Source organism: Prionailurus bengalensis, chromosome A3 (genome assembly GCF_016509475.1).
Source record: "Prionailurus bengalensis isolate Pbe53 chromosome A3, Fcat_Pben_1.1_paternal_pri, whole genome shotgun sequence".
In the NCBI taxonomy this organism is placed as follows: domain Eukaryota; kingdom Metazoa; phylum Chordata; class Mammalia; order Carnivora; family Felidae; genus Prionailurus; species Prionailurus bengalensis.
In genome coordinates, this window is record NC_057354.1 from 107,507,910 (window position 1) to 108,084,625 (window position 576,716).

The 576,716-nt window shown below is 40.3% G+C and overlaps 2 protein-coding genes and 1 long non-coding RNA gene across 13 annotated transcripts; 1 reads left to right on the plus strand and 2 right to left on the minus strand.

The window, feature by feature from the left end:
• Positions 1–24,489: 24,489 nt before the first annotated feature.
• On the plus strand, positions 24,490–407,765 carry SLC8A1 (solute carrier family 8 member A1). Of its 11 annotated transcripts, XM_043604090.1 has the most exons (12): positions 24,490–24,817; positions 79,642–79,920; positions 99,636–101,467; positions 341,907–342,013; positions 345,140–345,160; positions 345,598–345,615; positions 345,725–345,739; positions 349,627–349,695; positions 354,225–354,355; positions 358,503–358,602; positions 381,746–382,021; positions 404,319–407,765. In XM_043604090.1, the coding sequence occupies exons 3-12, from the start codon at positions 99,669–99,671 to the stop codon at positions 404,693–404,695; spliced, it is 2,913 nt and encodes a 970-aa protein (XP_043460025.1). In that variant the 5' UTR covers positions 24,490–24,817; positions 79,642–79,920; positions 99,636–99,668; the 3' UTR covers positions 404,696–407,765. The 11 variants fall into 11 exon arrangements, with proteins under 11 accessions (XP_043460025.1, XP_043460024.1, XP_043460028.1 ...); XM_043604089.1 differs by lacking the exon at positions 79,642–79,920; XM_043604092.1 differs by lacking the exons at positions 24,490–24,817; positions 79,642–79,920 and adding an exon at positions 80,319–80,564.
• LOC122467103 (translation initiation factor IF-2-like) lies at positions 80,028–81,206 on the minus strand. Its single transcript, XM_043553333.1, has 2 exons — positions 80,740–81,206; positions 80,028–80,571 (listed from the first exon to the last, which is right to left on the minus strand). Exons 1-2 carry the CDS (start codon positions 81,204–81,206, stop codon positions 80,028–80,030), a joined length of 1,011 nt encoding a protein of 336 aa, XP_043409268.1.
• On the minus strand, positions 397,730–418,016 carry LOC122497233. Its single transcript, XR_006301060.1, has 3 exons — positions 417,920–418,016; positions 413,697–413,712; positions 397,730–397,739 (listed from the first exon to the last, which is right to left on the minus strand). It is a non-coding gene; the product is annotated as an uncharacterized LOC122497233 (long non-coding RNA).
• Between the last annotated feature and the right edge of the window lie 158,700 nt (positions 418,017–576,716).

The window sequence follows — 576,716 nt, forward strand, 5'->3', positions numbered from 1 at the left end:
TGAACATGTTGGATCACAGGGAAAAGGTTAAAAGCCTATTGTGAAATTTGTTCTCCAGTATGTACTTTGCTTTTGGACAATGAAGATTGAACAAAGGATTCGAAGATGGTCAGAAACCTCTTTTGAAAAATTTTCTTCCCTGAAACTCCAGATTGATCATCTATTTTGGAAGCTAAATTATTTAATAAAAAATGATTCTCACTGAGATGATGAAAAAGTTGCCATTCATGGGACTCTGGGAAGATGGCAGAATAGGAAGTGCCAGGAATCTGTCTTCCCACCTAGACAACAATTGCACTGGCAGAATCCGTCTGGTGTAGCTCTTTTGGAACTCTGAACTCTATCGAAAGCTTGCAACTTCCAAAGGAAGGCTTGGACAGTAAATTGTGCTTAATTTCAGTCTATTTCAGCTCTTGCACAGTAGCAGCTACCCATCCCCACTCCCAACTGCATGGCAGCCATTGCACACATTCCCGGATCACCTTACAGTGCGTGAGAGCCAGAGTGGGCAAAATGGACCTCGTCCTCCAAATATTTGGGATCTTTGCTCTGACCCCTGATTGCTGCTCCTGATCATACAGATGCAGACCAAAGAGGTGGCAGCCATTATTGTTGTACTTCGTCCCATTGTTGCAAGTCCCTTCCCTTCTGGCTGACGTGACTTCCAGGGGACTTAAAGGGTCACTTCTCCTTCCCCCACCTCTTCATTTTTTTCATTTGCCTCCTTTTGGGAGCCAGACATCAAAGACTAGGACATTCAAAACAACTGCAAATATAGGGGATATTAAAAAGTAACCACAAATGCCCGGCAGAAGACTCAGAAATGACTTGAGATGACCTTATGTTTGCATCTCAGGTTGATCCTCAGCACAGAGATAGTCTATAGCAATCACACAGAAACAACAACAACAACAACAACAGCAACAACAACAGCAACAGCAAATCTTAGGAAAGAAGAAAAGCCTGATTCCCATGGTTTCTACACTGTTAGATTCAAATGTCTAGTCTTCAAAAAACAATCATACAGGATACAAGGAAACAGGAAAGGATGGCCATTCAAAGGAAAAAAATAAGTCAACAGAAACTGTCACTGAAAAAGAACTGATAGCAGATATCCTAGGCAAAGGCTTTTAAACAATCATCTTACCCAAAGAACTAAAGAAGATGTGGAACAACTGAAAAAAAAAAAGTGTGAACAAATGGAAATGTCAAAAAAAGAGAAAATCTAAAAACAGACCAAAATGAAATTCTGGAGCTGAAAAGTACATTAATCAAAATTTAGCAAAATTTCTGCTAGAGGAATTCAAAGGCAAATTTGAGTCAGCAGAAGAAAGAATCAGCATACTTAAAGACAAAACAATGAAAATTATGACCCCTGAGGAAGAGAAAGAAAAAAGACTGAAGAAAAGTGAATAGAGCTTAAGGGACCTATATATAGCACACTATCAAGTAGACCAACATACACGTTATGGGGATTCCAGAAAGAGAAGAGAAAGATAGAGACATAGAGAATATATGAGGAAACAATGTGAAAAACAATGACTAAAATACATGCATATAAACATCCAGGAAGCTCAACAAACTGAGTAAGGCGAAGTCAAAGAGACCCATATTGAGACACGTTATAGTTAAACTTTGAAAGACGAAGACAAGGAGAGAATCTTGAACGCACAAGAGAGAGAGGCAAGGGGTTTTCACTGAGGGACAGATTTCTCACCAGAAACTTTGGAGGCCACACGGCAGTGTACTGATATGTTCAAAGTGCTGAAAGAAAACAACTGTCCATCCAGAATCCTACATCTGGCAAAATTGTCCTTAAAAAGTGAGGGAGACATTGGGGTGCCTGGGTGGCTCAGTGGGTTAAGCGTTTGACTCTTGATTTTGGCTCAGCTCATGATCTCATGGTTCAGTTCATGAAACTGAGGCCCATGTGGGACTCTATACTGACAGTGTGGATGGAGCCTGCTTGGAATTCTCCGTCTCCCTCTCTCTCTGCCCCTCCCCCGCTTATATTCTCTCCCTCTCTCCCTCCCTCTCTCTCTCAAAAATTAATAAACTTAAAAAAAAAGAAAGTGAGGGAGACATTAAAATATTCCCAGATAAACAAAAGCTGAAAGAGTTCATTACCACTAGACCTGCCCTGCAAGAAATGTTCAAAGGAGTCCTGCAGTGCGAAATGACAAGACAACAGATAGTAACTCAAAGCTATACGACAAAATAAAGATCTCAATGAAGAAAAATAAAAGGGCAATTATAAAAGCTTATATTCTTGTAACAACTGTGAAGGTTGTAACTTTACTTTTTGTTTTCTACATGATTTATGAGACTAATCTATTAAAAGAAAACCAATTGTTAGTCTAAAAGCTCATGTCATTATAACTTTGGTTTGTAACTCCAAGTTCTGATTTCTATATAACTTGAGACTAATGCATTCAAAAGAATTATTAGGTTATATTTTTGGATACACAACGTAGGCAGATGTAATTTTGTGACATCAACAACCTAAATGGGTAGGGATGTAGCTATAAAGGAGAAGTTTCTTTATGTTACTGAAGGTAAGCTGGTATAAATTCAAAACAGTATGTTTTAACTTCAGAATGTTAAATATACTCCCCAAAATAACCACAAGGAAAATAACGAGAGAACATACACAAAAGAAAATGAGAAAATAATATAAACAAGAAAATCAACTAAACATAAAAGAAAGCAGTAATACAGAAAATACAGGACAAAAAGAAAGCTGTAAGGCATAGAGAAAAGAAATAGGAAAATAACAGAAGTCCTTCCTTATTCATAATTACTTTAAATAGAAATGAATTAAACTCTCCAATCAGAAGACAGAGATTAGAATAATGGATAAAATCACATGATCCATCACATGTATATTCAGTTTACAGGATACCCACCTTAGAACCAAAGAAACAAATAGAAGGAAAGTGAAAGGAAGGACAAAGATATTTTATGCAAATAGTATCAATCAGAGCAAGGATGGTATATTAACATCAGACAAACAGACTTTAAATCACAAAAGATCGTGAGACAAAGAAGAGTACTATATATTTTTAAGCTTCAATACAGCAAGAATATACAACAATTATAATCATTTGTGCACCTGATGATGGACCATCAAAATATATGAAGCGAAAACTGATAAAATTCAAGAAACAGTTCTACAATAATAGTTATAGACTTAAATACTCCATTTTCAATAATGAAAATAGAACAACCAGACAGAAGATAACTGAAGAGATAGAGAACTTAATACAATAAACCAACTAGACAGGCATATACAGAAACCTCCATACAACAACAATAGCACAACACAATCTTCTCAGTGTACCTAGGACATTTTGCAGGAGAGAGCACATGTTAGGACACAGATTAACTCTCAAGAGATATAGAAGGATAGCTATCATCCTTCTATAAAAGTAACTTTTCCCACCACCTTAGAAGGTAGAACAGAAGTAAAACTGGAAATTTCACAATTTTGTGGAAATTAAACAATGCAAGTGAAATTAAGAAATACTTAGAGATTAATGAAAAACAAAAAAAAAACCTTATCAAAACTGATAAGATCAGTAAAAGCAGTGCTTAAGGGGAAAATTCACAGTCATAAGTGTTTATATTAAAAAAAAGGAAGATCTCAAACCAACGACCTAATTTTACAACTTAAGGAACTAGAAAAAGAAAAGACTAACCCTCAAACTAGCAGAAGGAAGGAAATAATAAAGGTTAGAGCAGAGACCAATGAAATAGAGTAGAAAAATAATAGCAAAAATTAATGAAATCAAAACATGGTTCTTTGCAAAGACTAACAAAGTTAACATTTAACTAGGTGGACTAAGAAGGAAAAAAGAGAAGACTCAAATTACTAAAATGAGAATTTAAAATGTGGACACTACTACTGACTCTATAGAAGTTAAAAAGATATTAAGAGGGTACTTTGGGGGCAGCTGAGTGGCTCAGTCAGTTGAGTGTCCAGCTCTTGATTTCCACTCAGGTCATGATCCCAGGTTCCTGGGATCGAGCCCTGTGTCAGACTCCACACTGAGTGTGGAGCCTGCTTGGGATTCTCTCTCTCTCCTTCTGCCCCTCTCTTCCACTCACAGTCTCTCTTTAAAACAAGTAAACAAACAAACAAACAAACAAACAAACAAAAAAGAGTATTTTGAACAGTTGTACACCAACAAATTGGGTAACCACTAAAATTTAACCAACTGACGTTTGGTAAGTGTTCCTCACACATGACATTAATACAAAAGCTAAGTCTTACTATGGTAATCTAGGAGGGTTGGGAATCAGACAAATATCTAAGCTACTCCAAAATGGTTATGGAACCAAAAATCAAACGGAGCTGATACAGCTAGCTGGGATTACAACAGGGATTGCATTTCAACTCAATCTTCTTATCCTAAAGCAAGTATATTTTATCTGAGAAAAGGGAGTGAAACAAAAGAATAAAAGGAAGATGCTCAAGAAACTGAGAAGCACAAAGGAGTAAGAAGGTAGGCAATGAGAAAAAAGGAGAAAGGAAGGGATCGAGGGAGACAAGGAGAAAGCAAGAAACAGTCACAGCAACTTGTAATCAAACAGTAAGAAGTTTCTAATCGTTTCCTCTTTCCAGCTGCAAGACTTGGGCTCTGGACCATCTTTCCTGTTACTTCTCATACACTTTATTTAACGTCACTAGGGACACTGCAGGCTGATGTGTCTGCCTCAGGTCCTCTTCAGAAAACTGAACAATTATGAATAGGGCCATCATAAGAAGGAAAGGACAGCATACCACGGGCCATTATTAGTGAAATAGACACACGTAAGTCATGTTCTGTAATTGTTACTCAAGACCATTCATGTTACAAACCAATGTTCCTCAACTGTGGCCACGTGTTAAAATGGTCTGGTAAGCTAAAAAACAAAACAAAGCAAAACAAAATAAAAAACCCCTAACTCCACCCCTAGAGATTCAAATTTAATTGGTCTGAAGTAAGGAGGCCTTGATATTTTGTGGTTCTTTTGGTTTGTGGTTTGTTTTTTATTTGGTTGGTTGGTTTTTTCTTTTTCTTTTTTCTCCTCCTCCTTCTCCTCCTCCTCCTCCTCCTTCACCGTCTTCTTCCTCTTCTTCTTCTTCTTCTTCTTCTTCTTCTTCTTCTTCTTAACTTCCTACATGATTATAATATGATCTGGAGCTTAGGACCACTTTTACAGAAAGACAATTTCCGAAGTATGCTACTTGCATATTTATTGCTAAAATAAATAATTTTGATTGTTGTGAACTATTAAGCTTTTATTTCCCTGAAATCAAGGGGAATTTTCTGAATGCTTTGATCTCATTCATCTGACAGCAAAAACAAAAACAAAAACAAAAAAAAACACTATTTAATTGTTTCTAACACATGTTCAAGGCACTGTGTGACAACTTGTGTATCTTATTTTGTTTCATTTTAGCCACGACCTTACAAGGACCTCAAGTCAACCTTTCATTGCATTTCTCAAAAGGCATTTTAGTGTCTTGTCTGCAATTGGTACTATGCTATTTGTATGGAATAAAAATTGGTGGGTATTGAGCCTATAACAACCCCATCATTTTCTCCCACATTCATAGAAGAAAACTTACCTATTCCAGAAACAGAACAAACTGTTTACGGCTGTTGTCTTTCTCTGGTCTGCTACGGATGAAGCTTCTGGCAATATGAATCACTCTGCCTTTGAGAAGATGCAGTGAGCATATACATACCTTCCTAAATCCTTACATCTTATTTTAAAAGACTGTTAACATTCTTAGTTGTCATCATAGCAAAGCTTTAAGATTTCTTCTGTTTTCATAATCAAAATGCCTCATGAAGCACTTGAGTGAATGACGGGATTTCCCAAAGACAAGTTCAGGCACTTCTGATAATAGTCCCAGAATAGAGATGTTGGAACCAATGAGTGGAAAGAATCCTGGAGCTGCATTTGGAAGATACAGACTAAAACTGATCTGGAATGCTTCCAGACTGCATGACCTTATGCAGATCATTTAACCCTTATGATTCCCAACGTCTTTGGAGATGGTAGTTCCTGCCCCAGTTAGCCACCAAAAGACACAGTGAGCACAGAAGAGATACTCTTTGGAGGCACATTTTTTCACTTTTGAAAAGAACAGTGCAAATGGGTATGTTTGCTCCCCTTCCTCCTGTCAATTGTCTCCACCCCTCTCTGCAAGGTGCCCAGAAAGCACCAGCACTGCTGACCCAGCTCTGTGGGAACAGAAGATTCCAAGTGGCTGAGCAGGTCACCCGGTGCAGACAGGTGGAGGACAGAGATTGGCCTGGGATAAAGGAACCAAAGAAGACAATAGGCTGAAAGAATCAGAAAAGGTAATGCATGTCTCCACCATGCTTTGTAGAATTTCTTTTGCAAAACATTGAAAGTATTTATTTCTTGTAAGGATATATATCCTATTACACCTTGAAGTTTCCTTTATGGAGTAATCAAAAGCTTCTCAGAAGAAACAGAGGCAAGGCTAACCAAAAGAGACTACAATAGGAAGCTCATTTAAAAATACTAAACCGTATTGAGAGAGAAAATCAACACTTCATCCCCAGATGCTAAAAACACATGACAAGTTATGACCAACAATACAGTACCAGGAACAGAAGGAAGGAAGACAGTGTTAGGAGGCCCAGTATGCTTATTGACATTTGTATGCCTCACTCTAAAGGAAAGAGGATGAGGTAAAATACAACGAACGTGTTTCCAGCGTGCAATCACAAAGTAGCACGAGCCCAGGGAAACTTCTTACATGTCACTTAATTCTGCATATTAAATTAATCATGAAATAGTGGCTACTTCCTGGCAACGATAACTATTGGTCACGAACTGTCCTGTTGTTACCTCAAATAATTTTCAGTACATTTCACAAGGTGATTACTATTTCATGCCTTCCCACCGTCATCTGCAGATTGGAAAATAGAGACGCCGAGAGGCAAATCACCAAGTGTACTGAGTCTAATGCATTATTTGTTTGCTCTTTATTTATTATCCTTTCTTCCCCTTGGAATCAAAGATTTTCCTGGATTTAATAATTAACCATAGAAGACTGCACTTTTTCTTCTAAAAAAATATTTTTTTCTTTATTTTTGAGACAGAGACAGAGCATGAGTGGGGGAGGGGCAGAGAGAGAGGGAGACACGGAATCCAAAGAAGGCTCCAGGCTCTGAGCTGTCTGCACAGAGCCTGACGTAGGGCTTGAACTCACAGACTGTAAGATCATGACCTGAGCTGAAGTCGGATGCTTAACTGACTAGCCACCCAGGCACCCCTGCACTTTTTCTCTTAATGAACAAATCATAAAGGCAAAAATTGAAAAAAAAATCTATTTCTATCTCCTTGGTTTCAACTAAGTAAAAACTGAGGGACTTCTATGGCCCACACTAAATTCTTCTTATAGCCAGAAAATCATAAAAATAAAATTCTCAGTGGAAAGAAGCAGGTTTCTAAATTAATAATAGAAGTAGTTATAATTATTATTAAGGGAATCTTCTTTTATTAGGAGAAATGAAACAGCAGTATATTTATTCAATTAATATGTGTGTTACAGAATTATTTTAGAATCCACGTTTATTTGGAAAAAGGTATAACGCCTTTAACAAAAATACTTTTATTTTTCAGTAAGTATAAAAATAAAAATGTAAATGAGTAGTTTATGTAATTTCTAATGCTAAAATAGCACTGAACTGTATCACTGGTGGTATTGACAATCTTAATTAAGAAGTCATTTAATGATAATGTTAACAAATCTGGCCAATTTTTTGAGTCAGACTGACACTACTCAAGACACAAGCCTAACTGGTGTTCCCTCAGTAAGATGCAGAGTAGAATCTGTAAAGGAACATCTGATGCCAGTGATAAAATTAAGGTCAAGGACTTGGCAAAATATGTTATACACTGTAACAGATGTTCCCAGATGAAATCACATTTCTATTAAAAACTAGACAGATGCTCAGTTGATAGAACCTAGAATCTCAGAACCGTAGAACCAGAAGGGATTTTTAGAGACTAGCCATTCCCATCATCTTAAAGTTGAGGACGCTGGGGCTTCTGGGTGGCTCAGTCGGTTGAGCGACCAACTCTTGATCTCAGCTCAGGTCGTGACCTCACGGCTGGTGAGTTTGAGCCCCGCGTGGACCTCTGTGCTGACTGTGTAGAGCCTGCTTGGGTCTCTCTCTCTCCCTCTCTCTCTCCCCTCACTCACTCATGTGCACGTGTGCTCTCTCAAAATAAATAAACTTAAAAAAATAAAATAAAACAAAGTTGAGGAAACTGACACACAAAGCATTTAAGTGATGAGCACAAGGTCCCACGGTTGGTTATGTGTCCAGACTAGCACTCAAGCCCTTTCTATGATTCCAGGTTGTCTGTAACTATGACAAATGAAGGGGCGTTTTTAATATTTTAGTTAAAAACATATTTAGGGTGAATTATATTGTGTGGTGAGACTAGAGACAGGAATATCAACCCAGACCATTGTATCTTTTGGATCTTCCCTGATTCTTGCTCTTGGATATTTACTCTTATGTTACACAGTAAATTGTATTTACCCTTAAATTAGGCTTCTATTTCCCCCTAGAGTACAAATCCCAAGGAATGCTACCATGTTCCAGGCCTTAGGAAGACGCCAAACTAATATTAAATCTGCAACACATTTTTTTCAATTTCAGCAGTACTATTAAAGATCAGCAAATACTAGCACCATACTAGTGTGTGGGTGGTGCCTAATGCAGATGATGGGTAAACACTTTCTCAGTTGTTCTTTCACAAAATTTAATATTATCCAGAGTTTGGGTGCTCAGAGTAAACTTCTGTGAATCGCAAAAGATGTGGCAACAAATGGGCAAATACCTAACACTACCAAAATAAGAAGCACTGTAGTGAACGTCACATGCTTTTTCTTTCATAGAGAAATGAAGTGGACAGTGACACAACACACGTAGAGAAAAAGCATGTAATTCTGAGATACATACAACTTCTCACTTGTGAATTGGTAAGACCTTATCATAGATGGGGAATGTGAGTTCTATTATAATCTCTTTCATCACGGCAGGAGGGATTCCGACCCCAGCTCTTCACGGACCAACTGGGATAGATTTTGTAGAGGAGAGACACCAATGAAATGAGGAGAATGAGCCTAACTTTAATCCCAATAACAAAGATGCAAAACTAATGATCTCTTTCCATTCTAGCCAATGGCAGAACTGGCTATTGTGGCCAATAACCTAGAATTTAGCATGGACTCCTTACTTGTACCCATCCCCCGCCTCAAAAGAAAAAAACTCATTCACCTTTATCAAGACTACATCTCACTATCTTAAATTCACTTCAGTGGTTCTCACATGTATGGGTTTCAGAATCCCCTGGGGAAACTGTATTGGTACAAATACAAAGGCCCATGAGCCCTCCTACATCAAGGGGCCTGGGCCTCTGTGGGCTTTACTAACCATCCACACGATTATGGTATGCAACAAATGTGAGAAACACTACTTTAGGGTATTCTCTTAATTTTCCTCTCCCTGATAATTGCACTCGCTTCTTAATTGTTCTGCCCGACTCCAGCTTCTTTCTGTACCAATCCACTCTTCAGCCAGTCAACAAACCTGAAAAACTCCAAACTTAAAAAAAAAAAAAATTAATGGCTGCTAATCACACTTGAGAGTAAGTCCAGATTTGTTATGCACTCAACGCCCTTCAAGATTTGACTCTTGTAGGGGCGCCTGGGTGGCCCAGTCGGTTCAGCATCCGACTTTGGCTCAGGTCATGATCTCGCAGTCTGTGAGTTCAAGCCCTGTGTCGGGCTCTGTGCTGACAGCTCAGAGCCTGGAGCCTGCTTTGGTTTCTGTGTCTCCCTCTCTCTCTGCCCCTCCCCTGCTCATGCTCTGTCTCTCTCTGTCTCAAAAATAAATAAAATCATTAAAAAAAATTAAAAAAAAATTTGACTCTTGTAGTTTTCTCCAGCTTGATTTATCATCACTCCCCCTTAGGTGCACAGTGCCTTCCTGGAGTCCAGGTCATTTACCATCATTCACATACTCATTCAAAAATTATTTATTGAGCTCTTAGCATAAGCACAACACTGGAGCTTATACTGTGGATAAGGTGGTGAAGAAATAGAAATCATACCAGTTCTCAAAAGGTGAAAAATAGGCAAGTGAACATACTTAACTTCATTAGAATTTTAATAGATGCTTGAAAGAGTAGGAGGTTGTTACAAAAGCATATATGATGGGGGCCTCACCTAGTCTGAGGCTTTTCAGAGGTAGCTCCCTCAAGCAAGGTATTTTTCAGCTAATGCTTGAAGTTTTTATAGAAATCAAAAGATAAATGGCAAGAGGTGCATAGGGGCCTTTAAACATAGGGAACAGAATGTGCAAAGGTCCAGTGGTGAGAGGAGAACATTGTCAAGGAACTAAAAGAAGGTCATACAGTGGTACATCCTATTTGTGGGGAGACTTTCCAAGATCTCCAGTGGATGTTTGAAAGTGCAGCTGTACTAACCCTACATATAATATGTTTTTTCCTACAATACATACCTATGAGGAAGTTTAATTTATAAAGTAGGCAGAGTAAGAGATGAACAACTCTTAATAGCCAATAATAAATAGAACAATTATAACAAGGTACTGTAATAAAGGTTATGTGCATGGGGTCTCGGTCAAAATACCTTACTCTGCTCCACTCACCCTTCTTTTTCTTGTGATGACAGGAGATGATAAAGTGCCTATTTTACTAAGATTTGCAATATTGAAAAGTCCATGACCTAGAAGTGTAAAACAAAATGAAATGCAACCTATCCAATATCAAGAGAAAGATCTTTCATATTAACACACATAACGACTATTGATCTCCAGAGAACCTATGTGTCAGGGATTAGAGGCTAACCGATCTCATCACATTATACTATCAAATCTGTACGTGGAGGATGCTGTAATCCACAACCTTCTGGAAAAGAGCCTGTGACGCAAAAAGGAGGTAACAGACCCTACATGACACAGACAGAAAGTGGGAAGCCTGGAGCTCACGCTCAGGTCTCGGGCTCTACGGTTCTCATTCACCCCTTAGTGTGCTGTGAGCCTAATGAAACAATGGAGCTGTATTTGGGGCTGAAGAAGTGGATGATGATCTCCACGTTCAGATACAAGAGTACTAATGGGAATTTACTCTCTTTTCTAATTAATTGAGAAAAACATGTCAGAAGAGATGGAAATTTTGAGTTAATTGGTTCAGGGAAATGAGATAACTTGATTGAGCAAGAGTACGGGATAGCCAGTAGATGTTTATTAGAGAGGGAAATGAGCCTCACCTAGAGTCCTGGGGAGAGTCCTGGTGGGCTGGGCCTGAAAAGCATGGTTTCCGCAGAAGGGAAAGAGTGGAGACAAGATTGCAAAAGGAGATACTCAGCCATGAGAAACTGTTTGTGGCAACGTGTGCTTTGCAAGTCTGCCTTCCTGGCAAACTTGAGTTTACATCATCCATCTATCTCCTTGCTTTATTAACTCATTCACTTTCTTCTTTAATTCCAAAAGCAGATCTGATTGCTACATAACTTGCACGCCTCTAGGTGCTGGCCATATAAAGACATAGTGGCACACCCTTTCCCCTCAAAGAGCTGTTTTATTTTTTTTAAGTACATTCAATTGCGGAACCCAACATGGGGCTTGAACTCACTGAGATCAAGACCTGAGCTGAGATCAAGAGTCAAGCCCTTACCTGACTGAGCCACCCAGGTGGCCCTTTCCTCATAGAGTTTTACATCCAGGGCACAGCACAGAACCATAAACCAGAACGTGTAATCTTATATGACAGGTCCTAAAATAGCTGCTGAGGGTGATTTGGAGACAAGCGGGCGGGGGGGGGGGGGCGGGAATATTAAGAAGTCAGAAGGAGTATTTTTCAAGAACTCAGTCTTGAAGAATGGGAATTAAATGGGTAGAAGACATTAAAAAGGTTTTAAGTAAAGGGGTGCCTAGGTGGCTCAGTCAGTTAAGTGTCCGACTCCTGGTTTCCGCTCAGGTCACGATCTCTCGGGTTGTGAGTTTAAGCCCCACATCAGGCTCTGCACTGACAGTGCAGTACCTGCTTGGGATTCTCTCTCTCCCTCCCTCTCTCTGCCCCTCCCCTGCTCATGCTCGCTCTCTCACTCTCTCTCTCTCAAAATAAATAAATAAAACTTAAAAAAAATTAAAAATGTTTTCAGTGAAGAGAATGATATCTGGGAAATTCTTGAGGACAGAGGCAAAGAGTTTGATAGGACCAGAGCAGAAGATGCTTGTGGGCTTGAAATGGAAGATGAGACAAAAGAAGCAGGCAGGTGCCATGTCACATGAAGGAGCTTGGATAGTGAGCTGGGGATTTTGAGAGAAACCACAAAGCTCTGGGAAGCCACTAAAAGATTTAAATCAGCAGAGTGATAAAATCAGATACAAGCTAGTAAAGATCATATTGGATGCAATGTGAGAAGAAGACAGGAGGAAGTCCAGGCAGGAGGCATGGAGACCAGTTGGAAGGCTGGTCCCAAACCTGAGTGATTGGGCAAATGGTTATGGATGTGGGAACACAGGACAAGCAGTAGACTGGATTAGAGAAAACGAGTTTCTATCCCAATTATTTTTCCACAAATTCCCATCATCCCTTCTTTAACATATTAATAAGGAGAAGGAAAAAATACATATAATTGGTAAAGAATGGATTTGGTTATTCTTGTGCTTATTTTTTGGCCCCTATCTGAATGTAAGCTTCCAGGGGACTGCGTTTGTTGTAAATCCACAGATGCAGGAGACCTGAACTCAGAGGGACCCTGGTGGGCAATGTTCTCACCCCGTTCCCTCCGGTCTCCACTCCTCAAGATTTCAAAATATAGGAAGGCACTTCTTCACAGTGACTTCATGATGATCTTGGATGGGTAAAAACCTAAGCCTCTGTCAGGAATAAAGGAACTCATTAAGAATATGGTTTTTACTTTGGTGCACTTACCTTTTGCCAAGTAGTGTCTGTTATGCCCAGATTCACATTAGCAGGCAGCATGAAGGAGAGAAAAGCAAAGCATCCACCACTTTGGAATGGATTTCTTACCTTCTTCACTGCAGATAAGGGGCGTTATTGATCTGATTCGGCTAGGTCAATTAGCAGAGCAAACAGATTCCTAGACTGGAGAAAAAGCTAAATGACTTTTGTCCTTGACCTAGAGAAATTACCTGGGCAACCAGAACTTCCGTTTCTAGGTCTCCTAAATGAGCCTGGTAAGTGGTATACTATCCAAAAGAGTGAGTCTCGAGCCCAGCAGATTTTGATGTGGTTTGGGAACCACTGCTCCATGTATAAAGATCGTAGGGAGCTTTTGAAAGCGGATATATTTTATCTGGGCTCCCTCCCTCAGAACGGGATAAGCACAGTTGGTGAAAAATAATGTGAGATTCAAGCAAAATGTAAAAATATCTCCATAAATGAATGTTAGTGGTTTCAGGAAACTATAATGCTGCTGTAATAAATAATGCTCGGTAACAAAAATATTTGGTTATTTCATAGTATTATTTGCATGAGGAAACAGCATTAATTATAACACTTTCGTTTTCTTCTTGTATAGCAAGTGGGAGTCTCTGGTAGCAAACATAAGAACCCAACTCTACAATCTAAGGAGAAAATAAAACTTGTGGAAGGTCACGGGGGTGACTCATGGGAATGAAAGGTAAGGTGAGAACAAAGCCTAGAAGACTAGAAACATTGGACTCTAGGGACGTGGGTAGTAGGAACCAACAGAAGTCTCCAAAGGGGGCAGTTGGAAAAAGCAAAATTCTTATCAAAGCCAGTGCTGTTAAAAATGATGTTCAGGGAGTAACGAGCCGGCAGGAAAAGGAGCGATGTTTAAGAAGAAAACGTGCTTTGGAACTTCTGAGAAGCGGTCATTCAAAATGCATAGACTTTAGTTCTTCAGTTAGTGTTGATCCCTTGATGAATTATACTCATTTAAACCTGGAAAGAGCCCAACAAATATTCTATATAAAGAACATACCTTAGAAGAAGACAGCATGAGGAATAATAACAATGTTTTAAACCTGGCGGTGCTACCTTGATTCCAGCAAAGTAATGAAAGAACAAAAAACAAAGAGGAAAAAAAAAAAAGAAACAGGTTGAGTTGTGCGATGATAAACTTACCAAGGGCTCACAAGTCACACTAGGTCGGGGAGGGGAGGGAAGTGAGGAGAAGGAGGTGGAGGACGAGGAGGAGAAGAAACCTACCTTTTAAGTGGTAAAATAAAACTTAATTTTGGCAAAATTTATAATGAACTAAAATTTAGTTCCTTTCAACATGTGTCAAATTTTCTTAAAATAAATGCCCTTACAGGGCCATGAATGATATCCTGCCCCACCCAATGGATAATTTGACTTAACGGCTGTTTAGTTCAACAACATTTTCAGACAATAATTCACATCACACTTTAGTGTTCATTGTCACCGAATTGAACCCAGAAGTCTTGATGATATGATGATAGAGTTTATAGGACCAATTGTATGAAATGAAGCGTGTCATTTTCCTAACACCACAGTAAGAAGAGTCTCTTTCATTGTGAGACCTCGCGCTCAGTCTTACGCTTATTAACCTTGTAGGTTTAGGCAATCATTCTGACCTTTTTACGTTTCAATCTCATCATACAAAAGGAGACTATTACCTTATTACCAACCCTGCTTATCTCATAGGATTGTGAAGTACATGGGGCACAATGATTGACGGTAAAATCACTTTGCAGATTCTACAGCACCTTGTGAATGCAAGGGTTAATTGTAGATACTTTGACGTATTACTTAGTAGTAAGCTTCAGGAAAAGAATTGTAATGTTTTGGATTTCTTGACTAGAGGCCGTAAAAGCAACAGTCAGAGAATTCACGTACATCACAACCTTTTGAAGCAACATTTCACAAGCCAAAACAACTTTCTGTTTGTTTGTTTTGAGACAGAGAGAGTGTGAGCAGGGGAGAGGCAGAGAGGCAGAGGAAGAGAGAGAATCTTAATCTCCGCACTGAGTGTGGAGCCCTGTGCGGGGCTCGACCTCTTGACCATGATATCATGACCTGAGCCTAAATCAATAGTCAGACACTTGACCAACTGAGCCACCCAGGTGCTCCCAAAACAGCTATTTTGAAGAGTTAACTTCAAGGTGCTAAATTTATATCGTAACCCTTAAAAAGAAGTCATTTATGTCTGTGATGTATGTATCTCTATACACCATTTCTTTTTGAAGGCCAATGTGAAACATCACTAAAACAAGCTGCAGATGCAACACCACCTTTGCTATGACGGCGCATGAGCATAATTAATATTGCATACAAATGCCGTCCCTAAGTATTCGATAGCGAGCTCACTGCCGAATTGTTCTGAAAATGATAGGGTACGCTTCTTTTAGGTTAAATCACTGAGAATTTTTTTAATTGCCCTTTAATAGAAATCATACGATATTTTTAGCCTAGAGAAAACAGAGTCTGTGGGAACCACCTTCTCCCACCCATGTCTTGGCAGTGGGAACTAGTGTCTCAGATCAAGACTATTTACTGATCCCCATGGTAACAATGTGCTCTTTCTTGCATAAATCCTAATATCATAAGGACCTAATGGTTCTTTAGTATGGCATCTCAACCCCAAAATAACTATGCTGATGTGAAATATAAATGCTCTAAATAGAACATTTTTTTTAATTAAAAGTTAAAAACTATTGCTATGATGCTAGAAAGTTTGACGTAGCCTTTTCAGTAGAAAACAAACATTTTGGAATGAACCCTCTGCCATTTCTGAGTATGGACACTGGGCCTTCAAAGAAGTGATTGAGTTGGGCCTTTTAATTTGTTACTTGGCAGAGGATCATGCGGGCAGGAGCAATGTTGGGGTTGGGGCTCTGAATAATGTTCCCATACCCATGCAGCAACAGTCCGTGAAGACACCGCCTGGGTGCATGGGCTGCCTGGGTTTAGAGGTCATTACCCTCTTGTTTTCCAGGCTTAACAAGAAATTAAATCCCTAAAAGCTTCACCTACCCTGAGACCTGCTTACTCCAAGGTTGCTAGATATATTAAAGCACACTGGCTAAGATTTCAAACAACAAGAAAGATTAATCGCTTTGGGATCCTCAAAAGAAAAATGCTGTACGAATACCAACAAATGGTATATAAAATATATCTATTTTATCTCCTGGTCAGACCTGACACCTTTAAGCCTCCAGGATTACAGCCTGTTTTAATAAATGTAGTGTTCTATGGAACGGACTTCCTTCCATACGACGACATTATAATTTTGTTCGAGAGAGTGTAGGTGGTGGTGGAGATAATTCTATTTTTCCTTTGACAGCTTCCCCTCCGATGTTTCAAATGCATTACTGTTTTCAAGGGCTTCATGGAACAAATAAAGTCACTTGGCATTGTCACGAAGAGGAGCGTTTCGATACTCTGGACCCAAAGATTGTACTCCAAATAATGTGCTTGTTCCCTTGGCATTATAAAAGCAACCCGATGAAAAAGAGGGTTGCACATCTGAGTGTAGAAAGCAGCGAAGAGCTACAGCAAGGGTAAAGGCTGCCCAGGCTCCAGGTTGACTCCCCGGGTTTTAAAATAAGTGGTTTTTTTGTTTGTTCTTGTTTTTGTGTTTTTAACTGAAAGCATCTAATGAGAATGCTAGCTGGGAAAGATCGGGTGAAGGAACAAGTGAATGTTAATCCCCACCGAGGTCAGGAACTTTATTTTATCCGCGTTTGCATTCCATGGGGTGATTGGCCCATCAAGACCTTACACAGATACAGGCACGAAGGAAAGAAGGGAAAGATTTATGAACCATCAAGTGGTCATTTTTGTAATATAAACAGGAGAAAGATTTTTATTTTAAAAAGTGCTATTATTAAGATATCCTCCACACAGCATACGTTTGAGGAATATTTCTTACGTAGTTACGTGTCTGTCTTTACATGTCTGTGATATATCTGTGTGTGATACATGACGTATGACTATAAATAATGAGGCATAACGAAACACATATCTTGAACAATATATTTGTGTTGAAGTGGAGTTGAATTCAATCAGGTTATGCTGAAGTAGTATTGAAATTCAATATCAAATGTCGCGATTATAGATTGTTCAACAGAAAATATTTATTGAGCTGCTTCTACGGTCTGTATCGATAAAATAACAACACTGTTAGGGACCGGGAAGAATGAAATCACTTCGCCCATAGTCATACAACTCCAGAAAGCAGAGAACAACTTGGCTGGCTCTTGAGGCAATGCCCACCCAAGACCATTTAAAGTTGAGGCATTCTTTTTTTTTAATTTTTTTTTTCAACGTTTATTTATTTTTGGGACAGAGAGAGACAGAGCATGAACGGGGGAGGGGCAGAGAGAGAGGGAGACACAGAATCGGAAACAGGCTCCAGGCTCTGAGCCATCAGCCCAGAGCCTGACGCGGGGCTCGAACTCCCGGACCGCGAGATCGTGACCTGGCTGAAGTCGGACGCTTAACCGACTGCGCCACCCAGGCGCCCCAAGGCATTCTTACCTGTCCGTTGTACAATTTGACTTTGGAATATATTGTTTCTTTTTTTCCGAAGGAGCCTTTTGGTCAATGTAATTTCAAATCATGACAGCTCAGAAGCTGTCCTTAAGAATAAGAATAAACTGAAGAACTTTTTACCTCCTCCACAGATAGTTTCGGCGTCTACGAATGTAGTGTGACTGTGGCAGCAGAAAAAGACGTGACACGAGACAGGTTCTCAATGAGTTCAGACCTGGAGCCACTATTGATTGTGTTTGCACTTATTCTCGGCTGCAATCACTCAGTCTCACAGTTGGACAACACCTCTCGTCCAAAATAAACCTTCCATTCTTGATTGCTCCGTATCAGGCAGCTGCCATTTCCAGCTGTTTCTTGATCAGAACACATTGCTTTAACATTTGCCTCTTTATGTGCTTGAAGCAAATGAACAAGCCCAGGATTATTTGGAGGCATTTTATGACACGTACCAGTGTTATTTGACTCTGCAACAAGTTAAAAACAGATCACAATGACTAATGCCGACACGGAAGAACGGTTGTTTCCACTTACCTGTGTCTGTGGATAAGAAATATGCTGAGTTTTTTGGACCAGAGAGTCTCTCCTTCCATCATGGTTAAAATTGCACATGCAGGATGAAAAGACTGGAGAAAAGCAGAATGATTTACTGAACTTGTTGCCTTCAGAAAGCAATCTCATTAAAGTAGCTTGTAGGTAGTCCGAAAGTATCTCAAATAAAATAAGCTCCATTTTGGAGAAATATATATCTTCGTGTAATGTCTGTGCATTTTTCTAAACACTCATCATGCCTTTTTCCTACGTTAATGCATAGCGTAGATGACATATACAATATTTTATGGGCGTAGACGGCTGTGTGAGCCTCTGGGCACGGTTACTTTGTAAGAAATGCTTAGTAACATGCACTTTTGCAAAGTCTTTCAACTTGTCTTTGAACCAATGGCCAAGTGTGTTTGGAGAAATGCTTCCCTGCCTTCACAGCCTCATAGTTCTCTGTTTTACCCCTCAGTTCTTCCAAATCAGTCTCGTTCCAACTAAGCCTGACGGGATGCCTCCTCGTTCATCAGTGCCTTTAAATCACCTTCTCCTGCAAAAATCACTAGGGTCCAGCTGCGGTGTTGAGAGAGAATGCTATGGCATTCCAACATTTTCTCTCTACTCCGGTGTCCAACAATTGCAGTGAAAATAACTTGTAAGCAATTTCTTCCCTTCAATCTCTTCAAGCTCTCCCTATACCTCAATGAAATATATGCAAAACCAAAACAAAAGAAAAAAACTTCTTCATTATATTTTACATTAGCATTAATGTCTCTGCCTGTTCTCTAGTGATAAGCCCAGGGACATGATCAAGTTTAACTAGGCTGTCTACACAGGAAGATAGAATATACTTTAAATTATACACTATTACAATTAGTAAATCCTTTTAAACACTGATTTTTTTTATATAGTCAGTGTCTGGTGACAAAAAAAATCCTAATAACAGGAAAATCTGAGTAGATTAATGTTCTTAATATTATTTTAAATTTATTTATTTAGAAATATTACTCTAGGAATTTATTTAGTAATAGAACACCATATTAGATACTATAAATAGATTATACAGTATATAATGGGCTCAGTTCCTGAAGTCAGGAATATTCTAATCCACTTACAAAGGAGAATCTACAGTTTCTTTTTTTTTTTTAATTTTTTTTTTAATGTTTGTTTTGAGACAAAGAGAGACAGAGCATGAGCAGGGAAGGGGCAGAGAGAGGGAGACACAGAATGTGAAGCAGGCTCCAGGCTCTAAGCTGTTAGCACAGAGCCCGACACAGGGCTTGAACTCATGAACTGTGAGATCATGACCTGAGCCAAAGTCGGACGCTTAACCGACTGAGCCACCCAGGTGCCCCTGAGAATCTATAGTTTCAATAGAGAGCAAAAATAATTGAATACTGTTGATTTTGTTTTCTTTGCTTTGTTTTTAAAATAGGACTAAACTCATAAGTAACTACGACTATACCATTTCTCTTGCTTTCTTCTACAGGGAGGTACTTACATTCACATAAAGTCAAAAGAGTATCATCGGACACCTATGAAGGGTTTGAGACCTTAAAGCCCAGAAGGAATACGAGACCAGTTTGGGCTTTCTATTCTGTTGTTCAGGTGTTAATCATTGGAAGCACCTCCCCCAAACACCCCCCAAAAATCTGTTTGCAAATAGTTTTTTTAAAATGATCCTTGCAGGAGGGCCTGGGTGGCTCAGTTGGTTAATCATTCGACTTCGGTTCAGGTCATGATCTCACAGTTTGTAGGTTCGAGCCCCGCATCGGGCTCTGTGCTGGCAGCTCAGAGCCTGGAGCCTGCTTCAGATTCTCTCTCTCTCTCTCTCTCTCTCTCTCTCTCTCTCTCTGACATTCTGACATCCCGCTCACATTCTGTCTCTCTCTCAAAAATAAAAATAAATGAACGTTAAAAATATGTTTCTTGCAGATCATGGGACATGAGTTCCAAAGCAGAGGAAGAGGGCTCATCATTTGCAAATGGCATAGAAGAACAAAATCAAACCCTGTGAAGAGCGGAAAAGAGATGAATTTACCCAAGATCATCTCCCTGGGTGCCACCAGCTCGGTTAGAGCTAAATCGTTGTTGATGACTTGAAAGCACCAGATCACGTAATCTGACATATGAGGATATACACCACAAATAATCAAATATTTTAATAATGAAAACATCAAATGAATTAAATATCCTTATTATATTAGAGCTATTAGAATTACTTAAGAGATAGGCACGCCTGGGTGGCTCAGTCGGTTGAGCATCCGACTTTGGCTCAGGTCATGATCTCACGGTTTATAGGTTTGAGCCCTGCGTCGGGCTCTGTCCTGACAGTTCAGAGCCTGGAGCCTGCTTCCGATTCTGTGTCTCCCTCTGTCTCTGTTCCTCCCCCACTTTTGCTCTGTCTCTTTCTCTCTCAAAAATAAATAAATATTTTAAAAACTTTTTAAAAAAAGAATTACTTAAGAGATCTTCTAGAAGCAATCTCTGATGTTAAGCACAATGGTTCTGCATTTTCAAAGTCCTGGGAAGAATTTAAAATACAAGTGGTCGTATAAGCATGCAGACAAGTTTTTAAACTAGCTGAAGCCCCAACACTTCATTCTGAGGTGTGATTATACACTTCTACACCCCTCCTCCTCTTCCTTCTTCCCTTCTAACACATTAAATTTAATAGTGAACCTAGAAAGTAAGATGTCCCTTTAGGAGCAAAGAAGATATTAAGAATTTTCTTGCAGAGTTGGGGCACCTGGGTGGCTTGGTTGGTTAAGCATCTGACTTCAGCTCAGGTCATGATCTCATGGTTTGTGGGTTCGAGGCCCACATGGGGCTCTCTGCTGTCAGCACCAAGCCCGCTTCGGATCCTCTGTCTCCCTCTCTCTCTACGCCTCCCCTGGTTGTGCTCCTCCCCCCTTTCAAAATAAATACATAAGCTTTAAAAAAGAAGAATTTTCTTGCAGAGAGTGCCAAGTAGGAACCCACCCACCCACTTTTCTTTGTAAACGTTTGCTTTCAAGATTCCTGTAGCATTCTATTATCATCAAAACTCATCAAGAAGGAAAATTAAGTCTCATAAAAAAAAATCGCAACTTTGATTGTGTCGTAACTCCTCCACTTAATATACCCCAAACCAACATGCTAAGCCTGTCACTCAAGGTCCTTTGGGTTTCCTCCATCCCAAGCCTCAGCCCAGGTGGACTCCTCACAGTTAGTCAAACAGATTCTGTACCATTTTGCCTCTTGGCTTTGACTCAACTTTGTCCACCTGGAATTCCTGCCTTCTTATCTACCATTTGTTCACTCAGGAACTCGGGACCTTTGTACTTGGTCCTTGGTCTGTGCCTGAATCTGTCCCTGTCTCAGTTCTAACCCTGCTTCAAGAGTGAGGAGTCTAATTCCAAGCCATGCACTTATTCCATGAAATCTTTCTTTATCTCTCTGATCAAGAATAATTTATTGATCTATCCATTCCATCATTTATTTAGTTAAATATTGTATTGAATGCCTATTGTAGGCTAAGTCCTAATAATACAAGTGCAGGTGAAATCTGTTCCCTGACTTTGTGGAACTTGAAGCTGAATTGAAAAAGCAAACGGGTGAAATAGCAGTTACCCTAGAGTTATAGCGTGGGAAGGCAGAGTTGTACAACGTGTGCTCCAGATCCTAAACCGCACTGGAAAGGCCAGCGTCCTCCCGGAGGAAAGAGCAGCTGATCCGAGCCTTGAAGTTCAAGGAGAGTTAGCTAAACACAGAAGACAATGATGAATGTTCTACGCAGAAAGAAAAGGCGCAGGAAAATAGCATAAGAAATGTGAGGAAAGTTACGGCTTTCTACGTAGTCAGGCTGTGCATGCGGTACAGGTCACTGGAGGTGGCTTCAATGAAAGGACCTGGGTGGGTGAGTGACCAGAGACGAGATTAAGATGTGAATTGTAATTGGGAAACCTGGGGGGGCTCAGTCGGTTAAGCCTCCGACTCTTGGTTTCGGCTCAGGTCATGATCTCACGGCTTCAGGGGTTTGATCCCTGCATCAGGCTCTGTGCTGATAGTGTGGAGCCCACTTGAGATTCTCTCTCTCCCTCTCTCTCTCTCTCTTTCTCTCTTTCTGCTCCTCCCACTGTCTCTGTGTCTCTCAAAATAAATAAATAAAAACTTTTTTAAAAAATATGTGAATTGCAAGTAAATTTTAAAACATCCCTGAGAACTAAGTTAAGCAATTTATATTTTATCCTAAACGTTTTGGGGAAGGATTGAAAAGTGTGGAGTGGGGAGTGGAAAAATCAGAATTGGAGTCTGAATGTTACCACCATCCACCCAAACACCCGCATCTGAAAAAAATTAAAAGTCCACTTTCTGTATGAATTATGGTTTTATTTTTCTCAACGAACAGGAAGTCCGAGGTGGGCAACTCGGTGAGGCTGTCAATACCTGAAGTTCTTTCTGCCTGTCTGGCCCAGCTCCCTTACCTCATGGGCCTTTGTCCTCTCCCTTGTCCCCTCCGGGTCACCACACAGCGGCTGCAGTTTTCAGTCTTCAGGTTCATTCTGTGGGAAGGAAATAGGTGGGAGGGGTAGAGGGACAAGAGGGGCAAAGCTGACCCTGTCCCTTTTTACCAGATAAAGACACACTTTCCTGAAGTCTCACCCAGGAGACTCCTATTTATGCCTCTTTGACCAGAACGTGTGTTACACGGTTGTCCCTGGCTGCAAGGGGCGGTGAAAAAATAAAGTTTCCCTTTAGGAATTCTAAAGGAGAAAAAGGCAAGGGAAGAGAGGGCACTGAATGGTCCCTCGGCACAGCCGCCATCTGCTGGGTCCGCCACTGAGCTACATACGGTCAGCTTTTTAAATACCGTGTCTTAAAAAGTAACCAGTTAACTAACTAAATATCATATCTTCATTTCCCTCAGATACATTATTTTTATATAGAATATATATTTGTATACAGATAACACGTTATTATGCATATGTATAATGAGTAGATACTATACAGCATAAAATGCACTAATAAGTGGAATCTATCTATACATTTATGTCAGATTGAAGATATATAGATAATATTAACATAAAACGTATTACGATATAGACTCTACACACACACAAACACACACATATGTCTGATTGAAGGGAGGGAGGGGAAGGTTTGAATGTCATAATATTTTGAACGAAAAAAAAAATTGCCCCTCCCTGCTCTGGCCTTAGTGCTTTGCACAGAGATTACTCAAATCCAGAATTCCTCCAACTTGCCATTAGTACAGCTATTTTGTACCCTTCCCTCTTTTACACGAATCTGAAAATGTACGCAAAGGAGAGAGGATAATATAATGAGTCCCCCAGCGACCAGTCAACCACCCGCAACAATGATCCTTTTGCCAGTCTTGTGTCACCCATCCTTCTCCTTTTCCTCTGGAAGGCTTTAAGCAAACTTGTTCCATTTCAGCACACGAAAATGAATTATCTCTGCATACCTCGAGTTTATTTCTTCTTCTTCAGATAAGAGAGTCTATAGGAATTTTAACAGGACTGGAAACAAAAAGGCTAATGGAAAAATGTTATTCGGGAATTCTGTCACATACGTGCGCGCACGCGCACACACACACACACACACGCACACACACATGCGCGCGCGTCACAACAGACTGAAAAAAAGAGAGAAATTTTGAAACAGAGAAGCCAAGTTTTCAGGAACTGGAAGGTTAAGTGGAGTTTCCACAGCCCCCTGGGGGAGGACCTCTCACCTAGAGCTTTATTAGCCGCAGTCAGATTTCTCCTTCCCTACCCTTCAAATTCCGGTCCAGGTTATGTGTCTTTTAAAGTATCGCTGACACTTAATAAATGTAGCAACTAGTCTTCTATTCGAATTTGCATTCTTTAACATTATAAAAAAGTTTTCTGAATCTCGAACTGTATGCTAGATGGTAGATTAGTAGGAATTGCCACAAAGTCCTAAATGAGAAGCTGTGTCCGGAAGAACCTGGCCTCTCCTTCTGTCTTGAAGACTTTGATCACTCTGACCTTCCGTTGCTACCTTATCCTTTAAGACAAATAATTCAGAGTGTTCACAGCTCGTCTTAACTAAATAAATACATTAAGTATGTATGTATTCATTCATGTACAAATTCACATCCATTTGTCCAGACATTCATTTATACATTCACCATTCACTCAACATTTTGCAGGTCCTGTACATATCTTATCGCTGAAATCTTTAAGGATGAAGACCAGACCGTGGTAAGGAGTTATAATTGTGCCTCTGTTTTCATAAGCTAAGCAAACCCACATCCTAAAAGCTCTACGTGGGAATCAAGAGAAAAGTGATTGTTCCCTAAACGTCCGGGGAGTAGAAATGCCAATCTGAACGCGTATTTCCAAAAAGGCACAGTGGCAGGACGGCGGGGTGGGAAACGGGCCTGGCTGGAAGGATCTCTATATGTGTATTTTTATCGTCCATGTGTTGGATGAAGCGGAGAGCTGCCAGATAGCTTCTTTTCCACAGCTTGGAGTTACTGTTGGGAACAGATCCATGTATGGAAGCGAAAGCCGAAAGGCACAGATAAGCAGAGATCCAGCTATGCAAACCATGTTTAGAGACACTTAAAGGACAAGCATCTCAGGTCCTCTCTTTCTGGTAAATTCGGAGCAGCCATCATACGGGGTCTTTTCTCACATCCAGCCCATGCGGACCGAGCAGCCCAGACTTGACGGAGGTAGGTGCAGGGCTTTTGTGATGAAACTTATCTAAAGGAGCATTCATGAATATTCCTTCCTGAGCTCTCGATGTCCTTTAAGGGAAGCTGCCAAATGATATTTTGGAAAAAAAAAAAAAACAGGAAGAAAGAAAGAAAGAAAGATTTGGGTTGGGGCTGGTGTCTGAGAGGTATTTAACAGCTCTGCCTTCACAAGACAAGGCAGCTTGGTTACAGAGGGAAAGCGACAGCACGGAATTCCTGCCAAATCTAATCCCTTTGTCCGGGTCACTTACCCTTTGGATTTTTGCGGATAGGAGTCTTCCCGGATATTGCCAGCACCTTTGGAATGAGCCACAGCTTGCCGTGCGTTCTGATGCCGTGTATTTTAGGCTGGGGTTGGTAGGATTTGCCCTTTTCTTCGCCTGCTCCTCTGAAGCCAGCAGAAACTCACACGTGGGGCTACTTCTTCCTTAGACATGGAAGGGCTGCTCATAAACGGCATTATTATTTTTGGCAGGGGAAGTCATTTTTGCAGTGTTTCTCAGCAGATCGGAGGTTGATTACATCCTGTTCAAAGATTCTTGGGTTGCTTTCACAAACACGGGTCTTGCGCAAGTGGCAATTGCTGAAGCCAGCTGAAGCGTTGGATGGTTCTCAGTGCCTCTAGCGTTTTTCTTTCTTTTGCATTAATGACTGGAAACAGGAACTTGAGGGGACACTTCCCCAAAGATGCTTGCAGCTGTCAGGGATGTGTTGGGAATAGTAAGTTGTGGCAGAGTCACAAAAGCCGTATGTCTCAGGAGTCCAAAGTAAAAGTATAAACGTGAAGACGAGAACAATAGTAGCATCTCTATGACTCTAGTCCATTTTCTGAAATACTGGCTAACTCTGCCAAATCTTATCGGTCACACTTCGAAATGCGACTTTGGCTAATTACCAAATTGTAACAATTAGACCATTAAAGCAGTTCTTTGAGAGTTGTTGGCAAAATCTGTGAACTCTTGCCAAACACCTAAATGGAATCAAGGGACAAATTTACGGGTCACACATGTAAAATGTGTGGGTTTTTCCAAAATTGAATTAAAGTAATTTTTCCACAAGAAAATGAAACGTAAATCCAGAATTTCTCTGGTTGAGAATAATGTGTCTGTATTTCAAGCAAGATTTGAACTCTCGTTATTTAGGCTTTCAATCTTGTAATACAGCAGGAGAGGAAAAAATTGGATGTGACTTTTCCTTTCCTGTTGACAAAACATGACGTGCAAAATGCTTAATAAACAAGTGTAGGAAAATAATAAAAATGGCTTATAATACTGACCAGGGAGATGTTCTTTGGATAAATTAGATAGTGGGAAAAGCAATTTGCTTAGGGGTTGTAGATAAGATGACTCTCGTGATGGAGTGATTTCTCTCAAATTGTGAATATTCCATAATACCAAAAAAAGTGGCAGAGAAGGAGAAAACACGGTTCTTTTCCCATAATAAAACTTCATCATTGTTAAAATAATTATAATACTAAAGCATGGATGTTTTCATCAAATTATTCCTTTTCATATCTATTCACCCTGATGGCACATGAAATTAACAACACATTCAAGCTTACCCTCTACAGATCTCTAAAATAGGCTATTTTATTCACCTAAAAATACTAATATTCTGATACTGAGAGAGAGAGAGGCAGGCGATAAACTTTGCTTTTTTTTTTAAACTAACACACACAAGGCGTTGTAACTTTCGCTAAAGTGGAACAGGCCTACAAAAGGATGGCTTTAAAATACTGAATTAAACACTACATACCAAGCAGCTTTTCCAAAGGAACAGTACAGCAGGAGTCTGGGCAATTTTCAATAAGCAAAAGGTTATTGTAAGTTATGTCACTGGTATTTGTGACCAGATGCAATGCATCTATGATGTCATTGACTGTTTTCTCATATGCTTACTGCCAAGTACATTTCAAGTATTCATTCCTCATGAGAAATGTCTGTTCCTGTTAGTCTTTAGTACGCAAATTTAAGAAGTGCAATATCAGTAATAAAGAGTGACTTATTGCTATTTTTTAAATAGTATGTAAAGATCCGTGAAAAAAAATGACAAATACTCAAACTACTTGGCCTTTTGACTATGACTTCTTAAGCACTCAGTGATGACTATACATGTAGACAATCTTGGGGAGGTCATGACCTGAAGGAAATTCATGGTGACCAAGACTGATAAAGAAGCTGAAATGTATCCTAAGAACACAGAGTACAGATTTGAGGCTCCTGTGTATATGACGGTGCCAGACGGGATAGCTCCTGGGCCAGGTCACTCGAGCTCCAATGAGCAGGAAGAGCAAGTCTTTTAGGGGCTTTGATGGGGAACAAGTTCCCTGAACATTGAGGGCGGAGTTTGTATGAAAGTGATTGGAGAGGTTTACTTCTCCAGAGGTATGAAAAAGGATTTTGATTCACAGGAAAGGACATTAAGTTTCAAGGAAATGACAGCATTGGGATACTTTTTAAAAATCCCCTGGGGGGGGGGGAAGACAGAGAGGGAAACAAACCCTAAGAGACTCTTTATGACAGACAACAAACTGAGACTTGATGGAGGGAGGGGTGGTCCAAAATGGTGGACTGGCATTAAGGAGGGCACTTGTTACGATGAGCATTGGCTGTTATATGTAAGTGATGAATCACTGAATTCTACTCCTGAAACCAATATTATACTATATGTGAACTAACTAGAAGTTAAATAAAAATTAGAAGAAAAAACTAAGAAAAAAATAAAAATCTCCTTGGGAACTTTAAATGAAATAAAAATCTCTCCGATGATTAAAAATTGTGGGACATCGAGTGGTCTCAGACAGACCACTGACGATTTCAAGAACCTTAAAGATGACAGCAGGCATGAGACTCGGGAACAAATCTGAAGACCAGAGAGGCTATATACTTTCTCCAACGTTAATCAATGGATTAATCTTTCTCCAATGGTTAATCGATGGGTTCCCCAGAACCCAGATAATTTGGTTTTCTGATCAGAGCTAATTTGCCCATGCTGCACTTCTTTCAATTTCTTAAGCTTAAAGTTACATATTTTCAAGTGTCACGGCAAGGTATTAGAAGAATTCCATGACCGAAGAATTTTGCAGGTAGTTTTAAGGTTTATAAAGTAATGAGAAGGGAACAGATTGCTGTGGGACTTAGTGCTGCTGCAGAGAAAATGGCCTTTCCTACCTTGCTGACTTCTTCCCATGCTTCTCACCTCTAACTACACCTGAGAATCACTTAGGAGGAGTAGTGTCCACACTGCACTCCAGATGAACTACATATGCTCATGGGGTCCAGGCAAGGGTAGTTTACTTTTTAAATCTACCCAATGAAGTGTAAAGCCACAACCAGGATCAAGAACCACTTCGTTTTTGAAATAAAAAAGCGGTAACCACTTTAATTGATCTCGACAGGCAAGTTAACAGAACCACAGCTGAAGATCAAAACTGAACTCTTGCCCAAAGAGAGGATTTCTTTGAAAGCTTTACTGATGTAATCTTTGCTGACAAGGAGATCCTCTTTACAGGTTTCAGCATATTTAAAAAGAAGTTTTCTCTATACAAAGGATTGATATGGATCTATGTGATATCTCTCATACTTCTTTAGCCTGAAATTTATGTGTGCTAGCCACAATTATAGAAACGTTAAAAAATATGTATATGTGATGTTATGGTTCTGAATTATAGACGGTAAATGACATTTTATACTATTTTAGCGAGTATCAGACAGCCATCTTGAAAGGGCTTGTTAATTTTGGATAGCAACAGTTTTCTCAGGAATAGGCAAATCATTGCCTTTTTTGCCTTTTGCCTTTCTAAGTGGCAAGAATTCTGGAAAGAGAGTGAGTGATTTTATGCAGGAGATCTATTCGTTTATCACATATCAAAATACATGAATGAGAAACTAATGGTAGCCAAAATATGATGAGGATATGTAGGGCCACAAGAGACTCCTTCCATTTAAGGTGGGAAACAAAGACTGGGTTGCCCAACCCTGCAAGGAAAGAGTCTGGGCCAAATGCAAGTAAATACAACTTAAAGATCTTGGATAAAGAAGATTATTCAAGATAGTGGGTGGAAGCAACGATCAGAGTTCTGACTGCTGATGGTAGGTGGGATCAGACAATCTGAGTTTCATCCTGGCTCTTCAATGTACATCATGGCTGTGTGACCTTGGACAGGTAACATCATCTTTGTAGGCCTCCATTTCCTTCACTATAAGTTTTGGATAATAACAGCATGACCACATGGAAGGGATTAAGTGGCAGAATGTGCACAAGGTATTTAGCATCGTGGCCAGTAAATGGTGGTACCATCTTTGTAAGCAATATTAAAGTCAAATCAGTCTCTTGAGGAAGTCTCTGAAACTAGGAATATTACACAGAAGAGTGATCACATTTCAAGGAGCGTATAGATGAATTCTTAAATGCCTTTCAAGTCAGTTTTTAAAATCAACCCAGCACTAAAACTGAGCCTTTGGGAAGCACTGATAAAATACTCTTTCATTGGTTGAGTATGTGCACATTGAATCCCTTTCCTACTCTAAATTATACCATGAAGGTGAGCCTTGAAACTGTCATTTAAGATATCAAAAATAAAGAAATAAATACAGATATATATTCACTCATGAATAGTAAGAGACATACAAAAAAAAGCAATTTCAAAAATGAACTCGTATCATCATGGATGAGAAGGGCATCAGTTAACATTTCTTGAATCATTTTCTGAGCAAGGTATGTTTTAGGTAGAAATAGAAGACTTCATTGAATAGTTGCTCTATGAAGAGTAATGTATTACATTCTGATCAGTAATAATTTATAATAGTAATTATCAGTCTAGGCCTTCAGTCTGCCCAGCAGCTTACCCCCTGAGAGATAAGATGTGATCATTTATGAAATGACATTATTGATTGCAAGCTATTCTTGAATTTCATTTAAAGAAATATAATTTTAACAAACTATTTCTAAATTTCAACTAATTTTACCACTGTTTTACCCATATGGATACAATACATACAATGACATAAAAAGGTTTGGTTTTGGTTTTGGTTTTGGTTGAATCTCCAAATTCTAGATTCAGACAAATCTATTAACTACCAATTATGCATCTTATCGCCATGCTGGGCAAATTCTCTAGTAACTACCTTGGCATGTGTTGCGCTCTATTATTTTCCAAGCATGCTTCCAAGCAAGTCGCATATTAATTCTGATCATTGCTCTACAAGATAAGCAACCATTTTACAGAAAAAGAGTGAGGCACAGAAAGGTTACATAATATGCCCAAGGTCACACAGCAAGTAAACAGAAGAGGCAGGGTTTGAAGCCTGTGCTTAATCTCTGTGTTCTGTCTCACAATTGTTTCCTGGCCTTTTAAAAATGGAAACAAATAAATTAATGAGTGAAAAAATTAATGTCAAAAAATATTCAGTATAGTGTCTGATAAAAAAAGCAAGCCATGTTATTCTTCTCAGATTACTGTTCATTTAGTTTAATGTTTAATGAGCAAGCTAACCATTGGAAATAGTGCTTCTGAAAAGAAAGTGTAATAAGAAATAAGATTTATTTACTTTTATTCATTAAGGTCAAGTATACATTAAATAATATTTCATATCCCTGAATAAGAAATAACATTGACTGTTCTTTATAAACTAACGTTTCCAAATTGTTGACTGGATATTTTTCAGACCTAGAGGATAAATTATTATTCTGTGACTATATTCCATCTTCTTCCCTCCTCTCTTCATCACATTATGTTTCAATAAGTAGGCGGCAAAATTTTTATATCCTTCCCCCCATCCTTCACTGTTACGTAGCAAAGATGAGCTAGACACAAATTAAAAAATGAGATAAGAATCATTCAAATGAAAGTTAGTATTGTATTCAGGGACCCAGTTCACATGCATGTTAAATGGCATTTAAATTCCAGTTCATAAACCTAAAATGAAGAATGAGAGCTGCACTTGGCATTCAAGTTGCATTTAGATCAGGCTTATGAGCACGGGACCTTCAGCAATTCAGCATGTAACATTGCACAATTATGTATTAGTTTTATGAAAATTATAATGAAACATATTTTAATTATGGCAATGCAAATTATACACAAGTTGGCCACTTATTATTGATTGATTGATTGATTGATTTTGCACAGAGCATGTAATGAAAACTTTTTTCCTCTTTTTATCATGCTTGTGCAGACGAATAGAGGTCAAATCCACGTTCTACCACTCTATTTTTATTCTATCACATAGGCAAGATCATTTCTTATTGTTTCCCTGGAGATGATTTTGCTACTATTAATTTAAATATTCTTTTGCCTTATAAGATAAATTTCTACTGCGATGCAGGTAGGGGAAAGGGAAAGCAAATAAGATTAGAGACAAAAAATGGGGCCTCTGCAGGCCCCATAAATCTATATGCCCTAATAGTTTACATTTTTTAAACTATCAACAGTCAACAACCATATGAACAACAGACAGCCATAATAACCCATTAAATTAAATCACATGACTTCCTGAGCAACTCAGAGTGTTGACAAACAAAAACAAAAACACCGTACACTAAAAACCAGACCCCAAACGTTTCACGATTAAGAAACTACATTTAAGTAATACTATATACTTAGCTTAAGTTCAATCCCTGGGTCCCAAAGCCAAAATTCAGGCCCATGCTGTCTTTGGAACACAGACAAAATAAATAATATAGAGAATATATGTCCCAAAGCTCATTTTTTCCCTTCAATAATCTATATGACTGTATTAGGATAATGTGTAAAGGTCATGAAGGCCATCTTTGCTGCTTCATGGTAAAGAGCTTCGTGTAGGGTAAAGACTAAAACTAAAACTAAAAGAGCTTGGTTTAGGGTAAAGAGTGGGAAGATAGAAAAATTTCCTTTGATACTTTGATGCCCTGGTTGTATCATCAAAACCTGTGCCACTCACTGCATCCATAGGGGGATTAAAGATTCTCTCTCTCTCTCTCTCTCTCCCTCTCACTGTTTTAAACTATTTTATTTTTTTTTTATTTTATTTTTTTTTATTTTAGCTTATTTATTTATTTATTTAGAGAGTGAGAGAGAGAGAACGTGAGCATGATTAGCAAGGGAGGGGCAGAGACAGAAGGAGAGAGAGAATCCCAAGCAGGCTCTGTGCTGTCAGTGCAGATCCCTGTGTGGGGTTTGAACTCACAAACTGTGAGATCGTTACCTGAGCTGAAATCAAGAGTCAGATGTTTAACCCATTGAGCCACTCAGATGCCTCTTAAACCTTTTTATTTTAAAATAGGATATTAGAGGGGCGCCTGGGTGGCGCAGTCGGTTAAGCGTCCGACTTCAGCCAGGTCACAATCTCGCGGTCCGTGAGTTCGAGCCCCGCATCAGACTCTGGGCTGATGGCTCAGAGCCTGGAGCCTGTTTCCGATTCTGTGTCTCCCTCTCTCTCTGCCCCTCCCCCGTTCATGCTCTGTCTCTCTCTGTCCCAAAAATAAATAAACATTGAAAAAAATTTAAAAAAAAATAGGATATTAGACACATCTTTACAATTTGCCTAACCAAAAGGCCCAAGGCTTAAGTGTTTTTCTCAAAATAAATGGGAAGTCACTCACCAAAGATAAAGTCTTAGCAACACGAGGAAACTGAGACCACACCTTGTCCTGGCTGGAACCATAGGTCAGAGGGCCCAGGACCCCTCAGACCAGCAGTCTCTACAGAGGAAAATTTCTCAGCACAGAGTCCCAGTGGGGATGCTACTATGACATGAGGAAAGCCGAAACTACTAGAGCTCCTGTGGATGATATATTCTTATTATTAAGATTCGGTCAGGTCCACCTGTATGCTGTAGGCGATGGGGCCATAAAATTGAAGTTGCTGCTAGGTGGTCAACAGACAGCTCCCAAAGGGCATGATGAAGAACAAACTCGAAGGTGACAAATGTCCATACATCCAGTGAAGGACTTGAAGGAACACGTCTCTTCCTGAGTGTTTTCCCTATCTTATTGGGTGTTTTACTGGGTGATCTCTTGAAAGTTCTTTGCCTCCATGTGTCTCTGGTTCAATTACAGATCAATTTTCAAAAATGAAGAGCATAGATTGATTCCATGTCCTTCCAACGACTGCATGCATGTCAAAAGAGAGTACTTGCTAATCAAAGCACCTAGAACTGGAGGAGATTTATGAAAATTGGCAACATTATTTTAAAATGTCAGTTTTCTAAAGTAAGCAAGTGTGTGGAGTTATTTTTAACTTGCAGACACTGCCTTACAAATAATTCATAAATTTTAAAAAGTTGCTTAAAGAGTACCTCTCTAAATCTCTTTTTCTACTTAGCATTTCCATGGGGGTGGAGGGCAAATGTCCTTTATATTTCTATAGCTACTAATAACAATGGTAGCTAACACATAAAGCAATTTCTATGTGCCAAGCACTTTTCTCAGTGTGTTTACATGCATTAACTCATTAAATCCTGACAATAAGCTCATGAGCTGGATCCTACTGTCATCCTCGTTTTCTGATGAGGAAAATGAGACAGGGAGGGACTAATGAAATCTTCCCAAGGTCACACAGCTAATAATAGTAGACCTGGACAAGTCTGGCTTCAGAGTCGATCTTATTATCCACTCACTATGGGCAAGTACATAGCAGATACTAATAAAGAAAGATAACTACTTGTATCTACTAATGCTACTTCTAGTCCTTATAATCTTACAAAACACAATTCCTATTCTGACTGACATCCCTTGAAGTTTCTGAAGAAGAGCAGTTACATTTTCCTCAAACTTTCTCTATGGCTCCAGTTTCTTCAGTGGGTCCTCTTATGACATGTGTGTGAATTCCACCTCAGTATAATGCCTAAAGCTCTTCTTTGAATGTGCACTAGATTCTTTCTATTTTTTTTTTTTTGAGAGAGAGAGAGAGAGAGAGAGAGAGAGAGAGAGAGAGAGAGAATGCCCCGGGGAGGGGAAGAGGGAGAGGGAGAAAAATCTCAAGCAGGCTCCATACCCAATGCGAAACCTGATTCGGGGCTTGCTCTCACCACTGTGAGATCACGACCTGAGCCAAAATCAGGAGTCTGACACTCAATTGATTGAGCCACCCAGGCTTCCTTCTTCCCATTTTTAATTTATTTAGTTGCTGTGTTTAGGGGATTGAAAGCTATAACTCAGCCAACAAGTGTGTTGCAGGTAATTTTAAGGGCTCCATGCACAGGACCTTGAGACCTATCCCTATCAAATTCCTGCTTATTAGCAATTTTATGGCCCCTCTTCCAATCTCCAGAATTCCTCAGACTACTGATTGGTTCAAGGTTATCTTTTGAAAAATTTTCATACATTGGTATGTAATTTACTTAAACAAAGCATACGAACAAATTTGGAACAACGAGGTGCTATCTTACCATCACTTTTACCTTTGACTCTAGTTTCTCATTACTAATGCCTACTGTCCACCTTCCTATCCATACATCCAACTGTCTATTCAACCCATGTCTGCAGATACCTTGACTCATGCTTTATATTTTCAGAATTAAACTCATCTTTTTTACTATCCACCTGACTGATCTTTCTGGTTTATCTAACTCTTTGATTAACCTTAAACCAAAAAGTCAGCTTAGACTCCTTTCCTTGACTGACTGTCTCCCTACTGCAACAAATAAGCCCTCAAATTCTATAGTTCCTATCTCTTGAATGTCTCTTATATCTATCACCACTGCCTTTTATAGCTATTGCATGAGTTATTTCAGTAACATGCTATGAGATGCCCTTCCTCCAGCCTGGCCACTCCCACTGTGCTCCACTTAGCTGCCAAAATGATCTTGCTAAAACACAATTTCAGTCAGGCATACTTATATGTAAAACCTTTCAATGAATCCCTATAACTTCCAGGATAAAATCCCAATTTATTAGGTTTGTACCAAGGACTCTTGAAATCGTAGACCTGCCTATATCTCTAAGCTTGTTCTTCTCTATCACCCAGTAAACTTTCTTTGTCCCAGGTTTACCAAACTATTCACGATTCACTGAAACAGTCAAAAGTGGCTCTGATCTCCATTTTCTTACATGTTCATTACCTTCTTTCTTCAGTGTTTGTTTCTCTTTTCACTTAACAAACCCTGCCCTTGCTTTAAGACTCAAAACAAGAACACTTCTCTCTGTAATGCCTCACCCCCATTATCCTATTCTGATTTTTTTCTTCCATTGTGCTCCCACTGCACCCTGCATAGATCTCCATGATCACACTTAGTATTGTCAATGTGTTTTTCGGCCTCCTCATTAGACTCTAAGCAATTTGGGGGCATGTACTTATCTTATTCATCTTTGTATGTGAAAGGCTTGGCACAGTGTCTAACATACAGTGGGTGTAGTCCACAAATGCTTAGTGAATAATGAAATGAATAATTCTCATTGGATGGAGAACTAGAAGAAAATGTTCGCTAAGGAATCATGTGTCTTTTGTCTTCCACGTGCCCAAGCAGGAGGCCTGTCCTTCCTCATTTACCTCCAAACTGTTAATTCTAAGAATCCAACTGGCTCTTTACATCCTAAGGTCCACCTGACTAACTGATAAACAGATTCTTGGAACACTACTGATTCACATGTTGAAGGATGTGTGGCCTTTGGTGGTTGATTAACTTCAAACAGTGGTCTATTTATTCTGAGGCTCTCCAGACTCACCAACCTCAGAAGCTATCCCAGCCTCAAAATGAGAGAACTTACACAGAAGAGAGGGTAATTGAAATCTTTCTTTTTTAGATGAATATTCTTTTTCATGATTTTATATTCCAATACCAGATATATTCTGAGAATCACTTTTTAAAAAATCAAGCACAGGTTTATCTGGTTATGAGGGCAAAAATAACACATGGTGATAGTAAGAAGCTTCCATTAGCATTTTTAGCAACATTATCCAGATCTTGATCCAACTGTTTGAAGTACTTGCCATACAGTGGTATTTTCTATCTTTAGATAGTTCTGGAATCCTTTTGGGTAATACTTTTAGAAATGGGTTTTAATCTGACGACACCAGATACCATTTGAGTAGTGCCTCCATTTGGATCTGGAAACTTAACTCAGTTTACCAATGTACACAATTAGATAGGCCAAGGATACCTCGTCAAATAATCTGTTTATTTAGGCCAATGTGGATATCTCATTTAGATAACATCTAAAAACTTAGATAGCATCTAAAACTTGACTTCAGTTTTGTATTGTTCCATTTATTAGAGCCAAAGTATTTCTTGCCAGTGAGGAAAAAATGATAATGAGTAAGGTGTAGGTACCTGAATGTAGCCACTGAATGGGTCTGCTTTATTTTTTTTTTAAAGGAGAAAATGATACCACTCGAGAACCAAATAATTTCTGGCATCTAACAACTGAGTAATTACTGACAGTCCTCTTTGAAAAATACTAACTCTACCACAGGAGGAGGTAAATCATTAAACAGGCATGAATTTCGATGCTTGGAGACTAGGAGCAAAACTACTACACTCAAAATCCTAAATCCTGTCTTCACGATCCCATTCTGTCACAAAGTAAATAGTTAACAAGTCACTAGTCTTTTCCAGACCTGTTTTCTCTGTGGGATGAAGAAGTTTGGGCTTCATAACCACTGGCATGCCTTCTTGCTGTAAAGTTCATGGTCAAAAGTGTGTGCGACAATGGAGAAATGTAGGAAGGCTTTCATATGTACATGTTGGTTTTTTGCTCACTAACTGATACATCCGTGATTTGCTCCTAAACCCAGCCTTCGTTCTTGGTATGGCTTTTCATTTTTACATAAATTGCCCCGGTCCTTGTCATCTGATGACAATTAAGGCATAAATGGAAAAGAAATAAAAAGATGCTTTAAGAGCATGTCCTGACTTGGACGCTTCTCTTTTGTCCTGCACATTTAATATAGGATATGTTGTTCCTCAAAAGGTGGTTTGTCACTTGCAACAACATGGATAGTCCATGAGGATATTATGTTCAGTGAAACAAATCAGACAGTGGAAGACAAATACCATATGATTTCATTTATATGGAATTGAAAGGACAAAACAAACGATCGAAACAAACCACCCCCCACCCCCCCCCCTCCAAAGGGAAGATGGCTTACTTTCAGACATAGGATAATAATAAAAAGGATTATGACTACCATTTGTTGAGCTACTACACTGGAAGTGGGACAAGCTCGAATTTGAATGTACGTCTACCTGACACTAAAATCTATGCTCTTTCTACCATGTCTTATGATCTGGAGAATCATCATTCAAAATGGCAGGTTTTGTTATCGTGAACACAGAAGAAATCATGTCTGTGAACAATCATAAAATTGTGTATCAGATGATACATAACTTTTCAACTTTATTTATCATAGTGTTTCTGTTCAAAGTAAACAAAGTACAAAGTTGATATATCCAGCATCAAAATTCATCTCCCAGTGCTGTGACTTCTCATTTCAATTGTAGCTTCAGGTGTCATTTGTAAATGAATGATAAGAACAATGATTACACTGCATTTGAGGGGGTGTGAGCAAATGAAATAATAGGTGAGAAGTCTTAAAAACATGACACATGACAAAGGGGCTTTCCTCCCCCCTCCCAATATTTTCCTCCGAAAATACAACTAAGATCATCAGACAGAAAGACAGAAGCACTTACTTCTGGATCCCAGTTCCCCTAATGGCTGACACGAATTACACTCAGGAATGAATGACATGAACTCTTCTGAACATCAGCCAAAGGAAAGGTGGAACTAAATAATCTCTAGGTCCCATTTGGTTTTACATGATTATGATTTATTTAGTCTCAAAACCAATTTCTCACACTTGTGCTTCCTCTTTGGAAGCTGGAGCTTATTTTTAGCGTTTGCAGTAAAAATGTGTTTCAGAAAAGCTGTTGGATTGAGGACAAAAAATGTCCAGGTACCTGAAAGAAATTACAAGTTAAATAGATGAGTCACCAAAAGGCAGTGGGACAGCCAGACCTGTCAGGCCCGTTGTTCGAATTTGGGCCAAATGATTCAACTATTTGATTGTAGTGATTGCAGAGGCCTGCAGAGGGGAGAAGGCACACACTTTTGGGTGGATCAGGTCTGACCTGAAGTTTCTCAGAGCTGCAAAAAGGGAATAAGTATCAAGTGTATTAACCAACTTGGGACAGAGAAAATGAAGAAGAGGAAACTGCATCACAAAGACAGAACATAACTACCGATTGATTGTCCGTTGGCATAAATAATATGGGAAAGATTGCTGGATTATGATGGAGGGAGAACCGGGGTCTAGGCCTGGTTTTCCAATGCCCCAGTTCTGTGATCTCAGTAAATTTATTTTCATTTTCTGGATCGAAGCTTCTCTGATCATAAAATAAGAGCCTGACGTGGACGTTTACCAAAGGTCCCTCACAACTGTCAAATTGTATTCACAGGAGAAACACAGATAATGTTATGAAATATCCTTTTTTATCTGGAAAGAATCTCTTGGGTGTTGGTTTGTCTTTTGGCCTTAAAACTTCAAAATAGAAATTCTGTATTTTAACATCAGGCTTGTCATGTTCACATTCTTATATGAAGAAGTATAACTATAGTAGAAGTATAGTGAAGGGCAGGGTTTTCTTTTTTTTCTTTTTCTTTATTTTTGTTTTTCTTTAAAAAATGTTTTTTCAATGTTTATTTATTTTTGAGAGACAGAGCGTGAGTAGGGAAGGGGCAGAGAGAGGGAGACACAGAATTCAAGGCAGGCTCCAGACTCTAAGCTGTCAGCATAGAGCCCGATGCGGGGCTCGAACCCATCAACCGTGAGATCATGATGTGGGCCAAAGTCGGACGCCCAACCGACTGAGCCACCCAGGCTCCCCAAATGGCATGGGTTTCAAATCCAGATTGGAGAAAACATTGCTTACCAATTCTTCAGTGTTACTGACTTGTAGATATCCTTTTCTGTGTCTAGTATAACACATGTTTCTCTATAACATGATTAGCAACTTTGCCCATTTGTTCCAACTAGATGTCAGCCATCAGAAAGCTTTACCATGTGTTATACTTTTTGCTTCTTTTTCACTGATGTTATTGATACCCTGTGTTCAATATCTTTGTCAGATTGACATCGGACATCTTACATTTTGAGTTTTATCCTTGGACATCCCTGGCTATTGGAGTAGGCAATTGTGAATTGACTCCATCTTGCTCCCCACAAATCAATTCAAAATATTACCACATTACCTTCAACTTTGCACCTTCAGTGTGTACTTAAAACTTTCCATAATGAAGATTCATTAAGTACCTAGAAGATACTCATCTTTGCGTCCTCAACACTTACTGAGATGCTAGGTATCTGGGAGGTTCTAATCAGTCTTGAATGATTTAATATATTCATATTTATAAGAAGAAGCCTAACATTATGCATTCCATATGTGAGCGGAAGCTTCAGAAAAAACAGAGGATATGAAAGGAATAAAGATCTGAAAACTTCACAACAAAACTATTCTGTGCTTGTTGCCTTCCGAAATACTGAAGTTTCTGTTTAGAATCCACATCAATCCTCAAAGGTTAAAACACTAACAAAAACCCATCTCTCCATGTTTTCCAATAAGCCACGTGTTTTAAAGGCAGGCACATTGCCTCTGCCCTCATAAATACATGGTTGCCCCTTCCAAGTGATTGGTGATATTTAAATGATGCATATTTTTCCCTGGTGGAAGTAAAATATCCACACACTTTCACCAGTTTCTTGGTGGAAGCAACAACAACAACTTGTACGTACTTAATGCCATCAAAGTTCTCATGAATGTGTCTCGGTAGGTAAGGGAAAAATATTTTTGTGTGTGTTTGTTTTTAACACAGATTTAACAGCACCATGTAAAATGTTAGAAGTGTATCATCACTCCTCCCTTCCTCCACCCCTGGCAACCAGCTTTCTTTCTTTCTTTCTTTCTTCTTTCTTTCTTTCTTTCTTTCTATCCCTTTTTTAAACAACCCCCTTCCTTCTCTCCCCAGTTTCTGGTAACTGCCTTTATACTCTATATTACTATGAATCCAGCTCTTCTCTCCCAGTTTTATTGAGAAACAATTGGCATACATCACTGTGTCAATTTAAGATGTGAACCGTGGGGCTCCTGGGTGGCTCAGTCGGTTAAGCGTCCGACTTCGGCTCAGGTCGTGATCTCACGGTCCGTGGGTTCGAGCCCCGCGTCGGGCTCTGTGCTGACGGCTCAGAGCCTGGAGCCCGTTTCAGATTCTGTGTGTCTCTCTCTCTCTGCCCCTCCCCTGTTGATGCTTTGTCTCTCTCCGTCTCAAAAATAAATAAACGTTAAAAAAAAAATTAAGATGTGAACCATGATGGCTTGAATTACATACATTGTGAAATGATTAGCAAGTAGGTTCAGGTAACATCCATCATCTCATACCGATACAGTGAAAAGAAAGAAAGAACACAGAAGAAAAAAATTCTCCTTGTGATGAGAATTCTCAGGATTTGACTCTCTTAACAATTCTCCTATATACCAGAGAGCAGTGTTAGCTGTAGTCACCACGTCGTATGTTACATCCCCGGGACTTACTCGTCTTTTAGCTGGAAGTTTGTACCCGTTGACCACCTTCCTCCAGTTTCCCCCTACCCCCACCCTCTGCCTCAGAGTCACAGGTCTGATGTCTTTTGCTAAGAGTTCAGGTTTTGGAGTTTTGTTTTGTGTTGTGTTGCGTTTGGTTGTTTTTTACTCCACATGTAAGGGAGATCATATAGCATTTGTCATTCTATGTCTTGCTTGTTTCACTTAGTATAGTGTTCTCCAGCTTCACCTGTGCTGTTGCAAAATAAATTCTGGAGATAGGTGGCAGTGCTGGTTACACAGTAAAATGAATATCTTGAATACCATGGAACTATGCACTTGAAAATGGTTAAGATAGTAAGTTTCGTGTTATGTGTATTTAACTATAACAAATAAATTTTGTGAGAAGTGTATCACCATGTGAAGGCGAGTGAGTTCCCTCATTTCACCTTAGGCTATAAAAATCTGAGGACTGGCTTTTTAATAAGGCGACGCTGTATTGGGTCCTTGGGGACTTAGAAAACTGTTTGATTGGCTAAAGTTTTGAGATTGTTCCTATGGGAGAGTTCTGCCAAGGGACCTGATCCTTTTCCTGCTCCCCCAGAGACCAACCGCACAGAAGAAGGTTGTGAGGACGCCATTTAATGGCTCTTGTCAGAGCGGGAGCCTGAGAGTTAAATGCTGCATCTGTCTCAGGGGAAAGGACAAAGTCTGCCTGCTCTTTGGCTCTCCAGCCTTCTACCCTCTCTCTCCAACTGAAATGTTCTAAACCCAAAGTAAAACTGAGTCTCCAGCCCACTTCCCTTTCCAGCAATATGCCACAGTCCCCTTACCACCAGAGTAAAAAAAAATAAAAAATAAAAGCTTCTCTGGCATCTCCTGGGAGGAATGCTGAACATCAGAAAAACAAGAAGAGACTTTTAGGTTGGTGACACGGCATAGAACCATGACCCTGGGAAGGAAAGTTCTTCCTACTTTCCTCTGCCTTGTACCCCACCTTATGAAGAGTCCATTTTCAGTTCTTCATCAAGTCCATATGTCATGTGATCCTTAACACAAATGCTATGCCATATATATATGTGTGTGTGTGTGTGTGTGTGTATTTCTTTTTGATGTACAAGGCCCAGGCCCTCCCATTTAAGCATGGCAAAGTATGAGGGAAATTATACCTTGGTTTTACAGATGGCGAAGCTGAGCAGGGAGACCTGATTTTGAATTCTGTTTCTGCTATAAGTGACCAGCAATGTGTCACCTTAGCCTCACTGTCCTATCTGTAAAACAGGGGTCCTGATGATGTCCCTGGGTTGATGCAACACCTTCATGAGATGTTTGTCAGGCACTCGGTGTTATGCCTGACACAGAGTCAGCACTCAATCAACAAGAGTTGTTATCACTAGAGCATTATTATTTCCACAATTAAGGCTATCTTGTGGGATTCTGGCACAGGTCTTCCACGTCTAAGCCTACCATTCTTTTTGCTGTCACAGGGCCATAGTCTCACACACCATTGCAATCTACCTCGGGGCAGTTGGAAGGCTCAGTCAGAGAACACTGTGTACCCCCTCTCTGTTCTCCCTGAAATATTACAATGAGTAGCTCCTCTTGAAGGTCTTAATAATGCTAAGACGTGAGCACAGTCCTGTAAAGTCTCAGTTAAGTAAAGAAATAAAATGATGCTTCATAGTAAAATGGCACAAGGAGAGAATTCCTGTGAAGTCGAGTCACCTTTTGGTTAGGAGGAAAACAAACTATGAATAAGGAGATTAATGCGTGAGTAAACCACGCGAAAGGTTTGGATTTCTTTGCCTCCCCCACCCCCTTTGGTCACATTACTTAAAAAGAAAAGCAGTTGGTTTTGTTGAAAAGTACACTGTCATCTGAGACTTCCCTTTTGACAACTAAAAGGGAACATGCTTATTCTTTCCACGTGCTGGGCAGGATCAAAAAAAAAAAAGGCAAAACAAAAAACACACACAGAAGGAACAAAAAACTGGAGAGTAAGCAGTTTAGGAATTGCGTTTTAAGAGAATTTGCCTGCACATCTATGAAATGAGATGGCAACAGTCAACCCTAAGAGCATATTAATGGACCCGAATCTCCTAAAGTCTATCTCATGGAAGTTCCCAGGCATTTATAGTCTTTCACCAGCTTTCTCAGTGAACTTGGGGGAGTGAGAGAGGAGGAATATGGACAAAAAAGCCTTCACTTTCTTTCAGTCTATTTATTTCTGCACACAGAAGGTGTCCCCCTTGTGGTGACAGCAAAGGCTGGTCTGGCATTTCATCTAATCTTGTGATACTTGTGATATTTCACACATGCACAAAGACCTTTAGTTTTCTGCCTATCCACCCTTTAATAGCTCATGCCTCTAAAAGGGTAAACTTACGCAAATACTCATTCCTCTCTGAAGGTTAATGCTAAACCCAAAGCCAGATAGGCAGTCCACTGGCTTTCAACTTTTTAACCTCGTGTACTATTATTTTAAAATTCTCCTTCCCTGGGACTGGGTATATGGTTTTTCCATGAAGTAGTGTCGGAGATTAAGATGGTGTTATCTGTCCATTAACAATTTACTTACCGGGGCATGAAAAAGTGCTTAAGCCCAAGTGTCTGTGTCAAAGCCATGGCCAACCATTAAGCTTTCTCAATTAAGTAGCCTGCTCTGCCTTTTTAGCAGCGGTGGGAAAACCAGTCTGAGTCAGCAGGCACCGCAACCGGTTCCTTTCATTCCTGTTCCTCTCTCCTTGGAGTCAGAGTAAACACCAAAGGAGGGGGAGATGGCAATTTTGCTTATTTTAAAGGCAGTATCTCAGTTGAACTGCTGTTGTCGTTTGGAGTAGTGAGTTGGAAGACGCTTTTTCCCCTCCCTGTACTGTGTCAATATATCCAATTATCTTTGCCAAAACGTCCAGAATAGTAAAGACTTCCATGCTGCTGTATTCAAGCAAAATAAAAGGTCATTAGGAGATCTGAGACATTAGTTTTGGAAGAAAAATCCAAATTAGACTTAACGTCAATTGGAGAACTAAAAAAGAGAGAAAGGTGAAATGTCCTCCCTAATCAGCCATCTTCTATAACTAAAGTAATTTCTAGGATACTTGGGGAAAATGTACATTGTGGATCTAAATTGTTGACAATTACTAAATATTAAGGAGAAAATCTGAGTAGTGGTAAATGCGTGTCTATCAGTATGGCTTTCTACATCTTACATATTTCATTCCTAATGCAACCTCCTCAACGAAGCCCGACAGGATGTGTTTTAAACCTCTGGCAGCTTGATAGGCTGGCATGTTTCCTACATATAATGCATATTGTAGATTGAATAATTGGAAAAAAATGAAGTGTATATTTCAACAACGCTTGGTTTATTTATACCATCTTTTCAAAAAATATTTATGTAACAATATTGTAGACAATAAATTAGGACGATACCAATAGGAAACCTCACTCCTATGGTGTTCTGGGACATATTTTCCCATTTCTACGTATTCCTTCTAACTTTTCCTTCTGGATATGCTATATTCTGTGTTTTGCAAAAGTGTTACAATTTTCAAAAATTCTTTTTTTTTTTTAATTTTTTTTTCAACGTTTATTTTAACTTTTGGGACAGAGAGAGACAGAGCATGAACGGGGGAGGGGCAGAGAGAGAGGGAGACACAGAATCAGAAACAGGCTCCAGGCTCTGAGCCATCAGCCCAGAGCCTGACGCGGGGCTCGAACTCATGGACTGCGAGATCGTGACCTGGCTGAAGTCGGACGCTTAACCGACTGCGCCACCCAGGCGCCCCATTTTTCAAAAATTCTAAAACATCAGAATGGCTCACATAATACCCACTATGGAGTATGAGAATTGTTAGAAAGAGGAATAGATCTTATTGTCTAAGAACAGAATTAAGCATCCAGACTGAGGCATGCTGAAATAAATGCCATTGTATTTGATACTCAGAATGAAGCAGAGGATATCAATACTCTCTTTCGCAGTCTATATTATTTCTCTTACAACATGAATGTATTTTTCTGGCAGACATTGTTTGAATAAATTTGTTGATCATTTCTTTAAAATTCTGTAGCACAAACAATTTCATTCCTTCGTATCATCAGCTTGTCAAAGTAGAGAAGATACGTAGATCAGTCCAAAGCAATGGTTGATGGGTTCATTATCATTGACATTTGTGAGCAGAAATGAATTGATAAAATATAACTGTGCCTCTGCCAGTGATTGGACTATTCATTTTCCTGTGGCATTGGGCACAGTTTACCTTACAAAACAAGTCCTTGTATCATGCCCTGTGATCCTAGGACAAACTGCCAGTCAGTTACTGTTGAATCCTGTGGTCCTTAGGAAGGAATCCTTGCCTAAGGCAAAATCCCCATTGTCCCAAGCGCCAAATTGTTCACCTGGGGAATACTATATACTCATTTTTGAAGAGTTAAAATATAAATATGTGAATGAAATATAAATGAGAAAGGCAAAACATCTGGGAAAAACTTGAGTGGCACACAGGTGGAGGAGACATGGTGTTTACATTTATTTGAGAAGACATAAGAGCTATCTTCCCATATGGAGAGGCCCATCATCCAAAAGTTAAGGGTTTTGTTTAGAGTATAACAACAGCACCCCCTGGAGATTTTATAGCATGGAAGAGCTCCAAACAACATAAAGAAGTTTCCAATGATTTGAGAGGTACAACAAGGGGTTGTGCTTCCTTGCAAAGAAGTGTGTTTCCTGAGGGTGATTAAAAGTGTTCGAAGAGTGCCAGACAATTAATTTTCAGCTATGTTAAGTGAAGGAAATATTTTATTACAAAATATTTTGGACTGTATAGTCTTTAAGGGCACTTTGCAATTGAAATACTTCATTTATTTATTATTGTTTTTGAATGTTTATTTTATTTTATTTTATTATTGAGAGAGTGGGAGACAGAGCAAGTGTGGGGGAGGGGCAGAGAGAGAGGGAGACACAGAATCCCAAGCAGGCTCCAGTCTCCCAGCTGTCAACACAGATACGGGCACAGGGCTCGAACCCATGAACTGTGAGATCATGACCTGAGCCAATGTCGGATGCTTAACCAACTGAGCGAACCAAGAAACCCCACAATTCATTAAAAATTATACAATTAGCAAATTATCAGTAAGTGGAAGATTCCAAAGATAAATTCAGCTTCACACATAGCATGTGAAAACAGATACTAATTGAAGGAACAAAGGAGATTTATTCTTAAGGGGACTGAGTATGAAATCAGCAATCTCAGATGAAGCAAAGTAGTAGGTGGGCCAAGAAAAACGGCCCCAAATCAAACTCCTGCTATTAAATAATTTGCACAGTTGTGGGAAGCACAAAGTAGGTTCTCAATGACTACCCGTTGTGTTCATTCATGCATGCAATCATTTATTGGGCACTTCGTATGGGCCAGGCATTATGCTGGGTGCCCATACTTTGTGCAAGGTACTATGCTGGGAACACTGGAGTGAACATTCTTTGCTCTTATATTGCAGTTGAAGAGCTAGATATTAAACACAAATTACATTTTTAACTCATTACACTAATGGTAAGTGTATTTCTAGAAGTATAGGGGATCTGATCTGGTCTGGGTAACCAGGGAAAGTTTTCTTAAGGAAATACCATATTCCCTAGTGAGCTGAGTGATGAAAAAATAGCAACCAAACTTTAAAGTGCTTATAGAATGGATGTAGCAGTTCTATACAAACAACATGAAAATGCATAGACAACAGAAAAGCATATAGTACTATGGGAAGCCACATTAAATATATGTAACATAGTCATGCTATTTATACATCATTATCATGGATAGCCTACATTTTACTTTTACATTTTTTGACATTTATTTATTTTTGAGAGAGAGAGACAGAGTGCAAGTGGGAGAGGGACAGAGAGAGAGGGAGACACAGAATCCGAAGCAGGCTCCAGGCTCTGAGCTGTCAGCGCAGAGCCCGATGTGGGGCTTGAACTCACGGACCATGAGATCATGACCCGAGCCAAGTTGGACGCTCAAACCGACTGAGCCACCCAGGTGCCCCCCCCTTTTAATGTTTATTTATTTTTGAGAGAGAGAGAGAAAGAGATAAATAGAATGTGAGTGGGGGAGGGACAGAGAGAGAAGGAGACACAGAAGCCGAAGCAGGCTCCAGGCTCTGAGCTGCCAGCACAGAGCCTGAAGCTGGGCTTGAACTCACAGATCATGAGATCATGACCTGAGCTGAAGTCAGACACATCAACGACTGAGCCACCCAGGTGCCCCTAGCCTACTTTTTAAAAAGATTATATCAAGCCTGTTTATGATTAAAAAAAAAAAATGCCCTGCAGGTAAAAAATTGCATTTAGCAAAATTTGGCCTAAATATTAGTGAAACACTCTTCAAGATCTCTTCCACCTCTATAACTATGATATCTATGAGACAAACAAAAAATGCCGTCAATTGGGGAAAATACAGAACATGTTTGACTGTGAATTACTAGCATTAAAATTACAAGTAATAGACATAGCATTGAGGCACATTTAGAGTATATGTCATCTCCCAGTGTTGATCACTTAACAGGATTTCAACAAATCATTATTGAACAATTGATTCTTTCTCTGATCCTTGAATTCATCAATTAATTTGGAAGAAATCGATTTTCTCTTTTCTGAAATATCACGCTTTGTTAGTTTAATTAATTATTAATCCCTCTAAAAGTGATTATTTTACAATATGGCTGATTTCTCATAAGTACTATTGGTTCTCCAAGCATTGCATTGTTGATCCTGCTCCAATGATCAAACATCTGCTCCTACCATCTACACATTTCCTCTTATCCCATGAAAACGATTTGTTTCACTTTCCACCAACTTCCTGTACATCTCAGATGCTTTCATTAGCATCATAGCCACCAATGGTGCTATTTGTAGAACAGTATTTATTTATCAAATTATTCATTCAACAAACACTGAATGCCTGATATGCTCAGATCATATACGGAATCTTCTGCATCATATTTTTTGAGCATCACCAGAAAGATACTATATATAAAATATATTCTCTCTTTTTTTTTTTTTTGCCAGAAATTCTAGCATTGGTAGAATTAATTTTATTAACTACCTTTAATACAATAAATATCCACTACAGGGACCTAATTTGGAAGAAGCTGTGTATGCAAATCATCTGAACACACTACCAAAGAAAAAGATTTAATGCTAATTTGACTAACACGGAATGATTGAAATGATCATATTTTCACCCAGAGTGAGAGTTTGTAAGTGTTTATTTTATTTGGGTGCATAATAGTGATGCATTTGGTTTTTTTAATTTAAAGTGTAGTTATAGAGTGTTAGTTATACCTACTTTATACAATTAAAATCTTCTTAACACAATGACAGTTGGGGTTAGCATTCATGGTACACGTTTTTATAAGTTAGGATTAAATTCAGCTGTAAATGACAGAAACCCCAAATAAACATTTCTTAAATAAATAGTGGTCTCTCTCTCTCTCTGGTGAACGTAATCTGGAAATAAACAGTTCAAGCCTGATAGAGCAGCTTCATGGTCACTATGACTCCTACGTATCCTGACGCTTTGCAAACTTTAGTACACTGCCTCATGGACCACGGTGGCTGCTCAAATTCCAGCCATAAATCCACACTGGAGCCAGCAGAAAGGAGAAAGGGGAAGAGAAAGGAACAAAGGGAGCAGTCAGCTGTCTTTTAAGAAGGTTTTCTGGAAGTTCTCACATAACACTTCTGTTTCGATCTCATCAGGCAGAACTTAGTCATGTGCCCGCTGTTCACGGCAAAGTCATCTTTATTCTAAGCAGCTAAAAGGGAGGGGCGTGTTGCTAACAGAATATTGGACTAAACAATTAGCTGTCTCTTTCGTTGTTTGTTTGTTTTTTAAATTTTGTTTTGTTTTGGTTTAATGTAGCTATTCTTTTGTGGAGGTTAGGATTATGCTTTCTCTCCTCTCTAAATGTGGAAGCCTTCCACATACTTGCTCATGCTGTTTGTAAAGTTCAGGGTTATCTCACCCTTGGGATATACCACCCACTCTATGAACACCCTTGGCTCATTAGATTATAAATTTCCAGGGTGATAGATGTACCTTCTTTTACTTTGAATCCCCCAGAGCCTTCATCAACTACTTATCAGGTATGCCTCAATACATATTCTGAGTGATTGTGTGTTTTAAATTTAGATTTTAAAATATAAAAATACACAAGGAGAGTAACTCCATAGTAATCAACAATGCAAAACTGCTCGGCTAATCATCTTATCTATTTATTTGTTGTCATCAGCCCTTTATTTCGTCTAGTAAGAGTGTAACTGTGGGTCCCATAACAGAAATAAGACGAAGTATCGTCTCTGTATGGTTTTCAGAAAACAGGAACTATCTGGAAGAGAGATTATGTTGTCATGGTAAACAGAACAAAGGCTCTGGAGACAGGCCCTGGATTCAAATCCGAGCTCTGCCACTTACTAGCTCTTTGGCCGTAGCAAGTTACATTCCTCAGTTTCTTCATTGTGTAAAATAGGGACAATAAGAAGGATGGATTGCCATGGTGGGACTCAGAAATGAACGTACTGTGAAGCTTGGAAGCTTATGTCCGGGGACCCTCATATCCATGGGTCCCTTCCCCGGCCCAGGGAGAAGGCCTGGTAACATGTTCACATGATCCTATGCTTTGGTAACATTTACAAAAGTAACTTGTTTGTTTGTTTCTTTTCTTTTTTTTTTCAACTTTTTAAATTTATTTTTGGGACAGAGAGAGACAGAGCATGAACGGGGGAGGGGCAGAGAGAGAGGGAGACACAGAATCGGAAACAGGCTCCAGGCTCCGAGCTATCAGCTCAGAGCCTGACTCGGGGCTCAAACTCACGGACCGCGAGGTCATGACCTGGCTGAAGCTGGACGCTTAACTGACTGCGCCACCCCGGCGCCCCTGTTTGTTTCTTTTCTTAACACAGACTCCAAACTGTGTAAGCTTCGGTTCACACAAAATCCAAAGCCTTCCCTGGCAGCTCAGCTGAATCAGAAGCTCTAAGACGCCTGCACTAGTTAGAACCTTGAATTAGACAGCCCTAAGGCCCGAGATGGTCTACGTGGGTGTGTCGCCAACTGAATCAGAGATACTTGGGATATTTGTTTGCCAGAGGGGAGGTGGGTGGGCTGTGGTTAAATGGGTGATGGGGATTAAGGCGTGCACTTGTGGTGATGAGCACTGGGTGATGTGTGAAAGTGCTGAATCGCACTCAATTGTACTCAATTGTACATGTGAAACTAACATGACACTGTATGTAAACGAACTGGAATTTGCATAACAACTTTAAAATAATCTAAAAAAATGCAGGAACGGGGAGCTTATACCTCCCAAATGAGAATCTTTTGGGATTGGTGCTGCAAATCTCCATTTTGATCAAGCTTCTCAGGTGATTTTCATGTGCCTTACGATTTAAGACACTGTTGTAATAGCTCTTCCAACTCTGAAATCCTAACTTTAAACTGAATAATCCTGATTCAGAAAGCACCAATCAAAAGAAGAATCAGAAGGTTCTGTGGAAGAATCAGAAATTTGTCCTCCTCTTTCAGGATTTGCCCAAGGCAAGGCATACTTGGGATTTTGAGACAGACAGAAAGGGGTGGAGATATGAAAAGCTGAGATCCCACTTTTCAGCACGTAAACACAACTTGTCTAAAAGCGTTAAGACTTGTGAACAATTTGTTCTTCTTTGGTTTATTTTCAAGAATAAATAAAATATTTCATTTTCTTCCCCTACTCATAAGCCGGGTGGTGAAGATTATGATCATTCTCTACAATAGGAGATTCTATTAGTCCAAATCAAGCTATATTCTCTTCTGGGGAGAGAAGAGGGATCTAAGAGCTAATGTTACTCTTTCTCAGACACACTGTTACATGTTCTCCAAATGGGATCTTGTTGAATGTTTAGAGCAATCCTGCAAGAAAGGTGCCATGTTCCTCTTTGAGGAAGAAAACTAAAACCCAAGCAGATGAAATAATCTTGCATAAAATCACATAGCTCACATGTTGCAGGGATTCAACCCCAGGTATGACTGAATCCAAAGCCTGTTTTGTCCTCCCAACACCATGGCACTTACAACTAAATATAGCATTCATTTGTATGTGCGGTGACATTCACAGCCTAAACCTTAAAATGCTACGATACAATGTACCTCAGAACCAATAAATTGCCCTTGTATCTAATGGCAAAGAACACACTCCTCTCTCCCCCTCCCACATTAAAGGATATCTCTATAACGAAAAGGTTGTGGTTGTGATCTTTTATGTTACTAGATATTTGTGCTTAAGCACCAAATCAATGCAGTTATAGACACTGATGAATCTCTTCAAAATGTAAGATTAGACCGTGAGTACTGCTTGCAAATGCTGCACAATATCATGGTCTTCCTCTCTTACCATGTCATTGAGTTCATTCATTCCTCATGAGATATGGACAGAGAGAAGAGATGTATTCTAGAGTGGCCAATGCGTTCAGCACAACTTGGAAATGAGCACCTTGCACCCCAACAAGAACTGTTGGTTGGGATTCAACTAATACACTCAACCTCCTTCATCAAAGCATCATTAGGGCAACTAACCTTTGGCAACCAAAAGCACTGCATTTGGGGAAGAGAGCAACTTTTGGTTTCCTCTTTCAGTGTTTCATGAGGGATTTTTTTGTTTGTTTTAGTTCTAAAGAATAAATGTTGATGGCCTCTCTATTGGCACCACAGAAAACCAGAATGTAATTAAAAAAAAAAAACAGTAATGAAACTATGCAGTTTTATTTATCATATGACCTTTCCTTGTCCCATTTTTCTCCCATTCCTTGGTAAAATTGAGCCACTACGGAAACCTTATCATTGGTCCTCAATTTTCATAGTTGTATCAATAGATGTGGCGTCAGGAAGAAATTGCCCGGGTACATTAATGAGCAGCCCATGGGTGGGGACTAAGGATAAGCAGTCACACAGCTATTAAATGGACCACTATGAAGAGATAAACAATGCAAGTGATGTTAAATAGTCTTGCAATTTTCTCCCATATTCACAACTTTTAAAATGTTTTCCGCAAGTCCAGAAGTCTTAAGATGTCAAAGCACCTTATAATCCAAGCTAAGATGGAAACATTTATCACTCATATTTTAGTGATCTTTCTCAATTAGAAATGAAGCGAGAGGCACCTGGGTGGCTCAGTCAGGTAAGCATCCGACTTAGGCTTGGGTCATGATCTCACAGTTCATGAATTCGAGCCCCACGTTGGGGTCTGTGCTGACAGCTTGGACCCTGGAGCCTGCTTCAGATTCTGTGCTCCCTTTCTCTCTGCCCCTCCCTTGCTAACTCTCTCTCTCTCACACACAAAAATAAATAAACATTACAGAAATTTTAAAAAAATAAATGAAGGTAGTGTTTTAAGAGATAGGAACACGAAAACTCTGTTTATTTCTCCTGGTGTGTTTTCTCTTTCTAACCAAGATGAGAAATTTCTGTTTCCTCATCTATGGAATGTAAGAAGTATTTATCACTATAATCTCTATATCACGAAAACTTGAGGGAAAAAGTGGTATCCAGCCAGGTGACCAAGAGAAAGATTTCTATGAATTTAAAGAACATTTATGATTTTCCTAAGTCTGAGAAAAATCCTGATTAAAAGATAAATAGTATATCAAAAATTTGGGTTTCAGGTTTCAGTGGAACAAGAATTCATTGTGACTATATGCTGTAAACAACAAAAAAAATTGACACAAAAAATCAATTTTAAATTTGTAAGTTAAAATTACATACACAAATATATAAATTCTGATATACTTTAATCATTTATTTTCTTAAAATACTGATTTAGAATTGAATTTCCCCCAAAAGGACCTCAGAAATTTAGTCAGATATTTTAAATGTTTATTCAGTAACAATCAATGTCTAAATGATTGCACATTCTGAATTAGTGCTGAATTGATGGACTTGCAAGTTTTCCTGAAATTTAAAATTAGTTGATCAATAATGAAATGCAATATCCCGTGAAATGGACGTGAAATTCCCCAGAAAAATCCATCAAAGAATAAAATTATATTGAAATCTTGCTATCACTGAGATCCTTTGGAACCCATCAGAAACTGATCTTTTAAAAGGGAGAGAAACACGCACTCTATATGTACAGGAAAAATGTATCATGTATATATGTATAATGCAAATGTATATGTATAATGAAAAAAACTAAGCACATGACTTTTTATTACTCAAATGAAATCATAGGTCTTTAAATGGACAGTACATTTGATGCTCTAACACACGTTGCTTTAAGTAATTTTTTCACTGTTTGAATTTATAAATACAAACATGACGGCCGATTGCAATTTGTTGGGATAGTTTAGCTCTGTAAAGGTCACACTGAGTTGAGTCGGCCTCAGCAATATGTAAACAGGGACTGAAAGACACCTGCCTGTTTCAGCGCAGTACTATGCTGATTATGGCTCAAATAACAACTGTCCTCCCTATGACAAGTAGGACAGCCTTAAACAAGTGACTTGCTTTGTTTTTCAGAAAATCGGTAATTGTGTGTGTGTGTGTGTGTGTGTGTGTGTGTGAAGGAGAGAGAGAATGTATGTGTGGAGAGCAGAAAAGCTGAGAAAGAAAATAACTTCTATCACCCCCAACCAAGATACAGCTAAATATAAAAAGGCAGAAAAAAGAAATTACCTCTCAAACAATATTAATGAATAGGCAAAAGAGAGAGAGTGAAACAACCCTCCAGAAATTGTATCACTGGATTTTTACAATTTGATGCCGAAATGTGTGGCCGAAGGAGGCAGGCTGGAATAATAATAATGCTATGTATTAATAGAGCTTTTTTTTTCTGAAAAGATGTTAACACATTGTGATCATCTCTGACTTTTTTCCAAGCTGCAGTCCGGATAGCTCCTGAAAAGTACTGAGTCACAACTATTCTGGAAATTCGTTGTGCCACATCAAGCTACTCTAATTCAGAAATGAACATTTACTGAGCCTACTCTAGGCCTCTTGAAAGTTTATCAACCAGTGTCTTTGTATTTAGTTCCTACGTCGACCAAGTCTCCTATACACAAACATGCACATGCACAGGCACGTATGCACGGACACTCACACACACACACCCCTACTGAAACTCAGCAGTTCAACACAAGGATAAATTACTCATGCAGCTTAAGTGTACAGAGCAGAAAAAAAAAATGCAGTTAAGTTCATCTTCAGCCAAAGGAAGAAAACTTCCATGCCAACTGACCCCCTTTTCTTCCTTCAGCAAAAGGTCAAAAGTCTTTTTCATTTGGGTAGTGACTGTGAAGTTGAGCAATCATTTCTAAAATATTGTTTAAGTGGCAAGAAATTACCTCTTTTTTTCAGTTTATTTATTTTTGAGAGACAGAGAGAGAGAGCACGTGCATGCACAAGCTGGGGAGGGGCAGAGAGAGAGGGAGACGCAGAATCCGAAGCAGGCTCCAGGCTCTGCGCTGTCGGCACAGAGCCTGATGCGGGGCTCGAACTCACAAGCTGTGAGATCATGACCTGAGCCGAAGTCAGATGCTTAACTGACTGAGCCACCCAGGTCCCCCAAGAAATTACCTCTTTTTAATAACGTGAGACAAAGAAATAGGGAGGGGGTAGGGAGACAGGAGCAGGCTGATTATTTTACAGATAACAGCCTGAAGCACAGAGGACTGAACTGATTTACTCGCAGGCATTCAGAGGGTTCCAGGAATAGGGAGCTACAAAACCTTAGCTCCCCAATCTAGGACTACATGGTAAGGTCCTCTGTCTGTTAAGATAAAAGAAACCTGACGTTTTCTTCAGACTCCATGGTAGTTCAGCCTACTAAAATAAAATTTTTTTTTTTTAATTTTTTTTTTTTCAACGTTTTTTATTTGTTTTTGGGACAGAGAGAGAGACAGAGCATGAACGGGGGAGGGGCAGAGAGAGAGGGAGGCACAGAATTCGGAAGCAGGCTCCAGGCTCCGAGCCATCAGCCCAGAGCCCGACGCGGGGCTCGAACTCACGGACCGCGAGATCGTGACCTGGCTGAAGTCGGACGCTTAACCGACTGCGCCACCCAGGCGCCCCCTACTAAAATAAATTTTAAGGGCACCTGGGTGGCTTAGTCGGTTATGCCTCAGAGTCTCGATTTCGGCTCAGGTCATGATCTCACAGTTCGTGGGTTCGAACCCCGCATCAGGCTCTGTGCTGACAGCTCAGAGTCTGTTTGGCATTCCTTCTCTTCCTCTCTCTCTCTGCCCCTCCCCCACTTGCGCTGTCTCTCTCTTAACATAAATAAGTAAACTTTAAAATCACTACATAAATTTTAAAAGATTATGTTCCCAAGAAATTTACGTATGTATTTCACAAGCTTTCTATTCCTGTTTTCAGAGGATAGTATTATATGTTTTTAAACACCGAATGCTACAAATGACGCATCATACTGTCATTGCAATATTACATTTGCTATAAGTAAGATGTACCTGTACATTAATCATAACCATATTTTCCAGACCAAAATATCAGAGAAAATAGATGGTTAACTTTTTATTCATTGATTTAATGGTTCCCTCACACCTTCAAAAATTTAATGAGTACTTAATACGCAGTAGGCATTAAGTTTGGTGATGTAAACGGAGTGAACAAGACAGACTATGGAGAGGTAATTATGTTAGAAAATCTGAAATGGGTGATCGCTATTCCTAGATGCTCAGAAATCAAGAGAATAGTGCATGTTCTCCATTGCAATTAGCTTTTTTTTTGGAGAGAAAAGAAATGTACATTTCTCACAAGATACTCTAGTCTTCTTGATATAGTCATATCATCAGGACAAAGCTAATACCGGAAGTACCAGGCTCCAGCGTGCTCCCAACTTTTTAAATGGATTTTAGCAACGATGCACATGTCACCAATGCTCCAATTTTTATGTCAGGCCACAACCCTGTGTTTCAGACTCACATTCTCAACCGAGACGTCAACGTCCCTTCTTAGAGCTCTACTAGGCATCTGAAACTTAATACATTCAAAACCAAACTTTTCATTTCTCACCCCTACACTCCCTATGAGAGTAAAGAGCAAACTACATTCACCCAGCAGCTCAACAGAAAAATCCACTTAGCCTTGTTTTCTTACTTTTTCGTATATCCCATTTTTGATCCATCAACGAATTCTGTTGTTTCTACCGTCCAACTAGATCTCAGATTGGGTCCCTCTTTTCCCCGCTGCTAACATCCTAGTGAAAGCCACTAGGAAAGCCACAGGCCTTCCTGCTTCCATCATGCCCCTGAGGCACTTCCCCACAGAGGAGCGATTCTCTTCAAACGTGACAGTCCTCTACTTCCTTCCTTCCATTAGTTTCCAGCACTCTTAGAATAAGTTGTTACAACCTCTCTTGGTCTTCATCTCCTTTCCTATATTTCTATCATTTGTTCTCTTTGCGCCAGCCACACTGGCTCCTGCTCTTTCCACGAATGCAAAGAATCCAAGCTTCTTGGCATGAGGGAATTAGCATTTTCTAGGACCTCTACCACGACTGCCCTTGCCCCAGAAATAGATTTTTCCCTTACTTTATTCAGATGTCTAGGCCAATGTTATCTGCTGAGGGAGGCCTTCTCTGCCTACTTTACCTAAATCCCTTCTTTGTCGCTCTTTATCCCCATGACATGATTAAGTTTTTTCTAGGGCTTATTATTATCTAACATTAGATTATATCTTTGTCTATTTTCAGTCTAAGGCAAACCTCAGAAGGGTAAGATTTGATCTTTCTAGCCCTAAATGAATGCATGAACTCCAGCGGGTATCGAGGCAAAAGAGTCTGGACAATAGCCCGTGGTGGCCCTGGGAAACTAAGACAACACTCTGCTTTAGGCCTTGGACCCAGAGACCGTATAGGGTCCCTTTAGAAGAAAACAAAGGAAAATAGGTTGTTGCAAATTGGATGATGTGAAGAGTATGCCAACAGGAAAAGATCATAGTTCTTAAGAGAATCCGACACTTGCATAGCAAAATCAAAACAGTCCACAATTGTCCTCAAAATGCTTTAACTGACTTGTAAAAATTGCTTTTAATTCCTCATAACTTATTTAGTTCCATGCTTTCAAAGGAAACAAAAGCCCTTTAGAGAGAAAACAAGTCTGGCAATATGTTAAGGTTGTTAACTACATTTTGAATAGAAAATTGCTGAGGGGAGCAAAATTCCTCTGAACTCCTTAAAACTTCAGAAACATCATAGAAAGCTATGTGGTTGGTTTTTTGTTGCTGTTTTTGGTTTTTCTTTTTTTCAATAGAACTGAAAGTAGGAGAATCTAGTTTATGTAAGTATCTATGGGAAGTCCGAAGGTTTACTTTGTGTTTCTCCTAGTCAGTCATTGCAAGACAGCAGTTCTCAAAGTGTGATGCGGGGTGCTGCTGAACGTGTTGGAAATTCTTTCAGGTGAACGCTCTTTTCTTCATAATAATATGAAGGTGTAATTTGCCGTTTTCTTTTTCATCTTTTCACAAGCGTACACTGGAGTTTTCCAGAAGTTACATAGTGCGTGATATTGCGACAAATCCGATTAAATGGAAAATCAGATATGCAAATCCAGCTGCCTTCTCTTAAGCCAAACGTTAGCAATATTTGCAGATCTGGAAAGCAAGACCATTCTCACTGCTGGATATTTTTGTGATAGAAAATGTGGTTATCTTGGTAAAAATTTATCGCTTATGTTAACGTGTAGTGGACATATTATGATTTTTGTTGGATGAGTAACTTCATATCGAATACGTTCTTAGTTTTAATGTCTAATAAATTTAATTTCTAATAAATAGCCAGAGATATAACCACAAAAGCAAAAGCTCTGTTAGGCCCTCACTGATTTTTAAGAGTATAATTGGGCCCACAAAGTTCAAAAACTGCTTATCTAAGACACTAAGCTATCAACAGATAGATCCCTAAGTAATTATTTTATAACTAAGTTTAAGATGATGAAGACATAGTTAAATAGCTTGATTATTTTAGTTACATACATTTCTTAGGACTCCAAGAAAGTCATGATTTTTTTTTTTGCATTCATTATGTCTTCCTCTTTCCACAAAGGATTTTAGTATACTCAGACTATTGTTTCAACTTATTTGCACATACAAATAACTAAAGCTTTGCAAACATGAATCCAAATGTGAATCCATTTAAGCTCTAACACTGTGGTCATGAGCATGATTCTCCTGAACCAAACTGCCTGAATTTACTCCCCGCCTCTGTACCTCAGTTTCTTTAACTTTAAAGCATAGATACTATCAGCGACTATGTCGAAGGGCTGGTAAGAAGATTAAGTAACTTCATACTTATAAAGTGTTCAGAGCAGTGCTAAGTACATTTAATAAATTTTAGCTACTATTATAGTCAATATAGAAATGTCAGCTACCATTATACTCATTACTGAAAACAATATCAAAATATTAGAAGGCACGGTGGAGGAAAAAAGAAGTTGACATCAAAGCTTTAGGAGGTATGATTTCAAAGTAATTAGAAATTGAAAGATACATTTGGGGCACCTGGGTGGCTCCGTTGGTTAAGCATACGACTCTTGCTTTCAGCTCAGGTCACAATCTCACAGTTAGTGAGTTCAAGCCCTGCATCTGGCTCCATGCTGAGTGCACAGAGCCTGCCTAGGATTCTTTTTCTCCTTCTCTCCTTCTGCCCTCCCTCCCTCGCCCCCGCCAAATAAGTAAATAAACTTAAAAAAAAAAAAAAAGAAATTGAAGGGTATATATAATCTTACCATTGAGACAGTATCCTTTTCTGAGAAATCATATATATTTTTGTCCAAAAGTAAATTTCCCTTTCTGGTACTCTATCTAGTAGCCATGAGATAAGGCTTCACTATGCAGATTAAACATATGCCCCAAAGAAGAAAACAAAGACTGCAGATTATGACTAGTAATTATAGAAAAGATAATCCGTTAGGGCTAAATAAATCAGCCCTAAATCAACCAGTCGGTTGAGCATCTGATTTCAGCTCAGGTTATGATTTCGGGGTTTATGAGTTCAAGCCCTGCATCAGGCTCTGTGCTGACAACTCAGAGCCTGGAGCCTGCTTCAGATTCTGTGTCTCCCTCTGGCTCTGCCTCTTCCCTGCTCATGCTCTGTCTCTCCCTCTCTATCAAGAATAAATAAACATTAAAAAAATTTAAAAACATCATCTGATAACATTGCTTCCCAAGCCAGGATGCCATAGTTAAAATCATATAGCTAGAGGGCAATTGTCCTGATCAAGGATAATGGGATCGGTGAAAACCAGCCTTGCAAGAAGACAACCTACTGAGAGACAGCCAGTCTCATCATTTGCACTGCAGAAAGGAGAACAGTGGGACTAATCTTAAATGGAATGCCTTAGATCATGAAAGTTATTTTTTTATTAGTGCTATAACTTGTAGGCATGTTTTCAATCCTAAACCGATTTATGTCTACCTCTATATTGAATATCAATTTATATTGAAATTAATATCACTAAGGACAGTTTACAGAGTGGCAGAATTTGGTTTAATGTAAGAAGAAAAAGGAGAGATCAGAGTTGTCTATCCACCTTGCCTGAGGTAATGAGTTCCTTACCACTGGAAGCATAAAAGGAAAAATATATTTTTCTATCAGAAAAAAAAAATCGTAGGTCTATCTGATTATACTCTTTACCCACTGCATTAATACTCAAAGAAATAATGCCATCACCTTCAATTGGCTAAAATAGAAATAAAATGTTCTATGTGGCATTTCATATTCTGGACAAGTCTCCTTCATCTATTCAACAAATATTTATAGGGCAGACATTTATCTAGGAACTTCAAATATAGCTATAAGCAAAACATATAAAACCTCTGTCTTCACATGACATATTATTTTGAGACAAGGCAGATTAATAATTAGTCAAATATATACATGTAGGAAGGTGTTAAGTGCTATGGAGAAAAGAAAAGCAGGGAAGAGGATAAGGAATATTGGAGTGGAGGTGAGGCAATGTGAGTTGGTTAAAGAGTGAAGGAAGGGTATTTCCAGAAAAACAGAAGAAATGGGAATGGGGATTTTAGGAATATTTATATTTGGCCATTAAACTGAAATTTGATATTAAGAATCACACCAAATAAGCTTATTTTATTTATAATAAGATATTTATTATGTTTAAGTCTTTAATATTCCAAGATAGATATCATCAGGGGTTATTTTCATCATGTACCATGTGTTACAATTTCTAGATCCTCTGTGTCTCAGGTCTCTTCCTTGGATGCACGCAGCCAGGAACACTGTACTCAAAACTGCAGGGTAGCATGGGAAAGTTGTCACTAGCTCTCTTCTCTATTCTGTCTTCTGACATGTGCACTGCTTCCCTCGGGATGCTCTCCTGACTCCTAAATAGGGGTTGTGTGTCTCCGCTGCATTATCTTAGCTGTACGATGCTGTATTATGGTTCACCTTAAACTTGGCCAATGCCAGGCTTCTAAGCCATAAGCTCTACAACAGATGGTGTGTATGTTCCATTCCATCGCTGTGCTTGACCCATGGAGGTGCTCAGGAATATCTGTTGAGTTGGATGCATTAATGGCCCTCACGAATCTAGTAGTCTATAATTTTGGTCTCCACTGATCGGCTATGTAAACTCCAGAAGGGCAGTCAGTTTTATTGTGCTGTCCGGGCAGCACCTCGAACAGGCCTGGTACATAAGTAGGCTCTCAGAAAACATTTGTTGACGGACGATGCATCTCTGAAACAGGCAAGAACACAGTTAGGATCGGGTAATTGGCAAATAATTCTAAAATCTCAGCCTTGCATTAACATGATGCTTTATGCTATGCCTAGTGTTTTCTCATTCAATCTCAGTGACTCCGTGGGTTGGGGGATGAAATGCTTCATTTCCATTTTATAAAAGGAGTAACTCACAGAGATTAAAGATTAATTTGAGTGATAGATGTTGTCAAGCTGGAATCTAGATCTTCCAATTCAAGGTCTTAGGGTTTTTTGTTTTTTTTTTACTTCACAACATGCAAGGGTAAGTTTACTGCAAGCCTGTCATGCAAACGGACATTGCTTTATCACATGCAGGTTAGGTCACTGTTGACAGCACTTGGCTCTCTATACATCTTCGATTCCTGTTTTCACGCCCACCTGATCCCCCTGGCTTAGACATAGGTCAAGTTTGTCCATTGTCCTTCTCACTACATTCCTCCCCTCAGCCGGAAGAGTGCTCTATCCTACATAGTTGATGCCCTGCCCCTTTCATTCCTCAGGTGACGCATCATAGATGGATACAGATCTTTTAAAACTTCTTAATTTTTTTAAGATTTGCCCGTGTGATATAGAAACATGCATATTAAGGTTTCTGCCTTAGAAATTTTGATTGAAACGTGAATCTTGCCCTCTCTTGCCAGTTATCTGATATTTGCACCGGTTGTAATTTTAAACGACCTGTTTCAGCTCATTGCAATTGGAGTAATCATTTCAGATTTCCTGTCAACTTTCTTGCCACGGGGTATATGAGTAGGGTATTTCCAGACAGATGCCTGAGGTTGGTTACTTCTTACTTTAATGAAGGGTGTGCTTCCTCTATCTGACTGATGGAAAAACATTATGTCTAGGCAGCAATAACAATTCAGTGTGCTTGGCTCGCAATTTATGACTGTCTCAGTACGTAGGGTGGTGAAAGAAGTAGTATGTCCCTCTTTCACGGGAGCTAATGTTGTGCTAGTGACGAGGGGTTAGACATTGATGGATAAGGTAATCTATCCCAACAAATGTGGTGGCAGAGAATTCAGTAAGCTCTTCTCTGTGTGGTTAAGACTTGTCAGATGAGACTTTCAAGGTAGGAAAGAGGTGAATGAGACCAATAGGGGATACGGTGGTCAAGAGGGCAAAGAATGGACTTTAGAGTCAAAAATCCTGGATCCGATTCCCAGCTTAGGAGTTTATTACTGTGTGAACATGGCCTTTCCTCTCCTCTGTCAAGTGAGGTTATCGATACTTATACCACAAAGTGAGACTAAAAATTTAAGAGCATAATATGCACAGAGTCTCCATGGACCACGGAACATTAGCAATGGCAAAGGCTTCTTTTTGAGAAACTTAGCCTTCAGTGTAAAGGTTCCAGCAGCCCTGTTTAGTATAAAGTCAGCAATTTCACAGGTAATAAGAAGCATCAAGCGTAGACATAAAATTTTAAAAGTTGGAAGGTGGAAATCATAGCACTAGCAAAACTATTTAACTGTAATCTGTACCATGACATTTAAGGAAGAAGAAAGAGTGGTGTGTGTTAGGCTCAAGTGACAGTGAACAAGGATCTTCTTTATTTACAGATTGAAAATTGACTTATTGGGTTCTTTGCAATTACAGACATGTTTTTATTATTGATTGAAAAGTCTTCTTTAATCATAAAAAATAAATCAAATTTCGGTTTATTTTCATTGTTAATTGTGAAAAAAAAGGCATGTATCTATGAAAGTAAGTAAAGTAGAAAGAGAAAATTACTTCAGTGCCACTGTCCAGAAATCTATATAAGTAACATTTGAAGGGATAGGCTTTCTGAATTTTTCTATGCATATAGCTGCATATCTGTATCTGTTCTCAGGAATTTATTCCTTTTATAATTATAGCATCTAGCTATACATGATATTTTTTGTAACCTGCTTTTAACACAATATATGTTCGTGTCAGTATAGATCTGTATCTTATACTGATCTATAGATCATTCTGTTCATGTCAACATGGATCTATAATTCCATTTTCTTTTTTTTTTTTTATTTTTTTTTTTATTTTTTATTTTATTTTATTTTTGGGACAGAGAGAGACAGAGCATGAACGGGGGAGGGGCAGAGAGAGAGGGAGACACAGAATCGGAAACAGGCTCCAGGCTCCGAGCCATCAGCCCAGAGCCCGACGCGGGGCTCGAACTCACGGACCGCGAGATCGTGACCTGGCTGAAGTCGGACGCTTAACCGACTGCGCCACCCAGGCGCCCCTATAATTCCATTTTCAATGGTTGCTCATGGTTACCACAATGTGTTAGATAGCCTATTGCTAGACATTTAGATTGTTTGCAATAATTTTTAGCTATTATAAACAATGCTGTGCTGAATTTGTGTGCATTTATATCTGTGCATACTTTTCAATTATTTTCTTTGGCTAGGTTACTTGATGCAGAATTACTCTGACTAAAGGCGTGCGCATTAAAAATAAAAAGTTTGCCAGATTGCCCTCTAGAAAAACTGCCTGGATTTAAACATAACAGGAAATGTTTAAGTCTCTATAACGTATGGAGCCTTAACTGAAATAATGCTGTTTTTCAGTTTTTAATTAAATGCTGTTTTAAGGGGGGGATACATTAAAAAGTGGATTAAGCCAAATAGGAGAAAATAGGGAAAGAGTGTGCATAAGTAGGATTACTGAAAGTATTAAAACACTCTTCAAATCGAACTTCAGGGTAACCTAACAGTTGATGAAAGTAGAGGAGGAGAAATAATTTTCCCTGTGCTTCTCTAGGTTCTTGGCGGAGACCCCCTGTAATAAAAGACAGAATGACAGGAGAAAAATAAACAGAAGTTTAGTAGCATGTATACCTCTTGTATAAATGTTGAAAGATATGCAGGAAAACTGAATAACTCCTAAAATGGCGCAAACCATCACCTTAAATGCCATCTGCAGATGAAGAAAAAAAAGAAAAATGTTGGGGTTGAGGGTGTCCAGTTATGAAAGGCTATCAAGAAAAGCACAGAAATCAAGCATATGGTTGTTATTGAGATTTAAATACATGGCTTCTCCATTGATAAGAATTTCTAGAAATTTGGTCATCCTCCTTCTGGTACAGAGAAGGAGATTTCCCTGTAAAAGTAAGTGTTTCTCACAAAATGGTAGCTTCTATTCAGTTTTCTCCTGTGTTGTCTGCTTCTTAAAAATAATAACTCCAAGGGCACCCGAGTGTCTCAGTCTGTGAAGCATCTGACTCTTGGTTTGGGCTCAGGTAATGATCTCACGGTTGGCAAGTTCAAGCCCCATATTGGGCTTGTGCTGATAGCATGGAGCCTGCTTGGGATTGTCTCTCTGTTCTTCCCCCTCTTCTCCTCCCTTGCTCTCCAGAATGCTCTCTCATTCTCTCTCTGTCTTTCAAAAAGAAATAAATGAATAAACCTAAAAAAAGAAACACAAAAACAAAACCAAAGCTGACAGTGCAGAGCCTGCTTGGGATTCTCTCTCTCTCTCTCTCTGTCTCTGCTTCTCTGCCTCTCCTGCTTGTGCGCACACACTCTCAATCTCTCACGTGCAAAAACAAACACACTTAAACAAACAAAACAAAACAAAACAAAAATTTCTACAAAATAATAACTCTAAAATAATCCGTATACCAAAGAGACATATTTGGGGTGGCAAATTCTGCTCCCTTTCAAGAGAAAGTTCTGCTTTTAAGAATTCCAATTAGTAAATTATGAAGTAATGACAGAATATTTCTAGTTTTATTCAACGTTTATTTATTTTTGGGACAGAGAGAGACAGAGCATGAACGGGGGAGGGGCAGAGAGAGAGGGAGACACAGAATCAGAAACAGGCTCCAGGCTCTGAGCCATCAGCCCAGAGCCTGACGCGGGGCTCGAACTCATGGACCGCGAGATCGTGACCTGGCTGAAGTCGGACGCTTAACTGACTGCGCCACCCAGGCGCCCCTAGTTTTAAATCTCCAATGAAATAAAGGATCTGGCAATAATCATCAATGGCTGCTGAAAACACTAGATGGGAACTTTATGATAGATGAATCAAGCCAAGGATACCTGAACACACTAATAAGTTTAACAACACAGAAAGAGGGCAACCAGACATTATTTACTTCTTGATATGACAAAATGTGAGGTATATACACAAGACTCCCTAACACACAGTCATGCCAGATAAGCAATGAAATTTATAGAAAAGATAGAAGACAGAAGTCCATTAAGAGATATCATAGTAATGTGTTCAGCAAATTCCAGAATGTGTGAAACTTGACAGAACAAAGGACTTGATGTCTTAGAACATTCAACTGCAAAAATAAAGAGAGGAGGGATTTATAGGTAAAGAGGTTCTTAAAGACACTTCATACGTATGTAATGTTTTAATGTGATTTGGATCACTATTCTCACAAACTAATGGCAAACATATTGTTTAACGAGAGAATCAGAGACATTTCTTCACGGGATATCTGATGGAATTAAATGATTATTGTCAATTTCTTAAGTGTGGCAATGTTGTTGCAGTTATGAAAAAGAGTCCTCTTTTAGAAATATACATTGAAGTATTTACTGATGAAAATAATGTAATATCTAGGAGTGACTTTGAAATATCAACACAAATCAACAAATATCAACTAGTTGATATCAACAATATCAACTAGAGGAGACATCTAGATGCCACAGACTCGACAATTTGTTGTTAACTGGCGAAGCGGAAAGTAGGTACTTGGGGACTAGCTCTACTTCTCCTTGTTCTTTTACTTATGTTTGAAATTTACTATGATAAAGGGTGAGGGATGTATTTAAAGGCAGCTTATTACGTACAAAAAATTTCTGCACACCGAGTTAGACACAAAGTGCAGAAAAGAAAATCTACTTTTAATTAAGAGAAATTACAATAAAGATAGAAAATTATGATAATCTAAAAATTCTTTTGCTTTCATGAGGAGCTTACTTAAACTTAATAGGCGATGCTGGGAACCACATGGAAAGACATGAAAAGTCTTCCTCATCAAAACAATTGAGTGATTGTTGACTTGAAAAATTATTGTTTAGATGGACAGGAAAGAACATTTTTTTTCTGTAAAAAGCAATAGCAATAAACAGTAAAAAAATACACAAATGCCACTTATTTTTAAGTATTATCAGTATTATCTCAAAGTTATCTTTACAGAAAAAGTGAATGACAGTGTTTTGAACAAGATAAGGGAATTTCCGAATATGGAGGAGGATGCTGATAAATCCACATCACCTCTCTTGTGACATATGATGTAGACTAAATGATGGAACATGAGCTTTAAAACCTAAAGTGAATGCTGAGACTTTATATCATGAAATCTCAATGGTTTAATGGAGGAAAGAGACAGAAATCAGTTCAATACCCATTTGGTATACATTCAACCTGAGATCTAGGATCCTGAACTAGTTTGCTTAACGTTATAGATACAGTTAATAATAATTCATTTTTGCACAGGAATATGATAATATCTGAAAAAATCTTCAATGTTGTTATTGCAAATTACTTTGTGAAGATTACAAGGTGATAGCCATAAAAATGTAATATCATGAATGTGGTAGAAAAAGATGGTGAACACATAGTAAATTCCAAAGGATCAAAGGAAACCACTATTGTTTTTTTGGGGAAAAAGTGGAAATTAATAAGGACTTAATGAAAGAAAATAGCATTCTGGAGGGAATAAAAGGACATAAGTTGTTTATGTGAATGTCAAATGCAAAGAGACATCATATGACCTTTAATGAAGAAGCAAAAAGTAGTAAGTAGCAAGTCAGTGTTCTATAGAAGAAACAAAGGGAGACAAAAATGGTAGCTAGCAGTGTTTTTCAGAGGAAAAAGAGAATTTGCAGAAGTGAATGGAAGAGTTTAGAGTTTTTACTTCTTCTGTAATACTTAAACAATTAATAGCACCATCATCCCTCATCAGAAGCAACTTGAACCATCAGGATGCTGACCCTTGTTAAGGAGGGCAGTGCTGTTGTGTGATCTATGGGCCATGCTCTATAAAGCAGATCCTTTTACGTTGAGCTGTCCTCTTAGTGGCGTTGGGTTTACATCAGTCCCTTCCCCTGTCTCATCTCTGGGCAGTAGGAGACATTTTCAAGATGGGTAACTGGGGCTTAACAGTGAAATCTTTGGACAGAAAAAAATTGAAGCTGAACAACCTTCCCGAGGGTCAGATACAAACCCTAAGGGGCATGATAAACACTGTGTTATATCAGTTTAGACTCCAGCCAGCCTTGGGGCTCCATTCCATTCTTTTCAGAGGATTTAATTAACTATTCCCTCCTGGTGGGATTTCACTCTCAAATTAATCCATCTTTTAAAGCACGTACCCAGCTTCTTTCTTTCTCTGTATATTTTGGTTTTAGAGCACCTGTTCCTATAAGAATATATGATTAACTCATCTCAACATCTAGACACTCCTATATTTAGTGCCCTCTTGGGCCATTTAGAATGAGTTAATGATGTCAAGTAATCAAAAATAGGTTTTTTCAGGTACATCATGTATGTGAATAAAGAAATTGGCATCATCCATTGGAAATGGAAAGACCAAGTGAAACTTCCTAGCATCTGTGCTCCTTGGGTTGGGTTTGGGAGAAGGACAAGCAATCAACATGAGCTATGGGTCTGAGTATCTTGGAATGTAAGAAGGTACAGAATCACAGTTCCTGTCATTGCAAACACTTTATGCTTCTTGCACTTTATGATTCTCAGAATCATATTGAAAGAGACAGAAAATTTATTTGAATTCTCAGTTTGCAAGAGATGCAAAGCTCAGGGCTGTTATGACCTTTAATGAAGAAGCAAAAGTTAGCAAATCATCGTTCTGTAGAAGAGACAAAAAGAGACAAGGTTGGCAGCGACTAGTTAGTAGCAAAACTGTTAACTACACATTCTTTCCACTTTTCCAGTACGTGATCATCCAGTTGGAATATAAAAGCTACAGGGAAGGTCCTTAAGTCATTTTGGAATGATTGTCTCCAGTGGAGTTCTCTGGTGGAACTCCTCTCCAGCAGTGGTTCCCTAAAAGGCATACCAATGCAGAAAATTTTTGGTCAATTTGAGTTATTGAGCGAGCCTCATTATTGTAATTGACTCATTCACATGTATCGTTAAATTTCAAGCTCATAATTGATGCAGATTTCTCCCCCAATTCCTGCCCTTGACACTTCAGACTACATTTGCAAGTATTAGACAGTTACAAACTTGGAGAGGTTATCAATTCCTTCACATCCAACTTCCCTCGCCTACAACAAATATGCTGTCGCAAGCTCTTCATGATTCTGAAATAAAATTAATGGATAACATAACCTATTCCATGTATAATTTTTAACAATTTTGTAAAATGTTCTAATTATACCATAAAAGGGGAATAAATGCCAATATTCTAAAAATGAGCTAATATACTGTTCAATTTATAAAACTCAGGTATCACCATTCCAAAAGATCTGTTGGAGCAGTCAGATGCTTGTCCCATTATGTAGAACTACCCTGAGGGCAACAGCTACAAACGTTGGTTAACAAGCAACATTGCCATCAATGAAGTGATTTTCCAAACTTGTGGACAGCTCTTGTTAATTTTCAAATAAAACAAAGTACAATCTTTCCTCAATACACACAGTTGTTACATTCCTGGAAAAATCAGCGTTAAGTCAAAACATGCAAAAAATATTTACTCCTACAAAAACGAGAGTTAGGTTCTACGCTCTGATAGTAAGTTTCTTCACCTATATGAGTGTCCTATAGAACATATGAAAGTTCAATGAAATGAAGAACAATTATTCACTGTATGGAACTGGCTCACACATTGTAATATGCGTTGCCTCTCTGACCCTGGCCCACTAAATGTCTATAGCAACTTCCATGTTATCGTGACAACAAAACACCCCCAAGAATTTCCAAATTTCCCCTAAGGAGCCCTACCACCCCAACTGAGAACCACTGCTCTAAAGACTTGGGGAGGAAGGGATATTGTCTACCTTCTGCTCACCCTCTTTCTTCTACATTCCTGTACTATTCCAGCAGGGATGGAGGAGGGGGAACACTTCTTGGGGCAAGGTTGCAACTCCTTCATGTTGGATCCTACTGCTGACCCATCACATTGGTTATATGCTTCGTGTGGTCAGGCAAAGCCCTTAACTGTTCCCACTGGGGAGGAACCCTTTCCTCAGCATCTTTTCCAGGCACGGAACAACTTCTGTGTGATTGGATTATTGTTTTGGGTCTACAGCCTTATCTCATCTCCATGCTACAGCCCCACTTCTGAGACCAGCACACCCTGTTTGTCCTTGGTCTTTTCATCACCCCAGGACTTTATAATTCAAAAGCAAATTGGAGACAAGACTGGGAAATCAGGTATCAGTCTCTGCTTCTTACAGTCTTTAAAACAATTCCTTTGGGAGCCTCCTCTCCTTACTCAAAGAGGAGGAACTTTTTGAGTACTGTCCTCCCACAACTCCTGACAGAGTACATAACACAATGTGCATAATTGCTTATTTGTATATATACTACAATGCAGAAATTTTAACTTCAAGTAAACAGGTGGAAATATAGGAATCTTTTAGTTATGAAATGCATTGTCAATTTCAGAATTGAACCAAAATTAATTTGTTCACTTTGGCTATCAATGTTTCTTCTTATCTATAGGTGTAAGAGGGTAATTTGGGAAACCATTTATGGAAGATATAAAAAGAACAGACTCTTCTAAAAATGGTCATCTTCCTGTAGTAGAAAATTGGGCAATTTGGTTAATGTCTCTTTTCTTCCTCAGTATGAAAGCCCAATTTTCTCATGTGTTCTCTATAATTCCTTATGTCTCACATGGTCTTTTTCTTAACAGTTACTTTTAAAAACTCAATAAATGATTGCATGAATAAATGATTTTTATCTGTGTATTGCTAGCAGGTAACTACCAAATTTCAAGCCCATTTCCACAAAATACAAACTCACATCTGTTCTGACCATAAGATACTTTCTCTCACAGAAAAAGGGAAAAAAAAGTTTACTTTATTAATGCGATTTTATTTAAATAAGTTTATTAAAACTTAATTTTAATTTATAATCAAATGTATTAGGGGCGCATGAGTGATCACTCGGTTAAGTGTCTGACTCTTGATTTCAGCCCAGGTCATGATCTTACAGTTCATGAATTTGAGCCCTGTGTAGGGCTCTGTGCTGACAGCTTGGAGACTGCTTAGGGTTCTCTCTCTCTGTCTCTCTCTCTCTCTCTCTCTCTCTCTCTCTTTCTCTCTGCCCCCTCTCCTGCTCTATCTCTCTCTCAAAGTAAATAAACATTAAAAAAATCAAATGTCTTAAATTTTTTGAATAAAATAAGTAAAATTTCACTTTATTTTATTTTATTATTTTTTTCATTTTATTGTTTTAATTTACATCCAAATTAGTTAGCATATAGTGCAACAATGATTTCAGGAGTAGATTCCCTAATGCCCCTTACCCATTTAGCCCTTCCCCGTTCCCACAACCCCTCCAGCGACCCTCTGTTTGTTCTCCATATTTAAGAGTCTCTTATGTTTTGTCCCCCTCCTTGTTTTTATATTATTTTTGTTTCCCTTCCCTTATGTTCATATGTTTTGTCTCTTAAAGTCCTCATATGAGTGAAGTCATATGATACTTGTCTTTCTCTGACTGACTAATTTTGCTTAGCACAATACCCTCCAGTTCCATCCATGTAGTTGCAAATGGCAAGATTTCATTCTTTTTGATTGCCGAGTGATACTCCATTGTGTGTGTGTGTGTGTGTGTGTGTGTGTGTGTGTGTGTATACACCACATCTTCTTTATCCATTCATCCATCGATGGACATTTGGGCTCTTTCCATACTTTGGCTATTGTGGATAGTGCTGCTATAAATATCGGGATGCATAATAACATTTCACTTTAAAACAAAAGGATGAAGATCTAAACATCTAATACATGCTTTCCCTTTTAAAAATATATCTTACAATGCCAAGTATTGTTAGTGATCAATTAACACTAGATTTCTCCTAATGACAAATGTACAGCTTTTTAATTTGTGTCAGAATAAGGCTGTGTCACAAGAGATGTCAGAGACACATATGAAAAATCAAGCTAATTGGTTTTTCCGGAATCTTTTATCCAACAAATAAGACTGCTTTCAGCAAAACAGTGTTCTTCTGAGTGAGTGTGTGTGTGTGTGTGTGTGTGTGATCAAAAGACAAAAAATATTTGATTAAATGTTATGACTACATTCAGAGTTTCTTCATCTACTTTATATATTTCTAAAATAATATTAAAAGCAATTTTAGTTAAGGGGAAGTAAGAGGCTCTTTATAAAGGCCATACTTTGTCAAACTTGGCTCCATTTGGCTTTCCCAACAGTAGATGTAAATGTCTGACAATTTACTAGTGGAGTGGCTGTAAGGGTGGGGTGAGAGGGTTAGGATCTTTTCACCTGCTCTCTACTTACAAGTCAGATATAAGTCATAGAAAGAAGACCAGATACTCTCAGTTTCCCATATCCTATTAAAAAAGGCAGCCATCCTCATCAAGGGGGTCAGGCAGTGGGAACAGTAACATTAAGGTGCAAAAAATAGGGGACTCATTGTTTGTGGAGAATTTAAAAAAATAATAAAACTAACTGAGGGTTGTCTACTCTTTATTATCACCATGCACCATCCCAGGGATGAAATACTCTCCTTGCCTGTTGGGCCAGATGACCCCCCACCCCCACCCCTTTAGTATACACACTTAAAGGAGACTTGTTTCCTAGAATACTAACAGCCTTACAGAAATCATATGTGTTCCAACTGGAACTATCCAGAAGGCTTCCTCTGAAAGTGAAAACTCAGTGATTTAAAAAAATACTGGGCTGGGGAAGGAGCAGTAGTAATGAGACTCTGCTGAAGTTCTGAGCCAAGGAGAAAGATAAACATATTCTTCCTTTGTTTTCCAGTCATCGCTTAGAGTCCCCGTACTGGTTGGGGCCTACTGTGAAATGACTGCGATCATCTCCTTACTGGGCTCTTTATCCTTGACCATGTTCACTTTGACACATTTCATACCCTCCTCAAGATGTACCTTTAGCAAGTGCTTCCCTGGCTCTAGCCCTCATGTGCTCAAAATTTTTCAGAGTCTGATTCTCACTGTGGAGTTAAATTCCTAGAGGTATCTAATTCATGTTTTTAACTCCCACAGGACTTAGTTCATGGCACTGAATGGAGTAGTCACTTACTATTTGCTGCCCGAATGATTTACAAATTCCGCCAGTAAATCTGCAAAGTTTCTTTACATGATTGCCCTATAATAAGGCGTGCTCCATTAATTTGCATCATTTATTCAACACATATGTATTGATCATCTATTTTGAGTTAGGTTGGCATTTTGCTGTGAATAATTTCCATATCAAATCTGGTTTTCTTTGAGCAATTTCTAGATGCAGAGATTTTTTTTTTGACATAAGAAACAGGAAGACAAAAACCAAATGTCTTTTAAGATCTGTAAGATACATAAATCAAGTCTCTTTTTTAGGCCTCAAATCTATCATCATTCATTTTGAAAAAGGGCAGTACATGGGTCGTACTCTGTGTTACCCTATGAGCTGCTAAGTAGATGTGAAACTCAGTATTTAAGATCTGGCCAATTGAAGACAATTAAGGTTAAATAAAGTCAGAAAAAAATTAGAAGTCAGCTATTATTTTCATGTGTTTTTGCAAATTCGCAGATGATGATTTACCAATAATTAGATATTTAGCCACAGTTAAGATTTGTGTTTGTAAACGTGTGCGTTTGTGTAAGAGTGTTGTGTGTGTGAGCTCAATGTGTGTGTGTGTGTGTGTGTGCTATATGTATTTTGTGATCTCAGATAAGAATGTAGAAAGAAGGATACAGGAGGTGTGACAAACTCATGGGGGGAAGCACTAGAACCATCGGTAACTATACATATGTTATTCCCTTCCCTCCTCACCAGTGCTGTTGACTTTGTGATCAGAGGTCTGACAGCTCTCTTATGTAAAGTTTGCCATCCAGTTGTATGATGTCACCATCCTTTAAATAAAAACCAAAGGGACACTCAGAATTCTTGCAGCAGCTCTGCCTTAGAAGAAATACAGGCATTTTATGTGCAACCTCTGGGAGCTGTCTTTCTGGAACAACTCTTGGATTTACTTCAGACGAATATGCACCTGAACGCACAGGTGCAAACCACGTGTCTGTGCCTCTGCAACTTGGCCTGATAATGCCCAGCTACTCTGAGGCGGGAATTTCTAAAAGAGCCTCAGCTCAAGGCAGATCAACTCAAATGATCAAGTGAACAAAACACTGTGCTCTATCAATTCGTCTGTTTGGGACTCTCAAAAAAAAGGATCGCACGGTCAATAGGAAATTCCAACTTCATTGAGGTGTCTGCGAAACTGACCACCTAAACTGGTGCTTGCTTCCTGAAGTCACGATCTTGATTGCCTTGCTTCATTTCCTCCATAGCAGTATCTCCATCTGATACCCTATTATGTGTCCATTTGTTTATGTGGCCTCCCGCCTCTTCTTTTTGTAGTAGTATGTCAGTCCCCCCAGGATGGGAAAGTTAACTGATGTTTTCTCCATTGCATCTCAGATCTGGGATGGTGCCTGGCTCAGAGTAGGCTTTCATCAATAGTTGTTGACTGAACACATAAAGGAATGAATGAAATAATGAATTAACATGACTATTCTTAACTGCATTTTATTTGTCTCTGCCCCTCCTCACTTTTTGCCTTTAGTAAGAGTTGCTTGATGACTGACTCTGAACATATCAGAGAATTCACAGATTCCTTGATTCTTAAAAAATAATATATGAAAAAACAAGCACATATCCATAAATTATATGCCTAAAGAGCCTCTCTTAACAGGAAATAAGAGATTCTCTGACATTCTTACAAAGTGGGCCAAATGAGCTTATAAGTAATTCCTGAGATAATTGACAAAGGGTCAGTTTACAGGCGCACGCCTGAGGCTTGGTCAGATTGCCATCTCTGTGTGGTCTGGCCTCCTGCAATGTCACAGACAATCTGTCTGTCATCACAGAGCAGGTGGCCAGGCAGGACTGTGGGTGTGGATATGGTGACATGTCAGTTGCTAACCAGGGCCTGCACTATAGCTACAAGGAGATGATTGCTATTGAGTTGCAATTTGCACTGGACAGGGGCCAAAGAGTTTACTTTACCCTAGAACCAAAACCCATCTTCTGTCCACACAGGCCAGTCCTTTACAGGGGACAATATGTGCTTTATTAATTCATCTACCATATACCCAAACTGCTCTAGATGCTGGGGATTGAGTGTTCAACAAAACAGAAAGAGGCCACGCAGCCAATGGACTCAGTTTTCTTGATCATCTCTTCTAATCTGCTTGTATATTTTTGTCAGGTCAATTACAAAACTCACTTATGCCCCTTAGAGATGTAAAAGGCCCTCAAACATTTGCAAGCTCTCTTAAGTTTCCAAGAAGAGTCCCTATTTTTATATTCTGTTAAATACCAATGTTTGATGGAATAGCAGACTATAAGCAGCATTGTGGCAGATGTAAAGGGATTTTTTTGTTTCACTTGTCCTTACCACTAATTACCTATTTGATCTTAGGCCAGTGGTTCTCAGCTCTGGCTGAAACTTAGAACCACTCAGGGAACTTAAAACATTTCCAGGGCCTATATTCCACTTCCAACCAATGAGAACAGAAACTCCAAGAATGGGTCTGGGCTTAAGTATACTTAATGGATACTTGCGTGTGGCCGGGGTTGGGTAAATCTGTTTGAACTATCTCAGTCTGTAAAATGAGGGTAATCATAACTCCCTCATTGGTTCCTAAGGATTCCATAAACACAAGTTAGGTTGTATATGGCAAATGATTTCAATAGCTACACAAATGACATTTATTTTGGTATACACTCTCAAAAAACGTTAAGCAAATCCAAAGACGGTTAAGCTTTTTGAGTGACAGGATAAGATTTTAAAAGAAAAGGAAAATAGAATGTTGCTTTGGAACTTTTCTTGCTCATGATTGCTAGACTCTAGGCCACACTAGAAAAGATGCTGAATTTTTAGAGACAAAGGCATATGGTTTCATCATTTCCAGATACTTCTGGTGGTAGCAGAATCGGCATCTTAAAAACCACGGATGAAGACATCCGTAAGTTCAGTCTATGTCCTTCTTAGGTATCTTTGCTGTCACCATTTTCAAGGGCTACTGTCTGGACACTTTGGTAACTGCTAAAACATTGGTGGTTCTCAGAATATTCTGATCAGTGGCCAGTAATCGAAGATGCAGTAAGGGAGCTATATGTCATAGATGATGCTTTAGAAAAGAGATTTACTGAAAAAAGCTGAAGTGTAATCTCGCAGGGACATTGCTTCGGAACTGGATTGATGAGATTGCGAGGAACAGCTTGCTGGTACAGAGTACCCTGGAGGCTTTGATCTTGAATCTCTGTTGGTAGAGAGTCCTTGAATCAACACTGAGGAAAGTTTGTGCAAAGTTAGTGAAGAAGTTTATGTCCTGCAGGTTAAGTTCATCTGTTAATAAAATTGATATGATAAGCAAAATTTTCATTGTAGTGGAATTTGTTTAAAATGACTCTATTGGAGGGGCACATGGGTGGCTCAGTCGGTTGAGCGTCCAACTTCAGCTCAGGTCACGATCTCGCGGTCTGTGAGTTCGAGCCCCGCGTCAGGCTCTGGGCTGATGGCTCAGAGACTGGAGCCTGCTTCCGATTCTGTGTCTCCCTCTCTCTCTGCCCCTCCCCCGTTCATGCTCTGTCTCTCTCTGTCTCGAAAATAAATAAACGTTTAAAAAAATTAAAAAAAATAAAATGACTCTATTGGAAATCATACCCTCAGATTATCACAGAGATGGGATCAAGTTAATACCCAGACCTAAAGGAAAAGAAATATTGTGATCCAGTAAGAATGTTGTTTTGTTTTGGAAAGCAAATTAGTGCCCAGAGACAGAGTTTGTTTTGCCAGAAATTTCTTTGAAGCAGATTCACTGCGGGAATGTCACAAGTCAATAGCATACAGGATGCCTCTTAATAAAGAATAACATGCCTCCAATGAAGAAATAATACACTCCAAATCGATGATTGATTAATCACACTATTGTTCCAGGCAAGAGGAAAGGAAAGGAATAAAGTCCACATTCACTTCAGTTGTACCTTTATAGGAGTTGGCACTTGGGAGAGATGGGTTAGCCCACTGCGAGCTGATGTCCAGCTGTCAGTGCAAAAGTAAAAGTTCCCTGTTGCTAGACCACGTTGCTAGGGAACGGTAGTTCTGGTGTTGATGGGCAAGATGATCTTTGCAAGGGCTGCTGGATGGTTTTCATCACTGCCAGTAAGAATCGCCTTTACCAAGGCGGGAGCTAATGCCCCAAGGTCTTTGGAGAGCTATTTTAGATGAGCAAGGAGTCGCCTTGCCCAGACCGAACACTCTCAGATAGTCCTTACAAACTCTCCGGTATTTATAGTCTAAATGCCCATTTGCCTTATTGTTTTTTGTATGTTTTTAATCCAGAAGCCTCACGGGGGCCCTCAGCAGCTGAGCTGCTGAGTTCTTATTGGTGAGAAGAGATGAGATGATGATATCCTGACACAATTTCCTTCATTCTTATATCAGAACAACTTTACTTCTAAAAGCAACTTTTTTTTTTTTTTGGTCTTTGTCATAAACAAGTGGATTTGAAATCGTGTCAAACCAATATAACAAATGTGGTGCCCCTTTTATCCAACATATAACTATACTCTGTACTTAAGACAAAATTGGAAAGTACACAACAGCTTCTTTCATTACAGTGAATGAAAGTACTCTATACTGTAGAGCACCCGTCTTCCTGGATTTATTTATTGTATAGAATTCTGGATAGTACAAATGATAGCGTGATCATTATTGATAATGAGATGGCCTGATTATGTAGAACCCAATTATATAGACACTTTTTTTCTTACTTTATGAATATCAGTTTTATGGAACTTTACCAACAATAGTATAACATCGGCATCATTTATTAAATAATTACTACGATCAGGAACTATGTCAAGCATATTATATACATTTCATCCTTACTATGGCTCCTTTAAAGATATTTTTACCATCTAGATTTTCCAGGCAAAGATACTGTGACTTGGAGAGGATAAAGAACTTCTGCAAGACTACACAGCCAGTGATGAGATTCAAACCCAGATATTCTGACTCCAAATCCTTAACTCTTAACCAGTTCCTGTTATTTACTGATCCACTAGTTGCTCTAGCTAATGATTCTGCCATGGAGTTACTCATTGGTCACCTTATCATTGGTAAAACTGTGGGACACTGACTAGGTAATATCCTTAATGTAATAAGGTGCAGAAATGGAGAACAAAAGTGTCAGGATTTGGTCCAAGCCCAATCCTTGACTATAAATTGCTCAAATGTGGAAGTGCAGGTCCCTGATCCAAACACCGTGAGCCGTTCAGAGGAAGTAGGCGATCTGCCAGTGAAGGAATTACGGGTTATAAGTTTGAGTCTACTGGGGAGGTTGCTCCCACCCAGCAGCAGGGTCCACTTACTGGATGGAATTCACAGGGTGGTGCTCAACTAGTCAAAACAAAACAGAGAAGTAAAAGTTTACTTGCAGGAACAAGATCCCAGTGAGGAGGAACGATAGCACTTAGAAGTCAACAAAAAGTCCCTGCAGTCATCCCTGAATCAAAGCCCTGTTTCCAAAGGAAACCCAAAGCACATATGTTGCCAGTGGTCCACCTGAAGTTCCTAGATGTGGGAGAGTGGCCAAGGCTAAGCTCTGCTTGCTGATTAGGCTCGGGAGACTATACTATTTGTTTCTTATGTAGAAATCGGTATCAGACTAAGCCCAAGAATGAGCAGGTAGTTGAGTGTGAAGGCCGGCACAGTAGGAAACGAGGCTGGGAATGACTGGCTCCAAATTCACGCCCTGGAGAAGACCCAAGACTAGAAAAACAACAATGGTACCTCTGACCTAAGTGATTCAAAGTAAAAATGAAAGATATTACAATTTGTTTACTTTTTTATACTTGTGTACTTGTATACAACTCATGTACTTGTTTTCCTTATGAGGAAAGATTATTGAGGGTTCTAGTAAAATATTAAACATTAAAAACAAATTTTGGGGGCGCCTGGGTGGCTCCGTCGGTTAAGTATCCGACATCGGCTCAGGTCATGATCTTGCGGTTTGTGAGTTCGAGCCCCGTGTTGGGCTGACAGCTCAGAGCCTGGAACCTGCTTCCGATTCTGTGTCTCCCCGTCTCTCAGCCCCTCCCTTGCTCCTGCTCTGTCTCTCTCTGTCTTTCAATAATAAATACGTGTTAAAAAAAAAATTAGAAAACAAATTTTGGTAGCCCTGATCATATGTCCAATTTCTCTGTAGACTGGATGAAAAAATAGGGCCTATTCACATTTATACCTGGTCTGAGAATAAGTTTGCTAAAAGATCTCCTGAAGGTTGGAAGGGAATTGGTTCATGAAAATCAGAACCATCTTGAGAATATATCAAATCTTAGTGATTTCCCTGTGGAGTCCCCAGACAGTCATACCATACTGCTTTGGATACATAACATTAGCAATCCATAACCAAGCTCAATGAAAAGAATGGAAATCCATATTCAAGATTACAATTAAGAAATACTATTGGCATTGGAATGTAAATCACCACCTTCCCACATACAATAGTTCTTTCCAAAGCCACAGCCTGCAGAAACCACTCAATTTCCTTACCTTAAGCCTTGTGCCAGTGATGTAGCCTTTGATAATTCTTGCAATAAAAATCCAGTCATGTATGACATTTTGGAGGGAGCAAAAGGTTTGATTTGCCTTCGGGCCCTGGAACCCCTGTAAAGATGCCTTTAATGAGAAATAAAAGGCAAAAAAAAAAAAAGAAGAAGAAGAAGAAGAATAAAATATTTAGTATTCAGAAATGGGGCCAAATCAAAAAAGGGTGCCAAATCACTGGGTCCTAGGCTGCCTTTTAATGGCGTTAGGTAAAGAGAGGACCTTAGTGTAGATTTTTTCTCCCCAAAATTCAAATTAACCTACTATCAGACTAGATTGGGAAAAAAAGACTAGATTGGGGGAAAAAAGTGTCCTTCAGTTAGCCTGGTCCTGTTTCCTGGGGGTGGAGTCTTTAGTTACATGCTTTGCTCCGTGTCATTTAGAAAGCAGCCGCTTTTCTCTCCAAGTCCCTTTCATTGAGTGTGAGCCAAACGTCTGCCTCTCACACTCCCTTGAAATCAGTACCCTAAGTAATTTTTGGCTAAGGACATACTCTTACACAGAGGTAGTGACCTTCTGTGTCTCCCCACATGTCATTCTGTTTACACCCACTAGTCAGTGCAGTCTAACAAAAAGTCTGTGGAGAGTCAAGAACATTTTAACTTCTAGCAAGGCAAGGACAATGTTGCTTGGGGAGAATGGTTCCTGGGAACATACGAGACAAGAAGCTTGGTTTCCTCCGCGAAGCTGTACACCCCTGACTGTTAGATCCATGCAGAACACCCTTGTTAATTAAATCACCGTCCTCATTCAGGCGGTACCAACACCACTGGTAAGTTTGCTAGAAATGCAGATCCTAGGCCTGCATAAGAAACCGCAATCCCTAGGTTAGATTCAAATGCACATTCAAGGTTGAGGGCTAGTGGCCCGGAACAGTGGCTCTCAACCTCGGTTACTTGTAGGAATCAACTGGGGAATCTTAAAGAAAGAAAGAAAGAAAGAAAGAAAGAAAGAAAGAAAGAAAGAAAGAAAGAAAGAAAGAAAGAAGGAAAGAAAGAAAGAAAGAAAAGAAAAAGGGAAAAAATACTGCTGCCTGGGTCCTACCCCCAGAGATTCCAAGTTAATCAGTCTGGGGTGTGGCCTAAGCACTGGGAGTTTTAAAAGCTCCCCAGGAGATTCTGAAGTGCAGGCAGGGTTGAGAGCCACTGGCCTCATACTCAAGCTGTGGGGTTCTTGCAGTCAGATTCTCCTTTCCCCCGTGGCCTGGCTGCCACAGAACTGACAGTAAGTAGCAGGGAGAACCCTGCTAAGGACTGAACTTTCTTTTCTCCCTGGTGCTCTTTTCCTCTCGCCTTCTCCATACAGCTGCCCCTCACCCCACCCCATCCCCAACCGCCCAGACTGCACCAGCGGTGGATGTCCACGGGGGCTTTAAACACACAAGCTTGGAGTCTCTCTTGAGAACTTCAACATCAGAGTCTGGAGACGGGACGCTGAGATCTGCATTTTTAACAAGCTTCCCAGGTGTGTCTGATGTGGGGCCAGGTTTGTGAACTCCACAGTGGGTCTAGCCTTTCATCCTGCCAAGTCATTAAGGATTTGTAAGGATGAATGAGCTGTCAAGAGAGCAAGGGCCTGGTGCAATGCTCCTTTATTAATTATGGCGAAGTGATGTATTGGCAATGATAATGCTTCTCTTGGAAAGGCCAATGAATGGTTCGTCGATTGCTGCATTAGATTTTTCTCAACTCAACCTTACCGCTCAGCTCTTACTCCTCTCTGTAGTTGAAAAGCTGCAGGGCTTTCACGTTAAACAGCTTCTTGGTCTTCATTCCCAGGTGAGCTGCAATCTTTGAGAGAAACAGCCACACGGAGAATCCTTCAGAGATCTTGGCTGGGGACCACCTCTCCCCTCACCCCCATGCCCTTAGCTGCTTGTGTCAGCAGCTTCTAGCCACGGTACTGCTGTGCACGTCTACATGTAGGAAAAACACAATGAGGGGGTAAGAGAAAATCATTGATGCAACCCCACATCCCTTTGCTAAACGAGAGCTTCCTTCAGCACAAGGGATAGAAGGCGGAGGAAGAGAGATACATCTGGAGTAACAATTTCAGAGGTGAGAAATGGGCAGGCAAGTCGGGGTTAGGGTTCTGCCGTGCGGGGAGAGGCGAGGAAGGTTGAAAAGAAAAGTTGCAGCGCCCGTCTGCGCGTGTAATCCATGGGCTAGGTGCCCGAGAGAGCGCTAGCGCGCGGCCGGAACGCACTGCGGGGCCGAGGGCCGGGACCAAACCGAGAAACCTTGGCGGCGGCGGAGGCCGGGAGGGCTCCCCGCCCGCCCGGGGCGGCACCAACCCGCCGGCTCTTCCCCCGGGCGGTCCCCGAGGGCGCCGGGGCCCGGCGGGCCGCGGCGGGGCCGAGCGCGCGTGTGAGCGAGTGCGAGGCTGCGGGCGGCGGGCGGGCGAGTGTGCGCGGGAGGGAGGGAGGGAGGGGGAGCGCGCGCGCCGCCCGGGCCCCGGCCCTCCCAGCCTCCCGGCCTCCGCGCCTGCCTCCCGCCCGCGCGCACCGGCTGCCCGCAGCCGCCGCTCCCGCTCGCGCCGGCGCTGCACGGGAGCCTGCCCGCCGCCGCCCGCTTTGTGCTTCCCCCAGAAGATGGGAGCGACCTCTTCCCGGTCGGGAGCTATTTAAAAGGAGGGAGCGCGCCGCGTTGCCTGCTAGCGCCGCGGAACGGGGGAAGGATCGAGCCACACTCTCCCGAACCAGGTAGGCTCTTAGGATGGGCAGCCGAAGGGATGGGGTCAGCTACCGCCAACTCTTTTCCATTTCGTGCTCCTAAGGCTACACTTCGCTCCGCTTGGGCACAGGACCGGCTGCTAAATTGTGTGTGTGTGTGTGTGTGTGTGTGTGTGTGTGCGCGCGCGTGCGTGTGCCCCTCCACGTTTTCTGGGGTGTCCGCGCTTCTCCGGGAGCGAAATTGCTCGGGCTGGTGCGTCTGGGCGTGAGTGTGCCTGCCTGCCAGCGCCGGCTGCCTGAGGAAGAAAGGGCTGCTAGGGAGGGATGCTGCACCCTGCGCGGCGCGGGGCTCGGAGGCTTCAGGGCGCGAAGAGCTAAGTCCGCCCGGAATGCTGCGCTGCTGGGCATCCAGGCGTCCCCACCCACCGGGCTCTGCTCCGAGGTCATCCCTCCTCCTGGTAATCCCTGGGGTCTTCCCCCAAGGCCACACTCGCGAGTCTCTTTTCCGGCAAGCTCTAGGTGTTCCTTCGCCACGGACTGCGGAGAGGAGGGAGTTGTGGCCAGGGCAGACGGAACAGGCAAGGGGGGATTGCAGCGGGGAGTGGGCTGAAGGGTCCCGGTCTCTGGACCCCGTGCAGCGGTGTGCGGTGGGGATTGGGCGCGCACAGGCATCTTTCCCCCTCGAGATTCGAAGGGAACTTTGCAGCTGCATTATCTGCCTCTGGAGCTTTGCTGGCTCTTGGGGAAATGGTCTGTGTGCTGAGATATGAGGATATCCTTCTTGGCTCCTCCTTAATGAAGAAGAGGGAGGTCTTATGGGTGGACGGTCGGCTAAAGAAACCGAATCTGCCCCGGCGATGCTTTTAAAAATACAGTATGTGTGCATCCTTGATTTTAAAAATCCACCGCCCCCCCCTCCGCCCCCCCAGGATTCTGTTGACTATTTGATGAATGACTGGGGCTGGCAATTTGTATTTCCCTCTCCAGACAAAGTGGCAGTGGTTGGGTTGAAAGCAGAGTGATCAAATTTAACAAAGAATTTTTTTTTTTTTTGAAGAGAGCTATAATAGTGCATGGTGTCCGCAGTCACTGGAAAGAAAGTCATGCTTTGCACTGGGTATGTTTAGCCACCCCCCCTCCCCCCCTTAGCCTGGCTCCCTGGCTGGCGCTCTTTATCTCTCCTGCTAGTCAGCCACTAGTGGTTGTGACTATAACAATACAAACTTTGTCCTGCTGGAGGTGTAAAGACTAAAAAGAGAAAAAAGGATATCAGTAGGAGGTGTAGTGGAAGAAGCTTTTTAAAAAATGACAGATGTGGTAAAGACAGTACTGGCATCCAGATCATGGAGGAGCTGCGGAGTAGGTGGAGATTCTGATCAGATCTGGTTAAAGGCATCGCTTGAGTATCTCCAAATATGAGCAATTGAACACCCACAATCCAGCATCTGTGTGAAGATTTCCTAAGGGAAATGGGGAGCAACCAGGAGGGGATTCTGCAAGTATACCTCCCACCCACGCCCCACAAAACACACACACACACACACACACACACACACACACGCACGCGCGCGCACACACACACACACACACACACACATGCCTGTTTTCTCTTTCTCTCTCAGAGCTACTCCTGCAGCAAGTCCAGAAAGGAGGGAGGAAAATGTGTCTAGATGTTTCATTCATTTCAGATCAGAAAACGAAACCAGAATAAGGGTGATTGCCTTTAGGTTCCTCTTTCAAATCCTGTGTTACTTGGATTTCGCTGGTATGGGTTTGCTAAACTTGCTTAATTGGGAGCTGAGGCTGGTGTGAAAGGAGGAAGGAAGGGAGAGCCAGTTCCATCTTCGGGGCCTTGTGAGTGAGAAGGTGGGGGAAGACCCACTTATTTCATCAAGAAGCAAGATGTGTTTTCTTGAGTGGTTTTCATTTTACAAATTCCACCTGCTTGAAGAATTCCATTTGATTCTAAGTGCTATTTTGCTAAGATTTCTCCCGCCTACTAAAAAAAATGAGTCCTGCTTCCCTTCCCCCCCCAAAATAGCTGTTGTCTTGTACGAAATATGGAATGTTAATTACTGGGGGGGGGGGTGGGGATAAAGAACTGGACAGAGGTAGACCATCATTGACTGTTGAGCTGTGCAGGGGTTGCAAAGGATGTAAGTATCCACGACAATCAGACTTCATTTACTCCGTCTTGAAAGCTTAACAGGGCTGGAAGAGGAGAGTAATGAATTAAAAGAATATGAAGGCTGTGCTTTATATCTATCTGTCTGTTGGTCTCTATGTCTATCCGTCTACTTACTTACTTGTCTGTACATCTATCTTTCTATCATTACTATTTAATGGTTTCTGCTAGATCATTTTGGATTAAGAGTAGGGGCTGGATAACCATTTTGTTGACCATAAAGGGGAAGAGAGGTGATATAGCAATAGCAGTGTTTGAACTCCAAATAAAATTACAAAAGGAAGATGAAGTATAGTCAGGACTAGTTGCAGGAATCACATTAATTGTTCTTTCAAGCTTATGATGTTTCAGAAAAAAAAAATTCCAAGAGAGCTTCAGTATTTTGTTAGCAAGCTATATTTAACATGTTTTTTATCAGACAAAAATAGACTTTTATTTATCTTGCAAAGTAAACGCATGGCTTCTTCCCTCTCAGTATTTAATCTGTTTCTTTGAAAAAAATAAATGAGGATAAAAGCTCTGCAGACCCAATGAAGTTGCATTCCTGCTTTAAAGCAAGTTAAAGCATCCATTTAGGTCATGGATGTGTTTCTCCCAAAGTAAGTGCATTTTAGGACTTTGCCATATGATTTTCATGTTGCAATTCAGTGAGAGGAGCCCTTTCTGCATGATGCCTTCAGGTAGAGGGAGCACAGCTTGGAGGTTAAGAAGCAAGCTGTCTGCCCCACCAGCATGGAAACAAACAAGATCCCTGTTGAATTAGAAATTAAATCTGGAAAAAGAAACACATGAGTAAAAGAGGATGGTACAGTACATATCTTGCATGCTTTATATTTTTTGCAGTGTGAATGAATGTTGCTTTTAACCAAAAATTGTTAAGTTGTTGCTTTACATTTGCAGAGAATTTAGGGATCAAAACGTGGCAATCTCTCTTCTTCCTGCTCCTTTCGACCCCCCCACCCCCCGCCCTTTTTTCTTGTAAGGGATAGATGTCTCTTGCCAGAACATCTTCCAGTATTGTCCATACCTTATAGTTAGACCCCTCATCATAACCTCTACCAAATAGTCTCCCATCTGATCAAATTCTCCTGCTCCCTCTTGTGGCAAATATTCTCCCTGACTTTCCCCAGATTTCAGAATCGCAACTACCATCCCTCAAGGCCCCGTTAGCTGCCTATCACTTGGGTTCTAATCTCAGTAATATCTGTGGCTGACCAAGACAGTGGGCTGCTGAACTAGGCATTTCCAGTTTTCTCTCTGAACAAAGGGAAATCTACCCCCTGGAGACATACTTGAGATTTAGTGAAAGTACATGTCAGATGCTTTCTGACCCATTGGGATGGAGTAGATTCCGGAAATGTGAGCTTTCACAGTCAGCTTTTGAGATTTTGATTTGGACTCAGAGCTAGTCCGGTGGGGCCTCATTAAATACAGTGAGATTATTTTCCGTTTTCTTTCCTTCTCTTCCAAAAGATACCTCTTTCCCTGTGTGTCTGTGTCTGTGTCTCTCCATCTCTCTCTTTCCCTGCCTCCCTCCCTTCCCAGGCTCTCATACACACACACACACACACACACACACACACCCCACAAAATATATTTTATAGAACACATATTTTGCATGCTTAAACTAATCAATATTTAGGCTCTCAGTAAGGTTTGTAAATCAAACAATCCATTTTCTGAACTGGAGACTTCTAGGGCGAGCTACTCTCACTGGCACGTTTTCATCGAGATCGGTTCAGGATACGAATGAGGAGACTGGGTGCCTTTTTCCAGTGTGTTGACTCAACGTGGAAGATGGTTGCTTGCAGCCCTTGCTGCCTCAAGTGTTTTGTGTGGGCTCTCCTGGCTGACAACTCTTATTGAACTCTAAGTGTTTTATTTCCACATCTGTGATCGTCCTTTGATCCGCCCCGCCAGGAGAGTGTAGTATGTAACGAGATAGACAAAGGTTCAAGAGAATCACATTTTCTCTTTACCTGAAACTTTGTAGCCCATTTCAGGAGGGGGGGAGGACATATGGAAGGAGAAAAGTCCTGACTGGCAGCTCAAGAGAAGGAAATGTGTTGATGGTCAAGGGCAAGTACATTGTAGGCAGCCGCCTATAAAGTGATTGGAGGGGGCAAAACATCTTTGGGTTTGAAGCGTTTATCCATCTGTAAACATAAGATCAGAAATTCTCGCTATGGGACCTTCATTTGAATTAAGTAATTCTATCTAGTAGATCCCTAATAAAACGCAAGGACATCACCCAGGAAAGAGCTACAGTTAATTCTTATAAACCATTGATGTCTGTGTATTCGTTAACTTGTATTGGTTTATCAGATCAGCTGACAGAAAAGTCCTGAAGGCCTGGATCACAGGAAGGTGAAGCAGAAGTGAAAGTAGTTTGAAATTGGGTTGGTGCCCAGTTTGTGCCCTCAGAGGCTCCTTCTGGTGGGGAAGTGTGAGGGACCTGCGTGCCCTCAGAGGAAGTAGAGAGTAGCCAGACAGAGGCAAAGATATCAAAAATTTGATCCTTTCTTGAAAACTTAGCTTTTTAAATTCTTCTGAGAATGGGCACATTGTATCCCCCCGTGTGAAATGATATCCTTAAAATCTCAAATGGTTTCTACTATGTGTCATTTTAAAATATTCATACCAATAACCTACAAAATGCACATACGATACCAATTCAGACAGATGGTTTCTTGCATATATAATATAGACAGAAAAATAAATTCAAGTATTAGAATTCATCTTAATTTTTAAAAAGACAGAAAAAATAATCACTTTGTAGATGTCATTACATGTGAAGTCAGAATAATGAATAATTTCTTCATTGAATCGAACGTGAGATGAAAAGTCAGACAGACGAGGGTGATTCAGCAATTTACTCCAACCCAACCATGATATTTATTGAGCACTCAGTGTATGCAAGGCATTGCACTGGGCTTTTCGGAGAATGCAGATGATGAAGAGGAGTCATTTGACATTTGCTGAGTGCCCACTGCATGCCCAAGGCCAATCTAAGCACCCTGTGTATGTTTTCTCACGTAATGCTCATAAGTGCCCTGCAAGAAAGCGTCGTTCTCCCAATTTAAAGATAAGACCCTGGCTCAGTTACATAACTTACCCAAGAGCTACTAGGTGACAGTACCAGTTTTTGACGTTGTTCAAGAGCCCTGCTCTTTGTACCATGTTTTCTATTCTTAGGGATGTTGTGGTCGAGGGCACCTAAATGCTGGGCCAAGTGAGAACTATTGCTATGATTGTCTAATGAGCAAATTCTATAGAGTTGGAAGGAAGAAGAGAATATTGGAAAAGGCTTCATGGAAGAAGAGGCATTTTAGTTCATTTTCAAAGAGTGAAAAGGACTTCTGAAATAAATCAAGCCTAGCTATTTTTGAAACCTGTAAACCAGTCCCCGCTAATTTATAGCAAGGACAACCCTGGGGCGATGTTCGGGCCATTTCCAGGCTTTTGAAATCAGCTGTGTGTCTAGTCAGAACCAGGCATGGAACAGGGGATCTGGAACAAATGATAGCATAGGCCACTGTATCCGTGTATTTTACAAGTAAACCCGAAGTTCAGGATGAATTTCCAGCATGACCTTTAAGGAAAGAAGCTGTAACAGTTCGAGAGGTCAGACAAGGGACAGACCACCTGCCAATCTGTTCCTCCCTGAAATTTGATGGTCAGGCTTTCTGGGCCATTACAGGTGGTTTTTCTTTCTTTCTTTGGCACTGAATGGCTCTGGTGCTTTCTCCCTTGAGCTTCTTGAACTTGTCCACCTCCTCACTTCTGCTTCTCCTTAAAACATAAGGCCCAGGGCCCACTGTGGCTCTGCTCTGCTCGATGTATAGCATCCAGTCCTAACAGCAAGTTTAGAGAATCAGACTGCTTACCCTACCCGCAGACCTCAACTTCCTGCGTAGACTGGGGCAGAGTCCTCAGAGGGAGTGGCATCGGGCAGGGGCAAAAGGATAGAGTTTGGAGAGGTGCTAAGTCATATATCGAATGTCTCTCAGAAGTTCCAAGTCGCTCTTCCAAAATAATCTACCTGCCAAATGCTGGAGGATGTGAGCTCCCTAGAGCTGACATGTGTGAGTTGGGACTGGGCAGAGTTGCTGGCTCTTTTTCCCCCAGACTCCTTGCTGCCTCTCTTCTCCTGGCCATGCACCTGTCAGTGGCCCCTTTGAAGAGCTGCTCCTTATCTGTGCTCTTGCTGCTTTGAACCACAGCTAGCTCTGGAAGAAACAGCAGAGATCAAATAAGCAAATGAAACAAATAAGCAAATGAAGGCCATAGGAAAGTACATGACTTTTCAGAGTGAAGTAGGAAACAGTTGAATTCAGTAGGGCTCTGAGGTCATTTCAACAAAGTCCCATCTTCCTTTTCTTCTCTGATAATATAGAAGGCCTCCAGAAATGTATCTGTGTTTTCTGGCCTCAGGAGTATCCGGATGTCTATTAATGATTCCCCAAGGTGGAAAGGGAACTATGACTTTTGCTTCTAGACTGAGGGTATTGACTAATAAAATGAAGGGCCCTAGAGTACTCCGACTAAAGTTCTCTGAAGTCAAGAGATATATCATGATAGTCATAATATTGATGTGTATTCAGCAAAAAGGATAGTTAGCATCACGCCAGTTTGCTTCCCTCTGCCTCATTTTCCTCATCTATTAAGTGGGAATGATAATAGTAAAAGGCCATGTGGGTTTTTCTGTGAGGAATAATACATTAATACTTGTGAAACATTTGGACTGGTTTCTGGCACGTGGGTGCTCAATAAGAATTTGTTCTTATTCCTTGAGATGAATGGTGAGGCTCTGTCCCTGCCTGTATGCTTTTATATGAACAGGGTAATTATGGGAGGTCGCCATGGGAAGGAGGAAGATAAGGACACACAGAATGACATACACCAGCGGTCACAAAACTGTTTTCCAAGGGGCCACATAGTAACCATTTTTGGCTCTGTGGACCATAGGGTTGTCACAATTAGTCAACACTGCTGTTGTAGCAGGAAAGCAGCCGTTGACGATACACAAATGAATGGTCATGCTGTGTGCCACAAAACATTATTTAGTGACACTGAAATTTGAACATCATTTAATTTTCACATCAAAAAAACATTTTTTCATTGTTCCAATTATTTACGAAGGTAAAAAAAGTTAACAAAATGAGCCTTATAAAATTAGGTGACAGGCTACATTCGACCTGATGGCCATAGTTTGGCAACTCCTGACATACAGCTAGATTGTGAGAGACCCAAAGGCAATATTAGTGAGTCAGAAGAATCCTAGCATTTGGGGTTGGGATCGCGCAAAGAGAGGTGGCCTAGAGCCTAGCATCCAAGACCTCGTGGTAGAGCCTAACTCTGGCAAGTCTGAGATGTGTGGCTTTGGAACGGTCTTTTAAGTTACCATGGCCTGAGTTTTCATGTTGGGAAAAGGGAGTAGAGGCAAATTAGTTAGGCTTTCAGGGGATTTCCTAGCAATAAAAGCAGTTTTATGAAGGGAGATTGTACATTTAAGATGGATCATGGAGGGCTGGTGGAAAAGCATGAGAAGGGAAAACTGTGCACGTTTGGGTAATTTTTATTTAGTAGCTCAGTTGATTACCAGGAACAGAAATCCTGGGAAGATAGACATGTGCTGTGTTGTGAATGTTGACCACGGACACCAAAGGGAGGGATTAGGATATTGTAACTTCATATTGTTAGCAAAATTCCCCAGTTTTACAGATCAGGCCAAGAAGGGGAAAATGACTTGTCCAAGGCCACAGGACTGATCCTTGAGATCAGCAGTCATTGGCCCCCAGACTGATGACCCTTCCGTCTACCTCATTGTCCCTAGCAGAGCGATGGAAAGAAATTAATTGTGATTACATGACCGTGACCTCAGAGGGGCAAGTCTCAAAAAAATTGCAGAAGCCACTTTCAGTATTTTCTAAATGTGAAAGCATCCCCCAGCATATCTAAGAAGGTAGGTCTGTCAGTAACCAACCCCATTCCAGAGAAGGTGAACTGCAAAAAGTTTAACCCAAGACCTTGTACTCCAACAATCTTTTGCCTAGGTTCCTGCTGACTATCTTAATTTTCAGCTCACATGTTATTTCTTCAGCAAAGCCTTCCCTAGCAGGTCTGATCCTCTATGACTTACCGTTGCAAGACTGCGTGTTGCCTTTACAACATTTATCAGAGTTAACAATTGTTTCTTTTTGAACTAATTTAAAATAACATCTGTCATCTGTCTTCCCAGCTACATAATATATTCCAGGAGGAGAGAGAGTGTATCTGTTTACCTCATGATTTTAGCCTCAGTGCCTCTCCCATTCCAGACAGGTAATAGACATTCAGAGTTTGTTGAATGAGTGAGTGAATGGTCTCTCGTAAGTCGTTGATACTGATGAAAATAATCCTTGCTTAAAAGGCGTAAGTTACTATCTTCACTTGCTAATTAAATGATTAAATGATTGGCATTTCTTCCTCCACTGACTTTTTTTCTCAACTCTTTTCCACTGGCTCCTCTCCAATCCTGGCCTATCACAAAAAGACCATAACATAATCGTCTTGGCATGGTTACATAACATTAAAACCATAACACTTCAGCCAATATTTAAACACTTCTTCAAATATAGGTATATGGGATTGGTTTAAAGGGCATATTCACTAGATGCTTTATCTAGTGGAGAAATTGTATGTTTCATAAACTGTGCTCAGGGATTTGTGTAAAAATTTCATGTTTTCCCATAAACTACTCAATTTATTCCTCTAAATATTAGAATTTGGCTACTTCCTTTCTACCCTGCTTCCATTTAAAAAATCTATTTGTTGTACATACATGTGCATGTAGTTTTAGAGCCATGACATTAGGTATATTGTCAGAAACTTTAGAAAACGGTAGCATAGAATATTGACGAAGGGTCACCATTACACGAGCATCTATCAACTTGAGTTTTTTAAAAGAATATTTCTTTTCCCTTCCTACTACTGCGTTTCTCAAGAACATCTTATTCTTTCAAGGACTGTGATTTGACACTATGCAGAAAAATTTAAAAGACTTACAAACTTCAAGTTGATAGGGTTCCATCTTCTGTAAAGCAATCTACTTGAAGATGAAGCTTAATGACTCAGGGAAAAAGCTGATGAAATTCACCAGCCTCTGCTCACATAACCAGCATTTTCCTTGTTAAAAAAGATTTTTTAAAAAAAAAAGGCATTCCGGGTGTTCCTATCACATAGCTTGAAATTGGATTCTGTATTAAATATCCCCAGTCCCAAGAGCCAACTAGAATGCACAAAGGGACTACAAAGATTTAGCCTTGAGTTTAAGTGAACAAAGGGGGTGGTGAAAAGCCCCACAAAGACCCTATAATTTAAAGAGCACAGCCTTCCTTAGCATCTAAAGCTTCACGTTTGGGATTTATGTTTCTGCATATTGTCTCCTCTTTTCAGGAATTGTGCATGGAACCTGGATGGAAAGTCTCCAAACTCTTCCATTTATCCTGAGTCTTTGTCATGTGTTGATGTAATGTCCCAGCAGTCCTTAGCTGTTTCTATTTCAACAGGGCAGAACTAACCCTTGGCAAAATTATGAAGTAGGATAAATGATTCCCAATGCTTTAATCTCTTTTGGGAGCCCCCGTGATCTCCTGTTAGCGTCCATTCTCCTCCACTGTCTTCTCTCCTACCTCCCGACCCCCCACCCTCCAACTCACCAAGGGGCTTCATATTTCGATGCCATCTGGAGTGCCAATCTATGGGAAGAAAAGCCCTTCTGATGTATTATTTCACATCAACACCTTGCTGCTATTGCAAGAAACACTAATTGTAGTTTTTCAGTACTAGTCTCTGTCCAGTACTTTGTCTAAGTGCTCTGCTCTGCAGTCTGTGTTTGCTGAAGATACCCCATGCCAGTTCTACTCTCTACCCAGTTCTTCCCTTTAATCCAATGCCGCTGAGGGGTGTTGCCAAGACTGCCCATATCAAATCAGCTGGGGTGCTTATTAAAGTTCGAATTTGGGTTTCCTCTTCAGAGATACTGTACATCGGATGCTTTTGTCATCCTTCCAATCCTGTCCTTTAAAAAAAATTTTTTGGGGGGCGCCTGGGTGGCTCAGTTAAACGTCTGACTTCGGCTCAGGTAATGATCTCACGGTCTGTGAGTTCAAGCCCCGCGTCGGGCTCTGCGCTGACAGCTCAGAGCCTGGAGCCTGTTTCAGATTCTGTGTCTCCCTCTCTCTCTCTGACCCTCCCCTGTTCATGCTCTGTCTCTCTCTGTCTCAAAAAATAAATGTTAAAAAAAAATTAAAAAAAAAATTTTTTTACATTTATTCATTTTTGAGAGACAGAGAGAGACAGAGCAAGAGCAAGGGAGGGGCAGAGAGAGAGAGGGAGGCACAGAATCTGAAGCAGGCTCCAGGCTCTGAGCTGTCAGCGCAGAGCCCGACGTGGGGCTTGAACCCATGACCTGTGAGATCATGACCTGCCTGAGCCGAAGCCGGATGCTTAACCGACTGAGCCATCCAGGTGCCCCTCGATCCTCTCCTTTTATGGAGTCTTCCATATCCTTCTTAGTATTCGTGGTAATTCGAGTAACTAACTATTTGAGTTGCTTGAAGATGGTGAGTTCATCAGGTGCAGGTACAATCATCTTTGTAATCCCTGTAGTGTTTGGTTTCGTGCTTTGCACATAGACACCACTCAATAAGTGCTTGATGAATAAATGACTGGTGCACTGCCTAGAGCCAGAAATATACCGAGGGCTGTATTTCACTCAGAAAACCCAAATTTCTTAAGATGAAATGTCAACAAGCTCGTGTGGAAAATATTTTTAGGTAGGAAATCTTTTTTGGTGACCTAGATATAAACGCATGCATATGACCTCATTTTTGGTTCCCAGTATGTAAGGTCAGACCTCAAAGAAGGGCTTCTCTTTCTCTTCAGGGTGGATGCCGAACAAATTATTACCTGAAATAGCTATTATTGTCCATAACGAGGCCCCTGAAAGAGTCACAGAGCACAGATGAGGTGTTCCGAGGCCCTGCCTCGAGGAGTTCACTATGCTTAAAAACCCTGGGTTGTAGAGATGTAGGCTGGGAAGTCTGAGGTTTCTAGAACCCTGGTTGTATTAACCCAAGAGCTCAAGTGCATTAACTTGGTAATGAGGTGATCCACTTTGAGTGTGTCAAGGTGTATCCATGATCTCACGGTCTGAATGCCTGGAAAGTCTCTCCTTTTCTGTGATTCTCTAGTAACAAAAGAGTTCTGTTCCAGAAGGGGGACCTACACTTTGGCTTTTATAATATCCCACCAGAATATGAGTTTCTTGGGGGATATTATCTTATTTATTTTATTTTATTTTATTTTATTTTATTTTATAGAGAGAGTGGATGAGCTGGAGAGGAGTAGAGAGAGAGAGAGAGAGAGAGATAAGAGAGAGAGAGAATCCTAAGCAGGCTCCACACTCAACATGGAGCCCCATGCAGGGCTTGATCCTATGACCCTGGGATCATGACCTGAGCTGAAATCAAGAGTCTGACGCTCAACTGACTGAGCTACCCAGGCACCCCTCTAATTCATCCTTTTTAATACAGTATCTGGCGTATGTGAGTGGCTAAGAGAAGCTTGGCAGACAAAACCATGAATGAATGTGTTTTCCTGTTTTGTTGGATTACTTACTTGTTTAAAAATTAAAAAAAAAAAAAGTCATGACCCCAAGATAGCAAATTTGTGAGCTGCACTGAAATTCTTGAAAAAATATTGACTTATTGTTCCTAGAGCAAAGTATTAACATGTCATGCTAAAATTTGGTATCATTTTCCCTACCCCACCCATCTTTTATTTTAGTTTTGCATGCTCCCTGCTAGGATTTCTTTCTCTATTTTCTTTTCTCCGGACCAAAGGGAAAATCCTTGAGATTATTGCATGATTTTGGAGTGATTTCAGACCTCAGATTTTAGCTGATGATCCCCCACATGGATCATCTTTCCCTCACTATGTGATGAATAGGAGTGCTTATAAAATGCTTACTCAGGGGGTGAGGAGGCATGAGACAGGAGAGAGGGCCATGAAAGCTCTTGATAAGATAGTATAAACGATAGACATTTATTTAGGGGGAAAGGAGGGTGGCATGGAAAGGTATTTTGCACGAAACACCAAAGCAGGGGGCTCTTTTTTACCAAATAACAGAATCGTTCACACAGGAAGTGGAAACAAAAACATGCTGCCATTTTGGAAAGCATGATGGTGTAATTAATGCAAAGTGCCTGGATTAAACTCCTAGTAGTTGTACTTAGGTTTGTATGACTTCAACCGGCTTACTTTTATGAACCATTTATTTTTCTCATTGGTAAAATTAGAAGGATAGTATCTCCTTGCGATGTTGTCAGAAACCTCGGGGACAGTGAATCCAAAGCAGTCAGTAAAGCCTCTGGAACAAAGCAAGTGCTCAGTCAATGGTTGCAGTCATTATTGTCATAAATACCCTCACGGGGGGCCTTCCTCTGCCCTTGGCCCTGGCAGAATGAATCTGAGGACAGTCCTGGTCCAAGATTAGCCGAGCAGGTTCCCTTTTTTATTGAAAGACTCTTGTCCAGCTTTCTTTCTCTTATTCCTATTTCCACGCCAGTATGTAGAGTTAATATATTTAAATGTATACTCTTGATGTGCTGATGTGCTTTCCCTTTTATGGGACCTCCCTGATGGAGGTCATTTTTGGTTGGTGTTTGACCAGATATCTGTTTATTTTACTGCAAGGAGAAGATAGGCTTTGTTGGGGATATTCAAAATATCAGGATGAACTTGGCATTCCAAAAGAAATCAGCAAGCCAGAGCTCACGCAGGAGGACCCACCTCCAGGACCTGGGGAAACTGTCAAAGCCCCAGCTCCTCTTTTTATGCCGGAGGTCAGTTTTTCCAGGGTGAGGTTCTCTGTCCGTGAACCTGAATCCCCTTTCCTCTCCTCCACCTGATGCTGACATTGGCTTTTCAGTGTGATACCGGCCTCTACTCAGTTTAGGGGCACCTACTTCACACAGGGCACAGTTTTAAAATCAGATGCCTAGTCCCAGCTCTCAGGTTCTGATTCACCTTCAGAGATTTGGTGAAATCAGCACATGACTTTCTGAGAATTATTGTATGCACTCAATAAGCAGGTGCTGTGTATCTTTCATGTGCCAGATTCTGCTCCAGGAACTGGGGCTCCGTTGATGAACAAAAGAGACAAACATCTTCACCTGTAACAAAGTTTACATCTATCAGAGAGAGAAAGGCAACAAAAAGAACCCTTAAATAAATTATATTAGCACATAAAGAGTAATAAGTCCTACATAGGAAAACAAAGTAGGGAGTATATCTCATGACTTTCCAATAACTTCTTCATTATTTTAAATCCTAAATTCATCTGTATTTTTTTGGTTACATTGCCTGACCACTACCCCAGTTGCTTCCTTTGATGAATGAGCTGGGTGTTTTCTGACACGGGACAGGATCCTGACTGCAGTCTAGTACGTTCAGCCAGAGGGCGGGAGCCCTTTTTATGACCTCTCACTGCCTGTACTCTGGAGGACCTGTCCCAAAGTATTAAACAACAAAGAGGAAATTCTCTTTGAGAAAAAAAAAAAAAAGATAATAGCGGAGAGTTGTTGTGGAAACAGAGATCCTTCCTAACATGTGGTCATGGTCTGTTAGCCTGAGGTTGGGTGCCAGAACAGTAATTTGCACCCTAGATGGCCAGTTAGATAAGGAAGATCATCCTCTGGCATCATCCCTTTGTCTAAAAGTGTTTGCAAGTGCTTGTCTCAATAGTGGGTAAAAACGTATGGTTGCTTTAATGTTGCCTTAGAAACAGATTAATTGCTTAGCTTTGATGCATTCACTCAGCACGAATTACATAGAAAGGAATTCTAGGTCCTGATGAGGGAGTCAAGGAGTTCCTTTGAATAACCCAAGCTGCCAGTCAATAGAATGAGATTAGGCTGCCTTGTGCACTGGACTGGTGGGGGTGCCAAAGGTGTTTCTTCTCTCTGAGTCGGGTCCTCTCTGGTAGTCAAACCTGGCTACAGACCCCCACAGGGAACCCCTTACACTGATTATTCCTCAGGCCTCTGCAGTGGGGGGCTCTTCCCCACTCTTTACCAAGGAAATCTGTCTTGGTAAACATCTGTCTTACAGGTGCATGTTCCATTCCTATGACCTCGCCACCTTCAACACTGGTGTCTGGGCCTTTTCACTAACCTTCATCACTGCCATTCACATCTGTAGATGTGGCATTGTTAGTTTTCCTTTAAAATAAATAGTGAGCAGAAGACGATCTGTGTATTCTTGACTTTGTGCCGAAGGCTCATTTAGATGATGTAATGGATATTCCTAAGCAAGAATCAGCCTTTGATGTAAGAGTTGATTTGAAACCACTGTGAAAAATAGCCTCCCCCTTGTTACAGAGTTCAGTAGACCAGGGCAGAATATAAGAAAGCTGGGCAACAGAATGACATATCAACAGCCTCTATTCCCTGGTTAATTTTTATGGAAATAGGTATTTAAGGAGACGGGGGAAGGGTCAGGTAGTTCTGCTTGAATCTGATGACAGAGGAAATACCCTGAAACAAAAGAATGAAGAAGGAAATCTTATTTAGATAACATCTGCCCCACATCCTCCAAAGCATTTGGATTTGGTAATTAATTTAGTAAAGAAAGAAACTGAGGTCCAGAGAGTTCTTTCCAGTCGCTCCATTGCCAAAAATCTGTATCAGGGTTTTGTGTCCACTGATTTCACAGATTACAATACTACCACCTTTTGAAGATAATTGTGATGTTTGGAAGTTAACCTCAGAAACCCCCTTCCTTTTTCTCTGATAGGAATTTTTACTGATGCATCCGCCCTTAGACATCTGTACCCTTTTGGCTAAGAACATGCTGTGAGATGTGGGTTGGGCAGGACTTTTTTTTTTTTTTTTTTTTTGGCTGACCTAAGGGATTGCCCTGAGAGTGTGTGCAGGAAGAGGTGGCCAGGTAATTGGTAAAAAACAAGCAAATTTAGGGCAATTGTGTCTAGGAACATGCCAGCCTGTACATTACACCACAGCTCTCAATGTTTGTCTGTTTGAGTCCCTAATCCACAAGATCAAAGTGAGGCTGTTGGAAACCTTCCATGGGGCTTTGCTACTGAGGCCCTCCTAACCCTTCATGGAAGCCAGGAGGTTTTCCAATGGGCCAGTCCAAGTCCAGATCCAATAGCTCTCTAAGATTACTTCACACACTATCAGGGATGCTGTTATGGAACAGTTAATGATACCAGTCTCAGAGACAGACCAGGGTTTGAATCTTCGTTTGGGAGTTTACTATCTTTATGACTTGCACCAAGTACTTAACCTGTCTGTGCCTCAGTGAAGCCCGTCTCCAAAGTGGGCTAATAATATCTACTGCATAGGGTGATTGTAAGGGCACTGAGCATTACATAACTCCAGGCAGTGCTATTCTCATGGACTGTAATGTAAATGGCAACACTAGGAGTTGTGTAAAATAGCAATGCTCGTTATTGTAAGTATTAGATATAAGAATACATATAAAGAATTTAGCATAGAGTCTGGTGTAGTGTTTGTAAATAGAACCTCCTGTTAATCTCTCAGGCAATTGGCCATGATTTGCTGTTGTGCTGTTTTGACATTTACTTCTAAGAAAGAAAATAGTTGGGGGCACAGAACACACAGTCTTCGAAGAGCTGGAGGTAATAACGCATGGTCATGGTCAGGGGATGGAAAGAATTTCCATATTCTAGAACTCAGAGGCTAGATACTAAAAGGTCTGAACAGCTTGTTGAGGGGATTGGGTTTTGTTTTCAGGGCAATAGGCAACCAAAGAAGAGTTTTAAGGGGAGTGAGAGAATCAGAGCTGTACTTTAGAAAGCTCATTTTGGCTGAAATGTGAAAATGGAATGATGAGATTTGGCAGGGATTTGAAGCAAGTGGTGAATTATATCAGTCCTGGAGACAGTCACAGGTTGGAATCTCCGTTCTGGGTTTCCTCTCTCCATTCCATACTACACTCTGTGAGCAAATACTTAACCTTTCTGATCTTCACAGGTTCCCAAGACGTTTTAAGTTGTAAATTGTCCAAAGGTTTTAAACTAGAAATCTTGATTGTATCCTTTTTTATACCTGCCAGATCATTTATAACTCAGGGTGTTTTTTTCAAGTTTTATCTATCTATCTATCTATCTATCTATCTATCTATCTATGCAGATCCAGATGTGGGGCTGGAACTCATGAACTGTGAGATCATGACCTGAGCCAAAACCAAGGGTCAGGAGCTTAACCAACTGAGCCACTCAAGTGCCCCCAGATTTTTAAATAAAAGGCAAAACCTGGTCTCCTTGTTTCTTGCCTGTCCCTATAACTGTATTCTTCAGGGAACAAGCAGAAAGATCTTTGTAATAGGAAAATCAGCTGATCTCACGCTTCTGATCAGAACCTCCCCATGATTTCCATCTCTTTCACGATCAAAGCCAGTGCTTTAAGGTGGACTCCATTCCTTTCCTGATACATTCCCACTATGTCCCCAGCTTCTGAGCCCTGTTCCCCTTGCTCATGCCCTCTTGTCACACTGGTTCCTCTATGGCTCCTAGATCACGCAAAGAAAAGTCCCAACAGGGTCTTGGCACTTACTTGGAATTCTCCTCCTGTAGATATCCACAGGGCTGGGTCCCTTACTTCCTTCAGGACTTAGCTCCAATGTTATCTCATCAGGGATGCCTTTCTTAACGATCCAATATAAAATCATGTATGCTATGTACACACACTCACATATACACTCACACACGCTCTCACACACATGGATTCCCTGTCCTACTTATATTGCTTTCTGCCCCCACCTCTCCAGCACTTTTTAGCATCTGACATTTATTTATTTGTTTCCTCCCTGATAGAACATAAGGTCTTCAAGGACAGAGACTTTGTATTTTTTTTTTTGCTTTTAATTCATTGATGAATTCTTAGGACCTAGGAGAGAGCCCCGCAGGTCATTCTAAAACATGTAGTAGGTGGCACTCATAAATATTTGTGGAATAAATGGCTGCATAAGGGAATTTAAATTAGATCTCCCACTACTCTTGCAGGTTGCTTCAATGTCTCCCTGTTTTAAGTGGCGATCCCACAACCTACCCAAGCCCTATAATGACCGAACAAGTAGAATCACGGACCATGAATCTTGCATATTTTAAAAATATGCTTTTTTCTCTTTTTTCAGCCTTTTATGTAGAATGTAATTCTGCTACCATGACCCTCTGCTGTGTCTTTAGTTTGGGGAAAATGTCAAAGCTTATCTCCCAATAGCGATGAGCTAAAAGGGGCTTTTCGGCAACGGTGGGCTCTCTGAGGGTCTGCCAGAATGTGCCGGGCCAGGGGGTTTCTCCTGGGCCACGGCGAATTTCCACTATATGCCATCAGTAGCAAACATGGGCCAGAGAATGTAGATGAATGTGTGGGAGGCTCTTAGACTGCCCCAGGCTCTGAAAAGCTCCAGTCTAGCTCCACTTTTAAGTTTTTATCAGGCCACAAGGTGATGTTCTGACTCAGGACCCCTTCTTACCAACACTGTATCTGATGTCATAACTGGCCTTCCAGACCAGAGTTACCCTGACTTGGACCAGACCTTCCTCTATGTCAGCACCTAACCAAGCCTTAGAGGCAGAGGTGATATATGGTCCAAGTGGAGTTTTGCCTGAGCTGGTGGGTGAGGTTAGTGCCATGGTTTTCCAGTCCGCAACTTTGCTTTGTTTACCAAGCTTTATGTGGCTCAGTGACTCTGCTGCTAGATCCCTAATTACTTACAGCCCTTCATCATGTATATATTTTGTGGTCACTGTTGTTCTGCCACATGAGCTAATTTAGATGGAATTATTGCTCCTGGATTTTTTGGTCACTTGAACCCTGTGCAGAACCAATATATGTTTTCGAATGACCATGGAAAAGGATGACATCAACACCGAGAAGGAACAGTTTATGGCTAGGGAAAGCTGATTTCACAGCCTGTCAGACAAGAGCCTTAACACACGACTAGACCCGGGCCTGGTTATCTCCCTTTCCTGCTGTGGACAGCCTGCAGATTCTAAAGCGAGATCTGTACCCAGATTCGAAGAGCTGTGCTTCAAGAACCAGATGCCCAACTGCTAACGTATCCGGGGAACTGGGCTTGCTGAAAATTAGGAGGAAATGTACTGTCCTCAAAATATGTTTTTAAAAACTATACTTAATGTGCAGAAATACTGCATTACAGAAGAATATTTTTCCTCTCAAGTACAAACACCATTGACTTTGTGGGAAACCTTGAAGATACCCCTGTGTTTCCAAGTAAGCTTGGAGCCATAGGACATGATTTCATAAAATGCAGTGTAAGGTGTGCTCCAGAATTTAAGGTCATTGAGAGGCCTGTGTTGGTAAAGTTTTTAGAGTCTGAACATTAAAACAGCAGTCTTAATAAGGTGATTTTGGCAATGAAACCATTTCTGGAAGGTGATTATAGTAACCAAAATTTAAAAGAAAACCTGCATTAGCAACAAGGAGAAAATTATTCAATGCTTCAGAAGTCTTCCCCCGCCCCTGCCCCTTATTGGCTGCTAGTATGCCTAACTATGTATTCAACAAGGCAAACCTATAATTCAACTTTTCACTTCCAGGAAGTGAATTGTATACATTGCTCCGGGAATGGAGGCTTCATGTAGAAAAACAGAGAGATTGAGTTGTGAGTTTTACAAAGGATTGCTTAATCAATGATGGATACTTTGAATAATGATTCACCATGGATGTTATGGTAGCCAAAAATAAACAAATCATTGGTAAAAGTAATAAAAGTAAGTAATTAGTCATGCTTTGGATCTGGCTCTGATGGTGTGATTTTTTTTTCCCCCTACCCTCCCTCCATCTTATTTTTACTGGTAGGTTGGGACAGTTGGAAGTCTACCATTGTACAACATGCTGCGATTAAGACTCTCACCTACATTTTCAGTGGGATTTCATCTGTTAGCCTTCGTGGCTCTCTTATTTTCCCATGTGGACCTTATAAGTGCTGACACAGAAATGGAAGGAGAAGGCAATGAAACTGGCGAGTGTACCGGCTCATATTACTGTAAGAAGGGGGTGATTTTACCCATTTGGGAGCCCCAAGACCCTTCCTTTGGAGACAAAATTGCTAGAGCTACCGTGTATTTCGTGGCCATGGTCTACATGTTTCTTGGAGTCTCTATCATTGCCGACCGGTTCATGTCTTCTATAGAAGTCATCACGTCTCAAGAAAAAGAAATAACCATAAAGAAACCCAATGGAGAGACTACCAAGACCACTGTGAGGATCTGGAATGAGACCGTTTCGAACCTGACCTTGATGGCCCTGGGATCTTCTGCTCCAGAGATTCTCCTTTCGGTAATTGAAGTGTGTGGCCATAACTTCACTGCGGGAGACCTAGGTCCCAGCACCATCGTGGGAAGTGCTGCGTTCAATATGTTCATCATTATCGCGCTTTGTGTTTACGTGGTCCCAGATGGAGAGACGAGGAAGATTAAGCATTTGCGTGTGTTCTTTGTGACAGCAGCCTGGAGCATCTTTGCCTATACTTGGCTTTACATTATTTTGTCTGTCATCTCTCCTGGGGTCGTGGAGGTGTGGGAAGGTTTGCTTACTTTCTTCTTCTTTCCCATCTGTGTTGTGTTCGCTTGGGTAGCAGATAGGAGGCTTCTGTTTTACAAGTATGTCTACAAGAGGTATCGGGCTGGCAAGCAGAGGGGAATGATTATTGAACATGAAGGAGACAGGCCATCTTCCAAGACTGAAATCGAAATGGATGGGAAAGTGGTCAATTCCCACGTTGACAATTTCTTAGATGGTGCCCTGGTTCTGGAGGTTGACGAGAGGGACCAAGATGATGAAGAGGCCAGGCGAGAAATGGCTAGGATTCTGAAGGAGCTCAAGCAGAAACATCCGGAGAAAGAAATAGAGCAATTAATAGAATTAGCTAACTACCAAGTCCTAAGTCAGCAGCAAAAAAGTCGAGCATTTTACCGCATCCAAGCTACTCGCCTGATGACTGGAGCTGGCAACATTTTAAAGAGGCATGCAGCTGACCAGGCAAGGAAGGCAGTCAGCATGCATGAGGTCAACACTGAAGTGGCTGAAAATGACCCTGTTAGTAAGATCTTCTTTGAACAAGGGACATACCAGTGTCTGGAGAACTGTGGTACTGTAGCCCTGACCATTCTCCGCAGAGGTGGTGATTTGACCAACACTGTGTTTGTTGACTTCAGAACAGAAGATGGCACAGCCAATGCTGGGTCTGATTATGAATTTACTGAAGGAACTGTAGTCTTTAAGCCTGGTGAGACCCAGAAGGAAATCAGAGTTGGCATCATTGATGACGATATCTTTGAGGAGGATGAAAATTTCCTTGTGCATCTGAGCAATGTTAAAGTATCTTCCGAAGCCTCAGAAGATGGCATCCTGGAAGCCAATCATGTTTCTACACTCGCTTGCCTTGGCTCTCCCTCCACTGCCACTGTGACTATCTTTGATGATGACCATGCCGGCATCTTTACTTTTGAGGAACCTGTGACTCATGTGAGCGAGAGCATTGGCATTATGGAGGTGAAGGTATTGAGAACATCTGGAGCTCGAGGAAATGTTATCGTTCCCTATAAAACCATCGAAGGGACTGCCAGAGGTGGTGGGGAGGACTTTGAGGACACTTGCGGAGAGCTCGAGTTCCAGAACGACGAAATTGTGTAAGTTCTTTTTTTTATACATCTGTGTGGGGTTGAGTGCATTTGTGAATGGGAGAGCGTATGCATTTTTTTTTTTTTTAATGAAAAGGCATACAGGGAATGGAATATTTACTGTAAAGGCCCCTTAAAAAATACCAGTGCTCCCTCATGTGCCACTTATCAATATGGTATACAGAGATCTTGATTTGGTTTTATTTTTTTTGTACTTTTGCATACTTTAATTATACATACATTATAATTTATTACATATTACATATTATAATTTTGCATATATTATAGAGGTTATGATAGAATGAGTTTTGTGACACAGTTTATCAAACTACTTACGATGGGTTGAAAATGTGCATTCTGTTTTCAATCACATGATATACATACAAAAAAAAGGAGATATTTATTTACTTATTTGTTGAAAGTGAATATTTAAACCCTCACGTTAGGTCCCTGTACTGAGTACAAATTGGGAAAGCCCAAAAAGGAAACACCTTTGAAAAGAATTTCCTGGCTACCAGGGCTTGACTGGAACATTTTTTTGCTGCTTGTATCTGATACTGTGTTTTTGTGACAATATAAGATAATGTTTCTGCTTCCATGCTAATGCTTAATTATGACTTCATGACCAGTTCTGCTTTTTTTAGTTTTATGCCAACGTGGGAAAAGTCATATAGCTTTTATTTAGTTCTAGTCTGATTTTACTTTCCATGATTAAGTGAACCCTTTTACCCTACTGATAATAGTGACAGAGAGAGAATAAGGTTCTGTTCAAGCATCCTCTATGACAAGGAACAGGTTAGGGAAAAGGATTGGGAACAATTTACTCTTCCTATTGACACTTTACAGTGACACTTGCCAATGTTGTCACACTGAGAGCCTGGTTGTGCAATGATTCTTCCATTGACAGCTGCTATTTAGAGCTATTTCTCCTTCCTTACCTAGGAGGGGGCATTGCACTCACCAAATGCAAAGCAGAAAGTTTGAGTCAATGAGCAATGTCCAAACTGGAAGGAAGGAAGGAAGGAAGGAAGGAAGGAAGGAAGGAAGGGAGGAAACTATAATATCTGCAGGACAACAAAGGGTATTAAAATGAATGATTATGTTGGTTGAATTTCCAGGAAAAAATATGGAATACAATTTGTTCTAAAAATGGTTAACTCTTGTGTAAATGTTATGTGATATGTCAAATGCCAAGTATGTTCTCTCCAAAACTACATTCTCCTGCTAAAAGTGTAGAGTGAGGGTGAGGGGGCAGGGGAAGATGGGCAGAGGGAACCAGATATTCCTGAAGATGCCTTCCAATGTCTTTACATCTCTTTGATGTTATATTATAAAGATGGACAGTTACCGAGTGTGGTTATCATGATGGAATCAAGCAAAGCAGAGATTATGATATCCATCTTCAGATGTGTGTGTGTGTGTGGGTAACTTCGGATGAATATTTATTTTATGTTGGTTCTCATATTGCTAATACTCCCCTTATTGGGATGTGTTTTGTTGGGACATGTATTTTACTGAAAGATAGTAATATAGAAGCAAATGAATACCTTGCATACTTAAGGAAGGATTTTCCCAGAGGCCTTGCATTGAATGTGATCCTGCCCACATTAGCTCATAAACTTTATTCCTTTGGTAGGAATTTTTTCTCATTATATTTTTTAATCATTTCAGTTATTGAACCCTCTTGTATTAGATAGCACTTGTGATCTATATAAAAGTATATTACATGTCACTAAAGTAATATTGAATATTATTAAGTGAACTCACAAGGTAGCCCTTAAATATGACCAAATGGGTGTTTTGTTTTGTTTTGTTTTGTTTATTCATTTTACTTAGGATGTTTTCTCCTGGAAATGTCTTGACTTTGTTAATAATGGATCTGTACTTCTTTATTTGAGAGGCGGTCTTTCCTTCTCTATTCTGCCGTTCAGGACTTTTACCAAACCATAAACCTCCTTTTGGGCACAGTGTAGAAGAGGAAGAAGAAGGGAAAACAAACAAACAAATAAACAAAAAACAACTGACATTGATTTGATGGAATAGCTTATTCTGCCAAGCTCCATTTAAAACATTTGCCCTATGCTATTAAATTGATTTAATTCTTGCTAAGGAAGGAATATTGCCAAATTCCAGCTTTAGAAATTTAGATATCTTGTGAAAATTGGTAAGAACGGGTACAATTATTGGCATACTACCTCTGTGTATGTATTCTTTGGAGTATTCTAGATCAATCACTAGTTCCTAGTTTAATAAAACTCTTACTATATTTTAGTCACTAAGTTGAAATACGAAATTTTAGAAATGGCAAACATTTTATTTATCAGTAGAATAAAATTATGGTCCTCAATTTTTTTATTTTTTCTAGAATTTTAATTTTAAAGGGTCTTCATCCTGACATTATGGAGTTATTACTGACAAGCTTTGTAGATGCTTTTAATATATCTCTTGCTTAAATAGATTTGTTTAGGTGACTGGGGCTTAGCCTTCAGCTAGGCACCAAGGATTTCAACAAGCGTTTCTAGAGAAACATAATATTATCAATGATCCCTTCTTTTTTTTTTTAAGTGGATCATTTTTTCCTCTGGAAGTTGTTTCTTTTTTTTTTTTTTAATTTTATTTATTTATTTTGAGAGAGAGAGAGGGAACGAATGAACAATCAGGGAAGGGGCAGAGGGTAAGAGAGAATCCTAAGTGGTCTCCGTGCTCAGCATGAGCCAGATGCAAGGCTCGATCACATGACTACAAGGTCATGACCTGAAACAATATCAGGAGTCAGACACTTAACCGACTGAGCCACACAGGTGTTGTTCCTAATGCCAGATCCACACTATCAGATCCAAGCCACAGAGCTTATCATCAGGCAGTGAAGGTGAACGATATGGACTCAACCCAGTTTCTCTTAAAGAATGTATTGATAACTCATCCAATTATACAGTTAATCTTGAGAGGTGACTTTCTTAGAAACCTGCGATGTATAGGTAGGACTGTTGATTCCACTGAACTTTATTAACCACTTATAAAATCTTTGTCTTTGTTTAATGCTGTGCATGAAGTCAGAATTTATGATTCTTTCCAGAACACCATAAAGAGATTCTTGGAAAAGCCTGGATTATATTCCCTTCCTGTCCTTTAATACTTTTTTGTGATTTCACTCAGCACTGAAAATTCTCCAACCTTTTGTTTCTATAGAATTGAGTTTAATCTCTCTTCTCTTTTGCAGTAGTCTTAAATAAAATCTTCCTTGCCTTAAAAAAAACAAAAACAAAAACAAAAACAAAAAAACAAAAAAAACCCTTACCTATTTTAAGAAGCCATTAACCAAGGTAACCATTTCTGCCTTGGATCCAATGTGATCAAGGATGGAGATCAAAAGGCAGTCAACTTTATTGATTCTTTGGTTTCAAAATCAAGATAGATTCCCAATCTTTGACCTTATTTTTGTAGAAGTCATTTAAATTGATATAAGCATATCTGTACCTATTCATTCACATGTTTATATAAATGAGTTGAATTATTTCAATTTGACCTTGCTTAAGATCAAAATATGTATCTGGCAAAGATACTGATAAGTGATGAGTGGTGCTTGTAGTCTTAAATAAAATGTATTCTCGACAAGACATTTTACAATTACAATGCAAAGACTCGTTAATAGATATAATTAACATTTAGCACGTGCTTTTGTATAAACTTGATCAATGACAAATACTAAACCCATGCCAGCTAATCTTGAGTTTTAACAGGGAATTCTGTCTAATGTTAACAGCCAATAAAGAATGAAGAACATGCTAATTTGATTTGTGGTTTGGTAGGTGATATCCACAAATTTGAAGTGCTGCTAGTGGCTGTTTTTTAATGATGCTAGTTTAATGGTAATACTTATTACAAAATGTTGTTTGGTCTTCCAAAGTCTAACATTAGCTTGACTGTTCTGTAAAATGTTAAGGTTAATTAACTAACGTAGATACAAATCAAGTTCAATGACTTAGTCGTAACCCAATAATATTTTTGGAGAATGACTCAAAGATCATGAGCATTTACTATTATATATTTGAGATGCAGAGTTGAAGGACAAGGTATGTAGGTTGGAGATTTTGTGTAACATATTGCTTAGCAAATCAGTTTACTGGGGGTTCCTAGCCACAGCATAATTTATTAAACAATGGGTCTGTCCAAACTTAATTTTGTTTTAACAACTAGTACATTTTCAAGTGTGATTGTAACTCCATTCGCTTTAGGAAATACAATATGCAAGACATCTCAACAAATATAGCTTTTTTGGCACTAAATATTTTTGTTCCTGTTTTTGGAAAAAGAAATAGAAATGAAATTTTGTTATTATATAGGGTCTGTGGCATTCTTCTTATTATATTCCAGGGAAAGTAAATACTTTGTTTTTGCTACTTATATCACCAGTGTTCTTCTCTTGCTCTATAGAATTCCGGGGAGTAAAGACCTAGTTCTATGAGATGGCAATTCAATTTTGAGAGTAGAACAAATATGTAATACAAGAAAACAGCCAGCTGTAAAAAAAGAGATGAGGCAAAAATGGTAAGAAAGCCTGAAGTGGTCAGAACGGAAGAATAATTATGTATGTTTGGGGGAATCAGAAATGATGAAAAATACTATAGAAAATAATGTTAGGCAAGAAAGGCCATTGGCATATATTTGAATCCAACATACTCAAGATTTACTTTATGGAGGAAGAATTTTATTTGCTACATTTAACCTATGAAAATGATAGAAGCGTGGTATTTTATGTTGACATAAAATTTTCCAAGGTAATATACTAAAAAAAGAAATTTAGATGGAATAATTTAAGGATTTTAATGGATTTCTGCTTTGGTGGATTATCTTTTCAGACTGGAATATTTATCTCTTCTTAGATCCACACCACATATAGTATCATCTGCAAATCTAAATTAAAGCTACAAGAAGTGCTTTTACAAATGCATATTTTCATGTATGCACAACTATTACAAATATAAGACAGGGTAAGCGCCAAAAAAGTTTTTGGCTTCCCATTCGCTATTGCCAGGAGCCTAAATTGATATGTGAAGCAGGGTTGTTTACCAGATTTCCATATTTACTGTTGTCATCTCATTTTCCCGCTACTAATTAGAGTTTAGGGTTATAATATAGTTATGTAAATAAATTTTATCTTACCAAATGAGGAAATTTCATAGTTCAGACACACTGAAGTGTTTAAAGTATGGACTCGTTTCTGAATCATCATTCAAGGCCATTCCACAGGGGGATGATTGCTTCACTTGGTTAAGGCTAGAAAAGAATTTATATATCAGTCAATCTGTACATGCATAATAAGCTACTGATTTGTGCCCAGCACTGGGTGAGTTACTATGAAGGAAACAGAAGAAATACACTCCTGATACTCTAAAATGGGAGATAACGAGATAACTCATGTTTTGATAAGTCAGACATCACTATGAAGGCATGGTGTAAGCTGTAGGAGAAGTCTTAATTTTGGACAAAATATTTGCATTTGCTTTTGAAGGACCAGAAAGCATAACTGGAGAGAAAAATGTGTTTTTTTAAGATGGAGTAGTATCTTGGTAAATCTGAAAGTATGGAAAATTTCACTAAACAGGCAGCATGGTTATCAAACTGAATGAAAAACTCCGTGGGCATTTATTTTCTTTAATGGGATTTAAAATCATTATGAAGTTATTTAAATTAATCTGAGCATATATCCCTTTAAGCCAGTCACAGAAGAACAAATACCTCATGATTCTACTTATTTGAAATATCTAAAATTGTCAGTCCTGGAAATAGCACAGTTGTGGTTGCCAGGGGCAAGGGGTGGGGGGGAGAGGGGAGCTGCTAATCAATAGGTATAAAGTTTCAATAATGCAGCATGAATACCTTCTAGAGAACTACCATAAAACAGTGTGCCTATAGTTAACAATATTGTATCATGCACTTAAAATCTGTTAAGAGAGTAGATCTCAAGATTTTTTCAGTACAATAAAATAAAAAATTAAGTTAAAAAATGTAAATAAAAGAACTGCTCTATTTAAAAAAAAAAAAAAAGCTTATGTGCTTGCCTCCCCGCCCCGTACCGCATTGCCTCTTGTATTTCTAAGGAAAATGAACAAGATTTCTAGCAAAATGTTGTCAGTATTTTATTTTGCACTTTGTGAATTAGTCCTTGATGTCTACGAATGGTTTTGACTTATTTTAATCCTCTACCTCCTTGAGCAGCCCTTAACCCATGTGCTTCCTACTCTGGCCGCATTTTTTCAGAATTAGCAGCGTATAGCCACCATCTTGGTAAAACCTGAGAAGATTTTATACCACATTGTGAAATGGGAAGAGACTTTCTTTCTTTCTTTCTTTCTTTCTTTCTTTCTTTCTTTCTTTCTTTCTTTCTCTTCTCCTTCCTTCCTTCCTTCCTTCCTTCCTTCGGACACTGGTAACCCAGGGAAAGAGACTTGAATAAACTTAATTCTTTTGAATGGAGCAACCTTGAGGGTATAACGCCTATAATGGGGTTATTTGTTGTTACATTGCTCTGTCCTTGTTTGCTGAGGTGTAGACACTTGCCTATGGGTTGCAGTATCTTGAGAACCATAGAGGTGTTCCCATAAAATGTCTCCTTCATGTTCAGTCATGGATACTGATACCTGCTCACTGGACCTGCAGTCTTGGGGATGCAAAAGCTGTTAGGCCCCTATTACGTTGTACAGGCCATGCAAGTCTTAAGCGTTATCCTTGCAAGGATAGAATAGAAGTCGCTTTGGGCCAGGTGGCAGGAGGGGAAGAGAGGACAGCCAAATGTAAGGTGAGTCAGTGGCACTAGCAATGATCTTTGTAGCTGCTCAGGGTGAGCCCGCTGAGGGGAGCCCTGTGGAAGGTGTTGACGGAGCAGGCAAGCAGCTGCGGCAGCTGGTGCTTTAGCTGCTGGCTTCCCACACTGCCTTGTACTTTGTGCTCTGGCAGCAGGGAAGTCCAGCAGGTCCTGGGAGGGAAAACAAGCAGTCAACAATATGGGCAGAATTAAAGGAAATCTCCTCCTTTGCTTCCTCTCCTGGCTCAGCCTCCTGCCCACGTAATACCCATCTATTTGCCAAAGGTTGAGCCAGCCAGGGCTCATTTTTTTTTTTTATTCACAGGCCCATACAGCTGTCTCACTGCAGAGCCAGGCGAAATAAACAATGCCTTTTCATTTCCTGCCTTTCTCCTGAGGATTTGGGCTCTAGATGACATTTTCTTTCCCTCTTGCAATGTCTCCACGGGGTCAGATAGGGAAATAGACATTGTGTTCTTTGGTGACACTTGAAGATACGGAGGCAGGGGGCAAAAGCAGAGCCAAACGCAGAACTTTGGTCCCTGGCCTTTCAGGCTGGTGCTCATGATAACAGAGCAACCAGGGAAATTTCCTACACCTGGTGATTCAGATATTAGGGAAGCAGCCTAGGATATTTTATTTCCGGTAGGCTTAGGCATGAGATATCTGGAGTTCTGGGTACTCTTGAAGCCCTGTGATGACCCTTGACACCAAGAGCACTCCACTTTTCCACCTTAGACTTCCTGAGATAAAGATGGACTTGGGACGAGTCCTCAACTGAGATTCCAGACCCAAGTTTGAGCTTTACCTTGGTCCCCTACGAGCTTTGTGATTCTCAGGAAGTTGCTTACGCTCATCTCGCTGGAAAGTACGGATGATGTAGGTAGAGGTGGGGATGACGGGGATGATAGTGTTATAAGATGTGCTGAGAACCAGATTTTGCGCTGTGTTTCTTACGATGTGCTTTGGATTTAATCTTCACAGCGCCTGCATCAGCTAGATGCTTCTATACTCATTTTACAGGTGGAGAAATTGAGGCTTAGAGAGTACTCACTTTCTCAGGGTCACACAGCTAAGAAGGCTGGATCCAGAATTTACCGGTAGGAATGCCTGAGGGCAAATCTGTGCTGCTGCCTCAGGGACTGTTCTCCTCTTGAATGGCTTTCATAGGCGAGAATGGACACGCAGGGGGCTTGTCGTGCCTTGACCCTGACTACAACGTCCCTTCAATGCAGCTCAGAATGGACAAAACACAGTAGTCATTTATCTTTCTGGAAATCTTGAACATGCATTAACCACACTGCACCCCACCCCCACTCTCCATTAACCTAAAAGATCCGTGATCAGACTGAGTCTGAAAAGCAAGAAAAACGCTGATGTTATAAGCCCTCCAGGTACCTGACCTGTTCAATGACTATCTAGTCTTCTGTCTCTCTTATTTTTCCTTCATTCCTAAATAAAAACGAAACGTCTTTATTAGTAGCTTTCTGTCATTGTCTGCCCTGGCCCTCTACTGTTTAACTTCCTTATATGGCTGAACAATGAATGTAGCTTTTCTCTATACTTAAAATAGTAGTTTCTTGGTCTTTTTTTTTTTTCTCTATATATATTACAAGACAGTATGAATTAATGACAACAGAGAGGCAGGACCAGAGGATGCTTGTTGTCAATATGTTTATAAATGTAATTGATTATAACCTTTAACAGAAGCCTCCAAATGTTCCCTCTCAACAGAGGACTTTTCTCTGGCACACACACGCACGCACACACACACACACGCACGCACACACACACATTATTTACAGAGATAAAGGTGGGAAAGTGAAATTAAGTCCTGTTTATATAGAGATTAAATTTTAGGGCATGATAAAACAAAAACAATTCCCAGAGGACAGCTTTCATTCTCACACACTAAATGTTATAATATTAACTTGACACAGTTTTTTAAATGAGCTATTTAGTTCAATGTGTGTATCTCTGAGTGTGAGTTCTACCTATCAGCTGAAAGAGAGAGAGAGAGAGGAGGCAGAGAGAGAGGAGTCAGAGGGGGCAGATTGGGGACCAAAAATGGGGCCGCAAGGGGGAGGAGTCAGAGGGAGGTGGGGAGGGAGGGCAGTGGGAGACAGAATGGTGGATGATAGAGGCAGAAACAGAGAAAGGGAAGGAAGCAGGGAGATAGAGTGGAAGGAGGGGGAGGAGAAGGAGAGAGAAGGAAAGAGAGAGAGGCAGAGAGGTACCTAGGGTCAGAGGGAAGAGGAGGACGTTGGATAGTGGGAAAGAGAGAGGGAGAGAGAGAGAGGGGAGGCTCCCAGTGTACAAAAGGGAGGGATAGGCAGAGAAAGGGAGGAGGGAAGAAGAGGGGGCAGGCAGAGGGACAGAGACACAGGCAACGAATATGCAGCCCTGATTAGATTTCAGTTATTACTAAAATGAAGTGAAGCCTGAAATTAGTCCAGATTCTTGCTCAAGCAAACAAAAGGCAATAAGAGAGTAAGAAAATAGACAAGGGATTCACTCAAGCTGCTTCTTTATTAAAAATAGACAGCAACTTTGTCCTTGAAATCAAATGTACTTACAACTGCCTGAGTATGTTTGAGGAGCCAGAGGAAGCTTGTGGAATCTTCCTAGGTTTGATAGAATGGATAGGGCTGGTACCTTTCCACTGATTCCTGCTTGCAACAAATGTTTTATGAGCACCTGTTCCGTGTCACGTTTCCTGGCAAGATTGTGAAACGACATCGGTGACTCCAACATGGCCCCTGCCCTAGAGAACCTCGTGTGTTTTGCTCTCCTGGAGGTGGAGGTGCAGATATTCAGTCAAACACCAGTGTGGATGTTTCGTTACCACCGTGCCTTCCTTGGCATCATCCTCTCAAGTGCTCTTAGCACTGATGGGGCTCTGCTGCCGTGTTTAGGCTGAGAGCAAATGATAATGAGCTGCCAGCATCCCTACCGGCCACCTCTGACAGCGGCAACCTACTCTGTGCCTGCTCTTCCCCAGAAGAGTCTTCTCCCTCCCGGTCTCCACCCCGGGGGTCTCCTGTCCCTGTTTGGCTTCCCTCTTTAATGGAGACCAGAACAATAGATATTGGGAACAATTCAAATCTGAACCTTTGTTGATAGCAGTGATGAACTCACAGGGATGTCAAGTAAGGAAATGTACCAGTATTGGTTTCACCTGTCTTCCACTGCTTCCTAATCCTGTGAAGTTATGTTGCTCCATCTGAGTCCTTCCTCTAAAAGATAGGACTTTACTGAGCATGAACAAGCAAGGCTATTAGAGACATCATAGCTTCCTAGCCAGGAATTGACTGGGGCTTAGTGCCTTCGGGGTCTCAGACTCAGGTAGGCTAGCATCTCAGAATATCCTGATAGGGTGTTGAAGGAGGACACATAGATTAGCAAGGAAAGACAGAAAGCTGCAGGGAGTCTTTTAAAGCTGTGTGTTAATATGGAAAAAAGAACTCTAGGTGGATGAAACCTGGGTTGCTTTAAACTCATATATTCCAAGGAAGTGATTCATCTGACCTACACATAGTCCAATCGAATGGTAGATTATTAACAGTATTAATACAATGTATTCATAACACAATACAAACATGTGCATAGATAAAAATATAAGAATAAATATAATAAAATGATAAGGTAAGTAGTATAATATGAAGTCCTCATCTGGATGGAAACCTGGCAATATCTAGGGCTAAAATATCCTGCAAAACTTAGTTGTTTGAATAACTGAAGCATCTTCTATAGGTTTGAATTCTTTCAGGAAAGGAACATCTTTCCCAATTTCCATGACTTCCATAATCCTTGTATATTGTATTCTCTTAAATTGATCTGGTTTTATTTGGGTATTAACCTAATGACTCCTTCCTGCATATGAAGCCTTTGAGATATTTTGAGGTGGATCTGGGTCTCGGGCCCTACAGTAAAGTTTTCCAGTCTTCTGCTCTGCTGAGTTTTGAGTCCTTGCATGTGCTCTCTCTGTATATGTATTACATGTATATTACATATATACATATAGTATATTACATACATATTGAAAATATATTTTTCCTTTTCTCAGTGAGGCTATCAGTGTGCCTAATTCTAATCATGTTCATTTTAAATTTGTTGCCTCTCAAACCTGCCCACAGAATTAGAGTGAATGGTATACATTCATTGTGGACCCAAATGACAACCTTATGAAGTCGTGCTTAGCATTTCGTTTAGCAGGCGGGTTTCATGACATTGTGGCCACCCAGAGGCATCTTCTGCAGCAACATTAATGATTGAGAGCACAGGCTTTGGGGGTAGACTAGCATGGGTTTAAATCCTTCCTCTCACTCATAAACTAATAAATGCATAAATATTTAACCTCATTCCGTTTCAGTTCCATCATCTATGGAATGAAGGTAATAGCGCCTATTATAAAAGGTTACATCCAGTTAGCCAGTACCTGCCCTATAGTAAGGACTCAGTAAGTGTTAGTTGTTATTGTTGTTGCTTTTAGTTACTTTCCAGATGATTGTTTACACAAATCTAATCTAGTCTTGCTGGGAATTAGGCACAGGGTGCTTCTTTTCTTATCTTTCTTTTCTTAAAAAAAAAAAGCACGTTGTTGTATTTTGTGATTCTGTATATGGTGTGCATGAGTGTGTATTTGTGTGCATGCTCACATTTAAAGTAGGGGCACTCTAAGGTGTATAGTTTTCTTTGAATAGCCTAGTAAAAATGACAGCTATAGAAAGTGATCAAAATCATAACAAGATGCTCTCCAGAGTGTGCCTCATCAATGCAATCATCATTTTGGTAGGGAAGGGAGGGAAACAAGATAGAATGTGGAACCCAGGGTGTTAAAGCTGATAGGGAACATGGGAGGGGTCAGAGATAAGGCTTTTTCCTTTTATATAACACTGTGCTATTTACAAGGTTCCTGCACATCTCGTCTCTTTGATCTTCAAAGAGGCATTAGCATTAGCACATCTATTTTAGGGCAGAGGAGTGCCGCAGTGATTAATACCTAATAGGAGCTCAACAAATGGTTTTTTGTTAGACAGCAGAAAGAAAGAAGGAAGCATCAAAGACCTTGATAGATGGGAAATTCAAGTTCAAAGAGTTAAATGAATTGTTCTAAGTGGCAGAGCCCAAACTGGAAACTAAGTGTGTTGACACCTCCTCTGGTGATCTTGACACCCTCCCAAGTGGAAGTTGTTGGGTCTGGGACTTAGCCTGTGGCTCTTACCTTTGCTACCAGCAAGGCGGACTCAGGAGAAGCTTCCTGCCTGGGCACCCACTCAGCCCCTTTCATCACATCTTATTTGCCTTGTGATCCTTTTGAAGAGTATTTTACAGGTTTCCACCTGGATTAAGTTGTTTGTCCAAGGAGGGCAAAACTACGTCCTGCATCTCCTTGACTCAGAGGAATATCTATGATGATGATGTAAATATGCCTGAGAAGTGTTTATAAGACACATCAAATTATTCAGGGTTAGAGTTGGGGGAGAGTTACGATTGAAATAGTAAGAATAATCATATGCTGTATTGAAGTAGTGGGATGTTCACTTCTGTTACAGCTGCTAGGAAATGAAATTCCTCCTGTGACGCTGCCTGGATCACATTCTTACTCCTAACCCACAACAAACAGGTGCGGAATTGAGTGGTTCCTTTTCCCTCAATGTCGATGCTGCCTTGAAAGAAGCCAGTTCCATTAGCAGCTTGCCCATGGATCCTCATCTCACCTAACATGCTACTGTTATCCTTACTGTCTAAACGTATCTTGATTCCTCACCAACCATGATTCTCCATCCATCCATGTATTAATCAATCAGTTAATTCAGCACAAATATATTAACTTCTTTTTTGAATTTGTAAAACTTATTTTGAGAGGGACAGAACACGAGCTGGGGAGGGGCAGAGAGAGACGGAGAGAGAGAATCCCAAGCAGGCTCCACACTGTCTGTGTAGATCCCGATGCTGGACTCGAACTCATGAAACGGTGAGATCATGACCTGAGCTGAAATCAACAGTCAGATGCTTCACCAAGTGAGCCACCCAGGCACCCCACAAATATATTAACTTCTTAATTGTGGCTTGTTTGTGCTTAACCTAGAGATGTGAAGAATATCAAGAGAGTCCCTTTTATTCAAGCTTAAGATTTAGTGGGGAAAAAAAAGAAATACGATTTTACAAAGTGATATAATTCTGAGGATAGAGAGGTATATACAATGTCAGGGGAGTTCAGTAACTCTGGTCTGTAATTGTACTACTTTAATTCCTGTCTTCTTTCCTTTCTTTTTCTTCTTTTTTTTTTAAGTTTTTTTTTTTTAACATTTGTTTATTTTTGAGACAGAGAGAGACAGAGCACGAACGGGGGAGGGGCAGAGAGAGAGGGAGACACAGAATCGGAAGCAGGCTCCAGGCTCTGAGCCATCAGCCCAGAGCCTGACGCGGGGCTCGAACTCACGGAGCGCGAGATAGTGACCTGAGCCAAAGTCGGACGCTTAACCGACTGAGGCACCCAGGCGCCCCTCTTTTTCTTCTTTTTAAAATGATCTGAGGACATGTTTGTTATAAAGAACTAAATTCTCTTGGTAATTGTGAAAGTATATGGAAATATCATTTGAGCTGTCTGGAAATACAATAATTTTTTTTTTTTTACAATTATGACCCTTTTGGTTAGTCACATCATGTTGACTGATTCCTTGATGGAAAATAATTTCTCAATAAATATGTTTCATCTACATTTGTTTAGGTGTAGGACAGATGGGGTCATCAAATATGTATTAAACCTTCATGCAAGAAATTTCAGTGTGTTAAAATCCAATCAGTGCAATTGCTTTTCCTTGGATTTATTGATAATATAAATTCAGTAAATAAATACATTCCCCTGATTCAAATGCACATTCTGATTCAACTCAGTATCTAACACGGTACATAAAGGAAATAAAAGCACTTAAAATGGTTTTTTTACTACAGTAGTTTTGTTTTAACAAGTATATTGCTTTAAACACATTTGTATTTTTAAAATTTTACCTTTAAATTCTTTGGCTAAACTAATCCTAACACTTGCTTTAGAACAAATTAAACTTTTTATTACACTGAATGTTAAGAAATAAATCTTGACTATGTTTTTCTTAAACTCAGAATTCCCAGTGATGTTTCGTGGGCCAGTTTTCCCAAAGTCCCTACTGTTCTTTTGTATTAAAGTCTGTTGCATTGGGCTACCTGGGTGGCTCACTCAGTTAAGGGCCTGACTCTTGATTTCAGTTCCGGTCATGATGTCACTGTTGATGAGATCCAGCTCCGTGTTGGTGGGGGGGTGGGGGGGGGGGTTCTGTGCTGACAGCATAGAGCTTGCTTGGGATTCTCTCTCCCTCTCTTTCTGTCCCTTACCTGCTCATTCTATCTCTCAAAAACAAAATAAAACTTAAAAAACATTGAAGTCTGTTGCATTGAAATCAGGGACAAGACACAGAGCTTGCTTTATTTCGAGAAGCAGTCAGGGGCACCTGGGTAGCTCAGTGGGTTAAGCTACTGACTTTGGCTCAGGTCATGATCTCACAGTTTGTGAGTTCAAGCCCCGTGGCAGGCTCTGTGCTGACAGCTCAGTCTGGAGCCTGCTTCGGACTCTGTGTCTCCCTGTGTCTCTGCCCCTTCCCTGTCTGTGCTCTCTCTCTTTTTCTCTCTCTGTCAAAAATAAAGCAACCTAAAAATTTTAACAAAAGAACAGTCAAATATCAGCAGTCTAAGAGACTTTACAATGCTGATTTACAGACACTACCTTGCTTTGCCCCTGTCGGAAAAGTTGGTAAGTGGAAATTTTTGTGTGGGATTCTTCGCTTTTTCTACCTTTCCCTATTGGAAAATGTAAGGCTTAGGGCAAAGCTAGATATTGAGGACTGTCTCCCTGCCAGGAGCATCATCGGTAATAAAATAAATGAGGAGTCTAATGCAGGAGACAGAATGAAATGCAGACTAAGCAGTGCTTGGACCAGGTCTTCAGACCTAGCTCTGCACTAACCAGACCTGTGACATTGGGCAAGTCATTGCATTTCCCTGAGCTTTGGTTTTCTTGAAAGTAGAATCAAGGAGTTGAAGTAAATGATCTATGTTTTCCTCTATCTCAAAAATGGTTGCTGTTCTCGCGAGAGAAAACACTGAAAAAAATTCACGTAACACTGAATAAGATTTATAGTCAAGCATGAGGAGACTTGATTTGTATTTCTTTTCATTTTTAAGTCACTCCATGACTTAGTTTTCTTTTTTTGAGTTTATTTATTTACTTGTGAGAGACAGGGAGGAGTGGGAGGGGCAGAGAGAGAGGGAGTGAGACAGTCCTTCATGAGGCTCAATCTCATGAACCATGAGATCAAAACCTGAGCTGAAATCAAGAGTCAGACGCTCAACCTACTGAGCCACCTGGGAGCCCCTTTGTCTTAGTTTTCTTAACATAGATTTTTATTGAAAAGAAGCATGTTGAAAGACAACAAATAATATAAAAAACAAGAGAAACTTAAATCCTTTCTTAGGAAACCTTGATCAGTTCCGAACTTGTAAAATTATATATGTCCACTGTATTGATCTGTTAAAGGGATCATATCAAGTTTGTTTCAATGTCTTATGTAAATTGGCATTCCTGTCACAACATATCTATGGGAACCATATAATTTTATTGCCCAAATCAGAGCACTTTTTTGAGTAAAAGGGGGCACTATGAATAATTATGCAGGTGTAATAGTTAGGAAATGTGGTATAGCCCACCTTATTTTAGCCATGCTCTATATGCATGGTGTCTCAGAAAAGTAGAGATTGCTTTTCTATTGAAGACCTTTGTAATAAGAAAGAAACAGCCCACAGAAATGAAAAACTTTGTATTTGATGTTTCTGTCTGTTTGCTTCACTTACCCACCTCCTATCCATTTTTTTTCAATGAAGTTATTCAAAATCATCTTAATGCAACTTGGCTAGTAAACACGTCTGCTGGAATGGAGACGGATATGAGGAATTAATTAGATTAGAGGCAATGGAAGAGGGAATCCATTATGCACAAACCACAACTCCAGTGGTTTGGTAGTCAAACCACGTTGGCAGGTTTTTTTAAAAATTTTTTTCACATGGATTAAATAATTGATTTTTCTTCTCTGACTTAAGGGAGCTTGTAGAGTTGCAGCTGAAATAGATCTGTGAGATTTTAAGGATAGTGTTGACTCTGTGGCACTCAAAAAGTTGCCAGTTATGTCTTTATTAAAGAAAAAAAATCCCCGAAGTCCCTTCCAGCAATTCTTTGGCAGCGTTATACTCTCCTGAGACCCCACGACCTTGTCTCACCTTATCTTTCTCTTAGTCTTGGTTGTTCAAGCATAGAGGAATGCTTGGTTTGCTTCCAATGTACCATGCCTCCTTAGGCTATCCCCACCAGCCTTCTTTGTGCTGATGTCCGTGGACACTCCTCAGGGCTCTGTCCTTAAGTACTCTCCCATTCTCTTCTGCAACAACTATCCCAGTCAGATAGGCCAAGTTCTTTGGTATGCAGATGACACAGATCTGTCTGTGTCTTCCCCGCCCTCCCTCCAGTCATGCCACCTACAAAGAATTTTTTCTCAAATGGATGCCTGTTGTTCTGTTATAAACATACATCAGTATCGTTTTTATTTAACCAATGGCATTTTCAAGATGGCTGTAGGAGTGGAAGGAATAATATATTGATTTCTAGTCATAAGGCAATTCATTCCCATATATACTGACTTATCTTAAAAGTATCTCAAGTGAAGCTTACTTATCAATTTAAAAAAAAGAGGGAAAAGGTATTGCAAAAGTACATGAACAATGAATGAACCTCCAAGAGACGAAAACAAGTCCTCACTTAAACATAAGACTGCGGATGGAACAGAAAAATACTTGAAGAATTAAATATTTTAATTAATGAAGTGATAGGTACTTATAGATCAGTGAAGGGGAGGACAATACAGAATTTAGCACAAGGAAATCAATTAGGCAAGAATCAGAGTCATTAGACCTGGAAATATTCTAAAGTGAAGAATATTTTTTTTTCTTTTTTCTTTTTGGATGTTTGAGTTTGGATTGACTGTTAGTTTGAAGTTACTCAGCAGAATGTACAGGTAACACCATGTGATGCTCCCCGTGTGCTTGGCATATATCAGCTACACTGTGTCATTAAGATATTGCTTAATCTATTGCTACATCTCCCGTGGGACCATATAAATGGAAGCTAATGTGTACAGATATTTGCGTCCCTACGCAATTGTTGTCTCAGTGGCTAGAACCTCAGCAGTTCCCAGAGTTTTTGGTCTCAATATAGGATATTGTTTTCCAATAAAATCAATACCTAAAATAAAAGGAAAAGACTGCAGTTTCAATCATTAGTAGTTCTGTATCCACTTTGATTTGTGTTTCATTTTATAAAATACTTGAAGGATAGGAACAATATTTTTACCTTGTAGAAATCAAGGTAGTAATTTTCTGTTTGTAAATTGTTCATAGAATTAAGGTGCCTTTAGACATTAGGTTATTTCTCTTGTATGATTGCCATTAAGTTTCTTATTTACTTGTATAAAATACAGTACTCAGGAACCAAATTTCATAGGAGCTGTTAGGTGGTAAACCAGTATGTATTATTACATGCAACATGTAGAGATATACCCATCATATACTTGCAGTGGGTCAACTCATAGTTTATGAGAACATAATGGACCTTCTTCTATTTACATCTATTATACTCCTACCTGTTTATTCTGGAATTAGTAGAAATAAACATCTGCTTTACAAGCAAAGAAAATTGGAATAAAACTTACTGACACACATTATACCTATATATGCCTTTGAGTTGTTGCCAAAAAGATGCTGATTTATATTATGCTTTGCAACGATATATGTAATAAAGCTTCAGACAGGCTATAGGACAAGGGTGTTCTCACTTGTACTTGATAGGAGACTCACATGGTATCTGGAGAGAAGGAACAAATTTAAGGTATAAAGTAAATCCGTGCTGGTAACATGCTAGTGACAAGTCTTCCCGACTTTTTGTTTATTAAGAAAAAAAGGGATCCCAGGGCGCCTGGGTGGCTCAGTCAGTTGAGCGGCTGACTTTGGCTCAGGTCATGATCTTGCGGTTCGTGAGTTCGAGCCCCACGTCGGGCTCTGTGCTGACAGCATAGAGCCTGGAGCCTGCTTCGAATTCTATGTTTCCCTCTCTTTCTGCTCTCCCCTGCTCATGCTCTGTCTCTCTCTCTCCTTCAAAAAATAAATTAAAAAACATTAAAAAAATTTAAAAAAAGGAAAAAAGGGATCTGATTATAAATAGGTAATTGTAAAACCCAACAATAACCAGAAAAAAAACCCACTCTATATTAGACTCTAAGTTTTCAGAGGGCATTTAAACAGAATCAGTAACAAAACTGTCTATTGATAGCTTTCATCCATAGTAAAACTATATTTGTGTCTTCCTACCTGATACAATCATTATAATACTCTCTATTTTTATTATTGTGACTGACTCACACCTCTAAAATTTTAGCGGCTGTGGTTTTGCGGACATGTTTGCCAGTGAATTTAACAGGAACTTCCGAAACCAATGAAATTACTGTGCTGTCTTTGATTGTCGCAGGCCCTAATGGCTAAGGAGCAATTTTAGCGAGAAACAATCTGAATCTCCCTGCTCTTAAAGTAGTGCTCTTTTCTCATGGTCAAGAAATAGCTTTAATTAAAAGCAGATACCCCCTCCAAGGTAGTGTTAAATTTGTGGTAGAGAGAGCTCTAACCAGCTAATTATTCTCAACTTTAGTTCAGTGCTTGATATCCTATACATGGATGATCACAAAGTGGATGCAAATGGATGTAATGTCCCTCTCTGTTAAATAACCTTTGTGTTCTCAGGATGAAGAAGTAACACATTCATGAAAATTGGTTATAGAGAGAGTAAAGCACACTGAACACGCCATCAGAATCATAAGCCAGCTCACCAATAGGGTTATAAAACTTCGTAGACAAGGATCACAGTTGTCAGAGATGGCTTGCTCCATGACCTCAATGTACTCAGGCACATCACTAAGCAGCCCGTGTGATAAGGAGAATATACTATGGCAGGAAAGAGTAGGAGGTCTGGAATCAGATGATTTGGTTCGAAACCCAGCTCAGATATTTACTTGGAAGGTGATGTGGGGTTAGTTGCTCAGCATCTCTCTGCCCCAGTTTCCTCACTTCTTAAATAGGATAACTAGCTGTGTATCAATAATTTTTATAAGAATTAAATGAGATAATATATGTAAAAAGGTTAGAACCCTGCCTGACACATGCTAAAAACTCCACCCATGTTTAGTTACTGACTTTAACTTAGGTGTCTTTATAAAAATAATGTACCCAAAATAAAGTATTTTCAAAAGATAAGGAGAAAATTGTAAACAGTCACACAAATCAGAGATGATTACTTTTTACTCTGCGGTATATGGAGTCTTTGTTGTGCTCTTGGTTTTTGAAGGTCTGTGTTTCAAGTGTTCCTTACACAAATAAAATTCTTTAAAATAATATGTTCACAGCTGAATGATATTCTATTATATGCATACAGTTTTACTTAATGAATCCCCTATTAATGGTTTTTGTTTTGCTATTGTTTTTTCTTTTCTTTTTACAAATGTGTACACATAAATAATGAATGTCATAGTGAACATTTAAAAGAAAAAATCTTGGCCGACATCTTAAGTTAATTCTTTAGGTTAAATCCTTAAATTGGAATACATAGACCAAAATATGTAGACATGTTAAGGCTCTTCGTAGCTTTCACAAAGTTATTTTAAGAGCATCTGTACCAATTTGCATTTCTAATATCTATGCATAATTTTCTGATGAAACTGATTATTAGGAAATCCTATCAGTACTTGTATAGGGAGTGTTTCCTTTAAAATTTTTCTGTGAGTATTTATTGAATGCCTACTGTTTGCAAAATATTGTAGCAGCCATTATCATACTTTAAATTTGTTACCCTTAAAGTGCGCCTGGATTCCAATATACCATTATTGTTGAAAAATCTTAAATTCCTCTCTTGAAATTATCTTCAGAACCATAGGTAATTTCTTTTTTAAAAATTTCATATGGCACTGTCTTGCCCGATCATTCATTTTATTCAAAAGTCAGTGCCAAAAACTTGATGGTCCCCAAATCAATCCAATCTAAGAAAATTACTATTTCTCAAAATTATGTATCAAGCTTGCAGCTGCATTTCAGTATTATAGAATGGGCATATTTTGGTGTTGAAAAAAATCTCATTTTGAACCAAATTCGCTGGCTTTAGGGGCATAGTTAATTTAGTTATGTGTTCTTAAGATGCCATCTCTTTTCTGAAAAATCATGAAATTAATTCTTAACCAAAGTGCTGGGATGAATGTCATGAGATAAGGTATGTGAAAATGCTTTTTAAATGAGAAAATGGTATTTGGTAATCTTATTATTAGCAAATATTGGAGGTAATTTGTAGGTGAATTCAAAAAGTGGGAAGATGAGTTAAAATGGCCTGAGAATGATGAGATGATGATGATTATATTTATACAGTAGAAAAATCTCACAACCCTACTTTCCACTGCCATTTCTGCAAATAGGTATCTGCAAAGTTTTATTCTTTCCTGTAATGCTCATAAACACTAAACTGTTGGTAGAATATACAGGCCTCTTTTACTAGCCACAATCTAGAAAGCTTTTAATGAAAACCAAATAAAACTACTTTCAGTGTGATCTCTTGTACGGGATGTGGATTTCATTCTGATTCAGCCAGTGACAAGTGAAAGATTTTGCTGTGCTTTCTGTAAATTGGGATAATTTAGTGTTCGGATGTCCTGATTTTTTTTAATTGCATCATGTTATTGCTCTCAGAGGGGTACTGTAATAATCTAACAAACACCATCTCTAAGATTTACTGCCAAAAGCGTTAGTGAAAAGAGGCATGCGTTCTTTCCCTTGCCCCCATGACTCACTGAGAAGTTAAACTAGAAAGTTTTTATTTCCTCTAGTTGCCTGCTTCCACAGGTTACCTCTTCGTTTTTTCCTCTTTCTTTTTTCTCTTTCGCCCCCTTTTTACTCTTCACACTCTTCGCCCATGGTGGCCCCTGTTGCACAGCTCACAGCACATTTTTGGTTGTGAAGGTATGGGAGATATGGAATAGCACTGCTAGCAAATTTGCGGCCTCATCGGTTCATTGAGAGGCAGTTTTGAGACTGAAGGCAAAACAGGAACAAGGGGCCCGTACATGGATGAGTACATTCTTGTCACCACCTCTACCCTGTCGATTGACGGGGGCAACCGTTGGACAATATGGCACCAGGAGGCGTAATTTCCACTGTACTCTGAGCGAGATGATTTCTGTTGTAATTACTTCTAACACCCTGAGGATCTTACTTTTTGTTATTCCTTTCCATTCTCCAGCTGTATGAGTTGCTCTCACCTCCAACTTGTTTTCTCCTCAGCAAGCTAGATGACAGATGGAGGTTATGCCGTGAGAATTAGAGTATTCCAGATTGTTGACTACATACCCACACTCGAAACACTGAAGCTCTGATGGTGGTATTTTGTGGGCATGTTTCTGGAGGTTTGTGAATTAAAAAAATCTTTGGGGGGTTCAAATTTTATTTCTGGCCAGCTGCTTGCTTTGGACAATTCTGAAGCAAGAGTTCTTGACAGACTGCCTAAGGGTCCATTATCTTTTGGCTAGGAAGCAAGGCAGAAACCTTGCTTTTTCTACCGACTCTGAGTGTATTTCTAAGCCTGAATCTGCAGATTTGTTTTCCCAATAGGAAAAAAAAAGTTCAGAATAGAGCCTTGTAAAAAAATACTACTGGCTACTTAGAGGTGTTATTTTATTCAACTAATAGGCAATTTCAAATGAACCAGTGTGCCTGCTTCAGGGAGATTGGCTCTCTCTGAGGAAAGCATCTTGCATTCTTTTTTTCAGGGTCTCAACACTGAGAAGAATTTTATAGACCTTTTTTGAATGGGTGTTTTGCGATCATATCCAAAGTAATGTTTAAAGGTAAAAATTTACTCTGACTTCAGCATGTTGTATAATTATAACATTTTTCATTCCTGTGCATTTGCAGTTAAGTTACCAAGGAGAATTCATTTTTAAGGCATCTTGAGGCTATAAATTATTCCCTATATTTATGTCTTTTAATTCAATACTGCAGTTAAAATAAAATGTGCTCCAATGCTGTATCTTTCCGCGTAGCAGAATTGGTCAAGCCCAAGAGACAAGTCATTTATATTGCTAAACCTTGATCAAGCTCATGAATTTTAAGTATCTCACTAGAGCCTCTCCAAAATATGGGCCTTTGGTGCTGCTTTACCACTTTTGTGAGCATGAAGGCATGCTTCAGTGTGCAATGGTTTGTTAATTAGCAGTTCTGTCGTTGTAAATTCAGTTTCCCCAGTTAGGCCACCTACTTGTCACTCTCTTATTTCCCAAAGCTGTCCTAATTGCTGTCTCCCTTCGCCCAGATGCAGGCAGTTGAATTATGTTTTATTGTGTAAAGGGGAATGTGTAAAGTACCAAAACCCCACGTGGTTTCCAAAGGGAAATGTGGAAAATAAAACAATATAACATACAGCCTGGTGACTGTAGTTAATGATCCTCTACTGCATATTTGAAAGTTGCCAGGAGTATAATCTTAAAAGTCCTCAGGACAAGAAAAAAAAAAATGTAACTCTGTGTGGGGACGGGTGCTAACCAAACTTACTGTGGTAACCGTTTCACCATCTATCCATATGGTGAATTGTTATTTTGTACTCCTACAACGAATGCAGTGTTGTATGTCAATCATATCTTAATTTAAAAAATTGTTGATAATCCTGCCTCCCAGAAAATAGATCAAAGAAAACGTTGATAAATTAAAGCCAGAGTGCCTGCGCATCTTACAGGGAGCAATATAAAATGCTTTTGAGGGCATGAATTCAGACTGAATGGGATCTGGTTCAACCCCAAACAAACTTTCAGTGAAAATGTATGAAACCTAATATCTGATGCCCCAGACTATGTCAGGGATGAAGAAAATATGGCCCTTCCTATAGCCAAACTCATAGTCTAGTATGATAGGAGATTATCAAATTGTTATAGAGATAACATAATTGTGACTTTCTTACTTATGGGATATATTCCTTGGTACCAATACAGTTATTTGCCTACACTTGTGAGTAAATGTGAGGTGATCAATAATCCCAATCACCAGGGAAGACCCACAGCTTTCAAAAAGTCACCTCAGACAGAAGAGACAGGAGGCAAGACTGGCTCTTTGTGAAGAGAATTGTCCAGAAAAGCAAAGGGTGACTCCTCTTGACCCTTCCCTTTGCTTGAAGGGACCCTCCGGGAGAAGGTTAGCAAGTCAGTTATTCACAAGATACTTACTGAGTGCATACCAAGTTTCCCAAAGTTGGGAACGTGGAGAATGTGTTTGTTGAAGAAACTGACAGTTTACGAAGGCAGAGCAGTGTAAACACAATGTGCCCAGAGCTAGAGGACCTGCCATTACAGACTGGTGGTGTTTTTCCAGGGTGGGGGGTGGGGGGTGGGGTGGGAGAGGCTCCATGGGCGTGAGGGATTACTACTTCCTAAAATAGAAATGAAGAAATGGACACAGGCAACAGCCAGGGAGACGGCATAGTACCAAGAAAGGAGAAACCATTGACGTTTAGAAGTGAAGGGACCAAAGATAGCATTGAGTTTTAAACATCTCCTTTCACAGATAAGGAAACCATTTAAGAGAAGCCTTAGTAAGTGACTTACTAAGATCGCACAGTAGGAACTACCTAGAACCCACTTAGCCTAACCCTCCTGGCCACTTTTTGCATTTGCATGATGAAGGAAGAAAATCGTGGGGAAAAAGGGGGAGAACACAACATAGAGAGAGACTGACTTGTTCCTGTTTTATGTGCATGCAGTCAGCACATGACTTAGATACGGGGAATATGCATCAGATGCTAACTTTCCTGAGTTTAAATCCTAAGGGGGAACTGTGGGACTTTAGGTTCTTCTGTGGATGTCTTTGAGCTTCGGAGAAGTGACTCACAAAAGGGTTTTGCCTGGAACTAACAAGAAGATGAGCTGACAATGGTTAGATGGCAGGCTTGTTGGAAATGTCCGACCACACCAACTCTGTCTTCATGGCCAGGCCCTCAGTACCAAACATGCCACGGTGTTGGGGGGCAGGGGCCCTTGGCGTTCCCACAGCTCCACCACACTGATGTCATCAGTTGGTCTGGGAAGACACTCCACTCCTGTAACTTCCTGCCATACGCTCGACACTCAGCCCTTACCACGGGGCAGGTGTTAACACCCGTTCTACTCTTACCTGTCTGGTAGTAAAAAGCTGTAGACACTGATAGATCCATAATCCATTCAGAAGTTTTAAAATGTCCTGTTTGGCATTTATATACCTAATGTTACATTAACATCGCTTGGGCAACACTCTGGCATCTTGCCAAAGTAACAATGCGTTCACAAAGAATTAGCAGGTCCAGGAATGCCCAAAGCTCCAAGAGCAATGATATCTTCTATTATTTTAAAATTGCATATCACAGGGAGCATGCTCTAAATGTTTCTCGAGACCTACTTAGCATAATCTTTGGCTTATTTGTATGAATTTTTGAGGAAATGCGTTATTTAAAAACTGGAGCTTCTCTGTTTCTATACACGCATATATTATCGAGATGACTGATGACACATGAATCCACTATTAATTGCATTTTCTCATGAGTGGAAAACATTTAGAAGCTCCAACCAATGGAAAAAAGATGCTAGAGATGTAGCATATAATGACGTAAGACATATTGTGTAAATGATTTTGCCAGGATTGTGATATTCTTTGAGAATTCAGCCAACAGATGTTTCAAACTCATGCTAATTATTTTCAAGGAACAAGGCAAATTTATGAAACTTTAAGTTAGATTTCATGCCACAGCTTATTAATATAATCAGAAGAATGTGCAGCTAGAGTGCTGCATGGATTGACTAGAGTAGAAAAAAAAAGCAGAGCGGACAGGGAAAAAATAAAACACCTGATGGCTCAAGCATGAACACTGTATTTTGTTAAAATAGTTAAAGATTAAGACAGTTGAAGAATGATCTCATCCTTCCCATTCCTAAAAAGGAAACATGCCCAGACCAGCCATTAACCATAATCCAGGCACTGCAATGCAAATGCCAATGCGGTGCAAAAAGGTGAAGTACCTTGTCTGTTGGAAATTGGAAGATGAATTGGGGCACGAGGTCTCCCAAGAATTCTAATTTGTAGAATGTGCTGAAAAAGGGGCCAGCTGTTATATCATGACTCGTCCATTTTCTTTTAAAGATAACCTCCTAAAAGCTACCATTGACAAGATATGGGAACATCCATGTGCTTTTCTTCAGCAGTCTATATTTAAGATACCCCTTGGCTTTGATCCACAATATTTCCCATATTTATCTTTTCTTGTAGTAATTGCTTTATCAAATATAGGTACACAGCCCATCGTAATGTAAGCCACTAATTCTGCCCTGACGTCTTCACTTAGCAACAAAAATGGGATTCACTTGTGCTCTGAAACGGATTGGCTATTCTGTCCAATAATTTGGGTGTTTCTTATGGAAATTGGGCAGCATGTTTTCCTAACATTGTTTGCCTTCTACCTATGAGTACTACCTCCTTTACAACACTGACTCTATTTCTCTGCTGAAATGAGCTACGTCCCATGGGGCTGGGAGGGGAGATAGCTTGGTCTTGCTCAGTGGTTCCGTAAATTACAGAATTTTCGTGGGATTATAAATCCACAAACAGAGGTAATTGCTTTTACCCATAAGCCTTCATCAGCTTCTGAAAAAAGGAAAAATCAGTCTTTGTCAATTGCTTGAATTTAGCTTCTCTCCAAAACAAAACTCACCATGGCACCCTACTTTTCAGCATTCATTTGAACAGTAATGGGGTCATTTTTACAGTCTGTTTAGCTGTTCAGCAACTACTTTTCTGGTTAATTATGCATTTCAACCCAGGAAGCAAAGTACTCCGTGTCAGCCTGAAACTGCTAAAATGCTTCAGTTCTCCTTTCCAATCATGAAAATGCAGGAAATGTCACTGTAAGTCAGACCAGGGGGCCTAGTGCCCATATTCTAATTTTTAGTGAGTCTCGGGTATTGATGACCAGTGAAGAAATGATGATTCATTAATTGGGTTAACTATTTCTTGGATTCGTTTCCCCAAAATGCACGAACTCTTTCGGCTATTGAATTTTGCCAATTTGATAGCTGTTGCATAAAATGAGATGTTTTAATACGGCCTTTTCAATTTATGAATTTTTTTCAGAAAATATATTCCTGAAGGCATCAGATAAATCCATGTATTACAGATGGACTGTAGACGTGATCGTGGCGTTTGCTAATGACTAAAACTAGGGCTAGGTTTGGTGATCATAGGCATACACACAGAAGGACAAAAACAAAAAAAAAAAAGAAAAAAGATTTGTTGTCAGATATGCTCAGAGGGAAGCATTTCTCCCACTAATGACTGGCAAGTGAGAAGGCTGTAGAGAAATATATTAAAATTCATGGGTCTACTTTATCTTGGCAGTCTCAGGTTAACGTGCTGTGTCAGATTCCAGTGGATCTGCAAATAAATATTATGTTAAATTTATGAAAAGTTACATTTTAAAATAATCAAGTGAAATAGTGACACAACATTCAAAAGCAAGAAAAGCTTTCTACTTATTTCCTTGAGGGCACATATGGCCCTGTCAGGAGTTTATTTTTACTTCATAGCTATATATTCGTGTTCTTGCTTTCAGAGACAATGCTATTATTATTCATTATTAGTTACACATTTGTTTTGGATGCCAGAGTGCTTTCTATGAATAGGTTCTGTACTTCTTCAATCTCATACAATAAATGTTCTCTTACTAGTTTGAAGCTAATGTTGAATTTCAAGCTAACTGTGTATAAGCACAGGAATAACGAAGAGAGGAAGTTATAACCAAAGGGTTGTCCAGATTACTGAGAGATGGCCTGAAACACCTAGGAGTCAGTGACTTGACTCCTTCAGACCAATTAAAGGTTCTACTGAATTTCCTCCAGGGAAGTTGGGACAGTGAGGACAAAATAGGAAACAGGGAAAGTGAGGGCAAAGACCTGAGTGAGCACTCCCTGCTGTCAGGTACACAATAACGTCTTCCTCAATATGGAAACTGCTGCTATTGGACAAAGGTGTTGGCCCCTGTGGTTTGGGGGGAATGAAGGAATGGAGTCTGACTGGGGCTCTTTAGAAGGCCAGCCACTGAGAAAGCTCCCCGGGCTGTTTACACAGCTAACCATGGAGCAAATGAATTTCCTCCTTGAGTAATTAAGACTCTACTTTCTTCTTAATGCTTGAGTTTAATGGGAGAATTTTTTGCTTTGGAAAAATGTTTGCTTTCGAAAAAGGGAATTGGCATGCAACACTGCATAATGCCAAATTGCTTGGTATTTTTCAAACTTGCCTCATTTTTAATGTTTCCTATTCAGTGAGGATTAACTTTAAATACCAATTTGAATCTAAATTTAAGTTCCAAAATGGTTTCATGTGGTGCTATTGATGTGTATTGTGCACAGAACCTATATGTTATACATTTGAGTGCTGTTTATCAAAGGCACAAATGCCTTATCGGGGGAGAAATTCATGGCTTTAATTTTGTCAACAGTGATGTGGAGCTATAAGTCACAAATAAAAATCAAATGGTGCAGTTGTGTCAGTAGCTAATAGCAAAGGCTTTAATCCGAGAGGGGCACTTACTGAGCAAGGAGGTATAGTCAAGGTGGGTAGCTGAAGGATGATTCCAGAACAACACCTGTAAGCTTTCTTTTCACTTTCCTGTGATGGGAAAGGTAGGAGGGAAGCACTGCAGTATGATGTGGTGAAGATAGTTTTTCTAAAAATTTCTCTTATGTTTGTTTCTTTTTGAGAGAGAGAGAGAGAGAGAGAGAGCGCGCGAGAGAGCAAGAGAGAGCATGCGCCAGGGAGGGGCAGGAAGAGGGAGACACAGAATCCAAAACAGGCTCCAGACTCTGAGCTGTCAGCACAGAGCCTGACACGGGGCGTGAACTCATGAACTGTGAGATCATGACCTGAGACAAAGTCAGACACTTTACCGACCGAGCCACCAAGTTGCCTCAAGACGGTTTTTCTTCAACACTGGAAACATGGTGGCCATAACTAAGGGAAAAATGAATACTAACCTGGGTCATGACAAAAGTCAATGTAAAATTTGAGGTTCTGGTTAGCACATATGTTTTAATCAATAAAAACTTAGAATTGTACACTTAAAAGTTTATTTATTTTGAGAGAGAGAGAGAGAGAGAGAGAGAGAATACCAGGCAGGTTCCGTGCTGTCTGTTCAGAGCCTGATGTGGGGCTTAAACTCATGAACCTTGAGATCATGACCTGAGCTGAAGTCAAGAGTTGGACGCTTAACCAACTGAGCCACCCAGGCAACCCTAGAATTAATTGTACATTTAAAGCTAGAAATCCAGATATGGGACAATTAGCACTTGTATTTTTAGTATCTGACTATGTATGATTTTTCAATGAGCACTGACTTCTGTATTTAGACATGACTCATAAACTAAACTAAGATTAAAAATTTTCACTCATTTTATCTTTTTTAATGTTTATTTATTTTTGGGAGAGAGAGAGAGAGAGAGAGAGAGAAAGAGAGAGAGAGAGAGAGAGAGAGAGAGAGAGAGAGAGAGAGCCACTGGGGGAGGAGCAGAGAAAGAGGGAGACACAAAATCCAAAGCAGGCTCCAGTCTCTGAGGTGTCAGCATAGAGCCCAATGCAGGGCTTGAGTTCATGAACCATGAGATCATGACCTGAGCCGAAGTTGGACACTTAACTGACTGAACCAAACAGGCACCCCCAAGAATTTTCACTCATTTTAATAATTAAATAGCTCTATAACCATACACACAAAATATTATGTCATTATATAGAAATAGATACAGATAGTTCTCCATAAATATGGGATATAGAATTCAGTTAGTAAAACTTTGCACTAGTTGTAAATAGAATTTGCTTTGGCATTAGGGAATATTTTTCATTTAATGTACAAAGAAATATATATTAAAAACTCAAAAAGGTTTTTTTTTTTTTGCTTTTGCTAGCCTTTCATCTGAAGCTAAGTTCTTAGAGTATGCAAAGAATTTTATTAGGCATAATGAATTCAAAGTTAAATTTAGTATGGGAGAAGAAATGTATATACATGTCTTTAATACAAAGAATCATGATAAAAATATCATAGAAGAAAAACAGTTAACATGGAGATTTAGATGTTTAAAGATACGGGTAATATTCTAACAATCCAAACTGGGCAAAGGAGTTTACCAGGCAGAAAATAGCATGAGCAAAGGCATAAAGCTAGGGAAACCTTGCAGCCTGTCAAAAGAATAGTACGAATACAGTTTGCCTAAAGTGTAGTATCCTGAAAATAAATGGTGTTTGGAAGATAACACTGATGAGGTTAGTCGGGCTCAACTTGGCTTTGAATGCCAAGCTGATTTTTTGATATTCAGGGGGCAAATGGCTGAACGATTTTGAGCAGAAGTTTGAAGTTAGGTTCATGTTTGGGGCGCCTGGGTAGCTCAGTCAGTTAAGCAGCAGACTTCAGCTCAAGTCATAATCTTGCAGTTCATGAGTTCAAGCCCTGCGTCAGACTCTGTGCTGACACCTCAGAGCCTGGAGCCTGGAGACTGCTTCAGATTTTGTGTCTCCTTCTCTCTCTGCCCCTCTGCCCCAACTTTCTCTCTCTTAAAAATAAATAAACATTAAAAAAAAGTTAGGTTCACGTTCTATGACAGTTAATCTGATGGCACATTAGTATAGGTTTGTTAATTGAATTGGATAAGCATTGGAAAAAACCTTGAACATCAAAGGAAGGCAAAATGGAAAGAAGGGATGTGCCTTTGTGAGATCCAATGGCATTTCCAGATACTGCGAACCAAGAATCTATAGAGTGTTGCAACTGATTGAAGTCAGTAAAAAAGACAGATAAGGAGTGGCCAGAAAGGAGACTCAGGGTTGAAAGGGGGATTTTAGAGTTTCAGATCTTGGATTTTAAGCAGTTCCTGAAGGATGGTTGTGTATGCAGTAGAATAAAGAGAAAGGCACTGGGATGGAGGGAAGCCACTTCAAAGCCAGAGTACTCGAGGTTCTTGACGCTATGGTTTGAAATTTACATTTAAAAACAGAAAAATACCAAAATTGGGCATCTTATTTTGTGATTATATACAAATTTACAAGAAATTCAACCTGAAGTGCCACGTTAACTGCAGTTACACTGCATTGCATACAGTGAAGAACAGGATTTGTAATTTTTTGTCATTAAATTTCATTAAGAAATGTATATGAGGGATAAATGTAATTATTGGTCATCAGCTGTGTGCCGTTTATAGCTTTTGGAGTGATGAGGAAGCTGTTGTTACCACAGTGTGACTCTTCAGTGGATGGGAGTGTGGACTCACCTCCCAGGCTACTGACCTGTGGGTGGAATTCAGCCCTAGGACTAAGCAACAGGTCCACCAGGTAGGGGAAGAAAGCCAAAGAACAGATAGATAGGTGTGTAGAGCTCTGTGAACACAAACTTATTTTAAAGGCAACATTCAGTTGTTGCTTTTATTCTTGGCTGGGCCTCCAAGGCTGGCACACAGTAGGTTCTCAGTCACCATTTGTGGAATCAATGCGTCAACCATCGTTGATCGATGTATGGAATGTCAGACTTATTTAAAAGATAATAGAAAAAGGCAACCTCCAAAAGATGCTGTCCATCATTTTGACGTTTATAAAGTAGATGAGGGAAAAACAACTTTCGTGTACAGTAGAGAAAGTTGGAAGTTTTACGGTTCTAGATGCTGGGAAAGATGGCTTCCCTGTGTGGTGATTGAGTGACCTTGGTTGAGCTTCAGTCTCTCATCCGCACAACGGGGTTTAGATATGCCTTGCATGTTACCATGAGGGTTAAAGATACTATGTGTAAAGCACATGGCACATAATAAGCACTCAAAGATAGCCACTATTAGCATTTCCTAGCATGTCACTAGGAGGTGGAGACTGAATCAGACTTGAGATTTGGGTCTCTATCCTTCTTTTCCAGCAGCCTATTAGTGACGCCATATTGTTCCCATTCATGGCAAAAGCTGCCTGAACCCAGATGTTCAATCAGGGCCTGATTTGACAGTAAATTCAGTATGCTCTGGAGTACTATCAAGTTAAATGAGGATTCCAAAACCAAGGAAATGTGCCTTTTTTGAAAGAGATATTCGAACACATAACAAAATCAGAACTGTATTTGGATTCACCAGAACCCTCCGATTTGATAGTGTATCCCCATTTGTTTCTTGCTGTTATAGAATTGTCACTGATCTGTAGCATTCGTAAAGAGGGCTGACAATACATAGAAGCTGCAGCTGGGGAGGCTGCAAAGTAAGATGATTTAGAAGGTAGGAGAGGGCAAGATGTATCCCCTTTGTGGGACACTCATTTGGAGGTGAGAGGAAGCTCTCCTGTTGGGAAATGGATGAATTAGACCCTCGATATCATGGTGTTTTGAACTGGGTAAGCATTGGAAAAAAAATCTTGAACATCTAACCTCTAATCTCAGAATTTGTGTCTTCTTTCCTTCTACCCATGGAAATATTGACTGTTCCTACTAGTTGTGAACTGGCCTAATAACATTGCAAATAGTAATAACTAGTAATTTAAGAATACATGACTGTATACAAAGCCCTTCTCACCCGACTCATTCAGTGCAGACCTGCCCCAGTAAACCTGCTCAGATACATGTAGAAAGAACGTTAGAACATTTGACCTATATAAGAAGACTTGCAATCTAGTGTATCACTTATTTCTTAGATTATATCACTTATTTCTTCATCTGGAAAATAGTGATAATTGCGCCCATCTCACAGATCACTGCCAGGTTTCGATGCAAGAATGTCTGTGTTTTGTAAACTGTAAAACACCACGCAAATATAAAATATGGATGTCTCCCTCACCAAGAATACCATGATTCCACGTGGGGCCCTTTCTTTCCCCTCTCCTGTCCTTCAAATCTGGCTTTCCCCCCCGTGTTTGATGCTCCCTGCCCATTTCCTGCCTTTCCTTATTACAAAGAGAACTGGCACTCTGGACCGTGCCCCCTATGCCAGTTGGCAAAGTCCTTACAAGGCAGCTGCTCCGTTTCTGACATCACCACCAAAATCTCTCCCAGTTTTCAGAGAGGAGCCCTCCCCTGCCCCCCTTACTTGCCAGGGAATGGGCTTCTCATACCCCCGTGGCACGCTATGCCTCCCACTTCATTCTGGAGTAGGCAAGTCATTCATTACTGAGTTCGCCAGTGGGAACACCCTCTCATTCCTCCCTCCCTGCCTGTCTGCCGCTCCTTCTCCCCTTTCCTCCCCATCTGACCCATGAAAGTTTAAGAAATGACCTTTACCCAGAGGCCAAGAAAAACAAGAGATTGGGAGAGAAGAATCCAGTGAATGTATGGCTTGATTTTAAATGAATTTGCTGTGTTGCTAGGGACATCGTGACCAACACAGCTTGTAGCTTCCTTGGTGAATTCTCAGATAGCCAGACCGATGCCTTTTCTTTTCCTCTGCTGGATGAGCCTTCCCCTCAACGCTTCATCCTTCCACTCGAGGATCTGCCTTCAGCCTCTAGCTCTGTTCTCCTTCAACTTAACATACCTCTTTGTTCAGTGGAATTTAATGTTGTGACTAGTGATGTAGGTTGTTCGTTGGCTGTGGAAGTTAGAAAAATGGTGGTTTTCATTTTGTCAGGTTTGATAACTTAAAATAGCATCCAGTTCTTCATCAGTGATTTTATTTTTTCAAGTAGTCTGAGTAAAAGAGAGAGGGGGCTATTTATTGAATATTAGTGTTTCCCACAGTATAGCATTTTTGGAAACATAACAATTTAAGGCCCCTAGGGAGCATTTAAATCGTTTTTCATTCTGGTGAGAGTCAGATAAAAAAACTGCAGTCTCTTTATATTTTGGATCCAGACCTCTAGAGACTGGGCCATTCTGGACCTGAGTAAAATTCCTTCAACTGACTTCTTCTGTAAGGGTTCTGCAGAAATCATGCTACAGTGGTCCTGACCTGGAGCAAAGTGCCAGTGACCACAACCAGTCTGGCATGTGGTCCTGCTGACGGTGTTCCCCAAATGGACCTGATCCTCGGGTGGGGTGAGGAAGGGGGGCTGAGGAAGGGCCTCACAAGGTCATGTCAGCCAATCCCACCTTTGCTTTCCCCAGGGCGCCTTGTTAGTCACAGCTTGCCTTCCAGGTTTCCTGTAGAGAAGCTCAAACTGATGGAGAATCTTCCAGCACTTCTGCAGTTCTGGTCTAACCCAGTCAAAAGGCATGAAGTCATACCTCGGCTACCTGACTTATCCTTTCTTCTTTTGTAACCATGGGAAGGTTAGTGAATAGTAGACTTTGTAAATAGTAGCTAATCCCAACTGATGATTCTCTGAGAGATGTTCTCCCATTTGTACCTCCACATTCCTCATTTCATTTTTAAAAGTCAGTTTTTAAACTCTTTTCCCAAATGGGTATATATTTGCATTATGATAGACTTTATTGTTCACCCACTTTGACACCCCAGTAACAAGGGATTTGTAAGCTCTAGGCCTGTACCAAGTGTGGCTACAGCGAACATTCCCCCCCTACCCAGGCCTACTCACAGGATAGGTATGTGTTACAATTAAAAAAAGAAAGAAAGAAAAAAAGGGGCGCCTGGGTGGCTCAGTCAGTTGAGCCTCCGACTTCAGCTCAGATCATGATCTCGCAGTTTGTGAGTTCGAGCCCCACATCGAGCACTGTGCTGACGTCTCAGAGCCTGGAGCCTGCTTTGGATTCTGTATCTCCTGCTCTCTCTGCCCCTCTCATGCTCATGCTTTGTCTCTCTGTGTCTCTCAATAATAAATAAAAATAAAATTTTTTTTTAATTTAGTAACTTCAGTGATTTAGCACTGACAGTGATTTGAAAACTTAAATGTAAATTTTATTTTATTAAAAAAAAATTTAAGTTTAAGAAATGCGCCTGGGTGGTGCAGTCGGTTAAGCGTCCGGCTTCAGCCAGGTCATGATCTCGCGGTTCGGGAGTTCGAGCCCCACGTCAGGCTCTGGGCTGATGGCTCGGAGCCTGGAGCCTGTTTCTGATTCTGTGTCTCCCTCTCTCTCTGCCCCTCCCCCGTTCATCCTCTGTCTCTCTCTGTCCCAAAATAAATAAAAAACGTTGAAAAAAAAATTTTTTTTAACATTTATTCATTTTTGAGAGACAGAGACAGAGTGTGAGCTGGGGAGGGGCAAAGAGAAGGAGACACAGAATCCGAAGCAGGCTGCAGGCTCCTAGCTGTCAGCACAGAGCCTGTTGTGGGACTCAAACCCACCAACTGTGAGATCATTACTTGAGCTGAAATAGGACGCTTAACCGACGAGCCACTCAGATGCCCCAAGGAATTAAACATAAATTTTAAATTTTAAATGATAACAGGGTAGGAACTTAAGACTGGCTCTCATAACCCATTTTCTTTCCCCAACTAATACTGACAAAATAGTGACAAATAGGAGATTTTTATAGACCTAGTATATGTAATTATATAACATATGTAATATACACACACACACACATAAACTCTCCTTTCAGTTGATGGCAGTGCTTCCTTCTTTTGAAGCACTGGATGTGATGATAATACATATTGGCTTGTTTCTTGATAAGCCACGGCGACAGACTTTGTAAACATCAGAATCTGTTCCTTCTTCCTAGGCCACCAGCCAGTCATGATGGCATGGTAGCAGTTGAAGAGTTTACAAGTATCATGGGAGCGTAGGTTTTAACAGCAGAATATTCAAAACAACTAAATATCAATGTTGAGATGGCTATGTCAATTACAAGGAGAGACTCTACTACCAGTAAATATAATATTCTAAATGACTGATTATTGACAAAAAGATATTCATACATTTTATTTCATGAAAAAGGAAAATGATATAATATTGAGAATTTTGTGGTTGCATATTTTTGTAAAAACAAAAAAGAATATGTACATAGGAAACGTGTTTGGAGATTGTGTTAACAGGTGTTGACCTTTGGTGGTAGTAAGTGGATATTTTCTTTCTGTTTATTTATATATTTTATAATGAACTTGTGCTGATATTATCATTTTCTAAGTTATTTGAAATTTAACAACATATGGTAGAAAAATCAATATACCACCAGTAACCAGGTACAGAATAGGACTCAGATATGGGGTATTTGTTAGCAACAGAGCTCAAAATGCCAGTGCTGATAGACTTGTCTGGAAAGCCAACCAGATTGGAGTCCAGTTCAGTCAGAGGAATTGAAAAAGCGTATCAGGACTGCAAGAGGCACCAAGGCATGCTTTTTGCTCCTGTTGAACCTGGAATCTGGTTTGCATTGAAAATAAACTGGAAAAGAAACCATGACTCCGTATTTTAAGAGCTAAAAGGCTATGGGAGTTGTTACATTATTTTCTTTCAGTGACTTCTGGAGGGAAAAAAATGCTCTTTTGCCAAGCTGGCACCCATGTCAGATGAACAGAGGGTCTCCCCACTCTGTTATTTTCTTGGCTATTGAAGCATCCATTGGCTCAGCTGTCTAATGTGTAAGTTCAGTGTCTCATGGGCCATAACAGCAGCTACCCAACCATAATAAATTCAGTATCAGGTCTGGATTCAGAGCACACTGTGTCCCACTTTAAGAAAGTGCTCTGGGTCATGTAGCCAGCCATAGCGATCCGTGCAAATGCTGGTGATTCCCAGAGGAGAAAGAATATTTGCCTTTGACCCATGATCTCTATTTCTATTGATTCTCAGGATGGTCATCTTGGTGAGAATCCTTTCCATTTCAGGAAGCTTTGCTCCACTTTTCTCAGGGTGGAGCCTGAGCACTGACATATTTATGAAGCTACATAAATGATTCTCATGTGTAGCCAGTATTGAGAAGATTCATCTAGAATAGTCAAGCCCAACAAATGTAGGCAGATATAAAATAAAGGCACAGTGAAAATTTTGAGCGCATAGATGGTGCTCATGCCCATGAGGGGTGGGTGATGCTCCTTGCATTGGTTTTCCACCAGTGAAAGCAGAATTGTGGCTGGTCTCTTCCCTCATCTTCTTTGTAAGCAATGGAAAACTTGGTGGAGATGGCCTTTGACTATGGAATAAGAGCCAACTAATCCTTGTTGGAACTGATCCTGAACTTTGTTGTCCATTATACTCATTTTATCAGCTGAGAAAACTGGACTGATGGCCATAAGCTAGACCGTCAAAGGAACATATTGGCTAATGAGATGTTTATACCATAATAATATATGGTATATATAATGAGGTGTTTATATCAAACACCAGAGTATGGCTCAGAAAGAGAGAAAGGGAAAAGGTAGAGTAAGACACATTATTGGATACTTGCTATGTATCTGGAATTGCTTTAGGTGCTATGCATTTATTTTTATTTAATCCATAAAACAACAGTTCATTTTTTCAGTTTCATAAAACTTGCTGATCCATTACCTATGTGGGGTGCTGAAAGATGCTCATCACCCTCTTCAGTTAAGGAAGTAACATCAAGACCTTACTTTTGCAAGGCCATAGGAATTGCAGACTTGAATCCCGTTCTTTCTGCCTAGAACCTGTCAAATTTTATGGAGACTGAGAAAGCACACTTTCCCTGCACCACCCTGAGCGGTAGGTCCCTATAGACTGGAGGACTGACCTAGAAAGTCAAGTCCTCATCACTGGATTACTTGCTGTCGACACAGCAACCTATAGTTTCTCTGGCTTGTTGCTTTCATGGAACTCTTCTGCGTTTTACTTACTTTTTAGAGACAAAGGATTCTGCCTGACAGAGATAAAAGCTCATTTGCACCAATAACTTCTCTTTTTCATGAAATATCAGGTTCCAGAAAAATTTAATGTGTTAATCAGGTGCTTCTTATTACACTTGTCATTATCAGGTTTTTGTTTTTTTTTTTTTTTTCTTCCCAAGCTGTGTAGGCAATTGAAAGGTGTTACATTGCCGGTTATCTTTTCAGGCAGTCTTGTTTTGTTTGTTTCAAATTTCTATCATTTTCTAAAGATCTCAAATTTGTATTAGACTACTGGAATAGAATGGGGGTATTATTATTAAGATTACTGACAATAGAATTGAAGTTGGACTTTTAAATGGTTTGCAGACCATTCATAGATTCATGTAACCTTGGAGATGTGTGAATTAACAGCTGACATCTGGAGGGAAGGTGATAACCTCTTAAGTTGCTGCCTACTAAACAAATACTTTTCTCTGAACTGAGGATCTAAAGCAGAACAGTGCAATTGAATGCATATTTACTTCCAGTTATATATTTCGCACATTTTCCCTTAGAGATGAATTATTTAAAAGCATTTTGTCAAATGTTTTTGTTATTGTAACAGAGATTCGTTCCTTTAAGCATGTTTTCAGCAAAACATCCAAGGTTTCAGGAAGTAATATTTTTCTTCCCTTTAAACCCTTGCCCATTTCCATGAAGTTAAAAGGAAATGCATAGCCAGGTCTTTGTTTGTTGTGGAAAACAATAAGAAACATGCTGAATTTACACGACAATCTGGGTAGTTCTAAGGGTCTACTTAAAAGGTGTTGTGTGTTCATTCTCCATGCGTACTATTAGTAAAAGTGAATGGTCCTCCCCTTCATCTGTTCTCATTTACAGCAGGTCTTTCTTGTGTTGAGGCTCCAACGTACGCCAGGATCCAATTCTGTAAAGCCTTTGAGTAAGTGACAGCTTTAGTTCCCCCTCTTGAATCTTTTCTTTCCCAGTGACTAAATTTTGAGTTCTCATTGCTCTGATAATAAGCAGACGTTTCTGAATATTGAAAATCCTTCAGTTCTTCTCCTCTTAGGACAGTAAATAGGTCTGGAATTTTAAGGAGTCTGAAGTCAACCTTTGTTTCCTTCTTCCTCTGGTTCAAATGCTCTGGCCCCCGTTGGTGGCATTTCCCATCAGGCGTTGGGCACACATGTGGAACACCATAGACAGAACACCCAGTGGATTTGTCTTGAAAAACTGGGAAGAATCTGGCCTTCACAGATTGGAGTGTCAGTTATAAAAATCCAGGATATCACCGACCATTGTCATAGGACAGGCCTGGACACAGTTCCGGATAGGTATGTTTATAGGCATTCCATGGTTGGAAGAGCAAGGCTAAATCAGATTTGAGATATGATTACCTAATACTAGAAGGAATTTAGTCAGTCAGGAGACTCAAGCAGGATTTCTTGTTTTATCAAGAACTGAACAGTTGATTTTTGGTTTCTTCAACAAGGTTTGCCTACGTCGTATATTAGTCACCACAAGGATTTTTTGTTTGTTTGTTTTTATTATTGTTGTTGTTGCCCTACCCTCAAAGGTAAGTAGATTAATTTTTAAGGTTAATTTTTGTCTTAAGAAGCATTATGTAGTTAGTCACTGTTTTCTGGACATCAGTGATCTTTTAAAGCATTATCCAGTAGGAGATTAGCTTGTTTAGCCAGACGTGATATTCTACCAGGGAATTGGAGGGTTTACACCCTGCTGGGAAACTTTGTGGGAAAGAAGAGAGATCTCACCTCCTTAGCTCCAGAATCTTATTTCAGTGTCCCATTTCCTCTCTGGGACTAGGGTAGAGTTCTTGGCACAAAAGATACTAACAATTAACTTTTTGGAATTTTTGTGTAAGTGACAACTTCTATGGCTTTCAACTTCCCAAAGCTAGCATAATGGGTAGATTAATATGTTCCTTCTTGGCAAGAATGGAAACTCATTTTTTTTTTAAAGAAGGAGGAAAAAACATGTTGTTGTGCTAGATCAGTGGTTGCTATGGCAGCAGGTATTCTAGACATATTAGAAAAAGAGGGAAAATGAAACTGCAGTTCTCTAGAAAGGAAGAGAGCAGACATCAGTTTGTGAACTCCCCCACCCCCACAAGTCAGTAAATATGTACTAGATCTCTACTCTGTGCCCTGAATGGTTTTCTCAAAGAGTGTAGCAGAAATTTGATGATAAAATTAAATGTCATTTGCTTTGTTACAATTATCTCTATTTCAGAGAATCACACACACAAACCCACAAAGAGCACACATCGTATTTTAAATATAATAGTTACATTTTGTTGTCCTGATAAATCCATTTCAGAGGCATGAACATCTTGCTGGTTCAGAGGTCAGAAACACCCCATGTGGAACAAATGATTCTCCCTGGAATGGCTATCCTCCCCCACCCCGGCCCCTCTAGAATGTAGAGATTTGTACAACATGTTGCAATGGCATTGGGTGTCCAGATTCTTCTTAATGTTTAGGACAAGGTTTCTCAGCCTGAGCACTCTTGACATTTTATTCCAGATAATCCTTTGTTCTGGGGGCTGTCTTGTGCATTTAAGATGTTTAGCACCATTCCTGGGCCCTTCTCACTCCATGCCAGTCGCATCCCCCAAATTGTGACAACTAAAAATGTCTTTAGACACTGCCACTTGTCACCTAGAGGGCAAATGATCACTGGTTTAGAGTAACCTAGTTGTGTTCCCAGGGCTTGTAATATCTGAAGGAGCCCACTGCCTCGCCAAGGGCAATATGCCGACGTATGAATGCTGAACTTTTCAACTTTTTGGTTGATTGGATGACTCAGTGATTTAACCCACTTGAATTACATTCTTCTTTGTCTAATGACAGAGCCTATTATATAAATAAAATGACTGATTTTTCCAGCTGCGGTATTTAATTGTGTTACAAGGTGATTTTTGACAAATCAAAGAACATGGGGATAATATTCCAAATCTTTACTCCTTTACCTCTCTACATTAAAAAGTTATTTCCTTAACTGTTTTTGCTGGGAGCATCTTCATATGGTTTTATAAGGAATCGGGAAGGATTTACATAAATTGGAGTATGTATCTGGAATTAAGACTTCACAATGGAAATAAGGAAAGTGTGTAGTAATATTTTACTGCAAATGGGAGTGCAGATTGTTCTCATGGGCTGAAAAACCACTGAATTAAAAGAGCACAGATAAGCATTTGGAGAATAGAGGTCCTTCCTCTGATCTTATATGTGCCTTATACATTTTACTTGTGAGATTTTGTTGTATTATATAATGCCAGAGAAAGTGACCACAAGCAAAGATTGCTGGGTTTCTTAACGTACACACTCTGAGAAATGACCCCAAAGTACAATAGAATAGTCTTGGATGGTTGGTGGGATTTTTACCTAATAAAATAATACAGAGCTGTGAGATTGGAAACATGTTCTAATCACCACACTTTTTGAATTTTGAGAAAGAATAGAGGGGATGCTAACTTGTGTGCTTTGGATACTATCACTTTGTTCTTGACCTTTTATAATTCTGTAAGAAGACTCAGCCACACTACAAGATTAGACAGTTTACATATTTTTTTTAATGTTTATTTATTTTTGAGACAGAGAGAGACAGAGTGCAAGTGGGGGAGGGGCAGAGAGAGAGGGAGACACAGAATCTGAAACAGGCTCCAGGCTCTGAGCTGTCAGCACAGAGCCCGATGTGGGGCTCGAACCCACGAGCCGTGAGATCATGACCTGAGCCGAAGTTGGACGCTTAACCGACTGAGCCACCCAGGCGCCCGCAGTTTACATAGTTTTTAAAGACTGGATGCGTTTATATATCTGGGTTAAAAATGAAAGATAAAATTCAGTCAGTATCAACACTGCTCTGGCAATTTCTCTCTCTGCCCCTGTTTTGTCTGCTGACACGTTACCGGAAGTATGTGCGTATACTGGTACACTATGATCATTAGGGTTCTCACAAGACCTAAATAAGTATTTAATTTCACGTAGGGGAAGAATAAGTGAACCCAGAGATGAATAGTATAATCTGCCTCAATGTTTATGAACGTTGATGCCAGAAGCCCTCCTTTGCTCCGTAAATCACAACCATGATGTTTTCCTCGTCTTCTTATTTGTTTTCTCATCCTTCCCTTGAATATTTTGATTGTTAGCATTTCGTTGCCAACAAATGGGTGAATGTGAAGGAGCTAGACAGGATGGACAGAGTAAGCAAAATTTTGAAAAGTCTTGGGAGTTTCAGAGATGTTGTAGCAAAAACACAAAGCAAATTTGGTAGCTCTTCAGGAAGTAGCATTTGCCTACAACAATTAATGTCAGCTCATTATATATCAAGATACAATATATATGTGTGTGTGTGTGTGTGTGTGTGTGTGTGTGTGTATATATATATATATATATATATATATATATATCAAGGTAGTGTTACATAGATACATAGAGTGATTTCGTTTTGCTCGCTTTCATCAGTAAAAAAGCCTACACCCTTATGTGACCTGAATTTATCAAGGCATTTCTTCTCTTTTCTAAAAATCTTTAGTAATAGAGAAGTTTCTAACTGTTTTGTTCTCTGTTCAGTAATGTCCGGGTGCAAGGCATAGATAAGATGGCCTCTTGAGATTTCCTCTGATCTGAAATTCTACGATAAAAGTTAAGATAAAAGATCTCTAGGTAAATGGATTTACCGGCATTTTGCTGTCTCCACTTGAGGATTGAATGAGAAGAAATGATGTTGAACTTGGTCAGGGATAACTTAGTTTAGCTCTGTGTAAAAATATTCCAGCAGTAAGGACATTTAGTCACTAGCATGACGTTGGTAGTGACGGAGGATGGTGACTTTAGACTAAGGGCTCTGCATGAAAACGGGGAGCCCTGGCTTTTTGTCACTCTTTGTCTACCTGACTGCATTTTACCAGCTGACAAATGGTTTCAGTGCCCCCTAAATTTCCTCTTAGGTTCAGTAATTCTAGAGTCTGTGACTCAGAGTTTTACAGTGTGGAGGCTGGATGACTGCTGAGCGGCTCTTCTAGTCCCAGAAGACTTTGAAGTCAAAAATCTGGGAAAGAAAGAGCATGAAAGACATAATGCTGTCATAAATCTTGGGAGATTTACAAGAGAAGCTTTTATGGTTAGTGTCAAATCCCGTATGGCTGTATGACTACCCCACATTGAGTGGGGAGAGAGAAATTAGGCTGTAAGCTCTTGGTTTACCATTAGCCCGAACAACTGATTCTTAAAATAGGAGATAAGAGTTTCCAGGAAGTATTTCTACTTCTATAGTCTGCTTTTTCAAAAGGATGCATATTTCTATTTATACAAATCCCTTAAAAATGTCACACCAGCATCGCCTTCCCATTCTGAATAATCAACTGCTTTTCTTCAAAGCAGCCTTTCCCCTAAAATGGAGTTATTTACATGTAATATGTTTAAAAATATACCCTAATACATAAAGGAGAAAAGAACACTTGGCAGGAGAGAACAGTGGAGGAGCACTCTTTAAGAGGCACATTTTTCAAGTTAGAAAAAAAGTCAAAGGAGATAAAAGCAGCTTCTGTGAAATAATCTATCTTGCCAATAGTCTAGCTAGATACAGCTCCACAGCACTCTAGACCTGCCTTAAGATCAACCTACCTAGAGTCATTTGGTAGTTTCCGTATTTACTGTTGCCCCTTCAGGCGGTTTCCTACGTGGGGTGAGAAATGCTAGGATGAGGTAAAACCTCCGTCAAATTGGTTAGAGATCTTTGAAGAAATGTACTTCTCGTTTTCTTAAGCAGCGCCTTTGGAATGATCACAGGAAAGTGTTCCGATTAAGATCAATGCAGACTAGTGATATTAAAGTATTGTTGGGATGAATGTTATGCATAGGACTGTTAAAAGGATTGGTGGATGTGTTGGTGGCTTACGCTAGTGTGAAAGTGGCTTACCTCAACAGCGTGGTCAATCTGTAAGGTAATGCTGGAGCAAGCGTCAAGATCACCTGGAGGTTTGTTAACACACAGGTTGCTAAATCTGATCACTAGAGTTTATGATTTAGTGGGTCTGGAATGGTGCCAAGAATGCTATTCTAGCAAACTCTCTGGTAACTCTGATATTTCTGGTCCAGAGAGCACAATCTGAGGACCACTGGGATCATAATTATACTCCTGTAACTATTTAGAATAATTAGCAGGAAGTATGTGAGAAGTCGCTGTAGGTTTTGTAGTTGAGGTAAATCAGCCCCACTTAAGATAACACCTTGTTCGGAATCGAAAACTTAGGGGAAAAAAAGTGGTGAATGATTCTCAGCCAAGAGATAGCTGCAAGATAAACAGATCCTTCCATTTAAGAAACACCAATGAAGAGAACAGGAAAAGGCAGCTGAATCTGTTACTCACACAGCATCTGAAAATATTAAACTTTCTATGAATACTCCTATATTACTATAGTGATGAGGTGGTATAACCGAGATCTTCCAGAAAAATGCTTCGGTTACTATTGTCCAACCATAAATTATGTTGTATCCATATAATGGAATATCGTGGAGCCACTGAAAAAGCATAATTTTGAAGAATTCTGAATGACGAGTAGAAAATGTTCATGACATATTGTTGATCAGTAGAATACCAAATTTGTGTCTGTCTGTGTGTGTGTGTGTTTATGAATTGGAATCAAACAACCAGGTTTTTACAGCTGTGGTCCTTTTTGGGAGACTGAATTATTAGAACAGTAATTTTCTTCATTGTGCTTTTCCATCGTTCCCAAGTTTTTACAGTTTAATCATAAAAATGTACATGAAAACAATTTCTCATAATTTAAACTCTTCTTTGCTCCCCTACAGCTGGTTATAAGACCCTCAAACTGACATAGGATTAGAAAAAGGATAACAGTGGGGGAATTGGGGCCACTTCTTCAGTTGGAGATTATGGGGCACTGTGTGCTTTCAGGTGAGACATAAAAGTAGTCTGAGCAGTAGACTTGTGATTTTGGGTAACTGACCTAGAAAATTTTGTAACCACAGTTAGCCACAACCATAGTATAACAATTTTGTTTCCTAAAACTTAGGCTTCATGGTAAATATTTTAAAATGTCCGTTGTATCTATCAGGGTGAGAAAACTCTAGAAGCTTAACTTAGATTATAAACAGGAAGTGTGAATTCATGGTTTAAGATTGCCATTGGGCACACAAAGGTTTAGGAATTAGGTGTTCAGATCACCCTCTTAGTACACAGGGCCTTCACCAGGTGACTGGGGATAAGAGATTCAGATGACGCTCTGGGGCAGCTAAAATATCCAAGGGTTAATGGTGGGATATGTGTGTGTGTGTGTGTGTGTGTGTGTGTGTGTGTATGTATATATTTATTTTATATAAGTCAATATGAATATGAACATATATATTCACATAATTCTCTTTGAGTTATCACTTGATTTGACCAAACTTCTGAGCAAAACAAGATATTTAGAGAAGAAAAACATTTAACAAAAGTTGTCAGAAAGCAGTGGGTTTAACAAAAGCATTTACCAAGGTGGCATGAACTACTCACAATATTACACAGGGTAGTTTAGATGTACAGGGTGGTTTTGTTTTGCCCACTCTCATCAGTAAATGAGCTTGTCTTAAATAGACCCTTCTTGTGGTCTGGAAACTTGAAGTCAGTACTAAAAAGACATGTTTTTCAGCATTTTTTTTATGATCAGTCTCTTTTTCTGCATTCTGTGGGGAGTTATGATCGTCCTGAGATAAATGTATCTCCTATGAAATGTATGGACATGCTTTCTGTTTACTCGGGATATTTTGCATTAACATGATCCATAAACATTTCCAAAGGGCTGCCATATTTTGTAGCAGTTCGAGTTTAATCACTTTCATGCATTTAATTACACCCTCAAATGTAGTGTCCTAATCAATGTCTATAATAGCGATCTCTAAAGCAAGTTATGATGATTTTTCCAAATGGCTCCATTCATCAGTAACACAAACATTTATTTTTCAGGCCTAAGAGGAAACATTTTTCAGTGACTCTCTTTGAAAAAGGATCCTGTAGTTTTCAGTCACAATTTCCAGCGGTCAATCTGAGATGCTTACCAGGATTGTGCTTCTGTCTGCACTATAATTGCATCTATATATCAATTTGGCCAAATTGATTACTTGGTGTGAGAGAGTCCTAATTCTTTAACTCTAAGTTAATATCTTGCCGGCAAAGTCTAGTTCAACATAATCACCATAGCTGGTTGTATTACGAAAATACATGTAAATTTTATATACCAGAAGTTACATGGTGCCCCTTCATGCAGATATGTAGCAGGAGAAGTCAGAAACAACCAAGAAGTAACAGTCAACCCCTCTTAGGTAGATTGGCTACAGAGTTATGTATCTGGTTTCAGTTAGCTTTGCAAAAATGTGGAAAAACATATTTGAAGTTTGAATGCTTTAGCCAGTTCATGAAAAACTTGTTTCTTCCCACTTTTACCCCACTTTTACATTTTTCCTATTAAGAGGATATGTCAAAAAGGACACGTTTTAAAAACCAGAATCAAAATAAGGATTAACAGGCTCATTAACTCATTAATTATTCAACCCTTGGGTACCTCTAATTTGCCAGCCACTGTATCCTATACTCGTAGGTCAACAGGCTTATAATCATTAGACAATAGATTGTGCATTAGATAATATAAAAGCAAGAGAAGTATAGTATTTATCAAATATTCAAATGAATCAATCAAGAAGGACATACAATAATTGCAGTAGAATTCTTCTAATTTTATGCCTGGCAGCTAATCAAATTAGCATGAATTTTATTTTTATTTTAATTTTTTACGCAGCAGGAATTTTAAATAAATTTAAAATAAATAACAGTTTAACTAAAACATATATGTACTTTCATTCGCTAATATTTTCATAGAATAATTAGAATTTTTCTTTAAGTAAGGATCCAGCAATTGTAATTCTTTGTTTTCTTATTTACTTAAACCACACCCATAATGTATGATTTCAGTTTCTGTTTCTTTGAAGAGAGTTGCGACACAGTTTCATTGCAGAGTTCATCCATGTTTTCCCCAACCTTTTACAATGGTCTTCCTTATATTAAATTAGTTTTTTAAAAACTAGTATTAGTTGAGTGTTTATAAAAGCATTCCACTTGATTGTCATAGGAATAACTTTTTTTAAATAGTCCTATCCCATTAGTTCAAATAGCGTTTGATCAAATTATGTAATGACAGCAACAGAAGTGGCGTAACACGCTGGGAACAAACAAACTGACTCATGGTGACCGTGCAGTGATGCCATCCAAGCACACCTGAGAATAATCTACTAGGTGCAGGTGCTTAATGTGCCATGCAGAGCATTAAGCTTATCATCAAGGTCATCATCAATTCATCATTAAGTAGAGCTCCGATGGGGCGCCTGGGTGGCTCAGTTGGTTAAGTGGTCGACTTCGGCTCAGGTCATGATCTCACGGTCCGTGGGTTCGAGCCCCGCGTCGGGCTCTGTGCTGACAGCTCAGAGCCTGGAACCTGTTTCGGATTCTGTGTCTCCCTCTCTCTGACACTCCCCTGTTCATGCTCTATCTCTCTCTGTCTCAAAAATAAATAAACGTTAAAAAAATCATTTTAAGTAGAGCTCCGTTACGAGAGCTTCGACTGGCAAGTCCTACTGAGCACCTACAATGTGCTAGGCTCTGTGGAAGGCCACTGGGTTTAGCCTATCTTGATAAATTCACGGTCTAGTGTAGACAGAGATGTAAAGAAATGATTACAGTTCAGCGCATCAACGATACATAAATCTACAAAAGAAGTAATTATAATATAGTATTAAGTGCTTCAACAGAGGGATGTGTCAGTGTCTGAAATTGTGAGGGAAGGTTAGACTCGCTGTATGGAGACAGGAGGAATGGCGGGGAGGGGGGCGCACAGTAGAGGACATTTGACCCGAATTTTGCAAAATGAATACAATTTTGCCAAACTGAAGAGGGAGAAGACTGCCCTTGAAATAAAGGCTGAGGGTTTACAAATTCACCGAGATACATAAGAAGTAGCAGCCATGACGTTTATCGCGCTGGAGCCCCTATGATTCTAGGCAGCTTGTTATAATCACTTGAAGACAAGTATAAAAAGAAAGTTATGGAAGGACAGGGGAATGGAAAGGTTAGTTCCAGCTGGGGGTGTGGTGCGAGGGGTTGGGGGGAGTAGAGGATGTGATGGCTGGGAAGTCTTCCTGGAGGAAGTGACAGTCATGCCGTAGACGATTTCAGGTAAGGTGAGTGTTATTGCAGAGCATAGCCAACCCCTGATTCTGATGTCTGGAACAACCTCAGACGTGGTCCATGTGGATATACAAACTGGTAAAGTTGGCTAGCCTGCTTGGTGGAAAATTTTCTCCCTGGGATCACATTCTCTTGTAGGAAGCATAGAGGTTCATGGGGCCCAGAGATTCTGGTTTTTTTCATTCTGGGAAAAACTTCAAACTCAAACACCAAAAGGTGTGGAAACTCAGTGAGTCAAAGCGGAGGGAGGAGGAGAATCTGGCATGTCATGGAAAAAGAGACATTTTTACTGCCCTACTTTGGGTCAGATATGCAGGGTGATTTGTTGAAAAGTAGCACATTCCCTAAAGAAGTAGGACACCTGGTAACCCTTATTTTAGTGGAAAGGCCAAATTTGGCTGTAGCCAGATAAGTAATTTCTGCCTTCCTGAAGTTGTGAAAAGCCCACTCGGATCCGTGTGGACCCTCATTACTCAGGAAATTCTGTTAAGTACGATCGTTGAAGTCTTAGTAAGTGTAGCAGTAAAATAATTAAGGTGCTCGTCACTTGCCAAGTGACTTTATTTTGCTTTATTAGGACAAGGAAGCATGCAAGTGCAGCTGGCAGAACCCACTTGTGTGGAATAATTAGTGATGATTTCGGTCAAACTTCGACCAACAAATCAAAGAATTATCTAAACATCTGTCTTAGAGCCCTTGGGTTAAAAAACGTGGGGGGGGGGGATGACACAGATAAGATTTTTTTTTCCTGGTGAAACTTTTTTATGGAGACTGTAGAGTCTCATGAAGAGATCGAGTAAGTCACATGTCGGTCACACATTAATGCCTACATTTGTGGCGTTTCATAGCAGTTCGAATGACCGATTTATTCTTTTTCAAGGGTGTTTTGCTGTGCAAATTGCAAAGCACTAAGTAAGTTAAAGGTATTAATTTGTGATGTTTCATGACACTCATTGTGGACATTATGACACAAGTATAGTGCCACACATTGCTGGGGTGTGGTATCGAGTTACATAAACCAGATGTGAAGTGCTTTATTAATGTTCACACCTCAAACAGTGTGAGATCTCCCAGAGCTCTTTCTTAATAGTTCCATGTTGGCAAAATATTTGAGTGAGCTGTTAAGCTTTTACAACGGGTATGTGTTTTACATTAACTTTAGCTTGAGAACTTTACTAGATTAAAAAAAAAAAAATCCGAGTCCTCTCTGTTCGCCAAAACGTCTTGATAGTCACAGAAGCTAACTGGAGAGAGAAGAGTCCTTGGCAAAGTGTGGCCCGTAGAGGACCAGCATTAGCGTCACCTGGGACCTCAAACCTGAAGCAGGAATTCTGGCAAGAGGGTCCAGCCATCCGTGTTTCAGCAAATCCTCCAAATAGAGGAACCGCTGATACTGGAGTAAATAACAATGGGGAATTTAAGCATTTGTAGTTATTCGTTTACTCACTCAAAGAAGTATTAAAATAGCATCAATCATGAGCCAGACACTCTTCTAGAAACTAGAGGTAGGTGAAAAAGGTGGGCAGAGGGTCTGCCTGCATGGAGTGTACATTCTGGTGTGGGAGACAAAGGGTAAACAAATCAATAAACAAATGATGGAAAGTGGCGGGAAATGTTATGAAGGCAAAGCAAGATCGCGGGAGAGAGCTTGAGAGACTGTTATTTTAGGAGATGTGGTCAGAGAAAACCTGTCTGAGGAGGTGACATTTGAGAGGCAAAGCCATTTTATTGTTATTTTTTAAAAATGTTTATTTAGTTTGAGAGAGAGAGAGAGAGTGAGCGAGCTGGGAAGGGGCAGAGAGAAAGGGAGAAACAGAGCAAGCGCGGGAGAGAATCCCAAGCAGGCTCTGTGCTGTCAGCCCAGAGCTCAGTGAGGGCCTTGATCTCACGAACCGTGAGATCATGACAAAACCTGAGCCGAAGTTGGAAGCTTAACCAACTGAGCTACCCAGGTGTCCCAAGGCAAAGCCATTTTAAAGAAGGCAGAGAGTGGACTGGGCCAGAAGACAAATTTAAGAGTTCCAGGAGCAAGAATGGAACACCAGGCTGAGCTCTCTCCCAGGCTCTGACCTCAGCTTTTCTCCATGGATATGACTCATCCCTCTTTCTCTGCAAATGGGACTTCGCTTCTTATGCCACAGGAGGAGGCCACTTCTACTCTGACTTGATTCTGATTTAAAACTCCTGAGAAAGGATGCTGATTTTCCCAGACACTCCTCTTTTCAAAACCCTCTCCTGGATTCCTGCCTCATTCAGCATGACAGCTCCCCACACTTGGTCTTCTGTTGCCCCTCAGACTGTTCTCACCCCCCATCTCACCCCCATTGCTTACCCTGCTGCAGCCGCCTTGGCCACCTTCACTTTTTCTAGGTCTTATACTTCAAGGTCTCTATATAAACACAGCCTTGCTTTTGTTCTTTCTTCTGCCTGAAGCACTTTTGTTCTAAACATTTTCTTGGCTTGCTTCCTTTTCTCCTTTAGGCCATGATTCAAATGTCACTTTCTCCAAGAGGTCTACCCTGAGACTCTAGGAAATCCTGGCTCCCTTGTCTTTCCCTATTCTCCTTTTCCCTTTAGCACTTAACCCACATCAAATTTACTACATATTTTGATTTTTTTTTTATTCATTATCTGTTTCCCGTTCATCAGAATTTAAGCTCCGTGAGGACAGGGACTTTTGTCTCTTTTATTCCTTATTTAACACCAGCTCCTAGAACAATGCCTGGCACATAGTAGATGTGTAATAAATATTCAATGAGTGGATGAATGGATGCCATGGGGTACAGGATAATTTTCTCCAAAACCTGTGGGTTGAAGGTGAGTTTAAGTAGGCATTATAGCTGGGTGAGAAAGGTTATATAGCTGGGTAGAGTAAAAAAAAATTCAAATAGCTGTGAGACTTTCAAGATGTGAGGCTTCTGTCTTAGTCTTCAACTGAATGGCCTTGAGGAAGTCGCCAAAACTTCCCATGACTCTACTTGGCTGTCTCTAATAGGGAGAGCGTGGTAGAAGCAGAGAGGCAGGGAGAGGACTAATATTGTGGATACTTCCAGCTCTTACTCTGTAGTGTAATACTTAGAGTTCAAAGACCAAATATGTGGGACAGAATATATTATCGTCTATGTAGACAGTTATTGAAATATACATATGAGGAAACGGCATGGCGCATGTGTGTATTGATTCCTTTTGAGCTCTGCTCCAGGGCTGTTACTTAGCATATGAAGCACCCATCCCAGAAGTGGCACTTAAAGAAATCCCTTCAAGTCTCTTTATCATAATCCGTATGTATCTGTTTTCTATCGCCGCATAACAAATTACCAGCAACATGGTGGCTTGAAACAACATGCATTTATTACCTTACCACTTCCATGGGTTAGAAGGGCTTGCACAGTTTATCTGGGCCCTCCGTTCAGGGTCTCACAAGCCTGCAGTCAAGCCTTGGCCAAGGCTGGGGTCTTATTTGATGCTTGGGGTATTCTCCAAAGCTCATGTGGTTGTTGGCAGAATTCTTTTCCTTGCATCCACAGGCTTCGTGGTGGCTCACTTATTCAAGGCCAGCAGGAGAATTTCTTGGAGTATCTTCTTTCAGTGAAGGCCTAGACCTTCCTTAGATCAAACCCAGCCAGGAAGAACTCTCTTTGATGAACTTAAGTCAAATGATTAGTTTGATGAACTTAAGTCAAATGATTAGCCTAATACATTTGCCTACTGTCTTCATCTTGCTATATTATGTAATTTAGTTTTAGGAGTGGCATCCCATCACCTTTGCCATATTCCATTGGTTAGAAGCAAGTACTTCCCACTCTGAAGAGACAGAGAATAGACATGGTCATGAGCCACTGGAGGCCATCTTAGAATTGTGCCTATCACACCATCCTAGACAGTTTGCTAATTATCATGAGATAGAACTCATATCTCATGATATGAAAACTCACAGAGAGATAACTTTCCATTTTGGAAATAAGAATTGTTCAGAATATTTCGTTGGCCAGAGAGATTTTAGGGGTCCCTCTGTGCCAGTATTAAGCATGTGTAGAAGCTACTAGCCCAGCTGCCTAGCACTTTTGAAACAATTCTTTTGGTAAGAGAGCCATTGGTCCCATTTTCTCCCATTTCACGGGGGGATCTGCTGCCCAACTTGACCATATGATTGCGTGGTCCTGCTGTGCCACATGGTTATATCTGCCTCAGCATGAGCATTTCTCACGAGGCACATGTCAGACTCTCAACAGAGTGGGACCTCCCTGGGTTTACAATACCTGTCCATTTTTGTGCCCACTTATGAATAAGTGTTTAAAGTTTAAAAGAATTTAGTTTGAGATTTACTTTCATGGAAAAGCCCACTTGATAGTGAAATTGTAGGAGGAGAGACCATAGCTACCATCTACCTCTAATTTCAGGTGAAGCTTTTCCAAAATATTGAGAAGCAAATTGGCTTAGGTCAGCTTACACGAGAAAGAATTCATTAGGGCGCTTACACTGTGCATTTTCACACACTTGAGGTTGCCAAGAAATACTAGAAGGCTAGGGTAACAGTAAATCACAAATTTGTGTAGCAATTAGTGAAACTTAAAAATAGCATGATAATGATGTTGGAAAAAATGTACTCTGGGGAAACTTTTAAGTTGGAAAGTCTGCGTCTTTATTCAGAGTTCTAAATACCTTGCTAAAGAAGTTGACCTACAGAAGTCAACCTAGAGACCCTAAATCTGGGTCCATAGAGTTGCTGGATTTTTCAGTTAGGTTAGTTTCTTGAGGGATGGCTCACACCCTATTTAAAATCCATAATACGTTTTAAGAGAATAATTGGCTAGAAAACTCTAAATCAATTTCATTGAATTCTGTGCCAATGATCTAGAGTCATACGTTATCCATGGAAGTTTAATAAGGATGAACAGTATTTGACATCATGTTGAAAATAGAACACATAAAAAAATCTTTCAAAACTGTCCAATTAAGATATATCTTTGAAAAACAAGCTGCACTTTGCAAAATGGATATATTGTAAGTTTTTTAGTTGGAAAAACCCCTGCTCCAGACTCCATTGTCTTATAATTCCCTATTTGAGTTGAAAAGAAACAAAACAAACCAACAGGAAGAGAAATATTACCAATATTTTGAGTCACTCCTGGCTTGGATTCATCAAGCCCGTAGGAACAGCTATCTGAGTATTTGCAGTTAGACAACTCCATTTTTGTGTTTGTTTGCTGTGTTTTGCAGTTGCTAATGAACTGATTGAGCATTCCTTCGATCTCTAAATTTCTTTAAAATATCAAGTGTGTCTTGTGACCACCATCAGCTGCAAACACAGTATCAATTAACTTACCAAAACAGAGTCTTTGGTGATTAATCCGTAATGACAGGGCTGTTCTCCCGACTGATTAAATTCATTATCAAGCAGCCAGAGGTAGAGCGCTTTCCATGGAAGATTTATTGCTTTGGAATTACCTTTCTCCCTCATCCTGATGTAGCTAGATCTGGTAAACAAGAAAGATGACATTGCAAGGGGCTTCTTTTTTAAAAGAGAAGGATAGTTTATTTTTAAAATGCCTAGTCTATATTTCAGTGCCTCAGCACCAAAAAACACGGTATCTTCTTAAACATATGTCATCTTTGGTTATTCACAAAGCCGTTGAAAAGGCCTTATAATCACAATATGGAGTGATGGGGTTCTTGTAGATCCTGTGTGGGAGTCAGCCTGGGAAACGGACGAACATTTCTCTTTCTACCACTACCTTTGTATACCTTATCTTCAGCAAGACTGGATTTGGGTAATAGCTTCTAAATGTTTTTTTTTTTCCAGTTCTCCCCCTTTACAAGCCTAGTTCATTCATAGCCAAATTCATCTTCCTTGCTATGATCTAGTCTCCCTTGTGCAAAATTAGTCTAGAATTCAAAATTCTTCACACACACACACACACACACACACACACACACACACACACCAGAATAGCCTTAAGCCTGTTCTGTATCTAAATTCTATTAAATTCTACTCATTCATCCCATTCTTCCTTTAAAGTTTTCCTAATCACTTGAAAAAGCGACTTCCCTCTCATTGTCTGTATGAGTTTTGGCATTTAAAGAGCTCTTTCTGTAACTTAACGTTATTCCTGGATGTTGTTGTGAATCTTTAGTGAACCTGTGGGTGCCCCCAGGGTAAAAAAGTCCAGACTCTCACTTCATTTTTCACACTGTGTCAGCAAGGAGTATATCTGTGCCCAGACCAATATCACTGAGATCTCTTGGGAAGGTGACATGAACTCATTTATTCTGTCAAGTTGCCCCCCCCCCAAACCATCTGATCCATACTCATATTCTGAAGATTTATGAAGAATACCTAAACCTAGTACTTTAGGGGCAGTGTTAAGAGATGTAGAGCACAAATAGGAAAGAATGGGAGAAAGGAGGGTGGAGATATATTTATGATGAAGTCCATTACCTCCAGACCACTTGCCACTGATCTTTACCCTGTTTTGTATATCTACTGGTTTGTTTGTTTGTTTGTTGGCAAGAGACATGAGAGTTCTGGGCTGCAGATCTTACTTGTTACCCAGGTTCCTTGAGCATTCGCTTCCTGATCTATAAATTAAATATATTAATACCTATTCCAGTGAGTTTTGAGGCAAGTTAAATAGGATAGTACATGTAAAACACCTTGTAAAATGCGTATCTTAAAATAGATACTCAAGAGATCTCAGTTTTCCCTCAAACCCTAAATGAGTCTTTGGGTCATTTTAGCTGGAAGGAAAGAGGGTGACTATGACTTTATTACTGGCGAATTAGGATATTATTCATATTGACATTGAATTATAAGCTGTAAATTTTGAGCAAGGAGGATTTGATGATGACTGTGATTATCTATTTGTGAAGATCCCTGTTTTACTGAGATTGACCCCAGCGGAGACCTGTGGGGAGAAAAGTGAGTGTAAGACAGTTTTGTATATTTCGTAAAATGACAGTCATATATGCTGAGAGAAATTTACTTTTGCAACTGATTCACCTTTTTATAAATTCACTCTTTTTTAAAATTCCCTGTGCTGTACATTACATCCCCAGGACTTATTTATCTTATAACTAGAAGTTTGTACCCCTTAATCCCCTTTACCTATTTCACCCCCATCTGTCCCCACCCCCCTGGTAACTGCCAGTTTGTTCTTTGTATCTGTAAGTCTGTTTCTCTATTTTGTTTGTTCATTTTGTTTTGTAGACTCCACATATAAGCAAAATCATATGGTATTATTTGTCTTTCTATGTCTGTGTCACTTAGCATAATGCCTTCTAGGTCCATCCATGTTGCAAATGGTAAGATTTCATTATCTTTTTTTATGGCTGAGTAATATTACATTGTATGCGTATACCACTATATACTCAATATATACCACTATATATTCAAATGTCTATTCATCTGTTGATGAACACTTATGTTGCTTCTGTATCTTAGCTATGGTGAGTAATACTACAATGAACATAGGGGGTGCATATTATCTCTTTGAATTGGTGTTTTCATTTTCTTTGGGTAAATAGTAGTAGAATTGTTGAATTGCATGGTAGTTCTATTTTTAATTCTTTGAGGAACTTCCATACTGTTTTTCATAGTGACTATAATAATGTGCATTCCCACCATAGTGCATGAGATTTCACTGTTCTCCACATCCTCACCAACACTTGTTATTTTTTGTCTTTTGATGATAGCCAACTGACAGTTATGAGGTGATGTCTCATAGTGGCTTTAATTTGCGTTTCCCTGATGATTAGTGATGTTGAGCATCTTTTCATGTTCCTGTTGGCCATCTGTATGTCTTCTTTGGAAAAAAATGTCTGTTCATGTCCTCTGCCCATTTTCTACTTGGGTTGTTTGTTTTTTTTATATTAAGATGTGTAAGTCCTTTATATATTTTGGATATTAACCCCTTATCAGATGTATAATTTTCAAATATCTTCTCCCATTCAGTAGGCTGCCTTTTCATTTTGTTGATAGTTTCCTTCACTGTGCAGAAACTTCTTAGTTTGATGTAGTACCATTTATTTATTTAGCTTTTGTTGCCCTTGCCAGAGGGGACTGGTCCAGAAAAATATTGCTAAGACCAATGTTAAGGAGATTACTGCTTATGTTTTCTTCTGGGCGTTTTACATTCAACTCTTTAATCCATTTGGAATTTAATTTTTGTGTGTGGTGTAAGATGGTGATCCAATTTCTTTTTTTTTTTTTTTGCATGCAGCTGTCCCATTTTCCCAATGCCATTTATTAAAGACCTGTCTTGCTTCCTTTGTCACAGATTTTTTGACCATTGATGCATTTTTTTTTCTCCTTGAGCTCTCCATTTTATTTTATTGATCTATATGTCTTTGTGCCAGTGTCATACTGTTTTGATTACTATAGCTTTGTAGTATAATTTGAAATCAGGAAGCATGGCATTTCCAGCTTTATAAACTCACTCTTAATATTGTGACAACACAAAATCTGCTAATAATAGGTTTTAAAAGAGACATCTTTTAGAGCAAAAAAGTAATAAAAATGTTGATAGTATAACCATTTTGAGATTTCTGGACTCTGTTCTTCAGTTTACAGTTGATGACGTAGTCTAATTTTTTTTTTCCAAGTTGGTTGGTTAAGTTTAAATGCGGTCTAATAAGGCTGATGTTGATATTTTGTAAGAATTTATTTTTTCCCTTTAGCATTCTTCCTCCTTTGTATTCCCTCAACATCTCTGCCCATAAACACCTGGGATTTCCCTTCCATTCACTAGTAGGTGAGGCAATTTGCTATCCCTTCCTATGTTAAGACCAAAGCCAGAGATAATGACTTTCCATTGTTACACTGGGGAAATGAATGAAACAACAAAATGTCATCCTATAAACAATGGATTGTTAACTGCAGGGGAGGAAGCGTCTTCAGCAAGATTCCCTAGAAGCCAAATTTATCCTGGAAGTGTCTTCAGCCTAGAAAGAATACAGGAAAATGTGGCCATTTCCAAGAATATTTGAACACTTTCAAGATATATTCTTTCTAACCTATAGGCCAAAAGAGGTAAAGAGAAAGGAGGGGGAGAAAAAAGAGTTGAGAGAACGTTCATGAAGTCGGCCGCAAGAAAAATTAATTTCATTTGCCCCTCTGGGGCTGTCGAGCCCCCAGAATATGTAATCCAGCTGTGTTTGATGTTTGTCATAACAGTTTTATCTGTGAAGAAAATACTTCAGCATGGTAAACAGTGAGATTTCCCAAAGGGAGAGGAGTTTGTGGCTCCTTAAAGTGGAGAGTGCTACGTGTGCTTGAGTAAAGCTGATTAATGAATCTTACTTGTAAATTTTGCCAGAGTTAACAGGTCCCCATGGTGGAGCATATACACAAATTATGAGACATGGCATCTGAGGTTTTTTCCTCCTTCTTTTCCTTTTGCTTCCCCTTAGGAGTTCTGTGACCATATATAGCCATCCATGGCATCAGCTCACAGTCTGTAGGATTAAAGTTTTCTGTTTAGATATATAGATGAAAGTCTGGAGTTGAATGTGATTATTGTAAATATTTCTTGATTTCTAGTAGCAAGCTGTCTAACCCTTCCTGCATTAAGAGGGGCTTATCATAATTTGCTTCTTTTTAAATTAGTTGGCTTTTGCAACCGTGCCTTGGAAAGGCATTGAATTTGCTCTGTAGGGAATAAGCAATGCTTATAAATTAAAAGATGGTTAGGACATTACATCTCAATTTCATGTACGAAAATATCCCTGCTTTTGGGTCTCCCTGCCTGCCCCCGAGACTGACTCCGGACCTTGTTCTGTTGTAAAAGTGTGTTGTCTGGCTGCTGGGCTGCTGCTAAGGCAACAGAGGAACCAGCCAGTGATGTCACATGCCCAGAATCTGCCTGCCAGAGACAGTGTTTCCACAGAACAGGGTCAACCCTACACGGAGACAATTTTGCATACCCCATTCCAAAGAATTATAGCTCAGCCTTTCAGTTTTTCACCTATCTCTTTAAATATGTGCGTCTCTGTTCTATCTCCAGAATCTGATGGTATCTCATACTAACAAAAAGAGCTAGGGTTGATTGGGCATTTACTATGTGCAAGTCAATACGCATTGTGCTTTACATTCATTAACTCATTGAATTCTCACCAAATCCCTGAGGTGGAAGATATTACTTTCTTCTATCCTTTAGGAATTGGGAAACTGAGCCTTGGGAAAATTGGGAGTCAAGCTTTGTCTGACACAAAAACCCATGTTCAGAAGCACCAGAAACTATTCTTGATTTTCCCAGTCAGATCCGTGATAGTGGACAGGGGCTGCCCTGGTCCTCTGGCCCCTTTTCCCCTTATCCCGCCCACAAAAGCTTCCTTATTTCTGGAGCTGTGATGTTGACATGAAAGATAACAATGCAGAAATTTCTTTAAAATTTTGTTTGTTTGTTTGTTTGTTTGTTTGTTTGTTATCTGTAAGTAAACTCTATACCCAATGTGGGGCTTGAACTATGACTCCACGATCAAGAGTCCCACGCTCTATCGACTGAACCAGCCAGGCACCCCACACCAATGCAGAATATTTAATCTGAGAAATTTTCTCAGATTAATTCAAAGCAGACCCCTACACTTGAAATTCAGATTCTTGTGTAAAGACCCCAAAATTAAGTAAACTAGAATCATACCAGGTTTGGGGTTGGGACCACTAACCAGTATCATACTTAAAAATCCTTGAGCCCTGGGCACAGTTTTGGAAAAAGAGACCCCTCTGGTTTTAAAACAAACCTTTCTGAAACTTGGAGGGAGCAGAGAGCCTTAAGCCTCCTAAGACTGAAAATGAGATGTAGGTGGTCCTTATAGCTATGGAGGGGGTGTGTTTCCAGAGAACTACTAGGAAGCTGCGTAAAAAACCAAAAAATGCACTGAATTTAGAATCATGAACTTTGGGGTTAAATTCCTCAATATCTCAAGTTACTTAATTCCTCTGACCTTTGATATCTTTATTTGTAAAATGGAGATGACCATAGTAATGTGGTATTCAAAATACTGTTAATACCGGGCACCTGGGTGGCTCAGTCCGTTAAGTGTCTGACTTTGGCTCAGGTCCTGATCTTGGAGTTTGTGGGTTCGAGACCCACTTCAGGCTCTGTGCTGATAGTTCAGAGCCTGGAGCCTGCTTCAGATTCTGTGGTTGCCTCTCTCTCTGCCCCTACGCTGCTCATACTCTGTCTCTCTCTCAAAAATAAATATTAAAAGTTTTAAAAATACTTAGTATTGGGGCTCCTGGATGGCTCAGTCGGTTGGGTGTCCGACTTCGGCTCAGGTCATGATCTCGCGGTCCGTGAGTTCGAGCCCCGCGTCAGGCTCTGTGCTGACGGCTTGGAGCCTGGAGCCTGTTTCCGATTCTGTGTCTCCCTCTCTCTCTGACCTTCCCCCATTCATGCTCTGTCTCTCTCTGTCTCAAAAATGAATAAACGTTAAAAAAAGTTTTTTTTAAATACTTAGTTTTTACATAGTTAATACTATGGTTGTCATAATTAAATAAAAATGCAAATGTGAAAGGGCTTTGTAAATTGTAAAGCTCTAGAGTTGGTATTAATTTCTTGAGATACTGATTCAAAAATATAATAGAGGCTTACCTTGCTCTCACTGTAATATATATATTACCTTAATGTACTTTGTAAATTTAATTTATTTTGTAATTCATTATTAGAGGTAAACACACTTTTTAGCAAGAAGCTCCAGTCTGATAAAAATAAGACACGTAAAAAATAAAATTTCTCCCAGGAGATTGTGTTAGACCCAAGAATAGGATAGGCTGTCAATTACACAGGAAAAAACAAAGTTGCTTTAAAAAACAGCACTAGGCCAGTAAGGCCAACACACAAGTTTGAGGTGAAATGAAGAGGAAATGTGAAAAGAAGACATTTGAGACAAGAAGTTGGGGGGAGTGTACATGGGAGGGAATTTGGAAGTGTAAATTGATTTCCTAGAGGTCTGGTGTCCTGTCCTCTGTTTAACTTCTAGAAAAATTCCTGAGCCCTAAGAACTCGCCAACCTATGGTATGGTTCTGGGAGAGGTTCTGAAAGGGTTATCACCTCTGTCCGTACAGTGACTCAGTGACAAACAGAGAAAAGAGATCCTTTTCCTTCATTTTAATTTGCGTTATATCTCTGTTGAATCTGTTTGCCCAGAATTCGTAGCCAGAAATTATGGACGTGCAGCTGTTCGAATGCTGCATGTCTCCATGCCATGTTTTCAAAGACCGACATAAGCATCACATAAAGTTTTATGGTTAGCTCCACTTTACATCTTTGTGCTCTTTATTTCATACATCTTTATCCTTCAGGAAATATCGAGAAGATGTCAACCCAAAGGGGAAGTGTTGCATTTTCTCCAGTGTTTCTGACCAGTGTTTTACCTCATTTCTGTCCCCTCCCAGTAGCAGTGGAGTAATACCCTTCCTTCTCATGATGCTCAGTTCTCGAAATTGGCTGCCGGGCTTAACCTCTAGATGGTCCCTCAAATCGGCTCCAGCTAACAGCTCAACAATTTAACTGGAAAAACATATATAAGAGCTGCTAAAGAGAATCAAAACGGACTTGCCAGAATTTTGTTGCCTGTGTGCTCCATGATACTGAAATGGCTGACGGCCACAGATGGAAAGAAAGGGGCCTTGGGGCTGGCTAGTCCATGACCCACTAAGCATGACAGAGACAACTGAGATTTGGCTGGAGTCCAGTGAAACATCCCAGGCTGAAAAACCAGACAAAGTCCTAAAATTAGCATTGCTAACACTATCCAGTTTTCCTCAGAGTGGAGCTGTTCAAGCCCGTGCACATTAACAATTAAGAGATTATGTGCTGATGGCTTCTGTTCCCAACTTAATGCTCTATGTCCTTAGCTAATGGCTGTCATCTAGTTCTCTCCCTGAGCATCATGGAGGTTTGCAGACAGAAGAAACAACCCATCTTAAATGTTAACAATACGAGAGTGGCAAAAACAGGAATAATACAAAATATTCCCCAATTTTCATGAAAGTGGAGGGGAATTATCCTGGAACCGGCAAATCCTACTTCTTCCCAATAAAATTTGAAGTCAGAATATTAATGCTAGATTATAGTGAAAGAATGACTCTTATGTGAATGATTAAGTTAATGTTATATTGATTATATGAATAATATTCTAATAAGTAAATACAATCTCATTAATATTAAATAGACTGTAGAAATAATTTGGGATAACATAAAGAACTGAATTTTGATTTAACAAAACACCAAGTGAATAGTGAGGATGTGGGAGACCCTTGGCACGAGTTCCTGTGGACGAGATATGAAGGTTTTTGTTGCCTTCAAGCTTCATGTGAGTTACTGGTATAAAGTGTCTGTTAACAAAGCTAATGTAACCCTAGATGGCATTTTAACAGAAACAGTGTATCCAGAACCCTTCGGTGTCATTGTCTCCCTACCTACACTTTGTATTGGGTAGACCACAGCTCCCTTATTCAATTCCATTTTAGACCTGCAGCTTCAGATGTCATTGATGGTCTAGAGCTATCTTGATGAGATGGTTAACATCTACAGCAGAGTGGCACAGGACTGATAATACATGCACATTTGTCTCACTTGACAGTGGTTTTCAACAGGATAAGGAAAAGATGTATCACAGTTTAGTAAATTGTGTTCCAATTAGAAGAAACTGTTTACCAGAAATCAGAAATCGAGAGAGTAGAGGTAGAAACGGGGCTGGGCTAGTATCTCAAGAAGCCACAACTTGGTGGGAGATCAGTAAGGGAAAAGGGGACACGTAGGTACCATGAATGCGGAGGGCAAAGAAAAGATCAGAGTTGGATATTAGAAGTTGTCGTGCGGTGGCAGAGAAGGTGAGCTGGGGCCAATGTCAGGAAATTCCAACTGGCTGAAAGACGTGGGCAGAAGCAGATTCTGAGCTATAGGGTCACCATTTGATCTCGGGAGGTAAATGGAAGCAGAGACTAGGAGGAGGAATGAGGAGGCCAGAAGTGGCGCCTCAGAGTCCAGCACAGATATGGAGAGAGCTGGGACTACAGATCCTACCTGGTGCCATCCACTTGATGAATCAAGAGTTGGTGTGAGCTTTCGCCATGTGAAAACTTGCCTTTGGGGACAAGCACACTGTCAGGGGACTGGGCTCTCTAAGGGGGCCTTAAATTCTATCAGTTTGATTTTGTGAAAAATCCCTAGAAATCACCCAGAACCACAGCAATTCAGCTGTCTTTTTGGATGACCCCACCTTCAAACCCTTCAAAATCAGATGCCCAAGGTTAACGTCAGGGGAAATTTTGAGATGGTTAGTTTTAATATATGTAATCTAAAACTGATAGATGAAGTCCTTTTAAGAGGGCTTTAGAGTGATTAAATTTGTTAATTGCTGTCATTGGATTGTTGCCATCCACTTTTTTTTTTAATTCTTTGACAATAACACAGTATCCCTAAAATAAAACCTATATTTGTATCAACATTCTTGAAGTCCATTTATATATAAAAAAACAAGCATAGAAATACATAGAAATAATACTGGAATTGGAGGCACCAAAAAAAGACCTATTTTTGGTCTGAGTATTCCTCCAAGCATCGAGATGACCTTGAGCAATTACATAATCCTCTTTAAGCCTGTTGCCTCATCTATAAAATGAAGATAATCACGTCTGCAGAAGAGTGTATTTGTGAGAATGAAAATAGAGAATCAACATGATAATTAACATGCATTGCACACTTGATAATTTATAAAGCATTTCTGACATATATTATTCCATTTGCTCTTCAGAACAGCCTTGTGAAGCTGTTTTCATTATTGTTGGTGTTCTATTCTGATTTTCCTGGTGAAGTAACTTCCCCACAGATCACACATTGTCAGAACTGGCACACGCATATCATGGGCACCCCATAAACATTTATTTTGTGACTACTGTGTGCTACAGCTCACTTAAGAAGCATTGACAAATGTAGTATGAATAAAACTAAAAGCTGTCGTTAACTGAGTGCTTACTGTTAAGTTGCTCTAAGTACGTACGTATGTTATTAGCACATTCGATAGCGATCTTATGGAGTCAGGTGCTCGTTATCCTTGTTTTAGAAGCAGGGAATATAGAGATAAAAGAGATATATTCATTACCTGTTTTTAGGGAGTTTTAATGTCCCGGGGAAGAATGAAGCCTTGGTTCTCCGGCTCCAAAATCTGTGTGTTAAAAGTATAGCAGAGCAGTTTTTAGACTCTCAAGTACGATGCAAATGAGTGACATATTGGTGTGTGTAAATGTAGGTGTGGTCAGGACATTAGCTGAACAGGAAACCTGACCTTTGTCATCTCCATAAGAAGGACTGTTCCTGAAGAGATCTTCCAAAGGGGACTCAGAATCTCCGTACTGTAGGAATTCTTAAACGGTGTGATTAAGTCCAAAAGTAGACAAATACTATTTGGCCACATATATCTAGGTGAAAAGTGAAGTGAGCAGTTAATCATTTCTCAGTTATATATGAATGCCAAATATTTGGGTAATTATAAACACATGAATCATTGATTTTGTTTTCTGCAGGTTATTGAGATGTTTTTGAATTTGTAATGATGTGTCTCTGAAGCAAATCCACATTAAACTAAGTATCCCAGGGGCGCCTGGGTGGCGCAGTTGGTTAGGCGTCCGACTTCAGCCAGGTCACGATCTCGCGGTCCGGGAGTTCGAGCCCCGCGTCAGGCTCTGGGCTGATGGCTCGGAGCCTGGAGCCTGTTTCCGATTCTGTGTCTCCCTCTCTCTCTGCCCCTCCCCCGTTCATGCTCTGTCTCTCTCTGTCCCAAAAATAAATAAACGTTGAAAAAAAAATTTTTTTTTAATTAAAAAAAATAATAATAAATAAACTAAGTATCCCAACATGATATACTAATATATTGCTGATAAAATGCCCACCAACGTGGGCGCTAGAAAGTCTTGCCCCATTTTCATCATTTGATTCAGTCATATGTAAAATATGAGTATAATTTGTTCCCTGCTTACCCTATGGTTTTCTGAGGTTCAAATAAGGAAAGCATTTAAATACACTCTAAAAATGGTCAAGTGCCGTAAATAACTCATTGAGAACATGGCCAGTATGGATCAGTCCCAGAGTAATGTCAGGCTTGGAAGAATGCGCGCCACGAAATCTAATATTATCGTAAAATAACTCATGTCCCTTCTTGATTAAAGAGACATGTGCTCCAGCAATAAACTTAAAATCCCCTTTTCTTCTCCCATCTGGTATTTGACATACCCGCAAGCTGCTCCCTTTCTTCTCTCAATAAAAACAGTTAAAAAGGATAAAAAATTGCACCCATTGCCTGTCCTTTTTCTCATCTCCTCATTCTTTCCTCCCAGTTTTCCCCATAAAAATGCCAAGAAACAGACTGGCAAGCGGGGACCTTCTTGGAGAGCAAGATCTTCTTAAATAGAGGAAAAGAGGCTGGCTATGGATTTTTTTTTTAATTGAAAAACAATTTCTCCCCATGGTACATGTATAAATGAATGGGGTGGGTAGTAGTAAGAACAGCTGGTACAATTTGTCATCTCCCAGACAAAGGCAATCTAAGTACCTGACGATGGAAAATTACATTGAAAATATTTGGCGGACAGGCACATGAATGGGACAAAATAATTGTTTAGAGAAGGAACCAAAAATAAAGTTACTCAATTGCTTTAGATTGTGAACTTTTTAGATGGAGAGGCTCTAACTTTTTTAGCTTCACTTACCGTACCTTCTAGCTTATTTTATTTACATTTTAAATGAATCATTAAAGCCTATTACCCTAAAACACACATACACACGCACACGCACACACACCTCTTAGTAACTGGATGATTTCAGTGGGTTTGAAATCTGATAATGTTAAGACCTCGTGGTTTTAGAACTATTTTAGCTTAATTATTTTGTTTCTTTATGTTCCCATCACTTAATTCATCTATTGATCATTGAGAAAAATAGTATCAACTGATATGTTTTAATTGCTTTTATTAACTGTTATTTTTTCTTAAAAGTCTGAAGCATACGTGATTGTAAGAGCAAAGTACTGTCAGGCCGGTGTACTTTTTTACCATCTGACTGAGAGAGAAATATAAGCTGCTCTTATAAAACCTCGGCTGTGGGTGCAGAGGTAACAAGGTGAAAAAAATGCAGGGTAATTCTCATTAGTCATTTTTAAAACTCCTCATATTATACTCACATTTTTTTTCTCCCCAGACTCACAGGTACGCGTGTAAACGCTACCCCAAAAATTCTCCCTTGGAAAATTTCTTGCCCCACTGAACAGGCAAATAATGTGACTGTCCAGAATCGATCAACCTTGAAGAAATGAATGTTACAACTCAGGGCCCAAACACAAAGCTACCATTTGCTGCAATAGGCACGGTCCTAATGACAACCAGTTATACATAATCTAAGCCAAGCCCACGTGTTATTGTCTGCCCAAGAGGCGCAGATCTAAAGGAAGTCTCTGGCTTTGATGGGCTTGTTTCCATGCATATTTTAAGAATTGTATTGTCCATGGTATAAATAAATAATTACTGGACAACTGGCATGATGGTAAGACATGCTATGTTGGGTTATTGCTTCGGGGTGCTTTGGGATTTAATGGCAATAGCTTTTGGTTTTTAACCCTTTACCATGTGGCAGATGGTATGCCAGGTTATTTCTCGTGGATCACCTCTAAGTCTTCACAAGGACCTCACTAACAAGCTCAGGGCTGTTGTGTAGCTTAAGTGCTATTTAAAGCACTTAGTTTAGCGGTGGCACCAAGTAAGTGTTTAAGTAAATAAATGTTAGCTATCCTCACGTAAATCGTCATTATCATCTCAGGGGGCCTAGAAGTTGGGCAGGAAAAGAGAAGAAGGCAATTTTTACTATCAGTTGTTTTTTATCCTTTGGGCAATAAGATTTAAGTTTAAAAAAGAAAGTATGTTGAATGTATGGCTTATCTCATTGACTGAAAGTAGGGTTTTGTGGGTCTGAGTTTTATTTACATGGAGAGGAATGATTATAGCACTCATCTAATACCAACCTTCATCAGTGAAAACGATCTCCTTCCTCCAGATCCGGTGTACAAATCGATACAGAAGAGTCCTAAGCCAGTAGTCCTGAATGAAAGTGGTACCTCCTGGGCTTACAGGTTGAGGGGGGGGGGGTGATTTGGTATGTTTATGGGGGCCTGTTATTGTTATTCTAGTGACTAGGTGGGAGTAGAGTGAGAATTATACTGAGTGGGGGCCCAGGAGCACATAAACTACCTTGCATGGCATGGTCTCAAGTAACAAAAAATCTCCTTGAGTTCTAGGTCACTCTGAGTGTCTCCCAGAAATCCCCAGAAGTAAAACTTCAGTTACTTATGTATACTATAAGTATATAGGTGTCTGATCCATGGAACCTAACTACAAAACACAAAGTAGTCTTAGCAGTGTTTTAGTATGTACTGAATGTTTGAGTAATGCAATTATCATGTAAATCAAGGGAAGACTGTACTTGACTGGGTTTAGTATTTTGCCCAGAATTAGTCACGAGTTTGGAAAATCACATCGCCCAGGCAGCAGCAGTTGGGGTATTTGAGTCACCAATACAATACATCATACCAACCTGCAGTTACAACTGTCGCGTGAAAATATGTGTTTTTACTAACATAATATATTATTACTAAACACGAAGTTACAAAGCATGTAGAAATATTTTATTTCTTGCCACCGTATGTACTAAAAAACCTTGTGGACACAACGATAAATCCTTTCTTCCTTTCTTCAATTTGAGTTGGTAATTTGTCCTGGATGTATTCATTCTTACTTAAATTAAGATTATTTACATTTTCCTACTTTCGTATAGACAGAAATCTGTCTTTCATTACTTAACCTAACACTGGCTTTTGGTTTTGTTTTTCCTTTTCTTTTTCTGGAACCCATCTATATGGTATCTGTTTTTAATTTTTCAGTATCCTTTAGACAGGAATGGCTTCTCATCTTTTCCTTTACATTCTTGCTATTCATGATTGGAAGGTATAACCATCTGGCTATCTAATGTAATTATTGAACAATTACATATTTTATTAGAAAATTTTAGGGGCGCCTGGGTGGTGCAGTCGGTTAAGCGTCCGACTTCAGCCAGGTCACAATCTCGCAGTCCGTGAGTTCGAGCCCCATGTCAGGCTCTGGGCTGATGGCTCAGAGGCTGGAGCCTGCTTCTGATTCTGTGTCTCCCTCTCTCTCTGCCCCTCCCCCGTTCATCTTCTGTCTCTCTCTGTCCCAAAAATAAATAAACGTTGAAAAAAAAATTTTTTTTAAGAAAATTTTATAAAATATTTTATTATAAATTTATTTTATTTTTCACTTATATTACAATCTAGGCATTATACCTATATGTCTTTGATTATGGATGGGTGGGCTTAATTACCTACAAATTTCATTTCAGGGTAATGAAGAAGAGTGTTATAAAATATTTGTTATGAAGGGGAACTGGATCTGATGAGGTTGATAGGCACCATGCTAAGCTAAACTCTGGAAATCCTGCTAATTTAGAACCAATCCCCTAGACATTCATTCATCATTATTTTTTTTCCTAGGGAATGATTTTCATGAAGTAATAATATGTAACTGGTGTTGAATGTGATAAAAAGATTATCACATTGGATTATAGTTCATGTGAGGACAAAAATAATTTCCTTTCAGGATCTCCCAAGAACTGGCTGTGAGGAATTTTAAGGGGTTACTATTCTTTCACATTGCATAGAAATGGAGCCACGGACCTACTCTTGGTTCCTGCTGGTGTGGGCCTGTTTTGTTTATTTATTTATTTTGAGAGAGAGAGAAAGCACGAGCAGGGGAGGGGCAGAGAGGGAGGGGGTGAGAGAGAGAATCCTAAGCAGGCTCCGTGCTGATGGCACAGAGCCTGACACAGGACTTGAACTCACAAACCAATGATTTGTGACGCTTGAACTCACAAGAGTGTGAACTCACAAACCAATGAGTCGGACGCTTAACCAAGTGAGCCACCCAGGTGCCCCTGGATCTGTTTTAACTTATAGGTTCACGTAGTTTGGGAGACATACCTGGTCAAGGTAAACTGCCAGATGGAGAAGAGATAAGCCTGGAAAGGCAGGTGAGACCAGGCTGGAAAGAACTTGGATGACGCTGTTCTGTGGAGTTGTGACTTCACCCTAAGCAACACAGAGCTACACAGCTTTTTAAGCAGGGAAGTGACATGAGGAGGCTTTTATTCTACAACGATAATTACGACATAATGGGGAAAGCATCTGGGAGATGGGGGCCAACTGGGAAAAAAGAAGCCAGTTTCTCAAGTTATTTAGATTTGGAACCACCAGAGTGGTAATGGAGGGGAAATGTGGACAGGGATTTAAAAGGTATTTGAAAAAGAAAATTGAGAAACCTTGGTGTCTGACAGGAAATGGGCAGATGAAAGAAGGAAGCAGGAGAATGACCTGGAAGTAAACATGATCCCAAAGTTTGCACCTTGAGTGAATGTCCATTCATCAAGGTAGAAAACTCTGGGCAGTAAGGAGGTCTATGGGGACCTACTAGCTTAGTGTGGGGGTGTGAGCCATTTAACTTCAGATATCTGTGGGACATCCAGGTAGAGGTGTGGGCTACTTCTATATTAGTTGAGAAGTGGAAGAGAGATAGAGGAGATGTCTTAGCAAGCTTAAAAGTAACCTGAAGCACATGACCCATCTTGTGAAGTTAATCCAGGTTTCCAAATTATTTGATCCTCTAAGAGAAAACAACCTGAAGAAGCACAAACACCAAATTTTGATTTAACTTTCTTTAAACTTTCCCACTTGAGCAAAGTTGGCCACAGTCATTGGTTTTGTCTACAACTATCATTTTACCTGGGAATGATGTGAAGAGCCAGGGTCCCATCAGTCTTCATCTTCTCCTCCCTCCATCATTCAGAACAAGGTCCAGAATGTTCCACATCAGTTACACTTGAGGAACTAATGGAAATCACTACTGCATTAAATTTGACTGAAATCAAATTAAAAACAGCTGGTATGGTATTTAAAAGAAAGAATCAATATTCTTTTTTTTAAATGTTTATTTGTTTTGATAGAGATAGAGACAGCACAAGCAGGGTAGGGGTAAAGAGAGAGGGAGAGAGAGAATCCTAAGCAGGCTCTGTGCCATCAGCACAGCCTGATGCAGGTCTTGATCTCAGGAACTTTGAGATCATGACCTGAGGCAAAACCCAGACTCGGACACTTAAATGACTGAGTCACCCAGGCATCTGAGAAGCAATATTCCAAGAAGAAGGTACATGTATTTCAAAGAACCTTTTCCTAGATGAATTTTAAGGTAAAAACAATGTGCTGTTCCTCTTCGTTTTGTGTTACAAAATACAAAACCCAAAGCCTCCCACCCTGGCCCCCCTTGTATTAATTCCCGATCTTTTCTCTCCATATATCTGACTAAATATTGTTGACTTCCTTTTTTATTTCATTCATTACCTTCTCAGATACTTTCAGTTACCCCTTTTTCTACGAACTCCTCTCTCCTCACCCCAATCCCAAGCCTTCATTTTCTGGTCTTAGAATTTTATCTGAATGTTAGCACATTTGTAAAGGCCATCAGAGAACATTGTGGAGAATACATTTCTAGAACACTGTTTTCGTAATGTCTTCTAAAACTGATAATTTACCAACAACATAATGCGACATGCAAAAGTAGTTGTATTCATTAATTGTGTGTTGAGTGCCTACTATATGCTAGATGTTGCACGAGATACTCGGAGTGTAGTAATGAGAAAGAGAGATACAGGATTTGCCCTCCTGGGGTTATTAGTTTAGAAGAAGAGAAAATTAGACAAGCTATTCTAATACGGTATAAGATGTTCTCTGACAGAGTGAGTGTTGGGAATCTTGGCAGAATTACTTCTCATGGTTGCCAGGGGGCAGGGACAGTCCTCCCCATCTGCTGTGTATGTCCACTTAGCACGTAGGGCATTGGTCTGCTTCCATGATTCGCGGTGGCTACAGTTGACCTCAAGAGTAGGGAAACATCAAGCTGATGTCAGTCTATAGGCAGTGAGGCACTTAGATTAGACCACTTTATTTTTATTTTTTTACGTTTATTTGAGACAGAGAGAGACAGAGCATGAACGGGGGAGGGTCAGAGAGAGAGGGAGACACAGAATCTGAAACAGGTTCCAGGTTCCAAGCTGTCAGCACAGGGCCCGACGTGGGGCTCGAACTCATGGACTGTGAGATCATGACCTGAGCCGAAGTGGACACTTGTCCGACTGAGCCACTCAGGCGCCCCTAGATTAGACCACTTTATAATGAGATCTTGATTGCCCTTCAGATCATCTTGATGGGGCACCAGTGGGATCCCTTTATATCAAACTGCCAGGTACTGAATATTATTCTAAAATTTGTACAGTATTGGCAACTATTTTGTTTTAGAAAGACAAACACAAAACAAAATATGATTCCTTTAGGAGCTCTACTAATGTGCATGGCAATGTTACAGTCTTGAAAGAAGTGAAATGTTCGCATTAGGTCCATATTTGGCCAACAGATTTTCCAAATCAGAGCACTAAGCCCTCTTACCCATCACAGAATCAATCTGTAATTTGACACTTGAAGTAAATGGCACATAGAAAATGCCTGGATGGCTGGTCATAAGCATCCAGTTCATTACCTGAACTGCTAGCAAGCACTTAACACCCAGTGTGCTTAGAGAGTATCTTAACTATTAAGCTCCATTAGTGAACAAGGGTCTCTTGAATTCACTTGTTAACACCCTACTGAGATGGTCTGGGCTGTTGGGAAATTTTCAGCTTACTAACGCTCTTGCTTTGCATCTTTTCCCTGTTCTATCTGATGCCATCGGAGACAATTGATAGCTTTCTGCCAGTGGACACTTCAAGACCCAGGATAAATGTGCTCTTTGCACTGAATGAGATGCACACAGATACATGGGCTCCTTTTGTGCTCGCTTTTCTCCGACTCTCCAAATGTCTGACTCACTATTTATCCTTGAATGATTTCCTAGATTCACAAAAGGTGTGCCCTAATAAAGCATCATACTGTGTGGCCCCAGGAAAGGGTGTGGGACCAATGCCGTGAAGGCAGACTTTCCCCTAATCCCGGGGAGGTCTTCGTAAGAACTAGAGTCCCATGGAGTAGAGGGTTCAGTCTCACAGTAGCTAAGAGTGTGGGATAGGCTCTCGAGTTAGTTTCCTTGGGTTTAATGTCTTGGCGGTCATGTGACTTGAAGCTAATGACCGAACCTCTTGTACCTTAGTTTCCCCCAATTTGTAACATGGGGAAAATAATGGTTCCTACCCCACAGAGTTGTTAAGAATGAAGCATAAATAATATAAATCAAATGAAATGATTTGAACAGTGTCTGGCACACAGTGAGTTTTCAGGAAATGTTGACAAGTTTTATTATTCAATGAAGTGTGGGATAACCATCTGTCATAGATAAAGCGCTCTTACATAAATACCTGCTAACCACATACAAATGTATAAGCTGTCTCTGTTTCTATTTTTTTGTTTTAATTTCAAGTTTGTTACACTGTGCCTGAGTCAAATACAACAGAGTTGGAACTTGGCTCTACCTCTTGTGAGCTGTATAACCTTTAGTCACTCATGCTGCCTTTATTTACTGGGTATTTACTATAAGCGAGGCAGGATGCTGGGCATTAGAGATACGGTGGGGAGCAAAATCAAAATGCCCTCTGTCTGTATGGAGCTTCAGTCAGCTTTTTGACCTCATTGAGTCTCATTTTACCCATCTCTAAAATGGGATAATGAGATGACTTCCTGAAGTTCTTAGGAGAGCGGAATGAGTTAAAACATAAAAGCCCCTGGCACATGCGAGTGGACACTAAATAAATGTTAATTCCTTTACCTTTTCTCCTCAAGCCCTTCCGTGGTCCTTTGCACATAGTCAACACTCATTATGCATCTGTTGATTTCAGATCAACTCTGGTTAAAAGAGATTTAATGTTCCAACCAGAATGTAGCTTCTCGACGTGATGTTAGAAGCTGATTTTCAGTAAAGCCCACCTTAAAACAAAAGCAGCCACAGCCGTGCTGTGTGCTGTGTAGAGCACTTCTTCCCACGTTGTGCTCCCAACTGCCCTGGATTCAGATCTCTAGGATAGGACTCACAGTGTTACATTTTACATTTCCATATGTATCTTTGTATTCCCAGCTGGCCTTCTGCCCTGTGAAGGTTCTCGATACCATATCCCATTTGCTGCTGGGGCCTGTTGAAGTTTCCCCCCTAAACATCTTTCCTTTCCCACCATGTGTCGTCACCTCTGTCCTCCTTGACCTTAAACCACACTGTTCTGAGGCTTCTGGCCTGTCGAGTGCCACCCAGGGCTCCGTTTCCATATACCCTCTCGCTGTGTTTTGATCTGTTCTCTATCCAGAACCTGGAACAATCCCATCATCCCTCTGTCTAAAGCTTTCCAACGCTTCCTTCCAGTTGTGCTCAGGATAAAAACTCTTGTCCAGAGTTCAAAGGCTCTGCACGCATGGCTAGCACTGTCCAATAGAAATAGAATGTAAGCCATGTATGTAACTTTAACTTTTCTAGTAATTACCTTCAGAAAATTAAAAAAAAAAAACAGATGAAACTAATTTTAATGATATGCTTTGTTCAACCCATTATATTTGAAATATCCTTTCAACATGTAACCAATATACACAGTTATTGATATATTTTACATTTTTTCATGCTATGTCTTCCAAACTCAGTGTGAATTTTATATTCACATCCCCTTTCATTTCCAACAGCTACATATGTGCTGAACACCCCACCCCCCACCTTGCTCTTCACCTTCCCTTCTTTCCTGCCCATTCCCAACCTTATGGCCACACTGACTTTCTCGCAGCACCCCCTTACCACGGTTCTCGGTCTTGTTCAGACATGCTGTTCTCCCCACGCCGACCTCCACCCTTTCACCCGGTACTCTTTCCTCTATCTCTCTGCTATAAAGTGTCTCCCTTAGTGAAGTCTGCCATAGTGTCCCTGGCTTTGTTGGTTCCTTTATCAAGCTCGGAGAAGTGCGCACACTCCATAGGAGCACACACTCTAATATGTCGTTATAAATTCATCAGCGTGGTTATTTTATCAGCATCTGGCTGCCTCATAGATGAAGAACCCCATGAGAGCAAAGTCCTTGTCCCTTTTTTCCTCACCCTTGTATTCCTACTGCACCTAGAACAGTACCCTGGTCATTGCAGAGGTTGTTAAATGAATGAATGAATGAATCAATCAATCAATCAGTCAATCAAATGGTTATTGCATGGATTAATTTATTTGATCCTCAATCCAGCTCCCCAAAGTAATAGAATAAGTAGGAGGAGACACAGCTAGGTCTCAAACAGGATTTTCTTGCTCCAAACCTCTGTTCTCTCCTTGATGCAACAATAAGGAAGAAAATCCAAACTTGGGAACTTTCTGACGCAGGCGTTGTATTTGATGTTCCCAAGTACCCAGTTCTTTAGCTATCAGGGTATCTATGAAAATATGCTTTATGTGGACTATGGGTATTTCTGCAACCACACTTTTTAGGACATATTTAAACATAGGCACCATGTGGTAGGCTTTTTTTTTTTTTTTAAATCCTCTGCCTGGATTTTAAAAAAGTGTATGCATTTGAGGAATGATATAAAACCTGCAGCTAGCTACTGAATTTAGCTTGAATAATGAATGGATGGGGAATGGGGAGGGGAGTGGATGGATGAATGCATTCCTCAGTCTTCTTCCTGTTTGCCCGTCATAACAGGGATGAGGGCTAGGTCACTACCAGCATCCCCCTCTTTATTTTATTTTTTTTTTTTTTGCTTCGGTTGCACATAATTTTTGGCATTCACTGAGCAAAGATAATTTTGTGATGGATTCCCTTTTATTCCTTTCTATACAAACACATCAGGATAAAATATCTGGAAGCAGAGAGAAACCAGGCAACTCAAAAAACAAAGATTTGTCTTCCCAAAAGCTTAAGTCTCCCTAAAGTCAGGGGTTAGAAGAGAGAGGGAAAGGGGGAGCAAGAAGCCATCAGGTGGACTTTCCTTAAGAAGAATCATGTGCACCAAAGGAATGCCACATAAGCCAAGAGGTTTGAATCTATCTGATCATTATTCAGTGGCATTATTCAGCTGGCATTTTATATATTGGTAGTAATGGGAGGCAGTAACTTCTATACTGAACACAGAAATATTGCTGTTTACAGTCTTTCTTTGAATACGTTTAAATATTGGGCGCCTGAGTGGCTCAGACAGTTGAGTGTCTGACTCTTGATTTTTGCTCAGGTCATGATCCCAGGGTCATGGGATCGAGCCCCACGTCAGGTTCCATGCTGAGTGTGGAGCCTTGCTTAGGTTCCTCTCTCTCTCTCTCTCTCTCTCTCTCTCTCTCTCTCTCCCTCTGCCTCTTTACCCTGCTCACATTCTCCCTCTCTCTAAATAAATAACTACATTTAAATATCTTTTAGAATGTCATTTCAAGGGTATGGGATTATCATAAAAAATACACTCTTCCAGGTGATTTGCTCAGATGAAGCAGGCCCTCTCTCCTATCTGCCTCCTACCCCAACATACATTTATGCAAGTTCTCATTGCAGTGTTTTGCAGATGTAACTGGCAGACTGACTGCTGTATTGTAATTATGCTCTGAATACTCGTGGAGCGTCTTTGTTTATAATAGGACAAGATGCTTGGTGATGAGAAGCAGAGAAGACATGACATGTACTTTTGTCGTTTTTTTTTTTTTTTTATAATTGAGGCTTACAGAGATGTAAGGCTTGTGTTTCTGTAATTAAACTAGAAACGTTACTGCTAACGTCTCACACTGGTTTCTCCTCACATTAACAGGCGTGCAAAAGCAGAAGTAGGAAGAGAGGACGGTCCCCCAAAGCAGGCAGGTTTAAGCAGAGGGAAGTGTGATAGGCCTCTCGCAGCTGTGTTCTAGTCTGGCTTCCACTTCAGGTCCTTCTCTGTGTGCAGGACCGTGACTGAGCTTGAGACCAGCATCAAATAATTTTAACACCATGCAGATTTACCTTTGAAAGGGAAATAGGAACATTTCGTAATCCAAACATATTTGTGAATGTAAGACATTTTCATACAATTTGCATTTAAGACATTGCACATGTGAACTGTGAGTTCAAATGTGAACTTGGAAAAGCTGAACTAGATTTTTTTTTTTAATTTTTTTTTCAACGTTTATTTATTTTTGGGACAGAGAGAGACAGAGCATGAACGGGGGAGGGGCAGAGAGAGAGAGGGAGACACAGACTCGGAAACAGGCTCCAGGCTCTGAGCCATCAGCCCAGAGCCCGACGCGGGGCTCGAACTCACGGACCGCGAGATCGTGACCTGGCTGAAGTCCGACGCCCAACCGACTGCGCCACCCAGGCGCCCCTGAACTAGATTTTTTTATGTCATCTGTGAGGACAAAGAATTGTTTTCTCTTACTCTGATTGAGTTGATCAGCCATAAGTCTGGATTCTTCCTATGTGGCTGTCACTGCTGTAGATACTGAGGTGATAAGAGATTAAGAGGGAGGCAGGCATGCAGTAGTGTAAGTGTAAATGTTGTATATCTGTAGAAGGAGCTCTCTGGGAGCGTGTGTGCCCCAGGAGTGGGTAGCACATAATCCAGACTGACGTGACGTGATGCTTCAGTAAGGCTTCCTGGAGGAGGAGGCGTCTGACTGCATCTGTAGGGAGTGTGTCAGAGCATTCAGAAAAACAAACAAACAAACAAACAAACACTGTGTGCACAACCATGAATGCCTTTGCACCGGTAGCTCTCAGCAGAGTGCCTGGCACCTGTAGGCTCAATACATCTCATGACAGAAGGAGGGAAGGAGCCAAGCAAAGCGTTGGGCTTTTCCAACAAATCCCGCTTCAGGGGTTCACAGAAACCGATTACATCTTAATAGGTTAGTAACATTGACAGGTTAGAATCTCTGTTGTAATAAACTGACAGAAAATACCAGGAAGAGCAAATGCCAAAGAAACAGTGATTTTGGGTTTATAAACCTGTGGGTTTATTTTGGTATTGAAATACCGAATAGGAGCGGAGGACAGGTGTATGTTACGTGCAGTCACCACAAGTTAAGTAAAGCTGTTTCCTGACTGACTTGGTGACCTGATCTCAGGGTATACCGCCACCTACATTGGTAAGTCCGTGAAAATCAATGAGAAGAAGGCAGGCTCTACATGTAAGAAGAATGACAATGAGTCTCATGTTCTCCATGATATCGTGCGAGAGAAAATCCTCAATGTTTCTTAGGCTGTTTCTCATGCCATTATAGAATTGTCAATCTCACTCCCTTCACACAGTACCCTTGAGATGGGCCAAGGGAGTCACTTGTGGTCACCGAAAGTGACCTTGTAGAAGCATCCACTTTAGAGCTGGGTGACCTGAGCCCTGAGAGGCTGGGACACACAACCCGTCCTCAGGTTTCAGACTCATCGGGATCACCTCGCTAGAGGCTTCTCTCCCTCTTCCGCCATTTCCCAGCATTATCCCCAATGCTAGGTCCTCTTTCGTTTGCTTGTTATTTTGTTGCTATTGTTTTCTGGCACGAGGACTCTGCAGCCAGATTCTGCTGGGAGACACTGATTACTTTAAGGCATCTTCATATTAAGGCTTTGAGAGATCTTGCAAGAGAAGAGCTTGCTTATCCTTATTCGATCCCACACTTCCCATATGTATTTGCCAACAGAACATTTTTTTAAGGAGTACTTACTAATAGTTAATACAAAATTTATTATGAACTGACACTCTAGAAGAGGTGCTTCTCTGTGCTGTGCTACCTTACTCCTGAAGTCCAGGGATATTTCTGAAGGCCATCTGGTGGGGAGAGGGTACCATCAGGGCCCTCCATATTCCCCATGAATATGATATGATATGAGCTATAATATGGGAAACTAATATAATGTTATATGTCAAGTATATCTCAATTAAAAAAAAACCAGAAGTAAAAAAAGAAATAAATAATAAATAAGTAAACAAAACTTACTTAATGAGGTATGTCTGGAAATGGAATGCTATAAACCACGTTGATGGTCAGATGTGAGAAGTTTTTCTTGGTATTTCCTCCTTTCCTCCCTCTCTTATTTTTCTTCCTTCCATCCTTCCTTCCTTCCTTCCTCCCTCTCCCTTCCCTCCTTCCTTTCTTTCCTGCTTTCTCTTCTCTCTCTGTCTCTCTAATCTGCACAAGTTACAGAAATACAGTTACTACCTTTTAGAAAAAGGAGGAAACAAATCATCCAGGCAAGATTCCCCAAATAACACAGAATGTGAATGCACAGAACAGGTGATCCCTCCTTGCTGTGGTCTGCAGTCACCTTTTCATACCTCATTCAGCTTTTGCCAAACCAGTAACTGATGGCTGATCTTGAGGAGCATGAAGGCTTTGAAGTCCTCTTGCTCCTTTGACACGCGCGTCCCATCCATCTTCACTGAATTGGCAGAACACGTATAAGCAGCATTGGCCTTACATCTAGCACATGGGTAGGCTGGCTGTGGGATGTGACTTGAAGTTAAGGAAACAGTGCTTTGGATTGAAAAATGCCTTCTGTCAAATATAGAAATCTAAGGGAGAATACAAATGGCCCGTAAACATATGATCATCTCACTCACAATAATGTACGTTCAAACCACAGCAAGAAACTATTTCTCATTCATAAGACTAACAGAAATTCAGCAGTTTGACGCCACGTTCTGTTTCAAAGCTGGGAGAAAACAAGCACTTTTGTACATCTCTAGAATGCAAAGTGGTATAACCCTTCTGGAGGAAGATCTGGAAATAATTAACAGAATTGGAGATGCATTTGTCCTTTGACCTAGCAACCCCGTTTCTGGGACTCTGTCCTATAAAAACATCTGCACAAGAATGAAATGACTTATGTATAATGTTTTTCAATTTGATGTTGTTTTTAATTGTTTGACCACTTACTGTGATCGTGTCAGTTAAAATGATACGCTTATTCAATGGCTAATTCCCCTTCCCTTCTCTGAGTCAGAGGATCTGGGGCCATGAGGAACTGACTCCTATTCTGATCCCTTCCTCCCTTCAAAGGCTTTTACCTGTACTGAAGGGTGTACAGGTAGCTGAGTGGTAACTGTAATTATGGTAGTGTCATTTACCACCATTGGGGACCAACTCAGGAAATGAAAATGGGACAGAAGATTCCAAAGGGATAAATAGGAGTGGGATCTGGGGGAGGAAGTAGAAAAGCATGTGGGCAATATTAAGGGAGAAAGGTGGATTCTGCCATGCGCTAAGTTTACTACAGTTGAGGATTCTTCTCACAGTTCACAGCTCCAGAGAATATGTTGTACTCATAGTATTAGAGTGTTGGGCTCCATGTGTTAGTGATGTTGTAATGGGGCCATGAGAGGAGGGGGTTTGGGTGGAAATTGTTTAATAATGGTTTAGGGCCATTTTCCTTAATGAAAAACCAACAGTCCTTTGAGAGCCTGGGAAGAATGGGTGGTGGTGGGGTGGGGGGGTATCACAGATAAAGACAAGTTTTCATAGTTGAATGACCAGGAGAAGGACAGTGCCAGAAGGAAGGGCTCTAGGAGGACTTCCTCTTTATTTTTAGCTGTCAAGAGGTGGCCTCCAAGGAGACTTCAAGCTCTAGCCATATGATGGCCAACACGTATTTGAGGAAGGGTGGATTTGAGCAGGCAGGTTTCCTAAAAAAATTCTCATGAAAAAAAATATATTTTTTTAATCTGGTTCTGAAAAATATTTACCCCCCCTCCTCCCATGTAACTTTGTAAGTGATGACAGGAGGTTGTAGATGAATGAGGAGTCAGAAGTTGAACACAAAAGCATGGCTATGAAGTCTCCACCCCTTTTGAGAATCAAAGATAAGGACATTAAAAATAAGGTGGGGTGTGGACTTTCCGTAAATGAGTTTTACACCCTTCCAGCTTTTAACACCCTCCCTGATTTTTCATAGATACACCAGATAAGCTACAAAGACTTGGAAGACTCTTACTTGTATAGACGTGACTGGAGAGTAGGGACTAGCCCACCTGGGTCCAACGGACAAACATCAGTGCCTATTTTTAGTAACTTGGCACCCTGGTATTAATTTAAAGCAGTACTCTACTTTTTAAGTTAATCAAGTTATATGAAAAAATTGTTTTCTGACTAAAATGTGACCGTTATCAGGAAGGTCGCTTAAGTCATTCTTTGCCCATAGCCAACACTGCATCCAGATTTGTAGAGACCAAAGTTGTGTGTTATAATCTGTGTAGGAAATTAGATGCCATGCCTATTTGTGATGATGAATTCTGATGACTCACAGGCTTCTTTGAATTCCCAGAGATTGTAGAAAGAGAACTTACCAGCTTTTGGATACCAAATAGAAATGTCCATTCCACAATGGAAGGAACAGCACGGGAACACATATGGTAGCCATTTGAGATATTCATTGAAATCTAATGCTCCACGATAAACATCACGGATTATTCTTAGCTTTGGAAAATATTATTTCAGAGATAATAATCTTAATTTTCTGGCCTAAGTTTAGCTCCTGCTACTTTAATTCCCTAATTGAGTATGTTCTTAAATTGAATTGTTCACAGGATACATTGGCTCCAAACTTTAATACAACTGCAAGTTTCTTTTCTAAATTCCTCTGATTAAATTTAAAAACAACAACAATAACGACAAAAACAACGACAACAACAAAAAGCAAACCAAGCACATAAAACCACTTATCTAATTCATTCCTGAAGGATTACCTTGTCACAGTTGCTAGGTTAATTATTCGTTAGATTGACATAAGCAATGGCCTTTTAAAAAACCTCTCCATTTTCCTTATATTGGCTTTTTGCTTCTTTTGGATAAGAGTTGAATTTTTTATAAATATACGTACGTATTTTGCACAGTATGAGAGAGTCTTCTGAAAACCCGTTAATTTGTATTTGTTGTACATTGCCTTTGGATCACCGGGGAGTCCCTTGGATTTGTTGGTTTGAATCTTTCTTTTGGATAATCTGCACAATCTCAAATACTCAGGCAAGCTAATCCATTAACTGTAATACATAGAGTTCCTCACTGTCTCCATCAAACACCATCTCCCCCCACGCCAACCCCCAGCCTTGTCTTTCTCAAATTTAATGACAAAGGGGCAGATTTTAGCATATGCAGAGAGTTGTTTGTGAGTGTTTAGTCTGTCTTGGGTGGAAACTGGACTAAAATACAGGTTTTCTGGCTCTTTGTTGAATGCAATACTCAGTAGGCTGGTCTCAGATCTAATGTATTGCTAGGAACAGACTCTCGAATGGAGATTAGGGCACTGAAGCATCTCAGAAGATATGTCCTGGGCAGCCAGGAAGCCACCTTGGAGGGGGAAGTGCTGTGTTAGAGCCTCTGTGACTGGTATAGCCTTCCCTCCTTTAGGACTTCCCACTGCAAACACTGTCTTCATATAGCTTGGATGAAACACGTATCCTCAGAGTTTGGATGCCCGCATGTACAGAAATATAATTCAGACTCAGTCTCTGCCTTCTAAAGTGTGTACGACATGACCCCTGACATAATTAACTAACATACAAATATTATAAAATGCAATACAAAGTCCAGTGGGGAGTTTCATTCTCAGCAAAATCCAGTAATAATGCTTTACTTGGGTGCTGTGACAGGTCACATATCTCTAGAAGTCCCAATTTCATCAACTATAAAATGGCAGCAGTAATAATTATCTTCTTTACAGGAGTATTTTGAGGATGAGAGGTTATTATATTTATATAAAGTATCTACCAGAGAGTCTGGCTCATTACGGGTATTCAAAAGAATGGTACTTTATACTTATCATCCGAAGATTAGTTCTTGTGCCCTTATAATTTATAACATCTTCCAGTTTTGTACAAGAGATATATTAAGCTTAAGATAATAATTCACGTAAAATGTATGCCAAATTACTGACCTTCTTTCAGTAGATATGCAAGCATTGGAACAGATATAGCTTATTTTTTACAACCTTAGATTACATTTTAAAAATTCTAATTCAGATTACTTATAAATTTGAATGTGCTTTTTTAGAACACACAGAACACATGGACAGTAAGCCATTGTTTGATTTCATTTTTTTATCTTTATTATTCAGGACGTGGTTGATGTAAAGGTGAAAATACATGGCCTTTAGACATAGAGAAATCTTGGTTTAAACTCAGGAAATCTTGGACATAGAGAAATCTTGGTTTAAACACTTATATCTGTGTTGATTTTCTCATTTGCTGATTCTTAGCCTGTTTGCAAATATGTACAATGGGGATAAAAATAATAAATTGTTGTGTCATTAAGAATAAAGAAGGTGATTGGGGCGCCTGGGTGGCGCAGTCGGTTAAGCGTCCGACTTCAGCCAGGTCACGATCTCGCGGTCCGTGAGTTCGAGCCCCGCGTCGGGCTCTGGGCTGATGGCTCAGAGCCTGGAGCCTGTTTCCGATTCTGTGTCTCCCTCTCTCTCTGCCCCTCCCCCGTTCATGCTCTGTGTCTCTCTGTCCCCAAAATAAATAAAACGTTAAAAAAAAAAAAGAATAAAGAAGGTGATCTATGAAAGCCCCTAGTAGCCTGCTTTATAGAAGAAACTTAATAACTTTTATTTCACTAAGCATATATGATACGGGAGGGAGGTGCTAAAACCTCCTTACTAACAAATCTCTACATGGGATAGAATGCCATATAAAAAGACAAACTTCCTTAATTGTGTATTATTTCCTTTCAGTATCCTGTACTACTAACTCTTGAAGCATCCTCTTTTGTATCTAACATAAAGTGTGTATTCTTATCTCAGATTTCACTGCTGTTTCTCCCTTTTAAAACAAGGTTGCTGTGCTTGACTGCACATCAAAAGACACCATAGGCAATGAATGGATGCATTTATTTAGTGATGTCTTCTAAAATAAAGAAAGGAACAGCCAAAGAGATAAGTAAGTGGGGACTAAATAAATATCTCTCTTCTGGCCAATAAAGTTTGACCTCTTTTTCAGGAGTCATAAGTGAATGCAATGTAGAAGATTTTGAAAGTATTTGGTTTCCTTTATTTAAAAATTGTTAGTACAGAGTTTAATTACCTGGTAATTAAACTAGTAGATGATCTACACAGCTAAAAGAAAATGTTGGTATCACTCAGGGAACATGGCATGTTTTCTCACTGAATGTTTCCAAGAGGTCTGTGCTGTGGGTGTTCTACCTGTTTACAGAGAAGGAAACTAAGGGTCAGGAGGTTAAATAAGTAACTTCTTTGATGTCACATATATACCAAAAGGTGAAGTGAGACACTGAGCCCAAGTTGTCTGGCTCAGAACCATGGCTGGTCCCCATTGTTCCATGCTGACTTCTTTGATAGTATGTTTAAAAGGGTGTCTGGGGTAGGAGAAAGCTTGGAGAGGAGATTCTCAAAAAGATTCTGTCTTTCATGTGCTTAAATTTACAGGTTAGAAGCATGAGGTGTGGCTCTCTGTATTCTAAGAAGTGTTGAAATAACACTGGTTTACCATTTACTGCAAACTCACCACCCAGTTACATGATTCTTTTTGTTATTATTTTTTGAATGTTTATTTACTTTTGAGAGCGAGACAGACAGACAGAGATGAGTGGAGGAGGGGCAGAGAGAGAGGCAGACACAGAATCCGAAGCAGGCTTCAAGCTCTGAGCTCTCAGCATAGAGCCTGATGCGGGGCCTGAACCCATGAACCGTGAGATCGTGACCTGAGCCAAAGTCGGACACTCAACCACTGAGCCACCCAGGTGCCAACCCCGCAGTCACATGATTCTTAAATGATCTTCTTCCAGCCTGAGAACATAACACCCCAGTTTCCCTTGAATGACTGAGATACTATGTGTCTCCTTACTATTGATTTGCTGCATGTTTCTTACATGCCTTACCCCACGCTAAGGGTTTCACGTGGATGTGTGTTATATCCATTTCACGCTCTGCACACTCCAGGACATGTCTACTATACAGCTAAAGATTAGGAAATAGGTATCTCAAATTTAACCCATCCAAAGCAACTCTTGGTTTACATTCTTCTCCTTGCTCACACCTGCTCCTCTGTCTGGCTGCCTGATTTCACCAAACACGATGACCATTTACCTAGTTCTTCAGCGCAGAAACCTGGCAGCTGTCCCCGGTTCGTTTTATCAGTGGATTGGTTAGCTCCCCCTACAGAAAAACGTCCTACCTATTCATCTCTCATCATGTCTACAGCTTGTCCAAGACAGCACCGTCTCTCTCCAGTCTCCCTGATTCTTTTCTTGCGTGTGATCCACTCCTGTTAGTGGCACAGAGAATTCTTACACAGCAGCTGGAATGATCCTTTAGAAATGATTTTTTTGAGGGGGGGGAGGGGCTAAGGGAGGGAGAGATGGAATCCCAAGCAGGCTCCACAGCCCGATGCTGGGCTTGAACTCACACCTGTGAGATCGTGACCTGAGCTGAAATCAAGAGTCAGACGCTTCACCAACTGAGCCACCCAGGCACCCCTGGAATGATCCATTGAAGTCTAAGCCAGACCCTAGCATTCTCTTGCTTAAATACCTCCAATGTGTTTCTAGCACACTTAAAAAAAATAGTAAGCCAGACCTCGGACAGATGCTACATGATACCACATATATGAGGACTCCAAAGTGGTCAGACTCATAGAAGCAGAGAGTAAATGCTGGTTGCCAGAGAATGGAGGGAAGGGAAATAGGAGAGGGATTAGTAAAAGGGTACAGAGTTTCAATTTTGCAAGATGAATAAATCCTGCATATCTACAGTGTAGTATGATGCCTTTAGTTAACAATAGTGGATCGTGTACTTAAAGATTTGCTAAGAGGGTGGATCTTAAGTTTTATGTGTCCTTATCACACATGCATGAGAGTCCACACCATTAGCTACAGGCCGCATGTGATCTAGCTCTACTCTCCTCCTCCCTTATGCCTCGTGGCCACCATACCTTCTTGATTTCCCAATAACTCCAAACTCATTTCTGCCTCAGGACCTTTGCACTTACTATTCTCTTCAAAAAGTTCTTTCTCCAGGGGCTCCTGGGTGGCTCAGTCGGTTAAGCATCTGACTTCAGTTCAGGTCATGATCTCATAGTTTGTGAGTTCGAGCCCAGCATCAGGCTCTGCGCGTACAGCTTAGAGACTGGAGCCTGCTTTGAATTCTGTGTCTCCCTCTCTCTCTGCTCCTCCCCCGATCATGCTCTGTCTCTCTCTCTCCTTCAAAAATAAAAACATTAAAAAAAATTAAAAAAAAGTTTTCTCCATACAGTGTCCTGTCTCTCATTTTATTCAGCTCTCTGCTCGAATATCAAAGAGGCTTTTACTACCCATTATGTTTATTTTTTTTAAGTTTATTTATTTATTAGTGCAAGAGAGAGGGCAGAGGAAAGGCAGAGAGAGAGAGGTGAGGAGGGGCAGAGAGAGACAAGGAGAGAGAATCCCAAGCAGGCTCCACATTGCCAGCGCAAAGCCCAACGTGGGGCTTGAACTCACTAACCGTGAGACCGTGACCTGAGCTGAAACCAAGAAGCTGATGCTTAACCGACTGAGCTACCCAGCACCCCTTACTACCTCTTATGTTTAAAATGGCACCTTCACTAACACTCATTTTCTATCTCCACTATGCTGTTTTATTTTTATTTGTAGCATTGGTATTATTTAATGTATGTTATTATTTGATTTTTTTTTATGTCTTCTTCTGGAATGTTTGTTTTATGAGATTAGAGCATTGTTCTTATTCTCTGTGTATGCATTCTGTATGTATGTAACAACTTTGGGTACATAATAGCCACTCAAAGCATCATTGTTGAGTGAATAAACCAATAAATGAATGAGTCCTACAGAGAGTAGGTTAGTTGCCACATTTCAAATAGCCAGTAAACCGCAGAGACAGAATTTGAACCCAGGCACAGAAAACTACCCAAAGTCTATCTAAAATTCTATTACCTTGATGTTGTGGAAGGTGTTCTTGACAAGTGCTATATGTCGATGTGTATACAGAAGGAGATGTGGGAAATGGAAAATGAAATAAGCGTTTTTTCTACCTTTTCACCTGCCTGTGTGTGGGCTGATTACTCAGGGGAGGAAAAGCCAGCCTGAAATTCAGTGGAACACACATAATGGCTGAAGGTCTGTTCAGATTACTGCTCAATTTAAAATGACTCCAAAAAAAGGGGTGCCTGGGTGGCTCAGTCAGTTGAGCGTCCGACTTCAGCTCAGGTCACGATCTTGCGGTTTGTGAGTTCGAGCCCCACGTCGGGCTCTGTGCTGACAGCTCGGAGCCTGGAGCCTGCTTCAGATTCTGTCTCCCTCTCTCTCTGCCCATCCCCCGCTTGTGCTGTGTCTCTCTCTGTGCCTCAAAAATAAATAAATAAGTGTAAAAATACATAAATAAATAAAATGACTCCAAACTGGAAAGATCATTGAGCTCCAATTTTTTTTCCCCCTTCCCTTAGTTTATTCTCTGTAAATCTTGGTGCCTTTAGACAGGATGCAGACAAAACAACTTAGCCATACAGGTCATTCTTCTCTGTTTGGCTCTCAGACTCGTTCCCCTGTCTGCCTTCCTGTGTGCCGCATTCCATTTTGGGGACTGCACTTGAAAGGCCAGACTTCGAAATTCCATCACAGCAAGAGTTCCGGGGGAAGAGAATAAAACACTGACTCAAACTTGCCCCCTTTCCCAGAAAGGGTCACACTAACTCATGGCAGGCTGTGGCCATTTGACCGCAAAGCAGACTTGTTGCAACACTGAGTGCTGGTCCCCACTTTCAGAGATTCTGGTTCATGGAAGGTAGAGCCCTTGATTTGTATTTCTAACAAGTCCCCTGCGATGTCGATCCACTCGAGCCTGGGGTGCAGTGAGTTTCATGATGGGGCAAGAAACTGCCCATCCCAAATCCAATGAAAGAACAGCACGAGAAAGGGAAGGCTTAGCTGTCTCGTCACTCCATCTATCACTCACTGTTTGAGCGGAACTACGGCAACCCCACAAATAGAGATATATAGCCAAGTTTCCCAAGAAATGAACAGATTCGGAGTCTCATGCCAGCTTTTGTTAGTATTGAAGATTACAGTTGAGAAACCACAAGAAAATTTGTCATTCTCAAAATGCAGATTTGCTGGTCATTGTAAAGCATGTTGGTTCAGAGTTGGGGATACTCAGACACAAATTTGCCTTGTTTCTTTCTTCTATTCATAGACCAATGAGTCTGGGAATAAATCAGTGGCCCTGCCCCTGCCAGAGTTGAAGGGAACCATCTTTCTTGTTCTTAAGTGTATTTTTTCCTCGGACATTCTCTTTGGGCTCACAGTAATCTTTTGACTACTTTCCTACATAATTAAGGTACAAACATGTTTTCTTCCCCATCACTCCAATTTCCTTTGCAGGTAAATGGAAATATAATTTATGAAGCACCCCCAACGTTTTTTAAACATCTTTATTTGGGGGGGGGGGTTGCGCTTGGGTGGCTCAGTCAGTTGAGTGTTCGACTCTTGATTTTGGCTCAGGTCATGATCCTAAGGTTGTGGGATTGAGCCCCACGTCGGGCTCTGGGCTGAGCGTGTGGACTGCTTAAGATTCTGCCCCTCTCCCCTGCTCACACTCTCTTTCTTTCTATAATAAATAAATAAATAAGTAAAGAAAGAAATCAAATGTTTAAAAAAACTTGTTTATTGTTTTTAATTCTTTTATGTTTATTTATTTATTTAGAAAGAGAAAGAGCAGGGGAGGGGCAGAGAGAGAGAGAGTGAGAGAGAATCCCAAGCAGCCTCCTTGTTGTCAGGCAGAGTGTGATGCGGGGCTCAATTCCACAGACTTCGAGATCATGACCTGATCTGACATCAGGAGTTGGAAGCTTAACTAACTGAGTCACCCAGGTGCCCCACAAGTGTGTTTATTTTTAAAAACCTATGTGGTTATTGACGAGGCAGGGGTGTTGATTCCTTTTCAAGCATGTGACAGGAAATAGGGATCTGGGAAGGGTAGCGGGACCCAGAGTGCATGCTTTTTCCTGTGCGTGTGTCTGCTTGCATTGCAAGGAGAGGAAATATTAAATGTCTAATGTTCAGTCTCATCACCACGACACATGAGCACCCACTGCAAAATGAAGACAGAACCTTGACTCTGGAGGAGCAAATATTAGAAAAGCTTTGCCTTCCAAGCTTGGACTACTCCAGTTGAACCAATTGTAAGAGGTGAAAATCCACGGCTTGCCCGTTTTGAAACCAGACGGACAAAACCCTGAAGGTGACTCCCAGAGCTCTGGACCGTGTGCTCCTCCTGGCCTGTGATGATTGGTTCTTAACGTGGGTGTCAGGGCAAGAGAGAGACGGGGGGGAAGCCTATATATGTTCCCTGGGATCTCACACACTCATTATTGTCTTCAATACTTACTTTTGAGCGTCAGGCTCAAGATTTCTTGGCATCGGTCTGGGAATCTAGGTCCCACTAGGTACACGACCTTCGCCCGGTTCTGAGCAAGAGTTTCCTGGCAGGTCCCCGTCACAAGATTTCAGATTTGTGTACATTGGGCTAGATGGGCCAAGACTAAGGCTACTAGGAGCCCTGAGATTTTGGGGTTTCTTTCTGCTCATCGAATTTAAATACTGCTTCACTAGACGGCTTACTCTCAACAAATGCTTTTTTTGAGGCCATTCCTCCCAGACGTTTTCCTAATAGTTTACATTAAAACAAATAGCGAATCTGGGCGTCTTCTTCAAAGATGAACTTTCTCAGAGCCAGAACCACTATGAAATGTTTGTAGGACACACCTGGAGTGATCTGGTTTCTTGTCCCTTTACTTTTTTGTCACAGCAAGGGAGGGTTGGATAGAAACTGTTACAAATTTGCACTGAATCCTTCCCTTCAATGCATTTTACCTCGCCTATGTTGGCATAGACTCAGTCCTTGACACCATAAAAGATTATAGCAAGGGGCGCCTGGGTGGCTCAGTCGGTTAAGCGTCCGACTTCGGCTCAGGTCATGATTTTGCGGTTCGTGGGTTCGAGCCCCGCATCGGGCTCTGTGCTGACAGCTCAAAGCCTGGAGCCTGCTTCGGATTCTGTGTCTCCCTCTCTCTCTGCCCCTCTCCCACTCCTGTTCTTTCTCTCTCTGTCTCTCAAAAATAAGTAAATGTTAAAAAAATGTTTTTAAAGAATATAGCAAAAAATTCTAAACATCTTGTGCATTTTTACCTGATCGGAGTGAGTTGATATCTGAAGTGAATAGATACCTGCCTGGCAGGTACTAAGTGCTATATGCATGTTGGATAAATACTTGTGCTCAAGTGACCTGAGAGGTGATTAATACAGAATTTCCTAAAGTACTGCATGAAATTTGTGTTTTCAGTTAATAGGTGACATTCATAGGCACATTCACAGGTGATGGACAAGAAAAGGTGAGGCAGAGGAGGGTCAGCCCATGGCCAAACAGTTTGAGGAAGTGCATGGTTAAACAGGTTTGAAAAGGTTTATTTGCAGCTGAACTCTTTTGAGGGTCAATTATATGTCGCTCTGACTTGCTTTTTAAGGAGGTGTTTCCCAAGTTTTACAATCCGTCAGATATCTTTTGCCTTCCCTGTTTTTTTTTTTTTGTATAGAACATTTCACAGAGGAGTGAGAAATTTGCATTAGCCCAATATCCTCATGTTACTCAAAATTGAAATGAGGTCCTAAAAACTTAAGTCTTAAAAGCTCAAGCGTAGGCAGAAATTTCAGGATATGCCTGGAAACGTGCACACCATCCCTTGGTGTATGCAATGAGGACCTCTGTGCGGATGCATTTCACCCACGGATAAATCTTAGAAGTGGTTAGTACCCTTAGCACAGGGTCAAGGACACTGAGTACTGTTTGTATTTTCAGGGACTCGTCTTTTTGGTAACCCCAAAACTCTCTGGGTCTCCACTACCTCAGACATAAAGTGTAAATGGATGATAATGTTCATTGAAGTTTATTCTGTGAGGATTTAGAATCACCGAGTACAATTGTAATCGTATATATTCCTGTTATTAGAAAGCACTGCTATTTAAGCAAGATCCCCACCTTTTGACCATAAACCACATAACAGCATGTTGACTCCCTCAAGAGAAATACAGAGAGGAAGCAAATTTTAACATTTTCACTTACGTTTTCCAGAAACTTCACTCCTAACTTGCCATCCATCCATCTTTCTTCCCATTCACATTCTAATGCTCTTTTTCCCAATATCAGAATATATTCTACCGTCCACCAAACCCACTATAACTACCTCCACAACAGCAAAATATCTTTATCACAGTGAAAGTACAATTTTCAAAAGTTAAAAACATGACCTACATACATAAAATGACTATGTGTCAAAAAATTCATTCAACTCATTTATTACTTAGGATCTAGTAAGATGATAAGATCATTTGAAAGACCTGAGCCTGCACAGTCCATTTAATAAATATTACAATAAGATTGCTGCCTTAGATACAGAAGTGGTTAAAATGTATCTTACAGGGCAATAAATTGCAAGTTTGGGGGTTATCTTCACTAGACAAAAATTATTGGTATCTCTACCAAACACAGGTTAATATGACACTTCACTGAGTCTTGGACTTTCATCAATAATAAAGAGAGTCAGCAAAATGCACTTTCCCTAAATAATTAAATACCCCTTGATTATGTCTCTGCCTTCATATGGCACTGAAAGGACGTGCAACTCACATTTGCCTTTTTCTAAGGTTGTAAATATTTTTCCTTACTATCACAAACAGTGGCCATGCTCTAGGCAGATAGGGTACATAATTTTAGAAGAATTCATTTACAGGTAAATCTACTTCAAGGATAAGAATTGTGCTCTTTCTTGGTGGTCCACGCAGTGGGATTTGACCTATGATCACTATTGCCCTGTGGATGTCAGAAATGGAAGTCATGCATAAAACCAACATTAATAATGTTCTAAAAATAACCTTGTAGTTTAGAAGAGTACATTCACACACACTTATGTAATCTTAAAAACAATTTTAAGAGGTAGGCGATATTAATTGTGTTTTATACATAAAAAAGACAGACTCAGAGAAGTTAAGAAACTTTCCCCAGAATGTAATGTTAATATGTGGCAAAGCCTAGGACCAGAAGTTTAGATCCAGAAGTGTGATATTTTAACTGTGTTTTGATATTTTCTGAAATCTCCTAAGACGTCAAGGACACAATAGTCTGATTTGTTTTCTATTTTGCAAACATTGAAACACTTTTGTCACTTTTAACAAAGAGAACATCCTTAATTCATAGAGGGTAAATTAAGGAAGGACCTTGCAAAACCATCAAAGTCCTAGAAGGGACTCTCCTTCATTTTATAAAGTAACCTGCATAAATGCCCAGCGTTCCCATCTCAGTTACTTGATTTGGACTCCAGAGTAATCTAAATGAGTCATGGTGTTGTGGTTCTAATTAGCAGGGTAGTCGAGGCCAGGTAAGAAGGCAACTGCTACCCCTGCCATTTGCTTTTCTTACATATCCATCCAAATTGGGGACGTGCATTTGAAAATCAAGCTAACCCCAGGGAGGGGTACTTGCTGGTACCGTTAGAGCTGGTGCTGTTAGAGCTCCTCCCTGAAGATAAATTAACCTGTTTCAGGGAGCCAATGAATTGCTGCTCTCGCTTTTCTATATGCGAAAAAAATAGGCACAAAGGACCAGGGAGCACGTGAAGCAAAGCTGGTACCACAGCAAAGAAGGGAACAGGCCAGGTCGCTTCCTCGCCTGCACTCCACTGCACCGCTTTCTACTCCAGAGCGTCAGCCCCCTTCAAGCTCTCTCTCCCATATGGATCGCATAAAACAATTCATAGTTTTATTCATAGTAGGTTTTAAAATGGCTGGTGATAGCTCAAAGGGTGAGCTTTCTCAAGGTAATTTGTGTCTGTGCAGGGATCGAAGCCTTAAGCAAAAAGAACAGAAACTCACACATAACGATCCAGTGTGTTTCAGGCGGAGAGAGGACAAGCCGCCTCTGAAGTAACTGCGTTAGACTTCTTCCCACCCTCAAGACCCATAAGGCTGATTAGCCTGATGAATTTGAGTTTTCCCTACTCCCACACTGAGCTGGCAATTTAGCAAGAAATGGATGAGCCCAGGCCAGACTTAGGAATTAAACTCAAAAACCTTGAGCCCTGTGGGGCCCTTCTGCTAGGCAGAGGATTACAGAGCAAAAATCCTAAACCTGGGGTTCACAAGGAAGGGATGGGGAGCTGTGTTTGACACACCCAGCCTCCCAACTCCCTTTTTGACCCATTTGCCCCAGTGAGCCACAGAAATAGGACAGGGCATTTGAAATGGACATGTTCCTCATGGCTCTTAGAGGTATACGTTGATCAATATCCTAGACCTCCATTTTTAATATCCAGAGAGTACCTAATATATCTTAACTAAAAGAAAATTGGCCAAAAGTTCCCAGGGGTACAGGCTACAATGAGCAATGAGAGGTTCTATTCCCAATAGACATCCAGAGTGCAGGTTAAAAACTCTGAAAAGCCATGAAGTGATGAAATATATTTCTCTTTATCGACCTAACATTTTCAACTGAATTTGTGAAGGCATACACAATAGGTATACAATAGGATGCATTGTATATTGATTACTTTCTACATCATGATATTTGTTCAAGATTTTCTAATTACATAGTAACATCTATCTACACATCTGTCTATCTAGATATGTCTTAGAAATTGAAAGTATCCCAAAATACCCAACTCACACTTCTTTACCCCGGTTCATTGCTAATAATCAGGTACTTTCAAAATTTCCCTGTGCATACTCATTGGTTACCTATAAAATGGCAAAACAGGATCCTAGATTGCATTCTGTTCTATAACCCCCATTATTCACTTCACAGGGACATGTGCTGGACATGTCCATGTACTGGACAGTTTTTCATACATGTACATAACTTGTTTCGATGATTCTCTTTTCACAACCCGGTATTGTGAAAGGATAGCATACATGTTTCTAAAACAAATTCCAAAACCGAGTGTGTATAAAAATAGTGAAGTGAATTTTGGATCTGCCTAACTTGAGAAAACTCTCAACTTCCCTGTAACTGGATTGCTGCAGCTCCTGAGAGAGGCTCAAAGCGTTTCTGCTTCTACCAAAATAAAGTGTAACCAGAGAATGCACGGCACCTTTATCTAATCTCTGGCCATCTTTAAACAAGATACTGTGGTCTGACATGAAACATGACAGCCTGAAAGACAGCGGTTCCTGCCGATAATGGCATCTTGGGAATGAGTGATCTGTTATTTCCATGCTCACTAAGAACTAAACAAACATGGAAGAAGGTGCTGGAATGAAATAGCATTTGTTTACTAATATAAATCGTCTTGGTTCTTGAAATTTGGACAGATTCTTTGCTTATGTGATCCGTGTTGTAGGGTAACTAATTTTCTTTGCCTTAGGAATATGAGAACAGCACATTATCCAAGGGCAATGTTTTGCTTTCCAGGAAAGTTCATTGTCTCTGGCTTAGCGATAGTTCCATCAGAGGATCATGTGTTAACTTATCATTCAAATTTTAATCCCTGTTTTTCATTTCAGTTATTTTAATATTCATGCTTACTTATATTTATGACATATAGCATCTTGTTTTCAAATCTTTTGAAACACAGCTATGACTTCAAGTTCAGCTAGTATTTTATTGTATTCCTGTAGGGTATAGTGTATGCCTTTTGGCACCGATTAGGAAATTTGAAAAAGCAGAAAATCCAGTTAGTGAACACATTCACCATCTAATTTCAGAGGAAGAATCATCACTAGTTTTTGTGATGGAAACTTGTTTTATTGTGACTTATTGATAGAAACATGCCTATGTCATTAATTTTGCTTTTAAAACTTAAAAAAAATTTTTTTAATGTTTATTTTTGACAGAGAGAGAGACAGAGCATGAGTGGGGGAGGGGCAGAGAGAGAGAGGGAGACACAGAATCTGAAGCAGGCTCCAGGCTCTGAGCTGTCAGCACAGAGCCTGACACGGGGCTCGAACTCAGAGACCGTAAGATCATGACCTGAGCTGAAGTTGGATACTCAACCTACTGAGCCACCCAGGCGCCCTGGGAATTTTTTTTTTTTTTTTGCAGGGATAACTGAGGTTAGTAGTGTCAGATGATAAAAGGCACCCAAGGTGAATCCTAATTCTTTACTCTTCTGAAATTGGTTACAGCTCACAACATCATCACCACGTGGATGCCAGACATTTTTTTTAATGCTTGTTTATTTTTGAGAGAGAGGGAGAGACAGAGCATGAGCAGGGGAAGAACAGAGACAGAGGGAGACACAGAATCTTAAGCAGGCTCCAGGCTACAAGCTGCCAGCACAGAGCCCGACGCAGGGCCTGAACTCAGACCGCAAGATCATGACCTGAGCCGAAGTCGGACACTCAACCGACTGAGCCACCCAGGCGCCCCTAATTTGCTTTTAAATAATTATTCACATACATTTATTGAGTGCTTTCAGTAGAATCTGATGCCATGTGAGGAAGCTTACAGAGCAGCAATGGAATCAAAGCCATGATTTGTGGGCCAGAAGCTTTAACTTGGGTTACGTTACATTCTAGACTAATCTTCAGTCAGCAGGCTCAGTGTTCTCAGAATAGCTGGTATTCATTCATATTATCCAGTTTATAGAAAACTGCCTTTCTCTGTCTCTCTCTGTCTCTGTCTCTGTCTCTCTCACATACACACACACACTATTGTTTGTTTGTTTTATAGATTAGTAGGTACCAAAGTTATTTTTATGTGTGTTAAGATTTGTCTTACAGCATGGCAGGATGACCATGCTTCTATTGTAAATCTGTAAATGTTTCTGCCTTCTGAAAAAGTTACCAGATGCTGACCCACAAGGATTATCCATTGGCTGAATTATAACCTCACTGAAGAGTATGTGTGTGTGTGTGTGTGTGTGTGTGTGTGAGAGAGAGAGAGAGAGAGAGAGAGAGAGAGAGAGAGAGAAGGGATTGGGAAGAAGGTTAAGACAGAGCACAGCTTATGAACTTCCATATTTTCTACATTTATATGAGCTGGGTGATACTGTTTATGTTATTTTACTTCTCTGTGCCTCAGACCTTTCCTATACAGTTACATCGCATAATGAAATGTGATTTTGTGAGCTAAATACCAGTAAAACAGATCTAATTTTGATGATTTAGGATTATTAAATAAGAGATAGGACTGATACGTGAAAAGAATCAAGGAATTTCATGTTGATGTAGTACAATAATTGAAACAGACAGATTTCCTGGAGTCATCAGGATACTATATTTCTCCACAAATAGGAAGAATGATTTCATATATTTCTAGAGTCATAAATAGGAATACAGGAATATAACTAATAAAGAATAAATTGAATTGAAACCAAAGGGAAGAAGTCTAAGAGATGATGGGAAAAGTATATAGAGGAAGAGAAAAGTAAGAGATTAATCCATATTGAATATAATCCCTGTATGCCTGCTATTTGGATCTACTAACTACTATTGCATTACTGAGGTTGGGGTGGATGGAAATGAGTAGTTTGTGTTTTTCTTGCTTTTTTACCTCACCCCCTTGATAAGCTTTCTATTGAGTCAGGTCCTTTTTTTTTTAACATTTATTTATTTTTGAGAGACACAGAGAGGCAGAGCATGAGCAGGGGAGGGGGAGAGAAAGAGAGGGAGACACAGAATCCCAAGCAGGCTCCAGGCTCTGAGCTGTCAGCAGCCCCCGTGGGGGCTCGAACCCATGAACTGCAAGATCATGACCTGAGCCGAAGTCAGACACTTAACTGACTGAGCCACCCAGGCGACCCTAGTTAGGTAGTTTCTTAAAGCTTAGAGAATTCAGGGTCATAAGGCAAGAAAGAAAAATTATTCTGCATGAATCAACTGCTCAGAGCAGCATTCCAGTATTTACAAAACAGTATCATTCTTTATGACAATGCATCCTTTCTTGGAAAGTCATTCCTAACAAAATGTTGCAATTCAAGTATAAATCTCAAAACATCGTTCTGAGACAGTGGATTTATTTCCTTCCCCCCCATTCTTAAAATGAAAAGAAAATGTATTTTACATTTTTAAAGATAAACAGCAGCTGAAAAATATGCCCCATATATTAATTAAATAGTTAACACAATCCGTGTTTATATTCAAACAGACCTTTGCCTTGTTTCATCATCTTGAGAAAAATCGATTGGCTTTTGCACATTACAAAAGTGTTCCTATTTTCTTAGGCATAAGGCCACTATTTATTTAATACCTATTTGGAATCAAAACCACACTCAGATATCACCTCACGCCAGTCAGAGTGGCCAAAATGAACAAATCAGGAGACTATAGATGCTGGAGAGGATGTAGAGAAACAGGAACCCTCAAGCACTGTTGGTGGGAATGCAAACTGGTACAGCCACTCTGGAAAACAGTGTGGAGGTTCCTCAGAAAATTAAAAATAGACCTACCCTATGACCCAGCAATAGCACTGCTAGGAATTTATCCAAGGGATACAGGAGTACTGATGCATAGGGCCACTTGTACCCCAATGTTTATAGCAGCACTCTCAACAATAGCCAAATTATGGAAAGAGCCTAAATGTCCATCAACTGATGAATGGATAAAGAAATTGTGGTTTATATACACAACGGAGTACTACAGGGCAATGAGAAAGAACGAAATATGGCCCTTTGTAGCAACGTGGATGGAACTGGAGAGTGTGATGCTAAGTGAAATAAGCCATACAGAGAAAGACAGATACCATATGGTTTCACTCTTATGTGGATCCTGAGAAACTAACAGAAACTCATGGGGGAGGGGAAGGAAAAAAAAAAGAGGTTAGAGTGGAAGAGAGCCAAAGCATAAGAGACTCTTAAAAACTGAGAACAAACTGAGGGCTGATGGGAGGTGGGAGGGAGGGCAGGGTGGGTGATGGGTATTGAGGAGGGCACCTTTTGGGATGAGCACTGGGTGTTGTATGGAAACCAATTGGACAATAAATTTCATATATTGAAAAAAAAAGAATACCTATTTGGTACACTGTGTTGGTATATCATATTTAATGCTCACTACCCCCTGTGAAGTAAGTACTATTATCCCCATTTTCCAGTTAAGGAAACTGAGGCTCAGGGAGTTAACTTACCCAGGGTCAAACAGAAAGTGGCAGAGTCAAAATCCAAACTCTGATCTCTGACACCAAAGTCCATGAACTTTCCATGAACTTAATATTATATTTTTTTCATTTTTTATTTTAAAAGGAACCAGGAATAAAAATATTAAGGTGTCCTAAAATGGAACATGTTGGCAGGACACAGAAGTTTATGCCTGTTTTGGTGGTGAACCAAAGTGAACCTAGCAACCCATATCTATGATAGCATCTCCAGAAATGGAGCCTAGACCAGGAGTTGGAGGAGTCCCAGTAGAAAGGGCCAGTTTAAATAACCTCCCTAAGGGATGTGAAGTTATTTTTCAGAGAAGAGTTTTGTTAAGCAAGATTTATCTGGAAGTCTGGGGAGCCCTCTGAACTAATTTAGACCTACCAGGGGTGCTCAGAACTGTCTATAGTATGAAGCATTCTGAGCTTTTTTAGTGAACATCATTGTAAACTGTGGGCAGAGTAGCCCCTGCAAGGCCTTTGCTGTCTTGGTTAAATCTTCATTCGTGCGTTGATGTGTTTAGTCATTTGCGGGTGTAGAATATGTCAGGCATTGTTGCAGCTGATATAAATACATCCTCTGCCTTTAAGTGGAGGAAACATGCAAACAGATCATTGTAATTCAATGTAATCGCTGCTGTACTAAAGATGCTCACATCTTCAGGGTTTCACCCAAACTGGTCCAAGGGAAGCCACAGTTGTCCTTGAGATTGAAGGACAGTGAAGAATCTTAGAGACCAGCCATTTGCCCTTCAACATAGGCAGAGATTTTAGTTTGTCACCATGGCATGACATCATAGGGAAATATACAGTGCTATCTTTTCTGACTTTAAATCCCAATTTTTTCAAGATGTAGCTCCAACATTACTTCCTCTGAAGAATCTTTCCTTCATCCCACTCATTCCCAAGCACTTGGTTCATATACCAACTAGCAGCGCCTTCCAAACTCATTCATCTATCTCTTTCTTGACTTATGGAATAAGGCCATTCCACTTATACAATAAGGTCAGATTCCAAACAGCCTATATTCACACACAGCCAGCTGATCATGAAAACGACAGAGCCTCAAAACACATTCATCTTCTGTTGAGAAAAAAAAAAATCAGCTTATTTCAATTGAGCCAGGCAGTTTTCAGTAAAGGACTATGCCTGGGCTGGCCCTGGGGTCCATGGAAAAGAATCACTTCTACTCTTTGTTTAGGGCTGTCATAGTTTTAAGTTTGAAGAGAAGGTACTTTTGTATTATTCACATGATTTAAAAAAAAATACAAGTAAGGGAAAGGAAGCTGTGCTCATCATATTTACTAAAAGAAGTTAGTTTACTATCATTTCTATCTTATTTTTCTGTTTATGAACAGCATTCTTCATATATTTAATTTGACAAAACAATGTAAATGTAATCACAGTTACAGAGCAACCATTTTTGTTTAGTTAGAAGGAGTGTGTTTTCCAGATGAAGCCATATCTGAATCTGAAAGAAAGCAAATAAATGGTAGATGTCACTTCTTTGAATGGTTATTTATGCTTTGATATTTTAGGAAATTAGAAAAATATATGAACATGTTGCTAACTTTCTGGGTATATATCTGTGTATTTTGTTTAAACAACTTAAATTTCTAAGATAATAGGAATGAAAGCCACCTGTGGGAGGATGAACATATATACATAATGAATATAAAATCAGGGCACCTGGTTGGTTCAGTTGGTAGAGCATGTGACTCTTGATCTCAAGATCATGAGTTTGAGCCCCATGTTGGGGGTAGAGGTTACTTTAAAAAGAACTTAAAAAAAATATATATATATATATTATGATATATTATGATATATATATATATTTTGATAGAATATATTTTATTTATTTTATTGGTTAATGGTTTATTTTATATATCTTATATAGATATATAAAACATATATATTAGATAGATACATAAAATATTTTATATAGCTATCATATATATATATATATAAACATATATATATATCAGATAGATATATAAAACATATATATATATCTTAGCTAGAAACTCATTTGATGTTCAGAATATGGCTGTTTACACAACCAGAACCCTGGTGTCCACCTGGAGGTTGAGACCCATGAAGTGTATGAATGAGGCTTTGGGGGTTTTGGCTATCAGAGGGATGAGCAGTTTTTACTGGAGGCCTTTGTAGAGGTCAGGGGGAGAAAAAGATAATGGCGGGATGGCATTAAATGCCTCCCCACCCCCTACTCCACCCCAGCAGTCTGAGGGATGAGTTTTCGGTTCAAGATGAGGGAGAATGACTACAGGAAGGGACACTTCAGTAGTTCTTTGTCATTGGATTTAATTTAAACGTCTCAGACACAAATTAGATATCTTTTCTCTTTGCTGTTATGGAGCTATCTGTCTGAAAATAGGGCATGCCATTTCATCAATGGTTTGAGAATGTTGTCATTATAACCCTCAACTTCAGCTATTCATATTTATGGCTGAATAAAAATGTTTTGGGGGACATTTTAAGGGCATTCTTCTTAGAATGATTTTGCCTTTGAGTGCATTACTGAAGTTACCCTTCTTTCTCCATGGTAGACTGACAGGTAATGCTTTTGTTGCTGGTACCATGCAGCTTTTACGAATGCTGATGTATATATATTATTTCTTATAAACTAAGTTATATTCATAAATTTCATTTTTAATATTATTTCAAAACTGTGCACACTGACTAAAAATGTGGTCATTGTCCAGGTATGTGACCTTAAGCTACGCTAAGACATCTATATATAAAACTGAAATGATAGTCTATATGATAGTGAATTGTTGAGGATATTTGAATGGGCTAAGAGGCAGGAAAGCCTCATACAATATTCAGCACCTGGGCATTTTACTTTCTTCCATCCACAACATCACACTGGACTGGAACTCAGGGTGGGGGTTGGGAAATCAGATACAAGCTTTTCTGGGGGAAAATGACTAACCTCCCTGAACTCCATTTTATTTACTTCCGAAATAAGGTGGCTGGATAATCTCTAAAGCTCCTTTTAACTAACTCTAACATTCTGTGTCTCTATGTATATATATATTTTTTTAATTTTTTTTCCCCAGGGTTTTTATTTATTTTGGGGACAGAGAGAGACAGAGCATGAACGGGGGAGGGGCAGAGAGAGAAGGAGACACAGAATTGGAAACAGGCTCCAGGCTCCGAGCCGTCAGCCCAGAGCCTGACGCGGGGCTCGAACTCCCGGACCACGAGATCGTGACCTGGCTGAAGTCGGACGCTTAACCGACTGCGCCACCCAGGCGCCCCAATCTCTATGTATATATTGCTGATGGTACAACAAGATGGGACATCCAAGTAGTATACATATAGATATATTTACAATGTGATGATTATTGGCTCCACGCTAATAGAGGACAATTGATTATATGCTGAAATAATACTAAGTTATAGAAGCCCTAGAAATCAATTCTTTTGTTCTTCCTTACACTATTGAGAAAATAAGGGTGACAGAAAATTGTATGGTTTCCATTACAGAGCAGAATAAGCTCCTGGGTCTTAAATAAAATAGACTTGAGAATCCCCATAACATTGGGTACCTCACCATTCTGACGAATGAAATTCTGGAATGAAAGTGACTTTTTATGGAGCGCAACAAGCATTTTTGTTAAGAGTTTTTTTCCCCCCAGAATTTATCATCCTACTCAGCCAACCTTCAACTGGAAGCCCTCAAATTCTAACATAATTTAGAAGCGTTAAAAATAAAAAGTGAGGAAAGAAGACGGTATGTTTGTTTCAGCTTGTACAGTATTGTGTTGAAAGCTACATTCATGTGGCTAATTTGCTTTTTCTGTCTGAAAAAACTTGGGCAGTCTTAGAGGGCATCTGTTAAACTTCTTGTGCTCCACATTGCCAGTTTGCTCAAAAGTATTTATGTAAAATATATTGCTGTGTTTATCTGATAACGGATAACCCTGGAAAGGTTAATCAATGTAACATAACTCACAGAAATATCAGAATGATTCAACTGGATGGTTAATTTTGGTAGTCTGGGATTATAAACTCACTTCAGAAGATTTTTAAACAGGTTTGAAATTCCTTTCCCATAAGAAAGTCTGTATATACTTGACCTTTGGATTTTAGCCAACTTTCTTCTTTTCTGCAGCATGGTAGAGAATTATGTTCCTAACCCATTTTTGACTCACTGGTCCTTTTGCCCCCTAGCTTCACCACAGTGCTGAAGCATAACGTTAAAAGAAGGGTCGGAATAAGGAAGTTTAGAGAAGAGTGGAGTCCTTTTATTAAAATGCACTAGCTTGATAAAGATACATCAGAAGGCACAGGAGGAACCCCTTCCTCTCCCCCGACATGTACTAGAGAGAGAGGATAATCATTTTACTGTTTGAATTGAATTACGTGGTAAAGTGAAGGGTAAATCCAGAGTCGGGACTTGCAGTGCCAAAGTTCAAAGCCACTTAATGAAAAACAGAGCTCTTCACCATCTCAAAAAGCATTTCCTAAGCAGCCAATTAGATGTGGTGCTGCAAAGAGAATTACATAGCCCCAGCCCATGACCTTTACAAAGACATAAAAAGATTTAGAAATAAAATGTTTATAGTTTGTCAAGTCACTACACAAATCCTTTAGTAAATCTCCATTTAGAAAAGCCATCATAAAGGAAAATAATTGACAAGGTTCTATACAAAGCCCATTCTATTTAATGGAGTTCATTCACACAAAACCCCACTAATATATAGGATATTTTCTGATTCTCCTGGGAGTTCTTTGCTATAGGGTTGTGTAGGCATCAGAATGGGCCATGGAAGTGAATCAGAGAAATACCAAACACAGTTGAGCACCGGGAGAAATATTTTCTCATTGTGTGTGTGTGTGTGTGTGTGTGTGTGTGTGTTTGAACTAGATTATTCTATGAATTTCCTGTAGTATATGATGTTAAAAGCACTGTCTAGACTGTTCAATTTTTCAGCTTCACTAATAATAATTTTTATAAAAAGCCCACATTTATTGAGAATGTATTACGTGTCGGGCACTAAGCTTAGCATGATTTATGGCATTCTCTCAATTTTTATAACAATCTCATAACATAGATATTATCATCCTCATTTTCCAAGAGAGAAAGCTGAGGTACAAAGTGATTAGGTCAACTTCTTGAAATCATGAGCCGGTGAGGGCTTGGCCGAGCCGGGATTTGAACCCTTGCCTGTGGACCTATAAGGCCAGGGCTCCCAGCCTATACATGTACTGCTCCAAACTGCATAATAATACTTTAGTATACTTGAGGAAAAGAAATGATTTATGATTATTTTGAGATGATTTGATCTACTCCATGTTGTGGCTCTTATTTACAGGTAACTGGATAGCATTAGAGCAGATATTTATCTACAGATATAGGCCTGGATTTAGCAGGTGCGTTCATCAGATTCTAAATTAGCGAATTCTGTCATTTGTCCAGAAGGCCTTAATTTACTGAATCATAAACAGTTAGTTCCCAAGCTGTCAGTGCAAAAAGAAAAAGGGACTATGTTTTCATTTTTTTCCTTTTCCTGAGCTAGCAAATGGTGGATTCTGTACTCAACTTTGCAAATACAACCAACAGACTCAAAATAGGAGGCACTCTGGGTATAGTCTTCTGTCTTTGGGATTGTGGTCTGTTGGTATACATGCACCGGGTTGGAATAACTGGCTGATATGGTGATTTAGGAAAAGCATCAGGTGCTGCTTTTGTGTCTCCTAGCATTCTCTTTCCCTTTAGTTTATTAAATGTAGTCAGCCTTAGAGACCGCCTTTATTATTCACTGGTTATTTTATTCTCGTCCCTTTAATCCAACAACATGTGTTGTGTTTGAACAAATAAAACTGAATAACGGGGAATTTTAACCTGAAGAATTGCAGGAAGAACTGGGCTTAATGAGACATGACCATTTGTCCTCATTTTTAATGTGTTTCTTTTACCAATCTCACTTCAGGCAAAAGCAGATACTATCATTATTCTGGCTCTACGACGCAAATGGAAAAAACACAACTGCCACCTAATGTCATGAACCCCAGAAGTCAGAAATGGGTCTTGGGAATAACCCCGAATCCTAATAAACAAACTGTAGAGTCCATTCAAAAATATCTTTTAAAACTCAGCTTTCTTAACATATGGCATCTACTTTAAAAAAAAAAAAAGACTCATGCTCCACACCCTTTTTTTATTTAGAAACATTAGTTTATGTTTCTGATGGTTTACCTCCTGCTCTTTAAATAACTTGGCTCTTTTTATTAGCTCAGGACTTTCCCAGGGTAAGTGATGAATAAAGTTGGAGTGTTAGTTGCAAGTTCCCTTCCTTTCTCTCCCCTCTATCCTACCTCAGATTTATTTGGAGACCTGGGCATCCCACAGTGTGCTGGGACACCAGTCAGCATCACATGAAGCAATTGGGAAGCACTTGGAGCCTGAGAGTCTTCTGAACTTAAAGCTCTCACTTTTAAAACTCAGCAAGGGTCTTAAATGGGGACAAAAGAGCCTAATACAAGAACTTGAATTTACAATGCTACATTATTGCTAAAGAACCCACCATGACAAGTGATTAGAGGTCTTGGCTTTCATTTTGAAGATACGACCTAGGGCCGATTAGAGAGGAAAATCATGGGTAACTTCTCACAGCTCTTTCTCCCTTCTGCCCCTCCTCCTCTCCACACCTTTTAGATGAAGATTCTATTGAACATCTTCTTGAAGGCTTTTGGGTGTAGCCGGTGATCTTCTACTGGCCATTTATCAAGTAGCAGGAGGAAGCTCAGCCTTTGACCAGAGAGAATAAAAATGAAAACACACCCGCATTTATTGAATTTCTTAACTTGGCCTTCAGAAAGAGAACACTGTAGTTGTACAGACAGAAATGTAAATTACTTTGTGCTAGTTAGTTAGAGTACAGGAGTTCAAATTGAGGAGATGGAAGTCGAGGAAGGTGTTTCGAAATGATAATAATAGTTGGTTGGACCAAAAGATTATATAAGATTTCAGTAGACAAGAGTGTGTGAGAGTGTTCAATTCTAAAGAAGTTGCAGGAGATTCAGCTTGTTGAAAAGCCATGTCTGTTTTCATTGAATTTTAAATAGTCTAAGGTGTGTGTGTGTGTGTGTGTGTAGACAGTTGTAGGATGGGGAGATGAAATTAGAGAAATAGAGTGGATCCAAAGAATAAAGGATCAGGGGAGACACATTAATGTGTTTGGATTCAACTCTGCCCACTGATTAGATCTGTTGGAAGTCCTTGAGTAGACAGGTGACATAATGCTTTCAGAAGGCACCTGGTAATGGTGTGGAGTGCAGACTGAAGGGGATGAGGCTAGAGGCAAACAGATCAGATAGGAATCCTTGCAATAGTCTAGGTGAGGGACTTTGATGGCCTACAATAGGAAGAAATTGGAATTCGCTGTGTAGCTTGGAACAAATTTGGAAACCTGACTGAATGTGAACCATGAGGATGAAAGAACCATAGAAGATAACGTTCTTCTGAACTGCAGTGCTTTCAAATGATCTGGAGAACACAGGAAGGGGCCACTTTTGGACATGCTGGATTTCAAATGCTGTCAGTGGCAGGTGGAAAGGTATGTATCAGACCAAAAAAAAGACAATTGAGAGCTGGAGAGATTGGGGAGTTGGAAGCAAGAAGTTATAGTTAGAGCCAACAGATCAAGTGATATGACCTACAGAAAGAATATAAAGGCACAAAAGGACTGGAAGAAAACTTTGAGAAATGCTTTATTTGCAGAGGCTATTAGAGGAAGAACTTGAGAGAAAGAAGGACTGGTTAGAGGCAGAGGAGATGAACCTCAGAGGTACCATATCAAATATAACAAGGGGAGATAAAGTTTCAAGGACAAGGGTGAATAACCATTACTAGTAGTGAAACTATCCTTGGAGAGTTTGCAATCTATGTGTATCAGGCTAATGAGTTAAATTATTCATATGGTGCTTTGAGTCACAGGGAATTCCTTAGACTGCTTAATTTTCTTTCTTATCATATTATTTACCAGCCTTAATATTCTTCCATCTCAAATCATTCAAACCTACAAATGTCCTAAGACTCAAAAGCCTAACTCTGCAGCTACTCCTGCTGAAAACGATCTTGTTCTTTCTTCTCTGAATCTCTGTAGTTGATACAGTTAGTTCTCGTTTCACATGTGTATGCCTTACTTCCCCAACTGGACTGTCTGATTTTCAGGACAAAGACTTATTTTAAATCCATTCATTTATGCCTCAAAGTCCACCAAAATGCTTTGCATGAAGAAAGTACACAAAAAAAATTTTTTTTGGAAAACTATGATTTGAAATTTGGTAATATGTATTATGTGTTGTAAAATGGTTGACACGTTTGATATATTAATACCTCATCTGGGGCTATATTTTATAAGAATAATCTGCAATGTGAAAACATCATACACACAAACGTACTTGCCGGGGTTCTATTCCAAACAGTTCAAAGGTCCAGTATTGTAATAATGGAATGTTTATGTGAATTATAGAAGTGTTTCATTCAATGGAATTATACAACTGTTGAAAAGTATGAAGACTACTTACCAACTTAGAAGCGTGGTTAATGTTTTTTTTAAAAAGCAGGGCACGAAATAATTTGTGCCCTGTGGTTTCAAATGTATAAAATGTGCATATGGAAAATATTGGAAAAGAATAGATGAAAGTAAGTTTTCAGAGAGGTAACATTGCAAGTGGTTTCTTTCCTGTTTAGAATTTGCTGTAATATATTATCGTAATAAGTCATCATACATCAAAGTGATGTTTTGTTTTCCTATGGAGAACCTAGTATGTGCAGTGAACTTAGAAGGTTACTTGGGCCATTAGAGGTTTCTATTAATGAGCCAAGATCATGGGATAAATACGTCTGCACTCTGGTTAGGACCCTTCTCTTATTTTCGCACAATCATCTTTAAGCTTACATTGTTGATCCAGATAGATCAGATAGGTTTGACTAAGTCAACATACTTAAGGTATAGGCCCTTCTGGAAGGGCTAAACGTGTCTCATTCATTCATTCGTTCATTCATTGCTTCTGTTATTCATTTTTATTCAAGTTTAATTAACATGCAGTGTTAAATTAGTGTCAGGTGTACAATATAATGATTCAACAATTCTATACATTTCTCAGTGCTCATCGTGGTAAGCATACTCTTAATCTGCTTTATCTGTTTCTCCCATCCCCTCATCCAAAAAGTGCCCTCTTTAAATATGCAAGTTCTTACCAGGCTGGCAGGATCCATTACTAGCCCATGGTAGTGATCATTACCATTGATCAGCACCACCAATTTGTTTCAGCTTACAATCTTGGACAAGTGGACCATCTTGTCTTTTAATGGTTGGCAATTGTAAGGGTAAAAGAGAAAGAAACCGTGAGAGGAGAGTCAAGAGGGTGGAGGTCCAAGAGAAGGGGAGCGAGGAACTGAGTGGGCTGTAAAAGAAATAGGAAGAGACAAGAAAAGACCAAGGGCAGAGAAGAAAGATTTTTCACTCAAAGATAAGTGTGTCTGCCTCCTTCTGATGCTTTTTTCTTCGCTTTAAAAAAAATCTCTTCCCTGCTGCTCAATGGAACCTTTCAAACAGAAGCACTGTATTTTCAAAAGCCAGGACTATTTTTGATCTTTCCTCTAATCAATATTCTGAGGTGGTCTTGGCAAGAAAGAGACCTACTCTCTTGAATCACAGAGAGTACTATACCAGAAGTGGGAGCCTCAGCCTTGCAGCCAAGACACGGACAAAATCATGGGGTAAATAGAATACCTTAGTAGGAAGGGAAAGTAAGAATGTGGGCTCATAGGGAAACTGTAGGATACCCTCCCCGGGCACCATTTAGCCTTTACCACGTTAAGGTTCCTAGCTCTGAATTTGAAAAGTCTGGTGCTGATTGAGCTGTTGCTGCCTGGGCTTGCCTGAAAAATCCGGAACAAATGATCCCTGATTCTAACACCACACAAACTGCACAACAGCTTACACGGGTGCCTAACACGGGCTTGTGAATCGAATAGGCTCTGGACGGTTCAGAGCTGCAGGCTTTGTCTGTTGGGCTATTGAAGAAGACAACCGATGCTTGCCCACATAACACAGGCCCAGTAGGGTGCCCCAGCAAAGACATTAGTGTCCATTTAACTTTCTCCTCATTCCGGGTAATCTATAAAGGCAAGTGAAACTTAAAGAAGATGTCAAAGCAAAGAGGTGTTTATTTTTCATGACGGTAAATCAGACACCACTTGATTCAGGTTTCAGGACAGGATCTGAAGGGAACTGAACCAAGGTTTGTTTTTTTTTTGAAATAACATTCTTATCATATATAAAAACATATAGTATATAAAATGTATAATATATAAAAAATGTATAATATAATATATAAATATATAAATAATAAATATGTAAATATATAATATATCATAATAAATAAATATTTTATATAAATATAATATAAAATGTATAATATATAAAAATGTATATTATAATGCATAATAATAAAATATTAAATAGACATGACCTTCTTTCATGCTCACATTGTTCATAATTGGTTAATGACTTTCTAGAGAAAGGAGCCAATCCGCCTAGCCTTTCTCAGGCACACCATTAGCCAAATTATCAACTGGCACTCTTGGTTTGAAAGGGGAGAATGGCACCCCTGCGCTAGACTAAGACTCCTCCTCCCTGGTTCCAGGGGCCTGAAGGTCTTCGCCAAAAACATTCTCCTTCTGACTTACCTCAAGAGGTCAAGTTTTTTCATTGCATTTCCTAGAAGGGGCAGAGTTGTGTTCTCCCTTAAATCACCACACATCAACCCAGAGCCTCACAAGTCAACTGTCTTTCTGGTCATGAAACAGAATCTATGTTTTCTCCGTACAAGAATTAATTGCAGATCTTCTCTACAGAGTTTGTAGGGAGAAAGCAGACCTTTAAATAAATAAATTGGGTCATTATTTAAGGAAAGAGTGGGAAGGGATGTGCTGGGAATTTCCAGGGAATAAAGAAAGGGGGCTGGAGTGCAGCAGGAGGAGTATGCTGAGCACGCCGTCAGGCTCTGGAAGGAATTACAGGGAGGAAGTAAGCAGGGGCTAAAACTTGTGGCACACACCGTGGGCCACATGTTTCCCACATACTCTGGCAGCCATTCTGTCCTCCCATAGCAGGAGGTGAGATACGGCAACACTCACCTGAAAGAAGATGGGGTGGGTAGAAGTGCTTTTATAACAAGTCCCAGGGCCGTGATGTTTCCGGTTAAACCAAGGGGGTCGGCAAGATACAGCCTTTGCGAGTAATCAGAAGTAGTAAGCTTCTGATGAACTTCAGGTTTCAGACGGGTATGCTTCGAATCAAAAGAAGGAGAGAAAGGGAGGGAGGGTGGCAGGCAGGGGGACCGAGAGAGGAAGAGAGGGAGAGAGAGAAAAAGAGAAAACACAAAGTGGCCATATTGTGGAGACGAAAGCCTTACATTCTTAATAAATGCATGAGCCACTTCACTTTGATTCATATTTAGAACAGGAATTTTTGACATTTCCTCTTATAGTGACAAGAAAGGGAAAGGACACTGCTACAGAGTTGGGAGAAAAGAAAATGGAATGTTTCGTCCTATTTAGGCGTACGACAGGAAGTTTAAATGATCCTGCCTTGTAGATTTAGGAAGTGCCTCTGAGATAGCCTCATTTTAACCTTGAACACCATTTTACAGTTGTCTCTCCAAAACCAGATGCAACGCCCCTTCCTATTCCTTGATTTTTCTGGACGTTTTCTCTGCTTAAAAATGTAGGTCTTTCTTACCTTTGCATTTACAGTATCGATTAAAGCCACATCTTTACTTCTAATCCTGTGTCTGTTTAAATGTTAAAAGCTCTTTATTAATTTTTAAGCTCATCATATTTCAGTCTTGTGGATTTCGGTTTAGATATCTCTGTCTCTTTATTATATAAGTGTACTTATGAATAAGGTGACTGCATGTCCCGGTTTTCACGAGACAATCTTAGTTTCCACATGTTATCATTTTTATTTTTATTTTTTAAAATAGTTTATTAATTTACTATTTCTGAGAGACAGAGAGACAGAGGGAGAGAGAGACAGAGAGAGCACGCAAGCTGGGGAGGGGGAGAGAGAGAAGGAGACAGAATCCCAAGCAGGCCCCAGGCTCTGAGCTGTCAGCATGGAGCTTGACGCGGGGCTGGAACCCACAAACTACAAGATCATGACCTGTGCCGAAGCTGGACGCTTAACCGACTGAGCCACCCAGGTGCCCCTACACATTGTCATTTTTAATAGTGCTCCTTTTACTCACCCCATGTCCTAGTTTAGAATAGAAGTCATATGGTAATTCTGTTTATAAGTTAAGCATGCATGGAAATGAGAAAAAGATTTTTACAGCCTACTTCTTATTCTAATAATTCTTCTAAAAAAATTACATTCACAAAACTGGAAGCACCTCTCTCATAATTTTGTTATTCAAAGATGGAATAAACACCTTGCTAAGAGAGCTATCTGACATCATTTCAAATCATTTAAATAATTTGGAATATTTCTAAATCCCTACAATGCATTTAGAGTCTGGTTAAACACTCCCAGAAGCTGCTTGGGTAAGAGAGTTTGTTTTTGTTGTATTTCCCCTTCCAGAAACTGGGCAGTGGGACAAATAATCATCAAGTTGCAGCTGTTTTGGTCATATGCTCCTTGATAATGCCGCTCTGTTAATTTTGCATTATGCTATTTCCTGGTACTTGAATTTTGCCATACAAATATTTGTGGAATGGGTGTTAATAGATTCTTAAATTGGGGATTTTATTTTATTTATTTTTTCTAATTTTTTTTTTACGTTTATTCATTTTTGAGAGACAGAGACAGAGAGTGTGGGGGGGAGGGGCAGAGAGAGGGAGACACAGAATCTGAGGCAGGCTCCAGGCTCTGAGCTGTCAGCACAGAGCCTGATGCGGGGCTCGAACTCACGAATGGCGAGATCGTGACCTGAGCTGAAGGTGGGCCACCCAGGTGTCCCTTAAATCAGGGATTTTAAAAAGAAGATTACCCTAAGCAAGGGAGCCAGAAATCCAGACTTGTTTCATGTCAAATAGATTATTCAGTCAGGGTTATTGACCTTTAAAAAAAAAAAGGTGAGATAATTTGAGACACAAAATGACAATTCTATTTGCAAGACCTTTGAACGTTTCGTGGACAGCGGTTTCTTATGGGAGTAATAAGTTCCTTCTATTTGTATTTCAAATCCTGAAAAGGAAATATCGATAAAAATCAGGATGACTATTTATCAAGTACCTACTATGCTATGAATGTCAATCTTTATAGCTTTTCAAGAAAAATGATTATCAACTTTGTAATTTGTCTATGATAGAGACAGTAGAGGCTCTTGGGAAGGAAAGCATTATCGTGTCTGTGCAGTATAGCTTTACAAAGAATTAAGAATACTTCTGTAGATATTTCCCCCTCTGTCAGTAACCTTAGAATCTACCTATCATTAGTTAATTTCAACTGTTATTTAATCAAATAAGATTTAAATTATAAAAGCCTTGGGACTAAAATTTTAGTAGGAATGCAATGGAATGTGACTCTTCCTTCTTGAATAATGCTAAATTCATCTCTGTTTATCTGTAATATGGATTATAAACCTACCATAAAGGATTGTTCTAAGGATTAAATGGGAATATGAATATATTTATATTTATAGAGTATTATATAATTATTTACAAGATTATATGGTAGATATATGTGTGTATATAGTAATATGTGTATATGGATATATATGTGCACACTCATACACATTACCCCATATGTGATACATGACGGGCATAATACAAGTGGCATTTGTATGGTCAACTTTGTTATTTCATACTAACTTGATTAAATTGATATTGTTCAAACTTGACTTAATAACAACTTGGGAAGGTATTAAAGTGAGAAAATGATGGCTTACTTTTCCTTCAACAACCATTTATGGACTAATCATACTTACTGTTGGATAGTTCCTGGGAATTAAAAAAATGAATAAAATCATTTTCTGATTCGAGAACCTTAACTGATGAACCAAGGGATACCTGGAAACCTTTGTTCTTATATTATGCAAAGCCACGGAGCAGCCTTCCTGAAATCATTACTGATGCAATCTTTTTTTGCCTCATTCAGTGAAGTGTAACAAGAGTAAGGAAAATCAAAGAAATTGATTTACTACTTAAGAATGTGTGAATTTTATGAACAAATGTTATATTTGCTCTAGTGGCAGACATCATGGTCTTTGCCATTTTCTTAGAGATTTGGCAGCAAATTTTAAGGTGACTAATGAGTAACAGGATTCCTTAGTTGAAACAGACAGCAGAAGCTTACCAAATGCTTGTGAATTGTTGTAATGAGTAGGAAATACTTTACGTACCTGTATCGCAGGTGACTCCTAACATGGAAGTTAACACACAGACCCCATGCCTTAGTGCGCGTCTTCTAGTCTGTTTCCAGATTCACTGCCTGCCGAAGCATATCAATCTTTTTTTTTAATGTTTTTATTTATTTTTGAGAGAGAGAGAGACAGAGTATGAATGGGGGAGGGCCAGAGAAAGAGGGAGACACAGAATCCTAAGCAGGCTCCAGGCTTCGAGCTCTCAACACAGAGCCCGACGCGGGGTTCGAACTTGTGAGCTGCGAGATCATGACCTGAGCCAAACTCGGACGCCCAACCAACTGAGCCACCCAGGCGCCCCTAAGCATATCAATCTTGAGGCTCAGTTTCTTTTCTGATGGACAGCATCCCAGTTACAACTGATACAAATGGTCATGGTTGCCACGAATGCCTTAGATAATTGATGTGTGCAAAGCATGCACCAGCATATCAGAAAAATCAAATACATTTCTTAACAGCTATTTTCTATGCAATGTTAAAATAATTATTTCAAAAGGAAAAATCCAGCTGTTGGATTTATGTGACAAAAAGAGAGATACCCTGGGACTTAGGAAAGGTGAAGTTTCATATACTGCTTAATTTGTCGATGAGGAAATTGAGACAGTGGAACCATAAGTAGATGTATGACCTTGAAAAACATACGGAGCCAAATCTAACACAGGATTACCAACTCTCAAACTGAGGATTTTACGGTATTTTGCCTTTGATTTACATGGCGTTGTCTCATTCACAGTCTCTCCACCTCCATTCAAATGGGATGATTCAAATGGGAAGGCCAGGGGGACAGGCTATTAGAATCAGGGAGTAAAAGCTATTGAGGACTAATGGCCAAATTGGCTAATTTTGTTCTGATAGAATGTTCTGAGGGCACAGGGAGGAAAGAAGTCAGCCACGTTTGATTTTAATGCATTTTCATTAGTTCGCCAAATTCTTTTTGGAGGAGAGTCTTAAAAGATCAAGTTTAAAAAATATTGAAAATGGAGGAAAATGTCCCTTTTAAGTATGATACATCTTATGTGATCCATTTAAGATCAAGCCATTCTTCCCTCTTCTTAACAATGAGATACACATCAAAGTGATTCAAAAAGGAAGTGCTGAAGAGTTTAAAGAGACCTAACACTGCTCATCTGAAAGCGATTTCCTTATTACACTACCCACCACCACCACCACCCCCCCCCCCCGCCCTTATCCTTGGTTTCAATCTCTGTGGTTCCAGTTACCCTCGGCCAGCTGGGTTCTGGAAGCAGAGAAGCCTCCTTCTGACTTATTGTCAGAAGGTCTGTAGTAGCCTAGCGTTACATCATTCACCTCACTTCATGTTATCACCTACGTTATCTTATCATCTCACATCATCACAAGAAGAGAAGGGTGAGTAAAATACAGTAAGATATTTTGAGAGACGGAGAGATGTTATTCACATAGTGTTTATTACAGTATGTATATTATAATCAATTTTATTATGAGTTATTGTTGTTAATCTCTTACAGTGCCTAATTTACAAATTAAACTTCAACATACATATGTATACACAGGAGGAAAAAAAAACCGTAATATATGTAAGTTGGTCTGGGTACTAGCCATGGTTTCAGGCATCTACTGGGGGTCTTGGAATGTATCCCTCTGGATAAGGGAGGACTACTCTATTTAATACATTTCTGAGCTTGGGAAGATCCCATCCTTTTTCATTGTTAACATCAAGTTGTAGTTTGCTGTGGGTTTGTTTAGGGTTATCTATAGCTTGAAACAAACACAAAAGCAGACTCTATGTTCAAAAAGGCATCAGCTAATCTCGGGCAAAGTGGACCAGCCAACAAAGCATAGGTGCGCTATGGGATATAGTGGTTTGGGGAATTATGGAATAATGGAGGATAAGGTTCCCCCCCACCCCTTCAGCCCGGCCAATATTTTAATCAGTATTTTGATGAAGACCGTTGGATGGCTATTAAGTTTGCACTGAATAACAATAATCACTCATCTTTTTTTTCTGGAACAAACTGAATATATATGTGTACATGTATACAAATGTATTATATGGCACTGAAGTTAAAAACAACAACAACAACAACAACAACAAGCACCTGCAACTATATAGGCTGTGACTTAGATGTTGGTGATGGCGATGCTGATGCTGATGATGACAACAGTGACAACAAATACTAATATTAATCGAATCCCAACTCAATGCATCATCGTTCTGCACTTGGCAGTTTATCTACATCCCATATCCCCGCCACAACTTTACAAGGGAGGTACCATAAACCCCACAAAAAGATAGAGCAACCATCGTGTATTCAGGAAAACGTGGATTGAATACTTCCTCTTTGTTCGAATGACACAGAGATCAATGTATCAGAGGTGAATATGTTAAGTGCACCTCCTAGTACATTCCACGTGGTGGGTGTTCAAAAACTAGTATTTACTTTCCATGTTTTTACAGTGCAGCCTTTAGGAAAAATGATGACATTTTCGTTCATCGTAAGCCACCGTTCACCTAAAATAACTCATAAACTCTATGTTCATCTGTGTTGATAAAACATACTAATTTTGGAAGTAGCAAGGGTGTTGAGGAGAAGAAATGTAAAGATTCAAAGGAAACTACAGCGTTCAGCTCCCATCAGGAATACTGTGCTCAGTTCTTTGCGCCACTTTTTCATGGGGACAAGGGCAAACTCTTTCCAGAGGAAGGCGGTCAAAATTGTGAACCATCTGGAAGTCATATTATAAAGAAACAGTTGACAAGAATGTGGAAGAAGAATTAGGACGTAGGAGTTCATTGTAACTTCTTTCAGATATTAAAGGAGCTGCTTGCAGGGGGGATTGTTTGTAGGCCCAGAGAGGCGGCGCCGTGGCTAATAGAGGGCTGAATGAAGGAGAGTACTGTGTGACATGAGCAGCTTTATGACAGGCAGAACTGCTCATGCATGGGATTATGGCATGGGCTGCTTAGTGAGGCATGCGTTCTTTCATTAATTTAATTGTTTGTTCAGGAAACCATGTATCGAACATCTCCTATAAAGAACATATGGCCTAGGGAGGGATCGATACTGACAAAGCTGGAGCAGCCAGGTAACAAAGGAAGCTCTAAGAAGTAATTGAATAGCAACTGTAAAAGTCCATGCTGCAGGAAACCAAAGAGAGGAATAAAAGCCCGGTGACGTCAGGTGAGGCACAGTTGGTCCCTCAGTCCAGTTGCCCCTGAGCCGGGTAAGAAAGGCAAAATTAAATAGAGTCAATGTTGAGCAATCTGTATCTTATTCCAAACGGTATTACCTGCTAGAGGCTTCATGAACACCTGCTGATTGTTCCACTTAGGAAACTGGAAATCCTCATTGCAATGGCGTGCATCTTGTAAAATGATTTGTCGCTTTGATTTCTCTCTGATGTGAAGTGAAGCCATTGCCCCAACCCCCTATAAACAGGACTGTGCGGGGAAATTAAGGCCTCTCACTGCGTCTACCTAGATTACCTACGCGGCTGCCTGTTCACGTCTTCCTTTCCAAGTCCAGTTTCCTGGATGCTGAAAGCCTTCCAGTGGGCATTTTTATAGTACTGACAAATCCATGCAGCCGTTGTTCAAATCCTAGTCACTCTAATATCCGCAGGAATTTTTTTATTCCAGGCACCGATCTCACATCCAAACATCTCATTAAAAGGGTGAGAAGGAAAAAAAAATTCCCAAGAATAACCTTCCCAAGCGTTGCACACAGAAGGCACTTAATACAACAGTTAGGCTCCTGCCAGATCGATCCTAATATAACTTCAAGAGTCCTGACGACTGAATTTCAATGTATGTATTTTTCTTTACTGGTTACACTCAGTAGATAAAAATAGTAGCATTATTTTTGGACCAGTTCCCATAAATAGCTCTATGTTTTACTTAGACAGCAATGGTCTCCATGTATATGGGACATTATACTCCATATGGATGGAGGCAGCTTTGTACAGTGGTTAAGTGTGTGAGTTTGGGAACAGATGATTCTATTCTTTCCACTTACTTAGTCATGTGACCCGGGGAAAGTTACCACGTCTTGGTTTCCTTCTCTGCAAGATGGGGATAATAATAATACTTGCCTCATAAGAGTTGTAGCGGAGGGTACACACGGAAATGATTTAGTAGTTTGTGGTTCATAGCAAGTGTGAAGTCTAAGCCAGCACCTGTGCAAATGTGCCGAGGCTCAGAATCACCTGAAATGGGTTTTTAAACACACAGATGTCCAGCCTCCTTCATGAGAGTCTCTGATCAGGCAGTTCTGAGATGAAGCTCAGATGCTCATAGTCTGAGTGCATTTGTCCGGGAAAGTCTGAGGCACACCAGAGTTCGAAAATCACCTGATGATTTTGACTTTTTGCCCTTTGAAACTTAGCACTTGTTACCATGGATCCATATTTAGCCACTCTTTTCCAACCAGATCATGTTTGGCCTCTTGTTGCTCTCATGCTTTTCTCAGCCCCGATCCCACACCCACCCCCGCCCCCTGCCTCCTGCAGCAATCTGTGCTGTCCTTGCACGCTGAATATCCACAGCAGTGACATCAAAGAACTCAGACCCCACTTCCAGGCGGGAAGCAAATGCCAGCATCAGTTTTCTAGTGTGAGGAGAATAAAATGCAATTTCTAAAAACTGAGGAAATAGCACAGCTTATTGTCTTTACATGCTGCCATGATTTTCAGATTAAAAATAGTTCTCTTGAACAAGGACCACTTAAAGTGACAGACTTAAAGGAATTGCAGAATTTTGGATCCAAATTGCAAGTTGAACTTGTTTCATTTTTCAGCAGTTCTTATCTTTAAAAAGAAGCACCATGCCGAATAACCTTTTAAATAAACATCCCCATCTTTCTAATTGCATATTCTATTTTTAAATTATTGGCACATTGCCCGCGTGTGTTTTTGTTGTAAAGGATATGGAGCCAACCTGTAATTAGCCAATAGTTGTGTAGCGTTGTTATAGCTTCGCCCTAATAAAAGCTGCTTTCAGTTTTTAATTTCTATCGGTGCCCGGTTTGTCAGTGATTTGTTGACATGAGTCAGAATTCTACTCCAGCCTAAACCAAAACAGCCATTATTCCTAACTCAGAAAAATATGAATCATAAAACCAATATGAATACATGATGTGGGTAGCTTATTTTATTACTACTGCCTTGCATCAGTCTGAGACGAGATGGATACTGTCTGTCTCCAGCCTGGAATAAAAATCAGAGAGAAGTTGAACAAGAGAAGTTTGAAAATGGTATCTGTACTTGAGTCAGGGAGAATTAACCTTGTCCCTGCCAAAGGTATCTTCAGAGAAGCTGAACTTTTAAATAGCTGACCAACTTATTTTGGGGAGAACTTATTTTCAGTGTTACTAAGACTACTAAGATGAATGTTATCAGTTTAACAAAGATTTTTAACACCTACTACCAGCCAGTGAACACAATTCTGTGTCCCTATGGAGCTTATATTTGAGTGGAAGGAGGCAGAAATAAATAAATGGGTCAGGCGGTGGTAATGTAAGGCAGCATAAGGGGGCTATAGAGAGTTTTAGGGATGACAAAGGCCCTTAAACCTGGTTGTTTTCTCTTGTCCTGATAAGACTGAAATTAGATTTTGACCACTCTAAGAGGCGGGACTATCACCAGGGAGGTGTTGGGATGGCAGCCATCCAGGGCTCTGCATGTAAAGATAGACTTCTATTTGGAAATATGCTCAGAGTGGATCTGAGAAGCAAAGTGGGGAGGATTGCATAAGAATACTATCAAGCAAAACCTGCAGGAGGGGAATCGCCATTGGCCTCATGTATTATTATATTCATTTTGTGGTGGCTTTCTTTTCCTTCTGAACTGTCTTCCTGTTGGGGGAACTTCTTAGAAAGGCAAATTCCAGACCCCAGCCCAGACCTACTGAATCAGGAGCTCTGTGGTCTGCGTCTGATAGGACCATCAGGTCATCCTGGAGACTTATTTCTGAAGAAGCGCCTCGCCTGGGAAGGAATTTTATTCTGTCTTCCATTCCTTCTCCGGGAACAATTTCGATAAATAGGGCTGTTGACCAGCCCCAAGGACCCCCCTCGTTAAGGCAAGGAAGCTCTTTGAAGTTGTCTGTCGGATCTCCGAGGCTCTGATGGTGGGGAAAAGTCTCTCTGAAGAGCAGGGGACTTGGGTACACCATTTCTTGTTTTCCACCCCACAGCATAACAAAACCTGATGTTTAGTATTAATAAAATTACATGATTCCATTAAGAGAGGCCTAGAATTAGAAGAAACAAGGATTTTAAAATGGCTCACAAATGGGGCAATATGGAAATCGCCTATGGGGGGCAAAGGTAGGTTGAAGTTCACAGGGTTTGCTAAGCTGTTAGGCACATTATATCAGAGCAGCTGTGTCCACAATGCTGCGGCAGCCAGATATGCTGCGAACATCCTTGAATGTGGCTGTCCTATCCACAGGCTCCAACTTCAAACTCCCTACGCTCAAACCTTTATTCCACAGCCAGCACTTGACAGTTAAAATTTTTTACCAAACATATTTTACAGGTTAGGAATGGGGGCACCAGGGCTCTGTTTCATCATCTTTAAGATGAGGATAATGTTAATCCTGATGATAATAGATGACATTCGTTGAGTGCTTACTAGGTATCAGGTACCGTCCTAAGCATGTTAAATGTATATGCCAGGTAATCCTCCCAATAGCACTGTAAGTTAGGTACAATATATTATTATCCCCGTTTTGAAGATTAGGAAACTGAGCCCAGGAAAAGTAAATAACATGCCGATACTGTACTATTAGCTTCGTGGAAGAACTGGTATACACAACCCAGCAGTCTGGCTTAGATACTATTACACACTAATGGAACTTTGCTCCAGTTCTAATCACAAATTCACCATTATTCAAAGGTAGTTTGGAAACACGCCTCAAAGTCAAACATCAGTGACTTCTGCATTATCTGCCGGCCCACACCTTTTCATTTTTCCAGGTACAACTTCAATGCCATCCTCTCTGTGAAGCGTTCTCTCCTCACTCTCCTCTGAAAGTTCCTCCTTCACATGCTCACGCTGATTATGTCTCCCTCATACCAGTAAAATGAAGCATAGGGGTTGTTTGGTTTACTTGTCTATTTCTAGCACTGGCATGCATTCCTTCCTTTTCTGTTGCCACATCCTTGCACTGGTGAGCATGACTGAGGGCTATGTTTTAAGGTGCAAGCAATACATCATGATGTGAATTGACACGCAAGCCTGTGTGTGCAGCAGGTAGGACCATTTATCGGAGGCTTTCGATGGTGCTTGGTGAAACTTTCCAAAATGGTGGTAGCTGGTATTCTGAGAATCCAGAATGTCACTGAGCTGACAGCATCGCCTATCATGCTCCAGTTATCTCAGCTTTCAGCACACTGGTTATCTTTGTGTTAAGTTTTTCACTGAGATACCTTTAAGCAGTTATACAGGTTTTTCACTGAATGGGGATGTGAAAGCTTGAAAAACAAACCCATATAGTATACTGCTTCCCAAGCGTACATACATTCAAAACCCAGATAACGCCTGGTGAAGGGGGTAGAGGGGGAATCAGAAGTGAGTAGTATCAACCTTGGTAAACTTTTAAACCTCATCTGTTAAACGGAAGGCCCCAGGCGCTCAAGAATCCATAGCCTTGGAATTACAAATGAACTTGCTCAATCCATTGTGTTTCCATTCACAAATAATAGCTGAGAGACACTGCAAGCAGGGTCTGAGGAAAATATACTTCAGTACCTAGAAGACCATACTGGCCAAATTGACTGGGGTTATCCTCTATCATATTCCTCGTAAGGTAGTCTAGTCTTTTGTTTTCTAGATTCATTTTATTTTTGAATTCACTTCATTTATCCAGAAGTATTTATGGAACATCCACCTTCTTCCTTGACTGAGTTTTTTTTCAGATTGACTAAACTCATTGAAGTTCACAAGTCATGTAGGAACGCTATATGGAGGTATTCAGGGTCTACAGATTCTTTGGTAAATTTAAAGAGAAAGCATACTTTCTTCCCAAGAACTGAGTGGCATAACTTGACAATTATATATCTTCTTGCTGTTAATCTGTAGTTGTATATTGATTTCAGAACCATTTTTTTTTTTTGTCCCTTAGAATCATTTCATTATGAACAGTCTTGATTGCAGCATTTCTCCTTAACATCATGTCACCTCCCAGGCAGCCTTGGCCTATGCATCACCAATAACTAATTGGTTTATAGGAATATCAGTAATTTTATCAAAGAATTTTTTTTTCTGAATTAACAATCACTTGGGTAAAATGTTCACCTCTTTAATTCTGTAAAAGTACACTTTGAGATCAACACGTGTTTCCTTTTTATTAAACAGTTAAATATCAATGAACATTGGTATGGATGTATGTAGTTCTGGAACTTGGTTTATGTTTAGTATGGTGGGCATTCCTAGTATTGTTATTACTTGTAATTCCCATATGACCTATTGTAACAATTCAGACTTTTTATCATAAATTGATTTAGAAACGCTGGCTAGTTGTTAAAAATGGTAGGGAGATTTTCTTTACAAGTTGATGTCCTTGAATTCGTGCTTATAGCTATTTTAAAAGAGAAAAGAACTTTGAGAATGGAAAATTGTTTTGTGGAAATTTGTGATCTTAGCTAAATTGTTATCATGCTTAAACGAAGAAAATATGCTCTTAATTTTAATATTTATAATGAGCTAAGCAGACTTTTTACACAAAATGTATTTATTAGTACTTAGCCAAATTCCATGTTCATATACAAAGCCCAAATTAATGCCCGCCCCCCCCCCAAATCCCTTCTTCTAATCCCTTAAGCCCTTTGACTGTCTCTAGGTCTTTTGCAGCGAAGTGAACACATTTTTTTGCAGAGGTATCTAAACTTATTCAAGTGGTGTTCCTTTTAATAATTACTTTTTTTCTAGTAAGTCTCCTTGTCAGTCTCCTTATGCCCTTGAACTACAAAAGAAAGTCTAGTTTAGTCCAGAATCATACCAGTGTGAATGGATCTCAGCTTATAGACCAAATATGTTTTCATTGTCCGTGATCAGACCAAACCAGTGTTTCCCCTTGGACCACACATACTATGTCAAGGAGTTCTACACATCCGCAGAGATTGTCTTGCCAACAGAAACTCAGGTCTTGATTGGAGAACAAAAGACTTTCATATCATGTTTTTTCCACATAATGTTTGAATACAAAGCCTATGAGCTGTTTTTTCTACATAGAAGGTCTATAGTACACAATTTAAATTGGCCTGGGACCAGTACAATTACTTATCTTGGTTGTGTGCCCAGGTTCATTTCTCGATACAGCACTGTGATAAATGTTCTCATTGCAAGGAGCTTTTGAATATCCCCCCCCCCTTTTGTTGCTTAATGTATTATAACCATGTGCCAAAGTTTACATAGAATCATGTAAAATTTAGATAAATTTATCTCTTTAGGACCCCATTACTGGAAATCATTTTCTAAGATGATTCTACTCAGGCTTCATGAAAAGACTCTAGGTAAATATTCCAGAAGGTTTATTTTGGATAAGAGAGTGCCATTCAAGATATGTGACCCATTTTTGTTTGAAATTATCTATTTTGACCAATTCTTCAGGCAGAAATCATGATTTGGGGACACATTAAAATTTTTTTTAATGTTTATTTACTTTTGAAGGAGAGAGAGAGAGAAAGTGAGAGAGAGAGAGAGAGAGAGAGAGAGAGAGAGAGAAAGCGTGAGCAGGGGAGGCGCAAAGAGAGAGGGAGACACAGAATCCAAAGCAGGCTCTAGGCTCCAAGCTGTCAGCACAGAGCCCAATGCGGGGCTTGAACCCACAAACTGTGAGATCATGACCTGAGCTGAAATCAGACTCATAACCGACTGAGCCACCAGGCACCCGTTTAAAAAAAAATCTTTTAATGTTTATTTATTTTTGAAAGAGAGAGGAGAGAGACAAAGCATGAGCAGGGGAGGAGCAAAGTGAGAGGGAGACACAGAATCCAATTTGGGGACACATTTTAAGTTACATATCAACTTTAAAATTCACTGCACATTTTCTCTTTGCTAATACTAGTTCAGAACTAATTCATTTGGATCTACCAAATACAGACAGAAAGGAAGTTATAACAGATTTAAACAATTGAAATTCAAAACTGTTCCTAGAATAGAAAGTATTTATTTACTTCGCCCAGGCCAATCTAATGTTATGGAGGCAGCAACCTTGACTAGCCTTCTGCTTATTCAGAAATTGCTTTGTTTGAGAATTTAACAGCAGAAAAAAAATAAATTAAACATATTATTATGCTGAATGAGTGCCGTTAACAAACTGAAAATGGAAAAACATAATATCATCTCAGTAGAAGCATAAAAAGAATAAATTCAATATCCATTCCTAGTAAAAACTCTCAGAAAAACTAGGAATAGAAGGGAAGCTCTTTGTTCTAATAAAGGATATCCATCAGAAACTTAAAACTAGTGTCACATGTAATAGTAAAAGAGTGAATGCTTTTTCCCTAAGATCAGGAAGAAGACAGGGCTATCTCATCTCACCAGTTTTATTCAACATTAGACTAGAGATTTTAGCCAGTACAAAAAAAGCATCCAGATGGGAAAGGCAGAAATAAAACCTGGTATTCGTAGAAAACATGATTGCCTGTATTGAAAGTTTAGTGGAATCTACAAAACATGATTGTATTGAAAATTTAGTGGAATCTACAAAACATGATTGCCTGTATTGAAAAGTTAGTGGAATCTTTTGTAAAAGTGAAACTACTAATACTAGTAAGGGAATTTAACAAGTTTGCAGGATTCAAGATCAATAGATAGAAATTAATTGTATTTCTAAATACTAGTAATATATGCAAATAGACCTGAGAAAAAGGTCAAGATTTTGTACAATTTGTTACAAAATCATGAAATACCTAAAGATAAATCTGACAAAAGATGGGCAAGACCTGTACGCTGAGAAGTTCAAAACCTAGCTGAGAGAAATTAGAGACAACATAAGTAAATGGAGAGACGTATCTTTCATGAATATTCAGTATTTTTAAGTAATCAGTTCTTTCCGAATTGACCAGAGATTCAACATAATTACAGCGATAATTGCATCAACCTTTTTTTTTTTTGGTAGAAATTGTCAAGTAAGTTCTTTAAAAATTCATATGGAAAGGCAGAGGATCTATTCTAGATCTAGAATAGCTAAGCAGCTTGAAAACGAAGAACAGAATTTGAGGGTAACACTACCTGATTCCAAGACTTCTTTTATAGCTGCAATAATCAAGATAATGTGGTAGTAGCATAATAAAAGATCAATCAAACAAAATGGAAAGTATAGAAGTAGATACACACTGGGGAGCCTGGCTGGCTCAGCTGGTAGAGCATGAGACTCTTGATCTTAGGATCATGAGTTCGAGCCCCATGTTGAATGTAGAGATTACCTAAATATAACTTTAAAAAAAAGAGAAAGAAATAGACCCGCATATATAAACAACTTTTTTAAAATGAACAACTTTTTTTAAACAAAAACCCAAAGGCGATTCAGGGAAGGGCAAATATTGCTGAAAACACTGGCTACCTATATGCTGAAAAAGATACCTCATACTATAGGCTTCTTAGGGGCCTCGCCAAAAACATGATGAAAATTGATAAAATTTAAACCTTCTATTCTTTGAAGATACCCTTCCATGAATAAAAAAAAATAAGCAAGACTGAAAGAAAATATCAGCACATAGTTTATCTAACACAAGACTTCTACCCAACTATATAAAGAATGCTCAGAACTCAACAGTTAAGAAAATATAAAACTTGCCAAAAGATTTGAGGAGACTTTTCACTAAAGAAAACATACAGGTAACAAACACATGAAAAGATGCTTGGCAGCATTTATCACTAAAGAAATGCAAATTATAACCACAATGAAAAAACTCAGTGCACACCAAATAGAATGGCTGCAGGTTAAAAGGCCATATCAGATATTTGTGAGCATCAGGAGACAGTTTCTTAAAAAGTTAAATATATCTCAAGGTGCTGGGGTGGCTCAGTCGGTTGAGCATCTAACTTCAGCTCAGCTTATGATCTCATGGTTTGTGGGTTCAAACCCCACATCAGGCTCCATGCTACAGCTCAGAGCCTGGAGCCTGCTTCGGATTCTTTGTCTCCCTCTCTCTCTGCCCCTAACCCACTTGCACTCTGTCTCTCTCTCAAAAATAAAATAAAACATTAAAAAAAAAAGTTAAACATATCTTTACTGTATGATCCAGCCGTTCTATTTCTTGGTGTTTACCCAAGAGAAAAAAAAAAGCATTTATCAATACAAAGACTTGTACTTTTAAAAACAACCCCAGATATCTATTAACAAGTGAATGAGTAAACAAATTGTGGTATTCCTAAACCACAATACTGTTTAGGAATAAAAAAGATATACATTCAACGATGTGGATGACTCTCAAAATAGTGATGCCCAATGCAAAAGCCAGACTCATCCTCCTCCAGAAAATATATAATGATGGGTCATTCTACTTTTGGAGATTCACAGTAATCTATAGTGACAGAAAGGTCAGTGTTGCCCGAGAAAGGGACAAATAGGTGTCCAAGGAAAATTTGGGAGTGACTGGATATGTTCATTATCTTGATTGAAGCAATACTTTCATAGATACATATTTCAAAACTTTGCAGATTTGTGAAATTGAATACTTTAAATATATCCAGCTCATTGTATGTTAGTGGCATCTCAATAAAACTGTTTCTTTAAAAAATGGAGCTATAGATATTGAGAACATGAGAATAATTATAAAAAATTATGAGACATAGAACTATCCCACATTTGCTACTATTAATAAGACCTAACACCAAGTTTGACAAACCATGATTCTAAATCTAGAGGTAGGAACTTTTGCTTCTATTTATATGATCAACTTGCTATCCAATCGTATCTTGTATTTTTCAGTGAATGTGATCCATTGGTTTTAGAATTAGAAGTCTATTCTTAAAAATATCCTTGAAATTTATAGGACACATGAGGAGAATGTGTCTCTCTATATAGTCAAATAATGAATAAAAATGGAATTATATGAAATTAAATTAGATTACAGAATGCGGTTTCCTGGACCACTGTTAGAAAATGTGCACTACACAACTCTAGAGAAAACCATCACTGTAACAGATGGTGAAAATGGTGCCTCTCACAATTGTTCCTCATGATGGCCTTGGTAGTTTGATCTCTTGGAACATAAACATGATCTATGGCTTTTAACTCCATGAATTAGGGAATGGGGTGATTCAAAGTGCTTTATTATTTTTTCAGACATTTATTTATTTTTGAGAGAGAGGCGGGGGTGGGGAGCAGACTGAGGATCCAAAGTGGGCTTACGCACTGATAGCAGTGAGCCCAATGCGGGGCTCAAACTCACGAGCCTTGAGATCATGACCTGAGCCAAAGTGGGACACTGAAACGACTAAGCCACCCAGCGCCCCAAAGTGCCTTATTATTGATCGGACTTTTCTCTGAGGTAAACATCGGTGAAAACAACCTCAATAAACAAGCTCATTGATGAAAATAAGCCTGTGGAAGTGACGGACCCTGAACACTTGGCAACAGGGCAGAGGTGACTAGGCAGCCTAAAGCGTGAGAATAAATTCTAAACCATGAGTTTTATGTGTAGTCTAGAGAGAAGACACTGATTTAACACATCAGAATAAATGAAAAGAAACTGTACCTCTTTGAGCTACAAGGGCGTGGGTGCCAAGGGGGAAGGGAGGGAAGTAAACCAAGACCCCACGTGTTTGTTTCCTTTCACAAGCTTCCTTTTGTATTGATTCATATTTGATGTAGAAGGATTGTTTTGTTCTGGGTTTCCAAAGATGATAACTAAGGTTTATTTTGTTGTGGATTCTAAAAGATATTTTTGTAGGAACGAATAATAATGAAGCAGTCTTAACAATCACGATATTCAAAGTGAATTTTCTTTTTAACATTTTAAATGATACAAGTGATCTGTTTTCATTGTAGAAAAATTAGAATTTGAGAGCAAAGAAGAAAAAAAGCAAAACAAAACCAAAGTTAATTCCTCTTATAATTCCACGTGGGGACACAATTCTGTAATAATTTATGGATGTCCTTCCAGATGTTTTCCTTGTATTTATGCCTAAATACAAAATATATATGTAAATAGACATCAAACTTTAAATATTCCTCTGTAGCCTGTATTTAACAGATTATCAAAGTCTCCATGCCCAGAAATATACCTCTATACTACCATTTTAATGCCTTCAGTTGTTTCATAATATGAATATACCAAAACATTTTAAACCATTTCAAGGTGTTAAGGTCTGTTTATTTTTAATTTTTCATTTTTCTGAAGGAACAAAGATTTCCTGTATAACATAATTCTAGCAAAAATAGATTAAAAAGCTACAGCTCTGAATTTTAAATGGCCAAGTGCTTTGGAGTCCTGCCTGTTGAACTGTTAATTTTACAATGCTGTTGAACACTAAGGACTTTTTAGTGGTCATTACATGATATTTATGTGCATATTCTGGGCATCACTGTTCTAACAATGGTACAGAATTAGGTTTTTTCCTTTGGCTGACCTCTCAGGGAACCTCATTTGTTTTCCTCCGTTTCTAACTCTATAGATTGATACTAATTTATGAAATTTATTTAACATATTAGGGAACCTTGTATGCTTAGACAGTTAGCCAAAAAGCATTAAGTCAAAGGATCCCAAGTTTTTCTTTTAAGCTAATGTGAAAATATGTTAAGACATGTAGCGAGTTCTTGCATACCGTGAGGGTATAGGAGCACAGGCCTGCTAAGCTGCATTTTGACACTAACATGTGACCAAATTGTATTGTTGGCCTGTGGCAATGAGCTATTATGGAAAATGTGAGGGGCAGAGAGAGAGAGAGGAGAGAGAGAGAGAGAGACAGAATCTGAAGCAGGCTTCAGGCTCTGAACTGTCAGCATAGGGCCGGCTGTGACGCCCAAACCCATGCACCCTAAGATCATGACCTGAGCCAAAGTCGGACACTTAACCTACTGAGCCACCCAGGCACCCCTGTGGAAAATGTATTCTACTGAGATGATGGAGACTAAGAGGGTAAGGTTTGTGAATTCGGGGAGGTGTCCTAGCCTCTCTGGGGCTCAGATTGTTCATCTTTAAAATGATGGAGTTGGAGAAGGTAGGTCTAAGTTCCTCCAGTGCAGATATTCTGTGGTTCTGCATCTGAGAACTCTGGAGCTCGTGCTTTTAGTCAGGACTATGGCTACAGACCCATATACTTCATCCCTGGTTAATTGGCTTATATCTCTGGCCACTGAGTTCATCTCACCCACTGTTTGTTCTTTCTTAGTTGGTTTCTCATCTGGTACCTAGAGCGTAACCGTACCCCTCGGATACCTCCTTTTTATCTTATGCTTTCTTTCCTCACTCTCCAGTTATGCTCTGTCTCTTGCTTGTGTACTGAGAAATCCTGCTGTGTCTCGTTGGGTGACCCCACTTGTTTTTGGCCCTGGTAACCATTGGCCTGCACCACAAACATGTGGTCTATGACCCGTGGCATCCAAGGTTGGTGAGGGTGAGTTGGGTTTGCTTCAATTCCATACATCTGGAAGGAAAACTTCAATACCTAGCTGTCTTGTACATAGTAATTGCTTACAAGATATTAGTACTGACACATACTACAACATGAACTTGAGAACATTGTGCTAAGTGAAAGAAGCCAATCACAAAAGACCAGATATTGTATGATTCCATTCATATGAAATATTCAGAATAGGCGAATACATAGAGACAGAAAATAGGTTATTAATTTCTAGGGGCTGGATGAGGGGGAAACAGGAGTGACTGGTAATTGGTACAAGGTATTTTTCTTTTTTGGGTGATTAAAACGTCCTTGAATTAGAGAGCGATGATGGTTTAGTGAACTACACTAAAAACTACTGAATTATACACTTTAGTAAGGTAGATTTTATGGTATATGAATTATGTCTCAAAAATATTTGATTAATACATTCAGGTAATCATTATTTATATGACATGAATTGCTTAAGCATTTGGAAATATTTCAGTAACCATTTTAGTGAGGCGGTCAAGACCATGTAGATACAGCCAAAACACAGGTGCTTTTTACCTGGGTGCCTTCCAAGGCCTAACACCCTCCTTCCCCAGGGAGGTGATTCTCTTGGTTACTGTTGAGAGAGCACAGCAAAGGTCTGTAAACTTTGTTTCTGGGTTGTTAATGTAGTTCCTGTCCAAAACATTAAAAATTCGTCTTGACTAAGAAGGTAAATAGGGAAGAAATGAGATTTTGCCTGAAGCACTGTCTCCTTGGGATCTGTCCCTTCAAAAGCTAAATTCAGCAAATTAGATAAATAGATGATAGATGATAGATAGATAGATAGATAGATACATAGATACACAGATACATAGATAAGTAGATACGTAGATACATAGATAGATATGGAAACATCAACAATAAGAAAAACAAGTTGGATTTCACTGGCAGAGTTTTTTTTTTGTCTTCAAAAAAATTGATTCAGCTGGGTATTTCACTGGGTCTGGAAGCTTTCTGTTGAATAAACATCATGTCAGTATTTTCAGTTAGCTTTGGAGTCTGCCTATAGGACCCAATGCCCCAAATATTATGGAAGGCCGTCTTCCCTATTCACTTCCCCCAGGTAGCTTTATACCTCGTCATCTTACCCGCTGAGAGTGTGTCCTATTTTTAAAGGCCTCCAGAGAAGATGCTTCTTCAAAGAGATGGGATGACAGAGTCTTGCCCTATGCAGCATTCCCTGTGGAGCTAATTGGCCAGGTGTCTGATCTCCATGGCTTCTACCTGGCTCCTTCCTCCCCCACGGGACCGAACCACTATCGGAAATAACTGTGAGCCCAACACACCGTTAAGGGTTTGTTGTTATTTTTGTTTTGAGTATTTTTCCAACAGAGACATTCCTTCTGCTTCCAGAGTAAAGTACAGCACTAAGATATTGGTGATGATCCCCAGAAACCCCGGTGGCTCGGAGCGTTACAGCATCATTTCCCAAGCTGCTGCCTCTCATTCCCCGCCCCACACAAATGACCCAGGTTCACCCAAATTGAGCAGTCGCTGGTTACTTTCCATCACATGTTGCCTCAGTGTATCCTCTGACTCCTTCCACTTTACCCCCCGTCTTTTCCTGGCAGATTAGCGAGGTATCGAGCTCAGTCTTGTCCGTTTGCAGAAGAAGAAACTAAGATGAGGTACAGACTTGCCCGAGACAACCCAGTAAGGTGGTGACTGAGAGTCCAGACCTTGAGGCACTAGCTGAGTGGTTCCCTATTCCCAGCATGCCACGCTGCCATTCTGTTAGGTCCCCATCATTCCAGTTAGATTCATGCTCCTTTCACAACAGTAAGAATTATTAAGATAGTATCGCAGCAGCAAATCATAGGCATTGTCTGCTCTGAAACTAGCAAAAGGCAGCTGCCACCAAAAAAGAGCCACTCTGTGCTTTGGTAGGGACCAGAAATCCTCTGGTGTATTGAGCCAGAATGGGTTTCTTAGGCTTGAGAAACAGAACACTCTTGAATAGTGTTTGTTTTGATTTGTGACATTTCATTTCATTTCATTATTACTTTTTTCATTTTATTATTTCTTAGTGTTTTTTTTTTCTTGCTTGCTCCTAATGACGCAGAACTGGCAATTGTCTTCAGAGTTGGTCGCTCTGGATGTTACATAATTGTGACTCTGTGCTGTCAATGGCCGCCAACCCAGACTTGGTACTGACTGTCCACCTTCCCTTCTAGATGGTTCCAGAGGCTTTGCTGTTACCCCATGCCACTGAAAGACACAAACTAGACAGAACATGGGATAATAGTCCTAAATTGACATTTGTGAATGTGTTTCCTTTCTATGAATGGTGTTACTAACCAGATGCTTCTGGTAAACAGGGGCCTTAACTGCCCTTGCTGAGAAATCTAGCCAGAGATTGTATCCTTCCATTTAATGTCTGAAAAACCAAAGGGTATTATTCAAGAGTTTTTGGTTTTCTTAGGTTGAATTATTTATTTTATTGCTTTTTTTTTTCAAATTTATGGATTGAAACAGAAGCCGTTATCATACTAAGTGCAGGAATGCCCTTCATGAAATAACAACAAAAAATAAATCAGAGATTTGTCCTCTGACTTATCACAATATTCCTTTAGCATAGATTGGTGGAAAGTATTAGCTTCCCCATTTTCCAGATAGGAAAATTGGAGCAAAAAGGTTGGTTCACATAGCCAACCAGCCATGGAGCCCTGGCCTCAGCATCAGACCTGCTGATTTCCACTTCTGTGCAGGGACTGAAGTTGGGGTTTAAATTAAGAAACTGTATTCTAAAAGGAAAGGTTTGCCATTATCTGGGCCAAGGCTTACTGACTTTGGCAATGGGACCAAGTGTCACACTTTCCTTTGGCAACTATGGGTATTCCAGTCCAATCGGTATATATTTCCAAGAACTTTCCTCGTGGGCCTATTTTTGGCTTCCATTTACAAAATGTTAAGGGATAATAACATCTACCAAGGACGTGTCTGAAAGTTCGCACTGAAATGTTCCATGCTATGCACCCCCCTTGTCCCTTCCTCTTATTTGTCCTCAAATGCCCTTGCACCTCCGTATTCTCCAGTCACAGACTCATTGTTCTGCTTCCAAATCAGACTCTTCTCTATTCCTGCTTCCTTATTGAGATAAATCACCTTATTAAGATAAATCACCTAAACATCTTGACTGTGCGGCCCTGTTAATGAATCCACATGCTGACATAATCTTTGCTCTGCCACTTGATGCTAACTGAGGTCTCCATTCCCGAAATGTGGACTCTTCCTGGCTTCCCTCTGACTCGGGTTCCCTAAGCTTATCTGCTTGCTGACTCGCCCTCCTATTTATGCGTGGTCAGATGTCAGATGCATCTGTGTACGAATATGAGCATCTCAGAATAGTCTTGGAAATGCATTCATCCTCACAAAACCTGGAGGGGAAAAAGACGCAGCTGCATAAGAGAATGCATTAAGGTGAGCCAAGCTACAAAATCCACCATTCTGCTTGAATTCATTTACAGAGTTACATGTACCCACACTCCTTTTTGTCATTTTCTAGTATGAGTGTGCTTATAATGTCAAAGAAAACAGTACCAACTTCCGTTAAAAAAATGTGATTTATTATTGTAAGAGTCTCATGTTTTTCCGAATAGCCACGCTCCATTTGAATTATTCTGAAAGATAAGCTTGCTTTCTTCCCTTGTGATGCACCTGGTAAATGTATCCATGGAAATTCATGATGTCGGGGAAGTAATTAGATGTTTATCTTTGGAATGTGCAAATGTCCTTTCCACTAACTGAGGCCAGAAAGGTAAATTGTTACAGTTACCAGGGGATGTGAGGACATCGGCAGTTCACTTGGTTACCTGACAAACTTTTCTTGAGCACTTACTATGTGCCTAACGCTCATCACACACTCTGAAATGTTAGCAATCCCTTTTCCTAAACTGTGCTCTGTAACTTGATCCTTCATTTCAATTGTCCTTTACAAGTCTGTCTCCCACCTAGACCAGGGATTCTCAGCCAGGGCAATTTTGCCCCGTGGGGGACATTTGGCAATACCTAAAGACATTTTTTAATTGTCACAATTAGGTAGGTGCTTCAATATCTGGTGGGTAGAGGTGCTGCTGATACATTGTGGCTCGAGGCCGGTGATGCTGCTAAGCATCTTACCATTCATAGGACAACCCCCACAACAAAGAATGATCAGCCCAAAATGTGAATAATACTGAGGTTGAGAACCTCGCCCCCGACTGTGTGGTCTTGGGGGCAGGGACTGTGTCATGATCGATTTTTAAAATTTTAATTCTGGTATAGTTAACATACAGTGCTCTGTTCATTTGAGGTGTACCATATAGTGATTCAGCAGTTCTGTACATCACTCAGGGCTCATCACGATAAATGTACTCTTCATCCCTTCATCTATTTCCCCCATCCCCCCCACCCATCTCTCCTCTGGTAACCATCCATTTGTTCTCTACAGTTAAGGGTCTGTTTTTTGGTTTCTTTTTATTTTTCTTTGTTTCATTTCTTTTTTTTTTTTTATTTTTTTTAATGTTTATTTATTTTTGATAGAGACAGAGACAGAATGTGACTGGGTTAGGGGCAGAGAGAGAGGGAGACACAGAAGCAGAAGCAGGCTCCAGGCTCTGAGCTGTCAGCACAGAGCCCGACGCGGGGCTCGAACTCACAAACCGTGAGATCATGACCTGAGCCGAAGTCGGACGCTCGACCGACTGAGCCACCCAGGCGCCCCTTCTTTTTTTTTTTTAACGTTATTCATTTTTGAGAGACAGAGAGACAGAGTACGAGTCGGGGGAGCAGAGAGAGAGGGAGACACAGAATCCGAAGCAGGCTCCAGGCTCTGAGCTGTCAGCACAGAGCCCGATGTGGGGCTCAAACTCATGGACCACGAGATCATGACCTGAACCGAAGTCAGACGCTCAACCGACTGAGCCACCCACGCACCCCTTGTTTCATTTCTTAAATTCCACATATATGAGTGAAATTATATGAAGTTTGTCTTTCTCTGACTTATTTAACTTAGCATTATGCTCTCTAGATCCATCCATGTTGTTGCAAAGAATTTCATTCTTTTTTATGGCTGAGTAGTATTTCATTGTATTACACACCCCATCTTCTTTATCCATTCATCTATCAATGTGTGTCATAATCATTTTGTATCTCTGCTACCACATATGTAGAAGGACTTTTTCCAGTGGTGGCTATGAGACTAAGGTTGAAATTCCGGGAATGCAGAGAGGAGTAGAACAAAGCCCCTTTTCTAGAGACTTGCTACTCAAGTCTGATCCTGGACCAGTCAAGTTGCTGTCACCTGGGAAGTTTTTAGAAATGCAGAATCTCAAACCCTACTCCAGACCTACTAAAGTCTAATCTGCATGTTAACAAAACCATCTGGTGATTCACCTGCACATCAAAGTGGAGAAACCCTGACCAAAAGAGTATTGCAGTTACATGGGTGAGGTGGATAGGCTGAAGATGCTTCAGAAGCAATGGTCCAAGTTCACCTGGCAGCAGTGAGCCCACGGATTGATCTGTGGATTTATCTGTGTAGCCCAGGGTTTAGGTGAGCACGGGTACAGCCCAGAATACAGCTGGAACTGGGGACAGCGCGATAACTGGTAACCCAGGAGAAACGGTGCAATACCAGCAGACTAGAAGGCAGTGGTGGTGATGAATGAGAAGACACTGCAACACGAGTGGCAGTGGCTGGGTCAAGGAAAGGGGTGGGACAAGACTCTGGGCAGTCCGTGTAGAAGAGAAAGACCGCCAGGCAGCACCAAGGAGGCTGACAGTGGGAAAGGACCGGCCATGTGCCAAACCCGGGAGAGGCCAAGGCTCTGAGACTGCGGGGGTGAGAGGCAGCGGCCCAGACTGGCTACAGGCTGTTCATTCCATTGTCTGGGTGGCTTGAGTTCATTAGGGGAATCGAGTTACTCAGAATCCTTATACAATAGCTCACAGTCCTTCCAGGACCTGATAATGTGGTAATTAACATGGGGATTCCAGGAATGCCTTGGATTTGAGTTCTGTCTGTAGCAGGCTGATATGTCTGGAATCTGGATATTGGAAATTGCTATTCCAACATCCTCCTTATTTCCTTCACGAAGAATCAAGTGGACGAAAAATCTGAGCGAAAGGGCAAATATGAACTAGACGAAGGAAATCTCATTCTGGTAGCATTTGTCAGGTTTCCCAGCAGCCTTTTTGTATTTGCCTGTGATCAAAATACAACCATTGTTTTGGAACATTGTGACATTATTAAAGCGTATGACAGATGTTAAAAGACTTTGATATTGTCTGTTCACAAACCACTGGAGCCCCTTTTTAAGGAGATGTTGACTTAACCAAGCTCTCTTGGTAAATGACATCTTGCTGTTCAGAGCTTCTGTCACAGCCTAACCATCGCCTGGACATTTTACTTGCTCTGGAAGATGAAAGAAAGTTGCCAGCTGCCCAGGCTGTGGCCTGAAGACCCATGTCCCTTAGTAGAGTAAGGGACTGCTTTAGGACTTTAGCAGACTAAGGGTCTTCCTTTTCCTGCCCCAAATTAGCTATGGCAATTGTCTATGTGTCAGACTTATCTCAGACTTGAACACGAAGTCTGGGAAACCCAGAATCCCTTCTTGTTGCCAAGAGGACAAGTTGCTTAATCTTCTGGAAATTCACCAGTGATCCCTCTGAGTATGTTTTAGTAGCAAATTATACTTCTGAGTTGTGTCCATAACTTCATTTCAGATTGTAACTATTGCCGTATATGCTTTTCTCTTCTGCTAATACCTTTGGGAGCACACAGGAACTTAGGAGGTGACCAGACACCTAGGGATCCCCTAAACTTGGCGATGGTTCAAGAAAAGCAAAGTCAAGTTAGTGTGACTTTGGCATGGGTCATACTTGACAGAAGTCAGTGCTCTCTGCCCACAAAAGTGCTCAGTGTCCAAACAATACCTCCTCCTTCCACTCACCCCACCCAGTGTTGGTCCCATGAGAACTCTGGCCACTGATTAGACTCTGAAAGTGTGGAGCATGTTTTCAGCTAAGCAGGTAATGGTCACCGAAGTAGAATGTCCTCCTCTTTGGGAGGATTGTTTCCTGCAAATGGGTGTGGAGGTTGGAGGCATAAAACCTGGAATGGTGCAGTTTTTAAACTGAATGAACATGGCATCATATCATTAGCTGAGAATTGTACCTCTGGAGACAGCTGCTTGTCCAAAACGATTCAGATTCTGGTAGAGTATAGACACGGTGCACAGACTCACTTCTTTTTGCTAGGGCTTACAGTCTGCAAGGAGGGAAGAATTTGAAAATGCCTTATTGGCTTTGCCTCTTTCAGATGTTTAGAACTCCGTGGACTCCCAGAGCTAGGCTGGCAAGCTTTCAGATCCTTTGGCCCAAGTTTACAATTTTGTGGAAAAGGAAATGGAGGCTTTGAAGGACGGAGTAGCCTAGAGGCCATGACTTTGAATGTTGGATTCATTATGTTCTACTACTAGCTTCGCCGCGAACTAGCTTTGTGACCTTGGGCCAGTTATATCAACTCCTCCTGACTTAGTTTCTTAATCCCTCAGAGAGGACTTACAACACCTAGTTTATAGGGTTGTTCTAAATCCTAAATGAAACAATACATATAAAGCACTCAGCAAAATTTCAACATGTAGAATTCAGGGAACAAAGGTTATCACTATTTGTATTGTTGTTATTGTGCATGGTCATGGAGCTAGGTGGTGCAAGAGACAGGACACAGACCCGGCCCACTGACTCCCAGGGGTGCGAACTTACTTGACCACCCGCCCGCCTTCCTCCCTCTGTGCCTACAAAACCGCACTGCTTAATCACATTTTCCTATTTCTCTTTGCCTTGCAAAACTGTTCCCCAAAAAGGATGATTAAATATTGATTTTTCCTGAATGTGAGTTGAGTTGCCTTAACCCACCAGCGTGAGGCATATGTTGGTAACCCCTTTTCAGTTCTTTGGCCTACAGATTTGGTTAAATACTTCTCCATATGGCTTTTTAAGAACATCAAAGCACAAAGATTCTTAGTCTATAAGACAAAAAAAGAAAAAGAAAAGAAAAGAATGAGCCCTGCTGGAGCTGGTGTAAGTTCTTAGAAGGCTGCTGTCCTCAGCCTTTCCCTGAGTAGGCTGCTCAGCCCACTTTGCTTCTGGATAGCCGTCACGTGTGGTAATACCCCAGTCCCTCTCCGAGATCAGGATGGGTGGGTTTCTAGTCCCAAGTTGGAGCTCAGTTTCTAGGCTGTGGCAAAATTCAAAGCTCAGGGGGCTGCACCTCACAGCTTATGTCTTAGGTTTGAACTGCAGAAAATGCCTTCGTCCCTGGGGTACAATAGGACCGAGAAGAATTCTAGTCTCCTGTGCTCCCGTGCATCTCTTGCCACAGCTTTATTCCGAGGCGCTGAAACAATACTTTATCATGAGCCAGTCTAGGAAACAAATAGGAAATGTACACTGTCTTGTCTATAGAATAGAACATCCTAGATTTCAAGCAGCCAACTCTCTAATGCGGCGAAACATAAAGGCTTTGGAATCATCCAGGGCTGGATGGAGATCTTGGCTCTACGATGTACTAAGTGCATGATTTTCTTTTAGTTATGTGACCTCGCAAAACCTGTTTTCTCATGTGTAAAATGGATATAATAATAATAATGGCTTCGTAAGATTGCTGTGAGGACAAAATGAGGTCGTATTGGGCACACGTCTGGCATTTGCTAGAGGAACTTAAGTGTCCTAGATTTTACTCAGAGAGCCATTGGTGCACGGGGAATGTAAAACTATGCTTGTGTTTGATGTTTGTCACCAAGGCCAGTAGTTGGTGTTATGTCTTTTCCCTTTAGAAGTACTAGTGCTATGTGCTCATTTCTTTCCCAAGGGTCAGGATTGTGATGGGAGTAATGTATGCGTGCCTGGGGCTCAGGAGTTCAGGAGTCTCAGGGATGCTCACAGGGAGACTGTTCTGGAGATTTTGCCACTGCCTCGTTCCCACTGCCCCAAACTGACCAGTGTGAAGAAAGATCTGCTCCTTGGAAAGTCATTCGAGTTATTTTTCTCATGAGCATAGACTATGGCTTAGGGCTTACTGTGCTAAAACCCCCTTCCATCCAAATGCATTTTCACCTCAGAGGATGTTTCGGCAGAGACAGATGGGCAACTCTTGTAGGCGAATATATAGAGCAAGGGAATGGAAGGTGAGGGAGGATGTAGGTGAGAAGCCAGTCCTCCAGTTCCCTGGATCATCACTCTCACAAGTCCAAACGTTTCCTAACCACCTCTCAGCACCCCTTCCTGGGAAGTGAGGCAGCACCTCCTAACTTTCTTACGTGTCCCTCCCCTTCTTCGTGTCACATCCGGTTTCAGGACAGGATTCACAGATGTCCCAGGGCTTTTGACCCCGAGATGAACAATCCGGGCAGGGAATGAGTTGATCTACAATTTCTATTAGAGAATGAGGGTGAGAAAGAGGAAGAAAGAGGGAGAGCCTGGCTGCTGACGGTGCAATCTTATGGCTAAAAGTGCCTTTAATAGTTTTTCCCCACTCTGTGGAAAGCAGGCAAATCACTTAGGCAATCAACTCCTTTCATGGATAATGAGTATGGACATCTTTCCCGGGATCCTGATGGCACAAGATGTAGAAACAAATTGTTTGTGACACAGAGCCATGGAAACGTTAGCTGCTAGGTGCTGTACAGCCTCCTCACGTGGTTCTGCTGTCCGGAGAGCTGGGCTGGGTAATGCCCACCAGCTCCAAATCCAGGTCACTGGAGGCGAGGTGTCCGAGTAGCTGCCTTGCTGGAGAACTGAGTCTGGAACTTTGTTTTTCGTTACTCTTTGAATAGCCTATACCCCCCCCCAGTGGATCCAGGTTCATGGCCACTCTTCTTACTCCCTGTATGTGGCCAGGGAAGAGTGGGGGAGGCAGGAAGGATGAGCCCAGGGCAGGGTATGGACCAACTGAATAGTTGCTGTAAATATCTAAACCATTTAGTCTGAGTGGTCTACATAAACATTTTTAAATTCTAGGTAAATGATCATCTATGATAACTCACCATCAATAACAGTACTCTGCAATTATAATTAATATTCATAGAACCTTCTATAGTTTTCAGTCAGCTTCCCTGTGCCATCTCCGCATGATCCTTACCATAGTGCCCCAGATTGTGTAAGTTATTACCATTTTACAAGTTAAATGTTGACCACAATGTTGAAACCATAGCTTTTTAACTTCTTTCAACATAGAGTAAATGTCAGGACTTCTCTGGAACTATTCTAAAAATATTAAACTAGTTTATCAGCTTGAGGGACAGCAAAATGTTGGTAAATATTATCTGTGTATAGTTTTTTTCCCTGAAAGTAACACCTCCATCCATTTCCCATATGCCTCACCCCCATCCCTTAGAAAACTCTCTTTTTAATAAAAACAGTAGATTTCATTCATAAACCCACTTTAACTAAAGCTGCTGAAAATAAAGTATATCGAGTTTTCCAAACCTATAACCCAATCATGTACAGGAAGAAAATAGCCAAGAAGTCAGTGTGGCTCCCAGTAGGAGGCAGGTGGAAGCAATTTACTGGACAGAGTAGCCAATTTATATTTGGCGTGTGCTCTCCATTTCTCTCACCCACCCACTCATTAGACATAGTAAACAGACACTAGGGATTTTTAGAATATGGATTTTACAATTCACCCATTCTGTATGAAGTTCATACTTAAATCATACATCTTTCTCTTAGTTGTGCCCAGAATTCTTCATTTTAACAAATTAAATAGTAGCCCCCTCCTCTTTAGAAGATTGATTGAAGGTGAGTCATTAAGGGTTCACTAATTCCCTGAAATGATCAATCTATACCAATTTAATGCTAAGATTATCACACTTCCAGTAAAGTGTTTTAGGGTTTCTAAGTTCATATTTACATATGTTAAATAGCTGGAAGAAAAATCGGACTGCATTATTTTTGCAAGCTTACAAATGATTGGCACCATGTTGAGTCTTTAGACATGTGATTAAATATTTGCTTTAGACATGTGGAGATTAAACATAGTTGCTGTTATCTTGGTATGTATTGACAAGCTAAAAATATATTTTTTAAATTTCTTTCAGAAGAATGCATAGAGTTAGGGAAATAGGGTATAAGTTATAAGCTAAAGAATGTTCGATCTAGGTAAGATTCTCATATCTGAAAGAGATCTTAGAATTTCTTAGCAGAGTTAGACCAGATCCATAGAGACTAAGAGTTGTGAAGATGGCATAGTTAGGACCACAAAGACACTTCTTTAAAAATCTGAGATTCTCCCAATAAAAAATTATTTAACCTATATACTTAATGTCATGTAGTCACTGGGTCTGAAACTGGGAATTCAGAGACGGATAGGACATAATGTCTGCCATTTGCAACATCAAGGAAGCTGCTTGCTATTTCTATGTCTTTGACCTAGTTCCTAGTGATAAGACCAGGAGAATACCGTGTGTATTATGTGCTTTTAGTTCAGCGAAACATTTAAGAAAAGCTTTCATTATAGTCATGTGACCAACACAAAGAACTCTGAGATCAAAGAGGGCTGGGTTATGGAACTGTTAAGGAACAACCATACCAAAGTGTGATGGTTGGTCTCAACCTGGCCTAAAGGGAGTCTCACGTGGAGACGCATAGAAGAGTCCTCAGAGAGGTCCATCCACAGCTTTGTCAATTACTTGAGTAATCACTGGGTGATTAATGAACTTGATGATGACATAAAAGAAAGAGAGCAAAAACTCTACGTGACAGTGTCAGCATTAACAATCCCCACAGGATGGAAAATGAGTTAACAATAAAATAAGGAAAATAACAGGAATAAATACAAAATACTGCATGGAACCATCTAGCTTGATGATAAATACATTTAATTAAAATGACTTAGCTACTTTATTTCCAGTGAATATTTTTAGCAGAGTTCTGTCTTTATTTTATTTGGTAAAAAGAAAAATAAAAAAGAATCAGGAAGATTTAGGAAACTCTACTATAAGTATATATCAAGGGGTGGGTTTCTTAGTGCCTTAAAGCAACAATTAGAAATTTGTGCCTTAGATAGTGAATCTTTTATACTCAGTATTTTGTCTCAACACATTTGTAGAAGAAATGGTGGGCATTTTAAGTACATAGTAGCTATACTCCTAGAGTTTCATTTATTAGCATGCATTCATGTATAGAAATTATTCAGGTTACCATTCAGGTCCAATTTCAAATGTCCGCTTACAAAAGGTCATTTCGTAGGTGGAGAGTTTGAAGAAGCCACCAACTAGTTTTCCCCACCCATGTGGTAAATAGGAGAAAATAGATTAGTGTTTCTTACAGCTACAGAAGGTAGAAAAATCTCATTTTAACTGGAAGTTTAATAGATCTCCTAAATGAGGCATACCTATTCATAAAAAAGAAATCAGTTTACTGCTTTTGCTTGGCTCGTGTTATCGTTACTCTCTCTCTTTAAATAACTGGAGGTGTCTCTTAGGAGTTAGGCTGCAGCAACTGCATATTTCAGGTTGCTCTCAACAAGGAGATGTCATTCCTAGAAATTTGGGGACCTACTCATTCTGCCCTTGGGCTCTCTCAGGTAAGGGGAAAATACCTGAAGCACTTTCTTGCATATTTTTTTTCTGGAATCACTTTTAATATTCTTCATTTGCCGTGTGAGTACTAATGTACAATGCAAATCGGATCTGACTAAATGGATTAAGGAGAGTGGATTGAGGCCTGTTCCTCATTTCTTTGTAAAACTGAGTATAATATTAGATTTTTCTACAAAACCATAAGAGACTCTTAAAAACTGAGAATAAACTGAGGGTTGATGGGGGGTGGGAGGGAGGGGAAAGTGGGTGATGGGCATTGAGGAGGGCACCTGTTGGGAGGAGCACTGGGTGTTGTACGGAAACCAATTTGACAATAAATTTCATATGGAAAAAAAAAAGATTAGATTTTTCTAGCCAAAATCCAAGAGCAGTGACTAGTTCTACAGGTAGTAAGGGCACTTCACGAATTCTCAATATGGCGCTTGGACACTTCCGTTTTCTCTTCACCACCAGCAGGCATACCCTCTGTCTTTCCTCCATCTCCTTCTCACAAGAGTGAGGATCTGCCATTAAGTCCTGGTGTAGCTGTGTCTCTAGACGTAATATATTCTAAATGTGTATTGTTTGTGGGTGGACTGATAGTAAATTGCTTGGGTTCACAGGAGCTTATTGAGTTTAATTTACAGGGCTAATAATCTTTTGATCACATTATTGCTATGTAAGACTAATCAAAATTCCATGCCAATGTGTCATGATTCACAGGTCTTCCTTCCTTCCTTCCTTCCTTCCTTCCTTTCTTCCTTTTTTCTTTCTTTCTTTCTTTCTTTCTTTCTTTCTTTCTTTCTTTCTTTCTTTCTTTCTTTCTTCTCTTTTCTTTCTTTCTTTCTTTCTTTCTTTCTTTCTTCTCTCTTCTTTCTTTTTTATTCACAAGTTAGTTAACATACATTGTAATCTTGGCTTCAGGAGTAGAATCCAATGATTTAGCACTTACATATAACACCCAGTGCTTATCCCAACAAGTGCCCTCCTTAATGCCCATCACCCATTTTCCCCTCCCCCTTCAACCCTCAGTTTGTTCTGGGTGTTACATGTACCACATTTCCTTGTTGTGATTAAAATCTTGTAATGGGTTGTAATCTTGCCTTCCAGCATTCATCTTATAGATGGATTTCAAAGTCTAACACTAAATAAATATAACAAATATCAGGATAAATAATTTTCCCATTTCTTTAGTCATGTTTATAGTCAGACTTTTTTAATAAATTAAAACACTAAATATTTGAAAATTTGAACATGAATCTTCTAAGCATGAGTATAGTATATACCAAAATCATATATATATCATATATGATATATATAGTATATACCAAATCATACAACTCCCATTATGATTTCACATTCAATATATTTCTTTGTTTCTTTTAAATCTATCATTAAGTAATACTGTTATCTTTATGGATTCATTGTTGTCATTGTTTTTCTCATATATGTGCTGTGTATCTAAAGAAATTTGGGAATAGTTCTGAACTTAACATTAATAATCTAATTTTCCTTGTGTATTTTTTTTTTTCTTCCATGAAAGTCCTCTATTCCGGACTATACATTTGCTACATACAGAATACATGTACTTGTGACTATAGACTGTATAAAGTTGGATTCTTTAATAACATCTTTTCATTATTACAAACAAAAATACAACCAGTAAATATTATACTTTATTTGTTTGTTTGTTTATTTTTAGTGTTCTTCCTTTTTTTTTTTTTTTTTTTTTAAAATTTTTTTTTTCAACGTTTATTTTATTTTTGGGACAGAGAGAGACAGAGCATGAACGGGGGAGGGTCAGAGAGAGAGGGAGACACAGAATCGGAAACAGGCTCCAGGCTCTGAGCCATCAGCCCAGAGCCTGACGCGGGGCTCGAACTCCCGGACCGCAAGATCGTGACCTGGCTGAAGTCGGACGCTTAACCGACTGTGCCACCCAGGCGCCCTGAGTGTTCTTCCTTTTTAATCACTGCCTTTAGGGCAAGGATGGGAATGTGGGTGGCATTTAACTTTATTTTAATAACCCAATAAACACATCATTTCTTTGCCATTTAAATATATAAAATTAAAACTATTCAGAAGTGTAAAAAATGTAAAAGGTGAAAGCCCACCTTAGAATTCTGTTTAGAAATAAGAGTTAACAGGTCATTGGTTTGGATAGATACTTCTAGACCTTTTCTAGGCACTTATATGCATATGTAGATGTATATAGAGAGAGTGTGCTCTTTATTTAGAACTATATTTAATATGCAACTTGCTTCTTTCTTGTAACCTAAAAATATGTCTTTGTTATTGGTTCACTAAATTTAGGTCTACCTTATTTTTTACAATAGTTGCTTATGTTCAAACCCTAGGTCAGCCACTTAATATCCCTGTGGCCTCCCACAAGCTACTTTATCTCATTTGTAAAGTGGAGACAGAAGATCATTGTTCTGAGGATTAACTGAGTGTGTGAAAAATACTTGGAACAATTTCTGGGAGACAGCAAACAGTGTATGTTGGAGAGAAAAAAAAATCCTAAATCGATCAACATTTAAGAGTTTCTAGGGTATTTTTTTAGGTTTATTTATTTACCTTTGGAGAAAGAGAGAGAGTGGGGGAGCAGAGAGAGGGAGAGAGAGAGTCCCAAGCAGGCTCCACACTTTGAGCATAGACCCAACATGAGGCTTGAAATCACAACCCTGGGATCATGACCTTAGTCGAAATCGAATCAGACACTTCACCGACTGAGCCACCCAGGTGCTTCCTAGGGTTTTTATTTTATAAACAGTAATGGTACATTACAATTTTTATATACCTGTGAAACAATCTGTCAAATAAACTCTTTGAACTGGAATTGCTGGATAAAGGGCATGCATAAGTAATCTCTTTGCTAATTTTGACCATAAAGATATCTCATTGCAGTTTTAGGTGAACGGTAGCAGATTCTGGTTGGTTTCCGTCACACCACTCAGTGCTTTGTTTAAAACATTAAACAGGTTGTCATGGATTCTATTAATCCCCATACTTTCTATACACAAGATTTACTAAACTTGTCACATATAATATGTATATGTGACATATATATAATATATATATGTGACATTTATATAATATATATATTCATATAATAATTGAAAATGCCTTGAACTCTGTACCGATCAGTACTGTTTCTAATGTAACATCTGGATACCTTGTTTTACAATGGATCCAGTAATCTCAAGAGTTTGACCTTTTTTTCTTCTTGATGACAGAAAATTATGTAAGTGAATATAACAGATAAGTCTATAAAAGCCATTCTATCTATATGCTTCTGACTGGACAGCAGTGGAATAGCCACCCTTGAATTGTACCCAGTTGAGGACTTTTCAATTGCCTTAAAGAAACCAGAGAGAAAGAAACTAGGTCAACAGCTTAATAGAATTGCTTTCTCTACCCTTCACTTAGCATCAATACAGTGATTTTTCTTGTACTTCTAAAGCCCTGTAAAGCTAGATATTAAAAAATCTTTGATATTGAGGGAAGAGAGAAGTGTATAAATTTCACCTAGAGGACATTTTTGTATTCAGAAAAATGGAAATTTTAAATATGTGTTATTGAAAGTTCCACTGATTTGTGTACAAGCTCTACATTCCTAGTTTAAAGTTTACTTAATTGAACACAATGACACAACTACAGCTTCACTTAAAATCCACAATTATTGGGGCACCTGGGTGGCTCAGTCGGTTGAGCATCCGACTTTAGCTCAGGTCATGATCTCACAGCTCATGAGTCAGGCTCTCATGTCAGGCTCTGTCAGGCTCTGTGCTGACAGCTCAGAGCCTGGAGCTTGCTTTGGATTCTGTGTCTCCCTCTCTTTCTGCCCCTAACCCACTTGCATTCTATCTCTGTCTCTCTCAAAAATAAATGAACATTAAAAAAAATTTTTTTAAGTCCACAATTATTGCTGCCAATTTTTTTCAGAAACTCTATTCATTCAATTATTTAAAAAATTCTTATATATGGCAGATATTTACTTAGCTCCTGTTATATGATAGCAAACATGTTCTCTGCTTTTTTGAGGCTTTCATATCCGTGGAAAATCCACTAGATGAAGGAAGAGAAGCTTGTATTACTAAGTTTGGTAAGACAATAAACAAGATAATAGAACATTCTTTGTATCCCTTGGTGACACTGTTCAAGGTTTAAAATACCCTGGCCTGGCCTTTTGCTCAGAACGACTTAACCAAAGACAAATCAAAAACTACAGTGGGGTGTTGAGAAGGGAGCCATTTTTTTAAGTCAATTTACAGAAGGCTTCCAAGGTTTTATTGACTTAAAAGATCACAATCACCCCTCTGGGTACACTTCTATCTATTAGGTCTTCAATCCATACCATATTATATTCTGAAATGAGCTTTCGTTGGATGCGTTTATCCCCATAACGGATAATCACGTAAACCATGGCAAGTGACCAGGTATGTCTCTAGAGGGGTGTCTCCGGAAACAGCTGTTCCACAGGAGCATGACTCCAAATCCAACTCAGACACTGAAGACAAAGCCCAAAACCCCATATGAGAGTCCCTGGTTCTTTGGTGGTTTTGTTGCCTCACTCTCCAAAAGCCATCACGTTACGATGCAGGGGAAATAAAAATGAGAGAGACGATGGGTCGATAGTCTGACTTGTCAGTAGGTGGCATTTGAAGTCTCCTCCGGTGTGTGTTAGTGTCGTGGTAGAAAAGTCCTGAAAAAATGTATTTTCTTTTGTCATTGCCTTGATGGGAGCACACATGTCATAGAAAGAGAAAACTCTGTATGTTGGTTTCATGCTTAGTTTTTCCTCCCTCTCTTCTTGATTGTTTGCCACTGTTTCACATGTAAAACTCTTTATGTAGTTCGTATTTAACTCATAAGTACATGTGATGACTCAAAATAAAATAATGAAACCGCTAACCGTGTGTTGCCGGGGGTTAGTGTGATATCAGAGCGTTGACGTGTATTGGTTGTACAGGTGTTTTTAATGATTTGCAACGTGTAAGATTTTAAAAGCGAGGTGGGGGGCGCCTGGGTGGCGCAGTCGGTTAAGCGTCCGACTTCAGCCAGGTCACGATCTCGCGGTCCGTGAGTTCGAGCCGCGTGTCGGGCTCTGGGCTGATGGCTCAGAGCCTGGAGCTTGTTTCCGATTCTGTGTCTCCCTCTCTCTCTGCCCTTCCCCCGTTCATGCTCTGTCTCTCTCTGTCCCAAAAATAAATAAACGTTGAAAAATAAATAAATAAATAAATAAAAGCGAGTTGGTAGGTGGTGATAGAGATAAAGGGACCTTTCCCAATAGTCGGGGCATTCTTGTGACTCAGTAAGACCTCAATCTCACAGTAAAAATTAAGAGCGTATCCATTTTAGCTTATTTTATGAAGACAAGAAGTTTACATTAACTGAAAGATCCAGTGGATCAATACCTTAATGTAAACTAACAAAGGGCTTTTTGAGGGAGATGGAAAGTTGCTCTTTAAATATGTGAGGTCATATGGTTCTTTCAAAGGTGCCTGAAGTAAGTAACACTGCTCTGGAGTGACAGGGGGGCAGAATCACCTGGAGGCCATTCCAAAATGCAAATCCCCATTGTGCCATTTTTAGAAGGGTGCCCCCACTTTCCTGCCTCTTTGAAGAAATACCCCAGTGACTCATCTGCAAACAGAGGTGGGTCATATTGTGACAGCAGAACCCTGGGTTTCATCAAGGGCCTCTTAGTTTGGGATCCTGGTAACTTCCAGAACTTCAGCCGGGAAACTAACCTCCCTATTGCTAATGGACAGACTTTGTTTTCATTTTCAAAATTTTGTTAAGCACAGTAAGGCACTCGGATATAAAGCCGTGGAATCATAAGCTCCCGAAGCCATTCATTTTAACACTCTGGACTTTCCTTCTCTTTGTTTCATCTATGGCTTTACATTGTAGTCTGGCAAGTTTGTTTGAGAAAGCACTTCTTATAATAAAAAAACACAGACGTTGAGTTGGCATAAACTTTGCCTGCCCGTATATTACATTGAATTTTTATGTCTAGAAAATATGCCCAGTGGTTATACATTTTGGTCATGGGCGCAAACCAGGGGGACAATATCAAAGTTGTCAGGGGAGTCAATTAGAGTTTAACCAGGTTGCTTGAGACATTTGTATTTTTATTTTTGTTATTTAACTGCTGGGTATCAAAGTTGAAGAGAGGGAGGTACTGATACGAACCACTTTAAAATGTCTGCGGAAATGGAGGGAAAGTCATTGCTTATCATAAAACATAGCAATGGGATCTTTGGGGTCCTTCAAATCCTGATGACTAAAACATAAAATTACCCACAGCAACCAAAATCTGCTTTGTTTCCTGGTTTTTAAAAAATGCGTTGTTGTTTTTTTAGGGATGCAGTGTCCCTTTGCTGTAATTCTCTTCTTTCTGAGCACCTAACAAAACCTCATAGGGCAGTAAACCTGGATAATGAGAAAGTAGCCGACTATCCCAGGAAATACATTATTGCAAATGTAGCCCTGATTCTGCCATGGTCTTTCTCTTTGACAGTTCATTAGCTTGGCTTCCTCATCTATTGGAAGGAAAGAGGTAATCAGTGTGGGAAGAACGGAAGTTTAAGAGCCGATGTTCTCGCCACACCTGGTGAGAATCGATGCCACGTATGGGTCAAAGAGAAGACGTAGGATCTGCCTAAAACTGTGTTACCTCACCTATATTCTAAACTAAGATAAAAACACAAAAATTTTGAAAACCGGTGATTTTTTTAACTCCCATACCACATTTCTCATTCAATATCAAATATCAATGGATATTTGAACTTTAATATGATCCAGGTGCCATCAGAGAGTCCTTGATTTATTGGAGCCGGCTGTCTAGCCTATACACTGAGACTGAATCGTGGGCAGAAACTCTCCCTCCCTCAGGTCCTCCAAGTGCCCTTATGTTGTCCCAAATTCACTATTCTGGGTCTCTTAGTCCTCCAAGAGAATGCTTACTCAAGACTCCTCATAGGTCCAGCTAGCTACCTACCAAAATATGGTTGTCTTTCACCCCACTCCTCAAACCCTATGTCTGTCCACTAATCTGATACAAAAAATATACAATTTTTGATAATCTTCTGTTGCCATGTTACCTATCCGGGGTACCAATGTGTATTTTAATGAGATTGTCTTGACAGAGTAGCTCAGTGCTGCAGATAGACTGTAAGAAAGACACTTGGGGCTTTAAAGCACACAGGCAAAATATTCATTAGGAACCCTTTGGATTCCCTCATCTACCCCGCATGTGAAATTACATTTGTAACTCAAAGAAGAAAAATTTTGCCCTTCATGCTGTAACACAAGCCATACTCATAAATTGTATAACCAGAAACAGTATTCCAAATAATGTAACATTTTTATCAGACTCTGTCAAATTATTCTTTGAAAACATACAGTTTGGTCAGTCTCCTTGCTTCTTTATTCTTTTATAGCTTACATCCCCATACTTTATCCAGAGAGGAAAAATGATATCGCTTAGGATTTTGTAACACATTTGAGTAAAAAAATAATAATCACTATACACGAGCATTAAATGTAGCTCGTAAACCATGGCTTTATAGAACATGTGGTAATATTCTAAGTCAAAATATAGGGTCATCTGGCAGAGATATTTTAGAAGTGAAGTACTTTTTGAGGTTCTCTGGGGGAAGAAATGTATTTGTTTGCTTTTACCCACTGGTGTGCTGGTAGACTGTCCCCTCCAAAGAAAAGTTCCGATTTGTGGAATTGGTCTATTCCCATGATGTAAACACTTCCACGATGGATGATTTCAAACTACCAATGTGAATTTTCTGACCATAGAGTTGGAAGGGGTGTATGCACAATTGAGTCTCTCCTGCCCAGCACAGGAGTTATACTCACTGTGAAGGCCTCCTCAGCGTCGGCGTTTGAGCTGAGGTTAGGAGTAGAGGTCAGGGGCTGGGAGGTGGGGGAGAACTTGGCCCAAGTTAGGGAGAACTTCCTCCTTCTCAGGAGCCACGCTGAAGCCAACACTTCCCCGGTGCACTCCTGCCATTTCTCTTCTTCTTCATCTGAAGGGACATTCCCCGGGAGGGCTATTCCTAAAACCCTTTCTCTGCATCAGATTTTTTAACGACGAATGACTTAGCTTTCCTACAATGTGATTCTGTTAAATGAAAACAAAGCAGATGAGAAGTTCATTTCGTGTGCAAGGCCCTAGGAATCGTTCTCCGGGAGTGTCTTTATTTGCTCTTGAAATGAAAATTCGTGGAAACGCTGTCATGAATCCCGTCTCCGAGGCAGTTTTATTAACAGAACAGACCACCTTGCCTTAAGCACCACCTATGGTTTGCGGAGTCTACAGGGGGCAGTGCGGCTGGGGACAGCGGAGGGGAAAGCAGAAGTGGTTTCTAAACCAGAGGATCAGGCAGTGTTTTCAGACTACAATCCACTTCTTCTTCTCTTCCTCGTTGCTTCAGGCCGCGACTTACTAAGGTTTGATAACCTGGTGTGTGTTTCTTCCCTTTCCAGCATCCCTGCAGGAGCCATAATCGGGTGCGGGGCTTGGCGAGGCGGGGTTGGGCTCCGTGATGAGCAGGGAAGCAAAGGGAAAGTGCCTTCTGTTTCCGTCTTTCCTCTCTGCCCTCTGGCACCGGCCAGGAGTTAAGGAAGTCAACAGCAGGGTACTAGTTAACCGCTGCACTGTTCTGTCTTTACGCAGAGGGAGAAAGTGCCTGGCTCGGAGTCATACAGTGAGCGAATGTAGAGCAGGTGGGAGGAGAGGAGACAAACTTGTATCCTCCCACTTGCCAGGATGGCTCTTCATCATCGCACCCTGCAGAGCCCCCATTTTAGTTTCCCATCCTGTAGCCTCCATCCCTGCTCCCCCTCCCTGACCTTCACTCCAGCCCCATGCCCCTGTCCTCCCGGTGTCGTGAGCCGGAGCTGCGAGGCCCCTTGTCCTTGTCCGTATGCACACGTGCTCACCGACACCCGACCTTTCCCCTGCCTGGCCGGCTGAGAGAATCAGGAATAGAATTATCCTCTACAGGGGCGCCTGGGTGGCTCAGTCGGTTAAGCGTCTGATTTGGGCTCAGGTCATGATCTCATGGTTCTTGAGTTGGAGCCCCGTGTGGGGCTCTGGGCTGATGGCTCGGAGCCTGGCGCCTGCTTCTGATTCTGTGTCTCCCTCGCTCTCTGCCCTTCCCCCCAAGAAAAGAAGTATCCTCTTATCCTCTACAGCGAGCTCCTGGACCAGGTATATTCCAGGTATTTTTCCTCTTGGAACAATAACACGTCATGAGTTCGTATTCTTAAGTCTCTGGTTCAGGGGTGTTATATATAATGTAAGCTTTTGTAAGATCCTGACTCCCATTAGTTTTCTGAGGACATATAGAGACTGCTGCCAACTCACAAGCATGTTTTGAAACATAACCGTTTTATAAGCTCTTGACCCACTGACATCTCCAACAACCACCAATCCTACACCTAGGCTGCCTATATTATTCTATGATTTTTGCATTTATGTTGGTCTTTTCTATTCAACTAGACACGACAGGACTGCACGTTATACTTTGCTCTTGTCTCGAGGTGGTATTGTTCAATAAATATTTACTGACAGACGGGGAACAAGGTGAATGTTACATCCTTTTAAATATTCTCTGCCAGACAAACAAGACTTGGAAGTTGAGTATAATAATCATTCATTCAGTTCTAAATTGTTTGAAATATCTTTTAGAAAGTGAGGGTGGAAGGGAACTTGATGGCTAATTACTCCTCTGGAAGAGGGCTAGACATTACTTAAGGAACCTAGGGGGGGTCACTTTTTAAAGTCTGATTCCCAATCGCACTCATACTGGTCTGAGGGCATGACTCCATCCTGCCCATTGTCAAGGGATGTCTAAGTGGAAAGTCCACGGAAGAACACATGTGCAGAGCTGGTGCAGTCATAACTTTGGTCCAACCAATTAAACCCATGTGACTTAGAAGCGTGATCCATGCAGCCCTAGAATGATCCGCCGCTCTAAGTTGCACATGGTAGGTCCACGGCTATTCGTTTTCAACTGAAAGTTACTCTAAGGTTGGTTCTCAATGGACTGTGCGTGAACATAGTTGGCCATTGTAGCTCAGAACTAGACAGAAGGTCATCAGTGGACAGAGACACCAGTATAAGTTGTGTGATACAAAGTTTATTAGACTGCTACTTCAGCCCAGCTGCCTTAGAAGTCAGACTTCCCATCTTACAAACCCATCATTAATATGTGGTCAAGTCTTTCAATTGGAAAAAAAAAATATACACACACATACACATACACACACACACATATATTTATATTTTTATAATAAAGAACTATTTAATTGAAAGCTTGAAAGCTTCAGAAGAAATGGAAATAAGAATCGTGTGCAGGGCTTTATACAGATAAAAAATGTGTTTTGAAGATTAACCTCCTGAGCATCTGAGCTATACATGTTTGCAGAAGTCGTCTATAATATGGACGAGACCACTGCTTCTCTTTTTTTTTTTAAAATTTTTTTCAACGTTTTTTATTTATTTTTGGGACAGAGAGAGACAGAGCATGAACAGGGGAGGGGCAGAGAGAGAGGGAGACACAGAATCGGAAACAGGCTCCAGGCTCCAAGCCATCAGCCCAGAGCCCGACGCGGGGCTCGAACTCACGGACCGCGAGATCGTGACCTGGCTGATGTCGGACGCTTAACCGACGGCGCCACCCAGGCGCCCCACTTCTCTTAAACCACTAGAATTACATGAACAATTACAAGCCTACTTTTCCTGGACTTGGCCAGAATCCCTGGGGTAAATGGTCATACAGCTTTGCTTTTCAGGAAAATAAAAAAATGTGGGGGAGGGGATGGGTGAATGCCAAACCACTGACTCTTCCAGTTATTTTCCTTCTGCCTGATTGTAGCTCTCTATTTGCAAAGCCCTCCTTGTCAGTGAAAGTCTAACTCTATCCCATCTTGTGTCTGTTGCTGGGAAGGCTATTTAAGGATAGAGTGTGGCGTTCAGATTCTTCCAGAGATGGAGTTGTTTTGCCTGTGGCAAAAAGGAGAGGGGCGCCTGGGGGGCTCAGTCGGTTAAGCATCCAACTTCGCTCAGATCGTAATCTCACGGGTCATGGGATCTAGCCCCGTGTAGGGCTCTGCGCTGACAGCTCAGAGCCTGGAGCCTGCTTTGGGTTCTGTGTCTCCTTCTCTCTCTGCCCCTCCCCTGCTCACGCTCTGTCTCTGTCTCTCTCAAAAGTAAATAAACGTTAAAAAATTAAAATTAAAAAATAAAAGGAGAGCTGAAGTGTAGCCCTGATAAAGAGCTCTGCTTTGATACTTTCAAGGGCTGGGTGCAAGAGAAAATGAAGCAGCACCCACTGTGGTTCTTTGTTCTGTGTCTTTGTTTTCTTTCGTGATTTTGGAAAGGGCAGTCGTAAAGACTCTTGGGATGATGTATAAATCTTCCTCCGTGTAATCGGCAGCTGATGGCTCTTGTGTAGGTGTCTTCGAGAGGTAGACTCTGAACAAACACCTTTAAAGGGGTCCCCGATGAACCATATAACACTCTCCAGATAACGTACCACTCTCCAAATAGCTGTTCGCGATTCTCTTCTATGTCATTGCCCGTCAGAGATCCACATGTTTTACCATTTGTCTTGCCTGCTCCTCAGGTTTATCAAAAAACCCAAAGGTAATATGAGCACCCAGCTCTTCCTATGACACCAGTACAACTGGATGAGACATCCTTCTCTTTCTTCTGGGGAAGAAAAGGAAAAGTGTTTAAAGGTTTTGGAGTTTCTTTTGTTTTCATTGAATGGACCAGTTTTGTCTGCCATCATGTTCCCACCTCAATAGCTCCTAAATTGTCTTGATCTGGTAGACTATTTAAGTTAAAGCAAAACTAGTGACTTGATAAAAAATCCAGGCTGTCTTGAGAATGAGTGAATGAGAGAGAACGCTGATGAAAAGAAGATTCTTCCAAGAAGAAGCTTTCACGAGGCAGGACTCCTCAGGAATATGCTCAGGCCACGCCTGCAGCGACAAAAAATAAAGCTAACTCCAGGGTTTTCAATATTCTGGCAGGGGAGGGGCACGGTCAGGGATGTGGGAAGGATGTTTGCATCTGTTGGGTTTATACTGGCTCCCTTTGCAGCCAGTGTTTGGATAGTTTTAACAGCGATTCTTTATTATTGGGCAGGACTGAACACGGGGTTTAAAAGGGATGATCCCTTTTAAAATTGCTGGTGAGGGCGCCTGGGTGGCTCAGTCCGTTAAGCATCCTCCTCTCAGTTTCAGCCCAGGTATGATCTTGCAGTTTGTGAGTTCAAGCCCCGCATCCAGCTCTCTTCTGGCAGTTTGGAGCCTGCTTGGAATTCTCTCTCCCTCTCTTCTGCCTCTTCCCTGCTTGTGCTCTCTCTCTTCTCTCAAAACAAATAAATTAAAAAAATTTTTTTAATAAATAAATAAATACAATTTCTGGTAACTGATTCCAGCAAGAACTGGACCTCACCCTTCCCCCCAAAGCTATAACATGTCTTTCTTTTGGTACGAGGCCCAATCAAACAAAGCAGGGTGTGAAAATGAAACAGATACCTCTCACCTAGCACTGCAGTTGGTGGAAGGAAGGTCTCTTAAGAGCAGAGCCATTCAGTTTCCATTTATGCTTCTTAATCTTGGGTAGTAATAAGTTTAGCAGCCTGCATGTGCCTGAGTGCACGAATAAACGTACACACACAAACTTCAAAAGTAGACAGCCTTTGCATTGCAGGAAGCAGCATGCTTGCTGACGACATGACACGCGATGTTCTGGCTAGCATAGAGATACAGAGGAAATAGTATTTGCCCTCTGTTGAGTGTGAAAAGGACTTCACTGGGCAACTGTAACAGCTCTTCCTTCCTTTTCCAAATGTCCTTTTCCAAACTGTGTTTTGTACCTGGGGTAAGAAAGCCGATTAGTGGAGTTTATCCCGGATTAGAAATGACTCCCTGTTACTACTCCGATCTTAAGGATTTACAGAACATCCCCTTTCAGATGTAGTTAGACTTCCCAGCATGCTTCTGAATTAGGTAAGAAAGATAAATACCCTAGAAGACGAAGAAGGGAAAAAGAAAAAACAGAAACAGTGGCATTTTGTTGCATTTTATTATTTTGTTGTTAAAAGGGAAAAAGCAGGGGCGCCTGGGTGGCTCAGTCGGTTAAGCGTCCGACTTCGGCTCAGGTCACGATCTCGCGGTCTGTGAGTTCGAGCCCCGCGTCGGGCTCTGTGCTGACTGCTCAGAGCCTGGAGCCTGTTTCAGATTCTGTGTCTCCCTCTGTCTCTGACCCTCCCTCGTTCATGCTCTGTCTCTCTCTGTCTCAAAAATAAATAAACGTTTAAAAAAATTAAAAAAAATAGTAAATAAAAGGGAAAAAGCAGATGTACCAGTTCTAGTCTTAAAGCTGTACTCTTCTATTGCTGGGGCTGAAGAGTCGAAGCCAAGAGTGAATCTCCCGTTACCACAATATTTAGAAGAAGAAACAGACTCCTGCGAATCACCCACTTTGAGTATTAGATTAGGATGAATCCAGGAGGGCTTTCTTCTACCCAGGATTCAAGTGCAGACAAAGCCTCAAAAGCACCAGGATGAAAAATCACTTCCTGAGGATCAGGGAACATTTACCTTTAATAACCATCATTAGCTGATTCTGGCTACAGAAATTCCCCTGAGAACTGGCATGGAAATAATTGCTGTTCTCTGCTTTACTTGCTTTAAAAAAAGAACTCAGGCTTAGATGATAGGCCTCCCTCTTTCCAGAAATTCCCAGCTCCACATACTTAAAGCTTTATTTTGTAAGTTGCCTGAAGGGAGCGGAGCCCTGTTTCTGCTCTGAGATGAACGTCTTTCTCTGTGGGACCTGGGCACGATGCTCGTTGTGCCCGGGAAGGTGGCTGTCTCTTCAGAGCAACTTTCCCAGATGCTGGTTGGGACTCCAAAGTCGTGAGACAGAGCTCACCGGCCCCGGCTGATTTGAGTTGCCACCCTGTAGCTATTCTTGGCATGGGGCCGGGGTGGAGATGGTCTATCAGACTCGCCCCTGTTTATAGCACCTTTCAACTCCGGCACCGAGAATGCTGACCCACACTGATGCTTTTTTTTGTTCTTATTGCCTTTTCCAGAAACTGTGTAGAAGGCAAAACTGTTCCCATTCCTCATTCCAGCCATGCCATCTGAGAGCACATTTCCCAGACCCTTTTTCCACATGACCACAAAAATGCCTTGGGGATGAGATTCTTTGAAAAGACTAGAGACTTTCCCTTGCCCCTGCCCTGGGAAGGGGGCCATGTTTGCAAAACCCCAAGAGTTGCCCTTGTTAATGAGTGGTTCTGTGGACGTTTTGGTGAAGTGTATGTTTCACAAATGATCTTATTAAACCTCACAGTAATTCATTTTTTCATTGCATCGAACCTATGCTGACGAGTTGTAAGTGCAAGACAAAATAGGAAGCACGGGGATGGATCGGCCCATTTCTAAGAGTGTACTGCTTGCCAAGGGCGACATAAAAGTCCATAAAAATAGGCATAAGATTCATGCTAACAGAAATATAGGCAACACGCTCAGGTGCTGTGTATGAGATTGATTGGTGCATTTTTACCCATCAATGATTTTGCATAAATCATTCCTCCTTGTCTAGAGAATCTCTGCCTGGCTGTCCTCATAGCGCTTTCAAAGACACCATTCAGATGTCACCTCTTCTTAGGAGCTTTTCCGGATACTGCTGATCTGGATTCCTTGTCCCTTCTCAAGTCACTCCTGTGTGTATCTCTATCTCAGGGCTAATGACATCATCTTTTAATTGGGGTTGGGGTTTGACTTTCCCGGCTAAAGTGTGAACTCCTAAGAGCAGGGATTAATTGTTTTATTTCAGCCTTCCCAGTGCCTGGATGTCATTCACTTCTCGAAAGGAAAGAATGAATAAATGAATGAGTTCATTAAGCATGACGGTTTTGCAACTCTGGTGCTTATTAGGCTTTCGTGATTGAAGGCAAATGTGATATTTGTGTTTTTTAACCACCAAATTTTTTGCATCAAGAAAGAGTAGTTATCTAAAAATGGAATACATATTTCCATCTACTCATGTGAAAAATTCTCTGTGGGGCTTTTCAGAAAGGGATTTTTGTTATTTTTCCATTAGAACAGATGTTTTATCCTGTGACCATGCATGGTGAAATTAAAATTTCAGGACTTTTAAGGAAGAGAAAATAACCTGCTATTTTCTAATTGTTTATTTCCTCAGGTTTTATTATCAGTAGATTCTTTTATAATAGCAGACATTCATATTTAGAGTCGTATTTTAGTCGAGTTTACACTGTCCATGTTCACGTCTGCTTTTGCAATTTACATGGGCCAGAGATAATCCTAAAAAGCTGCAACCAATATCCAAAAGTCTAGTATTTCCAATTCTTTATTTTCCTCATCCAACTTCTCAATATGGCATTCGGTGCTCTCCAGAGTTTGCAATTCAGAAACGTTTCATTCTTTAAAAAAAAAAATGGATTCCATGATTTCAAGTATCATATGGTCTGCACAGTCTACCATACCATACTCAGATATAATTGTGTATTAATCAGATTACTTTTTATCACAATAGAAAAGAAGCAGGGAACAATTCTTATAATCAAACATTTACATAGTGCTTTCTCTATGCCTGACATAATTCTAACATTTTACAAATATAAGTGAATTTCACGCTTGTAACAATCCCATGGTATTATTATTACTGACGTTTTATAGATAAGGAAACTTAAGGGATAAAATGTTAATGTAGGGGGCTTGAGGCATAAGTGATCAAGGACCAAAAGCAAACGTGAGCCATAGGAGGGTCAAGATCTAGAGCTTTTTAGTGAAGTCTGCCCACTGGAGGCATATTTAAGCCCCAAACCAGAATGTGTCCATTTTTCACCCTGGTAACAGATTTTACCTTGTGAACTTTAGGTTTATCCCATTCTCAAGGCTGATATAATGACTTTTTCCCTTAGAAGAAGGACTGGAATAGGATTTCCAGAACACGCTTGGGAAATGAGGTGCCGGGCCCTATCAAACATGGCCTCTGATAGAGCACTTGCAAAATCATGTCCAAGTGCAATAAAAAATCAGTAAGTTTGCCTTGAAGAGCCTTCCTTTGAGTTCCTCAGTCCACTGAGTTCCTCAGTGACAACATTAGGAATCGTTGCATTGGGTCTCAGATATCATGATGCCCCAAACTGGTATTGTATTAATCACATCTCCTTATGCTAAAGAAGTGACCTACCCCTCACACTAATTTCTGTAATTTTTTTCTCAGTTGCTGGCACTTGATTTTTTTTTTTAATCCAAGAGTCATTTTTTGTTTCACTGGCATTTGAATAAGTCACTTGTTTTAAAAGCCTGTATTATAGATCATCGCTAAATTGTCCAAGTGCCCTGTGAATGCCTGAATGGCATGAGACTACAGTAAGCATAAGAGAGCCAAAAACTGATAGTTGAAGGAAAAGCTGTCTCAAATGAGAGCTAAATTGATAGCAGTCCCAGAGGATCAACTCTGGACTCTCCGTGATCTCGGGCACAAAGAGACAACAGCTGTAAACCACTCATAAATAGCTGTGGACCACACATTTCAAAATGTCTACATCAGTGGGAAAACAGTTTTGATTCTTAAAATTACAGACTTGATTCAGGGTTTTGGCCTTGTAAAATAATCAAGCTGTCACGTCTTAAAAGCCTGAGATCAAATTTAAAATTCCATGGCTCTGGAGTAACCATTAAGACCCAGAGCAACCAATATTTAAGCATCTGGGCTTAGAAGACAAGTTGAAAAACATGTAGGGGGAAATTGTTATAAAATAAGAAGGGGGAAAAGCTGTAAAAAAGGAATATTGATGAAATTGGACAAGATTTTTAAGAGCTCTGATGGCGAGCAGTGGCAGGGGGTTCTGTTTTCTTATACAGGCATTGGTTACAGAATAGGAGCTCAATATACAGAAAGAAAAGAGGGGATAAAGGGCCATCTTGTCATAAATCCGGGCATCCTATCAGTTTATGCCTTGTAAGAAAAATTAGAAGAGAGATCAAAAAACCCTTAAGCTCCAGATCTCATTCTCCAAGCCCAAAAGTATATTCCTTTGCCCACATTTGGCATGAGATACCTTTTGTTCCCCACGTGTGAATGAATAATACACAGAGTAACTCCAATTTCCCCATATCATCATTTTGTGATGCCTTTATTTTGAGAGATACAAATAAATAAATGAGAGCTGATGGCTGCTATAAAATAACCATTGAATCTATTTTTTAAAGTTTTTTAATGCTTATTTATTTTTGAGAGGCAGAGTGAAAGTAGGGGAGGGGCAGAGAGAGGGGGAGACACAGAATCCAAGCAGGCTCCAGGCTCTGAGCTGTCAGCACACAGCCCGACGCGGGGCTCGAACTCACAAACCGTGAGATCGTGACCTGAGCCAAAGTCAGACGCTTAATGGACTGAGCCACCCAGGTGCCCCAACCATTGCACATTTTAAAAGACAGAAACTCGTGATGTAGTAAACAAGATTATAAAAACAAAAATGTGCTAATTAACTTCGGGAAACATTGAGATACCTGCGGGCTGGCCGGCCAAATCCTAGCTCCATCATGGAGACTTGGGTAAGTCACTTTGCCTTTCGTTCCTTGGTTTCCCTGTCTGTACAATGAGGATAATAACACAGCTACCTCATGAAGTTGGTGTTAGAATTAAGTACATTAATAGATATAATGCTTGTATGTATTTAGGACAGTGCCCAGAATATAGTAAACAAACTGTGTACATGCTTATTGTTGTCCTAGTTCTTCTTAGTTTTTAATCTATCCATGTAGTCAAATGAATAAGCATTACTGATCTCATTACAGCTGGTGTTTGTTGAGTATTGACAATATTTCAGACACTCTGCTAAATACTTTGTAGTGATTATTTCACTTAATTTTCATGACAACTTCATGAGGTAGCTACTATCACTATCCGTCTTTTAAAGATAAAAAGAAGAAAAAAAGCTACAAATGAGGCACAGAGAGGGAGAGCAACTTGTCGGAGTAACAAAGCTAGTGAGTGGTAATAGCAGAATCAGAATACGCCCATATGTGTCATTGTTATTAACAGCATAAGCCGTTTCTACGTTTGTTATATTAGCTTCCTCTTCCTCTATCCTTGCACCCTGTGCAATGAAGTTCATGCAGCAGGATTCCATCGTTGATTTTTAGTTTGTGCATCACATTATTTTTAGGTGAATCACTTTGGGCCACTGGGTAGAATCTCACTGTCTAGACTTTATCACCTAGACCAGTGCACTCAAAATAACCATCCTAAGCTGAACCACCACAAAAGGTTAAGTTTCCCCCATAAAATTCTCAAGGCAAGTTGTGCATTGACAGTGTCCAGAATAAATCCTCTAATGTGCATCACTTCAACCATGGGAAATGCCTACTATAGATAATAACAAAGCAGAGAAACAAAAAATGGGTGCACTTTGGAATAAAGATATCCAATGAAAACAATGGCTTCTTTAAAATGCATTTTGAAATGTTAACGAAGTGGGGCGCCTGGGTGGCTCCGTGGGTGAAGCGTCTGACTTCGGCTCAGGTCATGATCTCACGGTTTGTGAGTTCGAGCCCCGCGTCGGACTCTGTGCTGACAGCTCAGAGCCTGGAGCCCCCTTCGGATTCTGTGTCTCCCCCTCTCTCTGCCCCTCCCCTGCTCATGCTCTTTCTCTCTCTGTGTCTCAATAATAAATAAATGTTAAAAAAGTAAAAACAGAAAGTTTAATGAAGTAGAATTATCAACATACTAAGACAAAGAAAGAAAGCCCTGTTCTTCACCACACCCGTCCCTGAATATTTTATATCATCCACTCTGCTGACCTTGATATGAGTTGACTTCACTAGACCGTTTTGGGAGCTGCAGGTTTCTGCCCTTTAAAGCCACAGTGTCCACGAAGTAAGGATGAGCTGGCATGTTTTTGCTGTTGGCTAGAGGATAACGTGTAAGGAACAGACATTGTCTGAAATGAGGAAAATGCATCAAATCTGTTTAAGGCCCTTTTGTTTTCACCCATCATCTCGTGAAGCCTTGGAGATTTGAAGGGGAACATAGTCTCAGTGTTGTATCCTGGGTCTTCCCCACGTGCTGAAGCAGCTTAACCGACTTCTGTTACAAAGACCTCCACTTAAGGAACAGACTGTCACAAAGCGAGGCCCCGAAGATCATCAGGCTGCAAATCCCACTGTTCTCTGCTCTCTCTTCTCCTCGCTCTGGCTTTAGCACAGGTGCAAGAATGTGTAAGCGAAGGGAAAGCAGCTTGTAATTAGCTCCCAAAGGTCACCTTCCCAAATATTTGCCAAATTTGCCAATATGAAGCCATCGAGTTGGCACAATTTAGGCCAGATTTTCACCTGTTTTACAACCAACTGTATAGACCCGTTCAGAAGTTAGAATTGAGACATCCTCGGTGCTCAGTCAGTTCTCGTGATAACCGAAGGTGCCGTGTACAGGTCTAGCCCGAGGGGGATTCAGCCTCCACGGCTCGAAGGAGGTAACTATCAGGCAGAGAAGTTACCCTCACCCCACGTCTATCCAGGCTGATCTCCCTGCAGAACATCCTCACTCAAATGTGGAAGGCCCAGTGCCCTGCCTTAGGAGAGTATTTCTCACTTTACAAATCACCTTTCGTGTAATTATCCCCTGTGATCCTGACAACAGGCTTTCGAGGTAGACCGTGCTAGGTTTTGTTTTGTTTTTTTTTTAAGTTTATTTATTTATTTTGAGAGAGAGAGAGAGCAGGGGAGGGGCAGAGAGAGAAGGAGAGAGAGAAAATCCCAAACAGGCTTTGCACTGTCAGCGCAGAGCCTAGATCTCGCAAACTGTGAGGTCATAACCTGAGCCAAAATCAAGAATCAGACGCTTACCTGACTGAGCCACCCAGGTGCCCCAACGCTAGGTCATTTTTTTAATCCAGGGAAAACCAGGTTACTGAGGACCGTGGTTTACCCGAGCTTACATAAAGGCCAACTGACAAGAAAGGCCTCAAACCCAGGCCTTTGACTTAAGGTCCTTTTCTCCTTCCAGACTTCGAGACAATCTGCTACTGTGGATAAAAGCAGGGTCTCCCCCAACCAGCATAGAGTTTGTTGCTTTTGGAAATTAACTTTAAGGGTTTTTCTCCACAGTTAGTAGACTGGCTTATTTGCAACCTTAAATGCAACTGCATTTCAGGTTGGAGTGACATTTGTCGTCGACGGCCAACTCTGTGGACCCTTAACATAAAACAGTTCTCTCCTTTGTTCAGATAACAATTTGAGTTGCTTGGCATACAGGTACCTCGTGGTCAGAATTAGTGACCTAACTCCAGTGGTGTGGAAGGATTCTTCAGTCTATTCATTTGTTCCAAGGTAATAAAAACTGTAATACAGTAGTTTCGGCCTGATCATAATAAGCTCTGATTACCAAACCGAAGTATGTATTTCCTCGTCCATTCATTTAAAATAAGGTAATTGGGGGGGATTTAGCCATTTGCCACATACTTTGATACCGATTTGATTAACTTTGGTATGTTAAATAAAAATGCCTCGGCTTTGGTGCCCTTTTGCAGCAAAGAGAGGAATGAATTCTTGTTTTTAGAGTCTACCGACTGCTTATGGAAAACAGGCACTTTGTGCCATTATAATTTCATATCTATATATAGCCTCAATTTAATATAAAGGAAAAACCAAATGGTGGACGCACAACACAAATTCAACTCTGGTCCATTTCTAGAGAGACCTTTTGATAAGTCAGTCCCCACTCAGAACAGTCAGATTACATGTAGGAGTATTTTCCGTTTTTATAAGTGTTTGCTATTCTTTTTTTCTATGGAGATATGCAACTTAGAGTCATTTACATTTATTGAGGTGGCCATGTAGCATTTTGATTTACTGTCAGTAGTGAAATTAGTTTTCTGACAAAAAGAACAAGAATCCCTATATCCGGATTCCCTACAGCACGAAGAGAAGCCTTCTGATATGCCTGCGTCATTACCAAGTCTTTTGCAAAACTGTTAATGAGCATTTATAAAGTCAAATGGTCAGGACAGTTTCCCATCTCTTGATCACATCCTCCCCCACACAGAGTTCCTAAGCCTCTCTGATATTCTCATCTTCCAGACAGTTCCACTCTGTGGCTTTTCATGTGGCTGTGGTTGGAAAGTGTTGGGGCACAGTTTCCATAGCCCTTTAGCACGGAAGCTAGACAGCCTAGCTTTGGTGTTACTAGTTTATTTTTAATCCTAGAAATTATGTTTGTGTACATAACGGGCAAATTTGGATAAATTAGTCCATGTAGATGGGGCTATACACATAAGCGGCTGTGCCCTGGGTTTCTTTGGTGGAAGACGGTGTGTGAATATCATCACAGGAGGCAAACAGCTGGGAAGGCAGGGGCCCCTAGTCTCTTCCATCCAGAAGGACTGGCCTGCATCCTCCAAGGTCTTCTCATCTGAGACTACTCAGTGAAGGAAATGCACAAAAGTAACTAAATCTAGAAGCAGCAGTGTGGTGCTTTCTTTATAAGAGTCTGAAGGGCAGGATTGTAAGAGAGGTACGCAGACCCTGGCCTGAGTAGCGACACCCAGCTGCCCTGGGAGACACAGAGCCTGGCAGAGAAGCAGGACCACCTCTCTGCGCTCTGGCCAAGACAGAAGACTGTCTGTCAGCCGAGCTGAAAGGAAGAGAGGAACATGACACATTATTTCTTCCGCCTCCTCTTTGCTGTGTGAGCATACCTGGCTGAATGGCTTAGGAACTTCACCCCATCCTGAAGCATTAAATCAGAGAGAAGAAAAGTTCAGACTGAGCTTGAAATGCTAAGGTGTTATTTAACAAACTTATTTAATTAATTTCTGATTACTGAGCCTCGCTTTCAAAGTAAAAGCTTATACTTAGCCCTTATCAGTCCTTATTAGACATAGTAAATAGCATCAAACTTTGGACACCCTGTAAAGTACTTTGTGGCCTTCCACGTTGCTTGTTCAGTAAAACCTTAGATGGCAAGCAACTTGTGCTGCGAGTGTTCCACAAGACGAGCAAATATTTCTGACCAAGATTAACTTGATAAACGAGCGATGTCTTGCAATGCAAGTAGTACGTGAGGCCGAATGTCACATGATCACAACTGAGCCAATGGTTCTTGATAGCTGCTTTGATATATGAGTGCTTTGGATTACAAGCATGTTTCCGGAAAGAACTATGCTTGCAGAGTATTTCAAAATACAGTTTCTGACATCCAGCTCTTTGTTCTCCTCCACAAACTAGTGAGCAGGACTAGGATTTGTGTACCTTGTGTAGCTTCTTCTTGGCTCATCTGTACATAGGAAGCATCTCCTTATGTGTCTTGATTATTAAGAGTATTTGAAACATGTGCATCTTCCCACACAGAGCCCAAACTAACTCTGCATAACGCATCTTGTAGGACACATAGGGCATGCGTCAATATCCCCTATCTGATTGCCATAGGCAGCAGAGTAAGCTCGAGGTTGAAATTAGCTCAGGCTAGTTTAGAACCACTCACTTAGCATGTGTTCTGTAAGTAAAACACAGAAATTACAAGCCTAATGGTGAATAAGGAGTGGAAAATGTTAAAAGGGCAATTCCTGGTGCACTGCCACCGAGGCTGGGATGGGGATTAGGATTACACACCTATTCTAACTTGGCCAGTTAGACCTTCTAGGGTGACCTTCTAGACCCATGCAGCAGGATCCTCAGAGACTCAGTCACCTGACTCCATCCACATGGCACAATCTTCACATTGTCGGTGCTGGGATCATGTCTCCTGACTCCTACATCCTTGGAATCCTTTGATTATCTAAGGAGTCTCTATTACCACTTTAAGATGCTTTCATCTTTGTCTGCAAATGAATTCATATGAGAAACGGGAAGGATTAGAGGAGTGTGCATAGAACCTTTCTATCCCTTATTTGCTTCCCATCATGGCCACCAGCAAAAGTAACCTCCCTAACTGATAATCTTATTTCAGGGACGGGGACCTATTATGGATCTAGCTTAGGTGTTCAAAATAAATACGTGTTGATTAGATGAATGAATAAAAGAATGAATGAGGACAGGGAGAGCCATGAGATGGACATGAGAATTAAAAATAACCGTAGGTCATCAGTAACAGTTGACTCTGGACAGAAAAACTGGTCAATCAGGGGGACACTCGGGGAAAAGGGTAGACCATGTCCGTCATTTTCATCGTGATATTACAGTGTCCTTCCCTAAAATTGCTCCTCAACAGATATGTGTTGAATTCATTCTTTCAGCAAGTATTTGGGTGCCTCTGACGTGTGAGGCACTATTCTTAGCTCATGGCATTTCCTTGTCCTCAGGTACCTTCTGCGTTCTGGTAGCAGAGACAGATAATCCACAAGGAGAACAGGCTCACACAAAAATGTAATGTCAGGTAGTGTAAGGAACACAAAACCTAAATAAATATGTTCAGTTAGGGGGATAGAGAGCGAAGGAAGGGGTTGGGCAGAGGGAGTGAGAGTGGTCCGAGTTCTCTGAGGAGGTGACATTTCAACTAGGTCTGGAAACAAGGGAGGGAAGAAACCACACAAAGATATGGAGTCAACCCTTCCAGGCAAAGGGTGCCGTAGGGGCCAAGGCGAGAGCTGGCTTGGGGAGCTGGAGGGACAACAAAGAAGCCGTGCTTGTGGAGCCCGGTGACCCCGGGGGGGAAGTAGGGTGAGGGCAGATGGGAGAGGAGTCCTAGGTCATGCCGGGTAGGGCTCTGTTGGCCATGGTGAGGGGCCTGGGGGTCTTGGTGTAAGTAGGAGAGAAAGGTATTAAAAAGTTTTAAACATGGGAGTGACATAACAAGACAGAGTTTTGAAGGGTAACTCTGGCTGCTGTGTGGAAAGTAAGCCTGGGGCAGGGCAAATTTGCATGTAGGGCCATAGGGGACCAGTGAGGAAGGATTAGCGTATAATCCAGGTGAGAAGGGAAGGACCAGAATGATAACGGTAGCCCTGAAGGTAATTTTTTAAAAAGCGGGGACTTTGGAAAAGCAGCCTGAACTGTTTAAAGGGTCCTGGAAAAATAGCACCAATCTGAAGCCCCACAAAGGGAGCCTCCTCCAGAGAGCTTCTTATCTAGGATCCTTTGAATCTCTGTGAATCTCTCTCCTTCACTTTTTACCCCTGTGATGGGCAGAATAATGCCCCCCCAAAACACACACATACAAAGATGTCCATGTCCCAATTCCTGGCACCTATGAATGTGTTAGCAGACTTGGCAAAGGGGACTTGGCAGATGTGATTACGTTAAGGAACTTGAGATGGGAAAATGATCCTGGATTTCTCAGTGGGTCCAGTCTAATTGCATGTGTCCTTAGAAGCGGAGAACCGTTTTTGTCTGGAGTCAGTGGCGACTATGGAAGAAAGGTCAGAGAGACACAGTGTTTCTGGCTTTAAGGAAGGGACCACGAGCCAAGGAACATGTGTGGCTTCTAGAAGGTAGAAGGGGCAATGGAACTGATTCTCCCCTACACCCTCCAGAAAGGAGCACAGCCTTGCTGACACTCTGATTTCAAGCTGGTGATATCTGTTAGGACTTCTGACCTACACAACCATAAGGTAATAGATTTGTGTTGTTTTAAGCCCCTAAGTTTCGGGAATTTGTTACATCAGGAATAGAAAATGAAGACACCCTCCTATGCCATCCCCTTTGTCAGAGCTCCTGTCACCACCTTGGATCTGAAGCTGGAGTTGGAAGGTTCCTAATCCTAGGATGGAGAAAGTGAAAAGATTCTTGCATAACTTGGGCTCTTGAATTTCCCCATAGACACAGTAGTGGTAATTATGGGGCTCTGCTCTCTTCCCAATACCTCAAGGATGGCATGGCTTCCATGAGTGCTGGCTTGAAAGCCTACTGATCATTTATCATGTGGGTTTTTGTTCAATTGCTCACTGTAGCCTAGGGGCTTTAGTCTTGGGACTCTTAGGGAGCTTCAGGCTCTCAGACACACCAAAAGGCAAATGGTGTAAGATTTGCCATTCATCCCCCATGCTACAGGCCTTGGGAGACTTCAGTGTTCCACCTTCTCCTGCCTCTGCTTATTTGGTGCTTTCCAAAGAGTGACAGTCAAAATGACCCATAAGAAGTACCTGAAAGGCATGGAGCACCTGGGTGGCTCAGTCGGTTAAGCGTCTGATTCTTGATTTTGGCTCAGGTCATGATTTCATGGTTAGTGAGTTCAAGCCCCGCATCGGGCTCTGTGCTGACAGTGTGGAGCCTGCTTAGGATTTTCTCTCTCTCTCCCTCTCTCTCTTCCCCTCCCCCACTCTCTCTCCCTTTCTCTCTCAAAATAAATAAACTTAAAGAAGTAACCTAAGGGCAACGTGGTGACGGGGAGTAACGACCTGTAAATTCTGCTGAACCCAGTACTCAGCAGTCCTCACACTCCATTGTAATCAGTAGCTTCCTTCTCCAAGACCTGACTGAGGTTCATATCCAGACTGAGCTTGGTAAGTCCTCTTCTTGTCTTCAGATTCCTCACCCAGTTCTATAACTTCTCTCTTTTAATAGAAATATCCAATAATAGAGTTGAGTCCTTAAAGCCTTGTGAATGCTTACTACTCTTTTCCACCAGGTTCTCTGACTCTCTCAGGGTTTATAGTTTTCATAGGCACTTGAGTGACTGTAAACCTGATGGCCACCATAGTTCATATCTGGAGTTCTTATGCTGTCCCAATTATGTTTCTTAATTTCATGCTGTTCTCTAAGCTGCAAGTGAGGTTCTTTGGAGTAGAAACGTGTTATTTGGGGGAGGTTGATAGCTTTTAACAAGTTTATTCCACACTTTATCTTTTGGGGATGATTTGCTTTATGCATTGTCTTGCTATTCAAACTTCATCTCTTTAACTTTTGGAATTTCTCTGACCCCTCTTAGCTGTGGGGCTGTCACTCACTGAGGGAGCCAGGAGAACAGGGACCCTTTCAGGACTTTGGAGTTTGCTGATACAATGCAATTGTTTCCAGAAAGTAGCTTACCAACTGTGACCTATTTTCTGCCCTTATACATGTGCATAGGAATCCAGATGGTTTGATTAAATATAGCCTCTCCTGGTTCTAAAGGGAACACTTTTCAGCGTGGAATATAGAGAATGAGCCACATGATTCCCATTAACATTAATGGGGAGTACTAAGGCATTCTTCATATTCTGAGCTGCAAATGCAGCCCTGATGCTTGCTAAAGGGACATTTCTTCTGTTTATAGAACATCTGGCTCCTGGTGGTGTGCAAGTGCATGAAAAATTTCTTGCCCCAAGAATATGCATTTCGAGGCAGCTGGACATAGGCCAGCACTTCTCAAACTTTAGTTGCCATTAGAACCATTTAGTGAGTTGCTAGAAAAGGAGGTTCTGGGGCCCCGTTTTGAGGAATTCCACTTTAGTGAATCAGGCAGGGCCCAGAATCCTTCATCTTCAGCACCCATAGATTGTGCACTATGGGTTAGAGTCTGGGAAAAGTCACTTCATCTCTCCTCACTTTTGATCGCTCATTTGATTACAAGACCGCTAATGTCAGCATGGTAAGTTTGTTTTCAGGATTGAAAGTGATCAAATGTGTAAAACACCCAGCACAATTCAATGACTGTGTTTTCCTTCTCCCTCCCATTCCACTGACCAAGAGACACGTGCTCAACAGTAAAGGCAAGCTGTCATTAACCATCTTCTTCATGCCATCCTGCTGACTGGACACAATATACTCAGGAAAATATGTGGGAAGGGCCCCGATTGTCACAGAGGAGGGCATCACTGTCCAAATGGCTCCCTATATACCGGACACACACCTGAAAGTCACTGAAGCTGTTCTTCTATAATACAAGACAAAAAAACATCTAGTTTGTAGAGTTGTTATGAGAATTCAAAACATGGTTAGTGATATGCCTAGCATTCCCCACCACGTAATAGGTGCTTAGTAAATGGCAGCTTTTATCATTTTTTTTCCATCCATTCATTCATTTCACAAATAGTTGCTGAAAACCTTCTGCACATCAGGTACTCCCATGGCTGCTGGGATAGACAGTCAATGTAAATTTCACAGAGATTACAACTGAATGGGGGAAGTAGGCAAGTACTGGGGGTTGAGTACTTAGTGTCTTTCTCTGGACTGGTAATTGTGGAAGCAAGTCCAGGACGTGAGGAGAAGAAAAACATAGCATGCAGAACAGTGACATGACAGGAAAATGTTAATGAAAAAATTGGTCATTGTATGTGTTATGAGCTCGCTTACTAAGCAAATATTCTTAACTTCCTAGGATATCAGTCCATGTATTCTCCCAGTCTACATCCCTTTACTTCTGTTACTTTCAAATAAGGGTTACAGCTGAAGTTATCTGGAGACATAAGATATATCTAGGGGACCCCTAGGTCCTACAGGGGAAGGATCTAGGGTCTTGTTAATATGTCAGCAAAGCCTTTGCTCTTTTGTTTTCCTGTTTTATATTCCAGTTAATGAAAGTGCTTCAACATTAGTGGTGGTAGAGTGGTGATAGAAGAGCCCTCTTTTCCTTTCTTTTTTTTTTTTTAACTCTATTTTCAACAACTTTGCCCACCTTTTGCCCAACAACAGGTTTGCCCACCTGCAAACCTGATGAACTGGGATTCCCAAAGTTTGCTGATGCACAAAACAAACTACAAGCCAGAAAAACCCTCAGCCTTGGCCCTTTGGTTTCACAGCTTTTATTTCTAGAAGGCTTAACAAATAACCTAAATTGACGAGATATTTCATCCTTCATCATACCAGTTCAAGCCATTTCCCGATGAGCTAGCCATGTCTTTTAAACAATCCAACTTAGAGTAGATGCAGAGTACTAATTTGATCCATAATCTACTTGTGGGATACAGCATGCATCATGATTCAGGAAATAGTGATCCACAGGCATCAGCTTGCAGTGTAACCAGTATCATTAGCCTGATGAGGTGAAAGTGTGCGATGATCCAAGGAGAAGGATGTGGTATGAAATGTACAGGAATCTGTGAATAGTCTCTGGTATGGAACTGGTAACTGGCCAAGCTGACTTCTCCTAACTGTTCCCTTGGGAAATTTTGTCCTAGAAGATGGGAGAAGGAAAAATGGCAGGCACCATTCTCCAGGCCTTCTAATTTTCTTGTGTCTGGGAGCGATGGGCAGACTTCTTTCTAATGGTTTCAGGGTAGTTTCTATTTTTCCCTCCTTGCTGTATAAGGTCCTTACCCCAAACCTAAAAATCTCATGTGGAAAGGAAATACAAAATAACTCCTCATTATCAACTTATTGTGGACCCTTGGTTAGGAGTTTCAAGTTAGGATATGGCTGATGAGAAAAATCTGAACCTTACTTTGAGGGGGTTGGTTCTCAGCTAGTGATAGACATATTGGGTTCAGACTGGCAAGCTAAAGAGTAGGAAGCCTGGGAATATAGTTCTTCTGCAGTTTTGAAAAAAAAAAAAAAAAGACATACCTACATATGGTGGCCCAGAAGAGACATCCTTATAGCATTTTGTAAATGCCACATTTATTTCAAATTAGGTTGAAATATGCTATGTACTCTAAATTCTAGAAACTTTTTGAACTCAGTCTTCTAGGGAAATAAGAACCATAGGAATTCGAGGGTCTTTATCCTCTCCTTGTTGAAGTTAGTGTTAAGTTTGAATTGATGTAACAATGGCTCCCCTTGGGAAATTAATTTGGCCTGTTTACCTTAAATGGACTGAACTGAACAGATTGGAAGAATTGGCCTTGGAAAGTTTTTACAGTGGTTGTTTTAGCGTATGTTGAGATCTTTGGCTTTTAGTAGATTTTTTTTTCTTTTTGCCTAGGAATTCCCCCAGTAAATAATTCCATGCTATAGAAATGTCATGCTCTTGAATCTTGGTGCCAGTAATGTAGGAGGGGAGGCACGCTGTAAATAAAAATTAATCATTTTGCAACAACTAAGCAGCAGCCTGAGTGCCACATGGGAATGAATTACTGCCTTTGGTCCTGAAGAACATCACATAAATCATTTAAAAATTGATTTAGTTGCTACAGAGTTGCAGGCTTTTGATAAGGACCTCCCTTCATCCTGTGTAATCTTCAGGTCATGAACCTGCGGGCAACAGAGAGTTCTGCAAAACGAATGAATCTTTTCAACCAGCTTTATTACCTTTCCACCTCTCTCCAACTTTTTCGTTACCTTCCATTGACCTTGGATCTGAGAATTTTCTCCCTGCATCTGTAGCAAAAAAATTAATTTTGTTCCAAGTCAAGGATAAGAGGAACAGGAAAGTCAAATTTCTCTTGACGAAGTCACATCCACTGGGCTTTTTGTTACTAATAAGTGATAAGGATGTCTGTAAGGTGGTACAAGAAGCATTGTCCTTAGTTTCATAAGACCCGAGTTTGAATCCTGGATCCAAATAATTTTAATCTTGGGCAAAGTAGGATAAGCCAGGTTTTGCTGCAATAACAGACAACTCCGAAAATCTCAGTGGCAAAAACAACGGGCATTTATTTCTTGCTCACGCTGCATTCCATCAGTATTAGCTGGGGGCTCTGCTCTGCACTGTCCTCACTTCAGGACACAAGATGCTGGACAGTCCACTTCCTGAAACATCACTCTACGTGGTGGTGCAGGGAAGGGAAGATGGCTTTTAGGGGCTTCCACCCAAAACCAACACCTGCCTCTCTCTTCATGTTTCATTAGCCTAAGCAAGTCACATGGCCATATCTAATTTCAATGGGAAAGTGAAGTGCAAGCCTCCCCTGTGCCCAGAGCAGTGAAAGTATTGATGTTCTATCCCTTTAAGCATCAGTTGTCTTATCTGCCAGTCATATATCCTGCACTCCTCTCCTCTGAGTGTTGCAATTAATGAAATGTAGTGATTAATGAATATTGTGATTCGTTGAAATACTTAATCTCTGTTGAATAATAACGCATTCAGCTGCTCTTATGTGTCACTTACCATGCTAACAATGCACTATATCATTTTATATTGTATTCACGACAACCCTGTATATAATGCTATCTCCTCTCTACATATGAAACTGATGCTTAGAAATGTAAAGTAAATTTCTCATGAATCAATCGGCAAATGGTCTGGAGCCACGACTTCAATTATCTGTGCCAACTGACTCCCCACCCTGTTCCGTAAGTTGTTCAAACTTTAGATCACTCACTGAAGGCAGGTTTACATTATAGAACCATTTTAGAGCTGGCATGGCCATGTCATGAGATCAATTCAATATTTCAATATCTTACCTTCTTGAAAATTACCAGGGGACCATTTGCTAAGAACAGTGTTACCGCACTGACCCCTGGGTACCTCTCTTCCCACTTCATTCTGTGCTTCCCAAGTAGACCTCTTCCTACCCAACTTAGCTGGTGAGAGAGGTGTCAGGAGAGCTAAATATAATCAAAATTGTAGCAAGTCCCTGATGATATCCACATCATTTGTTTAGAGCAGTTTGTCTTAGAATAGCTGTTTTGAACTCCATACCCACCAGTTCCAATCATATAGGCATTATTTGACTGAAAGCTCCATGAACAACCATGTGCCATGTTCATCAGGAATCAAGAACAGTTCCTGGCACAATATAGGGGCTCAGAAAATATTTCTTGACTTGTATAAATGACCGCTATTATATCTTATCATTAAAAAAGACAGCATTGGTGTTTCTGTTTTATGGCTTAAAAATGGGTTACAGACCAGTACACCAAAATGTACCAGGAAATATTAGAATTCCCTGTGAATCAGAGACCACGCTTTCCAGCTGATTTTCATTCCACTACTGGCTTTGGTCATCATCAAACTTCAAGAAAATCCATACCAACATCACACTTGGAGAAGGAGAACCAATGGTTTAAAAGAGACTAAGTGTTTATTTATCCTTTGTTGCACTGTGCCAAGAACTGTGATCGGTATTGGCAATGTAGTAATGAACAGAGCAGGAACACGTTCCCTGTCTCCATGGAGCTTACAACCCAATTGTGGGGCAAGCACCAAATAAACACTACCCAAAGGAAGACAAATTGTAAACTTTGGTAAGATTAGGAAAGGAATGACCTTCTCTTCTCTACCCCCAAAGCTTCCCTTATATCTGCCCCGTCATCATCTGTTTGTCTTAGGAAGACATGAGAAAAAAATCTTTGTACTTCCTTTTGGACTTCTTGAAAAACCCAATGCAAAGACTGAATTGCACCACTACGCAGTGCCCACGGCCACATTTTCCTCTTCAAGGAATTCATTCACCCTTCACACCTGCACCCAAACGAGGGCATAGTATCTTGACATCGTGAGTACATGGATTTTTCCACCACTGAAAGGCTGATGTAAAAGCTGCCTCATTTTCAAGGCCTGCCAGATCTCCCTTCTGAAACAAGCATTGCCTAAATCTCGAAGAGCAGGAAATCAAGTCACCCTAGTGACACCTTGGGACTGAAGTCACCCAAAACACCCTAAAATTTTCATCACGTTTTGTTTGAGCATTTCAACCCCATGGGAAATCCAGCAAGATACCAATAGAGCAGTTTCTAATGCATTCTCCTAGATTGGTGCCTCTGCTTAGTATGAAGGAGAAACCTTTTCAGCCAAGGGGAAAATAAACAATAAATAGAATCTGAAAGCAGCTGAGAAATGATTGCCTCTGCAAGAAATGATTGCACACAAGCTGTTGGTATGTGTGCACAGAATACCAATGGCTCGGGCTTCCCCTGTTCTTACCGAAGAGAGGCTCCGCGGGGACTTGTGGGTAATTGATCTCAACACATCCAGTGAGCACACCCCAGACTGGCCTTCCAGGTAGCGTGATAGAACCACCCTTTCTACTGCAGAAGATCTTCACAGCCCAGATTTCCCAAAGCACTGCAAGGGCCATTTTGATCTGGATCTGTTGCAGTCTTCATGTGTGCAGCATATTTAGACTGTAAAGAAAAATATATGGGAGTCCTTCCATTTCTATTGCTTCCTGTTTCTTCACCAAACTATATTTCCATCTGTGACTCTGTTGGGTAATTCCACCCCTTTCAGTTTCTAGATGGAAACAAGATGAAAAGTTCATGAAAAAACTTTGAACTCTGAAATGTTTGCCCTATATCCTAGGTCTGATTATGAGGGAGAAAAAATGTATACCTCGCTTTGTTGCCTGAAAGGGTCCAGATATATAAAATGAGCCACTTTGTTTCAAAGACTGTGGTTACCTGTAGAAGATCTAAAACAAACAAAGAAATAAAACTTCATACACACATTCAACTTCTCATGTCAGAAAGGAAAGATAATATATTTCAGCCATGTCACATGTTAGACTACGTCACAATTGGGTTTAAAGGAACTCAAAGTTATTATTTCAGCCTCTTCTTTACTGGAAGGGTGAATTCATATTACCTTTCCTCCAGTGACTGTGGGTATAACTCATATAAATTTAAATGTTCTTGAACGAGAGGGAAGACTTCTAAAAGCTCGTTTATTTTGGTCTTTACTGCTAATGCTTTTGTGTCTCATCAGCCTAGATCAATCAGGGTAGGTTGGAAGTCCACAGGACCAAAGGGTGTTAAAATCAATTTGGTAAAGTTGGTCAAAACTGTTCTTTATCTTCAAAGTGGATACCACAGACTTGCCTTCCACAGACTGTAGACCTTTGAGTTGTTCCTTCTGTAGCTGAAGTGACTTTTCAGTGAGTTCTGCACATCCCTTACCTAGCCCTTCCTTATGGGTTTTCCCTTGAGAAACAGCTTCCAGAATTAGATGAACAGGTTGTGGGGGATAACTTACATTTGTCTATGAAGAGGAATGGGAAAGAGGAAAGAGAAAAAGGAGAGAGAGGAAGAAAAAAAAAAAGAATAAAACCTTAGTTTTACTTTGCTGGGCTAAGGAAGTGAGTCACCGTTGATGTGTAAACGTTAGGTTGCAACACATCAAAGTGTTCTGATAGAAGCTGTCAACACCCTAGTTTACATTTTTCCACAGAATTCACTATCACCTTTCTCGGATATGAGACATAGGGCATGTGGATTTTGGTAGGAAAGATGGTTGGAAAAGGTCCTAAGTGCCATCCACCAGAGCTTACTCTAGAGAGAGAGTCCCTGGGTAGCCAGCAGTCAGCATGGAGTTATTGAACGCATTGTGAAAAGATTAAGAGAAGAAGATACATGCTCGGGGGGAAATTAGAGCTCATTGAGTCTGTGTGCTAACCTACATGATTTGCCATATTTCAAGTAAAATGACTCTTGGCTCTTTCTAAAAATCAAAACCCAAATAAAATGAAGATTTACTCTACTGATGAGACTCAATGACTAACCAAACTGTCACAAAAGAGCGTCATCAGAAGATAAAGTTCTCTTGTGTGTGTAAAGATTGAGAAAAGGATGAAGGAAGGAGTGAGAAGGAGCCCTTTCACCAGGATAGAAAGAAATGGCTATTCAAACGAGGCGATATATAAGGAGTAGGGGTTCTTACCCTTGAGTGGATCTTGATGTCGGGACAGGGTAGGAGGGGCTGTTGCAGACAGCAAAGACCCAAACTTTAGGCTTTTCAGGTGTTTGTAATGCAGAAGGCTGCCTCACCCCCATCCTTGGAAGCGTTCCAGTTCAGAACCTCAGCCAGAAGTATCATAGACAGGAATTCTCTCATTAGTTGAAAAGGTATTTTACGTGACCTCCAGGGTCCACTTCAACACTTAGCAACCCAGACATCTAAGTTAGAGACTGCCGGTGGACTCTCTACAAAATCGTAATATTAGCACCTTACGTCTGTCTCATTGGCCCGGCATCCCTGGAAGGAGGTCTCCCTGCAGTACTTCTCAGTGTATCCGAATTTATCTGTAGAACTGTGCCAACCTGTAAAGAAATTGAATTAGAAAAGTATTGTTTCCATTTTTTTTTTCTTTCTGGTCCAGTTACAGCCATCGGGGACATTACCTGGAAATTCGATTTTATATTGAAAAATCAAAGCCCTTAAAGTATACTTCATCCAAGTCCAGAATCCCAAATGGGGTCTTGGGTAGAAAGGGAGGAAGAGATGATGGTAGGAGATTTGGTGCAAAAGACCGTATTTCAAATTTTGGGACCAGCATAACCCAAAGAATCGAAGAACGAAATGTAGATGGCAGTTGTTGTATTTCATTTTGACATCTGAAAGGCGAGTGGCTTCCCGTGCATTGAGAGGTGCTTTGCTCCTGCTCTTGGCCCACCAGCTCTCCCCGACAGTGGCAGGAACCCACCCCAGCGACCCGCTCAACAAATGAGGGAACAAATTGCTGAGCGTCGCATCTGACATTGGAGATGTCAGTCTGCAGGCAGTCCGGAAAGCCGGGGGTTGTAATTTGAACAAAATGTCACTGTTTAGAGATTTTTTTTTTTAACGTACTTTTTCTGTGATGATAAATCACAGGCCTGTGCAGGGGATAATAACATAAAATGTTTGACAGCTTTTCTTACAATTGTTTGGCATTTTGTTTGCCTAATTATTGTCAGCATCACCCACACTGGTAAATTGTTGTTGAAGAGGACTCAGTGGTGACTGTCGGAGTGTTCATCTGTCATTCTGCTCCTGTCACTGGGGTTACAGTTTGGACGTCACCGATCTTTGCTATCTGAAAGGCTTAATTAACCTTGGAGTCCTGTGTCTGTGGAGATGTGGTTCCACCATCCAACCGGATAGGAAAACAAAGCAGAGAAAGTTGATGGAGAATTTCTGAAAGGTCATATTTTTTTAAAAAAGGATAATTTACTTCAGTTACGTTCTTTGATATACTGAGAGAAGGGCAGAGAAATCACTTGCCTTATGGGTATGGATTGGGAAATTATCTATTTATGTAATCACCCTGCTTTGCAAGGGAAGGGAATTAATTGCTTTAATTAACTCCAGTGAAAACTAGATTGTCGCAGGGGGAGTGTTGACATGATGTGCTTTGCCATGATCTGATATGCTCTTGCAAATAGTGGCTATCTCCGTAATCATTTTTCTTTCTCTGGAACCTCATTGGATGATGCTCCTGCTGTAAACTAAGGCTGCCTATGAGAAGGGTCAAAAAAAAAAAAAAAAAGAAGGAAGGAAAGGTCATAGAAAGGGTGGTAAAGAGCTCATTTCCATAAGTGTCATTGATTTTTCTTTTTACAGGCGTTTCATTATCATTTCTCAGGTTTCCTCTGACTCTGGCCCATCTACTTCTCCCCCAGTAGCTGATGACGAGTGAGTGGGACATAGTGAGTCAAATGCCATCATCTGTTTAGGAACTGCATGAAGGGAGCTTGTTTAAAAGATATTCCCCTGTACTGTATCTAAAAAGGTTTTCTGAAATATATGGAAAATTGTCGATGTGTTAGAAAGCCTCCATACCACACCGGGGTTCATTTCAAATGAGCTAAGATCTGCAAGCAATTTTCACCATGCCTTTAGCTAAAATGCAATTACAAAGATTGTAACTGACTATAAGATCTAGGCTGAGAACTATGAATATATGTATATATATGTTTACACATATACACACATATATATGAAATATATGTACACATATATACATATACACATACATATAGATAATATATTTTTTTCCTGATGGACATTGTCCAATATTGGGGCAGATAGAGCTGCAGAGGTTGTGGGGCTGGGCTAGCGATGGGCTTACCTACGGTTCTTTTTAAAAATTTTTTTTAATGTTTATTTATTTTTGAGAGAGAGAGAGAGAGAGAGAGAGAGAGCAAACGGGGAATGGGCAGAGAGAGGAAGACACAGAATCTGAAGCAGGCTCCAGGCTCCAAGCTGTCAGCACAGAGCCCAATGCAGGGCTCAAACTCACAACCCATGAGATCGTGACCTGAGCCGAACTTGGACGCTTAACCAACTGAGCCACCCAGGCACCCCAGGGCTCACCTGCTGTTTTAAATTGCAGCAGTATTTTCCCTCCACCCCATGTTGTTACCCCCAACTACAGAGGGAGAAACACCAGAGGTGGTGTGATAGGCCGTCCTCTCCCAGGTGGCTTGTTGGAAAAACAGATCCAGCATCCCAAGCCTGTGGATGCAGCAAGTGCCTTTGGCCTCACCCATACAGTAGGCCCGGATATGTTCTGGGGAAAGCCCAGCTCAGGACCGAGGAAAAGCTTTCTGGCTTCTCTACAGATTATTTGCTCTCCCCTGACTGCTTGGCTTAAGCACCAGGAAGCGTTGAGTGATGTCAAAAACAAAAACAAACAAACAAAAGAAACTTACCAAGCTCATGTATAGAACAAAAATGTGCCCAAAAGGGAATGTATAACTTAATTAGAGGAAACATGAATACTAAATATATGCAGTAAAAGACTATATAAATGGCAAAAACAGAATTATTTCCATTAAAGAGCATTTGAAAAGAGAACTTTTACATTCACTTTGGCAATTTTGTCATATATAAATATATGCACACGTGTAGGGCTGTACCATAACCATTATATATTCTCAAATTCACAAAAGTATACCTGGCCAATGAGCCTTGGTTTTAAAACATATTAGAGTTAAACCTTTAGAATCTCAAGGAGCCACCCCCACAAAAGTAAATTTATATTCCATATCTCTCCTGTCTTCTTCCACAGAATTTGCAAAGTGTCCTTAAGACAGTGTTGACATGACATTCAGTTAGGAGTGGGAGGGACCAGTTTCACTGGATGTTCATTTCAGGAATCATATTAAAATACTGTGTATCTCATGGTTTTATAAATTACTTACAAGGTCACAAGGTAGCTTTTCACAGAAATATGGTCATGTCACTGCCTCCTGGTGGTTATCCTTCTTGCGGCTTATGTTGGATTTCTGTGTTCCAGCACAGCCCCAGGAACAGCTCCTCAGGTCTCTCAGCCCCATTTTCCCAGTTTGCAAACAGGGATGACCTTACCATGGCCCTAACTTCAGTTCTGACACACACATGGACACAGGTGGGTGCCAGTGAGGGCACTAAATGGAATCATTGCCTCCATTTTTTTAGCAGAAGTCTCTTGGGCTCAGAGTAATCACATTTCCTCGCCTAATTGGTGGGAAGAGTATGGCACTCTATTTACTTTTCCACCACAATTCTTGCCTCAGAGATATATTTTGGGAGCGCAGCAATATTCTACTCTTAATGTAACTTGTCAACCAAGGTAAAGAAGGCATCCCTAAACTATTTTCATTCTTCTCTTAATTCTGCACATATTTTCCATAACAAAATTATAGAATGGTAAAGCCAGAAGCTCTCACTTTTTAAGTGAGAAAACCAAACTCCAGAGAGGTAAAGTGACAGACCTAAGATCCCACAATTGCAAATGGATGACCCTCAAGGACTCGGTTCCCTGACACTAACTCCAGAACACCGTCCCCTACTCTACCTTAGTGGAGATCTTCTCTACACAAAATTGGTTGGAAGAGTGTTTTACGTTGTCCCTTTGAATGTACGTGACAAGAGATAATCCAATAGCTGGGAGGCATCCTGAGCTTCTAGGACCTCCCAGAAGCTGAGGCTCTGGATCCCTGCCATGGGCTGTGTCTCCAGCTGGTTTTCTGCCCACTCACAGCCTGCGAATGTGCAGATGGTGAGGATATCATCATTTCCACCATGGAGGTGGGGGAGAGAAGAGACACTGTTTAGTTTTAGTTTATTTCTAATTCCTTGTTGTTTGTCATGTTAAAATTCTCTCACATTTGCAGATGTTAACCAACAACTAGGGGGAAAGAATTCTTGTTTCAAGTGCAGCCATAGAAATGGCATAAGAAAAAAAAAAAGGATCTGTCATTTATTAAGGAGAGAGAAAGCAGAGGAGGAAGGAAATCTAGGAAGAAATAGAAGAATTTGGAAAGAGACAAGGTGGAAGGAATGGAAGAATCCATGACAGAGCTCAATCCCATACTGTTCTTATAATTAAATGGTGCCTTGCACCTCAGCCCAAATGTTCACTCTGATAGAATTGTCTTCTCATTAGCATATGCAAAATTACAATTGCACAGTATGAGCTCTCAGGTAGAGATGTCCGTATTACCATAATGAGCCTGTCAATCTTGGAAAATGAACAGAAACCAATATGCCCACAAAAGTTTACAATCTCCCAAGAGTTTGGTAGATCTGACAAGTTGACCAACTCTTCAGACCAGCTAGACCTCACTAGGATGGCATTACCTTGGAGTGGGTGTCTTGTAGGTTAAGACGCCACTTTCTGCAGTGAAATTTGAAATAAAAAAACAAGTAGATGGGGCGCCTGGGTGGCGCAGTCGGTTAAGCGTCCGACTTCAGCCAGGTCACGATCTCGCGGTCCCTGAGTTCGAGCCCCGCGTCAGGCTCTGGGCTGATAGCTCAGAGCCTGGAGCCTGTTTCCGATTCTGTGTCTCCCTCTCTCTCTGCCCCTCCCCCGTTCATGCTCTGTCTCTCTCTGTCCCAAAAATAAAATAAACGTTGAAAAAAAAAATTAAAAAAAAAAAACAAGTAGATTTTTAACCCAGTTCTATAAAGAGAATGACATTTTTAAGAGTTGCAAACAGTAATTCTTTGCTGCATTGAACTTCATGTTTTCTGATGACCTTTCGGAAGAGGAAGAGGCTGTATCTGTGTGACGCAGCATTGTAACAGCCTGCAAAGAATGCATGTTTAACATCACTCGTTAAGAGCAACTTGATAGGCAGTGTTATGAATTCAACATGCCAAGTCTGGGCACAGAGCATTGGCTGACTTCTTACAAAGTGGTGTTCTTTTGACCCTTACAATGTAGGGAAATGACTTAAGACCCCAATCTCGTTTCTATTTTTAACCTATTGATGACTTAGCAATTGGAAAGAACTCTTTTTCTTGTAATGTGTAACTTACCAGTGCTAACATTTGCCTTCTGCTTAGGTGGAAGCTTCCCAATGAAGTTAGAGCTGGTTTGCAATCTTATTTTATTCCCTTTCAAAACAAGGAACTTCTATGGTGATGGGTTTGAAGACACACATTAAAAGAAAGGCATTTTCTTTTTTTAAAAAACTTGCAAACAAACTTGCAGATGTAGAAAGAACTGTTTCATTACATCTTGGTTTTGGCAAACTTCATTGTGCTCGCCTCAAACTGCATGAAAGAATAAACCACAAAGTTCAACATCTGAAACCAGATTCACAATAAATTATAAATTCTTATATGGACATATTCTAGAAAATTTGGAGACAGACATTAATAGAAGGAAGAAAACAGTAACCTCTAGTTTTTGTATCCATCATTAATGATCACTGTTGACTTATTTATTGTTTGCTGAAGAGCTTTACAGATGTATAATCATACTGCATATATGGTGGTGTAAAAACACAACATTTTTCTCACCAAAGCCTATAATGAGAGCATTTTTCTATACCATGTACTGTAAATATCTTGAGGAATGGGATCACTTGAAACGCCATTGCATTTATCTGTAATGCCTCGTATGTGTTGAAGCTAATGCGGGGGAAATAATGGCATCTGGATATGTGGTTGGATTGGATAAACTTCTAAGAGGAAAGAGATGTAAGTCAGATGAGACTTAACTCTGTATTTACTTGTTAAATGGTGACCTTCATCAGTCAGACAGACTCCGTTACTCACCCTCTCCCCCAACTTCCAGGCATTGCCCTGCCTGGAAAACACAGAGTAAACACAGGCTGAAAGCTTGAATTAAAAGATCTCCTATGAGACCACTTCCTCACACAGCTGATCAAAGAACAGAGGGTAAAGTAGTGAGGGAATCGTGAGACAATCCATAGGCCTTTCAAGCTTTGTTTCCAAGTGATTTACTAAGATGTCGTCCCTGGGCGGCTAAGTTCATCTCTCAGGGACGCAGATGCCCCTCTTTGGAAGAAAGATGCTTCTATTCTTGTTTTTCCTCTCTCCCTGTCTGCTCTTCTGAAAAGAAGCATGCCATGCAACAATGAAGAGGTTTTCCACATTAGCCTTCTTGCCAAGACAGCCACTTCTCTTTGTTTAAGTCTGTTTACCCGGTCTCTTTGGCAACATGAAGTAGAAGTTGACATTTTTTTGTACCGCTGACTAGCAGGTTTGGTTTTTCCTTTGTCTGAAGCTTATCCACCTCACACACTGAGCTTTTGTAGTGAGTTTTTTTAAATGCAGTCTAAAAAAAAGAAGAATGATTTTCGCACCCTAATATTTTAGTAGTATGCCATTCAGACATCCCGTATTTTAGCGGGGTCTCTGAAGCAAAACCTTCAGTATGATTATTGAACATGTCTTCTTTATTACAACTTGCTAACATTGAACTCTGCTCTGTAATTTCAGGGGGTTCTGTAGATCCATACACACGCTGCTGCTTGATACCTTCATGGCAGTGGCCTGTGGGGGCCAGAGGCTGAGAAGCCAAGAAAACTAAAAGGCCCGAGTGGGAATCAAACTCCTACCTCCGTTCTATGATCCCATTAGCGGAACTACTGAATATTCATAGGCACTTTTTTGCATGTTAACATACTTACGGTTTTTTTTCAGCTATATAGCACTGAAGTACTCTGGGAAAACATCCCACCTGTCCTCCAAATCCCAAATTAAATATGGGCCATAGAGACTTGGTGAGGAGAAAGGAGGTTTCTTCAGTAGCAAATCATTGCAATGGTGACCCAAAAAATATTCCAGGGGTGCCTGGTGGCTTAGTTGATTAAGTGTCGGACTCTTGTTTTCGGCCCAGATCATGATCTTACGGTTCATGAGTTCAAGCCCCACATCAGTCTCTGCTTGAGCCTGAGAATGCTTGGCATTCTCTCTCTCTCCCTCTCTCTCTCCTCCGCTCCCCTTATCATGCTCTCTCTCTCTCTACAAATAAATAAACATTAAAAAAATATAAAATATATATTCTGTCTGTACCTCTATTAAAAAGATTAATTGGACCAGTCATTCTTATTTATTTTTGTCCAGAGTATTTTAATTTTAAAGTGCCAGTTAATAATCACCAACTTTAATGAGAGTGATGTTAAGCACTGATTATTTGCCAAGCATGTCCTAGATTGTTTTATCCAGTTAGTACTTACAATCTCTTCATAATGCATATGCTATTTTCATTTTCTAGATCAAGAAAGGGAACTGCAAGATGTTAAGTGATTTGTCTAATGCCACCTATGGATAAGACAAGAACTTTAACTCAACCTAATTCCAAAATTCTATTCTCCTTACACCATACTAAATTTCTTCCCAATAATAAAGCAATACCTAAGACACGATTCTCTGTATTTCCAGACAATTTTTATTCTGCTAACATTAGGGAATTGTTTCATGGGTTGTTAATTCAGGGTATGAAACAATGGCTTGGTTTAAATTACTTTAAAAATGTCACACACACACACATGCACACATACATACACGTTTTGAGACTAGATATCTAGATTAATAGATTTGAATGTGTACTTCTTAATAGAGCCTCAATACTTTTCTTTGAAACAGCTATCTCTACTTATCAAAATACTTTTTTTTCCACAAATAAAATCCACAAATTGAACATCCATGAGTCATTTCCAGTGAAGTCTCCACCCTTCCTTGTCTTAAATAAGGTCTTGGTAGCTAATCAGATCAGGAAGCATTTTGAGCCACATAATACATTATAGTTTGTCAGTACTCTCACTATTTAAATGATTCTTTGGCAATTTTTACTACCATACAACCTGAGAAACAAAACAATGGTAATATTCCCAACTTTAAATTAAAAATTTCTTAAAAAAAATAAGTTCTTCAAAGCATGGATATTTCCATGGATATTGGAAAGCATGGATATTTCTTGAGGATTCATGGAGAATAATGCTTCTCAGGGTGGGAAATGGAAAAGTCAGCACCTCCTTCCCCTCCTACCACCTTTTTTTTTTAAGTTTATTTATTTATTTTTGAGAGAGAGAGTGAGCAGGGGAGAGACAGAGAGAGAGAGAGAGAGAGAGAGAGAGAGAGAGAATCCCAAGCAGTCTCCACACTGTCAGCACAGATCCCAACGCAGGGCTTGAACTCACAAACTGTGAGATCATGACCTGAGCTGAAATCAAGAGTCAGATGCTCAACCGACTGAGCCACCCAGGCACCCCATCCCTCTTACCACCTTGATGGAGACTGGCAGGGAAAGGCCCAGGCTTCCCCACTTACCTGAGAAGCACGAAAGCTTTTGAAAATGTGAAACATGGTAAATTATGCGAATGAATCATACAGACACTGAATTTTGAAAACCACTGATGTCATGGGACACATTGTTTTGTTTTTCAGCACTCATCCCAAGTAAAGGTACTTACAATTTTGTAACTGGTATTCTATTTATTTCAAAAGGTTTTGAGAGAACTACTTTCAAGACTGTAGGGGCATTTGTAGATCAACAAGCCTGTTTTCCATTTGGTCAGCATTGTAATGGAGACATTCCTGATGGGCTAATGGCAGCCCTGAGAGGGGCCACACCAAATGAATCCATCTGTTTAGTTGTCACAGTGACATGCAGCTCTTAGCTTGGTCTCCTTCAGGGAGTCATTGTTTTATTAAATAAACTTCTTATTCACCTGCCTGTAAGATCATGAAGAAAATTGGAAGGAGCCATAATACCATCTCCAGAGCGATATAGTTTTGTGGAATTAGGTTTTCATCAGTTTGTTTCCTAGAAGGTATTGCAGCAGGACACAAAGGGCTCAAGGACACAGTCCTGTGACATTTGGCAGGCTTACCCCATCTTCGGCTCATCCTGTTCTCACCGAATGTCCCTAGAAATAAAAATCCATTTTGCCCCTGGTGGATGGGGAATCATCCACAGAAGACATCATTGGGTGTAGACCTTATTTGTTTGTTTTGAAATTGTTTATGGGCAAAACGTTACTTTACAGTGAACAAATAATACAACAATTTCAAAGCCAAAAATGACCTAAGATTCTCAAGATTCCAGCTACATCTTCTCTATCAATAAGCAGTAGGTCATATTCTGGCTTCTTCCTGTCTACCATCACCTTAATTTGGTTACAAATGTAATCCATTTATTCCCAGCTATATGTCACTCACAGAAGACTTATTAAACCTAGGGAGAAAACAAAACAAAACCTGACATATCTTATTATCTCTCCTAGTAGGATCTCAATAGGAAAACCTTAAAATAAATTTCAAATGACTATGGAAAAATGCACCCTATGGTTGGTACTTGATGTTTAATATACAATCTGGAGTATTTAGTTTGCTTAATATGCCTTAATGTCCTCAAACACTGAATTTTTAAATTCACTTATCCCCTCAAAAGTGATTTTTTTAAATTCTATAAATAGTTTCAGTGTGATAGAGAACTAAGGTTTAAAAAAATTCAAGCCATCTGTTTTAATGAACTCAGAATCACTACCTTCCATCAAGCTTCAAGGCAGGAAATAGACACAAAATATCGTTGCAACATTTTGTTGGGAATTGAGCATAGCAGACACAAGTTTATGTTTTTGCCTCTGAATCTATTACAGGTGATAGAGGAGGCAGCACTAAACCTGGAGTCAGAGAGTCTATATTTCAATCACAGTTCTGCCCTTAATTGCCTGTAAGACCTTTAGCAAGGCACTGAACTTCTCTGCAGTCTGGTGAAAGTCTTGACCTCACCTTTAACACGAGGACTGGAGGAGATAATCCCTAAGGTCCTTTTCTCTTGTAAAATCTAATTATTTATGCATATTTATTAGAATCCGATGTGTAAATTTGCATTTTTCTATTAACATATTAACACAAAATCTAAAGCAGAACTATAACCTGGAGTGATTAAAATGTTTATCATTTGAATGCTGTCCAATATAGTTAATGTGACATATATGCCCTGAGCCTTTTTTCTTCATTTTTGTGGCAACATCTGCTGCTCTCGCATTTGGGAGAGTCTATTTAAATAATCACATTAATAAAATCCATGCCTCAGACCCATCTCTATACACACACACACACCCACCACACACACACCAAACACACACATACACAAGTCCACACATCTTTGCTGTGTTCTAAAGTTGCTTTGGTCAGGCTTCTTCTATATTCTGACATTAAGCATTTTCAATCACCTGTCAAGTGATGTGAAGCAAAGCCCTTCTGGATGTGGCCTAGTTGGCTGGTCAGTACAATGGTGGGCCTCAGCTAAGCAGTGCCCCTGGCATGCTCTCAGGGGGCAGTAGACTTCTTCAGTCCAGCCTCCAGAAAGCCAATACCCCATGCTTGGAAAATTCACCAAGACCCAAAGCCTTCACATAGTTAAGAGCTGATTCCAAGGTACCACCTCCCCCCTTCTGCCAAGGATTCTCCTTGGCAAATTCTCCTCTGGCGTTATAGTCTACAGGAAGTACACAATGGCCTTTCCACTCTAGCAAGTTTTCACACTAAAATGACTGTTTCCCAAACCATTAGAAATTACATTTCAGAAAATGTGGGGAAAGAAGGAAGAATATGAGGCAATAATGGAAAAAGCTCTGTTTGTTTTTGTTTGTTTGTTTGTTAATAGAAGTCTGTTAGACTGCAAGCTTTGTTAGGCACTGACAGCAAGATCATGTTTCCATGTCCTGGTCGCATCTGACCATTTTCCTTGAAAGGGACAGAATTAAAACCGAATTAAACAAAGTTCTCTCAAATGTCATTATGGAAGCCCAGGAACAAGGAGTCGGAATTTTTTTTAACAAATTTTATGTTGAAGAGAATGCAAACCTCCCGTGAACAAACGGACTTAGTGTGAAAGCAGATCAAAGCAATACGGGTTCACCATCTACTTTCTGAAATGAATTAAACAGCAGCCACTTTTCCTTATAAAAGGTCTCTTTGGAATGCAGTGTTGGAAACACAACACACTCAACTGGCAGGTCTTACAGGTGGATGCACAGAAGGATCGACTCCTGAGTTGGACCGACCAGCCCAATGTCTGGGCCACGCTGCTCTGATCTGAGGTTCTGCTTAATGAAAGTCAAGGAAGAGTACTGCAGTGAACAAAGTCTGCAGTGGGGACTAGTCAGAAGCATTTCGAAATGAACCGGATTGTGTAGAAGCCAAGGAGAAGAACACCGTCGCCCTATTTGACTCTGGCCAAAAGTTGCAGGATTACAGGGTAAACCCAATAAAAGGAGGCATTCTTAAGGGGAGTCAAGACCGCGGTCTGCATATTTCAAGTTTCCCCTGTTCAAAATGGGTTTCTAAAGGAGGGATGTGTATCATGAGCTTGTAGTGTGGGTGCAACCACGGATCCGCAAGAAATGCAACTATAGTCTCTATCTGGAGCCTGTGTTTGGTTTTTTTGTGTTTTTTTTTTTCTTCATCTGAACTTGTCTGTGTATGTGTGCAGCTTAAAAATTAAGTTACTGACTAGCTAGGAAAGAAATATTTAAAATCTGCTAAAACTCTTAAAAGAAGAGAGGCTAACTAAAGAGCTGTTTTATCAACTAGTCCAAGATAGATCATATAGTATAACAACTAAAATCATAGGCCACTGAGACAAACCTGTCAAGTCCCAGTTCAGCTACTTCCTAACTGTGCCAACTTGGACACGTTGCTTGACCTCTTTAAACATCATTTAATGTTTCCTCATTTATAAAAGAGGTTTTAGAGAATAAAATAATGTAATATACATAAAACAATCAACATCTCTCTGACACATAATACATAATTATATATAGTTCTATTAAAGATTATAATAAAATGTAAGCTATCATTGCAGCTTAGAAACTGGACATGATGTCTGTTTGGGGACATTTGCCATTATCGTAAAACATTTGTTTGCATTTATCACAATAGGCATCTCAAGAGAGCGGCAAATAGTGCAGGGAAGGAGCGATTTATCTACTTTTTAAAATTGGAATGTAGTTGGCACACAAATGTGACATTAGTTTCAGGTGTGAAACATAGTGATTCAATAAGTTTATACATTAGGCTGTGCTCACAAGTGTGGCCACCATCTGTCACCATACAACACCATTACGATATCATTGGCTGTATTCCCTATGCTGTGTCTTTTATCCCTGTGATTTATTCATAATGGAACTGGAAGCCTGTATCTCCTACTTTCCTTCACCCATTTTGCCCGTCCCCTCACCTCCCTCCCTTCTGGCAACTATCAGTTTATTCTCTGCCTGTATAGGTCAGATTCTGCTTTTTGTTTCCTTGCTTTTTAGCTTCCACATATAAATGAAATCACACGGCATTTATCTCTCTCTGTGTGACTTAGTTCACTTAACATAATACCCTCTGGGTCCATCCATTTTGTCACAAATGACAAGAGCTTATCTGTTTTTAGGGCTGAGTAATATTCCAGATAGATACATATCTCGCATCTTTATCCATTCGTCTGTGGATGGACACTTGGGTTGCTTCCGCATTTTGGCTATTATAAACAATACTGTAATAAACATAGGGGTGTATATAAGATTAAGTGATTTTTTTTTTAAAGAGTCAACTTTACAAATAAGATGAAATCAAATGAAAATATTAATGCAATGACATGCCTTCTCTGGTTTGGTTTCTTCTGCTGAACTAGATGGTTCCAGTGAGCCTTGTGTATTAATGGTTCTTTTCTAGGCAGAAACAAACAGATGAGTACAGCATAAAGTCAGAATGTGCAGAAGTTTTACCTTGTCAAATTCCATGCTTTGCTAAATTGTCCTCCCAAGCACTCTGTCTTGAGAAATTCTCACCAATCTACTTGAGGTTTACACATTATTCTCTCCAGGTGGGCATTTCCTGTTTCCTGTTTACTTTTACTGCTAATTTTGTCACAAGATAAAAATGGCTTGAACATATCTCTTCGTTTACAGGCACTTCGTGTGACCACGTAGTGTAGCGTGTGTTGGGCAGAAAGGGGTATCAGGAATAGACCCTCAAAACTAAAGAGGAGGGTGTCATGTTGGGGAGAAAGATCTCTTATCTAGAATAGCACAAGGGTTAGAATTCCAAGCTGTGTGCCACTTCCATGAAACTGTGTCAATTCAAGTGGGAATGATTCTCAATTTATACTGAGTTACTTTTATTTTGATTTTCCATGGCCGTAACATATGGTTTGTATCATAGCCCATTTCAGCTTGCTCAATTATATTGGTTGCCTGTTTTTAAATAGCCATTTATATAATTCTTTCAAGAGCTAGGAAGCTACCTTTGAACACTGTAAATCATCAAATGGCCTCTGATTTACTAGATTTACTAGATTCCTTATCACTTGGCAAATATATACAGCAGACATTTTCCAAAGAGTGAGTGCACAGAGTCTTATCCTCTAGACATTCCTTCCCTTTGTTAAACACCCGCGGGATCATTTGGGACTCCAGAAACTCTTTCCTTAGTAGGAAGACGCCTCAGGATCTCAGGAGTGCCCCCGTGTGGCTGCTCCAGAGTGTAACTGATCCTCTTTCACTGATTCTCCTGAGGCTGGCTGGGGTTGCACTCCACAAAGAGCAAAAGCCCGGCTGAAAATTGAGGCAAACCTGTTTGTTTCAAAATATCCAGCAGTAGGAAAAGGCCTTGATCATTTGGAGAGGGGCTGAAATTGACTAGTGCTTTGTGTCGGATTTTTTTCCTCTGGTTTTTTTTTTTTCGGTTTTTCATATCATGCACAACACTTGCCTACCCAACTCCAAAAACAACATTCTCTCACAGCAATTGCCAGGGAAAAACATGAGGTGGAAAAATCAGAGTAACGTCTTCCCCTAGGGCGAGATTATACAGGAAAAGTCACTGGACAACTCCCAGCCTGGGTTTCATAGGTTGGCAGGAAAGGCTGTCATTACCTTAGCGTTGTTGGGAAATTTAAGAGATAACAGATGTGAAATGTTCAGGACGGACTCTCACGTAGTAGTAGGTGCTCAATAAACAAAATGGCGGTGGTTATCCTGTGGCCCTCTTCACTTGCATGGAGTCTTTCCTGATTCACCTCCCATTGCTAAATCCAAGAATCCAGAGCTTCTGCTTACTTCCTAATATCCTAGGGAGAAGGTCTGGAAGACTTCAAATTTTCTAAATAGGAAAGCTTAGAGGAAGCAATCTAGCTGGAATGTAATGCTTGCAGCTGCGTTTTCGCGGCTTTCCATTAAATTGCTCAAATGTTCATTTTTCGTATCAGAGAAGGCGGGCGGCTGATGGAGAGTTGGCCCTCCAACTCCAGAACCTTCTGCACTCAGTAATTACTCAGAAATGTCACAAGCTGTCTACAAGCTGTCCCCATTCTACCTCCTTTCCTTTTACATTGTTCCTGATTCAGGTGGTCCTCTCGAGGTCTTAGACATGTTTCTTTATCCTCCTCTGTAGACTTATCAGGGGGAGGTCCTAGAGCATAGAAATTCTTATACCGTCTGAATATTTTGTATCTGTCATGGGGGAAAAAAAAACATATTCAACTCTGAATGCACAGCAGAGTTGGTGCCCTTGCCACAGTGAATATATTTGGAGTGCACAGGCCAATCCATCACAGAGGAGGAGTGCGATACCCTTCAGAAGATATACGGTGCTGATGTCACTTTGCATTCCTTTTCTCGTTTTCCTGGAGTGAGGTCATGGGCCACAGACTCCATTTGAATGGGTTTCTTAGTCTAAAACAGGTAAAACCAACTCTCAAGCCATGATGTCACTAATGTTTTGAGCGAGAAACTTAGACTTGAGAAATTTTTCCAGTTGCTTTTCATGAGTGGGAACTCACTCCAGTAAGTATTGACTTAGTTTAGTCTAAACATTTAGGGGTTTCCTTAGTATCCAAAGCATCATAGCTACTTTACACAGAAACTAAAGGTTCTGAAATGGCCCGGGCTAACTTTGCTCAGAGATGCAAATTTAGCTTCCTTTTTTTTTTTTTTCTAAGCGAGCCTAGAAAGTCTTGAAACGCGTTATGGTTGCATCCCTCTTGGTCTTCTGCTATTATTGAGTAATTATAGGCAGGGTATCTTAAAATCTCTGGTCTTTGGTCTGCTCCTGACAGGATGAATGAAGCGATAGCGAGGGTAAACGTTCAAAGAGGTGCCTGGCGCGAAGAACTAGTGGCAGCTGTCTTCCTAACATTTTTGGGCCTTGGACATTCAAAACAGTAGCTACGCCATTGTGTTTCCTATGGAGAGCTTCGAGAAGGGAGAGTCCAGTGGCTGGGCGCAGCCATTGTTCTTGTGAGTGGATGGAGATCTATAATTATATCCTTTTCTGCTCCGAGCACGTGCCATGGGGAGAAGCTACGTAAACACAGGCAGCCTGACGGGGGAATAGCCAGGATGACAATGAGATTGCAAATTACACAAAGCAATTTTACTATTGATGGAATGGGCTTTATTTGCAAATATGGAATGAAATGGAGACTTTTTACCCTTAGGTTTTAGCTTGTTTTTCTACAATGATATTTACAAAGAACTAGACAGGCCTACTTAAATATCGCGGATGTTTTCAGTTCTAGCGGACTCATTTCGCCTCAATATTCACATATACATTTTCTCCCCACCTTCCTCTCTCTCTTTTTCTCTCTGTTTCTCACACACTACACGTCTTTTCCTCTGCTTCAGGAAGCCATAAGTCATTGCTGCTGTATATAGCAATTACGTAGTCAAAACAGAAACAACATGGTGCCATTGTGTTCGTTTCTTGGGAGTCTGCCCCAAAGCAAGTAGCAAGCTACAGGAAATACACCAAACTGTCTGGGGTAACATTGCTTGAATTGTAGGATTATGCATAATTATTTTTTTCTACCCCAAATATTTAGCAACATAAATGTATTAATTTTATTGTTAGGAAACACACCTATGTCTATGTGTCTGGTCTCACTGCATTTAGACAAATTAGCAGATATTCATGATGAAAAAACTCCCATCCCTTCCAGACCCGAAAGGTAACAAGCTAGAGTCTGTGGGCGCCCTTTATAGAAGCAGAAGGTTTAGCCTGGGTGTCACAGGCTCTGAATTGGGCCAACAACAGATCACCTTCGCACCCTTCCGTCTCTCCCTTGTTGAGGGTCGTTTGCAGAATTTGGAAGGGCAGGAAGGTTATTGATATCCCAAAGCTGGGGGATGACGAAGAAAAGGTGTAAGGGGAATTAATAGTTATGGCAGCCTTCCCCACCCCGTGTGCTTTACTCATGCTATGTCTTTCAATGCCTGTGAGGAAGGAATTCACTGTCTCTGTCTTAAAAGTGACACACGTGCGTGTCTACATGTGTGTGTGTATACATGTGTCCATACTGGAACAGTATGCCTGGTACTTCGTGTGTTCTCAATACGTATTTATGGAGTGGATTACTCTAGTACTCTAGACTTACATAACTTTGAGTGTCTTGTATACCTGTGTATCTATACCCCAAAAAAGTGTTTATAATCCCATTCATCTGCAGAGACATGAACGGTAGGAAGATGGCTACTCTGAGACTTGTGGAATGTGGCAGGAACGTTTTTCCTTCCCTAATGCTACAGTGGAGTTCAATTCAAAAACTCCTCTTAACCAATCCAAATAATGGCATTTTCCAGCTGCGGTCTTACATTGGGGCCAGTTCAAGTGCCAAAAGCCTACCCCAGAGGAAGCCAAAACAATCACAACTTGAACAGTGAGAGTATTTTCCACCCATCATCGCTGCATGACACATTGTCTCGGGGGCCTCCTAGAGCTTGGGGAGTCCTCGGCTCTGCCAGAGACTCAGCCCAGAGTCGGCCACCCGTCAACCCTTAACGAGAGTTACATAATAAGCATTCTCTGTCCCTGGGAGAACCCATTGCCGGTCATGATTTATGACCAGGAGGGCTTTCTTTCCCCACATATAATGCCATAACTATGTGCTCAAAATAATACACTGAAACCCCAACCATCATCAGATAGCTTTAAATTAAGCCCCACCGATGGGTTTCCCAGGCACTTGACTTGGAGGTGAACACGGATTTCACAGTTGGCTTTATTATGAGCCTGGGTCATTTGATTCGCGTGACATCAAAGTACAGAAGAGGTTGAAAACACTTTCCTTCTCTTATTATATTAAGGCATTAGTTCAGTTTCTAAGGTGCAAAGTAGTAATCCCCACATAATCAATAGATTTTTGTGAGGAGATACACACTTTCAGGGAGAAGTTAAAATTTTATTTCACTTAGCAAATTGGACTAGCTCCTTTGAATATATACGTGGGCAGTGAAGGTCCCGATATTCAATTCCAGAGCTTGACTCCTCTCTCCAGGAAAGAATGCACTAGCTTTAACTGGCAGGGATGTGGACAGCATTCCCAAGGCAGCACACTGATTGTGTGTGGGGAGGAGAGTCAGGGACCTGAGTTTTAGTTCAGCCACATGAACTTCTTTCTGTTCCTTGGACAAAGCATTTATCTTTTTGGACCTCGGTTCCCTCATCTGCAAAGTAAGGGGCTGGAACAGACATCTTTTAGGTCTCTCAGCTCTAAAAGCTTTGTAGATCTAAGTCTGTTTACCATAACAACAGAAAGTCCAAAGATGCCAGAAACTGGAAAAATCATCAGATGACTCCTTGACCTCAGCATGCGCCACCCAGACAGCTAATGCTATGCCTCAGCCAACGATAGGAATAGTGATCGAAAATGAACAATGATGAAGATGAACATTAGAGAGGTAGCATTCGGGCACTTCACTTATCTTAAAATAAACCTCCTTTATGTTTCTTTATGTATGCTTGACATTTACTGACTGTTGCTTCCTATTCAGATGAAGGTTACTGATGTGATTTGAGTAAGATGTGGTCACAAACTTCACTACATAATTTAAAATTATTCTCCATAAAATTCTTTTTTTTTTCCTGTTACACTTCCATTAAGATTTATTTGGGAAACTATACGGCCTCAATAATAGAATCATATCTTATGTTTTGGAACCGTTTCCATGGCAACAGTGACAGGTACAAGTTCTGGTATATGCATATGTTCGTTTGAAAGGTTACTGCAATTATCTCTGTAAAGGTAAGTTCCATTGCAAACAACATCCAAGTACCTACGTTGTTGCTCTTAGGAGAGAATGGCTTCCATAGATAATAATATACATTAATCTCCTCCAGAAGAAAAAAAGTCCACAAAAGAAATTCTTTGAACAATATTTGAGTTATTTTATATAACAGAAACTCATACTTAACTTCCTAGAATATGCAAATGTTGTAAGGAATTTGGAAGATTTACGTCATAGCTCTTAGGGGGTATTGCTAGTGTGAAACAGAAGAGGAAGCTGGACAGTAACAAAAAGTGATCAGGACTCCTACAAAGGCCATTGAGTTCGAAGATATGCATTAAGTCCCCCCCTTTGCTATACAATCCTACTCTTCTAATCTCCAGTCTCTCTGTGTAGATGCCGTCTAAACAGCACATCATTCTGAATATATATACCTTGTCATTCCATGGAAAACAGTTGGAGACCAAAAAAATAGTGATCTGTGCCACATTCACATGTTCCATTTCTCTTAAAATAACACACTGTAATTGGAGCATCTATGTGCCAGCCTAACGTGGACATCCCTACCTACATGCCCCTGATTTTCTTTGCCTTTAATGACCATCCAGTGACTTAGGTGCCCAGACAGAATTAAAGGTCCAAAAGAGCATAGTCTTTTGGATCATATCCAAGGTCTCCTCCGGGTTTCTGCTTCCACAAACTCCCAAGTAGATTCTCACCCTTTGTCTACTTGACTTTTAATGACCTACCACCTCTCTCAAGCCTTGCTTTCCTCTTTGAACCAGACCCATTGCCTGCTAACACCTTCCTGGCCTGCTCTGTCTTAGGACACGGCCTCATTCTATTAGATTGTAGGCTTCTTCACCTCAGAAATTTCATCTCCCTCTTGTTGACCACACCCCTCTAGTTCCTAGTCCAGTGCCTCCCCACATCATAGGTGTCCCAGGCCAGAGTCCAGGGATGGCCAGCCTGACTCCAGTGTCCCTGTCCTGGGCTGGATTCACATTCAAACAAGAATGCTGAAAAAAGAAAATAGGTTCCCAAAGTAAGATGCTTTCACAGGTAGCGGTGAAGGTGGCCGCTGTTGATGTAGGTGTTGTTGGCTCTCCATGAGAAATGCACACACCCGACAGCAGTTTAACCTGAGGGGTTTGTCTTCTAAGTGAGATTTATGTGAAAGACACGAGAGAATGTAATTGCCCAAAGCTCAGGGGAGGAGATCCGTGTAAGGAGCTCTGCAGAAGAATTAATTTTCAGAGAAAAGTAAGAGTTCTGGATTCACCACCATAGATGGGAAAACCCATTTGAAGAAAAGAATGGGTATTTTGACCTCAAATCAAGAAGAAAAAAGAAGGGGATGAAAATATAGCACCGATACAACCATTTTGAGAGAAATAGTCACTCCTCCAAAGTGTCACTTATGAAAATAAGTGGGAAGGTTTGGAGTCCTGAGCTATCAAAAAGATCTGTAGATGTGGGCACCTGGGTGGCTCAGTCAGTTAAGAGTCCACTCAGGTCAGGTCATGATCTCACCGCTCGTGAGTTCGAGCCCTGCGTTGGGCTCTGTTCTGACAGCTCAGAGCCTGGAGTCTGCTTCTGATTCTGTGTCTCCCTCTCTCTCTATCCCTCTCCCACTCATGCTCTGTCTCTTTCTCTCAAAAATAAATAAGCATTAAAAAAATTAAAAAAAAATATTTGTAGATGTATATCAGGTACACCCACCAAAATTTGATGTTAATGCCAAAAGGGTGATGGATATTTTCTATTTCTTATACGGATATGGATATGAAACTCTTCAAAATCTAACTTGAATTTTGCCTTATTTTTGCATACTACCTTTTTCAGTTCAGAATAAAAGAAAAAACTGCCAAGAAGTAGTACCTCTCTTGCATATGTGGCATTTACTATTCTTGTGGAAATACTGACTATTCCTTATGGTGTGTCCTAAGACAAAGCAGACCAGGAAGATTTTAGCAAGCAGTGATGGAGCCCGTTCAGAGAATCGAGCAAGGCTTGAGAAAGGTGGTAGATTGTTCAAGGTCAGGCTTGATTTCTCCCTTCCCTCTTAGTTTGGTGATACAGTCTGAGCATTTAACTGCTGGTACATCGAGACAGGTTTGTTTTAAACTGCTGTCAGCCATATCCATCATTTCTGCCTTCCACATATATGGCAGCAGGTATTGGCAAAGGGAAAACTTCCTCCCACATGAAGGAAGCTTTCAAACAAAGACGAAAGGACTCTTCTAAATGGAGAGCAAAAAAAAAATCATCCTTTTAATTTGCTGACAAACGTACTATTAGCTCTTGTTCGTGTAGGCTGTAAAGTAAATATGGTAAAGAGCAGACTTTGATTTACATACAAAATTCGCATTACATTTTATATGAAATATCTGCCTAGGCTCATTAATTCTAAACAACATTCAATTAATTATAATTTTAACGGAAAATTGAACAATACATAAACACTTCCCATTTACCGAACCATGCGTACTGTGTTCCTGCATCCTTTTAGCAATCAAGTAAAAGCTGAGATGGAAAACTGTAACCATCTCCTTTGTTGAACTAAGATTGTAAAACAGGTAAGGGCAAGTGTTTATCTTGTTTTACAGTGTAGAGCTAAGTAGTGCTTCTCATCTGACCTGAGATGTAATGCCTGAGTTGTTAGGATGAAAGCCATCCTCTGGAATGTGCGTTAAGGGAACTTGAATGAAGTAATGAGGGTCAGAGCATTCCAAGAAGCGGGAAAGGCACAAAGTAAGAACAGCAAGAAGGCGCAAGTGCCCAGGGTTTGTCTGGAGCGGAGGATTTGTATACAGAACTGAGGAACCAAGGCAAACCTACAAAAGCTTAATCTTGAGGGGAACCCATAATGTCTCTGGGCTGGCTGGGGCTCACGTAAGCCATAAGTTCACAAAGCCTTCTCATAATACAGTGGCTTCTCCTCGAGCCTGGAGTCTGCACAAAGGCCCCAAACTGGGGATATAGAGATATATGGTAGCTGAAGTTCTAGCGCCAGATTTGGAACTTGTATTTTAAAAAACCAGTTCATCTTCCTAGACCTTAGTTCCGAGTTTTGGTTGGGCTTTTCACAGATCAACACCACCACCGCAAAAATATCTGAATCCATCTAGTGAGACAGGAACTAACCCAGCTTTTTGTACCAACGTCATGGTCATTAGTAACTTGACTCTTGTAGATGTACGTCATTCGTAGCTTCAACCTACATACTGTTTCCTTCCTAACAGTCTTTCTTTTACACACGAATAACTGCTCCTTAAGGAACCAAGCACAAAATACAATGGGGTAAAGAGATAATGTGTATGACACACAACATAAATGCTGCCGGGCTGTTTCCAAAGCATTTTTAGAAAAGCATAGTCATCGGCTGATGCTCAGGAGATCATAGTCCCTTCCAGGAAAGGACATGGAGATGGAGCACATCAACCACAGTGGTGCAGTGCTGTGGAAATAGAACGATCTAGAAGTATTTGGGAGAGTTATCAGCAGAGCATCTTGCAGATAATGTCAACTCTTGATTGACTAAACAAATGAAGTGTTGTAGCCGCATAGAGAGTACAAGAGAGAGAGAAATACGAGGACAGGTTCAACTTTGAAAAGAAATAAGGGGTTTCTCTGGCGATCGTTTGAAGTGTTTTCTCTGTTTAATTAGTTCCCAAGTTGTGTTCTTAAATACAAATTATCTTTATTTATGGGAAAATATATTTTTCTGAACTGCATTGTTATTTTTCTATTTTTTTATAATTTGGAAAATGGTATTCATGCATCTCAGTGGGGTCAGAGGTCATTAGTTGTCTCTAATTGGCACCTTTTCTACTCAAGTTTTATCCATGTTAATTGCACATGGAAGAAATTCAGTTTATATGTGAATAGCAGCCAGGTAACCAGCTTTTTAGTACATAGTCAAAATGAAAGGTTGAAATCAGTCAGCATCATGATTATGGTTATTAGATTACGTATAAAAATAAATACAATTTGGGGTGCCTGAGTGGCTAAGTCAGTTAAGTGTCCGACTCTTGATTTTGGCTCAGGTCGTGATCTCAGGGTTCATGAGATTGAGCCCCACATCAGGTTCTGCGCTGATAGCAGGGAGCTTGCTTGGGATTCTCTCTCTCCCTCTCTCTCTCTCTCTCTCTGCCCCTCCTCTGCTCACAAGCATGCTCTCTCTCTCTCTCTCTCTCAAAATAAATAAAGATTAAAAAATAAATACAATTTATTAACATGTGAGCATTTTAGCATATAACCATTATGAAATGAATCGTGACTGACCCATAGTAGCCTTTCAACAAATAACGGCTTGAATACATGAGAGAACACTTGCTTTCCCTTTCTCAAAGGTTCATAAAAGGCAAGCCATTTAGCGAAACCCATGATTTCAGTGGTGCCAATCCACGACTGCCTTCGCCAGGCCCCACAGCAGGGCTCTTGACACCCGGGGATTTGGGCTGCAGCCGCTTGCTTCTGCTGTCAAATTCTCCAGCTTTGTTTCTCACGTGGCTGCAGCTGCTTCCATTTGGCTGTCATTCCAGTGCCATGCCGGTGTAGACGGCAGGCTTTTCCACATCATCCCGTGGCCCCCAAAGCTAAAACTAGCTCCATCTTGCTGCTTCTATGTACGTGAATTCCCACGGAGGCGTATCTGTGTATGTCGTCTGCGCATAGGCAGAGTGAACGCTAATATCTACTGCAGGAAGAAAGAAAAGCTCTCACGTGTGTGATACTAGAGTGTGGGTATCCTTTACACTGAGACGCGATGAGGTGGAGAATAACTGACTTTCAAGAGTTCTGTATTTCATAGCAGAGAGCTGTGTCAGGGCCTTGACGATAATTTTATTTACGAAGGGCGGTAATCAAGGGAAATTGTTTTGTTTTGTTTTGTTTTTAATGAAATAAATGATTTCATTTGGAAAGAAAAAAGCAATTTTCAGCACACACTACACATATGCTAAGTGCATTTCCTCTTGCGGGAATTCATTTCCCAGGATGAGCTGAATTCTACATAAGTATGTCTAGACTGTGAGCCCTTGGAAGGCAGGGAGCAGCCCCTTGTTTTCTGAGTTTCCTAAGACAAAGGCACAAACTGAGTCCAAACGACACAATTATCTCTTTGGCCACAATAATCAGCACTGCCCTGGCATTGTTGCAGAGCCTGGTGCCGGGGATAGGGAATCAGAGATAAAAGACAGAATGCCTAATTCCAAAGAACCTCGTAAAGGAGAGAGAAATTAATGGTTCTTTTTTTGCACATTGGTATGATTAGGATATAAAGAAACAAAATACTCTAAGAGGTCACAGAGTATGGGACTCACTCAGCCCCGGGTGAGATAAAAACATCCTTGGGGCACCTGGGTGGCTCATCGATTAAACGTCAGACTTCAGCTCAGGTCATGTCCTCACAGTTCATGAGTTCAAGCCCTGCATCGGGCTCTGTGCTGACAGCTCAGAACCTGGAGCCTGCTTCAGATTCTGTGTCTCCTCTCTCTCTGCCCCTCCCCCACTCACACTCTGTCTCTCGCTCTCAAAAATAAATAAAACATTAAAAAAATTAAAAACAAAAAGCCGTCCTATTATGGATAGAGAGTCCCTGTTTTCTATTGCTAATAATTTACAACACCCATAAGACAAAGAACCATAAAGAAACTTAAATATCAAATTAAAAGGCTCCTTGTTATGTAATAAGAGTTCAGAGAAATAATCAGAGCTTTGACACCCAGTAAGAGTAATCAAGAAAGGTCCCACAGAGAATGAAGGTCTCAAAGTATAGCTGTCCGCTACTCTATTTAAAACTCGATGGTGAGCCCTGCCAGCAATGACCCTGTTGTTAAAATGCCTCCTAGTTGTAATCATTATCTGGCTTTACATTTTTCAAGGGAGCTACTTTGATATAGAACAGTATTAGGTTTGCTCTGTCCACACGTTTTATTACACCTCCTGGCCATTACATTAGCAGTGTTAACATCAGTTGCCTCTATTAATAGATGTTCATTAGTGGCACTTCCATTAACTAATTTCAGGATTATACTAAAAGCTACCAAGTAATCTTTTAGATCATTCATTAACAGCTGGACGCCAGCATTTGCTACTTTTATGGACATTCAAGTGTGGACACATTAATCAAGGGTGCTTCCACTTCATCTCTAAGAAGGAAACAAAATGTAAATCAGTCTAATACCTATACTGTTGGTTCTCCTCTGCCCTCAGAGTAGAAGGGGTAGGGTAGGAGCATCCAGGTATTTTCCAGAATCCTAAGTGTCTGTAACTGCCTCATCCGTGGCGGAAGGATCCAGGTCTGTATACAGAAACCAGATTATGCTCAAGTGCCTTGGCATTCCAGGCCTTTCCTGTGCCTGAGCAGGTGTGTGGCTCCCCCATGCAATCTCTGATTTCCCAAGCCTCTGTTTCAATTTTGTATGGATCAGAAAGCTGACCCTTGAAACCAGAGAAGTTTGCAGTCCCGAGAAAATACACATGGTATGCAATGCTTCCAAACCCTCATCTTCTTGAGTCTTGGAACATTATGTAATCACAGAAGTGCTGAATAGACCCAGCAAGGCTAAGTTTGAGCAATTACGTTGCGAGAGTTGAACCAGCCCACTTCACCATCCCCTTGCCCTGCCTGTCACCCAGCCAGCTCCCATGTGTTTGCAAATTAACTGTCATATCAAGGCCCGACTTTGAGAGGGGAAAACAATAAAACCCACTGTCATCTCAAGTGATTTAAAATAGGTAAGTTGGCCAGAATAATGGGAAGTGAAGCTGGCTTGGGAATTCATCACACGCCCATACGGAAAAGAGAGTACTGTTTATCACCTTATTTACTTGTTTGCTAAGGTAGTGGAGCTTGCCACTTATGTAAAAGCATCAGGATTGCCTGCAGAGCAAAGTATAAATAGAGCAACTCTAACACTGAAGCTCACTGTTCAAGTGATGAAAGTACTTGTCTATGTCTAGCAGCTCCTAGGATTACACCAGACAGATGTGCTTATCCAAGTGAGGCCAAGGTAGTGTGATGCTTAGGTAGTGGTGTCATCTCTGGGAGGGACCTTCCCCTCCCCCCACCCGTCTCCATCTGAGAAAAAATAAGAGGGTTTGATAGGCATAAATGCAGCTTCCCGACACATCCCCTGCTCCAACCTCATTTTCCCATCAAGCCCCGTGTATAGAAATTATGCATCTTACACTAGGTGTGAGAGAGATTCTGCGTGATTCATTATAATCTTTGACTCTATCCCACCTCTAGTGCCATCTCCCCCGTCACTGCTTTCTTTTGTTTACAGAAAAGGGGAAAGGATTGCAAAATGGGATAAATGCCATGGTCTGGCAAAGAGAAAGCTATTAGTAGCCATAAACATAAATATATTCCTTGGTTTCTCATGGAACACTCAGAGGATAAAGTGGAATACACTTGGAAGAACCGCGCTTATCTACTCCAAACCCAAGACTTCAGCCCTCCGGGCAAGTTGTGTTAAACAGAAAAAAAAAAAAAAACTAAGGAACCAGAAAGTATAGACCTGGGTTCTAGTCCCCTGAAGACATGAACTTCACTTTCATCTTTTGGAGAAGATGGAGTAATATTCCTGAGTCAAAAATTGTGAGAATTACACAAATAGTCTTCAACCCTGCGGAGACTCAGAATCATTTGTGCAGCTAAAAAAAAAAAAAAAAAAAAAAAAAAGAAGAAGAAGAAGAAGAAAGAAAGGAAAAAAAAAAAAAAAAAACAACAGAAAACTCAACACTACACTCACCTAGCTCTACCCCAAAGCGTAAGAAATCTGAGCGTCCAGTGGATGGTGGATTGGAACACATATGCAACTATGTATTTTCTCGTTTCCATGGGTGATTAAGATGCGCAGCCATGGCTGGTAATCATTGGATTAGATGAGGTATGCGCACCTCAAACCACTTAGCGGAGTGCCAAGCACATACTAAAATATTCCTATTCTCCAGCTGTGACTTCTTTAACACCTCCATGAGTTTCTGCTTCCTTTCTCATAAAAGGATGGAGTTGTAGCTTTTAGTACCTTCCAGTTCTAAATAGTGAAGTTAACGAGGGGCTTTTAGGAAGGCCTGATTCTCACCATATCTGTAAAAGAGGCAAGGTGCCTCTTTGGCTTCTCTGCCTCTGCCTCTTGAAACTTCTCATTAGCAGAATCCCAATCTTTTCTGACCTCCCCAGGACTCCAACCAGACTCTAGGAGACAGCTTTATCTCATGCTATGCCCATACCTTTTCTGTTCGGTTGAAATAGCATGATGCTAAGGGATGGTTATATCACTAGACACTTCGCTGTCATTTCCCTGCCAAATTTCACATGAGTCCCGATGAAATGAAAATTTCAGGCCCTTTAATATCTTTGTGGTGGGCATATTTATAGCTGAGCTACATTGGACCCACTCAGGTGGCCCCCTGTGTAGTTTCTAGGCAAGACCTGCTCTGGTTCTTGAAGGCTCATTCCTGCTTTGTCTCTGATGGTTACAAAGACAAGGCAAATCTCTCGCTCATCCTCCCCCCCGCCCCCCTTTCCTATAGTAAATCAGAATATGCTCACTTTTTTTATAATTTTTTGTTTTTATTTATTTTTGAGACAGAGAGAGACAGAGCATGAACAGGGGAGGGGCAGAGAGAGAGGGAGACACAGAATCTGAAGCAGGCTCCAGGCTCTGAGCTATCAGCACATAGCCTGATGTGGGGCTCAAACTCACAGACCTGAGCTGTGAGACCATGACCTGAGCTGAAGTTGGACGTTTAACCGACTGAGCCACCCAGGCGCCTCCAGGATATGCTCACTTCTAATATACTGACAATCCAACAGATGAGAGAAAAAAGTTGTTCTTGCGATAAAAATATTTACTTAATGGAAGTGAATCCAACAGATATTTAATCATTTGTATACTTAACCCATTAATTGCTGCTTGCTTTCCTGAGGCCAACATTTCGTACATTAGATATTGTAAAGTAGTGATCAATACAGCACCAGAGACTAGTTACAAATGGGTCTTCCCCCACCCCACCCCCCCCCCGATCCCCCCAGTCATTTCTACAAGCTAGGAAGAGAGAGAAGATGGAAGGCGGGCACAGGAGAATTTTAATTTTCCCCCTAGGAAGATAAAATGTTCAAACAGCAGTGACTAATACTTCAGAGCATTCAGATATTCTCTTAAGAAAAGGTTATATGTATGTTTTAAACTATTAAGAAGATCGCCTGATCGCCTTCCCTCCTTCATCCACTCTGAGCCTGTTACAATTCTGCACCGTTCTTGTAACCATCAGGCAGCCTGTCAGGAGAAGGATGAACAAAGAAGACAGAGCTGGGAAGAATGAGGTGAATGCAGAGAGCTGTAAGCCAAGCAGAGTTTAACCGCCCCCACATCCCTACCCTAAAATAGACACAGAATGGCACATGCTTATATTTCATTGGCCAGGCTAAGCGTTAGCAGAAATTAATAGCTGAGTGCCTTTTTCTTAATGAAGTACTGCACTGTCAGGAAAATAAAACTGAAGAGCTGTGGGATGAAACCAGTCTCTGGATCCTCTGGTTAGCTGGCCAGCAAGCGGCAAAGCAAAAGGGCAAAGACCTGTGCCCAAGCAGGGCCCTCGCAACAAGCACCCAAACCCTGATGGCTAAAGCATCAGGCCTGAGCCTGATTCACTAATGAACCCCTTTCAAAACAGCGCTCTTCTCTCTCTAGGCAGGTGAAGGAGCCAAATAAGAGATGCCTCAGCTGTCAGAGTTCCACTCCCCGGGGAGCCCTGATGCGTCAATTGTTTTTTCTCCTCCTTTCTAACCTACATCTCTGACCTTCCCTTCCTTTCCATTTCCTCTTCTCTCCACTGTTTTCCCCCCTCTTCCTCTTTCCCTGCCTCTCTCTCTCTCCTCTTCTTTGTTCCTATTCCCTCTTTTTCGTCAAAGAAAAACCTATAGAGTCATAGCCATGATGATTCTTTTTCAGGTTCATTGCTAGCCAGCTGTAAGGCCGCAGGTTCAAAGGTACAACAAGAGCCAAGAGACTTTGGCTTCATTTGCCTGAGATGAAAAAAGAAAGAAAGAAAGAGAGAGAGAGAGAGAGAGAGAGAAAGAAGAAAGAAAGAAAGAGAGAGAGAGAGAGAAGAAAGAAAGAAAGAAAGAAAGAAAGAAAGAAAGAAAGAAAGAAAAAGAAAGAAAGAGGGAGGGAGGGAGGAAGGAAAGAAAAGAAAAGAAAAGAAAAGAAAAGAAAAGAAAAGAAAAGAAAAGAAAAGAAAAGAAAAGAAAAGAAAAAAGAAAAGAAAAGAAAAGAAAAAAAGAAACGTAAGAAATAGTGATCCACCTCTCTCAGGCAAGACAAAAATCATCTTATTTACTTGCAATTTCAGTCAAATTCTGCCTTACCGGGCTTGATATACCGCTTTTAAAAAAATCACTCTTGGGGCGCCTGGGTGGCTCAGTCGGTTGAGCGTCCGACTTCAGCTCAGGTCACGATCTCACCGACCATGAGTTCGAGCCCCTCGTCGGGTTCTGGGCTGATGGCTCAGAGCCTGGAGCCTGTTTCCGATTCTGTGTCTCCCTGTCTCTCTGCCCCTCCCCCGTTAATGCTGTGTCTCTCTCTGTCTCAAAAATCAATAAATGTTAAAAAAAAAAATTAAAAAAAAATCACTCTCTCCGGCGGTGGGGGGGGGGGGGTGAGGGGGGCGAGGGGCCGGGGAGGGGGTGAGGGGGGCGGGGGGCCAGGGGTGGGGGGGGTAGGGGTGGCTGTACTGGGCTACATTGTTTTCCAAGCCATCTCATGGATGGGAAACCGAATTGTAATACATCTCTCCTATGGACTCAGTAAAACTAGTGAAGATACTGATTTGACTCCTTCATGGCTACTTTTAAACCTTAAAAAAAAATAAAAAGAAAAACATCATGGCTATAGGCTGAAGTGATCTCAGAAGACTTGTGAGCTAGGCTAATAGTTTACTAAATGAAAGATTGAAGGGGAAAAATTACCTTGTGATTTTGGTGCTTGGGGCCTTTGTAAAAATGCCCTTCGGTCGCGTTGTATATCAGAGAACATCAATGCAAGCGTACATTGTCACTGCATTTCTACTCCTGCTGCTTTGGGATACTTTCTGAGCATTGACTTGGACAGAAGAGTTCGGATGCCTCCAAATCATCTCTGTGGGTTGGTGAGAAATTTAAGAAAATGTTACCAATATTTTGAAATGTTCGGAAAGAACTGCCTGCTGCCCTACCCACAGCAAACTTTGCCATGTGCTGACAGTAGGGGGTGAGGCAATTGCAGTAATTACTCCTTGCGAGCCTCGCCAGTTTCTGAAATTTAATTCCATGCAGGAAGCCTAACAAGGTCAAGTGAGAGCTGCTCTTCTGCACTTGCCCTTTGTGTCACATGCTCTGCCTTTCCTCCTCGGTGCATATATACACTCCTTAGGACTCATCCCCACGACCCAACCCCTCTCCTGCATCCCCATTGAAAGGGGCACATAGATTGGGTTCCCCCAAACTAGAAGAGTCCTACCCGCACTCTTCCCTCTTTAACTTCACCAACAGAGATGGGTGTGAATATGGCGATTAAATCAGACCAAAGAGGCTGATTCCAGGGCTGCAGGTAGAAATAGAATTTGATGTCGATGGTTATAGAGGGAAAGCCCTATTTCCTCTGATGCGCTGGCAGATCTTGCTTTCTAAGTCCAAACTTTAGTGTAAGTTAAAAAAAGCACTGGGGGTAACTCCCTGCCACAAAAGCTGGGCACACAGCCAGGACACTGTGCTCATTAGCCTCGGGGTGAGCCAAGATTCCCAGAACACACCGGTCAGCATTTTTCATCCAAAGATGGGGGTGTCCTACTGAAATCTAAGATAGAAGAAACAAGGTTACCCATCTCTGCAAGCAAGGAAGTTAATTGGTTTTTTCCTCCCACAAGAATGTTTTCATCTTTTATAAAGTATTATAGGCCCTAGATAAATGTGATCATCCGTAAAATCAGAAAAGTACACAGGCTAATACCTCCAGTATGCTTCCTCTTTTTCTCCCTTTGCTCTATAGACATAAACTTCAATACATAAAGATGTATAATGGTACTTTTCACCTACTTGGTCATGCCAAATTTCTTGTCATTCAGAAACAGTTTTTCAAGCTGCTTGTATTTTGTTCAAAAATGCTATGCCTAAATTTATTGCCATTCCCTTGTTCACAATGCAACAATTACACACACTTTGCAATGAGTTTATCAAAACAAAACACCACTAGCCACAGAAACTAGAACATTTTTAATGTAAGTCAAGTAGTCCAGAAATCCTAATAGGTAGAAGAGAGGAGAAATACATATAAAGTGAAATTTAGATACAAAATGGTCATTGATTGAAACTGTCATTAATAATAGGGCCAGAGCTTAGTCAGTTTTCAAATTAACTGTAAGTCGTTGAAATATAATCTCCCACGACATTCTGAAGGCTGTGTCCCTTTGCTACCCCACTGAGACAAATTAGTTGTTCTTTTGCTCTTAATATTGGTTCTGGATGTGAAGACCTGCCTTCACGCAATCCCTTCACCCCAGGTTTGTTTATTTCAGATTTCAGAAATGCTTTCTGTTGCGTAAATATAAATTAAGCATATGGTTAGGTAATATGTTTCACTTTTTAACCTCAGGTCTCTTACCATGCAGGTAAAGCTTAGATGGGCTTATCAGTTAAGTTACATAACTGTATGAAATTAGCATTGTGTGTGTCAATGTTGTGATTAAAATCTTCAAACTAGTCGTTTGCCAGGAGACTGACAGACGGGATAATTTTAGCAAAGCCTGACCTTGTGGTTAGTTTGGCTCCTGTACATGGTCTAGGGTGGAGATTGGGATCACAGTTCACTAAAAAGTGAGAATTCTCTGAACTCAGAAGATGACCTTGACCTGCCTCAACAGGGTCTGGAAGAGAGGCATCTGAGAGACGATACAGGACAGAGTAGAAGTCCGAAAGCAGCTGAAGCTCGAAGAAGAGGTCAGGTCATGAAATAACATGCACTAGGAAGGCATATATGTCAACCCACCACCAGCCATAAACACCTAAACACAAGTTGCTGGTATCAGACCAGGGCAGAGAAGTTTGTTAGGATCCTGACAAAAGGGAACATCCATTGGTTTGGGGGCTGCAAACCATGAAATAGGATTAGCTTCAGCAATTATAGGATAAAAATAATAAGAGCTAACATCTATTGGCCTCTTTCTAGATGCATATTTTTTTATAAATGTTTCAGCAGGGCAAAGAAGGGAAACTGTTGAGGTACCTTTACAGATTAGTGCGAAAAAAGAAATTAGAAGATATTTCTAGCATATTACAGAATTCACGAGATCCTGCCTGACCTCACAGCATTTCTGACTTTGAAAATAGAGACTGGCCCAAGGTGTTCCTCTGCACCATAGGAAATGATCCTGTAAAACCATTAACATATCCATAGAAACAAAAATCAGGAGACAAAAATTAAGGTAGCAGCCTACCCTGCAGGAACTGGAGAGGGGAGAGAAACTGACCGTTGAGTCAAAGGTTGTGTAAACCTCACACTAATGGGGTTGCTTCACTTTCTCTGAAGTTAGAGGCACCGCGTGGTCCTGGTCTGGATTCTGTAATGAACACATGAGATGTTAATGTAATCAGATGGCATGATCCTGGACCACAAAAGTAGTAGGACCATCTGAAAGTAGGCTTCCCACTTAGGATGAGATTCTCACCCCCAAATATCCATCCTTTTTACCCCCCAGTCACCCACTCAAAATGCCCACCATCTGCGTTCCTTTGAATGGTGGCCTGGAACCCCCCTGTAAAATACTGATTCATTAACACAATACACAGTTTCTGAACACCTGGCTCAGGAAACATAAAAGACCGCAGACCTATTTAGGAAGCCATGAGGGGTTGAGGACAACTGCCCAGTGTGGCTCACTGATCTAGAGGGAGGAGTTGTTTGCTTCCTGCTCCAAGGGGCCTTGGATGATCAAGGAGGCACCAGGAGATTAAGAAAGGAGCAGAGAAAAGGAGATCCCAGAGACTGTGAGGAAAACTTCACCTGATGCATAACAGAAGAGGCTATAATTCTTCCATGAGCATCCAATACTTGTGTTTTGGTCTTGCACACATGAGGGTTCATGTGTGCCTGTGTGTTCATACAGGAAAATGTACAGAAAGAGACAAATGTGGAAGCAGATGCACATGCCAATTCCTAATATCCGTGAAGCCAGGCTTCTCCGGGTGCACAGTCATTATTCCCACCACTAGTGGCCACACTCAGGCTTTCTGAGGATTTCTGAATATCCATGATCATGGGTGGCTCTTCGTTTTCCATGGCCCATTTAATTGAAAGGTGGTGCGGTTACTGTTTTTCTCTTAGGAAAGTGGAGTTTATTGCCCTGCTGTCTCTGGAAATTAGCCACGGCTTGCAAATTTGGAACATCCAAAGCAAGCGTGATAAATTATCCCCAGTGTAATATCCCCAGTGCTTCTGCCAAAAGAAAGGCTTGGCAGCCTTTGAGAGTTGACGCAGCTCTCTTCTGTGTTGTACCAGCTGCAAAGTGGACTTCCCCCCATCCCGCCCTTTCATCAAACCACAGAGTAAAAGGATCCCTTTTGAAAAACATTTAAGATGAAGGGGGGAAAAATTGCACTTGGGATCGTACCCCAGGTGCTGGGCTCATTTTAGGCAAAATTGTGAAGAAATGAAGGGATTGTGAGTACTCCAAGTTTCCTCTGTGTCCTCCTGCTTACCTTCATTTATTCATCTATCTATCTATTAATATATATTCATATATCCGCATATTTATTCATATATTCATTTATTCATTATTCATATATGTATATGTGAATAAGTGTCTCCTCTCTTACAAAACATTTCAGGTAAGAGCCATCCATGTCATTGATCATGTTCACCACCTGCTATTATACATTAAGTTCCAGAATCAGTTGTTGGTGGTGGCTTTGTCTCTTTTTGAGACACTAGTCCATTAACTAGCAGGTACAGGATTCTGGGAAGCATTTACTCCATCTACTGGTAAAACACATTCGTCTTGAAAAGGCTATTTTATTTCCCTGGACTATAGACCATGTGCACAGGAGGATGGGGTGGGGGAGAAAGCAAGGAATGCAGTTCTGAATAGACATCTTTAACCTAAAGCAGCAGGTTTTATTCCCGAGTCACTCTGTGATTGCCCCAGCAAATCATCTGTGCAGGCTAGTATCAACCAGGAACTGGATGAGGCTGAAAATTAGAAATGAAAATGTGCCATCAGTTCTGAAGTCCAAGAGGGGGGCTACAGAAAAGAGTCAACTTGGTCATCTATTTTAGAGATTTAAAGCTGGCACAACACAGTTGAGTTCTTCAATTTTGGCCAGTATTGATCTGAAGCTAATGATGATGTCACTTCCACAAATCAGACATGAGTGTTCCGTTGAGTTGCCTGTAGGCAGCCGCTGGCCCTGATTCAGTCTTACCTCTCTTGCCCACCCCCAACCCGGCCCCTACACATTCACTTTGTTGTCCTGAATTTATAGATCCATCCATAGGACATGTGGCTGCTGGAAGGAGACAGCACGGCTGCATAAAGAGGAACTCTGAAACTAAGCCACTTGGCCTAGAATTTGAAAACATTTTAATGTTTCCTGGAGGGAAAAGGGGGGCTCGAAAGCCTTCACTCTTTAGTGCTCTATCCTTCCTTCTTTGAGGTGCTCATGATGCCTTCAAGATACTGCATCTCATCTGACTAGCACTTGATGATAAGTATCAGATAGTCACCAGAAAAAGGAACTATCACTTACACCTCCTCCCTTAGGATGCCTAAGAATTATGTCCCCTCCTCAGCCCCCTTTTCTGAGCCATATTGAGATTCTTTATTTTTCTCCTCCTCCTCTTCTTCACTGTTTATTTAAATTACATAAAATATTTATATATTTTAAAAACGAAGAGAAATGCAGTGTGCTGGAGAATATACTATGAATTTATTCAAAATTCCTTTTATTTTTTTTCAAGTTTTTTTTTTAATTTTAACTTCAGTATAGTTCACATACAGTGGTATATTAGTTTCAGGTGTATAATATAGTGATTCAACACTTCCATACATTACTCAGTGCTCATCATGATAAGTGTGCTCTTGAATCCCCATCACCTCTTTCACCCATCCCTTACCCACCTCCCCTCTGGTAACCATCAGTTTGTTCTCTGTAGTTAAGAGTCTGCTTCTTGGTTTGTCTCTTTTTTTTTTTCCTTTGGTCATTTGTGTTGTTTCTTCAGTTCCACATATGAGTGAAATCATATGGTATTTGTCTTTCTCTGATTGGGTTATTTTGCTTAGCATTATACCCTCTTTTTATGGCTAAATCATTTTTCATTGTGTATTTCATTCTTCTTTTATTTCTGCTTTACATTTTGCTTATTGAGTGTTCATTAAGTATAGAATTATGGTATCATATACAGTCCCCTATTCAATTCATGTACCACTTCTTAGGCTTTTATTGTGATACCCATGAATCACTCTACCCTTCACTCTAAAAGTAACATTCTTCCATTTGTCCCCAAGTTTCTATCCACTCCCATGAAATAAGAGTATTATTAGTCCCTTGGAACCTGTCTTTTTCACCCGCCATGTTGCTGAGTTAACCCTTTTAAGGATGGTTGATTTTCTTCCTAAGTTCCGTGATTTTTTTTTCTAAGTTCCATATCTACAAGAGTTCTATAGTGCTGACCTCTATAGCCCTGACCACTTGAAGCACCTTAAAGAGTTATTCCTTCGACTTCCTTAACTCTTTCAGAAGTCTGCTACTTAGCTTTTTCCATTGCCCCTACTGGATCCTTTTATGGCTTGTCTTTCTCTTCCCACTACCAAAATATGAAAATCTCCCAAGATGCTGCTGTCAGCCATTTCTTATGCCTCTGAGGATCTCTTTCTTTTGCTAGACCTGTGCCTATCACTCGCATCTCAGCATCGATGATCTTCTCATCTGTATCTTTGTTGTAAACTTCTGGTCCACATTAGTGGCTGCCTATTGGAAAAAACCCAACTGGAGGTTCCACTGGCTCCTTAAAATGACAAACAAAATGTCACAAACTGAATTTAAAAGCCCTAACATCATTAAAAAATTTTATAGGACACACTGCTTTACTTTAGAGATGCCAATCTGTAGGACTTTCAGATCTAATGAGTATCCACAGGAAAAAAAAATGAAAAGGGACAAGGCTGGCACGGTTGTTGTGAGATGACTAGGAGAGTCTCGCTAGCTCCACACCCCAGAGTAGGTCCTCAGTCAACAGCAGCCATTCATTTTATTATTGAACTTGACATAGCAATTATTTCTGGACTGGAAAAACAAAGAAAAGATCCGCTTAAGAATGGCTTGATTTTTCTAAAAGGGATAGCCCTCTTGAAAATGAGAGTCTTGATAAAATCCCACAAGGACTCTGTCATGTGTGAGCTAGCCCTGGGCACCTGTTCATAATTGCATGTGGCTTTGTGGTGTTGATGGTGCTTTATAAACTTTTCCATTCTAAGATGCTGAACATGAGAAAAGGGATGGACTTACGAGCAGACGAAGATCAGGTGAGAGAGAGGAAATGATTGCAAAGGTCAACAAGGCTTCCAAGAAGTAAACTGAGTGGGAAGGAGAGGAGAGAGAGAACTTTGAGAAGCAGTTAGGAAGAGTGGAGAGTTCTGAAGGCCACAAACCAATTCCCAGTGTGTGTGAAGAAATGTCAATAAATGCTTTGATAATTCAGCATTCGTTATGTAATACTAAGTTACTGGTAAAGCAAGAAAATCATTGGCGTTGCAGATTTATCCCTCCTCTAACTTTTATTTTATAGCAAGAACCCTTTTAAGATGACTTAAATGGACCTTTTTCCCCCTTCTAAATTGCAGAAGCAAGCATACATAACTACATTCAGTAGTGACTAGCACATTCTTAATTATCTCCTCAATTTCTTGAAATCAAATGTGATTCTGTTGGGTCTTGTTGAAAAGTCATGCCAGTCTATTCAAAAGACAAACTCTGGCTGATCTCCCTGGAACCGTTTGAAAACTAAAGCCAGGATGTGCAGAAGATATAACTTTGAGCCAGAATGTAAAGATCTAAGAGTTAATTAGAAATCCATTGAGCAGGTGTCTTATTCCCACTGCATTAACATGATTCATGTTTCAGACACTCAGCTGCAGCCCTTGGTACCCTTATCCTATAGCATGAATTCCCAGGAGCCGTAGTTATCAGGCCCTCGTGGTGCATGATATTTAGATAGGCATTCTAATTGTTTTCCTTACTAGAGCACTTGCTAATTGGTAATTCAAATGATCCTCAAAGATGGCAGTTTAAAAGACACTCTCTGGACTTCAATTTACCATAGGAATAGGTCAGATTAGATCAGAACTGGGTAATACACATTCTCTCATCTGCCAACTCAGATCGATCAATAGGGCTGCTGGGAGGTTCTGGGCGGAGGAAGATTTTGATACCTGTGGGAACGGAGGCAATACCAAGCAGTAAGCACTGTTGATGCCACTAGTCATGCTGTCTTTCCCTAGTTTTCATTTCCTCTTCACTATCCAGCTATTTCAGCCCGGCCTCTTATTTACTCTTAGGGCCAGCACTTCCTCTCCTCTGTCCCCACTCTCAGCTGATGATGTGGCTTCCTAGCTCCCTGAGGAAAGAGAAGCAATCAGAATAGACTTTCCACAGACTCCTGCCACCACACCAACCCATCTCCCAGTGTCTCTAGCTACAAATTTGCCTTCCTAAGTGTTGCTATTCCCATCAGAGGCATCATTATCTACATTAGCTGCAGTAGCCTCCTGGTTACATTCTTATTTCAAGGATCTATTCTCAACAAATTGCCAGAGTGATCCATTAAAGTTCAAGTCAAATTAAATCCCTTGACTGCTCAAAACAATGTTCCTGATTTCACTCAGAACCAAAGTCCTTTCAAGAGTCTATGTGGCTGGGGCACCTGGGTGGCTCAGTTGGTTAAGCATCCGACTTCGGCTCAGGTCTTGATCTCATGGTTTGTGAGTTCCAACCCCATGTCAGGCTCCATGCTCATAGCTCAGAGCCTGGATCCTGCTTCAGATTCTGTGTTGCCTTCTCTCTCTGTCTCTCCCCTGCTCGTGGTCGCTCTCTCTCTCAAAAATAAATAAACATTAAAAAAAAATTAAAAAAAAAAAAGACTCTATGTGGCCCACTTGATTTGGCCTCACCGACCACCCTCCTCCCCTATCCTGCTCTTACCTCTGTATCACTTTTTCTGCAGCCACAGTAACCTCCTTAAACCATAAAAAGACAGGCGTTTCCCTAGGACATATGATCTTCCTTACCACTGCCTCCCCCTAACCCCCACTGAAAAAACAATCTGTATAGGTAACTCTCTCCTTTCCTTGAAGTCTCAAGTGCAAAATTTTCAATAGGGCCCACCTTGACGTTCTATTTAAAATTACAACCGCCACCCCCCACCCAACACTCCTCTCCCTAACTCTCCTTTTATGTTTTCCGTAGCACTTCTAACATACTCTATACATTATTTATTATATATATATATATATATATATATATATATATATATATATATATATATAGTATACATATGTCTCACCTCAAGGAGAGGGCAAGGACCTTTTCCTGTTTTGTTTCACTAATCTATATCTAGCTCCAAGAACAGTCTCTATGGCACATAATTGGTGTGTGTAAATAATTGCCGAATGAATGATAAATGAATGATATCTGGCATGAGTGGGGGAAGGAAAAATGGAATCATTGGTCTCTGGACAGAACAATCTAAATTTGATATTCTCTGGGGGTGCCTGGGTGGCTCAGTTGGTTGAGTGCCTGACTTCGGCTCAGGTCATGATCTCAGGGTTTGTGGGTTCTAGCCCCACGTCGGGCTCTGTGCTGACAGCTCGGAGCCTGGAGCCTGCTTCAGATTCTGTGTCCCCCTCTCTCTCCGCCCCACCCCCGCTTGTGCTCTGTCTCTCTCTGTCTTTCAAAATGAATAAACATTTAGAAAAAATCTAAATTTGACATTCTCTGATTCTTTTCCCCTCAAAAGTAAGCCTTCATGTAGTGCACAGAGTTCTGAATTCTTTAAAGAACATTTAAGCCTAAATGGGCATATGAGAAGAGAAGGGGAAAAAGACCATCATTGCCCCCTGGCTCAGTTTTTGTTTGCTTTCCATCAGGTAAGAGGAGGTGATTGCTAAGGCCCAGAGGATTCCTCTGGTGCCCAAATTTGTTCACTCTTTTCTGTTTAAGGGACCTCCTAAGCAGAGCAATGGATTAATGTGCCAAAGAGAAAACTGTTACCCTCTGTTTAATTTTACTTCCAACTATAGTAACCCGAACCCCAGGATTAAAAAACAAATTAATTAATTAATTTAATTAAAAATAAAAGGGTTCCAGTTGCATTCCCAGACAAACTGCCATGCTCTCTGAAACAAAGTGTTAAGATCTCTTTCCCGTGCCTTCCTTCCTGCCCAGTGGTACCTGAACAACTAACATTCACAGTATTCACTTTACTTCAATTTCACTCCCTATTGAGTGCCTACTGATTCCCAGGAGAGATTTAACTAGTTACCTGTCATGTGTGTGTAAATGATATTTAGATCTATTCTTGCAAGAAGGAGGAGGTGAGCCTTTGGAACCTTGCAGGGAGAGAGGTCTATACCTAGAAAGCGAGAGGCCCCAGAGATCAATTTAGGAAAGTGCTTCAATACTCACTGGATAAAGGCATACATTGGGTTCTTTCTATAAGCTAGACACTACGACTGTCCTTTCTTGTTCCTGCCCCTCCTTTCACCCTCTATGTGCTCTTCTTCTTCCTTGGCTGTAGGTACTTGTGGTGCATAAAACATTTACAGTAGTTCTTTTGGATAGCTTGAATTATAGAAAGAGAAGTCCTTCCAGTGATATGGCAATCAAGGAGGTCTGCTTCGTAAACCTTAAGGTTACTTCAATCTGGCCACTTTCAAAGAATCGCAGCATACTTTGAATTTGAAGAGAGATATATTTTAGGATCATATCTTTGGATATGCAACTAGTGGGAGTTCCAAAGAGGAGCACCCCACTGATGCTAAAAAAGGGGGAGAGAAGTTACATTTCACCAACTTAAGACATTTTCTAGGGCCAACCACATAGATGATTAAACCTAACTTTCCAGAAGTCATGACTCCATATTCTAATTTAGAAACTTGTAACCAGCATCTATGATATGGGGACCTCCTACTTCATATTTTCTTGAGCAATCATTTCATATTATTTTTATCTTTTTAGTTAAGTGGATTTGTTCAATGTATAAATATAATCCATTTTGTAAAGTGTTCAAAGTCATTTCGAGTAATTAAATTCGCAAATCAAGATAAAAAGTTCTTTTGTCTTACCTTGGATCACATGTTCAGGTTTAAGAAACTGTAATCCTGATTTCTGTAGAGGTTATTCAAGAAGTAGAATCCCACTGTTTGTGTAGGAATCCATCATTATACTGGTTCTAATCTGGTGCTTTTGATGATTGCCTTTTAGGATAATCAAAGGAAGTATTTCAGTCATTTGATGAACCTCATTTTTAATTTTTATTAAAATTAATAAATTTTATTAGGCCTTCTCTGAATTTCTTAAGCCTAGATGCATCATTATGATGAACTATAATATTAGCACATTCTCGTTTTGAGACCAATGTTCATAATACCAGGTAGAAAACAATGCCTAAAATCAAAAAGATGTAAGAACCCTTAAGGTTATCCTTCATATTGGCTGCCTGAAACTTGCATTTAATAGGCACTGAAATCAAGGAATGAGTAAGGAGTGAATAATGCAATCACTCTTTGAGTTAATAGGATTTTGTGACAATAGCTTGATGGAATAATTACATTCAGGACAGATTAAAATAAATGTCCCAAGGTGATGAAATGACACCCTTTAATTCTAGAAGTAGATATTGAGGGAAGTGGCAGATACCCTGACTTTAGGAATAAAATTCAGCAATTTTTCAAAATTCTGGTTATTTGTAATAACACTGGCTTATTCACACTGGCGTCCCAGAAATTAGGTAAGGATGCAATCTAATGGATTCTCTGTTGGTTCTTCATAGCCCTAATCTTCTCGTTGGTCCCATTATCGTTGCCAACTAGAACCTTAGTTATTTATTCTTCCTAAGTTTGGTGAACTCTCTGAAGACAACCTAATTTTCTATAACTCTGTTTTTTCCAGTCCAGTCTTTCCATTAAACATATTTTAGTCTCATGACCGGATGAGGATTTTTGTGTCAACAAATCACACAGGCACAATTCATTCCTTTGTCAGATCGTGTTTCCCTATTTCCAGATAGGAAAATGTGATCACTATACCCCCTAGGCTAGTTGTACACAACACAACTGAAGCAGAAAGTTTACAAAATTTTGGAAGAGGCTTATTCACACCCACACTTTCACATCATGCCTTAAGGGGCTTGAAGCATTATGTGATCACTTATTTCAAAGTGGATCAAAACGGATCAAAATGGCCGTATTCTGCCCTTAGTACTTTTTAGACCTTAACAAATTATGTGTTTTTCATTAGAGATCCAGTTTTCCTTAATAGGGAGCAAGCTAGCTGTTATTCTTTTATCTTTAGGTTAATTTACCATTATGAATGGCTCTGTGTCCAGCTTGTGTTTAGGAATAAACGTGAAGCATTAAACTCTTAAAAGGACTATGGGTATGAACAATGGAAAGACATGGGAGTGACACATGTCACCATTCAATCCTACGCTGTCCAATATACTAGCCACCAATCCATGTGGCTGTTAAGGACTCAATACTTGAAATGTGGCCAATCCACATTGAGAAATGCTGCAACTGTGAAATATATTCCAGATTTCAAAGATCGAGAATGAAAAAAAGAATATAAACTATCTCCTCCACAAGTTTTATATTGATTATATGCTAGAATGATAATATTTTGGGTATATCGGGCATTTAAGGTCTGGGACTGCAATTAACTTTGCCTTTTCTTGTTCCTCAAAACAATGATATATTTGGTGCACTTTGGTGCTATTGCACTGATCTGTCTAACCTGTTCAAAATGAGGCAGACTTCTCTAGGCTGCGCTGAAACAAGACACCATTAGCTCTGCCAAAGGAATGGAATCATTAACATGTGGCTAATCCATGGTCTCTCACTGCTTGGGCTTTGTCAATTCAATTAGCTAATGGAGCCCTGGCTAAGAACAAGGTCCATATGGTTGTTTTCCCTTCAGTTAAGGGCAAAAATGTGTGGTCGGTTCTGCTAAACACTGAAGTACGTAGTTGTTATTGTGGTTACCCTTAATCGGGATGGGAAAATAATCTGAAAATCTGTAGTTGATTTTGTTAAAGGATCATGGGAAATATGACAAATTTAAAATGCCTTTATATGGGAATTTTCAGACCTTAGAATTTTCTATATACCTATTACACCTGGAATAATTCCCCAATTATTGTAAAGTAGCGATCTAAACCAACCTTTAAGGATAGAACGCTGTATCCCAAATTTAAGCTGTTTTCTGAGCATTCAAACATACCACCTGAATGGTAACAGCAACAAATGGCTTTTAAAAGCATGTAAGTGTGTTTCAAATGTCATCTAAAGAACACACAGATCTTTCTGCAGCTTTTTCCTTCCTCTCTTAAACTAGGTTTATAAAATTGCTTTTAACCCTCACCATGTTAGAATGAAAGAACTCATTAAGCTCATAAAGAACTCATAAAGCTCCCCCCGCCCCATTAGCAGCACTGAATTTGTTAATCTTTTTCCATTTATAATTCTTTTGGTTTTCTCCATATGTTGTCATTACGTATTTTTGGCTAAGACTTACTCTGAGCTATTCTTGCCACTCTCTTGGGCAACTAATGGAAGCTTTAGCAGTAGGCATACTACAGAATGGCATTTTTTCAGTCCAGTGATTTGGGACTAGTTCATGGCTGTGGAACACGTCGTGTTTAGGTTTTGCTGGCAACCACACTGGGTAAAGGGAAAGAGCCAGTAGGAGTGCAATGTTATGAGGCAATAGAGTGCGTGATTTCTACATACATTACACTGATGCTCTTTAGCTGTAAACTGCCCCAGTCTTTTATGCCCTTTAATTTGCTTATCTCTGGATACACACTGAGCCTCTTTCCATTTGCTGTTGAAAGCTGCGTGTCCAGGTTTGTTACCTCCAGGATCAGGAAGGCGGAATTTTTAATAAGTGACATTTGGAAGGAATTGCAAATAAACATGCTTAAGCGGGGGCCCGAGCAAAGCACGCTAATAACGTCAATTACTGAGAAGAAGGGAAGGCTGCCTAAAGCTTTCCCTTTGTTTTATTGAATGTGAAGAGTTAGCATAAAACAGCCATCCCAACTTATTGTCTGAGTGGGCACGGAGCGTAGCATGGGGGTAGAGTCACTGAGTTCTTTCATATAGCAAGTCAGTTCTCATGGCTCATCACGGGGGCACTTTTTAAAGCATGCCTAATGTTGCTTACATAGATGCCATTCTGGTTGGCATTCACTTCCTCTAGAAAAGCCAGCAAGATCCTTTCTCTGGGCCTAGAGACAATTTCTTAGTCATGAACATATGCTTTCAAACCAAATGGTAATTGCAATTCACGAACAGTGACTTTTTAATGAAGTGACATATTGGTTGCCCAGAGCCATGACTCCAATGACTCTGTCAGGTGAGCTTCTCCCTGCTTGTGTGGGTGTCCACAGTTTCCTCCGGTGGTACTCCTGACCTTGCTACCGTTAAGTTGTGAGCCTCAGTGCTTTTTGTAAATGTTTTGGTTTTTGTTTTACAATGGCATGGTGAGGGTTGGCGGGGGTGGGGAATGGTATTAGCGTAGAAGAAAAAATACATACGTATGGCTATAGTCATATATTCTGATTCAATAAATACTTCTTGACTGTTTTCCCTTCTCAGAAATACAAAGTTGAAGTAGAGAGAGATTTTGTTCTCAAAGTGTTTCTAGCCCAGTATTCGTGATCAGGCAGGAACATACTCACCTCGCAAATCAGAAAGTGACACATTCCATGTGAATTTACAAAATAACTGTGACAGTAAATTCAGAAAAGAGGGAATTCTAAATGATGAAGCACGGATGGCTTTGTGGAGGAGGTGGCCTTATAGGTTTATCTTAAAAGACTGAATAGGCTTTGGACATTACAAAGGCATGGATGAAGGTGGGGGCAATAGAATCAAAAAGTAAATACAGTCAGATCCTGATGAGAACTCTGACACTTTTACCTGTTCACCCGACTACACTGAGTTAACAACATTGGATTTATCTTTATCCCTTGCTCTTTGCATGCTGCTGATCTAATTTCTGGAAACCCATCCTGTAAAGCGAATATAGCAGAAAAAAGTCTGGGGCATGCGTGTGCACACGCACACAGGCACACATGTACACACACACTTAATCATAAAATGTTCAGCATTTCTTATGACCAAACATGTTCCAGATCGTATAGCCCTTTGGTCTACATGATCCATATCAGCATAAGTTTCTCCAAACCAGAATATGCAGGACCCTCTATGTTTGAATATTCAGAGCCAGACCTCAGTCAAATATCATGTAGTCATTCAGGGAAAGTGGAGATGTGCCTTCAGGCAATGGCAGTGCTTCTCAGCAAGGGATGACTTTACTGAGGTTGATCACCTAGATCAAGCTTCATGGTCATTTCTCCTCAAAATAAAATACTTGCCTTAAAAGCTCTGGTTTGGGGAATAGATAATCTAAAATATACAGCAAAGAAAAAAAAGTCAGTAAATTTAATTTTGTTCTGATTATAGAGTTAAAGGGCATTGAATAAGTAGGAAATACTGATTACATCCCAAGCTGTCATACCTTAACTAAGTCAAAAGGAACTGAGAAACAGAAAACCACAAAATTTCACTAAGACCCATGAGAAACAATGGTGGCATTTATCTTATATCTGCTAGCAATCTTCAAGGAGAAGTATGTTATTTATGAATAATTTTTCACCTTTTTTTTGAGGGATTAGGGTCCCCATTCAAGGATAGAATATTTCTGGGTATTTTCATCTGGTAATTTACACTCTACCTTTGAGTTTTTCTATTTTCTTAAAAGGCAAAAAAAAAACTGGGGGTAGAAAATAAAACAAGAGAAGGGAGTGTGGCGAGGAACTAAAGACATGTTAGCATTCCCTTGAATATTCAACATATTAGCCTGTTTTACCAATCCTGCTCATAATCATTGGCAGATGATCTATCTGCATAATCATATGCAGGTATCTAAGTGGATTGTATTTTTTTTCCAGTATGACCTTTCATATAAAAATGTCTATTGTGAATAGTTAGATGCATGAGGTCAATTAAGGGCAAAATCTCCAAAACTAAAAGGAAAACGTTCTTTCTTTAGGTTCATCGCAATTGTTTGAAGCGTTTCAGGGACTCGGTCAGCACAAGATGTCCTCATTTGGCATTTTACCATGAGAGTCCCCTGAGGATGATTTTTTGTTAGTGCCTGCAGCCCTTGTTCCCCGAACATATCATCAGTGCCACAGAGGTGATAAGGCAAGTGGGGCTATAACAGAGATAAGGGAGAGAGGAGGAACTAAGCTTCCAAAATCATGGCTTCCATGGGCTGAGTCCATATGGATTCTGACCTTGGGTTCGAAATTGTTATCTTCCAAGTTCCAACTGTCCAATGGGAAAAGTAGTGCACATGATACTGTTACACAGTGGACTGTAAATTAATTCAAAGTCACTAGGGCTCCAGAAGAAAGGGCAAGGAAAACAGGCAAGAAAAGAGCTCCAGCCAATGACATCTTTGGCCTTCTACCTCCCACAAGAACAAGTACCTGTCATTTCCTCCAGGAATCAAAGAAATCAGTAGAAAGGACATTCTATATTGCAATGACTCGAAGTATGCTGCAGAGAGATATGGAGATATGCAGGCTGTGAGCCAGCTGGTGAGTGCCCTGAGAAAATCTTAACTTCTCCTATAGTTTGTGCTTGGCAAGTCCTCTGGAAAGATCTAGCTCACTCTCTCCGTGTCAGTATACAGAAGAACCTTAGTGTGATCTATTTAAGAGTGATGTAAGCTGACTTTGTTATGAAAACAATGTAATTTTAACATTGAAATGACATCTGGTCTGTGTCACGGCTCTATCAGGATGAATGATAACAGTAGGGGGGAGAGACCTGCCTTTGCCAAATACGGCCACTGATGAGTAATGCTTTATGCGTCTCCTTGTTCCCCTGTTAAGACTGGAACTGAGAACAAGAGCCTAATGTAAGTCCTGTCAATTTCCAAGTGATCAATTACCAGGTAGAATCATCAACATGTATCAAAATGCACAAACTTTGAAGCTGAATTTTTGTAGTTGTGTTTTTCTAAATAAGGAGAGGAATTTTGAGGACATAGTTTCCTGGCAAGTAGTATAGGAGAATTTGCTCTGCTTGCTTCCAGAATCCTAATTCATATGGTCTGGGCAATACAAAGAAGGATTTGCACCTTGAACAATTTTGCGTAATCATTAAAGCCTTCCTTTGTCGTCTAATCATTATTCTGGAGTAGACTCTATCCATTGGAAAATAAATCCTACTGGCTGCCAGTGTTTAGATCACTTGTGGTATAGTACTGACAGGCTCTACTTATAATCCTTGTGGAGGCCTATTCTTTGTAGTCTGACTGTGATGCATTAAGAGGATCATGTGTTGGTCTAGAGGAGTCCTACTTCAGGAGATATGGCCCTGTACCCTAAGCCCCATCCTAAGCAAACCAGTGAGCCAACATTAATGCAGACAGGGGTCTCAGAGTGAGTGGCTTCCTTTTCCACCACAGCAAGCAGAGCTGTATAAGGCATATTATATTATTTAATTCCTCTGTTTTCCAGGATTCCAAGCAGGCTTCATCACATACCTTCAATCTGATGACTGAAAAATATGGAAATATTTTTAACTCCACTTTGAAATGGGATCATGTTAATTTTGGGAGTCTTAAAACTGAACCATTTTCCATTATATTAGCAGCCAATTTCTGTATTTATTAAGTGAATTACTACAGAACTTAAAAAATAATGCCTTCCATCAGGAAACTTAATGAGCAATCATGTTATGAGACCTAAAACAGATCCTAGTTGAACCCCTTTTACATTTTTTCTTCAATTGGCTTTCCAGAGAGCTGTGCAGTGCCTCTACAAGCTCAAAGAACTGAGTGCCGAGAGATCCCTTCAACTCTGTATCCATAATGAAAAGGACTGACAATTGAGTTAATATGAATTTGTCACTATAATAAGGGCCCGAGCGCTCCACTTGAAAATCAGTCTAAACTTCAGGGTCATTAGTGGCTAAAAGAAGGAACCACCCAGTATTCTGCCAGTGTTATTTACATGCTTCCAAAGATTGCTTCTGGGAAAACTGGAGAGTATATCAGATATCAAGGTTTCTGATTTCAGATTCTCCTCACTTTCCATACCGCTGAGGAATTCATTTTTCATTGTGAGTTACATTCTGCATTTACAGTTTGAGTCAGTTTTACTAAATGCAGTCTGGTAAAAAAAAAAATCAATAAATAATTTTCTCATAGCAAATGAAATTAATAACACTTGAAATATTTTATAGAACTTGTAGAAGTTAGATATGTCACCAAGTGTTTGGGGATTTAAGAGATTATCCCTACATAAATATATAATACTGATATTTATTTATCATCTTTCTAGGCTAGGGAAATTCAAGTACCAGCTCAGATTGGTAGCATTCCCTGAAAGAATGTTCAGTCAGTAAGCTGGTGTGCATGTGACTGATGCTACATTTCAAACACAATTGTTTCCCAAGAAAAGGGTTGGGTTTTTTTGTTTTGTTTTGCTTTGGTTTTTGCTATCATTATCTTCTCTATCATTAACTCCTCCTGTATTTCTAATCTGTATGTTTTACCCATGTTTTCTTTGTACCTATATCTTTCATTTAAGCTATCACAAATTCATTTGAGAAGTTAACACACACAATGTTGTCAGTTGTTTAAGGTAGAAATAAATTTTAATTGCATAATTTCACCTTACGCTTTCACAGAGAAATAGACTCAAAGACCCTCAATATTTCCTTCTTCTCAAAGGCCTAACTAGAGCTGGCACGTCCTTCTAGAAGTTTGGACCTAACCTAAATTTTATGGTTCTGATGGGCACTCATGAGGGTCCTTCTGAACCTGACTTCTATTTGGCACTAGAGGCAAGTGAGAGAACTGAAGATACAGGAGAGAGGCATGCTTTTCCCCTGCTAAAGCCATCCCCAAGGAACATTCTTGGGCAGGCATTCTCTCCTGGAACTTTAGCAATGGATGCAGTTTTGAACCTCACAGATAACACCACTCTCTTGGTCCCACAGAGGTGGGGAAAAAAAAGATGTAGCCAGATGAGAAAATTTCCAAACAGGAAAGAGTCTTGGAGACAATCAGTTTCACTCTCAATACTCAGTTCTCTTTTATTCAAAGAGCACTCAGTTTTGCTTGACCATCCTTGTTTACAAAAGAGTTTGAGAAATAGAAGTGAACCCAAAAGTATATCTACCAGAGGGCAAGGGTGCAAGCCAGAAGATGGTGTGGAAGAGAAGCCTCTTGCTAAGGAGGGAAAGCACCTCACCTTATCGAAACTGTCTGCTGAATTAAATGCATTTCCTGGGCTGTTTTATTCATAAAAGTCAATGTGTAGGTTAGGGAATAATTGATTGCCCAGAAATTGGCGAGTGCTTCCTAAGGAACATTTTTCTTTATGATGTCTTTGGCATTTGTGGTTTACTAGTTCCATTTCCAGCCTTAGCCACCACACCATAAAATTGTAGCTCCGTCCTGAGGCACCAGCTGTTACTTCTGCCAATAATCTCTGGGCTCAGAGACAATAGTGCAGTTACCGCGTGCATGGAAAGTGGATCCCTCAGTAAATGCTAAATTTATCAGGGAGGATATGACTGTTGAAGCACACTGAATATTATTTCATCTGGCCCCTAAATAGGAACTGGGGCAAATGACTGCGTGGAGTCGTGCCAGACCAAGTTGGTGCAATTCCACGATGATAAATGCCAGACTTCATTTTATTTGCAGCCACTGATGTATGTGATGTGTCCAGGGTCATTTCCATGAGCTCTTCTAAGGGGACAATTATACAGGTTGCAGAACAAATTGGTCTACCATAAAGAATACCCCCTCTGCAGAATGCTTTATAGACTTAGTAACTCAATGAGATAACAAATGGATTTTACTACTAATCTATGTACTGAGATTAGACTTGATAGAAAAATGGCCTGCTACATTACAGTGGGTAGAATCCACAAAGGCTGTGAAGAACCACCTTCCGCTTTCACCCTGAACAATAGCTAATGTCATATTTGATGAATCTAAGAAATTATGGAAAAGGATAAATTTCAGGAACTACTTAAATATGAGAACTGAGACAATATGAAAGATGGTTTTTTTTAATTTATTTAATGTGTATTTATTTTTGAGAGAGACAGAGACAGAATGCAAGTGGGTTGGAGCAGAGAGAGAGGGAGGCACAGAATCTGAAGCAGGCTCCAGGCTCCAAGCTGTCAGCACAGAGCCTGATGCGGGGCTTGAACTCACAAGCTGTGAGATCATGACCTGAGCCGAAGTCGGACGCTCAACCGACAGAGCCACCCAGGCACCCCTGAAAGATGGGTTTATATAAAGGCTCTTCTCTTAATTATATTTGCTATTGAGCCTCTTAAGCTGGGGAGAGGTGCAGGGCGAGTAAAATATTTTCCTCATGACAATGAATGGATCATTGCTTTAGAATTCTTAGAGGAGATTTTTAACTCGAGAGAGCCCCCACTCACCTTTCCCCTACACATCCAAAGATTCTGAGTCTATGGTAAGGACAAGAAATCTGTGTGTTTGTTTTTAAAAGCTCTGCAGGAAAGTTTAATGGTCAGCTGGATCTGAGGACCTGTTGGTCTAATGTTATGTTCCTTCCATAAGCCTCAGGACCACACAAGTCTGCAGTCTGATTTCTCAACGTGGCACAAATCTTATTTTTACTAGGAATCCATGCTCTGGTCACTTCCTATGTGGAGAGTCGCCATTCACTATGACTACCCATACTATAGGCCATCTTGTTTACTTTCTCTTTTGTGTTAAAACCAATAAAAATAGGGCACAGGGGTGGCTCAGTTGGTTAAGCGTCTTACTCTTGATTTTGGCTCAGGTTATGATCTCACGGTTTGTGAGTTCAAGCCCCGCATTGGGCTCTGTGCTGGCAGCAGGGCCTGCTTGGGATTCTCTCTCCCCCTCTCCCTCTGCCCCTCTCCTGCTTGTGCTTTCTCTCTCTCTCAAATAAATAAATAAACTTAAATTTTTTTAAAAAAAAGGAAAAGAAAAACCAACAACAACATTACTAACTCAAAAATCTTTCCTATCTTCTTTTGAATCACTACACAAACCAGCTCTTTGGCTTTATTTCCAAAAGTCTCTCCTTGGCCCAAATCACGACCCCTCTTTTTTCTCTACAATTGTGGAGCTTCTGATGTTGACATGTGAGAGCCTCCCTGTTCAAATTAAAAGACATCCTACCCTGAGCTTCAATTTCTCACCTTCCCATGACTGGTGCCTTGGCGTGTGTGTGTGTGTGTGAGTGTGTGTGTGAGTGTGTGCGTGCGTGCACGTGTCCTCTTTTTCACACTGTTACCAGAGATATTATAGTATCAGGTTCTATCTTCCTTGGCTTTTTTTTCCAAGGTCACTCCTTTGGAAAGAGTCTATCAACTCACATGAATGGCTTCAATTTCCATTTCAACATTCATGGCAAATATATAGAGAGTCTTCATCTAGACACTTCATCTTCACTGAAGTCCCATATTCCACACATAGCGTAATACATTTCCCATCATAGCTTAAATTAAATATGTCAAGATCAGAGTTTCTTATCTCCTCCGCACAAAATTCCTTAGCCTTCCATATTATTATGTCAGCTATCTCCTTGGAAAATAATATATATTTATATATATTATAGTTGTATTTATTTAAATACATTAAGTATATTAAATATTTAAATATATTATAATTGTACACAATCACAAGGAAAGATAGGACCATACAGAAGAGATTTTGGAGGAAGCAGGTAGAAAGAGCCCAAGGAAAGACATTGTGGTGGCTGCAATTTTTTTCTCCAAACTTTTTTTCGGCTTTATCCCTTTCCTGTAGTTCTCCACCACCCTGGACTGATCCCACCCAGCTTTCTTAGCCCCACCCCACCCTGACCTGAAGTAGGAGGGATTTTAGAAACCCTCCTAGCCTTCTGGACCTCAGCATCACAATAAGCTTGTTGATCATCAGATTCTGACCTGTTCTCCAGTTCCAATAGTCCAGTCTGTAATTTACCAAACACTGTGAAATTGCTACAAATTGTTCCAGAAACTCAAGAAAAACACACACAAACACAAACACACACACACACACACACACACACACACACACACACACCAAAAAAACCCAATAAACTGCTAGGTTTCTGAAATCTATCTGAAAGTCAGGTTTGGTTTCCTATCTAGTTTCTGTCTTCCTGTCTTGACTTTAAGACTTTACCTCATCCTGATGAAGGCCCATCATTACTGCAATCATTTCCCTCGGAGGATTGGTACCTCTCAGGAGAACAGGGTTCTGCCACGTGATGCTGTATGCAGTGCTTTGCCTGACCTCTCGGTTTTGTTTTATCCTTAAGTCTACATCACTCAGCTCCATGCTTTCTTGCCCATCCCACACAGTGGTTTACCTAGCTTCCATCTACCATTTCCATTCTTTCTCGGTGCCATGTTCTTCTGCGTTGGAATGGGCCTCCTCCCTTTGGGTGGATTTGTACAGCTTCTGTCATTTCCAGCTCCCTGCTCTGGTCCAGTGGGCTAGATCTTGTTCCAGCCTCGTCGTCGTTCAGTCTGGTTCATCCCATTGTGATGAATCACGGCTGGCCCTTGGACATAACAGCAGTTGCTGCTGTTGAACTCTTGTTATCTCTTTTGCCTTTAACCGCTCACTGCTCTTGTCTGCCTAAACAAAGAAGAGCAAGGAGCAGATGTCATTCTATTCATGCCTTCAATCTTCTTACATCTCACTTACCTCCTATAGCAAATTGCTATTTCTCACCAGAGACCTCAAGACACTATTCTATTTTTTCTTTCTCTGTTTCTCTTTCTCTGCCATGTATGCGTGTGTGTGCGCACACGCATGCACGCGCACACACACGGCTTGCTAAGTCACCTAAGAATCAATCACTTTTCTGCTCACTCTATGAGAAGAATGATATTCTTTTTAACCTTTCCTACACCCCAACTTGTAAATTTCCATTTTATTACATCATTTTGGTTGCAGTTCTCTCACCAGTCCTCCTGCCAATACTGTATAAGATAATGTAATGTGATAGCAATTTTCCATGTAATTCATTAGCCTGAGACTTCAGTTTTTGATAGTTTCATTTAAAAACTCAGTGTGTACATCTAGATATTTTGTCAAAATGCTTGCCAAAACCACTCACACTTGATAAAACTAAAATGAAATATGTGCTCAGACCTGAATTGATGGCAGATAATTAGATTTTCTGTTCATGAAAATCAGGTCGGCTTTACAATCTGATGTTTTCTCCAGAAGAATTTGTATTTTACTACCTTCACCTGGCTTTAAGAAACTGATTGTTGCAAGAGAAAGGAGCTCAAAGAGACCATTTCATGGAATTTCAATTTGTTTTCTCTAACCCACAGACAAGTTTTCAGGAAGAAGCGGTTGCAGAAAAGAAATTAAAACATTAAAGCAATTTCTATTTCTTAAGCTTTGACAGATCGAGATTGGAGGCTGGGGGCCAAACAGTTTCTCAAAACATGCTGCTGGCGGGGTACCTGGCCAGCTATTCTGGCAGGGACATTAGGCTCTGCCCATCCGGGAGACGGCATTTTCTCCGTGGCTGCTTCCCTGCCCTCTCCTTCACTGTCTTTCTATTCTTCTACAACACAAGCTCTACTCAGTAACATCAATTGTCCTAAAGGTCAAAATTGATCATGACAACCCATAATCAAAGTGGCCCATTGGCTTTCTGTTACAAGATTGTGCCCACATGACTTAGCATTTCTTTTAACCCTAAACATTTCTCCTAAGCCCTCTTTCCTGGCTCACCTTCCATCAACCCTCTTGCACATACCTGAGCACAAAAACAGGAGCCCAACAGCACCTCACACTTTTCACATCTTTTCGTTTCTCTGTTATTTGCACCAAGTTGGTTTGTTTGCTTTCCTGTTTTTGTCTTTGAGCTTTAAATGTATTTCTGCCTGACAAACCTCTGCTCTTCCTTCAAGACCCAGCCCAGTTATTCCTGCCATTTTAAACTTCCCCACCCTTTGAGCTTTCTCTGCACAGAGCCCTTGTTTAATGAGTATCACGTAAGGGGGTAGGTGGTCTTCAGTTTGCATGTCTGTCACCCCTCTAAGCTGCGGATTCATATTCTTCTTTCTATCCCTGACACCTAACGCGGGCCTGATGCATAGGTGGATACTAGGTGAAGGTCTGTGGAATGACTGGACAGAATAACATGCTGTAGGAATCCAGAGTGTGCCTGATTACTTCATTTGGCCTTTTGTTGTGAGGTCCAAGTCGTGAGCTTGAATCACCTACACACTGTTCATTTTGCTCACTCTCATGGCCAAACCTACACTAAGAAACCTATCTTGTCATCTAAACAATATGTGGGCTGCTTTTTACCGAAAAATCTCCAAGACCTTGGTAAAGCAACACAAACTCAAGTACAAAAGTGTGACAGTGAGAATAGCTGTATCATCACAAATGTCTATGAAGCAAATACCTTGTGCCATCATTATGTCCACTGTCATAAGAAATGCACATGGCATACCTAGTGGTATCCTGGCTCTTGGCAGCTGGGTTATGATTGAGTATGGATGGCTTAGACAGAAGATTTTACATTATTGGGGCTCTGAAGACCCAGAACTGTATTTTTATGGCTTCACTAACCTTTGCGTATCTGTATCAGGAAGCCTGACCTTGTGAAAGAAATTTAGCTAGAATTATGGAGAGGATTTTGATCATTCTAGAAACTAAAAGATGATTTAATAGAAAAAGTTTTTAGGCCCTATGAATGTGACACCAAGACATCAAGTTAATATAGATAAGAAAATCCATAAATAAACTTTTAAGCCTTTTCTGGTCTCATTTTTTTAGTACAAAATTCTAAAAAATTATTATTTCTACTGAATTAGTAGCATTTATTCAGGATACATAAACCAGTCCATGAGATGAACTCTTATGTCTCCCTTGTTTCTTCATTTTATGAAATGAACCAGTTATTATAATTAATATGAGTCAAATCCAATTCTATAAGATTAAAGTTAATAGAAGAGTTAAAATCCAATAGGATAGTATCATAATACATAGTTAATAAAGTATTAGTTCATGTTCTAGAAGTCAATTATATCCGCTACTATAATTTCTAAGTTTTAGTGATATAAACATAAAATATAACTCTGAAAGGAGATCCATGGATACGTGTCAGATATTACTGACTTTCTGTTTACAGAGTAAACTCTTATTTTACAAAATGAATATTGGAATATTAGGATTAACACACCATATATATTTTAGAGAGGAGCTGAGGAAGCTTTAATGGAAAGATGGTTGGAATCAAGAGACCAAAGCTTGGGGCGCCTGAGTGGCTCAGTCCGTTAAGCATCTGACGTCGGTTCAAGTCATGATCTCATGGTTCCAGAGTTTGAGCCCCACATCAGGGTCTGTGCTGACAGCCCAGACCCTGGAGTCTGCTTAGGATTCTGTGTCTCCCTCTCTCTTCGCCTTTCCCCACTCATGCTCTGCTCTCTCTCTCAAAAGCAAATTAACATGAAAAAAAATTTAAGAGACCAAAGTTTGCTCAATTGTAAAATGAGAAGATTGAGTTAGATAGTAATAATAAAGCAGCAGCATTTGAAAATACTCTAAGTATGAAAGGTTCTCTCATATATGTTATTTCATTAGTTTTTCATGTCAGGTCTATGGGGTTCTTACTTTACATTTGATGAAATTGAAATTTGGAGAGGGAAAGTGGCTTGACCAAGGTTATGCTACTATAAGAGCTGTTACATTTATATATTTACAGCTATAAGCTACAAATCGGTCAATGCCAATGCCAATCTAGATATCGTATGTCCCCTTCGACCTACCAGATTCCCTGAACAAAAGTGTAGACTTTTTAGAGAATTTGTCAAATAGCACAAGTCATAACAATAATAACCTTTCCCTGTAAGAAGATTATGTCTGGGTCAAAAGCAAAAAATAATAGTGAGGATTTGCTTTTTGTGTACTGTGTACATCATACAATCCATAACAAAATAAAAAATTTAAAAACATTTAAAAGCTGACTTACATATTTCCTCCTAAAATCAATGCACACTTTAAATGCATCTCATCAGAAGTCCTGTAATTAATCCAAGAATGGCTCACCAAGTACTTTCTCACTGTGTTTGGTCTAGTGGCTCAATTTTTTGTTAAACAATGGCTTTATTTGCATTATATAAACCTGTTCTGGTTCTGTAAAGTCTAACTGGGGACAACTCCCATTAAAAACATAAAACATAAAAGGGAAAAAGGCAAAACACATTTTCGGTACAAAGCCAATGAACTCTATTCTGGTTTTGGTTAATTTTGATTTTAAGCTTTAAACTGCTGGCATCCACAGGAGGCTAAATTGTCTTCTTGCTGATTTTCTCTTGCGATGATTACCTATAAAGTGCCTTGGGTCCCTTCTGTTAAGAATATGAGCTCCAAAAGAATAACTGTTTGGTGAAGTTTTAAACCAAGTAGAATACCTGAAAAAGATTTAAACATCCAAACAAGTGCTGTGCTGTAAAGTTCAGCGAGAGTCCACAGCCAGTGAATCACTGTGTTTTGCAGAGTGGAAAGCAGCAGCAGAAAGCGGGGGGCATACTGAGACCCTTGATATTTTGCTGGTAATAATTTTTGATTCATAGTTTATATCACTTTTAATGTTTACCTGGTCGTGATGAGACACTCAGGAAGTATTTCACCGTATAGAGGCACACTACCCGGAGCATTTATGGCTCCCTACATTGCTGCAAAGCTAATTCCTTCCAAAATTACTCTCTTTGAATTAGGAAATGGAGTCCCCATAAAATTCAGTCATAATCAGGGTGCCTGGGTGGCTCAGTCAGTTAAGCATCCAAATCTTGATTTCAGGCTCAGGTCATGATCTCACAGTCCTAGGCTCGAGCCCCACGTTAGACTCCGCACTGAGCGTGGATTCTCCCTGTCCCTCTGCCCCACCCCTGCTTTTGCTTTCTCTCTAAAAATAAATTTTAAAAAATTGAATTATATTCCTTAAGTGGAAAAAAATTACACATAATTATGGACCATTCTCATCTCAGTCCAAGTAGATCTTCAGGTTCCTTATCTAGTGGCTAATAGGGATATTCCATGACTCTGGGGGAAGAAGGAAGGAAGCAGAGAAAAATGCAAAGATAGACAACTGCTAAACATGATGCCCAGGAGACTTGGGATACAAATAAGACTATGGGTTCGTTTTGATTTATTCTTTAGTGTTTCTGTGGATGTTTCAGACTGTTTTCATGTCAGACTCACTAGGTCACACTCTACACAGTCATCCTTACTACAGGAAGTCCATGTCTCCATTGGATGGGCCCTTTAATTTATAAAGCATTTATCAGGATGACAATGATTTAAAAAGGCAGAAAGTTAACAAAACCAGTCATTTCCTTTTGTTATCGGCATCAGTTTTTAGTTCATTAAAAAGAGAGGAGGGAAGGAAAGGTTTTCTACAAAGAGTGGTGAATTGGATTCCAGCAGCACGAGAGAAGAAAAACACTAGGATGATAGCAGAATAGATAAATACCAGATGTGGACTCAAACTCTGGAGATGAGTTTTAATCCTGACTCTGGCATCCTCTACTTTTGCGGTGTTGGCCAATGTCAGTGAGTCTCAGTTTGCTCACCTGTATAATGAGAGGTGAAGAGGGAGATTTCTGTGGTGGAGCATTGGGAGATTATGCTTCTAGACTGGAGGGTAGGGTGTTGGTGAAGGCAAGGACTGAATTTGAGTAGAAAATGACTAATACTATTCTGATGACAACGGGAGTGGGTGATAAGGAGAAGGGCATAACCATGAGTATTTGCAAGTGATTTAGCATGAGGAATTATTTGTTAAGAAATGAACAGGAACTTAGTGAGGTAGCCAGAATGGCCTTCTAGGGAAACAACATTGACAGATGATTCCTGAAAAAATTTTCCAACAAAACTAGCCAGAAGATTAGTAATGACTGAGAAGAGAATTTCCCCTTTTAAAAATTGATGTATGAATTTTCTACATGGCAGAATCCAGACAAGAATTTCAAAAAGGGCCAATAGAAAATGGAGCTGAGGAAGGTTACCACCTGTGGTAGGAGTCCAGAGTGGGACCCAAGCATGTAAAGAAGATTACAAGAAATAAACATTCATCCTTAACAGAACTGATCCCAAGTAATGCATCCATAGGAAAACATAAAAAGTTCATAATATTTTTGGCTTGTTTTATTTATTTCCCCCTATAAAATATAGATCAGTCTAGACAGATAGGGACAGTAGAGAGAAAAACAATGGCCCACAATCCATTCATAAAGAGTTAATTACATTATTGTAAAGACATTTCATGGAATATCTTATGCCATTCAAAAGAAAAGTTTTAAAAAATTTTATGCCATGGGAAATGTTCAAAATGTTGAACATTAAGTGAAAAATCATGATACCAATTTTTATTTACACACACACACACTATATACATATGTGTGTGTATATATGTATATACATATATATACATATACACATATATATAGTCCGAATTGTGTAGCTGTATATTTTAAAAGCTAAAAGTAAACATTTTTAAATGTTAAATAGTTATCTCTAGTGGTGAGCTTATGGGTGATTTTCATTTTTCTTAATTTCTGCATTTGTCAAATTCTCAACAACGAGTATTACCTTGATGGGCAGGAAAAACAATTTAAGAGAAAGAACACAGAATAACTGAAAGTAATTCATATTATTTTAATTGTATTTAGTGGAAAAGAACCCATGAAATACAGACTAGCTGATATTTCACATGAAGATGGACAGAATTCTGTTCCGAATCAAGTTTTTTTTCTAGATTACCAGAGAAAGCAGAAGCCAAAGATAGACACTGAAAATCTGATTTAAAAGAAAAAGGGTTGTATTATCGATTTCTACTAACCTATCAGTTTTCTACTACTAACCTATCGATTTCTACTAAGCTTGATGTCAGTAAATAAGCCTTACTGAAATACTTTAGTTCCTAGTCTGTCTTCTCCTTGGTTTCCATAATAATAATTTCGACAACCACCATTTGTTGATTGCTTACTATTCTGTTTTTGTATATAATCCTCTCAACAACCTTATGACATAGATATAATTATTCCATTTTTATAGACAAGAAGACAAACATATAGATTAAGTCACTTGCAGGAGTTATAGACAGTTCATTCCCAAAAGTCCCAGTTCTTAACTTGACATAATATTGATCATGGTCATAATAGGAATAGCTAATATTCCTATTCCTATAATGCCTGTGTTAAGGCTCTGTGTTAAGCATTTTGTATGTATTATCACAATGACTGTTTGCAGCAATCAGATGAGATAAATACCATCATTATAACCACTTTCCAGAGCAGGCACTTGAGCCTTAGAAAGAATAAGTAACTCACACGGGTGCAGCTAATAAATGACAGAAGGAGAAGTTTGCAACCTGATTCCCTTTCCTAAGAAAGCATTTTAGAAGGTCATTTTTTTGCACCCCTATTGTGGAGTCACTCAGAGCCATGGTCACGGTCACAGTGTCCTGATTAGCCTTAATAATTATGTTATTTATGAAAATAAATGAACATTGAAATAGTTTAACAGACTTCCTGGAGAGCTTCTTACATGACACCTCCAGTAGAAACAAACCAGAGCCCCACCTGCATTTCTCACATTATACCCCATGGGGTGAGTAGTCAATAAATATTATTATTTATTGTTTTATTTTTTGTAAATCAATAAGCCCCCATTGTGAGATGCAAAACAAAAGTCCAAACATCTTTGTAGAATATGTAGTATGAACACATAAGGATTGATTGCTTAATCTAATGTAAAATAGCAATAAAATATTAGACATGCAATAGAAATGCAAAGTACAAAACTCAGCAACAATTCACTCATTATTGATTATTGGCTCTGTTCAAGAAAACATCTGGCATCTTGTCTTTTAGAATATTTTGTATGAACGCATGCAGAGAGACTGATTTGCCATTGATTATTTTGTGGCCATGGAGAAAGGATGGGAAGGAAGAAAAAGAGAGAAAGCATGTAAATAAAAAAATGTGAGAAAGCCCAGCTTTATTTCATGATGTTCTATTTTTAAAGCTGGACTCTTTTGGATAGAGATGCTTTCAGCATACACTAGCTGCTGTTCTGTAACATTCTAGGAGTGAAATCCTTCCACTGTTTTCCAGGGAAACTCTACATTGAACAAAGAATCTTGACAGAGGAAGAAAGTCCAAAGGCAGAAATAATCTCTGGAGAGAGATTCAGTAATAACCCAGCAATGTTTGAAATGTCCAATATGAAGAGAGCTTTTGAAAAGGATGGGAACTCAAAAGTTTTGTTGCAATTCACCAGCATCAATTTCACTTAATTCCAAATTCTTATTAAGGGCAGTGGCCTTTTATAAAAAAAAAAAATTATAAATTGAGGACTTGACAGAAGTTTCAAAAATGGAACCAAAGATATTTATGTGTTATGTGTTATCCTTGATGCCACAAAGTATTGAACATTATCCTCAACTTTGAGGGATTTGTCAAAACAACATTTTCTACAGAATTTGGCCTTTCCCATTCCCTGTATGGAGTACAAAGATCTCAGACTGTGGACACTTAAGCTGTCCTGACAAGTTAAGGGAGCAGTTTCAAGATGCTGAGAACCCTCCATCATTTGGTTAAAAGTCTCTCTCTCATGGAACTTGCGCAACGCCAATAATTTTAAACGGTCTTTAAACATCTAGACAAAGATCTGTTTTCATGTATTTCAACATGATGTCCAATGCTTGATCCACTTTATTTTTCACTATACTGACCAATTGTCAGCATGTACATTTAGGTAACAAACCCAGGATCTTTATGACTTTACCCTCCTTAAGACTGAAGTTTATCGACTGTACAGCAAGGAGGCAATGGTAAGGTATAGATTTTATATATCACAAAATTATGGTCACTTTAACACATTCATACCATTTTCTCTTCAAAACTTTACTCATGTGGTTTTCACACTAGCCTGCTATAATAGAATAGAACCCTGGGGAATACTAGAATTCTTAGCATATTATTTATTAGAGCAATAATTCTAGGGTCCCGGCAATGTTTCTTTCAAGCGGTCAACCAGCACAGGACAGGAAGGGAGCTCACAGGCTTTTCTTTAGAGACTAAAGCTGACCTTGCTGAAAGGAGAAAGATCAAAAATGAATTACTTTTGTTCCTATTTTGCATTTGGAAAAAATAAATTTGTTGCCTTTCAGTTACAAAAGTGAGCAGAAAAAAATAAAATAGGGTAAGCTGCCATTGGAAAACCCCTGATCCAGTGCTCTGTAAAATTCTGTGGGTATCCCAAGAGAATAGCAGGATTTTAGCTGGCCCTGCCTCTTGCCTTGCTTGAAGCAATCATTTCAATTACCACTTGATAATGTGGAGATCAGGGCATGGATGACAAGCCTCCCGAAAAACTCCCTTCATTTAGCTACTTTAGCAACTCTCAACCTCAGAGTCTATTTAAGTGCCAGAATAGTACTATCCCTGTTTGTCAACCTCTCTTCAGAGCAGGAGCTCTGGAAAAGCATGATTTCAGTCCCCTCCGTGTAACTAGCTGATGTAAAAGGGGACCTAGCAGAGCTGGGACTGGGAAGCTGAACACTACTAGCCTTTATGCCACTTGCTTCTCTGATTTCAGGGTTCTGTACTAGGTAGGCCATTATATAGGATGTGATCCCAAGCTACACAGGAGAGTGAATTTGAGGGTATGGCCCATGACTCCATCAAATATTTCCTGACCCCCACCTCCACCATCTGCCAACTGCCTTTTTTTTTTAATTTTAACGTTTATTCATTATTGAGAGACAGAGAGTGAGCATGAGCAGGGGAGGGGCAGAGAGAGGAGGAGACAGAATCTGAAGCAGGCTCCAGGCTCTGAGCTGTCAGCACAGAGCCCGACGTGGGGCTAGAACTCACAAACCGTGAGATCATGACCTGAGCTGAAGTCAGACGCTTAACTGACTGAGCCACCTAGGCGCCCCGCCAACTGCCCACTTTGAGGTGACTAGGTAAACAGGCAAGTAAGAACTACAGAGTAAGCCACTCCTTTTCAACTAATAATAACAACTGTTCATAACATTTTAGAGTCCTTTGCAAAATTATTTTGCATGCATTGTGTTATTTCATCTTTGTGACTACCTGTGAAGTTGTATCATCTACAGTTGATGACTGATGACACCCCCTATTTGATCATCACGACACTGTGAATATCAGTCACTGTGCAGTGAGCTTTATTATCCCCATTTGATAGACGGTAACATTGATGTTTAGAAGGGTGCCAGAACTGGTCCAAATACCTTGGCTAGAAAGTGGCCGAATCAAGATACTAATGAACTTGTGTAATCCACATCCCAGTCTGATGCTCTCGACCTGTCAACAAAGGAAACAACAGATTGAGTCATGGCCTGGCCCCTCCTTTATGGCCCATCTTAGCATGGAAACTTGAGCAAATTCCCAAGTAGATCTATACCCAGAGTTTCTCCTAATCTAAAGATGATGGGAAAACATTATTAGAAATAATATGAATAGCAGCGTGTTTTACCCTATTTGGAATGTTAATTAGGGGAGTGGATTTGGGTCACTTATGGAAAATGTGGAGAATATATGCGTGAGTCTTCTCTGACTGCCCCTTTCTGTTACTCCAAATCCCCAACTAACTCATCAAATCAATTTTTGAAGGAAAAAACAAACAAACAAAGCTTAAAATGGGCCAGGAATTTAAACCAAGCATACAAAGGCAATCCATAGCAAGCTCATCTTTCCTTGTAGGCAGAGAGAAATCAATGTCAACAACGGTGCTGGATAATGCCTGAGGTGATACGTAGAGAGCTGTGGACTCAGCAAGGGGCAGCAGCATGACCTATGATTACGGTCCTTTCCTTTTCTTTTTAAATAAATGCCATGAGGGAAATGCCACTTCTGACATTTCATAATACTTTGTACTTTGGGGAAAAGAAACCAGCCAAGGAAGCTAGGCCTGAGGTAAGAGCCACCAGAAATGCTTAGCATGTCAAAGTACAACATCAATAACCCTTGATCCTGGAGGGCAGGATTCTGTGGGGAAACCTGGGGAAAGGGATGGATTGAGGGCCTATGGTGCTGACAGACTGAGAAGTGGTGCTTAGCTTTGGGGCACATGGCCCTCCTGTCTCTGGCATGCAGCACTCCAATTTTCTGTTTAGCAGGACCAGCAAAATTTGAAACTCCGTACCAGAAAGCCTCAACATCCTCACAGCATTTTCTCACCCAAGACACAGTTCTTTCTAAAGACTAGGATTTACCCTGAAGCTTGCTTTAAAAAAATAATAACAGCTTTATGAAGACACAATTCACATGTCGTACGTTCACTTATTTAAAATATGTGATTCAATGAGGTTTAGTGTATTTTTGGAATTGTGTAACCATTGCTACAATCAATTGTAGAACGTTTTTATCACCCCCAAATGAAAACCCATTCCCATGAATAGTCACCATCCAATTACTGACAACCCCCTCCCCCCCACCCGCCAAACCTCAGCCCTAGGCAGCCACTAATCTACTTTCTGCCCCTATGGATTTGCCTGTTCTGGACTTTTCATATAAATGAATCATACCATATATGAACTTCTGTGTCTGGCTTCTTTCATTCAGCATAATGTTTCCATGGTTCAACCATTGTTGAAGTGTAGGGGAGGAAAGATAATTTTTCCTCTACCTTTTAGAGTTCTTGGCTGAGACCATGGACTAGAAGAAAGATAAATAAGAGAAATAAAACTTACTAACATGTCTACTTCATGTCTACATGAGAGATACCCAGGGAACAATTAGTTTTTCCCTAAGGTAGCTTAAATGCGTGCTTACATACCATCTTAGTAGGGGAAGAGGTGGGGAATGTAGACCTCTGAGAAGCAAGCAGATGATTTTTAGGAAAGATGATTAGACCCTTAGAAGAACAGATGGGAAGTATGACAGTTTGTGACAAAGTTTGTCAGGATGTGACATCCACTTGTACTCTCGTCTCCTGTGGTAATGGCTGATGACACTCGCAGGGAGGGAATCTGTGACAGTCAAGCTCCTTTTAGAGTATCTGTCTTTAGGCAGATGGCGGGGGGCAGGGGGTGCGGTTCAGAGAAAGGCTGTGCCTGCATTTGCTGTTTTTCGAGTGCCTATTACTCAAAATTATCAGCATACCAACGTGACATGTTCTGCCATCCTTCAGTTAGTGTGTGTCAGAATTTCATTTCTTTTTCTTGTTGAGTAATACTCCATTGTGTAGACAGACCACATTATGTTTATTCGCTCATTAGTTGATGGATAATTAGGTTGTTTCCACCTTGGGGCTTTCATGAATAATCTTGCTGTGAAGACCTACAAGTGGAATCGCTGGGTCATACTGTCACTCTGTTTTTTAATTTTGGAGGAATCGCTAGGTCTTTTCTGCAGCATTTTGCATTCCTGCCAGCAGTGTAAGAGAGTTTTAACCCCTCTACATTCTCTACAACACTTGTCATTATCTGTGTGTTTGCTTCCAGCCATCTTAGTGGGTTTGAATTGGTATCCCATTGCTGTTTTCATTGGCATTTCCCCCACTAACTAATGATGTTGAGCATCTCTTCACATACTTATTGTGCATTTGTTGATCTTCTTTGGAGAAATGTCTATTCAGATCCTTTGCCCATTTTCCAGTTGGCTTGTCCTTTTGAGTAATAGTCTATACCAAAGCTGTTAACATTAAATTTCAAATTTGCCTCACCTGATGACATCACTCTGTGGTCGGAGAAGTTGCCAGATCTTTTCCCTTCAGATGTAATCAATCCTGGGTCACTTCTTTCTTGAGTCTAAGTATGGTAGCCCTAATGTGGAAAGTTTTCAGTTCCACCAACATGCCTTTCACTGACATGGCTCAGAAGCTGAGAGTGGGGATATGAGGCATTACTATCTTCTGTGGCAACTGAAATCCTTATTTTTCCTACTCTCCCAGTAGAACTTCCATTGTGTAAAAGCCTATCACCAGAGTTCCTATCACTTGGCTGGGAAGGAAATAACTCTGTATGAGTGTAAACCCTGCTGCCTGAATGCTCAAGGTGTTTTCTCACCTATACTATTAGGGTGGCCTGAGGAGACCAGCATTTCCTCAGAGGAGAAAAGAGCAATTTAAATAGTCTATATAATCCACTTTAGTGAAGGACAAAGCAAAATGTTTCTCCCATGTTTCAGTCTAGATTGCTAATTAGACCTGAAATTTAGTTTTGACTCTGACTTTCTCACAATTGTATCTATTCTTTAATACATTCTTTTAAACATCAGGCATACAGTCTTGCTCCCCATTAGCCAGTTGCCAGCCCCTACTGCATATTGGAATCACCTGGAAAACTTTTAAAAACTGTATTCTTGCTGGGGCCCCACAACCAGAGTGTTTGATTTCACTGCTTTCGAGTGAGCCGAGCCCCCCACTTAAAGTTTGCAAAGCTCCACATGTGATTATAATATGCAGACAGAACCGAAACACAAGCCCAGCTATTACCAGCCTCTTAATTTGTCATCTGACTTAATAAAAGAACGCATTGTCCTCTCTAGGTCCGTGATTCTCAAACTTTAACATGCATAGTGTCATCTGGGTATCTTGTTAATACACAGACCTGATTTGGTGGGCCTGGGGGGTAGGCCTGAGATTCTGAAGTTCTAACAAGCCCCCCACCTCTCCCTATGAGGCTGAGGCTACTGATCGGTGGCTCAAAGTTCTCAGAATTGGTGAGTCCCTACATATTCATGGCACTTTTCGATTACTTCTAATAGGACCTCTCTCTCCTCAGGGATTCCACTTTTTAGAACAGCCATCATAAAATATATGTGTTGCTCTCCTTTTAAAAATAGAATTGAAATTCTACTATTGCTAATCTAGGCAATCCTTAACAAAAAGATAAAACAATAAACCTCTATATTAATTTAAAATAATGATCCAGATCCTTTAAAGTGGTCATAAAAATACTGCACAGCTGAATGAATAAGGAACTTTGTGCGTCATATAATTGAAGGTATTGGTCTTTGAAGCCAGTCATAGGAGTCTCACTTTGTGACCTTGGAAGTTTCTTAACTTCTCTGAGTCATTGTTTCCTCTGTGAATGTTAAGCAGCAGAAGTTACTTCTAGGGCTGTTATGAAGACAGGTGAATTAAGAAATGTAAAGTGCTCATAGGTTCACTGACTTCTCAGTAGGCCTAAAGAGAGTTTAGGGTTTTTTTTTTTAAATAAATGTTAAAATAGCCATTGCAGTATCCAAATATGTGAAATACTCACTAAAATCTTTTACATGGGGATTTAAAAGTAGAGTCTCTTCTCTTTAACCTCCCAAACTCATCTTTTTCTCACTTCTCTTAACATCAAGAACAGTCTTGAGAAAAACCACAGAAGGGCAAATTGAGGTTGACATAGAAAAAGAGGCCCTGATGCTACTTTGACTTACTGATGAGATATCAGAATATATTTTACAGAGATTTTCTTCTTCGTCTTTTTTTTTTTTTTACCTCTGCTACAAAAGCCACCTCTTTCTTTCCTTTCCCACCATCTGCCTGAGTCACCACCAGATATACAAACTCCTTGGCCGAATGTTATAAGGTGTTTGGGTCTTTTGAGACCCATCAGATACCAGAGAGACTGAGAAGTCAAAATAGTTGTTGGTTTATTATCAGAGAAAAAGCACTACAAAGAAATCAAAAGGAATAGCCCGTATTTTTCCACTAAACAAACTGATCTTCCTTAAAATCTTTTCCCCCCTAGAAATGGAACCAAGGTGTATTACTATAAAAATTTTGGCCATATTGAGAAATCACCTAATGTTATCATAAGATCTGTAACTACTTTGCTAGTTTCCAGAAAACATCTTTTTTATAGTACACTCAACAACTTTAGAGAGATGTTTTAAAAAAATCAAGTGAAAAGTTCTCATTACCTTCTTCATAATTATGGTAGATGAAAATTGCACGATATCAGCTTTTCTATTTGTTCCTTATCAGGGCAATCAGAGTACAAGAGTTGTCATTGGTTGAAGGGCTATGTCTACCTGAGTCTTCCAGTCTTGTTTTGGTTAACCTTTCAGTCTAAAGAAATAAAACTTGACTTGACTGCTACCTGTCGGTAAAGAGAACAAAAGGACAGCCAACAGGAATCTGTGTTCTCAGGGAGAGGGAGTCCCTGTTATAAAGCAAAAGCCCTTTGAATATGGGATTGGTGTGGCAATGGGGGGTGGGGGTGGGGTGCAAATGGGAGGGCCTTTAATCTTTTCAGTCCTTGAGATTCTATATCCACTGCAAAATTATGAGGAACAGAGGTGTGCTTCTGCTGATTATCAAACTAGAGTAACTGGAGTCCTTACCAAATCCACCCCATCTCATGTAACTTCCCCTGTGATGGAAGAAGTGGCATTAGGCTCTGAAAAGTGAGCAAAGGACAGCCTAAGGATAAGTTCCCTTAAAAATTACATTGGTTAGGGGGTGCCTGGGTGGCTCAATCGGTTAAGCTTCTGGCTCTTGATTTCAGCTCAGGTCATGATCTCATGGTCCTGGGATTGAACCCCAAGTCAGACTCTGGGCTGGGCTCTGTGCTGAGTATGAAGCCTGGTTAAGATTCTCCCTCTCCTTCTGCCCCTCCTCTGCTCGTGCTCGCTCTCACTTTCTCTCTCAAATTATGTTAGTCATTTTCACCTTTGCTACCTTTGCTAGGGGGAGAAGTGAAAGGTGAACATTAGCAATCTCTTCTGATTTTTGCCTCTCTTGATTTCAAGGGCTAATTCATAAGGATTAACTTTATCCTGCCTCTTTAAATGGACTGAAATGTCCTTCAATAATCAAGTTGCCTATTAATAGTTTTATTATGCAAGAGCACCAAAATCAATTTATAATTTAATGGTTCCTCCTGTCAGGGATACTATTGATGGTATTATTAATGATTTTGAAATAATATGCCATTATGCAAATCCCATCTATTTTAGGTGTCTTTGCCAGGCACCTACAGAGGTACTGTTTTCTTTTTCTTCATCTTTGATTTTCCAGTCTTACAGTTATCAAATCCTGAAACATTTTCTAAGGATTATGGACCTGGTAAATATTGATAATCTAAAGGTAAACTTTCAGTGCTTATTGTAGTATACAAATTGTGTGGGATTTTATATTTCTCATACTCCAGAGTATAGAAAATAAAGCTGCTACAACAATAGAGGATTAAATTCACAAAGGATATGAAACAATGTTATTTGGTTACTTCCATTCATTTGTGAATGAGTGATCATGTTGTTTTTTGGGAAGAAAACTGGTAGTTTTTTCTTAACAGACTTACCCGGTTAGCCAGGCTACTCCAGTCGTCTCTATGGTGCTCTATTTATGCAAATCAAAAAAAGTGGGATTACACATAGGATGGGTTGGGACTGCAAGATGCAGAAAGAGAAGTCAAATGTTTTTAGGTAATATAAGCAAGAGCATTGCAACATAACATTCAGCTTAATGTAGCTGAACTACATTAAGCTACATTCATTCAACTTCATGAAGCTGCCTTGATAAGGCATGTTAGACCATCAAGTCCAGAAGATGGTGGCAGGGCCCTTCTAATGCCCATCAGCACTTTGCCACACTTGGTCTTACGGGTGATTTCTTTAGTGGAATTGTACAACTGCAGTTTATGACTATAAGGCAGGAAGATGGAAATTAATACCCCAAATGCATAAATTCAATGACAAAGAGGATAGACATTTGGCAGGTTTTGCAAAGTAAACTTGATTTCACTGATAACATCAAATTCAGTTCTGAAATAAAGAGTTCATATATCATCATGGCTTACATCTCTTGTGCTCTCTCTAATAGTTTTTAACTTTTGGAGATTGAGGAATGATCAGATATCTTAATATAGTCAGGGCAGGCTGATTTTATTATATATTTACACACTCTCTCACTCTCTCTCTCTCTAAGTAAATGGGTCACTTCCAGAAAACAATTCTAGAAGTTAGACAGGAACTGTTCACTGTATACACGTAGTTGGACTTCATCACATTGTTGGTAGTTTTGTAAATGCCTAACTACTCTTTAAAAATGATTTAAAAAATAAAAAATAAATAAAAATAAAAATAATTATTGTTTTAGTCATTTACAGCTGAGATAGAAAAGGCCCTGTTATGAACCCCAATTCCTCAGTAATGAGAAATTAGATATGAGCATCATTCAGGGATATTCTTTAGCTGAGGAACAGAGAGCCGGTTATGGGGCTCCAAAGGACCAGACGCAATCATTTGATCTCATTTCCACAACGTTAACCCCAGAAAGTAAGACTAAAGCATTTAGCATTAGGAACTAGGATTTTCAGAAAATTAAAAGCAACTTCTACCTTTATTTAATACTAGGAAAGAACACTGAAGCTCCTTGTCATACATAGGTCTAAATGAAACTTGATGGCTTTGATCAATAACTAGAAGAAAAAAAAGATTATAAACAAAATTTGTTCCAGAAGATCTAGAAAACTCCAAACTAAATAACATCCATGACATTAAAACTGTGTCTATGTCAATTCATTGTTTCAAAAACTTTAGTCAGAAATGTTCTTGGCCAATGTTACTGGGAAAAAAATTTTTTTCAAGGACAAACAAGTGTTTAGGGGGCTCTGAGTAAGTTGCAATATAGGAAGTGATTAAGCCCTTATTAATTAGAAGGTAACATTAGATTTCTTTTCACAGTCATCAGGCTTATGGGAAATTGATATTTGCATAATATTTGCATTTGTCCTACTGTCTGTCAGTCACTCTCAACCAGAGGACCCTAAGGCTACAAGTGCTAATGGATGGATTACAGGAAGAATTCTTAACTAAATGCCTTGGTGCATTGCTAGAGTTGGAAATAGTATAAATGGTATATTTTGTAAGAGTTGAAATTCAACTTTGGAGGGATGAAAATAACTATAACATCATGGTTCCCCATCCCCCACCTTCCAAAACAGCTATTGCGAGGCCTCAGCTTTCTTCTTAAGACAAACAAAACATGAACACCTTCCCCTTGAGATCTAGGTGGAAAATCTGACTAACTTGAAGAAGAGTCTGATTCTAGGACATTGGGTGGGGTAACATAAAAGTGTTTGATTTTATTTTGTGATGGTCTTATACATTTATTACTTTAATAAAACTTTATGATAAAAATATTATGTTTGGAAATACAGTAAAGCAGAATGAAGGTAAAAAAATTAAAAAAATGACCCATAAGCCAGTCACTCACAGATAACAACCTCTGTTGATATTTTGATGTGATTTACCTATTTGTTCTAAAGGATTGATTTCCGGGGCACAGCTCAGACAATCCTACGATTAAGGCATTTACTAAGTAAATATTTTTTTTCTTATTATTGTGATCTGTGTTCTTCTGCTTTTCCTCCTCATGATGATGATGATAAACCTATTAGTCCTGAGTGCTACGTGTTGCCTAAAATCATTCCATGGCCTTGGGCAGGGGAGCTATGCATTGGGTGACCTCTATAATCTTACAGACCTACCCCACACCCATTCTGGAAGAACAAAGTCACAGTACGGAAGGTTCTCTGGAAGTACAGAAGTTTGTCTGGAAGTGCAGCTCGTTAACCTTGCTTTCCTCTTCTCTATGTTCCTTCTCTTTCCCTTGTTCGTCAATTTCTACTCTTCTCTGTTTCAGCAAAACAATATCAGTCAAGGTAATTGATGATGAGGAGTATGAGAAAAACAAGACCTTCTTCCTTGAGATTGGAGAGCCCCGCCTGGTGGAGATGAGTGAGAAGAAAGGTGGGGGAGCTGCTCCAGGGCTGAGCCCAACAGCTTCTTGCTGGCCTGTGCCACCCCTGGATGCCTGCACTCTTCAGACGTGACTCACAACACACACATCCCTCCACCTATGTAACAGGGCATAGATCTCACCCCCGGGGGCCACAGCGGTCCCAACCTGTAGCTCCATCAGCCAATTCTGGCCACTCTGCATGCTGCAGGGCTGAGAAACGAATGTTCAGTGCAGTCAATCAGGCCTTCATTTCTGGGAAAGATGGTGCTAATGTTTGCCAGGCCAAAACGAAGCCAACTTTCTGATCTCTCTTCCTAAGTTGGGGTACTTCCTGACAGCTAAGTGAAGCAGGAAAAAATGGTGTAAGTGGTAAATTGGAAGAAAACGTCACCGGGGCCAGCTGGGAGTAGCCGTGATGCCCTTTTACATACTTCTGGAGGTCCATGTGTTGCCAGTTCAACCTTCATAACATCACAGTAACATGCAGCTTGGTGAACACCTAGCATGAGCGTGTGACGCCAACCATTTGTTTTGCCTTTGTCTTGTGTTCCCACAGGAAGATCATTACCATTAGAATATTTGACCGTGAGGAATATGAGAAAGAGTGCAGTTTCTCCCTTGTGCTTGAGGAACCAAAATGGATAAGAAGAGGAATGACAGGTGTGAGAGTATACAAAGACATACCAGCGAGAAATTGTACTCTTCTCTCTCCGTGTCTCCTACTCTCACACTTAACTCTCTCCTCTTCCTCGGCTCCAAGTACTATCCTTTATTTCCTTGGAAGCTTTAGCAATTTCATCCCCTTCCCTCATTCACAAGTGCACCAAGAAATGCCCCCTCTCTTCAGGAAACGCCCACTAACCTGGATTGAAACGCAGACTTAAGAAATACCGTAAGAGATTTCTGTAAATCAGAAGTGATGATCTAAAAGCAATATTTCTGTGTTCAGTTATTCACTATTCAGGGATTATTCTAAAATGTGCTTCTGACTACCAAATCTCCCCTTGAACATTAGTCATAAAAACTTAGTGATAATGCTTATTAGTAATGTCTAATAAGTAATGACTTATAACTAATGCCATTAGTCTAATGGAAACTAATAGGAACTTTTGAGATAATTCAGTAATTAGGCTCCTTTCCACAACCCAGTTTTCAAAAAAAATAGATATTTAATAAGAGCAAAGACCCTTGAAGAATACTGTTGTACACATTGTAGCATCCATTTGGCCTAAGATTTTTCATATCATCAAATATGACATTTCCAAGGGACAAGAGGTAGACACGAATTTAAGCCTTGCTTAAGGCCTAGCCAGCCTTATGCTCCAAAATGTTTTGATCCTTATAGAATTGACAGTTTTCTAATATATATAGTAAAAAGGAAAAATAAATAGCAGTATCCTTAAAGCTAGATTTTTTTTAGTTGATTTGTACTTACATATTTTTAGAAAATATTTGAACAAAGAAGCCAATTTCTTTGTGCTCTTTGATTTTATATCTATTTCCACGGCCTAGTTTTCATAAGGAAGGCCAGGAATTTTATACCACCCTGAAAGATAATATTTTGTTCTGAATTATCACAAGGGCTTCATATAATTACCCTCTACTAGTGGCCATTTTAAAGGGATTATGTAAATGAGCATTCTACACATTAATAGATCTTACTCACTGCATACAAACATACATGCAGTAGCATAGGAGATGATTAGACCACTTGGTAAGAAATTTATACTTTTACATGTAAGAAAAAAAAATCAAATATAGTCTATTCCTATATAGACTCAACATTTGGGGGAATTTGATCTCACATTTGTAGGAACTCACAGACTTCAGAGTCCATCAGAAAAAAAAAAAGTGTATGTCCTGACTTAATCATGTCCCAAAGGAACATTTTGGGGACTCATGTTAATGCGGTCTATTTAATATGCTCCATAGGCAGTAGGCAGAAGGAAAAGACACTTTAGAAAACAGAGCTGATTTCTTACAAAGATGGGATCAAAAATGCCTCATTAACATACAGGAAAAAAGCACTTACTTCTAAATGTATTCCTCCAAAACACTGTCTTTTATCTAAAGGAAGAGCATCTTAGATACAGCTCTTTCAATTGCCATTTTAGTAAAATATGCCCTCATGTGAAAGCAAATTAAAATTCCTTGATAGCACTATCTGGTTTCGCACCCTTCCAAGTGGATTCTTGTCACTATAAGTGAAATTACTGACTTGTTTTAGAAAGTATCCTCTAATGCCACTACCATTAGCAGGAAAACAGGGCTGAAAATGTAATTGTAGCATTCTCCTCCACAACTCCTGAAGTAATTGGTATATGTTTAGTTAGGTAGCTTTCACCAAAATAAAGCGCCACTGTATAGTCTGGGTTTAAAGCACATAACCTGGAAGATAAATCACAGACGTCCCACCCCACCCCACCTCCACCTGCCTTGTCGGTTTCCATGAAGTTACAGGTCCACAAGAAGTAGTGTGATCGTGCACTTATAATATGCAGAAGTCATAGATAAGGACACACATATAAGTGCTAATTCCTGGGACTCAAGTTTTGAAGGTTTAAAAAAACATAAGCATCCCTTGATGGCCAGTGAATACCAAATAAGTAGAATTCCAGAGAGGGCTTTACCTTGTGCCAAAGTCTCCGTCAGGCAGGGCAGCCAAAATAGAATTTCCTGAGATGTTCTATCTATCGTCGTTGAACGACAGGTATCAGACCTGAGATCCTGGATGATTTAAGACTCCCGTATGTTGAGTTTAGTAACTCTCTGGCAATATGTAATGAGGAAGACTCAGTCAAATAAAGATGAACTCCATAAAATATTTCTACTGTGTGTGGTAAACTGGATACATATAGTATATGTAAACATATACAGTAGAAATGTTTTATGAAGTCCCCAGGTGAACTGTACACATATATAATCAACCACACACATTTGCAAAAATTAGCGTTGGGATTGTTTATTTGAAAATATTCCCAATGCCACATTTCCTTGGGGTGCACCCATGTTAGCAGTGGCCCCCTACCACTGTAATCAAATCTGCCTGGATTTCTTTCTGCTGATATTCCTCTTACTTTCATTATTCATCTGGTCTCTTATTCTGTGTTTGTCTTTGTCTGTTTCTTTCACAGCCCTGTTACTGAATGAGCTTGGTAAGCATTTCATTTCTTGCATTTCCTTTCCATTTTTCTAAGTTATTTTCCATGAATGTCAGGTGATACAGTACCTTTCTGACTCTTCTTTTATTTCTGTTGGTTTACTAGCCATATTGTTGTGTAGGGCCGCTGGCCTCATTTTTGTGTAGTTCAGATAGTTTATATTCCATTTTTAGTTCAGTGCAGTCTCTTTAAAAACCAGCGGTTGCTTAGGTATGCACAAGGATTAAATTTGTGCACTAAGCCCCGTAATCTTAAAAGAATGAGTAGCGATTAAATCATGTGCAGATGTTTTCAGTTTTTTCTTAATTGTGAATATAATTTGGCAAGTTTCTGTATCTTAGATGGGTGGTCAGGCAGCCGATGTCACTAGTATTTGTTATTTAGATTGTAAGTTAAATAAATTGTAACATTTGTTCTTTTTTCTTTTTTAGGTGGCTTCACAATAACAGGTATGAATTTTTAAAGCTAATGACGTCAATTTTTTTTTTTTTGCTGTTTTCACCATGTGTTGTTTACATTTTTAAAAATCACTTCTCATTTTTATTTGCTTTTATGAAGGAAAATACCTGTACGGTAAGACAGTTTTTTTTTTGTTTAATGTTCTTCATTTTCCCCCAAATGCCCTTAAAAATCAAACCAAAACCACATTTTAGGTAACCTGCGTTAACATTTAGCTGTGGCACATGGTGTGCTCTTGTTGACTTTACACATTTAACGTTTTACACATTAACAACGTGTGTGTTGTGTTTCTGTATATGCACATTTGTATGGAGAACCTGTAATTGTTCACATTTTGATACTGGTCGATTTATAAATGTTCACGTAGCACTGATGATGTGCTGTGTACCCCTGCCAGATGCTCCAGAGTGCCAGAATAAATAAGACAATTGCTGGCCTTAAGGAAACAGAGGAATTGACATCTAGGACCGCTCCATGGCCCAAGTTCAGGCCCCTATTAATACATGATGCCGGGTTAGCAGAGGACAGAGCAGTCCTTTCCCCTCACCCCACAGCACCAATCTGAGCCCCTGTTTGGGGACTTCAGTTTGAGCTTTATAATCATGGCCTCTTCGGGTGCATTACAGAGTGTTCTATAAAAACCCAAACTGCGAGTCAAAAAGTGTAAAACTCTCAAATTCATACTGGTATCCAGCCTGTGTTGATTACATTAAACTATTCCAAACACTCTAAAGCTATTTTCTTGTGTACAGAAGGAAGATGTTTCCTTACGGCATCCTCCCTTTTGACCCTAAGCAATTTCTCACTTTTTCAGAATCATCTATGCAGATTTAGAGAGGGACAGAAATAATGAATGGTAGGTCTGATCTGTGTGAAGGTGAAGGTTGAAGATGTCTCTAAAGGCATCCTAATGGCCATGGCATTTTCAATATGTTGTGCAGATACCAACAGTGGCATTCTTTTTTTCCTGAAATCAGCTGAACCAAAATATTTAAGGGGGGAAATATTTCCAAAAATTTCCATTTTGCAAATGCTATGGTGGGGGAGTTGGGAATTAATGAAACCACTGTTCATATAAACTCATGATCAGGTCGTTCCAATATGATTCTGTCCAAAGTGGAACTTTCTGAATGCGAGCAATTTCACAGGGGGTCTTTGCTCTCCGCTTCTCCTCCCCGGACACGGCATTTAATGATAAAATAATCCATAGACTCTCAGAGACACAGACAGTGAAAAGGATAAAAATGCTTAAACAGGACAAGTCCTCACAGAGGGTTTTTAAAATCTGAACCATGTGAAGCTCTCCCCCCCCCCCCCCCGTCAAGTCTCTGCAGTTGTGCACTGCTGAAGATGCTGGTTTTGAATCCAAGTGTGGGAATTTGCATTTAGTTTTAAAACTTTTATCTTATTTTTCTCATCCCATGTTTGAACTCACTGAAGTCTTCTTGGAAATACTCTGCTCCTGGCACCCAATAAGTTGGTTGTCCTTGTGAGATTTGAGGGAGGTGGAAATTGGGCAAGGTAGCCTTCATGGATTCTGAAATAATTAGAAATTAAAAAGTCAACCATTGGAGAAATATTGTAGGGTCTAGCAGCACCTTAAGTCCTGTGCAGCCTGATAATGAGATCTTCACTAGAAAATCATTGGCTACATAGTGCCTTGTTAAAATACATTGATGTATTTAGCTATTTTCCTATTTTCCTGATCATTGACTATGTCAGGATTTTGCTTTTCGGGCCTTCCTTTTGTGTCACTTGAAGCACCCTCCCTTTTAAATATCTAGGTAATAACAGGATCCTAGTTTTCTTTCCCCAGAAATTGTTCATATCATGTTCTAGAATATCCGTCCAGTAATGCCCAACATTTCCTGCCTTGGACACATCTTGCGTTCAAGAGAACAGAATCACTCCTTCCAAAGATTTCTATCATTTCATGTACTTACTTCATTAAATCTTTCTTAAGGCTTTAATTTGAACTAGAGATTTTCTGTTCTTGCCCCCCTCTTCCCAACACTTGAAATTGATACAGTTAGAACAAGAGAATGTTCCAAAACTCTCTGGGAATCTCCACATTGGCAGGCCCCTCTCACTTTAGATGACCCTTCTTCTCCTGAGCTGGGTCAGAATACCTGGGATCCACACGCTATAGATGCCCAGGGGAAGGTTCTAAAATTTAGGTCTACACAGTGAAAAGCAGCTTTAAGCCTAAAGAACTTTCCTTTGAAGTCACTTTGAGGCTTTGAAGTCAAGGCTTTGAGATGCAAGGGCAGTAGAGAAGAATTAATCTAGCCCTTGGCCTCCGCCTGCAGCTTTTCTGTAGTCTTGTGCAGCTGAGTGTGAAAATCTAAATCTGAAGCAGAATATATGGAAATTGAAAAAGTCATTTGGTCCACAGCCCAATATATTTCAGAGATTTCATTAGTGGTGGACATTAAGTGCTGGAGGTGATTTTGGAATTTGCAAATCTTTATGTGTTGCTCCTAGACCTTGCCTCATTGAAAGGCCCTTGTTGGGACCTATGATCTCATTCTCCCTTGACCTTTACGGCATAAAACATGATAACCTCCTATACGTTATAGCTCATTAGAGTTTGTAATTTGGCATACCATTTAATCTTCAACCTTACGAAGATATTATTGTTCTCACCTATATGAAGGAAATGAAGGTTGAAAGAGATTAATCAATTGATTAATCAATCTACCCCAAATCACCCATCTGGATTCAGAGCCTGGCCCTCTAATGATGAGTGTTCTAGCACCTTCATTTCCTCCCTTTCAACCTCTTCATTCCTACCTTCATCTTAACCCCTTGGCAATCCAAAGCCCAGCCATGTCTCATAAATGCCATCAGTGTGAATTCCAGTCAAATGAGCAATGAGGGGGACTCACTGCGTGTGCATCACACTGCTTGTGATGTGAAACTAGAGCACATTAATTTGGATTGTTTAAAAAAAATTAAGTATTCTGGTTCAATTTGGAGAAGAGAGAGGCATGTGTGATTCTCTAAACAGGCAGCTATAGAGTTGTATAATAAAAGTCAATATACTTCTCTAAAAGTTGCTCTCCCAGTTAGATAATTCTCATAATACAGTAGATTTAACAAGGTACGTGGCTTTTTAAGAAAGCCAAAGTATGAAAATTCTGACATTGTAACACACTTCAATCACTGCAGTACCTAGGGTAGAGGAACCAACCCCCTTCAATTTTAGCTTCGTTTACAGTTGAGGAAACTGAGTCTCAGAGAAGAGAATGCTTTGCCCAAACTTAGATGGCAAGCATTTTGGCAAAAGTTGGCACCAAGTCAATTTCATCAATTCTCAGATCAGTTCTAGGTAGCTCTTGGTAGAAGTCAACAGCAGGTGGATTTGGCAGTCGATTGAGCCAGAAGTTTAACAAAAACCCTAGGCCCAAATAACCCAAGAGTTACTGTGATGATGGTGTACCCTTGCAAAGCCTGCCAGTGGATAAAACATTCTCCTATTCAGACTGCCCAGGAAATAAATAAGCATGTTCCCAGATGCTATGTCACTAGACCCTCAAACAAACCTATGATGTGGATGGAGCAGGTACTATTATCCCCATTTACATGCAGGGAAACTGGGAAATAACCTGCTCAAGGTTATTGGCTATGTCATTGGCACCAGTAGGCTTCAAAACCAGGTTACCTGTCATCACACCAAGTGCTTTCCATTGTTTTGTGAGGCCTCTGGAAGCAGTCACTTGAAGGGCATGGACATTCCACCTCAGACGCTTGCAGGAATCTAGCAGCACCCCCTACTGAGGAGGGTGTGGTTCATTCACATAATCTGGCTTGGCTCCTAGAACACTTACTCCATTTATTTGTTCACTTCTGTGACCTCCGTAGGAGTAACTCAATCCCCAAACTAACACTGCTTGTGATGTGTGCATCTGGATGTGATGTTTAGCTTACTAATTCCACAAAGCTCTGGTAGCAAACCAGTGCATCCATTCTGCTGATTTTCTGCCTGTCCTTTTTGCTAGGCCAGCCTGTCTTCCGGAAAGTTCATGCTAGAGAACATCCGATCCCTTCTACTGTAATCACCATTGCAGGTACTCATTGCATCATGGTTCTTGAAAACCACAGTTTAGTTAGCTTGAAGTTAACTGCCTTCAAGTGTTCTTGAAGTCTCTAGACATGAAACGGTTTGGCCCCTGTCCCCTCTAGAACATTGCTAAAGGATACAGTGGCTTCTCTGCAGCTGGGAGTATGGTGGGTCATCAACAATAACACAAGCATATCCACACAGGACAGGATGCATAGTCAAGGGAGCAAATGGACCTGAAGAGAAGATTGACCCCATGGCCTCTCCCTCTCAAGTTTCAACATATTCCAGATTTCTCTCAAGTCTCGCTTCTCAAAATGGGTCTTTCATTCAAAGTATAATGAAGTTTCTTTAAAAGCAAGAGCCTGCCTTTCTTGCCTCCAGGCAATGTGATGATAGCCACATACACACTGATGATAATACATCTGTGGGGGGTTCTCTAGAAGGAACATTACCAAGGTGACCAGAGGACCATGCAGTCATCCCAAATCTACCATAAGCATAGAGCCCAGGCATCATCTCCAAGTCTCTGGATGAGGACAGGGATATTCATTCCTCAATCATCGCCATCACTGGCCACTGTGGTAGAAACACTTCCTCCTGCCCCAGTAGGACTTTCCTATTCCTCACATCACACTTACCCACTCAATAATCATGATACCCAGACTTGACTGGTGGTTTTATCACAGGCTTGGTTTATGTCTTGTCAATACCGATTTTATGGGGTGCCTGGGTGGCTCAGTCAGTTGAGCATCCAACTTCAGCTCAAGTCATAATCTCACAGTTTGTGGATCTGAGCCCTAACTCAAGCTGTCTGCTATCAGCACGGAGCCTACTTTGGATCCTCTGTCTCCCCCTCTCTCTGCCCCTCTCAGCTTCGCGCTCTCTCAATCTCTCTCTAAAAAATAAACACTAAAAAAATACTGATTTTTACAGTGGGTATGAATTACACATTTGATCTTTAAATTGTGTTGGTTGGTTAAGCCTATGATGTTATGTGATTTACTATCAACTTCTCAATTAAATATGACGAATTTTAAAAGTATACTTGTATATGTATGCAGAGACAGAGACAGAGAATGAATTCCCTGACAAGCCAAACTAAAACTCCAGTATGTTATCACTGTGCATAAGTAAGGAGGTGAAACTGACTTGGCCAGAGTAAAATGGACTGTGTTTGATCCAGCATTCAAAATGAAAAGGAAACAAAACAAAACAAAAACCAACCAAGTGAAAAGGAAACAAATATAATAGACCATCCAAACAAATTATGTTAAACTGTTTCCCCCAACCAATAAAAGATATCTCAAGAGAGGATTTTTTTTTTTAAAGAGAGGACACTTTCTTTCTTTCTTTCTTTCTTTCTTTAATTTTGAGAGAGACAGAGACAGTATGAGCAGCATGAGTGTGAGGGGAAGAGAGAGAGAGAGAGAGAGAGAGAGAGAGAGAGAGAGAGAGAATATGAATGAATGAATGAATCCCAAGCAGGCTCCCCACTGTCAGCACAGAGCCTGATACAGGGCTCGAACTCAGGAAACCGTGAGATCATGACCTGAGCCGAAACTGAGAGTTGGACGCTTAACCGACTGAGCCATCCAGGTGTCCCCAAAGAGAGGACACTTTTTTTTTTAATTTTTTTAATGTTTATTTATTTTTGAGACAGAGAGAGAGACAGAGCATGAACAGGGGAGGGGCAGAGAGAGGGAGACACAGAATCTAAAACGGGCTCCAGGCTCTGAGCTGTCAGCACAGAGCCCAACGCAGGGCTCGAACTCACAGACCGTGAGATCATGACCTGAGCCGAAGTCGGACGCTTAACCGACTGAGCCACCCAGGCGCCCCAAGAGAGGACACTTTTTAAAACAACAGACCAGTATTTGCCAGCATCAAAAATCTGTACCACAGATACTAATTTATCAATATCGTTGCAGAGCAACACCAGGATTTATCTAGTTGCTTCTTTTCCATCACATACAATTCTCTCTTAAATGTTCATGACATTTATTAAGTGCAAATAGCCCTGACCTTTCCATGACATTATGCCTTTGTGCTTGGACATCTGTCTGCCTGGAATGCCCCCTTCTATACCACCTTCTAGCCAACCTTACCACCAACTTCACCTGGCAAGCTGCTCTGCAGGTTCCATGGCCAATTTCAAATATTTCCTCTTTTCTGAAGGCTTCCCTGACTCCCTTAGACAGAGCAAGCTGCTTCCCCACCCTGATTTCTCAGCCTTACCTCGCTGCATTCTAAGCTCTCCCATCTCTATACCTCACTTCTCACGTGAACAACAAACAGGATCTTTATATGCATATACAGCAAATGTCAGGAACTAGTTACAGATATAATAGAACCAAACTAAGCATTTCATCCTGATCAGAAGGATGGAAAGATGACTAAAAAGGGAATAAATAACTGTTTTTAATCACTGTAATTCAATTTCATTTGCTACCATGTCCATTTGTTCAATGCCATGTTCCAAATAATTTCATTTTGTGGAATGTGGCATTAAACAATGTGACCACATCACCTTTCTTTTGTAATTTCTCCAATTTTCTACATAAAGTGCCTTGAGTCCCATTTAAAGCAACTTATCACTTATAAGTAAACTACGGAAAAGGAAGCCATAATAAATATTCTCTCTCCATGGTTTTGCAATTCAAATAATAATCCTGGCTGTTCTTCTGGAAAAATAATTTTTATTTGCTGTAAGTCTCTAAGACATCCATGTTCAGCCAAGGTTTTGAACAAAGACACTAAAAGAACCTACTGCTACGAAAACTACCAATAACATTATCCTGAGTTCAAGGATCAGAAAGCAAGGAATCAAAATACGATTGACTTGAGCACTGGGTAGACTAGACATCACATATCTCAGCTGACCACTTCCTTGACTACATACACAATTTCAAGGACAAATCTGGAGGACACCAGTTGGAACCCTTTGCCTTCTCTTGGGTCATAACTTCCCAAGCCTGCTATAAAAATCTCTACTACTTCTGCAGTTAAAATTAATCTTACCCCTCTCTTTTGTATCTCTTAACATTTAGCACTTTCTGGTCAGTCCAAAATCACTTATTTTTTAGTCTCCATCTAATTTCCTTGAGGCCATGTAAGGACTGGGGATAGAAAAGCAGATTCTAAAATATTATTTTAGGAAGACACTATTGAATACATACTAAAGCATTAATATGCTACATCCTGCTTTTGCCTTGGGTTGGTTTTGACACTTGGTATTTAAAATGCTAGCTAGCAGTATCCCTAGCCCATCTTCTCTGTGCCCTAGCAGTGAGCTGGCCTAGGAACTGGTTCTCTACAAAATTTGCTAGAGCATCAAATGGACCCACCACAGCAGGGCCCTCAGCAGAGGGAAAACTTGTCTTTGGAGGGAATGAGAGGTATGGACTCCTGCAGAAGCTGATGCCTAAATAAACACAAAAGGCAAGAAGACTGGGCTAGAAGTCCCTCCCTTTCTTGTGTTTCCTCAGTCAACAGATTCCTACCACAGGCAGTTTGCCTGGAAAGTTCTAGAAGCAAAGGCATCAGGGCAGAGGTCTTTCCATACCACCCATACAACTCCCTTGGAGATGAGGTACATTTGACTCAAGTAGCCTGTCTCGTTCCGGCATCCTGGGCCTGAAGGATAAGGAGGTAGAGTGATTATAGGAATGGTGTTTGCCATGTGCATGGCCTTTTTCAGTCTGAAATTTATCCTAATGACCTTCACATAGCGAGGAGCCAACTGTGAGCTTCCCCTCATTAGTGGACTCTCAAGTCCATTAACATTTTCTTAACACCCACTAGCCTCTCCTGGAGTGTAAGGAACCTGGTGGTTCTGGAAATAATCATGCTCACATGGTGAGTGGTATTAACTCCCAAAGGCTTCACCTTTGCCCCCCCGTTTACTTTAAGATGAGCGTGGTCAAGGTCTTCCTAACAAATCTCAACTTTGCACCACAGAGCGGAAGCACGAGGTCACAGGCATCGTTGTGAAACACGGAATGGATGGTTTGCTTCTTAACTTGCAACAGGGGCTCTGGCTAAGATCAGAATCTCCCTTCAACCAATTTTTTGGCACTGGGGCATTTTCTGTTGCCTCCGGAGAGTAGAGAGGAGGAGGCATCCCTTGTGTCACTCCAGCACTTTTCATTACGGTTCCTTTGGTCACCTGCTAAAGGAATGTATAAAAACAGCCAGGTGAACCAGCATCACAGGGGACAGCTGGGTGATCCCTCAGCACAGACGGCGTGCAGGCAGAGTCTTTCCCAGTGATATGCCCATACGAGCTGCTTTCCTGATCTGCACTTTGGCTCGTGCTCAGGTTGTGGGTCATTTACAGTCACCTGCTGTTAACAGTGATGTGATGTGAAGTGATGACATGCCAGCACTTCTCCCCTCCGGCCTTATGATCTCACCCAAGGGACTTTTAGTAGGTCATTAGGGCTTCCTTCCTTCTCAGTTTTCTTGTAGCAGAACCCAGGGATTTCCAAAGAAAATTGAGCACAGGGCTAACTTTCTTGCCCTTCCCTTTCACAGAGGAATGTGATGACAAGCAGCCGCTGACCAGCAAAGAGGAAGAGGAGAGGCGCATTGCAGAAATGGGGCGGCCCATTCTGGGAGAACACACCAAGCTGGAAGTGATCATTGAAGAATCCTACGAATTCAAGGTATGCTCACCAACGCTGCCCACGGGGGAGGCCAGGCCCATCTCGGGACCCAGACTGTCCAGACTGCCGTCAATGTCAGGAACTGGCTCATTAACTGAGAATCTTTTCAGGGCAGAACTAGAATGAGAAAGGTAGGGAACCAAGAGGTCCTGCAAACTGAACAGTATCAGAACCAGGGGCCAGTGGGTGGCATCGGTCACTGCCCAGGGTCAGAGGTGCCCCAAAGGGAGGACTTTGTCTGAGGGGAGAGCAAGGAAGAAGCAAAGGTGGATTCCAAGAGATTGTGATGTGTGGAGAAAACCAAGCTCTATTGGAAGAAGCCAGTGAATCCATTAGAAGCAAACCGTTCACACTGCAGACAGGACGCTTTTGTTCTGGAGGGGGAATGGGAAGCTCTCCCTATAAAACATCCACCCCATTGACAAGTTCTCATTTATAATTAGTCCTCCTCGGGGCGCCTGGGTGGCGCAGTCGGTTAAGCGTCCGACTTCAGCCAGGTCACGATCTCGCGGTCCGTGAGTTTGAGCCCCGTGTCGGGCTCTGGGCTGATGGCTCAGAGCCTGGAGCCTGTTTCCGATTCTGTGTCTCCCTCTCTCTCTGCCCCTCCCCCGTGCATGCTCTGTCTCTCTCTGTCCCAAAAATAAATAAAAAAAACGTTGAAAAAAAATTTATAATTAGTCCTCCTCTTCAGATCCTAGGACATTTTAGCACAGTCAACATACTAAAGGTATATAGTGCCTGTGAGCAGAGAGTTCACAACTGAGCAGATGAAATTGGATTCCTGGTCCTCTGGATGATGAAAAGTCATTTTTCAGAAGTTAAGCAGATGGGCCGTAGAGTGAGCTTAGAATTTTGAGGCGAAACTTGCTGTCCATTTTAGCTGCTCCCTCTGTCCCTACTCTACCTCCCACCCATCTCGTTCACACAGCCCTGACAGCTAAGACCCCAGGAGAGCCACACGCTAATTCTGGAGCGGGACATGAAAAGGAACCTCGTTCTCTGGTGTTCCAGAACTACAAACCCACGGTGCAGCTGCATCTTCCCCAATTATTTCTCAAAAGCAGACTCTGCTCCTATTTGGAAAACCAGAATGAGGATCCCAACAGGGACAATCAGGCCAGGACCTTAGAAGCCTCAGTATTTTATCTCGATGTTTCATAGTAGTGGCCTCTTTTCCTTTAGCTGGATCCATTAATTATTTTTTAAAATTAGTTCACAAACGGAGGTGCCTGAGAGGAGACAGGTAGAAGGGAAAATGTCTTTTTGCAATTGAAGTGAAATTTTTTAAAAAATAAAAAATGCAATTAAACGTTCCCCTTCAGGCTGCTGCAAATCTCTGTTTCTTTCACTCATTCTCATGCAAAGGAACAGGGGTAAACACTGGGACCTGTGCTTTCTGGGCAGACCCCAAGTATCAGAGCTCACCTGTTGTTTGATCTAGAACCTGCGGACTGACACACACATACACAGGTTCCCTGTGATCCCAGGGGTGCAGATACCTCAGACTGTCCATTTCCACGGACCAGTCTGTCCAGATGTAGCCAACCTCACTCTTCCTCATGCCCCCTCTTTTCACCTGGAATCCGAGTGCCTGGTGCCACCTGTTATAACGGAGATTCTACTACTTGGCATTTCTGGGCAAGTTTGCCCTCCATCCCTCCAGGGCTCTCATGGGGAATAATTGTATGGGACAGCCTGCCATATGGGACAGTCTGTCTCTCCTTTATGGGACAGCCGGCCTTCCCCTTCCACGCACCCAAGACTAGGAAGAGCAGTCACAGAAACTTTCTGCAGGAAGCATCGGACTGGGTGTGGCAGGGCACGGTCTTCCAGGCGGCAAAGCGTTCTTGGGTCCAAAGCTCTCTCTCGTAACCACTCCAATGACCTGGACGTTTGAAAGCTCCCCAGTCTCTTTACAGAAGTCCACTTGTTCGGGGTTCTTATCTTTCTAGAATAGCTTCCATAGGCTATTTCCTCCCGTCTCCTCAAAGTTCACCAGTAGTTACTATTAAAAGGAAAGGGAGGTTGAGGGCATGTTCCTGAAGTGCCCTCGAATATCAATATGATATTATTCTTTTAAGAAATTTATTTTTCTAGGTCCATAGCTGTTTTTAAAGAACCTATTCAGAGCTCTTAAAACTATATGAGAGACTCGAATCTGGGTGGTACCTCACAATGTCCCACTCTGCATTTGCCTGCTGGGTTCCAGTTTACTATTTTGTGACTAAGGGTTTGGCTTCCTGACACCCACTGCTGATGGTGAGGCTATGACAATAGCCTACAGGTCCAGTGCAGTGAGAGTTCAAATTCATCTTACTTAGTGTCCCCTCTTCCCATGGATCAAGGGAGGACACGTATGCAAATTAAGCCCTCGGAGGAACCAGGCTGTCCCACAGTCCCCCAGAGTCAACATGAACCAAAGTTTACAATCTACCCTGGGTTTTTCATACACATAAATTTTAACTTTCATTTATTTTAAAACTTTGTTCTTTAGAGATGTTTCTTGAGGCAACTCTGTGTGTTTAACTATTACAGCAGTTTATCTCTTTAACTGTTTATCTCCCAGGTGATGGGATTCTCTGCCTTGGCATCAGAACAGAGGGCTCCTTTGGCGAGACCTTCCCCAAGTTTCCATTACAGTTAGGAAAAATCAAAGTCATTTCTTGTCATATCCTGCACAGAACTGTGAGTTGGCATCAGCCAAGACACTCAGTGTGCTTGATAAAATGGGGCTGAGTCCAGAGAGAAAAGACATGCCTGTCCTGTGCCTGAAGATACTGTGGCCAAGAGCAGTGACGGTTACAGCGGTTATCAGGGGTGCTAGCAGTTCTAGACACAAGGCTAGGGCGGAAAGGTCACCACCCTAAGGAAAACATCTAGCAAGGAACGACGTTGAAAGTACAGAGTGGGCCAGTTGGAGGTGGGCCCTTTCATGCTTATTATCATCTCCATGTTCAGATGACTCTTGTCGAACTAACACACTTGACGTTCCGACTGAGCTTTGGCCTTCTGTACAGGCTGCTCAGATCACATTTTCTTCGCTCCCAGTTGGCTGAGAACTTGCTCGCTCTCTCTCTCCCAAGCCATAGTCAGTTGACATGCATTGCATTAAACGTGTATAGATGTTGACCTGAGACAAATAATATGTGTTTTCTGCCTCTTTGCAATTAGTGGGGATTCGAGGATGCTCTGACAGTAAGTGTGGATATGTGTGGTAGACTAGTCCACGCAATAGTCTCTCTGGGCAGGGTACCCTCATGTCCTGGGAGTGACCCTTCTCCCCGTAGTCGCTATGATTGGTGGTAGTGCTTTGGGTGTATCTGCCTGCTTGGTTCTCCTGTGAATGTTTGGCTGTTGTTGTTGTTACCTTAACTGACATTTAGAAAGTTAGAGGGTGCTCACTGTAGAAAGCCAAGTGCTTAAAAAGAAGTCTAAGAGAGAAAAAGAAGTCTAAAGAGAAAAGTAACAGGGAGGGAAATCTAGCGCAACATCAATTGCAATGTGCCCTAAACCATATGAATTAAACTTCTCTTGTCTCACCTTTTCTTGTTTGCAACAGAAGTAGCGTTAGAGTGGCTTCTCTAACAGCCGCCAGGCTGACAAAATCAGTAGCCACAGAAAAATCCATTTATTGATGATCCTGCAGCAGAATTCTTGGGGCTCTGCTCTCTGGCTGCATTTCATTGATAAACCAAAGCACAATAATAACAGTTTTTAGTTCCATAATCTATCTGCCAATTCCAGCTATTCAGAAACATGTAATGCTGAGCAGGCCATATACTAATTCAGTTATAGACAGGATGCCACAGTTGAAGCCAGGAAAGAAGCAAGTTCATGAAGCATTCAAGGGGAAGGGATGGGCTTCTGCAACGTCTGCTCTTCTAAACACTGAGGCCATTCTTCCCTGGCCATTAGGCAGTGAAAGAGGCTCGAATTTGCTATGAAGCAATTTCTATTTCCGAATGGTTCCAGCCAAGGGCTATGCTCGTTTGCATAATCGTAACAGTGTTTGATGTCAATACTGTTGTTCTGAGCCTAACATCCCCTACCCTTCGTAGAACTCTGGGGTTTCAAAATCACCAAGGTCTTAGATTTCCCAAGGCTTTAACCAACCCAACAGTTATCTTACTCTTTCCAACCCTTCTAGAGTACCGTGGACAAACTTATTAAGAAGACAAACTTAGCCCTTGTGGTTGGGACAAACAGCTGGAGAGAGCAGTTTATCGAAGCCATCACTGTCAGCGCTGGTGAGTACCTTTCTCTGCATGCTGTAAATGACAACGGCCCACACTGAGCTTGCTTTTCCTACTGGGACCACTTGGTCTATGTCAAAGCACCAACGACCTTCCAGGGTAAAATTAAAAGAGGAATAAATGTTTTGGTAGCATACCTGCACATTTCAGAGACTGCCTTGGACTTTCTAGATGAAGCACATGTCTTCAAACATGGCATTCTTCTCCATCTACACTGTGTCTTTCTTTCTGGAAATAGACAAGATAAACGTAAAGGCGTTTAAGGCTTTTGTGTCTCTAATTCACAGACAGCCAATCACAAGTCTTTGTCCGGGAATTTCCCTGAAGCAGGAGAAGTGGCCAAATGAAGGTCACTACGGAAGGAGCAAAATGCTAGGTGGGAGAAGGTGACATTAAGACACTTTATCATTTTACACTCTCTTCAACCGTGTCTAACAGATCAGCGTTTGCACTGGCTCTAGAAGTGCAAAGGAAAATCCTACCAAAACGAAGTTGTTTTCAAACTCAAGGAGTCAGAGACCCGAGGGAATTAAATATAGAAAGAAAGGTCTTTTTCTTGACTTCTCAAACCTTGTCCACTGTCTGTATGATCGTATAAAGACAGAGGAAAGCCCCTCTCAAAGATGCATGAAAGCAACACCATTGTGGGATTTCCCTCCTTAATCCTTCCGTTCCATCTTGACTGGTTCTTTCTCTTTAGCACTCCCCACAGGTCCATCTTCTACTGTTGCAGCTATTGAACAAGACTAGAATGTTCTAAATAGTGATTCCCACTGAAAAGTATGGAACCAACATCACTGGCCGTTAGGTCGTGACTGCTAACACAACCCCCTCTTTCCAATCTGCCGTAGAATAATCTGACAGATGCTCTGAAGTGGGAACAGAGGGTGGTAGGATTTTTGTGCCTCTTTGTGATTAATGCTGTTTATAATCACACTTTGGTTTCTTGCAATTGAGTAAATAAAGGAAACTTATGAACCTTAAATGATGGGAAATTGCTTGGAGAGATTTGGAATTTACATGCAAATTCTCCTCGGGGGAGGGGAAAACTCCCTGTGTTAGCCCCTTGGGGCTGCCTTTACCAAGTACCAGAGACTGGGTGTCTTACAAACAAGCTCACAGTTTAAGAGGCTGAGAAGTCCAAGATCAAGGCACTGGCAGATTTGGTGTCTGGTAAGACCTTGCTTCCTGGTTCACAGACAGGAACTTCTGTCTTCTGACTTGTCCTCACATTGAGGAACAGGCAAGAGAGCTCTCTGGGATCTTTTTTATTTTTTATTGTTTTTTAAGTTTACTTATTTATTTTGAGAGAGAGGGGTGGGGGGGAGAGAGAGAGATCGATCAAGGGAGGGGCAGAGAGAGGGAGAGAGAGAGAATCCCAAGCAGCCTCTGCACCATCAGCACAGAGCCCGTTGCAGGATTCAAACTCATGAACCATGAGATCTTGACCTGAGCCAAAATCAGGAGTCAGACGCGTAACCGACTGAGCTACCCAGGCACCCCTGGGGTCCTTTTTATAAGGGCTTTATCCTCATGGCCTAGTCACTTCTGAAAGGCACCACCTCCTAATACCATCATATTGGGGATTACGTTTCAACATATGAATTTGGGGGTGGGGGGCACAGTCTATAGTACTCGCTCACTATGTCTTATGTTTTTCTTTAAACCAAACATTAGTATCTGAGGCATGAGCTTTATACTCCCTCTTCACAGAGTCAAAAACTAAAAGGACAAAAATGCTTGAATAAGAAATTGCTGATGAGACCAGTTGAAAACATTAAAAATAATGAAATTATTTTATGGGCTTTGTTACAGCAGAATCGAAACGTTAAAAACATTAAAAGTAGCATAAACTTTAATGAACCATTCCCAATGGTTCACAGGTCTCCTTTGGCTGCAGACGTATGAGCATTTATATAATGGTCACAAGCTGGACATCATTAATTCATTTTTCTACATGTCCATCGTTGTTCTTGGTGGAAGAGATAGGACAGCACAGGAAACAGACAAATACCCCAGCCCAAGTGGAGCTTATATTCTACCCAAGGAGGCAGCAAATAAGGCAAACAAAATCAAGTGTGTGTATGACGATGAGCTTATCATGGAGAACAACAAAGCTGTGGGGAGAGATGAGAAATATACGTGAGGCTGCACTCGACTGTGGCCAAGAAGACACCATCAATAGACACATTAGCCATGCATTTTCTTTTCGAGCAGTGGAGTGGGTTTGTGTTAATTTATTCACACATTTTTGTAATTCACAGGGACCAGCACACACATTTAATGGCCAGTCCTTCAGAGTGGCAAAAGGGCAGCTTAGAACGGTGAGAGAGATTTTGCCACACACAAGACCAAAGTTGTGATCCTGGTCAGAACAGGTATACAGCAAACCAACTATAAAGACGCTAATGCTTCCTAACTTTCAAGGGGCATATTTGGTTTGCAAACACTTTTCATTTATAACGTTGAATTAAATCCTCTCAAAATCGTATGTGAGAGGTATTACGATTACCCTGATCTTCTAGAATCTGAGCCTTGGTGAGGCAATATGTCTTTGGAACAATGCTCAGAACCCCAGTCTTCCAAATGCTAGTCCAGTGGGCTCTCTACTACCCTTAAGAAAGAGAAGTTTCAAAATGAGTCAAATTGCTCCCTCTGCTCCTCTGTCTGCTTGAGGGACTCTGGTTTTGTCCCCTCTCTTGGTGCCATGGTTTCAGCACTCTCATGATGGGACCGACTCCTGCCCAGATCCTTTGAACTGTTGTTAATGAATGAAATACAAAACCTCTCGAGTGTTCTTATTTGTCATGCAGCATGTTGTGTTTTATGTTACTAAATGACTGCTTGGAAATAACACAAAATTGCTCAGACATTTGCAGGCCGCTGGGTAAATTGACCTTATTTACAATTTTGAGACAAAATATCAGAAAAGCAAACCCATATTTTTTAAGCACTAAATTATTAGAAGGGCAGTTAGAAAGCTCAATATTTGTCATTATGATTAAATTTAAGTGTCTAAAGAATGTTAATGTTCTTCGGTTGTTAAATGGACAATAAAATTTGTAAAGCGTTATTGAAAACAGACTTTCATTGGATTTTAAGATTTCATTGCAAAAGAGTTGAGAATCAGAACCGTTTGCCTTATTAAAATATTAAATTGCTGTTAAACGGCTCTACTGAGACGCTTTTTCCTATGCAATTTTCCGTGCAAAATTGAGTCTATCTATCTTGCCAAACAAATAATAATTTTGGAAATAGGATTTTACTTCTGTTTCTCACTGATTATGTTTAAATTAGTTTCGAGGCAACCCCCCAGCAGTCTTTTTGTTCCCCTGCTTTTCCTTAACCTCAGTTCCTGGGCTCAGTACCTGGGCTTCCCATAACCTTACTGTTTCTGGGAACCAAGTTCTTAGAGTCTAACAGTTGAAGAGTTCAAGGATTCATAAGACTCCAGAGATGAGGTAGGGTCTAGACAGTCTCGTCCCCGTGGTGGTCCTTCTGTCGCCTCCTGGGTGGGATACCAGGAGCAGTAGCATGAAGCAGTTAAGCGACCGTCGGGTACTTCTAAGATGTGTCAGCAGACAGATGCTCTTCGACGAGAGGCTAGCACTCACTGCCATGTCCAGTATGAACTGTCCCCATGTCCTCCTTCCCAGTGTCTCCATCCAGGCAGAATGGAGGGCCGGCCTTAAGAAAATGTGTACCAGCTGGGATATAGAGGAGAAACGGTTAGGTCAAGGAAGATGGCAGACTCCATCTGGGTGAAGAGAACCAGATGCCAGTGCCCCAACTCCACAACCACCATATTGTTGTTCTTCGCAGCAGTCCTGGGCCATGGTGAGGTGAAGGAGAGTGGTTGCAAGCCTGGCTTTGGAGTCAGATGTGGATTTGTGTCCCAGATCTCCAGAAATTCTCTGGGTGATTCTGGACAGAGTACCTCCCCTCTAAATCTCTGTTCCCTCAAACGTAAAGCAGAGATAACTAGTCCTCACCTATGGAGTTGCTATAAGGATTAGTCAAGGCAATTCATCTTTTCATGAGGGCTGTTTCTACACTTAGATAGACTCTGTTATCTGGGAGACAGATATTGTGTGTGTGAGATCTGTTATTTGGGAGACAAATCTTGTTGAAGAGTCTCCAACATAACCAAATTTTGTGTGAATACAGTCGATTCAGTTTAATTGCTAAAATGGCGAAGTGACTAAAAACCACTGTCCCTTTTGTAGTATCAGGCACACCACTGAATAGGTAAAAAACTGAGATTCAGAAAAGCAACAGAACTTGCTCAAGAAGCAAGGCTGGTAAATGGCAGTGCCACGGTACAGGTCAGCCCAGGATTCTCTCCAGTGTGAAGGGTTCACTCACTCGCTGTACCTGGGGACTGAGTCTGTGCCCGTGCACACACACACGGATACACGTATGGAACACACATCTGGTAGGGGATATCTGATATGCACAGACATGCACGTGTGTGCACATGAACACACAGGGACATGCAGACGTGTGCACACACAGATATGCACAACGCGTACAGACACGCACGTGTATCTTACACAGCATGTATCTTTCGTCATTTGGATAATTGAGCCCAGCTTAAAATATGAAGGGTTTTTTCCCTTTAATATTCGTTAAGTCTCCCTAAGCCTAGTTTATAGGCCCATAGGGAGGATACACCAGCCAGTTCCCCAAACAAGAAGTATGTTTGCCTACATGCATCCATAGACTTCTCCTGCCTCGTAATTTGTGACCTTCTTTAAAGAAAGTCAACAGGCTGCCCTCTCTCTTATCTGGCAATTTTGGGGTCCTCCCAGCACTAGGGATTTTTCCAGAATTCTTTTTACTACTTTTGACATAGAGTTTGCATATCCGACATAGTATCTGCTGGCATCCTCATAACAAAGGAACACTCCAAGGCGGCAAAAGAAAAAAAAATCCTTCATGTGGTCTCGGTTCTGTATCTTACCAGCTGTAAAACCTTGACGAAGTATTTAACCTTTCTGAATTTTCGTTTCAGCAGCAATGGAATGAGAGGGTTGGACTAGGCAAGTTCTAAGAAAGACCCCATCCAGTATTGAAATTTGGGAGTTCTGTCAGCAGACGGCATAGTGTTAGAGTACCCCTGACAGCATTGTGTTTCACGGCCCACCTGATTTCGGCAATGGAAACCTCTATTCTTCCCACCCACCCGGCTTAAGTTAGCTCTTCTGCACAGTTAACAGTATATGGTCCACACCCATTCTCCCAAAAGGAAAGGGACGGGAAGATAGTCTTTAAAGTGTAGCCTCAAAGAATCTAAGTGAGATGATGCTTTGAAAGTGCTGAATTTTCTTCTGGCTCCTTAATGGGAAATCAGAAATGTCTGTGAAATCTGTAGGACAGACATTCAAAACTCGGCCAGGCTGGTGGATGCGGCTGGCCTGTCCACACTCACTCCACTTCACAGTAGACTACAACCAGAGACCCGACTTCAGGTACATAAGGAGGGCATGCTCTCCCAACGCCTACCAAGCCAGTGTGGAAACTAGTTCGGGTTTGAGGGACGCTTCGTCATCAACTCATCATCCATGCATGCTATGTGGAGAAATAAGTGTTCTCAATTAAATTGAATTACTTCATAGCAAAAACTGTCAACTCTGGTGCCCCAGACAGTAATTCACTTGAAAATACTGTCAACTTGACAGACCCACTCCATAGGCCTAAATGAAAATAATAAAAATGGTGCCTCAAGTGGGCATGGGATTGCCATGCAATCTGGTCTAAGCAGGAATCATGCTAGCATCTCTCCTATTACTGAACACCATTAAGGAAGAGGCACTCTCATTACTTAATGTGTTAACCCTGGGTCATTTGAAAATCCCATTTAAGCAGTTTAAAAAAATGCTGCTGGGTCAAGTTTGGCACAGCCTCAGCATAACTATAAGACAATCAGGAGGGAGGGAGGGAGGGAGGGAGGAAGGGAGGAAGGAAGGAAGGAAGGAAGGAAGGAAGGAAGGAAGGGCTGGCAAAGTAGAGGGAGAAGGTGCTAGAGACTGGGAGTTTCCATTTTGCCCTGTTTCTTGTGTGACTATACAGATTCTTAATTATCCTTTACCTACAAATGATAAGCTGACTTTTTCATTTAATGAACAATGGTGTGCTGGTTTCATGAGAAATAGGCACAACAGCCTATACCTCTGTATGAAATTGTGGCTCACATCTGCTTAAACAATATTACCATTTATTGGTTGTCTTCTACATGGCCAATGCCCTCTATTATTTCTAATCCTCACAGCTATACCCTAAGTATTTTTTTTTTCATGACCTTACAGTCCTGAGGTTGCTTCTGTAACATGTTTCATTAGGGTCACACAACTAGCAAGTGGCCAGCTAGAATAGGAAGCCCCATTGTTTTGAGTTCAAAGTTGATAAGCTTTCAGTGAAACCCTGGGTGTCCCTCCCACAATTTTTAAAAAATTTTTAAGGTTTATTTGAGAGAGAGAAGGAGGGGTAGAGAGAGAATGGAAGAGAAAGAATCCCAAGCAGGCTCCACACTATCAGCGAAGAGTCCAATGCAGGGCTCGATCTCCCCAACTGTGAGCTGAAATCAAGAGTTGGATGCTTAACTGGCTGAGCCACCTAGGTGCCCTGTCCCTCCTACAGTTTTCATTCAGGTCTTAAGTGACTAGATTTCAAATGAGTTAATGCAAGAGAAAGGGACAAAGTTGACGAGTCCTTTACTCTTGGTTACACACAGCGAGTGAAGTGTTTACAAATGAGTCTGCAAGCACTGGACAGAGGCACAGAAAGACCAGAAAGAATACCAGGTGCAGAAATGGACAGGTTCAGTCACTGCAAGGCTAATCCCATCATGAGGAACCCAGAAGGGCTTCCACATTCTTTTTGTGATCTTGGAATTGTATTTATATCTCCTGCTAGAAATCATGTCAGGTCTTCAGAAACAAAACAGAATCAATTCCCATTCTTTTTTTCGAGCTCCTGCTGTTTCCCGGTGGTATGATCAGCAATTCAGGCAGGTTTTTCATGCTCTGCACCACCAGCATGCTTGAACTAATAGGAAGAACGATTATTTTAAACTCTAACAGGAGATGTGAACAACACTGTTGCCCTCCAACTTGGTTCTCGTTCCTTCTTCTAGTATACAGCTAAAATATTCATGTGCGTTGCGATAGTGCACGTAACATGGGTGACAGCATTTCATGTAAAAATCGTCCACTGGAATCTCTGGCTTATCTGGAGACTTGAGTTCAAATGATCAAAGAGCCGCCGACTAGTTGGACGGCTCTAGACAAATCTTCTAACGTCAGTTGTGAAATTAGGGGATTGGAATAGGTGACATCAGTCTCTGGAACATGGAAATGGTCCCCTGATGGACCCTTCATTTTCAGCAATAAATGTCAACTTGCTTTCCCTGGTCCTACTACTTGAAACTTAAAGCTCTGACTTTAATCAAGTGGAGTATCTGCCTTACAGTACACGTTTGATAAATTGGGTAATTACACCAACGTGGCTGAAGCTCATTTGAGACATCTAATGTTTAAGACACACCATCTGATGGTTACATTAACTAAATTCAGTAGCTGCTCTTCCTTGCTTTGAATTAGATATTAAGAAATAAAGCTTCTTTACCTTTTTATCAGAGTCCTTTTCAAAACTGCCCTCCCTGAATTATAATTTAGTTATAATTTTAATCTTTAAAGTATAATATTTGAAAAGTATTGTTTTATCTTTCCTTAGAGTTAGAATAATTCTTCATGATGTCACTCACTATAAAGCATGATAAATCCCTACTTTAAAGACATTTTATTTTCCCAGCAAATTAACTTTTATCACTTCTGCAGTTAGAAAATCATAACTGTATAATTCGATGTCTCCTTATTCTCTCTGGCTGTCGGAAAGCTCACTTGATGTTTTTTCCCCCAACTGGTCAAAATTCACTCAATTCACGTGTCTGAAAGCCTCCTTTATTTATGCTTTCTTTGGATATTTGTGTCCTATTTTATCTTAAAGTATGTTATGCTCTGTTAGTAGGTACAGATCCACTCAGATCCTCTTAGAAGTAGTAAGAATCTAAATTAAAATCCTTTTTAGTTTTAAATAACAGCAGATCTGTCCTGTTGACCATTATTTCCCTAGCACTTAGGACAATGTTAAGCCATGATAACTATTTGTGGAAAAAGAATGAATGAATTTATGTGTGAGTCAATGTTTTTCAATCCACATGTAACTGGATTAGAAGCCTGTTTTCACTACATCATACAGCTATGTCTGATCTACAAGAAAATCTATATAAATACGTACAGACTCTCATATAGACAGATGCCATGTTTCAAAAGCGTTCAGGCATACATAATTCTTGTCTAATAAATACAAATACATAGAACATGCAGCTACTCATATGCATGTGTTTGTACACATAAAATATATTTTGTATGTTGCAAATTGAATGTACAAATCTATATTTAAAGTGGCTTTTTTCTGTCAGTTTTCTTAGTGGAATTTTACCGGTATTTAGCTGATAATCCTGATCCTAACTAAGAAAGAGGAAAGGCACAAGGCATGAGGAAGAAAGGGTTACAGAAATTTCCAGAGAGAAAACTATTTGGGGCCCTATTCGCAGGTTAGGCAAAGCAAATCTAGAATATCTATCATCTTTAAAATGTCAGTGGTGACAGGATAAAATGTTGAACCAGGTAGCTTTGACCCTGTTTTAGAACAGCGCAGGCCAGCTACACAGGGGCGGGAGTATGAGAGGGTGGGAGAAATAAGCAGTTATCTTCTGTCCCTTGGATATGTGTTAGCTGATATTTCTGAAAAGAATATTGGCTTGGGGCGCCTGGGTGGCGCAGTCGGTTAAGCGTCCGACTTCAGCCAGGTCACGATCTCGCGGTCCGGGAGTTCGAGCCCCGCGTCGGGCTCTGGGCTGATGGCTCAGAGCCTGGAGCCTGTTTCCGATTCTGTGTCTCCCTCTCTCTCTGCCCCTCCCCCATTCATGCTCTGTCTCTCTCTGTCCCAAAAATAAATAAACGCTGAAAAAAAAAATTAAAAAAAAAAAAAAAAAAGAATATTGGCTTGTTGAGCTGTTTCTCTCTTAAATTGCTTATTACAAAATCTTCAGGAAAACACAGTGCTGAAGGGCTCCAGAATGATTCAGCGGCTCTTATTTGTAAGCCTGAAGTCACGTCTCTGATGCAGCTTTTGTCTGGAGAGGCAGCAGCTCAGCTCTGCAAACAATGCTCCATCACTGGATCCAGTAGGTCTTTTGTTGGCGTTGGCTGCTGAGATGTGAATACAGTTCTTCTAGTGGTTGCTTACAAATCAATGCATGAGGCATGGGGGGCATTTCATCCCTAGGCGAGAGCCTTCGTACACTGTTTTCAGTGGGGGAGACATTTCAGCATAATCCAAAGAGGTGGAAGTAGGAGTAAACATGGCCACGGCCACCACATACACACACCCCAAAGGCAGAGGGGAGCCTCATAAAAGTGACTTGCAGCATTATCTCTTGCTGTTCAGTCTGCTTTCTTGGTAAAGACCGTGTCATGCTGGTTCTTGCAACCAAAGCCACTTACCTGAAGCAACAGGCTTGGACACACACCCCCCCACCCCATTTCAGCTCTCCTGCCTTGCCATTGTCTCAACACGTCTGGCTTGGTGTTATGTCTTCTGTCCTATTAAGCACATCTTAGGGGCACCTGGGTGGCTCAGTCGGTTGGGCGGCCGACTTCGGCTCAGGTCATGATCTCACGGTCCGTGAGGGCTGTGAGTTCAAGCCCCGCGTCGGGCTCTGTGCTGACTGCTCAGAGCCTGGAGCCTGTTTCAGATTCTGTGTCTCCCTCTCTCTCTGACCCTCCCCCGTTCATGCTCTGTCTCTCTCTGTCTCAAAAATAAATGTTATAAAAAAAAATTAAAAAAAAATAAAAAAGCGCATCTTAGAACAGAATCTGCCCAGAGCTAAAAAGGAGCTTACTGAGCAGCTATTCCAACCTCCCCTCATTTTGATAAACAAGAAACTGAGACCAGAGAGGGAAAGTGTCTCATCCAAGGTCACACAGAGCCTGTTTTAGAATTATTGGCCCTTGCCAAACTTTATAGTATTGCTCTCATTTTTTCTTTTAGAGTTGGTATTTGTAGAACCAGCACCTTAGCACTTATTCCATCCATGCCTGGCCCCTGATCTTCCCCAAGGACCTCTGAGTCTCTTGATGATGTGATACTTTAGGGTTAGACAAAGCAAAGACCAAAACTTTCCTGAGTCAACAACTCTGCAGCACTGAATGAGTGAACGATCTCACCAATGGTGGACAGTTTCCTGTTCACACAAGCCGCACAGCAACCCTGTGCAGTATGTATCCATGAACCCATTTACGAGATGGAGGAACAGAAGTTAGGATTCAGACCCCAACCTATAGGTTCTGATTCTAGACTCAATCCTCCTTCCATCTTGTCACACTTGTGACTCCAGAGTTTAATGCCTGTAGGCCATAGGCTTAGTCCTTTTCTTCACACTATGCTCTTGCCTCAGGGCCTTTGCACAAGCTGCTTCCCCACACACACAAGAAAGGCTTTCCCTCTGTTTGGATGTTATCACCATTAAGGTATCAGCTTCCAGGTCACCTCTTCAGAGGAGTGTCTCAACTACCCAGTCACTAGTGTGAGAATAAGCCCACTGATCCAATCAAAGGAGGGACACGGAGACTTGGAGCACACTGAAGTGAGGCTTCAATCAACGTTCTTGCAAGAGCAGGTATCTGATGGACAGGCACACTCAGGGTAGTTACAGCAGACAATTTATCCCCCAGCATATAAGTCCCACCCCTGATTCCTCATTGGCTGAGTTCTACAGAGGTTACAGCCTTACCTGGACATCACCTCTGCCCATGTAAAGCAACAAGTAGTCTGACTGGAACAAATGTACATTTCCTGAGGTGACTCAGAGACGTACAGTCCTTCCTTTGTTCTTCGGTGCATGCTCATTGCAAAGCCTGCAAAAATAAGCCCAAGAGATAGAGAGGGGGGAAAAGACCAAAAAGTGAAGTGTCCAAGGGTCTGGGACTCCATTGTGGTGGGAGTGGGGTTCATACATATTTTCATTAGGTTGGAAACCTATTGTTAACTAGACAGCACAGCTTTTATTTGATATTTCTGAAAATGAATCACCTCCCTTACTTCTCACATGAATACACTACTTGACTTCACTGTCTTCCTAGCCCATATCAGTAGCTGAAATCATGAGGTTTGTTCATTTGTTTTACTTGATTGCTATCTATCTCTCCCGGTCAGAATGGAAGTTCTGTGGGGTTTTATTTGTGTATATTTCCAATGCCTAGAACTCTCCCTGACACATAAGTTATTACTAAATATTCACCGAAAAAAAAAATGAATGGTACAAATAAAGTCACTCTTTCAACCACTCCATTCCCTTTAAAGATTGACTACAGATACTGGTCCAGGTTAGGGGTTCGGCCTAGAGTTGCGTACAAAACAGCAACGTAAAATATTCTTAGAGTTCCGACCCATAAACTTAATCGCATTTGTTCTGTGCTTTAACCAGATAAGAAAAACAGGCCATAGACTTATAGATAAGGAGAGGGAAAGAGATCTTTTTAAGATGGTTTATATGGAAGAAAACCATTACCAGAGCTCCATCAGGGCTATTATTTATGGAAAATTAAAAAGCTCCTGGCAGACAAACTTGATTGTCAACACCCACTGTAACCAGCCTACCCTTTATGGAAAGTGCACACAAGTAGTGGGAATGGAGGTACCCCATCTGGATGAGCCAATCCTCCCGTCCAAAACAAATTTTACTACATAGAAGCATACAGCTTCTTTTAAAAACTTCATTTATCTTGTCATCAGAACCAATGATGGGGTTTTGGAATGGTAGAGGTTCAGAGCTGACAGCCAGGAAAGAATTCTTGAGACTTCTTTAGCATAAAAAGGTGATTTGATTAAAGTATGGGGACAGACCCATGGTCATAAAGAGCTGCACTGGGGTTGTGAAGAGTGACTGGTTATATACTATGGAGTTGGGGGAGATAAAGTCAAGAGGTAGTTTCCAAAAGGATTTTCATATGCCGAAGCAGATTCACAGGATGTGGGAGGCCTAGGCATTGTCAAGCTAAGGTTGTTTGTCCCTCTAGCAAAGCATTAACATTAAGACAGTAGAGAGTTACTGGGGAAATGTTATTCTCTTTATTTGCCTCAAGTATTTGTCAATGGGCTGCAGGTTATAAGGAAATTTAATTTTACCTGCAATTTCCTTCTTCCCTCTGTTCCCCATATCATTATGGAGGGGTGATTTTGGCGGCTCCTGGAAACTGAGTCTACAGGTTTCTGGAGATTAGGTTATTGATAAGATTGCCTTTTGCTTATAATTTACTAATGTATTTGTAAACTGATGGAGACTGATGTCTTGCCTGTGATCTTTAACCATTTGTTTTCCCCTTTCCTTTGTTCTTGGACAGCCCCCGGGGAGGGGGGCGTGCTAGCTTGTGCTTTGCCCTCAACTTGCCTTATGCTCTCTCATCACTAAGGATTAAATTAGTAATAGCTATCCTCAATTTCCAGGAGTGGAAACTGAAGCACATGGAGAATCTGTGCCCGAGAACATGTAAATCACTTCATGAAGTCCCTTTGTTGTCAGCGGCAGGCCTATTTACTGGGGCCTTGCTGAAAATCACAACAGAGAGAAGGAAACACGGGCAAGCAGATGAGGGGTGCTAAGTAATTGCAATCATTTTGTATTCTAATTTTAGATACTAAGTGTACATCGCCACCTTGCCAGCAAATCAACTCACAAACCTCGAGATCAGAACAAAATCTCACTGGGGTGCCTGGGTGGCTCAGTCGGTTAAGCGTCTGACTTCGGCTCAGGTCATGATCTCACGGTTAGTGAGTTTGAGCCCCCCGTCAGGCTCTGTACTAACAACTCAGAGCCTGGAGCCTGCTTCGGATTCTGTGTCTCCCTCTCTCTCTGCCCATTCCCCACTTGTGCTCTATCTCTGTGTCTCAAAAATAAATAAACATTAAAAAATTAAAAAACAAACAAAAAGAACAAAGTTTCATCGAGTGATCTTGAGACCAGGAAGGCAGGCAGGGGGCAGGGGGTGCTGGGGGTAGGGGTGGGCAAGAGCTCCTGAAGACCTGGATTCCTTCTGTTTGCTATGCAGAGAGAGTTTGCCACCAGAATGAAAAGGTTCCCACTTCTCAACAGGGCCAATATAAACCACCAGTAGAGGATTTTCCCTAAGATGAAAGGAAAATCAGACTCTTGCAGAAGAAGAAACTAGGGCCATCCATCCATTCCCCAAAAGAGCATTCAGTATTTTATACATGATGTATGCAGAGGGTTATTTTAAGGAGAGTATTTTTAGGAGTATTTAAGGAGAATATTTTAATAAGCTTAGATTTTATCAGGTTGGATTTCTGCTGGACAAACCACAGGGAATTTTTTCCACTGGAAACATTGGGTCAAGTTAATCTCAGTGAAGTGGTGGAAAGAGGTTCAGATTTCATAACCAAGTCACTTAAACTCTTCGAGGTTTGGTTTCACCTCTAAAATGGAGAAAATAATACCTCCTTGACCAGATTGCTACAAGGACGAAGATTAGATGGGATGTATCTGTTTACCCGTGTGCATGAGAGTACGCACTCAGTAAGTGAACCTGAACTCCTAGCTTGATCACAGCAGTATCTTAAGAGAATCCAGTCTTTATGCTGCTCTGCATGTGAGGCCGGCTTTGGTACATGTCTACCTTTACATAAATTTCAGCATTTTCCTAGGACAGAACATCGAGCTGTTTGTTGAAAATCACAGGGTTATTGCTGCCCAGAGTTCCTCCAAAGCTCAACTTTTACACTCTAGGAGGGTAATTCAGACTCAGCTGCTGATATTTACAAAGTGTTATCAGAGCCCTCAGGCCAGTCTTAGAACCTGGTGTGCTCACAATCCACCCACTGTAACTAAACCATCTAAACTAGCATGAGGCATCCACACTTGCCGAGTATCAATTCCGCTTGTTGAAGGTTTATTTCGTAGGTGCTCAAGTCTATAGGGAATATGCTTCTCTACTGCAGAAGCCTGGAACTCTGTTCATCCTACAGTCAATAAAGGGTAAGAGTACACTGAGTTTCAAGATATTTAGCCTGACTTGGAGTTATTTTGCAAAGACAAAGCTTGGGGCATAATTGCATGACTAATTATGTCAAGCTACAATCATTAGGAACACTCAGCTCACATTAAGGAACTCTTTACAAAGAGAAAGGGGGTGAAGCTACACAGTCCGTTTTCAGCTTTAAACTGATTCGTTTTGCTAATATTCAGACTTACTTGGAACGAGCAACTCCTTAGTGGATCGCTTTTCATTTTGACACTGGCCACATCTGCTGAGAAATACTTCTGACACGGGAGATACTTCTTGAGCCAACTGTCCTAATAAGGTCCATGATGGCCTAAGCTGGTAGGGATTCTGTTCTTTCACCCAGGGGTTCATTTATTCCAGACAAGGTTGAAAAGATTCACAGGGATTGAGTTGCCTTGTGTCCCTTCCAGCACTGTCACACATCACATGACCCTAACCCCCCAAGCATGGGCTGAAATTAGCACTGATCCTATGGGGCAGAATCGCCTATAGCTGTCTCTGGCTTGGAATTGGGGGTTGGGGATGATTAACAAGGTCTATGTAGGTGTCCTCTCCATCTCAGAACAGGCCAGAGGTCCAAGTTACAAATCTATAGCAATCTTGAACTCAAACTTCATGCACAGTGGTGTTGATATCCAATGCATTTACTTATTGAGGGACACAGAATAAAAACTAGAGAGCAGTCAAGTCTCTAGGAGTGCACTTAGATGTAGGTGTGCAGGCACACTGTATTCTAGACATCGAGTCTCCACGCTAATTCAAATCCCCACTAGTTTGTGAAGATGGACTTCTCTCCCCTAGGCTTGCTCTCAGGCCTTTGCCTGCAGGGACTAAGGCAGACTAGAGATGAACAGCAAGCCTCGCACTCTCCCGAAGGACAATGAGCTTCCCAGGGACTTTTTCACAATCCAAATACATTTTGAAGAAAGCTTCAAGAAGGAAAGTTCTTAGAAAGAGCTGGCATGATGTCAAAAGTACAGGTATCCTAATACCTGGTATTCTAATAAAAAGTACAGGTATTCTAATAATATTTTTAGTGGACTGAACAGACAGTAAGGAATTATGTCTCTTAAAGAGCATAATAAGGACACATAAAACATTGTATAGTTTTAGTCCCCCCAAATCAGTTATACTAGTATGGGAAATGGGAGTCATGACCTAGAAATGGCACTGAAAGAGTGAGTTGTTGACATACGGGTATGAGTAAGTTCTATGTAGGACAGTATTTGAGGTGGCTACCAAAAGCCCAGTGTGTACATTAATGAAAGTGAATGGCGTCCAGGATGCGAAAGGTAAGAGACCTTCCCCCAGTGCAGGTGAGTTAGGTGCCTCTTGAAGTTACACTCAGCTCCACGTACTGTATCCTAAAACAGGAGAAGGACTTAGTGCTCAGAGGAGCATGGCCAGCTTGCCAAAGGAACCTGGAGCAAAGACTGAGGTTGATATGAGAGTATCCAGCTTCAATTACCTGAAGGAATGGCATACGGAGCAAGATGGACCTATTCCATATGGCCTGAGAGCCTATGGGACCTGGGCAAATGAACGGAACCTAACCCAGAGCCCTCTAAACCTTGGACTGTGGGATCATGAGCTGTCCAGTAGCTAAGACTCTCAAGTGCGGCACAGTTGACCATTTGGTAGACAGATTTTAAAGGAATTCATCTTAGGCAGAAAATTGATCTGAGAAAGCTCTGAAACCCTCTCAATGCTTTAAGTCCAGGTATTTTCTAATATTCACATGTTTCATTTGATAAAAGCAAATGTCTGCATTTTTTTCCTCTGTGCTTTGACAATGCACAGATCTAGTAATCTGAGTAAATTGTGTTTTGAGATTTCTTTTAGTAAGGAGTTATCCTGCAGTGTACTTAGTGGAAAAATTGCTGATATCTTCTACTTGTCATCAGAGAATATACATAAAGTAAATACTTCCTAGCCATTACGTTATAGGAAAATGTTTATAGCACTTCTTCAAAATCCAGAACAAGAGACAAGTTCTTGTTTGGGAATGAATCTTTGGGTCACTGAATTTAGTGGCATATAGAAACTGTTAAGAATGGAAAGAGACGAATAAATGTTTTCTCACTAGAAATAACATACAAACACTTAAAGGGGGAAATGGAGGGGCGCCTGGGTGGTTCACTTGGTTAAGCGTCTGACTTTGTCTCAGATCATGATCTCATGGTTCATGAGTTCGAGCCCTGCGTTGGGCTCTGTGCTAATAGCTCCGGAGCCTGCTTCGGATTCTGTGTCTCCCTCTCTCTCTGACCCTCCCCTCCCCTGTTCATGTTATGTCTCTCAAAAATGAATAAACATTAAAACTGGGGGGGGGGGGGGAAGAGGAGGGAATGGAGAGAAAAGTTTTTAGGTCCCTGAGTGAGCAAGACAGTAAAAGCTACTGGGTTTAACTCAAAACCTTATGTATCAAATGAGGGGAGAAATAGAGGAGAGAGAGATACAGGAAAGCAAGAGAACAAAAAATTTTCAAATCCACTTGTAGTTTTTCCTCTTAAAATGGGGAGGGTTGATTTCACAGATTGCTAAGGCTTCTTTTGTCTTAACGCTTTACGATTCTGTCAGAACCTTTGAAAGCAAAGAAAAATGGAAATCTACAACTGAACTTCTTTTTGGTAATTCCTGTGTATCATGTTGCAAAAAAAAAGTGATAGCTACAGAGGAGAAAGCTCAATCAAATGAGCCTGTTCATTGGTTTGAAGGCAACAAATCTTTGTGCTCAGAGACTAGATAGACACCAAATCAAATCAATCCCACTTGGAAAAAAAGGAATAAAATTTCATAAAGAACTTAGGCTCAAAACAATGTGTGTTGAATATAGAAAACCACCGTAGGGTGATCAAGCTTCACAGTTATTAGTTTCTATATTACATGGGGCTGTGGAGTAATGTATGCGGGGCTCAGGTCATATGGATGGCGGTGCAATTGGCAGATGTCATCCTAAATCCACTCTGTCATACTGCTGAAAAGCATCTGGTCATTCTCATATTCCCTTAATTGGAGGATACTCTTGCAAAAGAAAAATAGACTAATGATAGGTAAATACCTAGAAGTAATTGAAAGACCCTTCCTCAGATTAATAGCAGCACACATTCCCCAAACTGTCCCCTATGTGACAACAGCACACATGTCCCCTATGTGACAACATAGGCCAGTTTCCCAAATTCTAGAGAGAAAAGCCAGATGTAGGCAGGGTGTTTGATTCAGAACTACATGGTTGACCTTTGACAACTAGAAATGGAAATAAGAACTGGCTACACTCAAGTAGAAATTTTAAAATGGTCATAACCATGATGCCCTCCCTTTATTTATTGTTTTCTATGTTTAGTTGGTCCCCAAGGTCTTGGGAAAGATCATACAGCTGACCTGACCCAAAAATGTATCAGATCTAGGAAAGAAACCATATAAATTACGATACAAACGGTACATCAATGTTTTCAAATTCCTAAAAAAGGCAACATTGTATTTATACAGCACTAAGCATTAGAAGTATTCTCAGATTCAAACTTTGAATCAATATGTAATAGATGCTATACTTCTCAACTTGCTTCAAAAAGACATCACCTGTAGTAAAATGTTTCCTGGGCTGTTAGATCAAATCCCAAATCAGCCACTTACCAACTGTGTGATTATTTTAGAAAATCACTTAAACCCTGTGAACTTCAGGGTTTTTGTATGTACAACAGGATTAATGACATTTACCTTGTAGCATTATTGTAAGGATTAAATAAGATCAGATATGTGAAAAAGTTTAGTGCCTTAGTAGACACTATCATGTTCTCTCCTTTTTTCTTTTCTTACATTTAAGCAACTTGGGAAAGCTGTGGTGATAATGACTCACTCAAACAGAATATAGATTCTGTGAAATCAGGATCCTCAGATCATATTGATTTACTACCTTCCTTCTGACTAGCAATAGAGAAGGAACATAGACATCTGTCTGTAAAGAGGTTCACAGTTTCACAAAAGATTTTAACATTTCCTCTTCCAGTCCTTACCACAGATCTGTAATGTGGGAGTTAAGAAACTCATTTGACTGATGAGGAACTGAGGCTCAGGAAGGTCAAGTCTTGCTCCCAAAGAAGCTATGAGAATTAGAAATTGTCTTAAGTCTTCTGACCTAAGTGTCCCCTATACCCCAGTGACCTCTTTTTCTGGTTGATAAAGCCCTTACCAAGGCCAAATCCTGGGTACCTCGGGAGGGATGCACTCTAACACCTGGTCTACATTAGATGCTAAGTTATCTGCAGGTCCCAAGGTGAGGATTCCCTATCATGATCAATCATGCTAATGCTACCTTGTTCCCATCCTCCAGAGCAGGGTCAGTTCAAGTTCTGTTATGTCAGTAGTTGAACTGATGCTCTCTTCTCTGTGGTTTTAATGATTTGGCTATTTTTGTAGCGATATTTAGGAAGTCCAGCAGGTCTCAAGGAAATCATTTGAAGGGCCATGGGAAGGATTAATCGAATATAGCTTGTTATCTTTCCATTAGTGGAATCCATAAAGCTGAAAAGGAGGATTCTAACATAAGAAGATCCTTTGCTTGGGATCCTATAAAAGGGAACCCACCAAACTGCCTGTTTCTTTGTTAATGCAGAGGAAGGACTTGAAAGAATTATGTAGCCTCCAGTAAGCCTAAGCTGGCAAACACACAGAACTGGAGCATTGCTATCACTTTTGCCATCACAGAAAAGATGTTCCAGGTGTTTTTTTTGTTTTTTAATGTTCCACTGCTCTTTGCAGGAAACAAACTTCTCAGTCCTGGTGGTGATGGACAAACATCGTATTTTTTCTTCTCCAAGACAGGGTAATTGTGCTTCATACATGGAAGTTAGTGGTCATTTTTAATATTTAGGCATCTGAGTTGGAGATTAAAATTTATAAAGAGCAGTGTGATCCCAGGAAGAAGGATGGGAAGGCACTTCTACTTAGAAATGCAATAAAACAGATGGGCCCTCCCATTCCAGATTTATGTGTTAAAATATTTCAGACACCAGGGTGCCTGGGTGGCTCAGTTGGTTAAGCGTCTGACTTTGGTTCAGGTCATGATCTCAGAGTTCATGGGTTCAAGTCCCGCATTGGGCTCCATACAGTGCAGATCCTCTTTGGGATTCTCTCTCTCTCTCTCTGCTCCTTGCTCATGTTCTCGCTCTTAAAAAAAAAAAAAAAAAAAAAAAAAAAAAAAATATATATATATATATATATATATACACACACACACACACACGTTTTATATACATATACGTGTATGTTTTGTATATGTATATATGTGTATAAATACATATATGTGTATATATACACACACACACACATATATATATGTGTGTGTGTGTATATATATTTCAGATACCTTGTAATGCTGGAGACCTACAGAAGGAAATTTCTCTCTGTCCCTCTCTCTCATACACGCACACACTTATTTTGCATTGCACACTTATACATCATGAAGACAATTCCAGAGGACAAGACTCAATTTTGTTTCTAAAAGCCTAGAAAGTAACCTTAGGACCCAGCATGTTGACTAATCAATTAAATAATGGCAAGGAAACGCAGTACAATCCCAAGTGTGGGAAAATAATAACTACCATGATAATCATTATCTTGAAATATCCTCACTTTGAAGAGATGATCTAATTACTCCCCTGCACATCCCTCATGGGAAAGGTGTGATTATTGCCATCCTGAAGACAACTATAATGTCTACTCTCGATTTACAAGTGTCATTTCTTCAGAGAAGCTTCACTATTTGCTTTTTCTTCATAATGAGTCTTAGACACCCCAAATTATTTTGTAGAATTAGAGGCAGAATAATGTTTCTATAAGTAATTAAAATCCATGTTTTCCAAACTGCTTTAATCATATATCCTATGAAATTACAAACTGTCCAAAAATATAGAGGATCATATACAAAATAAATATAACCAGAAACTCCAGTGTTTTTCCTGAGCTTCCATGGGGTATTTTTGCAACTCTCCCATCTTTGGGATGGGGAGTTGGGAAGAAGAGGAGTTGGAGAAATTAACAGGATTCTCTTCTTCCTCTTTCTCTCCAATAAGCCCTAACAACAGCTGCTCTCACAGTGAGTTCTTCTGGACCCAAAGCATAGGGTGAAAGGGAAATGAGAAGAAAAGTTAGAGGGAAAAAAGAAGAAATGGATAAGCAAATAAGAAAGGAGTGGGTAATAGAAACACTGAGTGGTTGTCCTTAAATATCAGTGTCATGACCCAGGAGGCTTCCGAAGGGACTGTATTAGTTTTCCAGGGCTGCTGTAACAAAAGACCACAGCCTGAGTAGCTTAAACAACAGAAATTTCTTTTCTCACAGTTCTGGAAGATAAATGTCCAAGACCAAAGTGTTGGTGGGTTTGGTTTCTCCTGGGGCTTCTCTCCTTGACTGGGGAGAAGGACTGCCTTCTTGCTGTGCCTTCACATGGTCATCTTTATTCGCATGCATCCCTGGTGTATGTCCCAATATCCTCCTCTTAAAAGGATACCAGTCTGATTAGATTAGATGAGGGCACCCTAACAGCCTCATTTTAACTTAGCCATCTCTTAAAGGCCCTATTTCCAAATACAGTCACACTCTGAGCTTAGGGCTTCACCTTAAAAATCTGGGGGAGATAATTCAGCCCATAACATGTGCTTTTATTTAAAATCATCTCCTTTCAGGCAAGATGTTACAAATATGTAATCAGTGTACAACATGGCACTGAAGGAGATGGGTGTTAAAAGATAAACTGAGGCACATTAAAAATGTCAAGAGTTTATTGGAGCAAATATGTATTGGAATCAGGCAGGGCCAACCCAAAGTGGTTTAGGGGCACTCAGCCAATAGGAGCTAGGAGAAAGGCCTTTGTACAGCAGAGGAGGAAGCAGAGCAAGGAAAGTACTTGATTGGCTGTCACTTAAGTGGTTGCCTTATTTGGTAAAGCCCAGGTGGCCACCTGTGATTGGTTGCTCTAAATTTCTCAGACAAGACTGCATTTATGGAAATTGATCTGGTTTAGGTTTTGATTTGCTTACGTAGATTACCAAAGCATTAGAGCCACCCTAGTCCAAGGGCCTCCTTCAGTGACTTTAACATGGTTAATAATGCTTTCTCACTCTAGTTAGTCACACATTTTACAACCCGCTGGTTGACTTGAGTTCCCTACCCTCCTAGTCTCCAAAGGTGATTCCATTCATCTGCTGGGAGCTTCCTCCCAACACTTTGTTGGAGATGGTCCAAAGCCTCCAAGGGGAGTCTGTTTTCTCCACAGATCCCCAAAGGCTGTTTGCATGATAAGCATGTGCTCATCGAAGAGAGAGCAAGCCATTGCCTCGTCTCTCTTCTGTGAGGTGACAGGTGACAAATGGAGACTTTCTTCTTCTCGTGTTTTGTGAGACACCCTCTTCCCTCAAAGCTCCTCTGCTGTAAGGGTTTTCCCAGTAATGATCTGCACCAGATGGCTTCACCACCGAGTGCCTCACAGAGTGCACACGCATTTGCTCCTTTCTGGTAGTCTCTGGTCACACAGTCAGATGGGAAGTCTGACAGCCTCACCTGCTGCTGCCAACTGCATTAGTTGGACAAAGGGGGATCTTTGGTGACAAGATTTGTGGCGGTTGGGGATGAACAAAGTCCTCAAGGAGTTCTTCCCAAAATGGCACAAAACACATGAAATTATATTGGCCACCACTTCAAGAAGAGTTGACATTCAGTATCCTAATTTTCAAACATGTGAATGAGAACTGTATCCCATTCTAGAAGAAGCCTGTTTTAGAATGCTATTATTGATTTCCTGGTTCCTTTAAATAATAAGCTTGGTGCATTTCTTTATGCACCGATTGTAGGATGTAATTGGCAGAATTGTGCAGTGTGTGTATATATTATGTAATTAAGTAGTTATATAAAGTCAGTGGAAATTCATGCATGCATTACTTCATTTCACAAGCACTTAGCCAGCTTATCACAGATGCTGGAGATGGGACCAAACACTAGGGACACAAAAATGAACAAACTCCTGCCCTCGACAGGCTCACAGTCAACTGGAAAAGAAAGTGAATGGACAGTCTGGAGACAGACTGCTTGTTGAGTGTGCATCAAAATCGCCTATGCCACCCCCCTTCCACTCCACCCCCAGTCCTCTAGTTTCTGATTTTGCGGGGCCAGGAATTTGCTTTTCTAACAAGTTCTCTGGTGATGCTGATATTGCTGGCTGAGGGACCACAGTTTGAGAACCCTGATCTAGTGTCACAAGTGTCGGGGGGGGGGGGGGTTGGAAGTACGGGCTGGAGGGCAAGGGGGCCATCAGAGGTTTCACAAAGGAAGTGAGTTTTAAGGGATGAGTGGGGAAGGGTAGGAAGGGAGGGATTAGGACATGCCAAACACATTTAGTTCTAAAGGACAAAAGTTGGAGAAAGTACATATGGTTTGAAAACAAATGCAGATGATTCCATTTGGCTAGGATGAAGTTTGAGTTTGAAGTAGTTGCAAGAGATAAAGCTGAAGAAATGTGTAGGGCCCAGAGCTGTGATTGAGGGCCTTGTTTGAACACTGTCCTGTAGGTGATTATTTCACCATAGATCTCCAGAGCCAGCCTTCAAGCTGGAAGGAAAGAACTTTGGCCAAAGGGCTCTGTCGTAGTTACCCTGCATCAAAAGAAGCTTCTTTCTGAGCCTGGCACAGGGCTTCCCAGTCTGTTGGAAGAAATCCTTTTCATTTCTCTGAAGGTGATAGGACAGTAGAAAGGGTGTGTTGATTGAGTATAACCAGAACTGGGTGGGGCTTAAGTATTTGCCAGTGACCGGTGAACCACAGTGAGGGGGTATGTCAGTTTAATAATTAATTGACTAATTATGATTGGCTCTTGGAAAACCCTAAGCTTCAGTCACCTCACTAATGACCTCCTGGTTACTCAGGCCTAGGAAGGAGGCAGTTGAAGAGAGGAAGAGCCCAATTAGTGCAGGTTGTGATGAAATGTGCTTCATTCCTGTCTCCAGGGGAAGATGATGACGACGATGAATGTGGGGAGGAGAAGCTACCCTCCTGTTTCGATTATGTGATGCATTTCCTGACTGTGTTCTGGAAGGTCCTCTTCGCCTTCGTCCCCCCTACAGAATACTGGAACGGCTGGGCCTGTTTCATTGTCTCCATCCTCATGATCGGCATACTGACAGCTTTCATTGGAGACCTGGCTTCCCACTTCGGATGCACCATTGGCCTGAAAGATTCTGTGACTGCGGTAGTGTTCGTCGCGCTTGGAACTTCGGTACCAGGTAGAGAATGCATTCGTATATGATTTCCCCCAGACGTGGAAGCCCATGTGCCTTCCTGACCTTTTCTTTCTCACAATTTCAAGGACTGTGCTAACAAACCAGGCTTATGAAAGACAAGAGCCCAGAGATATAAATAATGTCACTGCCAGAAAACTGTCATGGCAGTTTTCAAGGTTAGAACGCTGGCCAGTATCATCATGGTGACAGGAAAGCATTCCCAGAGGGACTGCCTGGCCTGCGTGGAGAGAGCACATTGGTTTGATGGATAGATCGATAGATCAGCTTCCCATTACAATTAGCACTTTCAAAAACACGAAATTACAGGATCATCTTCAAGCACAAAATTTGTCTTTTAGATATTTACTAATGTTTGGATAATTTCCATGAAACTGTATGGTTGGATACCTGAGATAAATACCTACTGAAAACCTGATACAATATTCTCTTGACCCAAATGTTAATGGGAATAAGTTTACAAAAAAAGTCGACATTGAGCAGGACAGGGAAAAAGTAATTCTGGCCAAAGCGAGCAGGGCAGCTACACATTTCGTGGATGTCCCTTCGTGCATTCCTTATAAGCTGAATTTTTCTTCCCACCTACAACTGTAGTTCATTATATTTGCTCAGACTTCTAAGAAATCCTCCTCCCAAACTTGACATTGACAGCAGTAATTGTCAAACTTTGGTGAGCATCAAAATTACCTGGGAGCCTGTTTAAAACAATGCAAATACCCTGAACCTACCATCAACCTGAGGAGTCAGAAGATCTGGAGGACAGGCCCAGACAATGTGTGTTTTAAGTTCACAGGTGATTCTGGTGCACATCAGAGCCTACTGTAACTGAAGTTCTGGATCCAGCCCCCAGCACTAGTTGACATCATGGCAGATATACGGCTAACCCTGGCTTTTGGTTTTGAGTCTGAAAACAAGTACGGCTTAAATCATGTATTTATCTCCTCACTGGAAGTTACTAGCTGTTCTTCTGCACTCCGACATTTATCATCTCAGTGACTGTGGACAAGTCTCTGAGCCTTCATTTGTAAAATTGGGAGAGTCCTATATAACTTGCAGAATTGTGGTATGGACTGGAGAAGATACCTATAAATTATGCATCTACTAAAACATTTGAAACATAGAAGGAATTTGATTAAAACAGCAGCTTTTGTTAATTAGTTATTTATGAATGGCTGAGGACGGTCTGACCAGTGTAAGTTTGGACAATTCATCTTTGAGTAACCGGGAATAAACTGTCCAGATTTATACTGGTGAGCTATATTACACATGGGATCATCCAACTGATCGACCATTTGGGAGTCCTGATCAAGGGGTCCGGTGTAGTTCCGGTGTCCAACTGAGATGATGGAGGCTCCAGAGGATCTAGGGGGTACTTTCACTCCTGCCATGGAGCAGGACTATGCAGTCTTCCATTTGACAGCTGATCCTCGGGGGTGGGGGGTGGGGGGGCGGGAAGCAGACACCCTCTCAACCCCAGCTGTTTCTAGCAGTTTCCATTTTGATCTTTACTTTGAATTTTTTCCAGAAAATAACCAGAAATTTAGCAAGCAGGAGGAGAACCTTAAAATATTCTTTATTGCGAGTTGTTCTGTTTGGAGAACAACTGTACCAAAAGGAACAAAATATAACGGCTATCCGTTGCTCTATCTCAGGTTACTATAGGAAACTATGCTTTGGAATCTACTCTCCCTAAGGCTGGTGCTCAGGTTAGCATGCACTGTTGGCCCTGGGTTTAACCCTCGAGGAGAATATTGCAAATTAGGATAACGAAAGCAAAACTTAGGTCTCTCGTCAGCATTACTCAAAATCAGCTTACCTCTCTGGAAACGCAGCCGGTGGTCCTACCAAATGCATCTCCTGTTTTCAAAAGGATCAGAAGAAACGATTTTACTAAGTCAAATCCTTGTTTCTAAATATTTACATTTTTAAAAAATCTCCCAGCTCCTCATTTCAATACCTCAAAACTGGCTCCTTTCCCTATATGCCAGTCTTCCAACGTGCTTGTGTGCCTCTCTTGTTTTAAACTCTTGAAAAGTGTGGCAGCCATACCATATCATTAAGTTTTTTTTTTTTTTTCTGGAACGTGAAATGTGGATGACACTAAACCTCAGTGTTTGGAGGGGTCATTGTTCTGCCACTTAAAACCAGCTCAGAACCCAGGTAGGGGCATCAAGAGGTAAGAAAGCCTGTTGGGGAGAATCCAACAGAATCATTAGCTGTCGGAACGGTTTTCCTTCACCGCCAAAAATTCTTCCCATCGGAAAACAGATTCCTTCGCTCTGCTACCTGGAGAATTCCTGTAATTTGCTGCAATATTAGCTGCGCAGCATGCTCCCCACACAATATATTCACAGGTAATCTCATCATATTTATATAAACAGACACCCCCCCAAAAAAAGCTGTGCAAATTGAACGAGATGCTGAGCAAACATAATATTTCTGACTTGATTCTTCAACCCTGATGATTCAGAGAATGCCTTATTATAGCTTCTGACTCCTCAAAAAAAAAAAAAAAAATGATGCTATTGTTCCCAGATGACAAAGCCCAGTTGGTACAGGTAGAAGAATAAAGGAGAGACTAGTTCTTTTCACCGAAAGTGTACCATTAATCGGCACTGGTCCTGAGACCCCGCTTTTTCTCTAGGTTGATGTCTTGACACTTTTCCTAAAGCAGAAGGGTTCCCGGCTAGCGTTCGATGGGCTGTTTGCCTCTTTGTGGTGAGACCCTTGAACTCTCAGCTTGGGATGGCCTGCCCTAAGCAGGATTAAATATTTAAATATCTCAAAGTTGTTTTTTTTTTTTTTATATATTTTTATATTTTTCAACCTCTATGGGGGGAAAAAACGGCTCCCTCATGCCTCTGGTATCAAATACTCACTCTAGCCTATTGGCAGAGGAGGACCCCTGAGGGTCTGCACTCCCCCTCAACATTAGGTATGCTGAGATGACCTTAAGGACTCACACCTGCTAGCAGAGCAAGAGCCTTCTTTTCCAGAGAAGAGGGGCTTCCTGAATAGTCTTCTCCCACCTCTAAATGGTGGCATAGGCAGAGTCTAGTCTCCAGTTCCCCTTTCCCCATCTGGGCCCATCACACCAGTCTCCATGGCTTAAATGCCGCCAACGTGCCAATGATTACCAAACATGTTTCTCCAGTCTCCACCTTCCTGAGTTCTAGATTCATATGCCAACTGCCCTCCCTATATTGATGCTGGATGTGGAAGTTGGGGCTCCAAATCACCATGTGCAGAGTGGAACGGCTTTATTTCCACTTCCCAGCTGCCTTATCCTTCAACCAAACCTATTCCTTCCAGATCTTGCCTTTTTTCAGGAAAACAGTATCATCATCTACCCAGTGTCCTTGATTTCTTTTTCCTTGTCCCCACAGTCAAGCCATCCTTAGGTCCTGCAGATCTTACCACTATGGTACATCATGATGGGACCACTTAGTTCTCTATAACCAAGTCCAGACAGGCCATTCTCTCTGACTCCTACAGTAGCTTCTTGTCTCCATGCTTCTTCTAGGGATTGTTTTAAGATGGCAATCAGACCGCATTTCTGCTTACCATCTTCCAAGGGCTTCCTACTTCACTGAAGATAAACTTCAAAAGTATCCTCCTGGCTAACAAAGAAAGCCCTATGTGACTTGGCCCTTGCCTGTCTTTCCATTGTTTTCCTCCTTGTTCTTCAGCCCCACTGGCCTTTTTATTGTCCTCCACACATCAAGTTCGTTCCTTTCTCAAGGTTGCACTAGCTGTCGAAAATGCTCTTCCCCTCCATTTACCCAAGACTGGTTCTTTGTCTTCAATTATAGTTCATCCTAAATGTCACTTCCTCGAAGAGACCTTTCCTAACCACACAATGTGAAGTGGTTCAAACAATTCATTTGTGTTATATCACCCTTTTTCCATAGAGTCTTTATTACCATCTGGATGTTTTGGTTTATTTTTGAATGTTATTGTCTACCTCTCCTCACTGAAATGTAGGCTTCATGGGAGCAGAAACCTTGCCCTTTTAATGTCTCTCATATTTTTGGCTTCGAAAATGATGCCCAGATAACAGATAATACAATTGCATGTGCCCATGTGTTTGGCCGTGTATGTGAATGTGTTGTGTCTATAAATGAATGGACAAATCATCCATTGACACTTTATTGTGAGTTACTCAGATGACTTTCTTAACACCTTCTAGAGACAAGTAAGAAAGTTATGATTGAGGGAGATGAGCAGTAGATACTTTTATAGTGTGGATTATTCTTGAAGAATATATTTGGGCAGGTTATTGTAGTTAAGAAGAGCAAGGATAACTTGAGAGCAGTGAAGTCTCCTCTTTCATAATGTGGCTATGATGAGAAGGGTGATGAAGGGCAAAATATTTTTTGTCTCTTTCTTCATTATCTTGTCTATCATCGCTGATTTTCAGATCCAGAACTCAGGCCAATACTTTTAAAACTTTAGGTATATTTTGTGTAGTACTAATTAGGCATTCTGCAGTAGCCTGACTTGGGACCATAACTAGGTTATGTCAGATTGTTTCTATGGGAAATAGGCTCGAAATCTCAAAGAAATTAATGCAAGAAGTTTAGAAGCCAGCCATTTTTGTATGAGGCACCACCTATAGCACATACTGTTTTTGCGTACATTTACTTGGATGAAATTGGGTACATTGGGCCAAAATATTCCAGCTTCTATATCACATTCCAAACACGGGTGTTCCTTGCATCTCTTGCTTCTATTGGAATCAAGTAGAAGCAAGCATTCTTCCTTACGGAGAAAACTCTTAGATGTTAATGAGCTGGGAATATTTTGACTTCACTCAGTCTACCTTGGTCGTGGTCCATACGTCTTGATTAGGCTTGTGCCTGAAGCTGGCCTACTGCCCCTTGTATCTTCCCATTAGGAGCTGTTTACTCCTAGGACCACAACAGTTTTAAAATTGGGCATTCTAAGGCTGCTTCTTAGCCTCTGGTATTGTTAGATTTCTCTGTTCACTTCCAGTGTTTTGAATATCCTTTGAGTTTTGTCAAGTAGGAATTATTTTATTGTAGACACTTTAAATCATGAAGAGAAAGAAAAGAGATGATCTTAGGCATTTTTCCCATTCTGTATATAGAACCTTTTTTTAAAGAATAAAACCTTATTTTAGAGAAATGTATGCTATTTTTAAGTTACATTACTTCCAGGTTTCTAAACACCATAGGAAGAATTTGACAAAAAACTAGTTATACTAGCTGTTCACTATGTTTGCTTAGTGAAGCGTCATGAATATGCACCAAGGAGGTAGAGAGTTTTAGAACCATAGGTACAGAGTTTTAGAACTGAATCCAGGAAGCTGGACTTCCAACCATTACTCATTGTATGACTGGAATCAGTTGTTTGACTCAGCCTTGGTTTTCCTGCCTGTAAAACAGGCATGATGATACATGGCAATTTGTTTAAACTTTTTTTTAATGTTTTATTTTTGAAAGCAAGAGAGACAGACCATGGGTGTGGGAGGGGCAGAAAGTGAGGGAGACACAGAATCCAAAGTGGAGCTGTCAGCACAGAGCCCGACATGGGGCTCGAACTCACAGTGAGATCATGACCTGAGCTGAAGTCAGATGCTTAACCGACTGAGCCACCCAGGAGCCCCGATACATGGCAATTTAAGCAGAGTTGATGAGAGGATTAAAGTAATATGGATCTCAGAGCACTTTGTCAACCAAAAATTGCTATAAATCTAGGAAATAACATTCTCTACACTGACATCAACTCTCAAAATGTCAAAAGGAATAGAAACCATCAGAAAATGAGAAAGAATAGGAAAAATATTATGATCAGGGAAGGAAACTTTTAAAACTTTATGACTCCACTGTGTGTTAGGCAGACACACTGTATTTATATTATCTATTATTTCATTTAGATCATATCATTAAGTTACATGAAGTGATTTTTGTCTCCTCTGAGATTTTCTTATCCCTGAGACCCAAACATTCTCTAAAAGTGAATTTATTTTTTACTTCTTTGGCATTGTGCTAGAAAACATTGCAGATATATATAGATATATATAGATATAGATATATAGACACACACACACACTATATATATATATATATATATATATATATATATATATATAATGCATATATATAACACATATAAAACATATTATTTATTCATGGTTAACGTTTTGGTTTTTACTTTCCTAACTTCTAAAAACTCTGAAAACTACAACATTATAGAGTATACTTGAGTAACAAAGACATTACAATTTATTAAATCCTGCTGCTTTATTTCCCAGGGGATCCTAACATAACTAGTATAGTCATGCAGGTTGTATAGACAGTAGTGCCTCTGTTTAAAAGTCCCTTTATCGCGTAAAGAGAGCACCAATATCCTCACTTACATAATGAAATTAAGGCCCACAGAGAATTATTTGCTCATATTCAGTCCAAGTTTCAATCGATGACAAATTGTCTCTCCTTATCATAATCTAGTACTCAACCACTCTATTTTTTATGTGGATTTATTTTTTATATGGATTTATTTTTAAAGTATCCCATATTTTCCCACATATCTTATAATTTGTGGGAAATTACTTCTTTCTTTGCTTCAATTTAGTATTTCCTACTTTTAAAGCATGCCACAGTAGAATTATATTCAAGCTCTTTGAGGTCAGGCACCTTATATCCTTATTCCTTTGGCATGGAAAGCACCTAGTAGGGTACATGCTTCAAAAAATTACAGAAATGATAAAGGCCTATTTCTATACCCATAAACACTTAGCATTTCCTACCTGTAAAAATTTAAAGGAGGTTTGGTCCTTCTGGGCCGAGACCAAAGCTTCCTGTGATACACGGCTGACCAGGCACGGGGGTCAGGATCAGGAAGGGCATATTGGGGATGTTCTCCCAGCAGTCACATTCTGCAGACTTACTGGAAACTCTGGAACTCAAGCCGTTTTCTAGGTCTCTGAGCAGGAGTAGGAGCCTGGGAGTAGAATCACTAGAAGTAACTATCCAAGGCATCTATCAGTACATACACTCAGCCTCCCCCTTACTTAACAACAGAGATGGGGTCAGAAGGAAACACAGCACAATCAGATACTCTTCTCAGGGTAAGTTGTATCCAGCCATTCTGAAATCCCACAGCCATCTGATCTACCCTGGAGAATAACGAGGAATCCGACTGATACAACCATTTCCTCTCCCTCCATCCTACTTCAGATAGATTTGGTGTTTTCATTTCTGGGTTCATGGATTAACTGGGAAACAGCCTCAATATAAGAATTATGCAAAATCATCTCTTAGTGGGGTATTCATGGTTCTCCACAAGACGGTATAAAAGAACATGAGCTTTAGAGTCAGGTAAACGTGAGTTCAAATCCACCCACCCCACCTCTAGAGGCAAATTGCTTGACTCCTGTCAACCTTAGTTCATTAATCTGAATAACAGTAATGGGGACATGAAAATCTACCTCAGAGTTGTAGTGAAGATGGCATGAGAGCACCTTTATCAAGCACCCGGTACAGGGCCTAGCATATAATTGGTGCTTGAAAAAAATATTAGATCTCTTTTCCTTTCTACCTCAATGTACTGATAAATAGGCTTAGGTCTCCTGGTAGTTAGCTCAGCTATATCACAGCAGTGAAAAATAGCAAACCAAGTAAATTCGCAGCCCATCTTCATTACGAGGTCCTGTGTTAGGAATTCCTACATTAGGAATTCAGGTTTGGTGGACATTCTCAATTGTGTTCCTGTTTCCTGCAATTTTACCCCGAGCTTTTACACTCAACATTGGCATTTCAACTCAGACGCAGTTGAAGAGAACATACCATAGCTACATATTACCTGTATACGAATTTAATCGGGTGATTAACATTTCACAACAGCTTAAATGTGAATGAAAACAGAATTGCTTTACTCTGCACCAGGATTTCCCCATGGCTATAATGTTGGTTCCCCCAGGAAGATCCGAAAGGGCAGGTATATTTTGTTTCCAGATACCTGAATAAGCAGTCAGTTTCTTCGCCACCAAGAAAGGTCAGGACTGCTGAAAATGGGGCCCTCTGATCACAGTCAGGCCAAGAGGCAGAGCCACCCAGGGACACGGCCAGAGGTCCAGCACCGGGCAACCCTTAATCACTCAGAGGGCTTTCCACAGGACCTTCTCTCACCCTCACGTCAGTGACCAGCCAGCTGGAGATAAAACGCTCGGAATGTTCCAGCACACTTTCTCATGAATAGGTGAGGTCATAGGACTTGAAGGAAGCTTACAAAAGCAAGCATTTCTAAGGACAGAGCGAAACAAAGGAAGGCTGGATACCAGATTTCACAAGATTTGCTCCACAAATGGCACAAGAACTGCCTGTTATTCTAAACTAAAACACTGGGGAATAGACTATGTGCAGCAGACCCAAAGCCATTTTTGTAAAAACCTGGGAAACACTCATTTCAAAACTATTTGAATCCCTTATTCTTACAGCCCAAAAGAAGAATTTGTATTTAGTACTTACAAATTTTTTTGTTGGCAATTGCAATCTTTAATTTGTATCAAGAGGTAGCACTGTATGGGGTCCCTGGCATGGAGCACAAGGCTGGAGGGGGACCAGGATGCTGACAATGATGTCATCTACCAGGAGGTGGCCCCGGGGAGCTGAGAATGCAGCACGCGTCATGCCCAATGTGACATAAGCCTGTCTTTGGATTAGTGCCCCAATCCCACGCCAACCACCTTCACTCAGTCCCACAAAAATCATGGTGTAAAAGAAGGGAGACTAAAAAATGTTTCACCCTAGTCTTCTCTGGGCCTTCCTGCCTAGTCTAGGTCAGACAAAGCAAGGATATTGGCAGAAACATCACGCCGTTCAGTGGTGTGTGTGTGTGTGTGTGTGTGTGTGTGTTGTATTCAGAGAGCTGGTGTTATGAATGTGCAATGCGAATGAATGTAGATTTCCTCTCCTTTTTAGTCTTGAGGTATATTGCAAAGGGGGAAAAAAAAAAACAAGTGAAGACCTTAGGCCTGTTTGCTCCAAGGGGACTAACAATAGCCTGGGTCTCTTAGAAGTGACTTGAAAATAATGTTGAGGTGATAACTTTCATTTCTCCCTTGTCACATGTGGAAATTAGATAATGAAAATGAAAAATTTCAAGAACCACTGTTGTGTTTTTTTTCTTTTAAATTCAGGCCTCAGGCTGCATTTTTAAACAACCTTGTAGGCATAATTTCTATACCATAAAAGTCACCCATTGAAATGTACAGTTTAGGGAGTTTTTTATTTTTTTAGCAAATCTACAGTGCCCTACAATCATTACCCTAATCCAGCTTTAGAACATTTCATCACTTCCCTCTTGGCTACTGACAGGTAATCCCCACCTCTACCCACATGAATTTCTTCCCTCTTGTAACTTCCCTCTTGGCTACAGACAGGTACTCCCCACCTTTGCCTCCTGCCCCAGGGAGCCACTAATGTAACTTTGAAGACCCCACAGATTCGGCTTCTTTCAGCGTTTCTCAAGGACCAATTTGAATGTAAAAATGTCATGGATCCTCCACATGATGGTAACTATACTTTAGTAATACATAAATGTAGGGATTTACCTCAGATTCTGTAAAATTTTAAGATAATTTTTGTTTTATTCACCATAACATCTCTATAGTCATTTGCAAACTACAAATATGAGATGTTTTTGGTCTTTATTGCTTTGTGAATATAGAGATATGTGCACCCTTTAAAACAATCCCACTACCCTCCCCCACAACAGTAGCCTTGGCTCATATATTTGAAATCGCTGGGGGAAAATATCACACAATGGTATTTAGAATTAGCACTGTGAATCTTGGGGTAAAACCCCCGTTTAATGATCTATAGAGGCTAAATATCTGTGGCCAATTCAGTCAGGTAATCATAACACATTGAAAATGAGGCAACTCTCATGAGTTCAGCTTCTTACTATTATCCCCAGCCCTAGCTGTCACCCTGTAGACACTGGTCATTGGCCCCTGGATCAATACAAATCCATGAAAACCATTAGGAAGAGAGTAGAGACCAGGGCCTAGAACACAGGCTGTGAACATTGTCTCCTGCACACAGAATATCATCACTGAATTCAAAAGAAAAAAAATGTGGGCTACAAAAAAAAGCAGAACCTAATTGCCATGTCATGGGCACCGCATGAGAAACAAAATGACTTTAAGGCTCATTGCTATTTTTAGAAGAGAAGGCAAATAAAATGGTAATTCAATTTAAAAAGCAAATCTTACATGTGACTGTAAAAGCATTTTAATACCTGTTGGGGATAGTGCATATCACAGACGTGAAATCATGGTGCTTGGCATTTAAGTACAAAGCCAGCTGGAATGCCATCAATGCTCCTCATCGCACAGACCTCACATCCTGCCTTTGCCCAGGACTGAAACTTAAGCTATATATTACCAGTTTATACTCTGCTTCATTCCACAAAAAGGATTTAAATCCATAAAATGCCTCACATTCTTCAGCCACCTTTTCTGGCGCATGACCCAGAAATGCCAAATCTATTGGTGGCCATATTAGATAACCTTTGTTTAACTCAGCACATATAAATCCTACGTTTCGTGCTAAGGAGAAAATAGCCACTTTGGTTCTATTATTTACAATCAGGAAATGCTGTGTCGTGTTTGTTTCCTTTCCCCTCTCTCCCTCCTGTTCTGGAGCCCAGGAGGCTTTTTGACAGGGTCCTCCATAAATTGTAAGCTATTATTAGGTTATCGCCCTAAAAACTCATGGGTTGAGACAACAAGCAAGACTTGCTGTGGTTCCAAACTGAAATGATCCCCACTGGGGTCCACAAATGGAGCCAGCAGAGGACAAATTATACCTTGTCATTCCTGAGTTAGAGTTGTGAAACAACAACTAACCACAAATGTGCAAAAAGATCACGAAAATGTCCTTCTCGGAAGGATTCTTTGTATGATGATGCTTCAGACAGCTGAAAAATGGCAAAGCAAAAGCCCTAAACTAACCCACTTGTCCAATTAGAAGACAACTGGTCAGGGTGCTCAGAAAGGGGTCAACATCCAGCGTGAGACCACACCAGAAATGCTCCCAGGTGCTGCTCGTCCTTTTGTCTGTTTCCGTCAGTGCTTCCAGAGTTCCACATGTAGGGAGACAAGGGTCAAACCACCTAGAAGAACCTGACATTGATAACTTCAGGACCAAGTCTTGTTTTCCTGAGAGTATGGATTAAGCCCTTTCTTCTACAACTTCTATACCTGAGCTCAGTCTACAGAGGAATAGTAGTGAGAAGTAATATTCAAAATAAAAAACTGTGTTCTGACAGATGATGCCAGGAAGCACAAACTGAGTGTAAGACAATGTGGCATTCTTGATCATCAAATATTCCAGACATCTTCCCTCTACACGAGTCATTAGACGTTAAGTTTAAAACCATTTTTTAAACATCAGATCAAAGGAAGCAGTATGATACAGTAGCAAGGCATAGGATTCAGAGCCATTTTGCATGTGTGTTGATTCATGTGTTCTACAAATATTAAGTACCCACTAAGTAGTATACCCCATTCGACATAGTAGATACAGAGGGATAAACGAGACAGATGTTTAATCCCACAAAGTGCATACCCCAGGGGAAGAAAACAGATACTTAACAAAAATAGGATAAAGTTTCAGATAGCAATGAGATGAACATTCTTGAGAAGAAAATAAAACAGGATTATGGAATCCTGGACTCAAGAGCATGTATACACTATACACACGGAGGGGTATTTTAATAGGGTAGTATGACTCCTTATACACCAATCATTGGAAAATTACCTACTCACTCAAACCTCTGGTTATCCCCCTGCAAACTTATCCCAGCAGTTCTAACCTTAGAAATTATGAAAAGGCATTACTTTTTCTTGACCTATTCCTTTACATAACCCTTTTGAGGTTTTCGGTGGTTTACTTTCCTCTCTGACAGCTGTGACTCTCTTATTACCCCTACCAACATCTATTCTTAGGGGATAGTACCCAACTTCCCTGGGTTTTTCTTCCCAATACTTCTTCCCCTCCCAATCTAAATGTTCCGTGTTAGTTATTACTTTGGAATATCCAACAAATGATCCACATTAAGGCATCAGTGGTGAATGATGATTTCATGAGGGCAGGGCATTTGCACTTAACACAAAAAGTGTTTCAACAGTAACCACATTTGCATAGCTTCATTGTTTTAAAAGTACATCTGTATAAATTATCTCTTTGATATCCACAGCAGCCCTGGAAGTTAGGCAATCTAGATGTGTCATCAGGTTCAGAGCGTGGGATAATATCTGGCAAGAATGGAATCTGATGAGAGATCCTGGAAACAAGCCTCCAGCATGAGAACCCGGGCACCAGAAATCACAAAATGTGGATTCTAAGCCCACCCCTGCATTCACATTCCTTCTGCCTCCTAGGGGGCTTCAGCTTCCTCCTCTGAAAAAAAAAAAAAAAAACCAACATGGCACCCACCCATCCATGCACCCACCCACTGAATTGTCAGAAAGAACAAATAGTAGAACATCTATGGAAGAGCTCTGAAAGCTCTCAGATGTAAAAATAAGAAATTTTTGTCAAAAGTCATTTAAAAATTATCTACCAAGAGCAGTGCTAGGTGCCTGGGAAAGAGACAAGAACAAAATATGACATTAGAGCTCAGCCTCATCACGTATCCTTAGCACCCTGGATGGAGATCTACACCTTACTTTCTAGTCTCCGCATTCCAAATTACAACTCTAGTAAGAGCCCAGGTACAAACGATGGAAGGCTTGGGTATTATATCCCTTCTCAGAAATGTTAAGGGCACAGAGCTCTTAACAAATGAACATGCGAAGTAATTTTGTGGGTTGAAGTCAATGGAATATACTATTAGTAAATACAATATAATGTTACCATAACACAGATACAGAATTTAGAGAGGATTCTGGCCTTGTCATATAGTCCATCATTGCCTGACAAGAATGGTTCGAAGGAAACAAGGACCCATAGATCTCTCCCCTTCACAGCTCGTCCTCAGAAAAGTTTTATAGTAGATGAAGTTGTTTTTCAAGATTCTTGTTCCACTTTATGGTCTGTCCTGAGCATCTTCCTAACTCTAAATTCCAGGCCAGGAAACCCCTGATGGCCAGGAAATCTCTTCATTACTCTCACTCCCCCTCCTCACCCTGACGCCTGCTGAGATGCACCTGCTGTGTGTGCAGTATTATGATGCCTTCCCCCTTAGGATCCCACTACCATAGCCCTGATCACTGAAAGTGACCTTTACTGTTTATTGAGATGACTCTATTTGCCCACTTTTAGTAGTGTACACGCTTTCCTGAACTCATAATGCACAAAGCAACCCCTCTCAAAAAAAGAAGGTTTATGAGGAATAAATAACTGGGTAACCATCCACAGGACACGGGCACATGTTGGGGGTCTTCAGCGTGTTACCTAGATCTGTAGACTTTGAGTTTTACCAGTATAGCCCAGCTGAAAGGGAAGTTCTCTTGTAACCTACTAGGGCTATCTGGAAGTGGCAGTGAGCGTTTCTGTTTTCTCCAAGTTATAGTACAGTCTTTCTGTCGGGTCCCACTCAGCTACCTGTAGTTCTAGCAAGGCTTGGGGCACCTATGGCTTTACCATCTCTAAAGCAGGACTTGAGAAGATTAGGACAGGAGACAGATGTTCCAGAAATAGAACAAAGCATAGAAGAACCAACCAGGCTTCAAAGGCAAGGAGGGTTGAGGGACAGAGGGAGATTATGGGGAAGGAAGGAACAGCAAGGTGGAAGACACTGACTGTTTCACGCAAGGCAACCCTGGACTGTGTTGGAGGCAAGGAGTTCCACTTGTATCTAATAACAAAATGGCTTGGGAAAGTGACAGTTAGCTACTTGCTGTAGCCCCAAACCTGCCCTTTTTTTGCCTTTTCAAAATTAGCAAAATGCTGCTGATCTAAATCTCAACAATGTTTTACCCTCATGGACTTGGTATTAATAAAGGTTCATTATAAAAGTAATAAAATTCTGGCTCAAAATTGAAAATACCAGAACCTTGATGTTATTTTTAAAGTAGGTTCCTTCAAGCCTGTTTTTATGTACTATAATGTAATAGCAAGAGAAGCCAGGAACTTAGGAATTGAAAAAATTACTTTGTCAGTGATCTCTAATATTGTTCTAAAGGTATGAAGGGTCATCCATGGAAATAGCCCCTTCTTAATCTGTTTCTGACCCGTACAAATATTTTTCTAAAGTAGTCAGGCTGATGTTTCTCTGTACAACCATTTTAATCCTTTTCTTTCAACTGATAAGCTGTTTTAGTATTGTGTAGTTATAGTCAGAGGTGAACGTTATAAGGTTTCTGGATATTTTCTTGGAACGCTTTGCCCATTTTCAAATTTCAGGTATGTTATTTAGTCCTTGTCAACACCCCACGCTCCTATGCATAAAGTCAGTCAATACACAGTGCACTTGTGGTTAAGAACATGAATTCTGGCTAGGAGCACATTAGTTTGTGAATACTAGTTTCACCTCTTATTGGCTATATAACTTTAGCCAACTTTCTTATACTCGGAGATTCAATTTTCTCATCTATCAAATGAAGATAATAAAAGTTCCTACTTCATACGATTGTCTTGTAGATTACATGGGAAGCCATATATAATCGTTTTAATGTTTATTTATTTTTGAGAGAGAGAGACAGACAGACACAGAATCCGAAGTAGGCTCCAGGCTCTGAGCTGTCAGCACAGAGCCCGATGTGGGGTCCAGACCCACGAACTATGAGCTGAAGTCAGACACTCAACCGACTGAGCCACCCAGGTGCCCCGATGGGAAGCCATATATAGAGCCTCGCCGAGGAGCCTCGTAAATGTTAACTATCGCTGCCCTTATCACCACTATCATTTGTGGACATCACAGACAGAAACACATTCTCCCTAAATCCTATAGGTTTATTAACCTTAAATCACCTAGCTGAAGGAAACCATAATAAAAAGTGGTTAATATCATTAACATTCCCTTTGTTATCACCAGAACAAAGAATTCTGAAATAGGAAATATTTGCTGTGCACCTACTAACTTCCAGACACCATCCTGAGCCATTTTGTAGTGCTTCTTTTGATCATCTTTATGGCTATATAAATAGGGACTTTTATTTTCGCTATTTTACAGATATCAGAGTCTTAAAGAGAGGTTATCCCAAGGCCACACACCCAGTACATGGTAAATGGGACCAGGACCAGGTCTTACTCCATAGCTTAGGCTCCTTCCTACTATAACTAGAGACATTATGCAGTCCACAGTAATCAGCACTAGCATCCTTCAGTAACAACAGTGGTTAACCACAGAGTAACATGGAATCAGGTGACCAAATGAACTATGGACAGTGACCTCTGCTTACTAAGGCTCTCAATGCCAACCAGAACCAATGATTCACATGAACCCAGTGGGAACTGTGGAATACTATGGTCATCATCAAGCTGCCTGTTTACCACTTGAACAGAGACAGGAGACTTCTCTCAAGTCAGTCAACCCTGCACCCCTTATTTTATCAGGCACACGTTGCAACTTCCACCACAATAATCTGCATGAACCTTTTTATGTGGGGAAATAGACAAGCAGGACCCCCAAAGTGAAAGTACCAAACCCACTTAACATACATAATCTGGTCCACTCCAAGACCATGTTAATGCAAGTCTCAGGAGACAACCAGGTCAGAATACCACTTCTTTGCTCCACACCCAGCTAGTTGGTTTGGGGCTTTTTTCAAGGTCAAGAGTGGGCATGGGGAGGAGTGAATAGAATTGAACAGAATGAATTGAATTGAATTAGCCCCATCTCAGACAAACCTTTAGAGTTCTTTGAGAGGCTCAAAAGTTGTTGTTGACCTCAAAGATTTAGAACCAGGGATTTGAGAATATTTCAGCAAACCTCATGAAGCTAGACGTTTAAACGAGGAAGGGGAACCTTGGATCCTCTCTTGAATCTTCATGGACATCATACTGAACGATCATCCCATTATGGGTGTGTTTAAGAGTGGAGTATTATCATGTTCTTTTGAGAGCACGGATCAAATTTTGGAAGGCAGATCAAATAGCACTGTTGGTTTGTGTTCATTCTCTCCTCCACTTTGTGTTCCTCAGAAAAATAAACCCCCATTACTTTTCCCTTTTAATTAGAATTAATCTCTTTGAATTTCAAATCTCCCAGGATTTCAAATACAAAACAGGAAAACAATGTCCTGGAGGTACCCTTGCAAAGATATCAAAATGAAAATAGTTATTTGGTAACAAAACAAGGCTGGTTTTCGACGATCTGTGCGTCAGGGCTATTCCATACGCTATCCAGGAGGTGCCATTGTCCTCACATGGATGAAGAAACAAAGGCTCTGAGTGGTTAGTGGATCTCAGTCTGGTTGGGGGAGCTTTAAAAAATACTGGTGCTCCAGACAAATTAAACAGAAGCTTGGGTGGGGCTAGGAAGCTAGTATTTTTCAAATGTTGCCCTGGTGGTTCTGGTTTGCAGTTGGGGATAAAAATGAGTAGAAGCAGGTGTTCCGATGTGCCAACACGAATCCTCTGGAGCTTACTTACCTCTGTTCCCTTCTAAAAATAAGTCACGTCACCATCTCCATTTCTTTTTTACACTCTTTCAGGGAGCTTTTATGGGCAGAAATCTCATTGAAGTGTTCTTCCCTTTTTCTGTTTTTACAACTCCTAACTGGTCATTAATCCGTCAACATCAGTAATTCCTTGACCTCTTGCACTTCACCTGAAAGTCAAATAAGGATTCTTTTGAGATGAACCAATGGAGTGCGTGTGTGAGGCAGTGTGGTTTTCCTATTTACTTGGGTAAATGTCACAACTAAAGACAAAATCTTGTTCAAAGTCCTCAGTGACAGAAGAATTCGCATGTAAATGATTTTCATTTGAATTCTAAAAAAGCAAGACAAAAAGCGCCTAGAGGAGAATAGATGCCTGCCTGCTTGCCTTTCAGTCACTAGTGAGATTAGGGCCTTAAAACTAGAAGAGCTCCAATGCCATTCCATGACTCAGGCTATATGGAATTTTCAAAATAAAGAATCGCTTTGATTTTTGAGAATAATTTTATGCTTTATTGTATTTTTAAATGCACATGATCATAAAGTTAGGCAGTCTTTAAAGGATGTTATAACTCCCTGAAAGTTTAGAATTATCACATTGAGTCAGAATTCCCCACCACTTATTCTCTTAGGATCTGGTGCTACTGGGTTATAAAAATAGCCAATAATGCTGAACACTCATTAGGTCTCAGGCCCTAATCTGCGTGCTGCTCAGGTTAACAGGGTTTCTTTCAAAACCCTCTGAAGTAGGTAAGCTTCTTACCTGGCGAATGGTGGAGCCCGAATTCTACGAATTTAAGTAAATTTCCTTCCTCCTTTGGTCTTTCATAGCATCCATGCTGGAACAAGGTTTAAAAATAATAAGAACATAGCATAACTCAAGAGTTGGAGGGCATTAGAACTGGAGGGGCAGCCCCGGCCCCTCCATAAACCCACCCAAGTGTGTGTTTGAGTCAAACCACCACTAGACCGGAGCGCATCAGTTTCCAAGAGAAAGTAGCTGCTTCCCCCAAACTGAAACATCTATCCCTCTCAGCAAGGCCCCCCAGACAATGGGTGTTTGGAGCAACAGCCATTTCCCTGGCTCAGAGCCATGGTTCTCAAACCTTGGTATAAAGAAGAATAACGTGAGGCCCTTGTTAAAATGTGTCCTTTCCTAAGACAGCCTGATTAAGTGGGTTGAGGGTGGAGCCCCAGATCTTTGAACCAGGCTCTCCCAGTATTTCCCATGCCAGTGGTATGCAAACTTGACATAACGCACCAAGTTTGCAAAGGTCGTCACTGCCACCATTTATATACCATGGGTCACGCATATAAATGGCTGGCTGGTCAGAGGGGTTTCAAGTAAATAATTTTGCCAACGTTTATCTATTTTGAAAAGGCAAATGACTCCGGGCGGTGTGGTTTAGTTTCATAAATATTGCCACAATTTGATCAATGGCAATATCTTTGGGTCTAGAGACCTTTCTTCCTAGGATCTTTGAATGTTTCATTTAGGCCATTCTTTAAAATGAGATTAATCGGTTCTAATGAAGATGGGTGCTCATGTACAAACTCCTACAAAAAAGAAAAACACAGCAAAATCATACATATGAATTTAGTATTTTGATGTATTCTGCACACCACCCAAACAGTAAACTTAGGGATAGTCTTAGAGATCTTCTAAATTTTTTATTTTAGATGAAGAAACTAGAACTAAAAAAAAAGTGAAGTGTCTTATCCAACAACGCACATAAGACCTGCCATTGTCTCCTTAATGAGCTTCTCTCACTACTGTATCATGAAGCTCTGTACCCCCTGGTCTGTCTCTTATATTGTAATTCACAGGTGTTGGGGAAGTAACCATGCCTTGACAAGCAGGCTGGATTCCAATTAAAATCACCATCGGTTCAGTTCCTGAGGCACAAAGTGCTTGAGGGTTGAACAGCTGGCCCCCCAAATAGGCTAAAAGTCAAGAATAAATCGTCTGGGATGAAACCCTTGCTCTAGATAATAAACCTTGTGTGTGACCTACAGGAATATAATAAGTATCCGTTTTTACAGAAGAGACATTTAAGGCTTGGTCTGTATGTCGCTGTAAAGTTTGCAAGATTCAGGTAACAATTCCTGGAGGAAAGGAGAATGTGCCGACCTATTGTGCACATTGACCAGATGACTTGGCCAAGGTTATACAGAGTCAGGATAGGTCTGCAGAGAACAGTGATGTCCTGACTCTGTGATGTATGGTTTAGTTCCAGCCACACTGTCTCCCGACTGAATCTTCCCTGTTGATTTACAGTCATAGGTACCAGGAGGCAGAACCAAAAGTCTAAGACTGTAGGACTAATCCAAAATGCCTCAGAATTCAAGGTGAAGTTAAAAGCAACAATTCCTACTAGAAATCTGACCTAAGCTGTATAGGTAGGAAGACACATATATGTAATTATCAACATGTCTTAGTTTGTGCCAATCACATGGGAAACCTGATTCATGTGTTTGTTAAATGGGCCAAGTTCTGAATATGATTACAACCCCTCGGAGACCACAGCGGTAGTTATTTCTTGGATTTTACTTTGGGGAATGGCATTTGAGTGGCTTTGCCTTGCTCAGCCATAAGCAGGGTATGAGCTTAGTGTCCAGGGTAAGGCTTGGCAGTCTAACGTATGGTGATGCGTTGCTCTTTGCACTAAGCAGCAGAGCAGTGACAGAATGCAATTTGGGGAGATCCCATCACACTTTATTTGGAAAACAGAGTCGTCTCTGCTGGAGGTAAGGTTACAGGTCTGGGTTTGCATGTGTCTCTGTAATTTTTACATAGCTTCTGAATTAAAACAGATAAAAGGCCTGATGTATAACCCAGGTAAATAAAACCTCAAATAGACCCCAAACAGGTTTCACTGTTTTGATCAGCTAATTACTTCCACTACTCATTTTGTAGGGAATCCAGAGAAAGGCATTTGAAAAAACAGGAACCTGTTGTTACAAGAACTCCAATTCAGTATTCACAATAGGCTATTGAAAAACAAGGGAGGGAGACATCCCTGCAGACCCAGGGACGTCTTTCAGGCAAAAGGACTGGTCTGGGTGTTCAGGGTCCCTGGGCCCCAGGAATCTTTGATTTTACGCCTCATCCCCTTCTGGCACAGTGGCAGAAGCCTCCAGAAAAGCGTAGGGTTGGAGTGGAGATGGGGCACCCAGGAAGTCCTGTGTGCCATGTGCCACAGGCCAGGGGAGGTCAGCAGGTGTGAGTGCCAGGTCGCCTGCCCCTGCAGCACGGGGAGGGATCATCCCCTACCTCGTTGGGCCCAGCCTAACACAGCCATCTGTTCACCACCAGCTGGTGCCAACAGCCATGTCAGCACAGAACATCTCAAGTGTTCCTCCGAAGCAGCTGAGCCATGAGCTACTTTCCCTTGCCTTCCACTCTTTGCCTTCACTTTCCCTGCTCAGCTGTCCTTGAAAGAGAAAAGCAAAATGACTTCATTTTGTGGAGGCTGCAGCTCCTAATAACTCTTAATGATGAAGTGCAAGAGACCATTAAGATCTTCCTCGCTTGGCTTTCACTCGCCAGTCTCCATGATAGTCCTGATGGGGCTGCGGTGTGTGATCTGAATACACAAAGCGGCTCAAATACAGGCGGGTGGCTGAGCAAACCGCCTACCCCTCCTGCAGCCTTTGCTCTGAGACAGGAAAGAGCATTCTGGGATAACCAGTTTCAGAGTTTCTGAGGGGAAGGGACAGGGCCATCTGAAATGAGGAAGGGAAAACTTTAGCCTTTCTGGGAGGGACAGTGCAGGGTGTACGGAGAATGGGCTCTGAAGTTATAACAATTTGGTTTAAAAATCCTTGTTCTACTGACATGTCCAAGAGGTGTTCCCAAACCATAAAATCTTTAAGGCTAAGAAGGTTGAATGAGAATCTGCGTGTAACATTTAGGATAGTGCCTGGTACACAGCAGGCAGCGTTTGTCTAATTATAAAACTAAGTAAAACCTGCTTTCTACCAGAAAGGTCAAGATTAATGAGATGGGCCCTCCATGTTGACTTCCTTTCAAAAAAGAAAGGGATGCTGCTGGGGAACTATCCTCTGAGCAACCTAAATAACCAACTCACCCAGAGTAAAGCACAAAAATCTACAGGTTGATAGAAGCTTGCATGCTTGATGTATCATCCCCCTTGGAGATCTACAGGAGGAGGATGGTGACAACAGGGTAGCAAAAGAGGGGAGAAAGTGATCCAGGTATCCCACAAGTCCATGCCTGCCCAGAGCATCCCAGGAACCTCCGGAGGACCAGAGCAGATGACGCAGCACCTTACGGTAATGTCACACCTGCTGTTATTGGCTCTTGCAAATAGGAGTTCAATCTCACAGTTATTCACGTCTTCTATAAGCCTACTGTGCAAGGTATTCTGCCAAGGTAACTGAGAGGACTTCGATACTAACAAGGGAGCTGAACAGAAAAGAAACCGAGTATCCTGCAAGTTCTGTTTATGTGCTTAAAGAAAGGAGCAATTTCGGATCCTGCCTCAACTTTTAGTAAACTGATCAGCCAGCTTTACCCCACATGGTCTTTGCAAAAGAACAAAAAGAGCTACTCTTACTTTCTACCAAGATAGATAAGCATTTTACCTATAGCATTTCAACAGCACCCTGAGGTGGGTGTCACTATCCCCATTTCACAGATTGGAAAATTGAGGCTTGAGAAATTAATCCACCTGGGGTCACACGTTCAGTTGTGACGACAGGATTTGATGGCACAAACATGCCCTATGCTCTACTCAGCGCGAATATCAGTCACTTGTCCTACTCCTTGTATGGACCACGATTTTCCTATCTTCAGAAGAAGATGCACTCGGGATTACTGGCGAACAAAGCTTTGAGAATGGCCACTAGTACGCATGGCATAGTGAAAGGTACGATGCTGCCTGCAGTGAACGAGTACTTGCAGTGACGGCGGGAGGTCCCAGCGCAAGCCCCGAGATGGCTTCTCCCTTGTTGCGTGATGTTGCACCCATCACTTATTGTCCAGAAGCCCTGTGTCCTCACCTATAAAGTGTGCCCCCTCATAGAATTGTCACAATCAGTGCAGTAATGTAGGTGAGTCGGCTTTCCTATTCCTAAGGCTCTAGGCCAATGCCAGCTATTATTATGGTTCAATTAGCTTCAGTTCCACTGAGGATTTGCTCTTGAATCTTTGGAAAGATCTCCTGACACCTTAGCTTCCTCATCTGTAACCTAGAGCTGTCGATACAGAACCTTTTAGCAATTCCCTCCAATAGCCATTCACAAGCTTTAGTGACCTATAATCTCTTGGGATGTTGTTAAAGCAGATTCCTGGGCCCCGGTGATTCTGATGCAGCCCAGCTGGATGGAACCTTGTACCATTCACGCTTGAGGACCCCACGTGATTCTAATGTAGACGGGTCATGATCACTCTGAAAAATGCTGCCCTGCAAGCTCAGTTTCACAAAGAACTGTGCTACCTGTGGGCAAAGAAATTGACCCAAGATCATCTGGTAACACAGCCAACACCAAACATTTAACTTCTGATGTCTAGATCCCATTGTTCTGACCACAGGAGGGGAACTCCAGAGAAGAGGAAAACCTCCTCCTGGTCACGAGGTTTCCGTCAGGGGATTTGACCCTAGAGTACATTGCGGAAGCTTCCAGTACTCCACGGACCTAAAATATTGAGTGTCACTGCCTTTTTTTTTTCTTCCTCCACAGATACGTTTGCAAGCAAAGTGGCCGCCACCCAGGACCAGTACGCAGATGCATCCATAGGTAACGTCACTGGCAGCAACGCGGTGAACGTCTTCCTGGGAATCGGCGTGGCCTGGTCCATCGCTGCCATCTACCACGCAGCCAACGGGGAACAGTTCAAAGTGTCCCCTGGCACGCTAGCTTTCTCTGTCACTCTCTTCACCATTTTTGCTTTCATCAATGTGGGGGTGCTGCTGTATCGGCGAAGGCCGGAGATCGGAGGTGAGCTGGGTGGGCCCCGGACTGCCAAGCTCCTCACATCCTGCCTCTTCGTGCTCCTATGGCTCTTGTACATTTTCTTCTCCTCCCTGGAGGCCTACTGCCACATAAAAGGCTTCTAAAGGAACAATCAGATATAGTAAATTTATATATATATACGTATATAAATATATACATAAAATATTATGTATAATGAACAGAGGAAACTGACATTTGTCATGTTCACTTACCTGCTGATGGAACCCAGCTTCAAGAGCATACTCTGTACTAGGGCGGAAGTGAGAAACCATCACCTCTTATTCCCAGGGGGCATCGCCACTTTGAACGAGGCACGGAGGCAGGGGCATCTTTGCAGCTCAGCCTAGAAGGACTGTGTTCTCTCCAGGTTCATAAATCATTAAGTCTTTGATTTGTTTTCTGTTTCCGCTTGTTTTTGGTGGGGGCTGGGAGGTGGCTGACGTTTGACTTTTATTTTGTATTATTTTGTTGGGAGGGTCAAAGTTTCTGTTCCCCTTGCGGGAGGTGATGACCAATCTAAGTGCAAATGGGTTTTTGGTAAAAATTTAAATCGTTACAATTGCCCTCTCTTCCAAACACTTGACAAATTATTTGGGATTCAGAAAGGACATGGGCGCTGAAGAAGAGGCAGGTCTTCGCTCGATCACTAAATTTCGTGCTTCTCTCTGGGACATGAGCAGAGATAAAGCTGCCTCCAAGAAGAAGCATGGGCGCTTGAATGGAGCCAGGAGAAGTGATGGCTCTAGATACAGTCTGACATTTCAAGATATGATGCCTGACAGTCTTGTTTAACAGGTACAGGAATAACGTGCCTAGATTCCCAAGAACGTGCAAAATCATTTATCTCTTCAGGTCTGGACTATGATTAGCAAGGCCCTTATTCTGATTTTCCAGCCTGGCTAACCCCCAGGTCCCCCATCCCAATCCTCCTCCTCCTGCCCACCATCTCTCAGGCAAACAGGAATAACCCCATTCAAAAAAGCACATCATCGTTTTCCATTTGCATCATGTGTGTCCCAGTCCCATGTTCGCTGTTGCCTGGGATCATTTGTCAGCTTTATTTTTGAAAGTATCCATGGCTTGCACAATCCTGTTCCAGTCATGACTGAGCATTTGCTCCTTCTTCGTGTGCCTGTTGGGGAATGTTGTCGTGATACCTGTTACACAGTGCATGGATGAAAAACAAAATAAGCGTATCTGTATATAGTAGAGTATAGCGTATACTGTTCTCCCATTCAGCAACGTTGACTGGACATTGAAGATATAAGTGAGTCTCCTTTTCACCTGAGTTGTAACGTTTGTGTTGTGAGTTTGATTTTACTAGGGATAAAAGGAGAAAATGGCTTATTGTTCATGGACTTGCACATTCGTTTCTAAGAAGCAATAACGGTTCGTTGGGAAGTTAAAGCTACTGAGAGGACAGCAGGCAAACTACCAACTATCTTCATGGAAAATTAGCCACGTGGAATACACCAGAGGCCTCTAAAGAATCACCTCTTGATTCAGGAGGGCGAAGGAGAAAGGTGTAGAGCAGTGGCCAGATTTGATGTGCCCAGGCTTTGAGAGCCTCCACCTCCCTGACACCCACCCCTGCCCTGCCCCCAAAGTATTTATTTCACTTCTTCTCTGTCTGGGACAGATGGTAGATAGTGGTTTGTTCATTTTTTTTTTTTAATGTAAAAGGCTATTTTGAGCCCTGTTACTTTCAATATCCAGACTCCTCTGATTGTACCTGCAGTTCCTGAGTAGGAATGAAGCCAGGGAGACGAATGGGCCTTTAAAAGTGCATCTTCTGTACTTGTGACTAAAGAGGAAGCAATTTAATGAGATTAGTGCCTCCCAGGAGGATTGCACTGGGAGGTTTTTAACCCTGGAAAAGGAATGGCTCTTTCTATTTCAGAATACCAAAGAGCATGGATAAACCCAACATTCCAAAGTAGTGAGTCTAGTAAGGAGGCAAAATGCAATGACTTTGGTCCTGTCTCAGAGACTTCTCTATAGAGCATCCCAGGCCAGAGACACCACTGGCCCTCTGTATCGATTCAAAGATACTTAAGAGATAAAAGCTGTTCAGAGTTACTTTCTCTTCTTCCACTCATTAATCATGATCACTCATCATTTCATAAACATCCAGTGACTGAATGAATAATTAAATGCTGGTTACTACTCAATATACCAGGTACTGTGCTACTCTCGGGGACTAAACCATGAACAAGACAGCCCAGATCCCTGACCTCAGTGGGCTCACAGCTAATGTGATTGCTCTCTTGGTGGGTAAAAGTTTATCACAGCCATATGAAAACAGTTTTATCTTGCAGGGAAAAAACAATTATAAAACTCTTAACATAAACACACTGAAACTGTACAAATACAATTGTCCAAATATCTAATATTTTAACTTAAGAGATAAAGCACAGGTTAGGGGAAGCATCCTATGTATCCTTGGCCAATCTTGCAGATCTGTACATCTCCCCATTGTAAGCCAAGAAAGGCAATCATGTTGGTGATCCAGAGGACTGAACGGGTCCAATTAATCCCAGTTTTTATCTTTGTTGGACAACAGTACTTTTCTATGCCCCACACCTCTACTGTTCCTCATATCTCCAGGAGACTCACCCTAGCAGGCCGTGGTCCAAAACTGGTGGCCTCTTTTGGGGGCACATTCTAACCCATTTTTTTTAAGATTTAGTAAATGGAAAGCTAGCCTAGAAACACCAAGTAAATATAGTCAAAGGACATGAGTTGTTTAAATATTAGATTTTTGCACTCAATTTTAGCCATATTTGGAACGTCAATAATCCCGCAGATTTTCACAGAGGACTTTCAGAAATTCTTGCCACTGAATTTTAATTTCAAAGCTTTTTGGTTTGTTTGCTTTTTAAAGTTTCATGTTATAGGGAAAATATGATTCTGATTGTTCAGGGTTGTTAATAATTGTAGTTGTGTAAAATTATTTCATTTTATTTTGTGTGTATTGTGCACAGCTTTAGGGGGGAAGTGCACTAATTGTGCTGTTCCTTATAAATGGTACACGTTATTGGCACAAATAAAGTTTCTAATTGTTTCTGACTTAATCACTAGTGATACAGCATATTCTGTATGGAATGTTTTCTCTCATTGTCATCTACTTCATTTTTGTTTTCATGTTTTGAAGAAATAAAAACCAAAAAGGTATTATTGTGCAATTGGTATCCTCATCCAAAAGACAGACAATAGATACCCAGTATTCAGACTCTTGCAAATGTCAACCCTTTGGTCATATAGTATTTCCTTTTTAATGTCCCAAGAGAGCACAGTGTCAGAATATGTATCTATCTGATGGTACGGAGATAAATGTTGGATGTTTCTCCATTTCACTAATTTTTTTACATCTTTTAGTACCCTTTATCTGCCTCCTTTCTGCATCCAAGAACATTAACCCATAAACAGTTACACATCCAACCACTTGTTAGAATATTGTAGCTAATAAATCAGTTCTGATAAAACTGGTCCAAGCGATAGTCTTCTGGTATCGATATATTATATTCCTCTTGATCCCTAATAGAACTTCCTTGCATTAATTTCTGACTAATTACATGCTAGTGACTTTATGTGTCATACAATCAATAATATAGGAAGAGGTGACACCAGAAATAAGCATTTGCAGGGGGGAAAACGTGACCTCTAGTTTGTACTTATTTGCAAGCCCACATAAATTATCAGTGGATTTGGTTCTTACAATAGAATCCACTGTGTTCATGTAAATGATATTCATCTGATAGTCTCTCAAATTTGCTTTAGAATTCCTCATTATGTCCGTATATAATGTGGCACACTTTCACATGTGAAGGAAATAAGGTATAATTTAAGTATTTTCTTGGATCAGCAATTAATGTCTCCCAGTTACCAATCTTTGGTTTAACACAAAATGAGCAGCCGATATTTATTTCTTTAAATAACAAAGAGTAATTCAATGACCAGAGTAGTCTTGACTGTTTACCCTTCAAGGAAATGCCTTGGCTCAATGCTTCTCAACCTCTTAGAAGATAATTTTAATTCTTTCAAACATAATGATTCAAGCCTACCACCAGTAAAGATTTCAGAGAGCTTTGCTTTCTATATAGCACACACACACTTTTTCTTCTTGCTTTTCAAAGAAAAAATTATAAAATTTGCTCTTTTAAACCACCTTGCAGGCATTCTGATAGGTGGATCTCATTTGCAATGAGAATCCCTAACACAGCATCTTTCCCCCAGTGGTCTCAGTTAATAGAAGCACATTGCCTTTTCCACACAGGGAAATTCATTGTTGATTCCACCACCCAGGATCCCTGATACTGATCTGTCAATCTGACTGGTCTGTTCTACGCATATCTGAGAACTTTGTGGAAGCAATTAGAAAAAAATTTCCTCCGGTAGATGATGAAGCCCTCCATTCTCAAACACTGTCAAAACATTACCTCCTCAAGAATATAAGTCAGCCCCTGTAAGACTTCTTCTAAAAAGCATTTCCTGGCTCATGATGTTGAGTGTCTCTTTTGATTCTGCTTTTCTGTCTCTGATCTTGGGCAGTTGCATTCAGAGCAAGTTTTGCATCTAGTTTCATAACTATATAATGGCCATTTCGTGATTGACAATGCACCACCACCTTAGATCTCATCCAGACCTACACCTGGCATTCACAGCTTTTGTTACAGTAATCCCTTGAAAGCATTCTAGCTATGGGCAAAATTGAGCATTTTAATGGATAAACAAGTGAGTGCACTAGGCAGAAGAGCTTTACACAATCATATTTTTCTTAAAAAGATGCGGTTATGAGTGCATGGATTAGCTTTCCTTCAGATCTACCTACAGATTTTTGTTAATGGACGGCACTTCTACTCTTCTTTTCAATATTATGTTCCTATCACTTCTAGCCATGTTCATGGTCTTCCACCCAGCACATTTAAAGTGTTATGTGGTCCAAATGGTATTCCACCTACAAGGATGACAAAGGAAGGGGAAACAATTCCAACAGTTAGATATTTCATTTTTGGAGCTTAATCAGGCCATGGTTAATCATCTCCCAAGGCAGAGATGTCTTACCTATAGAAGGAACAACCACTGAACATTGGGTCTCCCAAGAGAGAGAACACTTAAGCTTTCCAGCCCACAAGAACTGGTGAGTAGCTTTCTGTGACTTTTTCCCTGCCTGCCAAGATGTCCCAAAAGATTTCCTCAGAGGCTCTACCAATTTTCAATTTTGCCAAGTTTCCTCTGATTTAATCTCCTAAGGGACATTTAAATCAACAGTCATTGTATATATTATTATTTTGATTTGTAGGAAAGAACATTCCTTCACAACTTCAAAAGGCAATATGACTTTGTAGTTAAAACCACGACTCCTATCTTTACAGGAAGACTTGCTTGCCCAGAATCACCTTATCTGTAATCAGTGCAGGTCTTCACAGCTCCTTGGTCTGCTCACATGCTTTAGAATCAGGCTGTCCTAACCTTTATCAAAGATCCAGAGAGGTGTTCCCTTGGAAATACGCAATCTTAGTCTTTCTTTTCCCTAATTCCAAACCTCTGTATTTCTTCCAAGGCTATTCCCATCATATTTCATCATCCTTAGTACTGCTCACTATTACCTCTCAGCAATAGGGAGAGGCTCATGATAAAGTCCTCTGGGCATGTTTTTCTGAAAGTGAATTTACCATAGGAAGAAACCAATATAATGGCATTCTACTTCGAAAACAATCATTACAATAGGTATCTCTATAAATATTTGGGACAGATTATACCCTACAGCTATATACTGCAACAGTATTATTGATTTTATTTCCTTCTGAATTTTTCATTCTTCAGTGTCTTCTACCTAGCTTTTTATTCTATCAAAATATGTAGGTATGGATGAGAATTAAGGAGCTCACCCCCAACACACACACACACACACACACACACTCAACTCTTGTGAAAGTTTCTACAAAAGTGAAGCATGTAAACCTAGAAAACCCTAACGTATAAGCTTTCATGCCTCCCCAAAAATTTGAGTGGGTAAAAAAGTTTCTCTGTGGGTATTATATTCCTGGCATGTAAAGGATAGTAAAATTTCACAATAACCAAACACACCAAAAAAGAAATTAGCTAACTTCAGTGTTACTGAGTCGATTTTGACAGTTAATGCACAGCCCAGCTCTCCTTATTTGTTGGCTGCAAAGACAGATCTACCTAGCCAAATCCAGGAGTGTACTGGGGGTGACAGGGGAATTAATGTACTGGAATTCTTAGGCAGCCCTCTGTACTGGAAGCTGTTTACCCACCAAGAAGGATCTGGACCAGAGATTTCCAAAGACCTCTCCCCTATATTCCCAAGTTGAAATAACCCACTTAATTTACAGAACTTTTTGTCAGACCCTTCTTGAAGCCACATGGTAGGACAAGAGATAAATTCTCTAGGGAGAGCTTTCTTAAAAATGTGATACTATTTGTTTTGACCTATCTTCTAATATGAAGTTTCCATTCTTTCCAAGTGGAAGGAACAATTCTAATAACCAAATATATAACCACTTTTCAAAATATTTCACTTAAAAAATCAACTCTATAAATATTTAAGATAAAAGTTATATGACCCAGATAGCTAGTTCTGAGAAAAATAGTTTAATTTTCTCTATAGGTACATTTCTCTGCCTTCTTATATTTACCATTAAACTTGGAAAAATGCTCCAAAGAAGAAATCTCGAGATTTTACATTCTAATGTTCAATAAGTAATATGGATAAAATAATGTTTTAGGTGAAAGTTAATTAGTTGTTGACAGAACGTACTTAAAAATGAGAGAATTTAGCACGAATAAAATGTGTGAGGTAAGATTTCATCACTATTCTTGTCTAAAATATTTGAAAGTCATTAACTTTAAGGAAGATAAATTTCCAGTTTCCCAAAACAGGACAATTTCAGCTTGTATTGTTTTTATATGGAAATCAAAGCTGGGCATACATAACTTCTGGCTTTGGCAACCCCCAAAAAGTATGCTTTGGGCAGCCTTTTCCATATTATCGAGTTATTTTATGGAATACACTGGATCTATACAGGTGTCTCATAAAAATGCCTTCAATAATTTCCCTCTTTTTTTGGGGGGGGGGGAGGGCAGGAAGTTTCTACATTTCAGAATTTGACAATTTAATTTATAAAAGGCTGATTTCATTTTGATGTTAACATTTCAGAATTTTAATATTTTAAATAATCATCAGATGGGCTATTGAGCTGGAGTCTAACCCAAATAAACAATAAAGCTCAAACAGACCTATCAGTAGTTGAAAGGCTTCTGAAACACTGGACTTTTCATGCAAATGAAAGAGTTGTTTTCAATCTTTTTTTCCTACCAAAAGTTGCCATTTCAACCAGTGTAAAAAAACATTTGAAATGGTGGTTTGAAGATTAATTCGATATGAATCAGACACAATTTCAGCATTAAATCTCCTCTGTCCCATCTCTCCCTAGAGTACAGAGAGATATATATAAATACAAAAACACACAATGTATGTCAGATAACTTGAACTATGTTTTTGGATGTCTAAGATTACCCTAAAAGCCCGTGTCAGGTTAGTGTTCATTTTTATCAGAATCTTTTATAAATGAGAAAAGGGAGGGGGCGCCTGGGGGGCTCAGTCGCTTAAGCGTCCGACTTCGGCTCAGGTCATGATCTCACAGCTTGTGGGTTCAAGCCCCACGTTGGGCTCGGTGCTGACAGCTCAGAGCCTGGAGCCTGCTTCAGATTTTGTGTCTCCCTCTCTCTCTGCCTCTCCCCTGCTCACGCTCTCTCTCTCTCAAAAATAAAGATTTTTAAAAATTTTTATAAATGAGAACAGGGAGAGAGATACAGAAAGAAATGTTTTCCTGATTCTTTTCTTTTTTTTGCTAAAGATGCAAATTCAAAGTTATTTGAAAGCTGCCTAGAATGTTAATCATATATATCCTTCTAAAAACAGGAGTAGATCTTTAAAAGAAAGAAATTCACTTTTCTTCCCTTCATTTAGCAAGCATTTTTGATACAGTCTTTAGGATCGATTAGAGCACCTTTCTGACTTTTCCAATTACCCTCTGTTATTTGGAGGGTGTTGAAAACAGCTCTTGAAAAAAAATTATGCTCATCTAGGTCAAATCCTGAGGGATTAAAAGAATGAGATTTTATATTTTCCCTGGAAACATAGCACTGAGCAGGCAGGCTCCCATACATCACTTGACATTTTCTAGAAATATGTTTTGGCACAATAGGAAAGCATGAATGAGACTCCTACCCAGTTCTGCCACAAAAACCTAATCATCTACAACCATGTAGATCTTCCACTAGCTGTAATTTAACTAAGATATTTTCACTCAAGCAACCATCAACTTGCACATATGCTGGCTGTGTTGTGACTAGCATTTTCCCTCCAAGATCTTACTAACAGAATGAGATTTCTCCAAGGGGTCCAGTCAGGGTAAGGAGTGGGTACAGAGAGGGGTAGTAATATTGACATCAGGTCACTGGAGCCTATTTAACCAACTGCTTCATTACATACCGGACCTTATTTGGGACACTTATTGTCCCAGTATTAGAAATACTGGAAGGACTTTATCTTATTGCTATTTCAACAAAATTTTTGCGGTATTGGATCTAAGCAAAGGATAACATCATGCAAAAACTGAAAGTCATTTTTATTAGCTCTCCTATTGTTACATTTTGTAGGAAAATATTATCTTTGAGTTTTAGTCTAAAACTCTTAAGAACAACAAGACTTTTGCTGCCATTAGTAATCCCTTAGGAAATTTGACACTTCGAACCTTCTTAGAGACAGATGATCCTATGGTAAATGTACGCAAGTGGCTTAAAATATTCTTGAAGTTCTCAGGTTGTCTTCACAGATCATGCATAGATTTACATTTTAAAAAATGAGTATCTTTCTCATCAAAATAGATTGGGAATTTTCCCAACAACTGGTTTCATTTTGTTGAGAAAAAAATCTAGCACCCAAAGAAGCCATGAGCAGTAGGGTTGTATCAACGACTCTGCTTCTATGCCCCTTTTCATACTTCTGACTCAGTCTCTATGGCACATCTTTCAGAAACAACTGCAGATGATGAGAGAAAGCTAAAAGGGTTGCACTCACTTTCAAAATGGACTAAATCTGCTTATCACCTTGAAAAAATTAAAAATTTAAAACTTTAAACACCCATAGAGATGCTTTTAAATGCCAATTCTGAAGCCAAGATCTCTATGGCAAAGCCTCAAAGAAAACATAATTATTGAGACATAGGATTTAGTAACATCAGTATTCAACCCTTGCCATCCACTTATAGTCTCTAGAGGCAAACAAGCAGTTGGGGAAGGGGAGACAAATCACTATCAATGTCATAAGTCACGTCACCATTCAAATACTAGGTGGAGTTGGGAACTATACAAGATACATGGGTCCAAACCTAGTCTCGAGCCCAACCCCACCCTTGCTCACCCCCATGATGGATATGGTCTATGAACATTAGAACAATGCCAGGGTATTATTTTCACTTAATATGAATATTACCTATTGCGATTCCTCTCTGCTCTGAGCCAGGCCGTTTTGACTCAGATCTTTAGAGTCGTACTTGTCGCCTGCCTGGAGAGTGAACCCATCTTTTCAAACTGGTTTCCATGGACTCAATTTTTAAAAACACTACGAAAGCAGCAGAGCCAAGTGGATTGGACCTAGCAAGGAGTCTACCCTTAAAGGAGTCCAAGCTTGTGTTTTTTTCTTCCCGGCCAATACACTGGCATCCCAACTCTGAAGTCATTCTGTTAGTAAAATGAAAATAATAATTGCTTTGTCGCTGTTAGAAATCATGCCTCTTTAGAGCTTAGTGCTTCCATTAACCAAAACCAGATCCATGGGTGGTAGTATTAGGACTTTACCCAAAGACTGAGTTTTATGTTGTGAACAAACCTGAACTGGTTTGGGTCCCTTTAAAACAACAGACAAGATATGTAATAATATTTGAAAACAATGAAAAGGGTTCAGCACAGGCTTCTGGGTTAAAGAGGAGGGCAGAGCTTGTGACAGGCTCCCTTAATGTTTTGCTCTTCCCTGTAAATTTCTATCTGTCAGGGTTCCCAGTGGAGTATTTCCCCATACTCATTCTGTGGGAGGACACTGACATAATTCCAGAGTCTGCCTTTTATTTCCTAATTCTCCCAGGAGAAACAGCCATTCCTTAGCTCATAATAAAAAAGAAAAACAGAAAGAATAGCTGCCTCACTGGTTGATCCAGAAGGTTTTTACAAAAGCGCAGACCATTCAGAGTATCTTTAACATGACTGTGACTGTAATCCAATAAAAAGATTTGATGTTTCCAACTCCTAATCAAAAGTCAGAAATTGCTTTGACACTAGGATCTTAATGCCACTTTATCTTCCTTGCTGGTCCTCACAAATCAATAAAACCTGAGAGATGCAGAGAGCGTCTGGACAGTGATGATCAGTTAAAATTCAGATCTGGTTACTGAGGCTAGAAAAACATCAAATGGCACATTATCGGAGGAAAAAGAATCAGAAGCTAAACCAAAGAGAACAGGAAATTAGTCAATTTAGCAAGTATGTTTTCCAGAACCATTGATGCATTTTGTATGTAGTTAAAACTTAAAAATCTATACAGTCAAGGCTGTGGAACCATTTTTAAATCAAATGGCAGAGTCTATTATATTTTTCAATCCTATAATTCTATAAATCTCAAGCGTTTTGTGCAAAGTATTGTATTAGGCATTCTAAGAGGATATGAAGAATTCAGGACACAGTAATTTCGAGAAAATTAACACTAGCCCTGAATTCAGTCAGGAAGAGGCCACTTGTGGCACTCAAAGTCACCTTCCATTTTGGTTGAGGCATTTTATCAATTTGAGACTGCTTAATGCAGCCATCCTGAAACCTATCAAGAAGCTTTTCTTTAACAGAAATAGAAATACTAAGTCTGTTAACTTCATAGTCTTTCACCAATGAAACAAATGAATTTAGACTCCACTAACAGATCCTGAGTGTACAATGAGCCAAACTCTGTGTGAGGTTGATATACGGTCTTTAACATTTCAAGTTGGGGAAAACTGACTTCAAAGATCATTTGCCTCCCATTCCTGATTTTTTCTTTTTTTCTATTGAGTGTGGATACTAAATCATCACTGGATTTTCTTCACTCTGCCTGTTGCTCTTCTTGAGGTATCCGGCTATATACATTTCAGTGAGTTACAACTCCAGTTGTCACATTTTAACAGCCAACTAGGAGGGACCTCAGTCCCGGTGTCTGAATACACAAGGTTCTCTTCATTTCAACATCAACTAGTCATCAGAGAGGAGACCCGAAGGCTTTCCTCTTTTGAAAATTAGTCTTTGTTTCAGAGGGTTATGAATCTTTGGCTCTCTCTGAACTTGGATTTCCTCATCATTAAAGGAAAGACTTTACCTCTAGCTTGCTTTCCCACAATACATCAAGCCCTATGTGATCTGGTAGTTCCCTGTTATCTACTGGGTATGGGTTGAAGGTGCTTTCCACTGTGAACAAGTTTCCTCCTAATTCTTGATTGGAAGTGTCAAGCCAATAAAACCACATTAAGTCTGATGGGAATTTAAAAGTCTCTTTTGAAATAATTCTTGTGCACTGCTGGAAAAAAAAAAATGTCCCTTCCCAAACAGGGAGTGAAAAGTTTCTCCCTTTGCGGTAGACCTACAATAGAAAATTTAACAAGATTGGAACGGATTCCACACCAGTGACCTTTGTAAGGCTGAATCCACTTTTTTTCTGAACGTAAAGTGTAAGTTCATACAGTTTCCCATAATAATCCCACTTACTTTTCATTCTTTGTACTTAATGACAATCTTTTAGGAGGAAGACTGAGAGCAGTCATTTTACACCAAAGGGAATGAATACAAACATGATACGTGTTGACTGGACAAAAAGATACTAAGATGAAAAAGGAATTTCATTTATGCTACAGATTCAACTGTCTTTTTAAAAGCCTCCCTTGTTGTGGAGAAAATGACTACTCAAAAAGGTTTCACAAAGACTTAAATCCCACCCCTAGCAATCATCTGGTTTGCCCACAGCCCACATGCTTCACTAGCAATCTGAAATTGCACACAGAGAAAACATAGCAAGAAGCAATAGACATTGCCATGGGGAAGAGAAAAAGCAACCGTGGGGAACTCTGCTTACATAAACAAAGGATGTTTTAGTGGAATAAATGTAAGCTTTCTCTTGAAGGAATCCCAGTTAGTATGTCATTAGAAATGGCAAAACCATTTCAACATCATAAGTCGTATATTCCAGCTTTATTAGCATTGAGGCACAGGGCCAAATTTGTCGGGGGAAAAGTAAATAAATGTTCCCAACACTGTAACAGATCAAGTGATCTTGTGAGCCTGTCGAGAGAAAAAAATTAAAGTAGGGAACATTATTTTATAACTATATTAGTAGCTCTGACTTCCACTGAGGGATAAAATTTTATTTTTCCTTCTCATCACTGTTATATAGAGCTGCTGTTCAGTTGCAGTAGGCATGGGATTCTTATATTTTGATAAGTCCCTCACACTGAATTTGACCCCCATTTCATATTTGATCAGGAGATCCTAAATTGGAAAGGTAGGATTTTGTCTTTTTTACACAAATCTGCACCAGAAGCATTTTCCAAAGATGACTGCCTTAAGCCATCTAGGTAGCTCTGTCCATCAGTGGTGGGTGCTTGCTGTAAGGCAGAGAGAGCCTGTGAGTAGATTGAGTCCCCCTTCTGCATAGACGGCCGCTCATTCAGACCCTCACGTCTCTTCCTCCTCAAGTCCTTGTACCAATCCAGCCTCCTGAACTGACCCAGCTCCACTTGTCAAACAAACTGCAAATCTCTAAGTGTGCTGACATCTTGTTCAATTTAATTCCCCATCAAATAAATTTCTCGGATTTTTCCCTTGATGATCTTGCCCTCTCTGTACTCATGCATATAGGCCCTTAGATTTGATATACTTTAAAGAGGATTTTACTAGGAAAAAAACAATCAACCTTTGTGTTCAGTAAAAAACTATGAGGGAGCTATTATGTTAACCACCCTGAAATAATAGAGAGAATATCACCTGTGTGGTGACGAACTTCATGGTAGGGCTAAAATACTACCCTCAGAAGAGAAACTGTAGAGTTTTCTCCAAAAAGCCTTTTAGAGACTCAAATTTGATGATATGGAAAAACATTCCCTTCAGAGGTCATAGGTTAGAGTTTGGTTACATTTCACTTACAGGTTTGTTGTATAAGCAGATAAGGCACTTAAACTTCAGATCCTTTCTTTAATATTAAATCAGCATCTATCAAATCTGTCCCTTACAAAGCTTTGTCCTGGGAGCACAATTAAGGTGATTTGGAAAACTGTAGTGGTTCTAGAATAAGCTATACAGTGACACTTAACATTTGGTCCCCAACAAAACAGTATCAGCAACAATTTTGAAATTTGTTATTTATACAACTTCTCTGGTTCTACCAGAGACCCCAGCCCAGACCTATGAATCGAATTCTGGAAGTGGACCCAGCAATGTGGGTTTTGACAAGGTCTTGAGGAGGATTCTGGTGCATGTTCAGGTTTGATAGGCCCACCATCAAACTCTGCATCTTCACAAGAAAAAGCTTAAACGGTAGGTTTCATGTGGGCCCTGTACATTCTGATGTATGGACAGAAATGTTCACTGTTTGGAATTAAAATGTAATTTGAAGGAAAATTAATCCTTGCAAATATTCTTTCCTGGCATAACTGAACTTCATGCAGGCTCTCCACAATCAGCGAGATTTCTAATCAGCTTTTCCCGTTCTTTCAAAAAACCAACAGTCACTCTGCTTTGCTTGACTGGCACAGGGCCTCTAGAATGACCTTGGACCCTTTTAATTGATTAGCTCTGGACCATTTGCCTTAATACTACATCATCGTATATCAGTACTGAGTTATATTTAATGACACAGTCTGTTGGTTTGAAAACTGAGTATGAATTAAGCCAAAATAACTACTGGTTATGAGTGAGTTTGGGTTTTAGAAGATAGTTTCAAAATCTCAGTATGGCTCATAAAACCTCATAAAAAGCACAGATAACGTAGACATCATCCCAAGTCCCTCCGGAGCACCCTTCCTGGCTCTTGTTTGAATTGGTGCAGAAATGGAGAGTCAGCAAGTGACTTTGCTTATAAAGAGATCTCGGAAAGTAGAACTTAAGATTGTTATTGTGTGTGCATGTTTCCTAAAAATCTAACCTGAAAAGATCATACTTAAAACATCCATATATATTTTGACCCCCTTCCTTTGGGGATCCAGAAAAATAATGCAAAGTGTACAAAAGGAGGCCTTAAAATGGAAGCTCAACCATGATATTCTGGAGAGAAATTCTATAACTGTCACTCATTCCAGGCCTCCCTTAAAGGAGTCAAGTTTGTCAGATATTTTGGAATGACTGCTTTTTTAGAAATTACTGAAAAAGAATAACGGATAGATCATAATGTGTTCTGCCTGCTTCTCTAAAATCTGTGCTTCTCTCCTGTTGCTGGTCAAAGTTTGAACATCTTAAGTGTCTGTTTTCTGTCTCCAAGAATATTTCCTCATTGGCTCTTTCCCAATCATCCTATGTCTCTTCCGCACCTGATCATCAGAAAGCTCCAGCTCAGCTCAAGCAGTACCTCCTTCCTCTGTCTCCACCATTGTGCACATAGCCATTTGCATATCATTTTACTAAAAGTTAAAGCCTCACTAAGAGGATGCTTCCTAGAATAATCACCAATGTCCAGACACTTTGGTGATGGAAAGTACACCTTGGGGGAGCAGGGGTGGGTGCTGAATCAGATTGCCTGGGATTCACCCAGGTCCAGAGCCTTGACCTTCCTGCAGAACTCGAGTCCACTGTGGTATTTTTACACTCTTAAATCCAAGGCAGAGTTACAGTGGTGGCTTTGCTGTAGCAAATATCCTCCTTGCTGACCTTAGTCCACAACTCATGGTTTATGTTACTGACTCAAGTCCGAAAACCTTTAAACAAACCTAGATTAAAAATTTCTTTCAGAAAGATTAGGAGAAAAAAGTTATATGCTCTAAAGACTCTTATGTGGTACATCAATAAGACCTTGATATTAGAAGGTAACATAATTGTTTTAATCTTCAATAGCTTTGCCTTTCAGTGCCATTCATGGTGATTTTCATAGGTCAGTGGTGCAATTCAACACTATTCTAATAAGCCATAATAATTGTTGGCACAACTGTTATTACAATGGGGACTTCCCTGGGTTTCATCTATTAATTTTTTGTAGACAGCAGGAAGCTCACACTGAGAAGACATTTGTAGCTTCCTAGACAAGGGCAATGAAAGGAATTAGCATATTGTACATACTGTATATATGCATTGCTCTGTGCCACTGTGAGTATTCTAAAGAGAGACAAATGAGAAGGGAGAATTTAAACGGGAACTAATTTAGAACTTCTCTCTTGCCTTCAGTGGTTACGGACAGCTTTCACTCCCACTGAGTAAGCCTGGTAAAGACTTGCATAGTAAACTGAACTCATCCTGAGCCAGAATAGGCAATCCATACAAAAAAAAAAAATGGCAGGTCATTGGGCCAGAAACCACCTCTCCCTAAGAGGTGATCATGAATCCCCTCTGCATAGGGCAAAAAAGGGAATAACAGCTTGTTTACATCTCGTATGCACAGTTTCAAGGACCCGTTGCAAATAACCTTCAGAGAGGGAGAGAGTGGAAAGAAGAGAATAAAAACAGAGAGGAAGAGATCCTACCTTGAAAAATGAAGTAAGCAATCCTAATATTCCTCTAGTTGGTCCTGAAAAATGTTCACACGTCTAAAGTTATTTATAAAAAAACTTCACCGCACTTTGAAATTCCTGAGTGGTGGTAGGTCAGTAATGGATTTGGATACTTGAGTTTTTCAGTTTTTATTCTTTAGGCCAATGAATGTAATCTCTAAACTTGCCATTCTGAGTCCACGCGCACGCACGTGCGCACACACAACCACACGCACACATATTAAGGTATGTGCATCATTACTTATTTTGTAGGAAACACAATGTATAAAAATAAAGAGTCCAGTGGATTCAGTGTGTTTCAGCGATAACATGTAGTGGGGAATATCCTCCTTGCTGACCATATTGTTAAAATTATAATCTTAAGCAACACTGTTAGAAATGCCTGTGTAAAATACCTTCTCTAGTACCAATGAATCAATACATTTTGAATTCAACTTTCAAAAATACGTGCTAAACTTAAACATTTTTGTATCTGTGGTGTTTTCCTATTAACTTATAGTAGTGAACAAGTCACCAGAAACCTGATATTATTAAAAAGGAAAATGGACTACATGAAAAGTTAAAAATAGAGGTTATTTACAAAGTCTTTTGCCAAAGAGCATTGTTTAATGAAAACGTAATTTCTTTCACTAAAATGCTTGCCCTATCATTCTCTCTCTTTTGAGAAATCAATGTTTTGTATTCCTAAGGGCCAAGAAAAATAGTCTTTAAATCAGTGTAATGCACAGACACCTTGGGAATGAAAGGCACAATAACTTGGATCACCTGCATAATGCTGGATTAGAATTCCAACATTTGATGGTAACTATATCATTCTTTCCTAGAATTCTTAGACTGCACTAAGTCACTTCTGGGAATTTCAGTCAATCCTTTTAAATGAAGGCATCGACATTAGTGGCAGATCTTATCTAACATGGATGGCATTAAAATGTCCCCTTTCAAGTACCATGAGTGGATGGAAATTACCATCTAATCTTCCCACCTAATTATCTCACACAACTCAGAGGTCTAACAACGTTGCCTAGAAGGTTAACAGACTATATGCACCAAGGATACTTCATTTGTGCAGTTAGTAAGAACTAGCCATTTACAAAATATATTCAAATGTTTTGTAAATAAATTTTTTGATTCCTATAGTTTTGTTCAAACTGCTTTTAAAATACTTAGATTTTATTTGAATTTTAAAAATAATCTGTTATAAGTTCGATGTTGCTTTATTGACTCTGTGATTCAATGTACACTCAGCCATATTCCTGTGGGGAAATATCAAGTCTATTGACTTTCTTGGCATGAGCCAGAGATTCATAGTTTCTTTAAGGACTCTAAGTATGGGACAAAACCAAAATTAAATTCTAGTGAAGAAATTAGAAACCTATTGTATAAAATGTATTTTTAAAATCTTAAGATATATGTGATTTACACTGCCTGTTAATCTAGTCTCTTTGTGAAATAACCACAGCATAATATTTGTTAAGACTCTGAAACACCAAATATTTGTGATGTTTGTATAGCACCGTTGTTATAATATGTGATTTCAAATGGTAAGCATCTTTGTTGTAATCATGTGAGCCCACAGAATTCCTGCTGTTATGTACAACCAGCTCTCAGAATTCAGATTTCCTGCAGCTGCTATATCACCAATAAATGAGAATTAATTGTGGAAAAAAAACTTCCTAAAGAATTGAGTTTATGCTCACTGTGCATTTTCCTAATGAATGAATTCAGAGTTTTATTTTTACCAGAAATGGTCTCTCTCAGTCAGTAAGCACAACTGCTGATTTCAACCATACTATCATTTCAATGGTTTCTATACTCTTGATCTAACTACCCAAAACTGGAAGCTTATTGCAAGGTGTACTCTCACAAATGTACAATAAATGACTTTTCCTGCATGCTGCCTGAGATATGTTGTAATTTGAAATGTCTTATAAAAAATTATATATTTCATAACCCAAAATTGAACCGGCAAGATTTCTCATGTGTATAATCAATGGTATGTTAACATAAAAATCAAAAGCACTGTCTGTCATACATATATGTTTTATGTGACATTTAATCTTGTTGAAACTGTAATCTCTGAAGTGTTCGCTGACTGAACTAGTCAATTCTGTACAAATCACTGTCTTAGCTGTTTTCCTAATTTTAACCATATTTCCTAATACTTAAATATAAATGTTTGTAAATTAGCCATTCATTTTTTTAAATCAACTTTTATGTATCTTCAGTGTGACTCAGTTAACTAACTGGAACAAAGAAGAATCAAAGCCTTCCTTGTCATAGTCCAGCCCAGGCTCAGGAACATTTCATCTAGGCAAAAATCCATTCACTCATCCAGCAAATATTTATTGACCACCTACTATGAATTAGGCTCTATACCAAGTATCAGGAGAATTCTCAAGAACCAGAGAAATCACAAGCTTCTATCTCCCAGTGAGGAATTTCTGAACTCCCCCTATACCATTCTTCTATAATTTCCATGGAATTAAGAAATTATTTTGTTTCTCTGACATAACAAAGATAGAAATTATCTACAGATCTTGGATTAAAATACAGTCCATTCGGCCCAAAGAAAATGCAACTATCACTCACAGAAATAACGTCTTAAAGTTGTATCTAAAAGTTAAAAGAAAACCCAGTTTAAGAGATTTGACCCTAATTCTGAAGAAATGCTTAAAAGGTCTCCCCTTGAAATGTGTATATTGCGTTGGTTTTCAAACACTAAGATTCTTTGCTAACATTCCCTAAAATGATGTCTCTGCAGGAGATCAAGAAATTCTGTGAAAGAGGAGGAAAATGGCTGATGAAGGGATAAATATTTATCCACAGAATACGACTGATACTTATATACATCTAGGATACTTTCTCAATGACAGATTTCATTACATTACCTTATCTGTTTACCAGATATGCACCCGTCCACGGACAGCAAAATGCACACCTGAAATGTGGCACATTCTCCTTTTTATTATTCAAGGAGATGCCTCTACTGTCTTTCAAGATAAATTGTTGCTATGACAGAGATAAGGGAGTCTCAGATCCATCCAAGTCAGAAGGCAGGAGATCAGCAATTTGGTCAAAGAATGAAGCCCAAAGTTCCAAGGCAATTGAGTACCTTGGAAGAAACATAAAACCTTGTGATTCCTGCCATTGTGGTGCTTACAGTAATGAGATTGACAGGTGTTCTATGCCTTGACCTTGTGTCACTTTTTTTTTTTTTTTTTACAACATTTGAAGTTTCTCTGAACCTATTGAAACCGATTGTAACTTGCCATTCTCACACATATTAAGTCATTCAGTCACTGTAAATATGTGCTACTCACTGGAGGCAAGATTAGATCTATCATACAGCCACACATACACAAGATGAAACAGTGTCCACCAATGCTGCTTTGCAGAATCAGAAGCCTCTGGATTCAGATTCCAGCTTTGTCAGTCTACCTGGGTAATCTAGTCTTGTGAAAATCCCTTCACCATTTAGAACCTCAATTTCCTGGAATATAAAATCAGACTAAGAACACCTGCTCTTGAGAATCGTCCTAAGAGTTGAATGAAATAATTAACATTTATTACATGTCTGGCAATAGTACCTGATATGCATAATCCACACAATAAACGTTAGCTGGTATTTATGGCCCATACAATATTTATGTCCCTTAATGCAAGTGACCAAAGCTCTCTGCTTGACCACACTTGAGTCATGTTCCTCTGAGATCTCTTCTTGACTAGGCCCTGACCTTGGGCTCTGTCCCGGGCCCACTTAGTCCAATCTTAGCAAAAATCCTGCTGTGTCATTTTAGTGAAAACCCTTCCACCTTGGTATCTGATCAAATTCTTCATCCCTCATCCTTGACATGTTAACACTCTGACCTGCCTTCAGCAAGAATCCTGTGGAGTCAGTCTAGCAAAAATCTACCTAGCTTGGATGTATCCTCTTAGTAATATTCCATCCAATGGCCTCCTTCTCACTTGTTGCATATAAATCCCCAATGTCTTCATTCTATTCAGAGTTGAGCTCAGTCTCTCTCCCTTACTGCAAAACCCCATAGCAGCAGTCCCCTTCTTGAATAAAACTTTCCTGTCTTTAACAGGTGTCTGAAAATAAATTTTTATTTAACACCAGTATCACTTCCCACACTGAGAAATGAGAAGACCAAATGTGCTTAATCCTAACTCTCTTCATTATAGTAGACTTAGCCAACATTTATTACTTACTATTAACCAGGCAACATACTAAACACTTAACCTGGATGATATCCTTGTTCCTCACCAAAATCTTTAAAAGGAGTATAATTTCTGCCCTCTTTTACACATGAAAACCTGAGGCTTAGAAAACTTACCTATTTGCCCCCAAAATCACATTACTAAGTGGCAGAACCAGAATTTGAATTCAAGTCTGTCTGACTCCAAAGCTCAAGTTTATGATCATTATGTTATTAAGTCTCTATAAATCTTGAAAGTATCTATTTGATTTGAGCAAATTCCCTACATGGCATAAAAACGATAGCAATATCTAGGGGCACCTGGGTGGCTTAGTTGGTTAAGCGTCTGACTTCGGCTCAGGTCACGATCTCATGGTCCGAGTTTGAGCCTCATATCATGCTCTGTGCTGACAGCTCAGAGCCTGGAGCCTGCTTCTGATTCTGTGTTCTCTCTCTCTCTCTCTCTGCTCTCCCCTGCTCATTCTCTCTCTCAAAAAAAAAAAAACATGAAACTTTTTTTAATTGATAGCAATTTCTACCAAAATATGCAACACATCACCATGAATAAGTCAAAAATCCCACAGAGATTTGATGTACAACTCCACATTAACAATCCTGCATTGTTATCATAGATCTTTTAATTTGTGACAAGAAATCCTATAGAATGTCATATCAGTAAAGAGACTTCAGCTAATAGCCCCCAGATGCAAGGAAAGCTCACTAGGTTTTTCATGCCTCATCAAAGTCACTGTAGACACAGCTCATCCAACATCACCTTCAATATTTCAGACAATCCTGAGGAACAGACATATTTATTTCTGTTCTTTGGGCCTGCTTACCTGTAGATGTCTGATTTGGGACCAAAGAAAGTCTAATTTTGCTCACAATTTCGAGCAGGATTCTTTTAAGAAATCCAGAGCAACAAGGACATGCCTATGTGGATAATCCATGAATGGGCACAATCACCAGACCAAAATGTGCATGAGTACACCAGAAGTTCTACCTTATCACAAGTGACCATTTTGTTCTCGGACTGTCCATAAAACCCGCCATGTTGCAGCACCATTTTCATCATCTGTGAACAACTGTGTCTGTCCAATTGTGCCCAGTCTCCGTGTGTTCTGTTGTGTAGTCACCCTGACAAGGAAGGACAATATAATCAGATCCAGAGACGTGCCGGTAAACTCTTGATTTTCTTTTCAACTTCAAAAAATGAACATATTTAAGCGTAGACTTGCAATATCTTACAACTTTACGTGCTTATGTGTATGGAACCGTAAGTAGCTCTTCCAGGATCAGTGCTCAACCATTCAATGGCAGATAAAACCTCACCACATTTCAAGGAATAATGGTAGCTACACTGCAAATATATAATTAGTAGAAGTTCACATTCAATCCTTGGGCAGGCACCTTAGCCAGATGCTTTGTACGTGCCCCTGCTTCCACATTTCAACTACTGGCTAAAAACAGAATGACATAAAATATTTTCAGAAATTCTGAGATGATAAATCTGTAATATATGAAGGTTATCCACAATGGTCCCATGCATATCCCATCTATGAAAGGAAATCATTTCATCTGAGCAATAACATTGGCCTGCATTACCCAAGATTTGATTTTGCGAGGAAATTTGTATTTTCATACAGCAATGAAAAATTATTTAAAAGGCCAAATGCGAGAATTTATTCTAGGTTCTTTTCTTACCATATGTAACTAAAAACAAGCTACAAGTGTCCCAAGAGTCCAGTAACACAAATTAGAAACTACAAGACAAAGTAGGAACTCCACAAACTAGAAAACTACAACAAACAGCTGCACCTGTTGTGACAGCTCTGATTTTACTTTGTGAGGAAAAATGTTAACCCTCTTCGGTTACCATGAGAACTAGAGGACAAACAACCCAGCAAGTTTCCTAGAGGGGAAAAAAGAACGTGGCCATCTGTTTTAAAATTCTAGCCAACAAATTCCAATTGTATGTAAGTCCAGCCCTAAAGAAGCCAGACCTAAAGATGCAAATAAAAAAAGAAAAATCTCGTCTTTTATTAATCAGAGAGCACTCATGTTTGGGGACACTGCAGGAAAAAAAATAGGGCAAAAACTGCAGTTCCTGTTATTGATTACAGAAAAACCTGTATTTCTGTGACTGGAACCTCCATGATGCTTCATCCGGACTCCTGGTAAGCCAGAGTTCCATAAATTCCAAAGGAAAGATTAACTCAAAATTCTTAACTAATCTCCTTCTGTTGACAAATCGGAATGGAGCCTTCTCTCAAATGTCCTTCTCCAAAGGCGTTTCAATTCAATAGCAACAAATGACCCAAGTACCCATGTCTTTCCAAAGATGATCAGAAGCGACGCTCAGATGTCAAAAAAAAGAAAACCTCCAATTGTCCAAAAAGGAATCAACACACACACGTTGTTCTTCTACAAGTAGAACAAAGAAATGTCAGAGTCTTTTAAGAACTGATGAAAGATGAAACAGGGAAAAATAAAAAATAAAAAATAAAAACAAATGTCAGACCCTTTAAGGTCAACCAGGGCACTTCATTTTTATTTGAGTCAGTGAAAGCCTGAGATGAAGAAACATGTTTGGCAGTCATGGGACGCACTCATGCTTGACCTGCTGTGACCTTTGAAAAATTGCCAGGCCTCACTTCTCACTGTGTAGGATGAACATGTGAGTCTAAGCGTCACTGTATTGCGGTTGCCTAACTCCCAATATGCCTCTGGGGGGGGGGGGGCACTGTAGAATAATGGCTGAGAGCATAAATGCTGAAGCCACAGTACTTGGTTTCAAACCCTGACTCTGCTAAGCTCTGTCATCACAGGCAAGCGACCTACTATGTGCCTCAGTTTCCTCATCACTAAAATGGGGAAGATATCGACACCTACTTCCTGGAGTAAAAATGAGTTAACACACGCAAAATACTTAAAAGAGTGCCATGTAAATGTCACCTGCTATCCTCTCTGCCATGACAGAGAGAACGGTTACCGGTTCTGTTTGCTATCCATCCATAGTGGAGTACGAGTTGATTCCTAATGTTTGGGGAAAAAGAAGTGGAGGAGAACAGAAGCCACTGGTACACAATGGAGAAAAGACAAATGGAAAAAGTACAAAAGTGAGAGAAAGTGCTAACATGACATAGGATCCTGAAGGGACTCATTGCATGTAAAAGAAGAAAAGGGAAGTGAAGAAAGGAAACCTGACCTGATGGGTTAGAGTATTGATACAATTAGTGATGCCTGCTAAAGTACTCCACAACTTTTATTACTATGTAACAAGCAGCAATAACAATAGTTCATATTTAGAAAGTGCCAGCCACTGCTAGGCACGTAGCATACATGATCTCATTCTACCTTCATACACATACCAAAAAACCCTCCATGAGTCCGGTATTATTCTTCCCGTATTTCAAATGGAAAACTTGAAACTAAAGAGGTTCCTAATGGGTGAAGTTTGTGTGATATACCGAGCCAGGATGAAGACCAGGCTGACTCCAGAGGCCGTACCCCCAACCACTGTGCTGTACTCACACCCACACAGGCATCAGGACACAGATTCAGTCCTGGAGAAACCCAAATGTTCAACTAGATGGAAGCAGCCGTAAAAAAATCTGGCTCCTGCAATTTACTGTTCTCCTCCTTGTAGTTTTATTTTTGGTGTTATATTAATAGTTTTATATTATAGGAGTCCACCAGTAGCAATGAACTTTTACTCTTTGATGGTCTTAATGACTCTGCGGATTCATTATAGTTTATTGTATGTATGCAAAAAAAAAAAAGTACGGTTTCAAAAAAAAACTTTCAGAAAGCTGCTTGAACTGTATTTTTTTGCATACATACACTAACTATAATGAATATATAAATAATATATATATGTATATATTTGTAATGTGGTAGGAGCCCTTCGGTTACAGAAATACAGATTTTCTGTAATAACAGGTACCACATTGTGTGGGAACACACATATACACACATTACATATGTATTATATATGTGTGTGACACACATATTTAAGTCCCACATATCAAAATATTATAAGTCAACTCTAACTTTCCCATATGGGGAAAAAATGAAAAAAATGTGAAAAAAATAGGAAGTTTGGTTTATAACCACAGGCACTTATGTTTGATAAACTATTACATTCCAGAAGACTGAAATATATCGTTTTCTAAGCCGAAATACAGTTTTCTAAAACGCATATAAATCTTTTTCATAGGAAAACTAATTGCAGAAAATGATGTTGAAGTTAATATTGCATCATAGCATACTTGACAAAGTTCTTATGAATCTTTCATGGTTCCTTCAATATTTCCGTAGCACTAGGTCAGAAGGTGAAAGAACATGTTTATTGTGACCATGAAGTATGTTTTTGGGAAGAAATTTAACAGAAATATTTGAAGAGCCCCTAAGAAAGATGCAGGGTCACTAATCATCCAGGGAAACTTTATGTACTGTCCTCTTCATTCCACTGTAATGACACTATAACACTATATCCATATCAGGCACAAGAGAGCAAGTCGTTGTTCCAAGTTGGGATTAATTTCCTCCAACCAGGAAGATGACAAATGATCACTTACATGCTGCATATGAGAATCTTAAGAATAACATGTGTTTAATTGGTGAAGTGATTTAAGGGTAATTACTTTGCATAAAAGACTGCTTATAAGAATTTAAGACTAAATCTATGACCAGGATAGGGCATTTCCTTTTGATCTACTGATAATGAGAAACACTGAATAAACTATTGTCTTTATGTAACTGATTAAGTGGGATTAAGGAGGAGTTAGAATATTTTAGAGCCACTAGAAGATTTACTCCCCGCCGCACCCACCTCATGTGCCAGAGTACAGAAATCCTTCTCAACTATTTCTGGTGGTTCATTTTACTAAATTGCCTTAAGTCACACTGAAGATGTTTAGGAAATTAAGCTAAAATCATATGCTTGACCTAGAGTTGGCACTTATGTATTAAATAGATGAATGAATGGAAGGAAGGAAAGACGGGTGGGTGGATGAATGGATAACCCAGGAATAGTCAGGGTCTAAAGACAAGACTGTGGTAGGTCAGGTTATTGGGAAGATTTCAGTCCTAAGCAGTTAGAGCACTGGTTTTAAACTCTGGCCACACATTAATAGCACTAGGGGAGTATTTAATACACATACTTGGCTTAGAACCCACTACAGACCAATTAAATCAAAATCTTGACACATGATGGTAGATGGTACAACTTAAGTATTTTTCAAAAACTCTCCCAAGTAGAGTTAACAGGTTCTGCAAATAAAAATATAAGATGCCCAGTTAAATTTAAATTTCAGATAAAGAACAAATTTTTAGTTTAAGTATGTCCCAAATATTATACAGAATATACGCTAAAAACTTTTTCTGAAATTCATATTTAACTAGAAGTCCTTACTATATCTGCAACCTTATCCCCCAAAGACATTCTAATGTACAGTATTTAGAACCACTGAATTTCATTAAGATAAGCGGGTAGAGCAGGACATCAAGAAAAAATACAACAGCAGCCAAGTCGGATACCCAGCACCAAGGACTTGGCAAAAGACTCTGGGGATACAGGTCCAGAAGCAGTACTCTACCTTGGGAAGATTTATGGTGGTCAAATAAATCTGCAGTTTCAGAGAAATTAGGGCATCTGGTAAGCCACATAGGCAGAATTCAAATTCAAGTGAATAAGACGGGGACCTAACTGTTTACTATGACACACTATGGGTGTTTTGACGGACACAACACTGTTGTGGAAACAGAATCGGAAGGTGAGAACAGAATTCACAAACAGGCAAAATCCTTCACTCTGGCACCAAATTACAGATCCAGGAGACTTAGTGTTTTCTCTGCTAAGGAACAAATTCATTCCAGAGACTAGAGTGTGTAATTCCAAGAAAGTCCTGAAGTGACCTTTGTACTGTGACTAGAGGCCTTTGGGGTTGAGGGCTGGACATTCTATTATGGCAGAATCAGTGAGTAAGCCAACATTCACATCAAAAACTCTTAAAAATGCCTCTACTGACCAATATCATGTCAAAGCAACAGTCCAGATGAGAACAGTAAGAAAAGCAAGATAAATGTCACTACCTACAGGAATTTCCTTTTGCAAACGGAAGATGGCAAAATGAAAAACTTTGACACTAATGGAACCATCAAAGAAAAAATATTTAGGGAGTCTTGCTGTCCCTAGAAAAATCCAAAGACACTAAAAAAAAAAAAAACCCACATTAGAATATATAACAGTAGACCATATCTTATTCCGAATGCCAGTTTAAAAATATAGGAATAATGCCAACAAATACAGATCTTACAATCTCCAATAACTTCTATGTATAAATATGAAAAAATGAGAAGCTAATGGAAAAATGGACAAAAGAGTATGAACCAGCACTTGCAAAATAGGGTATCCAAGTTACCAAAACAAAACACAAAAAGGCACTTAACTACTTCAGCAACCAGAAAAATGCACATGAAAATCACACAGTAACACTACTACATAGCTACCAAAATAACTAAAATTAAAAAGACAATGTTGGGGTGTCTGGATGGCTCAGTTGGTTAGGCGTCTCTTGATTTTGGCTCAGACCATGATCTCACAGGTTCATGAGTTCAAGCACCACATTGCACTTCATGCTGACAGTGCAGAGCCTGCTTGGGATTCTCCCTCCCTCCCTGTCTGCCCCTCCCCTGTTTGTGCTCTCTAAATAAACAAACTTAAAAAAAAAGACAATGTCAAGTGTTGGTAAGAACATGAGTTAACTGAAATTCATACCCTGTCAGGTAGGAGTGTAAATTAGATGAATCATTTTGGAAAACCATTCAGCACCACCTAGTATATTTATAAATACACATATCCTATGGCCCAACAATTTTACACCCCAGTACTCAACAGAAATGTGTGCAATATTAACCAAAATAATAACCCAGACTGGGAAAAAATGTGTGATAATAGAATGGTTTAACAGATTGTGGTATATTTACGTGATGGATACAACATAGAAATTAAAATGAATAAACTGAAACCATTTATTCAAAGATCTGATGAATCTCCCAAATTTAAGGTAGAAGAAGCCAGAAAAAAAAATATACTCTGTATGATTTGTATAAGTCCAAAAACAAAACAGTTTTAATGCTACAAGTCAGGTCAGGAATTATCTTGGAGCAAGATGTGGCATGGTAATTGGGAGGAAATATAATACTTGGGATGCTGACAATGTTCTATTTATTTACTTCTTTATTGTTCTATTTATATCTCTGCATGCTATATTTTAAAAAGGTTTTCTTAATGAATTATGACGGGATTTAAAAGAATATTTGCGTACATGGAAATACTCTAGTCTTGTATAGAAAAATTCAGTAACAAGGTATATTATATACAATTAATCTATAATATAATCCCCCCCCAAAATACCAACAGTGTTTTAGACTAAGGAGAGGGTCAGTAGATGACACTTAAATTCACATGAAAAATATAGAGTAGTTCAGAGTATTTTAAAATAAAATGAGGAGGGGCGTCTGGGTGGCTCAGTCAGTTAAGCGTCCGACTTCGGTTCACGTCAAGACCTCGTGGTCCGTTGGGTTTGAGCCCCACATCGGACTCTGTGCTGACAGCTCAGAGCCTGGAGCCTGCTTCAGATTCTCTCTCTCAAAAATAAACATTTAAAAAATTGAAATAAAATGAGGAGATAGCCCCCATAGACAAGAGTGTCAAAAGAAAATTCAGAGAGCTTGTGCTTGATAGTATTTAGGGAAAAACAAACTGCTCTCGGCAATTACGCCACACTTTATAAAGCATGAAACGGAAAGTGCATTTTTCCCCATTGTGATTGGTTACTAGAAACTTACATACTTTATGTTTTTCTTTTAAATTTTGATAGAGTTAACATAAAGTGTCATATTAGTTTCAGGTATACAACAGAGTGATTCACCGATTCTATACATTACTCAGCGCTCATCACAGTAAGTGTACTCTTTAACCCTTTTCCTTATTTCACTCATTCCCCAACCCACCTCACCTCTGGTAACCATCAGTTAGTTCTCTACATTTAAGAGTGTGGTTTTCTGGTCTTTTTCTTCTTGTTTCTTAAATTCCACATATGAATGAAGGCATATTGATATTTGTCTTTCTCTTAGTTCATTTAGCATTATACTGTCTAGATCCATCCAGTGGTGTTGTAAATGGCAAGATCCCATTCTTTTTTATAGCTGAGTAATATTCCATTATATATATAGACCACTCTCCTTTATCCATTCCTCTGTAGACAGACACTTGTGCTGCTTCTATAGTTTGGCTATTGTAAATACTGCAATTAACAGAGGGGTGGATTTATCTTTTTCAATTAGTGTTTTCTTAGTCTTTGGGTAAATACCCAGTAGTAAAATTACTGGATCATACTGTAATTCCGTTAAAATTTTTTTTAATGTTTATTCTTTGAGAGAGAGAAGGACCATGAGCAAGGAAGGGGCAGAGGGGAGGAAAGACAGAATCTGAAGGAGGCTCCAGGCTTTGAGCTGTCAGCTTGAACTCATGAAGCACGAGATGATGACCTGAGCTGAAGTCTGATGCTTAACTGAACCACACAGTGCCCCCTGTAATTCCATTTTTAATTTTTTCAGGAACCCCCAAACTGTTTTCCACTATGGGTGAACCAGTTTGCATTTTTATCAACAGTGCACAAGGGTCCTTTTTCTCCACATCCTTACCAACACTTGTTTCTTATGTTTTTGATTTTAGCCATTCTGACTAAGATGTAAGGTGATCTCATTGCAGTATTGATTTGCATTTCCCTGATGATGAGCAATGTTGATTGAGAATCTTTTCATGTCTCTGTTGGTCATCTACAGGCCTTCTTTAGAGAAATGTCTGTTCACATCTTCTACCTATTTTATTACTTTTTATGTCATAGAAGTTACTTATACTCTTTATTGAATATGTCATTTGTAAATATCTTCTACTTCCAGGTTTTTAGTTTTATTGTTTCCTTTGTTGTGCATGGGCTTTTTGACATAGTCCCAATAGTTTATTTTTCCTTTTGTTTCCCTTGCCTCAGGAGACATGTCTAGAAATATGGTGCTACAGCTGATGTCAGAGAAATTACTGTCTGTGCTCTCTTCTAGGATTTTTATGGCTTCAGGTCTCACATTTAAGTCTTTAATCCATTTCAAGGTCATTTTTGCGTATAAGAAAGTGGTCCAGTTTCATTCTTTTGCATGTAGATGTCCAGTTTTCCCAACATTACCTGTTAAAAAGACGCTCTTTTTCCTGTTGCATATTCTTACCTCCTTTGTCAAAAATTAACTGACCATATAATCATGGGTTTATCTGGGTGGCAATTTGGTATCATTGATCTGTGTGTCTATTTTTGTGCCAGTACCATTCTGGATTGTGATACCTCCAGTTTTGTTCAAGACTGCTTTGGCTGGCTGTTTAGGGTCTTTTGTGGTTCCATACAAGTTATAGGATTATCTGTCCCGGTTCTGTGAAAAACACTGTTGATATTTTGATAGGAATTGTATTAAGTCCTTAGGTTGCTTTCGATAGTGTGGACATTTTAACAATATTTGTCTTCCCAATCCACAAGCGTGGAATATCTTTCCATTTGTTTGTGCCCATCTTCCATTTCTTCCATCAATGTCTATAGCTTTCAGAGTACAGGTCTTCTACCTCCTTGGTTAAGCTTACTTCATTATTTTTGGTGCAATTTTTGTTTTGAGAGAGAGAGAGGAAAGAGGGAGAGAGAATCAGAACCCACCACAGAGCTCCATCTCATGACCATGAGATCTTGACCTGAGTTGAAATCAAGAGTTGGATGCTTAACCAACTCAGTGGTTAAGCAACTGAGCCACCCAGGTGCCCCTATTTTGATAAAATTGTAAATGGGATTTTTTCTTAATTTCTCTTTCTGCTACTTCATTATTAGCATCTAGCAATGCAATAAATTTCTACATATTTTATAATCCCAAGGCCTTACTGAATTCATTATTCCAGTTCTAGTATTGTGTTGCTGGAGTCATTAAGATTCTCTATAGTATCACACCATGAGCAAACAGTGAAAGTTTTATTTCTTCCTTACCAATCTGGATGTCTTTATTGTTTTCTTAGTGCTGTGGCTAGGACTTCCAGTACTATGTTGAATAAAAGTGGACATGCTTGCCTTGTTCCTGACGTTAAGGGAAAAGCTCAGTTTTTCACCACTGAGTATGTTAGCTGTGGGTTTTTCAGATATGGCCTTCATTATTTTGAGGCATGTTCCCTCTAAATTTGTCAAATGTTTTTTCTGCCTCTATTGAAATGATGTTTTTGATCCTTTCTCTTTTGATGTGATGTGTCACATCGGTTGATTTGTGAATATTGAGCCATCCTCACTTCTCGGGAATAAATCCCACTTGATGGCAAAAGATTGTTTTTAATATATCATTGGATTTGGTTTGCTAATATATTGAGGATTTTTGAATGTTTTCATCACAGATATCGGTGTGTAGTTTATTTTTTGTAGTGTCTTTCACTGGTCTTGGTATCAGGGTGATGCTGCCCTGAATACATTTTAGAATAAATTTGGAAGCTTCCTTCCTCTTCTATGTTTTTAATAGCTTAAGAATAGATATCTGCTCTTCCTTAAATGTTTGGTAGAATTCACCTGTGAAACCATTTGGTCCCGGGCTTTTGTTGGGAATTTTTAAATTATTGTTCAAGTTCATTGCTGGTACTCTGTTCAAATTTTCTATCTCTTCCTACTTCAGTATTAGGGGGTTATAGGTTTCTAGGAGCTTATCCACTTCTCCTAGATTATTCAGTGTATTGGCATATACTTTTCAAAATATTCTATAACTCCGTACTTCTGTGGTGTTGGTTATTCTCTTTCTACTTTTGTTTCATTTTTTTTTTAATCTGACAAAAGTTTTATCAATTTTGCTGATCTTTTCAAAGAACCAGCTCCTGGCTTCATTGGTCTGTTCTATTGTTTTTAGTTTCTATTTATTATTGCTTTTGTTTTTATTTCCTTTCTTCTACTGGTTTCAGGTTTTGTTTGTTCTTTTTCTAGCTCATTTAGATATAAGGCCAGGTTGAGATTTTTCTTGTTTCTTGAGGTAGACCTGTATTACCACACACTTCCCTCTTATAACAGTTTCTGCAGCATCCCGAAGATTTTGGACTGCTGTGTTTTAATTTTCTCTTGCCTCCATATATTTATTTCCTCTTTGATTTCTTGGTTGACCCATTCGTTGTTCAGTAACATGTTATTTAGCTTCCATGTATTTGTGTTCTTTCCAGATTTTTTTCTTACGGCTGATTTCTAGTTCTATAGGATTGTCATCGGAAAAGATGCACGGTAGGGCTTCAATCTTTTTAAGTTTGTTGAAACTTGTTTTGTGGCCTAACATGTGAGCTATTCTGAAGAATGTTCCACATGTTCTTGAGAAGAATGCGTATTCTGTTTTAGGATGCAATGTTCTGAATATACTTGTTAGATCCATCTGGTCTAACGTGTCATTAAAAGCCATTGTTTCCTTGTTGATTTTCTGTTTCAATGGTCCATCAAAGTAAATGGGGTGTTAAAATCCCCTACTATTAATGTATTACTGCCAATTACTTTGTGTTTGTTCTTAGCTGCTTTATGTATCTGGATACTTCCATGTTGGAAGCATATTTATAACTGTTGTATCTTCTAGTTGGATTGTTCCATCTAGGATCATATATTGTCCTCATCATCTCGTTAGTCTTTGTTTTAAAATCTATTTGTCCCAAATAAGTATTGCTACCTCGGCCTTTTCACATGCACTTGCATGATAAATTCATTTGCATTTCCCATCCCTTCACTTCCAATCTGTGTATTTAGGTCTCAAATGAGTCTCTCCATTCCATCATCCCATGTCTTTTGATTGGAACATTTAGTCCATTTACATTCAAAGTAATCACTGATAAGTACGTACCAGTTGTGGGTTACTTGTCTTATGGTTGTTTTTGTAGTTCCTATTTGTTCTTCTCTTACTCTCTTCTCTCACAGTTGCTGGCTTTCTCTAGTGATATACTTTATTCCTTTCTCATTTTTTGCTCATTAGGTTTTTATATAACATCTTATATATCCCATATACTTTATAGACTTATAAAAATATAAATCTATTTTAAATTGACAGTTCCTTAAATTTGAACTCTTTATTCCTTTTCCCTGCCCCCCACCACGTTTCAGGTATACAGTATTATAATTTACATCCTTATCTGAAACCCCTAATATTTTACTGCTTTTCTGCTTCCTACTTTTTTACTCTTGCCTATGGTCGTCTGTTTCCATTCAGAAAGTCCCATTTAACATTTCTTATATGGCTGCTTTAGTCATAATGAATTCCTTTAACTTTTGTCTAGGAAACACTATTCTGAATAATAGCTTTGCTGATATAGAGGTTGCAGGTTTTCTTCTTTCAGCACTTTGAATATATCATGCCACTCTTCCAGCTTACAGAATTTCTGCTGAAAAAGAAGCTGCTAACCTTATGGGAGTTCACTTGTTGTAACTACTTTCTCTTGTTGCTTTAAAAATTCTCTATCATACTTTTACCATTTTAATTACTGTGTGTTTTGGTGTGGACATCCTTGGGTTGATTTTTGTGGGCTCTGTGCCTCCTGAATCTGGATTTCTGTTTCCTTCCCCAAACTCAAGAAGTTTTCAGCTATTATTTCTTCCAATAAAATTTCTGCCCCCTTTCCCCTCTTCTTCTGGAATCCCAATGTTATTATGCTTGATGGTGTCACTGAGTTCCTTTAAGTCTATTTTTTTTCTCTCTCTCGTCTTTTAGCTCATTTTCCATTCTCCACCCTCCAGGTCACTATTCCATTTTTCTGCTTCCTCTACTGTATTTATTCCATCTAGCATATTTTTGGCCTCAGTTGTTGAGTTCACCTGATTGGTTCTTTCTAAAGTTTTCTCTTTGTTGAGGGTCTCACCGAGATCCTTTACTCAATTCCAGTGAGTATCCTTAGGACTATTACTTCCAGATCTCTTAGACATATCTCCATTTCATTTAGCTCTCTTGCTATTGTTTTGTCCTTTCATTTGGGATATACTCCTGTTTCATTTTGTCTAGCTCTTTGTATCTATGCATCAGGAAAGTCAGCTACATCTCCTGATCTTGAAAGTTGTGGCCTTATGAAGAAGTGCTGTAGTGCCCTGTAGTGCAATGTCCCCTGTTCACCAGAACCTGCACTTCTGGGGTGTCTTTGTGTGCTGTATACACCCTGCTGTTGTCACTGAGCCGTGTTTGCCTCCAGGCAGTCATCTGCAATGGCTCTCATGGTCTACTGTCAGCAGGATTCAGTTCCTGTGTTAATGGGCCAGTCTGGGGCTGCCTCGGGCTTGAGTGAAGTCAGACCACGCATCTGCCAGAAATTCAGTAGCACCAAATTGCAGGGCACTTTTCCTATCCCCTGAGCTTTCATTGGTGGGTGGGACCTACAGACAGACTAGATGTCTGCCCCATCCCACCCCTGGGGATGCAGTCAGGCTGGTGTGATTACCTTCCCCTCACCCTGGGGCAGGAGTCAAGAAAGAGTGGTGCCAGCCCCTGTAGAGCTGCTTAGACACTGCCTGACTTGTGGCACCACTTTGGATGGGCTCTGGCCAAAGGCATATTGGAGGGGGCAGGCCCACATAACTCGAGGGCAGGGTTGGGGCAGAGCCAGCAGGTCTGTGCTGTAAGCAGCAGGAGGGACCTGCAGCCCGTCAGGAAACTGCCCAGGCTGGGATGAAGAAGGTAAGTCTTCTAGGAGCACATGGCAGGGCACACTATTAACAAGCTAGGTACAGAGCATAAATGCTGTGCTTGTTCCTGCAGTTCAGGCAGGGTTAGGGAAACGGCACCCACAGACAGCTCTTTTGTTCTTAGGGAAGTCTCCCAAAGATCCCTGCCCCTTCAGCGCACCGATTAGTAAATAAATCACATTCCCACATACCCTAGGGATTTTTCAGACTGCTTCTATACTGTATCTCCGTGGTATACAGTATATACAACTGTTAGTAGTTGTGCTGTTTCTCGAAAACCAGAGACTGTTTCTTATCCTCCAGCTCTCCCAAAGCTGAGCCTGATTTCTAAAGTTTCAGGTGTTAAGCCCCATAGATTTTAATAACTCACAAAATTATATCCCTCTGGTTTTCAAAGTCAAATGTCATAGGGATTTGTCTTCCCAGTGTGGGTCCCCTGTGCCTGGGTTGGGGGGGGGGAGGTCTGCTTCTTTTCCTTCTCCATATGGCATCCCTCCCTTCCAGGGAAAGTCCCATGCATCAGTTTGGCCCTCTTCTCTACATTTAGCTGTGAGGAGTCTATTCTGCCAGTCTTCAGGTCATTTTCTGGGTTATTTACACTATCCTGGAAACTAGGTGAGCCTACGATCCTCCTACTCCACCATGTTTCCCAGAAAGCTTCCTGAAACTTACATTATTTTTAGTATTAATACCACTAAGTTTACTTGCTTGCAGCTGATTGCCTAGCAAACTACAAGGCTATGCTGACATGAAGAAGTATTATTTAAGGTGAGAGTCAGCATTTCAGGGAAATCGGGACAGCTTAAGTTTTGGTTACATCATGGCTATGGGTGGTTGGCTTACAGGTATACTCAAATTGCGGCCTCCATTTTGGTTTTGCTTTATCAGTAGTAAGACAACTTGTAGTAAAACATAAAAATGTTAAATTTGTAAGTATATAAGATGCATTATAAAATCATAGTAATAAATTTAGAACATGTAAATGAATAGAAAGATTAATAAGTTGAATGTTAAGAGTCCAAAAATAAAGTTACATGTGGAAAGATAGTGACGCAAGAATATAACCTATGACAAAATATTTTGGATGGATGAAGGATTTAAATGAAAGTAAAATTAGAGACAAAAAAATACAATCACAAAAGAAATTTCTTAAAGACCAAATATCCAAATTGGTTTCGAACTATCCATGCAATTTTTTTTTAAGTCTAAGTGGAAAAAATGCTCTAAACCTCATAAAACTTAAAAACTGGGAAAGATATTCACGGCATATGGCAAAGGGCTACTTTCCTTAGTATAACAAGAGTTCTTAAAAACCAACATGGAGGGGCACCTAGGTGGCTCTGTCAGCTGAGCATCCAACTCTTGATTTCAGCTCAAGTCATGATCCCAGGGTTACAGTCCTGAGCTCCAGGTCAGGCTCTGCACTGAGTGGGGAGCCTGCTTAAGATTCTCTCTCCCTTTGCCCCTCTTCCCCACTCATACTTTCCCTCTCCCTAAAATAAAAACAGCAACAAACCAATAAGGAAAATAGCATTAAACAAATTGAAAAATGGACAAAGGACAGGAAGAGTACAAAAAGGGTTTAAATATATTAAAATATATAAATTTATATCGACTTTTACCATCTTAACCATTAAAGTGTACAATTCAATGTGTTCATACTGTTAAACAGATCTTCAGCTATGCCAACTCTTAATGTATGAAATACAAATTAAAACTAAATTTTCGGAGCGCCTGGGTGGCTCAGTTGGTTGGGTGGCCGACTACAGCTCAGGTCATGATCTCGCAGTCTGAGTTTGAGCCCCACGTCGGGCTCTGTGCTGAGCACTCAGAGCCTGGAGCCTGCTTCCGATTCTGTGTCTCCCTCTCTCTGCCCCTTCCCTGCTTGCTCTCTCTCAAAAATAATCAATAAAAAATATTTTAAAAAACTAAATTTTCACCCAGTAAACTGACCCTAATAAAAAAGTTGGTAATGTAAAACCAAATCAGTAGTGAAAGAAATAATGTCATTCCTAACTGGTAGGAGAGCAACTTAGTTTACCATCTTTGGATAACAATTTGGTCATTTCCCAGTTTTAAAAGCATACTTTCTGATACAGGATATATACACCTAGATAGGTTTTTGTAAAGATATGTCCACATAAGAACAGAATAATAAAGTGTGTAGTTCAGCATTGTTTATGAACCCAAATGTCCATAAATTACCTATTCAGTAGATGAAACGTAATGGAATACTAAATAGCCCCTATAAAGAATAAGGTCAATTTTTGTGGAATGATCTGGAATAAACTCCAAAATATAATAGAAGTTGTAAGATTTTCAAGGTGTTGCCAATTGTGTTTGAAAAAAAACAACAACACTGGAAGGAGGAATAAGTAATGATCAGGTATAGAGAATTCTCTGGAAGCATTCACAAGAGAGTAGTCTGAAAGTTACTTTTTGGGACTGGAACTAGAAGAGGAAGGTCAAGAGAACACAACATAAAAACATGTTTTATTGTAACCTTTTGTACTATTTGAAATATGCCCATCAGGTCTTACTAAACCCACAACAGCAAATCAAACTCTGAAACACAGTAACTTTCTAGCCTTTGAACCTGTAAAGTTTTATTAACTGGGCATTTTTCCTTCAGAGTAAGTTCTTCCTAGCAGCTATACTGCCTGGACTTTGCTGAGGAACGGAGTGGGGAAATGTCACCTAGTGTTGGATATCAGTCTATGTAATGGTTTCTAAACTTTCAACATAACAGGGAACATCACTAATCCAACATTCTCTGGGTTACCTCTTTGAGAGGTAGACCTAAGCACTTAACCACCCCACATCCCCATTTTGTGTTCATCTGCAAACTGGGAGTGATAATGGTTGCCTCCTTCAGAGGTTTGTGTAATGAAATCACGTTTGTGAAAATGTTTCATCCACATACGTTGTCATTTATTTTGTTTACGTACCTGAAATAGCTTTCAAAAAACACTAGCTTACCTGTACAATGGGCCATCTGACAGAGATCCCCAAATGCCTCCCTTGCTTGTACTAATTAACCAAGGCAAGTCCAGCTCATTGTTGTCTCATCCCGTGTGAAATAGACGTTTCAACAGTCCTAACTTTCAGACACAGCAAGCGTTCGAGGATGAGCATGTATCATCCCTACATCCAGTAAGCAATTTCATATAGCCTTTCAGAAAATAAGAGGTTACTCACTATTCATCTATTCATTTTCCCCAGTGATATTCATCAAAAGTTTTCACACCGTTTCAGATTTGAAATTTGACATTTCATGAATAGCCAGTGCCCTACAGAAAGGGCATGTTTATACTGAAGAGAATTGAGGTGCAACGGGTGACCTGTTTCTCCCCTGTTCTTTCTCCATGTGGAGATCCTTCCAAACCTTACCCTCTCTTCCTTTTCCTTTAACTCATGCCAACTATACTTCCAGGGGCCGCGGTCCCTCTGAGGTTTCCACTGGCTCAACACAGCCCATACCTGCCTTTGTGCCAGTCTATAGGGAAATCACCCTAGACTAACTCTCTGCATGACTGAGTCCTCCTCTGGCCTCCTACCCGCCTCTCCTCTCCCATGTGAAGTTTTAAAGTCAGCTTTAATCAACTGTTCTCCTTGCCTCCCCCTTTCCATCACAAATATTAAGGTGAGGGTTTTTCCCAAAGTGTTTGCTCTGCAAAGAGGGAATCATGTTATCTACGTCCTTAAAAATTCTCAAAAAAAAAAAATAAAGCTTTATAAAGTGTGCCCCTTTATTTGGAATAAATTATCTTCTGAATTAAACCTATTAGCCTTAAATGCCGTAAGCAATGTTAAAGGTTTATAGAGGTCACATGACAGATTCGCTTGTGGACAATGAGGAAATGAGAAATCTAATCAAGGAGCAGTAATTATTCCTGGGGTGTGAGCTCAGAATTCTGAGTACTAGATGCCATTATAAACAAGCTTTTAAAGATCATTTGAAGGACACCTGGGTGGTTCAGTCGGTTAGGCGTCCAACTTTGGCTCAGGTCATGATCTCATGGTTTGGGAGTTTGAGCCCCACATGGGGGTCTGTACTTACACCTCAGAGCCTGAAGCCCACTTTGGATTCTGTGCCTCCCTCTCTGCTCCTCCCCTGCTCACATGCTCACTCTCTCCTTCAAAAATAAACTTTCAAAAAAATTTTTTTAAAAAAGATCATTTGAAAAATCAACATGTTGTAGCTATCAAGCACAAAAGAAAAATCAAGTATACTAATGTCTTTTGAAAGCATTCGTGAGGACAATAAATGCCAGTTAAAACATCATACACAGATTCAAAAGGGACTATGTATTAGCTGGAAGTAAAGACAGCATACTCTGGAAAACTGTGAGATGGTCCAAAAGTGGCTTTATTCATGATGATGCCAATGCTGAATATGTGTTTAAAATTTATAAAACATGAGAAAAAATACTATGTGACTAATTTTTATGGAAAACGCTATTTTAACATGTCTGCATCACTAAATTTTGACATTCATTTGCATCCTGAAAAGTATAACTTAACACACTCATTTTGTGTGCCTATGATACAAAGGGAAAATGGGAGACACCTTATTTGGAGTCTCCCCGTATTTATGCTTATATGGCAGTCATTGGAGTTCCATCCTCATGTGCTCAAATATTTAGGAGAACTGAGGCCCAAGGAGATGGGCCATCAAGACTCAGTAGTTAATGGCAGAGGTTGGATTAGAACCCTGGTCTCTGTGTAGGTCACAAGCTCCTTTCAATTAGAGAGGGAAATCCCAACATCATCACAGAGACAGGATTAAGTCTGGTGGGAGTGGAAAGTTGTAAGGACAGTAAATTGAGAGATCTACAGGATGATGGAAAGAGACCAGAAAAGTCAGAAGACTTTTTTTTTTTTGTACTGAGAAATACAGACTGAGAATAAATTGAGGGTTGATGGGGAATGGGAGGGAGGGGAAAGTGGGTGATAGGCATTGAGGAGGGCACCTGTTGGGATGAGCCCTGGGTGTTGTATGGAAACCAATTTGACAATAAATTTCATTAAAAAATAAAAAAGATAAATAGAAATACATAAAGTATTGTCAGGAGTATCTACCATGTGCCCTCAGTGACAGGAGAGGCACAGGACTTGGTTGGGTCCATGAGAATGTCCCCCCCTCCTGACCACAGTTATGAATCCATCTAGGTCACATGACTGAAGGACCAATTAGAATCCTCTGGAGAAACACAGTCTCTCCTGGTGTTACAGAGTGTAGACAAAGACTAATGTTACCAACGCCCATCTTTTTTGGCCACAAGGAGGAAGCTCATCCTCAAGGGAGGTGAGAATAAGGCCAACACAAGGAGAAACAGGGTCAAGAAATCTAATGAATAAGAGCACCCTGCTTTCCACCCCTTGTTTGGGCTGTTGCTGAAATAGTGCCTGTATGCTTCCCAAGCATAAATATATTGAGGAAAATACAATCAAAAGAAACTAGAAATCAATCACATTCATTCAGGAATGAGTACACACACACACACACACACACACACACACACAATTACGTGTGGGATGTACTCTTTAATACAAGTTTTGTTTTTGCATCCATCAGGCAAAGACTTTGGAATTAGATCACCAAGATCCTGCAAAGCTGCACAGGTAAAGTGAGACCAAGAGTATGAAAAGACCATTTTAAATGCCAGGTGGGGAAGTTTGGCAGCTGGAGAGGTCTTTCCAACTCTATTACTCTGTATTTTCTCTTTTTCCCCATCTTACAACACCATTGGAAATTTTAAGAGAGTCCCTCCAAACACAATTAACTATTTTCTTCCTTAGTGTCCTGTCCTTTCCTAAGGACACATTTTTATTTCTCTTATTACGTGAAGTGAGCCTCCTTATATATAAGCCATGGTGGTGACCTTGGCTTCTGAAGAGTGAAAGTTTTCAAAGCCCATTATTCCTCCTGCTTTCATGGCCTTAGGTCCATGCTCTTATTTAAGATCCTCTCCTAAATCCAAGCACAATTGATAGTACCTTACCAGCTGATACCACCTCAGTTCGCCTCTCATCTAATAATAGCTTCTATCTAGATTTCCTTTCAGGCAGTTCTAAATTTGATTCCCCTTCCATTCAGCCACAGAACAATCCCTGAGTAACGGCAGAAGTAGGTTATGAGCCTTCATCACTCCTGGGAATCTTAGAAACCTAAAAAGGAATTCTCCCAAGAAAGGACTCTTCAGTATAAAAGATCTCCCTGTGGGAAGACGAGTAAACCCATTTATCTGGCATGTGGCATTTGCTCCTGCTTCCAGCAAATTCCTTTAGGGACATGACTTCTAACAGCCTTTCCTGGAACTGGTGGATGCTGTAGTGCTCAATATACAACTGGAAGAAATTAATTCCATCACAAAACTAGAGTCTGCAGTCAAGGCCCGGTATCCCTCTGCCAAAGTCTCTTCCCTATCTGTGCAGTGTGTGTTCTAGAAGCAGTTGGAAAAATTTGCACTCTGAAGCAGCAGCCCTGCCCCATCCACCCATTCCCATGCCACACAGGTTTTGGTATAAAACCACAAAGTCCTTTAAAAATCCCATGTGGACTGAGGAGGGGAACAGAGGAGGAGAAAGGGCTCACTAAGCTGTTAACAGCTTACATGATACTTTCTTGGGACTGAATTCTTTACAGAGTTTATAGGGTTTATAAACAGAGCAAAATATCCACTTTGCACCCTTCATCCTAAATGCAGTGTTCTCTCTACTCCACTGTACTGCCAACTTTGGGAAGGGGGAACCCAGTGTCAGGGGTGGGGATAATCCAAAATTTGTAGCATCGAAAGTGAAGCAGGAAAAAATCACAAAAGGGTCAACTGAAGCTCCAAAGGGCACACTTCTCTTATATATACACCAAGGGATCACTCTCTACTCTCCCCTCCTCTTCTCCTGCCTCAATTCCTCACTTTCCTCCTCTAAACACTGTCATGGGTTGAACTGTGTTCCCACACAAAGATACATTTAAGTCCTAACCCCACCACCTGAAAATGGGACCTCATTTGGAAATAAGATAATTACAGAGGCAATGGACTTATAACGTGAGGTCATGAGAGTGGGCCCTAATGCGGTTTATCTGAGGTCCTTATAAAAGGGGGCAAATTTGGACACAGACATATACAGAGGGAAGACAATGTGAAAGCACATAGGGAGAATGCCATGTGAAAATGGGGGCTTGGAGGAGTACATCTAGAAGCCAAAGAATGCTTGAAGCTAGGAGAGAGGCATGGAATAGTTCATTCCCTTATGCCTCAGAGGGGGTAGGGCTCTGAGGACACCTTGATTTCAGACCTCTGGCCTCCAGAACTCTAAGTTCTGATGTTTACATTACCCAGTCTGCCATACATTGATGCCAACCCTGGTGCCTTTTCCTGCCATGTACCCCCTCCTCTTGGGCCCCCACCCAGACCTTGGGTATCTGGGGTCAAATGTCAGACTTGTTCTGGTCTACAAGGACTCTGTAGACATTTCAGTCCTTTGCATTTTGTCGCCGCTAAAGCTTTTTCTACCTCCTCACTTTGATTTCTAAGGTTTCCCCCCTGCAGAACTGATATTTTGTATTTCACATATACCTGCTGCCAATAGAGCCAGACCTAGCCACATTCTGGTTGATCCACCATTCTCAGCACAGTGTGAAATAAGGATCCATTTTCCATTTTATTGACTCCTGCCCCAGAGACACTGGTCTGCAAGCTTGAGCACTGATCAGAATCACCTGGAATGCTAATTAAAACAGATTATTAGGCTCTAGCTTCAGAGTCTCTGAATCAGTAGGTCTGGGACAGGGCCTAAGTATCTTCATTTTCAACAGGTTCTCAGGTGCTTCTGGGTTGGAAGACCACAACCCTGAGATACCCAGGCTGGCCTGAGGGTTGGGGCTGAGTAGTGATGCCTTAGGGAGGTTGGAAGGCTGGCAAATTCAGGTTTCAGGGCCTCGAGCTTCCTGGGAAATCCAGTGGGGATTTTTTTTTTCAATATATGAAGTTTATTGTCAAACTGGTTTCCATACAACACCCAGTGCTCATCCCAAAAGGTGCCCTCCTCAATACCCATCACCCACCCTCTCCTCCCTCCCATCCCCCATCAACCCTCAGTTTGTTCTCAGTTTTTAAGAGTCTCTTATGCTTTGGCTCTCTCCAACTCTAACCTCTTTTTTTTTTCCTTCCCCTCCCCCATGGGTTTCTGTTAAGTTTCTCAGGATCCACATAAGAGTGAAACCATATGGTATCTGTCTTTCTCTGTATGGCTTATTTCACTTAGCATCACACTCTCCAGTTCCATCCACATTGCTACAAAAAGCCATATTTCATTTTTTCTCATTGCCACGTAGTACTCCATTGTGTATATAAACCACAATTTCTTTATCCATTCATCAGTTGATGGACATTTAGGTTCTTTCCATAATGTGGCTATTGTTGAGAGTGCTGCTATAAACATTGGGGTACAAGTGCCCCTATGCATCAGCACTCCTGTATCCCTTGGGTAAATTCCTAGCAGTGCTATTGCTGGGTCATAGGGTAGGTCTATTTTTAATTTTTTGAGGAACCTCCACACTGTTTTCCAGAGTGGCTGCACCAATTTGCATTCCAGTGGGGATTTTTAAATTAACATTTGTTGTCTACATTGAAGGTATGGTACCAAGGGCCAATTCTTCAAATAATAGATTTAGACTCACAAAATAATTTTGTATCTTAGCATCTTATGACTCAGCCTTAGATGAATGTGGAGTAATCCTCTCATCCTCCTACCCAACTTTTATGGTTCAAGAGTCCTAAGGACTTATTTTTGTAGCTCTCGGTGCCTACCCCTTAGACATTAAGACTAAAGATCCTGAGACCACCACTCAAATGCTAACACATTGGGAGGGTTCTAAGTCAACAAGAGGTAGTGAGCATGGGGGTTAAGAGTACGAGCCAAGTCAGATGGCCTGTATTTCAAGTTCTATTCCACAACACACAAGCAGTATGACCAAGGCCAAGTCCCTCAACTTCTCCACACCCAAATTCCATTTTCTGAATGAGGATGGCAACACTATCCTCAAGTGGTTATGAGAGTACAATAAACTAATCCTCTTTCTGACCTGTAGTCAACTTTCAATAAAATTTGAGTATTACTGGTTCCATCCCAATATTGTCCACGATCATAGCACGAATTCCTTTATCAGATGAACAGTGTGCCAATGAGTAAAGCAGGAGTTAAAAAGATATAGGGAACTGTGTTAGGGATCATGAGGTTGGAGTACTATGTGAAGATAGCAGGACATACAAGAGTAGGACACCAAGAGATAGTATAGGTTAGATACTTATGTCACAATGTGCATAGGGCTTGAAGAGAGGGCTCCCATGTTATGAATTAGACTAAATGATCCTGTGTCTTTCCTTTCTGGAACTGAAAATCTGTATTAACTAAACCCAGGTGAGAGTTCTCAGCTTTCCCTCCAAACATTTATTATGAGTTAGGTGTAAATGAGTAGGAAGCAGATGAATTAAATTGCCACCTAAGTGTACAGGGGGTTGAGAAGCAAATGGAAAATAGACAAAATACTTGGAGTTCACTTTAACACCTGAAAAGGTGTATCGCCAGGTGCAACATACCCAAAATGTAGCTCTCCAGACAGAGCCCTCTCAAATTCCCCAGAGTCTCCATCTTCCACTTACCTCTGTTTTTACCAAGAGCCATACAGACAAGCAGCGAAGTTTCATTTCCAGCATGGGAAGGTACTTCAATTAATTATACTTTTTTAGAGGAAACTGCTCTAAAAATTCTTCAGATCCTGCCTCTGAATTCTTATCTCCTTTCCTATTCTGTTAGCTGGATGAAAAAATGCAAAAATGAACCAAAACTTACCTTTGTGTGTTAAAGCATCCCAGACAAAATTCTGCTTCTACGTGAAAAGTATTCATCTACTGAGGATATTACTTTTGACAATTAAGCCCTATTGTTTTAACAGTAAACTCTAAGATTATCTGCCTAGCACTTCTTTTATGTTTTCCCTCAATACATTTTTTAAATGTCTATAGTTACATTAGTTTTATGACTGTTTGTCTCTTACCAGAATCCTTATCCACTTATAAGATGCCGCCTTCTCAGAGAAAGCAGTGAATCTGCAGTTGTAGCAAAGAGCAAACAGGCAGAACCTCTTCAAGCTTAAATGTTATTCAATAGTGCTTTAAAACATTTTAATTTTAAAACCAGTGCATATTAAAGCCTTAAGAGAAATGTTTTTTCCCCGGGAGGCTGCTTTGGGTTAATCCCCCAACCCCCAGAATTCCAGAAGTATAATTTCATTTTCCTTTATTAGGGGTACTCATGAAAAATATTGTGAAGCATATGGGCCTGAGGATATATGCACAGCATCAGGGCTGAAGGGGTGGGGAATGAGAATGCCAATGAGAGGTGGGTTCCCCCCCTAGAGAGAGCATGCATGCATGAGCACAAGCAGGGAAGGAGCAGAGAGAGAGAATGAGAATCTTAAGCAGGCTCCATGCTTAGTGCAGAGTTGGCCGGGGGGCTAGATCTGACAATTCTGAGATCATGACCTGAGTTGAAGAGTTGGATGCCTATACAAGTGAGACACCCAGGCACCCCAAGAGAGGTTAAAGATAAAAGGATATCCCTCTCGTATAACAGGATGGAATACGGTTTCACCTCTCTCCTGACTTCTGATGGTTTTCATCTTATACCATAATGCATCCTGGCTGCATTTACGAAGGAACATCTTACTCCCTCTCTCTCCTTTCTACTATAGTGTTTTTCAAACTTATGTGTCCATAAGACTCACTGAGGAAAGTTTTTGAACATCCAGACTCCCAGTCCCCACGTCTAAGGATCTGAAATAGGGTTCAGGAATCTGCATGCCCATCAAGCCCCTCCAGATGATTCTGATGGTCCTTTGATGACACAGAGAACCATTCCTCTATCATGTATAACAGGTGCAAATGTGAGAATATGAAACCTACCAATATTTTTTAGTGAGCCGTTCACAGGGAAACAATACCAACTGTTGAGTAAAAACTTATTTCAGCCATATTTTATAACCTAATTATTTTGTTCAACCAAACGAATGCTAATTCATTAATGCTACAAAATTCAATGAATGGTTCATGTACTGGGATCTTAGATGGCAAAATCAGAACCACATATTCTCTAAACTCAAGCAGATCACGTTAGTTGAAAAGACAGAGCAGTTCAATTATACACAAATTTGGTAAGTATTATTCCAGAAACAGGAAGTGGGAGACAGCTAACTGCTTGGGGGCAGTCAGTAAAAGCTACATTAAGTCAGTGATGTTAAGTGCCTACGACCCCTCCTTTCCTGTCTATAGAATGGCCAGAAATTCAATGTGGCAGAGGACTGATGAGATGTGGGAAGAAAAGCCCATCACTTCAAACCATAATAGGTGAGTTGGACCAAGAACTACAGAGAAGGACACACACGTGGGGCAAGGAGTAGAAAGGACCAAGGATAAGGCACTAAGGTGGCAGGGGCGGGGTTTAAATCCAATCAAAATGCAGCCCAGGGCCTACTCCATGTCTCTCTAGAGTTGCTTAAATGCCCAGAAAATTGCACCCAGATGTTTTTACATGAGGACCTCACTTCCCAGGAAGTCAATTAGACACATTTGCTGCTTATAGAGTTCTGGTTTCTGCCAGCTTATTATGCACTGCAGGGGGATGTGTGGTTCAACCCTGTCGTGTCTCCCCAGTGTAATTGTCATGTATGTGTCTGGAGCTAATTGATGCTTGCTTGCTTTTTAATAATTAGTCAGGTGGTGGTAATAAAAATTGAACGAAAAAACGTGGGCTGAGTTTCATTTAATGACTGTTTGGGTAATGAAGATTAATAGCGGAAGAGTCGAGCACAACACGCTTTGACCTTGCGTGCTCAAGTGTGGAGCTGAGGCAGGTTGTCTTGCTAGTCCTTCAGCCACATCTCCCGCTGAGCACCAGGGGTGGGGGAGCGGGGGGAGAGAGTACTGGGTGTAGCCTGAGGCTGTTCCAGTTCCCTGAAGACATTGAACAGTGATCAGTAGAGCAGACAAAACCTGTCTTTAGAACATTCCCCTTCACCCTTTTCCCACTCCCAGTCCTTTTTCCCCCCAGGGTGCTTTCCTATGGCCCTATTTTGCCAAGCTCCCCTCTGCAGAATTGCAGAAGACTCGTCCAGCCAGGAGGATCCTCTGGGTACCACCTTGATCTACCATATCCAACAGGAAATGTTAATGGAGGGTTCCAGCAAATGTACTACTGATAGCTGCGTAAAAGACCTAGAAACCTCTGGAACAAAGGTTTAGATCACTTCATTAGACAAAGAAACCCAGTTAAAGCTTTGGCTAGAGGTAGGGAGAGCCTAGAATGAATAATGTCAGAGAAAATTCATTAACAACAGCTAGACACTTGCAAGTAATTAGTAAAGAATTATTTCAGCTTCTATGTGTATTCTTCTGTCTCATATTTGCCACTCAAGCCTGGACCTCTCTAGTGAACACCAGATTCCTGTATCCTGCTGACCTTGACACCTGCTCTTAGAAGTCTCATAGGCACCTGAAATTTAATATATCTAAAGACAGCTTCTTTATCTGTCTCAACCGTCTGCATTTCAATAGGTGGCAACCACCAACTTTCCATTTGCTGTGGTCCAAAACCATGACATTTTTTATTCTTTTTCTTAGACTTCATATTTAATTCATTAGCAAATACAGTTGGCATTATACCTTCTATGTAAATCCAGAATATGATTTCTTATCACTTCACCCACTATCTCCCTGGCCTGTGCCATCTCTCCATTAGCCAATCTTTACATCGGCAGCCCCTGAGATTTTCTGCATTCAGGCTAAGAGAGAACTTTTATTGAGTGCTTACTATGTGTGAGCCACTGTTCTAAGAATTTCATGAGTATTAACTCATTTGATCCTAATAGCAACTTCACAAAGTCAGCACTAGTTCTCCAGAGTTCCTAAATGAGGAATCTGAGGCATGAGGAGGTAATCATCTTGCCTAAGTTCCCAGACTTACCCTTATTTTTGTCCTTAAGGCCTGGTTGGCTGTCTCTTCCTCTAATGTTGAGCACAACCATTGTCCTTCCAATAAGTTACTATTAACAGGCCTAACACTTCCTTTTGCAGAAACAGACAAAACTTCCTTTTGTTATATACTGGTTTCACCTACTAGAATGTATTTCCCAGTGTTTCTTTCCCATAAGGATAGCTACTTAATTCCTAGTTCATAACTGAGAAGTGGGGTGTGTGAGCACATATGTGCATACTTCTAAGATCTCATTAAAAAAAACTGCATTTTCAAAGACAACTCCTAAGTATATCATTCCTTAATCCTGGAGAAATAATTAATGGCAAAATTCCTGGCACTGTGATAGGTTCATGATGGCAGTATTTGGTGGGGGGGGGGGGGGGGCCTGCTCATAACTGATTCCCCTGAAGTGCTTGACACCTCAAGGAAAGACTGATCAGTCTCCTCACTGCCCCAATACCCACATTTTTCTGAAAACAGGTAGATACTTGGAAATTCCACACTCATTTTTTAAAAGTTTAGGATGTCAGGTTAAGATATTCAGCCAACTAATAAAAATATAAAGAAAAATAATCTCTTTATCCTCCCCCACTTTATCTTTTCTAATTTCTTTTTCTCTGTCATTTCCAAGAGGCTAAAAGGAAATCTATAGATCATACTCAAGAGATTTTTTCCATTATCTCTTCTTTAAAATGCTCCAAAGGTAACAATGTACATCTCCAATAAGTAGAAATGTTGATTTGTTAAATGTGGCCAATAATTGCTTCCCTACGAAAAATATTAGAATGACCTTTGGAGCTAATTCCTTTAGAACTGTTTTTATGTAGTTTAATGTAAGGACATATCTGCCAATGAAACCAGCAATAAAATGAAACCCTCAGGAAATGATTTAATCTAAACCTCAATTGAAATGGCTGGACTTACCAAGTATTTTTTTCAAAAACTCACCCTTAGTTTGCCAACCCCATACAAAGGGATACAAGGTGCTTTGCATTAAGAATCACTGGACAGACTCAAGGGTCTTCCAGATCTGATTATGTCTGATATCAGAAGAGTCTGTCTCAGCAGAGGACTTGCAAGGAATTAAAACAATCTTGGTTACTAACAATAAAAAACAGATATATCACCCATTCCTCTGTCTCCCCTCATCTCACACTCCACAGGCTGGCAAAATGAGAATTCAGAAATCAGGAGAAGAGAGCAGGAGAAACAACAAAAGGAATATACAAGTCAACTATATTAATAGAGTGGAATGGTGTGAATTATTCAGATTGATGAATATTTGTTTCACTCACTCATCCATCCATCCTTTCATTCAGCAAAGATTTCTATTATACATACTGGGGAAACTGTAGTGACCAAGAGCCCCAGATTTAATGCTAGTGTAGAATACAGACACTACATACATTTTTAAAGGTGTGAGAAGTACTATGATATATGCAGCAGAGAGCGCTATGGAATCATGTAATGGCAAAAGTTGCCTGGAGGTCAGATCAGGCTCAACTAAGGAAGGGACAGTATCAAACATGAAGAATTAACAGGAGTTAGCAAAGCAGAAGAACATGGTGAACAATGTTGTAGGGAAGAGCATGTTTAAACACCTGGAAAGAGAGGAACTAAAAGATACCTGGTAGGTAGCCATGTGGTTAAATGGGAGCAGGGGGCACTGAGATCGGCAAGGTGGGCAAAGGTTAATCAAGTTTTGTATTTAATTTTAGGACAAATACATGCTATTGAAGGCATTTAAGCTAGAACAACAGGAGGAGTATAATCAGGCTTGCAATTTTCAAAGAATATTCTGGGTAGTATCATACACTCAGATTAAGAGGATGACCACCAATTTATAGGAGTGCCAGTCATTTTCTCAAGAGATACCCAAGAAAGTAGATACAGCTATATGAGAAAGTAGGGGGTAAGACTCATCTAGGATTCAGGGTTGCTCTAAGTGGGTGTAATGAACCTGAGACAGGGGAGATTAGGTTATTACAAGAGAGTAGTTGAAATGACAGAATATTGTATATAAGCTGGATAAGAGTATGGGAGATGCAGAACGTAGAGGACTCAACGAGAATTCTTGATATGGTAGAATAAGAGATGCCATAATGAGTCTGAATTGACTCTGCAACATGTTTGGCTGATGACAGGGGCTCCAGACTGTAACTGTCCAGGGTAAAACTGAAGGGATGTAGAGATCCTTGGGGGGACACGGACACACACGGACACACACACACACACGGACACACACACACACACGGACACACACGGACACACACGGCATTGGATGGGTCATCCAGAGAGCATGAAAATCACCCTGGATAAGGACTGGACTTTGGAAGCAGAGGGAAGGCACAATCAGGATTAAAAACTCAATGAGGAGGAGTGACTAGGTGATATAATAAGTAGATAAAAGTAAGGAGGAGAAATTAGAGGGTGCTGGAGCCCAAACTCAGGAGCCTCAGAGAAGTGAAGTAGCAGAATCATTCTCTGGAAATCTTAAGGAACGAAAATTATGCCAAGCAATCTCAGAACCTGAGATAATGTCCCAATGGCAAGATTGGAGGCCAAAGGCCCATTTTCTGAACCATCATTAGATCCACCCAAAATAAGATGAACTTTTATTCTTTTTAGGTCAGAAACATTTCCTATTTGTAGTTTTTCTCCTTCAGTTTTCCATCATGATTGTCTAAACCAATTCCTTGGAAAGCATACTAAATTATTTGAATTTTAAATAATAAATCACTCATTTTTAGCACATGGAACAATGCCACGCATTGTTCAGTTTTTCTAGCCAACGGAGACATGAGGTGCCAGCTGGATGATCTTAGGACTGAGGAATATAATGTGTAGGCACAGAGATGAGATCGGTAGAAACAAAAAAAAATTTTTTAAGTGTTTTTACTGAAGACTATTTGAGAGTCCTAGGTGAAGTGGGGCAAATTTGCATTTCTCATAAGGAAATCTGAGTTAACTTAGCTCCACATTTCCAACATTTCTAAGAATTCTGACAGGCCTTAATCTCCTCATACTGGAAAGCACAGAAGTGCAGAGTGGATTGTCCTTGGGAGGATGCCTAAGATAGTGATATGAAGTGAAAACAACTGGGATACTGAGAAGCCAGACCTCACAGTGTCCATGCTGAGAAGGCCCTAGGGCTCTGAAATGGAGCAAGGGGCTCCTTTGCCCTTGGTTCAATGAAGGACCAGCAGGTGCATGGCCTAAAAGGGTGAGCAGGGACCTTGATACCCTGCACGCACATCATCCCTGAGGACTCCTCTCTGCTGGGCACCTAGCTGCAATACTCTGAGTGTGGTACAGTTTAGACTTTTTCCTCAGGTACTATTTGCTAGACTTCTGCTTCTGAAGATTACCAACTAAGAATAAAGACAGAATTTAGTTATTTATTGGTTATTAACTTCTTTGTGGTTGTCTAGCATCTATATCCCTTCCAATCAGCACTTCATCTTTCTATGAGGCCTTGTGGAAGGGTGATTTCTAACACCTGCCTCCCCCAGCAGGCTCCTCCTATGGAAACTCATAGGATCTTTGATCAATCGGATGCTTGCTCCTAGCACCCAGAATCCTGAGCAACTGTAACCAAGGCAGGACAGTTAGAGGTCAAATTAATCAGAAATGATAGAAGAGCAGTATCACTTGGACCAAAAGGGGCTTTATAATGTGATCCCAGCTGGGTACCTGGCTGCCCCACCTCCAGGGTTCTCTTGATTTCTTGTCCTTTTGCCAGTCTTGGATCTTGAGAGTGGCTTATCACTTTAGAGACTCCCGACTAGCCACGGGGCAGCAAGCATCCTTTTTGTTAAGGTGGTTTGCTTGCAATCAGAAACCTGTTATATTTTCTATGAAGCCTTTTTTGCTCAATCAAAATACTCAAGAAACAAGATTTAATATTCTCCCTTATTCCAATAAAAAGTTGAGTCGGCATGAATAGGAGGACAGAAGAAGTACAGATCACTTAGGACTTGGGCTGGGTCTTTGCATTATTTCTGAGTGTATGATCTACGCCCAGCATAAATGAGAGTGAAGACATCTGTCAAGAAATGGTAGACAGGAGAACCGAGCTGTCTCCTAGCATTCTTCTGTGTTGTTGACATCATAATTTGTAAGGAAATACTGGTAATTCCCAGTACTCCAGATACAGCAATTCAAATTTAATCACAAAATTACACTTCAACATAAAATATACTCTATAATATTAACTACTTGGATTCTCTCAGATAATCCAACAGTATAATATATAATCCAATATATATATGTATATACACACATATATATACACAGATGCATATAATCAAACATAACAGTCATCAGGATTCAGAGAGATTAACATCGATGCAGAACAATTGAAAAGTGCAACGGAAGAAAGAAATACTCAAAAATCTTGGAAGGTATAGACAAAAGGAGCAGATATAGAACTCAAATTCTTTGGGATTCAAAGACCATCCCAAGCACCACAGAGAGATTCCAATTCATCTCTTATTCCACATTAATATAGAAGACTGTACTTACTCATGAAATTTCTAAAGTTAATACCTTTTCAATTACTCTAAAAGGTTGGAAAAATCATAGACCCAACGCAAAATGACAGGTGTGATATCAGCAGTCAGAAAAAAAAAATCAGTTGAAATGATCTAGAGAAGACACACTTCCTACAAGAGGTAATAAGAGCCATTTGCCAAATTAAATAATATGGTGATTATTCATTTTCAAGTAGGCCACCATAACTAACCACATAGATTAAAATTCAAACAGCCCATCCATCAAGGTAATGACATTGGTTTGTTAGTTCCAAATATACTATTTGAAAGCTAAATAGCTGTTTACTAAGTACAGGAAAAAATGAAATAAATAGGTAAATGACTGCCAACACTTAAGGATTTTTGTAAATTAAATAGCAGCAGCAGTTGCTCCCTTATCACATTCAAAGACTCATCACTAAGGAACTCTGGGAACTTAAAGTTTGAATCATTTAGTAATGTACGATATTTACTTGTAACTTTGATTTTAAAAAGAAAATTCTCACCTAGTGTTAAATGTGAATGAAATTATATGTGTGGTACATAAGTGTCAGCTCTGAAGCAAGACCTAAGGAATCCAAGTTTATGGAGCGTTAATGATTTGGCATTAAGCAATAATTCAAGCAAGCTTCTTTCATTTTTGGGGGGGATTTTCCTACATGTTACTTGTTTTGCATGTGTCCCCAAATGGGGAAAGCATGAAGATACGTATCTTGAAGATTTCTAGAATACTTTAGGATTTCATCCTTCCTGCTGCACTTATGCAGCCACATCTATTTGCATTAGCCTCAATTCATGTGTTGAATTAGAAACAGTCATTTATTTAAGCTGGTTTCGGTCAACAGTGCTCTGAAAACATAAAATGGTGTAGAGATACAGTTTCCACCATCAGAGGAATATCCTACCTAGTTTGATCTCTCCAGTCCATCTTTCCGCAGCTTATGTCAGATATAAATGAGAATAGCCAACTCCACGAGAACAGCCTCACGCTTAAGAGGTTCTGTGGATGCAGCTGAGACTCCCTCTGCTGAGACCCACTCCCTTCCAACCCACCCATGCCCACTACCAATTCACTCTACCTCTGGGTCTTGCTGCCAAAGGAGCAGAAAGTTTTCAGAAAGAGAAACTGGCCTCCGGCAGCAAAATGCGCAGTGCCACTAGCTGGAGGTAGAGAGCCAGCAGCCTCCGTAGGTAGACTTACAGGTTCGGCAGCCCTTAGCTGCTGCCACCTGTGTGCAGGATGGAAAAGACTGTGAGCTCAGTTAGCTGGAGGCAAGGTCTTGGATTTTAAGTTGAATGAAATGCAGGAAATGCAGCTTGTGGAGAGTTGGGACGGATATGGGACTGGCAGCAGCCAAAATCCTACAACTTCTTCAATATCTAGGAAAGAAAAATTTCAAGGTACGGATAAACAGTCACATCTTGATTCTCCCAGAAATGTTCTGTAGGTAGATTTCTGAATTTTATCTTTTTATATAGATAGATAGATATCACTACCATTATCACTTATTATCCACACTCCCCTTTTCTTAACATGGCATTAAATACAGACCCTTATGTAAGAGTACTACGTTCACTGGAATAGAAATTACATGGAAATATTTTAAGAATTAACATCTATTTATAATGATGACTGCTATCCAGATGCATCTGGGGCATAATCCTTATGACAATGTGCTTACTCACAGCTTTATAATAATGTCTCTTTCAGTAGAAATCTCCTGGGGAGGTTAGAATAGTAAATATTTTCCTTATTTTTTTTTCAAATCCTGTTAATTTAGAATTACTTAGCAAATACTTTTATAAGTATCTTACTTTGTTCCAAAATGAGTTAAGGCAGCAAGGTAAAATAAAATTAGAAGTGAGGGAGAAACACCAAACCAAACAATAAAATTAACAAATGAATATAAAAGAATGGAAAATAGAGCCAGGAGCGAGGCCGATTCTACCGCATTCTCATTAAATAGCCTGTACCGTTTAGCATGGTTGAATGCCCTTCCATTCATTTATTTAACAGTATTTAGGGGCATCTAGGTGGCTCAGTCGGTTGAGCATCCGACTTCAGTTCAGGTCATGATCTCACAGTTTGTGAGTTCGAGCTCCGCATTGGAGCCCACTTTAGATCCTCTGACACCTCCCCCCCCCCGCCCCCTGCAAAATAAAATCATTAAAAAATAATAAGTATTTAGTGCCTGGGTGCCACTCTCCATGAAGTTTTCCTCCTTAGCTTTCAGAGCAATGTCCTCTTATCACGCTCCTCCTCTCCCCTCTTAATTGGCTCTTGTTCCTTCTTCCATACCTTAAGGCATCTTTTTTGTGTTCTCTCTTAACCCCTTTGTTTTTAGCTTCTAAAATAAATAATTGGTAAATACAGAAGCAATCTCTCCAAGATTCAAGTTCTGCATTTCTAAAAGGTCACAGGATGTCTCCGCCTTAATGTTCTGCAGCACCACAAACTCGTGTGGCAAAACTACTCTGTGCTGACCACCTGAAATCCTAGTCCCCAGAGTGCATGCTCACGCATAACAGACACAAACCTATCTCATCGTCTCCTCCACTTCACTGTGGTCACTGCTAAACTTCCCGCGCCCCCTCCCCGCCACAAGGCATTAAACCATGAAAGCATCTTGTCTGGTCCCTCCCAAGCCCTCCCTCCATCACCCCCTGCCACCAGCCTAACAAAGACAGCGACAAAATCAGAAAAACTGCCAGGTGCACTCACAGAAAAAAGGCAGGACAGGCCATATGTTTACAGAAAGAGGAGTTGGTGAAAACAAGTCAGATTTAGAAAGAAAAAGGAACAAAAATAGGCTAGCTCAGAAATGATAAATACACATAATCGTGTGAGATGCAGAAGATTAAAATATTTATAAAATAGTGCTACAGGCAACTCTGTGGCAATAAATGTGGAAAAACTAAGGCTCAAATATTTGATGGCTGCCTCTAAATAAACCTATATTGACGCAACCAATAACTTTCCCAATGCTATTTCCTATGATGAATAATTGGTTCTAAATATAAACAAAAGACATGGGCATTGAAATTGCTTGGGAGTACTTGCACGCTTATACTAACAATTTTGTTTTAGGGTTTAATCATCCTTATGCATAACTGTCATCAAGAAGCTGTTGCATTTTGAACATTTATTATGTGCCCGACAGTATATTAAGGCACCTCCTATCGGTGGTCTCCTGGAGACTCTTTTTGCGCAAACAGCTAGTAAGTGGTAGGGTGTGCAATGGAGCCTAGGAAGTCTGATTCCAGAGTTGGTCATGTCAGTCAGTGTAAGGTTTACTGTTAACTTAGGCTATGCTGCTACAAAACCACCCCTAAATCTTCGTGACCTAAAATACCAGCTTATTTCCCAGTTAGTTCACAAAGTCCGGTATAGTCAAGCAATTCTCCAGAAGGTGGCCCCGTGGTCCGTGTTGCTCCCATTTTGTAGCTCTGCCACCTCAGCACCTAGCTTCCACAAGGGCTGCGGCAGGAGGCTAGAGAGCAGCACACTGGCTAGTAAATACTCCGCCTGGAAGTGACACCTGCCATCTTTGCTCCTGGCTCAGAGCTCAGACTAATCACATAGCTACAACCTAACCACAAGGGGAGCCAGAGAACATCTTCCTGAGTGCCCAGGCAAAGTGAAATGGGATTTGGTGCGTCTGCCATAATGCTTTCTATTACTCAATTTCAAACTTTTTAAAGAGGCTGTTTAATATACGATAAATATAACTTTCATTAACAGAAGGCCTTTTAAGAAGGGCACGGTCTCTATCTCAAACTATTTCTTTAAGGCAATTGTGAAAGGATAGGAGACTCTCAAGGCCATGATCAAAGCTCCAGAAGGACACTAGTAACTTGCAAGAAAATGAGAAGGAGAGATATTTGTTCTGCTTCTTAGAAGGATGATCAAGAACGGACTATACTTAACTAATCAGAACAGACCAGATAGGAACAAACACCAACCTAAAGAGCCTGGGTAGCCACAAGAACCTGTTCTTGCTACCTAAAGGAAAGGGGAGACATAGACAGAAAAAAAGATAGCTGGGGAGATGGCAGGAGACTCCAGATAATGTGATCTCTCCCGTTATAACCCCCAGTCTGTAGTAAGTCTGATCAGATGAAGGAGAATAAGTGATATTTATTTTTTGGTCAAAAATGAGGAAAGATTTACATATTTGTGAGCTGCATCAGAGCCAGAAGCCAAGGAGGCCATGAGAAAGTAATTCCCCAGGAAACAGCAGACTCTAAAATCTAAATCCTCACTTTGCTGTATTTCTTAAACCAAAGGCAATTATAAGCCCACACCCACAGAAGCAAGATAGAATTCCCATCAGTCATTTCTGGGGGACCTTCCTTAGGGTTTTGGCAAAGTCCTATAGCATCATGCAGAGCCAAGAACCAGGGAGCCCCCTTAGGTCATCACTCTATCATTCATCATTCTTGGCCTGCATCAGTCACTTACCCCAACCCTAGATGCCACTGCCCAGCAGGCTTGAGACTTCCAGAAAGGCAAATCTGCTTCTTCTGTACCTCTTGTGGGGTCCTGGGAGCATTGGCCAGGCTGAGAACCACTGTGCCTCAAGCCAATCTTTTCACCCAAGTCATTCACACAGGGTACAGCCACAGACTGGCAGAAGCCTGATATATGTGAGAATCTCAGGCCTGTAGCATCCCTCCAACCCTGGGTCCAATCTCCTTCTCCCCTGCTCCTATGAAGGTGCTAAGATTGAAGGTTTGTGCAGCTCTCCAATTCATATGGTAAAACCTACCCCCCACCCACCAAGTGATGGTATTTAGAGGTGGGGTCTTTGGGAGGTGAATAGATCACCAGGATGCAACTCTCATGAAATGGGATTTTATAAATGCCCCTATAAAAGGGACCCCAGACTACTCTGCTACATGAGGATACTAGAAGTTGGCAGCCTGCACACTGAGGAGGTCCCTCACCACAACTCAACCATACTGGGCACCCTGACCTCAGACTTTTAGCCTCCAGAATTGTGAGAAATTTTAGAGTTGTTTTTTTTATGTTTATTTTTGAAAGAGAGAGAATAAGTGGAGGAGGAGAGAGGGAGACACAGAATCTGAAGCAGGTTCCAGGTTCTGAGCTCTCAGCACAGAGCCTGACGCGGGGCTCAAACCCACAAACTCTAAGATCATGACCTGAGCCACAGTCGGACGCTGAACCGACTGAGCCACCCAGGCGCCCCAAGTTTTGGGTGCTAATAAGCCCCCTAGTCTGTGATATTCTGTTACAGTAACCCAAACAAAGACTCAGGGGCTCCCCGGTTTCCCCTTTTCCTCCAGAATATCCAAAATAATCTCCACAATGTTTTCAGGTCTTTACAAGAGACAGGAAAATGCCCTAACCTCACATACTATCTACTTTCAATTCTTCAAAATTCTGAGCTAAGTATTTAGGATTGAACGGTGGAGACAAAACAAAAACACCAAGTCTCAAAACAAAGGAAAACCCCTCCAATATACACATATAGAATACATGCACACTAGGGAAAAGCAATTTTTCGTAAGAAATCCACCAGAATGTTACTTCTTGAGAAGTGGGATTATGAAATGTTCTCAATTTTCCAAACTTTCATGGTGAACACATGTCACTGCCATAATAAGCAGCAATCTCCTAGGCTGAGGTGGCTTCACCAATAAATGGTTTCCAGCTTGCTACAACCCCAACTACCTCCTCCAGCTCCTGCTTCTCTCCCGTCAGAAAGCTTCCTCAAACACTGGGAGCACCTGCTCAGCCTTGTGCACCTGGACGTGCTGTGGAACTGAGAACCCCAGGGCCAACCCCCACCTTATGGGAGCTGAGAGTCAGTAAACATCTAAATTCCCCACCCTGTGGTAGGTCAGTTCTGGTGTGCGTGCCAAGGGGTACTTCAGAGAGTTCCAGTGAGATCCACCCCCACCTGCTTGCTCAACAACATAGTTATTGACTTTTCTCCCTTCCCTGTCTCACCTTCCCCGTTACCCCACCATGTTTCCTGGGATCACTTCCCAGATAAACTACTCCCAGCAGGGTCTGCTTTGGGGGGCAGGAGATGTGAATTAAGAGAGAAAGTCAACACTTCACCAATCATGAGCCTGTTCACATCGGTCTATAATGCAGGGACCCCTTGCTCAGAGCTTCACAGTATCGGGAAACCTGGATTACACCAAGCACCAACCCCTTAGCCCTTACATCTCTGTACCTCTTCATCACCTAGTATGGAGCCTGGTCTACATTAGATGCACTATTAAATGCCTGGGGAATTCAATTAGATTTTAATTCGCCACAGCCATAACAAAAACTTGAAGGCTCTCTTAAATGAGCTAGCACTAACACAGATTCAAAGCCAGGCCTCTGAATCACTATGTGCAGCACAACCAAAGTGTGCACCTTAGAAGGGCACAGTGTAGTGACAGTGGACCTTTATAACTTGTCATGGTTACCCAGGAACACAAGATAGCTGAAGTCGGTGTTGTTAGTTTACAAATCAGTTCAAGTGGGCACCGTTTCAGTGACAGCATCCATTACAAGAGGCTTCCTCTGCCCATCCCCCTCTAGAGTGGTCACATCCTTTGCCTCCAGCAGAATCTCCACAATGTTAGCTACCCTCAGAGAATAGATGTGGGTTCATTGACATTCCCTTAACATCCACTCTCCATGAGCCACTGCTTCCATGATTTGCTGGTATGAGGAGAATTTATATTGCTAATGATGACAGAAACACTAATTGCATAGTCTTCAAGAGCTATCATCAAAGAAAAAATTGAATTAAGTTTAATTGTAGGATTTTTCAAAAACGGGCAGTCCATCTGTGGGCAACTAGTACCTCTCAGTCAACCAGAACATTTTATTAACAGCAAGACCTACGAGCATGCTGAGCCATCTGAAGTACACAGACTACTGCACAAGTCACTGTCACCAGTCCTATCCCTCTGCCCCATAGCTTGTGTGTAGCTTGGGTCTTTCAGCTTGGCATCCCGAAACCAAGGAAGGAGGCTGAAGGGGAGAGAGGGGAGTCCATAACCGCTTCAACTTTGGAGGCGGACACAAGTTTGTAATCTTTGTTTCTACACTTAAACTAGCTCATTATGACCTAACATACTTGACACATAAGGTGAGCATTTTCACGGCCTTTTCAATAGCCAGAGAAGAGTCTCAGGCACTTGGTGGCATTGAAAAGGTCTAGAAAATGCTTCCCATCTCCCATTGCATTTGAAGCATAGGATTTATTTAGGACAGATCCTGACCCCCCCCCCCCCCCAAAAAAATCAATTTCTTCTCTCTTCTGGTGCTCTCTGTTCCTCCATTCTGCTCGCTTTTCACTCTTCTTCTTGAATGCTCCCCTCTTAGGGAAGAGGGGTAGATGACAAACATGGAACTTTGCTCCACAGACACAACCCTCATCTGGAGTTTAGTTCACTGTGAATCTTTACTAGCTGAAGAGAGAGATTCATGTGTCAGTTGTGTTTATGTTTGATGTGAATCAGGAATTGGGGAGAATAGTAGTGAAGGGGTGACAGAAGGTTGAAAGGCTTCTACTTGGTACAGTCTTACATATTTAGACATATGTTCTGCTTTCTCTTCCTTCCTGGGGTGTTCACCCCCACCTTCTCCTAGTCTTATGTGCCAGGCACCATTCGAGATCTTTTCATATGTAATGCCTTAGTGCATCTGTTTATATTCAAACCCAGTTCTCCCTCCTCTAAATTGAGGGCTGTGTTTCTCTACCCAAAATTAAAAGGAAAAGTAGTCAAAGTTAACTAGTAAAAATGACCTTGTACTTTTGTCCAAGTATCCGGTTTTAGGTTCAACCCAAAGGAAACCATGAATTCAAAAGAACCAAAAATATATACAACTACATCATCCTCAATGAGCAACTAGAAATAAGTGAGAGAAAAGTACTACTGTAGCTGTGATCAGTACCTAGATAATATACGCAGAATGGTAGAGCGGCTAAAATTTGTGGATTTTTCATTATATTGCCTGTTCCCATTGGAAACTTAAGGTTTCTGAACCTCAGCTTCCTTATTAAAGGGAGATACGATAATCTTAAGCCATACATAGCATTGGTAAAAGACTACATGAGAATGCATGTAAAACACTTAGCACAATCCTAAATCAATTGACCATAAAAGGGAGAAGCTGATTCTGAGCATGGAGTCATTTCTTTCTGTTAAAACTCATTTTCCTGTTCATTTTCATTTCATGTAGTTCATACTCAAAATTAATAGCCTCCTTTCCTTCCTGATTTGCTTGTGTTCTCTGTGTGTTATCAATTAGAATCTCAGCTATTCGGGGAAACAAGGTCTGATTCACCATGGGTGTTGACACTTTCATTGATAGTAATTACGCTAACAGCAGTGGCTGCTCTTGAACCTTAACTAGAGCTGTCTTCAAAGGCACTGACTAGTTTTCTCTAGGTGGCATCCTGATTATGCCTCTTTCACACCTCACTCTCCCTTGCTCACAACATGGTATTCAGGAGCCAGACCCTCTAGCTCTCTACCTCAGGAAAGCCAGCCTGAAATGCTGACCAGTTCCAGTTCAGTTTAAGAAACTGGAGGGTAATGAGGAAACGGAGTTGATAAAGCAGCCAGAGGACAATGGAAAGTCTGACATGATTCTCACACATAAAAATCGATAAAGGTGAATACATAAAAGAAAACACAACATAGCTGAGACAGAAGAGTACAAATTTCTGCGTTGTGCTTAGATTTTGAGATCTTTCCAATCGCAAAGGGAAGTGAAACTTGCCAATGAGCCTATGATCAAATCAAATTTGGAGGTTGTTAATCATTCAATTCTTTGAGCGTCTACCATACAACAGGCACTCTTCAAGATGTTGTGATACAAGGCTGAACAAAACAAAATCTCTACCAGCAGAGAATTGAAGGGTGTTGCCTGCTAGCTTGGACCAACTTAGCCTTTCTCTTGTCCTGTGGGTCTGCACATTGCATTTGTTTAAAAGACACCAAAAATTTTTCACTTCCTTATTAATTTTTTTGTTGTTTTTAAACCAGGAGGCTCTTGCCAGAGCCACACTTGTGCATAAAAATACATTGCAAGTGAAGTGCTGGGGGGAAAGCAGAGATGGGAAAAGAGCTTTCATAAACCAGAACGTACACAACATCCAGCCCATCAAAATCAGAAACTGTGTTGATAAGGGAAGGAATAAGACAGCTAAGCCTTTTGAAATAACTTCCAATACTAAATGTTCACGATAGGGTGACTACTAATTCTGAAGAAATTAAAGCTAACTTAACACTTTTCCCAAACTCAGTTAAAAGCCAACAAGCATGGTGGAGGCAATGTGGTAGTAATGTTAGGATGTCCCTTAATGAAAGCAGAGCTGTGGTCTGTAGGTCACAGAATATACTAGAACCTATGATTAAGAGTAATAGGGGCACCTGGGTGGCTCAGGCAGTTGGGCGTCCAACCTCGGCTCAGGTCATGATCTCACCATCCGTGGGTTCAAGCCCCGCATCGGGCTCTGTACTGACAGGTTGGAGCCTGGAGCATGCTTCGGATTCTGTGTCTCCCTCTCTCTCTGCCCCTCCCCCGCTCAAGCTCTGTCTCTCTCTCAAAAATATTAAAAAAAAAAAAAAAAAACGGGAAGGAGTCTATTCTGATTCTCCATAAAATTGATGAGAATGATACATGTTGATAGTGGGCTAGTGAATAATTCTTAATATCTAGAGGTTTCACTGAGAAAAGTCTAAAGAATTAAAAGATCAGGAGACATCATGAGCAGTTGTCAAGAGAATGGTAGTTACTGAGTATGTGTTCCCTTTCTGCCTTTTAGTAACTCGTCACAAAATTCTGCTACCACCAAATATTTTGAGGATATCCAGTAATTTATAACTTTCCCTTCTCTGGATCACAGCTCCCATTCCTAGACTGTATTAACTTTCATAGCAACATGTAGCTCCCTTTATAGCAATTATTACAGCTACATTTTTCTATTGACTTGGATGATTATTTAATTGGCCTCATTTCCAGAGGGCTACCACCAGGGTATACAGGCCAGGGAGCAGAAACTATATTTTTACTTATTACTGAATTACCGGCACTTAGCACACAGTAGGACCTCAATAAATATCTGTTAGTTGAATAAACTTTCAACCTTTAAAGTTGGGGAATTCGTCATATTCCAAACAACATTACGATGGACAAAGTTGGTATGAATAAGTCAAGAGGAATTAGGAAAAGGGAAGCAGAATGAGATTATTTGTGATAAACAGTAAATTGTGCCTGTGGGAAAGTCCAATTCAATTCCAGGAAAGAGCAGGCATAAATCCATGGGAATCCGATGTGCTGAGGTCAGCTGCTTCAACAGTTTTCAAGGCTGATATTATCAATAGTTGCCTTCATCATCCACATTATTTGGGGCTGTTTTTATGCTAGGCAGTTTACATATATTATTAACTTTCAATAACCCTTAAGCATGTATTACCCCCATTTTACAGCTGAAAACATCAAGGCCCCAGGAGTTCTTAAGCAGTAGAATCAGAACTCAGACTCAACGCTGTTCCAAGTATACCTGGACTTCCTCCCCGACATTGGCTCGGGAATCAATCATCTTTTCCAGGGGGAGGTCTTCTCAAAAAGTCACCATCTTAGACCTCACAGCTCTAAGGTTTTGCCCTTCCATCTGACTTGGTTTGACCCTACTGGTGGCCATTAGATTCATCTTTTTCTTTTTCCAAATAAAAGTTTTCTGTCTGTGACGTATTCATTTTGTAGAGAGTCCTATGCTGACAGCTCTGGCTACTCCAGCAAAAGAGTAAATGTGACAGACAGCCCTAGGAGGAATAACCGTGGTGAAGCACTGAAATCATGCTTATTGTGGCTCGTAGGATAGGGCCAGCTATCACTTTTCTCACCAGAAAGCTACAGAGTAGGAACAAAGCGATCCTTTTGTTAAGGTATCCTTTAAAAAGCTTAATTCTTTTTGTTTTCACATATGGGAAGTTCAATAATTCAATAAAGGAAAATGCCGAGTCTTAATCACATTGCCCTTTCCCATCCCTAGTCACAATTATTTGCATAATAGAAGCCTCATAAGTGTTTATTGACTCTAGGGTTTTAATGGATCATATATTCCAGGGAGAGAGGAAGATCTAGTTTGAAAAAATGATAGTGAAAACAATAAATTGACCTAATCAGATTTGGTGGCAAACCATGAGTGTAATTGAGTGGAATTATACAAATGCACATGGCTCTACCTAGCCCATGCCATGGCACCTTGGTGAGCACTAACCCACAATATCAAGACAAGAAAGACCATCAAGAGCAGGCTTCGAGAGATGAGGATTAGATTTAATGTAGCTTTTTTTCCTCTCATTTATAGCTGCCTTTGGGAAACTGATGATGTTTCTCATTAACCCACGGATGCATGCAACTTCAGGGTCCCTGCGGGTGGCTAGGATAGAAAAATTGGGAAATCATGCTGGGTTCAATGTAAATAGCATACATCAACTAGTTTACTCTGATGATGAAGAATACTTTTATTTTCGGGGCGCCTAGGTGGCGCAGTTGGTTAAGCGTCCGACTTCAGCCAGGTCACGATCTCGCGGTCCGCGAGTTCGAGCCCCGCGTCAGGCTCTGGGCTGATGGCTCAGAGCCTGGAGCCTGTTTCCGATTCTGTGTCTCCCTCTCTCTCTGCCCCTCCCCCATTCATGCTCTGTCTCTCTCTGTCCCAAAAATAAATAAACGTTGAAAAAAAAATTTAAAAAAAAAAGAATACTTTTATTTTCTCTTTATTGTATCTCAGTATCCAGTATGTTAAAACGACAAATTAGCTGTACACCTTCTATTTTTCATCCTATTTCAAAACGTTTGATCTTTTACCAAAATATTGATAAATGCAGTAAGTAAATGACCTCAAGGAAAGAATATCTCTTGAAACACATTGCAAGTTAAAGGTGCTCCTCACTTTAAAGAAACCCAATGTATGAGATTCTAAGATTTCAGCCCAAAATCTGTGTACAAATTATGTATGATAAGTAGCAAAGGATTTATTTAAATTACTAAAATAATCTGTTCTATCACACAAGATTCTCTGAAGGTTTCCTTTAAATGGTGCATTAGTACATTAAAAATATGGAATAGGATTTAATGGATGGATGAAATTAATATAGTGTCCCAAGGCTCCTTCTTTCAGATACTTGACCTTTGGATTCAACTCAACAAGCTTACAAGGAAGGCTTGGCTGTGGTAAATACTGGAGGTGTGGAAGGAAGGTGCAGAGGCAATCAGTTGCCTTATATCCCAGGGACGCAAAAATATAGGATTGCCTTTTATTCCAAATGGTCTTGGATTCTAAGACCAGTAACCACAATTTAAAAGAATCCCCCAAATGAATTAACCTTATTGTTTTTAATCAACTAGATAGAGCATTCACTGATGTGAAAGCAGAACTTAATTAAAACTGAAGCGTAGATGAGCTGGAACTGGAGAGAGGGGAAGTGCTATTAAAACCAAAGCTGTCTTTGCTCTCATGCCCTCTGTCCCCAAGCACACAAAGCAAGCAGTAGTGTGCAGAGGGAATAGAAGAACCCTATTAGGATAAAAATTATCATGCTAATACTACTACTGTAGACAACTATTATAATGATTATAAAGCATTAATTATACCAAACTGTATTACTGATGCTATCACAGTAATGACTACTTCATGAAAGTAAATCTTAAACTAGTTTCAATTATTAACAGCAATCATAACAATTGAAATTACTTCCCCTATCCTCCAATAAGGAGGCACTCTCCCAATGGCAGGGAGAAAGACGACCCATATTCAGAGGTCTGGAGAAAGACTTCTAAGGAGAAGATAAGGTGACCCTTTTTGTACCCACAAGCAGCACTGGAGTCTGGTTCTTTCTGATACCTAGCTACTGAGATGATTACCTGTGTTTCCTCACTTCCTCATCTACCCTTCTAAATGCCCACAGGTTTCAACAGTTTCTTTTAGCCAGAAAAAAACACTTAACTCACCTGACTAATTCCAAGTCTGCTGAGCTGCTCAAAGCTCACCCCATTGTTTTGAGAGATTTCAAGAAGACAGAAAAATCCTTCCACCATCTTCCTACCATTGCCTCTACTCTTGCCTAACATCCAATAACGTAAGACTTCAGAGAAACAAAAAATTATCTCATCGTGAGAAGATGAGGAATCCTTAATTTCTACTCCCTAACACTCATAATGCAATCTGGGGCAAAAGGTCTGATGAATCAATCGGCAGTTACTCAAGGTCCTAATAAATCACCTTCAAGCCACAAACCCAGTCCAACAGATAGAAGAGACAGCTCTGCATTGCAGCTACTTTGAGCATACTAAGCATTTCCTGTCCCAAACCCTGCCTTACTTAGCTCAAGGGTCTGAAATTCTGTACCCTTATACTTCATGTGTATTTTAGGAGATCCCCCCTAAGCAACATGTCAAATTTTGGGGTTTTTAAAATCCTGACAATCTAAATTGGAATATTTTCAGCCATGTTTACTTCAAATGTAATTACTCATGTATTTGAGTCTAAACTATCATATTACTATTTACTTTCTACTGGTTCCATCTGGTCTTCCCCCCCCCCTCCCTCCTCCTCACCTCCTCCCCTTGGCTTCTTTCAGATTTACAGAATTATTTTTAATCTGTTTTCCTCTTGAATATCTTGTCTTCTTTGTACTAGTCCAGTTTGGGGTGCGTATCTCTGGCTGGAAGGTTTTTCTCATTTCTGGAAGAATTCTACACCTTTTATCTCTTTAAATATCAGCTGTTGTATTCCCTCACTCTCCATCTCCTTTTATTTTCTTGAAAGTATTAAGCATAGGTATTTTAAAGGCTAGGTCTCATAACTCCATTACCTGGATCCGCTAGAGATCTGGTTCCTTTGTTTCTTATTTCTTTTTGCTTGTGGTTACAAAGTTGTAGTTCCTCATATTATACGGAAATATGTAGAGAAAACTTGAGGCTCTACAACATAGCATCTTCCTACCTAGGAGTTTAAAATTTGCTTCTACACCTAGGCTAGGGGTGGCTCGCAATTCCAGATCACCACAATACAATCAGGGTTTGACAAGATTCAAGACCCCCTACTTCCAAGTTACCCTTTCTCCTTGGGAGTGTACCTTTGGGGTTCCAACAACAAAAACCTTGTGATTTTGGCAGAGCTCCCTCCTTAGTGAACCCTCAACTCTGGTGTTTGTCTCACCAGCCCTATAAGGCTGTCAAAGCTCTGAGTAAGCTTCTCAGGCTTGAGTTTTCCTTAAGTAGAAGTCTCTTACAGGAACGCAGCCCCCAAAGCCAGACTCACCTCTTTGGGTTTTGTTCTTCCCCCAAACCTTTGATTCTTAAGTTGTCACTGTCTTGCTATGTTGTTAAGTCTCAGAACAGTTGTTTTCCATAGTTGATCCAGCTTTTCCACTATTCCCAGGGGAATGATTGGCCCAAATGACCTAGTCACCATTGCAACTCCAAGTGCCCAGAGGAGGGCACCTTTGAAAGAGGTCTTTGGCTGAAGGGCTTTGTTCCTATGTAAAATACAAATACCAAGAAGAGCCTATCGCACATTTACATTTTCAAGGAGGGTAGGGTTAGGGGCAGAGAACACAAGAGGAGATGTTGGGTGCTTTAAGTTATAGTTTAGCTGGTGGGAATGATTTCCCAGAACCTTCGGATATACAGATAACAGGGACAAACCAGTATACACGTTGATCTACATACATTTTTAATCCTACAGTTATATAGATACTACTATCTAGATGGTTCTTTGGTAAGACTGCATTGCTGAAAAGATCAGTGTAAGGACAACAATCCATCTCTCTGAGGCTGCCAAAGGCAAGGTCAATCATCATTTGTACTGCTTGCCCTTAGCATGAAGAATCTGCTCAACCTTAGCCTAATAAGCAACTCTGATGCCTTTCCTCAGGGAAGCACTGGCTGCTAATTGTGAAATGATTCTCTTGGTATTTCATAAAATTTATGCTCCCAACCAAGGGTTGGGATGGCCATTTAAACATTTATTCTTAAGAATTTGTGTGTGTGTGTGTAAAGCACTAAGCTAAGTGATATGAAAGGTAAAGATGAATCTTATTCCCATCTTTTCATAACACAATTCTGGTTACCATGGTTTTAAGAGTTTTATTGTACACATTTTTATTGTAAGTCATTTCAAGTCCTTTTTGAAAGCAGTCAAAGCATAAATAATTAATAAGTCTATGAACAAATCTTTATCCCTGTTCTCAAGAAGTTTATGATCCAGAACTAATTCAGCTTACTGCAGAGTTAATCAGGATTGGGTTGCCCTTGAATGGGAGGTCATTGAGCTACTTGGGAGCATACAGGGATGCTCTTTTGAAGCAGACGCTGAGTTCTCTTCTCAGTAGCCAGTGCTCTTTTTAAACAGAACCCAATTCTGTTCATGTATTTACCTTCCCTACCCCATTATCAGGAGTCTTTAGAAAGCTGACCAACTCTCCCTTCCCCATAGCTTCAGGGGAGTGTGGATCCTTCTGAAGTTAATTCTCTTCCTCTGTCTAGAAATTACAGCAGTGATAGGCACATGAACCACTTCTGGCCTTTGAGATGGGAGAGCAAATATCCTAAGCAGTCCCTATGAGACAGTCACGGGAAGAGACTTTCTCCCTTCTTTCTCTGGATGTTTCTGCATTTAACTATGGCACCTACAACTGCAACAGGCATTTCACAACAAGGCTAAGGACAAAGCCCACATAAAGAACAGGAGACTCTAGAGATGGAAGACACAGCACCTTGATGACATCATTGACCAGTGGGCTGAAAATAGGTCACTCATTGCAGCCATGATTTTTAACAGGGAGAGACGAATAAAAGTGTTTTTAAAAATGACAACAAAACATAGTAAAACTGGGTGGAGCAGTTTTTGTAATGTTAATATTCCAAGAAAAAAAAAAAAACTAGGATGAGGAACAAGATCTCTGTTGAATAGATCTGTCAGGTTCAACTAGAACACTCCCTGAAGATTTTAGAGGCAATTTCTTCTAACAATCACTTCATCATAATCGGTACATTTCTATCAGCTGTTCTTGATCAAAAGGCTAAGATAGCAACCTCAGCACTATTGACATTTGAGCCTGAATTCTTTGTTGTGGGGGCGGGGCTTGTCCTATGCAGGGTGTGTATCAACATTGCTGTCCCTACCGGTTAGATGGCAGGAATACACCCCTCTCTTGGTATGACAACTAAAAATGCCTCCCAATAGTGCCAAATGTCCTGTGAGGAGGCAAAATCACCTCCAGTTGAGAACAAGGACCCAAAGTTACTGTTTTACCCACCTCAGTCCAATAAGAAGGAAAATATGCATCTTTTAAAAATACACCTGGGGCACCTGTGTGGCTCAATTGGTTAAGCAATTCTTGGTTTCAGCTCAGGACACGATCTCATAGTTTCATGGGTTTGAGCCCCACATCAGGCTCTGAGCTGGCAGCGCAGAGCCTGCTTGGGATTCTGTCTCTCTGCCTCTTTCCCTACTTGTGCGATCTCTGCCTCAAAATAAACTAAAAAAAAAAATATATATATATATATATATATATACACACACACACATTTTTTTCTTTAAAAATTTAACATTTTGAACTACAGAAACATGCAATGCAGAAAGTCAGTCATAACCCAATCCTTTTCAAATATTAACAACTTGGTGTATAGGCCTTAATATTTTTTCCATTCATGTGTTTGCATATACAAAGATCATTTTGTAAATATAAATAGGTTTGTATGTCAGTTATATTTAATTTTTTTTTAAGTTTATATATTTGAGAGAGAAAGCACACACTTGAGTGGGAGAGGGGCAGAGAATCCCAAGCAGGCTCTGTGCTGCCAGGGCTCAATCTCACAAACCAGGAGATCATGACCTGAGCAGAAATCAAGAGGCAGATGCCTGAGCCACCCATGTGTCCCTCAAATTTTCTACTTACAAATGTATATAATGCATCTTTTCACATTTATAAATATAGATTTGCACATGTATGTATATTACCAAGCCTTATCTTTTATAATAGTTGAATGGTATTGGATTTCTACCTATGTAAAAATCAACAGATTTCCAATTATCTGCCATTACGAGTAACAATGCGAGGAGTATCCTTGCATGTACATTTTGCATACACCTGTATTTCTCTAGGATGAATGAAGTAAAATTAATGGATCAAAAGTTATAAAACCAGTTTTGAAAGTTTAAGTGTACCTCCCCATGTGGAATAAGAAGGATGAGGACTCTACTGCATACCATTCAAATGTGATAATTTATGTATGAGAAAAATTCAATCTAGGGTGCATGGAGGTAAATTACCTAAGGTCACTCAGCTGTGTGTGTGTGTGTGTGTGTGTGTGTGTGTGTCAAAGTCAAGACTAGAACCTGGGCCTTCTTACTCCTTTTCTGCTATATTAAACAGGGAGAAGCACGTGGAATGACAATTTACAGTGCTAGGAGTTTTTCAGATTTTAAAGAAAGCTGTTCTCCATCTGTCTGGCTTACAAAACAGTAAGAAACAAGCATTGACTTTTATAAGGAGCAGTGGTTCTCCACAGGGAGTAAGCTTGCCCCCCTCTCTCTATTCCCAGGGAACATTTGGCAAAGCCTGGAGACATTTTTGGTTGTCATAACTGGGTAGGTGCTATTGGCACAAAATAGACTAAAGTCAGAGATGTTAATTTCCTACAATGCAAGAACAGTCATCAACAATTTTAGGCTCAAATGTTAGTAGCGCTGAGAATAAGAAACCCTATACAGAGAAAAAATTTAGATATACAGATGTAGACTATTTTCCAAAGTTTGGCCCAGGAAAAGAACCAAGGACCCCACCATATCCCTTCCTTGTCTCATTCCACACACATTCACAAATGCAAGAACCCCATGGAAGTCACCAGGGTTGGGAGATAATCATTAACTACATCCTTCACTAACAGTTTGACTCCAGCAGCGCCTGGGTGGCTCAGTCACATAAATGTCTGACTCTTGATTTCTGCTCTGGTCATGATCTCACAGTTCATGAGATTGAGCCCTGGGTTGGGCTGTGTGCTGGGTATAGAACCTGCTTAAGATTCTCTCTGCCTCTCCCTCTGCCCCTCCCCTGCTAGCTCACTCAGGCTCTCTTGTGGGGCAGGGGGGTGGGGAAGAGGTTGACTCCATTTGATAGGATACAGAATTGGACAAATGATCATGAAAATGACAGCACTGGGCTTTCAGGGAAGATGACAGAGTTGAAGGATCCTAAGCTTACTCTGTCCCACGGATACACCAAGATAACACCCACGCCAGTGTAAGTAACCGAGGAAAAAAAAAAAAAACCAAAGCCTGGCAGAACACTCTCCACAGCTAAATGGAGAGGAGAGGCCACAAAGAGGGCAGGAAGGGCAGAGACACAGAGCAAAACTGACCCAAAGGACTGTCTGTAGGAGGGAGGGACAGACTGCAGGCACAAAGAGGGGAGAGAACAAGACCACATGTCAGGTACCAGGTACAAAGACCCACCCACATGGGAAGATGAATCCCCATAACATTTGGCTTTGAAAACCAGAGGGGCCTAACAATCAGTAGGGCTTAACACTGGGAACTTTAAAATCAGTGGGCTCTGCTCTGGGTGAGCTGAGAGGTTAAGAGTAAGTGGAGTCTCCACCCTTAAAGAGACAGCACAACAAACAGCCCCCCTGAGATACAGCAAGAAAAATCTGAAAAACAATCTACCTTATACCTAACAGAGCTAGAAAAATAAAGATTAGACCAGAATAAATGAAATAGAAACTATAAAAAAGAAAAAAAATTTTAAAAAGCCAATATAAATGGATCAGTGAAACAAGGAGCTTTGGAAAAAAACAAACAGAAATAAACCTTTAAGCTGGACTCATCAAAACAAAACAAAAACGGAAGGGATTCAAACAAAATCAGAAATAGAAGAGTAACAACCACTACAGAAATGTAAGAGATTGTAAGAGAATATTAGGAAAAATTAAATCCCAACTAATTGGACAACCTATAATAAATGCATCCATTCCTAGAAACATAACCTCCTCAAACTGAGCCAGAAATAGAAAATTTCAACAGACCTATTACCAGCAATGAACTTGAATCAGTAATCAAAAACCTCAAAAATCACACAAAAGCTTCACAGGTGAATTCTACCAAACATTTAAAGAATGAACACCTATTCTCAAACTATTCCCAAAAAATAGAGAAAGGAAAGTTTCCAATTTCATTCTATGAAGCCAGGATTACCCTGATACCAAAACCAGATAAAGACAAAAACAAAACTATAGGCGATATATCTGATGAACATAGATGCAAAAATCCTCAAAATATTAGCAAACCAAATCCAACAATATGCTTAAAAAAAAAAAAAAAAGCATTTACCACAATTGAGATTTATTCCTGAGAAGCAAAGGTAGCTGATCCTTTCAAATCAATGTAATACATCAATAAAAGGATAAAAAAAAAATGATTTCAATAGATGCAGAAAGAGCATTTGACAAACTATAATATACATCTATAAAAAAAAAAACTCAACAAAGTAGGTTTGGAGGCAACATACCTCCAAATAAAGGCCTTATGTGAAAAACCCACAGCAAACATATTGAGTGATAAAAAGAAACCAAGAGCTTTTCCCCTAAGGTAAGGAATTAGACAAAGATGTTCACTGTCACTTTTATTCCCCATAGTACTGGAAGTCACCACAGCAATTAGACAACAAAAACAAAAGGCATCGAGATTGGCAAAGTAGTAAAACTTTCACTCTTTGCACATGACATGATACTATATATAGAAAACTCAAGACTCCACCAAAAAACTACAAAAACTGATAAGTGAATTCAGTAAGGTCACAGGATACAATATACAGAAATCTGCATTTCTGTACACTGATAATGAAGTAGCAGAAAGAAATTAAGAAAACAATCTTGTTTACAATTACACCAAAAATAAAATACCTAGGAATAAACTCAACCAAGGAGGTGAAAGACCTGTGTCCTGAAAACTATAAAAGAGTGATGAAAGAAATTGAAGAGGATACAAATGGAAAGATATTCCATGCTCCTGGATTGGAAGAGCAAATATTGTTGAAATGTCCATACTACCCAAAGCAATCTACAAATTACATGCAATCCCTATCAAAACACCAACCACATTTTTCACAGAACTGGAACCCTAAATGTAAATGAATGTAATGCCCTAAAATGCCCTAAATGTATGCCCTAAAATGTAAATGAAACCACAAAAGACCCTGATAGCCAAAGCAACTGTAAAAAATAAAGAACAAAACTGAGGGTACCACAGTCTTAGATTTCAAGATCTACTACATAACTGTAGTAATCACAGCAATATGGAACTGGCACAAAAATAAACACACAGAACAATGGTACCAAATAGCCCAGAAATAGACCCACAATTATATGGGCTTTCTTTGACCAAAGAGGCAAGAATATGCAATGGGGAAAAAGGCGTTCTCTTCAACAAATGGTAGTGGGAAAACTGGACAGCAACATGCAGAAGAATGAAACTGGACTACTTTCTTATACCAGACACAAAAATAATCTCGAAAGGAAAACTTAGATGTGAGACCTGAAACCGTAAAGATCCTAAAAGAGAAGACAGGCAGTAATTTCTTTGACACTGTCCATAGCAACATTTTCTAGATCAGGTCTCCTCATGTAAGGGAAACAAAAGGAAAAAATAAACTATCGGGATGGTATCAAAATAAGAAGCTTATGCACAAAGGAAGCAACCAACAAAACTAAACAACCTATTGAACAGGAGAAAATAAATGCAAAGGACATATTTGATAATGGGTTAGTATCCAAAATATATAAATAACATTAAAAAAATAATCCAAGTAAAAATGTCCAAAGACATTGAGTGAACATGAACAGACATCTCTCTCAAAGACATAAAAATGGCCGACACATTAAAAGATGCTTAACATCACTCATCATCGGGGAAACCAAAACTCCAATGAGATATCATTTCACACCCGTCAGAAGGGCTAAAATACAAGAAACAAGTGTTCCCAAGGATATGGAAAAAAGAAGCCCTCATGCACTGTTGATGGGAATGCAAACTGGTGCAGTCACTGTGGAAAACAATATGGATGTTCCTCAAAAAATTAAAAATAGAGGGGCACCTGGGTGGCTCAGTTAAGGATGTAACTTCAGCTCAGGTCACAATCTTACAGTCCGTGAGTTCAAGCCCTGCATTGGGCTCTGTGCTGATAGCTCGGAGCTTGGAGCCTACTTCAGATTCTGGGTCTCCCTGTCTTTCTGCCCCTCCACCATTCACGCTCTCTCTCAAAAAAAAATTTTTTTTTAATTAAAAATAGAATTACCATAGGATTCAGTAATTTCACTACTGAGTATTTACCCAGAGAATATGAATACACTAATTCAAAAGTATACATGCACCCCTATGTTTATTGCAGTATTTACAACAGCCAAATTATGGAAGCACCCCACCTGTCTGTTGATTGATGAATGGATAAAGAGATGATACATTTATTATGAAATATTACTCAGCCATAAAAAAGAATGAAATCTTGCCATTTATAACAATGTAGACGAATCTAGAGGGTAGAATGCTAAGTAAAATAAGTCAGAAAGAAATTCCATATGATTTCACTTTTGTGGAATTTAAGAAAGTAACGAAGGAAAGAAGACAAACCAGGAAACAGACTCTTAGTTACAGAGAATTGATAGATCACTATACACCGGAAACTAATATAACACTGCATATTAGCTATACGGGAATTAAAATGATCCACGATATATATATTAGAAGAAAATGACAGCATCATTCCTGATAAAGCTCAAGAGACTGTCGACCTATAGCCAGAGTTGAGTTTCCTAATCTTTTTAAAGTTTACTTTGCCCCAAAGGAAGCTTCCCCCACCCCTTGTGAGGACAGAAACCTACCCACAAAGCTCATCAGAGTTAAGAGCAAAGAAGTACTGCTGAGAACAGGTTGTCTCAATAGACACCTGGGCAAAGCTGGGTTCTCCATGTTCAATCCCTGTATTTTCCACATTCACAGATCTTCTGTCCCCCATTTTCCCTGAGAAATACAGTGAGGGCTGAGGAAAAGCCATGTGCATTCCTCCCATTCTTTTCCATGTTCCATGTTGGGCAGTGGTAGTTCCTTTCTTATCTATGAAAACCTGAGGAAGGGGACAGCCCTTTCACTCAAGTAAATGGGGCGGAATGAATGAATAAATAAATCAACCAACCAAAATTATCTGAGAGGGAGAGTGAGTGTGCAAGCAGGGGAGGGGCAGAGAGAGAAGGCAAGAATCCCAAGCATCTCACAAACCATGACATCAAGACCTGAGCCAAAAATCAAGTCAGACCCTCAACCGACTGAGCCACCCAGGGACCCCAAAAGGCATCACTTTTAAATACCCTGGTCAGTGACACACCTATGAATACGAATACCCAGAAACTCCTCAAAATGAAGTGTCTCCATTGAAAAGATATCAGCCTCACTCTTGACTTAAGGAGCACCAGCTCTGGGCCTTCACACAGTTGATCCTCCATCAAAGGAAACAACTGCTGAACTTAGGGATGAGTTAAGCAGCTCAAAGTAGTAATGATAGGGGGACAAAAATGCTTTTGAGCCCTACTGCAATTTCCCAAAGTCAAGCTGCCTAGGACAACTGGTGCAAAATCAATAGTGAAGAAAGCATTCAGTGTGTGCGTGGAAAGCTGCCGTCCAAAAAATGTTCAGATTTGCATGGCCAACCATCCTTGATCTGAGGCTGATAGAAAACAAACAGATTCTACAGAGCAGAAAGTACTCAGTCCCACAAACTAGGTTTGGTATTTTCGCTCATGAACTTCCAGCAGAGATGAAGTAACACTGACTTCAGCCAACATTTAATAGATGCATTAAAATAACACATTCTCTATCCCCCCTCTTTTTTAAAAGAAAACTTTTAAAAAATACATTTACCAAGAAAATTAAGAGGACAATATAATTGACCATCTGTGCAGACACCAACTTGAATAAGATACAATCAACACATAGAAAGTCTTTCTCATTTGCATTACCCTCTCTCCCTCCCCCCACAGCTAAGTACCCTCCCCTGAATTTGCCATTTATCATTTTGATGTATGACACTTTTTACTTCATGTATGTAACTCAAACATACATAGTAATGTATTAATGGTTTTTAAAAATATATAAATAGCACCCTATGGTGAAGATCACTGTTGCAACTTCCTTTTCTCTCCAACATATTTTCCAGATTTAGGAGGCAATGAGTAGAGATTTAAGACTTGAGACCAGAGAAAGGACAAGATTTTTCCTCGTTTTGGTTTAAACCACCATAGTCTTGGGAATGATCAAGTAGATGAGTAATAATTCCCCTAAGACCTCACACCAAGGTTATTGGGTTTACCCATGAGCTAGAATCAATATTTTTGAAGCAATTGGGAAAAAATTCCTTCTTCTTTATATATTTTGCATACCTCTTCTCCTTCCATAAATACCACCCCACACCCCTCCATCCTACCTGCCACCGCCCAAGAGAAATACATAAACACCAAAATATTCTACGGTAGGAAAAAAAGTAGAGAAGGATGGCCTCATGCTTGATCCTAGAAAAGGGACAGTCATCTTTGAAGAGTTATGATGTAATGGGTACCAAAGAGACCAAGTCCCCAAGTTATTCAAAAAGCAGTGCCCGTAGGTTACCACCACAGTACACATAACCTGTCCCCCTGCAATATGAGCCCTGTGAAGGCAGGGCTATGTTACTGGCTCTCTGTATCAAGTGTTTGACATAGGTCTTGCACAAAGCTAGTTCACAGGATTTTTTGATGAATCTGATAACGGTGATACCACCACCACCAAAAAAATAGAAGTGCAACATTAACTCAATTTCAGGGTTTAAATGATCGAGATTACTGACCTGTTACATTTTTATGTAAATTCTTCTAATCCCTTCTAATTTTTTTTTTACTAACATCCCATTTAGTGTTTTTTTTTAATCTCATTAGTAAACAGGGAAAACTTGCCATCTTCCAAAACTAATTATCCTGACGTTTTGATATCTGAGGCAAAATGTATCATCCATGAGTTTTAATCTTATCAGTTTAAGCCCTGCACCACTGTGCTGACAGGAAAGCCAGCCAGTGCCCAGAGGGTATTCTGTCATGGCTACAAATCAAGGTCTTCAAGGAATCCTCAAACCCTGCCTTCATGTAGGCCACTGAAGGAAAAATAAAATGTATATGCCCCAAAGTCAATACATAATTCACAAGAAGAAATCTATCTACCCAGGAGAACTAGGCCAGCTACAAAGCTTGGGTATCCTCTTTCTAACAGTGTGCTGGAGATGTGCTATGGCATTTGTTTTCCAGAAGGTCACCTGTGTATGTCTCTTTGCAGACTTGCAAAGGTTCCTCTCCTTCTCAGCTAGAGGGAATGTCCTGTTTGACCCTTGACCAAGTTTACCATTTTCAGGTCTATTTTGCACTCAGTGGGTTTCTGAGTACAAGTGAGAATCTCTGCTTTCAATCCCCTTTGAGTCTTAGTTTGTCCTTCTGTTAGTTCCTCTTACTAAAAACTTAGCTGATTAAGCCTTGCTATGAAGAGCAAACCTCATAAAGATACTGAGCAATGTGCATGTAAAAGTTGAGCTTAGGGGGCGCCTGGGTGGCTTGGTCGGTTAAGCGTCCGACTTCAGCTCAGGTCATGATCTCACGGTCCATGGGTTTGAGCCCCGCGTCGGGCTCTGTGCTGACAGCTCAGAGCCTGGAGCCTGTTTCAGATTCTGTGTCTCCCTCTGTGACCCTCCCCCGTTCATGCTCTGTCTCTCTCTGTCTGAAAAATAAATAAACGTTAAAAAAAAAAAAAAAAAGTTGAGCTTAGTACCATAAAACCCAGGTAGGCTCTTTCTAGATCAAAATAGTCTGGACTATACCTACTGGGTCGAATCTATATTTAAGGCATCTAAAGAGTAATTAAAATATTACTGTCTAATGAAAGAGACATGTCTTCAAGAAAGTCTTATACAGTGGTTTGTCAGGCAAAGCTCTCAACTCTAAAAATTGTATATTAACTCAAGCTGAATTAGTGAGTCAAGGAAATAGATGAATACACACACTGGAAAAAAAAAAAGGAAACCCAAATGACAATCCTCTAGGACTTTTTTATAAATTTTTTTTTCCACGTTTATTTATTTTTGGGACAGAGAGAGAGAGCATGAACGGGGGAGGGGCAGAGAGAGAGGGAGACACAGAATTGGAAACAGGCTCCAGGCTCCGAACCATCAGCCCAGAGCCTGACGCGGGGCTCGAACTCACGGACCGCAAGATCGTGACCTGGCTGAAGTCGGACGCTTAACCGACTGCGCCACCCAGGCGCCCCTAGGACTTTTTAAAAAATAAGTTAATAGGGGCGCCTGGGTGGCTCGGTCGGTTAAGCGTCCGACTTCGGTTCAGGTCATGATCTCGCAGTCTGTGGGTTCGAGCCCCGCGACCGGCTCTGTGCTGACAGCTCAGAGCCTGGAGCCTGTTTTGGATTCTGTGTCTCCCTCTCTCTCTCTCTGACCCTCCCCGATTCATGCTCTGTCTCTGTCTCAAAAATAAATAAACGTTAAAAAAAAAATTAAAAAAAATAAAAAAATAAAAAGTTAATAGGTTTTTAAGACAATTTTCATAGTAATGTTTAGATTGACTTTGTATGGCCAAAATAACCAAGCTATCACTGAATGTTTTGTCAGGACATTAAAACATTTTAATCAAACAATGAATGAAACAAACATCTGAATCAAACCAGGATTTATTTTTATAAGATTTATTTTTTTGAAAGAGCACAAGCAAGCAAGGGGCAGAGAGAGAGAGAGAGAGAGAGAGAGAGAGAGAGAGAGAGAGAGAATGAATGAATGAATGAATGAATGAATGAGAATGAGAATCTCAAGCAGGGTCCATACTCAGCATGGAGCCTTACACAGGGCTTGATCTCACAACCATGAGATCATGACCTGAGTCAAAATCAAGAGTCAGATGCTCAGCTGACTGAGCCACCCAGGTGTCCCCAAACCATGGATTATATAAAACCTAATCAGTGATGTGATCAAAATTTACATTCAATGAACACAGAAACCATCATATGAAGGTCAAGCATGCTCCAGCTTCAAATGATCCCTGCACATCTAAACCAGTATAAAAGATTTCCCATAATGCCCAGTAATTATTTATGGATTTTAATCTCAAAACACATAAAAGAGAACTGGCATCCAGTCAGATTGTTAGAAGGCACGTCATACAATTTTAAAGCCACTTAATTTGGAAAATTCCAAAGAAATTCTTAGAAGAGGAGAGTGATTTTAAGTTCTGGCTAATGTTAAAAGCCAATCTTTCAATAATTCCCTTGTGAATTTAATAAAACCTGAGCTGACATAAAGCAAAATTCTTTGGCACAAAATCCAAAGGTTTACAATAAGGTGTCCAGTTTCCATCTAGTAAAATTAGACAGGTTTGTGTTCTTAAAAAAAAAAACGCATCATTTTCTCATTTAAGGACCTCCCCTTTCTAACATTGAAGCCAGAATATGAGCTTGTGTATTGACCTCAGATGATGGGAGTCCAGTGGCTGTCCTCATGCTGAATGCAGAGAGTCAAGCCATTACAAGAGTCAGAGGGGGAGGAGATAAAAATAGCTTCAAACATTGACCCTTGGCTGGTGAGTATAAAAGACGGGGTAGAGTAGCTAAATGGATGTCCATCACCTCAAGCCAGCAGGAAAAATTACACGACATATGAAACAGACCATAAGTTTTCTAATAATCTTTACCCAGTTTGTCTCTATTAGCCAGCAATGGAGCTGATCACATCCAGCATTCAGCAGCCACACCTTTAAGAGCACCAAAGTTTTCCCCAAGCAGTGGGGGGATAGGATGCAAAACACAGCTCCATGTTGATCCTGAACTGTCTGCTGCTTACAAGCCTCTGGCTATGAGCAAGGTCATCACCTTTCTGAGTCAGTTTTTTCTAGCAGGACTATGGCCAAGATCTCAAGAAAAAAATGAACGGTCATTTCATAGGAGTGGTATATGCTCTCTTGTCCGACAGCAGAGTGCAGGAGAAGCAGCACAGGCTCACAGAGCGTTAAGGGTTTGCATCTCCTGTCAGCCAACTAGGGACTGGTTTACTTAGGAACAGTTAACGCGTCTAGGTTTTATTTTCCTCATCTGTAAAATGGGGATAATGACACCTACACCTTGCTTTTTAAGAGGCTTCTTTGAAATGAGTTTTGCAAGGGCAGGGATAGAACATAGAAGGTACTCAGTCAAGTAGTAGTTGTGGCTGTTATTTTAAATATCATCATCCCGATGCTGACTGGATGATCTGGGGAGGCTGTGGGAGGGACTGAATTAACAAGGCATGAGGAGGAAAGAGGAGAAGCAGAGCTGACCTGATTCAAACAAAGGGAAGTAGTGGCACTGGGGGAGGAGGAATAAGAAAAACAGGAGCAAAACTTGAGAAAGTCTGAGATGTGGGAGATCTGGGAGGAAGCCAATAACCAAGTGAAAATAGGTTGAGGGAAGGAGAAACAAAGCTCAGGGGTGACAGTACTGAAGGAGTTCTAGCAAAACCATTAAACTGTACAAGAATAAAATGCTCCCCCAGTTAATAGGACTGCAGGTAGGCCCTGTGATAAATAGGATTTGCGAAGATTCCTTGGGAAAAGCATTCCCATCACAAGAGCCAGTGAGAATCACTGGGAAAGGTATGATTGCTGCGGTCATGCAGGCATCTGAAAGGAATTGCTTTGATTACACGGAGAGAATGTAACAGATATACACAAATTCACTCTCCTGGGAGGTTCCCTTTGAGGGAAAGGAAAGAGGGTAACAAGGAAAAGAACATGTCAATCCCAGTCAATTCCTACATGGCACTGAATAGCAGAAATACTGCAGAGTGGGGACACAAAGTTTCCATCAGCCTTCAGGACTTTCAGTAGGGAAACATGAGGACTACGAAGTCCAGACACCATACATGTTTCAGGGGAAGTTTTTTTTTTAGAAGGAATTCTCTGGTACGTAAGTCAACACTGCCAGGACACAACTAACCAGCTGGTTTACTGGAAGAAATCCAAGTTTCTTGGTAAATACCACCAGGAGCCAACCTTCCAGCATGCAGTGCAAGGTTTTCCTCATTCTGTATCATGGGCTGAAGGTGCCTCTCACAAGGCTCTATCTTCAATAATGTAGATTCTTAGATTCTTTACCTCACCACCTCTTTTACCCAAGGCATCCTGCTGCTGGATTACAGAAACTCTTCATCAACAAGAAAGCTAAAGTATACTCACAATAAAATGGAGGTAAACTTAACCTCACAGCTTCTGAGGAATCACAACACCTGCAGGCCTCCTGCCTCCCCTAACCTCTCCATCAAAGGGAAAAACAGATGGGTTTTTTGAAACAATGGAACATTTACCAGGCTATACCAATATAGGGCATGCATTTCCTAGCAAAACTACTTCAGCCCTGAACAAGATGAGAAGAAACTCCAACATGGGCAGGCAACACACAGAGACCCAGCTTGAATGCGACAGAAACACTGGATGCAAGGACGTGGAAAGAACAATGGGAAATAGGCAAGTGGACATCACGAAGGACAAGAGGGTGTGGCACAAGAGGCCCAGCAACACTGTTGCTATCCAAGGAGTTCAGGATAGCAGGTTAAGGGTGGCAGCACTCGCATGGAAGAGGGCACAGAACTGGCAAAGAACAGAATGGAAGCCAGACCGTAAAGAAATTTTTTTCTGCAGTCCCAGCATATAACTTACTTCTGGATGCTTCTAGGAGGAGCCACAATAAAGCTACTTCTTAGTGTGGACTGTTACAAAGAGCTGCTACTTAGCTATATTTTACATAAAACCATCATTTCTGGGGCGAAAACATTGGTGCCAGGTGAGAAAATACATTCCTAGGAGGTGAGTGGCTTCAGCCAAAGGGTAAAAGATGTAGCATATATCCTTACCTAACAGCTTTCCAATAATCTTGGTCAATACACATTCCTCAAGTGCCTACACAGGACAGGATTCAATGAGAAAACAATGCTCACTTGTTTTCAGTTTGGTCTACAAAATATTAAAGAAAATTCCTTTTGATTTTTGTGAAAGAAAAAATGCTCAAAAGAATAAAAACAAGGAAGTGAACTCAAAAGTCCTGCTATTCTGGTCTCTGAGCTACTTAGTTACTAACTTTAAATACTCATCATTGGCCCTTTTGCAGAACTGAGCAGCCACCAATCTTTTATTGAATTATTCTTTAATAAAACTTTCTTCAGGCAGATTTGGCCACACCCCAAGAAAATTCACTTAGTATCCAAAATTAAAGGCAACAAAGGTTTACAACGCTTTACAATTTAGCATTTGAGCTGGGCAGAAACAGGGATTGATATTCTTCCAACGCTATGGCTGCCCCATGTCCATACTGCCCCTAAAGTACCCAACTTGTCTGTTACTGACTCTGATAAACTGGGAGCAAGACCCTCGAGTACTATGAAGTACCAAAGAGTTTAGGATCTCCCCTCACCTTAATCCACAACCCAAGATCGAAGACAAATAAGGAGAGGGAAGGAACAGAATGACAACATTAATCCTGGGAAAAGAAAGGTGACGTTCATCAAGTGGTAGAGACCTGCTTAAACAGCTGATACCCCACCTATTGCCAAGTGTTGCTGAAGTCAGCCAAAGAATTACTCCATAATCACCTGGAGAGGTAGAGGAGTTCTCCTCACATATAGACCAGAAACCTGCCTCCACTGCATCTTTATTGGCATCTCTAGTCTTTATTGTGAAAAGTGGATTCACACTGTGATACTGGGTGATGCAGACAACCTGACAGATCATCCTGGAATGATGCCTACGTGGCGTCAGTGAAGCAGCTATTAAGTAGGTAATCCTAATGTCAGTGTTTTGCATAAAATATCTTGCAAAGAAACAAACTACTTTGTTCTAAAACATGACACACTAACAAAAACGGTTTTGCTCCCCCAAATAAGGTCACTACCTTATTTGGGATGAAACAGTGGTGAATACCCATCTCAACTGGGTTTTATCCATTAAAAAGATTCAGAGACACTCTTTCCTGCTTTGTTGAAGACTAATTGACCATATAATCATGGGTTTAATTTCTGGGTTTTCTGTTACGTCCTACTGATCTTTGTGTCTATTTTTGTGCCAGTACCAAACTCCTGTGATTACTACAGACTTGAAGTGTGGAATTGTGATATCTCCAGCTTTGCTTTGCTTTTTCAAAATTGCTTTGACTATTCAGGGTCTTTTGTGGTTCCATGTCAATTTTATGATTGTTTGTTGTAGTTCGGTGAAAACGATGCTGGTATTTTAACAGATTTCATTAAATCTGTAGATTGCTATGTGTAGTATGGACCTTTTAACAGTATTTTTTCTTCCAAACCATTAGCATGGAATGTTTTCCAGTTGTTTCATCTTCAATTTCTTTCAGCACTGTTTTATAGTTTTCAGAGAACAGGTTTTTCACCTCTTTGATTAGGTTTATTCCTACATATTTTTGTGCAACCCTAGATGTGATTTTAGTTTTTTTAAACAACTTTATTGAAAACTAGTTTACACACAGTATGTGTATTTTAAGAGTCAAGCCCATTGAATTGTGACAAATCAACATAGTCAAGATCTAGATCTCCATCCCTCAATTCTCCTGGTGTCCCTTTACAATGGATTTATGCCCCATCAACCTCTGCCCTAGGCAACCAGTGATATGCCACAATAGATTTCTGTCACTATAGTTTTGCCTATTCCACAACTTCATTTGAACGTAATCATACAGAATATCTTTTAGATCTAGCTCATTTCACCTAACGTAGTTTGTGACTCATCCATGTTAATACATGTATCATTTGTTTTTATTGAGTGGTAATGCCAGGATATGCCAGGATTCTCTAATCCATTCAACTGTTGGTTGGCATTTGAGTGTTTTTTTTTTTAAGTAGCTCTGAACAGTTGTATACATGTCTTTGAACATATGCTTTCATTCTCTCTGGAAAATACCTAAAAGTATTTACTTTACCACATAGATGTTTTAGTTTATACAGTGCTGAAAAATTGATGTTCCATTTTACATTCCCACCAGCAATATAGGAAAATTCCATTTAACATCTTCTCCACAGTTTGGTTTTAAATTTTTAACCAGGGGATCCTGGGTGGCTCAGTAAGTTAAGCATCCAACTGTTGATACTGGCTCAGACCACGATCTCACAATATGTGGGATCGAGCCCCATGTCGGGCTCTGTGCTGACAGTATAGAGCCTGGTGGAGATTCGCTCTCTCCCTCTCTCAAATGAATAAACTTTAAAAAAGTAATTTTTAACCCTTTTAGTGGGTGTATTGTTCTATCTTGTTTTAATGTAGGTTTCTCTGATGGCTAAGGATGTTGAACATTTTTAAATGTTATCGATCCTTTGTATATCTTCATTAGTGGAGTATCCTGTTCAAACCATTTTCTCATTATTTGGGTCATTTGTTTCATTAAATTTAAGAGGCCTTTATATATTTTTGACAGAAGAAATATTCACTGTGAATATTTTATTCAATTCTGTAGTTTGTCGTTCTAACAGTGCCTTTTAAAGAACAGAGTTTAATTTTGATGAAGTACGTTTTAGTGAAGTAGTATTTAAAAATGTGTACATAAATGAAAAAAGTCATACATATATGTAAGTGTGTATAGATGTGATTAATTCTCTACTTCATTATTAGTGTATAGAAACAGATGTCTGCACATTGATTTTGTATCCTTCAACTTTACAGAATTCATTCATCAGTGTATGTGTGTGCGCGCACATGCGTGTGTGTGTAGTATTTGGGGTTTTCTGTATTATCATGCCATGTTCAAGGAAGAAGTAAAACTTTCACCCTTTACCAATTTGGATGCCTTTTCTTTTTGTTGTCTAATTGCTGTGGCTAGGACTTTTAGTACTATTTTGAATAAAAGTGAAAGTGGACAAAGATGGTCATATGGTATCAGGAAAACTGGACAGCTACATACCAAAGAATGGAACGGGACCACTTTCACCATATACAAAAAGTAAACTCAAAATGAAAGACCTAAATGTGAGACATGAAACCATAAAAATCCTTGTTAAGAATCCAATAATTTCTCTGACATCAGTCATAGCAACATTTTTCCAGATAGGTCTCCTGAGGCAAGGGAAACAAAAGCAAAAATAAAGCTTCTGCACAGTGAAGAAAACAATCAACAAAACTAAAAGGCAACCTACTGCATAGAAGATATTTGCAAATGACATATCCAATAGTTAGTATCCAAAATATAAAAAGAACCTATACAACACCCAAAAAACAAATTACCCAATTAAAAAATGGGCAGAACAGACATTTCTCCAAAGACGACATCCAAATGGCCAACACATGAAAAGATAATCAACATCAGTTATCATGGAAATGCAAATCCAAGAACCACAATGAGATCAATCTGACACTTGTCAGAATAGCTAAAAATCAAAAAAAGAAACAAGTGTTGGCAAATATGTGAAGAGAAAGGAACCCTTTTTGCACTGTTGGTGGGAAAGCAAACTGGTGCATCCACTATGGATAACAGTATGGAGACTCCTCGAAAAGTTAAAAATGGAACTATCTTACCATCCAGTGATCACACTACTGGGTACTTACCAAAAAATACATCCACCCTTATGGTTAGAGCAGCATTATTCACAAATGCCAAATTATGGCAGGAGCCCAAGTGTCCACAGCATATTATCCAGACATAAAAAAGAAAATGTCTTTTGTAATGACATGGATGGAGCTAAAGAATATACTATGCAAAATAAGTCAGAAAGACAAATACCACATGATTTAACTCAGGTGTGGAATTTAGGAAACGTTAGAAAAAAATGAACAAAGAGAGGAAAAAGACAAGCCAAGAAACAGACTCTTAACTATAGAGAACAAACTGACGGTTACCAAAGGAGAGGGGACTGTGGGGATGGGTAAAATAGGCAATGGGGGTGGAGGCATGCACTTGTCATGATGAGCACCGAGTGATATATGGAATTGTTGAATCGCTGTATTACACACTTGAGGCCAAATGTAACACTGTATGTTAACTTTAGTGGAATTTAAAATTTTTTAAAAAGATCGAAAGATACATATTGCTTTACTTTGTATAACTCATTTGAGAGCTCATCAACTTTTGAAGCTTGCATGGCACAGTAGTCCTCGTGTCCTCAACTACCCCCCTTCTACTTTCTACCACTTTTGGTGTTTACATCTCCAAGTGTGTAGCATGAGCCCCATGAACAGCAGGATGATATCCAAATGTAGGGTCAAACAGTGTAGGAGTCTACAGCAAATACTGGTTCCTAGAATTTAAAGATAAAGTGATCCCTGGAGAAGGAAACTGAAGATTCAACACATGACTGAGGTGGTTTGCAACCAAACTGCTCAAGAATAGGGATACACTCCATATCAGTATAGCCTTCCAGCAATTGATTAAAGTTACAAAGGAATCTTTTGTTGTAAAATCTGAGGAATATTGTGTTAAAGAAGTTGAGTGGTCTGCACAGAGATTTCCCGAGTATTCCTTGGTAGATCCTTTCTAGTTAAGATCAATGCCTTATCTATTATAGAAGAGGCGTGGTTCATCATTCATCACACTGCTCTAAAATCTGGATAGCATCTATTTCAGGACAACTTTCTTGCTTTTGCTCTGACTCCATGATTTGGAAGCAACTTTATGATCAATTTTGGGCACCAAATACCACATCAAGAAGACATTCTGGATACCGAACACATTAGTCCAATCATGAGAAAGGCATTTGCCCCACTGTAAATCAATAGATTAACCTCTTGGCTCATCGCGTATTTCTCGGGGGCTTAATGTATGTATCTAAGAGCTGCAGGAACTCTGGGAAAGTTGAATCCCGAAAGCTATCTCTTGCCCTTAATTCATAACATCCCCATCAAGAAGTATCTAGTAAGGCTTTAGCTGAGCTGACTTCACTCATCAGTTTAAGCAGAAAAGACAAAATGTTTTCCCTAAGTACTCTTCAGTCTTGCTCCAACAACACGGTGTTCTCTCAACAGATCAAGTTCATCCCCCACTATCATGCTTAGGTTTTAGTGTTTCTGGTGAACAGTAGTTCTAAAGGCAGAAGTTAGAACAATAAAGAGTCATTTTTATTGTGAAGCCTTGGTAAGTGTACTTCAAACTTGTGAATCCGGTAACTTCTCATTCCAGCACCCCAAAAATATTCATCTAGTCTACCTCACTGCAATCAAATGCCCTACAGCATACCAGAAATGTGTTTAGAAAGAATAAGACACTTCAAACACTTGTGGCCCCATGGCAAAAGATCCCTGGCTGGGTGCACATGTGAGACCCTCAGGCCCTTAAAAATGGGAAGTTACATAATGACTTTTTGTTCCATAAAGAAACTATTTCCTTCACGGAGATGCTCTAAAGTAGAAAAAATGGAATGGGTGTGCCCTGTTGATTGGAATGTAATTTGGTGCAGCCACTATGACAACAGTATGGAAGTTGCTCAAAAGATTAAGAAGAGTTATCATATGATCCAGTAATTCTACTGAGTATATATAACCAAACAAAAACTAATTCAAAGGGATATGCACCCCTATGTTTGTTACAGCATTATTTACAATAGACAAGATATGCGTGCACTCTCTCCCTCCCTCTCACACACAGAATACTAATCAGCCATAAAAAAAAAAAAAAGAGGGAGTGCAATCTTGCTATTTGTGACATGAGATAGACCTTGAGGGTATTGTGCTAAGTGAAACAAGTTCAAAGACAACAAATACCGTATGATCTTACTTATCTAAAGAAAAAATGAAACCCTTCCAGCTATAAAATAAGTCATGAGGATGTTATGTACAGCTTGTGGAATACAGTCAATATTGTATTAACTTTGTAGGGTGGCAGACAACTAGACTGTGATCATTTCATGGTAAATCACTATGTTGTGCACCTACAAATAAAATTCTGTGTCAATTATACCTCAATTTTTAAACATATACTCAATGCTAGCCCCTTTTTTCCTTTTTGCTTGGAACCCTAGGCCCTTCATAAAACACATCATTCACTATTACATATTTCAAGTATGTATCAGACAGAAGTATAAATGGGTCAAAGCTGATTTGTCAGTGTAGAGGAGGCTTAAAATTTGGCTTGGACTTAGACTTGGAAGTCATTTACAAAGTAGGCTTGAAAACATGGTTTTAACTCAAAAAATACCAATTAGACCTAGAGCTTACCCAGTGCCAGACAGCACCTGAGAGCTTTGACACGTCTATAATTCTCCCAACTACTCCACAAGATAGTTATTGTCCGGCTTTTACTAATGGAGAAACTGAGGCTTAGGAAGGTTAACTAACTTTCCCAAGGTCACACAGCCAGACAGGAGAGACAGGTCTAATACCTAAAAGTGTTTTCCTTGAAATACACTGGAGCCCCTCACGGAACAGCTTTGCTCAGTTCTGGATCAACGAATACCTTTAAACAGGCTCTGTCTCCGTTTCTTCTTTCTATAAAATAAAGGCAGTACGCTAATTGTGAGCTTCTTTCCTGCTTGAAGCCTGAGGACACCATGTGAACTCCACGGCGGAAGGCCGCACTGCCTGCTCTACCATTAGCAGTGGCTCCGAGACCACAGAAGCCTTTGAAATTCTAGAACACAAAACCTCGTTTATAAATCTATTGATTACACATTATGCCAATATTGAACCTAGAGGGCAACAAGTTGTCACCATTCGTTCCTGAAAGTTTGAGAGCAGTCAGTAGAAAAGAACAGCCTTCCTCAATGAATCTAACTGTAGTCTTGCCATTGCTACGTCATCTCTGAGGGCTGTGCCTGCAGACCATTCCAGCTGACAATTCTGATAGCCTCTTTCCCATGTGGAGGCCACCTTTTCCTTTCAATGATGCCTCTTCCTTATGTAACATGAATAACCTGAGACCAGAAACACCACAGCTGACATTTCCTGCCAGATGCCAGGTTCCAGTTATCTAGTCCATTGCAAGATCCCTTGTCAAGATTTTGGGTTTTAAATTAGGCAACACGGTTTTGCTCTAATTGTGAATGATTTCTGTCAATATGGCAAAGCAGTTTAAGTCAGACACAGGTTCAAGTTCTGTTCTGCCATGAACAGCCTGTAGGACAGAGTTAGACACAGAGCTGACCAACTTCCTCCAAACTTTGATTTCTCACTGGGAAATAGGCAGAATATATTTACCTTAAAAAGTTGTTCTGAGGAATAAGGGAGATCAAGTATATACCTTGGCTGAGCCACCATATCATACTTGGATTCCTGGACTGGCCTCTCTGCCTATATTCTAGCCCCTACAGATTTTCTCAATACAGTAGCCAAAGGGATCCTGTTAGAAATGGAAGGAAAAGGATTTGCTGGCTCATTCGCCACAAAAGCCAAGCATTCTTGTATATCTTATTAGGTCCTGCACGACCTGAACCCTCTCCCCACTCTCTAATCACCGCCCCCTACACTCCTTTGACCTTACCTCTGGGTCACCCTCCCTTCCCAACCCTGTTACAGCCTCTCTGGCTTCTGGGCAGGCTCGTGAGTGCCCCAGGCATGCTCCTGCCTTAGGACCTCTGAACTTGTTGCTTCCTCTGCTTGGAATTCCCTTTCCCTGGATACACGCATAGCTCGCTCTGTCACTCATCTGGGTCCTTCACCAAGTACCTCCTCAATGTGGACTTTCTTGGCATCTTTCCCAAAATGATAATTCCTCTGCATCCAAGGCTTCCTTTCTCTGCCGTTTATTTTTTTAACGTTAGTATTCATTACCACGTAACAGACTATCCATTTTACTTGTTTTGTTAGTTTGCCCTCTACACTGTTACATCCCCAGTTTTTTGAATAGTACCTGGCATATTAGTATTCAATACTTTTTTCTTTGAATAAATTAAAGGAAGGGCAGCCACAGCATTGCCCATAGCAAAAATCTGGGAAAAAATATTCATTAATAGGTGAGTGGATAAATACACTGTGGCATGTGCACAAAAAAATATTTAGTAATGGAAAATCAATGCAACAATGTGGAAAACATACATGGCCCTTAGAAATATGCATTGAGTGGATAGAACAAGTTGTAGGAGACTACGGACACAGAATACTAAAGCTCAATTACAAGGAAAGCAGAACAGTGTAGTGTTAAGGATACATTCATAAGGGATTAAAAAAAATAACACTGGTTTTTAAAAGGGATGAATTTGGTTCCCAGATAATCTCTGAACACTATTCTTCCTCTAGCCCTCACATATATAAGTCTGGCTGACCACACCAAACAACAGTATGTATTTAAAGGTGCGCAACATACATAGTGAAGGTATAAAAACACAGAAATGTGATGTGCAGTTGCTTCAGGTTGATGGGTATCTCAGGAGAGAAGAGCACTGAAATGGAATGTAGAGGATTATCTTTAGCTAGATCTGTACTATTTTCTCCTTTCCTGATTTCCTTCCTCCTGCCCTCCCCCCACCCCATCTTCCTTTCTCTGAGAGATCTGAAGCCTCCATGCTTCCAGTTAGAACCTATTTAACTTGATGGGTGTTATAGAACTGTTATATTATTTTATGTATTTTTCAACAGGTTTAAGAAGAGTTTTAAAGTAAAATTTGAATTTTGTGTTAACACCAAACACATGGATAGCTTCCTAAAGAACGTGTTATTAAAATAAAATCAAAATAGAACAAGAATAAACCTAAAACTGTTTATGAAACAGTAATTAAAAATCTACCTACTGGGGGAGGGGGGAAAAGCCCCCAGTGATTTTATAACAAAGTTCAACCAAATATTCAAGGGATAGAGGATATTAGATTATGCGAAGTATTCCTGACAATATGAACAGGGAGGGGAAAAAAAAGGAAATTCTCCCTCTTTAAGAGGCCAATAAAGTCTGGATTGCGGTATCAGACATGGGTCATAAGAGACCATAAAGGTGTAAGATTTGGAAAGGAAAAAAACTTTGCTTCACTGAAATTATAACTGTAGATTTTAGAAAATCCAAAAGATTCATATTCAAACTAGTAAAACTAACGAGGAAGATAGGGGATTTCCTGGATAAAAACTGAATATACAATCTAATTATGTTCTTACATAGAGATTTTTAAAGTTTTATAAAAAGCTACTATTTACAGCAGCATTCAAAAACAATACATTTTTCAAGAATAAATTTGAGGATAGAGAATGGAGAGATGCCATCCCTTCATGAACAAGATTTTAAAAACCATTAAAATCACTTGAGAGAAAAGTCAATAAAGGAAAGAGAACACAGCCGTGGGAAGAAATGATGGTGTGAAAGCGTTAAGTCTTCCCAAACTATACTTTCCATGTTATTAAAAATAATTCCAACAGATTTGGAAGAATATGGTCTACTACACGCTTGGAAGATAAGCATATAATCCTGAAACTCATAGGGAAAAGGCCCATGAAATATAGCCATGAAATATACAAAGAAAGAATATGAATAAAAACAAGGCTATCTACCCAGACACCTTGGCATAATGGTTAAGCACACAAACTCAAACCAGATTTCATGAGTTTGAATTCTTGTTTTGCCACTTACCACTGATGTGAATTTGGGTGAGGCCCTTTCACATGACTCTAAGGTTAAATGAATTCATATATACACACACACACACACACACACATATATATATATATAAATAAAGCCCTATAAATTTTGTCCAATGTTTAGTGTTTTGTGTTAGGTGCTATTATGAAAATAAGAAATTAGCAAAGATATAAAAAGGCAATTCACTGAAGTAGAAATCTGAGCATCCAAGAAACAAAAAATACTCTTAACCTCACTAGCAACTAGGGAAATGCAAGTTAAAACAACAAAAAAAAAAGTCATGAGCAAAAATTAAAGTGTCTGACAATACTAAGTATTGTGAAATATATGGGAAAAAATAATTTTTAAAATTACATCTCCCCTCACCCCACCCCCCAAAATCTGGCAATACTTGTTAAAGCTGAATAGCACAGAAGCTAGAGTCCAACAATTCCACTCATGGGTCAGTGCTCTAGAAAAACTCTCTCAAGTCTTGCACAACAGGAAGACTCCCAATAATAATTGTTACAATTTTGTTTGTTAAAGCAAGTACTGGAGACACTATCCACATACCCAAATGGGAGAATAACTGAATAACTTGGGGTATTGTTCACACAATAGAACACCATGAAGTATATAAAGCAACTGGAATTCTACTTAGCCATGTGAATAGGATAGTGAATAGAGTTATATATAGGTATATATAGTTCGTTTATAGAATTTTAACTGTATTCAAAATATAGCAACATTTTTATGAAAACATTTAGTAGAAGTATAAAAACATGCATTGGGGTTGAATAAGCACTAAATTCAAAACAGATTACTTCTGAAGGGAGAAAGGGACAAAGGAAAGGTATAAAGGAAACATCAATACCTCTAATATATAACTTCACTACAACCCACAAACCAAATACAGCAATATGTAACCATTTCACAAAACTTAGGTTATGGGTGTGTGGAGATTTATATTATGGTCTCTTTTCTAGTGCCTCAAAGACTTCATTTTTTTAAAATCTAAGAATTATTGACTATATCGTAGAATACCACATTTAGAAGGATCACAATCCTGCAAAACAAATATACAGGACAAGCATGAATACATGCATGTATGTCAATGTATTAATGAAGGTCTGGAAGATGAACATTAACTATTGACAGTGGCTACCTCTGGACTAAGAAATAAAAATGAGAAAGAAGAGGGACTTCTATATTTTTTTCCTCTAGGCTTCTGTATTGTTTCAAGCCTATTTGAGAATATATTATTTAAGTCATAAAGGAAGTCATAACAAAAAGACAACACAACAGGATAAGCCCAGAGGAACATTCAAAGGCAAAAATCCAAAGAATATGGAGGTCAGACCCCAGTTATGCAGCAAAATTAGAATACTTGAGAGAAATGTCTCCCTTCTTCAGTGCCAGGGAATCCTTCAAGGGCACTGCAGAGAGCTAAAGTATATGAGGCAAAGGGGGGGGGGGGAGGGCGGGGGTGGTGGTGATTATTACTAGTGCTATTCCGAAGCTACATTTCTCTTAGCAGGAGACTGAGTCTTAGAATAACACAAAGATTACCACCATCCTATTTACTCATGCAAGGCCAGTTCCCCAAGCCAAGGAGTATTCATGAAATGCAACCATCTTGAGTCCTATAGATTAATGGCAAGATAGTGCTGGGGGGTGGGGGGGCTGGGGGGAATGGGGAGTGGTTTGAGAAGCTGTTCTTCTGATCTCCAAGGATGAGGGAACACATTCTCATTAATCACAGTGAAATCAGAGCTCAGCAATAAAAACAGCTGGCTTTAGAATGAGCTGTTTTCCAGGAGCCATTTATTTATTTGATGTTATGTCACTGATAAACTGTGCCAACCAGGACTTGCCATGATTAAGCCAAGTTTATTCAGATGCACACCACTGCCTCCTGAAACAGCTAAGGCCAGAGCCCTCAATCTTTGTCAGGGACTCCAAACTATTTGGGAGACTGAACAACAGGTCTCTGGTAATAGCAACCACCAGTGCTTTAAAAGAAAATTGTGTTCAGCAAAATAAAGCAAAGGGAAGGAAGTCGGGAAGGAGTGGGACACTGAAGAACAATGCCAGAGAATCTTATCAAAGTCAGAAGGATTGTTGTTTTCTGGAATTCAAATGTTTAGAGCAATACATAGGAATAACATTATCTGCCATTTCTTCTGGATCAAATCATATGGGCAGCAGGATGCCCAGTGCTGTTTCTGATTTCCTTTAACAGTCATAACCCCATGAGGGCGCCTGGGTGGCTCAGTCGGTTAAGTGTCCGACTTTAGCTCAGGTCATGATTTCATGGTTCGTGAGTTCGAAACCCGCGTCAGGCTCTGTGCTGATGGCTCAGAGCCTGCAGCCTGCTTAGGATTCTGTCTCCCTCTCTCTGACCCTCCCCCGTTCATGCTCTGTTTCGGTCTCAAGAATAAACAAACATTGGGGCGCCTGGGTGGCTCAGTCGGTTAAGCGTCCGACTTCAGCTCAGGTCATGATCTCCAGGTCCGTGAGTTCAAGCCCCGTGTCGGGCTCTGGGCTGACAGCTCAGAGCCTATTTCAGATTCTGTGTCGTCTCCTTTCTCTGACCCTCCCCCATTAATGCTCTGTCTCTGTCTCAAAAATAAATTAACGTTAAAAAAAAATAAAAAATAAACATTAAAAAAATTCAAAAAAAAGTCATAACCCCATGCAGGCAGCTATGTCATCAGGCCAAGCCCTCTGAGCTCACAGCAGAGGTGGGCTACCAAGAGGCTGGGGATAGATCGAGCAAATTAGAAGTCTAGTTCTGTCACTTACATGCTGGATATGTTTACGCAAATCATTTAATTTCTCTGATCCCAGATAGTTTTTGAAAAAATTTTTAGCTATTAATTGCTATAAAGCCTAGACAAATGGTAATTAGGTATAATATTCTTCCAACATCTAGCACATATGTAACAGACACACACCTGTCTTCAATTGTATAGGCACCATGTCATCTTTCTCTCAGGAAAAGCATATCCTTGGCCTCTTTCCTCAAAGCAACATCATTCCCTTCAAGTATCTGGAGACATCAGAGGATTCACCTCAGTCTTATTTAGGTTACCATCTCTACAGCGTATACTAACATTTGGAGAATGTTAGTTTTGCTGGACATGCTCAGGAGATAGCCACAGCCTGCAGGGGAAGCAAGTAGGACCGGCTGATGGGACAGGGCTGATGGGACAAGTCGCTGGGGAGTCCAGCCAAAGCCCACATCCCAAAATGACCTACACCAAATCCTCTGAAGACAAGACACAGAGCAAAATATGAGGCTGGTACTCATGTAGTCCAAATAGAGCAATACACACTTGTTCCATTTCTATCACACTGCCGGTCTTACAACATGATTCCAACACCCTCACACCCCCTTCCCACCATACAAACACCAACTGCATTCACTCAGCTGACCAATTTTTTCTGGTCCACTCTCAGGGGCCCAATGTAGTTTCCATCTAAAGATGTAAATCATTTTATCACCAAAAAAAATGTGTAGTTTTATTGCTTTTAATTATTCAAATAAAAAATATCTTGTTAAAATCACAGATAAGCCTTAAATGCTCTTTGACCACTACCCTTAATCATTTTAATGCATTTATAGGCATACACAAACATACATAAAATTATGTCACAAATGATCTTACACTGTGCATATTCTGTGACTTGCTTTTCTGCAACAATATGTTTAGAACTTCTATCCATGTTAGCTGTGAGGTCCTGTTTATATAGACTCTGTTCTATGGAACTTGAGGAGATTGAATGGATCCTATTTATTGTTACTTAGAAAAAGTGAGGACAGTTTCCATTTCCAATTGAGGAGAGAAAGGAACAAAAAAACTGCTGGGCTGGTTTCAGGGACATCAGGTGTCCTGATCCTCAGCTGAATGATTAATCCATACTTCATCCCTTATTTATAAGGGCCACTGTCAGGACTCAGCCAAATCAGCATAGAATACACAGTAACTGCTCTCAGGGCTTTAAAACACAAAAAACACTTTTCAGCTGGAGGAGCAAGATTTCAGATTTCAAATCCTTTATTTTACAGATAAGAAATCGGAGGCTAAGAAATATTATTAATTTATCCAAGGTTACATAGCCCAAGTTTCCTGGCTTTGCCCCAATACCGGGTTTTCTTTTTCCTACTTCCACAGATCTGTCTCAAGTACTTCAGGAGTCATCAATAAAGTAGTCCATATTTTTAAAACAAACCTTTGTAAAGCTCACCAACTATAAAAGGTGCTATATTTGAATCATTCTTTGAGCTGGAAGACTGCAGTAAAAAAATTGATACTTAATCAACAGGGATGGTGACAGATTACTTCAGTCATTTCCAAAGACCTAAAAAGTCAACATTTGCTCAAGTAGGACAACCACAGGACTTCCACCAGCCACAAATACCTGTGCTGAGAAATATAACTGAGGCATATGATGAATTTACTGAAGCACAAAGCCTGGTACATAAATACTTCCTAATGGTTAAACATTCTTATTTAAAGAGGCCCTCTTTGGGGCGCCTGGGTGGCGCAGTCGGTTGGGCATCCGACTTCAGCCAGGTCACGATCTCGCGGTCCGCGAGTTCAAGCCCCGCGTCAGGCTCTGGGCTGATGGCTCAGAGCCTGGAGCCTGTTTCCGATTCTGTGTCTCCCTCTCTCTCTGCCCCTCCCCCGTTCATGCTCTGTCTCTCTCTGTCCCCCAAAAAAATAAACGTTGAAAAAAAAAATTTAAAGAGGCCTTCTTTGTTGGAAACTTTCTTACTTCTCTGAAAGAAACTGAGGACCACTGCTTCTGCTCGCCAATACCCGAGCCCAAGTCAGCTCCCCAATACTTATTGTAATCAAAGGGGTGATGGTTACAGCAAATACAGAGCCATCTGAGTCAATTCCAAAAGAAAAATAAATCCTAGTTCATTTTATTAGGAAAAGTGTCTTCCCATTGAAGAAGTCAACACTTTTCCTACTTGGCATCTCTTCTCCGTTGTGAGTGAAAATGGTTTGTAATCTTCCCCCCAGCCCTTCTCCAAGTCTTCAGGCAACTGAACTATGCCAGCTGGCAATAGGCTTTTGAGTTAAGAGACCCCTCTCAGGTTTTTCACATTTGCTGCATTAACAAGTTTATCTATTTGATTTTTTCCAATGCTTTCTTTCTAAATGAAAAGTAAACATGCCATTGTCCTTGGGTAAGAGCCTCTTTGACCTTCTCCTCTTAGTGGCTTATGAGAAGCAGATGCTATGTGGTTATAATTTGGACCCAGGGAAACCCATCAGTGTTCTAATCATATATGTGCAAACCAGATGTTGGCCAAAGAATCACGGCCCCTTGAAATGTAGATAAAAATCAGCTCTGATCCTTGTTCCATGCCCAATGCACATCCAAAATATCGGTCCTCCCCTCTACACATTTAAATTCTGATTTTTCCTCGGCAGTCTCATTCTTCTGGTCACCTCTGCTCAAGGCTATTCCTCATGTGCTTGCTTTCTTTTTTCAGCCCTGTATTTCCCCAAATATCACACTTAGCCTTATAAAGCAATTTCTACTCAAACACATCCCCAAAGCACGCATGATCGTAATTCAATAAACTTAAGGATCTGGGTGAGGGGCGAGATAAGAGGGTGTTCTAGCACAACTTTTATGCCTCCTCATTCTTAAAATGCCTTTTGGTCACCTCACCTTTGGAAATTTCCACTAGCTGCTTTGATGACACCAACTTCTTCACCCATCTTTCTGGTTTTCTTGTCCAATTTATTTCATCTCAACCTCCTCTTCGTAGAACTCCAAATTCTTCTTCTTCAGTTGTGCAAAGCCATTCAATTCTCTCAAGGTAGCAAAAGTCAGTTTCAGCTTACCTTCATTCAACAAATCAAACAAGCTCTTCAGAAGTACCATATAAGCTCTACTTTCTTTAGAGGGCAGTTGTCTTAGCTAATAGAAGTTTTCTTTTCCCCCATTTTGTTACATAGGAATCAAGTTCTTGGTTGGGGATAGGACCAGGGGACCACACTGGTCATACTGAGGTTTTCGTGGATTGCAACCCCTGGAGTTGTGCAGTGCTCAGATGTATGGTCATTTACAGCCACCTTGAATGGAACCAAGGAGCAAACTTAAGACATAGGACAAAAATGAATCAACAGCCAAAGTTATGGGCAGAGAAAGGAATGTAAAAGAGTGGAGAAACACGGTGAGAAACAAAAGTAGCCAAAAGGGAAAGAAGGAGATGGTTTTATGACAAATAGGAAAAAAAGAAAATTGTGAAGACATTGAGGGGACAGGGGGAGAATGGAGGGGACAGAGGAGGACACTCCACCCACATTTTCTCCTGGCTCCACCCCCCTTTCAACATTACCCAGCCCATAGGTCACTGGCAGGATAGTCTAATGAGAGAGAGCACAAGGCTTGAGCCTTGATTCTGATAAGTGTCTGTAGGTAGGTCACTCTCTCTGGTAGGAGTCATCTCTAAAAACACAGCAATTAAACTCAGTGTAAAGGTCCCTTCTAGTTGCGATATACATGGTCACCATGAGATAGGATAGCTAATTCCTCCATCACCAACACCACTGCACTTAGTCGCTACTTTCCACCCTCCTCTTAAGCTGGACATACTGGATCCAGGAAAGCAAACTTATGCTGAGTAAAATAACCATCTATCTAGGTAGCTACTAGCTACCAAACAGCATCCTTACATCCCCCAGAAGGGGATACAATTTCCAAGTGCATCATTTTAACCATGATTCCAGCCACTTCAAATAGTTTGACCTCACAGAACAAAATGTAGATTTGCCTATTCAACATTCATCTAGATTTGCAGATCTTCTAAAATCAAAGTAAAGTGGATTGAGGAATCAGGAGCATCCTGACCAGGGACGAGTAGAGGTGGTAAACAATGGATTGGGCTAGAGGGTTCTTGAGGTAGAGTGCAATAGCCCTCACTGCCCTCATCAAAATTTCCACCTTGTCAAAGCCCATCCCTAAAGGTTTTTTTTTGGGGGGGGGGGGGGCGATGGACTAAGAATGAGAGAATCTAATTCGCCAAATGCATCATTGGCTGGAAGATGTTCTAAGTACTAATAATATATAGGAATCACTAAGTATACCATTCAGGTCAAGTAATAGGCTGAAGCTAAATCTATTTTCGAGCAAAGGGACCTTTTCTGTGCTTCTGAAATTATACTATGCAGACTAGATGTTTCTCTACCTATATATCAAGTTGCATTTTTAAATTGAAAAAAAATTGCCATGTGCTGATGCTACAAAGGAGAAAAAATGAAGGGAAAAAAACTGGGAGATAAAGGCAAAGAAATTGATCAAGAGTGTGGAGGAAAAGAATTTGGCCATTAAACTTGAAGCAGGCTTTATTTATATAGAGCAAGCCTCGCTGTGGCAGATTATATGCCTGAGAATTAGGTCAGAGATCAAATGGCGCTTACAGTTCTGCAAGTTTAGGGGAAATCCTGAGTGAAGGTTTCCACGGTCAAATATATTTGAGAAACGCTATATTCTTTACCTGTCTTTGATATTCACAATACATATTAAAGACCTTGAGATTTCTAATAGTAAAAATTGCCTAGTTTGATAAAGCTCAGCCTTGCCTAAACCTATTGCGCCACAGAACCTTTTCCCCATAATGCCTCGTAGCATATTGCAGTTCTGGTATTCTAGGAACACGCTTCGGGAAGGACTGACTCAACGTCATCCCAATGTTCTTAATTAACCTCTCCTCTGTCCTAGAGAGAGGACAGAGCCCAGGAACAATAAAAATAAAATTACCCCCACTTGGTATTCACAGATGACAAGCAAGTGGCGGGAGAAGGGGGTTGTAATTGTGTCAGGTGTTTTCTGGCTGATAGAAGATGCAGATTAGCCAAAATCATTGAGATGCGCATTACCATAGGAAGTCTTTCACCTTTTTGGCCATTACTATGGACGTGTAAGGGACCACATGATACTGAGCTATCTTTGTGCAGCATATCACCTGACCTCCTTTCCCAGATAATCATCTTTCCTTAATTCTTCAGTGATCTTGTTTTGTCTTCAGTGCACAAGTGGTCTTTTGTAAGTGTCACAAAACCAAAGACTCTTATGGTAAAACCTAAGTCACTAGCACCAATACGTGTGATACCAGGACACATGCAGTTTCATGCTGTCTGTGAAAACAAGTACAGGGCCTTGAACAAGTCGAGGCCACCAACTAGCTGTTGTGCAGCCTTTCCCAGACCACTCAAGATTTGGCCATGACTGCCCTCGTTTCTGAAATGAGAGTGTAGGACTTCATTCAGCTTACAAGTCCCCTCAGCTCTAACAGAAAAGGAAACAAGATAAAAATGGTTAAGTATTCTGGCTTTTGAGTCACACCAAACAATTTCAGTCCCAGTCCCACTACTTACTGGCTGCATGCTTGGACCAGTCATGGAACTTCTCTCCGCTTGGGGATAACAGTAATCCCCAAGTGTCCATTAGTATTTAGTTGACCTAATACACATCGATCAAATTCATTTTATTAAAGTTTACAGCCTGATACATAAAAAGGGATCTATAAATATTCCTATTAGGATTATCAATTTCCTATGCCATTGAATGCTCACAAACTATAATATGGATGGAGCCAAAAATAAATAAAAATAAGGGCCAGATTGGGTCAAGTGAAGTCCAGACAGATGTAGAATAGCTTGATCATGACAGCCTACACCATGTGCTAGGACAGTCTACTGTCAGATCATGGAGGACTTCAAATGAATTAAAATACTTAGTGTGAACGGTCTGCTTAAAAACTCACTGACGGCTGCTGCTTTGCATCTAGAATAAAATGCCAATAATACCTGGTATCATCTGGCCCAGATTTTCTCATCACTACTCCAGCCATGCTGCTTTGACTTCAGGATTATGCGCCCGCTTCTGCCCCTGCCTGGACCACGCTTGCCCTCATTCCTTGCTGGCCTGTTCATGCTCATCTTTCAACCCCCAAGTGAAACACCACCTTTTCTGAGAGGCCTTCCCTAACCACAAAAACTAACGTGGCTTCCATCTCTAACCACACCATCCCAAGGGGCTGCCAATCTCCTCCACTTCCCTTGCCAAATCCCATATTCTTTATCCTAGCAGCCCATGATCATTTATTGATTTAATCGGGTCAAGCTATAATGTCCCAGAGCCCATCTGAATAGTATATGCAATTATTGCATTATTGAATTATTGCATCATTGAATTATTGATTATTGAATTATTTTAGTCTTGATCTTTTGACTCCAGTGTTCTCTAGTCCCCAATCATAGTCTCTATGTCTATTAAGAGCCTAAAGAGAATCTTATTTGTGCGGCTAAGGTTAGAGATTCATCCTTGGTCCAATCAACTGTGGTGATGAGATGAAGCCCTGTCATACAAACATGACCTACTTTTGTGAGCAAAGGCTGGACAGGTACCCCAAAAACATGTGTGAGCAGTGTTCAAGGCCTGTGAAACACAGTAAGAGAATCAAGCTCTGAGCAAAAGCTAGAAAACTTCTGCTCATTCAAGACCAGCTCAGCATCTCCTCCTCTCCTTTCTTCTCTTCTTCAGCGAGGCATCCCTAGCCTCCATGAAATCTTTTCCTAAGAAACAAGGGCACTTCCTCCTTTTGAAGAGTGCTTGCATTAAAGCACGGATCTGACTGCACTATGATTGTGACTAAGTCCAGCTCCCCTAGTGAGCTATGAGCACTTGATACAGTGCTAGTGCATATTAGATGCTCAAAAATTCAATAAATGAATAGATTAATATGTAAACAAATGAATTGGAAATTAACTAGGGACTATGACATTTTCAACAGGAGAGCAAAGAATATGGTGTTGAGCTACATTCATGATGTAGAGAGAGATAATCTGTGTACCCCCAGGGACCGGCACACAGTAAGCCTTCAGTAATTGACAATTGTATATCATGATGATGAGGAGGATTTCAGCACTTGGTGACAAACTTAAAACATTTTTCACTTCTAAAAAAAAAAGTATTCAATGTGTTTTCATCTTCTATGTACTTTTAAAGGTCACTTTTTTAAAAGACCATTTTTCCTGGTTCTATAGGAAGATAAAGTTAAAATACCTGCATTCCAGAGGATGCCTTAAGCTAAACTGAACTTAAAATTAAAAAAATAATTCCATTTTTCCCCCCAAACATCTTGAAGCTCTTTTGCTCTTTAGCAAGGAAGGGCAATCCAGTTTTTATCATTTGCTTTGCTTGAATACAGCTGCTTCCTTTTGCTGAACCAGATGGAATTCATCTCATTTCCAAAGTTTTGCTTCAGAATTTGGCTTTTTCCCCCCCTTTTCCAGGTCTGGTGTAAATAAGGACATGGGCTAAGAGAATGAAAACGTAAACCAAGAGCAGCCATCTAAGGAGTTCTGAAGTGTGTTTGCATTATAAGCATTGCTGAAACACCAATCCATCACCAATTTTCCAGGAATGTTTAGGTGTTGGATAGGAGACCAATTACAGATCGTCTGCAGAGAGCAACTGGTGTCAAAATGGACAGAACTTTGGAGAAACAGTTCTGTAAAAACTCATGTTTTTCAGAATAACAACCTTAATGATTTGCGCAACGTGAATGAAGCCTGTGGAAGCATCACCTCATGTCCAGCAATCTTGGAAACAGGCTAAACATACTGCTCAATGACAAATGGATATGGTTATACTGGACCTCAGCCATTGGTTTTCCAGATTAGGAAGATTTCTGAGAGTCCTAAGAGATGTTTGATGAGACAAAAAAGTAGTTGCTTTCCCCACACTAATAATTATGGTGATTCCATAGTTATTAACAAGTACTATCAATGATATTTTGATAGCTTAATACTTCTAGACAGTTGGGTTTCAATCCCAACTCTGCTACTTACTAGCTATGTAACCAATAAGTTATTTAATCTCTCTAGGCCTCAGTTTTGTCACCTGTAGTGTGAAATTAACAGTGTTTATTCCATACAACTGTGAGGATTAAATCAACAGCACATAGTAAAGAATGAACACCCTGTAAATATTAGCTCAGTTGTTACTGAGGTCTTATGTGTCTCAAGTTGGTTTGACACTGTAGTCTCTGGTTCTATCTTGCATCCCGGATGATGGATGGTAGGTGGGGTGGGTGAAGAGGGTGGATGGATGAAAGATAGAGCCAAGGAAAGAACAAATAGACTCAAGACTCGTAGCAGTTCACTTTGATTCATAACAAATTCAGAGAGATTTATAAACCATGATCTCTCTAGAGAGGAGGGGATCTTGGAACAAATCTCATTGTGTACTCCATGTTTCTTCCAGACTAATATTTTGAAACAGAAAAATTGATTAAAATTAAGATTTAACAAAGCTTTGTTGAATCATGAAAGAATGAACCAAGGATAAACCTTAGGTGATAAAAAAGAGAAGTTTGCAGAAGGTAAGGGGGAAGATACAGTATATAGCAGAGGACAAAGTGGCAGGGGTTGCGGTGGGGGAGGTGGGAAGAGGAGGCTACAAATGAAACAGAGGGCGTTTCAGTGAACCATCATCTCTTCTGTCCAGAGGACAGAGCCTAAAAGAGCACCTGCTTACAACCAAGTTCTCTGGGAGGCCAACTCTGAGACAGAGTCTAAAATGTGCAAGGAATTTAACCAGAAAGTGGCCTCTGGGTCAATTCTGGTGGAAGCTGAGCTGTGAAGCAAGGCCCACAGCCTCAGCTGACCCCATGGGGTGCTCCGGATCTAAATGGCCCAGATTGGCCTAGGACAGGATGAACTGCCCCTAATGCTCCCAGCTGGAGTTACCAGATAGGAGAGGTGGAATGTGGGAGAGGCAACTTTCTGCAGGTGAGAAACCTCTGAGGGTCTGTGGAGCTGACAGCAATCTGCTGATGGCACTCCCAACTATGGGGGCAAAAATCCTTTTTGGAAAGGTGACATGGGTGACAAAACTGGCTGTCCCTCACAGTCCCAGATTAGGGTTTCCCTACCCGCAGTCAAACAACCACCTGCATCAGCCTCACCCAAAAGGGGCAGATTCCCAAGCCCCAACTCCTAACCTATTCAATCAGAGTCTCTCAAGGTAAGGCCTGAGAGTACAACATTTTAATAAGCTCCACAGGTGATTTTAGTCCCCAGTGAACATTAAGAATAGCTATACAATGAGGGGAAAAAAACTTGCTGCCAAACCAAGTTGAAAAAGAATTTCCAAATTCAGCTACTAATTCCGCCATGTTCAATGTAATTTACAAAGTAAATTCAGGCCTGAAATAAATCTCCCCTCAGCAGCTCTCCTAAGCAGATTTTCCTCCGTGAGCATGGACCCATTATCTGTAGCTGGTCATCCATCCTGTATGTCCGCCCACAGACACCTGGAGGGACACAGGGCTTCTAATACATCAGCATAAGCCCGGCAGGCTTAGCACTGCAAGGACTGATTCATCGTGCCAACAAGGTCCCCAGGCTTATTTATGCCTGTCCTCCATAGAATTCTTGGTGCTTTTGAAGAGCCTCTATGTTAATAGTATAGCCCAGCTAAATCACAGCCTTGTATAAGGAAGCTTTGGGAGGTCACTGAATAAGCCCCCACCCCCAAGCACAAGCATATTCAGAGGGCAATTTCATTTGAAGCCTGATTTCTGGGCCACTGCCATGCTTACCCCTCTCTTTTAGCCTTCCTTCTGATGAGGTCTGAGGCTAGCAAGGACACATCAATCTAAAACCCTTAAATCGAAACCAGAAATTGAGTGAACCAGGCAAAATTAGACCTATGAAAAACACCAATGTTCCAGAAGTATCTGTATTTGCCATAAACATTATGAGACTTAAACTTCACATGGTTTGACTGGCAGAATTCATCTAAGGAATAGTAATAAACATGGAGAAAGCACAAAGATGTTCATCACAAGATTATCTGTAACAGTCATAAAAATGGAGAAAAGCTAAATAAGATACAAAATGAATATTACATCATGTAGTTAAAATGTTTATGGATAGTTTAGATAATATTAAATGAAAGCACTTTAAGTGAGAAGGGAAGGACACATTGTTGTTTACACAAGAAGAATTCAAATCTTAAAAATGCTTAGAAAATGGGGCGCCTGGATGGCTCTGTCGGTTAAGCATCCAACTTCAGCTCAGGTCATGATCTCACGGTTCATGGGTTGGAGCCCTTTGTTGGAATCTGACAGCTCAGAACCTGGAGCCTGCTTTGAATTCTGTGTTTCCTTCTCTAACCCTCACCCACTCGTGCTCAGTCTGTGTCTGTCTCTATCGTGCTCTCTCTCAAAGATAAATAATAAACATTAAAAAAAGGTTTTTTGGGGGGCGCTTGGGTGGCTCAGTTGGTTAAACATCCGACTTCGGCTCAGGTCATGATCTCATGGTTTGTGGGTTCGGGCCCCGCGTCGGGCTCTGTGCTGACAGCTCGGAGCCTGGAGCCTGCTTCGGATTCTGTGTCTCCCTCTCTCTGTCCCTCCCCCACTCATGCTGTCTCTGTCTCTCTCAAAAATATTTAAAAAAAAAAAAAAAAAGGTTTTTAAATGCTTAAAAAATAAATTTGCCAAGATGTTAATAGCTATAGGTCTGGTTAATGAAAATGTAGAATTTCTTCTTTGAGAATTAGAACTTTAATACATTCTAAGTTTATGATTTTAAAGAGATCTATATAACATGTAAATAAATGCTTGGGTTTATAAGTCATCTTTACATTATCTACATTAAAATGCGGATTCCTAAGAAGACACTATCTCCCTTCTAGAGATAGCCCATTACATAGGGAGATTACAGAAGTGATAATCTGTTAATATAGGTGTAACCAATCCACAGACTTGGGAGAGGTTTTCTCATCTGTGTTTTCTGCAGAGTTATTTGATAATTCCCAAAGGAACTCGTCCTTCCCTGGTGATACAGTCATAGCTCCAAGCACTTGCCTCCAAAGCAGCTTACTGCTGCCTGCCTCCATACATGTGATGTCCACAGATTGCTTTGTTTTAGGATCTGGCTGTCTCTACAGGATCCTCAGGTATTATTTCTGGTCATTTTGTAAGGATTAACCTTCTGTGCTTATTCTTTCATGGAGAGAACAGACTTGATTACAAATTCATTTACATAAAAATTATGAACAAAATTAAAAGGATAAAAGTTTTAAAAGCTGGAGAAACAGGTCACAAATATAAGGGGGTAGTATCCTTTGAATTAAAGGACTAACCAAAATGGGTTTTGGGTACAAAAATATTTGCTCCATAGAACCTGTTTTTCACCTTTTTCACCCTCTGTCCTAGTTCCTGAGGTTAATGAGATAAAAAGAATGCTGTATTAGAAGATTTCCATAAATCAAGAAAAATAGTTCATATAAAATAGCAAATAGAAATATGTTAACATTCAAAAATGAAGTGATTTTTGACATTCAACGCTGGCAAGTGAAACACTCTCCTACACTAATGATGGGAGTAGATACTGATACAGCCCTTCTTGAAGTCCACAAAGCAATATCGATCAACAGCCTTTAAAATATTTACATTCTGAGAGTCTTTCCTAAGAATCTAGTCTAAGAAGATATATAGGAAGTGTTCTGGTTATTTATTGCTGTGTAATAAATCTTTGAAGACTTAGCAGCTTAAAACAACTCATATTTAGCTCACAAAGGTGTGATTCTGCAGGAAAGGCTGTCTGCTCATGCAGCATAAGCTGGGACAGCTGGGACAAGATCCACTTCCAAGGCTGGTAAACTGGGGCAAGCTGGGATGGGCTGAGTTTTGAGGTACTCCCAACCCCCCTGGGGGGGGTGCTTCTCCACATGGACCATGCCACAGGCTACTTGGGCTTCCTCACAGCATGGAGGCTGAATGCCCAAAGTCCCAAGAGACAGGAAGTTTCTTAAGGCCCTGAAACTGGCCTAGGTCCCTTCCACTCAAGATTTAAAAAAAAAAAAAAAAAAAAAAAAAAAAATCTAGAACCTACCTCTAGATAGAATTATCAAAGAATGTACAAGCCATCTGATCTCTTTCCCCTCTAAAATGTTTATAACTCCTGGTTTCCATCATAATATGGCATTTAATACTTTTGTCTACATGCCACTCCTCTCCTTGATAACTCAAATTATCATCCGGACATCCCCCAACACCTAAGGCCCACCACATGGCTATAACTATTCCCTTTCTGTCTGCTCCTATAAGATTTTATAGGGATTCTTATTGCATGTATTTGTAGAATTACCTGTGTAATGTCAATCTTCCCCAGACAGTTATTAACTCCCTAGGACAGGAATTGTCCTGACCACTGTATTTATGGTAGACCCTAGCTTCCCCCCAGAGCCATCTGCATCTTCTCCTTTGCCACATCTCCCATTACAGATTGCAAACTCTAGTGCTTGTTTTGTTAGCCTTCTTTGTAGCTAGGAGTTATGGCCTATGAGACATCAAGTCTGCCATGAGGACTTCTCTCCTAATATTCAGTGATCTAGCCCTTTTCCTTTTCCCCCAACACCTAAGGCCCACCACATGGCTATAACTATTCCCTTTCTGTCTGCTCCTATAAGATTTTATAGGGATTCTTATTGCATGTATTTGTAGAATTACCTGTGTAATGTCAATCTTCCCCAGACAGTTATTAACTCCCTAGGACAGGAATTGTCCTGACCACTGTATTTATGGTAGACCCTAGCTTCCCCCCAGAGCCATCTGCATCTTCTCCTTTGCCACATCTCCCATTACAGATTGCAAACTCTAGTGCTTGTTTTGTTAGCCTTCTTTGTAGCTAGGAGTTATGGCCTATGAGACATTAAGTCTGCCATGAGGACTTCTCTCCTAATATTCAGTGATCTAGCCCTTTTCCTTTTCCTGTTATTACTACCTTAAATGTTGTAATAGCAGGAGGACAGGTATAGGGAAAAGCCAAAATATTTCAGGGACAGTGGAACTAACCTGAATTGAGTCTCAATAGCAACACTATAGTTATCTGTGAGCATCCCATTACCTAAGCAGAATAAAATCCCATCTGTTTCAATCAGCAAACTATGGGCCAAATGTAGCCCATGTCTTAATAAAGGTTTATTGGAATATAGCTATGCCCCTTCACTTACATATGGTCTCTTGCTGCTGTTACAATGACTGAGTAATTGCAATAAAGATCATATGGAAAAACCTAAAATATTTACTAACTAGCCCTTTACATAAAAAGTTTACTGACCTTGATTTAAGCATCTGTTGGTCAGGTTTCCTGTTGATTACAGCCAAGTGACTTTGATTAACATCCCTCGACCTAACACAGGGCCTATCCCACAGAAAATGTTAAAATGATTGGATGAATGGATGGGTCAATGATTTGAGATCAGTAATGATTTCACCATTAAGAAATCTTCTCCCAGGGCCAAGCAATGACTTCTATGGTAAACACTTAGGTATATATAGATTTTGTCTACATGTGGATATAAAAAATATATATATCCAAAATGATTAGAGAAAAATTAATACTAAGCTGTGTAGACTTAAGTATTGGAGCTGAGACTGCTGGGCTATGTATGAGGCCCTAGTGCAGTAAATTTTCATGGTACAAGCAGAAATTTTAACTATTCTCTTTACTTGATAGGATTCTACTCAAATTCACACAGCATGTGACCAATAAAAATGGGCTTTTAGTGGTATGTTAATTTAGAATGATTTTGAAGAATATCTCATAGAACTTCTGGTCCTAAGGATTTGACAAGGACTCTCTGGTAACTGAAACATTGTTTAACCAGGTAGGATTTAAAGAGAAAATGGCTGGGGCACCTGGGTGGCTCAGTCAGTTGAGCGTCCGACTTCAGCTCAGGTCACGATCTCGCAGTCTGAGTTCGAGCCCCGTGTCAGGCTCTGGGCTGATGGCTCAGAGCCTGGAGCCTGCTTCCGATTCTGTGTCTCCCTCTCTCTCTCTGCCCCTCCCCCATTCATGCTCTGTCTCTGTCTCAAAAATAAATGTTAAAAAAATTTGAAAAATAAAGAGAAAATGGCTAAGTGGGAATTGAAGATGGGAGGTAAGAGGGATTAGTCCAAGTACAAAGCATAAAGAAAAACCCTGACACATACAACGTAGAATTTCATTTCCTTTTTATTCTGGAATGCTGTTTTCCTTCTAACTAAAAACAAATACCACTTCAGGATATCCATGTGACCTCTCATCTGATATTATTCATGGTCTCCTACCTAGTGGTCTATTTTTTGTGAAAGACTTGTAGAACAGTCTTTCCACAACGTACATCTTTAATCTGAAAACTCAAGCAAGTCCATCAAAAATCAAAACCTCTTTTGCATTTTGAAGTAATTTCCATCCTAAAGAGAATGTGTTCAAATAAATATTCTATTTTTGATACCCTTCTATTTCAAGAACAGAAGCCCAATATTAAAGACCATGTCTGACCACTGTGCCATCCTTACCAAGTATTATCTGCAAAACTGCCAGAAATCTGAAAAAAAAATCTAATGCTCAAAGAATATAAATGAAGATTGTGTTTCCAGGAATGGAAAGTGGTTTTACTGGGGGATGGGAGAAGAAAAATGAAACGGAAGGAAACCTTATCTTGAACCGAGCCAAATTAAAAACAAACACCATAATGTATCTACCCAAAGTTGATATGAGTGACTCAAGGGACCAAGGTTGGTAGAACTGAGCTTATCAGGAGATAAAATGGAAGGATGAAGGCCAGGCATATAAAACTAACTTGCTATTTCCACAATCTTAAGCTTAATGTGCTTAAACCCCACACATTTGTATACAGACATAGAACAATAAGTTTTTTTCATGAAAAAGTTTGTACCCTTACACCCTAGCTTAGTCAGCTGAAGCCCTGAAGGAAAGATGAGAACAAGACACAGTGAGTCTGTTTCTCTAACACTTGAAATCCTTAACTTCCTAGGGGGCCAGTGATAGAATTTCTGCCCCCCTCAACTTTATTCTCCTTCCTTGAAACCTTTCCATTCTAACCACAAAGCATTGGCTATTAAAGAGTTTTAATAGTATGTTGATCCCTGTTGATTCAGAAGAAAAATCAACAGATTTATGATCCTAAGGATTTGGTAAGAAGTCAAACTCATCTAAAGACTGACATCTTGGGGTGTTTAAGAATTCTTGACCATATAGATTCTGGGGTTGTTTTTTGTTTTTTTCTTTATCCACCATTTGTTCTAGTTCCTGAGACTAGGAAGATAAAAGAACACTGTACTGAAATCGAGACCTGATTTCTGGCCAAGGATATGCCACAAATCAGTCAAGTCACTTTGTCTTTCTGTGTCTTAATTAGGTCTTCTGTAAAATAACAGTTTAGAGCTCTGAAGCCTTTTCCAGCAATATGGTACCCGATAGCAAATCAAGATCATGTAGTGATTATTATTCTGGATTGTTACCACTTTAACATCACTTCTGAGCTCCTGTGGAAACAATACATTTGGGAAGGTGACAGGATATAACACAACATTTGTATCTGGAGTCAGATACCCAAGCTGACAAAGCTAAAAGAGTTACTCTATATAAACACAATCCAGGTGACCTTGAGCTGTTTAACTCAATCTCTTTGAGCCTCATTTCAATATAAGGGTATTGTGAGAATTACATAAAGCAACATACCTAAATATTTGGCAAGTTGCCTGATAAAGGTCAAGTACTTAATTTATGTTCATTCCATAGTCTCTTTTCCTTTTCTTTTTAATTAGGGGTAGAGAGGCAAAAGTTGAAAATTACTAAGGGCTTGACCAAGACTAACTAGGAGTATAGTGAATAGAAATTTAGAATAAAATGGCTGAAGATTTAGACAGTCCAGTTTTAGGAATATTAGTTTGAGATAAAAGCTAGACAACCCAGAGAAAATGTCTATTGGAAGATAACATAAGAAAGTAAGACTCATAAAAGATTCAAAAGGATAATTCATTAACTCCCTAGGAAAAATTCTTTAGGGGAAAGTTTTTCAATTATTGACTGCAAGACATTTGAAGAAAGACATTTAACATTTCTCACTACTACTTGTTAAAGTACATGTGTGTGCACATATTTGTATACAGACATAGGACAATAAATTTTTCATGAAAAAGTTTGTACATTTATGTGAAATATAGTTATATGTTTTTCTATTGTATTCTAGCCTACTCTACTTTTTCTGTTTAAGGGGGAAAAAAAAAAAAGTCTTAGAGACAACTCCAAATTGGTTGCAAGGCCCAACAATGAGCTCAGTTTGAAAAACACTGTTTTGGAAGAAAGAGTCATGAGTCAAACTATTACCTAAACCACCTAAGAACTGAATAATGATTTCCTAGCTTTCTCCAACAGAATGAGAACAATCCCTGCTCTCCTGTGACATGGTAAACTATACCATGTGTGTGCTAATTTGTTGGGTGATTAATGTTGTGCCCTGGAACAGTCACTCAGATGAATGGAAGCCCTTAACAGTTTTAAACCGGGTGCATTTGCCCTTGAACCTTTGATCTCACCAACTCTGGTGAGAATTAACATTCACTCATTAAAGAAACCAAGGTCCCCAAGTCACACAGCTGTGAGCCCAGATTTCCTGAAACTAAAGGTCACGCCCCTCACAAATACAATCTGCGTTGCTGTTTTGTTCAAAGCACCATACAAATCGATAAACTACAAAGTATTCTTACTGAAATCAGTTCTGACAACTGCTCAAAAGGCAATCATTTTACAAATTCCATCCAAAACCTAGGCAACCTAGACTTGTGTCTCCCTCCAATGTCTCCAAACTCACATATCAAGGTTCTGAGCATCTGTCTTCTGTTAAGCTTCAATACTGTTTCCACATAAGATGAGAGATAATCATAATTGTGATTATTCACCTTATCTGGTTTCCATTAAACCAACTCCTTAGCTAGTCTCAGTAAGATTTTTTAATTAAACTGAGTAAAAAATTCAACGGGGAAAAAAATGCCTTTTCTCACAACTCTTTACCGTATAAATCTTCCACTCAACGAAGAGAGAAACTTGAGGGACATGAGCTGGTTTGTTTAGATCCCTTTAGATTTTTTTTGGGGGGGGGGGGCTTCAGATGAAATTAAGTCACCAAATAATTTTGCACAGGATTTTCCTCTTGAAATTCTTCAGGATCTACCGTAAATGCAACTTCTTTACAAAGATTTCCTTGGCCATAATTAATGACTCCCTCTTGCAATGTCCCATAACATGCTCTATGCATCTCTATTCTACCTGTATCCTCTGCTTTCATTATTTAAAATTTGTTTTCCACTTTAAAAGTATTTAAGTTTTATAATATAATTACTTATAGGTTATATGTTATGTATTATAATACCTTATACATAGGAAGGCTATAATACTGAGATTAAATCATCCATATGTTGGAAATCAAAGTGTTTTGCAATATTCTCTTGTATTAGTATAAACAGTTCTTATACAGATATTACTTCTTGGAGAAATAGTAATTAAGACCATGGATATAAAGAAGACTTCTATAGAAGACAGAGCAATAAAGGCAGAGTCAACCATGGAGAATTCCAGTAAAACAGCTGAGGAATGGGAACTTAAAAGAAAAAATATGGAAATCAACGTAAAAATATAAAGCTAGAAGAACTTAAGGGAATGGCCTACCACTCACTGTGAACCTAGTATGTGGCAAATATATACAGTTTTTACCCCATTCTCATAATTCAACAAAGGGGGTGACCTACCTTTCCACATAAGAAATTAAAGCTCAGACAAGCTAAGCACTTTGCCACAGTTGCACTGGTTAAGTGCTTGAATCAAGATTTAAATCCAGGTCTGATACAAATCCTTCCTTTCTCCTTATATGACTGGTGGTCCAAAATGGTTTTCCCATTTCAACTGATAGGAAATCTAAATGTAGATACAGGTGTCATGTGTCCAAAATTCCACCTCTCAGCTCTTATTTCTGCCTTTGATTGTTATCCACTGGACACTGGAGATACTTCTATCAAGGAACTGTCAGAGCTAACTTTTAATCAGAGGTATCTGAGGACAAGCTTCCTTAGGCCATAATATGGGAACAGCAGGAGGAAAATTTGCAGATACCTCAAGCTACACACTCCATTGGTTCAGGGCAAGTGTTTGATCACGGGGGTTTTGCATCAATTTATAATTTCTTTGCCCTGATCGTTAAGAGTTGGAAGATCAAATATTTAACAGAGTGACAAATAGAACTACCCCCTTAAAAGATAGTTGAATGAATCATTCTAACTCAGCCCTTGAGACCTTAGTATCTGATTAAAAGCCAAACCTATCCTTGGCCAAATACAATAGTCAAACTTAAAGCAGAAGATAGAACAGTGGTTTCCAGGGCCTGAGGGTAGGTGGGAGGGGTACGTGGAGTTGCTGTTTGACAGGTCTAAAGTCCCAGATACTGAAGATGGAGTTCCAGAGATGTGTACAACATAGTACTTATTGAGAAATACTGTGCTATGCACTTAACTTTAAGAGGATAGATCTCATGGTAAGTATTCTTAATCCCAGGAAGGACTTCTATGGAGGAGGGATCTCAGAGTTCAGGGTACCAGTTTTATACAGAGCCCATCATCAGCTTCTAATTTAAACTTTCTACATTTACTTCAAACAAATGAGCAGATAGAATACTCTTCATGTAAGAAAGAAATACAGGGGAAAAAAACTATCATAGGTAATACTTGGACTTTGCTTTTTTTCGCTTAACCAAGATATCCCTGAAAAGCACTCCAATATCAGTTCGTATTCTTTTTGCCACCCCATAGAAGGCCACTGTATGCAAGTACCACAGCCAATGCAACCTCTCTTATGGATGGACACTGAGATTTTCTGCCAGTATTTTTCAGTTACAAATAAGCTTTGTGCATTTATATTTTCATACTGTTGGAGCTGTATCTTCAGGGTAGATTCCTCAAAGATGGCTGGGTCAAAGGTAAGCACTTACAGTGTTTTGTTAGGGATTGCCAAGTAACACTTAAGCAATGTTGCTCTGGTTTGCAACATCAAGTGGCAGGTGCAGGAGTAATGGTCTCCCCACAGCCTCACCAATAGAACATACCACACATACTTTGATTTTCACCAATCTCAAGTGAAAAACGGCATCACGGTGGGTTTTATTACTTTGCATTTTTTAAATGTAAAGGTTTCCCAGTGTTCCAGAGCCATTTTTACATGTTAATTTGTTAATGGTCTGCTCAGGCATCAACTTTCTCACTTTTCTGTTGGGTTTTTGGTCTTTTGTTCCTCAACCTTTAAAGTTTCTTCTTTACATGTAAGGGATAGCTGGCCTTTGCAGTATATGTTGCAAATACCGTCTCCTGGTTTTCAGTGCTGGTGTTTTGACTGCAAAAACATTTTATGTAATCAAAGTTATCAGTCATCTTTTATGACCTATAGATTGAAGCTTCTCCACAGTAGGATTAAACAGGAATCCACTCCTGTTTTCTTACAGTACTGGTTTCAGTGTTCCATTTAGATCTTTGATGCACATTGAGCTAATTGTGTGTGTTGTGTCAAGTATGGAATCTTTTTCTTCTTTCAAGTGGCTATGCCAGGTTGCCCAAGCTTCTAAAAAGCCCATCTTTGCTTTTTATCTTCTGCCAAATTTCCATATGAACTCTGGTCTGTTGAGCTTTTCTACTCCACTGATTCACGCTCCAATACTTAATCAAAACAGGCTGTATAGCAGGTTTTAATATCTGATGGGGTTCGTCCACCCTCAATTTCTCTTTCCCTGTTTTCTTGGATATCCTTCTAACATTTGTTTTTCTCAAAGAATTTCAATATCAACTTGGAAAGTTCCATGGAACAGCTTATTTAGATTTTATCAGTATTATGGTAAATTCAGAAAAGAACAGACATCTTTATAATGAGGCATTCAAGTTACTCTTATCTTTGATTTCTCAGGTTCGTCAAATATGATAGATGCAAGTAAAGATCATTTTACTACTTGATCCATTCTTATACTTTGATTTCTCTTATCTAATACATGGGCTAATACCTCTTTAAAAAAAAGTTGAAATTTAGTGACTATGGTAGCATCCATGCTATCCCATTCGTCTCAGAAATTCTTCTAGTATTTTTCCATTAATAAGATACTGGCTGTAAGATCAACGTATCTTTCATTATATTTAGAAAGTACCCCTCAATTCATTTCTTAAGTTTTATCATAAACTGAACTCTACCAATGGCTTTATCAGCATCTATGGAGAGAAATAGATTTTTTTTTTCTTAGAACTATTAATACCATGAGTGATAATGAGTTTCCTAATATTAAAGCTAAACATGGAATTCTACTTGGTCTAGTGTATATCTTAATACTGAATTACATTGTTTTTGCATCAATATTCATAAATATTGGTCCCTGATTTTCCTTTTTGTCAAGGGTTTAACAGGATTAAGTTCAATATTATATTGGCTTCGTAAAAAGAAGTTTCCCCCTCATTCTCAAAGCTCTGAACAATTTACAGAGCATTAAGACTACTTGGTCTTTGAAGATTTACTAGAATTTCTCAAACAATCTGGGCCTGGCCTTTTTTGTGGAATAGTTCTCTAGTAACTATTTTCTACTATGAAAGTTGAACTTTCCCACTCTAGTTAGGTCAATTTTGATAATCCCTATTCTCTTAAAATTTAAAATCTAGGTGAAATGGATAAATTTTATGTAAAGACCTGTAGCTTAATGATGATTTTGAGATTTCATTTGTTTGAATGGTTATTTCTCCCTAATCAATTCTTATTTTGTATATAAGCGCTATTGGTATATTTGGTAGTTGGTATTTTAGCCACTAATTTACTTTGTGGAAAATGGCAACATAGTTGTAGAGTAACAAAATGAATTGAAGAGGTTTGATTCTGTCAGAGGATAAGCTTCACCTAACCAAGAGATGACTGAGAAAATTTCAACCCAAGGATTTTGCTGAAAATCCTAAAACTCAGGTGAATATTTCAGTATTTAAATGTAGATATAATAAAAACTTGATGGGAAGGGGAGTGGAAGTCTACAGTACAAATGTATGTTGTGACAAAGTAGATAATGCAGCTGGAAAGGAAGAAGAGAAATAGAATAAGGTTTCTGACTGTATATAAGCAGTAGGTAGGAGTTAAAGCAGGGTGACAAAGAATGGTAAACCCTATCTTCAAGAGCAAAATCCTACCAAAAAAATCCCAAGAAATTAGAGGCACTAAACAAGTTCAAAGATAATCCTAACAAAAACACAAATACTTCTAAAAGCCAAAAAAATTAAAGAGCAAAGAACACGCACCTTATAGAAAAAGCAGCTTAGCAAAAATACAAGTGTTTTTGCCACAGAGAAGACCAACAGTCACATCAATAACTAAATAGATTTAACTCTTGGACTAAAAGAAAACGTTCAATCTAGCTCAAACATTATATACTACACATACCGTATACAAGAGATATACCTGAAACAAAGTGGTTTCGAAAGGCTAAAAATGAGTGAACAAAGGCACACCAGGCAGATGAAGAAATAAGGAAGTAGGGGTAGTATGTCTGAGATCAGACAAAATCGAATTGATGAAAAAGGGTACTTTTTCTTTTATCGTGGAATACACATAACCTAAAATCCATCATCTTAACCACTTTTAAGTGTACAGATCAGTGGTATTAAGCACATTCTTGTTTTGTGTTGTACAACCATTACCATCCCCCATCTCTAGAACTTTTGTATCTTGCAAAACTGAACCTCCAGCCTATGAATAACTTCCCTCCCAGCTTCTGACAACCCCCATTCTACCTTTGGTTTCTCTGAATTTGATAATTTTAGGTACCTCATAAAAGTGGCACCCTACAGTATTTGTCTTTTTGTGACTGGCTTATCTCACTGAGCAGGATGTCCTCAAGGTTCATGTTGTAGCAGGTGTCCATTTCCTTCCTTTTGAAGGCTGAATAAAATTTCATCTCTCACACACACACACACACACACACACACACACACACACCAGACTTTGCATATCCATTCATCCTCAGAAACATGGATCACTTCCACCTTTTAGCTGTTGTGAATAATGCTGTGAACATGAGAATAAGCTCGTTGACTGTTGTATAAGCAATATACAAGGTGGGAGTTAAAGCATGCTAACAAAAACGGGTAAAACCAGATTTTCAAAGGCAAAATCCAACCAGAAAACCTCAGAAAACTAGAGGCACTTTCTGATGGGAAAGTCACAATGTAGATCTATCCTTATATTTTTGTATCAAATAACATAGCAATCTTTATAAAAAATACAGGAGATGCAAAGAAACATAGAATCACAGGAATAAGACACTTTCATGCAGCAGTCGAGAGGCATGACAAGCTGGACAAAAAAATCAGAGACCTGAACATGATCAATGGAGAAGATCTTATGAACAAGTATCACCCACACTCTATACCCTCCCAATTGAGAGTACATCTTCTCAAGCTCATGCAACAGTCACACAACCTGTACATTTACACAAAGTAAATTCACTGATAGGATGGAAAAGCAGCTCTTTCAGAGGAAAAAGAAAAAAAAAAAGCCCTGACTTACAGCATTTGCTGGTTTTTCTGATGTAAATCCTCCTTTGGCCGAAGCTACCCCCTGGAATGTCACTGATCAAGAAGTTGGGAAGAGAGAGATACACAATTGGCTTTCCTAAGCCAGTACAAGTCCACTCCAGCACAACCCTCAGTTTCAGAGTGTCACTTGTAATATTTCTATTTCATGATCAAAGCAATAGAACTAGAATTTACTAACCAATAGAAAGTCCATCTTGAAATCTAAATGCCTTTTATTTTTTATTTTTTAAATTTTTTTTTCAATGTTTTTATTTATTTTTGGGACAGAGAGAGACAGAGCATGAACGGGGGAGGGGCAGAGAGAGAGGGAGACACAGAATCGGAAACAGGCTCCAGGCTCCGAGCCATCAGCCCAGAGCCTGACGCGGGGCTCGAACTCACGGACCGTGAGATCGTGACCTGGCTGAAGTAGGACACTTAACCGACTGCGCCACCCAGGCACCCCCTAAATGCCTTTTAGCAAACTACTAAGGGGAAATACAAAATGAAAATGTAGACTTAAAAATTAAGGAGAGATCTCTTGTCAGGACCTACAGGATACATTTTTAAGCGGAGGTCTTTTTTTTTTTGGGGGGGGGGGGGTTGGTGATGAAATTTTTTTTAATACAACTTATTGTCAAGTTAGCTAACATACAGTATATACAGTGTGTTCTTGGTTTCGGGGGTAAATTTGTCACTTACATATAACAGCCAGTGCTCATCCCAACAAGTGCCCTCCTCAATGCTCATCACCCATTTTCCACTCTCCTCCACTCCCCTTCAACTCTGTTTGTTCTCTGTATTTAAGTCTTATGGTTTTCCTCCCTCCCCCTCTGTTTGCAACTGTTCCCCCCCCCTTCCCCCATGGTCTATTAAGTTTCTCAGGATCTACAGAAGTGAAAACCTAGGATATCTGTCTTTCTCTGACAGACTTGTCTCACTTAGCATAATTCCCTCCAGTTCCATCCACATTGTTCCAATTGGCAGCATTTCAATCTTTATTACCAAGTAGTATTCCATTGTATATATAAACCACATCTTCTTTATCCATCTATCAGTTGATGGACTTTGAGGCTCTTTCCATGATTTGGCTATTGTTGAAAGCACGCCTATAAACATTGGGGTGCACGAAGTTGTCAAAGAAATGCATACCACATGTGAAAGTCTTTCCAAGGCACCTGGGTGGCTCAGTTGGTTAAGCATCCAACTTCAGCTCAGGTCATGATCTTGTGTTTGTGGGTTTGAGGCCCACATCAGGGCTCAGGGCTGACAGCTCAGAGTCTGGAGCCTGCTTTGAATTGTCTGTCTCGGTCTCAAAAACAACATTAAAATTTAACTCTTTCCAAAGAGCTTTTAACATACCCACTGAAGTATTTAGATATAATCAGTATCAGTCTTATCTTTGCTAAAACCTACAACCTTAATAATGACACTCAATGCTGGCATCACCCCCAGACAATTGCAGTTCTGTTTATTCATCTGATGTCTTAACATTTAGTTGAATTCTCTAAGCAAAACACAAGAAAAAGAATGGAGTAATTATATAAACAGAGCAGAATAACAGGCAGGTTGGAAAGATGACAAGAGGGCTGAGGCTGACTAAACATCACACCTAGAAGAATCCATCACAAATGTGGTTCTTATTTTCAATCTTATAGCCCTTGGCACTGGAGACTCAGAAATGAACTGAGTATTACTGAGAGGTACACAGTTAAAATCATAGGAGACTCCTATATAAACTGGAAGTCCAGTTGATGAAATTTCCAGTGGGGGCATAGCAGCCATGGAGATTCAAGAGAGAATCTGCCACAAGGAGTGTGGTTACATCTTGGGGATCTGCTGCAGAATTTGAACAGAGGCTATGCTGTTACCTGGCAGCCCCTGCAGCAATTACTGAGCAGAGCACTGAACAGGGATGCTGCTCAACACAGACTTTTCCTTTCCGTGGGCCTGGCCATTTCTGCCTAACACAGACTCTTCCTCCTATGGACAATCACTAGAGCTCTCCTAGTTTGGCAAACATTTCTTACAGCACAGTCTAAGGCTATGAATCTACAGAATCTACAGAATCTTCCTTCTTTCCTCCTCTCCTTTCAGAAGTGTGAGACTTGCACTGCAGACTTGTCTCTTCTAGTCATCACCCCCAATAAATCTCTCACTTCTCAGCATCTTCTGCTATTAACAAGTGCTCAATAAATGCAATAACAAGTGCATTTGAAGTGACAGCAAAATAAGGTAACTTCAAAGTTCTACTATAAACACCTACAAATACTAATGAAACATAAGAAATCTTTAATGGGTGCCTGGGTGGCTCAAGTCAGTTGAGCCTTTAACTCTTGATTTTGGCTCAGGTCATGACCCCAGGGTCGTGGTATTGAGCCCTATGTCAGGTTCCATGCTGAGTGTGGTGCCTGCTTAAGATTCTCTCTCTCTGCCCTTCCTACCCTCTCCCCCAGTGACACTCTCTGAAAAACAAAGAAATCTTTAAGATGCATTGCTGGGACTTACTTATAAAGAAGGGGACTTCCCAAATGCTAAGTGAAAACAGTTACAGCTTCCATCTGTAAATCCCCACTCTGATCTAAAATAATACACAAAGGAACAATCTTAGAGACTGCATAAGTATTCTCTTCTAAAAATGCCAGCTACTAGTATGTGAATCTGACAGAAAATATGAAGTATAATTATTACATACACTAATGGAAGAATCGAAGTCCTATGATGATACCATCAAGAGATATGCAATTCAGGAGAATTTCATCTACACAATTTTGAAGAAAATATGAAATGTTACTAAATAAAAAAAGTCAGAAGCTCAAGAATGAGACCTTATGTAGAAAAAAAAAGTTGAACAAATCACAGTATGTCTCAATATAATACAGACACTGAAATTGAATAGATTAATGATTTCAGTGACTTAATAAACCAGAAGACAGATCTACAGAAATCCACAATGAAATAAACAGAGTTAGAAAATATAAAATGTTAAGAGGCACAGAAGAGAAAGAGCCGCTCTAATTTACAGCTACGAGTAAATGGAGAGGCAATTTCAAAAAAGGAATAGCTGACCACGGCCTAGAGTGGAAAAAAAAAAGATTGAGAAACATAAGGAATCCCAAGAATAAAAACCACTGAAATTACAGAACACACATACACAAGAAGGTTTCTTGGAGTAACCAAGAAAAAAAAAGGAACAATGAGATTAAGATTTCTGTTTTCAAGATTAGGAACGAGGATAAAAATCTTGATGCAATCAATAAAAATGAGTTTGATTTAGGCAAAAGAGGACAGATGGGTGTACAAAATAAAACCTTCCTCCATTACCTAGTTACATCTTCTTAGAAGGATTTTAAAGTTCATTCAATCCTGTTAGGGGGAAAAAAAATCCTTTCATCATTACTGTCCATCATTATCAGAACAAAGGCAAGTAAAGCTTCAGAGTGGGGTGAGTGAGATCCATCTAAGCTACGGGCCACCGTGAGGCTCCATGAAATTACTACCCCGCAGCAGAAAACACCTTTCTCCTATGGCCAGAATCTCAAAAGGTAGGCACTTAAGTTTATGTAACAAGATTTCAGGAATCAAGCTAATATATAGAACAGGTCTCCGAGAAGACTTGTGTTCAATAAATGGAATGACACCAGGGAGCACACCACTGGAAAGTCTTCAAGTACTTGGCACGGAGACCTGTCCCCTGCAGCTCAGGAGAAATGGATTCCTGTGGCATGGAGACTTAAGATGAAGCTCAAGGGAGCAAATACCAGACTAGCCCTGATTAACTGCACTATCCCCAACAAGGGCTTGGCATTCATGTGCACGGATTTCAGCATAATTGGTTTTGTAAAGGCAGATTCCGCATTAAGAAAATGGAGGTTCACGGGGAGCCTGGGTGGCTCAGTAAGTGTCCGACTTCAGGTCAGGTCATGATCTTGCAGTTTGGGAGTTGGAGCCTCATGATGGGCTCTGTGCTGACAGCTCACAGTCTGGAGCCTGCTTCAGATCCTGTGTCCCCCCTCTCTGCCCCTTCCCCTCTCACACTCTGTCAAAAAATAAACATTAAAATTTTAAAGAGAGCAAAGAAAACGGATGTTTGAAATACTATAAAGGACATGTTGTATCACTACATGGTGTATCTGAAACTAATACAACACCATTTGTTAACTACATTGGAATTAAAATTATTTTTTTTAGTTCTTAAAGTACGTAAAGCCTTTGGAAACTGGGACATTTTCCCAGATGAACAGCGCAACAAAATGATTAGGTCTCAAACCAATCTGACAAAAACCTGCATTGCTCATAATGAACCTAAAACAGATCACTGGATACCACCTTACTAAGGGGGTCTTGTCCCTAAGGGAATATCCACATATAGATCCCATGTAAGATGTTAGATCCAGGACCAAACCACAGTCCTTTCCTCCAGCCATGGCTTTTGCACTACACCAGGTGTCTACCTCCTCTGGACACTGAACCCAACCGCAAACCCAGAGGCAGTTGAAAGCAAGGAGGAGGAGTTCCAGTAGTATCTGTGTGGCACGGAAGTAGTTTCAAGGAGGATTTCCTCTCCTGGAGGAAATCCAGGCATGCTTATAAGGAAGTTTAAAGAAAAAAAAGAATAAAGATAAGGTGAAAAAGGCAGGATGCTTCTACAGACTTTTTGTACTGAAGAAATCAGCACATTAAACTCGAACTCAAGTAGTAATGTTTGAGATTAAGTGTCTAAATGAATCTGGTAAGGCCCTGAATTAAGCACTTCGCATTTATTCTCCTAGCTCCCTATAAGGTAGGCATTAAACTTTTCCTCATTTTATTGAGGAGAAGAGTGAGGCTCAATAATGTTCAGTTGCTAGTGTAGGATCAAAGGGCTAGCAAGTGAGAGAGACAGGATTTGTAAGACAAAGATGAAGTCTGGCTCCAGCAACACCACTGCCCAGTGAGGTCTCCCGTCCAATCCTATTAAGCTGTCAGGAGTGATTACACACACACAAATGGCAAACAGGTTTTAACTCAGACCAACTCTAATCTATTTGTGGTTATTTTGATAAGGATTCCAATGCTCCAACAGGGCTCAGTGACGAAGGATGTTATGATCATTTAGCAATGTCTGCCACTGGTGAGAAAGTAGTAGAGTGACATTTGCTACGTATCTGCCATCCCCAGAAAAATCAATTCTTTGGAAAGTTTCTATCTTTAACACTCAAGTTAAAATTACAAGAAAAGTAACATTGACAATTGCTGCCACTCTTTTTTAATGATAAGACACCCATCTGTGATATAAAACTTAAAAATGGAATACAAGCTGCTAAATTGTTCCAAAGTCTGTATTGGTGAAGGTTAACCTCAAATACTATTGCTTGCAATATTCCAGAAATTTAAAGGCTAAAAAAAATAATCCAGCAGCAGAGACAAAATGAAGTAGTACGCTTTAAAAAAAAAAACAAAACAAAAAAGTCTCATAACTGTCAACAACCGCCAGGAGCTTCGGGAGCCAAGTCCCCAGATTAATAAATCCTGGTTTCCTCTCGGATCCAGGGAAACACACAGGAAAAACCACACCTATCTAAATATACCTAACCACCTCTCATCACTACACTAGCAGCTACCATCCTGGTCTCTCACTGGAGTTAGACTAACAACCCCCTGCTTGGCCACATGGCTTCTACCTTTATTGTCTACAGAACTAAGCACAGGTGCTAGAATGATTCTAAAACCATCCAATGACATCCCATATTCTTCAGTAAAAGCTAAAGTTTTTACAGTGGCCTACAACACTCTAAGAGGCCCCTTTGACTTATCTTCACCTTCCTACCACCCCCCTCCCTCCCCTATTTAACCACACGTGCCTTTCTGCAATTCTGTAAACTATGCCAGACCTGCTCCATGGAAAGACATTTGCACCTGTGATTCCCTCGGGCTAGAATGTTCTCCCCTCAGATATCCCCGCAGCTCACTTTCTCACCTCCTTGTCTTTAGGCGGGTTGCCCTTTTATCAATGAAGCCTTTCGATTTAAAGCTGCCACTCCACACTCATACTGTACTGCCTTCTTTAAGAGAATGTTGTCCTTGGTATCACTTGTAACCATTCTGCAAATTACATTCACTTCTGTTGTGACTCTCCCCTTCCCCGAGGACAGGGATGGTTTCCATTTTGTGCTCTACTCTACTCTCAGGGTCTAAAATTGTGGCTCCATATAGTAGGCACTCCTGTGACCCATCATTCTGTTTTCTGGGCAACAGAAAATGTGAACAAAAAAAGTGGAAATTTTTTTTTTTTTTTTTTACAGTGGATCCAAAACTGAGTTTCCTAAATGTAGCTTCATGTATACTTTAATGTTTATTTATTCTTGAGAGACAGAGGGTAAGTGGGGGAGGGGGGGGGGGAAGAGAGAGAGAGAGAGAGAGAGAGAGAGAGAGAGAGAGAGAGAGAGAGAGAGAATATGAATCTGAAGCAGGCTACAGGCTCTGAGCTGTCAGCACAGAGCCCAATGCAGGGCTTGAACTCACAAACCGCGAGATCATGACCTGAGCCGAAATCAGTCACTTAACTGACTGAGCCTCCCAGGCGCCCCTATGTGGACTACTTCTTGACAGACATGCTCATTTCTAGACGTCTCAGTTCCTAAGACTCCACACTAAAGCACTTTGTCCACAGTGACCACAAGAACATGTCCCATCCTTACTACTGCACAGGCCATCTGGAAACATGCAGTGTCGGCTGCAAACTTGCCAGCAATGTAGACCTCAGTCCTCATTCCAGAACCTAGGAGTCTTAACGCATTTTAACACATATATACACACATGAGGACTTTAATGCACAAAGCCTGAGCAGCATTAGGAGTTTCCTGCCAAAAGCTCAGAGGTCTTATCAAGGGAAGCGCAAGCCAGCCATTGGAATCCCGGATACCCAGGTGTCGCTCAGCTCCTAGAAAACTGAACAAGTACCTGGGTCCACATGTCACCCTTCCATTTTTAAGAGTCCTATAACAGCAATGGGAAATCTCCAAAGTTTAAAAAAAAATCCACAATCCTTAATAGTCCACACCACCTTTAGGTTAGTGTCCCACTGCCAGCACAGATCGTGGCTTAGCCAGGAAAACCCTACATGAGTAAAGGGATACCCGAGCTCTTGAGTTGTAAGCCTGCACATCCCATTTTCTCCTTGGGGCCCAGCTGACTTATCTGTTAAGGTGGGGAAGATATCTCCCTCCCTCAAGTATGTTTTGAGTTTCAGATGAGATTATTTATCCAAGCTTTCTGAAAAGAAAATTGTGCTGCATAAAAGGAGATCTTTTTGTGGCATTATTTTACTTGCCATTTCCTAACACATGTCGGCTCGTGCTCAGGGAGATGGATTTGCGCCGTATCACGATTCTCATTTGAAGACCAACTTTTGTTTGTTCTTACGCTTAGAAGCCGTAGCCGCTAAGGTAGCACATCTTCCAATTATATGGTTTTAGTTCTAATTGTTTTGCACCCACACAGCAGTAAGTTTTCCCTGGCCACTAGCAGAATTACAAGAATCATCCTTCCTTCCTGCAGCACTACAACCATGAGAACTGAACCTTTTCCAGAGAATTTCACTCTTCCTGTGCTTCCACTACTAGGTCCCTACCGACTCTTGCCTCACTTTGAGAGGCAAAATTAGCCCTGTCCTACCAAGAAGGAAATTTTTCCACCTACCAGAAGAGACCATTGTCACCCTTGGATCAACAGGCAAGCCACAGTCTCAGAATTGCAGGTTATTCATATGTAAGGACACAAAATCCCTGATCTCCTGGTCTGAGCCCTGTCTACTACCTGTTCCTTAATAGATGATCTCCTGTAAGTTACATTTCTATCAAAACCCTTTATTTGCTCAGGATATTTGGTTGTCGAGCTCAGTTCGCCAATTCTGTTTTGATTTTTGCAAATTCCTCTGACCTCAACATTGCTCTCTGAATTCATAGGATTTACCCAATGTCGATTCCACGATCTCCCCAAACCCTCCAGTTGTGATCTTTGCTTATATGCTGCATCATCAATTAGGGCCAAAGTGTTTGGGCCTGGCCCCCTCCCTCTGGGTCTCTTGATCCCAAGACCACTCAAGACCTGGTACTGAGCACCAACGTGCTGGTCCTCCTAATGAAGCAGCTTTTTGCTAAATGTAGGTGCCATTGTGATCTACAACCCCATGACTGTTCTATGGAAGCTGTTTAACAGCTCTCAGGCTATACTCTTGGTTTAAAAAATAAACTTATTTACTAAAGTATAATACACAAAAGTACACAAGTCGTAAAGTGGCCCAATATTCAGAGTAAGCATACCTGTGTAACGTCCATTCAGACCAAGAAATAGAACATTTCCAGCATTTTCGAAGCCCATCTGTGTCCTGTCATTAAAATCGTTAAGATAAACACTTTCTCCTCCCTCGTCATTAGCCACCCACGCCCCAAAATTGCCATTCCCTTGATTTTCTAAGTATCAGAGATTAGTTTTCCCTGCCTTTAAACTTTATGTATGGAATCACGCAGCATATGACTCTTTTATGCCTGCCTTCTTTCACTCAGCATGACATTTATGAAATTCACCCATGTTGTTACATGCAGTTAATTACTACCTAGCATTTCATTAGATGAATAATAGCAGTATTTACTTATTTTCAATGGACATTTGGTTATTTCTAGTGTTGTTCTATTGTAAACAGCATTGCTATAAACATCCTTGTGTCTTTTGGTAAATGTACACATTTCCTGAGCATATACTGGTACTGAGTTATACACCTAAATAGCTTCAGGGGAGATGTACAGGAAAAATGGATTCATAGATGGTTGTGGAAACATTTCTATTTTTCATTTAAGATAATTTTACATCAAGTATTATATCTTCACCAAATTAAGATCATGAGTGTTTCACAGTTAACTTTTGTTGGATAGCAAACTAAAGGTGTGGTGATACAAAACAACAGTCACTTATTTTTCTCAGGAATCTAAGTGGCAGCAGTTTAGGCTGTGCTTACCTGAATGGTTATGTTAATTGGACTCCTTCACATTTGTGCGTAACTACAGATCAGTGCACAGCTCTGTTTCTGGGGGCTGACTAGATAGCTCCTGGGATGATGGAGTACCTGGACCATGTGTGTATCATCCAGAAGGCAGCCTGGGCTTACTCCCATGGTGGTCCCCTGGTCTGAGAGCAAATGGAAGTGTACAAAAGCCTCTGAGGGGCTTAGGCTCAAAAGCAGCAAATACCATTTTTGCTTCATTCTATTGGTCAAAGGAAGTCACACATTATTGGAGATCATGGAGACATTGTGACTGCTCATTGACCCAGGGAATCAGAGCCTTCTCACCCCCTTCCCTATTCTTTGAATACATGTCCTATTATTCCCGTACTAGCAACCATTTCAAAGATATAGTCTTGAGAGAAAGAAGTTGTGGAGACACCATTTAGATCAGACCCTTTCAAAGCCTCTATATAAACATTTAAGGGACGCCTGGGTGGCTCAGTCAGTTAAGCGGCCGACTTTGGCTCAGGTCACGATCTCACAGTCCGTGAGTTCGAGCCCCGCGTCGGGCTTTGTGCTGACCACTCAGAGCCTGGAGCCGGTTTCAGATTCTGTGTCTCCCTCTCTCTCTGACCCTCCCCCGTTCATGCTGTCTCAAAAATAAACGTTAAAAAAAGTATTTAAATGAATGTGATATATATTTTTTTTAAAGATGCTGGCAGGCAGGTGCAGGTATCCACTCAGCAAAAAGCACATTGGAAAAGTCAGATATGGCAATAGGAAAAATGGCCGTTTTTGAAAGTATTTACTATAATATATATGTCAAACATGTTAACTCTATCCTTGTTTGGATTAGAACTCATCTTTGTAAAAAAGCTTTCCCAGCATGAAGATGAGGATTTGTATTTTTCTATCACATGAACACATACTGAAAAACTAATACCCAGGGTTGGCAAGGGAGTAAGGAAACAGGTACTTTCATATGCTGATAGGCATCTGCATCAAAGTACATATTTTTAAATCAGGACTTCCACATGGAAGAAGTCACTCTAAAAAATCATAGGTTTCACAAAGATATAGCTCTATGGCTATATAATGAAGCATTTTTGTTTCATTTAACCAACAAAATTGGTTAAGCACATTATAACCATATAATGGAATACAGTATCCTTAAAATGAGGATGTAGTAAAATATTAAGTGATATAGGAAGATAGTCATAACATTAAGGTCAAAAAATTTTATGTTGGTGTTGGCGTTATCGGATCTATTTGTATTTTTTGGTTTAGCTTTTCTGAAGATACCACAATTAGTTCTGTTTTTGCAATCGGAAGGGTAAATACCCTTCAGCAATAGCTTTGTCCATCCTCTCACCTGCTGCAAACGTAACATTAAAAAATACTCCCAATCTACCTTCACCAATATGGCATTACAGAAGAAGTTACAAATCTCATGTACTGTTATTGTTTAAACTCTGCAATGAGGCATGACCTGTGCTTGCCAGTCATTTGCTATTTTAATGCTCCAGTAACTGGTATAGGCAGTAGGATTTATTTGGAATACTATTACAAACATAAAATGTTAATAGATGCAGCTTTGTCACATTCCAGTTGAATGACTTGGAGAAAGTCGCCATCTTTTTTAATTTCATTTTCCCCATCTGCTAAATGAGGATATGACAGACTTAAAATTCCTTGAGAGAAAAAAAACTGATCAGGTCTAACTCAACTTTGTGTCCTCAACCTCGCCTGTGGATACATCATATGTGTTCAAATAGTATACCTGCCTAATTCATGGAGGTATTTGGGGGGGAATCATGCAGACTGTATGAAACATATTGGCAAGTGTACCATCACTCTTCAAGGAAGGGATCTATCAAGAGGGAAGATGAACAAGACCCTTCTTACATACCAGGTCAGAGCCTCTCAGATTTATCTATCCGTAGGGCATTTGGCCACTTGTTCTAGCCTCAGTGGCTGTAGTAGCTACCAAGTCTGTGGGAAATCTGACCAACTTCACATGGGCACAACCCATCTCACCACATATCCCTATCACATCCCCTCTCTTGCCTTCTGCCCCAAGGTTTCCCTGTTGATGGGAGTGATACCCTATGGGATCCAAATGCAAACCACACATACATGAAGTGAAGAATACTTGGGGCAAAAAACCCTCACCAATGATCTAAGTCTTCTCCCTTCTTCTGCAAACAGACAGTCCTGAGAAGTGGTCATTTATGGGAGCAATACCACTTGACGTCACTTTGATAACATGCCATCATGGTAGATTTTCCACCTTCCTTGCTATACTCCACGCTTCCTACACTCCCACTTCCTTGCATTTCAGGCGTCCTCAAGGAGGGTCTTTATCCTAACCAGTAGTGTTGTGACCAGCACAACAAACACCGAGATCAGGGTCCTGAGGGTAGGGGAATGTAAGAAAAAAAAAAGAGAGAAGAGAAAGTTTGGGAACAGGAGGGTCCCCTGGACTGATGGCCCAAGTGACGGCTTTATTGTTGCTGTACACAATCTTTTATAATATAAGACTCTTATGGATCAGGTCATTCTAAGAATAAACAGGTTTCACATGATCACTGCCAGCCAAAACATTTAGTTCTGTGTACCTTGTGAACTTTCTTAACGGGTCACAAGACCTTGTTGACAGATTGCTAGCAAAACACAGTTCCCATGTTTGTTTCTATCTGACTCGGGGTAGAAAAACGGAGGTAGCATTACTGCCAACACCTGCAGACCACAGGCTTCAGGAATTAACTTTCTCAGCCTTGACAAGGCTTTCGTATGCCCTTGAAAGTGGGAGAATGGGAGGGGGAACCACCGGGTTGGCTGAGTCAACAGGGAACCATTGCTCGACCCGGTCTCAGCCTGGCACTGGGGCCCGGCCTCCCACATGAATGGGAGGGGAAACCACCAGGTTGGCTGAGTTGACAGGGAGCCTTTGCTCGACCTGGTCTCAGCCTGGCACCAGGGCCCGGCCCCCCACACAGTAGTTAAGGATATCCTAACAGAGATGTGAGCAGTGTATTTTATTATTCACTTTGTAGGAGACCTAAATGGCCTGAAGTATAGATATACAAGGAAACCCGGGCACTGGTAAATTAACTGGCCAGCTGGTCAGGGACCTGGCAGGAACATATTAGAAGAGTAGACAGAAAGGTCTGAAAGAAATAGAACATAGGACCATGGACAAAACTTTATGTCTCACATTGTCCTTCAGAGAACATTTACCATAGAGAAGACTTAAAAACCAAATGGATAGGAATGATTCACCCTATAGACATCAGCCAGGATGTCCCCTTGAGCACTTCAAAATGGCACAATGGGCCCATGAGCCAAGACCATGGTGGTAGGAATGGAGGCTGTGCAAGAACACTGTAGTGTGGACTCCCTCTCAGCAAGACTCATCTAGTTCTGCTTAAGGCACAAACTGCCAGCAGGAAAGACTAATGCTGGTCCCTCATATGGCACTATTCTGGAAGAAATCCACCAACCATTTGATGACAGGGTAATTCTCTCCGATGCATTCTATCCTGGAGGAGATAGCAATTAATCCCAACTAGAATCCCTATCTACTCTGGATACAGGCTTGCCTTTCCTACTACAGTGCTACTGCCAATATTACCATTTAAGAACTTACAGAATGTCTGTCTTACTGACACTATTTCCCATCTAATATTGCTTTGGACCCAGGGACCATGTGGTTGACCAATGACCATGTGGTCAATTGCTGGTTACCCTAAAGCAGCCAATCTAACAAAACAGTGAACAGCCTGTTAAAAGCTCAGCTAAGGTGCCAAACTGAGGACAACCATTAGGAGGTTGAAGAGCTCTTCCCTAGAATATGGTATGTATATTTAAGGAATAAGTATTATGTCCTCAATATAGAATACAGAGGTTCAGAAACGAAGGAATGAAATAGGATTGGCCCTTATTCCTGATGACTACAGAATATGCATTGCTCAACCGATTTTCCAATTCTGAGTGGGGGGTAGAAATGGGGTAAGAATGAACAACAGATTTCTCCATGGGTGGATGGTGTGCATAAGAGTTCAGTGTAGTACCAAAGGTCACTGGCTTCCTCATGCTACTAGACCAACAGTCATTCTATTGGTAGGAGGGATTTGATCCTGACTGCCATGGGGAGCCCAGGGTAGCTGTTACACAATGGATGAAAGGAGGAGCCAGTCTAGAAGCAGAAGATGCCTTGAGAAATCCCTTGGGGCTTCTCTGCTCAGTAAGAACAACAAACAACTGAAGCAATCACAGCCTGACATCAACAAGACCTAGAATTCCATACCCATTGACTTGTTGGTCATGGGTGGGGACAATGTAGAAGAGATAGAGGAGGGAGATGATAAATATCAATTAGCACCTTGTGACAACAACTATGTAACACTTGTTTCATTAACCTCTTTGACGGGGCACCTGGCTGGCTCAGCCAATAGAACATGCAACTCTTGATCTTGGGGTTATGAATTCAAGCCCCACATCAGGTATAGAGTTTAAAGATAAAAATCAGCCAAGAGGCACCTGCACGCTTCAGTCAGTTAAGTGTCCAACTCTTGATCTAGGCTCAGGTCACGATCTCACAGTTTGTGAGATCAAGCCCCGCATTGGGCTCTGTGCTGATAGCACAAAGCCTGCTTGGGACTCTCTCTCTCCCCCTCTCTCTGCTCCTCCCTCAAGCTCTAGCTTTCTCCCTGTCTCTCAAAAAATAAGCTTTAAAAAAATTAAAGATAAATCAAGAAATATTTAAAAATACCCCCTAAATAAAAAAAATAAACCATTGTCCAAGTCTTTTCAGAGTTTGCAGCTGGCCATTACCTTGAAAGAGCCTCTGTGACAACACTCTCCTTCCCAACAGGGCACCATTTTGTAGTATAGCAGCAAAATTTAACACCTCTTCCCATACCTGCACCAAGTATTTCTAGGCTCCTGCCAGGGCTTCTTGTTGATACTGAGATGGGAAACACTGCAGAGCCCACATATGCATATTCAAGAAGTTCAGAGAAATTAACACCCCAAAGGTTAACTTCTGAACAGCAGCAGATAAATTCTTCCTATCCATGAGCTCGTTTCTTCCTTGGAAAGAACTTCTTACAGACTTCTTACCAAACACAATCTCTCAGAAGGTGATCCTCCAAGACTGAGCTCTTGGGTGCTCTTAACCCCAAGTGGTAGCTGGTTTAATAGCACCTTTGTATTGGCTTTCTCTCCTCTCCCATTTCCATTTTTCTTTTCCTCCTGTTCCCTTGGATTGCACCCCCTAATAAAGAAGTAGCACATAAGCCTCTGCCTCAGGCTCTGATTTATGGTGAAACCAAAAATAGGCAGGCACAGCTGTAGTATTCATACAAGAGGGAGGGGGAAGATTTGTGGGACAGGCATCAAGGCTCCCCACCCACAGATGGGAACACACTCTTCCCAGAAACAAAGTAGTGTTCATGAGTTTCCCCAAGGACCTGGTCCAACACCAAGATTAAGGCAAGGAGTAGCCCTTGCTTATCCAAATGGATATTCCATAATCCCTTTCATCATCAGCCTGAGAACACATCTTTCCTGTTTTAATGGTGTTGCCCCCACCTTCACCCCAAATGAAGGTCATGAAATCAGGCCTGGCCTGTCAAAAGCTTCCTTTTCCCTAAGTGTCATAATTGCTTCAGGGACCGGTCTAGTCTTTGACTGGAGCCAAGCCACTCAGGATCTTCCTCCAAGATCTTTCTACCAATTCCAGAAGAAAAGAATGCTTTCTCTTCTGAGGATAGGAGTCTTGAGCTTCTAGGGACCTTCACTGATACCACATGGAATCTGCCCAATAATGAAGCCAGCAGAGCTTAGAGGTGAAAACAGACTTTTGTTGCTGCCACCACTGCTGTAGGCCCAGTTGGGACTATCAAGAAATACTATCAAAAGCATGCATTAGCTTCTAGGAAAGGAGTTAAGGTTTTTAATGACCACAGCCTTGGAACAATGTGTTGGGACCTTTATTAGCCAAGATATGAAGGCTGTCAAAATGTCATTAAAACTAGTACAAGCAAAACAGTCTATAAGGTAGTACTGGCTTCAGGCATGGCTGGATGTCAGGGTCCAAACAATATAATCATGACTATCTCTTTTCAGCTCTAAGCTCTGCTTTTCCTCTTTTGGCTTCATTATTGGGCAGATTCCATGTTGAGAGCAGCCATATCCTCTAGGCTCAGTGTGATTACAGTAACTGGTGGTTGCAGCAGGAAGTAGGAGAGGGAGCTGGGATGGGGCCACTCTGAGGAGGGAGCAGTAGGTCCATTCCCACATAAAGGAGCTGGTCAGGGACCTGGCAGGAACATATTAGAAGACTGGAGAGAAAGGTCTGAAAGAAATAGAACATAGGACCATGGACAAAACTTTATGTCTCACATTGTCCTTCAGAGAACATTTACCATAGAGAAGACTGTTAAAAACCAAATGGATAGAAATGATTCGCCCTATAGACATCAGCCAGGATGTCCCCTGGCAAGAGCAGCAAGGAGAATAGATGCCTCATTTGGTGGTGGACATAAGGAAAAAGCAGGTATAAATCAAAGTCAGGTCTAGGGATCACGATGGAAAAGGGAGAGAAATTATACTTTTGATTTGCACTTTCTTCTGCAGCTCCACCTGTATCCTGCTAGAAGCATAAACCAGATCAAACGTTAAGCAGATGACGTTTGACAGTTACAATGCAACATTTCCTCTTATTACTGTACCATTTCCTTGCTATTTGGATTCCTCACTCCTGCCCAAAATTCTAACAGCTGAGTCACAAGAAGTGACTTAAATACTTTAGTTTTTATTTTTTTTAAGGTGAATGTAAGCATCTAACTGTAAAATCTGAGTCTATATGAAATTTAGTTTTGCAATGAAACAAGTCTCCCAAAAAAGTTCATCCTTACATTCCATGGTATAGATAGCATTCTTGTGATGCCCAGGAACTGAACACATAAGAGGAGTAGCTCAAGGATATGACTATTGTTGCATTTTTCACAGACTCCAATCAAATGTGTTTAGGTCAGATGTAAAGTGGGAAAAGAAAAACGGTTCCTACTGTCCTTTCCACCAAAGAAGCAATGCTTGAAGGAGCTAATCATTGCCTCAAGAACCCCATCCCAACCTTCCCCTGACAACCAAGGCCAAGACTATGTTCAGCTGGTGGCCTCTAGAAAAACTGGAACCTCCATCCACACACAAACTTCAGAGATGTCTTCACCCACCCATAGCTAATCCAAGGGATTCCAGGGAAGCTCCCTGTTTCTTTCAGGGAACACACAACTTTCAATCAAGGAATGTTGAAGTTTCCAAAATGTGTGACAAAGCACCGAGTTTTGCCAAATATAAGAGGTTTCCTGTTATCAATTCCTTCTGCTTTCTAGAGGGTTTCAGTATACTTTGAGCTCAAAGAAGAGAAATAATGGATGAATTGCAATCCTTCCAGGAAAAAAATGAGATAGATGAAGCTAACAGGAAACGCTTCCCTATTTTTAAATGCAGTTAAAATTTTAATAATCAAAATACTTGCCCTTTTCCAAACAGCCTTGTGCATGGCCGTGTCTTGGCCAGGAATGGCGCTGTACTGAGAGCACAATGTGGTGAGGAAATGGAAAGCAGAACCCTGCCTATCTACAATCAGGGAAGCACAGGGTTTGCAGGAAGTGGTGCGAAGGGGCCCCTTACCCAGACTACGGGGGTTAGAAAACCTTCCTGTGGAGAGTTTAACCAGAAACTAAAAATTAGGTTTTAGACAAATGGGAGAGGATAGTGTTCCAGGCAGAAGAAGGACATGTTAAACCTTGAGAGGACAGCATCACTGGAAGAAGTTCAGGAGAGTGCATTTATTTGGGGGATTGTAAGTAGAGAAGAGGTGAAAATGGGAACTGGGGTGGGGAGTAGAGAACGAGGAGGACATGAGAATGGAGGGAGGGAGATAGGTTTTTAAGGTCATGCTTAGGTGTTCACAATTTAGCCTAAGAAAATGAGAAGACACTGAGGAGATTTAAACTGAGAAGAGAGGTGAACATAGGTACTTGAGAATCTCGGCCACCCCACAGTCTAGCATAGTGCCAGACTCTTAACAGGTGCCAAATAAATGCAGGGGTGATAAGGTTTGGCAATTATGGAAGAGAGGACACACCAATACAGTAGTCTTTAGAAACCAATCTTTTAAATAGTTATAAACCTAAGGTTTGTAAACCTACTATAAGACAGTCAACTATCATTAGACCAGTCACAAAAATCACCAAAATGTTTAGGATGCCAACATCGCACCCTAACTATTAAAAACAAAACCATGAAGTTATTCATGAGTGTTTCCTCCTTGCATAAATCAGTTTCCCTAACGCTAACACTGAAGGAACAGGTGGCTTTCTGAAGAAAAGGAAAGCCAGAGTGTTGGGGAGCCTGGGGGCAGGAAGAGAGGTTATCAACTATCTCAAGTTTATTACAGCAATTGAATAACATACTTACATATAGAGCAACTACACTATGCCTGGCATTTAGTGATGGTTCAATGACTATTCACTCAAAGGTCCAAGAGACTTGGAAGAACATTGTGGACACTTTAGAGACCTCATGGAACACTTGAGGGTTGGGGGCCACCAGAATACAATTTAAAAAGGAAAAGGGTGCCAGAGAATCCTCACCTATTCCAAAATCCTAAGATATAGGCACACCTCCTTTGAGAATTTAGAATTGAAACCAAGTTTTGGTTCATTTTAGGTTTATCCATCATGCCCCCAAATACTTGTTAAGCACCTACTAGACACTAGGCACTACTCTAGGAACTAGATATTTAACCAAAAAATAAATTTAAAAAAACAGGAAAAATATACTAAATTATTTAAAAGAAGGTTTACACCTACAAAAAGGAAGGGTTCTTAGACATTTTGTGAGCGACAGGTTTCTTTTTACACTTCCCTAAGCCTAGAGATGATGTACTGGCAGTAAAAAAAAAAAAAAAAAAAAAAAAAATCCCTGAGCAAAGCAAACACACTGACAAACAGAATGATAAGTGACTGGAAACAGATACACAACCAGCAAGTCCTGAAGTGTTGATTAAAGTCACCAGGTTGGCAGAGTTTGGGAGAGTTCCTGAAACATCTTGAAAAAATTAGGGGGAGAAGAGAGCACATAGAACGTCTTAATACGTTTTTCGTTTAGGCAACAACAAAGCTCAAGGAAGGTGGTAGGGTACCTGCTCAAGAGAGGAGGGTGGGAAACGAGCAGCAGCAGCTTCAAAGGTACAAGAGAACTTAGAACCATGTGTGGAGGATAGGAGATTGGTGAGTGGGTTTACAACCACGATCAGACTAAATACAAAAGAAAACCAACACATTTGTCTGGATCTCATTAACAGAAGAGAAAGGAAGTCATTAAGTCATTAACGTGAATTATAAATCACCTCTGTTGCTCCATAAGGGTCCGGAGGACATCAAAAGAATAGAGCATGTTTTTATAGAAGCGAAAGGAGAGATGAAAACTACAAAGTAATTTGTTTCATCAAATGTAACCAGTGTGGTCCAGGTCTCTCATGAATCCCTAATTCCCAAATTACAGTATCTGAGAGATCCTTATCCTATTTGACTAGAGAAGTTTAGCCTTTTTCAAATTTCCATCCTAAGTGTTCTGGACTCTTTGGGAAATGCATGCACACTCTTCAAATCCATCTGGTCACCGGACACCTGAGCGAGCCACTCAGCTCCAGGCATCTTATGTAGACTAACACTTGCATATGTGACCTCCTGCCACCGTCTCAGATGTTACTGTTTTAACTGGGCCATTCCTCTCCCTTAGACTACTTTGCCTGAAACCTGGGTATAGGGCTTCTTCAAGTCCAGTTACAGCGGAGACCATGTCCACCATATTTTACTGCTGTTTGGGAGATAATAGATCAAATAAAAGGAAACGAGGCAGTAAAACTGAAACCATTTTTAGATACGGTGCTCTCAAAACCTACAAGCCAAGACCCAAGACTAACTTCAAGAGATTCATACCTGTAACTCTCCCATCTAGACTCTGTTTCAGGAACCAGCTTATGAACCATACATATCCCCTAGTGGAAGGTCCCTGAACACATCCCAGGTTTTCAGTGGGGGGGGGGGGGGGGGGGGGGGGGGAGACACAAAAACCTTAAGTTTATCTTGAGACCGTGGGTATGACCGTGGGTACGGGCAGAGAAAGAATCCCAAGCAGGCTCTGCACCCTTAGTGTGGAGCCTAATGCAGGGCTCAAACCCACAAACTTCAAGATCATGACCTGAGCCTAAGTCTGTGGCTTAATGGACTGAGCCACTCAGGTGCCCCTCAGTGAAACATTCAGGTGTTGAGATCATCTGGATGGTATACCTAAGAACCCAGTTAGGGCCTATACTTAAATTTTTAAGATTTGGCAGCAGGTGTGGAGATCTACTTGTCTCATGGCCACCCAGGACAAGCCTTATAAATAAGCTTCCTTATTAGAATTGCCACTTACCAATCTGAAGTGGTCTCTTTCTTTGGTCTCTCCCTGCCCTCCACATAAGGCAGCCAGTTTGCAAACCAACAGAAAGCCCAAAAATACACAAAAGTTTATTTAATGCAAATTAATTCCCAGGTCTGGACATTTCACTCTTCTGTTTAAGATTTGGGGCCTCAGCTGTCTAACCTGTGTTGTGCTACATCAGACTCAGACTACATAAGATGAAGATCCTATCTACATATGTTTTCCAGCCAGGTCTTCCATTTTCCTATCATTAGTGGCTTAAGCAAATGCACATGAACTTATCCACAGCGAAGACAAGACTTGATTGCTGTAGGGAAATCCTAATTTAATACACAGGAAAGAAGCATGTTCTAAAGAAAACAATCCTCTGAAATGCAATGCTGTCTGCTGTAAAGACATACTTTTAAATTATAAAGTCAAACAGTTTAGCTCTTTGAGACCAAGTAGTCTCAACCCTTTTGAAGTGCAGAAAGGAAACTTAGCTCTGCATTTAGCTAAAGGTCCACGGGATGGGGGATGGTGGGCCCAGAATAAAGAATGATAATGAACCTCTGGTTAAATTTTATCAAATTCTACCCACTGCACTACTAGGGACTATCATAGAAGAGCTTTGATATATAACCAATTTGGTATTTGTGAAGTTCTTTACTATTGTGGCAATAAATATATTACGCATTTCTTTCATAACTAAAAAAAAATGTGGAAGGGCAAATGTACGTGAAAGGGCAAATGTACATGGAAGAGCTTCAGCAAGTATAAAGTATTGCCTCAGCAACTCTGAGGTCAATCTTTGGAAAGTTGAAGACCAATTTAGAGACAAGTCAGATTAAAATAAGCACCAAACCCTGCACATTCACAAAGAGGGGCAGTGTCCTCAAATTCTTTTATATCCCAAGTTATATCCTTAGATATTTTGAAAGCTCATTGCCACATATCCATGGCCAGAGGTCTTAGAAGTCTTTCAGTTCGCCCTAGTCCTTAACACTACTTTAAAGTTCTTTGGTGCCAGAGAGTCACTAGTTGATCAGTTGCTACTCAAACTGCATATGCTCCTTGTATCTAAAGTCCTCTTACAGAATCATTGACTGTAAATGAATTTTCCATCAATCTCAATATCAAGCTTGGGGTTCCAACTAAACCAAACCTAACTTGAACACACATTGATCTTCACTTCTTCCCAACTCCACTAAAATTGCAGTAAATTCATTTCAAAGGACAGGCCAAATTCCTTAGGCACAGGAATTTCCTGGAGGTACCAAGTGCCTCTGGAAGGCATGGGAATTCAGGAAACACACACACCCAATGTGCACTACATGTGAAATCTCTAGTTCTTTTCCCAGTTAAACTCTCCAAACTCAAAGTAGACAGACATATGCTCTCCAGCCAGGAGACTGGAGAATTCTCCCTAAGAAAAACAATACAAAGATCCACATATATTCAATTTTGCATCCAGTACTCCACAATGAAATTTGATCTCAAAAGTCCCATGCTCACATGAGATTTTCCGAAGAGTATTTCAATACCCCACTCTTAAAATGCACAGCCCAGGATCACAAGATTTAGGAATACCTTGAAGTTAGACCAAAAAAAAAAAAACAAAAACCAGGAACAGAAAAAAATAGGAAGGAGAAATAATGCAGGGAAGAAAATATTTGAGAAGAACTATTAGTCATTATGCTCCAAGAGATAAGAGTTTTGAAAACATCACAAGAAAGAGGTGCTTGGAGGTGATATCAGCATCATGGTGGCGTATGATATTTCTCATTTTTGCACCCCCCCCCATCAATTCAGCATCCATCCATAGACAAAAGAACCTTTGGAATCACGGGGGGTGTCCAGTACTAACCGCCAAGAGACCTGGAAGGAGTCTCATCCACCCATAAACCAGGTGACTAGCAGATAGACGTGAGCCTAAGCTGTGGACCTGGCTGTAGCCCATGAATCACTTCTAGCAATCTCCGCTGCAGTCTAGGAGCCCTTAGAAAACATCGTCTTAGACATCACCCATGGATGAAAGAGCTTTTGTGAAGTCCAGACGAGGTTTCCAGAGAAGTTCCAGCACCCACTTGGATGGTGGGGGGAAGAGTTTGCATGCACTGGTGTGGGTAAGAATACTAGTTAGTAACACGAAAATGTACAACACATTGGTAGAAGCTTATTGACTCATGTTTTATATAAGCCTCATAGTAACTACAAAGGAAAAACCTGCAGATTCACAATAGGGATATCAAAACATACTTTTACAAAAATAATCAATTCAAAAATGCAGGCAAAGATAAACGAACAAGGGAATTACAAAACAGCTAGAAAATGGTATAAGTCCCTACCCATCAATACTGAATATAAATGGACTGAAGTCCCCAAAAAGAGTGGCTGAATAGATTAAATGTAAGAAGAAAAAGGAGTGAACTGTAGGTGGTCTTCAAGATACTCATTTTAGCTTTAAGGACACACAAAGAGCAGGGATTGTTCTATATGACCAAATAGACTAAGTCAAAAATGGTAAGAGGTGGGTCGCCTGGGTGGCTCAGGCGGTTGAGCATCCGACTTCACCTCTGGTCATGACCTCACAGTTTGTGAGTTTGAGCCTGCATCGAGACCTGTGCTGACAGCTCAGTCTGCTTTGGATTCTGTGTCTCCCTCTCTCTCTGCTCCTCCCCCGCCCATGCTGTCTCTCAAAAAAATAAAAATGGTAAGAGACCAAGTCATTATATAATATAGTGGCCAATTCTTTGAGAAAATGGATAAAAACATTCACCCAACATCAGAGCACCGAAATACATAAATACTAAAATCTGGAGGGAAAAATGGACTACAATACAGTAGTAGGGGACTTGAATATCAACTTTCAACAACGGCTTTCTGTATGATTGATCCAGCAAAAAAATCTGAACCATGTTTTAGACCAAATGGACCTAAAAGACATGTACAGAACAATCCATCTGACAGCAGCAGAGTATACATTCAAGTGCACATAGAACATTCTCTAAGATAGTTCATAGGTCACAAGTCTTAAGATTAAAATCATACTACCACAAAGAGTTTTCCCACCATAATGACATCAAACTAGATACTAACAACAGGAGAAAAGGCGGAAAATTCACAACCACGTGGAAATTGGAAAATACACTCCTGAAGCAATTGGTTAAAGAAACAGGGAGCCTGGATGGCTCAGTCGGTTAAGCATCCAGCTGTTGATTTTGGCTCAGGTCAGGATCTCACAGTTCATGGAATCAAGCCCCACGTCAGCCTCCCTGCTGACAGAATGGAGCCTATATGGGATGGATTCATTCATTCATTCATATTCTCTCTGCCCCTCCTCTGTGTGTTCATGTTCTCTCTCAAACATTTTAAAAAATGGGTATCATATCTCGAAAAAAAACGGAAATGGACACAACATGTCAAAGGCTAGGAGATAATGAAAAGCGGTTTGATAAGGAACGTAGGCTTTATCACCGTACGCTTTAAGAAGTATTTCAAACAACCTACAATTACACCTCAAGGAACAAGATAAATGAGAAAACTAAGCTCAAAGTTAGCAGAAGGGAAACAGGATATAAGTGAAAGACCAGAAAAAATAGAAAAGATTCGTGAAATGAAGAGCTGCTTTAAGGTAAAGTTGACAGATGTTTAATAAGACCAAGATTCAAAATCAAATCAAAGATTTTGCAATCAATACCACACAAATACAAAGGATAAGAGACTACTATGATTATACGCCCACAAATTACATAACCTAAAATAAATGGATAAGTTCCTAGAAATATACAGCCTACCAGAACTGAATCAAAGAAATAAGAACTCTGAACAGGCCAATACTAAGTAAGGAGAGTGAACCAGTAGTTAAAAGCTTTCCAAAAAAGTCCAGAACAGATGGCTTCACTGGTGAATTCTACCAAACATTCAAGGAATAAGTACCAATCCTTCTGAAACTTTGCAGAAACAATTGGAGAGAATAATGCCCACACTCATTTTAGGAGGCCACCATTACCCTGATACCAAGGCCATAAGAAAACTACAAGGAAACCATAGGCCAGTATTCCTGATCAATGTAGATGCAAGAATTCTCAAGGTATTAGCAAACCAAAGATCAACACATTGGAAAAATCATGTCTCATTAAGAAAAATGTATTCCTGAGATTCAAGGATGATTTAACATACACATAATAGATGTGGTACACCATATTAACAAAAGATTAAAAACATCTGCATAGATGCAGAAAAACTATTTTGCAAATTAACCTTTCATAATAGAAACTCAAAATTTAGAAGGAATATAGCTCAATATAATAAAAGTCACATATGACAAGCCCACAGATAATATCACCCTCAATGGTAAAAGGTTGAAAGCTTTTCCTCTAAAATCAGAAACAAGACAAGGGAGCCTGCTGTTATTCAACATAGGATTGTAAATCCTAGCCAGAGCAGACAGAGAAAAAGCATTCAAATAACAACGGTAGTAAAATGGTCTTTGCTTGCCAATGTTATAGTCTTTCTTTAAACTTTTTATGTAAAATTCCAGTCAGTCAACATCGGATGTAATATTAGTTTCAGGTGCACAAAGGAGTGATCCAACACTCCCATGTAACACCTGGTACTCATCACAGTGAGTGCACTCCTTAATCCCCATGTAATTTTTACTACAGAAAATTCTAAACACTCCATCACAAAACTGTTAGAACTAATCAACAAATGTAGTAAAGTTGCACAATAAAAAGTCAGCATGTAGAAATCAGCATTTCTATACTCTAACAAATCATCTGAAGAATACACAATCCCATTCACGGTATAAAGAAATACTTAGGAATAAAGTTAAATCAATGAGGCAAAATACCTGTACCCTGAAAACTACAAGATTTTGATGACAGAAACTGCAAAGGAAACAAAGATATTGTGTCCATGGATCAAAAGAATATCGTTAAAATGTTCATTTTACCAAAGGCCATCTACAGATTCAATGTAATTCCTAGAAGTTCCAATGGAATTTTTCATAGAAATAGGAAAAAAAAATATCCTAAGATCTGTATGGAAACAAAAACCCTGAATAAGCCAAAGCAGTCCTAAGAACAAAGCTGGAAGCATTGCACATTGATTTCAAACTATACTACAAAGCTATGATTTTTTTAAAAAGTGAAAAAACCATACAGTACTGGTATTAAAAAAAAAAAAGACACAGCCCAATGGATCCCTCACATGTACAGTCAATATTTGACAAGGAACCCAAGAATACTCCATGGCAAAATGATCTTTTCTTCAATAAATGGTGCTAGTAAAACTGGATAACCACATGAATAAAATTGGACCCCTACCTTACACCACTTTCAAAAATTAACTTGAAAGGAATTAAAGACAAACATAAGACCTGAAACCATAAGACTCCTAGAGGAAAATGTAGGGAAACCATTCCTTGATGCTGGCAATTAGTTTCTGGATAGGACACCAAAATCACAAGCAACAGAAGCAAAAATTAGTAAGTGGAACTGCATCAAACTAAAAAGATTTAAGAGCAAAAGAATCTGTAAAATGAAAAGGTAACCTGCATACTGGGAGAAAATATTTGCTGGTCATAGATCTAATGCGGGGTTAATATCCAAAATATGTAAACTGAATAGCAAAAACACCAACAACCCGATTATACGATGGGCAGAGGAACTGAATAGACCTTTTTCCAAAAAAGACATACAAATGGACAATAAGTATATAAAAAGGTACTCAAAATCATTAGTCATGAGGGGCATCTGGGTGGCTTGGTCAGTTAAGCAGCCGACTTCAGCTCAGGTCATGATCTCACAGTTCATGAGTTTGAGCCTCGCATCAGGCTCTGTGCGGACAGGCCTGAGCCTGCTTCAGATAGTGCGCGTGTGCGCGTGTGCCCCCCTCCCCCTCTCATGCTCCATCAAAATACTGAAGAGTTGAAAAGTTTTTTTTAAGTCATTAATCATGTGGGAAATGAAAATCAAAACCACAATGAGAGATCACCTCACATCTATTATGATGGCCATCATCGCAGAGACAAGAGAGAACACGTTTGCAAGGATGTGGAGAAAAGGGAATCTTTATACACTGTTGGTAGGAATGGAGATTGGTACAGCCATTATGGAAAACAGTATGTAGGTTACCCAAAAACTTAAGATTACCATTATGATCCAGGAATCCTACTCCTGTATGTATATGTGTGCACATATCAGAAGTAAATGAAAACAGGATCTTATGATATCTGCACTCCATGTTCACTGCAGCATTATTCAAAATTTATACTGTATACATTGTACTATATTACACGTGTGAAAATTGCCAAGAGATTAGATTTTAAATGTTCTCACCACAAAAAAGAGATGGTAACTATATGAGGTGATGGAGGGGCTCGCTAGTGTTATATATTGCAAAATGATTACCACCATAAGTGTCAAACCAAAAAAAGAAGTATCGACATGCTGCACACCTTCAACTTGTATATAAGTTAGATCTCAAAGTTTTGGTCAATAAAATTTCATCTGCATTTTTTAACATTTAAAATTAAACAATTCCTTAAGTATCAGATTTGTCTATAAGATGAAGTACTTGAAAGTCAATATTAAATTCATAAGTTAAATTTAACAGATTTTTTTTATGAATTTCCTCTATGGTCAAACTGGCTTTCATACAACACCCAGTGCTCATCCCAACAAGCGCCCTCCTCAATGCTCATCACCCATGTATGGTGAACCAAGTTGTGAACTGATCCCAGTGGAATAGTTCAGAAATTTTTAAATTAAAAAAAAAAAAAAAAGAATTGGGTGCTTTAAAGAGTAAAAAGGAACACTGTGGAACAAGACAGTTTGTGAGAATTAGGAATACCATATATATTAGAATTCAGTACATCTTAGATGAATAGATCTCCTAGACAAGTAGCAGGGGTTGTCTCAGGGTGTAGGCCACTGAAAAGCTGTAACACGAGTGGCTGTCACACCAATGGCTGCCGCTGGAGTTGTGCCACATCTGGCCCCGCTCCAGAGCACAGCTTCCAGGACACTATGTACATTTAGTCCACCTTAAACAGTCTGAAGAAGCAGACAAAGCCTTTTGAGCTTTTGTTTCTTCCTCTTGTCACAAAGCACCAAAACATTCTACTCAATGTGATAATTAACTATCAGACAGATCGTTGGAATACAGGATGCACGTATCTCCATATTGGGTTCAGTCCATAAAGGCACTGCCCTGAAGCAGGGAGGAGAGACCCTCGAGTGTCCCATTTACTGTGCAATGGGCACTACAAAAACAAGAGGGCATTTCTCCCCCTTCCACAGTCAGTTCTAAAGGAATGATTAAAACACAGAAGAGCTTTTGTTACCCATCACTGTTGAGTAATGATCACTCTAGTCACGAAGGAGTCTGCTCCGATAAGGAGATGCATTGCCTGGAAAATGTAATGTTTCATACTCCTGCATCTGCACTCTTGCAAATGCTTTCTTGGCACCATATTTTGTATGATTAATTTTCCACTAGATTTACCCAAAGGAATCCAATTCCATCTTTATAAAAGTTTGACTTGGATTTTCTAAGTAACTCCTGACACCAAACGCAGAAATTATGCCTTTGTGTTCCAAAGGAAAAAAAAGTTATTTTCTTCACACTTTTAGCTGGACATTACCTTTTCTACTATACAGAAGTAGTAAATAGTCCGTTTGCTAGATCATTAAGATCTCCTGAGTCATCAGGCCTATTGTAGGCCTCCTCAACTCTGTAGAAAGACAAGAGAATAAGACTCAGGCTACGACGTACAGAACACACTACTGGAGACCCGTCAGAGCACAACTCTACACAAGAATGGCATGGCACTCAGCTGGGCTTGCTGTCCATTCTAAGAACCCACAATTATCCCTCTTAGGAACTTGAGTCATGGTCATGGAAAGTGATAGAAACCTCAGGATCCTATGTTGAACAAAGAACCAGGAAGTAAGCTATGTAAACTAGGTGCTATGCATATAGATCAGGAGGCACTATATCTTATAGACAGCTTTTGAAAACAAAACATAGCTTCTTTTCACATCCCTCTAACCCAGCCTGCCCTCGCCAATGCCTCCATACACACATAAAATTTGATTATGTAGAAGATGGGCTTTGAGAACCTATAACTTTTAAAGCTCGCAAGTAATACTAATAATCCACTGAGGAACCATCTCTAAAGCCCCTTCCAGAACTTTGGTAGACAAGATGGCTGTGCTCTCCGGGAACTGGAGATATAAATTAAGACAGAACAGAGCAATGTAAGGTGTTACAGGAGCTATAGAAGTATCTTAAATAACAAAGCCTTAAGAGTGTAAATGTTCAAACTCCTTTCTGGAGGAGACAGACTCAGAAGTCTCAGAATGTTTAGAATGAACAACAGGAGACAGGGAGGAGGGCACTCCTAGAGACACAGAAGTGCACCAGCATGAAGTGCAGCAGGTCGAGCGATACATGCAGGTAAACACTGGCTGTGAGCAGTAACCAGCTTGGTCTGGACACAGTAATCCTCCCCTCTGGGGGGAGCCTTTGCCCCAGGTTTGCTTAAAGATTTCCTTCAGAGGAAGAACAGAGCATCAGAGGAGTCCTCAGCCTACTACATTGATAAAAGCTATGCCAGACTGACTACAAGGCCTAATACAAATCCTGTGCCTTATCATAAAGCCTTCTCAGACCAAACTTTTCTTCTTTCTCTGAGTTCCCTGAACTCAGTTAAGGATGAATTAAAAGCACCTAATCCAGCTTCCCTTATGTTACAGATCATCATCCTGAGAGGTTTAGTTGCTTCCCAAAGTAGACATACTTTGCCCTATTCCCCCCCTCCTGCCAAGTTTAACAGAAACTCCCTGGACATTGTATATAAAATAGATAGAAGACTCCAAAACACTATAGGTATTTCAAAATGAAAAGTTTTTCGACTATTCCATAGAAAGGTGGGGCGGGAGGCGGGTGTGGCAGGAAACAAAATGGCAGATTTAAGCTTTAATATATAAAAAAAATTGTATTAAACATAAGTGGTCTAAATCCATCAATATGAAAGATGGCAGAGTGGGTTTTTTGTTGTTTTGGTTCTGTTTTTAATGATCCAACTATATGCTATCTACAAAAAGCTCCCTTTAAATGCAAAAATATAGACCGGTATCACAAAAAAGCTAAGGATATATATCATGCTGTTATCAAAGGGAAGCAGGAATAGCTGTATTAATATTAGGTGAGTAGACTCCAGAGCAAGAAAATTACTGGTTCCAAAATAAGTTCTATCGTGATAAAAGAGATAACCCACAAGAAAACAATCCTATATACGTATACATTTACAAATGGAACTGCAACATATGCAAAGCAAAAACTGATAGACTAAGAAAGAGACAAATCCACAATTATGCTTAGAAACGTCAATGTTCCTCTTTCAATACCAATAGAGCTACTCAGAAAATCAGCAAGGATATAGAAGAACCCAATATCCATCAACAAGACCTAATAAACACAGAACACTCCACCCAAAAATAGAATTCACATTCAAGAACCTACAGAACATTGATCAAAATAGGCCATAGCCAGGATCATACAACAAACCTCAACAGATTTAAAATAATTTAAGTCCTAGAATCACTAACCACAATGAGACCAAACTGAAAATCAGTAATAGGTAACAGGAAAATCTCCAAACACCGGAAACTAAAATACTTCTAAGGAATCCATGAATCAAAGAAGTCTCCAAGGAAATTTAAAAATACACTGAAGTGAAGGAGAATGAAAATGAGACATGATCAGAACTCGTGGGACACCACTAAAGCAATACTAAGAGAAACTTCTAGTGCTAAATGCCTATGTTAGAAAAGAGGAAGCTCTCAAACTCATGCCTCAAGAACCAAAAATAAGTAAACAAGTAGAAGGAAATAAAATGGGAATAGAAAAACAGCTGTGAAATCAAGGAGACACAAAGTTGATAGACAAAACTGTCAAATCTTAACACTGACAAAGATGACCTACATTACCAATAACAGGAACCAAACAGGTAACATCCCTACAGGCACTACAGACACCAAAGGAATAATGAGGGAATACTAGGAAGATCCCAGCAGGCATACACTTAAGTTAGGCAAAACTTCCTCAAAAACACAAACTACAACTCATCCAGTAGGATGCACAAAACGAATACCCTATAACTAGTAAAGATATTGGATGATAATTTTAGAATTCCCAAAAAAGAATTCGCTAGGCCAAGATGGCTTCACTGGCAATTCTGCCAAGTATTTAAATTAACATCAACTCTACACAATCTCTTCTCAGAAAATGGGCAAGAACACTCCCCATTTTAGACTGGTACTGCCCCCATACCAAAACCAGACAATACTCAAAGAAGTCTACAGATTTTTAATTTTTTTTTTTTACATTTATTCATTTGTGAGAGTGAGACAGACTATGAGCGGGGGAGGGGCACAGAAAGAGGGAGACACAGAATCTGAAGCAGGCTCCAGGCTCTGAGCTGTCAGCACAGAGCCCGACACGGGGCTTGAACTTAGACTGCGAGATTATGACCTGAGCTGAAGTCGGACGTTTAACCGACTGAGCCACCCAGGCGTCCCACAGAATATTCTTAACATGGAGGTCTAAAGTCCTTAAATAGCAGCAAATATAGTTTTTATATATTGCTGAATTCTAGGTCAATTATACCTCGATTTAAAAAAAATTATACATCATAACAAAGTGGAGTTTATTCTAGGAATAGAAGTCTGGTTCAATATTTGAGAAGTCGATATAATCTATGTTAACAGGCTAAAAAGAAAAATCCCATGATTCCATTAATATGGAAAACGCATTCAATAAAATTCAACATCCACTTATTTAAAAACGAAAATGAAACCTCTCAACAAGAAGGGAACTTTCTAAACTTGATCAGGAGAATCTACAAAAACCCCACAGCTAAAATCATACTTCATGATGAATGACTGAATACTTTCTCAAGTTCAGAAATAAGGATGCTTGCTGTCACCACTTTTTTATCCATTACTATTCCGGAAATTCTAGCCAGTGCAAGAGAAAAAAAAAGTATTTCTCTTCCCAATCTGTGTAAACTGTCCCTGACTGTAGATGACATAGTCTATGTAAAATCCCAAGACATCTACGCTCTTAAATACCTCTCCTAGAATTGAGACTACCAGGTCACAGAATACAAGATAAACACACAGAAAATCAACTGTATTCTTGTATACTAGCAATGAATGCTTGAACACGGACAGTTAAGAAATACCACTTACCATTGTTCAACAAGAAAAACAAAGGTGTAAATCTAACAAAACTTGACATGCTGAAAACTAACAATGCTGATAAAAGACTTCAAAAGCTCTAAAAAGAATTACATTCTTATTAGAATAACCAAAATAAAAATGGTGACAATACCAAATGCTGGTGAGAAAGCAGAGAAACCCAATCGCTCACACATTGTTGAGGGGAATATGAAGAGTGCGGTCACTCTAGAAAATAGGTTGGTAGTTTCTTTAAAATATAAAGTTACCATGTAACCCAGCAATTGCTCTCCTGGATCTTTTTCTCATAGAAAGGCTAACTTACAACACAAAAACCTAGACACAAATGTTCATATCAGCATTATTCACAACCATGCCAACTGGAAATAATGTAGATGTCCTTCAAGTAAGTGGTTAACCCGTGGTGTACCTATACCATGGACTACTACTCAGCAATGAAAAAATATTGATGCACTCAATGACTTAGGTAAATATCCAGAGGAAGTTGGTGAGTGCAAAGAAGCAATCCCAAAAAGGTTACATGTTGTATAATTCTATTTTGTAATTCTTGAAATTACAAAATCAGAAATGTTAAACAGGGTAGCAGTTTCAACAGGGAGGGAAATAGGTGTGGCTATATAAGAGAACATAAAGGATCTTTGTGGTGATGGAAAGGTTCTGTATTTTAAAATCTTTTTAAGTTTATTTATTTTGAGGTGGGGGTGGGGTGGCACACACACACACCAGCAGGGGAGGAGCAGAGAGAAAGGGGGAGAGAGAATCCCAAGCAGGCCCTGCACTGTGAATGCAGAGCCCGACATGGGGATCGATCTCAAACCATCAGATCATGTCCTGAGTGAAAATCGAGAGTCGAACGCTCAACCAACTGAGCCACCCGGGTACCCTTGGAAATGTTCTGTATCTTGACTCAGAGTTGATAGATTGGTTGAGATACTGTGCCATAGTTTTACAAGAGGTTACTGGCAGGGAAAAAACCAGGTAAAGAGTACATGGGAAACCACCGCATGATTTCCTTCAAGCTCACGAAAAGCAACAATCTTGAGATGTACAGTCTCCAAGCGTTTTTAAATAGGTGGCATGCTGCATGTATAAGATTTTGGATCAGCAAGGGTATTTCTTGAAGAAAATACTCTTAAATAGCTCACCCTGGATACCTACTACCTTCAGCCTGATGGTTCTAGGGACTACTAGAGGAAGCAGAGTGGACAGAGGGCTAAGAAGGTCACACACCTAAGCACTGGAAATCAACCAAGTTGGACAAAATGCAGCCCTTAATCCAGTTCCTGCTCTACAGCCAAACCGGAGGGAGGCTTGAAGGTTCAATGACTTCATCTTTTGGTCTATGTAAAAGGGCACGAGGATAGCAGTCCCCACCTACCACACAGAGCCCTCCTGAGGACAGGCACAAGAACTGACTTCCCCAAGACACTTCAGTGAGGAATCAACTTCTGTGGTGGTCTTACGCCTACGATTTGCAAATGGCAAAGTGGAGCAGGATTGAAGTAGAGAAGGGAGAAGGGACGGTTTTAGTCCCAAATGGCACAGGCTTGATTTGTGGCCGGAGGTAAACCACCCCCATGACCCACGGGCACCAGACCTTAAGAATTCCTTTCAGGATGTATGCTGCCAGTAACAGCAGAATCCAATTACAGTCATGTGGTGTTTCCTGTCATATCAAATTGTTTCATCAAACCATTTTGTATAAATTTAGCAATAGCCCACATTTCACACACAGCTTCCTCTCAATGTGAAGAGCTGTCAATGTCTACGTGTCATTCCAATGCCAATACTACCCTCTAGTGGCCAGAGCAGGTGGCTGGCCTGAGAACCGAACTTGCCTGTTTGCTCAGGTTTTTCTGTCTGAGTCATAGTACTGTCCTCATCAAAAGCAACCTCACTCAAGAGGGCTGTTTCCTAAAAACGAATTCATTCTATAGTGTCATGGATTAATCATGCTAGAACAGTAGTAGCTGGTAGGTTAGCTATCATATTCAAGCCTCACTAATACCAAAAAATTCAAGAAGAGGCCATAGGGTTCTGTTCAAATACCAATATTTCTTGTAAATTTGGAATAGAATTTGATTTACAAAAGTGAGGTCTTTTCCCCACAACTCTAGAAATACACCTATGGTGTGAGTACAGAGATTTTCATTGTCATTTAGGGGTAAAGGAGGTTTCTGCCTCAGTGGACAAGGATGTTCAAGGGGTTGTACGGGAGATAAAAGACACGAGGAGGATCTCCAATCCAAGTTTAGATCCAGTCCTGCCACTGGTTAAGGGTTTTGGTCCGGTCACTCCATTTTGTGATGCCTTCATTGTTTCTTTAAAAAAAAAAAAAAAGTGGGGGGGGGGATTAAAATAATGCCTGGCTTACAAAGTGGGGGAAAACATATACAATTCCTGGCACGTAATAGGTACTCAATAAAGGACATTATTAGGTACAAATTTGTACCAGTTCACACATGCTCAAGAAACAAAGAATAGGTGAAATGTCATTTGGGAGAATTAGAAAAAAAATGAGAGGAATAATAGCCTTTCCTCTACGATTACCAAGATAGGATCCTAGGACTTTATCTGTAAAAGCCGTAACTTTTAGTGATTTTTTTTTTTTTGCAATAGATTTACTGTATACTAACCACTGTTTTTGATACTTTATATGAAATACCTCATTTAATCTTACCACAAGCCCCCTACAGGAAAGTGAGGTAAAGGTCACATAGTATGTGGCTGGATGGGTACCTGAACCCAGACACCTGAACTCCAGCCACGCCCTCCTGCTATGCTATCCCATATCCTTAGAGCAAGCCCAGGCAGGTAGAGAAGACTAGCTGGAGATTTTTGTCACTGATGGCTTATTCTTAAGACTTAAGATCAGGCTGGCCAGGTTTTGGAGGACAGAGAAGTGAGCTACTGCCCAAGAGTCAAAATATTTCTGACTAAAAACTGTTCCCACCCACCCCCATTTTATTTGCTATTAACCAGAAAACTGAACACGCAAAATGTTGACATTGGTTCAGCAAATGTGGTTTCTTCAAACCACTGAAGACCAGTTCCATCTTCACAAGAAGGCTGACCCAGGAAAATATGCCCTATTTTATACATCAGAGGTTAAGACAGTTAAGTAGACCATCCAAAATCACATAGCTGGGAAAGGCACAGCTAGGACCCTTAATCCCCATTCTCTGCTGCCAATCCCATGCTTTCCTTTACCAGGTTTCTGTAGAGAAGAAGTTCTGTGGAAAATCCTGTTTCTAAATAGAAGATCTCAAAATTCGACTTTCAACAGTGCCAGCGGTTCAAAATCCAGTCTTCACTGAGGGGAAAACACGGGAACAAGTTTAAGGTTGATCCGGCTAGAGGTACTACATTCTCAAGGGGCCATTGTTGCCTTTTTCTGATCCCAGGTCAGCTATGGTCTGCCAGGCCTCAAAAGAGATTAGGACAGGAGAAAGCTAGGTAATGTGAGTCTTCACATTTGTGAATCCATCAGCACTAATAGAAACAAATCCTCATCTGCCAACTTTCTGGGTAACTGCATCATCACATTTGAAGGTCACACCATATTTTGTCTTACAATCAGACAATGGAATTGTTCTTGTATACTAGTATTTTGAGCTGTATTTTCAAGCTGCATCTAGCACATCCTAAAGCCTCATCTTCAAAAGATATTTTAGATGTTAAGCTGGAAGGGCCCAGTCCCTTGAAACCTCTTTCTACCCTGGATAACCTATCCACTATTCATGTTCCTAGTTTTTACTCAAAATGAAACCATACTGACCCCTTTATTATTGAAGGGAGGGGGAAACACCTCTGTAAAGAAAATTGGCTGCCGGTCCCCCAGCTACCATGTTGTCTCACAGATGGGTGGAAGCTCCAGCGGCCTTTCAAGAGGCAAAGTCACCCTCAAGCATATGGGGACAACCAAGACTACACTTTGCGAAGTTCTCTGGCAAATTATCCTGTCCCCTACTAAGAGGAAAACAAATCCCTACAGATATGTGCAGCTGCAAGCAATTACTCATCTCCATTATACACTCACTTAAAAGACTAATTCAAACCCTGCTGCCTACACCTGTGTGAGGAAAGTAAACAAGTTATAAGGGGAAAGGACGACAATGGAAAAACCTGTCTATAAAAGCATGTATGTGGTCATTTCCAGAACCCCAACATTAACTGATCAAGGCATCGAATAACTGTTCTCATTACTAAGTGATCTGGGTTACTCCCAGGATAAGCAACACATCACTTCTGTTGCTAAATATTGTCGATCTCTTACACAAATACAAGTCCCATGCTACCCTTTAGAAAGGGCATAAAATTAATGATTTGAAAGAGCCTTTAGGGTCCAATAACCTATTTCCACCCAGGGACAGAAGAACGTATGCTCAAAAGAACGAAGCGACCAAAAATCTGCAGAGCATGAACGAGAGATAGGAAGTTCTACCTCCATGGGCAGGACCTTTGTTCCAGACAGTGTGCTGGAAACATTTCATGGGTTATTCTCATCATGAATATGGCATTGTTCATATCATTTTCAAAGTTTAAAGAAGAAACCTGTCCATGATCACACAACTTGAAAGCGGCCAAATGGAAGTCAGTCCTCTCGCTCCCAAGCCCAGGGCTGTTAAGCACTAGGCTAGATCTCCAGGGCTGAGCATTTAACACATGGGAGTCTCAGGGCTGGCTGACTGCATGTTGGGAGTCACCTGAAGAGGTTTCTTTTTTGGCAGGGGCTAATATCTGGGTCCAACCCTCAAGGAATTTGATTTAATAGGTTTCAAGTGTGCCCTGGACTTGGCAGTTTTTTCTAACACTTAATTCTCCTATGCAGGCACATTTGCAAACCACTGGTGAAACAGAACCAGAAGGTCGTGTGCATTCCTTTTCACAGTGGATGCCAGAAACAGTTTAGCATAAGGGCTTAAAAGAATCATCTCAAGGATCATCTGGATCTGGATCTCAGACTCAGCTCCGTCACTTGCTAGTTTTATAATCTGGGCAAAATTAACCTCTCTGAACCTTAGTTTTCCTCGCTTGTAAAATGGAAACTCCATGTTCACAAGGATTAAGTTAAATATGATTATGTGAGAACTTCATATAGTGCCTAATGGGCAAAATAGCATTCCTATCATCTAGTGAAATATAGGAGTCTAGTGATTTCATTTGATCTAGATAAGAGATCATGCATAAAATATCATTAATGTTAACTATCCTGAGGGTTACCCATTAGAGTTTGTGAGACGTTCACGTATCTCATTTAATGCTTATCTCTGTGACATACCAGATTACAAGTGAAAATAAAGTTCGGAATACCAACTCTTTCCTAATGGCACATATTTCTAAGTCACACAACTAGCTAGAATTTGAATGACTATCAAATGGCTCAGGTTCAAATCAAAGAACTTCGTACAAACTGAGACTGGGATTTTTTTCCCCCCAAAATCTAGTAAAAGTTTTAAGTTTTTCTTCAATATAGATTCCTTATTCTAAACAATCTGATGACTTCTCTTGACATACTTTGAAGCCAGTTTTTTAAAATACAAGATAAAAAAGCTGCCCTCCTCTTATTGTTCCTTTTCTATACTAGGAAGTATTATCCAGTTTGATCACTCAATCCATGGTGCTTACTTTTGAATATTTGAGCATGGACTTGATTTCAAGAAATGAACACTAGAGAGAATGAGCATGTTTAAAAGATTCAAGTAGTTTCAGGAATTTCAAGCTAGAACAGCTTACAAAAATTAGATATACAAGATCTGCTTTGCCTTTAGTTCATTTCCTCATTTTACTGATACAGCTGGTGTAGGTGTAGATCTCTAAAAGGTACAAGACAAGTGAGACTTCAGGAAGTGTCTAATAACTTGTATCATTATAGAAAAAAAATTTTTTATCTTTAATTCCAGCCAAGCTAAAGGCCCCTAAATCTGTTTCATCAATTGGGAGTAATTTTTCCCGATACATACATCTGACTTCATTTTTGTTATAGAAATGACCTCTGAATCTTAGAAGCTATCCTAGAGGTTTATCAGGTCTCAGTTTCTTTACATTTTAATTATCCCTGAAGTGATATAACTATACTCCTATCAATCCTATAATCTTTAGGAAATTGAGAATATTTTTAGAAATGCCTGAAAACTAATCTCAGAAACTTGATCCTAAGTAATTATGGCAAGAAACTTGATCCTAAGTATGAAAAATATGGCAAGAAGAACTAAAAACCAATATAGGCAGCAAATTTAAGTTAGGTCCAAAGGCTGTTAAAACTAGAAGGGATAAGAGGTCACCCACTCTCCCCTGAGGTGAACTGCACACAAAGATGACAGACAAGTCCTCTAACAACTAGCAGAAACAGACTAGAATTCAGAAAACTTACGGATTCTAAGGGCACTGTGCCACAATGTTTGATTTGCTCCAAACATCAAGAGGATAGCCCCTACAGCTGCAACAGTCTTTTAAAATGTGATCCCAATGATGTATTGGAGGGGTAAGGAAAAAAACTACTGATGTTGAGTCCAAACAATGTTAGACTGTTGAAAGTCCATAGATTCCAGAGGCTAGAAAAAAATCAAGCATCTAGGACTTACAAAGAGATCATCTACTCACTCACTTTACAAGTAAGAAATCCACAAAAGAGGACATTAAAAAGATAGCAATAGCACAGTGATTTTGCTATGGGTTGAGCACTCCACCAAGCCACTGATGTGCCAATTCTCCTTATCTTGTTACGAAAGCCTTAATAGGGAAGTTCTATTAGTATTCCTTTTAAATAAGGAAACTAAGCAAGAGTGTCAGTAAATTACCAAGGCCACATGACTTAAAATGGCCTTCAGCAACCCCTGCCTTCTGGTATTCACATTTACTAGTGACTGATTTCTAACAAATGCAGCAAAAGGGATGGGTTACAAGAGACTGCTGACTTGCTAGCACTTACTAGTTTCTAGCTTCCTCACCACAGTGAAGCCAGATGTCATGATGTGAGCTGCCCGTGGAACAGAGGGTGGGTCTGGCCGGGAGTCAGCAACAAGCTGAAACCCTCAATCCAACGGCCCACAAGGGACTGACTCCTACCAACCACCATGTGAGTGAGTCAGAAGCTAATCTACCCTCAGGAGATGACCACAGCTCAGGCCAACAGTTTGACTAGTTTGTGGGAGACTCAAGATCCAGCTAAGTTGCACCAAGATGGCAGACCTACAGAAACTGGGACAGTATGGTTTTAAGCCACCAAGATTTGGGATAATTTGTTATGTAACAATTAATGTATCTAGTACACTGAAATCTCAAGATTTAAGGGTATCCAACTTCAAAGTCTATTCTCTTACCTTATACAAGAAGGTCAAGGATAGTCTAAGCAGCTCATAGCTAACCTACAATATGACTATGTCCATGTCTACCTCCTTTGATTCCTTCAAAAATTGCCGACACTGCTAGGTGTCAGGAACTCTCCTACATTCTAGGATATGAAGACAAGGTTTCTGATCTATTACTTGCCTTCAATTAGGGAAGAACATATGCAAGCAGTAAACATTGTTAAGTTACCAAATTCAAATTGTAGACACTCATATTCAGGAGCAAACATGCAATTCTGGCCATTCCAGATTTTAACGTAGAGGCCCACAGAGCATCTAATTACCATTTTTGTTGGTATGGCTCTTTTAGCAGGACAGAAATAAACACTGTTTCACGCACAACATTATCTCATAAAAGTTATTCACCTCCATCTCTTTGCTTAACCTAAGCACAATATTTTAAATAATGCCTCCTATAATTAATACAAAGTAGACCTACAGCAGATGGTGTATTATGAAAACCTATAGGGAAAGAACAGGGGGAAATTTAGAAGTATAAATTCAAAGTTTTAGGAGAGAAAAAAAGGTAAGGGTGGCATTCAAATGGACAGAAGAGTACAGATAGAGTACTGATGGCTTGCTCTAGCTAACCCCTGTGCCTACTCCTCCCTCCCCTTTCCTTTTTAATGCAATTGAGGAGAGTTCACACTAAAATGATAACCCATGGCTTATTTGAAAATGTATCTGAATTAGCAGAGGATGATGGAGTGGATAATAACGGCACTGAAAGTGGACTTTGGGTTCCTAACGGTTTTCAGGAGAATTTGTCTCAGTTTGGTTGAGAAGCCTGACAGGCTATGAAGTGAAAACAGTGACAGAATGAAAAACGATGTGTTTTTCCTCAAGCTATTTGATCAAGAGCTGGAGCAGGAGCTAGATTTTTTGTGAATTTACATTTTAATATCCATAAGTTTCTTCCTGCATCAGAGTTTTTTTCCATCTTTTCAGAAATACTAGCTTTGGCTTACTTCTCAGTTTTCCATAGTTTCCTTTCCTGTCCCAGGTGCTGTAGGTTCCACCCTACAAATGACTTATGGGAATTAAAGAAATGTTTTTTTAAGCAAGTTTGAGTTCAAGGCCCACGTTGGGCTCTGTGCTGACAGCTCGGAGCCTGGAGCCTGCTTCGGATTCTGTGTCTCCTCTCTCTGCCCCTCCCCAACTTGTTCTCGGTCTCTCTAGGTCTCTCAAAAAAATAAGTATAAAAAGAAAAAAGTTTAAAAAGAATTCTAATGTGAAAAAACACAATTTCATACTAAATTTGTGCCAAACCATGTGACTAGCAGGTAAATATCTTCTCCGATTACCCACCAACAACACGATTCCATTTGAATTTCTAGACTATTTAAGGTACCTTAGACTATTTTTAGAGTTCTAGAGAATGAAGGCTCAAGATCTGTTGGGAATGCTCTTCCTACGTTATAAATGGTTGCATGCTTGCTGTGCTCACATGGAGGGGGGGCGGTGGGGAAGGTTGGGGAGAGAGATCATTCTAACCTTCTCCTCTATTCCTAGGACACTAATCCAAGGGAGGGGATCTACCTTCATGACCTCATCTCAATATAATCATCTCCCGAAGACCTCACTTCTAAATATCACATTTGGGATTAAGGCTCCAACATATGAATTTGGAGAGAACACAAATATTCATTTAGTGCACTGGGGCTAATGAGCCCAAGTGAAAGGAGAAGATGCTGTGCTCAGCCTGTAGTGGCATAGTCCTGAGCAGCTAAAGCAAGACAATCAGGTCAAACTGGACTATGAAGTACAACCAATGGAATAATCTATATATGAGGAAAAGCACTGGAATAGGTATTTGAAACAGGTGTAACAAAGATACAGATCTGACAGAAGATAAAATAAGCACAATGAATGTTCAAAACCTAAAGCCAGAACAAGATAAAGGATTTTAATATTTTGAAGACATACGTGAAAGATATTGCATTGAAATGAAAACTCAGTTGAAGGAATTAACAGCAGAGTGGACAAAGTTAAATAGCAAATTGGTGAGCTGAAAGATTGGGTTGAAGAAATTGCCCAGAACACACAAAAAATACAGATATTAAGGAGTACACATAAAAAACAGATGTAAAGTAGTATAACTGTCCAAAGAAGGAGGGAAATTATTTGAAGGAATTACAGAAGAGACTTTCCCAGAACCAGACAGTAGGATCTGTGAAAGAGTTTAGACTGTAAGAGGGTTTGAGAAAGTCATTCTTGAGGGAAGCAAATCTTCAGAAAAACCTGAAATTGATCTCCAATTTCTCATCTGCATTGGATACATAAGTATGTGTTAATATCTTCAAAATGCTAAAGAGATGGTTAACCCTAGAATATTGCACCCTACTATGCTAGCATTTGAAAGAAAGATTTTTTCATATTTATGAGCAGTCAGAAAATACGCCCACACTGAAGCTGTTTGAAAGGTACTCTACAGGAAGAGGAGAGATGAATACAGTAGGAAGAGATAGGAAGTAAGTAGAGATAGAGTTCTAAATCTTGTGGTTTAAAGAGGAACAGAGGTGGGGAGAAAGAGGGAGGTGGAGATGAGGAGGACAGAGAGGAGGGCAATGAAAGACAACAGAAAAGAACAGAAAACCAAGAAAATAGATCCTTACTCTGGAAAAGAGGAACTTTGACACTAAGAAATGAATTTGGAAATGCGGTAGGACAGAAGAGACAATAGCGAGGTCAGAGTAGGCTACAGTCTTCTTATTTGAGATGAAGGAGTGGGGGCAGGCAGGACAGATACACTTTACAAATAGGGGGAAATAGGTATAAAGTAGGGCTTTGAATTTATATTTAATTTTCCTTTATTTTGAGAAACAGTGTGTGAGGGAGGGAGGGACAGCGAGAGAGGGAGACATAGAATCTGAAGCAGGTTCCAGGCTCTGAGCTGTCAGCACAGAGCCCAACATGGGGTTCAAACTCCTGAACCATGAGATCATGACCTGAGCCAAAGTCAGAGACTTAACCGACTGAACCACCCAGGCAGCCCAGGGCTTTCGATTTAGGAGTAACTATCAGGCTAAAAATTGAAGCTCAACTTTCATCCTTATCAAAAAAAAAAAAAAAAAAAAAGTGTTGACAGAAGACAAAGCATAGTAAAACAGGAAACCATTCTCAAATCTGCCTTTTTGTCATAAACTACATATTCTGACATTGAATCACTCCTTGAGGTCAGCTATACTTGCTTATGACCCATCTAAAAAGCCATCAAGTTTGTCTACACAATACAAAGGTCTTTATGTTCACAAATGAAATAGTCCTAATTTTGATGAGTTGTCTGGTGTTTATATCAAAGTTATTCAACCCCTGTATAAGGATTCAAGCAGTTTTACTCAAGTTACGGAAACACTGAAGATACAATACTAGGTGTGCTTTGAAGAACTACAAAACCCTTTGGGTCTAGTGCATTTTATGGCAGGGTAGATTCTTGCCACCTTAAGGTCTTTAATGGTAGTAAGTCATTAAGGCTCTTTTCATTCTGTCCCATTTAGATCTCCAGATACATCATCCTCAATTTCTTACAACCTGAGCTCCAAACTAGCTTACTTGCAGTCATATGAAACTTATATTCACTCTGACTCCACTCACTTGTCCTTTGCACAGGTTAGGTCTTCTTCCTGGAATCCCCATTTATCCATCCACCTGCATTTATTGGCAAGGAGATCTTTGGCATTTCACATCTCAGCCTGTGCATCTAGCTCTTCCCCTGAACACTTCCATAATCCACCTTCTAAAGGGTCTATACAGGCCCTGTCCGTTGGATTGAGTCAACCCCTGCAAGCATCACCTCTTCCATTTGCACATCTCCTGGTTTCATGCTTGATACATTTTCACAGTTCCCTCAGGTCCATACCCAAGAGCATGGAACACAGGCATCCTGCCACAGCCCTTTAATCCCCACCTCCTCTATGAGCCACACTGACCTCAAGATGCCAAGGCCCTTCTCAGGCCTCAGCAACCTGAGGATATTAAGGGAACTTAACAGAAGTCCATGGGGGAGGGGAAGAAAAAAAAGAGGTTAGAGAGGGAGAGAGCCAAAGCGTAAGAGACTCTTAAAAACTGAGAACTGAGGGTTGATAGGGGGTGGGAGGGGTGGGTGATGGGTATTGAGGTGGGCACATTTTGGGATGAGTACTGGGTGTTGTATGGAAACCAATTTGACAATGAATTTCATATTTAAAAAATAAAAAGTGAATTTTCAATGATTAATATAAACAAGATGGTATTTTCTAATTAACAGGATTCCTCTTTTACAGAACTATCAGCTTACCAGGATATACCATTCAGACTGAGAGAAGCCTCAGGACAGTCTTTGATCAACAGTCCTTTATTGACCCAACCTCTTCACGAGCCCACAACCACACCTCACAACCCTGTGTTTGCTAACAAAATCCTGGACACATCATATAGACTTTTTTATATCCATGTGATGCTAGAGTAGAAATGGAAAGGCAATGGATAAGAGGCCACGGAGCTGAAGGTAGACCTGGAATCAAAGGTTAAGGCCCACCTGCAAAATTTGGTACATTAGGATAGTGACTTTAGTACGGTCTTACCTTCTCGCTTGCTAAGTATCTCTGTCTAGCTCAACAGATCCCTATCAAAGGGGAGATAAAGTGAGATTTCTCATCTGAAGGTGTGTTACAGAGTGAAGAGCTATTTGTACAGAAGGTATTAAGTGAGCAAAGAATTGTTGGCTAACCTTAAGAAGGACTGCAAGACTTTGTGGCCGGCCTGCACCATTTTATGTATTAAGTAGAATTTTCTAAGTGACAATCTCCTGGCTTGAAACATTCCTATGATTTCCCCCTAAAATTTTTGCGGACTTCTCCTGACTTGGCATCCAGGTATATGGAGGAGTCAGGTGTGAGAGTCTTTGGGGATCCTTGGGGATCCTGACCTTGTACCAGGCTGCAGGAGCAATAGTCCTAGTCTTCCTGGGTGCCCCAACAGTCTGTTAGCTTCCCCTGAAGTCGGCAGAATTCAGGTTCCTTTTCCCAGCTCAGATGGGCTCCTGTGCTAACTCACTACGGCTTGCCTTCCACAGGCTACAGGTGCACAAGTTATTCAACATCACCTCAGTCAAGGGTCATCACACAGGACTCCATCAACCCCCTTTCATAGGCCCTTGGGCTCTCGATTCAGTGACTTCTGGACAAGAATTGGGGCAACTCCGTAAAGCTCAGCTGCCAGCTCCTCTCTGCTGACCACCCAGTATGCTTTCTTGCAGTGGTGATCCAGAGAAACAAGGCAGTTTTCCCCCTCTTTGTCTGGCACCAGCCTCACATACCGAACACACCTATTTCTCAAGCCTAAACCTGAAGGACAAAGGGGCAGCAAATGTCCTGCCATCTCCCTCATCTCTGTTCTCTGCCCACAACAAACAGAAGTAGTATTTTCTTTCTCTTACATTTCTCCTCTCCTCTTCAGAGGGGCCAGGCTGGTATTAACAGACAAGCAGAGCCCTCCCAGGTATGAGGAAGAGGCCTCATTTGTTGACCTACCAGCCTTATTTGTGGATATTAAGGGAACTGGAACGTCCTTCCTCTAGACCATTACCATGGCTTACTAACCATTATCTTGCTAACTAATCTGATTTTGATCAAATTCTGAGTATTTCCTTGGCTCTTCCCTTTAGCATGACCTTTATATCCTGTTGCCCAGAACTTCCCAAGCCCCTACCCCCAGACAACTGAGTGAAGTATAGCAAGAGCAGTTGTATTGAGAGAAAGGAGGAAACCAAACTATTAAGTTTGAAAGTATTACCCCTGTGACCGGTAAATACATTGTGGGGAGATACAACGTTTTCTTGTAAGGATAAAAAAATACAATGCAGACACAGATCTCCTTTGGAAGCCTGAGCAACTCAGGCTTCTTTGGAATACAAGGGACACACTGGTATTCAAGGAACCTGGTAGATGTAGCCTAGAGAGGTTCCAAGTCTGAGGGGTCAAATCCTAATAATTCATAGTCACTTCCCAACTACTACTGATGGTGATAATGGGGAAAGCATCTGACTAGAACTAGCCAGAATCTCGATGTTTATAGACAGACCACAACCCCAGGTGTTCAGGTGTTGGCTAGAAGAGGATGTCAGAGTAGACAGGGATTTTAGGGACCTAGATGGAGAATTTTTTTTAAGCCTTAAATACAGTTTCTGCCCACCCCCACCATGAGCATTTATTAGCATAGGTATAGCCTGGAGGTGCCTGGGTGGCTCAGTCCGTTAGCGTCCAACTTTGGCTCAGGTCATAATCCCGTGGCCTATGGGTTTGAGCCCCACATCAGGCTCTGTGCTAACAGCTCAGAGCCCGGAGCCTCCTTCAGATTCTGTGTCTCCCTCTCTGCCCCTCCCCTGCTCATACTTTGTCAAAAATAAACATTGAAAACATTTTTAAAAGGATATAGCCTGTAATCAGATTCCCATTTTTTAGGATCACTTTAATTCTGTGTAAATCTCAATTAGTGTCCTCCAAGTGAAGAGGGGATGGGCAGCACAGAGAAGGTAAAAAGCATCTCAGAATACACCAAGTACAGTAAATTGGTGCAGCTCACTTCATATCAAACAACGAATCTTTAGAGTAAACCTTGTTCTGTCCATTTATGGTGGGGATAATATAATGGGGGAACCGGTTTCTATCATAATTGATCCTAAGGCATATTTAGGCCAGGGGTCACAAATCCGTGTGGCCCCAGAGTTCTTGCGGGCAGGACCACTGTGTGGGGTAAGAGGTGGGCCACAGGTTGTGGGCTGTGAAAAATGGGAGAGGCATGCCTACCCATAAATATCGAAACTTAGGTTTTATGTAACCCTGGGTGATCTCTGCTGCCTGTGGTCAGCAGGACACCACTTTCCACCTGCAGTATATACGAACCATGCTTGGATCTTCTGAAGAAACGGATTTGGCTTCTATTTCACAGAGCAAGTGAAGCTTTTGGCTTGTGCATTAGATTTCTCCTCTGGGTGTCCAAGTGCATATGTGTGTCTGGCCAGAGATAAAGACCAAGTGTCTCTCCTCTGAAGGGGTGAAAGTCAGAGAGACAGCCAATTAAGACAAATACCACAGGTTTCAAATTTTTCTCTGGAAAGCAGAAGCCTGACACACTCACCCCTTTCGTATGTTCTATCAAGGAGAACCTGAGTTGGAGAAAACCATGGATTTGTGGCTGGGGGGAGGGGGAGAGGAGGAGGAAGAGGAGGAGGGGAGAGAAGTCTAAAGGGAAAGCCCCACACTTCCCACGTGTTAGTCCTACATGAACCGAAGCCCTGCCTCACTTTACAACACTGGGTCTTATAATAATAATCCAAATCAGAGTCGAATTGCCCAGACAGGTTTCCTTTTGCCTGTCCAGTGTTTTTGAATCTTTGATTTTTAAGGATGGTAAGTAATTCAGAGTTCAAAAATCCCAGCAGCACTGGAGCCAACATCCTGCCTGAGCTGAACAGAGGATGCCTCCCCAGATGGGAACTGTACTCTCTAGATCATCACAGTCCCTACCACAGAGCTCGCCTTTTATCACCATCTTGGGCTATTGTGTTTTATTTTTAAACAGCTGATTACTTAGGTTTCCTGCCTGGCACCATGGGCATCAGAGTCTATAATCCCTCTTCTAGAATTCCCTGCTCACTCCCCTTCCCATCACCAGGAGGCAATCAGGATTACCACCCCATGCTCAACACTATGCCCGAGTACACACAGGAATGCCAAAAAAACGCAGTGCATGCATCGTCAGATGTGTTTTGCCAATTAGGGAGTAATGGTTTCAGAGGGATAGTCATGGCTCTGAGAATCCTGACTCTACCACCTGACCTAAGGCAGACTGGGCTCTTGACTTTAGTCCTGGACAGCAGTTGGCACAGTTTCTGGATAAATTCCTGAAGGGACTTGTTCCAAGTGTTGTCATACATAAATTTCCTCTTCCTGGAAAAAAACTCACAGATCTTATTGACACTTGCTTAATAGTCATAGTTTCTCTGTTGTCTTTGAGAAAAATCAGCATCAAACCTGAGGAGTATTATTAAGGAGGGTGTGAACAAGCTGTGATTGAGATACTTCCCCCTTTTCCTTAGAAAGTGGATTTCGTTTTCTGCCTCCATGTATGGAGTTACAGGATTTACCAGAATTGTGAAATCTCAAAAACCTTTATTTCTAGCCTGATCGTAGGGATTTCATCCCTGCTCACAGAAACCTCATCTGTGCAGTTGGCAAGCATCTGGCCACCTTGGAAGCCTAGCCCGTGACTCAGGGTTTGACACTGACATTTCCCTCTCAAGATCTCATGGGCTGTTGGCTTCTCCCAAGCAAAACCCAAGCCTAAGAGGATGAAAGAAGTCATTTGTCAAAAATGGGCACTACCTGTTTGGCGAAAGCAAGCCTAGAATTAGGAAGGGACAGGCGGGGAAGAGAGAATTGGGTCCAAATCCCATTTGTCTATGTGTATAAATTTTTAGGTATCTCCTAGCATATTTGCCCTTCTTGGTAACCGTTTCCTTACAGCCCTTCAATCTGTGCCCTAGAGAAGAGTAAGGCAGATACCACCTGGGGCAAGAGAAAATGTGGAGGCAGTTCCTATCCATCAAGAAAGGAAAACAGAAACCCTTGATATGAGAGGAGAGGTAGCTGTCAAGAGAAAAAGTAGCCTATAAGCTGTCAGATACATTTGAACTGGCATGGTAGGGAATTAAGAAACCCAACTGGCTATGTGTCAAGGCATGTTCTGGAATCAACTTTATTAGTAATGGAACATTTTTCTTCATCTTTGAACCTTTCAACTGGTTATAAGTAGAAAAAAAGAGGGGTGTGATTTATCAATTCCTCCTTAAACCCCAGTAAATAGCAAGGGATTGGGTGCAGAATATTAGCAATTCTCTTGAATTGTAACTTTGATTAAATTCTAACACCTTAAACAATGATAGGGATAAAACGGGCTATTGAATCTAAGGATCCTGGTCAGCCTTCCATGAGAAATAGCAATGAAACTGCACGGTTACATGGCAGATCAGATTGAAAGGACTTAAGAGCTAAGCAGTGGAAGAAAACTCTTGGCTGCACAAAACATTTTTTGAAGAAAAGGCGCCATTAAACCAAAACCAGACTTTTACTCTTCCTCCCAAAGGCCAAGTCTAAGAGTGGAAGAGGTCATCTGTGAAAGAGAATAGGCATATAACCATCTGAAAGTTATATAGAAGAATGAAAGTTACAATGCAAGCCATTGACATTTACAATGTTAACATCAGAAATGTAAGGTTTCACTTTGAACTCTTATCAAAAAAGTGGCAGAACAAATGATGTTCTAATGATGATTTCATGTAACAGAAACCCTGCAAACAACAAAGGACAAAATAGAAGAGAGCCAAAGTGAAGGGTATATGTGAAGATCTAAAGCAGGAAGAGAGAACATGAAGACACATCACTCTACACTTTGACCCTTCCTCTCCTGCAAGATGTGTAGACCAGGCCCTGACCATCTCTCAACTAGTGAATCACATAATCAATGAACATCAAATAACATTTAGGCCAAAGGGGATTTTTTTCCTCCACCAACTCCTTACAGCCTATAGCTACTTCCTGCTGAGTTAGAGACATGGACAAGGTAATGGGTTCCCAAAGCCCTTCACCTCATGACTTCACATTTTTTCATTCAGCTCCTCAGATTAGCTCCTCTATACCATCCCCCCAGCCCCACATTCCCCAACTTGGTTTTTTGTGACAATTTGAGATTTTCACTCTTACCTTCAAGGCTTCTCCCAGGGCACACTTCACCCTGGAATTTCATCCTTATCCTGCCTCCTACTCTAGCCAGCCACACCTACCCCACCCCCCCAATTCACAAGGCTTTTCACTAATTTTCCCCAAAGCTTTCACCATTCACATATCTAACCCCAACTTATTAAACAAGAACAGTCTTCTAGAATTCACTCTGCTTAACCATGCCAGTTCCAGGAGTTTTTATTTATTCACGAAATTTTATATCCTATGCAAGCAAAAGGGTAAATGCAGTTATGGATGTAGTGAGGATTTCTGGATAATTCTTTTATTGGCCTCTATATGGTAAGAGATCTGGCCCCCGTTACTTAGCTCCCAGAAAAGCAATAATGCTTTTAACAATGAAGTTGAGGGGCACCTGGGTGGCTCAGTTGGTGGAGCATCAGACATTGGCTCATGATCTCACAGTTCGTGGATTCAGGCCCCACATCAGGCTCTCTGCTGACAGCTTAGACCCTGGAGCCTGCTTCAGATTCTGTGTCTCCCTTCCTTTGCCCCTCCCCTGTCAGAAACATTAAAAAAAAAAAAAAAAAAAATGAAGTTCCCCACAAGCCTGCATCCATCCTTCAAGGCAAAAAAAAAAAAAAAAAAAAAAAAAAAAAAAAAAAGGACCCCCTTTTACCTATTAGGATAATTACTAACTCCCACACTCCAGTCCCACAAAATGGGTGTTGGGGATATAGAGAAAAGGGAACCCTTGAACATGGTTTGGGAGAATGTAAAATGATACAACCACTGTGGAATATAGTATGAAAAGCCCTAGAGAAATTTAGGAATAGAACTACCATATGATCCAGCAATCTCACTTCTGCATCTATACCCTAAAGAATCAAAAGCAAGATCTCCAAGAGATTTTTGTATGCCCGTGTTCATAGCAATTTTTAACAGCCAAAAGGTAGAAGCAACCCAAACGTCCAGAGGACTAGATTAACAACATGATTTACACAAAGCAGATCATCAAGTCTTAAAAAGGAAGGAAAGCCTGCCACATGCTACCATATGGATGAACCTTCAGACCATTATGCTAAGTAAAAGAGGCCAACCAAAAAAGACTGCAGGATTCAACTTATGAGGTATTAAAAGTAGTCAAATTCATGGAAACAAAGTAGAATGGTGGTTGCCAGGGGCTGGAGGGAGAGAAGAGTTAAGGAGTACAGAATTTGTTTTGTGACATTAAGTTCTAGAGATGTTTCATAAGAAGGTGTATACACTTTAACCCTACTGAACTGTAGGCTTTAAAATGGTTAAGATGGTAAAGTTTTGGGTTTTACACCACAAGAAAAAAAAAAAATGTATTCAGCCTCATGTCTAAATGTTACTTGATTCTGATCTTCTCAAATCTGATTCACACTGTATTGTACACCTAAAACTACTATTAGGCTGCATGTTCACTGGAATTTAAATGAAATTTTTAAAATACCTTGTTGGATTAATGGGAAATGAATAGGTCTAATTTTTGCACAGGTTTCACCAAAACCTCCATGTAAACTAGGCCTCAAATATGTGAGGCTGTCCCTATGGCTAGTCCAGTATATGAATATCAATGGTAGCCCAGTTCAGGACCTTGGCCAAATACGGTGATAGAGATTTTAATGGGGGTGGAGGGGACCAATTTACCCTTCCCAGAGAAGCAGGAACTAGAGCTTTCTTCTGTGGTTTTTGGGAGTCTGAACTGGGAGCAGAGGTAGGGGCTAGAAGCTTTAATGATTAAGATAAGGTAGATGGTTTGACAGTCATGGTCCAGAAAAGAGAATCCAAACAGAACGCCCATTTGAAAAGGGTCGATCAAGAGAAGTAGAAGGAGTCTAAAGGAAGAGAGTCAATGAAAAGGCTGAAAACCTTGACTTCCCTTAACCATGTAGGTCAAATGGCCAGCTCTTTTACTCTAAAACAAGTTCTTCCTCATAGCCTTCATTTCAGTGACAATTACCACATGATAAATAGAAACATCCTACCTGAACCCAATACTCTAGTCATGGTCTTACTACAAGAGACAAGAGGAAAGCCACCTTGTTAACATCACAGACAAGGAAACTTGAACCCAGAGTTGTCCAGGTCACCAAGGTTGGTAACTCTAAAACCTGCACACTCCACCCAACCCACAGCCCCCGATTTTTTTTTTTTAGTGTTTATTTTTGAGAGAGAAAGAACGAGAGAGAGCAGGGGAGGAGCAGAGAGAAAAAGGGAGACACAGAATCCAAAGCGGGCTCCAGGCTCCGAGCTGACAGCACAGAACCCAACATAGGGCTTGAATTCACAAACGGGGAGATCATGGCCACAGCCAAAGTTGGACACTTAACCGACTGAGCCACCCAGATGACCCACAGCTCCCAATTTAATCATGGGAACAGATCACACCTACACATTTGAGAGTTAAATTTCCATCTGGGAGACAAATCCAGAGAGGGGTGAAAATAGGATATTGAGCAACAATCATTGATCTGCTATTTCATCCGACTTTCTCTTCATTTAACAACTACCCTGGAAAAAAGGGAGGAGGAGAATGAAGAATTTCTCAGATTTGTGGAAACCAAACCAGAAAGGCTTTAAAAAACAAAACAAAGACAAAAAAACCCAACTTCTACTCTTCATATCTTTCGTAAAAATTTAACAGATAAAGACTTACAGATTAGGCTGTTTTTATGCTGTTTTAGGTTTCCTGAACTAGGCAATTAAAAACTAGAGGGCAACTAATTCTTCAAGGTAATGAAACTGTACCACATAACCTCAACTAGTGTCTTCCCCCCCCCCCAAAGAAGCCACCCAAAGCAGCACTTACCCAGGTAACAAGAATTTAACTGAAAACCAAAAATTTGCCTAAATTTGAATTTCTACTTCCCTGCTATGTGGTCCTTAAAAAAAGAAAAATTTAGGCTCTCAGCATCTTCATCTTCTCGTCTATGAAATGGGTACAATACGATTTACCTCATGGGATTGTGGTGAGGGTTAGTTTTGTATAAATGCCTAGACCAGTACTTGATATAGAAGATGGCTCTATAAAAGTTAATCCTTATTTCCTCATATTTGCCAGGTTGGTTAAGATCCATTTGGTCTGAATCTTCGTATTTAAATCCATGACCAGACCTCCAGAAAAACGAAGTTCACCCATGTAAAATGAGAAAAACCATGGGTCTCCCTCAAAGTTGAGGAGGTTTAAATAGGACAATCCATTTAAAGCATCTCACCTGTGCCTGGTCTAGGCTAATTGCTCAACTTTTGCTTAGCTTTCATACATTCAGTTAACAGCTTTTGAAGGCATTCTAGTTAAGGCAGTGGGCACAAAAGGAGAAGACAGTCTCTTATTCTCAGCAGTCTTATTCCCTCTTACTGAATGAAGACACATTTAGGATTAGGATGCAGGCAAATTGCTAGAGAGTGGACAGTATAGATGAATCATGCAGAGTGCCAAGGAAAGACACAGGAAAAGGTCTCACGGAGGGATGGCATCTGAACCAACCTTTAAAGAATGGACAAGACCTTGAGGGATAGAAATAGGGTAGTATAGCCTTGTCTAACAGGTTAAGAAAGGAGTCTCAGAAAGCAAAGGTCACTTGTCCCAGAACCTTCAATTAGCAGGGGGTGGAGCCCCACCCTGCATCCAGGCTGCTGGTCCCAGAGCCCATGCTGTCCCAGTTTCACCCCAATTCCTCCAGCAGTCCTCCATTTTTCTTGTGGAACATTTAGAGAGTACATTTTAAATATTAAGTTCAAACTAGAGAAAACCTTCTGGCCCAGTTAACATCCTAATTCTTATGACTATATACCTTCTCTCTAGCTGTTCTTTATTAATGGAGACCTAGGCGTCCATCACACCTCTAACCCTGGAAAGGCTCATGGGGTAAAAGGAAAAAAAACAAAAAACAGCACACCACATTTAGAGAACAAGAGACCTGCTGACCTGCTTTCATCTTGGCATTATATGTTAATTCCAGACCTTAAAAAGAGCTGTTTAGCACAGGGTCAAGCCTCTCAGGAGGGCAGGAAGGATGACAGGCTAGCACTAACTTTGAGTGACCTTGGGAGACTTCATCTTGAGTTTTTCCTCCCAGAGTGGGAATGGTGACATTTACTGTAGATCCCTTGCATGTTGACCAAGGCCGAAATTCGTTAATGTTTAGGTTTTTCCTCAGGGAAATACTAGAATCTTTAAGGAAAACAAATCTGGAGCTCTCGGATATTGGCTGACACTCATGATCCAGTGGGGACCCATTGGTCACCAACAGTAGTGACTTTTCAGAATAGCTCACTATAAACCAAGTTAACCACCAAAGGTAATTGTCTATCCTCTTCTGCCCTCTAGATAATTTTCTATTGATCATAGTTTGTTCTCAGGTAGTTTTATTTCCAAGTCTATTTCAAACTATGGGTCATAGAAGACCTTGACTGATACCAGATGCAATTAGATTTGCAAGAATTTTCCAGAAACAGTTGTGTACATTTCAGGGCTACAACTTGAAGAGAAAATTGAAAACTAAGGTGGAGAAAGTGGAAATATTCTGGGGAGGGAAGGACAGACAGAACAGCTTCCTTCTTCCCGAAGATCTAATGGGATCGGCAGCTCCCACCAATGGTGTGTTTGCTGGATGTCAGGCACAATATGCATTACTGCTTAGGTTTTACAGTTAAAGAAACCAAAGCTAAGACTAGTTAAACTTGCCGTAGGTCACAGAGCTACTAAGTGGCAGAGCTGGCATTTGGAAACAGCACTACCCGATCCCAAATTGGCGGTCCCTCTCCCACACACCCTGATCTTGTGAGTGGCCCGTTAGAGACCCCGGACTATTCTGGAAACAGGAAAAGGGGATAGAAGGAAGGGATATAAATAAGTAGGCAACTCCTAGGCACAAACTGTTATAACATTTACAAGATAAAAATCATCAGGGCACAAAAAGCTGAAGTTGAGAACAGGGAAGAAAGGCTTGATCATGAAACAGAACCACGTCTGTTCCAGTCACATACTACATGGCTTCTCCGAGTTATCTCCTGTAAAATGGTACTACCACCACCTGGTTCTGAAGGTTGTTGTGCCACTATCAGTTATTTAATATGTATAGAGTCATCTAAAACATAGGAAATGCTTAACAAGTGCTAGTTCCCCCAACTCCTCATAGGAGAGGTCCCATGACACCCCTCTATCTCCTAGTGTTTGAAAAGTTGGACATACAACCCAACAGAAAAGAGCTCAGTCCAACTTTGTCATAGCCCACATACTTCTTTCTGCAATTGTATAACTCACTGGATAAAGAGTTTTGAATAAAGATCTACCCTTAGCCAATCTATTTCCTTTAGCTTATTCCCTTTTCTATATAAACCTCACTTATACGTGACTTATACGTGGGAGACAAAGTGTACTTAATATGCTTTCAAATAAGATTTCCTTCCTTCCATCTTCCCCGTGGCACAGCTCCCAGAAAAAGTCTTCATACCTCAAAAAAAAAAAAAAAAAAAAAAAAATCAGATTTTATTAAGGGTTTAGTTCTGGGTAGGCTTTCTATCCCCCAAGATCTGGCTGTTAGGAGGTTTTTCTCCCCGCCCCCCCCCACCCCACAAAAAAAAAATATTCTAGAAGACAATGGAAAAACAAACCTCCATAAACAGATTATAAATCTTATCACTACGACATTATGTAGATTTGCCACACTTGGTAAAGTTGCAGTTTTAAAAAAATGTGACAAAGAAACGCTAATTATGGGCTGTGACTGTTGCAAGCCAATGCTATGTCACCCGACCACTTTGCAAGTATACCAAATCAACATATTATAGACCTTAAACTTACACAAGGTTATAGGTTACTTACATCTCAAGACGACTGAAGAAAACCAATAGGCATGACTCAACAGTTATACTCAAATGCTTGAATTACATTATCCAAAACATCAAAATCATTTTCTAGTTTTATGGGATGTTTTCATTACTTAGAAATACCTAAATACAATTTTTAAACACTACCCGCTGAGTCCATGCCACACTCCCGCTGCTGGCAGATCCTCACATCCTTCTAACAAAATGTAATATTATCTATTGATGTTTGGAGAAGATTCTAGTACCTGAAGGGCAGAGTTTCTGTAATCCGTTTTGGCTCCTAGCTCAGGGTCTTACACATGGTTGTTCAAGAAGTATTTAAGATCCATTGAGCCACATCTTGTCTGTCTCTTGATCAGATATAGCTTAAAATATTACCTGCTATCTAGGCCAAACTTCATATATCCTTATTTTATTGGATTGGTGGTTTGTTAACCTCTTTAAGGCAAGCTTGGCACTTCATGTGGAGAACACATTCCCTGCACCTTCAATTAAGTGGGAGTTAAATTGAACATTCCCAGGAACAATTGGTAAACTGTAGAAAGTAGCTTGGGGTCCTACTCCATACTCCAATGGAAGAATGGGAAAGTACAGTTAATTCTTATAAAGATCAAGAAAGGATTCACTTCAAGTACAGAATTGTCTTTTCTTACTAGAATATGGGAAGTTCTCATTATACATAAGGTCTCTCCTCATAAAACTCTAGTTTTGTGAATATTGCATGACATGAGACCAAAGCAATGTGGGACTTCTTCTGCAGCATAAAAAAGGGACCTAAAGTGGGAAATCCCTCTATTCTAGATCAGTGGTTCCCAACTGAGGAGAATTTTGTCCCCAGAAGACATCTGGAGACATTTTTGACAGTCACAACTTGGGACAGAGGGCAGTTTACAACTAGTATCTAGTAGGTGTAAGTGGGATATGGCTCAATATCCTACAACGCACAAGATTTTCCACCACCACGAAGATCTCTCTATCCCAAGTTTCCAATAGTGACGTTGGGAAACCCCGTTCTAAATGAAGCTCTGCCATTTTCGTGACCTTGACCAAGTGACTTTCCTTAATCTTGAGGTGGGCATAGAATGCTTTGTCTAGCTTTTAAGATATAAGATGTAAGAAAGTACATGATAGACTACAAGTACTGAGATTAGTATGTTGTTAAACCAGAACACAGGAGAACTAGTTGCTAAGTGACAGGTAGCATTAGCCAGTCAGTGCACCCTCAAGTGAGCAGACCCAGGAGGCCAGGCCAAGGACCTATGTTCAAACACAGCCCTCTAGCAGGACCTCCAACTTTCCCTAGGATCCTAGGTCCAGGTCAGAGCAGACCTTAACTAAGACTATTCTAGAACAGAGTGCCTGAGAGATCTAGGAGATGTCTGGAGAGCCACTAGGAGTGGAGTTTACTCCACTGTTGGCCTCCATCAGACACCAAACCAGCAGCCAGCTAGCCTCCTAGCAGCCAACTTCCAACTGGAGCCAACCAGGGAAGCCAAACTTCCTTTCTAGTGACCGTTCCTTAAATACAGAAGTTGTTTTCAGGCTATAAATGTTTATCGAAGACAGGCTACCAAAACATGTTGACGTCAAAACTTGAGTGCCTAGAATTTAAGGATTCGTACCAGAAGTCCAAACCCAGCCCAAATATGTATGGAAATAGGGTATAGTTCAGAAAAGCAATTTTTATCAAAACCTAGGAAGCCAGATCTTTTTCAGCTGATGAGAACTCTAGCAGAAAACACTAAAGTAGTTCTTTTTCCTTCTGAAATCCTGAAAGTTTTTTCTAGAATGGTCTTCACAAATCCTACTTGATGGAAAAAATGTGTTTAGTGGGGGGAGGCAAAAACAGATCCCATACATACAGAGGATAACTGGTAGTGAAACAAAAGACGGTGAGAGGCACAGCCTTCCATTATAGAAGTAGTCACGGGAATGAAAGGTACAGCACCCGGAATATAGTCAACGGCATTGTAATAGCATTACATGGAGACAGATGGCAGCTACATGAGCAGAGTGTAACGTATATAGACTTGTCAAACCACTATGTTATATGCCTGAAACTAACATTGTGGGTCAACAATCCTTCAGCTAAATAGAATTTTTTAAAAAGTGTAGGTACACCTGAGAGTTCAAACCACAATTTTTTTTTGCAAATCCTTGATATTTAGGACATTTAGCAGGTCCCAAAGGCCAGCAAACGGAACATAGAATTTTAAGATTTTTCTTTGAGGTTTGAGGTTAGAATTCACAGTCAACATGCATCAATGATCTCCTATAATAAAGACTAAATCTTTAGATTTGTAAAATAGATATTAAAGTAAGAAGAATTAAGGTATGTGTGGATTTAAAACTTGAACATGAGAATGAGAGGAGGAAAGTAAAAGATCATAGGTATGTGGCATTTGAATGTCAACTCTGGACTTCCCACCATAGAGAAGGCAAGTTTTATTAAGATGTATGGCCACAAATTAAGGCAGGAGGATATTTTCCAAAGCTAAGAAATGTTAGTCATTGTAGTAGGTTACTACTGGCCCTAGTTTTTTCCCCCCCTTTCAAAAAAAAAAAAAAAATGAGGAGATACAGAATATTTTTCATTCTCCTCTACATTCTGTGTCTGAAAACACACTAAAACCAAACTTCATTGAAAGGTCTTTCTCCTTAAATGATCCCTGGATTAGAGGCTATAAATAAGCTGACAGCTTTTTCAAGTACCCAAGTACAAAGCACCTTAAGGACTCTCAAAAACATCCAATCCCACAAGATTCCTGCCTTCATTAAAGATATAGATTTTTAATTTTAATTAGAACATTTAAAATTTTCAGCTATATTAGAGCAGGAAAATGGAATATATAAGAGTAGTAAAAGTTCAACAGAGGATCATAAGAAAGTTTTATGAGTAGGATTACTTGTTCTGGACAGAAAAACTGAACGCTATTAGAAAACAAGGCCAGAGGAATTACTGTGAACAGGAAAGACTTAGGAAGGTGCACAGAGATTAGAATCAGGTCTTCAAAGATGAATAGAATCATGATGGGCAGAATAAAAAGGGAAAGGTACTTCATC

Bases quoted from the DNA above. Each gene is read 5' to 3' on its own strand.
- LOC122467103 (XM_043553333.1), bottom strand. From the start codon at position 81,206: ATGCCTGTGCGCGCCCAATCCCCACCGCACACCGCTGCACGGGGTCCA. The intron at 80,572-80,739 runs GTGGAGGGGCAC...GCCCATCCTAAG, and splicing joins GCGCGGACACCCCAGAAAAC to AGCCTACCTGGTTCGGGAGA.
- SLC8A1 (XM_043604090.1), top strand. From the start codon at position 99,669: ATGCTGCGATTAAGACTCTCACCTACATTTTCAGTGGGATTTCATCTG. The intron at 354,356-358,502 runs GTATGCTCACCA...CAACCCTTCTAG, and splicing joins AAGAATCCTACGAATTCAAG to AGTACCGTGGACAAACTTAT. The intron at 382,022-404,318 runs GTAGAGAATGCA...CTTCCTCCACAG, and splicing joins GCTTGGAACTTCGGTACCAG to ATACGTTTGCAAGCAAAGTG.